General features: G+C 47.1%; 9 protein-coding genes, 2 long non-coding RNA genes and 3 other non-coding genes across 43 annotated transcripts; 8 read left to right on the forward strand and 6 right to left on the reverse strand.

Moving 5' to 3' along the window:
- Nucleotides 1-1,109: 1,109 nt before the first annotated feature.
- SPINT2 (serine peptidase inhibitor, Kunitz type 2) lies at nucleotides 1,110-32,393 on the reverse strand. Its single transcript, XM_012436291.2, has 7 exons — nucleotides 31,961-32,393; nucleotides 8,072-8,242; nucleotides 5,482-5,541; nucleotides 4,225-4,278; nucleotides 3,288-3,449; nucleotides 2,981-3,019; nucleotides 1,110-1,724 (listed from the first exon to the last, which is right to left on the reverse strand). Exons 1-7 carry the CDS (start codon nucleotides 32,064-32,066, stop codon nucleotides 1,558-1,560), a joined length of 759 nt encoding a protein of 252 aa, XP_012291714.2. The 5' UTR covers nucleotides 32,067-32,393; the 3' UTR covers nucleotides 1,110-1,557.
- On the forward strand, nucleotides 12,651-12,785 carry LOC135276862 (small nucleolar RNA SNORA70). Its single transcript, XR_010344416.1, has one exon. It is a non-coding gene; the product is annotated as a small nucleolar RNA SNORA70 (small nucleolar RNA).
- On the forward strand, nucleotides 22,931-23,063 carry LOC135276868 (small nucleolar RNA SNORA41). Its single transcript, XR_010344422.1, has one exon. It is a non-coding gene; the product is annotated as a small nucleolar RNA SNORA41 (small nucleolar RNA).
- A 7,152-nt stretch (nucleotides 32,394-39,545) lies between the features above and the next one.
- Nucleotides 39,546-45,817, forward strand: PPP1R14A (protein phosphatase 1 regulatory inhibitor subunit 14A). 2 transcript variants are annotated; one of them, XM_012436312.2, is made up of 4 exons: nucleotides 39,546-39,781; nucleotides 42,834-42,914; nucleotides 43,493-43,525; nucleotides 44,958-45,805. In XM_012436312.2, the coding sequence occupies exons 1-4, from the start codon at nucleotides 39,581-39,583 to the stop codon at nucleotides 45,084-45,086; spliced, it is 444 nt and encodes a 147-aa protein (XP_012291735.1). In that variant the 5' UTR covers nucleotides 39,546-39,580; the 3' UTR covers nucleotides 45,087-45,805. The 2 variants fall into 2 exon arrangements, with proteins under 2 accessions (XP_012291735.1, XP_012291742.1); XM_012436319.2 differs by lacking the exon at nucleotides 42,834-42,914 and having other exon boundaries at nucleotides 44,958-45,817.
- Nucleotides 45,818-56,974: 11,157 nt separating this feature from the next.
- LOC105706206 (uncharacterized) lies at nucleotides 56,975-65,623 on the reverse strand. The gene is made up of 3 exons (XR_001104788.3): nucleotides 65,318-65,623; nucleotides 58,524-58,650; nucleotides 56,975-57,421 (listed from the first exon to the last, which is right to left on the reverse strand). It is a non-coding gene; the product is annotated as an uncharacterized LOC105706206 (long non-coding RNA).
- A 2,155-nt stretch (nucleotides 65,624-67,778) lies between these two features.
- DPF1 (double PHD fingers 1) lies at nucleotides 67,779-80,103 on the forward strand. Of its 3 annotated transcripts, none has more exons than XM_012436405.2 (12): nucleotides 67,779-67,887; nucleotides 69,266-69,426; nucleotides 69,513-69,620; nucleotides 72,442-72,569; nucleotides 72,847-72,936; nucleotides 73,609-73,687; nucleotides 73,892-74,023; nucleotides 75,109-75,159; nucleotides 75,253-75,372; nucleotides 77,357-77,469; nucleotides 78,708-78,819; nucleotides 78,965-80,103. In XM_012436405.2, the coding sequence occupies exons 1-12, from the start codon at nucleotides 67,859-67,861 to the stop codon at nucleotides 79,033-79,035; spliced, it is 1,194 nt and encodes a 397-aa protein (XP_012291828.2). In that variant the 5' UTR covers nucleotides 67,779-67,858; the 3' UTR covers nucleotides 79,036-80,103. The 3 variants fall into 3 exon arrangements, with proteins under 3 accessions (XP_012291828.2, XP_012291836.2, XP_064237454.1); XM_012436413.2 differs by having other exon boundaries at nucleotides 78,738-78,819; XM_064381384.1 differs by lacking the exon at nucleotides 67,779-67,887 and adding an exon at nucleotides 69,064-69,140.
- A 2,897-nt stretch (nucleotides 80,104-83,000) lies between these two features.
- SIPA1L3 (signal induced proliferation associated 1 like 3) lies at nucleotides 83,001-306,865 on the reverse strand. 8 transcript variants are annotated; one of them, XM_064381377.1, is made up of 22 exons: nucleotides 306,723-306,865; nucleotides 255,829-255,887; nucleotides 204,255-206,080; nucleotides 198,952-199,082; nucleotides 186,760-186,948; nucleotides 185,698-185,872; nucleotides 182,023-182,126; nucleotides 178,825-178,982; nucleotides 173,210-173,786; nucleotides 165,000-165,274; nucleotides 154,738-154,989; nucleotides 153,168-153,305; nucleotides 141,923-142,050; nucleotides 133,424-133,542; nucleotides 130,922-131,349; nucleotides 110,818-111,039; nucleotides 99,355-99,520; nucleotides 97,980-98,223; nucleotides 94,697-94,840; nucleotides 89,858-89,993; nucleotides 87,165-87,246; nucleotides 83,001-85,337 (listed from the first exon to the last, which is right to left on the reverse strand). In XM_064381377.1, the coding sequence occupies exons 3-22, from the start codon at nucleotides 205,768-205,770 to the stop codon at nucleotides 85,194-85,196; spliced, it is 5,328 nt and encodes a 1,775-aa protein (XP_064237447.1). In that variant the 5' UTR covers nucleotides 205,771-206,080; nucleotides 255,829-255,887; nucleotides 306,723-306,865; the 3' UTR covers nucleotides 83,001-85,193. The 8 variants fall into 8 exon arrangements, with proteins under 8 accessions (XP_064237447.1, XP_012291782.2, XP_012291772.2 ...); XM_012436359.3 differs by having other exon boundaries at nucleotides 255,820-255,887; XM_012436349.3 differs by lacking the exon at nucleotides 306,723-306,865 and adding an exon at nucleotides 275,957-276,284.
- Nucleotides 306,866-382,296: 75,431 nt separating this feature from the next.
- WDR87 (WD repeat domain 87) lies at nucleotides 382,297-395,092 on the forward strand. Its single transcript, XM_012438897.2, is given in 7 exon segments — nucleotides 382,297-382,371; nucleotides 384,351-384,521; nucleotides 384,901-387,773; nucleotides 388,871-389,142; nucleotides 389,817-393,508; nucleotides 393,510-394,476; nucleotides 394,479-395,092. Coding segments are annotated over 7 exon segments (8,664 nt in total).
- A 27,271-nt stretch (nucleotides 395,093-422,363) lies between these two features.
- LOC135276749 (uncharacterized) lies at nucleotides 422,364-437,062 on the reverse strand. Of its 2 annotated transcripts, none has more exons than XR_010344273.1 (3): nucleotides 436,853-437,062; nucleotides 436,025-436,240; nucleotides 422,364-424,487 (listed from the first exon to the last, which is right to left on the reverse strand). It is a non-coding gene; the product is annotated as an uncharacterized LOC135276749 (long non-coding RNA). The 2 variants fall into 2 exon arrangements; XR_010344272.1 differs by lacking the exon at nucleotides 436,853-437,062 and having other exon boundaries at nucleotides 422,364-424,173; nucleotides 424,380-424,487; nucleotides 436,025-436,836.
- Nucleotides 437,063-437,152: 90 nt separating this feature from the next.
- Nucleotides 437,153-469,282, forward strand: ZNF420 (zinc finger protein 420). 8 transcript variants are annotated; one of them, XM_012436448.3, is made up of 5 exons: nucleotides 437,153-437,290; nucleotides 438,738-438,781; nucleotides 445,951-446,039; nucleotides 447,898-448,024; nucleotides 466,118-469,282. In XM_012436448.3, exons 3-5 carry the CDS (start codon nucleotides 446,031-446,033, stop codon nucleotides 468,046-468,048), a joined length of 2,067 nt encoding a protein of 688 aa, XP_012291871.2. In that variant the 5' UTR covers nucleotides 437,153-437,290; nucleotides 438,738-438,781; nucleotides 445,951-446,030; the 3' UTR covers nucleotides 468,049-469,282. The 8 variants fall into 8 exon arrangements, with proteins under 8 accessions (XP_012291871.2, XP_064237433.1, XP_064237435.1 ...); XM_064381363.1 differs by having other exon boundaries at nucleotides 437,163-437,290; nucleotides 444,585-446,039; XM_064381366.1 differs by lacking the exons at nucleotides 437,153-437,290; nucleotides 438,738-438,781; nucleotides 445,951-446,039; nucleotides 447,898-448,024 and adding exons at nucleotides 449,931-450,013; nucleotides 453,482-453,566; nucleotides 461,029-461,146.
- On the forward strand, nucleotides 443,659-443,796 carry LOC135276898 (U4 spliceosomal RNA). Its single transcript, XR_010344449.1, has one exon. It is a non-coding gene; the product is annotated as a U4 spliceosomal RNA (small nuclear RNA).
- A 17,547-nt stretch (nucleotides 469,283-486,829) lies between the features above and the next one.
- Nucleotides 486,830-508,375, reverse strand: ZNF585A (zinc finger protein 585A). 6 transcript variants are annotated; one of them, XM_064381370.1, is made up of 7 exons: nucleotides 508,287-508,375; nucleotides 505,685-505,893; nucleotides 501,273-501,374; nucleotides 496,216-496,400; nucleotides 491,579-491,705; nucleotides 491,212-491,304; nucleotides 486,830-489,266 (listed from the first exon to the last, which is right to left on the reverse strand). In XM_064381370.1, the coding sequence occupies exons 5-7, from the start codon at nucleotides 491,610-491,612 to the stop codon at nucleotides 487,249-487,251; spliced, it is 2,145 nt and encodes a 714-aa protein (XP_064237440.1). In that variant the 5' UTR covers nucleotides 491,613-491,705; nucleotides 496,216-496,400; nucleotides 501,273-501,374; nucleotides 505,685-505,893; nucleotides 508,287-508,375; the 3' UTR covers nucleotides 486,830-487,248. The 6 variants fall into 6 exon arrangements, 4 of the variants coding, with proteins under 4 accessions (XP_064237440.1, XP_021532244.2, XP_064237438.1 ...); XM_021676569.2 differs by lacking the exon at nucleotides 496,216-496,400; XM_064381368.1 differs by lacking the exons at nucleotides 496,216-496,400; nucleotides 501,273-501,374.
- Nucleotides 508,376-527,817: 19,442 nt separating this feature from the next.
- On the reverse strand, nucleotides 527,818-543,460 carry ZNF585B (zinc finger protein 585B). Of its 3 annotated transcripts, XM_064381372.1 has the most exons (6): nucleotides 543,311-543,329; nucleotides 542,044-542,161; nucleotides 541,512-541,725; nucleotides 533,636-533,762; nucleotides 533,258-533,350; nucleotides 527,818-530,259 (listed from the first exon to the last, which is right to left on the reverse strand). In XM_064381372.1, the coding sequence occupies exons 3-6, from the start codon at nucleotides 541,581-541,583 to the stop codon at nucleotides 528,242-528,244; spliced, it is 2,310 nt and encodes a 769-aa protein (XP_064237442.1). In that variant the 5' UTR covers nucleotides 541,584-541,725; nucleotides 542,044-542,161; nucleotides 543,311-543,329; the 3' UTR covers nucleotides 527,818-528,241. The 3 variants fall into 3 exon arrangements, with proteins under 3 accessions (XP_064237442.1, XP_012291856.2, XP_012291864.2); XM_012436433.3 differs by lacking the exons at nucleotides 542,044-542,161; nucleotides 543,311-543,329 and adding an exon at nucleotides 543,356-543,460; XM_012436441.3 differs by lacking the exon at nucleotides 542,044-542,161 and having other exon boundaries at nucleotides 543,311-543,372.
- A 5,188-nt stretch (nucleotides 543,461-548,648) lies between these two features.
- On the forward strand, nucleotides 548,649-571,173 carry ZNF383 (zinc finger protein 383). 5 transcript variants are annotated; one of them, XM_012436475.3, is made up of 5 exons: nucleotides 548,649-548,870; nucleotides 554,973-555,026; nucleotides 561,539-561,665; nucleotides 561,965-562,060; nucleotides 568,076-571,173. In XM_012436475.3, exons 2-5 carry the CDS (start codon nucleotides 555,018-555,020, stop codon nucleotides 569,269-569,271), a joined length of 1,428 nt encoding a protein of 475 aa, XP_012291898.2. In that variant the 5' UTR covers nucleotides 548,649-548,870; nucleotides 554,973-555,017; the 3' UTR covers nucleotides 569,272-571,173. The 5 variants fall into 5 exon arrangements, with proteins under 5 accessions (XP_012291898.2, XP_012291907.2, XP_064237445.1 ...); XM_012436484.3 differs by lacking the exon at nucleotides 548,649-548,870 and adding an exon at nucleotides 548,964-549,017; XM_064381375.1 differs by lacking the exon at nucleotides 548,649-548,870 and adding an exon at nucleotides 549,099-550,143.
- Nucleotides 571,174-574,562: the final 3,389 nt, after the last annotated feature.

Raw genomic sequence — 574,562 nt, forward strand, 5'->3', positions numbered from 1 at the left:
CTGAGAGCGTTGTGATTAGAGAGGCTCTTCCCAAGTCCCTTTTCCTGGACCACAGGCTTGCCCGGACCCCTGAGGTCCAATGTGTCTGGGACGTGGCAAGTAGATTCCACTTGTTCACCAACACCGAACCAACTGCAATGACCACTGGAGAGCCAGCTGAGCCTGTGGGGCTGGGCTGAGAGGACCTCAGGATCCCTTAGCAGCAGCTGCTGTGGTTGAAGGAGGCAGGGCAGGAGCAGATGAGCTATTTGCCCAACTTGCTTCAGGAAGAGGTTTTTAAGCCCTAAGGGATTTCTAGGAAGGGCCAAGGGAAGGACACCAAAGTCCTCTGGTTCCCAGCAATGGAAAGCACTGTCTGGCCTGTTGCACTGTACCTGACCACTCCTGGGGTGCAGGCCCAACCTCCTGTGTCTCTGAGGCAGGTAGAAGTCCAGACGTTTGCCTGACCTCATGGGGCACCCAGATGCCTGTACCCCAGACCCATTTTGTTGGAATGGAGGAAGGGAGGAAGGGGCTTCTAGAGTCCACTGTCGGGAAAGGAGCACCCACAGGTGGCAGCAAGATTGAGCCTGGAGGCCAAATTCAGCCAGGCAGTGCTCTGTCCCCGTTCCCACACAGGGGTGTGTGGGAGACTTGACAGAAAAGCCAGTGCAGGCAATGCCAGGCCTGACCTAGAGCGCCTCCCACCACCCCTTCAAGATGCAGAGAGCGCAAAACCACGAGAGAAGAGTCACGGATGCCACCAGGACTCAGTTAAACCCCTCCAACCCCAGAAGGTCTTAGTCTTCCCTGGATGGCACACACCCCTCCTGTGCCCTTGAGGGCAGTGCTTTTAAGATGTGGGCTACAGTCTATAGTGGAGCATCAAGATCAGTTCAGAGGGTTGTAGCCAGAAGTTTTAAAAAGTGAAACAGAGTAAAAAAAATCAGAGTTCACAGGTGGTGAGGCTAAGCGTGGTTTGGTAGAAGTTCATGGGCATTCAGTAATAGGACATTTATTTCATCTTGTGGATTTCATTCAAAAAGTTCTGAAAGAGGCTATTTTCTAGAATGGGACACCTCAGCGTTCTGTGATCATTTTGGTAGGGGTGAAATTAGGAGTCCCATAAAGAAAGCACATGCTGAAATTTATTTTAAAGGGGAAGGCCACTTTTTATTAAACTTGTACATTTTACTCAGAATGCTAATAAAAAACTTCTGTTTATACTTAAAAAAACCCACAAATCAGACAAACGAAACGATTATAACATCACTTTTGTGACAAGAAAAAGGGCCATGGAATTCAACATAAGCAAGGAAAACTCTACCTGGAGGAAAGAAATCTACCAGTGAGAAACAACTCGCAGCTGCTGCCAGACCACAGGCCGCGTGAGGAGGAGCCTCCCTAGAGGACTTCCAAAGCAAACCCACCCCCGCCAGACCAGGAAGAGCTTCCTACCTCCCAGAGAAACAGACCTCAGCCCTAATGATCGCACAAATCCAAGTCAATCGCTCTCTTTTAAAAACGCACGCACATAGTCTCCCCTCCCTTCCCTGGTCCTCTTGGCGACAGGGCAGTCTACAGGACGTATGTGTTCTTCACCAGGTGCTCCTCGTCGTCTCCGGAGCTCCAGATGGTGCGCAGGGCCCGCTCCTGGTTCCTCCGCGCCACCCGGATCAGGTAGACCATGGAGGCTCCCAGAAAGAGGATCAGCACCATCACGAACAGCCCCGCCAGAACCACCACTGAGGACGAGAGAGGGCCTCAGGACCAGCCAGGCAAGGGGAGTTGCAGCCAGGGTGGGGCTCACCAAGGGCCTGGGGAATCCAGGTGGGCTCAGGCTGAGGACCAAATGTCCCTTCCCAACACGGAGGGTGTACTGAACTGCAGCTGGAGAGGACACAGCCTACTAGAGAAGTCACCAAGGAGATTCCCCCAAAAAGGAGGCGCCATGCTATGTGCACACCAGCAGAGTGGCTGTTTGTATTTCTTCTTTTTGAACTAAAAACCCAACTCTCAGGGCTGCATAGGAGCCCCAGGCCAAGAGAGGCACAGGGTGTAAAAAATATTTACCTCCGGCGTGCACACACAAAACCTCAGGGACTTTGTGCACACACCCCCGACCCACAATAGAAAAAGATGTGCCTTGCAGGCGGCTGGGATGCTGAGAGCTGCCTAAAGAAAGAAGTCAGGGCGGAAGCCAGGCGTATTCAGGGCTGTGCCGGGAGGGGACCCTCGTCCTCCCACTGCCCGGCAAATTTAATAGTCTCTGCCCCACTGTAGTCCCGCCTGTCAGCTCAGATGTTTTTCTTCAGGAGGGGCTCCGGCTAAGGAGCATGACCTCCTGTGGCAGCCTCCCCCATGTGGCTGTGGAGCTGCAGAGTTGGCCCTTCTGGGGCCACCCTCCAGACCCAGACTGCTTGTTTCCCTGCCCCATGCCTGGAAACCAGGCTTCATTGCTAGAACAGGACAGACTCGCAGGCCAGGTCCTGGCTCCTTCACAGACAGGGAAGCAGGTCGAGAAACAGGCCAGACCGGCGTGGCAGGTCTTTTGTGCCAACATTATCACCTGCAACTCTCTCAGTAACACAGGCCAGACTGTGTTGGGAAATGCCCTGGCCCCTGGCCCTCCATCCTATCACCTGTGACCAACCCTTATGCCCCATACAGTACAGCAGCGGAGGTTCCCTCCACACCTCAGGCCAGCCTCAGGCCCATGTGCAGCAGTCCCCAAATGCCCAACAGGAAAACCTCGTCCCCAGGTGGCCTGAGCAGAGCCTGCCTCATGACTCACTCACTCTAGCCCCAACCATGTACAACACTGGTGTACACTGAACAGTGGGACAAGCCACCATCCCGCCATTCTCACGCAGAAACATGACTTTCTGCAAAGATGATGTTCCCAATGAAAGACAGTGTAAACCACAACTGGGCAAGGCTGAGCTTGTCAAGGAAGGGAGGAGGCAGGCTGATGGCAGGAGGAGGGTAAGGGGCCACTTACCCTTTGTGCCAAGCGGCAGGGAAGAATCCACCTGCTTGCCTGGAAGAGAACGCACAGTGTGCGGTGAGTTCACAGCCCCCACCCCACAGAGCTGCCCCCGGGGGTCCCTCAGCTGAGGCCTCCACGGGGAGCTCTTTCTGAGGGACTTTCTTCCACCTCTTGTCGGGCTTAGTTGTCACTGTGGAGGGCCCAAAGACAGCATTCCCAAGGCCTTCAGACTTTAGGGATGGGGAGATGGATGGGGGTTCTCAAGGATGGGGCTCCTCCGCCAACAGCAGCTTCCTGGGCTGAGGGACCCCAGACTCACGGAAGCAGCGGAGCATGCACGCCTCCTCAGAGAGGTAGCTGTTCTTATTGCCCCGGCACCCTCCATAGATGAAGTTGTCACAGGAGTTCCTCTCCACGTCAAAGTACCAGCGTGGGAAGGCCGCACGGCAAGGCCCAGTGACAGCCTTGGCGGTGCAGTATTCTGGGAGCAAGACAGCCCAAGGAATACAAATTAGTAGGGTATGCAAGGAGGGGAAGCAAGCTAGAACATGACTGCGGGGGCTCCTGGCTCCAGCCAATGGAGAAATTTCTCTCTGGTAGATAAGCCTGTAAATTACCACCAAGGCCAGTCCAGCCATTCTGACACGCTGCTCCGAGGTCTACATGATGGCTTCAGAGCTGAGACTGCATTACTTTGAAGACTGCTCTCTGCCAGGCCCTGTTCTAGGCCGTTTACATGCAGTGGCTGAGTCTCTATGAGACCTGTGGGGGACCCTTCATTTGATACATGGGAACTCTGAGGCAGGGCGACAGTCATGTGCCCACAGCCGAGCCGCTGGTGAGAGGTGCAGGGACAACGTGGACTCCAAAGCCATGTACCAGGCTGCACCTCTAAAGCACATCTCCTTCCTGCTGGTGAGGCATCCAGGTGGGGCCTGTCACCTTGACCCCAATCCCAGGGGGCTGCCACCACCCAGGGAGTGGGGAGCCCTGCTCTACAACCTCCTCAGTGGAAATCCGCAACTGTCTCTCAAGACCTAACTAACAATTCTCCTGCCTCAGCTTCCTGAGTAGGTGGGACTACAGGTTCGTGCCACCATGCCTGGCTAATATTTTGTATTTTTAGTAGAGACTGGGTTTCACCGTGTTAGCCAGGATGGTCTCAATCGCTTGACCTCATGATAGCCCAGCCCAGCCTCCCAAAATGCTGGGATTATAGGCATAAGCCATGTCACGTGGCCTCTTTGGAGTTTTACCTTCATAGTTGAACATATCGCTGGAGTGGTCATCAGAGTCCTGCCTTCTGGGAGCTGAAACACAAACACCTGTGTCAGGGAGCCTGGGCCGGACACAGGACATAGGCCTAGCTGGGGTTGGGGCTGGAAGGGCCCACTAAGGAGTGTGGACACCATGCCTTTAAGGAGGGGTGTGGAGCCCCTTCCATGGGCAGCTCTGCCGTGTCACCCCAGCCATAATGAGCTCGCTCTACACACACACTAAGAGCAATAGATGAGGCAGCCCAGCCACCACCTCAGGGTTCCTATAGAAACCACGCCTGCCACAGCTCCTAATGGGATGAGGAATACAGTCTTGCTCACACTTTCTAATACAGTGAGAGGGAAATGTTCTTCTCCAACAGAATGGAAACCAGAGCTGGCGTGCAGGGGGCTAAAGGGGAACAAAAAGGGAGCCAGGCAGAGCAATGCTAGGACAGGCATGGGACTCCTGGCCTAGTAAAGCTGGAAAGTGGCCACCCTAATGCCCCAGCGTTCTGCAAGCCAGCTGCCCAACAGCTGCTGAGCTACAGTGTACTCAGTGGGCAGTGGCTGCTGGGAGAGTCCCATCCTCCAGCGGGGGTGCGGTGCAGTCCTCCCCTCCATGGCAGCCTCCCAGAGCCCATGGCCTGGGGACTGCCCCGAGAGTGCATTTGCTACCTGGCAGTGCATCGGGACCACTCACCCCAGGCGCCCGATGCAGTCCTTAAACCATAAAGGAGGAATGGCACAGCGGCCGCCAGCACTACAAAGCAAGCTAACACACATCTTGAGATCACGCACTGCAGTGGCGGGGAGGCGGGGGTGGCAGAGGACAGAGATCGCTCACAGGGAAGGGGAGAGCGACGGCAACAGGGAGCAAAGGAAGTAGAGGACGCAGAACGGGCAGACAGGCGGACAGGCGGGGAGTGGAGCCAGCACAGCAGCTGAACTGCACAGCAAGGAGGGGCCGAAGCCTCACGGGCAGCAGCCACCTCCACCCCCTGTCTTCCAGGAGGAGGTAGGGGCCAGCCAGGAAGTGCTGCAGGATCCCCGGCCCCTCTGTCAGCTGGACAGTGTAAACTCCCCCATGTAAGGATACTGGAGCCAGAAGCCAGCAGCCAGGCAGAGGCCCTGGTTTGCCAATTTTGAGTCAACAGAACCACAAGAGGGAAGCCTGTGACAGTTCCCAAATTGCAAGTGTCCTTTCACAATGACCCACGGTGGCCTCACTCCATCTCGGTCTCTTTAAGAACCTACCACTTGGCACAGAGGAATCTGCTGCATTCCTGCTGGTGGCCAGGTCACCCGTGGCATTCTCTGCAAGGGGACAAATAAACAGCACAGTGAGAAAGCACCTCCAAGACTGCCGGCGACAAAGAGTGAGCTGGCCCCATGTGCCTCTCACCACAGCATCCATTTCTCCTTTACGTGGGACCTTCAACACGCATGCCAGACCACAACGAGCCCATCACAACTTGGAAATAAGGAACTAAGATTACCTCCTGAAGAGAAAACTTTAAGATTAACTTGTAGAGCAAAGATGTTCAAAGTGACTTTAAAGAGACAGTGACTTGGCCAGGTGCAGTGGCTCACACCTGTAATCCCAGCACTTTGGGAGGCCGAAGCAGATGGATCACCTGAGGTCAGGAATTTCAGAACGGCCTGGCCAACATGGCTCTATTAAAAATATAAAAGTTAGCCAGGTGTGGTGGCGCATGCCTGTAATCCCAGTTATGCAGGAGGCTGAGGCAGGAGAATCTCTTGAACCCGGGAGGCGGAGGTTGTGGTGAGCCGAGATGGAAGGCATCACTGCACTCCAACCTGGGTGACAAGAGTGAAACTCTGCCTCAAAAACAAAAAACAAAACAAACAGAAAAAACCCAGTGACTTCCAGGGTCAAATTATCTGCTTAACCGTATCAACTCATCTAACAAATTCAACTGTAATCCTAGTGCTTTGGAAGGCTGAAGGGTCATGGGGGCGCCTCACTTGAGGCCAGGAGTTTGAGAACAGCTTGGGCAACATAAAAAGACCTCATCTCTTTGAAGAAAAAAAATTTTTTAAAGGTTAACATAATAAATTTTACATGGCATTTGTTTTATCTTCTACACCTTGTCCAAGACGGAGGAAGCCTGGCTCCCCTGCGTCCTTGGGGCTGGCCTAGCCTGATGCTGTTAAACGGTCACCTGGCAAACCAGCTCCCCTCATTCTGCCCCTCTTTTCATCAAGCAGTCTTCTGGCAATTGGACTAGAGAGTTGCCTATGTGGACTAAAGGCATAGGCCCAGGGACATGAGTGCCTGTTCCCTGGGTAGCACTGATTCTCATGATAAATTAATACCTTGGCATTCTCATTCTCACTTGCCCTCCCACAGAGCTTGCCTGCCTGGGAAAGAATATGCCGGCGAAGGACACCAGGAACTAGCAGCCCGCACAGTTTTTAGCTCTTTACAGACTCACATGGGGGTGCCTTGAGACACATACATCACATCCAATCAGATGCCAATATGTGCTTTCCGGACCCGCAAGGTGGGGCCCGACTCTAGGGAGACAGCTAACCTGCCTGCTCTCGGCAACACACAGCCACACACGTCCCCTGGCTGATGCTCACTGTCCACAGCCTGAGTTCTCAATACTTCAACTCCCTTCCTGAGGAGATAAGAAATAGCCAGGATGGACACATACATTTGCTAAAGTCAACTCTTGACTGGGATAGCTCAGAAAAGGTAGCAAAAAATATTTCTACCAAGTCCTCCTTCATACCGAATCACAGCAGATGATAGAAAAATACAGTAACTGGGGCAGGTGTGGTGGCTCACAGCAACAATGTCAAGTCATCAAAAAAAAGTTAGAAATATTTTTATTTATGTTTTAATTAAAGACCAGTGTAATAGTTTGTTTTTTCCCCCCAGTTAAAGTGAAAATGTTTAGCCGGGCGCAATGGCTCATGCCTGTAATCCCAGCACTTTGGAAGGCAAGCGGATTGCTTAAGCTCAGGAGTTTTAGACCACCTTAGGTAACATAGTGAAACCCCATCTCTGCAAAACATACAAAAATTAGCCAGGTGTGAGAACGCATGCCTACAGTCAGTCCCAGCTACTCGAGAGAATGAGGCACAAGAATTACTTGAACCCAGGAGGCGGAGGTTGCAGTGAGCCGAGATCACTCCACTGTACTCCAGCCTGGGTGACAGAGCAAGACTCCATCTAAAAATAAAATAACATAACCCAAATACTCAGGGAATGAGAGGGGCAGCCCTATTGGAGTGCTGCTCAAGAAGGCAAGGCTACTTCCTCCTCAGTCTGCTCTGAGACTTGCAGTCAGAGGTGGGAGAAAGGAAGCTGGGTCATGCTGGCCCCAGCTCTGGCCTGTCGTCTCACTGCCTCTCTGGGAAGAGGAGGAGGGAGGGTCCGCTGTGAAACCACTGTGCAGCCACCAGGACATTCACACAGTGCCTGTTTCTTCTGCTTTTTAAAACACCACCCAGATTCCACTGTCAAGAACTAATAAAGAGCAGAAGTATCCACATTCCAGTCAATAAATTGTCTCTAAATAGCAAAACCTGGCTGGGCATAGTGGCTCACGCCTGTAATCCCAGCACTTTGGAAGGCCCAACGGGGAGGATCACTTAAGGCCAGGAGTTCAGGCTGGTCTTGAACTCCTGGTAACATAGGGAGATCCCATCTCTACATAAAATTTCACAATGAGCAAGGTGTGATGGCGTGTGCCTGTAGTCCTAGTTACTCAGGAGGCTGTGGCGAGGGAATCTGCTTGAGCCCAGGAGGTGGAGGCTGCAGTGAGACCCTGTTTAAAAAAAAAAGCAAAAGCTCCAACTACCACTGTCTTACCTGTGACAGCAGCACATTTCTTGAGACATTCCTCCTTGCTCAGGTGATTATTGCTGTTTCCATCACAGCCCCCATACACAAACAGCTGACAGGATCCGTCAGTGACATTGTACCACCACCTAGGCATGGAGGCCCGGCATCTGCCCACCACCTTCGAAGCCAGGCAAAAGTCTGCAACAAAAAGCACAACCCCGTTAGTTTGGCAGGGCAATTCTGGCAAGGAAGGACCCACACAGACCTGTACAAGCATCCCCCAGGAGAATCAGAGCCTTGAGTTCCAGCAGTTCCTCTGAGCTGTTTCCCAAGCCCAGATCGCCAACGGACCTACTCAGTGCTTCCCTCCTTGTACAGGAGAGAAAACACATCACCCAACAACAAAGACACCAACCCACCCACTGAACTGTATTTCAGTTGTGTGTTTTGTCCCCTGTTCACATTACTGAAGACGTGGACATCCAGTGTAGAAACATGACTTTATTTATTTATTTATTTTGGAGACAGAGTCTCACTCCATCGCCCAGGCTAGAGTGGCTCAATCTTAGCTCACTGCAACTTCTGCCTCCTGGGTTCAAATGATTCTTGTGCCTCAGCCTTCAGAGTAACTGGGACTACAGGCATGTGCCACCATGCTGGGCTAATTTTTTTTTTTGTACTTTTAGTTCAGACGGGGTTTCACCATGTTGCCCAGGCTGGTCTTCAACTCCTGAGCTCAGGCAATCTGCTTGCCTTGGCCTCCCAAAATACTGGGATTACAGGCATGAGCCACCGTGCTCAACAGAAACATGACTTTTAAAGGCAAAAAAAAAACAAACAGAAACAAAAACAGACTCCAGGACTCTTCTGGATGCTGCCCCATCCCACAGGGCCAAGTGGAGCTTAGTGCTGAAAGGTTAGAGCCAGAGAAGTGAGGCTGGGAAGGAGGGTACTGTCAGTGCCCTCGGAAGTCCTCACGTGCACTTTTCCTAACCTTTCCTGTCCACTCTCTGCCCAGGCAGGCCACGGGACACTCAAGTTGCTGAAAGAGCCTCAGAAGGAAGCTGTTTTTTTTTTTGTTTTTTTTTTAATTTTTGTTCTCTTTTTTTAGCTCTGACACAGATCAGAAGAAAGAAGTTTCTTAACTCTAGTGCCTGCAGCCCAGCCCGTGGCTCCAAAGGTAACACAGGTCCTACCCCTGCACCAGGGCTTGTTACAGCTCCTATCCAGGCACACCAAAATGGGTCTGGGTTTCAAGGCGCCCCCAAATCTGGCCCTACTTTAGTAAAAGGCAAACAAAAGCCAGAAACATTTCTTGTAAAAGGTCAGTACTCTAATTTAAAAGAGAGAGAGAAACAATTGCTAGAAGCATCACTTGCACCAAAATAAGCCTTTGCACTAGAAGGATGGAAAGCAACCTGAAAAGAGTGAATGGCCTGGCTGTGTGGCTCTGAGTCTGCTCCTGTATCACGGGATCACCCTGCCCTAACCCTGGGCTCCACCCACTGCTGCCTGCTCAGCACAAGGGCATTCCAACCTGTGCAGGGCCTGGCACAGGGTGCTTGATAAACATGCCTCAAACAAGAGCATCCCAGAGCCAAATGCTTGCTTAGATGTTGTCATTTACTCCTCGCTAGTTGTTTTCATGTTTGTTAGGTTTATTTCACCCACTGGGGATATATCTTCTGTTGTGTCTCCCAAAATATGTCACAGTGATGGGCATGAAACCAGATGTTCCACAGAACACTAATCAACAGACAAAAAAGGTTGGTACTGTGCAAAACACACACACACACACACACATATGCCTCCAAGAAATCCCACAGGCACCAACAAATCACACGCAAGTAGGACAGCAGAAAAAGCATTCTGAAGCAGGAATTCCCTATCATTTGAAGAAAGCTAACCATGAAAAGTCGCCCGTTAGAATGTACCTTATCTAGATACTTCATATGAATGAAAGTGTACAGTATGTCCATAAAAGGCAAATCAACAGACACAGGAAGTAGATGAGTGGTTGCCAGGTACTAGGGGTGGGAATGGGGAGTGACGGGTACAGGGATCTTTAGGGGATAATGAAAATGTTCTAAAATTGGATTGTGGCAATAGCTGCACAGCTCTGTAGAAGGTGCTAAACATCCTTGGATGATATGCTTAAAATGAGTAATTTTATGATATATAATTTTTTTTTTTTTTTTGAGACAGAGTTTCACTCTTGTTGTCCAGGCTGGAGTGCAATGGTGTGATTTCAGCTCACCGCAACCTTCATCTCCTGGGTTCAAGCAATTCTCCTGCCTTAGCCTCCTGAATAGTTGGGATTACAGGCGTGTGCCACCATGCCTATCTAATTTTTATATTTTTAGTAGAGACAGGGTTTCACCATGTTGGCCAGGCTGGTGTTTAACTCCTGACCTCAGGTGATCTGCCCGCCTCGGCCTCCCAAAGTGCTGGGATTACAGGCGTGAGCCACCATGCCTGGCCTATGTAATTGTTTTTGAGATAGGGTCTTCCTCTGTCATCCAAGCTGGAATGCAGTGGCAGGACCATGGGTCACTAAAGCCTTGCCTCCTAGGCTCAAGTGATCCTCCCACCTCGGCCTCCTGAGTAGCTGGGACTACAGGCGGGGGAAAAAAAGAAAGTTTTTTTTTTAAAAGGGGCACCTTTTGTCCATTACACATCAACCAGAACCAGCTGGGTGTACACCTGGAGCAGGTACAATATGCCAAAGGTCACAAAACACACAATCAACAAGGCCCAGAGAAAACGGCAGGAGGAGGTACTCTGGTGTGTGACTCAGCCCAGCCCAACACTGGGAGCAACACTGCCACCAACAAGATGAGATGAAGAGGAACCACCTGGGACCCAGTTATGATCCAAAGCTGAAAAGAACATCAAGGCAGGAGCACCCAACGGCTGCAGAGGCGTCAGCAGCCTCCCTGCTTCCCTGGCGGACACTCCGGCTGCTTTGTGTCCTAGCTTCCTGAGCAGTGTCAGACACAGCCTTTGTCCACAATAAACTTGAGAGGGCAACTGTACACCTTAAATGGGTGAATCGTATGAAATGTGAATTACACCTCAAAACAAAAACCAATAACCTGAGGGAGGGCCCAACAACACAGGGCAGCCAGGCAGGAACCACCAGATACCACACCCGAGAATGAAGCAGGGTGACCCACAGTATCACGGCAGGAATTTGGTAACTTTTCATAAGCAAGGGTGCTAGGTACACGTGGCATGTGCAGATGCCTGAGAGTGTGTAGAAGGAGAAAAAATGCCTTTCAAGGTATGGATGGCAGTTACCTTGGTGAAGTCAACCCTGCCCAGAACCTGGCCATCATCTTTATAGGTGTAGACATGCACTCTTGCCAGGGTCCTGGTGCTGAGGATACACAGGAGTGCTGGCCCCAGCTAACAGCACACAGGATACATGAGACCACAGCAGCAGGTGATGAATTTACAGTGAGAACATCAGCGCATTCTGTCAAGCAGGCTGTATGCTGATGTGAGCCAGCAAACCATCTTGGAAAGCAAGTGTCAATGGAACAGGATGCTTGGAGTCAGAATAAAGTTAGTTTACTGTATGATTCCTAAGAAGATTCTCACCACCGGGATCTCTTGGGCAGACCAAATGCTCACAGTAACTGCAATAACTGGCAATAACTGCACAGCTCTGTAGAAGGTGCTAAAAATCCTTGAATGGCTCAGGACAGTTCTTCCAGAGCACAGCCATAATCTGTCCCTGAGACACTTCCTCTTTTTTTTTGAGATGGAGTTTCACTCTTGTTGCCCAGGCTGGAGTGCAATGGCATAATCTGGGGCCACTGCAACCTCCACCTCCTGGGTTAAAGCAACTCTCCTGCCTCAACCTCCTGACTAGTTGGGATTACAGGCGCCCACCATCACACCCAGCTAATTTTTATTTTTTTAGTAGGGATGGGGTTTTGCCATGTTGGCCGGGCTGGTCTCAAACTCCTGACCTCAGGTGATCTACACACCTCGGCCTCCCAAAGTGCTGGGATTAAGGGTGTGAGCCACTGCACCTGGTTGACACTTCCTTTCTGGGTTGCTGCTGTGGGCCAGCGCCTCTTCTAGCCTGGACACTTTCTGTCCACACGCCGGGGCCTTCGTAACAAGTCTTGTGAGCCTGGGAAGCCATTCCGTGTCTAGACAGCTACTCACAACTGCTCTAAATATCACACATTGACTCAGTAGTTTAAGTTTCAGAAAACAGCCTTATTTTCAGGTTCCTTGGGTAAAGTAGGAAAGAAAGATAGAATTTCACTGTTGTCCCAGGAGAATTCAGAAATGTCTCTTTATGGCCACAGTGGTTCACGCCTATAATCCCAACACTTTGGGAGGCTGAGGCAGGCAGATCACCTGAGGTCAGGAGTTTGAGACCAGCCTGGTCAACATGGTGAAACCCCGACTCTACTAAAAATACAAAAATTAGCCGGGCGTGGTGGCACGTCCCTGTAGCCCCAGCCACTCGGGAGGCTGAGGCAGGAGAATCACTTGTGCCCGGGAGGCAGATGTTGCAGTCAGCCAAGACTGTGCCACTGCACTCCAGCCTGGGCAACAGAGCAAGACTCTGTCTTAAAAAAAAAAAGAAAAGAAAAAGAAAAAGAAATGTCTCTTTTTTAAGAGAGAACTTGTGTGCAATGGCTGCAAACAGCAGCTTCCTTGGTAGTGTAATGCAGCCTGTTTCTTGTATGGGTTGCTCTAAGGGACCTTGGACACAAGCCTTTCAGATGTATGTTCATATCTCTGACCTTGTACTACCCCAGTGTACCCTCCAAACAGGCATTCGAGGTGCCTTTGGAAAGTCCCAGGACACTGGTCAGGGTTCACATTGGCCAAGTTATCATGTCCATCTGCACCAAGCTGCAGAACAAGGAGCACGTGATTGAGGCCCTGCGCAGGGCCAAGTTCAAGTTCTCTGGCCGCCAGAAGATCCACGTCTCAGAGAAGTGGGATTTCACCAAGTTCAATGCCAATGAATTTGAAGACATGGCAGCTGAGAAACAGTTCATCCCAGATGGCTGTGGGGTTAAGTACATCCCCAATTGTGGCCCTCCAGACAAGTGGCGAGCCCTGCACTCATAACAGCTTCCACTGTGCTGCTCCCTCTTAATACTCACCAATAAATTTACTTCCTGTCCAAAAAAAGAGGAGAACGCCTGGACTAAAAACACATTGTCTGAAAGACAGAAGTTGGCAGTTGTTGAAGCTGGATGATGGTGCGTGGGAGTTTATAACACGTTTCACTGCTTTGTATATATTTGAAAATTTTTGTAATAAAAATATAATTTTTTTTCTGAGATGGAGTTTCGCTCTTGTTACACCTAGGCTGGAGTGCAGCGGCACAATCTCGGCTCACTGCAACCTCCGACTTCAGGTTTCAAGCGATTCTCCTGCCCCAACCTCCAGAGTAGCTGGGATTACAGGTGTCCGCCACCATGTCCGGCTCATTTTATATTTTTAGTAGAGACAGAGTTTCTCCATGTTGGTCAGGCTGGCCTCAAACTCCTGGCCTCAGGTGATCTGCCCGCCTCGGCCTCCCAAAGTGCTGGGATTAACAGGCGTGAGCCACCATGCTCGGCCAAAAAATAATTTTTTTTTAAATCCAAATTTCATTTGAGTAAAAGAGTTCTAAGTAGCAGATTAATTGGCTAAAGTTAAGTCCAACTGAGACTAAATTTAGCCTGTCCTTACTAGTTAGGACACACATCCTTTTGTGAATATGGAAGGAAGCTCCTTGTTGAAAGCAAATCATCTCACTTTGTCACATGCTTTTACTAACTGAATTGCTTTTAAGCATCTATGATGTCAACTTTACTTTCAGGCCTGAGAGAACTGAAGTCATGAAAAGGGATTCTGTTTGCCCATTTGTTTTAATGGAGGCAGTGTTCCTTCAGGAAACACAGCCCATATAGTATTCACTTCCACCACAAATAACAACAACGCATTTTCTCATTCACTGTTCTCCAAAAAGCTTGTAATTTATTTATTTATTTATTTTGAGACTGAGTCTCACTCTGTCACCTAGGCTGGAGTGCAGTGGCATGATCACAGCTCACGGCAGCCTTGACCTCCTGGGCTCAAGCGATCCTCCCACCTCAGCCTCCTGAGTAGCTGGGACTACAGGCACGCACCACCATGTCTGGCTAATTTTTTTTTTGTAGAGATGGGGGTCTCACCATGTTGCCCAGGCTGGTCTCAAGTGATCCTCCTGCCTTCACCTCTCAAAGTGCTGGGATCATAGGCATGAGCCACAGCGCCTGGCCGCAATACTTCTTGCCTTTGCCAAGCATGATGCCTGGCATATCATGTGCCCTACCTCTAACAGTCACAATAAAACTGTGAATCACACAGTAATACCCCTGCTTTACAAATGAGAATGCTGAGACCTGAGGTGATTAAAGTGAGGCAAGCAGCAGTGCCAGGATGAGCTCACAGAGATCTGATGAGCGCCCAGGGACTAACATGACCCTTCAGACTGATGGGAAGAAAAAGCCACGGCATCAACAGGCAGTAGGAAAACACAACTGAGGTTGCCTACAAGCCAGAACATTCCTCAGGGTCTTTATCACAGTCGGAGGGCTCACCAAGGCCAGGCCTCTGTTTTCAGTCACTCAATGACAGGGTCACAGACAGCAACATACCAAAGGAAACGGCCAAGGCTGACGGGGACTGGGCTGGACGCATTTTTAGAAAGTTATTCTTTAATGAGGAATTCTATTATTACAAAATGACAAAACGCTATATTGGTCTTAGAACAGTATTGGGAAGCGATCGTGAAAAACATGACTCAAGTGCTATTTTGTATGCTCACAAATACTAGGGCAAAATTAAGTACATTCTGTATGTTTCCAAAACACAGACGGACAAACAGGAAAATGCTGAAAGGAACCAAATTTGGATGAACTCTTAAGCTTCAGAATATCTAAGTAAAAGTAGAATTCCTGCCTTTAGGGAAGAGTAACTTTCTTTTGGAAAAGCATCAGAAATGGCTAAAGGCACACATCATCTGAAATATGAACCTCACTTAGAAAATCCTGGCAGGTATTCTCAACAGCTATTGTAAAATTGCAAAACAAACTGATCTTTGTGAATGATGTCTTGAAAAACAGGTTTATCTGGTTCTGAAGTCACTAGAGCTTTAACCAAGACAATCAGCCGGTGACTAAGACAACAATCTACAGTCGGCTGGATAGATCTGCTGTCACCCTCTAAGAAGGACATTACAGAATTCTGGGGGGTCCCAAGTACTACCAATCTAATCTAATTTTACAGATTTTAAAAGACAGTACTGGGCCTGTGGCTCACACCTGTAACCCCAGCACTTTGGGAGGCCAAGACAGGCCAATTCCTTGAACTCAAAATACAAAAAAATGAGTGGGGTGTGGTGGTGTGCACTTGTGGTCCCAGCTACTTGAGAGGCTGAGGTGGGAGGATCACCTGTGCCAGGAGGCAGAGGATGCAGTAAGCTGAGATTGCACCACTGCACTCAGGCCTAGGTAACAGAGTGAGACCCTGTCTCAAAAAAAAAAAAAAAAGACAGATGAGATGGTACCGTAATCATTTTCCAAAAATGCATAATTGCAGCTGTCTCTACATTGCAAAGTAAGTACTTTAATGAAGTATTTCAAATATGCTGAGGAGTACAGAAAATACCCCATGTCTAGTATGTCCACATCTCAATGTCATCAAATTTTAACATTTTTCAAGGAGTAAAATATATATGAATAGGCTGGGTGGGTGGATCACTTGAGGTCAGGAGTTCGAGAGCAGCCTGGGAAAAATGGTGAAACCCCATCTCTACTAAAAATACAAAAACAAAATTAGCTGGGCGTGGTGGCAGGCACCTGTAGTCCCAGCTACTCAGGAGGCTGTGGCAGAAGAATCGCTTGAACCCGGGAGGTGGAGGCTGCAGTGAGCTCAGATCGCACTACTGCACTCTAGCCTGAATGACAAAGCAAGACTCTGTTCTCCAAAAATAAATAAATAAAACATGGCTAGAGCAGAAACCCTTTGCATACCCCTCATTCCGTCACATTTGCTCTGCCTCCGCCAAATTAACCTCCCACCACCTTGAACTTGGGGTTTTCTTTTATTCATGTTTTTATATTCATTAAAACAAGCAAAATAACATTCCTAGGGTTCTAGTTATTGACACACTCCCATGAGTGCTATGAGCTGAGGCACCAGAGCTTCTTGCCTCACCACATGCAGGACAGGAAAGCCCAAAGCCACTCCTGAAATGCTTCTCCTCCTCCTGCTCCCACCCATGCTTTTCTAGAACAAGGGTCTGCAAATGTTTTACATAAGAGGCCAAATGGAAAACAGAGGCAGCAATTGTCCTGCCCATCAGTGTATGATCACACAAAGCAATCTCATAATCAGTGGGAAAAATGATAAAAATTTTTGTCACTGGGCGAGGTGGCTCACGCCTGTAATCCCAGCACTTTGGGAGGCTAAGGCGGGTGGATCACAAGGTCAGGAGTTCGAGACCAGCGTGGCCAACATAGTGAAACCCCATCTCTACTAAAAGTATAAAAATTAGCCAGGCATTGTGGCATGCACCTGTAGTCTCAGCCTACTAGGGAGGCTGAGGCAGGAAAATTGCTTGAACCCAGGAGGCGAGGTTGTGGTAAGTCGAGATCACACCACCGCACTCCAGCCTGGGCAACAGAGCAAGACTCTGTCTCAAAAATAAGAAAAATGAAAAATTTTGTCAAACTAGGCATGGCAGCTCATATCTATAATCCCAGCACTTTGGGAGGCCAAGGAAGGAGGATCATTTGAGGTCACAAGTTTAAGACCAGCCCTGGGCAACATAGTGAGACCCTGTTTCTACAAAAAATAAAAATAATTTTTTTTGGCCAGGCGCAGTGGCTCACACCTGTGGTCAGGATTTCAAGACCAGCCTGAGTAACATGGTGAAACCCATCTCTACTAAAAATACAAAAATTAGCTAGGTGTGTTGGTGCACTCCTATAATCCCAGCTACTCAGGAGGCTGAGGCAGGAGAATCCCTTGAACCGGGGAGGCGGAGGTTGTAGTGAGCTGAGATAATGCCGTTTGAGACAGGGTCTTGCTCTGTCACCCAAGCTAGAGTGCAGTGGTGTGATCTTGGCTCACTACAACCTCTGCCTCCCGGGTTTAAGCAATTCTCTGGCCTCAGCCTCCCAAGTAGCTGGGATTACAGGTGCCCACAACCACCCCCGGCTAATTTTTGTATTTTTAAGTAGAGATGGGGTTTCACTATGTTGGCCAGGCTGGTCTCGAACTCCTGACCTCATGATCCATCCACCTCAGCCTTCCAAAGTGCTGGGGTTACAGGTGTGAGCCACTGCACCCCGCCTGCAAAAAAATTTCTAAGGGGAGTTGGAATCGTGCTTGTGGTCTTCTCACCATATAACTTATGACACAATGCAAGCATCACTTCTATGCCTTTTCTAGCAATTATCAAACACTTTTCTAGATCTGGATCAGCTTCCAGCGTTTTATCCTTTGCTCTTTCAATGTCATAGAATTGCTTTGAGAGCTGCTTCACAGAAGAGGCTTTGCCAGTGTTGCTTCCTCTGGGCCACCATCCAGAAAGTCACAACTGCAGCCCTCATTTCTGTGGACAAGAAGCTCCCCGGGCTGCAGATCCAGAGTCTCTCCAATGGCACAGGGAAGGGCAGCACCTCCCGCGAGCTGGTCTACCACTCCATTTTATGTTTTGTTTTGTTTTCCCCGTCTCACTCTGTAACCCAGACTGGAGTGCAATGGCACGATCTCGGATCACTGCAACCTCTGCCTCCCGGGTTCAAGCAATTCTCCTGCCTCAGCCTCCCCAGTAGCTAGGACTACAGGAGTGCAGCACGACACCTGGCTAATTTTTGTATTTTTTTTTTTTTTTTTTGAGATAGAGTCTTATTCTGTCGCCCAGGCAGGAGTGCAGTGGCACGATCTTGGCTCACTGCAACCTCCGCTCCCCCAGGTTCAAGCGATTCTCCTGCCTCAGCCTCCTGAGTAGCTGGGATTACACGTGCCTGCCACCATGCTCATTTTAGTGTTTTGTTTTTGTTTTTAGTAGAGACAAGGTTTCACCATCTTGGCCAGGCTGGTCTTGAACTCCTGACCTTGTGATCCACCCTCCTCAGCCTCCCAAAGCACTGGAATTACAGGCGTGAGTCACCTTAGCCAAAAACACTGCAGCACACCTTTCCTAAAAACAACTCACATCACTAAAAACAACTCTCCTCTTTTCATTAAAGCCACTTGGAATTCTAGGGATAGTAGCCAAGGAGAAATTATTTGCTACAAAAATCCCCAGACATTTGAAGATCATATTTTACACAGAAAAGTAGGATAGACTACAGGCCACTCCTCCATATCAAAAAGCAAAGAAAGCTCTGAAGAGTCATCTAATCCAAGAGTTTCAAAGAACAGGGGCAACTCTTACTAGATCCACAAAAGGCCTGGTGTTCACAGACCTTCAACAGCTGAAAATTCACCATCAAGACATTTTGTTTGTGCTGGCACACGAGACATCCACACAAGGGAATACTCAGAACTATTTAAATATACAAATACAGTCAGCTGATTAGCAATGATAAAATAATGAAATACATGAATGTGTATGTGCCAGGAGAGAAAAATGACTAAGATGGAAAAAAGGGAAAAGAATGGTTAATATACTGATTCGGATACATGCATTAATCTACCTTTAGAGAAAGGTACTAGAGGAAGGAAGGAAACTTTTACATTGCTTTTCATTTTTCTTTTTTTTTTTTGAGACAAAGTTTTTTTTTTTTTTTTTTTTGAGACGGAGTTTCGCTCTTGTTACCCAGGCTGGAGTGCAATGGCGCGATCTCGGCTCACCGCAACCTCCGCCTCCTGGGTTCAGGCAATTCTCCTGCCTCAGCCTCCTGAGTAGCTGGGATTACAGGCACGCGCCACCATGCCCAGCTAATTTTTTTTTGTATTAGTAGAGACAGGGTTTCCCCATGTTGACCAGGATGGTCTCGATCTCTTGACCTCGTGATCCACCCGCCTCGGCCTCCCAAAGTGCTGGGATTACAGGCGTGAGCCACCGCGCCCGGCCGTGAGACAAAGTTTTTTGCTCTTGTTGCCCAGGCTGGAGTGCAATGCCACAATCTCAGCTCATGGCAACCTCTGCCTCTAGAGTTCAAGAGATTCTCCTGCTTCCGCCTCCCAAGTAGCTGGGATTACAGGCATGTGCCACCATACCTATTTTTTTTTTTTTTTTTGTATTTAGTAGAGACAGGGTCTCACCATGTTGGTCAAGCTGGTCTTGAACTCCTGACTTCAGGCAATCTACCCGCCACGGCCTCCCAAAGTGCTGGGATTACAAGCATGAGCCACTGTACCTGGCCGAAATTATTTTATTTATTTTTATTTTTGAGACAGAGTCTTGCTCTATTGCCCAGGCTGGAGTACAGTGTTGCAATCTCGGCTCACTGCAACCTCCACCTCCCGGGTTCAAGCAATTCTCCTGGCTCAGCCTCTCATGTAGCTGGGACTACAAGCACCCGCCACAATGCATGGCTAATTTTTTTTGGCATTTTTTAGTAGAGACAGGGTTTCACCATGTTGGTCAAGCTGGTCTTGAACTTCTGACCTCATGATCCTCCCACCTCGGCCTCCCAAAGTGCTGGGATTACAGACGTTAGCCACCCAGCCCAAAATTATTTTTTTAGAGCAGGTCTAGGTTTGCAACAAAATTAAGAGAACAGTACAGAGATTTTCTATATCCTCACTGCCCTGACACAGGAAGAACACTTCTTCTTTTCCATCTGCATCACTTAGAACAGTTTCGGTTTTTTTTTGTTTTTTTTTTTGAGACGGAGTTTCGCTCTTGTTGCCCAGGCTAAAGTGCAATGGCGCAGTCTTGGCTCACTGCCACTTCTGCCTCCCTGGTTCAAGCGATTCTCCTGCCTCAGCCTCCCAAGTAGCTGGGATTACAGGCACGTGCCACCATGCCTGGCTAAGTTTTTGTATTTTTGGTACAGATGGGATTTCATCATGTTGGTCAGGCTGGTCTCAAATTCCTGACCTCAGGTGAGCCACCTGGCTAAGCCTCCCAAAGTGTTGGGATTACAAGTGTGAGCCACAGTGTCTGGCCTAGTTTCAGTATTCTAATATTGTGAATGCATTATTGTTATTTTCTTTAAGGGTCAACAGTGGTTTTATCTGGGTACTAAAATATGGTCCTTCGTGTTGGCTTAAATTTTTCAGTTAAAAAACTTAGGCAGGGCTTGGTGCCTCACACCTGTAATCCCAGCACTTCCGAGAGGCTGAAGTGGGACGATGGCTTGAAGCTAGGAGTTTGAGACCAGCCGGGGCAACCCAGTGAAACTTCATCTCTACAAAAAATTTTTTAAAAAATTAGCTGGACATGGTGGCATGTATCAGTAGTGCCAGCTACTAAGGGGGGGCTAAGGTGGAAGGATCGCTTGAGCCTAGGAGGTGGAGGCTGCAGTAAGCCATGATCGTGCCACTGTACTCCAGCCTGGGCAACAAAGCAAGACCCTATCTCAAACAATAACAAAAAAGGGCCCGGCATGGTGATGTACCCCTGTAATCCCAGCACTTGGGGCGGTCAAGATGGGTGGACTGCTTGAGCCCCAGATACAATGGAAGGAGGTATTCTCAATGGCTACCCTGGGACATAATAGTAGCATGAATTGGAATTGTCCAGAGTAAACTGGGCCCACTGACTGGAGATATAGTTCTTGCCCTCCAGGGTTTTGCAATTAAGCTGGAGCCACAAAACTCACATGAAGAGAGAAAAATTACAGAAGGTATAAGATTATAATCACACCCTCAATTCAAAGGGCTTTAAGCCATACAAGGTGCAAAGGAAATGACCAAATAAATGCTTTGGTATAGGGGAGTGACGCAATAAGCAAGAGTCACTTGTAAAGTGTGTAGGGCAGATTAGAGGAAAGAGCCTGCAACCTGAGCTGTTCCAGCGAAGGACCTGTGAGCACATAAATCCCTGGCTGCTTCGCACAAGCCAGTTGTGCTACCTGGGGTGGCTTTCCTCTGTGCTTTTTTCCTCCTTCATAACAGGTAACAATAACACATGCAATAAACAATGAATAAACCCCATGTTCTGTAATTCAGTAAGCCCCATATTCTCTGATTCAGGTATGACTAATTTTAAAAATCATGCAGATTTTTTACCAGGCACAGTGGCTCACACCTGTAATCCCAGCTACTCAGGAGGCTGATATGGGAGGACTGCTTGAGCCTTGGTGTTCAAGGCTGCAGTGAGCTATGGATGCATCCCTGCAATTCAGCTTGGGCAACAGAGTGAGAGATAACGCCCATCTCTTAAAAAAAATTAATTAAGTTAAAAATTTTTTTTTTTTTTTTTTTTTTTTTTTTTTTTTTTTTTTTTGAGACGGAGTTTCGCTCTCGTTACCCAGGCTGGAGTGCAATGGCGCGATCTCGGCTCACCGCAACCTCCGCCTCCTGGGTTCAGGCAATTCTCCTGCCTCAGCTTCCTGAGTAGCTGGGATTACAGGCACGCGCCACCATGCCCAGCTAATTTTTTTTGTATTAGTAGAGACGGGGTTTCACAATGTTGACCAGGATGGTCTCGATCTCTTGACCTCGTGATCCACCCGCCTCGGCCTCCCAAAGTGCTGGGATTACAGGCTTGAGCCACCGCGCCCGGCAAAAAAATTTTTTTTAATCATGCAGATTTTAGAGGCTTAGGAAGATAAGGCAAAGCTCTGATTATGAAGCCATCATGTCCCTTTGGGTTAAGGTGAAAGACTGGGAATGTTAGCCAGACAACTATCTTGAGGACATTATAAATAGACCTCAGCCCAAGCAGGAGTGAAGGTGTGTCTGCACATGATTTATGCCTGCTCTGGAGCTAGTTAGAATAAAATGTTTCTGGCAAGTTTGTTAACAGAGTCCCCTTTTCTGACCTCTCTCTCCAGCCCCAGTTTCCTGCTGTGGAATGTACCATTAATTTTGAGGCTATCTTGCCAATTGCTTGTCTGGGAAATGGCATTTGCTCACTGTAACTTCAATTGACTTCTGAATAATAAAGCGCCAAGACTCAGTCGGCTTTCCCTCCACAGGCCCCATGGAGATCAAGTTCATGTGCTTGCAGATTCATTTCATGAAAGCAATGCAAACGGGAAGTTTTTCTCTGACGCACAGTACCAACATACAAGTGCTGTGGTCTGGGTGCGATGGCTCATGCCTGTAATCCTAGCACTTTGGGAGGCCGAGGCAGTCGGATAGCCTGAGTTCAAGACCATCCTGGGCAACATGGTGAAAACCCCGTCTCTACTAAAATAAAAAAAATTAGCCAGGCATGGCAGTGTGCACCTGAGGCAGGAGAACTGCTTGAACCTGGGAGGCAAAGGTTGCAGTGAGCCAAGATCGCACCACTGCACTCCAGCCTGAGCAACAGAGCAAGACTATCTACAAAGAAAAAAAAAAAAAAAAAGAGCCGTGTGTGATGACTCACACCTGTATTCCCAGCACTTTAGGAGGCTGAGGTGGGTGGATCACTTGAGGTCAGGAGTTCAAGACCAGCCTGGCCAACATAGTGAAACTCTGTCTCTACTAAAAATTAAAAAAAAAAAAAAAAAAAATTAGCTGGGCGTGGTGGCATGCCCCTCTAATCCCAGCTACTTGGGAGGCTAAGGCAGGAGAATCGCTTGAAACTGGGAGGCAGAGGTTGCAGTGAGCCACTGCACTCCAGCCTGGGCAACAGAGCGAGACTCCATCTCAAAAAAAAGCAAAAACAAAAGAGTGTTATGAAGATTAAAGGAGTTTTTAATCCATTATAAGTGCTTAAAACAGTATTTGGCATAAAAGTTTTGTTTTTGTTTTTGAGACAGGGTCTTCCACAGCTACTGGTCTGCAGCTGTTCTTACGGTAGCAGTTGTGGCATTCCTCTGTGGGAAAGAAACTGTTAACACAATTAAACACTTCTTTCTTAGCAAAACAGAAAGTGGGTATTGTGTGACAGACACAAGAGAGAAAAAAAAAGAGAGAGAGAAAAAAGAGACAGGGTCTTGCCCAGTCGCCCAGGCTAGATTACAGTGGTATAATCTTGACTCACAGCAGCCTCCACCTGTGCTCAAGTGATCCTCCCACCTCAGCCTCCAAGTAGCTGGCACTACAGGCGTGTGCCACCATAACTGGCTAATCTTTGTATTTTTTGTAGAGACAAGGTTTCACCATGTTGCCCAGGCTGGTCTCAAACTCCTGGGCTCAAATGATCCGCCTGCCTCAGCCTCCCGAAGTGCTAGGATTACAGGCATGAGCCACAGAGCCCGGCCTATGATTATATTTTTTACGAAGAAGACAGGACTAATAAAATAGAGACAGTCAGAATAAAGATAAACAGAATGACACATTTCACTAGTAAGTCCAACCAGAGAGGAAAAGGAGGAAGAGCATACAGAGAAGGTCAGAAGTACAACCTCAAGCCAAACCAATGATTTTTTTTTCTTTTTTCATGGGAATCATCAAACCATAAAAACCAATGATTTCTTATCTTCACCTAGAGGAAGACAATGGCAAACCACCACAAGGATCAAAGTCCTATAGGGCTACAAGATCAGCATATGCTGGGCTGGGAGGCAGAAAGCCAGAGGGAGGGACTGGTGGAAAAAAGAAACACCAAAATAAATGAACCAACACAAACCCACCGTGCTTTCCATACCCACTTGCACTTCAAGTATCTTTTCACCAAGGAATGAATGAGAGCATCTTAAAAAGAGGTACTGAGGCCAGGCACAGTGGCCTGTAATCCCAGCACGCTGGGAGGCCAAGGCAGATCACCTGAAGTCAGGAGTTGGAGAAAAGAGGTACTGAATGACAGGAGGTACTGAACCTTATTTCAATTCTACCAAGCCAAATTCCAAAGGTGGTATTTATTGTGCAATCAGCCTCATTTATTTATTTATTTATTTAGAGACGAAGTCTCACTCTGTCACCCAGGCTGGAGTGCAGTGGCATGATCTTGGCTCACTGCCACCTCAAACGCCCTGGATTCAAGTAATTCTCCTGCCTCAGCCTCCTAACTGTGATTACAAGTGCCTGCCACCGCGCCCAGCTAATTTTTGTATTTTTAATAGAGATGGGGTTTTCACTATCTTGGCCAGGCTGGTCTTGAACTCCTGACCTCCTGATCCACCCACCTTGGTCTCCCAAAGAGCTGGTATTACAAGTGTGAGCCACCACACCCGGCCAATCAGCCTTATTTTAAGGTGATCTATAAATCTACCTACTTTGGTTAGCTGGCTAGGTTCTACATATTTGAGTGCTTCTGTTTCCAGTACAGAGAGCTACCAACTAACCATATTCTGTAGGGTTGGGTGTCTGGAATTTTTCATTATTGAGACAAGTAATTCACAACCTTTCAAAAAACAACCCAGGTATTTATGAGGAAAGAACATTTACAATTACAAATCCAACTTAAGTTACAAGGCTCATAAAATCTTGGTGTTTCAGATATAAAATCTTGGCATTTTCTATATAAAATATTTAGATATCAAAGTTTACATTTCAGGCCGGGAACTGTGGCTCGCGCCTGTAATCCCAGCACTTTGGGAAGCCAAGGCGGGTGCATCACCCAAGATCAGGAGTTCAAGATCACCCAGGCCAACAAGGTAAAACCTTCGTCTCTAATGAAAATACAAAAACAAAGAGCCGGGTGTGGTGGCACAATCCCAGTTACTCAGGAGGCTGAGGCAGGAGAATCGCTTGAACCTGGGAGGTGGAGGTTGCATTGAGCTGAAATTGCACCACTGCACTCCAGAGCCTGGGCGACAGAGCAAGACTCTATCTCAAAAAAAAAAAAAAAAAAAAAAATCACATTTCACAAACTATCAGCACAATGCAAGCCATCTCTATTTTTGCCTGCTGTCACTCCAAATTCAGCTCTGAAACAGGACTATTAAGTCTACCCTCACCTCAATCCAAAACAAGAGCCCAGGCAGCCCGTCTGATTAACAGGGAAGGAAACAAGCAGTTTCAAAGTCTTCCAAGGACCCATCCACTGTTAATTCACACTCAGGCATCCTTCACCTTCTGCAAATCATGGACCATTTTCAGACTGAGGAAAGCTCTCAGACCCTCACTCTAGAGTGGCATTTCTCAGCCTTTTTTCATTACTACCATCCCTGCAAGGAGACTTTTGGACATGTTTTTCCTAATTGCCCATGAAGTTTTAATACCACAGACATACTAGATATATCTACTCATGTAGAGCAGCCCTTCAAAAGGTCACAAGCTATTGTAGTATCCTTTTTTCCTCCACCCCTTCAAGAACACGCCATAGACTCTAAATGACAGTCCCTGGGATACAAACTATCACATACAAAATTTTTTTGAGATAGGGTCTCACTCTGTTGCCCAGGCTGGAGTGCAATGGCATGATCTCAGCTCACTGCAACCTCCACCTCCTGGGCTCAAGCAATTCTCCCACCTCATCCTCCCATGTAGCTGGGATTACAGGCTGATTAGTTTTTTGTATTTTTGGTTTCACCACGTTGAAACTCCTGAGCTCAAGCAATCCACTTGCCTCAGTCTCCCAAAGCATTGGGATCAAAGGCGTGAGCCACTGTGCCCAGCAATAGCACATAAAATTTAAGGACTTCAGATTAAGGGACTTCTGAAGCCATGGACCCTGGGCCCAGTCAGGAATCACTGTGAGCTCCATCTTCCAACAGGTGTGTGTAAAACATGTGAATTTCTGCCCTAATTTCTAAAATGGCTTCTAATTATTAAAAGCACTTCAAAGTAACTAAACTCTAGCTCATACTTCATCATGCCAAGGAAAATAAAAATAAAAGTAAATAAACTCCAAAGTTCCTGGGCCTCAGCATCAACATCAGCACTTCTTTTCAGGGACTGTTCAGAAAGATGTTGCCAGAAACAACCCGTGAAATGACACTTGTAAGAAGGATCTTGTGAGACATCAGAACCCACACTCTAACGGCCACATTAGCACGTCCAGTGGGCCAAGGCCTCCTGAGGTGAATGAAGCCACGTCAGCATTACTCCTGCTGGGCTGTCTCCTGCCTCACATGAGCCACGGGCTTATCATCCCTCATTCAGCCTCCCCCGTCAGCCTCCAGACACAGCAAACAGAAGCTCTGCATGTGTACTGCAAATGGCTGGTGACGGGTAAAATGAGCAAAAGGCTGGGAAGCAGGGTGAAAGAGGAGAACTGTGCTTTCTCCATCGCAGGCTGAGCTCTCAAATACTGACCAGGGCAATGCAGTATTTCTGGTGGAAAGGGGTCACTCTCCCACAGACATCTAAAGGCAAGACCCTCAACCTTCTTTAGGAACCAAATTTTCCTTTATTTTTTTTGAGACAGAGTCTCACTCTTGTTGCTCAGGCTGGAGTGCAACGGTGCAATCGCGGCTCACTGCAATCTCCACCTCCTGGGTTCAAGCAATTCTCCTGCCTCAGCCTCCCGAGTAGCTGGGACTACAGGCACGCACCACCACGTCTGGCCAATTTTTGTATTTTTAGTAGAGCAGGGTTACTCCACGTTGGTCAGGTTGGTCTCGAACGCTCGACCTCAGGTAAGCCACTCGCCTCGGCCTCCCAAAGTGCTGGGATTGCAGGCATGAGCCACTGTGCCTGGCCAGGAACCCCATTTTTAGTGCTAAGTACACCAACCCTGACACTCACCACCAGACATACACTCGATGTGTTCATTTATTGTACTGTCTTCCTCTTATTATGACACGCCCGCCATGGATGGGGGAGGGGTCTGTTTTGTTCAGTGCTCTATTCTGAGAGCTAGAAACGGTGCCTGGCAATTGGTGGGTGCTCAATAAACATCTGCTGACTGTATCAGTGAATAAGATTTCAAACTACCCTGGAACCAAACTGCCTTGCCTGCAAGCAGGACAAGCTCCCTTTCTACGGAGGGTTAAGAATAATGTGAGACGCTGCTTTAGAGAATTCCCAGCTGAAGGCCAACACCAGCTTTACTTCAGCTCTTCTGTCATCTTATCTCTGACCACCAGCGTCACAACTATGGGGGTGAGGAGGAAAGGAAAGAAAGGGTGGCAACTAATAACATGTTTATGGAGTGTGCTGGAAAGCTAACCTATTAGTTAAGGTTCTGGAGACATTGTAATTAACCCAAGAGGTCCATGGATTTCAAAAATCACTTGAAAATGCAAGAGAGGGCCAGGCGTGGTGGCTCACACCTAATCCCAGAACTTTAGGAGACCAAAGCAGGCGGATCACGAGGTCAGGAGGAGACCAGCCTGACCAACATGGTGAAACCCTGCCTCTACTAAAAATACAAAAATTAGTTGGGCGTGGTGGCACACATCTGTAGTCCCAGTTACTCGGGAGGCTGAGGCTGGAGAATCGCTTGAACCCGGGAGGCAGAGGTTGCAGTGAGCCGAGATCGTGCCACTGCACTCCAGCCTGGGCAACAGAGCAGACGTCTCAAAAAAAAAAAGAAAGTGCAGGAGAGGTTCTCAAGTGAGTGTTGCCCTACTTGCCTCCAGTGGAAATTCCCAAGAAGAATCAACAAAGGACCCTGAGCCAAGTAACCATTAACACAGGTTCTGATGCCCAGGGCCAGGCACAAAGTTACTAGCAGCACGAACTACACTTAACTGACCACTCCTAAAGGACCTTTTCAGTTTCTATTCTGAGGAGGAAATACATTATCTGGCCTTGTGTTGATCAACGTTATACATTTCAGGACCCTCCAAATACCAGGATTTACCACGTGGGTGGGAAAAGGAAAAAAAATCATGTTTATTTGCGGCTACCTGATAAAAGGATTTCCCCTAACAGCCATAACACGCACACACATGCATATACACATTCTCTCTCTCTCTCTCTCTCTCTCTCTCTCTCTCTCTCTCTCTCTCTCTCTCTCTCTCTCTCTCTCTTTCACTGTAATGTGCAATTTATAAAGAACTGTTAGGTATTGCCTACCTTTTACTAAATGGAGCATACTTTTAAGGTAGGGGTCACAAGCCAAAGGCCTACAGAGATAGAGGGCAGGCAGCAGCTGAGACGAGGCCGGCTGAGTGAGTATCTACAGGCTGGGGAGTGGTATATGTCCTGCCTGAAAGAGGCACTCAGCTCCAGCCCGGGACTGCTGGGCAGGAAAACAGGCCTGTGTTCTGGTCCCATTCCATTACATCTTCATGTCTTTCAGACAAAGCCAAAACCTACATTTTTTTTTTCTTTTACTTTTTTAGAGACGAGGTTTCTCCATGTTAGTCAGGCTGGTCTTGAACTCCCAACCTCAGGTGATCCGCCCGCCTCAGCCTCCCAAAGTGCTGGGATTACAGGCGTGAGCCACCGTGCCCAGCCGCAAAACCTCCCAATTCTGGAGAATGTACAAGTCACATAAAAGCTGTGTGAAGCTTCCTGGGAGTGGCCAGTTTATAATCTCTGCGTGCTTTCCACTGCAGACTGTAACTGTCCCTATCGCTAGACCGGGGAGCTTTCTCACCTGACACAAGCTCAGCTTCCCCCCCACCTCTGTCTGCAGAGATTGGAGTCAGGACACTCTTTGCTGGGCCGTGTGCGGCCGTCCACCTGTCCCTTCCCACCTGCCCTCACTACTCAGAGCCCCATCAACACATCAATCATAGACCACATGATGCTAAACACAAGAAGCCCTGACCCGAGTGAACCCTCACTCTCACAGGGTGGCAGTGGGGCCTCCTTTGTCCTCATCTCCCCTCCCCCAACTCCTGGGCCCTTTGGTGGTACTCAGGACTGGTCTTCAGCCAATCTTCTATGTCTTCAATCTCTCCTCTGAACATTGCTGCCACCCTCTTACTTAACTGGAATCTCCCCTGAGGACACCTCCTGGGGCCCTTCCAAGTGGGGAAGTCTCCTTGCTTCTGGGAGCTGCTTCTGGACTGTTTCTCTCTCCAGCCTCCCCAAAACCCCCAGCTGGGAAACTCTCATTATCAGAGTAAATCATTCACTACCCCGCCTCGTACATTATCTGCCAACCCAGACAACTATTCCTTTCTTCCTAACTTTAACTCCCGGCCTGCCACCTCTCCGGCTGCTCTTATCATTCTTGGAGATTTCTACATCCAGGTAGATGGTCCTCTGGCCTTTTGGTCCCAAGACCTCCAGCTGATCTCAACCCACCCTCACCGCTCTCCCTCTCAGGGTCACATCTAGACCTACCTCAGTAACTGCCACCTCTTCAGAACCTCCCTCTCATGCATCTCACTCACTACCCACCGCATCCTGTCTGCTCCATTCCCTTCAGGACCTCAACTCCAACAATCTACTGGCCCTACCACCTCGGCCCTCTGCCCCCTCAGGTCTCCACACAGAACAAATTCCTTGACCTACCCCCATCCTCACTCCCTCACACATTCTCTGCTCCCTCCTTCCTCACCACCACACTCAACTGGCAGCACGGAGCTGCAGGAGGAAGCAATCAGGAGGGAGGGAGAAAAAAAAAATCAAACTGCCTCCTGCCTCAGATTAAGCTGTTCAAGCTTTCAAACAAACAGAACTTGTGATAAGTGAGGGCATGAGTTCACCCAGTCAGACACTAGTACTTCTGAAAGGTCAGTAGGTCCAGCCGGTGGCAGCAGTCAGGGAGGCCACTCTGAACAGAGAAGGCCTCTGCAGTGAGACCTGGCTTTGTCAATTACTACTGTCAAGTGACCTCGGACAAAGCGCATAACTTCACCACCGCACCCGGCTGTTTTAAAGGTTAAAGGGCACATCCAAGCTCAGAGTAAGCACCAGAGGTAGCAAGAGGCCAGGTAACTGGAAGGTATATCCTAACATAATTACTTCACCTGAAAAAGTCCAGCAGGGCTGTGCTGCCAAAATTCTGGTTCTGATTGCAAGAATGGTCAACGTCTGCATTCCTGACTCCCAGTCACCTACAGCCCAGCCTCTCCCCACCAATTCAATTTTTCCTTCTGCCTGGGAAATTAACCTTCATAGGGAAATTAACCACTCCCCAGAAGTTACTACAGGTGATGACTTGGTGCCCACATATCCTGCTCTCTTTTTTTTCTCTCTTGAGAAGGAGTCTTGCTCTGTTGCTCAGGTTGGAGTGCAGTGGCATGATCTCAAGCGATTCTCCTGCCTCAGCCTCTAGAATAGCCGGGACTACAGGTGCGCACCACCACAGCCAGCTAATTTTTGGTAGAGATGGGGTTTCACCATGTTGCCTAAGCTGGTCCTGAATTTCTGGCCTCAAGTGATCTGCCTGCCTCAGCCTCCCAAAGTGCTGGGATTACAGGCACGAGCCATCGCGCCCGGCTTTCTTGTTTTCTTTTTTTTTGGCAGGGGACAGAGTTTCACTCTTGGTGCCCAGGCTGGAATGCAGTGGTGCCATCTCGGCTCACTGCAACATCCACGTCCTGGGTTCAAGCATTTCTCCTGCCTCAGCCTCCTGAGTAGCTGGGATTACAGGCGCCCGCCACCACGTCTGGCTACTACTTTGTATTTTTAGTAGAGATGGTGTTTCACCATGTTGGCCAGGGTGGTCTCGAACTCCTGACCTCAGGTGATTCGCCCGTCTTGGCTTCCCAAAGTGAAGGGATTACAGGCATGAGACACCGCGCCCGGCCTTGGCCTTCTGATTTTTAATAGGTCTAGTCCTGAATCCAGACTGCTTTCTCTTCGCATCCGGTACCTTTCTATAAAGCCTTAGGGCACCTGGCTCTGGCCGACCTCTTCCACCTCCCATCATCCTCCAGTCCTCCCCTCCCTCAAGCCTGTTCTATCCAGGCTGGCTCTGTCTTTTCCTTGAACCCAACCCGGCTTGTTCCAGCCTCAAGGCCTTTGTACTCCATTGCCTGTAACTGGACGCTGGTCCCCCAGGTCTCTGTGTGGCTATTGCCTCCTCATTCTTCATGTTAGAGCTCAGATGTCACCCTCCTCAGAGAGACATCCCCTGACCACCTCTGCTAAAGCCGCCCCATCAACTTACGTCACCCTGTTGGTGTACTTCGCTCATTCATTTACTTCTCAGTAACTTAATCTCGTGGCAAGTGCTCTCTAAACGTTCCCTAGCTCTGCCTCTCCCACTGGAATACTAGCTCTGTGAATGCAGGAACCCAGCTCGTCTGAGTTAACTGTTACCACCGGCGCCAGTGCCTGGCACGTAGCAGGGCCTCAGTAAGTTTTGCTGAATCAACGAATTCTTCTTTCAAGAGAGCTCTTTTCAAAACCCGCTGGTGCTTGTCAGAGGCAGTTAAGGTTATAACAACACTTGTTCAAAGAGACCTTTCAGGCCACATTTCCTTCATAGTGTAGAGGTTTAAATCACCTTATCCGCCACCGACTTCTAAGGACCAATTCAAAGAACCCAACCCCAGCTGCTCAGTGCCAACACTCTCTCGCGCCTTAGCAGAGCTGCTTCTTCCCCACACTTGCGTCCTTTCTTCTTCCTCCTCGGGCACCTACTTTACCGCAACTCAACTACAAAAGCTTTGAGGGAGGCTCTTGTTCAGTCTCCAAAGAGGCAGGGGTGAGGGGGGCGTTTCCCCTGAGTCTAAAACGGCCACCAGGTCACCCAATCCAACCCCCACCCTCTCCCCGGGCTTTGGCCATGGAACTTTCCACCGCCAGGAGGAGGCTGGTCTTCAGTTCGTCACCCCCTTCCTGCCACAGGAAGGGTCAATGCCACACCTTCTTGGTCAATACCTTCCTTCACCCGAAGGAAACTCTCCTGACCCTCGCTCCTCCGCCCGTCTCCGCTCTCGAGAGCTTCCAAACCTCGTCTCAAGGCTCAATCTGCCAGGGCTGGCTCCACCACACCCCCTGAACTCCATCAAGTCGCCCCTCGTTTCCTCCCCCGCCAATTCTCCCCGCTCGGATCCCCGTTGGCCCCCTAGCTCCTGCCCCCTGCGACCCGCCTCCAGCCTCCCCGACCCTCACCGTGGATGCCGCGTTCTCCGTCGGCCGCCAGGACCCCGGAGAGGAGCAGCGATGCCAGCAGGACAAGGAGCGCCCGGCCTCGCCTCGGCCCGCACAGCTGCGCCATGGCCCGCTCCGCCGAGACGCTCAGGCGACGCCGCCGAGCGCCAGCCGTTGGGGTCTCGCGATCAGGTGCCGGAAGCCCCTCGCCGCGCACGCGCACTGGAGCGCCTCGCCTTCAGGTGCAGGCGCTCTGGGAGGGTCCGCCAGGTGCCGAAGCCCCCGGAAGCCGCCTTTCCGGACCTTCCGTGAGGAGACACCCGACCTTCTCCGCGCGCGATGCCTGGGTCTGCTCCTCACTCGCGCCTTCGCCGCCTGCGACACTCAACGCCCCTCCGCGCGTTCAGAGCCCCGCCACACCTCCCAACGCGCGGGGGTCGCCAGAGCCAATGGCGGACGCCTGGAAGAGGCTCCCGAAGGTGGCCGAGCAGGCAGGAGGCGGGGCGCACCTGGCGAGGTGGGGCGTGCAGGGCGCAGGCGCAGAGGGCAGGCACCTGCACGGCCGCTCCCACAACCCGGGCGCACCTGGGCCCGCCCCTGGCGCCGGGGAAGAGGCGGGGCTTGCGCGAGCCTCGCCCCCAACAGAGCCTCGCCGGTCCCGCCGCGCGCCCGCTGAGCACCTGCCACCCTGTCCGTGGGCTGGGTGACGACGTCCGAGGAGGGCCTTCGCTCTTGGACTGGCCTCAGGGTGGGAGGTGGGGGAGGCAGACACGGGTTTCTTGGAAGCCTGTGGTTTTTCTGCTGGCCTCGCTTCTGCTTTCCTGTGAATCCCTTCCTGAATTCGGAGTTCACTGCACTGCTGCTCCGGGGCTAAATGCTGGGGATCCAGCGGTGGCCATGCCAGACTGGTCCCTGAGTCACCAAGCAGGACAGCAGAAGCTTCGCGCAAAGTGATGAAAGCTGTGATGGAGGAGAGCCACGCTGAGGGATCAGAGGCTGGGACGCTGGAGGCGCAGGGCATGAAGGGAGTCCAGTCACTTTTACCATCCAGCGTGAGAAAGGGCCAAGGAGGGCTTCCTGGAGGAGGTGATAGGCCCATGTAAAAGTAACAGCCCCGGGCCTTGGCTCCAAGGTTCTCAGGGCAGATAGGGAGACAAATACTTAGCAACGGGCAGCAAAAGACTTGAGAGGAAGGAAGCCCCTGGGGAATACGAGAGGAGACACCTGACCAAGCCTGGGAGTCAAAGAGGGCTTCTTGGAAGAGGAATTATGTGAGCAGACTCTAGAAAGGGGAATTAAGTGGTACAGGCACACGAGTAGAGGATAGCCAACAAGGTAATCCAAATAAATGCATTATTATTGAAAACACTTGCCCGGTGCCGTGGCGCGTGCCTGTAGTCCCAGCTACTCAGGAGGCTGAGGCTGGAGGATCACTTGAGCCCAGGAGCTCCGGGCTGTAGTGCGCTATGCCGATCAGGTGTCCACACTAAGTTCAGCATTAATATGGTGACCTCCCTGGAGCAGGGGACCACCAGGTTGCCTAAGGAGGGGTGAACTGGCCCAGGTTGGAAACCGAGCAGGTCAAAACTCCTGTGCTGATCAGTAGTGGGATTGCACCTGTGAATAGCCACTGCACTCCTTCCTGGGCAACATAGTGAGACCCCATCTCTAAAATAAATAAGACACTTTTATTATTTTTTGTTTGTTTGTTTTTGAGACCAAATTTTGCTCTTGTTGCCCAGGCTGGAGTGCAATGGCACGATCTCGGCTCACTGCAGCCTTGACCTTCTGGGCTTGAGGGATCCTCCCACTTCAGCCTCCCAAGTAGCTGGGACTACAGATGTGAGCCACCACATCCAGCTAATTTTTAAATTTTTTTTATGGAGGTAGGTGTCTTGCTGTTTCCCAGGCTAGTCTCAAACTCCTGGCTTCAAGGGATCCTCCTGTCTCATCCTTCCAAAAGTGTATTACAGGCATGAACCACCACACCTGGCCTGAGAACACTTTAACAGTGCTGTACAGGCTGGCATGGAAAATAGCAGGAGACCCTTTAAACTGGGTGGTGGAGGAAGGGCTCTGGGAGGGGTGGCTTTGATAATGAACTCTGAAGGATGATAAAGGCCAAGGGACAAACATCCCAAGCATCAGGAACAGCAAATGCAGAGGTCTTCAGGCAGGAAAGAGAACAGTGTGTTCAGGAGCCAGGGCCACGCCCACTCTTCAGCCTCCCTCCTAGCATAATAATACATGAAGAGCCTCAACTGAGTTGTCAAAATGGTGTTTACCTTACACAGTGGAAGTTTAAGCTTGCGGTGAGGTCATGGACTCAAGGTGGAGTCTGAATGCGAGGCCAAAGCTGTCTCCCAGCACCTGAATCCCCCACTGCCACTCAGGCCCACCAAACCCAGGCCCGAGCATGAAGACAGAGAAGAATGTGTTGAGCCGTTGAGGCTTGGAAGAAGGCAGAGGCCTCTTCTTTATTTTATTTTATTTAATTTTTTGTTATTTTATTTTCGAGACAGAGTTTCATTCTTGTTGCCCAGGCTAGAGTGCAGTGGCGTGATCTCCACCCACTACAACATCTGTCTCCCGGGTTCAGACAATTCTCCTGCCTCAGCCTCCCGAGGAGCTGGGATTACAGGCATGCACCACCAGGCCCAGCTGATTTTTATATTTTTAGTAGAGACGGCGTTTCTTCATGTTGGTCAGGCTGGTCTCGAACTCCCGACCTCAGATGATCCACCCGCCTTGGTCTCCCAAAGTGTTGGGATTACAGGCATGAGCCACCACGCCTGGCCTCATAATAATTTCAGTAATAGTCATGTAAGAATCATTGTTGTATTTCTTTTTTTGGTCTTTTGGTGGGAGGGAGCCTGCTTTTTAGTTTTAAAACAATTAACAATTGATCAAATAAATTTCTTTTTTTTTTTTTTTTTTTTAAATTTATTTATTTATTTTATTATACTTATTTATTTTTTTTAAAGACGGGGTTTCACCATGTTGGTCAGGCTGGTCTTGAACTCCCAACCTCAGGTGATCCTCCCGCCTTGGCCTCCAAAGTGCTTGGATTACAGGCGTGAGCCACCACCCCCGGCCAAATAAATTTCGATTTTAAAGATACTACTCAAATCCAGTATGAATGAAAATTTGCACTTGCTCGCTGGGTAGGTGGCCCATGCCTATAATCCCAGCACTTCGGGAGGCTTGTAATTCATTTGAGCCCAGGAGTTCAAGACCAGCCTGGACAACATAGCTAAACCCCTTCTCTACCAAAAATAGAAAAAATTGGCTGAGCTTGGTGGCGCATGCCTGTCCTAGCCATTCGGGAGGCTGAGGTGGGAGAATCATTTGAGCCTGGGAGGTGGAGACTGCAGTGAGCTGGATTGTGCCACTGCACTCCAACCTGAGTGACAGAGTATACCCCATCTCAAAAAAAAGAAAATTTACAGCCAGGCACAGTGGCTCACGCCTGTAATCCCAGCACTTTGGGAGATTAAGGCAGGCAGATCACGAGGTCAGGAGATCAAGACTATCCTGGCCAACATGGTGAAACCCCCTCTCTACTAAAAATACAAAAAATTAGTTGGGTGTGATGGCACGTGCCTGTAATCCCAGCTACTCTGGAGGCTGAGGCAAGAGAATCCCTTGAACCCAGGAAGCAGAGGTTGCAGTGAGCCGAGATTGCACCACTGCACTCCAGCCTGGCGACAGAGTGAGACTCCATCTCAAAAAAAGAAAATTTGCTCTTGCCAAATAAAAATATTACACCTCAAAGTTCATACCATTTTTTTTTTTTTGTATTTTAGTAGAGATGGGGTTTCACCATGTTGGCAAGGATAGTCTTGATCTCCTGACCTCCTGATCCGCCCACCTCAGCCTTCCAAAGTGCTGGGATTACAGGCGTGAGCCACCGCACCTGGCTTTCTGGGTGTGTGTGTGTGTGTGTGTGTGTGTATGGCACAGTGTCTCACTTTGTTGCCCAGGCTGCTCTCCAACTCCTGGGCTTAAGTGATTCTGCTATTACAGGTGTGAGCCACCACACCCAGCCGTTTTGAACTTTAAACACAAAAACTCGAAAGGAGTATGTAGAGTGACAGAATAGTTTCCTCATGTTTATAATCATTGTGCTACTGTTTTTATTTCTAACCTATTATTAAAATGCAAGAACATGGCTAGGTATAGTGGCTCACGCCTGTAATCCCAGCACTTTGGGAGGCTGAGGTGAGTGGATCACGAGGTCAGGAGATGGAGCCCATCCTGGCCAACATGGCGAAACCCTGTCTCTACTAAAATAACAAAAAAAAAAAAAAAAAAAAAAAAAAAAAATTAGCTGGGCATGGTGGTGCACACCTGTAATCCCATCTACTTGGGAGGCTGAGGCAGGGGAATTGCTCAAACCCAGGAGGTGGAAGTTGCAGTGAGCCGAGATCGCCCCACTGCACTCCAGCCTGGTGACAGCGAAACTCTGTCTCAAAAAAAAAAAAAATTAGCTGGGTATGGTGATATGTGCCTGTAGTCTCAGCTACTCAGGAGGCTGAGACAGGAGAATCCCTTGAACCTGGGAGGCAGAGATTACAGTATGCCGAGATCGTGTTACTGCACTCCAGCCTGAGCAACAAATTGAGATTTCATCTCAAAAAAATAAAAAAAAGAAAGAAAATATATTTATATACGTAAAATGTTAGAAAGTGGTAAGTGTTATGTATAAAACAGAACTGGGTGAGAGGCGTGAGAGGTGCACTGTGAGATAGCACGGCCAGGAAAGAACTCACTGAACAGGGGGCGCTGGAGGGAGTGAAGGAGTGAGCTCTGCGGACATTCCAGGGAAGCGCTTTCCTGACAGAGGGACTTCGAGTGAAAGGTGCTGAAATAGGACTGTCCCTGGCACAGCTAGGACTGCTAAACCAAGGAATTTGGCCTTTAGGATGAGGTCTATGGGGAGCTATGGATAGTTGTTTTTTGTTTATTTTTATTTTTTTGAGACAGGGTCTTGCTCTGTCACCCAGGCTGGAGTGCAGTGCTGTGATCTCAGCTCACTTCAGCCTCCATCTCCTGGGTTCAAGCAATTCTCCCACCTCAGCCTCCCGAGTAGCTGGGATTACAAGGGTGCACAACCATGCTTGGCTAAATTTTTTTTTTTTTTTTTTTTCATTTTTAGTGGAGATGTGATTTCGCTGTATTGGCCAGGATGGTCTCCAACTCCTGACCTCAGATGATCCACCTGCCTCGGCCTCCCAAAGTGCTGAGCCACAGCACCTGGCCTGTTTTAAATTTTTAAATAAAATAGCTTTATTGAGATATAACTCACATACCATACAACTCACCCTTTTATTTTTTTAATTTGTATTATCTATTTATGTATTTATTTATTTTGGGGACAGAGTCTCATTCTGTCGCCCAGGCTGGAGTGCAGTGGCACAATCTCAGCTCACTGCAACCTCTGCCTTTCAGGTTCAAGCAATTCTCCTACCTTAGCCTCCCGAGTAACTGGGATTACAGGCACACACCAGCACACTCCTCTAATTTTTGCATTTTTGGTACAGACAGGGTTTTGCAATGTTGGTCAGGCTGGTCATGAACTCCTGACCTCAAGTGATCCACCTGCCTCGGCCTCCCAAAGTGCTGAGATTACAGGCATAAACCACTGCGCCCAGCCCCAACTCACCTTTTTAAAGCGTACGGTTTGGCCAGGTGTGGTGGCTCATCCCAGCACCTTATGAGTTATATGATTTGCCATTTTTTTTCTCCCATTCTATGGGTCGTCTCTTCACTTTCTTGATGATGTTCTTTGAAACTCAAAAGTTTTACATTTTGGCTGGTTGGTGGGTTGAGGTGGCTCACACCTATAATCCCAGCACCTTGGGAGGCCGAGGTGGGAAGATCACTTGAGCCCAGGAATTGGCGAACAGCCTAGGCAACACAGGGAGACCCTGTCTCTACAATTTTTTTTTTTTTTTTGAGACAGAGTCTCACTCTGTCCCCAGGCTGGAGTGCAGCAACCTGATCTTGGCTCACTGCAACCTCCACCTCCTGGGTTCAACCAATTATCTTGCCTCAGCCTCTCCAGTGGCTAGAATTACAGGCACGCACCACCATGCCTGGCTAATTTTTTTTTTAAATTTTTAGTAGAGACAGGGTTTCACCATGTTGGCCAGGCTGGTCTTGAACTCCTAACCTCATGATCTACTTGCCTCGGCCTCCCAAAGTGCTGGGGGATTACATGCGTGAGCCACTGCGCCCAGCCACGTTTAAATTTTAAAGTATAGGTCAGGCACGGTGGCTCATGTAATCCCAGCACTTTGGGAGGCTGAGGCAGGCGGATCACCTGAGGTTTGGAGTTCAAGACCAGCCTGACCAACATGGAGAAACCCCATCTCTACTAAAAAAAACAAAATTAGCTGGATGTGGTGGCACATGTGTGTAATCCCAGCTACTCGGGGGGCTGAGGCAGGAGAATTGCTTGAACCCAGGAGGCAGAGGTTGCGGTGAGCCCAGATCCTGCCACTGCACTCTAACCTGGGCGACAAGAGTGAAATTCCATCTCAAAAAAAAAAAAAACCAACAAATTTTAAAGTGTAATTCTTGCTGCTCATAATTAGCAGTGGGAAGCCTGTTTTGAGGTAAGGGACTTCCCTGGCCACCCTGGCTAAAATTGCAACCCCACCCTCACTCCATTTCTCCTTTTCTGCTTTATATTTCTCTAAAGCACTCATAATAAACAGTATAATACTGTGCTCACCGTGTTTCTCATCTGTCCCAGCCACAACTGTCAACTCCGTGGGACTGGGCTTGTCTGTTTTGTTCCCTGCTCTACTCCTGGGGCCTAGAGCAGTGGCTGATACACAATGGATACTTAACAGATATTTGTTGAATGGGGCCGGGCAAGGTGGCTCACACCCGTAATCCCGGCACTTTGGGAGGCCAAGGCGTGGTGGATCACCTGAGCTCAGAAGTTCGAGACCAGCCTGGCCAACATGGCGAAACCCTTTCTCTACTAAAAATACAAAAATTAGCCGGGCGTGGCGCATCCCTGTAATCCCAGCTACTCCGGGGAGAATCGCTTGAACGCGGGGAAGTTGCAGGGAGCCGAGATCGCGCCACTGTACTCCAGCCTGGGCGACAGAGAGAGACTCCGACTCAAAAAACAAAAACAAAAACAAAATATTCGTTGAATGGAATGAGTGAGTGAATGAACAAACGGATGGTTGAGTGAATGAATCAACGAAGCAACAAATGACGCTCCACCTTCTACAGCGACGGCGGCTCAGCCACTCCCGCACCGCCCCCCGCGGCCGCCAGAGGGAGCAGACAGGCCGGGTCCCGAGTGTCTGTCCTGGCCCCCCGCCCCCTGCCCCCCACCCAGGATCCAAGCCCGGGAACCCCCTACGCCGGGACCCGCCCAGGGCTCTGGGACCCCGCGCATACCTGAACCCGGCACGACTGCAGGCTTCAAGCCGGCGCAGCGGCCTGCCCTCGCGAAGCAGACAGGGAAACTGAGGCCCAGGGCGACCGGGGCGGGGCCGACCTCCCGCCGAGCCCCCGCCCCCCCCCCGCCGGCCAGCCACGCCCCGGCCCGTAAGAAGCACCCGGGGCGCGAGGCGAAGGCGCACAGAGCGGGGCCGGGCCGGGGCCAGCAGCGCGATGGCAGCTCAGCGGCTGGGCAAGCGCGTGCTGAGCAAGCTGCAGTCTCCGTCGCGGGCCCGCGGGCCGGGGGGCAGTCCTGGGGGGCTGCAGAAGCGGCACGCGCGCGTCACCGTCAAGTATGACCGGCGGGAGCTGCAGCGGCGGCTGGACGTGGAGAAGTGGATCGACGGGCGCCTGGAAGAGCTTTACCGCGGCATGGTGAGCCCGGGGAGGGAGGGACAGATCGAACCCGGGCGCGGAGACCCCACACCGTTGGGGTCTCGGTGCACGCTCGCTGGTGCACAGGCAGCCTGGTCTGCACAAGGAGACGAGTGCCCCAGGCTGGGCACTCACTGGCCTGGCCGTCCGTGCCCCACAGCATTGAGCTTGTGGACACACACACAGAAACACACAAACTCCTGGGTCTCCAGAGATGTGTCCAAACGCCTGGGAAGGGCCGGGGGTTAACCTAGGGGAGAGAAGAGACTAAATTGAGATGAAACCACCACGTCTGGAGCAAGAGTGGGGGAAGGGGGATGTCGTAAAGCCAAACATAGACATGGTGACAGGAGATACAGCCACACAGAGACCCAGGCAAAGGAAGCAACGGCAGACACAGCCGTGCATAGTGAAGGAAGCTATAGCCACTCAGCCCAGAAGCAACAGCCATGCACAAACTCACAAGGACGCAAGTGCGTGGGGCTGGAGGGGGGTCACCCACAAATCAGCATATGCTACAGCCACAGCCACCCATAGACACAGCGGCGTGGGCCACAGCTGTAGGCAGATGCAGCAAACTCCACTCAAACACGAAATGACTCCGGTTACAGCCCTCCGTTCCCTCCTAAAGGAAAAACTGTGACCACCTACAGGCATAGGCACAGACCCTCAGCCACTCACAGACAGAAAATCAGAAACTGGCCCAGCACAGTGGCTCACGCCTGCAACCTCAGCACTTTGTGAGGCCAAGGCAGGAGGACTGCTTGACGTCAGGAGTTCAAGAGCAGCCTGGGCAATATGGCGAAAACCTGTCTACCAAAAATACAACTTAGTGGGGTGTGGTGTCATGCACTTGTAATCTCTGCTCCTCGGGAGACTGAGATGGGAGGACTGCTTGAGCCCAGGAGGCCAAGGTTGCACCACTGCACTCCAGCCTGGGCAAGAGAGCAAGACATCTCATAAACAAACAAAAACCAACAGAATTTGTAACTACACTCAGACATAAAACTGCGTAAACTGTAGGCACAGGTAGACATACAATGCAGAGCCCAGCGCTGCCCACAGGCACACAGGAGCGCACGGATTGACAGACGCAGCTACTTCGTCACTTGAGTCTCTGCTTGAATCACACTTTCAGTGACTTCTTTTTTCTTTTCCTTTTTTTTTTTTTTTGACACAGAGTCTCACTCTGTCGCTCTGTCACCCAGGCTAGAGTGTAGTGACATGATCTCGGCTCACTGCAGCCTCCGCCTGCAGGGTTCAAGCAATTCTCCTGCCTCAGCCTCCAAGTAGCTGGGATTACAGACACGCACCACCATGCTCAGCTAATTTTTTGTATTTTCAGTTTCACCATGTTGGCCAGGCTGGTCTCGAACTCCTGACCTTGTGATCCGCCTGCCGCGGCCTTCCAAAGTGCTGGGATTACAGGCATGAGCCACCTCGCCCGGCCCCTCTTTTTTCTTTTCCTTAGAGATGGGGCTGGCTGGCTGCATGCAGTGGCTCGAGCCTGTAATCCCCGCACTTTGTGAGGCTGAGGCAGGCAGATCACTTGAGGTCAGGATTTCAAGACCAGCCTGGCCAACGTGGCGAAACCCCGTCGCTACTAAAAATACGAAAATTAGCCCAGCATGATGGTGGGTGCTTGTAATCCCAGCTACTTGGGAGGCTGAGGCAGGAGAATCGTTTGAACCTGGGAGGTGGAGGTTGCAGTGAGCCGAGATCACGCCACTGCACTCTAGCCTGGGTGATAGAGCAAGACTCTGTCTCAAAAAAAAAAAAAAAAAAGAGATGGGACCTCACTATGTTGCCCAGGCTGGTCTTGAACTCCTGGGCTCAAGCAATTCTCTCTTCCTGGCCTCCCAAACTGTCAGGATTATTTATAAGCGTGAGCCATTGCACCGGCCTTCTGTGACTTGTGTACCTACAGTGTACACAGGACCCAGGAGTCGTCCTTTTCACAGTACAACAATGGTGGAAGGCATGGCCCTTCTCCCACAGGGACACGCAGTCCCTCTGTTCTCAGGCTCACACCTGGGCCCACACAGGTGAACAAGTGTGGTCACTAGCAGCAGGTGGCATCTCTGAGGTCATTCTTGGTTGGGGGGCCCTACAGCTGGCTGAGGACACATGATGAGGCTCACACCTCACACCTGCAGGACTATAGCTCCCTATACGAAGCCACCGCACACTGCTGGGTCCCTCTGCATCCTCAGCCAGCCCCGGGCCCTTGGCATCAGGCAGTGGCCCTGGCAGAGACTCACACACCTGTGTCCTTGCTGAAGCGGCTTCACCACACATGAACCAGGACCCTCCAGCCCTGAAGCCGACAGCCGGACTTTGGGTTGGGGAGGAAAGGATTCCTAACCTCTTGCCTCAACAGCTGGGGACAGCTGGGTTGTGTTCCCGGCAGGGGCACTGAGCCGGCCTGCGCTTGGGCCGCTGCCTGCAGAGGCCACACTAAGCACCCACTCTTAGCAGCCGAGTTGAGCTTCTGATTCATCCCACCCACCCACCTTGGGGGTCCTCAGTGGTCTTCCCTCTGGTCTCACCAGACTGCATTTTGGCCCCCGAGGGGCTGTCCCAACCCCTCCCCTCCCTTCCTGTCCCCTGGGGGAAGGGGCCGCCCCAGCTGGCTGCTGTTTGCCAGCCTCTCCTCCCCCGCACCTAGCGCTAAGTAAGACTTTTCCTTGAAAGGGCAGAAGCCAGCCCCTCTACTGAATCCCAGAATCTGACATTCCAGGGCTCCACCAGGCCTGTTTTCCTCTGTGGGAACCGGAGCCAAGGCGAGAGCCCCGTGCCAGCCCCGAGGCTCCCGGGGCCCAAGGGCCCAGGCTTGGGGCTGGTACAGGGCCCCAGGGCTCCATCAGCCCATCTGCCACCCCTCCCCCCCACCCAGATGTCCCGCCTTGGCAGTGCTGTCCCTGACTGCCACATTAATGCTCCAGAACCCGCCAGCTGGGCCCTGGGGCCGGTGGGGCTCCTGCAGAGCCCTGGACAAAGGCGAGGGAGGGAGGGAAGGGGACCCTAAGCACGGCTCCCTCCCTGACCCTAGGAGGCAGACATGCCCGATGAGGTCAACATCGACGAATTGCTGGAGTTAGAGAGTGAAGAGGAGAGAAGACGGAAGATCCAGGTAGGTGGGGTGGGGACTGTCCCCAAGCCCCCCACTTCGCACATCCCTAAAAATAAGAGCAATAGTTCCCATGTTTACTGAGTGCTCACTGGATGCCGGGTGCTGGTACAACGGTCTTACACACATCCACCCACTGATTTCATCCTCACAGAACCCTCCGAAGCAGGCGCTGGTGTTAGCGCCATTTTCCAGATGAGGCAAATGAGGCCCAGAGAGGTTGACTCCCTTGCCCAGCATCACACAGCTCAGAAGGAGCAGAGCTGGGCGGCCAACCCAGGCAGTTTGGCAGCCATGTCCTTGCTATGGCTGACACCTTTTTAGAGGAGGGAAGTGCCGTGTGACCTCCTGGCCCTCTCGTGTGACCACTGGATCCAGTGACTCACCCCTTCCCTGAGTCGCTCCGCATGCCCCTCAGGCTCTGTTCCTCTCTGGAAGCTTGGTGGGCAGTCCACCCTGGAGTTTGACTTCCATTTGTCTTGCTGCTGGGAATTTTTGGGAAAGTGAAGGGGCTGGAGGGGAGGAGGTGTTAGTCATTTCATTTATTTATTTATTTATTTATTTTTGGTTGGGGGTTTTAGGGACTCCTGAAGTCCTGTAGGAGCCCCATCGAGGTGAGTTTTCTCTCCCCCATTACCGGCCCTTTTCTGGCCCCAAGTACTGTGATGGGGGAGGGGGAAGGAGCTGGCCATGCCTGGGACAGGCAGAAGGATCTCTGGGGAACCCCCGTCCCCCCCACAGCTCTTTCTGGTCTCCAGGGGTGTCTTTTGTCCTCCTCGTCTCTCTCCCTCTCCCCCATCTGCTGAGGGGGCTCCGTTCCGCCCTCCCCCATCCGCCTGGTTTCTGCCTCTCCTGTGCCCATCCTTCCGCCGCCAGCCTTCGGGCTCAGTCTCCTTCTGTCCCTCTCCCGTTACTGCCTCCACCACCCCGGGCTCCCTTCTCTACCTCTGGGGGCCCCTCCATCCTCCCAGGCCCTGACGCTGAGCTGCCCAACCCCTCCCACTTCCTCCCCTGCTTTAAAAGGGAAAAATATTCATGTTTCTCCAGCCAGCTCTGGACAGCCTGAGGGACAAATGTCATTGTGTGTCTGTCTGCCCTGGATCTATCTCTGGGGGCCTCTGTGTCTTTCTCTGTCCCTGTGTCTCTCGCTGTCTCTATCTCTACAAGTCTCTCTGTTTCTCTCTGTCTGTTTCTCCCCTCCCCCCGTCCCTGTCTCCTTGGCTCTCTCTCTTCCTAGCTCTTTCTTTCTTTCTTTTTTGTTTTTTTGAGACAGAGTCTAGCTCTGTCACCCAGGCTGGAGTGCAATGGCATGAACTCGGCTCACTGCTATCTCTGCTTTCTGGGTTCAAGCAATTCCCTGCCTCAGCCTCCTGAGTAGCTGGGATTACAGGCACCCGCCACCAAGCCCAGCTAATTTTTGTATTTTTAGTAGAGATGGGGTTTCATCGTATTGGTCAGGATGGTTTCAAACTCCTGACCTCAGGTGATCCACCCACCTCAGCCTCCATAGTGCTGGGATTACAGGCATGAGCCATCTTGCCTGGCTGACTTTTTTTTTTAATTTGAGACAGAGTCTCGCTCTGTCATCCAGGCTAGAGTGCAGTGGTGCGATCTTGGCTCAGTGTAACTGCCGAGTCCTGGGTTCAAGCGATTCTCCTGCTTCAGACTCTGCAGTAGCTGGGTTTACAGGCACATGCCACCGCGCCCAGCTAATTTTTTGTATTTTTGGTGGAGACAGTTCACCATGTTAGCCAGGATGGTCTCAATCTCCTGACCCTGTGATCCGTCCACCTCGGCCTCCCAAAGTGCTGGGATTATGGGCATGAGCCTCCTAGCTCTTTCTCTCCACCCCTCCTATTGCTCTTTCTCCATCTCTGTCTCTTTCTCCTGGTTCACTCTTCTCTGTGTCTATAGCCTCCACCCCTAAGTCCCCCCACCCCACAATCAGAGAACAGGAGGAGGCACCCAGGTCAGGGACTGGGCTGGACAGGGGCAGGGGGTGCCCCCGCCACTCCCATGTTCTCAGCTTCCCCACCCTGTCCTCAGGACTTCATCCAGGAGCTGCTGGCAAAGCTTCACGGCCTCCACAGGCAGCCCGGCCTCCGCCAGCCCAGCCCCTCCCACGACGGCAGCCTCAGCCCCCTCCAGGACCCGGCCCGGACTGCTCACCCCTGACCGTCTCCCACTCTCCCTGCCCCCCTCCCTGGACACTGCCCCGGCTTGTGTATAAGTTGTATTTAATGGTTCTGTAACAATAACACTGTGTGACTGTTTTTCCTCCCGGGGTTACCATGGGCTTTGCCGAGCTCTGCCCCCAGCCTCCCTCTCTCCTCCGGTGGCCTCTGCCCTCATCCCTGTCCCAGCACCGCAGCTGGGCCTGCCAGATGGAGAATCACTCCTCCTGGACCAGAGAGCATGAGAAGCCGCCCTGCTGACCCCACACCCTTGGGACTTACATCCTAGACCCCGCCTACCCTTGAACTCTCCACCCCGCCCCCATCCCTAGTCCTAGCCAGCAGGGCCCCTATATGCGGGCTCCTGCAGGAATCTGGGTCAAGGGGCATGCTCATGACCGAAGGTCGCCAGTATTGACTCAATACAGGTGTTCACACAGCAAAACAAATCATTCAGCCACTCCATGAAATCTGCGCTGTGCTTACAATGGCCCTTGGTACTGAGGCTACAAAGATGAAAGGAAGATGGTCTCTGGCATCAAGGCGCTCACACACTATTGGGGGAGAAGGGCCTGAGTGTGAGGATCAGAGGAAGGTGTGCTGAATGGCCCAAGATACCTGGGAGCCTGGCAGTGGGGAGGGAGTCATACACTCTGGGGGTGGTGAAGAAATCTGGGAGGGCTTCCTGATGGAAGTGACATTAAGGCAGGTTTTGAAGGATGCATAGGCGTTCTATTAAATGGATACACCGCCGGGCACGGTGGCTCACGCCTGTAATCCCAACACTTTGGGAGGCCGAGGCGGGTGGGTCACGAGGTCAAGAGATCGAGACCATCCTGGTCAACATGGTGAAACCCCGTCTCTACTAAAATTACAAAAAATTAGCTGGGCGTGGTGGTGCATGCCTGTAATCCCAGCTGCTCAGGAGGCTGAGGCAGGAGAATTGCCTGAACCCAGGAGGCGGAGGTTGCGGTGAGCCGAGATCACGCCATTGCACTCCAGCCTGGGTGACAAGAGCGAAACTCCGTCTCAAAAAAAAAAATGTAAGAGTCCTCACCGCTCTGAGGACTCTGTTATGGGTGGAGGGATTGATATTGGGGCAGAGCCAGGGAAAATACCAAATGTTGCCAGGGCCATCCACCAGTCAGGAAGGACAAGGGCCCCCAGAGCTGGGTCAGGGAAGCTCCCCTATTGAACCAGGGTTAACCTTTCATGCTGGGGCATGGAGAGGCCTGGAGGGTACCAAGGGGGCAGCTGGGCCATCAGAAGTGGGTAATGGCTTTTAAAACATTTTTATTTTATGTTTTTTAATTTTACTATTTTTTTTTTTTTTTTTTTTTGAGACAGAGTTTCGCTCGTTACCCAGGCTGGAGTGCAATGGCACGATCTAGGCTCACCACAACCTCCGCCTCCTGGGTTCAGGCAATTCTCCTGCCTCAGCCTCCTGAGTAGCTGAGATTACAGGCACGCGCCACCATGCCCAGCTAATTTTTTGTATTTTTAGTAGAGACGGGGTTTCACCATGTTGACCAGGATGGTCTTGATCTCTTGACCTCGTGATCCACCCGCCTCGGCCTCCCAAAGTGCTGGGATTACAGGCGTGAGCCACCGCGCCCGGCCCAATTTTACTATTTTTTAAAAAAATTATTTATTTTGAGACAAGGTCTCATTCTGTCACCCAGGCTGGAGTCCAGTGGTGCAATCTTGGCTCACTGCAGCCTTGACCTCCTCAGGCTCAGGTGATCCTCCCAGCTCAGCCTCCCAAGTAGCTGGGACTACAGGCATGCACCACCACGCCCGGCTTTTTTTTTTTAAGAAACGGGATCTTGCTGTGTTGCCCAGGCTGGTCTTGAAATCTTGGACTCACATGATCAGCCTTCTCTCAGCCTCCCAAAGTGCTGCGATTACAGGGGTGAGCCACTGTGCCTGAGCTAATTTTATTTTAGAGACAGAGCCTCATTCTGTCACCCAGGCTGGAGTGCAGTGGCACAATCACAGCTCACTGCAGCCTTGACCTTCTGGGTTCAAGGGATCCTTCCAGGCTCAAGCGATCCTCCCAGCTCAGCATCTCAAAGTGCTGGGATTACAGGTGTGAGCCTCCACGCCTGGCTAATTGTTCTTTTTTTTAATTTTTTTTTTTGAGACAGAGTCTCGATCTGTCACCAGGCACCAGGCTGGATGGAGTGCAGTGGCATGATCTCGGCTCACTGCAACCTCCACCTCCCAGGCTCAAGCAATTCTCCTGCCTCAGCCTCCCGAGTAGCTGGGACTACAGGCGTGCACCACCACACCCAGCTAATTTTTGTATATTTTAGTAGAGACTAAAAATACAAAACATGATTTCACCATATTGGCCAGCATAGTCTTGACCTCTTGACCTCGTGATCTGCCCACCTTGGCCTCCCAAAGTGCTGGGATTACTAGTGTGAGCCACCACACCCGGCCCAATTGTTTGCTTTTTTGTAGAGATGAGGTCTGCTTATCTCTAAGGTCCAGACTGGTATTGAACTTCTGGGCTCAAGCAATCCTCCCACCTTGGCCTCTACCATGCCCAGCTCTCTATTTCAACATTTTTTTTTTTTTTTGAGACAGAGTTTCGCTCTTGTTACCCAGGCTGGAGTGCAATGGCGCGATCTCGGCTCACCACAACCTCCGCCTCCTGGGTTCAGGCAATTCTCCTATCTCAGCCTCCTGAGTAGCTGGGATTACAGGCACGCTCCACCATGCCCAGCTAATTTTTTGTATTTTTAGTAGAGACGGGGTTTCACCATGTTGACCAGGATGGTCTCGATCTCTTGACCTCGTGATCCACCCGCCTTGGCCTCCCAAAGTGCTGGGATTACAGGCGTGAGCCACCGCGCCCAGCCCAACATTTTTTTTTTTGAGACCAGAGTCTTGCTCTGTCGTCCAGATTGGAGTGCAGTGGTGCGATCTCAGCTCACTGCAACCTCCACCTCCCAAATTCAAGTGATTCTCCTGCCTCAACCTCTCAAGTAGCTGGGATTACAGGCATGCCACTATGCCTGGCTACTTTTTGTATTTTTAGTAGAGATGGGTTTTCACCATGTTGGCCAGGCTGATCTTAAACTCCTGACCTCACGTGATCTGCCCACCTCGGCCTCCCAAAGTGCTGGGTTTACAGGTGTGAGCCACCGCACCTGGCCTATATTGCAACATTTTAATAGCTCTAGTTGGACCAGTGGTCCCAGGTGTGTCTAATCAGGAGCTGGGGTGGGGCTGTGGCCCTGCTTAGGACCAGGGTGGGGTCAGAGCTCGGCTATCTCACCAAGGGCAAAGAAGTTGAGGCCCCAGGGCCCTGTCCCCACCTGTGCCACCCAGCGGCCCCACCAGGATCAGGCATCCATCTCTAGGGGTCTGAGCTCCAGTCTGGGAGGAAGAGAAGAGGCCCCTGAGGAGGAGCGTCCAGTAGCGCCCTGGCCCGTGCAGCCCTCCAGGTGACCGTGCTGTCTCTGTGCGGCTGGGCCCAAGGCTTCCAGGGCCCCCTGCTCCACACACACTTAGTGAGATTGAGCAGGTCCCTCCTGACACCCCAGCTCCTGGTCCCAGAACATCCCACGTGGGCCTGCAGAACCCTTCTCCTTCCCTCTCACGGAAACTGGTTTTGGTTCCTCGTCCTGGTGGAGGGGATTTGTGCTCAAAACCCAGGTTCTAAAGTCTTGCATGTGCCATGTGTTAGGCCTCAGTATCCTCATCTGGAAAATGCGTACTTCACAGAACTGAGGCCCAGTGGGATGTCACTTGTCTAAAGTCACATGGCTGGGAAATGGTGGCGCTGGGCTTCAGTCCCAGGCATTATGACTCCAGAGCCCAACTATTTAACTCCTGCACTACAGAGTCCCTTTAAACCACAGCAAGGATGGCTACTTCACACTAAGGTGTTAATGATTGCTCACAATCCTTGGAGATAAGCATTGTAAAGCTCAACACAATTAACAGAACAGTGCCACAGTGGAGGACGGGCAGGCCCAGCGGGTGACTCAGGCCCGTAATCCAGTCAAGGCTGTGTTCAGCCTGGGCAACAGAGCAGTGTCTCAAAAAAACAAAAAAAAAAAAAAAAAAAAGGAAAAGAATTGGGAAAAAATAGGCCGGGCACAGTGGCTCACACCTGTGATCCCAGCACTTTGGGAGGCCACGGCAGGCGGATCACCTGACATCAGGAATTAGAAACCAGCCTGGCCAACATGGTGAAACTCCATCTCTACTAAAAATACAAAAATTAGCTGGGCATGGTGGTGGGTGCCTGTAATCCCAGCTACTCAAGAGGCTGAGGCAGGAGAATCACTTGAATCCAGAAGGCAGAGGTTGCAGTGAGCTGAGATTGCACCACTGCACTCCAGCCTGGGCGACAGAGCAAGACTCTGTCTCAAATAAAAAAAAAAAAAGGCTGGGTGCGGTGGCTCATGCCTGTAATCCCAGCACTTTGGGAGACAAAGGTGGGCGGATCACCTGAGGTCAGGAGTTCGAGACTAGCCTGACAAACATGGAGAAACCCCATCTCTACTAAAAATACAAAATTAGCCGGGCGTGATGGCGCATGCCTGTAATCCCAGCTACTCGGGAGGCTGAGGCAGGAGATTCACTTGAACCTGGGAGGTGGAGATTATGGTGAGCCGAGATCGCACCATTGCACTCCAGCCTGGGCAACAAGAGCGAACCTCCATCTCAAAAAAAAAAAAAAAATAGCTGGGTATGGTGGCACATGCCTGTAATTCCAGCTACTCGGGAGACTGAGGTGGGAAAATCCCTTGAACCTGGGAGGCAGAGGTTGCCCAGATCCCGCCATTGCACTCCAGCCTGGGTGACAAGAGTGGAACTCTGCCTCAAAAAAAAAAAAAAAAGCCCCAAAAGACACAGCGTACTTGACCCACCATGCCCCACCCGGCTGCAGTCACACTCTCCTCTCCACCCATCTGGCTCCCGGCTTCCCGCCATCTGTGGTCCGTTTCCCACTCAGCAGCCAGACGATGCCTTTTCTCCCTCTCACCCTAAGCTCCTTTCCACCCTGTTCCCTCTTCCCCTTTCCTCTAAAGGTCACCATTTCAAAAAGAAAATCAATTTCTTAGTATTCCTGCAATATTTTTTTCTGCAAATACAAACAAGCATGAGGCTATGTTCTAGTCACCCCTTTCATACTAACAAGGCAGACATTCCAAACATTACTCTTTGCTTTTTTTATTTTTGGGTTTTTTTTTTAGAAACAGAGTCTCACTCTGTCACCCCGGCTGGAATGCAATGGTGCAATCATTGCTCACTGCAGCCTGGACTCAACAAGCCACCCGTCTTAGCCTCCCACGTAACTGGGACTACAGGTGTGCGCCACTATGCCCAGATAATTTTTAAACTTTTCGTAGAGATGAGGTTTTGCTGTGTTGCTCAGGCTGCTGTCGAACTCCTGAGCTCAAGTCATCCTCCCGCCTCAGTCTCCCAAACTGCAGGGATGACAGGTGTGAGCCACTGCACCCCATCATTTAACAACTCACCCTGGGCCGGCCGTGGTGGCTCATGCCTGTAATCCCAGCACTCTGGGAGGCCAAGACAGGAGGATCACCTGAGGTCAGGAGTTCAAGGCCAGCCTGGCCAACATGGTGAGACCCCTTTGTCTCTACTAAAAAAAAAAAAAAATTAGCCAGGTGTGGTGGTGCACGCCTATAGTCCCAGCTACTCCTGAGGCTGAGGCAGGAGAATCACTTGAATCTGGGAGGTGGAGGTTGCAGTGAGCTAAGATTGCGGCAATGTACCCCAGCCTGGGCGACAGATGGACACTCTGTCTCAAAAACAATAACAAAAAACCCACCCTGCAGACGTTTCATGTCACCACCTTACACAGCCGTTCCCTGGCAGTCCTGGACACATTGTGCCCTTCACCTTTCTTGTCTTTTTTTTTTTGTTACCCGGGCTGGACTGCAGTGGTGTGATCTCAGCTCACTGCAACGTCTGCCTCCTGGGTTCAAGCCATTCTCCTACCTCAGCCTCCCTAGTAGCTGAAATTACAGGCATGCGCCACCACGCCTGGCTAATTTTTATATTTTTAGTAGAGACGGGGTTTCTCCACGTTGGTCAGGCTGGTCTTAAACACCTGACCTCGTGATCGTCCTGCCTCAGACTCCCAAAGTGCTGGGATTACAGGTGTGAGCCACCACGCCCAGCCAATTTATGTCTTTTATAGAATTTATTGGCTGAGAGTGGTGGCTCACACCTGTAATCCCAGCAGTTTGAGTGGCTGAGGCAGGAGGATCACTTGATTCCAGAAGTTCCAGACCAGCCCAGGCAAGACCTCGTCTTTACAAAAATAAAATTAGCTGGTCGCAGTGGTGCACAATTGTGTTCTTAGTTACTCTGGAGGCTGAGGTGGGAGGATCGCTTGAGCCCAGGAGTTTCAGGCTGCCGTGAGCTATGATTGCGCCACTACACTCCAGCCTGGGAAACAGCAACAGCCCGTCTCAAAAAAAAAAAGAATGTATTACATTCTGAAATGGTCTGTCTATTCTATTGTCTGTTCTCTTCCCCACACCACCACTTTCAGAATATTAGCTCCTCGCCTACCTTGAATAGCGCTGTGTTCCGGTGTAGAATGGCGCAGGGCACACAGTAGGCGCTTGCCCGAGAACAGTGCCCCCGGGTGGTCACGTTGTTGTCTGCAAGCACCGCAGCCCTCCGCGTGCGGACGTGAGGCCTCCGCGCCCCCTCGTGGCTATGTGAATTATTTTATTTTATTGTATTTTATTTATGTATTTTTTGAGACTGGAGTTTAGCTCTTGTTGCCCAGGCTGCCAGTGTAATGGAGCAATCTCGGCTCACTGCAACCTCCGCCTCCCAGGTTCAAGGAATTCTCCTGCTTCAGCCTCCCGAGTAGCTGGGATTACAGGCATGCACCACCACGCCCAGCTAATTTTGTATTTTTAGTAGAGACGAGGTTTATTCATGTTGGTCAGGCTGGTCTCGAACTCCCGACCTCAAGTGATCCGCCCACCTCAGCCTCCCAAAGTGCTGTGATTACAGGCATGAGCCACTGCGCCTGGCGGTTTATTTTATGTTATTTATTGTTTTGTTTTTGTTTATTTTTTATTCTTATTTACTTTTGTTTTGTTTTCTTCTTATTTTTTTTTTAGATAAGGGGTCTTGCCCAGGCTGGAGCGCAGCGGCGCCATGATAGCTCACTGCAGCCTCGAAATCCTGAGCTCAAGCAATCCTCCTACCAGCCCAGCCTCCTGAGTACCTGGGACTACAGGTGCCCGCCACCATGCCCGGCTTGAAGTGGTTTTTTGTTTGTTTGTTTTTGAGATGGAGTCTTGCTCTGTAGCCCAGGCTGGAGTGCAGTGGTGCAACCTCAGCTCACTGCAACCTCTGCTTCCTGGGTTCAAGCAATTCTCTGCCTCAACCTCACAAGTAGATGGAATTACAGGCGTGAGCCACCTCGCCCACCCTTAGTGGCCATTATTCTAAGTAAAGTAACAGGAATGGAAAACCAAAAACCATATGTTCTCACTTGTAAGCAGGAACTAAGCTATGAGGACACAATGACACAAGAATGATACAATGGGCCGGGGGCAGTAGCTCACGCCTGTAATCCCAGCACTTTGGGAGGCCGAGGCGGATGGAGTGTCTGAGCTCAGGAGTTTGAGACCAGCCCAGGCAACATGGTGAAACCCTGTCTCTACTAAGATACAAAAAATTAGCAGGACACGGTGGTGTGCACCTGTAATCCCAGCTACTCGGAAGGCTGAGGCAGGAGAATTGCTTGAACCTGGGAGGCGGAGGTTGCAGTGAGCCGAGATCGCGCCACTGTTCTCCAGCCTGGGTGACAGAGCAAGACTCCATCTCAAAAACAAACAAACAAACAAACAAACAAACAAACAAACAGTGGAGCTGATTATGGAAAATGGAAGAGAATATCACTGTGAAATTTACACAAATTCTTTCTCACTCCCCCATCAAAAGGTGGTATCTTATTCCCTCTCCTTTTTTTCTTTTTGAGACAGAGTCTCACTCTTTTTGCCCAGGCTGGAGTGCAGTGGCCAGATCTTGATTCACTGCAACCTCCGCCTTCTAGGTTCAAGGGATTCTCATGCCTCAGCCTCCTGAGTAGCTGGATTACAAGCGTAAGCCACCATGCCCAGCTAATTTTTATATTTTTAGTAGAGATGGGCTTTCGCCACGTTGGCCTGGCTGGTCTCAGATTCCTGATCTCATGTGACCCATCCACCTCGGCCTCCCAGAGTGCTGGCAACTCTCTGCCTTCTGCAAGTCTGTGCCCTCATTAGTTAGCATGGCTGGAGGAAGCATAAGTTTTCACTTTAAATTCCTGACCCTCCCCTCAGGGGAGCCCTGAGCAGCCTGGGCACCTGCCGGGGTGGGAGCCAGGCTCCATGCCGCCGTCTGGTCACCCTCCCTTGCCTTAGTGACAGTTCCAAGTATGTCTCTCTCCTTTCCCCATTCTTGCTCACAAGCTGCTGCTTTTGTGGAAGCCACTGGAAGAGAACACCCTAATCCCCTCCTCTCCTGCCAACTGCCCCACCTCCCAGTTTCTGTGCCAGTAGGTGCTTTCAGCTCCTGTTGGGATGGATCAGGTGTCTCTAAGGTGACCCTCCACCTGGGGACTTTCTCCCATTTTCTTTTGCTTTTTTTTTTTCCTTTTTTGAGGCGTGGTCTCACTCTGTCACCCGGGCTGGAGTGCAGTGGCACCATCATGGCTCCCTGAAACCTCAGCCTCCCCGGGCTCAGATGATCCTCCTACCTCAGCCTCCCAAGTAGCTGGGATTACAGGCATGTGCCACCATGCCCCGCTACGTATTTTGGTATTTTGTTTGTAGAGATGGGGTTTTGTCATGTTGCCCAGGCTGGTCTCGAACTCCTGGGCTCAAGTGATCCGCCCACCTCGGCCTCCCAAATTGAGCCACCGTGCCTGGCCCACTTTCCCCATTTGCCCTTGCTTCCTGAAGGTCATTGCTCCAGCAGGTCTCCAGTCCCTGCATACTCATTCCCACGGGCACACAGACACTTCGTCACTTCTTCCATATTAAAACAAAAACACAACAGAAACTCTCTGGACTTCCTCCAGCTCCAGCCCCATTTCTCCATTTCCCTTTATAGCAAAATTTCTCACAAGAGACGTTCCCAGTTCTCTCTTACACCATTTTTTTTTTTTTTTTTTTGAGACGGAGTCTCGTTCTGTTGCCTGGCTGGAGTGCAGTGGCACAATCTCAGCTCACTGCAACCTCCACCTCCCAGGTTCAAGCAATTCTTCTGCCTCAGCCTCCCGAATAGCTGGGATTACAGGCACCCACCACCATGCCCAGCTAAATTTTGTATTTTTAGTAAAGACGGAGTTTCACCATGTTGGGCGAGATGGTCTCGATCTCTTTTTTTTTTTTTTTTTTTTGAGACGGAGTTTCGCTCTTGTTACCCAGGCTGGAGTGCAATGGCGCGATCTCAGCTCACTGCAACCTCCGCCTCCTGGGTTCAGGCAATTCTCCTGCCTCAGCCTCCCGAGTAGCTGGGATTACAGGCACGTGCCACCATGCCCAGCTAATTTTTTGTATTTTCAGTAGAGACGGGGTTTCACCATGTTGACTAAGATGGTCTCGATCTCTTGACCTCGTGATCCACCCGCCTCGGCCTCCCAAAGTGCTGGGATTACAGGCGTGAGCCACCCCGCCCACTTCCAGTCACATGTTCACATCTTGCTGTTCCTATTCTGGAAATTCTCTTGTCCAGGTCCACATGGTGTTGGGGCCATGTCACACCTCCTGCTTGTCTTACTTGACCTCTCAGCTACATCTGGTGGAGGACTGTCTCCCACTCTCCTGAATGCTTGCCTGCCTTCCTTCCTTTCTTTCTCTTCCTTCCTTCCTTTCTTTTTCTTCCTTCCTTCCTTTCTTTCCTTCCTTCCTTTCTCCTTCCTTTCTTCCTTCCCTCCTTCTCTCCCTCCCTCCCTCCCTTCCTTCCTTCCTTCCTTTTTTTCGAGATGGAGTTTCGCTCTTGTGGCCCAGGCTGGAGTGCAATGGTGCGATCTCGGTTCACCACAACCTCCACCTCCCAGGTTCAAGTGATTCTCCTGCCTCAGCCTCCCGAATAGCTGGGACTACAGGCATGTGCCACCACACCTGGCTAATCTTGTATTTTCAGTAGAAATAGGGTTTCTCCATGTTGGCCAGGCTGGTCTCGAACTCCCAACCTCAGGTGATCTGCCCGCCTTGGCCTCCCAAAGTGCTGGGATTACAGGTGTGAGCCACCGTGCCCAATGAATGCCTTTTAATAAAACATTTATTTTGTTTATTTATTATTATTATTATTTGGAGACAGAGTCTCACTCTGTCTCCCAGGCTGGAGTGCAGTGGCACAATCTCGGCTCATGGCAACCTCCACCTCCCAGATTGAGTGATTCTCCTGCCTCATCCTCCCAGGTAGCTGAGATTACAAGCATCCACCACAACGCCCAGCTAATTTTTTGTATTTTTAGTAAAGACGGGGTTTCACTATGCTGGCCAGGCTGGTCTCGAACTCCTGACCTCAGGTGATCCGCCCACTTGGCCTCCCAAACTACTGGGATTATAGGCGTGAGCCACTGCACCCAGTCATTTATTTATTTATTTATTATTTATTAAATAGAGACGGGGTTTCACCGTGTTAGCCAGGATGGTCTCGATCTCCTGACCTAGTGATCCACCCGCCTCAGCCTCCTAAAGTGCTGGGATGACAGGCGTGAGCCATCGCGCCTGGACTATATTTATTTTTTTAAACAGAATCTCATTCTGTCACCTAGGCTAGAGCACAGTGACTCGAGGCGTGATCACGGCTCACTGCAGCCTTGACCTCCCAGGCTCAGGTGATCCTCCCGCCTCAGCCTCCCGAGTAGCTGGGGCTACAGGCATGCACCACCATGCCCTGCTAATTTTCTTATTTTTTGTAGAGATGAGAGTTTCCATATGCTGCTCAGGCTGCTCTTGAAAATGCCTCAGCTCAAGAGATCCTCCCTCCTCAGCCCCCCAGTGCTGGGCTTACAGGCCTGAGCCACCGTGCTGGCCGGAATGTTTTGTTTACAGGGCCGAGGTCTCTGGCCTCCTCCCGCCTCCCTGCCTCCTCTCTCTCCGTCCTTGTCGGGGGCTGGTTTCTCCTCACTCTCTTACCTGCCAATGCTGGCCAGCTGGGGTCTCCATCTGCGGATCTCTTCTCCACGCAGGCTTCTCCCCGGGGAGCTCACTCAGCCTTCTCACTCTAGGCAATGTCGACAGTCTTCCAGAATTCTCTCCGCCCTGAACTCTTCTTTGACCTTCAGACTCATCCAGCAAAAACACCTGGATGTCTGATGTGCATCTCAAACCCAACACCTCTGGGTCACCTGGCCTCTCCCTCACCTGCCCCCACTTTTTTTTTTTTTTTTTTTTTGAGATGGAGTCTTGCTCTGTCACCCAGGCTGGAGCGCAATGGCGCGATCTCAGCTCATTGCAACCTCCGCCTCCCGGGTTCAAGTGATTCTCCTGCCTCAGCCTTCCGAGTAGCTGGGATTACAGGCATTCACCACTACGCCCAGCTAATTTTGTATTTTTAGTAGAGACTGGCTTTCTCCATGTTGGTCAGGCTGGTCTCGAACTCCCGACCTCAGGTCATCCACCTGCCTCAGCCTCCCAAAGTGCTGGGATTACAGGTGTGAGCCACCACGCCCAGTGACCCTATCTTTCTTTAAAAAAAAAAAAAAAAAGCTGGGCATGGTGGTGTGCACCTGTGCTCCCAGCTATTTGGGAGGCTGAGGTGGGAGGATTGCTTGAGCCCAGGAGGGCAAGGCTGCAGTGAACTACGATGGCGCTACAGCACTCCAGTCTGGGTGACAGAGTAAGACCTTGTCTCAGAAAAAAGGGGCGGGGGGGCAGTGCTGAGGGGAGGCAGATTCTCCTGAATTATCTAGGTGGGTTCCAAAAGCGATCATATGTGCCTTTTTTTTTTTTCTTTAATAAAGATGGGGTTTCACCATGATGGCCAGGCTGGTCTTGAACTCCTGACCTCAAGGGATCCACCCACCTCGGCCTCCCAAAGTGCTAGGATTACAGGCGTGAGCCACTGCACCCGGCCCTATGTGCCCTTTTAGAGGGAAGCAGAGGGAAACCTGAGAGACAGGACAAGGTGGTGTGCAGGCGGAGCAGAGCCGTGGAGATGGTGGCCTTGAAGACTGCAGTAATGCGGCCCCGCTCAGGACGCCGGCAGCCCCCGCAAGCCGGAAGTGGCAGGACCGGATTCTCCCCTAGAGCTCTGAAGGAGCACTGCCCCACTCACACGTTGCTTCAGCTCCTTGACACTGACTTCGGACTTCTGGCCTTTAAGCTGTGAAAGAATACATTTCTGTGTGTGTTTTCTGTTGCTTTTGAGACAAAGTATGGCTCTCTTATCTCTCACTCAGGTTGGAGTACAATGGCGCCATCACGGCTCACTGCAACCTCCGCCTCCCAGATTCAAGCAATTCTCCTGCCTCCTGAGTAGCTGGGATTACAGGTGTGCGCCATCATACCCAGCTAATTTTTGTATTTTTAGTAGACTGAGTTTCCCCATGTTGGCCAGGATGGGCTCAAACTCCTGATCTCAAGTGATCTGCCAGCCTCGGCCTCCCAAAGTGCTGGAGTTACAGGCATGAGCCACCGCGCCCGACCCGGGCAGGAAACTTCTGAAGGGCACATCTGAACATCTCAAGGGTGGATTAGAGAAGGCTTCCTCTGAATCGTAGCGGGGATGGTAGGGGAGAGGTGGGTGTTAGCAGATGCGTCTCCTTCAGAGGCCAAAGCTGGACCCAGCGGGGATGGGGTAGAGTTTTCTGTGATTCCAGGTCTACCCGAACCGTGGATTAGAGGCATTAGTGTGTGCGCGTGTGTGAGAGAGAGGAGAGGGAGACACCCTGGTGATCAGGTCCAGGGCAGGGTCTGAGGCTCGGGGCAGGGGCCCAGTGTCTCCAAGGGCACCTCGTGGCCTGCAGGATGTCTCCCGGATCTGAGGCTGCTGGAGCCGCCTCTGCTGGACAAAGACTGGGGCCACAGCGCCCTCTGGTGGGCAAACCCTTGGTTTCCAGGGTTAGGAGAAGTGACTACAGGTGGACACTTTTAGGATGTTTGTTCCCCAAAACTTGAGGGATGGGAAGATCAGGCATGAAGACCCCAAAAGGTCACAGCAGAAACCCTGCCCTGTGTCTGGGTAGATCAGGGGGTCAGGACTCAAAAGGATTCACATGCAGGCTGGGTGTCCTCTCCTCCAGGAAGGCATCCCTGACTGTCAGGCTAGGCCAGGAGAGAGCTGCCTCTGGGCTCCCACAGTGCCCTGTGCCTCCCCCATCCCAGCCCCGACCCCTCTGCCTGTGCCCCCAGTCCCTGCCCGGACCCCTCTGCCTGTGTCCCCCTTGTCCCAGCCCCGATCCCTCTGCCTGTGCCCCCCATCCCACCTGGACATCACTGGCTGGTGATGAGTCTGTTACTCTTCTGGACTCCAAGCTTCAGGCAAAGTCTGGGGCTATCTCAATTGCTGCTGTGTCCCCAGCATATCTGCACAGGGATGGAGACCATCGTTCTCTAGAAATGAGTAGGTGTGCCATTTATTTATTGATTTTGAGATAGAGTCTCGCTCTGTTGCCCAGACTGGAGGGCAGTGGCACCATCTCGGCTCACTGCAGTCTCTACTTCCCGAGTTTAAGTGATTCTCCTGCCTCAGCCTCCCAAATAGCTAGGACTACAGGTGTCCACCGCCACACCCGACTAATTTTTATAATTTTAGTAGAGACAGGGTTTCGCCATGTTGGCCAGGCTGGTCTCGAACTCCTCACCTCAAGTGATCCATCCACCTCAGTCTCCCAAAGTGTTGGGATTACAGGCATGAGCCACTGTGCTCAGCTCCGAGATATGCTTCAGATAGCCTGCTCTGGCTGTGTGGGGAGAGCAGACTCGTGGGGGCAGGAGCCCAGTGAGGAAGCTGCTACCATAGTCCAGGCAGGAAACAATGGTGGACAGGACTGGGGTGCAGGCCATGAAGGGCAGAAAGTGAGTGGAATCTGGATCTATGTTTTGAATATAGAGACAACAGGATTTGCTGATGGGCTTGGGGTGTGTGTGTGTGAAAAAGAAGAGGAGAAGGAGAGTCCAGGATGATTGATTGCACTTAGAACAAAATCCATTTTCTTTATAATGGCCTACAAGGCCCTACATGAGCCAAGTCCTTGCTCTCTCCCCAGGCTGTCTCCCCCTGCTCACTCTGCTCCAGTCACACTTGATTGCTCCCTGATCTTTGAACATACCACGATTGTTCCCAGCCCAGGGCATTTGCACTTGGTGATCCTGTGCCTAGACATGCTTCATAGTACATGCTGGTAACTTCTAGGTCTCAGCTCAAATGTCATCTCCTCGGAGAAGCCACTTCTTTTTTTCGAGACAAAGTCTCACTCTGTCACCCAGGCTGGAGTGCAGTGGCTCGATCTCAGTTCACTGCAACCTCCGCCACCTGGGTTCAAATGACTCTCCTGCCTCAGTCTCCTGAGTAGCTGCGACTATAGGCATGTGCCACCATGCCCAGCTAATTTCTGTATTTTTAGCAGAGATGGGGTTTCACCATGTTGGCCAGTCTGGTCTCGAACTCCCGACTTCAGGTGATCTGCCCGCCTCGGCCTCCCAAAGTGCTGGGATTACAGCCACCATGCCAGGGCAAAAGCCACGTCTTTACTCCTTCAAATCAATCTGTTTTCTTTTTCAAAAAAAATTTTTTTACTTGCTTTTTTTCTTTCTAAAATCTGTGTTTTGCTGAATCTATTTTATTTTCTTCTTTCTTTTTCTTTTCTTTCTTTCTTTTGTATTTTTAGAGACAGAATCTCTGTTGTCTAGGCTGGAGTGCAGTGGTGTGATCATAGCTCACTACTGCCTCCAATTTTCAGGCTCAAATGATCTTTTTGCCTCAGTCTCCTGAGTAGCTGAGACTGCAGGCATGCATCACCACACCCAGATAATTTTAAAACTTTTTGTAGAGATGGGGTCTCACTATGTTGCCCAGGCTGGTCTCGTGCTCTGGGGCTCAAGCAATCCTCCCGCCTCAGCCTCCCAAAGTGCTGAGATTACAGGTGTGAGCCACTGTGCCCTGCCTCCCCTCCTCTCCCCTCTTCTCTCCCTTTCTCTTTTTTTTCTCTCTCTCCCTCTCCCTTCTCTCTTTTTTGAGGCAAGTTCTCACTCTGTCACCCAGACTGGAGTGCAGTGGCACAATTTTGGCTCACTGCAACCTCTGCCTTCCAGGCTCAAGTGACCCTCCCACCTCAGCCTCCTGAGTATCTGGGACTAGAGGCATGCGCCACCTTACCCGCCTAATTTTTGGTATTTTTGGTAGAGATGAGGTTTCGCCACGTTGCCCAGATTGGTTTTGAACTCCAGAGTTCAGATGATCCACCTGCCTCGGCCTCCCAAAGTGATGGGATTACAGGCATGAGCCACCGTGCCCGGCCCCATTTTCTTTTCTTTATAGCATCTTTCACTGCCTGAAATGATTTTATCTCTTTATTTTCTTATTATCTGTATTTCTCCACTAGAATGTCAGCTCCTTGAGAGCAGCAACTTTGTTTTGGTCATTGCTGTATCCTCAGTGCCTAGAAGAGTTTCTGGAACATAGCAGTCACTCAGTAAATGAACAAAGGCGCTGATTAACCCCTGTGCTTGTTCACAGGCTGGCTGATATAGAAGACACCCAAATAGGCCCAGACAAAAATGCACGATAAAGACCCTAGAGTCATCCACATACCCTGGGTACATCCAGAAGCTAGGGACCACCTGCTCCCGCGCCCGCGGTGCCTCGAGGGTGGAGATCCCGAGCTGGGGACCGAGCACTCCCAGGGAGGGGGGAATGATGCTCTGGGGGCAGCCCCGCCCCTCCCTGTATCCCCAGCAGCCAATGGGAGCGCGGTCCTCCTGACGCCCCCTGGGACGTGTAGTCTGGGCAGGGGCGCCCTCGGGCGCCGCCGAGCGCCCCTAGACTCCACGTCCCGTCGTGCGCTGGGAGGCGCGGGGATTGGCTGAGCCCCGCCCCCGGCCCGCCCCGCTCCGCTCGCGCCGCAGCCCCAAGAATGAATGAAATCGTAGCGCGCTGGGCGGCAGAGCGGGCGGCGCAGGCCGGGCTGGGCCCGCGCGCGGCGGCAGCGGCGCCCCGGGCCGGAGGCGGCCCAGCCGAGCGGGCCATGGCTACCGCCATTCAGAACCCGCTCAAGTCGTGAGTGTCCCCGCCGTCCCCGCCCGCTGTCCAGACCCCCCCACCAGGAGCCCTTCCCCCGCCCGCCCTGGGGCTGAGGAGGGGGACGCGGCGCGCGGACCCGTAGTTGAGTGGGGGCCCCCAGCGCAAACCGTTGCCCCGGGGGCCCGCCACCCCCTGTCGCCCCCTGGGGTTGGGGGCGGGAGTCTCTCCAGGGTCGCGGGGGCGCCTCTTCTTTGTCGCTGTCAGTGAAGGAATGTGGCGCGGGCTGGGGGTGGCGGAGGCCGTTTCCCCACCCAGAGTGGGGGTAGGGGCTTCCCTCTCCTCCGTCTCTCCCTCAGGGTCTCCGGAGGTGCCGGGCCTGCCCCGGCCGGGGCTGGAAGCTCGAACACCTAAGTCCGGACCTCGGTCTCCAGGGTTTCCATCACCCGCTCTCCCCTCATCAAAGCGCCTTTCTCTCTTTCCCCTTCTTTCTCTGGGGACCCCGGCCCTCGCGGCCGCAGGGTGGGAGCTGAGACGTCAGGGGTCCTCGGTTCCATCCCCGCTGCCTCCCCTTTTTCCTTCTGGGATCTCCGGGAACTAGAACCCCGAACCCCCGGCCAGCGTGGACCGCGGCATCCCTTCCTCTCCCCGCCCATACACATCAAACGGGAGCATCTCTGATCCCCTCCGGGACCGGTTGCCCGGGAAGGGGGTGCCTGCCGGGAGCGCCCTTGGTCTCCGGGGATTCCCTCCCTTTCTCCCTGGCCGCGGCCATCCGAGCGTTCGCTTCCTCCCTGGCCTGGTGGCTGGGAACCGGGACGCCTGGGTCCAAGCCTAGTCCCTCTTGACCCTCCCCTCTCCCTGCCATCCCTCGCACTCTCCACCCCTCCTCTTCCCCCTCTCCATCTCTGGCTTGCTTCCTCTTCGGGATCCCGGACTCCAGGGTCCCAGAGCTCCCTGCCCCCACCCCCGGTTCCCAGGCGGTGACAGCGGGCTCCCAGTGACAGGCGCTCGGCTGCTCCCGCCCTCCCTCCCCGCAGGCGAGCGCAGCGCTCCCCTCCCCCTCCTCCTGGGCCTGGTGGAGGAGGCGGAGGGCGAGCGCCGGCGGCGGCGCCGCACAAAGGGGCCGGGGCGACCTCCCCACCCTTCCCCCAACCCCGCTCGCTGGCTGCCTTGACCTTGAACATCGAGGGCTGGGGGCGGGGGCGCGTGGGGACAGGGAGAGAGGGAGCGCACCCCCCACCCCACCCACGAGAAGGGCTGCGCCTGCTGGCTGGACCAGAGGCCGCCAGTTGCTTCTGGTTTCTGGCGGGAATGGGGGTGGGAGGTGGAGGGTGGGAGTTGGGAGAGGAAGGGGGGCAGGGACTTAGAGGCACGCGCCTACACGTGTGGCTCCGCCGTGAGCAGGGTGCCGGGAGCGAGTGTGTGGGGCTCGGGTCTGTGAGAGGTGGTGCATGATGGTGACACCCCTCCGCTGCCCTCACACCCTAAGTGGCACACACAGACAGCTGTCTCTCATGGAGTGGTGACAAGTGGTGACCCGCACAATGGTTGGGAACGGGCTCCTGTGCAGGTTGGTAGATCTACCCCTCACTCTGACCCTGGCCTAGACCCCCCCAGGAGGTGTGCTGCAGCCGAGAGCAGGCGGCTGGGGAGAAAGGCTGGACTGAGAGGGCCCTGCCCGCTGTGCCCTCGCCTTCCAAAAGGTATCTGCAGGGGTGAAGGTGGGGAACTCCCTGACTCCTGAAAGAATGTGAATCACATCCCCTGGGGAGAAGGAGTTGGAGGGTGCCGCCCTCGGAAGTTCCGACTGCCTGAGTTCTAAAACCAGCTTGAGCCATGAACATCCCCTGCCGTGAGCCTCAGTTTTGCCATCTGTATATGGGGCTTTTTTTTCCTTTTTTTTTTTTTTGAGACGGAGTTTGGCTCTTGTTACCCAGGCTGGAGTGCAATGGCGCGATCTTGGCTCACCTCAACCTCCGCCTCCTGGGTTCAGGCAATTCTTCCTGCCTCAGCCTCCTGAGTAGCTGGGATTACAGGCACGCGCCACCGTGCCCAGCTAATTTTTTGTATTTTAGTAGAGACGGGGGTTTCACCATGTTGACCAGGATGGTCTCGATCTCTTGACCTCGTGATCCACCCGCCTCGGCCTCCCAAAGTGCTGGGATTACAGGCATGAATCACCGCGCCTGGCCTGCTTTTTTTTTTTTTTTTGAGACTGAGTTTCACTCTTGTTCAGGCTGGAGTGCAGTGGTGCGATCTCGGCTCACCGCATCCTCCACCTCCTGGGTTTAAGCGATTCTCCTACCTCAGCCTCCCGAGTAGCTGGGACTACAGGCACACACCACCACGCCCAGCTAATTTTTGTATTTTTAGTAGAGACGGGGTTTCACCATGTTGGCCAGGACAGTCTTGATCTCTTGACCTCATGATCTGTCGCCTCAGCTTACCAAAGTTTTGGGATTACAGGCGTGAGCCACGCACCTGGCGGAAGGGGTCTTCTAACAGCCCTTACCACCCCACGGGGCTTAAATAAGGCCATCTTTGTAAAGCACTTAGCACAGAGCTCTGACCCTGACCAAATGTAGTGATTAGTAGTAGTAGTATCAATATTAATTTCTACTGTGGGCCAGCTCCACACAGGGCACTGGGGGATGGGGGCAGGAGGATTGTTTGGGCCAGGGAGAGGACTGGGAGGAAGTGTGTAGGAGTGTGGGAGGGGTGTGTGCAGGTGATTAGGCAGGAAGGAAAGAAAGGAGAGCCCGCTCCAAGTGTCAGCCTGGGTCTATGGGTAGAAATGCTGCTGGTGGGCCAGGGATGGTGGCTCACGCCTGTTTTTACAAAAATACAAAAATTAGCCGGGTGTGGTGGCGCATGCCTGTAGTCCCAGCTACTTGGGGGTTTGAGACGGGAGGACCGCTTGAGCCCAGGAGGTGGATGCTTCAGTGAGCTGTGTTCGTGCCATGGCACTCCAGCCTGGGCCATCAAGTGAGACGCTATCCAAAAAAAAAAAAAAAAGAGAGAGAAAGAGGAAAGAAAGGGAGGGAAAGAAAGAAAACTGGAAATTCTGCTGGTAGAGGAGGGCTTTTAGGGAGGTCTACACTCACAGTGTCTACACTCAGGCTTCTCTTAAATCGACATGAGAGTTTGGGGTTGGGCAGAGGTGAGTCTGCGTGTCTACGGCTAGAAGTGTGGGGATCAAGTGTAAGAGGGTGTGTTAGGGGACCTGAGAGCGGATGGGCGGTGAGAGAGGAAGGTGGGGTCATGGCTCACCATAGGCGAGGTGTGGGGTGGCCACGATCGGGGCCTGGAGGCCAGAGTGATCGTAGGGGTGCCAGTGGCCCTCACTTCATTCCCTTGTCACCACTCCAGGCCATACGTGAATCAGAGAGCTACCGCCTCCTGTTCCAGGAGAGGGGAGAGTCTGTGGAAAGGGTCTAAGACTAGAGGGGTGTGTGTGTGTGTATGTGTGTAGAAGTGACCATGAGCGTAGGCGGCCTTGACTAGCTCTCTCTCGGGGGGATTTCTTTCTTTTTTTTTTTTTTAAAGACGGGGTTTCACCATGTTGGTCAGGCTGGTCTTGAACTCCTGACCTCAGGTGATCCGCCCGCCTTGGCCTCCAAAGTGCTTGGATTACAGGCGTGAGCCACCATGCCCGGCCTCTTGGGGGGATTTCAAGTGACAAAAGAGGTGAAGGCTAGCAGGTCACTTCTGTCGGCTGGGGCGCCCCCTGGTGGACGAGGGCATTTGTGGGCGTGTTAATTCCAGCAGTTGCTCCAACCTGAATGCTGGCTCTACAGGGGGTGGAAGAGAGGAAGGAGGAGGGGGAAGGGGGGGAGAGGAGAGGGAGGTGGGGGTGGGGGGAGGGGAGGGAGGATGGAACAGTGGTGCTCCTGAGAGACTGGGTCAGTGTGTGACTCAGTGGGTCTTCTCACTCCCTGGGGATCTCTTCGGGTGGAGTCAGTGTGGGTGACTGGGAGGGGGCGTCAGGACCAGCGGGGGAGGGACGTCAGGGTGCCTGCTCCCTTCCTTCAGTCTCACCTTCAAAAACTGCCAGGGGATTCCGGCATGTGAGTTCATCTTCCTGTGCCTCAGATTCCTCATCTGGAAAATGCAGATAATAATGGCCTCACTGGGTGAACTGTGCCCAGCACATGGTGGGTGCATTTACTCATTCAACAAATAGCTACTGAGCAGACAATTTTTTTTTTTTTTTTGGAGATAGGGTCTAGTGGTGTGTGATCATTGGTCACTGCAGCCTCGGTCTCCTGGACTCAAGCCTCCTGACTCAGCCTCCTGAGTAGCTGGGACCATAGGCATGTGCCACCAGACCCAGCTATCTTTTATTTTTTTAGTAAAGACCAGGTCTCGCTATATTGCCCAGGGTGGTCTCCTGAGCTCAAGTGGTCCTCTTGTCTCAGCCTCCCAAATTTCAGGGATTACAGGCATGAGCCACCATACCCTGCTTACTTTTTGTTTGTTTGTTTGCTTTTAGAGACAGAGTATTGCTCTGCCACCCAGGCTGAAGTGCAGTGGTGAGACCACAAATCACTGCAGCCTCGGCCTCCTAGATACAAGCTACCTTCCCACTTTAGCCTCCCAAGTAGCCGGGACTACACTCGTGTCATCACACCCACCTAACTTAAAAATGTTTTTGTAGGCCAGGAGCATGGTCTCAAGCCTGTAATCCCAGCACTTTGGGAGGCCAAGGTGGTCAGGATTTCAAGACCAACCTGGCTAACATAATGAAACCTCGTCTCTACTAAAAATACAAAAATTAGCTGGGCGTGGTGGCGGGTGCCTGTAATCTCAGCTACTTGGGAGGCTGAGGCAAGAGAATGGCTTGAACCTGGGAGGTGGAGGTTGAAGTAAGCCAAGATCAGGCCACTGCACTCCAGCCTGGGTGACACAGTGAGACTCTGTCTCAAAAAAAAAATGTTTTTGTAGAGACAAGGGTCTCAATGTGTTGCCCAGGTTGGTCTCAAACTCCTGGGCTCAAGTAATCTGCTCATCTCAGCCTCCCAATTGCAAACTAGAGCCATTGCACCTGGCCAGCATTTTTTTCTTTTCTTCCCTCCCTCCCTCCCTTCCTTCCCTTCCTTCCTTCCTTCCTTGATGGAGTCTCGCTCTGTTGCCCAGATTGGAGTGCAGCGACGCCATCTTGGCTCACTGCAACCTCCGCCTCCCGGGTTCAAGTGATTCTCCTGCCTCAGCCTCCTGAGTAGCTGGGATTATAGGTACCCACCACCTCGCCCAGCTCATTTTTGTATTTCTAGTAGAGACGGGATTTCATTATGTTGGTCAGGCTGGTCTTGGAACTCCTGACCTCAGGTAATCCACCTGCCTGGGCCTTCCAAAGTGCTGGGATTATAGGTAGAGCCACCACGCCCAGCCAAATTATTCTTTCAAGTAGCATTTAAGTATTACCATTGACATCTTGGTAAAGTACGTATCACATCATTTGTGGAATAAATGGATTTATTGAGCAAGTAGTACCTGCCAGGTACCTTTTTTTTTTTTTTTTTTTTTTTTTGAGGTGGAGTCTCACTCTGTTGCCCAGGCTGGAGTGTAGTGGTGTGGTGTTGACTCACTAAAGCTGGGATTACAGGCATGACCACCATGCCTGGCTAATTTCTGCATTTTTAGTAGACAGGGGTTTCACTATGTAGGTCAGGCTGGTCTCAAACTCCTGACCTCAGGTGATCCACCCACCTGGGCCTCCCAAAGTGCTGACATTACGGGCAGCAAGCCACTACTCCTGGCCTGCCAGTTACCTTTTAAAATGCTTTACCTATATCTACTCATTTAAGCCTCACAACACTCCAGCGAGGCATTGTCCTCTTTTTACAGACGAGGAAACTGAGACCAAGAATGGTTAACATTTGCCAAGGTGACGTGGCCACCAAGTGGCAGAGCTAGGATTTGAACCCCGGAGAAGATATGACTACTGTTTCTAACCCACACTGCTGCTGTCAGGCCTGCAGAAGGCGTTGAGCGGGGTGGGGTGACCGTGAGCGAGGCTGTTGGGAGAGACAGCCCCGGGTGGGGTCTCTGGAGCTAGGAGGGACTTGGGTGTGGGGGGGTGTCTGCTCGAAGCATGTTGGTGAGAAGTCTGTGTGGGCACCTGGGAGGTGTCTCTGCGTCTCTTAGTATTGCAGTGTGTGTGCGTGTGGCTGAGTCCGTGCGAAGGTGTGTGAGTGGGAGTGTGTGGGAGGCTGTGAGTCTCCGCGTGAATGTGTGTGTAAACTGCCATGCGTGGGCGTGTGCGAGTCCAGGTGTGCATGTGATTGTGTGCATGCGAGACTAGGATGTGTGGACGAGTGAGTGAGTAGTGAGTGACTGTGCGTGCCCGGGGCCCCCGCCTCCGCACCGTCCCAGTCCCCGCGGGGTCCCGGGGGCCCCCTGGCCTGAAACTACCACTCCCGGCATGGCCCGGGCGGGCCCGCCCCGCCGCCGCGATTGGCCCTGGCCCGCGCGCTCCCGCCCCCCGGGAATGAATGGATGGGCGGCCTCAGCGCCCGCCCGACCGCTGGGAGGACCGACCCGGCGGGGACCTGCTGGGGGCAGGACCCGGGGAGCAAGATGGCCACGGTCATCCCTGGCCCCCTGAGGTGGTGCGGGCCGGCGGGAGGCGGGGAGGGCGCGCGGGCAGGTCTACGCGGGCCTATGTGTGTGTGGCGGCCGGGGGTGGGGCCGAGGGGGTGTCGGGGGGGCTGTCACCAAGTGCGGGGGTGCGAGTGTGTGTGACTGTAGGTCTCTGACGAGAATGGTGTCGGATGCGCCGCTCCCCGGCGGGGTGGAGGGCGTGGGGGGCCTCCAGGTTCTTTTGGGGGAAGGGGACAGCGTCCCCGCCCTGCGACCCTCTGGTCTGTGAGAGGGTGAAATGGCCCCGGGGTGCGGGGGCCTTGGCAAACTGGAGAGAAGTCCACACTAGCTTTGTCTTGGGATGTGGAGTGTGTGTGTGTATCACTCATTTGTGTTCTGGTTTCTTAAAGAATTTTTGGGGATAGGTGTGTGGACATGTGTCAGTTTCCTTTTATTCTGCTCTGGATATCTTTGGATATTTGGGTCTCTGAGTGTGTGTCGGTGTCCTCTGGAACTACATGTCATTTGTCTTGTGTTCTGTGTTTGTGAGTATGTAGGGCTGCGTGTATTTGTGTGTAAATTTTTGTGTGAATATGGGTGGGTTTGGCTTTCTGTGTTTTATATGTGTGCATCTGTGTGTGTGTCTATGTGTGATATTTTAGATGTTGGTTTCACATTGTGCATCTTTGCAAATGTGTGTGTGTACCCATGTGAATCTGTGTGATTTCTTTGTGTTGTGTCCAGATATTGTCTGTGTGGTTTGTGTTGTGTCTTTGGATACGTGGGGGCAAGTGGTTTGTGTAGTTCCTGTCTTTTGACATGTGTGTACTGTGTGTCTTTGGATGCATGAGGTGTATGTGTGGTGTGATGTTTCCATGTTGTGTGTCTTTGTGTGGGTGACGTGTTTATGGTGTATGTCTGTGGATATGTGATGTGTCTTTGTATATGGTTATTTGTGTGATCTGTCTCCCCACTATGGAACTTGGGAAATTGTCTTTTTCAGTAGCTATTTATGTGTGCACGTGTGTCAGGTTTGTCTGTTTCTCCTTTGTGAGTATTGGGATTTGTCTCTCTTTGTGTGTGAATTAGGTGTGACTGTGTGTGATTTGTGTTGTGTGTCCACATGTGTTCATGTAGGGATGCGTCCCGGGGTGTTTTTGTTTGTTTCTGTATCGCGTTTCTACTCATGAACTGGAGGCCTGTTTGAGTTCCAGTTTGGGGGCTCCTGGGCCCTGTCCCCTTCCCCCAGCCTGGGTTCCGGAGTGGGAGGAGGGGAGAGGTGAGGTTGGAGGGGTCCCCCACCCCTCCCGAGTCTGAGCGGGCCGGCTGCCGTGGGAGGGGTTCTGGGGGACCCTGCACGCCTGCCCTTGCTGACAGCTGCCCGCCCGCTCGCCGCCCCTCTAGCCTAGGCGAGGACTTCTACCGCGAGGCCATCGAGCACTGCCGCAGCTACAACGCGCGCCTGTGCGCCGAGCGCAGCCTGCGCCTGCCCTTCCTCGACTCACAGACCGGCGTGGCCCAGAACAACTGCTACATCTGGATGGAGAAGACCCATCGCGGGCCGGGTACCGCCAGGAGGGCGGGCGCGGGGCGGGGCCGGGCCAGGCCAGGCCGTCACATCGCTGCCCTCTCACCCTCCCCCTCTCCCCAGGTTTGGCCCCGGGACAGATTTACACGTATCCCGCCCGCTGTTGGAGAAAGAAACGGAGACTCAACATCCTGGAGGACCCCAGGCTCAGGCCCTGCGAGTACAAGATCGGTGGGTGCAGCCGCTAGGACCCCCATCGGTGTCCCAGCGCCTGCTGTGCGTCCCAGCACGTGTCGGTCACCTTTATCTGCCTTCTAGCAAGTGTCTGTCTGGCCAACTGTGTGTCTGTCTGCCCATGTGCGTCTTGGGTGTATCCCGGAGATTCCACAGTTTTCTCTGAGTCACTAAGTGGCAACTTCATCTCCTCCTACATGGGCGCAGGTTGCCCAGCTGTTATTTATTTATTTATTTTTGGGAGAGTTTTGCCCAGGCTGGAGTGCAGTGGCACAATCTCGGCTCACTTCAACCTCTGCCTCCTGGGATCAAGCAATTCTCCTCCCTCAGCCTCCTGAGTAGCTGGGACTACAGGCATGCACCACCATGCCCTGCTAATTTTGTATTTTTAGTAGAAACAGGGTTTCACCATGTTGGTCAGGCTGGTTTGGAAATCCTGACCTCAGGTGATCCGGCCACCTCGGCCTCCCAAAGTACTGGGATTACAGGCGTGAGCCACTGCGCCCAGCCTGTTGTTTTTTAAACAGTCAGGGTCATTACTATGTTGCCCAGGCTGGTCTTGAACTCCTGGGCTCAAGGATCCTGCCGCCTCAGCCTCCCAAAGTGCGGGGATTACAGGCATGAGCCACCGTGCCCCACCAAGGGGCCCCGTGGTATGGAGGGCACAGTGATATCTGTTAGTGTCTGTGGGTGTGTGGAGTTTCTGACTGTCCCCTCCCCTGGGAGCTGGGATGGGTCAGTGTCTGCCTGTATTTTTTTTTTGAGACGGAATTTGGCTCTGTTACCAGGCTGGAGTGCAGTGGCGCGATCTCGGCTCACTGCAACCTCTGCCTCCCAGGTTCAAGTGATTCTCCTGCCTCAGCCTCCCAAGTAGCTGGGATAATAGGCGCACGCCACCATGCCCGGCTAATTTTTTGTTTTTAGTAGAGATGGAGTTTCACCATGTTGGCCAGGCTGACCTCAGGTAATCCACCTGCCTCGGTCTCCCAGAGTGCTGAGATTACAGGCCTGAGCCACTGCGCCCAGCCATTTGCCTGCATTTTTTTCTGTGGGTGTCTGAGGGTGTCCGCCTCTATCTCCCCTCGGGCATCTGAATGTCTCCACGCCTGGCTGGAGCTCTTTCCTCTCTTTGGTGTAATCTTCCCAAGTGTCTCCAAGTGTCTTAGAAGGCTTGTGTCATCTTCTTGCATGTGCCTGGTCTGTCAGGGCGTCCAGCTCCTCCTGAGTATGTCTGGGTGTGTTGTGTGGCCATCTCTTTCTGTGGGGCTGTAGGTACCTTGGAGTGTCTGGGAGGATCTCTTCCTGTGTCTGGTGTATCAGGTACATTTCTGCACGTGTATGCCAGTCCATCAGGGGATCTGGACTTAACCTTGAATGAGTTAGGAATATCGGGGTCATTGGCTGTTTCTCCTCCCGAGTCCGAGGGTCTGTGTGTACCCAGGAGTGTGGCAGTGTCCACCCAGCTGTGTCTCTTCCTGTCTGCGCCTCCTCTGTGTGTGTGTGTGTGTGTGTGTGTGTGTGTGTGTGTGTGTGTCTAGCTGAGCGATTCCCCCTGGGTGCATCAGTATCTCCTTCTACAATGTGTCCAGGCATCTCACCTGGCTGCGTCTTCCCCATGTGGGTCTAGGTATATCTGCAGGGCTAATTGTCTCCTTTCTTTCTTTTTTTTTTTTTCTGCCCAGGTTGGAGTGCAGTGGCACGGTCTCAGCTCACTGCAACCTCCGCCTCTCGGGTTCAAGTGCTTCTCTGCCTCAGCCTCCTGAGTAGCTGGGATTACAGGTGTGTGCCACCTTGCCCAGCTAATTTTTGTATTTTTTTATTTTTTAGTAGAGATGGGGTTTTACCATGTTGGCCAGGCTGGTCTTGAACTCCTGACCTCAAGGGATCTACCTGCCTCAGCTTCCCAAAGTGCTGGGATTACAGGCATGAGCCACCTCGCCCGGCCAGCTAACTGTCTCTTTCTGAGCCTCTCTGAGTGGCCCCATGGGTCCGGTATGTCTCCCCCATGTGTCTGGGTGTCCCCAAGGATCTGTCTATACCTCTGTGAGTCTCTAGGTTGTATCTGAGAATGTGGCTTGGCTGGGCATGATGGCTTATGCCTGTAATTCCAGCACTTTGGGACGCTGAGGTAGAGGACTGCTTGAACTCAGGGAGTTTGAGACCAGCCTCATCAACATGCTGAAACCCCACCTCTACCAAAAATACAAAAATTAGCCTGGTATGGTGGCATGCCAGCTACTGTGCCTGCAGTCCCAGCTACTCAGGAGGCCAGGGTGGGAGGATCACTTGGTCCTGGGAGCTGCAATGAGCTGAGATCACGCCATTGCACTCCAGCCTGGGTGACAGAGCCAGACCCAGAAAAAAAAAAAAGAAAAAAGAGAGCATGGCTGGGCGTCTTCCTTTTCGTGTCTGTCTCAGACGATCTGTCTGGACGTCCCTGCGGGTGTCCGTGTGTCTCCTCTGACAGTGTCTGTATCTATCCGTATTTGTCTGGGTGTATTCGAGTCTGGCTGTGTCTCCCCCACGTAGGTCTGGGTGTGCCCGATGGTCTATGTCTTTTTCCGAGGCTTTCCAGATATATCTAAAGTTCTGACCGTGTCTCCTGCTGGGTGTCCAAGGGCATCAGAGAGTGTGGCTGGGTCTCCCAGGGTCTGGGGCTCCCTCCTAGGGTGTGTGGTTGAATCCCTGCCTCTGCTGCTGGCTGAGCTTGGGAAAGCCTCTTCCCTCCCCTAAAGAGCATGGTCCCCCACCTGCATAGTTTGAAGAATCCTCCAGGGTCAACTTCCCCATCTGACCCCCACCATGGCCCTGTCCCTAGACTGTGAAGCACCCCTGAAAAAGGAGGGTGGCCTCCCAGAAGGGCCGGTCCTCGAGGCTCTACTGTGTGCAGAGACGGGGGAGAAGAAGATTGAGCTGAAGGAGGAGGAGACCATTATGGACTGTCAGGTAGGCCCGCCCACAGGAGACCCCCGCCCCCTCGCCCAGCTTCCCTCTCACCCTTGCCTGCCGCTGGCTGGCCCCGGCTCTCGCATTCCTGCTTTGAAACCCTCTGGTTCCCTTGGGCCTTTGGTCATCACAGTGTGCATCCTCCCAGACTTCATCTCTGTTTGGAAGAACTCCTGACTTACCCTCTCACCCCCAATCTCCACCTCTGTCCAGAGCCCCTCAAAAGCAGATCAGTGCCCCCTACTTTCTTAACCTGTCTCCCTTCTCGGTTGCCTAGAAACAGCAGTTGCTGGAGTTTCCGCATGATCTCGAGGTGGAAGACTTGGAGGATGACATTCCCAGGAGGAAGAACAGGGCCAAAGGAAAGGTATCACCCCGACTACTCCTCTTCCCCGCTTCCCGCAGTGACAGGCCTCATTCACGGAGCAGGCCCAGTGGTCCCGCCCTGGCCACGAGCCTGACCTTGCTGAATCCTCAGAGCAGCCTGAAGGGGTGGGGGATTTTATAGCCATTTTACAGATGAGGAAACTGAGGCTGATCTGTATTAAGCCACTTGCAAACCAGAAAGCATGCAGTGGGTTAGAGCTACCTTCGTCCCTGTGCCACAGAGGAAGAAGCTGAGCGTTGGAGAGGTTCAAGGCCCCACAGCTAGGACGTTTGTACAGCTGCAATTTGAATTTGCAAATGATGAATACTCTGTTTTCTCACTTTTTGTTTTTTGAGACGGAGTTTTGCTCTTTGTTGCCCGGGCTGGAGTGCAGTGGTGTGATCTCAGCTCACTGCAACTTCTGCCTCCTGGGTTCAAACGATTTTCCTGTCTCAGTCTCCCAAGTAGCTGGGATTACAGGCGCCCGCCACCATGCCCAGCTAATTTTTGTATTTTTAGTAGAGATGGGGTTTCACCATGTTGGCCAGGCTGGTCTGGAACTCCTGACCTCAGGTGATCTGCCCACCTCGGCCTTCCAAAGTGCTGGGATTACAGGCGCGCCTGGCCTATTTGCTCACTTTCTTGGGCCCTCACTCCTGACTCTCCCCACAGGCATATGGCATCGGGGGTCTCCGGAAACGCCAGGACACCGCTTCCCTCGAGGATCGAGACAAGCCGTATGTCTGTGATAGTGAGTCCTTCTGAAGAGGGGGAAAGGCAGAGAGAGGGGGGGCCCAGAGACTCCCCACCTCGTGGCCCTCTCCCTCCTGTTCCAGACCCGGGTTGGGGGGATGCTTAGGTATCTGGCCGAGGTGGGAGGTGTGATCCTGGAGGCCAGGGTGGAGGCAGCAGGGGCCCGGAGGGGCTGACAGGCCCTCCCGGCTCGCTTCTCCAGTCTGTGGGAAACGGTATAAGAACCGGCCGGGGCTCAGCTACCACTACACCCACACCCACCTGGCCGAGGAGGAGGGGGAGGAGAACGCCGAGCGCCACGCCCTGCCCTTCCACCGGAAAAACAACCATAAACGTGAGCTGGAAGGCCAGGTGGGGGTGGCGAGGGGCCCTGGGAGTGGGAAAGAGGAGCCCGGCTGCGGGCGGGGGTCTGGGGGGGGCATTAGACATTTCTGGAAAATCTCCAGCTCAGCCGTTCCCTCCCCCCACCGACCATGGGGATGCTGGCTCTGGGGTTGCCATGGCAACCAACCATCGCTCCTTCGCTCCCGGCCGGGCGTAATATTTCTGGGTCTGATTTATTGTTTCAATTAGAGCTTGGGGAGGGGGGGTGATAGATGACTCCCCTCCCACCCTGCCTTCCCTTTCCCCTTTCTCTGTTAAGCTTTGGTCAAGGGGCAGGGCCTGTGGCCTGGGAGCCCTTGGTGTCCGCCTGTGCCAATTGCATGCCAATCCTGATGGCTAAGGGATGGGGGAGGGGAGGAGGGTTTGGGAGGGGCAGGAGAGAGATACTGTCTTCCTACCTCTCAGAGGGAGAGGCTGAGTGTCTTTATCCCAGGCCACTGCACACCTGGGCACCTGTGTCCAGTTTTTCTTCTGAGTGTCTTCTGTACCAGCTCTTGGCCAGGGGCACCTGCTGAATTTGTTAGATACAAATTACTGAGGGCACAGGTGGGAGTGGCTGGCTGGGAGGCATGGATGTGAGAAGGGGGGCAGGGAGCTCTTCTCAAGCTGTCTTCACCACGTTTTGACCCAATAAAGAGGACATGTCAGTGTCTCAAGGAGTTGAGAATCCTGGCTGGGCACAGTGGCTCACGCCTATAATCCCACCACTTTCGGAGGCCGGGTTGGGAGGATCGCTGGGAGGCCAGGAGTTGGAGATCAGCCTGGGTAACATACCAGGACCTTGCCTTTATTTATTATTTTTATATTTTTTATTGCTAAGTATCACAGAACTTGCCTTTATTTTTAATTAAAAAAAATAATAATTGGAAGTCCCAATGAGAACTGTTTCCGCCTCTCCCCACAGCTTAGGGAAGCTACTCACTCTCCCCACCTCCCCACACCTGGACCAAGAGGTCCATCCCTGGGGCTGAGGCTGGGGGCAGGGTGGAGCCTTGCCTGTGGTGAGAGCCCCTCTCTCTGTCCCCCCTACCCCAGAGTTTTACAAAGAATTGGCCTGGGTCCCTGAGGCACAAAGGAAACACACAGGTACGGACGCCTCCCTCTGCTCCTAATGTCTGCAGCCACCTTTGCTGGGTGCCCCTGCCTGCCCCTCGCCAATGCCGGTCTGCTGTCTTGCAGCCAAGAAGGCGCCCGACGGCACTGTCATCCCTAACGGCTACTGTGACTTCTGCCTGGGCGGCTCCAAGAAGACGGGGTGTCCCGAGGACCTCATCTCCTGTGCAGACTGTGGGCGATCAGGTGACAGTCCCCACCTGAGGTTTCTGGGGGCTGGGTGCAGAGGACATCCAGGAATGCAGAAATGGAGGGTGGGAGGCAGGGCAGTGAGGACCAGGGGGACCTGGAGTGCATCGGGGATACTGTGGATAACCCACAGTTAGTGAGGCTGATACAAATGCTGAGGATTGTGGGAACTGGGTCAGATCAATGAGGCTTCCGGGATAATGGGATGTGGCTCTCATGGCACTGTGCTTAGTATGGCATCAAGCGTGTGAGAGGCTGGGTGTGGTGGCTCATGCCTGTAATCCCAGCACTTTGGGAGGTAGAGTTGGGAGAATCACTTGAGGCCAGGTATTTGAGACCAGCCTGAGCAACACAGAAATACCCCATCTCTACAAAAAATTAAAAAATTAGCCAGGTGTGTTGTTGCATACCTGTAGCCTCAATGACTCAGGAGGCTGAGGCCAGAGGATCGCTTGAGCCCAGGAGTTTGAGACCAGCCTGGGCAACATAGTGAGATCCCATCTACGAAAAAAATAGCTGGGTATGGTGTCACACCACATTAGTCCCAGCTACTCAGGAGGCTGAGGTGGGAGACTCGCTTGAGCCCCGGAGTTTTTTTTTTCTTTTTGAGATGGAGTCTCCCTCTGTCACCCAGGCTGGAGTGCAGTGGCGCAGTCTCAGCTCACTGCAACCTCCACCTCCTGGGTTCAAGTGATTCTCCTGCCTCAGCCTCCCAAGTAGCGGGGATTTTTGTATTTTTAGTACAGACAGGGTTTCACCATGTTGGCCAGGATGGTCTCGAACTTCTGACCTCAGGTGATCCACCCGCCTCGGCCTCCCAAAGCACTAGGATTACAAGCGTGAGCCACCTCGCCCAGCCCCTTAAGCACAGGAGTCTTTGACCAGCCTAGGCAACATAGTGAGACCCCATCTATTAAAAGAAAAATAACTGGGCATGGTTTTGCACTCCATTAATCTCAGCTACTTGGGAGGCTGAGGTGGGAGGATCGCTTGAGCCCCAGAGGTCAAGGCTGCAGAGTGAGTTGTGATGGCGCCACTGTACTCCAGCCTGGGCGACACAGTGAGACCTTGTTTCAAAAACCAAAACGAGACAAAAGGAGTAGCAAGAGACGGTGGCCAAGGCATGGCAGGTAGAGGGCTGTGCAGTGTGAATGACGGATGCCACCGCCTGGGCGCTGGTAGCAGGCTGGGCTTGCGGTGAACTGTGGTTAACAGAATGTGGTTCCCCGTGCTGGACTGCGGTTGCCTCTCAGCACAGTGGGTCATGAATGGTGGTTGTCATGGCATCATGGGTAGTGAAATATGGTTGTCATGGTAACTTGGTATCCTGGAATGCGGTTGAGATGGCAGCGGGGCCATGGCTGCAGGGGACGCGCGCCATGGGTCACGGCTGCAGGTAGCGGCCTCGGGTGTCTCTGGGCTGGGGCCATGGAATGACTAAGAGCCTGGCACTGCACAGTATTGTGGGTAGCAGTTTGGTTGCTGGGGCATCAGGTGGGATGGGCTTTCATAGCATGAAACCGAGGTGTGGGGACCTCGTTGTGGAAGGTAGTTGCCATGGCATCGTGGCTGGGAGAGTGTGGCTGCCACGTTGCTGTGGTTAGCAGGACCCCTGGCCGCACTGCTGTGGGGAATGGAATGTGGCTGTCTCAGCCCGGTGGTTAACAGAGTGTGGTTGCCACGGCGTTGTGGGTGGTAGAAGGGGTTGCCACAGCACTGTGGGTAATGGAATGCGGTTGCCATGGCATTCTGGGAGCAGAGTGTGGTTGCCATGGTGGGTGTGGTTGGAGACTGTGGTGGCCGGGGGACTGAGGCTGGCCACGTGGTTGCTGGGCAGGTGTGGGGTCAAGCTGCGGACCCTGGCAGCTCATCCCGGCCTCATGAGTCACGGGTAGGGGCTGAACTATGGCTTCCTCCAGCTGTCAGTGCCCACCAGGGACGTGGTGACCCTCTAACTGCACCCCTGCCCCTTGGCCCTTAGGACACCCCTCGTGTTTACAATTCACGGTGAACATGACGGCAGCCGTGCGGACCTACCGCTGGCAGTGCATCGAATGCAAATCCTGCAGCCTGTGCGGAACCTCTGAGAACGACGTGAGTGCCGCCTGACCCCCGCGTGCCCCGATGCCCGCCCTGCCTACGCATCCACCTCTGCCCCTCCAGCCTAAAGCCTGTGCCTGAGCCCTCCCTGTGATCACGAGTCCCCTGCGTTATCATTATGCTGGTGTCCATAAATCGAACCTGGCACTTTTTCCTCTCCGTGTCTCTGGCTCCTCCCTACAGCCACCCTCTGAGGCAGGTGATCCTGTCTCCATTTCACAGGGAAGGAACTGAGCTCAGAGAGAGAAAAGGACCTGCCCCAGGTCAGCCAGTGAGGGAGGTGGTAGAGCTGAGGTTTAAAGCCACGACCACTGCTGGCAAAGCTGGTATCAGAGCATCTTAGTGTTTGTTGTTTAAAGCCTTCCACAGCCCAGGCGCGGTGGCTCACGCCTGTAATCCCAGCACTTTGGGAGGCTGAGGTGGGAGGATCATCTAAGGTCAGGAGTTCGAGACCTGCCTGGCCAATATGGCGAAATCCCCGTCTCTACACAAATACAAAAATTAGCTGGGTGCCTGTAATTCCAGCTACTCGGGAGGCTGAGGCAGGAGAATCACTTGAACCGGGGAGGTGGAGGTTGCAGTGAGCCGAGATGGCACCACTGCATTCCAGCCTGGGTGACAGAGCGAGACTCTGTCTCAAAAAAAAAAAAAAGGCCACGACCACTGCTGGCAGAGCTGGTATCAGATCACCTTAGTGTCACATAAAGCTTTCCATAGGCGGGGCATGGCGGACCACGCATGTATCCCAGCACTTTGGGAGGCTGAGGAGTTTTGAGCCCAGGAGTTCTAGACCGGTCTGGGCAACATAGTAAGACTCCTGTCTCTACAGAAAATAAAAAAAGAAAGAAAAAGCCAGGCATGGTGGCGCACACCTGTAGTTCCAGCTCAGGAGGCTGAGGCAGGAGAATCATTTGAGCCCAGGAGTGTGAGGCTGCAGTGAGCTGTGAGTGCACCACCACTGCACTTCCAGCCTAGGCAACAGGGTAGGACCCTGTCTCTAAAATTATAAAATAATAATAATAAGCCTTCCACAGAGTCTTCTAAAACCCCCACTATAAATCTCTAAGGGACCGTTGTCAGGGATGTGTGCTCAGCTAAGCAGTGTTGCCCACAGCTTTCCTGCTGCAGAGAGCTTCTCAAAGCCTCCCTCAGAAGGACACACCTCCCCCAGCCCCCTTGACCTAGCCCCTGCCCCAGCCCCCCACCCCCGTTTCTGGTGCCCGTGCCCCCAGGGTGCCAGCTGGGCGGGTCTCACCCCCCAGGACCAGCTGCTGTTTTGTGACGACTGCGATCGGGGTTACCACATGTACTGCCTGAGTCCCCCCATGGCGGAGCCCCCAGAAGGTGAGAGGAGAGGTGGGCACCATGTGGGGTGGGTGGGTGGGAACACTGTCACCTGGTTGGGGAACACCCACGTCCTCTGGGTGGGAAGGGGCTGGGGCAGCCCTCCCAGACCTGGGCCTGACTCCAGCCTTGGCTGCCCCCGCAGGGAGCTGGAGCTGTCACCTCTGTCTTCGGCACTTGAAGGAAAAGGCCTCTGCTTACATCACCCTCACCTAGGCCGGCTCTGCTCACCGGGACTCTGGGGTGGTGCTTGCCTACATGCCTCTCCGAGCTCCTCAGCCCTCCCCCACCCTGAATGCCCCGCAGGGGGAGGGGGAGAAGGGGAAGCCGAGGGGGGGCTGGGCCACCCCTCCCCTCTGTGCAAGTAGAATGTCTGCCCTGTGGGTGGGTGGGCCCGACTGGGGCCCCTCCTTCCCTTCCTCCCTATCAGTCCTTGGCATATGGACACCCGGGGCCTCTGCTCCCCTCAAAGCCATACCCCGCCTCTGGGCGGGCATGGGGAGTAGTGGGTGCCAGCCAGGGGCATGGACAGAGCCTTTTTCTAAAGAAAAAGAGAAAAAGTTAAAAAAAAAAAGAAAAAGAAAAGAAGTTAATATATACAAAGAATCCTTCAAGGCCTGGCTGGGTGGAGGGGCACTGCTGAGAGTGTCCACTGGGCACCCGCCTCTGCCAGTCTCCCGCCAGGTGCCCTGACCCCAATTTCTGGAGCTGCACCCATCCCTCGCCCCACCTAAGGTGGGCACCTTCCCCTCTTGTGCCCAGGGCAGTGGGCGTGGTGTCCACCCACCCCTCCCGGTGCCCACGGTGGGTACTGCATGATGTGAACCTTGGTTTTGAACTCTATTTCTGCCCCTCCCCGACCACCCCGCCGGCCTGTGTCCACCCTGTGCCTGCTGTGGCTGGTGGGTGGCGGTGGTGGGGCCAGGTGGCCCCCGCCCAGCGCCTGCTGGAATGAGAAGCACAGACTCCGCCACGGACTCCTTTTCCCTCCCCTCCTCCGCCCTCCTTCTGCCCCGACAGGCCTGGCGGCCCCCGCCCCCCCTCGCTGGCCATTTTGGGGGGAGTGAGGGGGCGTGGTTGTTTCTTGTGGTTGTGTGTGTTTGTTGTTTGGGTTTTAAAAAAGGGAAACTGAGACTGCAGGTGGGGGAGGTGGTGGATTTTGGGGGGATGTCCCCCAATCCAGGAGTACCCCCCACTTGTCACTGAGTCTCCTCTATTGCCTGCCTCTGCTGTGAATTAACTTGTTCTGTGTATTAAACTGGGCCTGACCCCTCTGCCCACGACTGCCTTGTTCTCCCGTCTGATCTGGGGGGGCACCAAGAAGGGGGGCTGGGGGTGGGGGGGCCTTGTTGGGGGAGAGGCAGCCAGCCAGCCCCTACCTCCATCCACCTCCTCCTCCTCCCCACACCGCACCCCGCCTCTCCCTGGCTTTGTCCCAGCTCCGCCCTGCTTTGCCAGAAAGGAGGAGAAGGGGGATGGGGTGGAGGGGCTCCCGCCCAGCCAGCTGTGGTTGCCCTGGCAACGGGCTGCTGCAGCTGCAGCAGGCGCAGCCAGGAGGGAGGCGGGAGCTGGGCCGGGGGAAGGGAAGGGCTGGGAAGAGGACTTTGGGGCGGCCCCTGCTGGGGTGCTGGGATGGGGAATGGGGGTGTCCAGAGGGGTCATCTCAGGCCCAGACATCTCCAGGGACTCCCTGTTCTGGATGTGGGGCAAAGGCGGTTGGGGATGGGGTGGAGATGGAAGCTCTAAGGGAGGGCAGGAGGGTACCTAGACTCGGGCACTGGGAGAGAGACAGACGTGGGCGACGGGTGGGGGGCGGGAGTGAGAGTGAGAGAACTAGGACACAGATCAGGAGAGAGAAAGAGATGAGGACAGTCACACAGTTGCTGAGAGAGTCAGAAAAAAGAGCAGGAGGGTGCAGAAGGGAGAGAAACAGGAGGAAGGACGGGGTGGGGAGAAGAAGGGAGCAGGGGTGAGGTTTAATCGGAGAGAGGGAATAACAGTAATAAAAAATAGCTGACAGGCGGGGAGAGCCAGGAGGAGGAGGCGGTGACTGGGGAAGATCAGCAGCAGATTTTGGGAGAGGTCTTCCCAGAGGGGAGGCAGAGGAGGAGGCAACAGGGATCAGGAGAGGGAAGAGAGTGAGAGGGAGGCACGTTGCGGGTGGGGAGAGAGAGACTTGGGATCAGGGACAGGCCAAGTCCCAGGACAACAAACAGGCAGAGATGGGGAGAGAAAGAGACAGAATTTAGGGGAACTGCAGAACAATCTGCAGAGAGAGCCGTAGGTATGAGGGACCCAGAAAGACTGGGGAGGAGAACCTGGATGGGGTGGGAGCAGGAGAGACCGAGATGGGTAGAAGAAGCTGGAAACGGGCACGAAGGGAAGGGCCGTGCGCTGCAAAGCACAGTTGGGGCGCGACCAGGGGCTGGCGTGCGCACGAGTTGTGGGGTGCTGGAGGCAGCTGGCGTGGCTCTGGCGCCAGGAGAGGATGTGAGAACAGTCTGTTCCTCGGCTTCCCACCCCCTTCGCCCGGTGGTGGGGGGAGGGCAGTGCGGGTTGAGCATGGGGCGTCAAGGAGGAGGGTGGAGATAGGGAGGGTGTCTGGAGAACTCCAGAATTTTTAGGAGATGTGGGAAAGGCTGGTCCTGCTACTCTGATGTCAGCCCCACGCCTTTTGGAAAAAGACACTTTTTGAAGGGGGCAGGGTCTGAGTCAGAGAAGCACTGGGTTTTAGCTCAGGGATGTGAAACTCCATGACAGGCAAATGGGTATGGGGGCAGGAAGACCCCACCTGGCCAGCCCCGTCAGGAGGCTAGGCTTCCAAGGGGCCGGACTTCGTGATTTTCACAGGAATTTCCTGATTCAGAAATCAGTTTGGCCCAGATTCCTAAAAAGCAAATATTCATCGGGCCTGATGCAGATCTGGAGTGATGAGGGGCTGCTTTCTACCCCCAAAGCGCTCACTTGGCAACTGGTAGCAGGGGTCTGCTCCTACCTCTATAGACAGAAGTCGGTGAGTGTCCCAAATGCAGCCACGTGGCCGGGGCCAAAGGAGGCAGGAGCCCTTAGAGTCTTGCAGCAAAGGACGGATAAAAAAATTGGAAACTTGGCCTTCATGTGCAATCTCCCGTTTTTTGGTTTTTTTTTAAAGTTAAGCTGGGAGCAATGGCTCACACCTGTAATCCAGCACTTTGGGAGGCTGAAGTGGGCAGATCACTTGAGGTCAGGAGTTTGAAACCAGCCTGGCCAACAAGTGAAACCTCGTCTCTACAAAAATACAAAAATTAGCCAGGTGCCTATAATCCCAGCTACTTAGGAGGCTGAGGCAGGAGAATTGCTTGAATCTAGGAGGTGGAGGTTGCAGTGAGCTGAGATTGTGCCACTGCACTCCAGCCTGGGCAACAGTCTCCTGTCTCAAAAAAAAAAAAAAAAAAAAACTTAAAAAAAATTCTTTTTGGAGGCAGGAGCTTGCTATGTTGTCCAGGCAGGTTTTGAATTCCTGGGCTCAAGCAATCCTCCTGCCTTGGCCTCTCAAAGTGCTGGGATTACAGGCATGAACCATGGTGCCTGGCTGAATGTCCAGATTTTTAGGAGTTGGCCACTATTTCTAAGACCCAACACAAAACTCCAGGCCGGGTCTGGCCTTCAGGCCTCCAGCATATGACCTCTGAGGCAGAATCTCACTCTTGAACATTAGCTGGGTGCGGTGGCTCACACCTGTAATCCCTACACTTTGGGAGGCCGAGGCAGTCAGATCACCTGAGGTCAGGAGTTCAAGACCAGCCTGGCTAACACAGTGAAATCCCATCTCTACTAAAAATACAAAGAATTAGCCGGGTGTGGTGGCGCGTCCCTGTAATTGTAGCTATTTGGGAGGCTGAGGCAGGAGAATTGTTTGAACCTGGGAGGCAGAGGTGGCAGTGAACTGAGATCATGCCATTGCACTCCAGCTTGGGCAACAAGAGCGAAACTCTGTCTTAAACAAACAAACAAACAAATTTACATTCTGAGCATTGGATTTCTGTCCTTTGGATTCCACAAGGCAGGTGCCCCATGGTTCTCAGGACGTGTGGGGTGGTCACGGTCTGGGGAACATGGGGACAGGAGCAGCAAGAGGGGCCCATGCCGGACCACAGCCTCTCACCAGCAACTCGACAGCTGCCCCAAAAGTGAACACAGAAGCCATTTCTATGAAACATTTATTTCCTTTGAAACCTCCAGAAACATGCCAGAAAATCTCAAGACAGGGATGGGGGGCAGGGGGAGGGGGAGACAATAAAGAATAATAAAAAAATCCAAATGAAACAAATCAACATATGAAAAAAAAAATCCTGCTGCTATCTTCAGCCATCAGATAGAACACCAACCTCAAATTAAATAGATCTGTTTTTGCAGAAATCTTACAAAATAACAGAAAACAAAACCAAAAATCATAATTTACACTTGTCCATGTACATGATTAAGTCCCCAAAATGATTCGAATGATCTGAAGATGGGAGGAGGAGGCAACTGAAGAAAAAAGGACCTGATCAGGGTCCAAGGAAAGGGGTGGGGGACTCGAGAGCCCCCAGGGAAGGGGATAGGGGAGAAGACGACATCACAGTAGCTGGCCAGGGCTGAGGACGCTGCCTCGGGCACACACGCCCACCTCACTCTAGGTGTGGAGGGCAAGGGCATGCGGGCGGCAGCACTGAGGTTTCCTCCTCCAGGGGGCCAAAGGCTGATCACAGGAGACACAATGAGAACCCTCCTCTCTTGCCCCCACCCATCCACACTGGCACCTCCCTGAGTGCCTGCATCCTAGGCAGACCCCGGAGCCCCCTTCCCTGAGGTTCCTGGCCCCAGAGAGAAGGCGGCGGGGTCCCTGGACAAGGGCCGGGCTGCCTGGCGCTGGCCTGTGGCCAGACCTGCTCTGCCAACTCCTCCCCACCTGGTGCCTCCAAGGACACAGGCCTGCCCGCCCTGACTTTGTCCCTCTGGTCCTCCCAATGACCCCCAGCCCACGGGGGCCACACGCCTTGATCCTCAGCTTGAGGTTGGGGGGTGAATCCACAGGCTGTGGCCATACAGGCTTGTTCTGGCGCCAACTCTACATGAAAAAATAAATATATATATATATATATCTTTTTCTGTTTGTTTTTCAAGAAGGAAAAAAAAGAAATGGTTTCCTGGGTGAACAGCGTGGTACCACACCGGCGTGGCTGCCCCTTATTGCCTTTAGAGAACCAGCATCCAGTGGGGTTCAAGGGAGGCGGTGCTCCCCAGGGAGCACGGTGAGGGAGCCTGGTGGTTGCTGCTCGGAGAGATGGGCTGGGAGACTTGCAAAGGAAAAAAAGCAGAGGAGGAGATGAAGGCTGTTCTTCTCCAGCCCTGTCCGGAGGGCTTCCGGAGCCCTGCCTGGAGCCCAGAAGAGGCCGAGGCTGCTGGTCAGGGCCAGGTCATGCCGGGAAGGGGAGGAAGAGGAGGAGGAGGAGGAAGAGGAGGAGGAGGAAGAGGAGGAGGAGGAGGAGAGAGTCCGCTGTGTGGTGGCTCCACGGCCCCCACCCGGCCTGGGTGGGAGCGGGAAGGTGGAGGGGCCTGTGGGCTCCTATCCCAGGCGTGGTGGCCTCTGGCGCAAGAGGAGCTGATAGAAAAGATTGTATAAACTGTCCCCGAGGTACAAATAGAGTTTCTTTCTCAAATAAATTGGCTCTGGAAGCTGGCCTTGCCTCTCTCCATCCTCAGGCCCCCAAGAAAATAATTTAAACTCTAAGAAAGTGCTCCTGGCTGCTTTTTGGGAGGGCTTTAGGGAGTGGATCATGTTCGTGCTTTTTGGAGCTTGCGCGCTAGGGACTGAGGCACCCTGGTCTGTTTCCGCGAGGGCCTCGCCTCTCTGGGTGTGGGGAGAAAGGGTTGCTTTCACGCTGTACTTTTCATGCAGGGGCCTCGGCCCCACAAGCTGCAACTTTGTCGTGCGTGGCAAAGAAACCTGCTGTGTGACCTCCTGGAGCCAAGGGGTCTGCAGACTGGCTCCTCTCCCTGTCCCCATCAGCTTCGGAGGGCTGGTCCCAGGAAGAGGGCAGATGGGGACAGCAGGACAGGCCCAGGGGTGGTGTGGGCATGACCCAGCTCACAGGGACCACAGCTGGGCAGCTTGGAGGGAGGCCTGAGACCACGTCGCCCTCCAGGGCTTAAGGGCCTTGCGCTGACCCTGCCTCACAGCCCCAGTGAGGCCCCTCGGGTTCTACTGCCATTGGGGTTTCCGTGTCCATGGGGAGGGCCCTGGCTGGGTCATCTTGGTCACGCCGGCAGCCAGGAGCTGAGTAGAGGGAAAGAGGCGAGCAGGGCCACAGCCTATGGGGAAGGAGCCAGGGCTGGGCGGCAGCCTCCCCACCTCAGAGCTCCTTCTTCTCCCTGCAGAAGATCTCTGCGAACTTGCGCAGCTGCTCGCTGGCGGCCTGCGACTCCTCCTGCAGCCGCTGGTTGTTCTGCCGCAGGCTGGCCACCTCGGACTGCAGCACCACCTTGTCCTGCTTCTCCTACGTGGGGTGGGAGGCCAGTGTCAGGCGAGCGGGCGTGGCTGCTCCTGAAACAGCTGACGGCTCCCCGGGACCTGCGAGCCCTGGCATGGCGGTGCTTTGGAGCCGGGCCAGGCCAGGTGCATCCCACTCTGCCTCTCCACCACCAAGGGACCCTGGGCAAGTCACTCGGTTCCCGGTTCCCGCAACTCTACCAGGAAGTTGAGGAGTGGCCTGGAGCTCATATACTTAGAGCTCCTGGAATGTGGCCCAACATGGAGTTTGGGATGCATTTGGGATGCAGCTTGACAAATGTCACTATTGTCGTGGTCACCACATCCAAAATCATACTACCCAAGGACTTGGTGTCCCTATTTTCCTGGAAGAGGACCCCAGCCTCATACAGCAAGTGGAGAGCTGGGACACGAGCAGGGTGGCCTAAGCAGACCCTATTCTTCCAGGAGGACATAGCCCCTGAAGACAGTCCCCTGTCTCAGGTCATGCAGCATTATGCAGTGGGGCGGGGGTCAGAAACCTGATGACTTGGATTCCAGGGCTCAAGGACTTATGCATTATATACCCTGCCACCTTTCTGACTTTTACCCGAAGTATAGAAATGACAGGTAAAAGTCTCCTCCTCATTCTTTTCCTTTCGTGACACTGAGTTTCGCTTTTGTCGGCCAGGCTGGAGTGCAAAGGCACGATATGAGCTCACTGCAACCTCTGCCTCCCCAGTTCGAGTGAGTCTCCTGCTTCAGCCTCCCAACTAGCTAGGATTACAGGCACCCACCAGCACACCTGGCTATCGTACTTTTTAGTAGAGATGAGATTTCACCATGTTGGCCAGGCTGGTCTCAAACTTCTGACCTTAGGTGATCCACCCACCTCGGCCTCCCAAAGCGCTGGGATTACAGGCGTGAGCCACCACGCCCGGCTAGTCTCCTCCTCATTCTTCCGCCCCATGGAGACAAGTCCAAAGAACAAATTGCCTGTCACCTTCTAGACGGCCCTCTCAACCCCTAGTGGTTAAACAGTACATTAATAATATGATGATTGTGTAGCCAACAATGCTGCAGCTCACTTTGGTTTTTACTTAAGTTACTGGACTTCTTTTGCATGTTAGTAAATATATAGATTTGTTATTACTTTAATTGGCTGCACGCTGTTCCGCTGCATGGGTGCCCTGTAATTTACACAGCCGTTCTGTTGAGTGACAGCCACGCTGGCTCCAATATTTTATTGCCAAGAGTGTGGCAAACGAATGGCCTTGTTCACAATCTCTTTGTACCCACGCCGGAAATTCTCATGGATAAATTCCTACAAGTGGAATTACTGGGTCAACAGGGTGCACAATTACATTTTTTTTTTTTTTGAGCTGGAGTCTTGCTCTGTCGCCCAGGCTGGAGTGCAGTGGCACAGACTTGGCTCACTGCAACTTCTGACTCCTGGGTTCAAGCGATTCTCCTGCCTCAGTAGCTGGGATTATAGGCGGGTAGTTTTCTATTTTTAGTAGAGAGGGGGTTTCATCACATTGGCCAGGTTGGTCTCGAACTCCTTGCCTCAAGTGACTCACCAGCTTCGGCTTCCCAAAGTGCTGGGATTACAGGTGTGAGCCACCGTGCCCGGCGCAATTACATTTTTGATAAATGTCGTTCAACTGCCCTCCAAAAAGCCTGGGCTGATTATTCTTCCCCCAGGAACGGAAGACTTTCTCTGTGCACTTGCTAGCCTTCAGTGTTATCACTGTTTACTCTTCACCCATGACTACACACAAGCACAGGAGGTGTGGGTGTGGGGCGGCCCAGCGTCTGGGAAGTGGGATGGAGCGGGGCATGGCCCCGGCCTTACCTTCTGCAGGTCGGTGTGCAGCTGTTTCAGCATCACCTCCAGCTGGTATACCTTGCCTGTCAGATCCAGGGGCGGTTCCTCACTGGAAGGACCAGGGACAAGGTCAGCCTGAGGCCCCACAGTCCCTGGGGAGGACTCCTGGCCTACAGCTGAGAAGAGCCTGGGGGTATGGGCCCCCCTCATCCCTGACATTGTGATGAAGCCCAAGGAAAAGCTCCGAGGGGAGCCAGGAAGCCAGCTCTCCACCCTCCACCCACCAATGGCACCTCTGTGGATGTGGGTGGGGTGTTGGGAGCACCAGGCTTGGGGAAGAGTGGGTGCCCACCCTGAAGTGTGTGTTTTCCCTGGGGCTGGACCGTGCATGTGACTTCAGGGAGGACCCCTTCTTCGTACCGCCAGGATACAAAGAGCCCACTCTACAGACATCTGGTGGGTGCATGTACCGTTCCAGGCACAGGAAGCACGAGAGTGGACAGATGGTCAAAAGGGCCTGCCCCTGGGGGCAGGACTGACAGTGGTCCTGGCAGTGATGCTGACCACGTGCCTGTCACTAAGAGCCACCCCTCACCAAGCCCCAGACTACCTGGCTCAGTCTCAGAGCTCCCCTGCCCACTGTGGCCTTCAGAGGTGCTGCATGGTTACCCACTGGACAGAGGACGAGGCCCAGGCAATATCACCCAGCCACGTGTTGGTGCTAGGATTTGAATCAGGGACCCACGGCCAGTAGCTGCCCCTCTGCAGATACTCCCAGCCCTGGGCCTGCCTGGCCCCTGCAAAGAACTTGAAGCCCCTTCCTGCCTGGAGTTGGGGCTGAAGGAGGCTCCGCTGGGCGCCGTGGGTACACAGGCACAGTTGGCGTGGGTTGGGGGCTGGCCCTCCTGCCTCACCCACCCTTTCCTACAACCTTGCTGCTCAGTCCTAGGGATCTGGGGCTGCAGAGGGAGATGGGGCACACGGACTTCCGGAGCGCTGCCCAGGGCTACAGGTCCCACTGCTTCCCATAGCCCACGCTGCTCTTGCCCCTCAGCCTGGCAGCACCAACTGGAACTGCTGACTTCTGGTAATTACAGTGGGGCCTGCGTTCATGGTGGAGGTTGCATTCTGAAGCCAGAGTGTGAAAAGCAAGAATTCAAAATTACCCTCAAAAATGGCTCCCACTGCCCATGAAGTACAGTGCATGGATGGTTGTATATAGAACCCTGCACTGTGAGGTGTGCAGATGAGTGTGAAATGCACTATTTAAATCCACGTACAGGCAGAATGTGCCATTTACATTCTCTCTGCCTCTTTTTAATTTTGTTTTCTGCCAAGTGAGTGCAGTCAAATATGCTGCACTGAATGTGAGAAGCCACGCGTGAGATGACAAATGTGAGATATCTGTCCCCATCCTCTTCCTTCCCCCGTGAAGCCTCCTGAGGGCCAGGCCTGGCCTTAGTTGCCACTGGGTCCTCAGATGGCCCAGCGTGGCACCTGGCAGGGAGGCCGGGAAGGGTGAATGTGAGCAGAAGTCTGTGAGGTTTAGGAATCTGCAGAGGAGGAGACAGGTGGGAGATGGGTGGCAGCGACGGGGGATGAAAGGTGCAGGGCTGGAGGATTGGGAGACGGTGCCTAGAAGCTTTCTTTCTTTTCTTTTCTTTTTTTTTTTTTTTTTGAGATGGAGCCTTACTCTATGGCCCAGGCTGGAGTGCAGTGGTATGATCTCGGCTCACTGCAACCTCCGCCTATCAGGTTCAAGTGATTCTCCTGCCTCAGCCTCTTGAGTAGCTACGATTGCAGGCGAACACAACCATGCCTGGGTAAGTTTTGTTTTGTTTTGTTTTGTTTTAACAAGAAGGGGTTTCTCCATGTTGGTCAGGCTGGTCTCAAACTCCGAACCTCAAGTGATCTGCCCACCTCAGCCTCCCAAAGTGCTGGGATTACAGGTGTGAGCCACTGCGCCCAGCCAGTAATTTTTGTATTTTTAGTACAGACATGGTTTCGCCATGTTGGCCAGGTTGGTCTTGAACTCCTGACCTCAAGTGATCCACCCACTCTGGCCTCCCAGAGTGCTGGGATTACAGGTGTGAGCATGCCTGGCCTCTTTTTTTGTTGTTTTTGTTTTTGAGACTAAGTCTTGTTCTGTTGCCCAGGCTGGAATGCAGTGGTGTGATCTCGGCTCACTGTAGCCTCCACCTCCCAGGTACAAGTGATTCTCTTGCCTCAGCCTCCTGAGTAGCTGGGATTACAGGCACCCGCCACCACGCCCAGCTAATTTTTGTATTTTTAGTAGAGATGTGGTTTTGCCATATTGGCCAGGCTGGTCTCGAACTCCTGACCTCAAGTGATCCACCTGCCTCCGCCTCTCAGAGTGCTGGGATTACAGGCGTGAGCCACAGCACCTGGCCTGCTAAGCAGTTTTCAAAGTTGGAAGCAAAACAATTGTGTATGTATTGATTCAAGTGTCATCTCTGCTGGACCGGGCGATCTGTTGGGGCCTGGCGGAGTCTGTCTTGGTCACTGTGAATCCCCAGTGCATAGAGAGGTGCAGGGTAATGACTTCTAAGCTTGTTAGGAGAGGGGAGTAGCTGCTGTAACAGCTTCTGCCCGGAGACTGGTGGGCGTGACCCACAGTGGATACCTCTCTCTAGATCAGCCTCTTCCACTGCACAGACCTGCTGCTGGTATGAACCCGGGTGTTCCCAGAGAAACCTCACCTCATGGTAGGGGTGGTCCTGGGGGTCAGGGGCCCCCTCTCCAGACTCAGGTGGCTGTGGACAGGACTGTGTGCAGGTGGGACGTCCGGGCTCAGGGCCGGGTCATTCAGAGAGAAGAGCGAGACGGCTCTTTGCACTGCCAGGGAGGGAGGAGGAGAGGGTGTCAGCAAGGCTCCCAGCTTCTCCCGCAACTGACTGACAACACCTCTCCCCACAAACCTCCACGACACTGCCCATCACACTTGGGATAGATCGCATAGGCATTTGGGATAGATTCTTGCCAAAAAACCCAACCAAATGAACACACAAGAACACAAACAAAATCCCATCCTGATTCTGATCAAGGCTTTAGATTCAATGACTAGTTTACACAAAATCCAAGGGCTGGAAGAAGCCAGTTAGATGACAGTGTGAGGCAGCAACCAATCAAATTCTGAAACTGGGATGCTGTCAACGTAAATGACCTGATTTTAGTCCGCAAGTAAAAGGGAGGAAAAAAGGGGTCCAAAGCGGACGGGCTGGTGCCAGGTCCATGGGGATTCGTTATCAGATTCGCTCTCCTTCAGAGGAAGCTGGGAAGATTTCAAAAGCGAAGAGAGAAGCGAGACAGAGCACATCATGCATATTGAAGAGAGAAAAGAAATCACATGGGGCTGCCAGTGAAAGTGAACATTCCTGGGTCCCGCCTTGGACACGTGACTCGAGCTGGGGGCACCTGAACCATCTACGTTTTCAAACATGACTGTTAGATGTTCTTTCTGTAATGGCAACAGCTGGCCACTGCCCCAGTGCCCTCCAATAGTGGCTGGTTCAGTGAGCTATGAACAGCCAGACAATGGAATCCTTGGGGGTGTTAAAAACAAGACGGCGTCCCTGGGTGCTGTGTGTTGAGGGCAGCCTGGGGCGTGGCAGGGCAGGGCAGAGTGGCAAGCCCTGGAAGCAAGCAGCTCCCTGGGTCCAACTTCCACTCTGTGCCTCAAGCAGAGTAAAAACCCCAACACCCTTTCCCTGGGGCCACTCACTGTTAACATTTTTCCCATTTACTTTTTTTTTTTTTTTTTGAGACAGAGTCTTGCTCTGTTGCCCAGGCTGGAGTGCAGCGGTGTGATCTTGGCTCACTGCAACCTCTGCCTCCTGGGTTGAAGCGATTGTTCAAGTGATTCTCTTGCCTCAGCCTCCTGAGTAGCTGGGCCTACAGGCATGCACTACCATGCCCGACTAATTCGTATATTTTTAGTAGAGACAGGGTTTCACCATGTTGTGCAGACTGGTCTCGAACTCCTGGTTTCGTTATCTGCCCACCTCAGCCTCCCAAAGTGCTGGGATTACAGGTGGGAGCCACCATGCCTAAAACCACCAACATCATGGTGCAATACTTCTCAGCACTTCACTGGACATGGCCAAAAAATAAGGACACTCTCTCATATAATCACACCACCATCATACTGAAAAAATTTAACAATTTAACAGATGCATAGGATATTATCTTTTTTTTTTTTTTTGAGACAGAGTCATGCTCTGTCACTGAAGCTGCAGTGCAACAGCGTGATCTCAGTTCATGCAACCTCCGCCTCCTGGATTCAAGTGATTCTCCTGCCTCGGCCTCCTGAGTAGCTGGGACTACAGGCGTGCGCCACCACGTCGGCTAATTTTTGTATTTTAAACAAAGACGGGGTTTCACCATGTTGCCCAGGCTGTTCTTGAACTCCTGGCCTCATATGGTCCACCTGCCTTGGCCTCCCAAAGTGCTGGGATTACAGGTGTGAGTCACTGTGCCATGATATTATCTAATATACAGTCATCTGCAAATGTTTTCTGATTTGCTGAATAATACCCTTTATAGCTTTATTTTTAAAATCTTTTTTTTTTTTTTAAAGATGGGGTTTCACCATATTGGCCAGGCTGGTCTCAAACTCCTGACCTCAGATGATCTGCCCACCTTGGCCTCCCAAAGTGCTAGGATTACAGGTGTGAGCCACCACACCCAGCCAAAATCTTTTTTTTTTTTTTGAGACGGAGTTTCAATCTTGTTGCCCAGGCTGGAGTGCAATGGTGTGATCTTGGCTCACCGAAACCTCTGCCTCCCGGGTTCATGCAATTCCCCTGCCTCAGTCTCCCAAGTAGTTGGGATTACAGGCATGTGCCACCACACCCAGCTAATTTTTGTATTTTTAGTAGAGACAGGGTTTCTCCACGTCAGTCAGGCTAGTCTTGATCTCCTGATCTCAGGGGATCCGTCTACCTTGGCCTCCCAAAGTGCTGGGATTACAGGCATGAGCCACCACACCCGGCCTATTTTTTATATCTTGGATTTAATGTATATTTACTTTGACATTCGATTTTTAAGAGACAGGGTCTTGCTATGTTGCCTATGCTGAAGTGCAGTGGCTATTCGCAGGCCTGAGTCCATTACTGATCAGCATGGGAGTTTTGACCTGCTCCATTTCTGACCTGGCCCAGTACATCTGTCCTTAGGAAACCTGGTGGTTCCCAGCTCCCTGGAGGTCACCATATTGATGTTGAGTTTAGTGAAGACACCGGATCAGAACAGCACAGTCCAGCCTAGAACTCCTGGAAGCTCAAGCGATCCTCCTGGTTTAGCCTCCTGAGAAGCCAGGACTACAGGTACGTAATACCACAACTGGCTAATTTTAACATTTTTTTGTTGTGACAGGCTGGGCGTGGTGGTGAGCAGTTATAATCCCAGCCTCTAAGGAAGCTGAGGCAAGAGAATCGCTTGAACCTGGGAGGTGGAAGCTGTAGTGAGTCAAGATCACGCCACTGCACTCCAGCCTGGGTTAAAGAGTGAGATTCTGTCTCAAAAATAAATAAATAAAATAAATATTTTTATAGTGACATAGGTCTTGCTATGTTGCCCAGGCTGCTCTTGAATTCCTGGCCTCAAGTCATCCTCCCACCTTGATCTCCCAAAGTGTTGGGGTTACAGGTGTGAACCACTGCACCCAGCCTGGAATATTTTAAAGCAAATCCCAGACAGCTTTGCATTCATCTGTAGAAACTTCACTAAGTAGCTCTAGTGGATAAAAGATTTTTTTGTTTTTGAGATGGAGTTTCGATCTTGTGGCCCAGGCTGGAGTGCAGAGGTGAGATCTCAGCTCACTGCAACCTCCGCCTCCCGGGTTCAAACGATTCTCCTGCCACAGCCTCCTGAGTAACTGGGATTACAGGTGTGTGCACCACACCCGGCTAATTTTTTGTATTTTTAGTAGAGAAGGGGTTTCACAGTGTTAGCCAGGATGGTCTTGATCTCCTGACCTTGTGATCCACCCACCTTGGCCTCCCAAAACGCTGGGATTACAGGCGTGAGCCACTGTGCCCAGCCTGTTTTTTTTTTTTTTTTTTTTTTTGAAGAAAACTACTATGCCATGAACACACCTACCAAAGTTAATGAGAATTCCTTTAGTCTTTTCCATTTATGTTAATTGCATGGGAAAACCCACATTTATCTTCATACAAACCCCACACTTCCCAGCAAGCTGAAACTTCGCTGACCTCCACTCCCTGCTGACCCCTTTCCTATTGCTGGGGAGGCACCGCCATGGTAGTGCTGGTGTGCTTTCTTCCAAGCCTTTCTGTTACGCCCACCCCTCCCCCATAACCTTCTGTGGTTCATCGATTAATCTGATAAGGAAGGAAAAAGCTCCCTAGGCGACTGTGACGCACAGCCTGGGGGAGAAATCAGTGCCACTGGCCAAGTTCCTTCAGCTTTCTCACAGAATGCACAGCTCCCAGGACGCCAGGTACCTGGAGTAGCTGCAAGTGGGTAGGGGGCTCTGGCCCTTTCCTGTGGCCCACGGTTGGGGTGGTCAGTGTCTGGGCAGCTCTGCCTTCCACAGACAACGTTACAGCCGCTGATGGCATCTGGGTCTCCAGGGAGAGAACTGAGGCCTTCCTTGCTTCCCACTGTCCCGGAACCAGCCGTCCTGGCACCAGCTGGTCCTGGCCCCAAGACGCTTGGAGACCCATGTGAGACGAGATGGCCTAGCTCCCTGGCCCCCTATCCCCAGGGACTCCCAGCACATAAAGAGGCCTGGGTGGCAGAGCAAACCCTGCCCACTGTTCCAGGGAACCCAGGGGGTGAGGATCCCTGCAGGCCTGGTATGGGGAGCCCCCAAACCAGGATCCAAGGTCTTGGCGGGAGCCTGAGGGCACTTGGAGAGGACAGTCACTAAAAGCCTTCATTCCCTCTTCCTGCCTCCCAAATCTGGGGCTGAAAACCCAACTGTCCTCAGGGACACAGAATTTTTTTTTCCCCAGACATGGGGTCTTGCACTATTGCTCAGGTTGGAGCATAGTGGTGTGATCATAGCTTGTCATAGCCTCTACCACCTGGGCTGAAGCAATCCTCGCGCCTCAGCCTCCGGAGTGGCTGGAACTAACAGGTGTGCACCACCGTGTCTCCCTTATTTCTTTTCTATTGTAGAGAAGGGGTCTTAATACATGGCCCAGGCTGGTCTCAAACTCCTGACCTCAAGTGATCCTCCTGCCTCGGACTCCCAGAGTGCTGGGATTACAGGCGGAAACCACTGTGCTTGGCTCACGTGTTTTATATGTGGTGTTTTGTGTAAACATCTCAGGTGTCAGGCAGCCTCAGGCATGGGCACTTTCACTGGTTGGTCAACATGGTAACTGGTATCAAACAAATGAAGATGCTTGCCCAGGGCTGCACAGTGAGCAAGTGATAGGAGAGAACTTGAACCCACTCCCTGATTCTGGAATCTGAGTGGGTATCCCTGGAAAGCCATGAGGCCCTTCATGAATCCCTCTAGAACAGAGGAGGGTGTGGGGGCCTGGCGGGGCTGGGCGGAAGGCGCTTACCTTCGTATGCCTTGGCAGCATTCACCAGGCTGGACCACTCAAGGCCGGCAGCCGTGTCAGGCAGGGGCATCATCCCAGGGTCCAGGCGCCGCAGTGGCCGGTCCCGCCCATCAGCCAGCGAGAGCTCTGAGGCTGAGATGGTGGCTGGATGGGGAGGGTGGAGACAGCAGTGGTTGAGCATGACAATGAGGGAGAGACACCTACATTGAGACATTCCCTTGCTTTTGTGGGAGATGCTACGGGCGGGGGAGAACCTCCAGCAGGGTAAGGGGCTTGGGAGTGCTGAAGCCTACTGAGGAGTGACTTCGAACAGGGTGCCGGGCCAGGCCTGGCGGAGACGACATCTGGACAGAACTCTGAAGGGGAGCAGGGAGGGGGCGGGGTGGAGAGGGGACACCTCGGGGAGGAGCATTCCAGACAGATGGAACAGCCTGTGTTAAATCCCTGAGGCAAGAGTGCTCTGGATGGTTTAAGGAGCGTGGAGGTGGCCATATGGCTGGGTGAGGGTGAGCAAGGGATGGAGCGGAGGGAGCAGCATGAGGTGAGGACAGAAGCAATGTGGCAAGACCGTGTGGGGCCTGTGGGCCCCGATGATGACTCTGTTCTCACCCTGAGTGCAATGGTGCCCCTGTAAGCCTTCCTCTGGCTGCATGTGGGGGATTTGGGGGGAGGTGGGGACCAGGGAGGAGCTGTAACCATAACCCACAAGGGAGACAGTGCTGCTGGGCAGGACCAGGGTGGGGCCGTGGTGGGACACGAGGGCCACTGCTGGACCTACATTTCAGGGTCAGCCAATGAGATTTCCTGAGGGATGGATGTGGCTGTGAAACAAAGATAAGGGCCAGGATTGCAGCTCTGATTGGGAAAAGCTGGGGCGGGTGATCAGAAATCTGTTTCAGGAGGTGCTCAGTGGAGATGGCCCTGGACACCCCAAGGAGGTGGTGGGAGGGGGGCTGGCCACAGGGGCCAGCGACAAGGAGAGTCTCAGGTGCACCTGTAATGGAATCGCCAGTGTATGGACAGTGTTTACATGCGGTGGGGTTGTTGTGGGGGGTTCAGGTATGACGCATTGAGCAGAGGAGAGGCCTGTGACATCTCAGGGGTTGGAAGTGACAAGCACGGTGCCAGCACTCGCATCTGCTGTGGCTATCGAGAGTCCCATGGACCAGGGCTCAGTGACTCCTTGAAGCCCCTAAGGGAAGGGGACAGAGGAGGACAGCCAGGTACAGAGAGAACAGGCAACACGTCTCAGGGCCCTTAGCTAGGAATCGGCAAACCCGGCCATGAGCCCTGCCCACTGTGCATTCCGGGCACCTCCTCTGTGCAGGGCCAAGGGAGATCATCTCGCAGTCTCACCGTGAGTCTTGTGGGGGCAGGGGGTGTCATGATCTCCATGTATGGAGCAGGAAAACAGACCTGAGCGAGGCGCCACCTTGCCTGGGCTTGCACGCCTTCCAGCTGGTACTTCTCAGTGCGGACTACGTATTAGGTGTATGCTACGTGCTTTCCATACATTCACTTGTTTGATTCTTTTAACTCACGGAAGTGGGCATTATTACTATTTTTTTTTGAGATGGAGTCTTGCTTTGTTGCCCAGGCTGGAGTGCCGTGGTGCAATCTTGGCTCACTGCAACCTCTGCCTCCTGGGTTCAAGCAATTCTCCTGCCTTAGCCTCCCGAGTAGCTGGGATTACAAGCACATGCCACCAGGCCTGGCTAATTTTTGTACTTTTTTAGTAGAGATGGGGTTTCACCATGTTGGCCAGGCTGGTCTTGAACTCCTGACCTTGTGATCCGCCCACCTTGGCCTCCCAAAGTGCTGGGATTATAGGCGTGAGCCACTGCACCTGGCATGCGCACTATTTTTTACATTTTACAGTCAAAGAAACAGAGGCACAGAGAGGTTATATCTGTGAGTGGAGAACGTGGGACATAAACTCAGGCCGTCCAGGTCTGTGATGTGTGGTGTGCTGTAAGTGCTGGCCGAATGGGCTCCTGGCTCTGCCCTCGGCCTCCTTGTTCCGCCCTTGACCTCCTTGCTTTGCAGTGGTGTGATCTTGGCTCACTACAACCTCTGCCTCCTGGGTTCAAGCAATTCTCCTACCTCAGCCTCCTGAGTAGCTGGGGATTACAGGTGCCCGTCACCACCCCCAGCTAATTTTTGTATTTTCAGTAGAGACTGGGTTTCACCACTGGCCAAGCTGGTCTCGAACTCCTGACCTCAATCAGGAGGTCAGGAGTTGATCCACCCAACCTCAGCCTCCCAAAATGCTGGGATTACAGGCGTGAGCCACTGTACCAGCTCTGTGGGGGAATTTTAATGGAGGAGATGGACCACACTTCATAAAAGTCCAAGAGTCTCCTCCACCTCATCCGCCACAGCTCACAAGAGGCTCTGTCCAGACATCACAGGCAGGCACACCCCCTCAGCTGAGACCCTTGGGATAGAACATGCGTCTAAATTGAAGATGTGCTTGGATTTGAGAGAGTAAGTGTGCAGATGCTGTGTTATATAACACACCCAAAAAGCTCAGGGGGACCCCGCATGCAGCCGGACGCCAGCACTCTGCCCCAAGCTCCTCATTGCTGACACTGAGTAGGGAGACTACAGACCCCTAAACAGCCTCATGTCCCTCCAGGCCGGGTAGCACCACCCAGTGAATGTGGTGCAAACTTATGTATGTCTTTCAGTTTTGGGGGTTTTAGGAGGTGGATGAGGGGTTACAGGGTACAACTAGGGCATGGCCAACTGCAGCTAGCTCATGGCTTTTTATGGGGGTGGTGTGTGCACTACCTGTTCATGGGGGGTGTTAACTATTTGCTGGGTGATTAAGGAGTGGACAAGTCACATCCTGCGCCCCCCTAAAGAGTGGAAAATGTTGGGGGAGCCAGGGAAGTAAATAAAATGCTCACGAAGCAAACCTCTTGGTGCTGGAACAGGTGGGAGGGTTGGGGAGCGCTGGAGCAGCAGCTGGGCACTCCCCAACCCCAGGCCTGCACCCCGAGGGTGGACTTCCTCTCTGGTCTAGGGGACTCCAATCCTTGGGTGCTCCTGACTCCTAGGTGACCCTCTGACGCTTGGCCAATGATCCCTTGCTCCTTGGGTGATACCCAGTGCACCACCATCAGGCCCCCCGAAGCTCCTGTGAACCCTATTCCTCCCTGAGATGGCCCCGACACTGATGACGTTCAGCCTTTGACCTCCAGATGAGCTGTGCTCTGGTGTTCCCCACCTTCCGACCCCAGGGTAGCTCCCGAGCCAGTCCCAGGGGGCCCAGGCTCACATTTCTTCTCGGGAAAGCCACTGCCAGCAGCGGGAACAGTGCCAGGGCCGACGGGCGGGTGGGGGTGCTGGTGCTGGCGGCGCACGGGCAGCGTGCTGGACGGGAAGGCGCAGGTGCTGGTGAAGAGCACATCGCTGGGCAGACCGGGCTCCAGGCCAGGGGGGTTGGCGAAGCTGGGCTCGCGGCGCCCGCTACATAGGCTCTCATCTGACAGCGTCCGCTGTAGGCCCTTCTGTGGCGACTGCTGTGGGACATGGGTGGGATGTGGGGGGCGGTCACGGACTGGGTCCTCAGAGGCACTATACCCTCCAGGACATCGGTGGCGAGTCCTTAACCACCCAGCATCCATTTCTTTTTTAGAGACAGGGTATAGTGGGGTGATCTCAACTTACTACAGCCTTGACCTCCTAAGCTCAAGTAATCCTCCTATCTCAGCCTCCCAGGTAGCTGGGACCACAGGTGCATGCCACTGCACTTGGCTAATTTTTAAAATTTTTTATAGAGATGGGGTCTCATTGTATTGCCCAGGCTGGTCTTCAACTCCTGGGCTCAAGTGATCCTCTCACTCTGGCCACCCAAAGTGCTGGGATTACAGGTGTAAGCCACCGCACTTGGCCTTCTGCCTCCTTTCTGATCAAAGAGCTCCAGTTTCCCACTGAGGATGCCCACTCCCCAAACCCACCCTCCAGCTCCGGGTAAGGGCTGATGATCAAAGCCTGATGGGTTGGGGAAGGTGGTGTGAGCCAAGCTGGACCCATAAGAGGCAGTGCTGGCACCCCTGTGGGTAGCACTGGGCTGATGTGCTGTCTTCCCCCAGGGCTGTGGGCTGGTGGGACACAACTTTGGAGAGACTGGGGTCCACCTTAGTCCCCACAAAACAGCTCCTGCCTGGCAGTGAGGAGGAGCAGGGCAGGCCCGGCTGGGAGCGGAAGGGAAGTGGACACCGTGGAGGGTCCCTGGTGCCCGCTGTTCCTTTCCCCCATCCCTGAATAACAAGAGCCTGAACTTCTCTGAGAGCCCCTGCTCCACTCTCAGTCCCTGTGGTTTCAGCAGATGCAGCTGTTTCTACCCTGGGCTGGAGGAGGAAGGCATGAAGCCCAGGTCCCTCCAGTTGCACGAGGTTCTGGGTATGGGGTAGATTCCCACATGCCTGCCTAGGCTGGTTATCCTGCGATTCCATCCCAGACCAATGCGCTGCCCTAACTCCCAGCCACCAGCCTATACCCTCAACAGGACTGGCAGACGCTGAGGGCTGGGGACACGATGGGAAGGAGCTGGAGTGACCTCGGGGAGCAAAACCCTCCTCCCTGCCCACCCAGATCTGGGATCCCATTGGGAGCTGGGGGTTGGGAGTGGGGGACATGGCGCTACATACTCCCGAGTCTCTCTCCTGCTCCGGCCCCAGGTTGTCCATGATGATGAGTTTCTTCAGGTCATCCTCAATGGTGGATTTGTAGTTCTTCCGTGGCGATCGGAGGTCTCGGAGGGATGCCCTCAACCTCGGTTGTCCGAAGACGTTTTTGGTGTTCGTGTCCACCTGCCTGCAACAAGAGTGTCAGGATCAGAGTGGTGTCAGGGAGGCTTCAGCCACTTTTCAAAGCTGTTTGGATTCAAGAGGGCTGGGATGCATGGGACGCATGGCCATGGCCTTCTCTCCTTCACCCAGCAAACGCGTGGCAGAGAGGGGCTTGGCTTCTTCCCTCCATTCCCTCGTTCCATAAACATTTCCTGGGAACCATCAGAGTCTGCTGTGCTGTCCTGTACCAGGCTCTGGGGACATGGCCATAGGCACCGAGCTGGCAGCCAGTGGGGGAGGCCCACGCTGAACACGTGCACAGAGACAGACTCCCTGTGTGAGGGGAGAGGCTTTTCTTGTTTTAGAGACAGGTTCTTGCTTTCTCCCTCAGGCTGGAGTGTAGCGGCACAATCACAGCTCATCGCAGCCTCCTGGGCTCAAAAGGTCCTCCTACCTCAGCCTCCGAAAGTGCTGAGACTGCAGACATGAGCCACTGTGCCAGGCCACAAGAGAGAGAAGTGTTTGAAGAATAATAAAGCTGGGTAAATGGATGGGGATTGGCAGGGATCTGGGATGGCTTTTCTGAGGGGTGATGTCTGGGAGGGAGAGAGGGAGGAAGGGAAGGATGAAAAAAGGAAGGAAAGAAGGAAAGGGAAAAAAGGAAGGAAGGAATCCAAATGGTAGAAGAGCATTCCAGGTGGAAGACGACCAAGCGTGGGTTGGGCACAGTGGCTCACGCCTGTAATCCCAGCACTGTGGAAGGCCGAGGCGGGTGGATCACCTGAGGTCAGGAGTTCAAGACCAGCCTGGCCAACATGGCGAAACCCCGTCTCTACTAAAAATACAAAAATTAGCTGGGTGTGGTGGTGGGCACCTGTAGTCCCAGCTACTTGGGAGGCTGAGGCAGGAGAATCACTTACGTCTGGGAGGCGGAGGTTGCAGGGAGTTGAGATCACACCACTGCACTCCAGCCTGGGCGGCCAAGCAAGACTCCGTCTCAAAAAAAAAAAAAAAGACCAAGTGTGGTGGCCATGGGAGAATGAAGGTAGTGAGTCTGAGGAGTGAGGGTGCTGGTGGGGTGAGGTGGGTCGGGATGGGGTGAGTGAGGGGGGTGAGTGGTGGCAGGTGCGGTCTGGGGGGAGTCGAGGGCAGAACACCCTGGATCTTACAAGCCATAGTGGGGGCCTGGGATTGCATCTGGGGGCCTCTAAGGGCTCTGAGCTGGCAATCTGCACTTTAGAAGTATCACTTGGGGTGTTGGGGGTGGTGAGGAAGCCCCTGCAGCTCTTCAGGTGAGAAGGGAGAGCAGCCCAGACCAGGAGCTTCCAGTTACAGAAAAGGGATGGGGTCTCACAGTGAAAGTGTCCTGGGTCGGGAGCTGGGCCCTGTGGGCAAGGGCTGGGCTGCAGGGAGTGGGGCTCCAGGCTGGATGCTCCACAACCAGGCAGGGACCTCCTGAACCTCAGTTTCCTCATCTGTCACATGGGGCTGTGTGGACGGTTGAGGCACACAAACCCTGAGCAGGGGCCAGGTGCTGCGACTGTCACCCTCACACTTGTCTGCTGGGCCTCCTGCCGCAGAAGGTAGCCTGTGAGCCAAGGCCATGTGGATCATCACACCTCCTTCAGCAGTCCCAAAGCCAACCTCACGCTGTCTCCTGAATGCTCAATGGCCTAAGAACCATGGAGGCACAGTCCGGGGTGAACACAGGGTGCCCTGGAGTAGACAGGCCTGGGGCTGAGTCCTGCTCTGTTCTTCTGCTGTGGGACTTCTCTGACCCTCGGTTTCCTCATCTGGAAAACACATATGCCTCCCATTGTGGTGGTGGGGTTTGTTGCCAAGTGATTGGCCAGGCCCTGACATGGAGCAGGTGCCAGGAAGTGAGGGCAGCTCTTATAAGCACTGACCTGAGGCTGAGGGCTGACCTGAGCTGCACACCTCCAGGCAGCTCAGCCCCTTCTGGCCTCTGCTGGCTCCACTGACTGTCACCCTGGCTCACAGCTTTCTCCTGGCCAGGGCTGGCTCCCCTGTGTGCCCCTGCCCTCCACTCAGAGGCCCTCAGGGCCACACTGACCTCCTTGCCTCCCCTTGCCTTCTGATTCCTGCCCAGCTTTTGGGCTCTGGTCTTACTTCTCCAGTGGAAACTGGGAAAGCTGAAGCCCTGCTCCAAGACATCACTATACCCCAGGAAAGAGGATAAATACCGACTGCTCACAGGAGCACAACTCTCCCTACACACCAGACACCATTCTGAGGGCCCGCTGTTCAGTAACTTGTGAAATCCACACAGCAGCCCCTATAGCCAGCCACTATCACGATCGTCATTTTACAGATGAGAAATCGAGGCACGAGGAGGTTCTGGTAACTCCAGAACTCTGGCCCTGATGCCAGTCACCCACTCATCACACTACCCTTCACTGTCGCTCATAGTGGCCACTGCACCTGCAACTGTCTTCGTGTTTTTTGTTTTTTTTTTGAGATGGAGTCTTGCTCTTGTTGCCCAGGCTGAAGTGCAATGGCACAATCTCGGCTCACTGCAACCTCTGCCTCCTGGGTTCAAGCGATTCTCCTACCTCAGCCTCCCAACTAGCTGGGACTACAGGTGCCTACCACCACACCTGGCTAATTTTTGATTTTTAGTAGAGATGTACCATGTTGGCCAGGCTGGTCTTGAACTCCTGACCTCAGGTGATTCACCCACCTCAGCCTCCCAAAGTGCTGTGCTGGGATTACAGGCATGTGCTACCATGCCCGGCCTGTGTCTTTGCCTATTGTCAGTCTACCCAGCAGAACGTGAACCATACCAGAGCAAGGCCTGGGTTTCCCTTGGAACATATATGCAGTCGTGTGTGTGTGTGTGTGTGTGTGTGCGCGCGCGCGCGTGTGTGTGTGAGACAGCCTCCTCTGTCGCCCAGGCTGGAATGTAGTGGTGTGATCACAGCTCACTGTAGCCTCAACCTCCTGGGCCCAAGTGACCCTCTCACCCCAGCCTCCCAAGTAGCTAGGACTACAGATGCATGCCATTATACCCAGCTAATTTTTTTGTAGAGATGGAGTCCCATTATGTTGCCCATGCTGGTCTCAAACTCCTGGGCTCAAGTGATCCTTCTGCCTCAGCCTCCCAAAGTGCTGGGATTACAGGCGTGAGCCACTGTGCCCAGCTTATAAATTCATTTGATCCCCACCACAGCCATATGTGTTAAGCACTATTGGGATCCCATCTCATGGATGAGGCAGTTAAGGTACAGAGGAGGTAAGCCATTTGTCCCAAGTCACACAGCCTGTGAGTGTAGGAATCAGGATTCAAATCAAGGCTGCCAGGCTGCAGAGCCTACCCACACCACTGCCAGGCTTGACTGTCACGTGTCTATCAGAGATGGCAGGAAAAAAACACGTATGGTGTGGAGGACAGCCACATTGGATTTAAAAACATGCTTCTGTCTGCAGATAACAATTTCTGGAAGAAATTACAAACCATGATGACCTCTGGGAGGTAGGAGTCTTAATAGAAGGTGGAAACATGGGACTTTTACTTTTCATCTGATATCCTTCTGAACTGTATGAATTTACTTAACCATAATCATATGTTATAACAATAATAATAGTAAAAACTAGCTTAATAAAAGCTGATGCTTGGACTTTTTCGTTCTGTAATGTAAGAAAGAAAAAAAGAGTCTTTGAACCTGGAGAAGAAATAAGATGTCTTGGGTTCCCAAGGGTTTTAAAGACTGCATTTCCTTTTTCTCTTTCTCAGCTGCCAGGCTTGGGATTTTAACAAAGGAAGGGTGAGTGGAGGGGCAAGTTTTTTCCCCATCAGGTCATACTCCTCCCTAAATTAGAATTCCAAGTCTAGGGTAATGCTGGGTCTGTCAATATCAGGGAAGTGTATTCTCTGGGCAAATTAAAAGCTTTAGATCCAGAGAGAAACAGAGACAAAGAGAGAGAGACAGACACAAATCAAACGGGGACTCCCCCACCCCTTTTGATTTCACCATTTCCCAGAATGCCCTGCACAGGGGTGTGGCTCACAGTGGCCGTCTCCCTGGCCTTCAGCACTCCCCTAGCCAGAAAGGTGCACCGCCCACAGGCTCCCCTCGAGATGAGCGTGCCAAGACCTCCTGGAAACATGAATAAAATGTGCTTGCTCTCTGCCCTAGCAGTCCTACTTCTGGAAACGTGTCCTTCAGAAAGCCTCACATGGGTCCAAGGTGCCACGTGTACACGGATGCTTCCCAGAGTCCGGTTTGTGGAGCATACAATAGCCCCCAGCTGCGCAAGGGCCGGCCCACCACCCAGAATCACACCCTCCAGAGATGCAGGCAGATGCACATGGTGCACAGAGGCTCTCACAGATACGACGTCATGTGAAAAAAGAAGTATGTACAGTGTGAAACCATTTTTAGAAAACTCACACACAGCTCAGCTTGGTGCACTGGAGTTTACCAAACTCATTTTTAAGACTGGATACATGAGGGATTCACTTTCCTTTTTTTTTTTTTTTTTTTTTTGAGATCAAGTCTCTCTCTGTCACCCAGGCTGGAATGTAGTGGCGCAATCTCAGTTCACTGCAATCTCTGCCTCCTGGGTTCAAGTGATTCTCCTGCCTTAGCCTCCCAAGTAGCTGGGATTACAGGTGGGTGCCACCATGCCTGGCTAATTTTTTGTGTTTTTTTAGTAGAGACGGGGTTCCACCATGTCAGCCAGGATGGTCTCGATCTCCTGACCGCATGATCCGCCTGCCTCGGCCTTCCAAAGCGCTGGGATTACGGGCATGAGCCACTGTGCCCGGCCCCCGCTTTTTTTTTTGAGACAAGGTCTTGCTCTGTCACTCAGGCTGGCATGCAGCGGTGTGATCTTGGCTCACTGCAACCTCCACCTCCTGGGTTCAAGTGATTCTCTGAGTAGCTGGGAGTACAGGCGCCTGCTACCACACCTGGCTAATTTTTGTGTTTTTGGTAGAGACAGGGTTTCACTAAGTTGGCCAGGATGGTCTTGAATTTCTGACCTCAAGTGATCTGCCCACCTCTGCCTCCCAAGTGCTGGGATTACAGGCATGAGCCACCGCACCCAGCCAGGATTCACCTTCTTGGAGACAGGGTCTCGCTCAGTTGCCCAAGCTGAAGTGCAATGGTGCAATCACAGCTCACTGCAGCCTCCACCTCCTGGGCTCAAGCGATCTTCCCACCACAGCCTCCTAAGTAGGTAGGACTGTAGGCACCATCATGTCTGGCATTTTTTTTTTTTTTTAATGGACTTTTGCTGTTGTCTTCCAGGCTGGAGTGCAATGGCTTCATCTTGGCTCACTGCAACCTCTGCCTCCCAGGTTCAAGCAATTCCCCTGCCTCAGGCTCCCAAGTAGCTGGTATCACAGGTGCCTGCCACCACACTCAGCTAATTTTTGTATTTTTAGTAGAGACAGCATCTCACCATGTTGGCCAGGCTGGTCTTGAACACTCCTGACCTCAGGTGATCCACCTACCTCAGCCTCCCAAAGTGCTGGGATTACAGGCGTAAGCCACTGTGCCTGGCCAAGAATGACATCACTTTCTACACACGAATACAGAACCACTGCCAAGAGACTTATGTCAGGCACAGTGGCTCATGCCTGCAGTCCCAGCACTTTTGAAGGTGTAGGTGGGAGGATCACTTGAGCCCAGGAGTGTGGAGTGCGAGACCAGCCTGGGTAACACAGTGAGATCTCACCTTGACAAAAAGTGGAAAACTAGGTGGGTGTGGTGGTGGATTCCTGTGGGGCCAGCTACTCGGGAGGCTGAGGTAGGAGATCGCTTGAGCTCGGGAGGTCGACGCTGCAGTGAGCTATGATGGTGCCACGACACTCCAGCCTGGGTGACAGAGAGCCTGTCTCAAAAAAAAAAAAAAAAGACTTCAAGAGAAAGAGCAAGTGAGGAAGCAGCGCATATGCAGGAGGTGGCCACATTAATAAACGGGGTGCGAGGGAAGCCCACATAATCACGTGTGCACAGTCATGTTTGGAACGTTTCTGGAAGGATGTAGAAATGAAACGGTGGTTGCTTCTGGGGAGGGAGCAGGATGGCTGGGGGCCAGGGTAAGGATAGAGGCTGACTTTCTATTGCAAACCCTTTTGTAGTATTTTGGTTTTTACCTTGTCCATGTTTTACCTTTCAAAACCTCAGTGATGAAAACATCCTTCAGGTTATGACTGGCGGCACTGGACATAATCTCTGATTTGCCTCTGTTGTCTAAATTTGGATTTTGGGTCCGGTGTGATGGCTCACACCTGTAATCCCAGCAGTTTGGGAGGCCAAGGCGGGCAGATCACTTGAGGTCAGGAGTTTGAAACCAGCCTGGCCAACATGGCAAAACCCCTTCTCTACTAAAAATACAAAAAATTAGCTGGGTGTGGTGGCAGGGGGCAGAGCCTGTAGTCCCAGCTTCTAGGGAGGCTGAGGCATGAGAATCACCCCGGGAGGCCGAGGCTGTGTGAGCCAAGATCATGCCACTGAACTCCAGCCTAGGTATCAGAGTGATACCCTCTTTAAAAAAAAAAAAAAGGGACTCTGAGGGGTAAGGACGAAGTAGGCAGCTGACAAGGGGTTCCTGCCCTTGTCCCCAGGCTGTTCTGCCCTCTAATGGCTGGGACAAGGCAGGCTGATGAAAGAGGAGTCCCGGGATGAAGGGGCTAGAGGTGCCTGCCTGGGCTCTAGCATCAGCCAGGATCTGCAGCTCTAGAGACTTCTATGGCAGCTGCTCTCAGTCCCCATAGAATCTAGCTTCTCTGTCCTTCAATGGGTCACTCTTCTGACAAAGATTACACCCTAATGGAGGGGAAGCTGTTTCCTCCAAGAAGTCACTCCTCAGAAAATTGGAGCCACACCTCGGGTGCAAGTCTTCTGAGCTTGGGTCTCGGGTGATGAGATGCCCCATCAGTTACCTTATAGAGGCTGAATCCTGGTTCTGCCGCTCTGGCTCAGTGACTTGGACCACATACTTCCCTGAACTGTGCCTCAGTTCCCTCATCTGGAAATGGGGTAACCATGAGATCCCTCTTGTAGGGTCACCAGGAGGATCAATGGGGCCAGGTCCACACAGCTCCCTGAGCTGGCTTTGGCCAAGGTCATTCCTCCAGGGATACACAGCCTCAGTCAAGGCCACTTTGGACTGTGTTTGAGGTCCCTGACCACAATCAATGGAAAAGGAGGCAGAGACGTTTAGCAGACAGATTGGGTAGTTATTCCTGGGAGGATGAGCTCATACGTGGTGACCTTATGAGGACAAACGACAAAACCAACAATTGTCACAGTTGGTTTTAATTAAACGACTGAGTTTAGGCAAGTGACTCGACCATTCTGTCCCTTAGTTTTTCTCATCTGGAAAACAGGATGTGAAGTATGCAGTGAGGACTGAACGCATTACTATAGGTGAGGGCTTGTGGTGGGCTTGGCAGAGCAGGTATCCGTATATGCAGGTGAATATGTTGTACATGTAAGTTCTTGTGCCTTGGGATAAAATTTCAGTGACAGCACTGTATACAGATTAGAAAAAAAACGGACAAGTTTAGGTCAGGTGCAGTGGCTCACACCTGTAATTCCAATACTTTGGGAGGCCGAGGCAGGCCAATCACTTGAGCCCAGTAGTTTCAGACCAGCCCGGGCAACATGGCACAAGATCCCGTCTCTGCAAAAAATACTAAAAAATTACAGGTGCGAGCCACTGCACCTAGTTGTGATTTTTAAAGTGTATCTACAACTAAATAAATATTAAAAGGGGCCTGGTGCGGTGGCTCATGCCTGTAATCCCAGCAGTTTGGGAGGCCGAGGCAGGTGGATTGCCTGAGGTCGGGAGTTCAAGACCAGCCTGACTAATATGGTGAAACCCGTCTCTACTAAAAATACAAAAATTAGCGGGGCGTGATGGCACGCACCTGTAGTCCCAGCTACTCGGGAGGCTGATGCAGGAGAACTGCATGAACTAGGGAGGTGGAGAACGCAGTGAGCAGAGATCGCACCATTGCACTCCAGCCTGGGAGACAGACCGAGACTCTGTCTCAAAAATAAATAAGTAAATAAATATTAAAAGGAACTTTGAAACAATTTCATCTGTGTCCCCCCATATGTGATATGTTTAGTTTACATATGTTTATATACACACATACAAGCCATCTCTGGATTTTATCACTGGGAAAGCTGTTGTTGAATAGGGCTGATGTCTCTCCAGGTGTATCTTCTGAGCACCTACTAAGTGTGTGGTCTGCGTGGGGTTCAGGGTGTCTCTGTTCCGGGCCCAGTGGGGGTGACAGAGAGGAGGCAGGTTGCCAGGGGAATGGCAGTCACTGTGCCCTGGGACAGGTGCTGGGGAAGGGAGGAAGCACTGTGGTCGGTGGCGGGGGCTGAGCCTGGCGTAGGGGTTCAGAGAACTTCTCCAAGAAAGGTGTGTCTGTGTTAAGGTGGGACTGGCAGGTGAGGTAAAAGGGGGAGGGCAGGTCCACCCCATGGAGCTGTTGTGGGATCCAGTGAATTCATTCGCATCAAAGCACTTAGAACTGGCCCTCACAGAAAGCTGTATTGAAGTACCAAGCCCCAGCATCTCCAAATGTCACCTCATTTGGAGACAGGGTCTTTACTCACAGAGGTAGTCAAGTTAAAACGAGGTCTTTAGTGTAGACCCTAATACCGTTGGACTGGTGTCCCTGCAGAAAGGGGGAATGCAGGCACAGACGCAGGGAGAATGTCATGCGAAGAGGAGGCAGAGATAAGGCTGATGTATGTATGTGCCGGCACCTGGTTGCTAGCAGGGAGGCCAGGAACAGATTCTCCCTCACTGCCCTTGGAGGGAACCACCCTGCCGATGCCTTGACCTCAGACTTCTGGCCTCCGCAACTGTGAGACGATACAGTTCTGTAATTTAAGCCACTCAGTGTGGGTACTTTGTTACAGCAGCCCCAGCAAATTAACATGGGTGGGCAGGAGTGAGCCTGGAGTCGGGGTGAAGGTGGGGGGGTTCCAGGCAGAGGAAGCAGTGTGCACGGGTAATTGTTGAGGAAGGTAACAGGGTTCAGCAGGGCCTGACTTGGGCCACAATGAAAAGTAGGGGCCTTATGGTATTTACTTATTGGGGTTGCCGTGAGAATCAATCAAGATCCATGGGTCTTGTGTGCAGGATGGAGCACGCCCTGTGTGCCGGACACGTTACAAGTGCCTTGTGACCAAGACGGTGGCACCTGCTTTCCCATAGGGGATATGGGATGTGGAAAAGAGTATAGTGCCATGGAATGACGGCCTGGGCTACTGAAGGCCAGGAGGACCTGTCTGAGGGGGTGGCATTAGACTGAGCCCTTGTCAGCTGCACCCAAGAAGACTTGGAGGGAGCTCACTGTGGGCAGCAGTGAGAGCCAGTGCAAAGGCCCTGGGGTAGGCCTGGATGTGGAGAGTGTGAGGAGCAGCAAGAGGCCAGTGTGGCTGGAGCAGAGCGAGGAGGGGAGAGTGGATGCGAAGGAGCGCAGAGGTGAGGGGCAGATCGTCCAGGGTCTGAGCAGGAGTCTGGGCAAAGAACATGGCACCTGGTATAAAACGTGTGTAGTCAACGTGAGCCTCCATCATTAAACCCGGGAGCAGGAGGAGGCTGCTGAAGCTTTAAGCATCAATCTAGTTTTCAGAATCCCCTCTGGCTCTCAGCATGAGCTCAGCACACTTGCCTGCTGATATCTCTAGGGACACAGTTTCTGTCTCCCGACACATCTCTCCCCTCAAGCTCTGTGTCATCCCCCGATTTGAATGTCCCCATCTAGGTCATGAAAGATGACACTACAAAGAACAGGATGGAGGAGGGCAGAGCCCCTCACTCAAGAGACATGAGCCTTGGGCTCTGATCCAGGCTGCATCTCTCACCAGCCGTGTGACTCTAGGCCTCAGCTGCCTCATCTGTAAAAGGAGGAGGGCAGGTCCACCCCATGGAGCTGTTGTGGGATCCAGTGAATTCATTCGCATCAAAGTACTTAGAATTGGACCCAGATGTGGTGAGTGCTCAGGAAATGCCAGCTACTGTATCCTCCAACTGAAAAACCTTTTCCCAACTGCACACTCCTCTCCTCTTTGACTTTAAAGCAAAATGCCCCAAATGAACTCTCATGCAGCTCCTCAATTCTGCCTCACCCTTTTCTCCTGAGAGAGGAGAGACCTCAAGAGACCTCTGGGAGGCTTAATCCTATATAGTCGGTTCTCGGCTCATCACTCTGGCCTGGGCCCCGCCCCCTCCCCCCAGCTCCGCCCTCCCCGGCCCCGGCCCCAGCCCCGCCTCTGCCTCCACCCCTCCCGGCCTTCCCCCTGCCCCGCCTCCTTCACTGGCTTCTCACATTGGCTCAACACCAAAGGGTTTCAGTCTCCGTCCCACACTTCTCCCCTATCCACATACGCCCTTCCTCAGGGGCTCTTCCAGCCTCACAGCTTCAGGCTGATTAACACCCAAAGTTCTCCCTCCAGCCTGACCTCTCTGCTGAATTCGGGATTCCTTACCCAAGGGCCTCCCCAACGCCTCCGTCCGGATGTCTCATGCACATCTAGCAGCGAAGCATCCAGCATTGAGCTCCTGCGCCTTCCCCACGCCTGCTCCCCACTCAAGGCAAGTCTATCCTCCAGGGTTCAAGACGCCGCATCATCCTCAACCCCTCTTTCTCTCACACCACATCCACCCTGCCAGCAAGCCCGGTCTGCTCCATTTCAGATAATCTATCCGGAACCGCCCCCTTCTCACCCTGCTCCCGCCCCCTCATCTCCGCCTGGACCACGAGACAGCAGCTCCTCCCTGCTCCTCGCAGGCTGTTCCCCACAAGCAGCTACAGAGACCCTGAAATGCCCAATTTAGATCCTGCCCCTCCTCTGCTCCACGCCCTCCTATGGCTCCATCTCATTCAGGGCAGATGCCAAGCCCCTTCCACGTGGCCAGCAAGACTCTCCATGGTCTGTCCCCACACCCTCCCCTGGCCCAAACTGTTCCAGCCACGTCGTCCTGCCCGCAGGTGACAGTGTCTCTCACTGTCTCAGGACCTCTGCAGCTGCTACTCCTTCTGCCTGGAGTGTTCCTCACCCAGATAGGGCACAGTGCTAACCACCGTCGACCTACTGCATGCTTCTCTGTTCATTCCATTTATTGCTGGTCACCCCAGTTGGAATGCCAGCTCCCCAAGAGGGGTTCCCGCCTGTCCTCTTCACAGCTGCAGACCCAGTGTGTACACGGTGTGCTCACAGTCGCCTGTGCAATGACAGCATGTGGCATCACCCATTTTCTGCCCCAGAGACGCCCTGGTGTGGCTCTGGTGGGCGCCTTGCTGGACGTGCAGGCACTTACTTCTTTGGGTCACTGAAGGGGAGTGGCCGTGGTGGGGGCTCCTCCGTCCTCTTCCACCCTGTTGGATGCTTATTGCGCACAGGCTGCTTGGAGAAGAAGGACTTGGGGACAGAGGCGGAGAGCTGGAAGGGGCTGGGCTGAGCCAGCTGGGAGGGCCGAGGAGTCTCTGCGCTGGCAGTTTTGTAAACCTGAGCCGGGTAGCCAACCCTGGAGCCCATGTCACTGCAAAGCAAAAATGAAAGAGATAAAAAAACCAAATCCATTCCACATTTGGCAAGACAGAGCTACTGAAGTTTACTCTTAGGAATCAAAAAGTTCATTTGCACAAGAGAGACACAAATATATTACCACTGTGGAAAATTCCAACAATATGGAAGCCTATCTGTGGAAAAGGGAAGGCTGCCTGAGGATGGCCTTCTAGCACATTTGGTTCCTCTATGGGAATCTGAACCATTCACCCCGCCCTCCCTGGTACAACCTATGCAGCTAAAGGTGGGGATCCCACCTCCTGCACATCTCTAGAGGGAACCATGGCTTACAGTTTTCTTTATTTCCTTCTTCATCTTTTTTTTTTTTTTGAGACAGGGTCTCACTCTGTCACCCAGGCTGGAGTGCAGTGGCGTGATCTCAGCTCACTGCAGCCTCGACCTCCCAGCCTCAAGTGATCATCCCACCTCAGACTCCGAGTAGCTGAGACTACAGGCATGCCTGGCTAATTTTTGTAGAGATGGAGTTTCACTCTGTTTCCCAGGCTGGTCTTGAGCTTCTGGGCTCAAACAATCTGCCTGCCTAGGCCTCTCAAAGTGTTAGGATTACAGGTATGAGCCACTGCACCTGGCCATTAACCTTCTTCTTTTTTTTTTTGAGATGGAGTTTCATTCTGTTGCCCAGGCTGGAGTGCAGTAGCACCATCTCAGCTGACTGCATCCTCCGTCTCCTGGGTTCAAGTGATTCTCCTGCCTCAGCCTCCCCAGTAGCTGGGATTACAGATGTGTGCCACCACGCCCAGCTAAGTTTTTTATATTATTAGTAGAGATAGTGTTTCACCATGTTGGCCAGGCTGGTCTCAAACTCCTAACCTCAAATGATCACCTGCCTCAGCCTCCCAAAGTGTTGGGATTACAGGTGTGAGCCACTATGCCCGGCCAACCTTTTTCTATGCATCAAAAACATACACAAGTGTATATAATCAGAGAAAGGGGACATTTTTAGGGGGGTGGGTGGGAGTATTATTGGTTTTTGTTTATTTAAAGAGACAAGGCCTCTCTATGTTGCCCAGGCTGACCTTTAACTCCTGGGCTGAAGTGATCCTCCCACCTAAGCTTCCTAAGTAGCTGGGAACATGGGCATGTGCCATCATACCAGCTAGGATTATATATAAGTTAATAAATCCCTTTTGAGGGTCAATTTAGTAGTATTGCAGGATGGTACTTTTGACCATAGTCAAATGAGAAGACTGGCAAATCTCCCCAGTGACGACAAAATTGACCACAACCAAGCATTTCATTCAGTACTCCGAAAACTGACCAATCACATGACAATCTGAGAAGAATTTATGCTTGAGACACTGAACTTTAGGCAAAAACAGAGGAAATTCATTGCATTTTGTCCTTCCCCCCACCCCTTCCCAGCTCAGTGAATGAAGAAGTTCTTCTGGAGCAGAACTTTTGGGACGGTATCAAGGGTACCAATATATGTGCAACAGGAGCTTTGGATGGAGAGGAGAGAAAGGGCAGAAGAAATATTTGAAGAAATAATGGTTGGAAACTTTTTAAATCTGATGAAAAACATTACACATCTAAAAAGTGCAACAAACACCAAGTAGGAAAAACACAAAGAGATTCACACCTAGAAAAAGACTTGAAAGTTAAATGCCAAGATAAACATCTTGAAAGCATCAAGAGAAAGATGATTCATCACAGACAGAGGAGCATCAATACAATAAACAGGCCTGTAATCCCAGCACTTTGGGAGGCCGAGACGGGAAGATCACTTGAGCCCAGAAGTTTGGAAACCAGCCTGGGAAACACAGTGAGATCCCATTTCTATAAAAAAGAAAAAAAATACAATTAATTGACTTCTCATTTAAAATAATAAAATAAAAAGTAATTTTTTTTTTCTTTTTTTTTGAGATGGAGTTTCGCTCTTGTTACCCAGGCTGGAGTGCAATGGCGCGATCTCGGCTCACCGCAACCTCTGACTCCTGGGTTCAGGCAATTCTCCTGCCTCAGCCTCCCGAGTAGCTGGGACTACAGGCACGTGCCACCGTGCCCAGCTAATTTTTTGTATTTTTAGTAGAGATGAGGTTTCACTGTGTTGACCAGGATGATCTCAATCTCTTGACCTCGTGATCCACCTGCCTTGGCCTCCCAAAGTGCTAGGATTACAAAAGAGTAATTTTTAAAGTGCTGAAAGAAAACAACTGTTAACCAGGAATTCTATATTCAGCAAAACCATACTTGAAAAATGAAGGCAACACAAAGATATTCCTATATAAATAGAGACTGAGAATTTGTTGCTAGGACAGCTGCCTGATATAAAATAATTTAAAAATTTCTCAGGCTAATCCCAGCACTTTGGGAAGCCCAGGTGGGTGGATCACCTGTCAGGAGTTTGAGACCAGCCTAGCCAACGTGAAACCCAGTCTCTACTAAAAATACAAAAATTAGCCAGGCGTGGTGGCGGGCACCTGTAATCTCAGCTACAAAGGAGGCTGAGGCAGGAAAACTGCTTGAACCTGGTAGGCAGAGGTTGCAGTGAGCTGAGATCGTGCCACTGCACTCCAGCCAGGACAACAGAGTGAGACTCCGTCTCAAAAAAAAAAAAAAAAAAAAAAAAAAGTCCTCAGGCTGAAAGAAATGACTCTAGATAATGACCTGAATCCACAGACAGAAATGAATAGCCCAAGATGGCAAACTGTGGTTTAAAATAAGATTCTATAGATATATGCTTTCTTATTTCTTCTCTTAACTTCCTTAAAGACATAAGATTGCATAAAGTAACAATTATACTATATTACTGGGTTTATAACATATATGGTTATAATACATATGATAAACATAGCACAAAAAAGGGAGAAGGAAATAGTAGGACAATATTGGATTGGATAAATTTTTTTTTTTTTTTTTTTTTTTTGAGACGGAGTTTCGCTCTTGTTACCCAGGCTGGAGTGCAATGGCGCGATCTTGGCTCACCGCAACCTCCGTCTCCTGGGTTCAAGCAATTCTCCTGCCTCAGCCTCCTCAGTAGCTGTGATTACAGGCAAGTGCCGCCACGCCCAGCTAATTTTTTGTATTTTCAGTAGAGACAGGGTTTCGCCATGTTGACCAGGATGGTCTCGATCTCTTGACCTTGTGATCCACCTGCCTCGGCCTCCCAAAGTGCTGGGATTACAGGTGTGAGTCACCGCGCCCGGCCCTTTGGATAAATGTTTTATATTTTATTGGAATTTAGTATTAACCTGAATTACACTGATAGATGCACATTATAATAACTAAAAAGATAAACAAGAATTCAAATATCATACTAAGCTACATTTATTTATTTATTTATTTATTTTATTTTTGAGGCAGAGTCTCATGGTCACCTTGGCTGGAGGGCAGGGGCACAACCTCGGCCCACTGCAACCTCCGCTTCCCTGGTTCAAGTGATTTTCCTGCCTCAGCCTCCTGAGTAGCTGGGATTACAGGTGCATGCCACCACACCTGGCTAATTTTTGTATTTTTAGTAGAGACAGGGTTTCACCATGTTGGCCAGGCTGGTCTCAAACCCCTGACCTCAGGTGATCTGCCTGCCTCAGCCTCCCAAAGTGCTAGGATTACAGGTGTGAGCCACCACATCTGGTCTAAAATTGTATTTATTTACTACAGAATAAGGCAGTAAGGAAGAACAGAAGAGCAGGAAAGATAACAGACATACTGAAAATAAATAGCAAAATGGCTAATGCAAATCCAACCATTAGCAGTAATAATTACATTTAACATGAATGGTTTAAACACTCCCATTAAAAGGCAGGGATTGTCAAACGGGATTGAAATAGCAACTATGTATCCTTTCTACAATTTAGCAACATCTGTCAATGGGGCAAAGATAATGCACTGGTGAGGAGATGTCTAGGGAACTATTAAAGCATGTAACACCAAGAATGGTCAGGAATGCTTTCCCCAGGAGGTAACAGCATCAGAGCTGAGAATTGAAAGATGACTGGCCTCAGCTTAACATTCGGCCTCCCAGAAATCCATGCAATGGAAAAGCCTGTACAAGGTTAGGCACGGTGGCTCACGCCTGTAATCCCAGCATTCTAGGAGGCTAAGGAGGAAGAATTGCTGGAGCCCAGGAATTGTTGTAGAGAATCTATCTCTTTTTTTTTTTTTTTTTTTTTTTTAAATAGAGATGGGGTCTTGCTATGTTGCCCAGGCTGGTCTTGAACTGCTGGGCTCAAATAATTCTCCCAACCCAGCCTCCCAAAATGCTAGGATTACAAATGTGAGGGACCATGCCCAGCCCTAGAGACCCCACCTGCACAAAAAAATAAAAATATCTGGGAATAGTGGCACATGCCTATAGTCTCAGCTACAAAAAAGAAAACAAAAAGCCTGAACAAATACACACAGGCTGGCCGGGCGCGGCGGCTCACACCTGTAATCCTAGCACTTTGGGAGGCCGAGGCAGGTGGATCACGAGGTCAAGAGATCGAGACCGTCCTGGTCAACATGGTGAAACCCCGTCTCTACTAAAAATGCAAAAAATTAGCTGGGCATGGTGGCGCGTGCCTGTAATCCCAGATACTCAGGAGGCTGAGGCAGGAGAATTGCCTGAACCCAGGAGGCGGAGGTTGCGGTGAACTGAGATCGCGCCATTGCACTCCAGCCTGGGTAACAAGAGCGAAACTCCGTCTCAAAAAAAAAAAAGGAAAAAAAAATACACACAGGCTGATATGAGGATGGTCTCTGCAGTACTGTTTATAATCAGGAACAGTTGGAAGTGCCCAGGCTGGAGTGCAGTGGTGTGATAGCTCACTGCAACCTCCGCACCTCTGGGGTTCAAGCGATTCTCCTGCCTCAGCCTCCCGAGTAGCTGGGATTACAGGCATGCACCACCAGGCCTGGCTAATTTTTGTATTTTTAGTAGAGACAGGGTTTCACCATGTTGGCCAGGCTGGTCTTGAACTTCTGGCCTCAAGTGATCCATGCGCCTCAGTCTCCCAAGGTGCTGAGATCACAGGTTTGAACCACTGCGCTCTGCCACAAGCATATCCTTATAATCGAAAACTATGCAGTCAGTGCAAAGAAAGAGGTCAATCTGTTGATGTATGAGGACAGATGGTCTGAGCTATAGTAAATGGAAACAATGCATGGTACAAAACATGATTGTGTTTTTTTTTTTTTTTTAAAGATGGGGTTTCGCTGGGCGCGGTGGCTCACGCCTATAATCCCAGCACTTTGGGAGGCCGAGATGGGTGGATCACGAGGTCAAGAGATCGAGACATCCTGGTCAACATGGTGAAACCCCGTCTCTACTAAAAATACAAAAAATTAGCTGGGCATGGTGGTGCACGCCTGTAGTCCCAGCTACTCGGGAGGCTGAGGCAGGAGAATTGCTTGAACCCAGGAGATGGAGGTTGCGGTGAGCCGAGATCTCACCATTGCACTCCAGCCTGGGTAACAAGAGCGAAACTCCGTCTCAAAAAAAAAAAAAAAAAAAAAAAAAAAAAGATGGGGTTTCACCATGATGCCCAGGCTGGTCTTGAACTACTGACCTCAGGTGATCCACCCACCTCGGCCTCCCAAAGTGCTAGGATTACAGGCGTGAGCCACCGCACCCGGCGATTCTGTGTTCTTAAGGGCAAATATATATATATATTACACACACACACACACACACACACACACACACACACACGTATATATGTGGAGAAAAAAAAATTTTTTTTAAAAGCCACTGTGTATCATCCAAGGTAAGGGTTAAGTGGTATATTTGAAAGAACTGGGTTGGTAAAGGTTTAGAGAACAGTCTCTGGAGGAGTGTACACCAATGGATTAACTCTGGAAGTAGTGGTGCCGAACATGTAGAGAATAAAAGTCAAATTAAGCTGGGCATAGTGGCACATGCCTGTAGTCCCAGCTACTTGGGAGGCTGAGGTGGGAGAATTACTTGTACCCAGGAGTTTGAGGCTGCAGTGAGGTACAATTGTGCTGCTGTATTCCAGCTTGGGTGACAGAGAGAGTCTCCATCACTAAAAAACAACCAACCAAAACCCTAAAAAGTCAAATTGAACCATATAAATGGCACTGGGTAAAAAGGAAGTGGCCAGCCAGGCGATGTGGCTCAGGTCTCATAATCCCAGCACTTTGGGAGGCTGAGGGGAGTGGATCACCTGAGGTCAGGAGTTCGAAACTAGCCAGACCAACATGGCAAAACCCTGTCTGTGCTAAAAATACAAAAAAGAAAAAAATCAGCCAGGTGTGGTGGTGTGCACCTGTAATCCCAGCTACTCAGGGAGTCAGCCTGGAGGAGTAAGTTTTAGTGATTTGCTGCACAGCACCCTGACCACAGCTAATAATGATGTAGTATATATTTTAAGATTGCTAAAATAATAGATTTTTAATGTTCTTACTACAAAAAAATAAGTCGGTAAGGTGATGGACACATTCATTAGTTTAAGTGAATCTTTCTTTCTTTTTTTTTTTAAGACGTAGTCTTGCTTTGTTGCCAGGCCAGAGTGCAATGACGCGTTCTCGGCTCAAACTGCAACCTCCGACTCCCTGGTTCAAGCGATTCTCCTGCCTCAGCCTCCCGAGCAGCTGGGATTACAGGAACGTGACATCATGTCCAGCTAAATTTTTTTTTGGTATTTTTAGTAGAGACAGCATTTTGCCTTATTGGCTAGGATGGTCTGGATCTCCTGGCCTCGTAATCCACCCGCCTCAGCCTCCCAAAGTGCTGCGATTACAGACGTGAGCCACGACGCCCAATGTGAATCTTTCTATAATGTATACTTAGATCAAAACATCCTACTGTACCCTGTAAATATACACTATTATTACTAATATCCACCAATTTAAAATGAATGAATGGGGTGGGCGCGGTGGTTCATGCCTATAATCCCAGTACTTTGGAACTGAGGCAAGTGGATCACCTGAGGTCAGGAGCTCGAGACCAGCCTGGCCAACATGGCAAAACCCCCTCTCTACTAAAAATACAAAAATTAGCCAGGCATGGTGGTGGGTGCCTATAATCCCAGCTACTTGGGAGGCTGAGGCAGGAGCATTGCTTGAGCTCGGGAGGTGGAGGTTGCAGTGAGCCGGGATTGCACCACTGCACTCTAGCCTGGGTAAAAGAGTAAGACTGTCTTAAAAAACAAAACAAAACAAAAAGAATGAATATGTGTCTGCCGACTGAGCTGGGATTTTGTTGCTTATAGCCCTAAGGCAGTCCCGTGACTGTCCTTGTCTTCAATCTCTGCTAGCTCAGTAGGGCCTTGGCAAAATAACAATTCCCCTGAATGTATGCTGTGCAACTCCACCCAGTCCTCTGAGGTGGGCGCCCCCTCCCCACCCCATGGGCCATGAGCAATGCCAGGCACCATGCTTTGCCATTTCTCAGCAGCATCAGTGAAGGCCTGCTACACCAGGTGGAGTTCTTTTTAAGAGACAGGGTCACGAGGTCAAGAGATCGAGACCATCCTGGTCAACATGGTGAAACCCCGTCTCTACTAAAAATACAAAAAATTAGCTGGGCATGGTGGCGTGTGCCTGTAATCCTAGATACTCAGGAGGCTGAGGCAGGAGAATTGCCTGAACCCAGAAGGCGGAGGTTGCGGTGAGCCGAGATCGCGCCATTGCACTCCAGCCTGGGTGACAAGAGTGAAACTCCGTCTCAAAAAAAAAAAAAAAAAAAAAAAAAAAGAGACAGGGTCTTGTTCTGTCAACCAGGCTGGAGTGCAGCAGTGTAATCAGAGTTTTGAACTTCTGGGCTCAAGTGATCCTCCCACTTCAACCTCCTGAATATCTGGGACTATAGGCATGTTCAACCCAGATAATTTTTAAACTTTTTTTTTGAGATGGAGTTTCACTGTTGTTGCCCAGTCTGGAGCGCAATGCTGCGATCTCAGCTCACTGCAACTTCAACCTCCCAGGTTCAAATGATTCTCCTGCCTCAGCCTCCCGAGTAGCTGGGATTACAGGCATGCGTCATCATGCCCAGCTAATTTTGTATTTTTAGTAAAAATGCGGTTTCTCCATGTTGGGCAGGCTGGTCTCAAACTCCCGACCTCAGGTGATCCTCCTGCCTCAGCCTCCCAAAGTGCTGGGATTACAGACGAGAGCCACCGTGCCCAGCTAAAAACTTTTTTTTTTTTAGCGATGGGTGTTGCTATGTTGCCCCAGTTGGTATAGAACTCCTGGGCTCAAGTGATCCCCCTCCTCCGCCTCGACTGCCCCAAATACTGGGATTACAGGTGTGAGTTCTGCTGCTACCTGCCAATGGACAGAGTGAACATTCTTTCTTTCTGGAGTGCCAGTGTGGCCATGTGTCCCCCTCAAAGCCTCAGTATCAACTTGAAAAATGGAGCAGCATAGTGTGGGCTTTGTTGCCAACCTGACCCAGGTTCCAATCCTGGCTCCAGTCAACACAATGGCCATCTTAGGTGGGGTCTCTTCCCCTCAGTGAGCCTCAGTTTCCTCCTCTGAGAAATGAACCAATGACAGCACCTGCCTCACGAGATCCTATTTGCTCAGTCCTGAGGAGGAGCCAGGGAGCTGCAGGTGCCAGGGAGGTGGTGGGTCCCTGGGCTCCGGCTCAGACAGCACTGGGAGTAATGGGGGAGGGGCAGGCATCCTGCTCCATGCTCCCATCCTCACCTTCAACCAGAGCAGCTACGTGTTTATCTGTTTGACATCTTAGGGGAGCATTTAACATTTTGTTAGTGTTAAAGGATTTATGCTTATAAAAAAAGCTGAAAAACCAGAGGCCGGGAAGAGAAATCAGACCAGCTGCATGAGTGTGTGCAATGCTTTTGGTCTGTCCAGGCTGGGGACTCTAAAGGGGACCAATGGGTGGTCCTGGGTGGGTGACAGGCTCTCAGGGAGCGAGCCGTGGTCCCTGCCTGCAGGAGGAGGAGCAGTGGTGCAGTAGGTGGCAGTGACAGTGCTGACCGCTCTGAGCCTGTGGAAGCTGCCTGGCCTTGTTCTAAGCATCTTATAGGCATCACCTCACTTAGCCACTGTGGCAACCCTGAGGCAGGAACTACCGCTAATCCCATGTTCCAGGTGGGGGAAACTGAGGCCCAGAGAGATGAAATAACTTGCCCCAAATGATGTAGCTGGTGGGGGATAGAACCAGGACATAGGCAGTCCGGCTTGAGAGACGATGCTTTTAACCACCATTCTGTACTTCCAGTGACAATAATTGTTCATGATAAATATCAATACATAATACATGAGACTAAAACACAGCAGCAGCTAACACACTTGAGCCCAGCTATGTCTCAGGCCCTGTGCTAAGTGCTTCAAACTCATGGTCTCAGTTTGCCCTCACAACCTTAGATGATGGATCCTTTTTTTTTTTTTTTTTTTTTGGAGATAGTCTCACTCAGTCACCCAGGCTGGAGTGCAATGGCATGATTTTGACTCACTGTAACCTCTGTCTCCTGGGTTCAAGCAATTCTCCTGCCTCAGCCTCCCGAGTAGTTGGGATTACAGGCATGCGCCACCACACCCAGCTAATTTTTGTATTTTTAGTACCTACAGGTGATCCACCCACCTTAGCCTCCCAAAGTGCTGGGAATACAGGCGTGAGCCACCGTATCTGGCTTTTTTTTTTTTTCTTTGAGACAGAGTCTAGTTCTGTCACCCAGGCTGGAGTGCAGTGGCATGATCTTGGTTCACTGAAACCTCTGCCTCCCGAGTTCAAGTGATTCTCCTGCCTCAGCCTCTTGAGTATCTGGGATTACAGGCGCCCACCACCACACCTGGCTAATTTTCATAACTTGAGTAGAGATGAGGTTTCACCATGTCAGCCAGGCTGGTCTGAAACTCCTGACCTAAGGTGATCCACCTGCCTCAACCTCCCAAAGGGCTGGGATTACAGGCATGAGCCACCACGCCTAGCCGACAGATCCTATTATTACCCCATTTTAAATATGAGGACATTGAGCGTCAGAGCAGCTAAGTGGCCTGGTGGAGATCACACAGTTGGGGTTGGAGGTGGAGCTGTGATGTAGATACAGGCAGTCAGAGGCCGAGCCCCCTGCTCACCTACACACCCTGAGGGCCGCTAGCTGATTGGCCTTAACTCCAGACCAGTCTTGCTTTCTCTCCCTGACCTGTGTCATGGGCTGGAGAGCCAATCTGTCCCTGCACGTGGCTGGAATCATGCTCCAGTGTGTGTAGGAGCCCTGAGAGGCCACATCGCCTTGTGGCCTGTGGGGCAGAAGTGACGGGTCTTCAGGAAGTGGACACAGAGAGGGTCCGGGCTAGAGATTCCACAGAGATCCCAATCCCGCCACTACTCTCTACCTCTACCCGCATCGTCTGAGTGGCCTCCTCCTGGGATCCTCCCAGGCTCCCTCTTCCTCCTGTGTCCTTCTCCAGCCTCAACTCCAGCCAGAGACATGCTAGGATCATGTCAATCAGATCAGGACTCTCTCAGGGTAAGACTGAGAGCCCTCCTCACAGGGCCCCACCTCATCTGCTCCCTCTCTTCTCTGCCCCCAGCTCCTCCACACTCCTCCCTCTCCTTTACTCTGTCTTCTCCAGCCATGTGGAAGCTGTTCCTTAAACACACCAGAAACGCTTCCACCTAAGGGCCTTTGCCTCACAGATCTCTGCCTGGCTTCCTCCTCCCAAGCTGACTGTGACTCTCTGAGGAGGTCTCTGTCTCCCATGACCATAGCCACCTAACACTCACAGGCAGGTGGGCCCTCAGATTACCTTTCAGGGCTGTGCCCCCAGAAGGGCATCCCGGGGACTCCTGGCACAGCCTGGGGAAGCAAAGCCATGTGCTTCCTGCCTGCCCGGGAACACCCAGCTGCGTCAGCTCCACGTGGTGCTGAGCGCCTCTGATGGCCCCTAACAGCTCTGACTAATTGCTCTGGATGCCCAGAAAGCTCTGGAGTGTGCACTGCCTCAGGAGAGGGTGAGGGCCAGGTGGCTGCCGGCCCAGGATCACTCAGCCCACCACAGTGCCCACGGCAGGTGCTGGCGCCTGGCAGCGTGCCTGGCAGCTGGGCTCCCATGACAAATGTCTTGGGGGAGTGCCTGTGAGGTCATCGATGGGCACAAGCTGCTACAGGCTGCAGTGGCTTCCACGGCGAGGGCTGCAGCCCGGGGAAGGAGTGGGTGGGGAGCTCCCTGCCTGGGCATGTCAGGACCCAACCCTCTCCTGGCAGCCTTTGAATGTTGCTAACCACCCTCCCCGTGCCTAAGAGAGTCCATCCTCCCCAGAGTAGCCCACAGTGATCTTTTCTATTTTTTTATTTTTATCTTTTATCATTTTTTGAGATCACTTTGTCACCCAGGCTGGAGTGCAGCGATGTGATCTCGGCTCACTGCAGCCTCCACTTCCGGGACTCAAGCAATCCTTCAACCTCAGCCTCCTGAGTAGCTGGGACAACACGCGCGTGCTACTACACCCAGCTAATTTTTTGTAGACGTGGGGGTTCTGCCGTGTTGCCCAGGCTGGTCTTGAACTCCTGAGCTCTGGTGATCCGCCTGCCTCAGCCTCGCAAAGTGCTGGGATTACAGGCATAAGCCACCACGCCCAGAGCATAGTTTTAATGTTTTTTAAAAACATTAAGTCAGATGATGTGCTCAAATGCCTCCTATGGCTCCCATGTCCTTTGGAACCAAATCCCAGCATCTGACTGTGGTCAATAGGCCCGCCAGAACCAGGCTTCTGCCACCTCGCCATGCTGACCTCCTGCCACTTTGCCCCCTGTCCCCTGCTTCAGCCCCTCTGGCCACCTGACCATTTCTGGAGCACTTTGAATAAGTTTACTCTCAGTGTCTTGGCATCTACTGTTTCCACTGCCTGGATCTCGCCCTGACTTCCTACAACCCATCACCTCCTCCCAGAAGCCTTCCCAGAGCTCCGCTCTGTTTGCCTTTCCTCCCCAGCACTTATCACCTCCTGGCACACTCCCCAATGGTTTGGCTGTCTGTCTGCCTTGCCCTGTCTCCAGGAGAATGACAGCTCCATAAAGGAGGGACGCTGCTGTACTGCAGTGTCTACAACGATGCCTGGCACAGAGTGGGCACTGCAAAGGTCAGTGACTGGAAGAATCACAGTCCCCTCTGGCTGCCCCACCCCGCCTCCTCTTCTCACAAGCACCTCAGGCGCTCCCAGGCCGCAGCAGCCTCCAGACACGGGGCAGTCACCCTGGACTCTCACACAGCTTGCTGGCTCTGTCCCGACCTGCATCTTCTTCCCGCCTTACTTCCTGGTAATGCTGCCTGCTGCCACATCCACAGTTACTCTGTCCTCCAGCTCAGGCCCATGTTCTCCCATGCAGAGCCAGGCCTCAGACTCCTCAGAGACTTTGCCTCCTGTCTCGCCCCCAGCACCATATTTCGGTACACATATTTGCCCACATTACCCCCACTGCTTTTGAGATCCAAATTCCATAATGGAGCTGGTAGGGCCCTGAATTTTCTGGCCACTGCTGACCTCCCCAACCTCCCACTGGCTGCTTACTCTGTCTGTCAGCCTGCCCGCCTGCCTGCCTGCCTACCTACCTACTAGGTCTCGCTCTGTCGCCCAGGATGGAGTGATCAATTGATCAACAGGGTCTCAATCTGTTACCCAGGATGGAGAGCAGGGGTGAAATCACAGCTTACTGCAGTCTTGAACTCCCAAGCTCAAGTGATCCTCTCACCTCAGCCACTCGAGTAGTTGGGACTGCAGGAGCCTACTGCCATACCCAGCTATTAAAAAAATGTTTTGGGCCGGGCGCAGTGGCTCACGCCTGTAATCTCAGCACTTTGGGAGGCCGAGGCGGGTGGATCACGAGGTCAAGAGATCGAGACCATCCTGGTCAACATGGTGAAACCCCATCTCTACTAAAAATACAAAAAATTAGCTGGGCATGGTGGCGCGTGCCTGTAATCACAGCTACTCAGGAGGCTGAGGCAGGAGAATTGCCTGATCCCAGGAGGCGGAGGTTGCGGTGAGCCGAGATCGCGCCATTGCACTCCAGCCTGGGTAACAAGAGCGAAACTCCGTCTCAAAAAAAAAAAAAAATGTTTTGGCCAGGTGTGGTGGCTCATGCCTGTAATCCCAACACTTTGGGAGGCTGAGGTGGGCGGATCACCTGAGATCAGGAGTTCGAGATCAGCCTGGCCAACATGGTGAAACCATGACTCTACTAAAAATACAAAAAATTAGCTGGGCCTGGTGGCAGGCACCTGTAATCCCAGCTACTCAGGAGGCTGAGGCAGGAGAATCGCTTGAACCCGGGAGGCAGAGGTTGCAGTGAGCCGAGATCATGCCATTGCACTCCAGCCTGGGTGATAAGAGTGAAACTCCATCTCAAAAAAAAAAAAACTGGAGGGGGTTTGTAGGGGGTAGAGATGGGGTTTTTACTATGTTGCCCAGGCTGGTCTCGAACTTCTGGCCTCAAGTGATGCTCCTACCTTGGCCTCCCAAAGTACTGGGATTACAGGCATGAGCCATTGTGCTCAGCCATAATTTCTATACTTGAGCCAAGAGGCCTGTGTTCAGTGGCCTGACAATACCACCTTTCTCCCCACCACAGGACTTTGCACATGCAACTCTAATTCACAGACATACTTTCTCTATTCCTCATCTTTCCCTTCTGTTTTTTTGTAATGGTAAAGAGTCATATATACATTCATCTGAATGAGAAATTCAACAGACTTAAAAAAAAGAAGTGTGTGTGTGTGTATATATATATAGAGAGAGGTTCACAACATATATCAAGGCTCTGAGTGTGTGTGTCTATATATATATATGTTGCATATAAACACACAATTTAAAAAACAGAGCCAACACCCATATAGTTGCATCCCAGATAAATGTCCCTCCGGCCCCACTGAACCCCCGTCTTCCTTCACCTGGTCCCTCCTCCCTGTCCCCCTCATCCTTAGCAGACATGACCCGAGTTCAGGAACATCATCTCTGGCCCTAGGCAAGATTAGACACCTCCGCTAACCCTGCACCCTACCCACCCACCCCTAGACCCTACAGGTTTCCGGAGGCCATCCCCCGGCCTAATTCATTCATGACTTTTGGCATTATTCGCTTGCTGTTTCCCATGGGCCTCTGTCAGTGCCAGGACGGCCGGGGTCTGGTCTGCCTGTTCCAGCACCCTGCAGAGGGCCCGTCGCACAGCAGGAGCTCGCTACTTGAATAAATATCAAGTTCTATGCCACAGAGCGCAGTGGAGGTAGAGACAGGGAAGTCACTGAGCGTTTGTGCTGGGCCTGTTGAAACAAAGCCACCTGCCTTCCAGGAGCTGAGGCTGGGCAGCAGGCTGTCACTCCAGCCCAGAGGCATGCAGTGACGGCGGCACACGTGGGAGGCTGCTGGGTCGCCCGGTACACAGCCAGTGTGGCCGCCATGGAAGGCAGAGGCACGTGTGGCACCTTGAACCTAGGTTTGGCCCCAAGCAGGTGGCTCCGTGACCATTTGGAGAACTTGTGCCTACTGAAGACTGTGGGAGGCCAATGGAGTGAGAGGGGGGTGAGGATGACAGTGGGAGTCGCCACATTCTCTGTCTGGACTGCTTTTCCCTCCTGATTCCCCTGGCTAGCTCAGACTTTCTCCAGGAAAGCCCCTGCCATAACTGGATTGGCCCCTCCCACTAGGTTCCCCCCACCCTCTGCCCCGCTTCTGGGTTCCCACGTTCCCTGTTTTCCTCCATGGCGGGCCCAACCGCTCTGCCTGGGCCCCTCCATTCCACCCTGGTCCCTCTACCTGTGCCCCCTCATCTTACCTTGACACCTCTTCCTGGGTCCCTTGTATCCCAGCCCTGAACCCTCAGCCTAGGCTCCCCTTCTGACCCTGCTCCCTCTGCCTGGGTCTCCCCCATCCGGTCAGGTCTCTGACCCCTCTGGGCTGTCTCTGGGAATGCATCTGTCAGGCAGGACTGGGGTTCCCTCAGTCACCGCTGTGTTGCCAGCGCTGCCTGTAACAGGGCTTGGACCAGGGGAGATATTCTGACTTTGTGAATCTGAGGCAGGGTCTCATTTTTGTGTGTTTTTCAAATACCCCTTCCTACCCCATGATTCTGACAGGCAGTCCTGAAGTCCAAGCACTGTTTTTTGTTTTTGGTTTTTTTTTTTTTTTTTTTGAGATAGAGTCCCCTCTGTCACCCAGAATAAAGTGCAGTGGCGCGATCTCGGCTCACTGCAACCTCCACCTCCCAGGTTCAAGCAATTCTTCTGCCTCAGCCTCCCAAGTAGCTGAGACTATAGACATACACCACCATACCCGGCTAACTTTTTTGTATTTTTAGTAGAGACAAGGTTTCACCATGTTAGCCAGGATGGTCTCGATCTCCTGACCTCATGATTCGCCTGCCGTGGCGTCCCAAGGTGCTGGGATTACAGGTGTGGGCCACCGTGCCCGGCCATGTCCAAGCACTGTTCTAAGGGCACATTTAATTTTCACCACATCCCTATGAGGTAGGTAAGTGATTTATCCCTAGTTTTACAGATGAGGAAAATGAGGCCCAGAGAGGTTCGGTCACTTGCCCAGGGGGCACACAGCCAAGAGGTGGCCAAGGGAGGGATTGAATGTAGGTGGCCGAGGGAGGGATTGAATGTAGGTGGGCTGACACTGAAGGTCACATTCTTATCCACATGGATATCTTTTTTTTTAGACGGGGTCTTGCTCTGTTGCCAAGGCTGGAGTGCAGTGGTGCTCATTGTAACCTAGGCCTGCTGGGCTCAAGAGATTCTTCCGCTTCAGCCTCCGGAATAGCTGGGACCACAGGCGTGTGCCACCACACCCAGCTAATTTTTGTATTTTCAGTAGAGATGGGGTTTCACCATGTTGGTCAAGCTGGTCTCCAACTCCTGGCCTCAACTGATCCACCTGCCTTGGCCTCCCAGAGTGCTGGGATTACAGGCATGAGCCACCGTGCCCGGCCTGAATATGTTTTTTTAAATCAACTCATTTTATTTTCCTTAACTTGTCCAAGGTGGTATCATAAAATCAGGGGGTGAGTTGCAAACACTTTTTCCTAATATTCGTTAAAGGAAGCACATATACATTTAAAATACAACATTTTCCTCCCCGAACCACCCAAATCACCTCAAGCACCCCATTTTGGGAAATACTGCGCCACACTAAAGGCTGGTTGCCAAGGAGAAAACTTCAGGAAGCAGCTTTAATGAGTAGATAAGAATGATTTGCAATTAGCATCAATTGTCTGTATGCAAATTAAAGCTCCCAACCGCAGGGTCCTCTTTTGCAACGGGTTCCTCTCCCATTTCGTTCCCTTCATTTCTGGGTTCAGCAGATCATTTCCTTAGACACAGGGTAATTACATGCCCACCCTCCCATCTCAGCCACACTCTACCCCAGGCCTGGCTGTCTTTATGTTTCAGATTTCAAATCCTCACAGTTGTTCAGGTTCACTAACATGGGTGGTGGTCCTGTGCCCGGGATGGGGGCTCCCACAACCGAGACCTGAGACCCCATTGTAAATTCTCTTGGCTCCATGTCCCTCTCAGTGGCACAGTTTTGTTTTGTTTTGTTTCTGAAACAGAGTCTCTCTCTGTCGCCCATGCTGGAGTGCAGCAGCGTGATACCCACCTCCTGGGTTCAAGGGATTCTCCTGCCTCAGCCTCCCAAGTAGCTGGGATTACAGGCGTGTGCCACCACACCTGGATAATTTTTGTATTTTTAGTAGAGATGGGGTTTTGCCATGTTGGCCAGGCTGGTCTCGAACTCCTGACCTCAGGTGATCCTCCCGCCTTGGCCTCCCAAAGTGCTGGGATCATAGGCCTGAGCCTATGCCTGGTCCCGGTGGGCACACTTATTCATTCGTCTCAGTGATAATCTGATTCTTATCTGTTTCCCTTACTTGATGGTGGGCGGTGGGGAGACCTGGGGGCCTGATCCAAATGTGCTCGTGATTTCTCTCAGCCCCAAGCACAGTGTCTGGGACAGAGCAAATCCCCAAGAAATACTTATGAATGGAATGAATGAATAAATAAATGAATGAAAGAGTCATTCAAAAGAGTCCAGGCAGGGTGCGGCGGCTCACACCGGTAATCCCAGCACTTTGGGAGGCTGAGGTGGGCGGATCACAAGATCAGAAGTCTGAAACCAGCCTGACCAACATGGTGAAACCCTATCTCTACTAAAAATACAAAAACTAGCTGGGCATTGTGGCACTGGCCTGTAATCCCAGATACTCAGGAGGCTGAGGCAGGAGAATCGCTTGGGAGGCAGAGGTTGCAGTAAGCCAAGATTGCGCCACTGCACTCCAGCCTGGGTGACAGGGCCTGTCTCAAAAAAAAAAAAAAAAAAAAAAAAAAAAAAGAGTCCAGGTGTTCAAAAGATTAAGTGGCACTTGTCAACAGGTGTGGTAGCTCATGCCTGTAATCCCAGGACTTTGAGAGGTCAAGGAGGGAGGATAGCTTGAGCCCAGGAGTTCCAGACTAGTTGGGCATGGGGGCATGCACCTGGAGTCTCAGCTATTTGTGGGGCTCAGGTGGGAGGAACACTTGAGACCAGGAGTTCGAGGCTTCAGTGAGCTCTGATTGTACCACTGCACCCAGCCTGGGCGACAGAGCAGGACCCTGTTTCTAAAAAACAGCCACTTGTCTACGGAGATGAACCGAGAGATCTGAAACACTTAGACATTCTCTCTCTGTCTCTCTGCATCCTCTCCTCCTGCAGCCCTTCTCCTGGGCTCTCTGACTCAAGGAGACCCTTGGATCATGGTGTGCCTGGGTGTGACACTACAGTCACTCTCAAACACAGCGGTTTTCAAATCTGTCAAAGAACACTGTAAGCCATGAAATCATTTGGGGATTGATCAGCATTAAACATTTTTAGATAGAGGAGACAGGATCAAAGTGTATTGCACATAGGTTACGTATTATTCTGGAAAGCACTGCTTCACTTTTTTTTTGATATTTCTGTATAGATGGACACAATTCTATTGCAGACTGTGTTCGGAAGTCTGAGGTGGCTGCCTGAGTGTGGGTGTCCTGTGTGGAGAGAGGCTGGGCTTTGAGGACTGGCAAAGGCAAAGGGAGCCCCAAGAGAGGAAGATCCCTGTGCCAATGAGACTCTGAGCCCTAATGGGTATTGGTATCCTGGACTCAGGCTAGGCCACCCCAGGAATGGTCAGGAAGGGATGTGGGGCTGTGGCCTCAGGGGCTGGCACTAGGGACTACAGCATAGGAAGCTCCTGCCTGGGGCCACAGAACCCTAAGGGGGTCTATGGATGGGGCTGAGCTCTGTGTCTGTGCGGAATAGTTTTCCCATCTCTGTGCCCTTTTCTGGAAGGCAGCTCATGGCCTCCATCAGAACCTCAGTGTGTGTGGTTGGGACTCCAGGCTGCTGGCTGGCCAATGCCTGCTCTTTCTCTCACCCCCTATACACCTCTCTACCAGTGGCTCTCAAAGTGTGGTCCTGGGACCAGCAGCACCTGCATCTACTGGGAACTTAATGCATATTCTCAGCCAGGTGTGGTGGCTCACACTTGTAATCCCAGCACTTTGGGAGGCTGAGGTTGGCAGATCCCTTTAGGTTAGGAGTTTGAGACCAGCCTGGCCAACATGGTGAAACCATGTCTCTACTAATACAAAAATTAGCTGGGCATGGTGGTAGGCACCTGTAGTCCCAGCTACTTGGGAGGCCAAGGCAGGAGAATCACTTGCACCTGGGAGGCAGAGACTGCAGTGAGCCAAGATCGTGCCATTGCAGTCCAGCCTGGGTGACAGAGCAAGACTCCCTCTTAAAAACAACAATAACGGCCGGGCGCAGTGGCTCACGCCTGTAATCCCAGCACTTTGGGAGGCCGAGGCGGGTGGATCACGAGGTCAAGAGATCGAGACCATCCTGGTCAACATGGTGAAACCCCGTCTCTACTAAAAATACAAAAAATTAGCTGGGCATGGTGGCGCGTGCCTGTAATCCCAGCTACTCAGGAGGCTGAGGCAGGAGAATTGCCTGAATCCAGGAGGCGGAGGTTGCGGTGAGCCGAGATCGCGCCATTGCACTCCAGTCTGGGTGACAAGAGCGAAACTCCATCTCAAAAAAAAAACAAAAATAACAAAAGAAGGCATATTTTTCAGGTCCCCGGACCTACTGAGTCAGAAACTCTGGGTGGGGCCCAGCAGCTGGGCTGCATAAGCCTTCGGGAGCTTCTTTGGGGACCACTGCCCTATACTATAGAGCCTGGAAGTCCAGACCATGACCTTCCAGACCTCCTTGTAGCTGGGATGGCCTTGTGATGCCAGCTGCTGAAGGGGGTTCTGGGAAAGGGTCTGCTTTCTCCATAGGAAGGGAAACAGAAAGGTGCTTGGAGGCTGCCACCTTTCCTTCTGTTCTCTGCCCCCAACTGCCACCCACCAGGCACCACAGCTCCATCTCAAGGCCAGGGAGCATGGTAAAGACGCCGAGCAGGGAGACACAGAGCGCCCATCCTTGAGGCTCTCCATGAGCCGCAGCACTAGCCTGGCTCTCTCCGACTTCATGTCAGGGGACTGTTACACATCTATTTGTTTAAGCCACAGTGGGTCAGGTTTCCTATGGCCTCCAGCCAAATGCATTCTACAACAGATACAGTCTGTAACCCCTAAAAAAGCATAAAAACTTTTGGTCTCAGGAGAGAGCAAAGAAAAATGAGGCAGGAGGTCAGAGAGAACCAGAGACAGATGAAGACAGAAATACATAAGGCCAGGGGTTTCTTTCCCACCACCTGGGTGGGGTCCCTGAAGGCTGATGGTTGGGCAAGAAGGCAGTGGCCCATGAGCCACCCCAATTCTGTCAGCAAACCAGTGACTAGGCGCACGTGTCCATGAGTGTGTTTCTGGGAGGAGAACCCCACCGTCAGGACTGTAGAACTAGAACTATTGGAAGTGGAAGGTGGTCAGAACCCGGACGAGGTGCAATACCTTACCTGGGCTGCCTTGTCGGGTCCCGGCTGCCCCCGGCCAGGCCCGTGGGGGTGCTGGAGCCGGAGGAGTACAGCTTCGGTCGGTAGCCCTTGCTTTGGCCAGCAACTGTGGGGGCAGGGGAGACCTCCCGCCGCCTGTCTGTGTGGTGGGATCTCCCAGTGGCCTCGAGACCCCCGCCACAAAGGCCTATACTTCCAGGGGGCTTGTGTGGCTTGGTGGGCCGTGGTGCCTTGGCGAGGGACATGCAGCTGGGGCTGGAGGTGTAGAGGGTGGTGTCAATGCCGCTGTCGCTGGAGCCGCCCTTGGAGAGGGGGTCTTGCTCTGGCTCCAGGGGGTCCAGGGGGTCGAACCAGCGGTCGTCACTGTGGCTGCTGGATGCGTTGCTGGAGAGGGTGTTGCTGCTGGAATGACTCGAGTACTGAGGTTCTCCCTGAGGGGCAAGAGAAGAGTGTCATTCCCAGACTCCAGGGCAGGGGTACATCTTCCCTCTCTGGGTCCTCCCTCTGCTTGGGCCTAAACCCTAGGACCAGACAGCTTCAAATCCTGGCTGCTCATCTACTGGCCGTGTTACCTTGGGCAAGTGATTTAAGTTCCCTTGGCCTCAGTTTCCACATCCGTAAAATGGAGGGTAATAGTAAGGGGCTATTTGGGGCTCCTTGCAGGAACAAATGACATCATGCAGAGAACAGGCTTCCCCCATCTCAGACTCAGCGAATCTAAGACTCAACTCAGCACCCTCCCTCCCACACCATCTTCCCTGTCTCAGTGACGGCTGCCGTGCTTTCAGCTGCCCCTGCCAAGAGTCGTGGACCTACCTTGGCCCCGTTTTTGCTCTCACTCACGTCCAGCCCAACAGCAAATCCCGTTGCCAGCATCCTCAAAACAGATCCGGAACCTGTCACTTCCTGTTCCACAGCTCTGCCGGGTCCTGTCCATGCCTGTCCTGTCCACCACCACCTTCCCCGGGCCAGAGCAGCAGCCTCCTCCCTGGTCTCTCTGCACCCTCATCCCCGTTTATTCCCCACGCATAGCCAGCAGGAGGCCGGGAACACCTGAGTTACATTATGGCCCCCACCTGCAGCTCCATCTTACTCCAGGCACAAGTGAGAGTTCCAGCACCACCCTGGTCTCCAACTTATCTCCCCTCCCTCCTGATCACACTGCTGCGGCCATGTCGGTCCCCTTGCCGTTCTCTGAACACGCTGGGCACTCCTCCTCTGGGCCTCTGCGCCTGCCGCTCCCTCTGCCTGCAATGCTCTTCCCTGAGAGATCTTCGTGGGCTGCCCCTTCCTTCACTCAAGGTTTCAGCTCAAAGGTCACCCCTTCAAAGGCCCTCTCTGACCATGTCATCCTAAAGCTGCAGTGCTTGTCACTTTCCCCCCTGAATTATGCTTTTTCTTTTCCTTTCTTTAACTTTTGAGATGGAGTCTTGCTCTGGCTGGAGTGAAGTGGTGCAATCTTGGCTTACTGCAGCCTCTGCCTCCTGGGTTCAAGCAATTATCGTACCTCAGCCTTCCAAGAGGCTAGGATTACAGGTGCCCACCACCACACCCGGCTAGTTTTTGTACTTTTAGTACAGATGGGGTTTTACTATGTTGCCCAGGCTGGTCTCGAACTCCTGACTGCAGGTGATCCATCCGCCTTGGTCTCCCAAAGTGCTGGGATTACAGGCGTGAGCCACCGTGCCTGGCCCATGCTTTTTCTTATACAACAGATCTGTTTATCTGCTTACTGCTTGCTGCCCCCACTGGGAAGTTTCCTGAGGACAGGGCTGGTCTGTCTTCTTCATTACCATGGTCCCAATGTCTGGCATGTTGTAAGCACTTGTCAAACACCTGCTGAATGAATGGATGCCCCCACAAACGATCTCCTTCTCCAGGACACACAGGAATACATTTCACAACCTTCCTGGGTCACGCAAGACTACATTTCCCAGCCTCCCTTGCAGTTAGGTGTGGCCACGTGATAGAATGGAAGTGATTCATGCCATCTCCAGGCCTGGACTAAAAAACACCTCCCATGTTATCTTTTTTCCCACTCACTTCCACTGCTGGAAAGATGCAGGAACCCAACAGAGGACTTGGAAGCTCTGAGGGAAAGCAGAGCCAGGAGAGGGAGGGAGCCTGGGCTCTGAATCACCATGTGGATGGTGGGTAGATGTTCACTGAATACCTGCACTGTGCTGTTACAGGAAAGGGAAATTCACTTCCACTGTATGAGGACATTGAGATTCCGGGCTGTCTGTTACAGCAGCTGATTTACCCTGACTGATAGAACACTGAGGAAACTGCGGCTCGAGGAAGGAAAGGGATTTGCCCAAGATGACCTGGCTGATGAAGGCTAGAGCCAGAATGTGAACCTGGTTGGTTCCAACTCCAAACCAAGTATTCAACCCCTCTGGAGTGGAAGGTGGCAGAGATAGAGGATGTGCTCAAGTGTGAAGCTCAGAGGCCACAACCAGGCCAGCCTCTTCCCTGGTGGGGCAGGGCAGGGCCCAGACTCACTTTGGAATGCCTGTTGGGGGAGTCTTTGCCTGCTGCATCCTGCCTGGACGTGTGCTTGTTCCCGCTGCTTCCGGCTATGGCTGAGAGCCTGGCCTGGGCGGGCACATGCCACAAAGGCTCTGTAGGAAAACAGGAGACACACCAGTGGTTAGGAGTGACTCAGGCCAGGGCCTGAAGAATCCGGCCCCTCTGCCAGCCTGTCTGCTCACCCAGGGCATGACCCCATCAACTTATTTCTTGGAGTGTAACACTCAGTAACAGAGAATACATGCTCAGCACTTACTATGTGCCAGAACTGTTCTGAGACCCTCACTGAGGCTGTACAATAATCCCATTTCCCTCCCTTCCTGTCTTCCAGGCTAAAGTGCAACAGCATGACCATAGCTCACTGTGACCTCAAACTCCTGGGCTGAAGCCATCCTCCCACCTCAGACTCTGAAGTAGCTAGGAGTATAGGCGTGCATCACCATGCTTGGCTATTTTCCTTTTTTTTTTTTTTTTGAGGTCTTGCTATGGCATCCAGGGTGGTCTTGAACGCCTGGCCTCAAGTCATCCTCCTGCCTCAGCCTCCCAAAGTGCTGGATGACAGGCATGAGCCACCATGCCTGGCCTCCTTTAGCCATTTTTCTATGAGATCGACTGTCTTTTATCTTATTGGTTGGTAGAGTTCTTTACAAATGCAAGGTAGCAATTCTTTCTTGGTTATATTCATATAACTTTTTAAAAAACAAAAATAGAATCATAATAAAAATTGTCCTACAACTTGATTTTTCACTTTGTAGTGTATTTATACTTGCTTTTCTCTTTATATCTTCACAATACATCTTCACTTAATTGAATGTGATGTTACCTTTTTAAATAGCTACATAATAGGATTGCACCAAGTAAATGTGCATCAATGACCTGCCAGTTTCCTACTGATGGATATTTGTGGTTAGGTGAGTTTCTCTGGTAGTATGTTTTAATTCCGCCTTCCTTCCACATGAGACTTTCAGCACATGTGGAATTGTGTGTGGGGCAGAGAGTTCTACTGGTGGAATTGCTGGTTCAAAAGTGAAGCAGGTTTAAGGGCAGCGGCTGTTGTGGGTGTCAACTGGTCTAAACTCCCGAGACCAGTCAGTGTGTCTGAACCGAGTATCTTGTTGACCTTGAAAAATATTGGCCAGGCACGGTGGCTCATGCCTGTAATCCTAGCACTTTGGGAGGCCGAGATGGGCAGATCACATGGTCAGACGTTTGAGACCAGCCTGGCCAATATGGTGAAACCCCATCTCTACTGAAAATAGAAAAATTAGCCGGGTATGGTGGCACATGCCTATAGTCCCAGTCACTTAAGAGGTTGAGGCAGAGAATCCCTTGAGCCCGGAGGCAGAGGTTGCAGTAAGCTGAGATTTCACTACTGCACTCCAGCCTGGGCAACAAAGTGAGACTCTCTTTCAAAAAAAAAAAATTGACCAACCCCAATGGAGGGCACTTAGATAAGATCTATGGAAATCACAAGTGAACTAACTGAGGAGCTGAACGCAGGTGGTTTAACCCCAAAGCTGGCTTTTCATCACGATGGCATTCAAGATAATTATCACAATGATAATTCCTATTAAGCACGTGTTCTGTACCCAGTGCTGCTGTAGTGCTCTGCATACATCACCCTGCTGTATCCTCCCAGTACCACTGTGAAGTGGGTATCAGGGCCATCTCTAACAGACGTGGAACAAGACTCGGAGAGGTTAAGCAGCTGGTCCAAGGTCACACAGTGGGAAAGGCCCAGGCAGGACACAGGGCTCAGGCTGGCCTGGTTTAGTGCCTGTGCTCTCAGGCCCTGCCCCTCCCCGGGCTTCACCAATGATGGCAATGCCGGCAGTGGTGGAGAGTGAGTGCGTGAGAGATGGGAGGCCTTGTTCTCCTAATGATGGGTCGTGGGCTTGGCAAGCATGATCTCACTGGACCCCTCCAAACTGTCCTGGAAGGAGAGACACTTAGGATGTCCACTGGAGGGGAGGGACCTGAGGCTGAGAGGGAGAAGGTCACTGCTGAGGCCACGCGCCAAGCACACAGCCAACTCAGAACTGCCCACCAGGCCTGTGGGACCCTGAGATGGCAACCACAACATCACCACCTCTGGTGCAAGCCCAGGGAAGCCTGGGGCCCATGTTCCTGCTGGGGAGGGTGGCCTGGGTGACCGGGCAGGGCACTCAGGGCCACTGCAGAGAATGGTCTGGCTGGATGTGGTCTAGTCTCAGTTGAGGTTGTCACTGCCTGTGTGGTTTTCACTCGGGAACCCTGGATACAAAGCGGGGAGACTGGCCTCCTTGTCCACCTGCTTTGCCTCCATCAATGGTTTTCCTCTTTAGGGCATCCTTATACGCCCAGAAGGTGCTGGTTCTCCAGGAGGAAGGCAGTTACTCTGGGAAACCACATTTCTATAGAGCAAAGCCCATGGCAGTTACATCCAGCCTCAAAAACTGCCAACGACAGACAACTCCCACGCTCTGCCTCTGGGCTGACCTCTGCCTGACTTGAGACTGGAACTCGGCTGCCCTGTAGCACTTCCATTTGGGTATCTATCGGGTGCCTCCCACCAAACACAGCCAAGGCCAAGGCCAAGGCCAAGGGCTATACCTTCTCCCAAACCTGTATCTCCCAGGGTCTTCCTGCTCAGTTCATGGCTTCTCCTTTGAGCTGCTGAGGCCAAAACCCCTGTGGCATCCTTGACTTCTCTCATGCACACAACTAGGCATCATTAGGAAATTCGGTTAACGCTGTCTTTAAAATACTATATCCAGGCTGGGTGCAGTGGCTCACGCCTGTAATCCCAGCACTTTGGGAGGCTGAGGTGGGAGGATGACCTCAGCTCAGGAGTTCGAGACCAGCCTGACCAACATGGAGAAACCCCGTCTCTACTAAAAATACAAAATTAGCCAGGTGTGGTGGCACATGCCTGTAATCCCAGCTACTCGGGAGGCTGAGGGAGGAGAATTGCTTGAACCCAGGAGGTGGAGGCTGCAGTGAGCCGAGATCTTGTCATTGCACTCCAGCCTGGGCAACAAGAGCAAAACTCTGTCTCAAAAAAAGAAATAAAACAAAATAAAATACTATATCCATAACTGCACATCTCCCCCTTCTTCTGTTCCTACCTGGTCCTGCTCCCACCCCACCTAACGATAATCTGTAGCCAGGGGGGCCCTAGGAACACCCAAGTCAGATCCTGTCCCTCCTCTGTGCAGAAGACTGAGGCCTGTGGCTCCTGCCCCACTCTGAGTACAGGACAAAGGCCGCCCTGCGGCCCATGAGGCCCCACAAACTCTGTCCCTGTCCCCTCCCTGATGTCAATTCTCACCACATGGGCCTCCTCACCACCACCTCAGGGTCACCAACTAGCTGTTCTCTTTCCCTGGAATGTTTTCATCCCTGCTGACTTCTTTGAATTATTCCAGCCTCACTTGAAATGTGATTTGCTCAGAGATGGCCCCCAAACCCTGTCAATCTCTTTCTGCACACTTTGACAGTTTCCACTTTTTTCTTTTCTTTTTTTGAGACAGAGTCTTGCTTTGATGCCTAGGATATAGTGCAGTAGCACAATCTCGGCTCACTGCAACCTCTGCCTCCTGGGTTCAAGCAATTCTCTGCCTCAGCCTCCTGAGTAGCTGGGATTACAGGTGCCCGCCACCATGCCTGGCTAATTTTTGTATTTTTAGTAGAGACAGGGTTTCACCATGTTGGCCAGGATGGTCTTGAACTCCCGACTTCAAGTGACCTGCCTGCCTCAGCCTCCCAAAGTGCTGGGATTACAGATGTGAGCCACCGTGCTCGGCCTAGTTTCCACTTTATACTTAGCATTACTGGTTAATATTTTATCATGATTGTGCCCCTGTTATGGTCCAATTCTTCCCCAGGACTGCCAGCTCCAAGAAGGCAGAAAACGTGCCTGCCTGGCTCACCCTGTATCCCTGGCGACCAGCCTGGTGGCATCATCAGTTGAATGCATGCACAGGTAAAAGGCCAGCTTCCTGCCCATCCTGGCTGTTCCGAAGTTCTCCTGCCCTGGCTCTGCCCTCAGCTGGCCCTGATCCTGGCCTGGGCCCTCCCCTGGTTCTCTGGATCAGCCCTCAGTGACCTACTGGCCCTCCTACCCCAACCTCAACATGCCGGGCAGGGGACAGGGTGAGAGACTTGCTAAAACCCCAGCCAGGCACGGTCTCAGGGCAGCTGGTGACCCTGGAGGCACATTCCCAACCTGGGTGCTCTGAGGCCTGGGAAACCCATTCTAGGGGTGAGGGGTTGTGGGTCGAGCTTCTGGAAGGGTTCTGGGACATGCAGGCCTCCGTTCATCTCCCGTGATGCTGCTCGTCAGTAGTGACCTGGGACAAGTGACAACCTTTCTGTGCCTCATCGTCCTCCTCTCTAACTGAGGCAGTCGCAGTGCCCACTCTGTCGCATTCCTGAGATGACTCAACACGAAGGCATGTGTAGTGCTGCACACTTGACAATCTACTAAACTGTGCTGCTGTTACTAGGATGGTTCGCTCCATCGGGGCTGGGCAAACCCCTACATTTGCTGTGAAGCCTGATCCTTTCCATCTTTAGTGAAGGTTTTTTTTTTTTTGAGACAAGGTCTTGCTCTGTCGCCCAGGCTGCAGTGTAATGTTATGATCACGGCTCACTGCAGCCTCAAACTCTCGGGCTCAAGTGATCCTTCCACCTCAGCCTCTTGAGCAGCTGGGACCATAGGTACGCACTACCATGCCTAGCTATATTTTTAATTCTTTGTAGAGGCAGATGTTGTTGCCCAGGGTGGTTTTGAAGTCCTAGCCTCAAGGAATCCTCCCACCTCAGCCTCCCAAAGTGCTAGGATTATAGGTGTGAGCCACCATGCCTGGCCTTTTTTCTGGGTCCTGAATACATTCTAGAATTCATGATAATTTTTTTTTTTAAGATGGTGTGCCGCTCTGTCTCCCAGGTTGGAGTGCAATGGCACAATGTCAGCTCACTGCAACCTCCACCTCCCGGGTTCAAGCGATTCTCCTGCCTCAGCCTCCTGAGTAACTGGGATTACAGGCACCCACCACCACACCTGGTTAATTTTTGTATTTTTGGTAGAGATGGGATTTTATCATGTTGGTCAGGCTGGTCTTGAGCTCCTGGCCTCAAGTGATCCACCCGCCTCAACCTCCCAAAGTCCTGGGATTATAGGCATGAGTCACTGCACCCGGCCTCACAATGATTTCTAAACACAGATTCCCCTGATCTGTGCGTGTGTGTGTGTGGCAGCAGCAATTTAGGAGTCAACTATAACAACGTCCCAAGGAAGTGGGAGGGGAGCCAAGCTCCAGGAAGCAGAAGAGGGAAGGGAAGGGCAACAGTGAGTTTCTTATTTGGGGCCCATGGTGTATGTGGGAAACATTTTCTCCCCATTTTATACTTTCGTGTAATAAAATAGTCAAGCAACACTTCTCTCTTCTTCTGAATTTGGTGAAAAGGAAAAAAAGATATCCGAATCTGTCTTGGAGCAAAGATGACAGAGTTGCAGGCAGTGATAGGCATGATCAAGTATGCCGAAGACAGGAACAAACCATGGCAGGCCCTGGAGGCAGCAGAGAGACGGAGGCCCCCGAAGTCCCACCTGCTTCCCTGAAGTCGAACCACTGTCCCTGGTTTAAGAGAATCATGGGCTGAGAGGCTGAGGAATTCTCCAGGCCACGAATCTTGGGGCATGCAGCCTCTTCTGTACCCTAGAGTGCCTGGGGGAGCTGGTGTGCTGATGGGGTTACCTCTCCCAGCTGCCTGGAAATTCTCAAACACTCCCTAAGAGGACATCCTCTCCCACTCTGACGTCACTGCTTTCTTTCTTTTTCTTTTTTTTTTGAGACAGAATTTGGCTCTGTCATCCAGGCTGGTGTGCAGTGGCACGATCTTGGGTCACTGCAACCTCTGCCTCCAGGGTTCAAGCAATTCTCCTGCCTCAGCCTCCCAAGTAACTGGGATTACAGGCGCCCGACACCATACCCCGCTAATTTTTATATTTTTAGTAGAGATGGGGTTTCACCATGTTGGTCAGGCTGGTCTCGAGCTCCTGACCTTGTGATCTCCCTGCCTCGGCCTCCCCAAGTGCTGGGATTACAGGCGTGAGCCGCCGTGACCGGCTGACGTCACTGCTTTCTAACACTAGTCATTTGTTTGCTTCCTTCTGAATCCAACCTGCCCATTCATCTGCTGGTTCTCAGCCTTCAAAAGGGCTACAAGTTTGTTCTATAAAATTATGTTTAAAATATTTATCTGAGTTGTCCACGACATGATTAATAATGGGGAAGAAATATATGAGAAGATGCTCAATCTCAGCAGTCTTCAGAAAAATTCCAATTACAAACACAGTGTCGGCCAGGTGTGGTGGCTGGCACCTGTAATCCCAGCATTCTGGGAGGCTGAGTTAGGAGGATCACTTGAGCCCAGGAGTTCGAGACCAGCCTGGGCAACATGGTAAGACCTTGTATCTATAAAAAAATGTTTTTAGCCGGGCGCGGTGGCTCACGCCTATAATCCCAGCACTTTGGGAGGCCGAGGCGGGTGGATCACGAGGTCAAGAGATCGAGACCATCCTGGTTAACATGGTGAAACCCCGTCTCTACTAAAAAAATACAAAAATTAGCTGGGCATGGTGGCGCATGCCTGTAGTCCCAGCTACTCGGGAGGCTAAGGCAGGAGAATTGCTTGAACCCAGGAGGTGGAGGTTGTGGTGAGCCGAGATGGCGCTATTGCATTCCAGCCTGGGTAACAAGAGCAAAACTCCGTCTCCAAAAAAAAAAAAAAAAAAGTTTTTAAAAGTAATAAAATAAAAGCACAATGTGATACCACCACATGCACACCAGAATAAATGAAACACAGAGGATGGTGAGAGCATGGAGCAACTAGAACCCTCACGTTGCTGGTCAGACTATAAGATGCTTTGTCATATTGGGAAACAGTTTGGCCCCTTCCTATAAAGTTAAACATACTGGCCCGGTGCGGTGGCTCACACCTGTAATCTCAATCCTTTGGGAGGCCAAGGAGGGCAGATCACTTGAGTTCAGGAGTTCAAGACCAGCCTGGGCAACGTGTTGAAACTCCATCTCTACTAAAAATACAAAATTAGCTGGGCGTGGTGGCTCATGCCTGTGTTCCCAGCTACTTGGGAGGCTGAGGCAGGGGAGAATCGCTTGAGTCTGGGAGGTGGAGGTTGCAGTGAGCCGAGATCATGCCACTGCACTCCAGCCTGGGTGACAGAGCAAGACTCTGTCTCAAAAAATAGATAAAATAAAATAAAGTTAAACATATGACCTAGCAATTTCACTCCTAGGTGTATACCTTACAGAAATGTAAGCATATGCTCATCAAAAGACAAGCACAAGAATGTTCCTAGCAATACTGCTCTAAGCAGCCCAAAGTGCAACAACCCAAATGTCTATCAACACCAGGATGTGGCAATAAACTGTGGCTCATTCAGACAATGGGGGATATCACTCAGATACTGTGATGCCATGTACAATCATGTGGCTGGCTGTCATAAATGTAACGCTGAGTGACAGAAGCCAGACACACATACACAAAATAGACACAGTGTGATTCTGTATTCTATGAAATTCAAAATCTGGCAAAGCTCAGGCCATGAGGAGTAGGACAGGGTTCCTTTGGGGGTACTAACTGGGAGGGGAATGGGGACTTGGGGAGACTGGCCACGTTCTGTTTCCCTCCTGGGTGTGTCCACTCTGTGATAGGCTATCAGGTGTGTGCTCATGATGTGGGCCCTTTTCTTTTTTTTTTTGAGACGGAGTCTTGCTCTGTCGCCCAGGCTGGAGTGTAGTGGTGTAATCTTGGTTTACTGCAACCTCTACCTCCCAGGTTCAAGTAATTCTCCTGCCTCAGCCAACCAAGTAGCTGGGATTACAGGTGTGCACCACCATGCCTGGCTAATTTTTGTATTTTTAGTGGAGACGGGGTTTCACCATGTTGGCCAGGCTGGTCTCGAACTCCTGACCTCAGGTGATCTGCCCACCTTGGCCTCCCAAAGTTCTGGGATTACAGGTGTGAATCACCGTACCTGGTCAGGTGGGCTCTTAACACATGCTGTATGTCCATAAAAGTTGAAAACAACATAGAAGGGTTTATGTGATGAAAAGCCACAGGATGCAGTCAGTTCTGCTCCTGAGAGCACCACGTGCTTATTCCTTTTCAGCTACCTTCCCTGGTGGCTCCCAGCTCCGTGTCACACAGCTGCATGCCAGCTCCGGCCTTATCAGCAGGAGCAGACGCCACCTGCCGATGTCCTGTCTGGATGGATAAGGATCTCGCTCGTGGGTTCCGCAGCTCTCCTGGGTGCCCTCTCTAGTCTTACATGTCACGCTTACAGTTTTCTTTTGTGTTTTATCCATCACTGATAGGAGGTGGAGTGTTGCCTGTCAAGCTCTAAGTAAGAGGTCCTGAGGAGTGAGGCAGGTGGGTGGGCACAGCGGCTGCTGGGGGCCCTACCTGGCTTCTGGCGTTCCATTGTGCTCTCCTGGCTGGTCAGGCCTCCGGAAGAAGAGTCACCGCTGGACGTCCCATCGTGGCTGAAGTGGGGATCAAGAGATAGCAGGGGGTGTGGGGCGGCCGCGTACCTGCAGGGGACGAGAGGAGACCCGCCCAGGGTGAAAGACTGGCCCGTGTCAAAAACCACCCCATCCTGAGCCTTGCTCACCGTGGGTTTTAGACACATGGGAGGCTCCGCCGTGGATCAGAGAGAGAAAGCTGCTGGCAAGGCTGGATGAGTAAGCCTGGAAACGTGCTATGAGCTGCGGGTCTGGGATGACAGTCTCGCCTGGGACGCCTGCCAGGGAGCTGGTGGCGGCAGGGAGCACAGGGCAAGGAGGGTTCCTCAGGGAAGGAGGGCGCACAGTCTGCTTGGGCAGACAGCCCTACCCCTGGGCTCCTCCAGGGTCCTGTTTTCTGGCTGTGACACTGGATGAATGCCCCCAGCAGCTACTGCCCCAGGCCTATCCTGGGCTGCCTTTTGGTGCAGCAAGCCCTGAGGTGGTCAACTGGGCTTCAAACCTCACCATGGCCTCTTGCCTAGACAGATGCAGTCACTTCCTACCCCTGAGCCTCAGTTTCCCTAGCTGTCAAGAGGCGAACACAGTAGGCCCTTCTTCTTAGGACTGAAGGATGCCCCGTCATGCCCAGTGTTTACTCGGGGCTGGTTCCCAACACATGGTGACTTGGGACATCTGGCTGATGGGCTGGAACTCTGCATGTCCCCCTTTGCAGCTGGAGCAGGGGACCACAGGGAAGAAACTGTGGTGCAGAAGCTTGGCTCAGTGCAGCCTGGACCTCCCTGGCTCAAGTAATCCTCCCACCTCAGCCTACCGAGTACCTGGGACTACAGGCACATGCCATCATGCCTGGCTGATTTTACTTTTTGTAGAGATGGGGTCTCCCTACATTGCCCAGGCCGGTCTCGAACTCCAGGGCTCAAGCAATCCTCCCACCCTGGCCTCCTAAAGTGCTGGGATTACAGGCTTGAACCACGCACCCGGCCTGAGCTGCAGTTATTCCATCCGAAAAATGATGTAACATTTTCTACCTCATAGGGTTGTGGAGTGGACGGAATAAAGTTATCCCCTAGACAGAGGTCATCCTGGAGGCCAGTTCCACACATCTGCAGGCAAGGCCAGGATTTAAGGGAGGTGGCGGGAGAAGGCTCTCACTGTGCCCTCATGTCCCAGTGGCATTCTCTCTGTTTTCTGAGACAGGGTCTCACTCTGTCAACCAGGCTGCAGTGCAGTGGCACCGTCTCAGCTCACTGCAACCTCTGCCTCCCAGCTCAAGTGATCCTCCCACCTCAGCCTCCTGAGTGGCTGAGACTACAGCTGCATGTTACCATGCCCGGCTAATTTTTAGTATTTTTTGGAGAGACGAGTTTCATCATGTTGCCCAGGCTGGTCTTGAATTCCTGGGCTCAAGTGATCCACCTAGTTCAGCTTCCCAAAGCACTGGGACTACAGACATAAGCCACCACGCCCAGCCCCAGTGGCTCTGTCTACACCACCTGAGAGGTGAATCTTGTGGACACTTCTAATGCCCAGTACTCCTTGGATCAGAGCTGGTTGTGGTAGAAAGTCTTCTCCCTGCCTGGGGTTGGTTCAGGGACAGGCCTGTGACACAATTTTGGTTGATGAGGCGTGAAGGGAGGTCAGAGTTATTTAGACTCCCACAAAACATTTTCAGCTCTCCACTTCCCACCAGGTGGCAGGACTCACTTCCAGGTCTCTTGATTGGCTGAATGGAGCCATGTGACCAGCGCTCGCAGCTGAGCTGTCAGGGAAGTGACTTGGAGATGCTGGCTGACTGGGCAGCCTGGGTCCTGAGAGGTCCCTGCCAATCAGCAGGGGAACAGCATAGGGGCTGAAAAATAAACGTCACTGATTTAAGCCAGGGAGACTTTCAGGTGTCTGTTACCCAGCATGGTCTCACTGAAATGGGGGAATTATGCCCAGAGTCTTCTGGGAAATCTTGCTCTGAAGAGGAATGACAAGAAAAGATGGTCTCTCTTTGTCCTCCAGATGCTGCTGGGTCTAGATTTAACATCACAAGCTGCTGCCGCCCTCTTGTTACCAGGCTACAGGTGAGGCCCACTCTGATGGTGGAAGAGAGGAGACAAAAGGAATCTGGCCCTTGATAATGTGGTCAAGACGTTGAATGCACCCTCCCTGGAACCTGCCCTGCTCCTGAGGTTCCTTTTCTGTGAGGTAACAAATTCCTACAATGTTTGAGCCAAATTTTGGTTACTTTGGCCAGAAGTACCTCACTGACACAGGCCCTGTGCTCTGGGGAAGTCACTGAGTCTCTATTAATAATGTTGATATTGGCCAGGCACAGTAGCTCACGCCTGTAATCCCAGCACTTTGGGAGGCCGAGGCAGGCAAATCACTAGAGCTCAGGAGTTCAAGACCAGGGTGGCCAACATGGCAAAACCCTGTCTCTACTAAAAATACAAACATTAGCTGGGTGTGGTGGTGGTGTGTGCCTGTGGTCCCAGCTACTCAGGAGGCTGAGACAGGAGAATCACTTGAACTCAGGTGGTGGAGGTTGCAGTAAGCAGAGACTGTGTGACTGCACTCCAGCCTGGGTAACAGAGCGAGACTCTATCTAAAAAAAAAAAAGTGTTGATACTGCAGTTCTCTGGGTGGCTCCTGGTACCTGTACTTTCCACTTGGGAGGATCTGGTAGCGGGAGGTAAGGTGATAAGCTGGGATCCCCCTACATGCCAAAGAGGAAGTAACTGACTTATCCAGGGTCACCCTGCCAGCTCAAAGCCGGGACTCTCTACAAAGACCTTGCTCTAACCCCCAGCTTCAACACCCTGAGCACAGTGAAGGGGTACTTCAAGGGGCACGGCACTCTCTGAAAACTCAACTCTACTCACTTGCCAGGAAAAAACACACCATCCTCCCTGCCCTCAACCGGACCTTGACCCTCTAAAACCTCCAGGAAAGGAAGACAGAGCCAAAACATAGGAAGTACGAAACATTAATTCTTAACTTTTCTCAATGTCTGAGGGCCCAGTTTCCAGCAATCAAAGGGATTTTACAAAGGCAACTTTGACTATAAGCAATCTTCACCTTACTAGCTGACTTCACACCTGGCTAGCTGCCTGGTAAAATGTGGCTCCATCATTGCTGGAGATCACAGTGTTGATGCACTTACTCAGTTTTCCCAAAAAGCCGCTGTGAAATCTTCAGCACTCAGAGAAAATGGCTAGATGAGCCCGGGGAGAGCGGAAAGTCTGAGTGGCAGACGCTGCAGGCTGCTCCCCATGACTAGCCTCCTTCCTCCTTGGTAACAGGATCCCAACTGTATCTGGGGCAGCAATGAGACCAGCTTGCCAGACTACATGTCCCAGGATCCCTTGCAGCTCTGGCCAATGAGATAAAACTGGAAGTGCCACACGTGACTTCCAGTCTCACAGCCTCCTCAGGAGTATGCTGCGGGTGCCTTTGCCTCACCGCCTCCTCAAGGCTGCAGCTTGAACAGCCACCTTGAACCAGGAGGCAAAAGGCCAAGGACAGCAATACATCAAGGAGGAGGAGGGGCCTGGTTTCCCGTCAATGTGGGGAAAGAAACGATCTTGTCAGAACCACTGTTTTCTATACTACGCAGCTAAACCTAATTGGATAGACCCTCTTTAGTTGGGTATATTTTGCCTTGTTTCATCTCTCAGCTACTGTCTCCAATCAGACAACCTGTACTTTACCCAACCATGTACTTCTCTTGCTAACAAGACTTTTTTTTTGAGATGGAGTCTTGCCCTATTGCTTAGGCTGGAGTGCAGAAGTGACGCAAACTTCCACTTCCAGGGTTCAAGTGATTCTCTTGCCTCAGCCTCCCAAGGGATGACAGGCACATGCCAAGATGCCAGGCTAATTTTTTTTTTTTTTTTTTTTTTTTGAGACCAAGTCTCACTCTATCACCCAGGCTGGAGTGCAATGGTGTGATCTCAGCTCACTGCAACCTCCACCTCCTGGATTCAAGTGATTCTCCTGCCTCAGCCTCCTGAGTAGCTGGGATTACAGGTGTGTGCCACCAAGCCCGGCTAATTTTTGTATTTTTAGTAGGTACAGGGATTCACCACATTGACCAGGCTGGTCTCGAACTCCTGACCTCAGGCAATCCACCCACCTCGGCCTCCCAAAGTGCTGGGATTACAGGCGTGAGCCACTGTGCCCCACCCAACTAACAAGACTTTTTATTATCCCAATGCAAACTGACCTATGTTGACCATTCACTGGGATGCTGAATATATCCCATTTGGGGCCATATCTATCACCGTCCAATTTTGGTCAAACTGATTAGAAATCGGGACATCCCGGGCCGGGCGCGGTGGCTCACGCCTGTAATCCCAGCACTTTGGGAGGCCGAGGCGGGTGGATCACGAGGTCAAGAGATCGAGACCATCCTGGTCAACATGGTGAAACCCTGTCTCTACTAATACAAAAAAATTAGCTGGGCATGGTGGCGCGTGCCTGTAATCCCAGCTACCCAGGAGGCTGAGGCAGGAGAATTGCCTGAACCCAGGAGGCGGAGGTTGCGGTGAGCCGAGATCGCGCCATTGCACTCCAGCCTGGGTAACAAGAGCGAAACTCCGTCTCAAAAAAAAAAAAAAAAAAAAAAAAGAAATCGGGACATCCCAGCCTCTCATCACACACAGCTCTGGAGAAACATCCTTGGCAGAAGAGAAGATCAAATTGCCGTCTTTAACCTCATCTGAGTAATTTTAAAGTAATTACCTCTTCTTGGAAGATGAAATCACTTCACAGATAAAGGGTTTGGGGCTTTGGGAGGAGCTGACTAGCTGTGGTTTCAGGTGTCTCTAGGCAGAAGCTGGAGGCACTGACTCTGGGGAGGCACCTTACAGGGAGCAGGGTCGGGCTACGAGACACTGGCTTGAGCTTCCCTCTTGGCCATGGAGGAAAGTACCAAGACAGACAGGACTGTGGGCAGGAGCCTCGCCTGGGTGGAGAGCTCCAGCCTGCTCTGTCAATATCCCACGCTGACCAGTGGGAAAAACAGACAGGTGAATGACAGGATGCCTCAGTAAAATGATAGATGACGTAGCTTTGTTGGCTGCCACCCCAGCAGCCATCACCTTCTCTATCCCTGCTTGGTGGAGCCCAGATTCCACTCTGGTAGCCAGCCCTCTGTCACATGGCTTGAGTAAATCCTGACAGTTAACAGGCACAGGGGTGCAATGTGACCCTGCCAGGGGCTGAGGGGTGCGCAAGTGATCTAGTTTCTTCCCTCTTCATTAACTGATTATTTTTGAGACAGTCTCACTCCGTCACCCAGGGTGGAGTGCAATGTAGCACACCTGGCTCACTGACACCTTGACTGCCTGGGGCCAAGCAAGCCTCCCACCTCAGCCTCCCAAAGTGCTGTGTCAGGGTCAGCCCTCTGGACCCATAGTCCTGGGTTCTCATCCTGGCTCTGTTACATCCTGGCAGAGTGACCTTAGCCAAGTGAATTCACCTCACTAAGCTGTAGTTTCCCCTCTGTAAAATGAGGGTCAATAAACTACCCACCTCAAGGAGTTGCTGGGAGGACTCACTGAGATCATGCATATAGACTGATGGAACCCAGAAACAGATCCACACAAGTATATCCAATGAATTCTGCACTCCCCCATTTTTGCCTTAAGGAACAAAAGCAGTACAGTGGAGTGGGGATAACCTTTTCAATAAATGGTGCTGCAGCAAATCAGACAACAGTAGGCAATAAAGCAACCTCCACGTAAACCTCTCACCTTATACGAGAATTAACTAAAACAAACAAAACTCAAAAGGGATCACGGACTTAAATGTAAAACAGTAAAACTTCCAAAAAAAAAAAACACAAGAAAATCTTCAGGACCCAGGACTAAGCAGAATTCTTAGACAACACCAAACACCTGATCCATAAAAATTTTTTTAAAAAAAGCTCCTTTGGGCCTTATCAAAATAAAAAAACTTAGGTCAGGTGTGGTGGCTCATCCCAGCACTTTGGGAGGCTGAGGCAGGAGGATCACTTTAGCCCAGGAATTTGAGACCAGCCTGGCCAACATGGTGAAACGCTGTCTCTACTAAAAATACAAAAATTAACTGGGTAGGTGTTGCATACCTGTGATCCCAACTTCTTGGGAGGCTGAAGCATGAGAATCGCTTGAACCTGGGAGGCGGAAGTTGCAGTGAGCCAAGATGGCACCACTGCACTCCAGCCTGGGCAACAGAGCAAGACTCCATCTCAAATAAATAAATAAAAAATAAAAAACTTTTGTTCTGTGAAAGACCCTGTAAAAAAGACAAAAAGACAAACTAAAGGCTGGGAGGAAATATTTGCAAACGGCATATCTGACAAAGGACTTGTACTTAGAATATCCAAAGAACTCTCAGACACTGAACAACATTGCATCCAATTAGAAGATGCGCAAAAGACACGCACAGGCACTTCACTGAGGAGGATATACGGTTGGCAAATAAGACACGAAAAAGTGTTCAACATCGTTAGCCATTAGCAACATGCAAATTAAAATCACAATGAGACATCACTGCACACCTATCAAAATAGCTAAAATGAAACACGGTGACAACGCCAAATGGTGATAAGGATGTGGAGACCCGGATCACTCACACTCTGCTGGTGGGAATGTAAAATGATACAGACACTCTGGAAAACAGTTTGGCAGTTCCTTTTAAAACTAAAAATGGATTTACCATACGGTAAGCAATTGTACTCCTGGGCATTTATCCCAGAGAAATGAAAACTTATTTTCATGCAGAAACCTGTATGCTTGAATGTACATGTTCACCGCATGAATATTTATAATAGCCAAAACTCGGAAACTACCCAAATTGTCTTTTTTTTTTTTAAGATAGTCTCGCTTTGTTGCCCGGCTGGAGTGCAATGGTATGATTTCAGTTTGCTGCAACCTCTGCCTCCCAGTTTCAAGCGATTTTCCTGCCTCAGCCTCCCGAGTAGCTGGGATTACAGGCATGTGCCACCATGCCTGGCTAATTTTTTGTATCTTTGGTAGAGACAGAGTTTTACCATGGTGGCCAGGCTGGCCTTGAACTCCTGATCTCGTGATCCACACGCTTTGGCCCAAATGTCTTTCTTTTTAATTTTTTTATTTTTTTTATTTTTATTTATTTATTATTTTTTTTAAAAAAAGATAGAGATTGGGTTTTACCATATTGGCCAGGCTGGTCTCAAACCTCTGACCTTGTGATCCGCTCACCTCGGCCTCCCAAAGTGCTGGGATTACAGGTGTAAGCCACCGTGCCCAGCCTAAATTTTTAAAAAATATATTTTTAACTTTTTAAAAAATTTTAGCTGAGTATGGTGGCTCACGCCGGTAATCCCAGCGTTTTGGGAGGCCAAGGGTGGGCGGATCACCTGAGGTCAGGAGTTCAAGACCAGCCTGGCCAAGATGGTGAAACCCTGTCTCTACCAAAAATACAAAAATTAGCTGGGCATGGTGGTGCATGCCTATAATCCTAGCTACTCGGGAGGCTGAGGCAGGAGAATCACTTGGACCTGGAGCAGAAATCATGCCACTGCACTCCAGCTGGGGCAACAGAGCAAGACTCCGTCTCAAAAAAGAAAGAAAAAATTATTTCAACCCAGGAGCATAGATTCAAAGTGTCCTGAATATGCCCTCCCTCAAATGTCTTTTCATGGGTGAGCAGTTAAACTGTGGTACATCCAAACCATGGAATAAACAGCTAATAAATGAGACTTGCAACAATGTGGATGAAACTTAAGGATATTCTGCTAAGTGAAAAAGACAACCTCTAAAGGATACATATGTCTGATTCCTTTTATCTAACATTCACGAAATAATAATTAAAGAGACAGGCTGGGTGCAGTGGCTCATGCCTGTAATGCCAGCACTTTGGGACGCCCAGGTGGGAGGATGGCTTGAGGCAAGGACTTCAAGACCAGTCTGGACAACACAGTGAGACCTTGTCTCTATGAAAGAAAAGAAAAATTGGCTGGGTGTGGTGGTGCATGCCTGTAGTCCTAGCTACTTGCAGGGCTGAGGTGGGAGGATTGCTTGAGTCCAGGAGAGGGAGGCTTCAGCGAGTTATGATCGTGCCATTGCACTCCAGCCTGGCTGACAGAGTGAGACTCTGTCTCCAAAAAAAAAGAGCCTCAGAATAGATGAATGGTGAATAGTTGCCAGGGTTAGGAATGGGGGGAGGAGATGGGTGTGGCTATGAAAGGGTAGCATGAGGCACCTCGTGATGGTTACACAAGACTCCACATGTGATAAAACTGCACAGAGCTACAGACACACACACAGAAATGAGTGCATGTATAACTGGTGAATTCTGAATAAGCCGTAGGCCTGTACCCACGTCAACCTCTTGCTCTGATACTGCGTCACAATCATACAAGACATTAACAACAGGGAAGGCTGCGTGAAGGGGTCACAAGTCCTCCCTGTATGTTTTTTTGACAACTTCCTGTGACTCAATAATTATTTCAAAATAAAAATTAAAAAAATAACAATAAAGGGAGATACCAAGACCGTAGGGGGAAAAAATAGCTCCCAAGAGCTTTTCGTAACACCACTGCCACCTCCTTTGTTACTGGTGAGCTGCTCTGACTGCCTTTTCTAACCTCAGCCCCTGCTGTCGCCTGGGTGCCCCCACACCCCATGTCCTCCAAATACCAGTTTCCTCTCTGATTCGCCTGCATTTCACAGTGTCCTGCTTGTTCACATCTGTGGCCTTTTCTCTGTCTGGAATGGCCTTTTCCCTCCTCTCTGCGGCAAACTCCTATTAGTCCCTTAAAGTTCTCTTCAGATATCACCTCCTCCAGGCAGCCAGCCTAGACCTCAAGGGCTGGGCTGTGTTCCCTCCTCCTCTGTTAGAGTGTTCATTAGAGCACTTTCCATCACAGTCAGCAAGGGCTGACTACAGAACCCCCGGTAAACAAGTATCTCAAATATTCCTCCTGGCACGCAGAAAGCTCTTGAGACCCTTTGCGGAATGAAAGCTGAATGGTGGCTACTGGAAAAAGAAATAGTGGGTATGTTTCCCCAATTTAACAAGAGGCCAAGAATCTGACAATGGATGAGTGTGGCGACTCTCAGAGCATGGTCCCTGGTGCAGCACCCCAAACCTACCAGGTCAGAAATTTGAGGCTCAGGCCCAGTATTTTAACAAGTCCTCCTCTGGGTGATTCCAATGCCTGCTAAAGATTGAGAACCACTGGTTTAGTGGCCTGATCCCTGGTCTTAAGACAGGTGGTTTTTTTTTTTTTTTTTGAGAGAGAGTCTCACTCTGTCACCCAGGCTGAAGTGCAGTGGCGCATTCTTGGCTTACTGCAACCTCCGCCTCCCAGGTTCAAGTGATTCTCCCATCTCAGCCTCCCAAGTAGCTGGGATTACAGGCCCATGCCACCACGCCCAGTTAATTTTTGTATTTTTAGTACAGACGGAGTTTCACCATGTTGGCCAGGATGGTCTTGATCTCTTGACCCTGTGATCCGCCCATCTCAGCCTCCTAAAGTTCTGGGATTACAAGCGTGAGCCACCACGCCCGGCCAGTGGCTTCATTTTAACAAACCTGCATACTTCATCCTTTCATCCAATATATACCAAAGATCAGCCACGTGTCAGACCCTGTGCTATGTGATAGGAGGTCTTGGAGAGCACGCTTACTCTCTCTCTGTGTCTCTCTCTTGCTCTCTCACAGGTGCACACACATGCACGTGTGCAAGCACACACACTTAGCTGGCTAATAAGGACGGCGAATGCTTAAGGCCATGGTCAGAAAATACACAGGGAACTGGGGGTCAGTGACTTGCCTCAAGAGGGAGGTCCAGGGAAGGGTTCTGGAGGGAGCACAGGAGCTCGAGTTGGTAGGATTGGGGGAGTGTAGGTGAGGAGTGTGAAGCATATCCAGGCCAAGGCAAGAATACAGTCAAGGGTCTGAAATACACACAGTCCCTCAAGGAAGCTGGGAGTGGCCTTGTGGCTGATGCGTGGCACTGTAGGAGGCTCACAAGGTACCAGGGGCCCTAGTGGCCACAGGGAGAGGGCCAAAGCTGTGCCGTAAGGGCTCTGGAGTGGTGACAGGGTTTGGAGCAGGGGACAGGAATGGTCAGATATAGAAAGATCTGGCAGGGTGCGCTGGCTCACACCTGTAATCCTAGCACTTTGGGAGGCTGAGGCAGGTGGATCACTTGAGGCCAGGAATTTGAGACCAGACTGGTCAACATGGTGAAACTCTGTCTCTACTAAAAATACAAAAATTAGCTGGGCATGGGGATGGGAGCCTGTAATCCCAGCTACTAGGCGGGCTAAGGCAGAAGAATCACTTGAACCCGGGAGGCAGGGTTGCAGTGAGCCGAGATCGCTCCACTGTACACCAGCCTGGGCGACAGAGTGGTCTTAAAAAAAAAAAAGGCATAGAAAGAGCCCTCTGGCTGCTGAGTGGAGAGGGGACCAGAGGAGGTAAGATGAAGGCTGGAAGCCCACTGTGGTGGCCTGGGCAAGATAGCAGGGAAAAGAGGAGGGGTGGGCGACAGAGATGCTCAGGAGGAGGATTGCAGGGAGGAGGAGGAAGGGGACATTCACAGGATGAGGCCCATGGCTCAGGCCCAAGGACTGGGATTGGTGTGGCTGCCCCTGAACCAGAAACCTGGAAGCAGAGGAAGAACAGAGGGCACCAGTGCTGAAGGCAGCTGGACAATCAGCTCAGCTGGAGCCAGAGCCTAAAGGGCCTTGAATGCCAAGTTTATCCTGAGGGCACTGGGGAGCCAAGGAGAGTTTGGGGAGATCTCTCAGGCTGCCAGGTTGCAGATGGACCCAAGGGGGCAGAAGGGAAGCCTGAAATATTTTGAAAACTGGGTAATGCTGGCAGCGTGGTTCGAGGGGCTTAGGGCTGGAGAGAGTTAGGTGCGTGGTCATGCTGGATGGTGGAAGCTCTCGCCTGAGCCATGACACAGTCGTCAAGAGAACAGCAATCAAAATTCTGCTGCAAGGAAAGCCAACGATGGGTCCTGCCCAGCCCAGCCCAGTTCAGCTCTAAAACATGAGACATAACCACCCCATGCCGCTCCTTTGAGGACCTTCGGGGATCCAGAAACCCCATAAAATGGCAAATAAAATTGTGGGGGTGCGCATTTCCTGGGGAAGAAGGAGCCACAGCTTTTATCAGATCCCTTAACATGAAAAGAATGGAGAGAGGCTGACCTTTCTGGGGATGGCTTGTATCTCACGTAGGTGGCCGAGCCGGGGGTGGAGAAGCTCCCAGAAGGCTGTCGGTAGGGAGGGACTCTGTCGGCCCCTGCTGGTGATACTGTGTAAGGGGTTTCTGGGAAGCTGACTGGCCTGGAAGGAGACGGGGGAGGAAGAAGTCAGGGGTGAGTGGGAGGGTACCCTTACCTTGGGAGGACAGATATATGGACAAAAAGACAGACCGTCCCCCGTCAAGCCACATCCCTTCTGCTATCCACCGCTTAGGATGAAGGGGAGGACGCTGAGCATAGGGCAACAGAAGCCGGGATGCCCCTGGGCCCCCTCTTCCTGGAGCCACCGCAGCCGCCCCAACCCACAGCTTCTGCAGTGTAACAGGGGCTGCCCAAGACGGTTCTAGCCTCCCCCGACCTGGGGATGAGACGTCCCTCTGCAAGTTGGATTCCTTCATTCTTTGGAAAATTTTCTTTTTATCTTTTAATATATAATATCTTCAAAAGAGTATCTGTAAGTTATATTTGTCATCATCATAAAACAAACTCCCTGAAGCTTCCACCCAACCCCAGGACTAGAATGGTGGTGATAACATCTATCCATGGGCTTCCCCATTTCCCATTTCCCTGCCTCCTCCAAAAAGAAATCATGGCCAGGCATGGTGGCTCACGCCTGTAATCCCAGCACTTTGGAAGGCCGAGGCGGGTGAATCATGAGGTCAGGAGTTCGAGACCAGCCTGGCCAACATGATTAAATCCCGTCTCTACTAAAAATACAAAAAAATTAGCCAGGCGTGGTGGCAGGCGCCTGTAGTCCCAGCTACTTGGGAGGCTGGGGCAGGAGAATTGTTTAAACTTGGGAGGCAGAGGTTGCAATGAGCCGAGACCGTGCCACAGCACTCCAGCCTCGGCAAGAGGGTGAGACTCTGTCTCAAAAAAGAATTCACTGTCCTAAATTTTGTGCTTATCAGTCTCTTCACCTAAAAAAAAAACAGTTTTAATTTTTTATCTTTTTCAGAGATGAGGTATTGCTCAGTCTGGAGTGCAGTAGTGCAATCACAGCTCACTGCAGCCCGGAACTCCTGGGCTCAAGCCATCCTCTCACTTCAGCCTCTTGGGCAGCTGGGACCACAGGCGTGCATCATGCCTGGCTAATTTGTAATAAATGTTTTTTACAGAGCCAGGGTTCTACTATGTTGCCCAAGCTGGTCTCTAACTCCTGACCTCAAGCAATGCTCCTGCCTTACCTCCCAAAATGTTGGGATTATAGGCGTGAGCCACTGTGTCCAGCCTAAAGAAGCAGTTTTAATTTAATTTAATCGTCTACTTAGTATAGTGGATTTCCAACTCAGATGCTGAGCTCCCCAGCATTGGGTCCTCAAACAAGAGCCCCACAGTGAAAGCTGAAGGGAAGGAGGGAGGGAGGAACAATGGAGACAGAAGCATAAGAAGGAAGGTGGAAAGCCTGAGGCGAGGAAGAGGATGGAGGAAAATAGTGTGGAGAGGGAGGGGCAGAGGACAGGTGTGGGCAGGTGGGGGTTGGGCAGTATTCGTCCCCCCCCACAAGTGCTTACCTCTTGCTGTGCAGTGGCTGGGACTCCCGGAAGGGGACCATGGGGGTCTGCTTCGGGGGTCGGCTCAGGGACTGGGCGTGGCCAGGGGTGGTGGGAGTGGTCCACTTGGAGGCTGGTAGAGAGTTATGGGATGCAGGCCCACTCCACTGCCAGGGAGCATTGCTGCGGTAGGGGGGCCGGCCCCCAGGAGTGATGCTTTCCTGCTCTGTCTTGGGCTCCGAGGTATTCATGTCATAGGTCTCTGGCCAACCCCTGGGGAGAAAAACTGCGTCACTCAGAAAGGCCCCAGCCTACCAGCACGTGGGCCTGCTGTCTAGGCTGGGTTTTCCTGGCCCAATATGAACCAGGATGACCTATTTTTTTTTTTTTTTTTTTTTTTGAGACAGAGTCTTGGTCTGTCACCCAGGCTGCAGTACAGTGGCATGATCTCGGCTCATTGCAACCTCTGCCTCCCGGGTTCAAGAATTCTCGTGCCTGAGCCTCCTGAATAAGCAGCACCACACCTGGCTAATTTTTGTATTTTTAGTAGAGAAGGCGTTTCACCACCTTGGCCAGGCTGGTCTTGAACTCCTGACCTCAGGTGATCCACCCATCTCAGTCTCCCAAAGTCCTGGGATAACAGGCGTGAGCCACTGTACCTGGCCAGGTATGGCCTATTTTAAAAGTTGAGTGAATACCCCTTAAAATGGTCTGAAACTTACCAGCTCAGAGTCTTCAATCAGGACAGGACCCAAGACAGGGGCTCTGACTGCCTGGCCCTTTCCACCTCTTCTCCTCTCCCCTCCTCCCACTCTCTCTGTTCCCTCCCCTCACTTCTACCTGACCCAGGCCACACGTCTGCCAGTGTCCTCCATGGACCTGCCTGGCCCCCCTTAGCGGTACTCGGGGCCAGAAAAGCAGATGTCCTCAGAATCAAAGGACAGTATCTGCCTTGTTCCAAAGACTCTTAAAGGCAGCTGGAAGAGGAGCAGGTGACCTACTTTGCAGGGTGGTTTAAAAAAAACAAAAAAGCCATGAAATCCACAACCTTGAAATAGATGCAGAGAGGCCTGTGACTCCCTCTAGACCAGGCTGGCACCTGCACCGGGGTACTCCTGGCTTGAGGTGGGGAGATCTGCCAGCGGGGCTGGCATTCTCCACTGCCACTGCAGTGCCGCATGGGAGGGGCCCCAAGCCCGAGGATGAGGCCGGGGCAGTGCTCGGAAAATCCACCTCCCGACAGCTGTGAGAGCTGAGCTCAGAGGAGCCTTCAGCCTGGAAGCTCCCATGCCCCCATCAGGCTGATCCTCTGAGGGTCTCCTGAGTTTCCTGGAGCCACCCGGTTCAAGGCCACCCAGCAAAAGATCTGGTGGATATGGTGGTTCAGAGGCTGCTATGGTCTGGATGCGGGTTCCCCCAGAAGTCATGTGTTGGAAACTTAACCCTCAATGCCACTGTTGGGAGGTGGAGCCTAGTGGGAGGAGCTCAGGGCCCAGCCCTCATGAATGGATGAATGCTGCTATAAAAAGGGCTTGCGGGAGTGGGTTCTCTGCTCTTCTGCTGTGTGTGGACATGGTGTTCCTCTCCTCCAGAGGTCACAGTGTTCAAGGCACCATCTTGGAAGCAGAAAGACCAGCCCTATCCTGCCAGTGACTAGATCTTGAACTTGCAGCCCCCAGAACTGTGAGAAATGTATTTCTGTTCTTGTAAGTTATTCCATCTCGTAGTCTGTTATCACAGCACAAAACAGACTAAGGCAGAGGTGGACGTGCTCTGGCACCCAGGGCCTAACACACCACCCCTCAATAGCACTATGGCTGGAGCCAACACGCGGCAGTGTCTTCTGGCTGTCTCTTTGGATTGGCAGCTGCCAATATCTTACCAGGCACCAGGTGAGGAACAATAATATGAATGTCTAACACAGACTGCAGACATGCCGGGCCCAGGCAGAGGTGGGAACAGGTACCATCGCTGTCCCCAGGCAGGGCACACCTGCCATTCCTGCCTGCCTGGTGTCTCTCCCCACACCCCCTCTCCTGATAACAGGTCTTTGTTAATAAGGGCTCTGGGTGGGGCTGATTCCACTTATTGGCTCTAGGTATGAGTATGTGACCCAGGACCGACCAATTAGAGGCTTTCTCCAAGCCCCCACCCCGACACAATGACTAGCACAGAACTGTCATGTGCTCTAAGCACGGCTAACAACAGATAATGAGCATTAATTCTGAAACTGTTTTTGTTTGTTTTTTTGAGATGGAGTCTTGCCCTGTTGCTCAGGCTGGAGTGCAATGGTGAGATCTCGGCTCACTGCAACCTCTACCTCCCAGGTTCAAGTGATTCTCGTGTCTTAGGCTCCCGAGTAGCTAGGACTACAGGGGTGCCCCACCACACCCAGCTACTTTTTGTATTTTTCATAGAGATGGCATTTCACCATGTTGCCCAGGCTGGTCTTGAACTCCTACTGACCTCAAGTGATCCACCCTCCTTGGCCTCCCAAAGTGCTGGGATTACAGGCGTGAGCCACCGCACCCAGCCCCCCCCTTTTTTTTTGAGACAGAGTCTTGTTCTGTCACCCAGGCTGGAGTGCAGTGGCTCGTTCTCTAGGTTTGAGCGATCCTCCTGCCTCAGCCTCCTGAGTAGCTGGAATTACAGGCATGTACCACCATGCCTGGCTAATTTTTGTATTTTTAGTAGAGACAGGGTTTCACCACGTTAGCCATGCTGGTCTCAGGTGATCAGCCCACTCCTGACCTCAGGTGATCAGCCCATTCCTGACCTCAGTGATCAGTCCACTTTGGCCTCTCAAAGTGCTAGGATTATAGGCGTGAGCCACCATGCCCTATTCTGGAACTGTTTTTGAAAACCATTAGGGAAAAAAATCTATTTCCACTGGGACTGCTGGGCTGAGGGGACTTAAGTTCAGAGCTGTGGGAGTGGGGGTAGAAGACTGCCTGAGAATGACAGTAAGCATGGAGGTAAAGAGGGGACAGAGGCTCCTGGTGAGGGTGTCTGAGTCCTTGGATATGGCTGTGCCTAAATGCTGTCCCATCTCCTAGTCTTGTTGGGTATGTGAGCCAGTGAAGACTCTCTTTTGCTGCAACATGTTTATGTTTCAGCCTGTTCTGTTGCTGGTACCCAGAGTCTTGATCAGTACATCACCTTTTAGAGATAAATAAACTGAGGCACAGAGAAGTTAAATAACCCGTCCAAGGTCAAACAGCCAGTAAGAAGTAGAAGTTGGATTTAAATATTTAGTACATTGACTCCAAAGCCCACAACTTTAACCTAACCACCAGGACAATGGCCCCACCATACAGTGGTCTGGGAGCCAGTGGGTAGACTTCTTAGGTCCTTGACTTTTCCTTTAGCTATTTAAAAAAAAAAAAAATTTTTTTTTTTTTTGAGACGGAGTCTGGCTCCTGTCACCCAGGCTGGAGTGCTGTGGCATCATCTCAGTTCATTGCAACCTCCACTTCCCGGGTTCAAGCAATTCTCATGCCTCAGTCTCCTGAGTAGCTGGGACTATAGGCACCTGCCACCATGCCTAGCTAATTTTTGTATTTTCAGCAGAGACGGGATTTTGTCATGTTGGTCAGGCTGCTCTCGAACTCCTGACCTAAGGTGATCCACCCACCTCAGCCTCCCAAAGTGCTGAGATTACAGACATGAGCCACCATGCCTGGCCTTTTCTCTTAGGTACTGACGGCTTCATCTTGGGCTAAGAGCTCTTAGGTATGACCTCAAAGAGGAAAACATAGCCGGGCAGTCCCAGCTATGCAGACAGCTCAGTCTGAGATGGGAGGATCACTTGAGCCCAGGAGTTCAAGGCAAGCCTGGGCAACATAGCAAGATCCAAAAAAAAAAAAAAAAAAAAAAAAAAACTAACTAAATTATAACAATAATTAAAAGACAAAAAGGGGAAAATATTATTCAATCACTTTGAAGGCAGCATGGTCTGGGGAGAGTGACTCATACCTATAATCTCAGCACTTTGGGAGGCTGAGACAAGAGGATCACTTGAACCCAGGAGTCCTAGACCCCGTCTCTCAAAAAAGAAAAAAAAAAAAGATTAGCTGGGTGTAGTGGCATGTGTCTTGTGATCCCAGCTACTTGGAGGCTGAGGCAGGAAAATAGCTTGAACCAGGGAGTCAGAGGTTGCAGTGAGCCAAGATCGTGCCACTGCACTCCATCCTGGCAACAGAGTAAGACTGTCTCAAAAAAAAAAAAAAGAAGGCAGCATGGAGTGGTAGAAAGCCAGGGCTACGGGGCCATATGGCTGGCTCAGATCCTAGCCCTTTTATCACCTACATGAGTGTGGGTGAGGAATTCTCTCCTCAGAGCCTCAGTTTCCTAATCCGCAAGATGGGGCTGGTTTTGTGAGCATTCTCTGAGCGTTAGCAGAGTCTGCACATGCCAAGTGCTTAGCAAATCGGAGCTGATGCAGTTGCCTCCTCTGGCAGATTCTAAGGACAGTCTGCCTGGTTTTCCCACAAACAGAAGCAAAACCCTCGCTTCCACTTTCTGAAATCCAATCAAACCCACCTTGGGGCTCTGGAAAAGATTCTGCCCCAGCTCCTCTCGCCTCCTGCCTTCCACAGTGATCTGAAAATGACCAGCCTCTAAATCACAAGTGCTCAGCAAATAATGAAGATTCCTGGGCCCCACCCCAGGTTACATTCATCAGAATCCCCGCTGAGGCAGGGCCCAAGGATCTGCATTTGACTGAGCTGCCTGTGAGGATGCTGACACACAATAACATTTGAGAAGCCCTGCTTAAATTTATTTATTTATTTTTAAGACAAAGTCTTGCTCTGTCACCCAGGCTCGAGTGCAGTTGCGCGATCTCGGCTCACTACAACCTCCACCTCCCAGGTTCAAGTGATTCTTCTGCCTCAGCCTCCCAAGTAGCTGAGATTACAGAAGCCCACCAACCACGCCCTGTTAATTTTTGTATTTTTAGTAGAGATGGGGTTTCACCATGTAGTTCAGGCTGGTTTCAAACTCCTGACCTAAGGTGATCCACCCACCTCAGCCTCCCAAAGTGCTGGGATTACAACCATGAGACCCTGAACTGGCCAATATATTGTTAATTGGGGATAGACAAAAAAAAAAAAAAAAGCAAGATACTACACAGAGGTATAAAGTGCTAGTATTTGTATTACTATTTTATTTTATTTATTTAATTTTTTCAAGAGAGTCTCACTGTTACCCAGGCTGGAATGCAGTGGTGCAATCATGGCTCACTGCATCCTTGACCTATCCGGCTCAAGTGATCCTCCCACCGCTACCTCCCAAGTAGCTGGGACCACAGACATGTGCTACCATGCCTGGAGAATTAAAAAAATTTTTTTTAGGCCGGGCGCGGTGGCTCAAGCCTGTAATCCCAGCACTTTGGGAGGCCGAGGCGGGTGGATCACGAGGTCAAGAGATCGAGACCATCCTGGTCAACATTGTGAAACCCCGTCTCTACTAATACAAAAAAATTAGCTGGGCATGGTGGCGCGTGCCTGTAATCCCAGCTACTCAGGAGGCTGAGGCAGGAGAATTGCCTGAACCCAGGAGGCGGAGGTTGTGGTGAGCCGAGATCGCGCCATTGCACTCCAGCCTGGGTAACGAGAGCGAAACTCCGCCTCAAAAAAATAAAATAAAATTTTTTTTTGTAGAGACAGGGTCTCCCTATGTTGCCTAGGCTGGTCTCGAACTCCTGGGCTAGAGTGATCCGTCCACCTGAGCCTCCCAAAGTGCTAGGATCATAGGCATGAGCCACTGCGCTTGGACTTTATTACTATTTTAAATATTTGCTTTCCTGAATAAGATATTTCTGAAAGAATGCATGAGAAACTGGGAGCAGTGGTTGCTTCTGGTAGGTGAAACCGGAGGATGGGAGTAGGAGACAGGGATGCCCTGTTACGTCATTTTAATCCTTAAAAACAACTGTACTCCAGCCATTGCACTCCAGCCAGGACGACAAACAAACAAAACACACACACACAGAAACTCCAGCCTTGTGGCTTGGGAGTAGGAGGAAGAGGCCGTGCATTCTCCTCAGTGTCTGAGAGCATGGGGTGGGTGTGCATGCCATGAGGCCTGGCTGGCGGCAGCGAGGGCGCTTCCGTCCCGTTCTCATTGTTCCTCTCAGAGCTCACTGCAACAGACATTTGAGCCAGGGGTGGCATCAAGAGGCTGGAGAGCCCAGAGCCAGGGTTATCAGTTCTGCAATTGAGGTCAGCTACACACCTCTGCATTTGAAGAACAACAAAAACCACCCAAGTCCCAACCCATGCCTGTTTCAGTAGCCGCGGTGCAAAGGGAGCAGGAGGGTAAGTCTTCCTCCTGAACAGGGCAGGGAGAACTCGTCTGTCTGGTTGCACTCTCCCTGGCCTTGTTTTCCCAAAGCTGGAGAATCCCAGACTTTTCTTTGCATTTTAGTTTGTCCCTACCTGCATGTTTGGGGTGAGAGTCACGCGACGGGCGAGCTGGCTTGTCGCAGGCACATGTGGGAGTGTGAGGAGAGGGTGCATGTCCTTCCCCGAGGAGCACAGCCACCAGGGCACTCGCCTGTGGGGTTATCTGGCCTTGACTTGCCCCTGCAGAGATCTGAGCAGGTGTGGCTGGGCCTTGGCTCCAAGCAGAGGAGGAAGGTGGCAGGGGAAGAGGGCTGGGACCAGGAGACACCTAGGGTGTGACCACAGTCCTGAGGCTGAGCCATTGGGGGTGTGTGGGTAGGGGTGGCCACACCCTCAGGCTCAGGGTTTGGGCCTGCCCAGAGCAAGCATGACTCAGAAAGGTGAGGGTGGGGAAACCACTTGCATGCCTGTGTATTAACAGCTCGTGATGGCTTTCAGAGGCCGCAGAATATCATGGAGACAGGCCAACCTGGATTTGAATTCTGCTTTGCTGCTTACTAGCTGTGCAACTCTGCAAAGGGACTTGTTTGCCTTGGGTTTCAGTCTTCTCATCTGTAAAGTGGAGATCACACCAGCCCTGGTGTGAGCCCAGCAAAGTCATATGTGAATATGGCACTCATCATCACCCTAGTTTGTGCCCTCCCCTTGGCTCAATCTGATGCAGCCGCACAGGCCCTCTTTCTGGTCTGTCACCCAGCCCAGGGCCTTTGCTCTCACTTTCAGGCCTTCCCGGACCACCATGTCCATGTGGGTTATGTGCCCTTCACAGTCCTCACATCCAGTATCTCAGCACTAGTGTCTCTCGAGCGCCCCCTATAGGCCAAGTACTATCCCATGGGCTTTTTTTTTGAGAAAGCTTGAGTGCAGAGGTGTGATTACAGCTCAACCCTGAGTAGCTAGGCCTACATGCATGTGCCATCACAACTAACTAATTTTTAAAAATTTGGGCTGGGCGCGGTGGCTCATGCCTGTAATCCCAGTACTTTGGGAGGCTGAGGTGGACAGATCGCATGAGTTCAGGAGTTCAAGATCAGCCTGGCCAACATGTTGAAACCCTGTCTCTACTAAAAATACAAAAATTAGCCAGGTGTGGTGGCGCATGCATGCCTGTAGTCCCAGCTACTCGGGAGGTTGAGGCACAAGAATCGTTTGAACCCAGGAAGCAGAGCTTGCAGTGAGCTGAGATCATGCCACTGTACTGCAGTCTGGGAAAGAAGAACGAAACTCTGTCTCAAAAAAAAAAATGTGTTGAGGTCTTGCTATGTTGCCAAGGCTGGTCTTGGACTCCTGGGCTCAGGTGATCCTCCCGCCTAAGTCTCCGAAAGTGCTGAGAGCCACCAGCACTCTACAGGCATGAGCTGCTTACTGGGTCTGGCCTGTCTTATGTGCTTTACAAGTTGGAACTCCTTCAACTTCACAAACGCTCTCATTTTACAAATGAGGAAACCCGGGCACAGGGTGGTGAGGCCACTTCCCTAGGGTCGCAGGTAACAAGAGGAAGAGCTGGGATTCAAATCAAGACAGCCTCGCTGCAGAGCCTGCCTCCCCCGCTATGCTCTCCTGCCTCCCCCTCTGTGATCTGAAATCATCTCATTCATTTACTTGTGTACTGTTTGTCTCCTCTGGCCCACTGGGGCCTCACTCCATGAGGCCAAGGCCTCGGCTGTCCTCTGTGCACTGTTTCCAGAGATGGGAACACAGTGGGTCTCTCTGGTGGCTAGGGACCAACTCATTATTCTGAAAACTGTATTTATCTTGCCTTCCTTGTACAAATTATACCTCAGGGTAACTAAACAGTTACTGAAGGAAAGCTCTTTTTAGAAGCATTCCAGCCAATACATGAAGAAGGAATGACAGAATGAAGAAGGCGCTTGTCTGCATCTGCAACCCGTCATGAAATGGTGGATCTAGGCAATGTCTAGCAGTGGCTGCTAGGCCGTGAATCAGGGCTGAAGGGGACATGTGGCGATGGCCAGGGGCTGCTGTCTGAAGCCTCTGCTCACCCTTTGCGTCACTTGCAGAGGGACACGAGACACACAGTGCCTTCTCACAGATGCATACCTAGGAGTGCTGTGGCTGAAAGACATACAACTGGGGCCCGAGCAAGCTGCCATCTTTGACTCTAGTTTACAGAAAATCCCAGCGGTGGAGCAACAGGCTAACGGACACCATGGGGAGGCCACCAGCTAAAGCCAGGAAGAGGAAGCTCTAAGGACAGGTGAAATGGTTTCTTTCTAAAATTAACTGCAAGGAAAAGGCCAGGCACGGTGGCTCATGACTGTAATCCCAGCACTTTGGGAGGCTGAGGCAGGTGGATCATGAGGTCAGGAGTTCAAGACCAGCCTGGCCAAGATGGTGAAACCCTATCTCTACTAAAAATACAAAAATTAGCCAGGTGTGGTGGTGTGCACCTGTAATCCCAGCTGCTCAGGAGGCTGAGGTTGTAGTGAGCCGAGATTGTGTCACTGTCCTCCAGCCTGAGCAACAGAGCAAGCTCCAGCTCAAAAAAAAAAAAGAAATTACTGTTAAGGTGATTAACATGAGCCAGGTGAGGTGGCTCATGTGTGCAATTCTAGCACTTTGGGAGGCTCAGGCAGGCAGATAACGAGGTCAGGAGTTCAAGACCAGCCTAGGCAACATGGTGAAACCCTATCTCTACAAAAAAAAACAAAAATTAGCTGGGTGTAGTGGCACATGTCTGTAGTCCCAGCTACTGCTGAGACTGAGGCAGGAGAATCACTTGAACCTGGGAGGCAGAGGCTGCACTGAGCCAAGATGGTGCCACTGCACTCTAGCCTGGGCAACAGAGGTCAGGAATTCAAGACCAGCCTGGGCGACACGGTGAAACCCCAACTCTACTAAAAATACAAAAAATTAGCCTGGCGTGGTGGTGGGTGCCTATAGTCCCAACTACTTGGGAGTCTGAAGCAAGAGAATCACTTGAACCCAGGAGGTGGAGGTTTCAGTGAGCTGAGATCCCGCCACCGTACTCCAGCCTGGGCAACAGAAACAAAAGAAATAAGTCACCTACCATACCTACCAGCTTCCCATTGCACCTGGCATAAAACCCAAACTGCTCCATGGCCCATGAAGCCCACACCATCTGCCTGGTCACCTCTCTGTTCTTTGCTCTTAGCTCTCACTCCTGCTCGCTTTGCTCCAGCCACATGGGCCTCCCCATACTCCAGGAACGCGCCACTCATGTACACTGGGGAGGCCATGTACACTGCGGAGGCCATGTACACTGGGGAGGCTGTGCCCTGCCCAGTTCCCGTCTGGAGCCTGCTGGCCAGAAAACCATATGGCTGCCTCCCTATGGAGCTTCACAGAGCCTTCTCTGCCCGCAATCGCGCTGTAGCCCCTTCGTTACCCTGATTTAATTTCCTTCTGAGACTTTGCACTACCTGATCCTGTATGACACACCTATTTCTTCACTGCCTGTCTCTCCCTATAGAACACAAACTGCAAGGGATGAGGCACTTTGCTGTAGTCTCTTTGAACAGAGCTTGCACATATTAGGGGCTCGATAGACACGTACTGAACAAATGAATGAAGTGTGGCGTGCCTGCAGGCGAGTGACTGTTAACATTGTGTGCTTCGTGCAGAAAACGGGAAGAATGATGCTCTCCCTCACAGGGCGGCCATGGAGATGACATGGGCTCATGCCTATATGAAGGAATAAACGAGTAACTGGCTTACAGTAAGCGCTCTGTAGATGTGCCCTCTCTCTCCTGTCACTGTTGCCGCTATTCCTGCTGAGAAGGGCCTACCTATCCCCTCGTCTATTGGGACATCAAATGACAGTGCCAGGGAGGCCTCAGGCCAGCACTCTGGGAGCTGCCACCCACCACCCGGATGAAAGGCGGAGGTCCTTACCTCCGGGGCGTGCCGTCCTCAAAAGGCGGTATGATGACCACCTTCACGGTGACAGAGGTGCGCAGTAGGTCAATCATCTGGTCATGGGTCAGTGTGACCACGGCCACCTTGCAGATCTCCACCAGTTGGCTGCCCTGCCGGAGGCCTGCCTGCCAGGCAAACCCGTAGTCCTCGACCTCAGCCACTGTGCCGTCGTACTTCACATGGAAGCCCAGCTGCCCGAGCCCGTTCCGCCGCAGCGTCATGTCCACCGTCTCCCAGCCATTGGTCATCACCTGCAGGCAACAGGCAGCATCGAGCCTCAGAAGCTGTATGCATCAGCTCCTCTGGAAGACCCCTGGTCAGATTCCCCACTTTGAGGCCGAAAACCGCCATCTCCAACCTTCTCAGGCAATGGCAGGGGACCTGCAGGGGGAACACGCACCTGGTCCCAGCCCGGCTTCCTGATTTCTGGAGGGGAAATGTGGATATGTGACTCTGTGGCTTACAACCTTGCAGAGACCATGGCATCCATGAGCTATGGATCCAAAGGCCCTGACTTCCCTCCTTCCTAGGGTCTAGTGGGACTGCACTTCTTGGCTCCCTTGTGGTTGGATGGGGCCCTGGGACTTGTTTTGGCCAATGAGTTGAGAGTGGTATTGGCATCTCCTCTGGGCTGAGGTATTTGTTTATCTATTTATTTATTTTTGAGACAAAGTCTCGATCTGTCGCCCAGGCTAGAGTACACTAGTGCAATCTCAGCTCACTGCAACATCTGCCTCCTAGGATCAAGTGATTCTCCTGCCTCAGCCTCCTGAGTAGCTGGAATTATAGGCATATACTACCACACCTGGCTAATTTTTCTATTTTTAACAGAGATGGGTTTCGCCACGTTGGCCAGGCTGGTCTCAAACTCCTGACCTCAGGTGATTCACCTGCCTCAGCCTCCCAAAGTGCTAGGATTACAGGCATGAGCCACTGCACCCGGCCTTATTTTACTTATTTATTGAGGCAGGGTTTGTTTATTGATTGATTGATTGATTGATTGGGGCAGAGTTTCGCTCTTGTTACCTAGGCTGGAGTGCAATGGCACATTCTTGGCTCACTGCAATGTCTGCCGCCTGGGTGCAAGCGATTCTCCTGCCTCAGCCTCCTGAGTAGCTGGGGTTACTATGATGTCCACGCTTGTCTCAAACTCCTGGCCTCAAAAGATCCTCCTACCTCTGCACTTTTTAGTCTTTCCCATCTTATTACTATAGCAAAACCCTCAGGAAGGGGATCAGTGCCTTTATAAGAGGCCCAACATGGTGGCTCATGCCTGTAAATCCCAGCTACTTGGGAGGCTGAGGCAGGAGAATTGTTTGAATCTGGGAGGCGGAGGTTGCAGTGAGCTGAAGTTATGCCACTGCACTCCAGCCTGAGGAAAGGGGCCCTCACCAGATACTGAACCTGCTGGTTCCTTTATCTTGAACTTCCTGGCCTCCGGAACTGTGAATAAATACATTTCTCTTACTTATAAGCTACCTGTCTAAGGTATTTTATAATATTCAGGCTAAATGGACTAAGATATGTAACCTTTAATACTGTTGTAACTCAGGCTGAGTGCAGTGCCTCACGCCTGTAATCTCAGAACTCTGGGAGGCCAAGGTAGGAGGACTGCTTAAGCCCAGGAGTTCAAGATGAGCCTGAGCAACATAGCAAGATCTTGTCTCTTCCAAAAAAAAAAAAAAAAATTAGCTGAGCATGTTGCCATATGCTTGCAGTCTCAGCTCTAAACAGCTACACGGGAGGCTGAGGTGGGAGGCTGGCTTGAGCCCAGGAGACTGACGTTGCAGTGAGCTAGGACTGTGCCACTGCACTCCAGCCTGGGTGACAGAATAAGACCTTGTTTTTAAAAATTAAAGTTAAGGGTGCAGTGGCTCACGCCTGTAATCCCAGCACTTTGGGAAGCTGAGGCAGGCAGATCACGAGGTCAGGAGTTCGAGACTAGCCTGGTCAACATGGTGAAACCCCGTTTCTACTAAATACACAAAAAATTAGCGGGGCATGGTGGTAGACGCCTGTAATCACAGCTACTCAGACTTGGGAGGCTGAGGCAGGAGAATCGCTTGACCCCGGGTGGCAGAGGTTGCAGTGAGCCGAGATCGCACCATTGCACTCCAGTCTGGACGACAGGGCGAGACTCTGTCTCAAAAACATAAATAAATAAATATTAAAATTAAAAATTAAAAAAAATTACGTCTCTGTGATTGATTTTATAGCCTATTCATGGGTGGCAATGTGTTCATTTGACAGCAAGGAATTATTGTTAATTTTTTTATTTTATGTATGTGACAAGATAGTTTTAAGAGTTTGTAACTTTTAGAAATAGATATTGAAAGGTTAATGGATGAATGATAGGATGTCTAGGATTTGCTTCAAAATAATTGGGAAAGAGAACGCACCCGGCCAAGACTGGGGTTCTTAAACGGTTCCCTCTGCCTTAGTGTATGCCTGCAATTTTTTATAATTAAAAAATAGAATTTGGCCAGGCGCGGTGGCTCATGCCTACAATCCCAGCACTGTGGGCAGGCGAACCAGCTAAGGTCAGCAGTTCAAGACCAGCCTGGCCAACATGGTGAAATCCCATCTCTACAAAAAAAATAAAAAGTTAGCCAGGTGTAGTGGCACACACCTGTAATCCCAGTTACTCAGGAGGCTGAGGCAGGAGAATTGCTTGCACCCAGGACTTGGAGGCTGCAGTGAGCTGAGATTGCACCAATGTACTCCAGCCTGGGAGACAGAGCGAGACTCCATCTCGAAAATAAATAAAATAAAATTGGTTTGAAAGGAAAGGTGCTGCTCAGTGCCTCAAAAGAGAACGCTGTGGCTAGATTCATCCTAGCCTATTACTTTGCTCTGGGAGTCAAAATTCTTCCCTTTGAAGCTGTCCCTCTTGTGTCCAGGGAGTTTGGCTGTGGGTTATAAAGCAAAGTCCTGTGTGTCTGTGCCCACAACCAATTAGGCCACACCAGCCCTCAGCATCCTGGACTGTTCCCCTTGGAAGGCCCAACCTTTATCATAGAGTCCAGAGAGAGAGCAGGCAACAGCTCACCAAACACTGCTGTGTAAAGGCCTGCCAACACCGTCTGTTTTCCATTCCCGCCCCCACCCCCCCAGCCCTTCAGTAATTAGGCCCAGGCTCCTCTGTAAAACAGAGTTTTGATGGGCACATGGCCATCTAGTTGGGGACATTTCTCTGCTTCCTTTGTAGCTGGGTATGGACATATGACTCAGTTTTGGCCAACAGGATATGAAGTGATGAAATGTCTACCTCTTGTTCTTTCTTCTTCTTCTACTTTTTTTTTTTTTTTAAGAGATGGAGTTTTGCTCTTGTCACCCAGGCTAGAGTGCAGTGGCCCGATCTCGGCTCACTGCAACCTCCGCCTCCCGGGTTCAAGTGATTCTCCTGCCTGAGCCTCCTGAGTAGCTGGGATTACAGGCGCCAGTCACCACGCTCAGCTAATTTTTATATTTTTAGTAGAGACAGGGTTTTACCACGTTGGCCAGGCTGGTCTTGAACTCCTGACCTCAGGTGATCTGCCTGCCTCGGCCTCCCAAAGTGTTGGGATTACAGGCATGAGCCACTGCACCCGACCTTTTTTTTTTTTTTTTTTGATAGAGATAGGGTCTCAGTCTGTTGCCCAGGCTAGTCTTGAACTCCTGATCTCAAGCAATCCTCCCAGCTCGGCCTCCCAAAGCTCTGGGATTACAGGCATGAGATACTGCACCCAGCCAAAATCCTCTAAATCAGGGGTGTCCCATCTTTCAGCTTCCCTGAGCCACACTGGGAGAACTGTCTTGGGGCCGGGCGTGGTGGCTCACATCTCTAGTCCCAGCACTTTGAGAGGCTGAGGCAGTGAATTGAGGCCAGGAGTTTGAGACCAGCCTGGCCAACACAGTGAAACTCTGTCTCTACCAAAAATACAAAAATGAGCCGGGCGTGGTGTTGCATGCCTGTAATCCAAGCTACTTTGTAGGCTGAGGCATAAGAATCACTTGAACCTGGGAGGCTAAGGTTGCAGTGAGCTGAGATCATGCCACTGCACTCCAGCCTGGGCAACAGAGTGAGACTCTGTCTCAAAGAAAAGAAAAATTGCCTTGGGCCACACATAAAACACCAATGATAGCTGATAACCTAAAACACACACACACAAAAAAACTAATAATGTCATAATATTTTAAGACATGATGAGTTTATAAACCCAGTTTATGAATTTGTGTTAGGTGCCCTTCAAAACTGTCTTGGGCTGCAGGCTGGACAAGCTTGCTCTGAATGTTAAACTTTTGTAACTAACTAAATATGTCTGGGACTGTATCCAACCCGTGGATTTGAGACCTTCTCCTTGTCTGACTTAACATTCTCTGATAGGTTCTCCTGGCATCCTCCACACCCCCTCTTTTAAGCTCTTGGCACTTTTAATTGCATATTTAATACCTGTCCCAGATAGGAACCCCATGAAAGTAGGCCTGGGTGTGTTATGGTCACCACTATGTCCCAGCACTGCCCAGGCCAAGGCCAGGCACATAATAACACTCATTCAATTAGCAAAGATGGGATACGCTTGAACCCAGGAGGTGGAGGTTGCAGTAAGTGGAGATCACACCACTGCATTCCAGCCTGGGCACAGAGAGAGACTCCATCTCAAAAAGAAAAAAAAAAACAAAACCACACATACAAAATAACAAATGATGGGACACCATTAGTTCGGGAAGTCTGGGGCAGTTGAGTCAGCTGCTGGGGAGAGTCTGGAATCTGCCTCTGTGGGTGCTTCACAAAGAGAGAGACTTGCTGTAATGAGTCACTCAAGAAGGGCCTGCCCCTTTATGGGAGATGGTTTCTGTCACCATTCCCTGGCTCACTGGTTCCCCAGCAGTCTCTGGGGCGTTGAGATTGGCAGTGGGTTGGGGGTATCACTGTGGAAATGTGCTTGAAAAGGATTCTACCAACAGTAGGCATGGGGGTGGGTGTGGGACAGAGTGGCACAGTGAGGATGTGGGTAAAACATGTCACCTGGCATGGTGCCTGGCATGGTGCCTGCTCAAGAAACGCGAGCTGTTGTCAAGATTAGGGGAGGTGGAATAGCCTAGCGTTTAAGAACCCAGGCTCAGTCGGATGTGGTGGCTCACACCTGGAATCCCAGCACTTCGGGAGGCCGAGGTGGGTAGATCACTTGATGCCAGGAGTTTAAGACCAGGTTGGCCAACGTGGCAAAACCCTATCTCTACTAAAAATACAAAAATTAGCCAAGCATGGTAGAGGGTGCCTGCAATCCCAGCTACTCGGGAGGCTGTGGCGGGAGACTTGCTTGAACCTGGGAGGTGGAGGCTGCAGTGAGCCAAGATGTCACTACTGCATTGCAGCCTGGGTGACAGAGCAAGACTGTCTCAAAACAACAACAAAATCCAAAGGCTCTTTGGGGTCTGGGCAAGTCCAGGTCTCTGTGGGCCTCAGTTTCCTCATCTGTGAAGTGAGGATGAGAACGGTATCTACCTCAAGGTGCTGAGCAGGGTCTGACGCACAGCTGGTGCCCACTTGACGCTCGCTACGGCAGCCTCTGTAGGGTAGGGTGCATTCGTGCCCACGCTCGGGTCCTGCTCACTCAGCAGCTACTGTGCACCAGATGCTGGCCTAGGTGCTGAGGACACAGCAGCGAACAGATAACACACAGTGCACGGCAGACGGTGGTGAGGCAGGCAAAGCAGGGGAGTGTGCTCCAAGCTAGTGTGTGGGGGGTGCAATCTTAGACAACAAGGCCCCACTGACAAGGTGACATGTGACCAAAGGCCTGTAGGAGGAAAGGGAGTGAGCCATGTGGTTATCAGAGAAGTGTTCCAGCGAGAGGCACGGGCAGTAAAAAGGCCCTGAGGCTAGACACCTCCAGAGCATGCACATGAAATCTGAGAGGTGTGCATGGCTGGGGCAGAAAGCAACAGTGAGATGAGGTCAGAGAAGTCAACAGGAAGCTAGATAACACCAGGCCTCAAGAGTTTCCGTAAGGCCCCAGCCTTTAACCTACAGTGACCTGAGGGTTTACAGCAGAAAGGTGATGCGATCAGATTGCTCTCACTACCACGTTGAGAACAGGCCACAGAGAAGCAAGGGTAGGGGCAAGAGGGACCAGAAAGGACACTACTGCAAGTGTCTGGGAGACACCAGGGTGGCTTGCACCAGGGTGGGGGCTGTGGGAGGTGGGGAGGTGGCTGGCGTCTGCCTACGGAAGTGGAGCTGATGAATGTGGGCATGAGGGAGAATGGAGCCCAGGCTGATGCCAAGTCTGCGACATCAGCAAACAGAGGGATGGACTTGACTTTTTTTTTTTCCCTAAAACCTTACTTGAGTAGAGGACTTCTGTTTTACGAACTCAGGAAACCTCTGAGAGGGGTGGGGAGGAACACAGGAGTTTGCTTTTGTTTGTTTGTTTTGAGATGGAGTCTTGCTCTGTTGCCCAGGCTGGCGTACAGTAGGGTTCACTCTCAGCTCACTGCAACCTCTGTCTCTTGGGTTCACGCAATTCTCCTCCCTCAGCCTCCCAAGTAGCTGGGATTACAGGCACATGCCACCATGCCCGGCTAATTTTTGTATTTTTAGTAGAGACCATATTGGCCAGGCTGGTCTCAAACACCTGACCTGAAATGATCTGCCCACTTCAGCCTCCCAAAGTGCTGGGATTATAGCCGTCAGCCACCACACCTGGCCACTTTTTAATTTTTTTTTTGAGTCAGGGTCTTGCTCTGTTGCCAAGGCTGGAGTGCAGGTGTGATCACAGCTCACTGCGGCCTCAAACTCCTGGGGTCAAACAATCATCCCACTCAGCCTCCTGATCAGTTGAGACCACAAGTGTGCACCACCATGCCTGGCTAATTTATTAAAAATTTTTTTTTTTTAGAAATGGGGTCTCACTATGTTGCCCAGGCTAGTCTGAAACTCCTGGACTCAAGCAATCTTCCCTCTTTGGCCTCTCAAAAGTGTTGGGTTTACAGGCATAAGCCACTGCACCCAGCAATGCAAAATGATTCTTGTTCCTGCTTTTCAGGTGAAGAAACTGAGTCACAAAGAAGCTAAATAACTTGGCCCAAGGTCATGCAGCTGGTAAGCAGCAGTGCTGGGACTTGAAGCCAGGCCTTCTGACACTAGAGCTTGTGCTCTGAACTGCTGTTTTATATGCTATCTCTATTTAGGATGCATGGCACACCATTCTGCTAAGCCCACTGCAGAGGCAATCACTGACCACAGTGCTCTTTCTTGTGGAGCTTAAATGTGGCCTGAGTACTTCTCAGCACAATGCTTCATGCAGACAGCAACTAAGGTGTCACCAATCTGCCACTCTTGGTTTGTCCACGAGGAGTTTAGGGGAAGATTTCTACCTAGACTGTGAGTCTTTGTCTTTTAATAGGGCAAGTTAAGCCATTCACATTTGCTGTGATTACTAACAAGGAACTTATTCCTGCCAAATAATTTTGTGTTCCTTTGTGCTTTCTTGTATTTTTTTCCTCCTCTTACTGTTGCCCTGTCCTTTAATGATTTGGACATTTTTCATCCTATTTTAATTATTTTAGAAAGTACTCTTACACATTTTTTTTTTTTTTTTTTTTGAGACAGGGTCTCATTCTGTTGCCCAGGCTGGAGTGCAGTGGTGTGATCTCAGCTCATTGCAGCCTCAACCTCTTGGGTTCAAACAATCCTCCCATCTCAGCCTCTCGAGTAGCTGGGACCACAGGCATGCACCACCACACTTTGCTAATTTTCTTGTTTTTTGTTTGTTTGTTTGTTTTCTTCTTTTGTAGATAGGGTCTCACTATGGTTACCCAGGTTGGTCTGGAATCCCTGGGCTCAAGCAATCCATGTGCCTCAGCCTCGTAAAGTGCTGGGATTACAGGCATGAGCCACAGTGCTCAGCTTACATTTTTAACCTAAACTTAGACTTTCTATCAATGTCCAAGATTAATAAGTAGGTCTCTTGTCCTTCCAAGGTAATAGCATAAAGAGCCTCAGATCCCTGACACAAACCTTCCAGAGGAAGAACCTAGCTGCAGAATCCACATGATGTCTAGTGTGTCTGTGACAACTGTGATTCTCTTGGGGCCAGTGAATGTCTTAGCCTAACTGACTGGGCTAGGGAAGTACTTCAGTGGTTCCTGAAACTGAAACCATACCAACCACTGCCCCATCACTGGGCTCTCTCCCTTACCTTCAGTCTCTGCACAATCTCCCTTATGTCCTCCACAGAGCCCTCTGCCGCCTGTAAGAAGATGTGGTCCCCTCGCCCATAGAAGATTTTGAGTGTGGAGGAGTCTGGGGTCCAGCCAATAACATCCCCGCAGTAGCAGTTGAACACCACCTCCTTGGTGCGTAAGTCCAGGAGCACCACAAACTCATTGGAAATTCCCAAAATGCAGTCAATTTCCACCCCCTGGGCGTAGTCCTGAGCCACCACCCTCCAGGCGATGGCCCCCGAGCTGTGCTGCTCAGCGCCGGCCCGTGCTTTTGTCTTTTCCTTCTTCTTGGAGGTCAGAGAGATGAGGTTGAATTTGCCCGTGGAGTCAATGGGGGTGTTGGAGACACAGTTTTCAGCAAGGTCCTTGAGATACTCCTGGCGGGTCCTGGTGGCCATGGTGTGGAACTTGTCAGACTTGTGCGCAGCGTTCTCGGCGTTAATCACCTTGGCCAGCAAGAAGTCTCTGAAGACGTCGGATTTGCGGAATGTGGTTCCGCTGGGGATGGGGGGGCCGAAAGGAGGAGCGTCTTTGGATCGGGTCACAGCCATACTGTAGAGGGAGAGATTATTTAGACAGTGGGAAGAAATGTACTCAGACACTTTAGAAAGAAAATATTTGATCAAAAAATAGGAATAGAGTTTTCTTTTGTTTGTTTTGTTTAATGGAGACAGGTCTCACTCTGTCACCCAGGCTGGAGTGCAGTATAATAATCATAGCACACTGCAGCTTTGACCTCCTGGACTCAAGCAATCCTTCTGCCTTAGCCTCCCAAGTAGCTAAGACTGTAAGCTCTCACCACCATGTTTATTTTTTGTAGAGATGAGGTCTCAAACTCCTGGGCTCAAGCCATTCTACCTCCTGGGCTTCCCAAAGTGTTGGGATTAGAGGTGTGAGTCACCACACCTGGTAAAATGGTTTCCTTCTGAAGAATGAAAGTCCACATCTAATTAGTAAGTTGCTGGCTAACCAGATTAGAAATCTAATAAAATGTGGGCCAGGTGAGACGGCTCATGCCTATAATCCCAACACTCTGGGAGGCTGAGGCAGGTGGATCACCTGAGGTCAGGAGTTCTAGACCAGCTTGACCAAAATGGTGAAACCCCATCTCTACTAAAAATACAAAAATTAGCCAGGCATGGTGGTGGGTGCCTGTAGTTCCAACTACTTGGGAGGCTGAGACAGGAGAATGGCTTAAACCCAAGAGGTGGAGATTTCAGTTAGCCAATATGGTGCCACTGCACTCCAGCCTGGGTGACAGAGCAAGACTCCGTCTCAAAAAAAGAGGTCTCGGGGCACATACACATATTCTATAAAGCAGATGTTTGAACATCCTCTGACATCAAAGGGTAATTCCCCAAGGACTGTCCAACTTCAGGTATTCTTGTTTTAAATACACATACGCTGTATAGCAGATCAGATTACAGTTTGGCAAAAATTCACTCCCTCCTCTGTACCTTCGCAGGCAGGCACACCCCACAGATCTTCCTTCTCTCCAGCCGTGTTACCTGGGTTCCTGTGCCCTTTGGGTTCCAGCTGAGTTTGGCCAATGGGAAGCACCGGCAGGGGATGGGAAGGTGGGAGGAGAGAGGCTGGAGTACTTATTTCTCTTCCCTTCCTCCCTTTAGGACTGTGATGATAGCGTCGATGGCCGTCATCTTTGGTCCCTTACAGCTGCTGCTCCTGTTATGTCACCCGTCTCCCAGGGCCACAGCTCTCACCAGCTTTCAGAAACTCCTTCCATCTCCCTCTGGGCCCATTAAGCCTTGGCGGGGTGGGTGAAGGCTCCTGCCCTGGATAGGCCCCAGATGCAGCACCTTCCCACGTGGTTCCCGCAACCTCCCCACACCTCTGTCAGTGGCCTGTGTGGTTTTCCATCAACTCCCTTTGGTTAAATCCTTGAGGGAGATCTGCTTGTTGCTGGGTTCCCGATGGAGGCAGGTGCTGACAGAGGGACAATAGATTGGCAATAGGCAGAGACCAGTGTGGCTGCCTCAGGAAGAATGGACTGGAGGACAGAACATGTGCAGGAGACCAGTGTGGGAGCTACTGGGTGACCACAGCCCATCTGGCCAGATCCCTCGCTCTCCATCTCTGGCGGACTGTCTAGTGGCCCTTTACACCTCAGGAGTGCCATGTGGCCAGGTGATGCCCTGGGCTTAGTGGATTCCCCAGCACAGGTACTTAAATGCTGACTAAAGTAATGGTTTCAACATGGACAGACGAAATAGGTTTTTACCAAGGTGTGGTGGGCATAGGTTTAACAGAAAAAGACATTTTCCAGTACACACATTCTTCAAAGAAGGCCACACACACCAGGCAGATTTTCTTCCGTGGGAAATCCTGTGGGCAGGGCCATACCCCAGGCAGAGGGATGGATGAGATGACCTCCCCTGTCCCTCACTCTACTGAATGGGGTAGTCAGATTGCGCTTTACAGAGGTGAAGAGCTTTGCAACTTCTTTATTCAGCACTTAGCTGCTTATAGCTACAGTTTTTCCTATATTCCTGATTCATGATTTTACGAATCATAAAATTGCGAACAGCTGAAGGTTTTTGAGCCATCAGAACAGCTGGTCCCTCACTTCCCAGCAGGAGGGACTGGGTTTTGAGAGTCCACAGGCTACAGGGATGATGTGGGCGGCTGTTTGGATCTGGCATACTGGAAACAGAAAAGATGACCACTCATGACACAACCAGGTGATGAGGTGACCTGGTGGTCACCTGATCACTGGAGGGCGATAAGCATTGCTGGAACACTCAGAATTATTTATTCAACAGTTATTTTTTCAGTGCCTACAACATTTGGGCCAGGCGTCTTCCAGCAATCAAAGATGGCTTCAGGGCCCACTATGTGCCAAGCTCTGTGCTGTGACAGATACATGAAGGTCAACATGACCCGGGGTTACTGTCAGAGGTGGCAATAGTCACATCATGTCTTTTTTTTTTTTTTCTTGAGACAGAGTCTTGCTCTGTCACCCAGGCTGGAGTGCAGTGGGGGGCTCACTCTAGCCTCGACCTCCTAGGCTCATGTGATCCTCCCACCTCAGCTGAGATTACAGGTGCATGCCAGCACGCCCGGCTAATTTATAAAAATTTTTTTTAGAGACAGGGTTTTCCTATGTTGCCCAGGCTAATGTTGAACTCCTAGGCTCAAGTATCCTCCTGCTTCAGCCTCCCAAAGTGCTGGGATTACGGTGTGAGCCACTGTGCCCAGCCCTGAGTTTAGTCTTGAAAGATGATTAGAAATTCACTGAGTTGGGGACCAGGAGTTGGGAGTTTCGGGAGAAGGTAAGCTGGAGAGCAGTGGCCAGGCTCCCTTCACAGGGAAGAGGCAAGGTCAGGTCTGTGGGGATGGAGGGACAGCAAGGGAGGGGGATGGCTGAGGAGCAGTTTCAGTTGTATCTAACATTCTTTAAAAATGAAGGAAAAAGGGAGAGCCGAAGCAAACAGAGCAAAATGTTAACATCTGTTAAAGCTGGCGGTGGGCACATGGGTGTCTGTTATGTGATTTTCTGCACTTTTCAGAATGTTTAAAATATTGCATAATAAAAATATTTTAAATTAAATTATAAAAAACAAGAAAGATTAGTGTGTCAGAGAAGAAATCACTCTGGAGACCATGTAGAGGCAAGCCCAGCAGGGTGGGAGGTCAGCTGCAGGCTGATGTGATGACCCCAGTAAGAGAGGGGAGGTCAGAGCAGGGACCTCTGACCTCCCCTGGTGAGAACTGTGGCCCTGGGAGGGGGGTGGCGTAACAGAAGCAGCAGCTGTAAGGGACCAAAGATAACAACCATTGACACTATCATCACAGCCCCACAGCGAGGAAGGGAAGAGAAATAAATATTCTAGCCTCTCTCTTCCAGGCTTCCCGCCCCCTTCCGGTGTTTCCCATTGGCCAAACTCAGCTGGAAGAGAAGAGAAAAAAACACTCCCAGTCAGCTCAACCCCCCACCTCTGATGCACCATAAGAAGGCTGCCTCCTTATCTAGTGTGTACATGTATATGTGCACGTGCATGTTTGCCTGTGTGTGCATGTGCATGTGTATGCGTGGGTGCATGTATGCACACGTGTGTGCACGTGCATGGGTGCACACGTGCATGTGAGTGCACATGCATGTGTGTGTGCATGTGTGTAAATCTCTCTCATCTCATCCAAGGGTCCTCAGCCCCCAACAGTGCCCGAAGTGCTGGCACTCTGTAGCTGCTGCTGCACGCTCTGGGAACAGACAGGCAGGGGAGAGGGGGGTCTCAGGTCCAGGGACATGGCTGTAAGGAGGCCCTGCCACGCAGCTACTGGTTCCCAGTAGCCAGCAGACAACATGTGCAGCACAGTGGTGCTCTGCAGCCAATGCTGCAGACTGGGATGCCCCCACTTCCCTCACCCAGCCGAGAGAGGCAGCTGGTAGACCTGTGGTAATTCCACCATGACTACTGGTGCACACACACGTGTACTCTGCTCCACCATCTCCATTTCTAGAATTTCTTACACAGCTGTGTGCTTGGACCCAGGTGCGATGAGAGTATAAATCAGACTGTTCACTGCAGGCATCAGAGAATAACCCTAATATCCATCAATAGAGGACAAGAGATGACCCTGCATTCATCCAACGGAATATGAGCATCAGAAAGAACAAAAAGCACTTTATGTACAGGTATGAAAAGATCTCAGCTGTGTGCAGTGGCTCACACTAATAATCCCAGCACTTTGGGAGGCTGAGGCTGGAAGATCACTTGAGGCCCAGGGTTCAAGACCAGCCTGGGTAAAATAGAGAGACCCCACCTCTACTAAATTTTTTTCCTTTAAATTAGCCAGGCACTGGAGTATACACCTGTAGTTCCAGCTACTCAGGAGGCTGAGGCAGGAGGATCATTTTAGCCCAGGTCAAGGCTGCAGTGAGCTATGATCACACCACTGCACTCCAGCATGGGCGACAGAGTGAGACCTTGTCTCTAAAAAAAAAAACCCTCAAAACAACAAAACCCCCCTCAATTCTACCTCCCAAGTGGGGCCCACTTCCACAGGCAGTCCCTGCTTCACCCAACTTTCGTGCCTCTTGGTCCTTGAAGCCTGGTGCCCAGGACTGGCTGGTGATTTTGGCTGTAGGATAGGCACACGACTCCAACTGGGCCAGTGAGCCCCAATTCTGGAGCTTCTGATGCAACTCCTGGGACAGAAAAGCTCTCATTTTGGGGGATTTGCAACTGGTGGGATGTCTGCCTCAGAGCTGCTGGAAAGGTGACCCCCAGGAGAGAGGGACAGATCCGGCCAGGCCTAAACGTGCCATTTTTGAGAGCCAATGTACACAACTGGCTTTTTGTCTTAAGCAACATTGAGATGGGTTTTCTGTTACTCACAACAAAAGATTCCAAGCAAATACAGATCCCTCATGGTTTCCTTAGCAAAACTGGGGGGCCATGCCCCTTTCTGGCTAAAAAGTACTCTCTCAGATGGTATGGGAATGTGTGTGCGGAGCTCTCCTCTGGAAGCACAACAGACGATGGGGGGTGGCCCTGCACTTGGACCCACTTGGGCCAGCGCCTGCCCCTCTCTCTGCACGCTGCTGGGGGCCGTGTGTGGCGGGGCCTACCTGTAGCAGACGTTATCAGTGCAGGGGTTGTGGGCTCGGATGATGATGAAGACGTGCTGGAAGTGTGAGCGGATGTTCTTGGGGGTGAATGGCAGTGCACCGGGCTCCTGGAAGATGATGGTCACAATGTCGTTTCCTATGTGCCTCTTCCGCAGCAGCTGGGAAAAGGGCAACAGAGGGGGACAGGGAAGTGTCACAGGTCGGCCTGAGGGGTCCTGCCTGGACCACTGCCACAGCTCCTCAATCACCCCTATTCCCACTCCCTGCTCACGCGCAGCCAAAGGAACACCTGAGTCAGGGGACGAACCTTCCCGTGGTTCCCTCTCATTCAGGATAAAGGATGAAGGCCTTGCCATGGCCCGGCAGGCCCCTGTCACTTCTCTGACATTCCCCACAGCCCCTGTTCACCTGCTGCAGCCACACCCATCTCCTGCTGCTCCTCAACCATGCCAGAAACACTTCCTCGAGGCCTCTGCACCGCTGTTCCCTCCTCCCGGGGCCCCACACGGCTTCCTTCCTCACCTCCTCTGGTCTTGCAGATATGTCACCCTCCCAAGAAGGCCTTTGCTGACTGTTATCCAAGATCCACCCCACCACAACACTTCCTGATCTTTACTTTTCTGTCTCCATTACTTAACACTTAGTGACACTCAGCATAGATGGCTTTCGCTCCTTCCTTTTGTTTCTTGTCTCTTCCCACTGAAGTGGCAGCTCCGTGAGATCAGGGATTTTGTTCACTGCCCCGCACTGTATTCTCAGTACCTAGCAGTGCCTGGCATACAGCAGGCGCTCAATAAATAAGATCTAGAGAGCACAGGCTGGTGGCCTTCAACTTGCTCAAAGCCACACTCATGGGCAATGGCCAACTCAGAGCCCAGGTCACTGGCAGGGCCAGTTCTAGTCACCACCCCTTCCCTGGATGCTGACTGAGGTCAGGACGGCTGCAGCTTCAGAGTGTCCTATGGGACCCTCACCCTCTGATATGGTTGGCTGTGTCGCTACCCTACAATTCATCTTGAATTGTAGCTCCCATAATTCCCATGTGTTGTGGGAGGGACCCAGTGGGAGCTAATGTAATCATGGGGGCGGGTCTTTTCCATGCTGTTCTCGTGATAGCAAATAAGTCTCATGAGACCTGGTGGTTTTATAAAGGGCAGTCCCCCTGCACAAGCTTTCTTGCCTGCCGCCATGTAAGACATGATTTTGCTCCTCCTTTGCCTTCCATTATGACTGTGAGGCCTTCCCAGCCATTTGGAACTGTGAGTCCATTAAACTTCTTTTTCTTTATAAACTACCCATTCTCTGGTAGGTCTTCATTAGCAACATGAAAACAGACTAATACGCCTTCTCTTCCCTGCTGATCAGTCTCCGAGGAAGACTCTGTTATCTTAACAGGTGACACTGTATTCATGGTATTTGGCTTATTTGCTGAGATTACATTGCTCTTATTTGCACAGTTCTAGTAGTCGTTTAACTGTCAAGGAATCTGCCAACACAGGAGATCCACAGACAGGAGTCCCATGGAGTTCAAAGTGATGTGGCTCACAGTGTGAACTCCAGACATGCTTTGTAGCTCAGCTCCTAGTACTGAATGGTTAGTTCTTTATGTGTGTTTAAGTGGCATTATATCAAATTGCTAAAGTACCTATTGACTGTGGCTGGTCCTGTACTAGATACTGCACAGCCATATCTTCTATTTATCATCTTAATTAATATCTTAACCCTGAGAGGTGTTAACTCATTGCGCCCCATTTTACAGATGAGGAAACTTAGGCTCACAGAGGAGGTTAAGTGATTTTCCCTAAGTCATGCAGCAATGAAGGGAAAGAGCCTGGATTCTAACCCACTTTTTTTTTTTTTTGAGACAGAATCTCTCTCTCTCACCCAGGCTGGAGTGCAGTGGATCTCAGCTCACTGCAACCTCCACCTCCCAGGTTCAAGTGGTTCTCCTGCCTCAGCCTCCTGAGTAGCTGGGACTACAGGTGCCCGCCACCATGCCTGGCTAATTTTTGTATTTTTAGTAGAGATGGGGTTTCACTATATTGACCAGGCTGGTCTTAAACTCCTGACCTCAGGTGATCCACCTGCCTTGGCCTCCCAAAGTGCTGGGATTACAGTTGTGAGCCACTAAGCCTAGCCTAGACCAAATCTCTTAATAGCATGCTTTTAGATGAACCTTAGGAAATCAATATTTGATCATTTTTGGCCTATAGTGTTACTTGTGCCAACTGGGAAAATATGTACACTTACTTCCTAAATTGTCAACACTCTGGGGCTTCCGTTCATTAGGAACTGGAAGAACTGTTCCCTGGGCCCAGCCTACAAGGTGGGTCCAAGAGAGGGGCCGGGTCACAGCTGCAGCCTCTTGGCAGTGGGTGTTTAATGGTTCGCCCACCTGGTATCCCTTCCTCCTTCACACCCACCCAGTTTGGGAAAGCACCTCCCCAACCTCCGTCCATGTTTCGAGTTGAGCTGGCGCCACTCACCCTCTCTAGGGGTGGGCGTGAGTCTCAGGTGTGACCAGTCTGCCCATTCCACCCCCACCCCAGGTCCCAAGACTGGCCCAGGGACTGGCATGTGAATGAATGGTCCAATGAGACTCAGCTCTGAAACACTTCTGGGACAACTGGAAGAAACAGTGCTCTTTCCGCTGGGGTGGCTAAGTGGTGGGAGGTGACCCTGGGGCTGCTGGGAGGCGTCTTTGCCCTGCACCTGTGAATAAAGTTGCTGCAAAGAAAAGTGGAGGTGAGAAATGGGGAGGATTCCTAATATTGTTAGAGTCCCTGGATCCAACCAGACCTGAAGCCAGCCCTCTCCAGAATCATAGAGTTATATAATCCAGTAACTATCTTTTTCTACTTAAGCCAGTTTGGTGTGAGTTTCTGTTACTTGAAGTCAAAATGATGTTGACTGATTCACTCTTCTTCATATGACCAGTGACGACTCAAGGGGCCCTGGAGGGGAGTCGGGGTAGCTGGAGCCAGACAGGATGCCCGAGGAGCAACAGGAAAGATTGGGGCCAAACTGACATGGAACCACACCTGGCCTGGTCTCTAACCCCCAGGTAAAATGACCAGTAAAGATGGTCTCCAAGGCTGAGGGCCTCCATCTGCTCCACAGGATGATATTGGGAGAGGCCGATGCTGGCGGGTGGGCAGCCAATATCCAGCAGCCATGCCTTTGCAGAAAATCACTGACCTGCTGCCTGTTGTTGGGGGTGTAAGGGAGCAGGGTGGAGACGTGGAACATGATCTCGTAGTCCTGGTATGTCGTGTAGAGGGAGTGCGTTCCCGTAGAGTCGGCTGAAACAGAAACGCCAGTTAGGACCACGTTTCCAAAACCTCTGGGTTTCTGCCATATCCCACGTACCATCTGTGCTGGTCTTTAACTTGGTGCTTTCACTTCAGTCCACTCACAAAAATGAAATACATTTAGATAACAAGGAAACCTCACCACTGTGTACCCACCAGATTGGTAAATATTAAAAAATCTGACAGCATCAAGGGTTGGTGAGGTTGTGGAGCAACTGGAACTCTTGAGGCGGATGGTTAGGTGTGTAAACTGGTACAAGTGCTTTGGAAAACTTTTTAGCAATCTCTCTTAAACCTCAAGATAGGCTTCACTCATCACCTAGCACTTCCTCTCCCAGAAGCACGGCCCAGAGAAATCATGTACATGTGTCCTGGGATGTGCGTACAAGAATCTTCAAGTGTCAGTCAAGAGAATGGGTGAACACACTGGCAAATTCACACAGTGGAAAAATATACAGCCAGGAAAAGGAATGAGTTGTGGCTGCAGCACAGGGGAATCCTCTAAATATTGTGTTGAGTGAAAGATGCTGACACAAAGCAGCACACACTGTGTGATCCCATTCATGTGACGTGCAAAGCAGTTCAAATTACTCCCATCAGGGATGCGTACGTAAATAGGAAAACTATGAAGAAAAGCAAAGAAATGGTTATCACTGAGAATCAGGATATGGGTTCTCTCTAATAGGAGGAAGGGTTATGACCAGGATGAGGCAAACCTGCTTATTAAGTCCATGTTTCAGAGTGGGAAACCGAGGCATGGAAAGGGAGTAACTTCCCAAGTCCACGCGGCAATGAGTGGTAGAGTCTGGACCAGGACTCAGTCTGCCGGGCTCCAGAGCTGTTCTTTTTTTTCTGAGATGCAGTTTCGTTCTGTCACCCAGGCTGGAGAGAATTGGCCCAATGTGGGCTCACTGCAACCTCTGTCTCCTGGGTTCAAGTGATTCTCCTGCTTCAGCCTTCCAAATAGCTGGGATTACAGGTGCCCGCCACCACACCTGGATAATTTTTGTATTTTTAGTAGAGATGGGGTTTCACCACGTTGGTGAGGCTGGTCAAACTCCTGACCTCAGATGATCCACTCACCTCAGCCTCCCAAAATGTAGGGATTATGGGTATAAGCCACCGTGCCTAGCCCCATATATCATATATATTTATGTACACATACACATGATATGCACAGAGACTGCTGCAATGAGCACGCCCTATGTGCCACCACCTTAAGAAAGAGATCATCACCCACACTCTAATGTGAGCACCATTCCCCAGACACACGCACCTCTCCCTGGACAGCCAACACTATCCTGCGTATTGTCTCTAGTGTTCCCTTATTTTTCCTATTCATTCATTCATTCATTTATTCATTGAGATGGAGTCTCATTCTGTTGCCCAGGCTGGAGTGCAATAGTGCAGTCTCGGCTCACTGCAACCTCTGCCTCCCAGGTTCAAGAGATTCTCCTGCCTCAGCCTCCCAAGCAGCTGGGATTACAGGCATGAACCACACCATGCCCAGCTAATTGTTTTCATATCTTTAGCAGAGAAGTGGTTTTACCATGTTAGCCAGGCTGGTCTTGAACTCCTGATCTCAGGTGATCTGCCCGCCTCAGTCTCCCAAAGTGTTGGGATTACAGGCATGAGCCACTGAGCCTGGCTTATTTTATTTTGATTTTGAGACGAAGTCTCGCTCTGTCACCAGGCTGCAGTGCAGTGGTGCAATCTCAGCTCATTGCAACCTCTGCCTCCCGGGTTCAAGCAATTCTCCTGCCTCAGCCTCCTGAGCAGCTGGGACTACAGCCTCATGCCACCACCCCCGGCTAATTTTTGTATTTTTTAGTAGAGATGGAGTTTCACCATATTGGCTAGGCTGGTCTCAAACTCCTGACCTCATGATCCACCCACCTCGGCCTCCCAAAGTGCTGGGATTACAGGCGTGAGCCATCAAGTCTGGCCTATTTATTTATTTTTGAGATGGGGTCTTACTCTGTCACCCAGGCTGGAGTATAGTGGCATGATCATAGCTCACTGCAGCCTCAAACTCCCAGGCTCAAGCAATCCTCCTGCCTCAGCCTCCCAAAGTGCTGGATTACAGGTATGAGCCACCATGCTTGGCTCTGTTTTTCCTCCAAGTTCCACTGTATAAGAGCATATCCCCAAACAATATATTGCTGGGGTTTTTGTTTTTTTTTTCAGAGACAGGGTCTTGCTTTATTGCCCAGGCTGGTCTTGAACGCCTGGTCTCAAGCAGTCCTCTTGCCTTGGCCTCCCAAAGTGTTGGGATTACAGCTGTGAGTCACCCTGCTGGGCCTACTGGTTTTTAAAAATTTTTGAGATTAGTTTTAGTTTAACAATTAGTTTTAAAACTAATTGTTAGGCCAGGTATAGTGGCTCATGTGTGTAGTTCCAGCACTTTGGGAGGCCAAGGATCCTTTGAGGCCTTGTGTTTGAGACCAGTCTGGGTAACATAGCGAGATCTTGTCTCTATAAAAAATAATTAGTATAGGCCGGCACGGTGGCTCATGCCTGTAATTCCAGCACTTTGGGAGGCTGAGAAAGGTGGATCATAAGGTCAGGAGTTCAAGACCAGCCTGGCTAACACGGTGAAACCCCGTCTCTACTAAAAATACAAAAATTAGCTGGGCATGGTGGCGGGTGCCTGTAATCCCAGCTACTCGGGAGGCTGAGGCAGGAGAATCGTTTGAACCTGGGAGGCAGAGGTTGCAGTGAGCCGAGATTGTGCCATGCACTCCAGCCTGGGCAGCAGAGTGAGACCTGGTCTCAAAAAAGTAAAAGGCATCATTCAGGTCCCGCCCTTCTGAGGCTTGCTGTCTGTGCACAGCACGAAGCATGTGGCTCTCTTTCACGCTGATGTCCACCCGTGCCAATTCATTTCCACTAGGTGAACACACCACAACTCTGCCAGTGTTCACTGGGTGCATGGAGGTGCCAGCGGTTAGGGATATTCAGCCCTCTCCCGCTGCCCATTAGACAGTGCACGTCTAGGCGTGCAGGAGCTGAGTCACACAGCAGGGTCTCTTCAAACTGGACTTGAACATGCTGTACTGTTTTCCAAAGTGGCTGCACATGGCCAGGCGCGGTGGCTCACACCTGTAATCCCAGCACTCTGGGAGGCGGAGGTGGGTGGATCACTTGAGGTCAGGGGTTCAAGACCAGCGTGGCCAAGATCGTGAAACCCCATTTCTACTAAAAATACAAAAATTGGAGCCCAGTGTGATGGTACACACCTGTAGTCACAGCTACTCGGGGGACTGAGGCAAGAGAATCGCTTGAACCTGGGAGGTGGAGGTTGCAGTGAGCTGGGATGATGCCACTGCACTCCAGCCTAGGCCACAGAGTGAGACTCTGTCTCAAAAAAAAGAACCCCAAAACCAAAAAAAAAAAAATCTGAAAAAACAAAGTGGCTGTACTTATTCATGTTCCTACAAGTGAAGTCTGAGAGCTCCCACTGCCCCACATCCCCACCTTGGCATCCCCAGGCCTTTTAAGCTTTGCCTGTTGAGTAGGCGTGTGGCGGTGGCTCACTGTAACCTAACTGGCCCCCACTTACTCTTGACATCCAGCTGGGCAGCGTACTTGGTGAAGCCCTTCAGGCAGACCTTCTCGCCGATGAGGGAGAGGAACTCCTCGAAGGCGGGGCCAGCCTCCTCGTTGTTGTACATCTCCTCCTCGGAGCTCTGGCCGGCCTTGCAATAGAGGATGCCCACCTTGTGCTTCCGGCAGAGCTGCAGAGGCAAGAGCATCTTTGTGGAGGCAGGCCAGGCAGAGACGGCAGAGGAAGGGAGCAAGGGGTATTTCTGAGGCCTTCAGCCCTGGAAGCTGCTGGGACCACTGGGGAACCCAGAGCCACAGCCAGACAGGAAGGAAAACAGTGTTGGGGCATGGCGGCATGTCCCAGTTGTCCCTCCCCCTCCCTTCTACTCCAGAGAAGCACAATGAGGTGTCCAGGCCACCTCTTCTCACTATGGCGGGTGGAGAATGGCTGGTGATGGCATGCTTGCATGAAAGAGACTGTTGCCTTGGCCAGCTTCCCACAGTAGGTGGACTGGGACGAGCTGAGATTCTGCAAAAGCAAAATCTGGAGGGCTCAAGGCTTATACTCAGTATCTTTTTTAGGGAATGGGTTCCCAATAACCATGTTTGCTTTAGGTATCCCAGATTCCCCTGGTCATGGGTGACTGGGCCACAGACAGACAGCTGACCTATGCATAGCCCAATCAATGGCTCTCCTGTGACCAGAGTCAGCTTGCTGGGGTCTGTGTGCGGCTGTAATTCTAACAGACTGGGAGCTGTGGGAGAGGTGAGAGAAGCCGAGGGAGCCAGCATGAGGAGTGGGGAGGAAAGACACACACTAACCCCCCACCACAGACAGATATATGCATGCACACATGCGGACCTAGCAGCTATCTCACCCCCAGACAATCTCCTTCCTATAGAAGACCCAGTTACATTCCTGCTCTTAGCACCACTAGAATTTGATTTGAATCCCTGCTTTTGCTGAAATCAGCTTAAGCAGGTTACTGTTACTTGCAAAGAAAAAAGAAAATGGTACCAGGAGTGGGGTTGCCAGCTACTTTCCCAGCAGCCCTCCCATCTCCAGCCTCTGGCTCACCCCTTGCTCATCGAGCTTCAGCAGTTGCTCCGTCACCTTGGGGGTGTTGAGGGCCAGCCGCAGGCAGTGAATGTTGAGCTCGGGGATGACATACTCCAAGGCATCCTTCAAGGGCAGACCTCGCCCAGTCCCATGCTTGGTGGCTGTGGGTGTGGCATCTTCCAGGATGGAGCCCCGCAGGGTGATGAGCTACTCAGGGGATAGAAGGGAAAGTTAGGGGGCTCTCAGGACCTAGAAAGGGATTAGAGCATATGAGAGGTATCTTGTTTGAAAGAGACACATGTGATGACTGGAAGTTTGTGCTCTAAGGTCAGAAAGCCCTAGGTCTGAGCCAGTACTTGAACCTGCTGCCTCCTGGCTGTGTGGTCTTGACCAAGTGACTTCGTATCTCTGAGCCTCAGCTTGCTCTTCTGTGAAATGGGCACAGGATGGTATCATAACCTTGAAGGAGTGTTGGGTGGATTAGATGAGACAATAATGTGAACTGCCTTCATTTGTTCAACACATACTGACTGAGCACTACCTATGAGGCACTGAGTCCTATTCTAGCTGCAAAGAACAAAAATCCTTGTCCTTGTGGAGCTGACATTTGAATGGGGGAGATGAATTATGTAAGGCAGTAGGAAGTATAATGAATAAAACAGGCCCCACCAGGACGTGGGCTCTCGTCATTATTACAGTAATATTGTATTATATACATATTACCGTAAATGCTCATGTAAAACACCCGCCTGCCTTGAATACTGGCACTGTCTTAGATCTTGAACTGTGGCACTGGTTTTCAACCAATTTCATTTAAAAAAAAAAAAAAAAAAAAGTCCAGGCATGGTGGCTCATGCCTATAATCCCAGCACTTTGGGAGGCCAAGGTGGGCAGATCACTTGAGGTCAAGATTCAAGACCACCCTGGTCAACATGGTGAAATCCTATCTCTATAAACTATAAAAATTAACTGGTGGGGTGGCACATGCCTGTAACCCCAGCTACTCAGGAGGCTGAGGCAGAGGAATTGCTTGAACCCGGGAGGCAGAGGTTACAGTGCGGCAAGATGGTACCACTGCACTCCAGCTTGGGCGGCAGAGCAAGACTCAGTCTCAAAAAAATAAATAAATAAGAAAGAAATCACCACCAGTGATTCTAACTTGATTGGTCTGGGATGGGGCCAGACACGCATGTCTGTACATATGGCATATTTTTAAACCATCTCAGGTGCTTCTGATGTGTGTAGTCAGGGATGAAAACCTTTAGTCAAAGCCAACCACAGTCATCTCATTCCCATTCCCGATGTTGCTTTCCAAGTTTTTCCTATAGCCAACCATGTGACCAATTTCAGGCAATAAGATGTTGGAGAATTGTGCTTAATGAGGACTTCTGGGGCAGATTTTCCTCTAATAAAAGGAACGCCCCCTTTGGGAGGCCAAGACAGGCAGACTGCTTGAGGCCAGGAGTTTGAGACCAGCCTGGCCAACAAAACTCCATCTCCCTTAAAAACACAAAAATTAGCCGGGCTTGGTGGTGCATGTCTGTAATCCCAGCTACTCAAGAGGCTGCAACAGGAGAATCATTTGAACCTGGGAGGCGAAGGTTTCAGTGAGCCAAGATTGTGCCATTGCACTCCAGCCTGGGTGACAGAGCAAGACTCTGTCTCAAAATGTTAGTCAGGTTTTCTACTGCTTTGCAGCCAAAGAAACGTCTAAGTGATATACCTTAATAACAAGTCACATTTAAGAAGGTGCAGTTCACTGCACTGTGCTCCAGGTAATGTAGTAATTATCTAACTGTATGTAAAGGTCTGTTCAAGGGAGGTTTTATCTCTGTTTTACAGAGGAGGAAACTGAAATTGCAAGAGGTTATGTGCCCTATCCAAGGTCACCACAGCTGACAAAATGGCAACCAGGATCCCAACCCAGTCCTGATTTCTCCAAAGCTCATGGTTTGTTCTGAGGTTTTGTTTTGTTTTTTGGTATGTGTATGGTAAGGTATAATCCAAATACATAAAGTATATAGGCCAGGCACAGTGGCTTGCACCTGTAATCCCAGCACTTTGGGAGGCTGAGGTGGGCGAATCATGAGGTCAAGAGATCAAGATCATCTTGGCCAACAAGGTGAAACCCCGTCTCTACTAAAAATACAATAATTAGCTGGGCATGGTGGTGTGTGCCTGTAGTCCCAGCTACTTGGGAGGCTGAGGCAGGAGAACTGCTTGAACCTGGTAGGCAGAGGTTGCAGTGAGCTGAGATCACGCCACTACACTCCAGCCTGGTGACAGAACGAGACTCTGTCTTAAAATTTAAAAAAAGTAGCTGGGCGTGGTGGCTCATGTCTGTAATCCCAGCACTTTGGGAGGCTGAGGCAGGTGGATCACCTGAGGTCAGGAGTTCAAGACCATCCTGGCCAACATGGTGAATCCCTGTCTCCATTAAAAAAAATAATAATAATAAAAATTAAAAAATATATATATAACATAGATATGAGGGCAAAGAATTTATCACAAAGTGAATACCTGGGTAATCACCAACCCAATCAAGAAATGTATTTCCAGCACCCACAGCCCTTTTGTACCCACTACCTTTTCCCCAAAGGTAACTCTATCCTGACTTTCAACACCATCATTTAGCATTTATTTCTCTCTGGTTTTGAGCTTCAGGCAGTGTGTACTTTTTTTTTTTTTGAAGACAGGGTCTCACTCTGTTGCCCAGGCTGGAATGGAGTGACACAATCACGGTTCACTGCAGCCTCAACCTCCTGGGCGTAAGAGATCCCCCTGCCTCAGCCTCCTGAGTAGCTGGGACTATAGGCACGTGCCACCATATGCCTGGCTAATTTTGTAAATTTTTTGTAGAGACAGAGTCCCACTACATTGGCCAGGCTGGTCTGCAACTCCTGGGCTCAAGTGATCCTCCTGCCTGGGCTCCCGAAGTGCCGAGATTACAGGTGTAAGCCACTGCGCCCGGCCAGGCAGTGTATTCTTTTGTTATCTGGCTTCTTTCTCTGAATGCTACACATGTGAGATGCAACTGTGCTGTTGCGAGAGGCTGACGTTTTCTTATGGTAGGTTTAATCCTTTTCGCTGTTGATGAGCACCACAACTGCTTCCAGTATTTGCCAACTGAATAGTGCTGTTAGGAACCCTCACAGAAGCACCTCTGAGCACATGAACACATTTTTCTTTTGGGTTTATACCTAGGACAGAAACTGCTAAATCACCAGGCATGCTAATCTTCAATTTTACTTAACTACCAAATAGTTTTCCAAGTGGTTGTACCAATTCACACCCCACCAGCCCTGTCTACGAGCCCCTGTTGCTCCACATCCTAACACCAGCTCATGCTTATAGCCACGGCATGCTGCTGGCCACCAGGTCATGCCATGCACTGGACCAGTGCCACACCAAGAATGCACAACGAAAAATTCCTCCCCAGAGGGCTTGTTACAAGCACCCAAAGTACACTTGGGGCTGTGGTTTAACCACTAAGGAGGAGGCCAGGTACAGTGGCTGATGCCTGTAATCACAGCACTTTGGGAGGTTGAGGCGGGTGGATCACCTGAGGTCAGGAGTTTGAGACCAGCCTGGCCAACATAAAACCCCGTCTCTACTAAAATAGAAAAATTAGCTAGCATGGTGGTTCATGCCTGTAATCCCAGCTACTCGGGAGGCTGAAGCTGGAAAATCACTTGAACTGGGGAGGCAGAGGTAACAGTGAGTCAAGATCGCGCCACTGCGCTCCAGCCTGGGTGACCAAATGAGACTGTCTCAAAACAACATCAAGACTAAGGAGGATAAATATTAATTGCAAAAATCTGCTCGCCTAAGTCAACAAACACAGGAGGTGGCAAAAATAACATGTCATGACTTCGGCTCTAAGCACACAGCCCACCCTCGCCACATAGCACCTGGGCAAGAGACATGTATGGAAGGAATAAAATGATCCCACTTCTGGCCCCGGTAATTAACAAACAAACAAATCTGTCTTATCGTAAGCACAGTTGTCTTGAAACTGATCATGAAAAGTAATGATGTCAGGGGCTCTGCCCTGTCAATCTGGGTGGCCCTGGGGTTGCAGTTTCAGTTAAGGCACCAACAGGATCAATGTCTTTGTATCCTATTGACACTGTCCCACAGTGCCCTCTGCTGGAACAAGGGACAGCACAGACCAGAAATCTTCATTCTTCCACATTGGAGTCACATTTTGGCTCTGACCACCTCACCAGCATGCACTACTTGAAAGGCTCCCAGCTTTTCCTTCTGCACTGGGGACAGTAAGTGGGACAATGGCAGGTCATGAGTGGCTACCTCACTCTCCGCCTGGTCACCCCCACCATCACCTTCTACCTGGACAGCAGCCGTCTCTGAGTCTCCCTGTCCCTGTCCTGTCCCTAGTCCATTCTTTTTTTTTTGAGACAGAGTCTTGCTCTTTTCGTCAGGCTGGAGTGCAGTGGCACGATCTCAGCTCACTGCAACCTCCATCTCCCGGATTCCAGAGATTCCCCTGCCTCAGCCTCCTGAGTAGATGGGACTACAGGTGTGTACCACCATGCCTAGTTAATTTTTTTTTTTTTTTTTTTAGTAGAGACAGGGGTTCACCATGGCCAGGATGGTCTTGATCTCCTGACCTCAAGATCTGCCCACCTCGGCGCCCCAAAGTGCTGGGATTACAGGCATGAGCCACTGCGCCTGGACCCCAGTCCATTCTTTCTGCAGCTACCTGAGTCAGATCACAGCCCTCCTCTACTCAGAGCCCAAAAACATCTGGCATCAGCTTGTCCAGGGCAACAAATGAAATGAGCTGTGAAAGGCACACAGTACCACATGAGCAAGGAGGTTCCAGCTGGTACAGGTTATTCCCACTTACTCCCAACTCAGACGTACTCCCCACTTGACTCTGTGCTGGAGGCGGGTATACTCTTCAAGTACATTCCCTAGGAGGTTACTTAGGAGGTGGTCTGCCTGAGTTTGAATTCTAGCTCTAGCCCCTCCCTAGCTATGTGACTCTGGGCAAGTCACTTAATTTCCCTATTTCCTCACTGATAAAATGGGGATAAAAATGCTTGTGTCAAGGCATTGAAAGGATTCAGGAAGATCCGTGCACAATGGTTAGCACTGTATCTTGGGCATGGAGTGAGAGCTCAATGTGTGTCAACCATTATTATGTGCAGACAGTGTTAAACGTGTATGTATAAAGCCACAAATTTTATTTTTTTATTATTTTGTTTTTGTTTTTGGAGATGGAGTTTTGCTCTTGTTGCCCAGGCTGGAGTGCAATGGTGTTATCTTGGCTCATTGCAACCTCTGCCTCCTGGGTTCAAGCGATCCTCCTGCCTCAGCCTCCAGGGTAGCCGGGCTAATTTTTTTATTTTTAGTAGAGATGGGCTTTTGCCATGTTGACCAGGCTGGTTTCTAACTCCTGTCCTCAGGTGATCCACCTGCCTAGGCCTCCCAAAGTGCTGGGATTACAGGCATGAGCCACCGCGCCTGGCAATTAATTTATTTTTAATAGAGATGGGGTCTCGCTATGTTGTCCAGGCTGGTCTCAAACTCCTGGGTTCAAGCAATCTTCCTATCTCGGCTTCCCAAAGTGCTGGGATTACAGATGTGAGCCACTGTACCCAGCCAAGTTTTAATTTTTTAACCTTAAGCAGGAAGTTAAATTTTTTGCTTTTCCCCCTCTTAACAATATGCTTCGGAGACTGTTCATTTAAACTTACACATGGCCAGGTACAGTGGCTCATGCCTGTAACCCCAGCATTTTAGGAGGCCAAAGGAGGAGGAACACTTGAGTCCAGGAGTTCAAGACCAGCCTGGGCAACATAGTGAGATTCTGTCTCTAAAAATAAAACAAAATTAATAGCTAGGCATGGTGGTGCATGCTTGTGGTCTCAACTACTTGGGAGGCTGAGGCAGTACGATGGCTTGAGTCCAGGAATTTGAGACTACAGTGAGCTATGACTGCACCACTGCACTCCAGCCTGGGCAACAGAGCAAGACCCTGTCTCAAAAATAAATAAGCAAACACACACAGACACCACATACACAATCAGATGTACCTACTGAACAAAAATGGGGTCACACTTGCTTTTTTCACTTAATGAAACTTTCCTTTTTCTACTTTGCATACTTATGTGTTAAGTTCTTAACAATAAGCATTTGGGACTTTTTAAATAAAAAAGAAAAACGAATAAAATAAAAATCCAAATCTCTAACTATCAGAATTAAAGCCTGTCAGAAACTCACATGTGCTAGGCCAATGGGAACCACTGGGTTGTGGGGGCCAGACAGTTCCTGGCTGTTTGCTGTCCCCACTCCCTCCCCAGTGTCCTGGGTGAGACAGGGCAGCCATGGCCTGGTGCTCATCCTGTCCAGGCCCTCTGGGGTTTGGGCGAGTGGTGCCAAAGCCCAGCTCCAAGTCTGTTCCTGCCTCAGTGGGGAGCCTGGCGCTGCCAATGCTCATATCCCATCTGCTGGGAGATGTGGGCCCACTCGAGACTGTCTGCTTGGCGGCTGGGGGCAGCCATCTGGGGCAGGCTGGCTGGCTGGCTTGGAAGGCAGCCCAGACCTCTTGCTTTGGCCCCCATGCCCTGGTTTACAGGAGCCCAAGGCGTGTGTGTGTGGACATGAGAGAGACAGAACTGTGGATACAAGAAAGACAGAACTCTATCCATGAACTCAACCCATGCTTCCCAGCATGAGCCACTGACCTCCCCGGAAAGAACGTCAGCCACAACAGTGGTGCCGACCATAATCAGACGCTTCCTGCCCTGGAGCTGTGTGCTGCTGCTTCTTGTGTGTCAGACCAGGAGAGTCCTTCTGCCTTTCTTGGAGACAGGTAATAGCATGAAGCTTTTTTGTAGGGGGGGTAGGGAGACAAGGTCTCATTCTGTTGCCTAGGCTGGAGTGCAGTGGAGTGATTACAGCAACCTCCGCCTCCCGGGTTCAAGCCATTCTCTTGCCTCAGCTTCCTGAGTAGCTGGGATTATAGGCATGCACCATCATGCCTGGCTAATTTTTCTACTTTTAATAGAGACAGGGTTTCACCACGTTGCCCAAGCTGCTCTAGAATGCCTGACCTCAAGTGACCCACCTGTCTCATGTTGGCAAACCCCAAAGTGCTTGAGATTAGGTGTGAGCCACAGCATTCAGCCCAGAAAGCCTATTTTACAGATGAAGAAACTGAGGTATCAGAACTAAAGCCGTAAGCCCAAGGTCACACGGTTAGCGAGTGGCAGAGCGGGACTGAACCCAGGGTGGTCTGTTTCCACAGCTAGAATTCAAAGTCAACCCACCAGGCGCTATGCTGCAGTGGTTAAGGGTATGTGCCTGGAAGCCAGGCAGCCCAGGTCGACATCCGGGCTCTGCTGCTAAGTGATGAACTCTCGGGCCCCAATGCCCTCATCTGTAGCATGGGGATAATAATGGAAGCCACTGGGGGGATCTGATGGGTCAACGCACATAAAGCACTCAGTACAGTGCCTGGCACTACTACGTGCCACAAGTGTTGACTATTTTATTTATTTTGTTATTACTATTTTCGGGCTGTGGGATCCTCTGCTCATCCTCCATGACTGGAAGGGCCTTAGGAAGGAGCAAGGTAAATCATGCCAACCATTGCCCCTCCCTCCAACTCCAGATGCCTGGGTCCTCAGGTCTGAGGGCCTGACAGTGGTTCTGCAGAAGGCTGAGCCCAGAGCTGTGTCTGTGTGTGGCCTGCTTGTGAGTGTGAACCTCTGGGTGGGTCACCTCCACAGGGCTGACTCGGGGGTGACAGGATGGCAGACTGAGAGACCCTCCTGCTGGCTGACTTCACGGGCTCTTTCCATCAAGTGTCAGGCTGGGCACCGCCTGCTTAATATTCGCAGCTCACCGAGCCCACAACAGTCCTGTAAGCTGAGGATTTCCAAGGGGGAAACTGGAGCGCCGAGAGGAGAGGAGCCATGTACCAAAGGTTCTAGAACTGCTTAGTGGCCAAACTAGGACTCACATGGGGTCTCCAACCCACGGAACATGGCTCTGCCTCAGGACCTCTGCACTGGCCATTCCCTCTGCCTGGAATGCTCTTCATCCACCTGTCCACACGGCTCCCTCTCCCCTCCTCCAGGTTTACTCCAGTGTCACCTTCCAGTAACATCTCCCTTTACCTTTCTGTTAAAAACCTAAGCACCTGCCACACTCGTCGCTCCTCCTTGCTTTGTTCCCCACCTCGTCACCATGGGCCTTGCTTACAGTGTAATTTGCTAAGGTGTTCTGTTTCCTGCAGTCTCCCCAAGAACCCAGTCCCACGAGCATCTTTGCTGCCTTGTTTGCTATGGTACCCTCCAAGCCCAGCATAGAGCTGGCGTGGGGGAGTGCTGAGTGAACGTCTGTGGAAGGGATGGATCCCAGGGCTGTGGTTGTGAGACTCAAAGGGCTCTGTGCCATCGCCTGAGATGGACCAGAGTCCCCCATGGCTAGTTTTGTAGGTGCTGGGGATGGAAGCAGACACACACTGGGAATGGCATCAAGCCAGTTTCAAACTTAGTGAACAGGAAATCACAGCAAAAAAATTATATAACCCAGCATCCATGCACTAGAGCCTCACCACTCTCAATATGTGTGACGTAGTATGGCATTTTTAGAGACAAGGGTCTCACTATGGTGCCTAGGCTGGTCTTGAACTTCAGGCCTCAAACGATTCTCCTGTCTTAGCCTCCCAAAATGCTGGGATTACAGGTGTAAGCCACCATGCCTGGTCTATATATTGTATTTTCTTTTTTTTTGAGACAGAGTCTCACTGTGTCATCCAGACTGGAGTACTACGGTGATCTTGGCTCAGTGCAACCTCTACCTCTTGGGTACAAGCAATTCTCCTGCCTCAGCCTCCCAACTAGCTGCGATTACAGGTGCCTGCCACCAAACCCAGCTAATTTTTTTTTTTTTTTTTTTGTATTTTTAGTAGAGACGGGGTTTCACCATGTTGGCCAGTCTGGTCTCAAACTCCTGACCTCAGGTGATCCACCCACGTCGACCTCCCAAAGTGCTGGGATTACAGATGTGAGCCACCATGCCCAGCCTATTCTATTTTCATTACGAACATACACACAAACACTAGTACTGAGTTGGCTGAGCTCCTAACTCATGAGTGGATCCAATGTGCAGTCTAAGCTGAGTCAGTCGAGCCCCAGAGGCAGCCGAGTGCGGCAGCTGGAGCACAGGCAGGCGCTCTGCCCTGCCACTCCCTGGAGGGTACTTTGGGTGAGTCCCTTAACCTGTCTGTGCCTGTTTTGTCATATTTAAATGAGTACAACAGTGTCTTCGTCCTAGAATTGTGATGAGATTTAAGTGAGTCAATAGATATAAAAGGCATAGAATATTGCCTGACACACAGTATAAAGGACATTTGCAGGAATAATAGCCATTGCAATAAATATTATATATATATATTTTTTTTTCTTTTTTTTTTTTTTGAGACTGAGTCTCGCCTCTGTCACCCAGGCTAGAGTGCAGTGGTGCGATCTCAGCTCACTGCAACCTCTGCCTCTTGGGTTCAAGTGATTCTCATGCCTCAGCCTCCTGAGTAGCTGAGACTATAGGCGCATGCCAACATACGCGGCTAATTCTTGTGTTTTTAGTAGAGACGGGTTTTTTTTTTTTTTAATTGTGGTTTTTTTTTTTTGAGACGGAGTCTCACTCTGTCACCCAGGCTGGAGTGGAGTGGTGTGATCTTGGCTCACTGCAACCTCCACATTCCGGGTCCAAGTGATTCTCCTGCCTCAGCCTTCTGAGTAGCTGGGACTACAGGCATGCACCACCATGCCCAGCCAATTTTTGTATCTTTAGTAGAGACGGGGTTTCATAATGTTGGTCAGGCTGGTCTCAAACTCCTGACCTCATCATCTGCCTGCCTCGGCCTCCCAAAGTGCTGAGATTACAGGCATGAGCTACTGCTCCTGGCCTAGAGACAGGGTTTTACCATATTGGCCAGGCTGGTCTTGAACTCCTGGGCTCAAGCGATCCACCTGCCTCGGCCTCCCAAAGTACTGGGATTATAGGTGTGAGTCATTGCACCCGGCCTATTTATATGACTGTAGTCGTCATTTCACCCAGCAGTTGCCCATATGTCCTAAAACAGCTGAATGCAGTGTGAGCTGTCACCTCTCATTCTGCTCTGGTGCTCATCTGGCCATAAAGGTGGGTAGAGGGAGGAGGGGGCTGGGGAGACAGAGGCGGTGACCACCTGTGGTTTGGCACACATGGGTTTGAGGCTGCCTTTTCCTGGCTGCTGCAAAGCCTCCATGCCATCCCATTCCCCCAACTCAGTGGGAAGGTCTGGGTCAGGGGATGGGGCCAGGGCGCTCCGAGCTGCATCTGCCAGCCTAGATGAGGTCCAGGATTTGGCTGGCCCCACAATCAAAGTCCTTGGCAGTCACAGCCTGCTAGGCTTCCATGCCTTGGCAAAGGCCAGGTCCAAGGGGCTGGAGTGTTGAAGGCTGAGGGAGACCCATTTTGGAGGGCCTGCCTAGCTGGCGACTGCCCCTTTTCTGGAAAGGTCTTCCTTATTTGGGTCTTCTGGACCTCTGTCATTTCTGCTTGCCTGGCTCCCCTCTTTTTGCTAAGGACCCGCCCTGCCTCTTTCTCCAGGGAGTTCTGATGGAACTGTCAATCACAGTGCCTGGCCCTACCAAGGGTGGGTAACGCGTGCTAGACCTGGTCAGTTTCCTCTACCACCCCTGATCACAGTGACTGGCCCAGGGCTTGGGCTTGCAGTCCAGCGAGATGGAATCTCGCTCTGTCACCCAGGCTGGAGTGCAATGGCGTAATCTTAGCTCACTGCAACCTCTGCCTCCCGGGTTCAAGCAATTCTTCTGTCTCAGTCTCCCGAATAGCTGGGATTACAAGTGCCCGCCAGCACGCCCAGCTAATTTTTGTATTTTTATTAGAGACAGGGTTTTACCAGATTGGCCGGGCTGATCTCGAACTCCTGAACCCAGGTGATCTGCCCACTTTGGCCTCCCAAAGTCCTGGGATTACAGGCGTGAGTCATCACACCCGGCCAGTCTGAGCCTTTTGAATGAGAAGGTGTAAAGATATAGAAGATTTGAGCAGCCGATCTCCATTTTCCCATGACAGGGTGAGAGCTTGTTAGTGCCAGAAGAAAATGACATTCACGATGCAAAAAGCAGAGCCAAGCAGAGAGCTAAAGCAGCAGAGTTCTGGTGACTGCATTTGAGTCTGTAAGTCCAGCTGTGCCTGAAGCTTGCCCTATCCCTAGATTTGCAGTGACACAAACCAATGAATTCTATTTCTGACTTAAGCAAGTTAGAAATAGATTTCTGTCACTTACAATTTAGAGTCCTAATAGAGTATGGGTGCCCCAATAGGCCTTCCCCACTAGTCACAGCTGACATTTAATCCAGAGGAAGGCCTCCGGCCAGGACAATGGAATTCTCTACTCAGAATGGAAAGTGACACATTGGGAGTACCTTGAACTGACTGGCATAACAGCAGTGCCTGCGGTTGAGAGTCCCCAATTCCTGTCCTGCCTGAGGCTTGTTGCCTTAACTCTTTCCATTGTGTAGGACATCTCATGATCCTAAAACGATCCCTTACCTTCCCTTTTATTTCTTATGTTTATTAAAGTTAATTTCTTGCAAACAGATTTTGTAATCTTGGGCTCTGAAGTCAGACACCCTGGACTGAAATCTTGGCCTGGCCGCTGATTCGCTGATCCTGTAGAAATCATTTAATTTCTCTATTTTTTTTGAGACAGAGTCTCACTCGGTCACCCAAACTGGAGTGCAGTGGCACAATCTCAGATTACTGCAGCCTCCACCTCCCAGGTTCAAGCGATTCACCTGCCTCAGCCTCCCCAATGGCTTGGATTACAGGCACATGCCACCACACCTGGCAAATTTTTTTGGGTATTTTTGGTAGAGATGGGGTTTCACCACGTTGGTCAGGCTGGTCTTAAACTCCTGACCTCAAGTAAGCCACCTGCCTCACCCTCCCAAAATGCTTGGATTACAGGTGTGAACCACCACGCCCGGCCAGAAGTTAATTAGTTTCCTCCTCTGTGAGATTGAGAGACTAACAGGATTGCTCTCCTGGGGTTGTTGGGAGGATTCCATGAGATAAAGCTCAGGAAGTATTTGCCCCCAGAACCTGGCTCGAGATGCAAGTGGCTGTAATTTCTTTAATAAGAATGAGAGTGACAGGACCTACCTCGCGGGTCCGGAAGATGATCCTGTGCTGGTACTGAGGCCCGTGCTCCTTGTGATCTTCCAGCTTCTCCCGCTTAATGCTCACAGCCACTGGCCCCAGCTTCTCATCCACGCCAAAGTAATTGGCATGTTCTAAGGAAGAGCAGGCAAGTTCAGGGTCAGCTGTCAGGGAAGGAGGGGCCCCGATGCCCAGCAGACCTGTAGATGGGGGGACCAGGCCGGCTCTCGTGCAATCTGTGGGATGCTGGTCACGCAAACGTCATGCAGGGCCACAGACCCGCCCCCTCAAGTAGAGAAACCACAAGGCCCACCTTACTGTACCACCTCTGCCAAGTCACATAACTTTTTTGAGCCTCAGTGCTCTCATCGGAGAAAAAGGGTGCCTTGACGCCACCCACAATCTGGAGCTGATGTGAGGGCAAAATGACGCTACAAATCTGAAACACTCAGTGCAGTGCGTGGCATGTCATCAACCCAGCATCACTGTGATAATTCCCGTGTTTGCAAAAAGGTTCACTTGACTTGAATGCCGATTAGCCCTTGTGAAATCGTTAAGATTCTGGTCTAGAGAGCCTCCTCCCACCTGGGCTCTGCCCCTTAACAGATGTCTGGCCCCAGCCAAGTTGCTAGACAGCATTTTCAACCATAAAATAAAGCTAAAGGTGGACCCAGCCTTCAGCACTGTGCCAGGCACATAGTACGCATATGGTGAGTGTTGGCAATGACCGTCCCCAGGGCCTGGCATCTGTCAGGGACCACGACAGGGGCCCCAGGCATCACCTCTGTTGCACCATGTTTCTTTACCTAGTAACTTCAACACTGCTTTTATCCCTTAGGGCGACAGAGGCTTTAGCCAGTCATGGGGCACACCTCCTGCTCCCTCCTCTACCTGACAGCTGCCTCCTCTTTTTTTCTAAAACATGCTATCTTATAACCCTTCCGGGCAAACCATTCTTCCTGATGTATAACCCAAGTATCTCGTGCTTGTGTGGGTATCCACCGGGGGTTTGTGTTGACCCAGGTCCACAAAGTCAGCATCTACCCATCACCAGAAACTGTACTGGTACACTGAATGTTTAACTGATGGTTCTTATTCTCACCAGACGCTCTTGGCATATCAAAGGCTAATTTAAGGGCAAAATATTGTGTATTAATTAATGCCCCAATCAGAATAGCACCTGCAAGGGGGGCGGGGTGTGGTGGTTCAACAATCTCTCCAGGTGGTCAGAGAATGGAATCAACATTGTATGCCACGGATCACAGATACCAACTTACTCCTGAAGCAGCTACAGGGGTTGCTGCTTTTCCCGTCAATACATATCTAGCTCCTTGCAAATCCTAGCATACAGCAGGCACTCAATAACAATGACTAATGACTAATTTATTTACTAGCTTTCACAAAGATTCTCTGCTTAGCCAAACTTTGGTCAGACTTTGGAATCTCCTCCTACGCCCACCTGTGCTCCTCCTTGTAAAATCCAGTTTTATTAAAGAACCCTGCTAAGTCAGTTTAGCAAGAACCCCACTCCCCATTATCTGAACATCCTCCACATCTGATCAAGCTCTTCGTCCTCCACCACCCAAAGGTGATGTCTGATCATCCTGGTGTGTCATCAGCAAGAATATGGTTCGGTTGGTTTACCCAGAATCTTCCTTACCCTTGACATTTCTTCTTAGTGATTTCTTCCATGCACTGACTCCCACCCTGCTTCTTGACTATAAATTCCCACTTGACCATGCTGTATTCAGAGTTAAGCCCAATCTCTCTTCCCTACTGCCAGACCCCATTGCAGTGGTCCCTATGCCTACTGTGATGGTTCTGAATAAAGTTTTCTTTACTGTGCTTTAACAAATATTATTCAACAGTTTTTCTTTTTTGAGACAGGGTCTTGCTCTGTCACCTACGATGGAGTGCAGTGGTGTGATCATGGCTCACTGCAACCTCTGCCTCCAGAGCTGAAGTGATCCTCTCATCTCAGCCTCCACAGTAGCTGAGACTACAGACACGTGCCGCCACACCTGGCTAATTTTATAACCTCTTTTTGAGGGTCTCACTATACTGCCCAGGCTGGTCTCAAACTCTTGGGGGCAAGTGATCATCCGCCTCGGCCTTTGAAAGTGCTGGAATTCTGTTATTATAGGTGTTCAGCGAGGCCTTGTGCTGGGCCGAACATTTTTTTCTTTAACAGTTTTCAGGGCTACAAAGAAATTTTTAAAAAGAAAATGGCTTTTTTTTTTCAAAGCTCCATGATGAGTACTTCCTACCTAACAAGAACTAAGTATTTTAATGTATAATCTTATTTGATCCACATTCCTTTCATGTAAGTATTTGTACATGTAGGTTGAAAAGAATGTGTTCTTTGTTGGTTAGGTACAAAGTTAATATACATAAAATGTAAAATCAAGTTTTCATTAGGTTAGTCAAATCCTTTAAATCCTTATTTTTCAGCTACTAGATTCTGTCAATTTCAGAGAGAGAGTCTATGCACTTCTCCCAGCTATGATTGTGAATTTTTCCACTTCTCCCTGTAGCCTTATCCGTTTTTTTTTTTTTTTTTTTTTTTTTTGGTTAGGGGAACAGAGTTTCACTCTGTTGCCCAGGCTGGAGTGCAGTGGTGCCATCTCAGCTTACTGCAACCTCTGCCTCCTGGATTCAGGATAGTCTCCTGCCTCAGTCTACCAAGTAGCTGGGATTACAGACACCCACCACCACGCCCAGCTAATTTTTGTATTTTTAGTGGAGACAGGGTCTCACCATGCTGACCAGGCTGGTCTCAAAATCCTGACCACACATAATCCGCCTGCCTCAGCCTCCCAAAGTGCTGGGATTGCAGGCATGAGCCAGCGTGCTCAGCCAGCCGTATCCACTTTTTAAATCTATATACCCCTAAATCAAGTTGCCAGGTATACAAAAGTTCACAACTACCAGAATTTCTTGGCAAATTTTAAGAAACATGAAATGGCCTTCTTAGTTCCTCTAAAAAGTACTGTCAGCCTTTAAATCTATTTCATGTGGTATCATCTCATTGGCTTTTTCCTCATAAGCAACTGTCTGGAACTTCTTTTTGATCCCTTTCTTTTCCATCTCTGTGTCATTTTGTTTGTGCATGTGACATTAATATAATCATCTTCATTTGTCACGCAGTCTGAAGGGTAAAATGTATCACATAGCTGATCAGCTATGGAACAGATACACCAAATTGAGGGCTGTCTGACACCAAGTTTGAGCTCCCGAGACTAGACTCTCAGCCCTGTGGGACAACTTAACTGACATTTGTTATGTTTGTCAAGGATACTACTTTAAATACTCTTAAAAACTAGTTGCTGTGGGCCAGGCGCGGTGGCTCACACCTATAACCCCAGCACTTTGGGAGGCCAAGGTAGGTGGATCACCTGAGGTCAGGAGTTCAAGACCAGCCTGGCCAACATGGAGAAACCCTGTCTCTACTAAAAATACAAAAATTAGCTGGGCGTGGTGGTGGGTGGCATGGGCTTGTAATCCCAGCTCCTGGGCTCCCGTCTTAGACATGTCCATCACCTCCTGCCCGGACTACTGCAGCAGCCTCCTCCCAGTTCCCCTGTCCCCTCCGCACCTCTCATAGTCTGTTCCCCACATGCAGCTGGAGGAGGTTCTGAACACAGAAGTCGGATCAGGGCCCTAGCTGGGGGTGATGGTGGTGCCTGTAATTCCAGCTACTAGGGAAGTTGAGGCAGGAGAGTCGTGTGAACCCAGGAGGCGGAAGCTGCAGTGAGTTGAGATGGCAGCACCGCACTCCAGTCTGGGCAACAGAGTAAGACTCTGTCTCAAAAACAAAACAACAACAACAACAAAATAGTGGCTGTGGAGTATTAGCTGCTAGTACTTCCACCTCCCCCCACCCTTTTTTTTTTTTAAAGAAAAACCCTCTATTCTTGGAAAAGAGAAACTCTGTCTAGCTAAAAACCTACATTTCCCAGTCTCCTTGCACACAGGTGTGGCCACTAAGTGGAAGTGGCTGGACAGGGCTTCTGAGAAAGCTCTTTAACCCATTTGGACTGGAGGCTGCAATTTTTTGAATTTTTCCATGAGTGAAAAATCAGATCTTAGCAATGACCTTGAGCAGCAGGACATAACTCCCACATGCTTAGCATTCCAATAATGGAACACTAGGCATAAGAGGGCTGACCTGACAAGAGGTCTGCCTTTCTGTCCTTACCCTTTCCTCTTTGTCTCTGCCTGGAAATACAGATGTGATGGCTGGTGCTCCAGCAGCCATCTTGGTGTGGGGCAGTGTGGGATCACACACTAAGGCTGACATTCCACAGATGCTGAAGACTGACCATACCAGACCTGGGCTGCTGACCTCTGGATTTCTTCACAGGAGAGACATTCTATGTTGTTTAAGCTTGTTATTAGCAGTTATAAGGAATTCTGAATCTCTTTTTTGAGACGGTCTCAATCTGTCACCCAGGCTGGAGTGCAGTGACATGATTTTGGCCCACTGCAACCTCTGCCACCCGGGTTCAAGCAATTCTACCTCAGCCTCCCAAGGAGGTGGGATTACAAGCACATGGCACCACATCTGGCTAATTTTTTGTATTTTTAGTAGAGAGGGAGTTTTACCATGTTGGCCAAGCTGGTCTGGAACTCCTGACCTCAAGTGATCCGCCCACCTTGGCATCCCAAAGTGCTGGGATTACAGGCATGAGCCATGACACCTGGCTGTTCCGGGTCTTTTCTACTCACTGTTCTGTTCCGGGAACAGTGTCTACAATCTGCACATGGTGCCTTCAGCTCAGTACTCAAACAGGACCTGCCTCAGAGGCCCTCTCTGTCCTTCCTCTACTGAGATCTTCCCCCTCACTACCCAACACCTGACACTCCATTTCCTTCTTCCCCGATTTACTCTTTTCCACTGCATTTAGCACTCTGTAATCCCTTATGTATTTTTCGTATTTATCCTGTTCTATTGTTCATCTTACCCATGAAAACGTTAAGTGCTAGAAGACAGAATTTTTGTTTTAAGCTGGTTGATACTACATCCCCAGGCTCTAGAGAGTGCCTGGCACTGAGCTGTACCAAGCCCCTATGTGCTGAGTAAATGTAGAGCTGTTGTGTCCTGTAGCTCAGGTTTATGGAGTGTTGCTGTGTGGGACACAGGGCTGAGGCCAGGGTGTCTCTGCTCACCGAATCCTCACAGCCCCCCAGGACGGAGGCCTCAGTGCCAGAGCAGAGCCTGGCATAGAGTGAACGAATGAGTAGTGGGGGGTCTTGGAGACAAGCCGCGGCCCGCCCAACCTTCCCATCCACCCACCATCCGTCACCTTTGCCCACGAAGTAGTCCTGGTAGTAGCGGGCGCCCAGGTCCACATGCTCGATGCCGTACTGCCGGGGCCGACTCTGCGTCCGCTGCTGCTCCTTGGGCACTTCCAGCACCGAGATGCTGGCGTTTGAGCGGTAGGCGCTCAGGGCGGGCTCTGCTGGGTGGCCCTCGCCGCCGCTGGGGGAGCCCACAGACGCCCGGGAGAAGCTAACGTTGCGTTCACACTCGCCCCCGATCTCGTTGCGGAAGTGCGGGCAGCTGAGCAGCAGGTCGTTGCTATTGTCATCGCCGAGGTCCTGCTCCAGGTTCTCCTTGCAGTTCAGGTCCTCCGTGCTGGTGAAGGCCGGGTCCAGGCCTCCGAGGCTGTGAGCCCGTGAGGCCGTGAGGGAGGCCATGGCCGAGGCAGCGGAGGCGGCCGAGGCGCCCGTGGTGGTGTTCCGCCGCTGCGCCACCGACACCCTGTTGGCGGCCGCCTCGTTGAGGTCGAACAACATGCTCTGCACGTCGAAGTGGGCGAAGCTCTTCTGACACACCCACGGTCTGCTGGCTTCCGGGGGGCTCCGGCCCTCGTCGGCCTCCCCCGGGGACCTCCCGGCCTCCCCCTCGGGTTTGCTGCTCCTTAGCTTCCGAAAAATGGACGAGTCCACCGTGTCCCCCCCACCGAGGCCCCGCGCGGGTTTCTTCCGGGCCTTCTCCTTCTCTTTCGTGGGCTGCAGCGGCAGGAGGCTGTCCTTGGTGGGCTGCCCGTTGCGGGTGTCCCCTTTGGCTCCGCCGCCACCTGCCATGAGGTGCGAGCCAGGATCTGCCCGGAGTAGCTCGGTGAGGGCCTGGCAGCCCGGAGCCTCAAGCTGCTCGCTGCGGAACTCGTTGAGGATGTCGAAGAAGCTCTGCTCAGGCACGCCCTGCACGTCAATGGATGAAGTGCTCCCATACTCGCGGAAGAGGGGCAGCGCCCCCGTGTGCCGGGCACCCCGCGGCTCCCCGGCGTCCTCCGCGTCACACTCGCTGAGGGTGATCTCGCTGCTGCTGCGGTGCCGAAGGGGGAGAAAGGCCCTGCCTGGGGACCGGGGCCACCCGTCCTGGAATTCCACGTCTTTGGACCTTCTCCTGGAGAGTCGGTGGAAGGCTTTGGACCCTGAGGAAGCCGGGGTGCTAGCGGGGAGCTGTCCGTTCTGTATGCTCCTCATGGCATGGGCCATCTTGGTGGCCTTTGTGCCATCTGTGTCCTGTGAGGGGCTTGGGTTGCTCTGCTCTCTCAGGGCCTCCCGCTTGGGTGGCCAGTCGGCCACCCTTGCACGCACGCCCATCTTGGGCATGGCCGGGGTGGTGGGGCTGGGGCGGGTGGTAGTGGTGGCCGGGCTTTCGCCAAGAGGCTGGGACATGCTGCCATTCTGGGCCCAGAATCCCATGGAAGCATAGTCCCCTGTATGTGGCCCAGGGAGGACTTCTCCCGCCCTGGCCCCACAGCTAGTTGCCAGGTCCACACCATCACTGGGAATGGCCCGATAGGTGGTCATAGTCCACGGGCACTGGAGTACTGCTGGCCCTGGATGCTGTGGTGTCGCTTTATGGGGTCTCCCAGCCCTCAGCCATTGTTCAGGGCCGCCAGGCCCAGGATGAAGGATGCTGGGCCCTGAAACCTGACAGGAAGGTTGTGAGCCTGTGGAGTCCAGTTCTCCACCATCGCTGTGCACAGCTGAGCCAGGACAACCTCAGGAGGCAGGTGCTGTCCTGGGTGCTCCAGACCGAGGGGCTCAGCAGCACAGAGCAGGCAGTAGCTGTGGGTGCCGGCTGGCCGGAGGCGGCGAGGATTTTGTCCCAGTCATGCTGAAAAGGGAGAAAAGAAAAATGTGAGCTGCGATGGCCATGTTACTGCTCCCAGAAAGTGGGAAATGTGACTTTTTTTCTTGACAGCTTTACTCATTAAAAAAAACCTTTTTATTATGGAAATTTGCAAACATACTCAAAAGCAGAGAGAAGACTGAGTCACCCATCAGCTGCAACAACCACTATTTCCCATTCCCATTTCATCTATTCACCCAGCCTTATTACTTTCTTTGTTTCTGACAGAATATTTTAGAGTAAACCCTAGACATCAGGTCATTTTTTTTTTTTTTCTGAGACAGAGTCTCACTCTATCACCCAGGCTGGAGTGCAGTGGCATGAGCTGGGCTCACTGCAACCTTCACCTCGAGGGTTCAAATGATTCCCCTACCTCAGCCTCCTGAGTAGCTGGAATTCCAGCACACACTACCATGCCCGGCTAATTTTTTTGTATTTTTAGTGGAGTCAGGGTTTCTCCATGTTGGCCAGACTGGTCTCAAACTCCTGGCCTCAAGCGATCTACCCGCCCTGGCCTCCCAAAGTGCTGGGATTACAGGTATGAGCCACCACACCTGGCCAGACATCAGGTCATTACACCCATAAATACTTTAGCTTGTATCTCTAGCAGATAAGGTCCTTAAAAAAAAAAAATCACTACAATTACATTATCATACTCATAATTTAGATTATGAGTAACAAGAATTAACAAGAATTAACAAGAATTCTTTCATGTCATGCACTACCCTGCCTGTATTACATTTCCCACCATTGTCTCACAGGTGTCTTCTGTGGGCTGGTTTGTTCAAAATCATCCTCTGCTTATGCAGGTATTTTCTTAAGTCTCCTCTATAATGGCCACCTTCCTTTATTTTGGTGCTCTTTACTTGTGGAAGAAACGGGGTCACCTGTCCTGTGGATTTCCCCACTTTGAGGATCCCTGTGGTGCCACTTAACATGTTCCTCTGCCCCCTGTATTTCCTGTGAACTGGTGGCTTCACGCAGAGGCCAGACTATTGTCCATCTGCTCTGCTGTTCTCTCAGCTCAGCTACTCTGCCAGAAAGGAAGTGAAAATGACAGATGAGTCAATATGAGCACCAGTGGAGTTTGGGGAAGAAAGCCACAGAAGGAATGTCTCTAGAAATTACTACAGACTACCACTGGGTAAATCAGAGCTCATCACTTTTTCACTGAGATCTCCCCAGTGACTGCTTACTGCATTAAAACACCATCCAAACTCGTTCCCTTGCTCCACAAGTCCCACAGGATCTGGCCCCTGATGTCTCTCCCCAACCCTGACTAAGCTCTGACCATACTGGTCTTCTTTTCTGTTCTGATGCTTCTTTTCTGTTCTGATGCACCAAGCCTTATCCAGGATATCTGATATCCTTCCTCAGTCCTTCCTGGGGCTGATTCCTTCCTATGATGTCAGTTCTTCCATGAAGACTTATGGCCGGGCGCGGTGGCTCATGCATGTAATCCCAGCACTTTGGGAGGCCCAGGCAGGCAGATCACTTGAGTCCAGCAGCTCAAGACCAGCCTGATCAACATGGCAAAACCCCATCTCTACTAAAAATACAAAAATTAGCTGAGTGTGGTGGCATGTGCCTGTAGTCCCAGCTACTCAGGGGGCTGAGGTAAGAGGATAGCTTGAACCCAGGAGGTTGAGATTGTGTGAGCCATGATCATGCCACTGCACTCCAGCCTGGGCAACAAAGTGAGACTCTGTCTCAAATAATAAAAACCTCCCAAAACAAACAAACAAAAACCCAAAAACTTCCCAAATCACCGTATAGAGATAGAGAAGCCCCATCTTCTGGAAGTCTTTCTTTTTCTTTTTCTTTCTTTTTTTTTTTTTTTTTTTTTGAGACAAAATTTCACTCTTGTTCCCCAGGCTAGAGTGCAATGGCACGATCTCGGCTCACCGCAACCTCTGCCTCCTGGGTTTAAGCGATACTCCTGCCTCAGCCTCCTGAGTAACTGAGATTACAGGCATGTGCCACCATGCCCGGCTAATTTTGTATTTTTAGTAGAGGTGGGTTTTCTCCATGTTAGTCAGGCTGGTCTCAAACTCCCGACCTGAGGTGATCCACCCACCTCCGCTTCTCAAAGTGCTGGGATTACAGGCGTAAGCCACCACACCCAGCCTGAAAGCCTTTCTTAATTACCCACTCTACTTTCTTCCAATTTTTCTTAGCAGTTGTACATTCTGTCTACTGGCTGTGTCCAACACTCAGATGTTGGCTCCATAATGGCAGGGATGTCTGTGTTGTTCACAGCTGCATCCGCAGTGCCTAGAACAGTGTCCAGGACGTTTGTTCAGTATTTATCATATGTACGAGTGAACAGATGGCCTCTGTCTAATTGGAGGTATAAGTACCTCCTGATTTGCAGGCCCCTGGGGAAGGGAGTTTGTGCTTCTGTCCAACACAGAAAACACTCTGCGGGGTCACTTCCCTTTGTCTCCACCTTGAACTTCTAGAAGATGAAAACCCTGCTGGAGAGGAAGGGGAAAGTGGGTCACCGTCTGTGATGGAACCTGTTGACTGCCCAGCAGCCGTGCCCCTCCCTCCTGCCAATAGAAGTGATTTTTCTCAGGGCAGGAGAGTGCTGCTTTGGGCTGGGCACTCAGCTCAAGGTGACCTCTAACTTTTCATTCCCTAGGAATCTAGAGCTGGATGCAGCTGTTCTTGGTCAATGACTATTTGTGCTTCCTGTGTGAGAAAGTAGTAGGCCTCTTCTGCGTGTTTGTGTCTGTGTGTGTGTGTGTGTGTGTTTGTGTGTTTGCATATGTATGGAGGCTTTTCCTATTTGAGCCCAGAGGTATGGAGTGAACTGGCAGAGACCATGAGGGGAAGCTCAGAGCAGATTCAAGGAGCAAAATAGCAAGGAGAGCCTGCAGTCTCTGAAAAAGTAGGCGTCAGAAGGGGGCAGGCGGGGAGTGGGGAGCAATGGAGAGCCCCTCTTCCTGGTGCCCCATGAGAACACAAACAATCCTGAAGATGCTGCAGGGAGGCAGCACTGGGATGGGCTAAAGAAGAGGGAGGAAGCTGGAGCACCTACGGGGTCGGGTTGCCTCAGGGAGACAGGAGAGAGGCCAAGAGGAGCCTGCACTGACCTGGACAGCAGGGTATCTTCTGCCAACCAAGGCTTGCGGGGAGTGTGGATGTCAGATCATCTGATTTTTCAAGAGAAATCAGAAATCTAGAATTGCATGCAACATCTCCCAATTTGAAAAGCAAAAATACTGGCTGGACATGGTGGCTCAGGCTTAGAATCCCAGCACTTTGGGAGGCTGAAGCAGGCAGATTGCCTGAGGTGAGGCGTTTGAAACCAGCCAGGCTAACATGGTGAAACCCATCTCTACTAAAAGTACAAAAATTAGCTGGGTGTTGTGGCGCATACCTGTAGTCCCAGCTACTTGGGAGGCTGAGGCAAGAGAATCACCTGAATCCAGGAGGCGGAGGTTGAAATGAGACAAGATTGCACCACCGCACGCCAGCCTGGGTGACAAGGCAAGATTCCATCTCAAAAAAAAAAAGGAAAGAAAAGAAAAGAAAAAACAACGGAAGCAACAACAAACTATCATGCAGAGATGACTGGAAGAATTTTCAAGAAACTGCTAATAATGCTTGCCTCTCTGTGTCTGTCCCCATCACTCCCAAGTCCTTCCCCTGCTCCATTTTTCTCCTTAACACTTATGAACAGGCTTACTTCTTTCTCTTGCTCATTTTTATTTTTTTAGAGACAGGGACTTCCTCTGTTGTCAAGGCTAGAGTGCAGTGATACAATCATAGCTCAATGCAGCCTCGAACTCCAGGGCTCAAAATATCCCCCTGCCTCAGCCTTCTGAGTAGCTAGGACTACAGATACATGTCACCATGTCCAGCTAATTTTTAAATTTTTGGTAGAGGTGGGGTCTCACTATGTTGCCCAGGCTGGTCTCAAACTCCTGGGCTCAAGCAATCCTCCCACCTCAGCCTCCCAATGTACTGGGATTACAGGCATGAGCCACCGTGCCCAGCCTCCTCAATGATTTTCTCATTTGCATCTGGGAACTCATCTGCTACCTCTGGTTGGCAGAAGTTGCTTCTCCTGATACCTTAACATTGTTTAAGCCATACTCTTTCTAAAAGTATCAAACCATCCTTTGCTGGCATTAAATTCTCCAGCTTGAGATCCTTCTCCTTCCTTTTGCTTTAGCTTGCCACATAATGACTTCACCTTTTCTCGAAGCAAATTAAGGTCTATAGGTATGCCTTTCTTATAGCAATCCAGTATCCTCATAGAAGCTGCGTTTGCAACATGAGATAAAAATATATTTTGTAAAAAGTGCAAGGTTTTTGTGCCTGCTGGCATAGGTGCAGCAACAGCTTCATGATCTTCCTTTTCATTTATTACGATGGTCCTCACATTACATTCATTGATATGGAAATGGCGGGCAACTGCAGCTGCAGACTTCCATCAATGGCACATATCAAGCAATTGCATATTTTCTTGTAATGCTATGACTTTTCTCTGCTTCTTGGGACAACTTCCAGCATCACTAGTGACACTTTGTATGGGTCCCCTGGGGTTATTCAGGGTTTACGGTATTGCACTAAACATGATGAAAAATACCTGAGAACCTCCAGGGATCACTTTTTACTGCAATATGCAATTTGCTGGAGAGACAAACTGCTCACGCGGAGATGATTAGTGTCACACGGTGTTTTAAACGGATACTCACAACACTTGAGCTCACTGCAGTGGCAACAGGAGGTAGTCACGAAACTATTACAGTAGTGCAGTATGTGGTGCAGTTAATTTCACATAGTTGTGATTTAATTCTGTATGTTTATGTTTGTTTACATTTCTCTTGGTTTGGCAATGTGTTTGTGTGTGTAAGTTTTGATAAATTTTAACTTTTTAGAATGCATTTGTGTACATTTTCTTGAAGTAAATGATAAAATAGACTAATATGCATATATATTTTAGGAACCTGAGATATACCTAACCATGATATACCTAACTTTTTTTTTTTTTTTAATATTTTTAGACTATGTGATTCACCTGTAAGTTCTTTTCTTTTCTGGGGTTGTATTTTTTTTTTGAGATAGAGTCTTGCTGTATCACCCAGGCTAGAGTGCAGTGGCGCCACCTCGGCTCACTGCAACCTCCACTTCCCAGGATCAAGCAATTCTCCTGCCTCAGCTTCCCGAGTAGCTGGGATTACAGGTACCTGCCACCATGCCCGGCTAATGTTTGTATTTTTAGTAGAGACGGGGTTTCACCATAGTGGCCAGGCTAGTCTCGAACTCCTGACCTCAAGTGACCCACCTGCCTTGGTCTCCCAAAGTGCTGGGATTACAGGCGTGAGCCACCATGCCCAGCCCTGCAAGTTCTTTTCAAATAGTTGCAAATATCTAAAAAATTTTTAATGCATTTATTGAAAAAATTCATCCATAAGTAGATCCACGCAGTTCCAACCCATGGTGTTCAAGGGTAAAATGCACTTCCTAAGAATATTAACAACAAAAACCTCGATGAAGCCGGGCACAGTGGCTCATGCCTATAATACCAGCACTTTGGGAGGCTGAGGCAAGGAGGACTGTTTGAGCCCAGGAGTTTGAGACCAGCCTGGGCAATACAGTGAAACCCCATCTCTACAAAAAATTTTTAAAATTTTTTAGCAGGCATGGTGGTGCACACCTGTAGTTCCAGCTACTTGGGAGGCCAAGGCTGCAGTGAGCTGTGATTGTGCCACTATACTCCAGCCCAGGTGACAGAGCAAGACTCTGTCTCAAAAACAAACAAACAAACAAAAAAACATAACAACAAGAAAAACACCACATACACACACACCATGAGGGTCCACAAAATATGAGTAGGTCACACTTGGGCAGGGGTTGCTGGTTTGCCAGAGAAAAGTGAAATTATTTTATCTACGGTGTTTATTGTCTCCACTCTAAACTGTCAGTTACACATTGGCAAGAGTGTTTGATTGAGAGCCTGAACCTTGCCCCACACTCCCCTGTGCTGAGCACCAGATCCCAGGTCAAGCTGGGATGACGGCCCGCCTGAGGGCGCTGCCTGTTCTCAGCAGACCAGCCTGTATTATGGCTCCACCTTCAGAGTGCAGAGTACAGAGGGAGGATTAGTCCGCTGGTTGGGAAAACCAGTGGCCCAGATGCGACCCTGAGTTGCTTATGCAAGCACCTCCTGACAGATGGGCTTTGCTAATGGCATCTGTTTCCAGCTCAGAAACCCTCAATCCGTTCTGCTCCCTTCTGTGAACATACACAGATGTTCTTGCAGGCCTTGGTCTCTCTGCACAAATCCCTTCTCCTAGCAGGTGCAGCCGAGTCTTCTGTGACATTCAGAGGCTGCGTGGCACCCACAGCTTCTAGGTTTCAGAGGGTGCACGCTGGTCTCTTTCTAGTCGTCTTCTATTGGGCTCCTCCTTCCTAAAAGCACCTGGACCTTCCTGATGGGGAACCCCCGTCATGAGAGCAGCACAGCACAGGCAGGAACCAGACTGCCTGGGCTTAATCCTAGTGTGCCATGGACTAGTTATGGAGACAGTGACTCAGTTTCAATCTGTAAAATGCGTATAATGCCACCTGCCCCATGGCCACTGCTCTTACTACAGTTCTGTTGTGTATCTCTGGCAGGAGCTCTTCCACTTTCTCCACAATTACAGAAGCACAGTTGGGATGGGTGCAGGATGTGGGCTTGGTCGGCCCAGGGTCCTCCCCTAGGGCTCTGTGTGAGGTTTCTAAGCACATGTGAGGCTGGAAAGTTTCCTTGCAGGGGAAGGAACAGTGGATCTTGCTTCTCCTATGTAGTGACTTTTGCTGGGGACCCCTGGTTTCGTACCTACAGAGCTTCCTTGGCTCCTGCCTGTTTTCTAAGATTGCTCCTCCAGCGTCCTGCTGATTCTGTACATCCTCAATGAATTCTGATTTGGCCACAGATTGCCAAGCATGGCTTTTGCTGGCTGGCATCAGAGGACCCCGAGTGACACATGGTGCTGTGTGAAGGACAGCAGCCAGGGAACTGTAGATGGGGAAAACTAGGGCAGCCTGGGAGACAGCAGCAAAATGAGGAATGAGTGGCAGTGGGAGCAAGTCAGTTGGGATGCATCTGGCTGCAAGTAACAAAAGACTATCCAACGGTGGCTTGCCAAGTGAAGATATTTAGTCATCTCATGTCACCAGGAGGCCAGGTATGGCAGCTCCAGGCCTGACAGGAAAACTGGACAGTGACATCAGGCATGTCCCCCCATTCCTTCTGCCTCCCTCATGTGCTATAGGCTTGAGCAAGTCTCTGGCTTGCTGAGTCATGGTCACAAGCTGGTGGCCACAGCCACGCTTCCCACTGACTATGGGCAAGGGGGAAAGATAGGGATGGTAAGGGCACCGCTATGACCCTAACCAGGAAGGAGAATCTTTCCTAGAACATTTCCCTTACTGCAATCCTTTATGTCCCACTGGCTAGAATGTGGACACACGGCCACTCCCATTGCAAAGGAATCTGGGAGAACCAGAATCTGCAGCATCCTGATTGCCTCTGGGCCAGTGGGCACTTAATGGGGTCTGTTAGAAGCAACCAATGGTGTATCTGTGGATATAGATGCTCCCAGATGGCCCCTGCAACAAGCAGGCAAGCACCACGGCCTTGGTGTCTTGGCTCCAAAAAGCCCAACTCTGTGAGAGCTGCAACGTCTGCCAGACACTCACAGCGCATGGCCGGGTGCAGAGGCTCACACCTGTAATCCCAGCACTTTGGGAGGCCGAGGTGGGTGGATCACGAGGTCAGGAGTTCGAGCCCGACCAACAGGGTGAAACCCCGTCTCTACTAAAACTACAAAAATTAGCTGGGCATGGTGGTGAGAGCCTGTAATCCCAGCTACTGAGGAAGCTGAGGCAGGAGAATCACTTAACCCAGAGGCAGAGGTTGCAGTGAGCCAAGACTGTGCCACTGCACTCTAACCTGGGTGACAGAGCAAGATGCTATCTCAATTTTTTTTTTTTTTTTTTAAAGCTCACAGGGCACAGCATAGGGAAACACAAGAGCCTTCCAATGTGGACATTTGTGGTTTGCTTTCCCTGTTGCCAGGAGTCATTTTTCCAACAGTCTAGACTTCCCTTTGGGAGCCTACCCTCTCAACTGGCGACCCAGTGGGTTAGAGGTGGGGCTCCTTCCCCAGCTCTGTAGCAAGCCATGTGGCCCGATCAGAACCAGTGAGACCCGTGATGTCTTTGCCAGGAGTGCTGGAACTGAAGAATGTACTTTTCTCTTTAACCCTAAGCCTGAGAAGATGTGAGGGATGGAGTCGCTGCGGCCATCTCATAACCATGGGAGAAGAGCTATCTGTGAAGGGGACTGAGGGTTAGAATCTGGAGCTGTAGTTATCATTTGAGTCTCTGTGTCAAGTTGGACACAAAGTCAGCCCTACTCCATTTCCCACCATTGGATATTTTAGTTATAAAACAAAATGACAATGAAAACATAAACAAAAGCCAGTATTTACAACAGCAACTACCATGAATGGGAATCCTTCCATGGCCCAGGTCCCTTCCTGAACACTTTACACCTGTCAATTCCCATGCATTAACCCTTTCAGCAACCCCATGAGGTAGGATCATCATTACCTCCATTTTACAGATGAGGAAACTGAGGAGCAGAGAGATGAAGTAATGTGCCCAAGGCCACATGGCTATGAGTTGACTGAGTGGGGACTTAACCCCAGCCCCTTCATACCTCAAGTCAGATAGTCCCGAGTTCAAGCCCCAGCCTTCTCTGCAATCACAGGCAGCGTCTGGACCTCTGTGATTCTCACTTAACTGTGTGTTGCCAATATGGAAAACATCTCCAGCTCCAACTGCTTTCTGAGTTCCAAATTCACCTACCCACCTGATTACTTTACATTACCACCTACACATCTCACACGCACTGCAACCAAACATTCCCAACCAGAACTCTTGATTGCTCCCCATCCACAAAATGTGTTTCTTCTTGGGACAGGTGGGATGAGCTAAGCTATGCTGCAGTAACAAATGATCCCAGATGCTCAGGGGCTTTCACAAGAGGCTTGGTTCTTGCTCACACTGCCTGTCTATCACAGGCTGGCTGAGGGCCCTGCTCATGCCAACTTCACTCCTAGCAGACAAAGCAGCCCTCACCTGGGACCCTGCTGATTGCAGAGGAAGGAGACATGGTTGAACCATGCAAAGGCCCTTCCGGCTCCTGTTCAGGAACAACACAGGCACTCCTCACATTTCATTGGTCAAATCAGGCCACACGTCCAAGACTGATGTCCACAGGGTGGGACACCAGAACATGTGTCAGCTCAGGAATGGAACTGGCATTTTTTTTTTTTTTTTTGAGATGGAATCTTGCTCTATCACCCAGGCCAGAGTGCAGTGGCGCAATCCTGGCTCACTACAACCTCCACCTCCCAGGTTCAAGCAATTCTCTTGCCACAGCCTCCTGAGTAGCTGGGACTACAGGCGGGTACCACCACACATGCTAATTTTTTTTTTTTTTTTGGTAGAGATGAGATTTCATCATGTTGGTCAGACTGGTCTGGAACTCCTGACCTCAGGTGATCCACCTGCCTTGGCCTCCCAAAGTGCTGGGATCACCGGCCTGCCATCTGCTTCTTTTGCATCTCAAAGGAAAGGCACCTCCTTCCATCCAATGGCTCAACCTGGAAATGTCACTGTCATTCTCCATGCTTCCTCTCCCTCACTCCACATTCCACCCCGACACAATCCTGAGGGCTACCCGCCCCCCAACAGCAGATCCAAGTCCATCCTTCTCTCCCACCACCCACCCTAATCTGAGCTGCCACGACTTCTCATGAGATGATTGTACCTCGGGGATGATGGTGTCCCTGCTTCTGTTCCTCATCCTGCCAAGAGCTCTTCTCCACACAGCAGGCAGAGCAACATGAGGGTGAAACTCAAAATACCCGCCGCACCAGCAAGCTCTCTCCACCCTTCCCCGTGCGTTCAGAGCCTGGGCCACGACGTCCTTGTTTCTTCAGTTCGCTTGCCTTTGTGCAACCCTTCCTGCTCCTCTTTCCTGTGCCTTAGCAGTTCCTCAAGACTTGTGTGACCTTTCCTCCTCACCAACCTTGTCAATCTCCAGCCTGAGCTCTCAAACCACTCTGCACTTCTCTTTGGGGGCACCTGTATGATTATATGTCATTTGCCATGTCTTCAATCATTTGCCATATGTGAGGCTTGTAAGGGCACTGCATGCAAGAGTCTGAACGGGAGCCCACATCGCCAGCACGGACCTAACACACTGATGGCCATTCATAAATATCGACTAAAGCCAGGTGTGGTGGTGCACGCCTGTAGTCCCAGCTACATGGGAGGCTGAGGCCAGGAGTGTGAGACTACAGTGCACTATGATCACACCAGTGAACAGCTACTGCACTTCAGCCTGGGTGGCACAGTGAGAGACCCTGTCTCTAAAAAAATCCTTTTCTAAATAAATATCTGATTGGGCACGGTGATTCACGCCTGTAATCCCAGTCCTTTGGGAGGCCAAGGTGGGTGGATCACCTGAGGTGGAGAGTTTGAGACCAGCCTGACAAACATGGAGAAACCTGAGGCCAGGAGTTTGAGATCTGCATGGCCAACATGGCAAAATTCTGTCTCCACTAAAAATACAAAAAAATTAGCTGGGCATGGTGGTGCATGGCTGTAGTCCCAACTACATGGGAGGCTAAGGCAACAGAATCGCTTGAACCTGGGAGGTGAAGGTGGCAGTGAACCGAGATCATGCCTCTGCACTCCAGCCTGTAGCGATAAAGTAAGACTCCACTTCTAAATAAATAACTACTGAATGAATGGATGACACCCTCACTCAGGACCAGGGAGCACTGGCTCAGTCAGGGTCTGTGACCCAAGGCAAGCAGGGCTTGCTTGGTGCCTGAGTGTGTCCTTCCCTGGGAAGCAGCACACCCAAGAAGCTGAAAGCAATGCTTGGAGACCACGTGTAGGGGTGGGATGGGTTGTCCTTTCATAGGCCTTTGATTGGAGGTGGAGGGACCCACTGGGTGTCCAGGGAGGCCTTGATGTGCTCTAAGCATCTCCCTTTCACGGAAACATGATCCAGTCACAGCCATGGAGGCTCAGCGGGGCTCAAGAACTCTGGAGGGCTCAGGGATGTGGCATCAAGTCCGAGCATTCCTCTCCAAGGCCCAGGTGGAATGAGGACTCCTCCAGGCGTGCATCCAGTGACTCAGCAGTTTCTGGGCACATACGTCATTTGTTTACCCAGGAAAAACGAGTTAGTCCTTAAAATGCATCCATCCATCCATTCACTCACACAACAAACACCTACCATGTTCTTATACATCCCTCAGAAAAGTTCTTACAGCCAACAAAGCCCTAAAAATGTACGTATTTATTCACCATTTACCAGTCATGTGTAACTCATTCATTCATTCTACAAGCACCAAACACTCAAAATCCATTCATTTATTCAGTATATGTCTTAGGCACCCACTACATACCACTGCTGTGGGTGCTAAAGATACATCTCTGAGCAGGACAGACTGTGCCCCTCCCTGCTCTCATGAATGGACCTCCAGTAGAGAAAAGCCAGAGAAGTAAGACAGAATTTCCAAGGGTGGCCAGCATTGTAAAGGTTATAAAACGACTGGGTGTAGTGGCTCATGCATGTAATGAAAGCACTTTGGGAGGCTGAGGTGGGAGGATTGCTTAAGCCCAGGAGGTCAAGGCTGCAGTGAGCTGGAGTACAGTGACTGCACCACTTTACTCCAGCCTGGGTGACAGAGCAAGACTCTGTCTCAAAAATACATAAATAAATAAATAAATAAATAGGACTGAAGATTACTCTAGCTGGGAAGGGGTCAGGAAGACTCCTTGAAGGTGGTGTCTTAAACCAGGATCTGCGTGAAGAGAGGGTAGATGCCATGGATGAGAAGGGAAGCTGGGAACAGCCAGTGTCCAAGGCCAGATGGGGATGCTCAGGGGACTGGTTCTCCCTGCCAGCTGTACAATAGAGGAACCAGAGGAGCTTTTTAAAAATATAGGTGTCTAGGTCAGGCACCGTGGCTCATGCCTGTAATCCCAGCACTTTGGGAGGCCCAGGTGGGCTGATCACTTGAGGTCAGTGTCGCCCAGGCTAGAGTGCAGTGGCATAATCTCAGCTCACTGCAACCTCTGCATCCTGGGTTGAGATTCAACAGGCTGGCCAACGTGGTAAAACCCCATCTCTACTAAAAATTAATTAATTAATTAATTAATTAACCAGGTATAGTGGTGCGTGACTGTAGTCCCAGCTACCTGGGAGGCTGAGGTAGGCGAATCGCTTGAACCCGGGAGGTGGAGATTGCAGAGTTGAGATCACACCACTGCACTCCAGTGCCTGGGCAACAGAGCAAGACTCCATCTCACAAAAACAAAAAATTAAAATATAGGTGTCTTTTCATACCCCACTCCCAGAGATTCTGAATCAGCTTGTTGGAGTGGGGCCTGGGCCTGAGTGCCTCTTAAAAGCTCAGCAGCTGATTCTATGGTGTAGCCTTAGCTGAGGACAGAAGGAACACAGAAAGCAGACAGAAGAGGGCCTGCCTCCATGCCCAGAGGGGCTATACATCCCACAGGCCAGGCAGGTGACAGGAGCCAGGACACGAGCTACAGCAGGCCCAGCAAGGAGGCAGGAATGCAGGTGTGCTTGGGGAGGACTAACTGTCAACAGAGGTGGACGCTCCTGAAAGGGTCACAGATGGTGGCAGTCATGGTTATGAAGGGCACTGGCGACCTTGGTAGGAGATATTTCAGGGGTCCATTGATTCAGAGAGCCTTGTCTTCGCCTCCCTCCCCTTGTCCCTCCCATGCTGTCTGTCCCTCTACAGGCCAGGCAGAATTCTCCCGTTCCTCCCTCTGCTGAGCTCCCAGGGGTGGACATGCACCCTTGACTACAGGACTTAGCCTCTGAGTATCTTTTGCCTTCCCTAGACTGTGAACAGATGCACGTCTGGGGTGGGCTGGGATCTAACACGTTTGTCCTCACGTGTGGGCGGGGCAGTGGAGAGGAATAATATGGTGATGACGGTATTAAACATAAGGTCAACACTGATGAGCTCTCCCGAAGTGCCAGATTCGGGGCTACATACTGGTGTATATTAACTGGTGTGTTATAATAAGTCTGTCAAGTACGGGCTTCTTTTTCCTTTTAAATAAATTTCTTTTTTCTTTTTTGAGACAGGGTCTTACTCTGTCACCTGGGCTGGAGTGCAGTGGTGCAATCATAGCTCACTACAACCTTAAATTCCTGGGCTTAGGCAATTCTCCCACCTCAGCCTCTTGAGTAGCTGGGACTACAGCCGTGTGCCACCATACCTGGCTAATTTTTTTATTTTAAAATTATTTTTGTAGAGATGAGGGCTCACAAAACCTCAAACTCCTGACGTGGTCTCAAACCAGTAACTTAACTCAAACCGAGTAACTGGGACTACAGGTATGTGCCAGCACACCTGGCTAATTCTGAATTTTTTTGTGGAGACAGAGTCTCGCTATGTTGCCCAGGCTGATCTTGAACTCCTGGACTCAAGTGATCTTCTCATCTCAGCCTCCCAAACTGCTGGGATTACAGCTTGAACTCCTGGCCTCAAGTGGTCCCCCTGCCTTGGCCTCTCAAAATGCTGGGGTTACAGGTGTGAACCGCCACATCCGGCCAAGCAGGGACTTCTGCCATGCCCATCTTATAGGTGGGGCAGAGGTTACAAGGGGCAGGTAGGATTCAAACCTCAACAGTCTGCCTGCCACCCCTTTGCCCTGTGCTCCAAATAAAAGATAAAATCGTTCAAGTGAGTGTGCTGTGGGAACATGTGATGCAAGTATCCTCAAAATTCATTCACAAGGACAAAATTCTAGCAAGTCAGCAACAGCTTAATGGATTGCACACTAGGAATCGGGTTTTTCCCGTCTTCCCCAACCTTACTGGAAGTTTGAGCATACAAGGGACCACTACAGAGCTCCCTCAGGAAATAAGACGGATGGAGATCTCAGAAATCTCATTAGCAAGTGCCGCAGCAGGAGAGACTCTGCTCTACTGGCTGGAAGAGGAATGAGTGAAGTCTCGGCCATGGCCGTGAAAGCCAGCACTTCCACATTTAACATCAAAGAACCCAGAGGACTGGTATTCCTTTCTCTTTTTTTTTTTTTTTTTGTGGTTGTTGTTGAGACAGAGTTTCGCTCTGTCACGCAGGCTGGAGTACAGTGGCATAATCTCGGCTCACTGCAACCTCTGCCTCCCGGGTCAAGCGATTCTCTTGCTTTAGCCTCCCGAGTAGCTGGGATTACAGGCGAGTGCCACCACATCTGGCTAATTTTTTATATTTTTGGTAGAGATGGGGTTTCACCATGTTAGCCAGGCTGGTATCAAACTCCTGAACTCAAGTGATCGCCTGCCTCGGCCTCCCAAAGTGCTGGGATTACAGGCATGAGCCAGCACACCAGGCCTCATTCTATTTATTTTAATCCAGCAATTCTACTTCCAGAAATCTGTCTCTTATATAATAACAACAGTCTCTATCAAGACAGGTACACGATGATTTGACTGTATTACACTGCTGTAATACAGAAGAACTGAGAACAGCCCAAATGCCCACAAGCACAAGACAGGTCAAGTGAATCTGGGTGCCTCTATTCCAGGGAATACAAAGTATCTGTACAAAAAGAGACCGAGGCCAGGCCAGTGGCTCAGGCCTGTAATCCATCTCAGCCCTTTGGGAAGGCTGAGGCAAGAGGATCCCTTGAGGGCAAGAGTTCAAGACCAACCTGGATAACATCGCAAGACCCCATCTCTACAAAACAAAATTTTTTTTTAATTCGCCAGGTGTGGTGATGCATGCCTGTAGTACCAGCTACTCAAGAGGCTGAGGCGGGAGGATCACCTGAGTCCAGGAGTTCAAGTCTGCAGCTTGCTATGATCTCCTCAAGAGATCAAGGCTGGGCAACAGAGCAAGATGGTGTCTCAAAAACAAATAAATAAATAAAAAGCAAGGTAGAGCTATGTGTAATGCATGCAAGATGTCCACGTGGCCCCAAGTGAGTGAGCACAGCTTACACTTAGTGCATGCTCACCGCATGCCAAGCATGGCGTGAAGGGCTTTTGGTACAGTAACTCATCTCATCCTCATAACCCTGTGAGGAAGGGATGAACAGCATCCCCATTTATTTCTATTTTCATTTTAGTTTTTGAGATATGGTCTCATCTGTCACCCAGGCTGGAGTGTGATGGCACAATCGTAGCTCACTGTATCCTTAAATTCCTGGGCTCAAGTGATCCTCCCCTCTCAGCCTCCTGGGTAGCTGGACTACAGGTACATGTCACCATGCCCAGCTAAATTTTTTTTTTTTTTTGGTACTTTTTGTAGGGATGAGGTTTTGCCCAGTTTGGTCTCAAATTCCTGAGCTCAAGCAATCTGCCACTTCGGCCTCCCAAAGTGCTGGGATTTAAAGGCATGAGCCACTGTGCCCGGTCCCATCCTCATTTTAAAGCCAATGCAACTACGGTCAGAGAAGTTGAGTACCTCACCTGAGGTCACACAGATAGAAAGGGTGAAGCTGGGATTTGAACCCAGGCAACCCATCTTGATAGTTGCTATTCTTTTACTCGATGCTGCCACTGTGAAGGGAAAGAAGCAAGCTGCACAACAGTTCATAGAGTATGACCCCATTTGCTTTCAAAAAGAAAGAGGGGAACAGAGAACTTGTTAGTGTGTATTTCACAGGACTTCTTCCAGAACTTTCTCTGTGGATCCATAAGGAAATACAAGTGCACAGGGGAGGAGTGTCTGAGGCTGGGATTAAGTTTTCAGTTTTAAAAGTTGGCACGCAGCTGGGCATGGTGGCTCATGCCTGTAATCCCAGCACTTTGGGAGGCTGAGGCAGGCAGATCACCTGAGGTTGGGAGTTCGAGACCAGCCTGGCCAACATGGTGAAACCCCATCTCTACTGAAAATACAAAAAAAAATTAGCCAGGCTTGGTGGCGGGCGCCTGTAATCCCAGCTACTCAGGAGGCTGAGACAGGAGATATTGCTTGAACCTGGAAGGTGGAGTTTGTAGTGAACTGAGATCACACCACTGCACTCCAGCCTGGGCAACAAAGTGAGACTCTGTCTCAAAAAAAAAAAAGCACGTGAGGGATAATATGAGCAGAGTGAGAGTCACCCCTTGCAAAGCCCTTACCTTCTAGAAGTCAGAAATGGGGAGAGACTTCCAAGCTGCACAGTTAGAGCTCTCTGCCTGAGGGCCCATGGAGTCCGAACAATTTATATCTTTCCAAATGGCAGAATCCTCTGTGGCCTGGTGACACGCTCCCACCCAGAGCCAATGAGGGAAGGACAGTACACCCCACCTTGTTTTCACGTATTTTCCCAGGGAAACAGAGGCTGAATTGCCCCAAATGCTTAAACTGAAATGTCTCTTGTTTTAATTTTGCTACCTAGTATAACTGAACTTTATTTATAGGTTAAATGTTCATATGATTACATGCTTACGAAGAGAGATGAAATTTAAAAAAATAAATGGGTGAATACCTTCAGAGCTGCCTCTCTCACTTGTCACCAGATGCTGGAGGTCTCTTCTGGTATGGCGGCTGTAGCAGAGTGGATAGAAGCAAAGCCTATCTTGGTTCAATTCCCAGCTCCATCATTTAACTAGCTAGACCCTGGGCAGGTGACCTAGGCTCTCTCTGCCTCAGTTTTCCCATCTATAAAATGGAGACAATAATACAGCTTAACTCTTAGGAAAGATGTGGGTTTAATAAATGCCAAGGCTTAGAATATCCCTGGCTTGCAGTGATAAATAAGTATTGGCTATTACAATTTTTTCTTTTTCCTTTTTTTTTGAGACAGTCTCGCTCTGTTCCCCAGGCTGGAGTGCAGTGGTGTGTGATCTTGGCTCACTGCAGCCTCTGCCTCCCGGGTTCAAGCAATTCTCCTGCCTCAGCCTCCTAAGCAGCTGGGATTACAGGTGCCCACAACCATGCTGGCCTAATTTTTGTATTTTTAATAGAGATGGGGTTTCGCCATGTTAGCCAGGCTGGCCTCAAACTCCTGACCTCAGGTGATCCTCCCACCTTGGCCTCCCAAAGTGCTGAGATTACAGGTGTGAGCCACTGCGCCTGGCCTTCATTTTTTCTTATACAATAATCCTTATTAAAAAATCTCAAGCAAACCAAATGTGACCTGGTGAGGAACCCTCATTCCTCTGGGCTGAGGGGCCCAGCAGCCTGGGGTGGCTTATCTTGAGCAAAGGCTCACTTCTGGCAGCCCCAGTGCCAGGGCCACAAGGGGGTGTCCCTCAGAGTCTCTGTGTGGTTGGCTGGGTTAGGGGAGGCTGTGGTAACCTCCCTTGAAGCACATGTGGATTGAGCAGCTTGTTCCAATTCTGGGCACAGTCCCATTCACTCTAATGAGCCTTTGAAATGCAAAGCTAGAAAGGGTTGCTTCCTGGAGTATGGGCACACAGGCCAGGCCCACCCAGGAGCTACAGCCATGTTTGTAGAGCGGGGATGATGTGATGCAGTCAGGCGAGGGGCCTGATGGGGCGGAGGAGAGGCCTCTGTTGTTGGTAAGGCCCCTTCTGGGTACTTAACTGGGGGCATAATCAGGGCTTCAGGCTTCCCTGCAGGGATCCCCCTGGCTTCAGCCAGGCTTACTATCAAGCCGCAGGCCTTGGTTTGGCTGTGCTGTTTCTTTTAATATTAATTGTTTTTCAGTGAACAGCTGCTGCCCTAAACCTGCTGAGTGTCCCCACTATCATCACGTGGGGAACACTGGGCCCCACAGGGGCTGCTATGACCCAGCCTCCAGGTCTGCTCCCGTGGCTAGACTGATGGTTCAATATTTAGTATGTCCCCCTCCAGGGCTCACTCCTGTGGCCAGACCAAGCCTCCTTTAGAAGACAGTATCTTGTCAGCATGGAGCCTGACCTGCAAACTAATCCCAGCTAATTGCCACTGAAACCTGCTAAGATCACATCTGTTGGGCCTGGAGATTAAATCAATATTTGACAATCTTGATTAAATAGAGCCAGGGAATCCTTGTAAAAGAACATCTGTTAAAGCCCCATTCTTTCCGTCCTGCTGCTGGGGGCCAGGCTGAGGGGGACTCCGGCTCTGCTTGTCCCAACCTGAGGATGGCTCTAGGCTGAGGGGATGCGGGGGCGGCAGTGGGGCCTACCCGGAATGTCATGGTCAGGAAGGCTCCCTGCAGTGGGAGGGCCGGCGGGGGTGGAGCTGGATACACACAGCTGGGCCTTGTTATCCAGGTTGGTGGTGTGGGGAGGAACCCAGCTGCTGGCAGTAAACATCCATCATCTTAACTGGCCCCTGACCCAGGGCTGTCAGGAGCCAGGCCCTGTGCAAAGCACATGACACCATGACACAAACCACCACACTAAAGCCTTCTAATTACCCGCTACTGTCACCCTCGCTTCACAATGGGGTTCAGAAAAGAGAAGGAGAGGAGGGGCTGGGATCTGAACTTGGAATTGGCTGGTTCCAGAGTCTGTCCTGGTGACCACTCATGGGGCAACCCCATTTGAGAACTTCTGTTGTCAAAAACGAGAGCAGGCCGTAATCCCAGCATTTTGGGAGGCCGAGGCAGGCAGATAACTTGATCCAAGAGTTTAAGACCAGCCTGACCAACATGGTGAAACCCTGACTGTACTAAAAATAGAAAAATTAGTTGGGCATGGTGGTGCATGCCTGTAATCATAGCTACTCGGGAGGCTGATGCAGAAGAATGGCTTGAGCTCAGGAGGCAGCAGTTACAGTGAGCTGAGATTGTGCCACTGCACTCCAGCCTGGGTGACACAGTGAGACACTGTCTCAAAATAATAATAATAATAGTAATAATAAATGAGAGCAAAAACTGGCATTTATGGAACCAGGAGCCTAGGTGGTAGTCCTGCCCCGTGGGTCAAGTTCCCGAGCTGCACAATGGCAGCTCCCACTCAGCACTGGCCTTACACCTGGCTCCACTGAGTCCACACAGCATCTCAAGGAGGAAGGGAACAGGGAGGCTCAGAGCAGCAAGTTCCTGTTGAAGAGCACCCTGTGAGGGACAGGCAGAAGAGGGACCTGAACACAGGCGGGTCAAATCTATGGCCACTGAAACCAGTGTCATCTCTAAAGATCAGGGAGAGAGCCGTGAAAACCGTGGGCACTTAATAAATGCCTGCACTCCACTCCTGGGTGACTTAAGGCAGAAATTAGGCTCATGCTTTGGAGTCAGATTGCCTGGGATCAAATTCTGGCCCCAATATGTACCAGAGAGGGTAAGTGCCACCTCATCAGACTGCCAGTGGATCAGCAAGATGATCCCCACAGGGGGTCAATATATCCCATCAACAGCACCTGCACTCACAGTGCACTCATCGGGGTGAGGGGTGGGGAGTGGGAGTCGAACACCCAAATGCCTACAAGCCACCATTCACTGGTCTATCTCCAGCACCCAAAACAGTGCCACCATCAGGGTGAATATTCCACTAGTATTTTCTGAATCCATGAAAAACAAAAAAAACCCTCAAAAAATCCAAAACTAAACAGATAACCAATTAGCCAGCCAACTAGATAACCAACCAACCAGTTAACCAATTATCCAAACCAACCAATTACCCAAACAGCCAACCAGCTAGCCAACAAGCCAGTTAATGAGCCAACTGGCCTCATGTCTCAGGGGCCTGTCCCCATCTCTCTTCATCTCTACCCCATCTCTGTTCCATGTTTCTTGTTCCTGCTCCATCTCTCTGCACTCCTGTCCCCCCACCCCTCTGCATCCCTGTCCCCCCACCCCTCTGCATCCCTGTACCTGTCTCTCCATGACCCTGTCCTTGTCTGTCTCTCACTCCGCTTCTGTATCTCTTGCACACGTGCACACACAGATGGCCATGACCCTGCACATTTCTAGCCTCTGAGTCACAACCCCATGTCAACTCACCACTAAGGATGTGTCCCAGGCCAGGAAGCTTCTGCCTGGCCCCTCTGTCACCTCCTCCCAGATTCCAAGTTCCTAACATCTGCAGGGAGGAAGGGAAGCTAAGGAATTGGCCAAGACTATTATAGGGAAAAAAAAAAAAAGAAAAACAAAGTCCAGGCACAGTGACCCACACCTGTAATCCCACATAGTGAGACCCCATCTCTAAAAAGAAATGGGGTCTCACTATGTGGAGCTCCCAAACTGTCCAAAGTCATGCACCTCCACTCAGGCATAACCGCAGCCCACCTGTACTATTATTTACCAGACGTGATTCTTTCAACCAACTGACTGACTAGACCCTTAATAATATCCTTTTGGATTTGTTGCATTTTTTTTCTCATACTCATTAAACAAAACTTGCAAATATTAGAACTCATAAAGCTTGTCTGTTTATCAAGGAAAATGAGCTTTAGGACCAGAAATACATTGACTCCAAACCAGAATGCACCTCTCAGACATGATACAAAGTGAAAAAGCCAGACACAGAACAATATACACAGTCCATGATTCTTTTTATAGAAAGTTCAAAACCAGCAAACTGGAACCACGTTATTTAGAGTTGTTCATCTAGGGAACAGCTTTGAGAATGCCAGGGAATGGTGACTATGGAAGTGCAGAGAGCAGCAGCTTTTAGAAAGAATGTTCTGGCTGGGCGCGGTGGCTCACGCCTGTAATCCCAGCATTTTGGGAGGCCAAGTGGGCGGGTCATCTGAGCTCAGGGATTCGAGACCAGCTTGGCCAACACAGCAAAACCCCGTCTCTACTAAAAGTACAAAAATTAGCCAGGTGTTGTCGTGGGTACCTGTAATCCCAGTTACTTGAGAGGTTGAGGCAGGAGAATCAGTTGAACCCGGGAGGCAGAGGCTGCAGTGAGCCGAGATCACGCCACTGCACTCCTACCTGGGTGACAGATAGAGACTCTGTTTCAAAAAAAAAAAAAAAAGAGGGTTCTGGTGGGGAGAGCCCAAGGGGGTTCCAGGCTGCTAGGAGGTTCCCTTTCTAGACCAAGGTTACCTGACTGCTTGCTTTGGAACTCTTTGCTAAACTGTGTATTCACGTTTTACATGCTTGTCTGTATGCGTGTTCCACTTCACAATAACAGAGTTTTAAAAAGTCTTTTGTATTGTATGAGTTATTTTTAAACAGTGAGATTATACTCTTGTATGACATATGCAACTTAAAAATAAATACTAATGTATTTTAAAATCTCAGCTAACATGGTAAAACCCCATCTCTACTAAAAATACAAAATTTAGCTGGGTGTGGTGGCATGCACCTATAGTCCTAGCTACTCAGGAGGCCGAGGCAGGAGAATCACTTGAACCTGGGAGGTGGAGGCTGCAGTGAGTCAAGACTGCAACACTTCCAGCCTGGCATGGTCGCTCATGCCTGTAATCCCAGCACTTTGGGAGGCTGAGGCAGTGAGGATCGCTTGAGCCCAGCAGTAATGAGACCAGCCTGGGCAACAGTGAGACCCCATCTCTACAAATAAAAAAAAAAAATGAGCTGAGTATGGTGATATGCACCTGTAGACTCAGCTACTCAGGAGGCTGAGGTGGGAGGATCGCTTGAGCTATGACGGCCCCACTGCACTCCAACCTGGGTGACAGAGCGAGACTCTTTTTTGAGACAGAATTTCGCTCTTGTTACCCAGGTTGGAGTACAGTGGCATGATCTCAGCTCACTGCAACCTCCGCCTCCCAGTTTCAAGTGATTCTCCTGCCTCAGCCTCCCCCAGTAGCTAGGATTACAGGCAGGTGCCACCACCCCCAGCTAATTTTGTATTTTAGGTAGAGACGGGTTTCACCACGTTGGCCAGGCTGGTCTTGAACTCCTGACCTCAGGTGATCCGCCTGCCTGGGCCTCCCAAAGTGTTAGGATAGGATTACAGGCATGAGCCACCACACCCGGCTGAGATTCTGTCTTAAGAAAACAAAACAACAAAAAAGACTCAGCTGTTTGATCACCCTCTGTGCCACCCCAGTCACTTTCATGCCATGGCCTGAGATTCACTTTCTCTCTCCTATAAGAGGTTTCCACTCCCAGAACTGCAGGGCCACTTTGCCTGGACAAACACAAACATGGAGGCAGGCTGGGGGAATGTGCACTTCCTTTGAGCCAAGAGGAAGTCGGGGAGAGTGGGGCACCCTCACAGAGGCACTTTCAGGACAACTTTCCCTATGTGACAGCTGGGGACAGAAGGGAGGCACGTCCACCCACCAGGGACAGGCAGGAAGGTGCCTGTCTTCCTTCCCAGTGGGGAGAAGTACATAGGAACGGGGGTTGTGGGGCCAGGCGGCTGTTAGGAATGAGCATCCTGGCCCCGCCCTTCAGCACTGCCACAGAAGGCTCTAGAAGGGCTCTAGTTATGGCCCTCGCTGGGTGTGAGGCTCTTCTCAAGCCTGGGGGACCAGCTGGCAGATGGCGAGGGTCTGCTGTTCTGTTTGCTCAACACCATAATCAAACATCCTGTTCCCGGACTGCAACACAGGCCAGCAGAGGACAGCAGGCTGGAAGGGGACACAAGGCTCTCAGGAGACCAGGAAAATGGCTCTCCACGAACCCTGTGAGCCCAGGACACTAGGAAACCAGCCACTCCCCAGGACACAGACCTTTCTTTTTTAATGTTCCTAGTTGGTAGAAGCTTTCTAGAGGCTATTTGGCAACAGTTTTTAAAAATGTTCTCGCCCTCTGAACAAGGAATGCTACTTCTGTAAATGTAGAGATGAAGAAAAATTCATAGTATCGGTTATAGCAGGAAAAAAATCCAACCTCAATCACCAACACCAGGAGTACTGTTAAAGAAATTACTGCACACCCCTAGGACAGTAAACATCTATAGGCGATGCAGATGCAAAGACTCAAAATGTGGTGCTGGGGCTACTAGTTGTTTTTGAAAATTTGTTCTTTATACCTTCCTATATATATATATATTTAATATATATGTTATATATGTTAATATAATATATACTATATTATATAAATATATGTTTAATATATATTTACATAATATATATAAAATATGTATCACATATATGGGAAGGTATAAATATATATGTCATATATATTTTGAGATGGAGTCTCACTCTGTCACCCAGGCTGGAGTGCAGTGGCATGATCTTGGCTCACTGCAACTTCTGCTACCCAGGTTCAAGTAATTCTCTGCCTCAGCCTAATGAGTAGCTGGGATTACAGGCGCCCACTACCACACCCGGCTAACTTTTATATTTTTAGTAGAGACGCAGTTTCGCCATGTTGACCAGGCTGGTCTCGAACTCCTGACCTCAAGTGATCCATCCGCCTCAGCTTCCCAGAGTGCTGGGATTACAGGCGTGAGCCACTGTGCCTGGTCCCCATGTGTATTTTTTAACGACGGTGTCTCACTCTGTCAGTAGCTGAGAATACAGCTGTATACTACCATACCCAACTGATTTTTTAATTTTTTTGTAGAGAGGAGGTCTAGTTATGTTGCTCCAGGTAGTCACCAACTCCTGGGCTCAAGCCATCCTCCCACCTTGGCCTCCCAAAGTGCTGGAATTACAGGTGTGAGCCACCATGCCTGGCCCCTTTCCATATTTTTTTTCAAATTACTTTCAGTGAATGTTTTCAAAATCATGGCAAAACAAACAAGTTTTCATTTATTTGATTTACTTCCATTCACTAGGTGATTATTTCCTGAGATCTTACTATGTGATAAGTAACAAAGCAGTAACCAAGATAGCCCCTTTCTCTGTCCATTGACTAAAGGAGGAAACGAACATTAATGAAATGCACTTAAACAAGCACACCAATCAGTCTAAAACAAGAGAAAAGAAGGGGTAAACTGACAAAGGAAGGGAGCATGGAAGGGGCGGTGTTTAAACTCAGCCCTGAAGGAGGAGAAGTTGGCTATGGAAAGGGGAGTGAGGGGAAGGGAGGAAAAACAGGTGCAAATATGCCACAGTGTGCAGGAATCTGGAGTTGACCTCCATGGCAGGTTTAGGAGGGCAGCGGCCTGACTGGCTGTCATGGAGGTCATGACCTGCAGTGGGCAGAGAGCCTCATCAGGAGGCCAGGGTAGCCACCCATGTGGGGCCAAGAGTGGCCTGGCCCAGAACGGGGGTGGTGCTGGTGCAGAGAAGGGACGGACTGGGAAAGATCTGATTGCTTCTCAGATCAAGAGGCGCTCGGAGGCCGTCCATCCTCAGCCAGGTACCTGGTGGGTGCTGGGCGCTGTGCCAGATGCTGGCCGCAGAGCCGCAGCCATCCTCCTATTCTCAGCTCCCACGCTGCTCAGACTCACGGGGGAGAGGTGAGTAAATGAGCCGTTTCAGGGCAGTATGTTTGCGCTCTGACAGTCAGTTGTAGTTCAGCTGGGCTCCACTTTAAGAAAACCTGACAATTTTCCAAACAAAAGCCAGCCTCAGCTCTCCTATGGGGTGGGATGTATGTCAAAGTCCTTCCCAGCTGATTTTCACCCAGCTTCTCCCAAGTGTTCCTCAGCAGGGGGCATCACTCTCTCAAGCGTTCCTCAGGAGAGGGCATCAGAGGCAGATGAAGAAACAGGGCACAAAGCAGTGGCGTTCCTCGACATCAACCAGAAGTCATGCTCGCAGTGGGGTAACCCCCACGCCTGCTCTGGGCTACTCCACGGCTGGGCGCCTCGGGCTCCACTGCGGGTTGTCAAATCCAAACCCACCCTCCTCTGCTTCCTTGAGAGAGGCCCATATTTGTTGGGGTGGCAGGATACTAATCCAAAAAGCTTCCTTTCCTGGGTTCTCATGTAGCTAAGGCTAAGAATGTGTCTGATTCTGGCCAGTGAGAGGTAAGAGGAAGTTTGCAGTGGGTGGGGGATGGGACCTTCTGGTGAAGCTATGGTTTTCCTAATAAAATGGGGCACATGGTTTTCCTAATAAAATGGATCACACCTCTTCTACCCTTCTCTAGTACCTGGAATGTAAATGCCACATCAGGGGGTGCAAGCATCATCTTTGGAGCAGGAGGCTAAGTGACATGCTGGGGATGGCAAGGTGAGGAGTCAGAAGGGGCCTGCTCCCCTCCCTGCCCACCCCTGCACCCCTCACAGTGGCGACGCCCCCAGCTGCTCTCCCTCCCTTTCCTTCTTATGTGCAAGAGACCACCTGCTGTCCTACTGAAGCCAATGTGTACTGGTTTTTTGTTACATGTAGCTGATTGCAATCTTGTAGCCCAGGAGTTCGAGATCAGCCTGAGCAAGAAAGCGAGACCCTATTTCTACAAAAAATTAAAAAATAATAAATATTAGCTGGGCGTGGTGGCACACACCTGTGATCCCAACTACTTGGGAGGCTGAGATGGGAGGATCGCTCGAGCCCAGGACTTTGAAGCTTCAGTGGGCTGTGACTGCACCACTATACTGCATCCTGAGTGACATATGAGAACCCCATCTCAAAAAAAAAAAAAAAAAAGTCCCTCCTTCATAGGGTGACTGTGAAGATTAAATGAGTTAATAGGTAGCGTTCTGAGGGCAGCCTGGCACAGGCAACCACCAGGAAGTGTCAGCATCTATTACTACCACTATTATATGGATTCCTGGCACGCCACTCCCTAGACGTGTGGCCTTGGGCAAGGTATTTAACTCTCTGGGGTTAACAGTCTGTACCTACCTAATAGGATTATTACGAGAATTAACTAAGTTAATAAATGTAAAGTACTTGAAACAAGATCTGCTTTACAAGAAGGGCCCAGGTCACCTTAGCAATCACACTGCTTCTGACCAAGGCATTCTTGTGTAACTGGGCTTCTCTGTGTCCTTTAAATTCTCACACTGGTGTTGAGCCTCCTGTTTGTGTATCTGGGCACCATCCCTTTCCCCTGGGGTCCCCCCACCTCCATGAAGCTACAAGCTCCAGGAAGGCACAAAGCACAGCTCCCACCCACACGTGCCTGATGCCAGCTGAGTACAGAGCTGCTCGCTCAATGCCAGTTTGCACAGCTCAGTGGTACAACATTCCTCTGGCCTCTCGGGTGCCCCAGAACACAGGTACCTCATGCAGGGGGCTCCCTGAGAATACTCCAGCACCCAGAACTCTCTGGCATGGTGTCCTCAGGAGGCCTTTCCTTGGGGTCAGGGCACAGCCCAGTCTGATAAGCAGGAACGAAAGGCAGTGTCTACTCTGAGTGTGGGAGGGGGAAGTTTGGAGGGGGTCATCTGGGGGAGGAGGAACTTGGAACCATGTAGGCCCATCCCAAGCAGCAGTGCCCAGCTGGTGGCAGGCAATGCCCAAAGAGTTGCTTCAGGTTACCCTGGCAACCAAGGGACCCAGACCCAACTCAGTGCCAGGGATGGTACCTGTCGCTAAATGATGTGCCCCTGACAGGCCACTAGACTCTCTGGCTTTCTCATCTTTCAAATGGGGATCCACTGCCTGCCCTTTTCCTAGCCTGCTCTGAAATACAGGGAGCTACATTTCCCAGGACTTCTGGTGAGGCTCAGCCAAAAGGGGCAGTGGCAGAAGCCTGGAAGTTAGAGGTGGTAGGAAGCTGGGTGGTCCTCCCTCCACCATGGTCGGTGTCTCAGGCAGGGGAAGCCCCCACCAACACTGCCCTGGGCTCTGCTAAGGCACCCTCCTCCTGTGCCCTCCAGCACTGGTTACTCATCTAGGGACTGGTCTCTGCCCCTTTTTGGTTTCTCTGCTCCTCCCCAACTTATTTAACCAAATTCCCTGTATTGAATTCTCTCCACCTAAAATACCTAGAGTGAATTCTGTTTTCCTGACAGATATACCTGCTTTATTCTATGTCTTATGGGCACGTGAGAATCAAGGGAGAAGACACACCCTGGAAAATGAAAAGCACCACAGGACTATTTTATAGAAATGTCCTCCTCTCTTCCACGATGTAAAGGCACACTGTGGGCATGCAGTTTAAAGCCCCCCACATAAAATGATACAACATTTGAGATTTGCTTCAAAATGACCCAAAGGCAGAGGAATGAATGAAACAGACTGACCATGTGTTGGTCACCAAGGAATCTGGTGACAAATGTGTACATGCAGGCAATGTATGCTCTTTCTACCCCTGGAAATGCCTGAAATTTCCCATTACTAAAACAAATCAAGCTGGGTGTGGTGGTTCAAACCTGCAATCTCAGCATTTTGGGAGGCCGAGGCAGGAGCATTGCTTGAGGCCAGGAGTTTGAGACTAGCCAGGGTAACACAGCAAGACCCTGTCTCTACAAAGAAATGAAAAAACTGGCAGTTGTGGGGGTGTGTGCCTGTAGTCCCAGCTACTCGGGAGGCTGAGGTGGGAGGATCACTTGAGTCCAGGAGTTCGAGTCTGCAATGAGCTAAGATCGTGCCATTGCACTCCAGTCTGGGTCACAGAGTGAGACCCTGTCTGAAACAAACAAACTAACTAAACTAAACTAAGAAACAAATCAAAACCAACAGGTCCCTATTCTGTTGGTGGGGTACACCAGGTTCTAGCGGCAGAACTGTCTTTGAGGGCAACCTGTCAGTTCATTACATCAAAACCATGCATACCCCTGGACCAGCACCAGTAAATTCAGCAATTCCAGCACCAGTAAAAACAATGGCTCAAGGACCCAAAGCTGCCTGGATGAGCCTCCCCACTGCAGCACTACTTGAGAAAGACGAAAAGAAGAAACCCAAGAGTCTCTCATTAAAGAACCAGCAAACACATTTTGATAGGTCCATACGATACAGGCAGCCATTAAAAAGAAAGAGGGTACATTTAACATGCTAACATGAGAACACGTCTAGATATATTCATAAGAGACAAATGCTCGCTATGAAGAAAAGTATTTATCATTAAAAAACTATGTGCTACCCAGAAAAGTCTGGTAAATGTAGTAATATCCACAAACATGAATACAGCACTCACCATGTGCCAAGCACTGCTCTAAACACTTTACATATATTTTCTTTCTTTTCTTCTTTTTTTGAGACAGAGTCTAGCTCTGTTGCCCAGGCTGGAGTGCAGTGGTGCGGTCTCAGCTCACTGTAACCTCCACCTCCTGGGTTCAAGTGATTCTCCTGCCTCAGTCTCTCGAGTAGCTGGGATTACAGGTGTATGCCACCACATTGGGGTAATTTTTGTATTTTTTGTAGAGATGAGGTTTCACCATGTTGCCCAGGCTGTTCTTGAACTCCTGGCCTCAAGTTATCCACCAGCCTTGGCCTTCCAAAGTGCTGGGATTACAGATGTGAGCCACCACGCCCGGCCCACACATCATACTTTTAAAAATTAAAAACCACATACATGGAAACGAATATGCAGCACTTGATTCAAATGCGAAAGAAAGGAGTGGCTCCAAGCCTGTTCTTTCTGACAACTCTGACTATATTGTCTCTTGGACAACCCAGGAGAAGTCAGAAATGCCTCCATGGGCAAACAGTCTGATGTGTATTAAAAGTGAAAGCATATAACATTTGAAGAAGGTTTAGAAAGTTTAAAACAGTAATAATGACGGTGACAGTGATAATAAATGCTAATGCTTTCAGATCACATATGTGTTAGGCACTGTTTTTTTTTTTTGAGACAGTCTAACTCTGTCACCCAGGCTGGAGTGCACTGGTGTGATCTTGGCTCGCTGTGCCTCCTGGGTTTAAGCAATTCTCCTGCCTCATCCTCTCTAGTAGCTGGGATTACAGGCATACACTACCATGCCCAGCTAATTTTTGCATTTTTAGTGGAGATGGGTTTCATCATGTTGACCAAGCTGGTCTCGAACCCATCACATCAAGTGAGCCACCTGCCTTGGCCTCCTAAAGTGTTGGGATTACAGGCATGAGCCACCACACCCAGCCGGCACTGTCGTTAATGCTTTACATATATTATCTCATTTAATCCTCAAAATACCTTACAATGATATAATACACTACTATAATATCCATTTTATATTTATGGAAGCTCTGAAGCTCAGAGAGGCAACCTCACTTGCTGGGTTAAATGGCAGGGTCAGGATTCAAACGCAGGCCATCGGCTCCAGAATTTGCCTTCCACGCCTGTGCTGACCAGGCTTCTCTTGAAAAGGGAAGCCTGAATTAGGCTAACAGGGGCATGAAGAGGCACTCAGCCAGACTCATCATGAGAGCGCTAAAACCCTAAAGACCCCACTTGATACCCTTCAAATTGGTGAAATTAGGAAGCAGAACAACAGCAAGTGTCAAGAGGTAAATGGGGAAGCTTGGACCCTCCTGTGCTCTGGCGGGGAGTGTGCGTCAGAGCAGCCTCATGAAGAGCAGCCTGGACACCCCTGGGGAGAAGGTATGCCCGTCTCTGACTGCAACTGACTCCTGGTGTAAGCCCCATGGGTTCCGAAGGCAAAGGCAGGTGGATGCTCACTGAAGCACAGTTTGAAGTGGGGTGGAGCTGGGGACAACCTGGCTGCCCAACACCAGGGGACCACACCCGTGAGGCATGGCAGATGTACAACACATACAACCATTCAGCTGCCAGATGCCACACACTGGACATACACACACAGCAATGTGGCTAGATGGCAAACACATGCGATTTGGTGAAAACCAGAAGAAACAGAAAGAATGAGATTCGGAGCTCCAAACCATTTCCAGAAGCTGACTCTTTACTCAAACCTCAATATATATTTTGCAAGGATGTGTGCATGGCTACAGACACACACAAACATTTCAGACTAGGGGAAGGAATGAAAGGACCTATAGAGGATGAAGATGGAAAGAATAACAAAAACCTTCCCAGTAACAAGGGAGGAGACACCCGTTTTTTCTCCCATCATCAGACAAGTAGTCTTTGGCAGCCAGACTCCACTTGCCAATCCCCTCCTTCATTTTTTTTAAGACGGAATCTCACTCTCTTGCCAGGCTGCAGTGCAGTGGTGAGATCTTGGCCCACTACAACCTCCACCTCCTGGGTGCATGCCATTCTCCTGCCTCAGCCTCCCAAGTAGCTGGGACTACAGGCACATGCCAACATGCCCAGCTAATTTTTGTATTTTTAGTAGAGAAGGGGTTTCACCATGTTGGCCAGGATGGTCTTGATCTCTTGACCTCGTGATCCACCCACCTCGGCTCCTAAAGTGCTGGGATTACAGGCGTGAGCCACCGTGCCCACCTGCCCCCACTTTTTGGGTGTTAACTGAGGGTGGATGACGCAGGAGGCAGAAACTGGACACAAGTCACTAAACTTCTTCAAAAGAAAACCACACTTCTTTGTTCTCAAATGCCACAAAATCTGTTGGGCCTGACGACACGATTTGTTAACTTAGGGAGGGAGCTTGGTCAGGGCCTGAGCTTGGAGGCCATTTGGTTGTCTACTCAATTTCCACTTCTGCTTTTTTCAGCTCCTAGACAACAGAACCCAGTTGGTTCAGAGTGATCAGGATGTGGCATTCCTCTGGTAACTTGATTGACCTGGTTGGGAGACACGTGACCTGAGCTGGACCAGCTGGTAGACCTAAGGGAACCATTTATAAGCCAGCAGTGGGGGGTATTTTCTCTCTCCTGATGCCTGTGGACAAGGGCAAGTGGCCCTGATTATCACTGCAAGCCATTCTGGAACCAAGAGGCATATACGGGGGCCTTCGCAGGCTGCGAACCTGAGTCCCTGACAGACACGCTTGAGCTGCTGATCTTGCCCACTTGATGCCCATCTACCCCTGGGCTTCTAGAACACATCACATGTCTTAACCATTGGCCAGATGGCGCCAGGGTTGTTGCTTGCAACTAAAAAGCATCCTGAGAACCACAAAGTAGGCTGCTATCTTTTGCTTGTTAAATAAGATAAAATCTCTGTAGGAGGGCAATGAGGCATTAGAGGCATGAACAGGAAGGGCCAATTCATCCCAATGTACAGGAACTGTTCACTCAAGCTGCATGCCGCTGGCCCACCCAGGGGCACACGCACGATTCTCTGTGCAGGAGAGCTCAGGAAACCCTCTGCAGTGGGCCACCGTTTCCCTCACATCCTTTACCACAGTGGAGCTGCAGCCAGTTTCCTATGTTCTATTTCTCCTGATAACGGCAGGGGGTTAATCCCCAGCTGACTGGAGCTGAGGATGACAGGCAGGACCAGAAAGCCCGGCCTGGCACTCCTGCAGCTGCTCTGTTCCCCAATCAAAGGTCGGACTTTGGGATCTGGACTGCCGCTGGGGTCTGTAAAATGACACATGGCCCGAGGCCCTCCGTGAGGAGACCAGGCTGGCTGCGGTGTCACATCCCTCCGTCAGCATCAAGGGAAAGGCACCAGTGTGGCAGAGGCGAGCAGAGGCTGGGGTCAGCCGGGTTCAATCACCACTCTACCCACAGATCGCCCGTGACTGCCTCTACTATAAAGTGAGTGGCAGGAGGGATCAAGGATGGAGGAAAAAATAACACGAACCTACCCAGTGAGACATTGTGTCCCTGGCCACGTTGGTTGATTCATTCAACAAAAATTTATTGAGCGGCTCTTTTTGTGCCAGGTCCTGTTCTAGATGCTGGGGATATAGCAATGCACCAGACAGAATTCCTATGCTCAAACAGGAGCTCACAGGCTATAGGGTGTAGACAGGTAGTATACAAGTCCACAAATCCACTGTGATACGTATCATGAAGAAAATAAACCAGGTGATATAATGGAGAGAGGAATGTGTGCGAGAGAGAGAGAGAGAGAGAGAGAGAGAGAGTGTGTGTGTGTGTGTGTGTGTGTGTGTGTGTGTGTGTGTTGGGGGGAGCAGGCTGGCAGGAAATATAGCAGAGTGATTATGAAGCCAGATGGTCTGGGTTTGAATCCTGGTTCTGCCACTTCCTACCTGTATGGCTCAGGCAAACAACCTGAGTTATCTGTGCCTGAGTTTCCTCATGTGTACAACTGGATAGTGCCTACCTCACGGGGTTTTTGGGAGGACTCAGTGGGACAATACCCACAACACACTTAGCAGTGGGGACCATGCCTGGCTGGAGAGCCCATCCATTTAAGGGTCTCTGGAAGAGCCTCTCAACCACCCAGGCAGTGTTGCTGGCAGCCACGGCTACAAGCTATGTGGGTTTTCTAAGACATGAAACACCCAAGTGCTCTCAAAGGGGGCCCCCTCCTGCAGGGTCAGATCCCACCTTGCTCTGAGAGGGCAGCCATGGGTACAGCAGAAGGGACAGCAAAGCCCTCCACTTACCCAGCAACGGACAGAGGCCACTCGGGCACAGGCGATACCGGGTTGTGGGGTTAGAGGAGCTGCTTAGAGTACCTGGGCCTCTCCACACTCTGAAAATCCTGCACCATCCCCAGGCTGCAGGGGAGATGGCGGATTCATGTGGGCTCTTGCTGAGGGGTTGGGGTATGGGACCTCCCGAAACTCTCAGCCCATGAAGGAGTCCTTTCCTGTGCCATGCCCAGGAGACACAGGTAATCTGGAAACTCCCCTCCCCGGCCACCCTGCCTCTTTCCAGGGCTGGGCCCAGAATAGGGAACAGAGAGAAGCATGCTGCTTGGCATCAGGTCAGACTCCAGCACCCCACCCCTGCCACCTCCCCGGACCCACGTGGCTCCTTGAAGCTTTGTGCTGTCATCTGGCCACTCAGAAGTAGGGAAATGAGGAGAGGGGGCAGGCTGCTGGCAGCTTCAGGCCTAGGAGGAAATGAGGCCATCTTTGCAGGGAGCAGGCGGGGGTCCCTTCTAAGAGGAAGGGCTGAAGCCTGGAGGCCTGGAGGAGGAGGAGCTGCTGTGACCTGTTTCTCGGGCCTCCTATCGTCCTGATGGGCCAGCAAGCTGTTTCTTTCCTAGGGTCTTATAAGTCCAGAACCAGAGCACCTTCTCCTCTACAGAAAGCTCCTTTCAACCCCACAGACTGAGTGGCTGGATGACAGCACAAAGCTTCAAGGAGCCACAGTGGAGGGGCTGGCTCTGGAGTCTCTGACCTGACCCTGGATCGGTACAAACAGTCCTGGGGGAGGAAGGGTGTCAGGACATCGACCCTTGAGAGTGCACACAGAGAAAAATTAAATGAAGTTGTATCACTTCTCCCCGGAAAACCCTTCTATGGCTCCCAGGGGCTGTGGGAAGAAAGTCCAAATCTCTTACATGGCTCACCAGACCAGCTGACCCAAATTTTCCTCCCCCTACTCTGCTCCCCCAACACACCCAGCTCCTCCACACCCTAGGGCCTGTGCATAGGCTATTCTCCCAGCCCAAACCCCCCAGCCTCCAGCCCACCCCAGGCTGGTTCCTATTTACCCTTCCAGTCCAGGCTCAAAGGTTGCTTCTTCAGAATAGCCTCCTCTCACACACCCACGCCCACCCCAGCCTGGAATAGGACCCCACCTCTGCCTGTTACTCTCTCAAGGCCCTCTCCAGTTCTTCTTTCCTTCTTCTTTCTTTCTTTCTATCTTGATGAAGTTTTGCTCTTGTCCCACAGGCTGGAGTGCAATCTCGGCTCAATGCAGCTTCCGCCTCCTAGGTTCAACCGATTGTCCTGCCTCAGCCTCCAGAGTAGCTGCGACTACAGGTTACTGCTACCACGCCCAGCTAATTTTTATATTTTTAGTAGAGACGGGGGTTTCACCATGTTGGTCAGGCTGGTCGTGAATTCCTGACCTCAGGTGATCTGCCTGCCTCGGTCTCCCAAAGTGCTGGGATTACAGGCATGAGCCACCGCACCTGGCCTTTTCTTTCTTTTTTTTGAGACAAGGTCACGCTCTGCCACCCAGGCTGGAGTACAGTGGCGTGATAGTAACTCACTGCAGCCTTGATCCCCCCCAGACTCAAGTGATCTTCCCACCTCAGCCTCTCAAGTGGCTGTGTACTTTTTCTTTATAGTTTCATTACCACAGTTAAATTATGTGGCTATTTGAGTAATTATTTGATATTTTGAGACAGAGTCTCACTCTGTCACCCAGGCTGGAGCACAGTGGCGCCATCTCAGCTCACTGCAACCTCTACCTCCTGGGTTCAAGTGATTCTTGTGCCTCAGACTCCTGAGTAGCTGGGATTACAGGTGTGCATCACCACACCGGGCTAATTTTTGTATTTTTTGTAGAGATGGAGTTTTACCATGTTGGCCAGGCTGGTCTCAAACTCCTGACCTCAAGTGATCCACCCACCTCAGCCTCCCAAAGTGCTGGGATTACAGGCGTGAGCCACCGTACCCGGCCTAATTATTTGATATCTATCTCCCCAACTAGATGATGAGGGACATAAAGCCAGAATAATGGTAATGACAGAATTTTACTTGTAACAATAGCTCAAGCCTATCAAACACTGACGACATTTTACAGCATTATATCATTGATTCCTGACAACAGCTCTGTGAGTCAATATTCCTATTATCCTCTTTTTCTAGATGGGGACGCTACGTTAGTCCTGTTGATGGCAGCAGGCACTCAGTAAACCGTCTGCGGGGCATCCAGATGTCTGGGTTAGGTTTCAGATCCTCCTTCCCCATCATCCTCTGGGGACGGGAGCCCGGGTCCATGGAGCACACTTTTGCCATACTCCGCAGTGACGGCCCCCAGTTCCAGGGGTTCCTCTGGGTTCTAATCTCTCCCCAATCCATGAAGACATTAATTTAACATATTTTTACCGTGGCAGCTACTGTGTGTCTGGCGTGGCCCGAGCAGAGAGAAAGCAACAAACAACACGTGTACACCTTCACAGGGCTCAACAAAGCCCTGTCTCTCTTGAACCTGCTCCCGCCAACCTTTTATGCCTCCATCGCTGTACACAGCAGTCACCTCAGGCCCTTGTTGCCCTCCTGCCTCACCACAGGCGTCCATGCTCTCCGGGACTCCTCCCTCCTCCTCACTGGCGTTCCCTCCCCAGCCTCCCTCCCCAGCCTCCTTCACTGATTCCTCACCATCTCTCTGCACAGCTTTGCTCCCCATCCACATGGCTTCCCCAGTGATTTCAACACCTCTGTGCTAGGACCCCTACTCTTCCTTCTCCCACCTGGATCTCTCTGAACTTCAGGTGTGCGTACCCAACTGTCTCCTTGCCAACTTATGCAGCTGTCTGACAGGAACCGGCACCGAACAGACTCCCTTCTGAAGAATCAGAACAGCATTTCTGATTCTTCACATGGCCTTCTGTCACTCACTGCAAACCCCCAACCCGGGGTCCCTTCATGCAACGTCTTCACCCTTCACCTAGTGCTCAGACCCAAACCTCAGGGTCATCCTAGGCCCCTCTCTTTCTCTCACCCCCACATTCAGGCCAGCAATACTTACTGCCAGCTCCACCTTCAAGATATAAATGGGCTCACCCCTCCCTCGCACCCCCACTGGCAGCACCACAGACCACAGAAGGACCTTCTGCCCCAATTTCCTGGCTCTGTCTCCTGCTGCCACATACAGCCAGAGGGACTCTATTAATCTATGGGTCAGATCATGTCCTTCCTCTGCTCAGAACCCTCCCCTTATCCATTTAGGGAAAAGGCCCCAGTCCCTAACAGGTCTCCTGTGGAACTCTGACCTCAGCTCCTCCGTGCCCTCTTTTTTTTTTTAAAGACAGAGTCTCACTCTGTAGCCCAGGCTGGAGTGGTGCAGTGGCATGATCTCAGCTCACTGCAACCTCCGCCTTCCGGGTTCAAGTGATTCTTCCACCTCAGCCTCCTGAGTAGCTGGGATTACATGTGTGCACCACCACACCTGGCTAATTTTTCTATGTTTAGTAGAGACGAGGTTTCACCATGTTGGTCCTGAACTCCTGACCTCAAGTGAGGCTGCCTTGGCCTCCCAAAGTGCTGAGATTACAGGCATGAGCCACCGCGCCCAGTCCGTAGCCACTGAGGCAGTGTGTCATGGTATCTCACTGCGACTATCATTTGCATTTCCATGATGATGATCAGGGATGGCAAGGTATGCACTTTAAATGGTAATAGAAGCAACAGTAAATGGTTAACACTGACACAGCATTGACTACGTGCCAGTGCTATGTTAAGTGCTTTCTTTTATATACCGTGGCATGCTCCTGTCCTAAGCCTCTTGGGCCTGATGTGTTTTGGAATTCTGAATAATCCAGATTTTAGAAAGGCAACCCTAGAAGGTTCTGAGTGAGCACTGGCAGTCTATCACATTGATATTTTTGCAGTGATAACAATACATCAGCTTGGATCACATTCCATCTAGGACTGTCGATCTGTTTTATCTGTCTGTCTATCTATCTATCTATCTATCTATCTATCTATCTATCTATCTATCTATCTATTTTGAGACATATGGATCTATCTATCTATCTATCTATCTATCTATCTATCTATCTATCTATCTATCTATCTATTTTGAGACATATGGCCCAGGCTGGAGTGCAGTAGCGTGTTCTCAGCTCACTGCAACCTCTGCCTTCCAGGTTCAAGCAATTCTCCCATATCAGCCTCCTGAGTAGCTGGAATTACAGGTGTGCACCACCACATCCCACTAAGTTTTCTATTTTTAGTAGAGATGGGGTTTCACCATGTTGGCCAGGCTGGTCTCGAACTCCTGACCTCAAGTGATCCGCCCACCTCGGCCTCCCAAAGTGTTGGGATTACAGTCATGGGCCACTGCACTTGGCCCATGGATCTGTTTTAAATCCTTGAATGCCCACAATCACATTATGAGGCAGGCAGCATTATCTCCTCTGTTTTATAGATGGAGAAACTGATGCACAGGAAGGTTAAGTGCTTTGTCCATAATCAAAGTGGTAGAAAGGGAGGGCTAGGATTCCAACACATTTCAAAGGCTGTTTTTACTACTGGCTTTCAGAGAAGCTGATAGGAAATAAATCAATGTCGAATGAATGAATGAGTGAGGTCAAGCTGGGGAAGTGAGAGAACTAGTTATAGCTCATGCAGGAAGGTCAAACACTACTGAGCTAGCTATTTCTAAGTGGCTAACTTTATTTATTTCGGATACAAGATGTAACCAAAGATAAAGCAAGATATGCCCAAAATATTATCCTTAGAAAAAATAGCTGTATTTCAGGGTCTTTCACTTTATTTTGGAAGAAGTACTCTTTGGAAAATACGTATTGGCTTTTAAAAACTTTAATGATGCTAGTTGGGCACTAATAAAAAGGGAGGCATATATTATAAGAGAACTTAGTAAGTATTCCCAAGGGCTTGACTCCACAATTGCAAGTGTGATAAGTCACTGTAAACATGCTCTGTAAGCAATCCTAAAATTTACATTTAGCCACAAAAAATCCCAACTAGCCAAAGCAACACTGAGAAACGAAAAGTTGGAGACATCACACTTCCTGATTTAAAATTATATTACAAAGCTATAGTAATCAAAACAGTATAGTACTGACATAAAAACAGAATAGAATAGAGAGCCCAGAAATAAGTCCAAACTTATGTGGTCAATAAGAATGAAACTGAGCCCTTCAAAGAATGAAATCTTATACTATACACCAAAATAAATTAAGTGGATAAAAGACCTAAATGTAAAATTTGAAACCATAAAACTCCCAGAAAAGAACACGGTGGAAAGCTCCTCAACATTGGCTTTGGCAATGATTTTTCAGATCACACCAAAAGCTCAAGCTACAAAAGCAAAAATAAATAAATGAGACTACATCAAACTAAAAATCTTCTGCACAGCAAAGGAAACAACCAACAAAATGAAAAAGCAACCTATGGACTGGGAAACAATATTTGCAAACCACGTATCTGATAAAGGGTTAATACCCAACATTTATTAAGAATTCTTATAACTCAGTATCACAAAAAAAATCCAAGTAAGAAATTAACAAAGGGCTGGGTGTGGTGGCTCACACCTGTAATTCCAGTACTTTGGGAGGCTGAGGCAGAAGGATTACTTGAGACTAGAGTTTGAGACCAGTCTGGGCAACACAGTGAGATCCCTATCTCTATAAAAAAATTTAAAAATTAGCTGGGCATGGTGGCTTATGCCTGTAGTCCCAGATACTTGGGAGGCTGAGGCAGGTGGGTCACTTGAGGTTAGGAGTTTGAGGCCAGCCTGGCCAACACGGCAAAACCCCATCTCTACTTAAAAAAAAAAAAAAAAAAAAAAATTAGCTGGACATGGTGGTGGGCACCTGTAATCCCAGCTACTAGGGAGGCTGAGGCAGGAGAATAGCTTGAACTTGGGAGGCAGAGTTTGCAGAGAGCTGAGACAGAGCCACTGCACTCCAGCCTGGGCGACGGAGCAAGACTCCATCTAAAAAAAAAAAAAAAAACCACCCAATAGTAATAATAATATAATAAACAGAAATTCCTTTAAAAAGCAAGATAGAGGCAAATAATTTTAAGCCATATTCAACCAATTTAAACAAAATACTTCAGGTGAAAGTCTTAAATGGGGCAGTTATGTATAATGTATACAACGGGGTAAACTAGAATTTTGAAATTAAAAAAAAAAAAAAGGGGCCGAGCACAGTGGTTCACGCCTAAAATCCCAGCACTTTGGGAGGCTGAGGCGGGTAGATCATGAGGTCAAGAGATCAAGACCATCCTGGTCAACGTGGTGAAACTCCGTCTCTACCAAAAAAAAAATAATAATAATAATACAAAAAATTAGCTGGGCATGGTGGAGCACACCTGTAGAATTGCTTGAACCCAGGAGGCGGAGGTTGCGGTGAGCCGAGATCGTGCCATTGCACTCCAGCCTGGGTAACAAGATTGAAACTCCATCTCAAAAAAAACAAAACAAAACAAAAGTATGTGTAATACAGCACTGAAAACTGTCTTAAGGCAAAGTGCCACTGTGAGGGAACAAAATACATGGAAAAATTTTCCTAAGTTGTCATTTATTATTCGCATTGGAATAATGAGTCCGATTGACTCATAAACAGGTGATTATACAACCACTTTTATATGTTCACGTTTACTCAGCCACTTACCCATGTTCAGTAACTGTCCTTAAACATCCAAGTTGGCTTTTTTAAAAAAACCTAACAGTGAGTGGCTGTGGAGACCACCAATTCCTAAAAGAGGCATTTGACAAACCGTCTAACGGTAAAGGATGGCTTCTTGAGTGTTGGGATACAGTTTCCAGTGACAACATACACAAATTCAAGGGATGCCACATCACAAATGCTGCAGATGGATGTGGAGACAGTGTACTCTGTAAATACATGTAGGTGACTCAAAAAGTGACTCTTGTGATGACAAGGATGTCTGCGAAGTGTGACTAACACTGTTTTATGATATGTGAGAGGATATATAGAACATTTTGAGTCCAATTTTCTTTTTTTTTATTTGAAGCAGGGTCTCCCTCTGCCGCCCAGGCGGCAGTGCAATGTTACAGTTACGACTCACTGTAGCCTCCACCTCCTGGGCTCAAGTGATCCTCCCACCTCAGCCTCCTGAGTAGCTGGGACCACAGGCACAGACCACTAACCCATTTATCTATTTTTTTTTTTCTCTCTTTGTAGAGATTCGGTCTTGCTATGTTGCCCTGGCTGGTCTCAAACTCCTGGCTTCAAGCCATCCTCCCTCCTATGCCTCCCAAAGGGAGAGGATTATAGGCGTGAGCCAAAGCACCCTGCCAAATTCAACATTTTTGATATCAGGATTCCAAACATGTCACAAAATTAATCAATTAGAAATACAGACAGGCAGCTGATTATGTTGTCAAAATCCCTAACATCTCATGTAGGCCCCCAAACTTCTTTTCTGAGACAGAGTCTTGCTCTGTCAGCCAGGCTGGAGTACAGTGGCATGATCTCGGCTCACTGAAGCCTCTGTCTCCCAGGTTCAAGCGATTCTCTTGCCTCAGCCTCCTGAGTAGCTGGGATTACAATCGTAAGCCACCATGCCCAGCTAATTTTTACATTTTTAGCAGACAGGGAGTTTTGCCATGTTGGCCAGACTGGTCTCGAACTCCTGGCCTCAGGTAATCCACCTGCCTGGGCCTCCCAAAGTGCTGGGATTTTAGGTGTGACCCACTGTACCTGGCCTGCACGTGACTTTTATATGAGGAAGATACAGTACACCGTGGACATCTGTGTGTGTCTGCTCAGCACTTCTTTCCAGCAGCCATGCCTTTAGCAAGCCCTGTCCACTGTACCTCCAGGCCATACCCAAAACCTGCCCCCTTCTCTCCCTCCATGCTCCTTACCTTGGCCCCTTCCTCTGTCATCTCCCACCCAGACTAGAGTAGCAGCTTCCTCCTTACTCTCACACCGGGTCCTATAATTCACTGTCACCAAGGCATACTAGTGGCAGATCTTTGGGACACCCAAACTTTGAAAAAGCTCCTGCTACCTGCCCTGACACTGCCCAGGGCATCTCTAACTGCCATCCTCTGACCATAGAAGGGACCTGCTTTAAGATGAAGGCACCGTGAGGGACAGCAGAGCTGTGAGCAGAACCAACCTGAGCCCTCCAGGCTATTGTTGAGTTGCTGTGTCACCAGCTCCCAGGGTCCAAAGAACCCTCAGACTTGGAGGTGGGGGGCCTGACTGCTTAAGTCTGCATGAACGGGGGTTGCCGTTACCTGGAGCCAAAAGCCTCCAATCCATATGCTCTTTATCTTTTTACTCTATTTACTGGTCAGCAGTTGTTTTCACCAGGTAAAATTATCCCATGTATCTGTCTGGTTCCTTGTCTGTGTCCCTCTCCTAGAATGCCAGATCCAAGAACAGGGATATTTGTCTGTTTTGTTCACTGCTGGAACATCCCCTGCCAAAGAGTGGGAACTCAGCATTTGTTAAGAGAATGACTGAGCTCATCTGATTCTTTCAACAGCTCTAAAAGGTAGGTGTTCCAAGTACCAGCCTCCTCCTCACCGCCAGCCAGACCCGGCACCATCTGCCCCCACCTACCTCTCCCAGCTCATGACCCTGCAGTTACACAGGTCTTCTTCCAGTTCCTTTGCAAAGTCAAGCTCCTTCCCGCATCTGGAGCTCCACTGATGCAGTTCCCTCTACCAGGAACTCTCCCCATTCCTCGCCCCTACTGGGGGAAGGTGTACTTATCCTTCAGGCCTCCTCCCAAACGTCAGTCCTTATGACAGACATTCCCTGACTTCTCCAGACACGTCCGGGCCCTCAGATATGCTGCCCCAGCCCTCTGGGCCCCTCTGTCAGAGCACTTAGTGCAGACATAATCACACAGCTGTTGCCGTAATTACTTCAATTCGGTTTCTGACACTGAACTGTGAGCTCCAGGAAGGCGGGGGCACCCTTCTGCATTTCTAGAGTCCTTAGAAGGCCTGGCACACAGTAGGTACTGCATAAATACCACATCTGTCCATGGTGGCTGTGACAGTTACTGCTCACTGAGTATCGCATTTCTAGCCCCTGGCAGTTAGGCAGGGCCATGCAGCGGTCCTGGGCGCAGGTGGAAGTGAACGTGTTGCTTCCGGGCCTCGGCATCTAAGTGCCACTGCGCGACCCTCAGTCCTCTTCTCCTGTCTCTGCAGCCTGTGAAGCTTCGAGATGGGGTGCTCCTGCCAGCCTGGGTCCCTGAGGCACTGGGTTAAGCCCTCCCACCTGAGCTCCTATGTCACGAGTAAGAAATGGACATCTGTTGTGTCTAGCCTCTAGGATTTCAGGGTTAATCTGTTGCCACAGCAGAAACTCGCTCATCAGAGGCGTTCCTGTGAATAAATGAAGGCAGCTAGAAGGCAGAGACACTGGGAGGTGCAGAGCAGGGGACCAGCCTCCAGCCACCCTCACTCAACTCCATCAAAGAACAAGAAGCGGAGAATGGGCCAAGCACTCCCAGGGAGCCGCCACTCTGGGCTCTTAATGGGGCAGATGAAACAACCCAGAGCCTCCACTGCCTTCAGACAGGGCCTACCTGGACAGCCCTCACCACACACACTCCTTAGGGATCACAGCCAAGGGTCCGTCCCTGGGGACAGGGGAGGAGGCAGTGCTGAAGCCAGCAACACCCTAGAAAACCCCTTAGCCAGAGGAAGCTGAACCAGCAAGGCTGCATGAAAGGTCTGGGCTAATTCAGGCTGACAACCTTCCCTCGGAATCACCCACTGGGGCTGTGACCTCCCAGCTCCATCCCAGAGAATAAATCACACTGTCAGGTCTAATTTGGGACTTGGCTGATGGGCTGAGCAGAGCATCCATGCGTTCTGGCCACAGAGGTCAAGGGCAGCCTAAACTCTTGAGGCCACTGCTGAAAAGTCCGAGGACTGAACAAAAGAGGGGACCGGGAGGCCGGGAGCCATGGGTTTCCCATACACACCAAAGAAACTCCCAACTTGTTCTATGAAATTCCTGGCCCAGGCCTCCGCTGTATGAGCCCTGCTCCCAGAACACAGTCCTGCTATATCCAGGCCTGTGCTAGCTCAGAGCCGGGTGCAGGGTGACCCCTCCCCTGTCTGGTGAGTGAATAATCACAACAGCAGCAGCTCACACTTGTTATCATATAGGCTGTTACTAAGCCACCTAACCTCCAACGTGCAGTAAGGGCTAATGAATGCAAGCTGCCACCATCTTCCTCCTCCTCATTATCATCATCACCACCTCCTCCACCACCATCATCATCATCATCATCATCATCATCATCATCACCATCATCTCATCATCATCATCATCATCTCATTATCATCTACAATGTGACTTCTTGTGCCAGGTACTGTCCTAGGTACTTGAAATTCACAATCCCGTCTTAATCCTTACGACAATCTTGGGAGAAAAGGGAAGCTCCCAGAGTTAAGCTATCCATTTAGGGCTAGTCAGGGGCTCAGCTATGACTAGACCCCAGGTCAGCTGGACCCTGGAAACCTGTGCTCTTGGCCACTGTGTCAACCCATTTTTGATTTCGTCTCCCTGGAGAAGTTTGCCACCAAACTCCAAGTCACCGTTAGGTGTCTCCTCGGGGTTCCCCCAGCCCTGTGGCTTCCCCTATTAGAACTCTTATCACTCTGGGTTGTTTACTTGCAGAACTTCCCAGCATACTGTATATTGAGGCAAGCCTTGTGCCCAGGAGAAGGCCAGGAACATGGGAATTGCCAAGTCAAGGATGGTTGGACGCATGGATGGAGCTTCCATTTTACTGAGGAAGGGAACAGAAGTTCAGAAAGGAAAGCTGTCATGAGAGCGTCACTGAAGAAAGGCAGGTGGAGAAGACGGTAGAAACTGCTCCTTCATGAACCTCTATTTGTCCTCCAAAGCCCAAAGCTGCTTCCAGGAGCCCTCCTTGACCCCTAGGCTGGGTTGGGCACCCCTGCTGGATTCCCCTGGGCTTCCCCGATCACAGACCTGACCACTCTGGGGTCTGAGGGCCTGCTTCCCTCACCAGACCCACCCAGCCATGAGGCTGGCCCAGCCACCACTGCATCCCCACTACTCTACAGGGACGGGCACTGAGGAGGCGCATATTAAGTGTGTGCACAGTCAACCAGCAGACCTCCAGAGAAAGACAAGGCTGGAAGCCTCATCCTGGGAAGAATAACTAAAAGCACAGATATAGTTTGTTTGGAAAAAGGGAGTGATTCCCTCAGCCACTAGTAAGCCCCTGCAGGGCGGCCAGGAATAAGACGTGTGGCTGGTGAAGCTCCTGAGGACTCGGAGGTAGTCAGTTACACAGGGCCGGATGTGATTCACAAGACAGCTTTTTAATGATCACAACCTCCCCAGAGCAAAACACCAAGCTCGGCTCCACCCGTGCTAGAAGAATTTAAACTGAGGCCAGACAGTGAGCAGCCTGGGTCCCTGCAGCCCAGTCCCTGGACCTCTTATGAGGCAACAAAGTGTAATGGCTAAGAATGGGGACCCTGGACACAGGCTGCATGCCCCCTGTTCCACTCCTCTACTTGGCAGGCAGCTTTATCACGCCATGCCTCAGTTTCCTCATTACCATGGGACTATCACAGCAGTGACGTTTTAGGGTAGTTGCAGGAACTGAATGAGATTGTGCACACGAAGCACTTACGGCAGAGCTTGGCACAGAGTCAGCACCCATTAACGTTAATTATCACTGCTTTTCCCTCCCCCATAGAGCCAGGCAGTGTTGGCTGGCTACCGCAACAGATACTCCCCATTCATTTTTTATTTATTTATTTTTTATCTATAAATTTTAAACTTTTTTGTTAGAGATGGGGTTTCTCCATGTTGATCAAGCTGGTCTTGAACTCCCGACCTCAGGTGATCTGCCTGCCTCAGCCTCCCAAAGTGCTGGGATTACAGGCGTGAGCCACCTCGCCCGGCCTCAATTCATTTTTTTCTCTGGCTTCCTCCTCAGGAAAGGTAGAACAGTTAAATAACATTTGGCACCTTCCTTGGAGCTAGGGAAGACTATGTGACATTGTAGCAGCAACTATGTGCCCACGAGGGGCAAGGCCAAGAGAATCAAAGAGGCTCTGCCCTGACACTGCCCAGACACTAAACTAACACTGGCAGCCAAGCACCTCTAGGTGTGCTGTGGTGGGCGAGAAATCGGCCCCCATTCAATCAAGCTGTGGTGAGTGGGGGTTTCTGTTCCTGAAGCTTGAAAGCATTCCTGGCCAATGCACACTCCACGATACAAATGGCTCAAGGCACACACCCATGTTAATTGTCTGCCTACTTCAGCTCAGGCCCAACGCTGAGAACCCCTGATCCAGAGGAAAAACAGCGGGTGGCTAAGCAATACAGTGCTTACCAAGCCCAGTTGCTGCATTCCACCCTTCCTTTTCAGCTGTATCTACGCCCCATCTGGACAATTATTTACATACACACACATACATATGTATATGCATTTATTTTGTCTTTCTGTTTTGTTTTATTTTTTTAGTGACAGGGTCTCTCTCGCTCTGTTGCCTGGGGCTGGAGTACAGTAGCATGGCCTCGACCTCCCGAGTGCAAGTGATCCTCCCGCCATAGCCGTACAAGTACCTGCGACTACAGGTGCAGGCTACCACGCCTGGCTATTTTTTAAACTTTTCGTAGAGATGGAGTCTCACTCTGCTGCCCAGGCTGGTCTTAAACTCTTGGCCTCAAACAATCCTCCTGCCTTGACCTCCCAAAGTGCTGAGATGATAGGGTGAGCTACTGCACCCAGCCCTCAAGTGATGGTTAAACTTTACATATTTAAAAACAATCGGCCGGGCGCGGTGGCTCACGCCTGTAATCCCAGCACTTTGGGAGGCCGAGGCGGATGGATCACGAGGTCAAGAGATCGAGACCATCCCAGTCAACATGGTGAAACCCCGTCTCTACTAAAAATACAAAAAATTAGCTGGGCACGGTGGTGTGTGCCTGTAATCCCAGCTACTCAGGAGGCTGAGGCAGGAGAATTGCCAGAACCTAGGAGGCGGAGGTTGCAGTGAGCTGAGATCGCGCCATTGCACTCCAGCCTGGGTAACAAGAGCGAAACTCAGTCTCCAAAAAAAAAACAAACAATCTATATCACCACTAAAAATGAAAAATTGCTATCTTTTGCTACAAAGAAAAGGAAACTTAAAAAATAAACACAATGAAACAAAATACAGTCATCTATTATCTGATGTTACATTGTCTGGGTTCAAAGGACTAGCAAAAATTCTTCACTTTTCTTTTCTATTGCGGGGAGAGTCGTATCTGGCAATATTCGGGGGTAACACTGGCTCCAGCTGAGCAGGGCTGCCCCTCGGAGAGGGAACACATTTTCCTGTTCACAGAAACTGTGTTCAGAAAGGAGATGATTTGACTGCGATCTCCCGGCTGGCTGCGGATGAATTAGGCCATGCATCGCCTCACTCCCTCCTCTCTTAAGGGGCTGCCCAGAGAGGCCTTCCTTGACCACCTTGTCTAAAAAGTGCCCTGTGAGCCCAGTCCCCTTTCCTGCTTTATTCATCACTATATACTCCCACAATGATTATCCCCATCCAACTTATCCTAGATTCACTTTTTTTTTTTTTCAGACCGAGTCTCACTCTGGTGCCCAGGCTGGAGTGCAGTGGCGTGATCTTGGCTCACTGCAACCTCTCCCTCCCAGGTTCAATCGATCCTCCCATTTCAGCCTTCCAAGTAGCTGGAATTACAGGTGTGTGCCACCACGGCTTGCTAATTTTTTTGTACTTTTAGTAGAGATGGGGTTTCACCATGTTGGCCAGGCTGGTCTCAAACTCCTGACCTCAAGTGATCCACCCACCTCGGCCTCCCAAGGTGCTAGGATTACAGGCGTGAGCCACTGCGTCTGGCTCTATATTCACTTTTTTTTGAGACGGAGTTTCACTCTTGTTACCCAGGCTGGAGTGCAATGGCGTGATCTCAGCTCACCGCAACCTCTGCCTCCTGGGTTCAGGCAATTCTCCTGCCTCAGCCTCCTGAGTAGCTGGGATTATAGGCATGCACCACCATGCCCAGCTAATTTTTTTTGTATTAGTAGAGACGGGGTTTCACCGTGTTGACCAGGATGGTCTCGATCTCTTGACCTCGTGATCCACCCGCCTCGGCCTCCCAAAGTGCTGGGATTACAGGCGTGAGCCACCGCGCCCCGCTATATTCACTTTTTATCTGCTTACTGTTTTATTCTCCAGTAGGATGTCTGTTCCCTTAGGGAAAGGAGTTTGTTTTGCTCATTCCTGAATCCCTAGTGCCCAACAGACGGTAGGTGCTCAAATGCATATTTGCTGAGTGAAGGAAAATAAATGAATGAACAAATGACACCTGTTCTTGTTCTTTCCAAGTTCCCTGAGGCGCTGGTTACCAGGTAGAAAAAATGCCGGTCTTCCTGCTGTGTGAGAGGCAATGCTAGGAATTTACTTGGGATTTGGGACCTTTTACCATATTAAAAAGGAATGTGCTAGATTAAAACAAGTATCTATAAGCCCATAGGATATAAATTAGTAACTAAATAAATAAGGGGGAAGGGCCAGGTCTTCCTTACAGAAGAATTCCAATTAATAAATGTAGATGGAATAAAAGGCACACAAAAACTGCCATCAGGGAAACAGCACAGCAATAACCTTGCAGACAAGACCCGGCCACCAATGGATGCTAAAATTAGTGGGCGGAAGTTTGAGGAAAAGCGGATGTGGAATATTAGCATAGCCTCAGAGCTTCTCCCCAAAGGTAGTATTTTATATTGTTTTGTTAAAGAGACAGGGTCTTGCTCTGTCACCCACGCTGGAGTGGCACAATCTCAGCTCACTGCAACCTCCGCTTCCTGGACTCAAGGGATCCTCCTGCCTCAGCCTCCTGAGTAGCTGGGACTACAGATATGCACTACCACACCTGGCTAATTTTTCTTAATTTTATTTTTTTTAGAGCTAGGGTCTTACTTCATCGCACAAGCTGGTTTCAAACTCCTGGCCTGGAGTACCCCAAGACAGCTATTACTTACAAAGTGAAAACTGTAAGTTTTTCATAGTGGAGAAATCTGGCAGACAGTACCTTAACCAAGTGATCTAGGTGAATATTACCAGGAATAAGACACACCGATATCATGGACCTCCACAATGACGCACCAAGGAGGGAAGGCTGCCTCTGTGGCATTGTTCTAAATAATGAATAACCTCAATCAAGTCATGAGAAAACATCAGAAAAACCCAAGTTGAGACACACAACAAAATAACAGAGGAGTCCTCTTCCAAAGTGTCCAGGTCATGAAAGGCTAGGAAAGATGGACAAATTGTTCCAGATAGGAGGAGGTTAAGGAGATATGAAAACCAAATGCAATGTGGGATCCCGGATAGACTCTTGGAAGAGAACAAGAAATTAGTGGAAAAATTGGTGAAATTTGATTAATGTCTGTCACTGAGTTAATCGTACTGGGCTGGTGTGAATTTCCTGGTTTTGATCACTGTGTTACAGTTGTATAAGATGGTAACATCGGTTGGGCGTGGTGGTTCACGCCTGTAATCCCAGCACTTTGGGAGGCTGAGGTGGGTAGGCTATGAGGTCAAGAGTTCGAGACCGTCCTGGCCAACATGGTGAAACCCTGTCTCTACTAAAAATACAAAAATTAACTGGGCATGGTGGTGTGCACCTGTAGTCCCAGCTACTCAGGAGGCTGAGGCAGGACAATCGCTTGAGCCCCGGAGGTGGAGGCTGCAGTGAGTTGAGATCGCACCACTGTACTCCAGCCTGGTGACAGAGTGAGACTCTGTCTCAAAAAAAAAAAAAAAAAGATGGTAACATTTAGGGAAGCTGGATGGAGGGTAGATGTGTGAACTCTGGAACCATTTTTACAACTTTTTTATAATTCTAAAATGACTTCAAAATAAAAGTTAATCAAGAATTATGCTAAGAAGCATCCTTTGTCAGAAATCTGGCCCCTAGCAATTGTCCCACACACAGGCTTCAGGTACCTAGCCAGGTAAGACTGCCAGAATGAGGGAATATAATGATACTCAGTGAAGATCCAGGAGAGAGAAACTCCATCCAGAGCCACACAGTTCCCGCAGCTCAGCCAACAAGGCTACCTGCATCCAGGGTCTGAATGCCACAATCCTCCCACTTCCGCTTTCCACACTGTTATGGTCTCTTGGTTCTTCAAGGATCAGACAACACCCCCTCCCAACAACAAAGCTTGGAATCGTTCAGGAAGGCTTCACTGCAAACTAGAATGACATACAGCCAGAGACCCACGACACTGCTTAGAACCCACGCACAGAAACAAAGTGAACACTCACTAGCAAACCCCATCCAGACCAAACCCAGAAAACTAAATATAACATATTTGAAACTTATATAGCACAGGTAACTATTTGCCATATGTGTATATTTTAAACATGTATAAATACTCATTACTCATGCCATCTATGTGTATTTATTTATTTTAATTTTTAGTCTTTTTTGAGACAGGGTCTTGCAGGAGCCTTGACCTCCACCGGTTCTGGTGATCCTCCCACTTTAGCCCCGGTGTAGCTGGAACTACCATTGTATGCCACCACACCTAGCTAATTTTTGGATTTTTTGTAGAGATAGGGTCTTGCTACGTTGCCCAGGCTGGTCTCAAACTCCTGGGCTCAATCAGTCCTCCAGTCTCAGCCTCCTAAAGTGCCAGGATTACAGGTATGAGCCACCACACCTGACTCATATTTTTAATCAATAGAGAAACCAGCACATTTACACAGTGGGGATGCGGGGTTTCTCTGAATCTTGATTGTGGTGGCAGTTTCACAACTGTCTACATCTGTCTGCATTCAAAGAACTGTATACCAGCCAGGTGCAGTGGCTCACATCTGTAATCCCACTACTTTGGGAGGTTGAGGTGGGCAGATCACCTGAGGTCAGGGGTTCAAGACCAGCCCGGCCAACATGGTGAATGCCATCTCTACAAAAACACAAAAACCAGCTGGGCATGATGGCAGGTGCCTGTAATCCCAGCTATTCAGGAGGCTGAGGCAGGAGAATCACTTGAACCTGGGAGGCGGAGGTTGCAGTGAGCCCAGATGGCACGACTGCATTCCAGCCTCAGCAACAGAGTAGACTCCATCTCAAAATAAAACAAAACAAAAACAAAAACAAAGAACTGTATAACAAAGAGATTACTTTACTCTATGTAAGGTTTAAAAATTGAATTAAAAAGTAAAGGAAAAAATAAAAAAATATGATATTATGATATGCTTAGGTATGTATAGTCATGAGCCAAGATCTTACTATTGGGGATGGTGGAAGCAAGCTGGGAAGCACCGCATAGGGTAGTTCCTTTTTCTTACATAGCAAACCAAAATAAGTTTGTACATGTGTACGTAGGAATGTTCATGTGCAGGAAAAGGTCTGGCAGAGCATCCGGTCAGTGACTGATAGTAATTACCTCTGGGGTAGATGTTAGGCTTGCAGGGATGGGAAGAACAGTAAAGGAAACTTTCATTTTCCCTTGGTACTCTTTGTTTTGTAATTTTAAGAAAATAATAAAGATGCTATGTGTATGAGTTGTAAAATTTTAAGCAAAGCAGCAGCCACACCGTACTCACGCTTAGTACCTTCTAGACACTAGCGCTCTTGGAGGATCCCAGGTGAGCCGATGTCAGAGACTGAGCATCTATGTGGAGGAAAAAGAAAAGGTTAGGTCTCTGGCCGACTGAAGCCTTCCTGTTGCAATACCCAGCTGTCAATCACATATTCACTCTTTCAACAAGTATTTACTGAACACAGCCGAGTGTAATCCCAGCACTTTGGGGGGCTGAGGTGGGTGGATGACTTGAGGCCAGGAGCTCAAGACCACCCTGGACGACATGACAAAACCCCGTCTCTACTAAATATACAAAAAATGGCTGGGTGTGGTGGCTCATGCCTTTAATCCCAGCACTATGGGAGGCCAAGGTGGGCGGATCACAAGGCCAAGAGATCTAGACCATCCTGGCCAACATGGTGAAATCCCATCTCTACTAAAAAAAACAAACAACTAGCTGGGTGTGGTGCCACACACCTGTGATCCCAGCTACTCGGAGGCTGAGGCAGGAGAATCGCTTGAACCCAGGAGGTGGAGACTGCAGTGAGCCGAGATTGTGCCACTGCACTCCAACCTGGTGGCAGAGTGAGACTCCATCTAAACAAACAAACAAAAAATACAAAAATACAAAAAATTAGCCAGGCATGGTGGTGGGTACCTGTAATCCCAGGTACTTGGGAGGCTGAGGCAGGAGAATCGCTTGAACCCAGAAGGGTTCAATCTCGGCACTGAGCCGAGATTGCTCCACTTCACTCCAGCCTGGGCGACAGAGCAAGATTCTGCCTCAAAAAAAAAAAAAAATGTATTTACTGAACACTTGCCATGTGCCAGGGACCAGGAATACACCAGTGTTCTCCAAGACAAAGTGGCTGTCCTCAGGGAGCAGACATTCTAGCAGGGGAGGAGGGCAATAAACAAATACACAATACAAAGTCAGGGAGTGGAGCCTTGATGAAAACCTATGGAGAGCTAGGGGAAGGCCTCCCAGACGAGGGGGCAGAGACGCGAATACATGAGACCACAGACCGTGTGACTATCTGGGAAAGAGCCTTTCAGAGGCGGGAGCAGGTGTGGAGCATCTCAGGAGCAGCCAGGAGGCCTGTGGAGCTGGCATGGGGTGAGTGAGGGGCGAGAAGTAGTGGGGTGGAGGGGGACAGATGGAGGGCTATTCTAAGGACATTTCCTCAGACAACTGTGAGCAGAGGAATGACAGAGAAATCACATTGTCTTGGTTTGGAGCTTCATATTATGAATTTATGCTTTTGAATATTTAGTACGCTTGTTTATATTTCAGTGAATATTCCATGGATGAATGAATGTCTCCAGGCAGAGAAGGCACTGTCTGTATTGTTTATCATCACATTCTGGGCACCGGCAGAGGCTGGGCACTAAGTCAGGAGCTGAGATCTGAGAGAGCCTAGAGCCGTCCTATATCCAATGGCCATTCACTGATAACAATCCCTCCCAATGTGCCAGCTCTGTCGTAGCAGACATGCGCTGACTCATTCCACTCTCCTGATCACCCAAGAAGATAGTATTATTACTCCCATGTTACAGGTGAGGAAACTGAGGCACAGAATTCATAAGGAACCCACCAGCTGAGGTTGCCCAGTCAGTCAAAAGAACACTAGATCAGGAACAGTGGTGCATGTCTGTGGTCCCAGCTACTCAGGAGGCTGAGATGGGAGGATCATTTGACCTCAGAAGTTCAAGTCCAGCCTGGGCAATGTAGCAAGACCCCATCTCTTTAAAAAAACAAAGTGTACTATATCCAGCCAGAATGTGAACCCATGCAACCCGGTCCCAGAGCCTGACCACCTGGCTAGACTACACTGTCACAATGTGAAAATGAAGGCAGAGCCAACTGTAAGCTGGCAACACCTCCTTGCCCCACTTCCCTAATACCACAATGTCCAAATGCTACCCAAATGCCCAGGCCAAGCTCAAAGGCCGTTCAGCTCCTCCGGGAATCCTCCTAGGAAGGAAGCCTAGCAAGCAGTTAGCCAATACCCCAGGGTCCAGGAATCAGGACAACTTCAATGATCATTCCCCTGGGGTTCCCGGACAAGCTCAAGGAGGTTCTTAACCTTTCTCATGCCAGGGACTCCTACCAGCAACCTGGTGAATTAGTTGTAGTCTCCTCAGAATAATCTTTTTTTTTTTTTTGTCTCCCTCTGTTCCCCAGGTTGGAGTAAAGTGCAGCCATTTTGGCTCACTGCAACCTCCGCCTCCCAGGCTCAAGCAATTCTGCCTCAGCCTTCCAAGTAGCTGGGTTTATAAGCATGCACCACCCCCCCAGGTAATTTCTGTATTTTTAGTAGAGATGGGGTTTCACCACATGGGCCAGGCTGGGGTTGAACTCCTGGCCTCAAGCGATCCGCCCACCTTGGCCTCCCAAAGTGCTGGGATTACAGGTACAAGCCACCACATCTAACCTATTAATACTTTTATATTACGAGATCTAGTGGTGAGTCCAATAACTATAGTGATTTAGAAATAAGTAAGTGTTTAAATATTTTGTGATATTTGCAACAACTGTAACGTGATATGGGAATATCTGTGATTTCTAGTAGTGACAAAGTCTCAGATATTGCTAATCTAATTGTGGTTTATTGCCCTGTGCATAAAAAAAAAAGTTAATTTCAGGCCAGGCACTGTGGCTCATGCCTGTAATCTCAGCTCTTAGGGAGGCAGAGGTGGGAGGATACCTTGAGCCCAGGAGTTCAAGACCTGTCTGGGCAATATAGCGAGACCCTATTCTCCACAAAAAGGAAAAAACAAAAAGACAAAAAAAAAAAAGTTAATTTCAGTTAGAAGGTAGCAAAAATAGAGACGTAATATTTTCCCAGTCAACCTCGTGATTCACTCAACTTCCACCCTTCAAGGGAGATTAAGAACCCCTCAACTAGACCTGAGAGAGGGTAAAAGCGGAGCAAGTTCCAAGGGAAAAGAACAACTGGGGAGGGTGGGGCAGATTCGCCTCGTGAATTTAGTATGGGAAGGGGTTCTAGGCGTCGGCTGCTTTGGCCCACCCTGCATCCATTTCTCGTCCTTAGTCAGCCCCTCAAACCTCACCTTTCCCACTCAGTCCTATGGGACTGACCCTACCCATAGGTTGTGGATAGGGGTGGGACTGGTCATATGATCTAGGCCTGGCCAATAAAGCCACTATACCGCCTTCCCTGTTCCTGGCTTCAGAGGTGGCCTGGGGTGACCCTGTCACCAAAGCCAGGATGATCAGAGCCAGTCAATACCAGTGCCATGATATATATTGGGACTATGGGGGAAAGAGATGGTTTATTTCCCTTGGAGCTGCTAAGCTGGTTGAATCCACTTGTGGAGCTGCTAGGGGCTGCTTCAGAGCCTACCTGAGAATAAACCCAGCACAGAAGAATGCAGAGCCTGGAGGTAAAAGGAAACATGTCCTGGCAACCTCATGAGGCCCTGGATCCAGCCATGCCTGAAACCATTCTAAGCCGAATCTCCCAGGCCCTGTGTCCATCCACTTCCTTTTATACTTCAGCAGGCTGACCTGAATTTCTATTTGTTCACACAACCAATGACTCTCAACCAACACAGAAGGGCAGAGGCAACCGCTGTTTTTGATGATTCTCATAGCTCCCTACCAGGCCATTTAGGAAAAGTACAAAATAAAATTAGAAACAGTCACTATACATAGAAACAGCAAATACAGAAAAACTCGCCTTTAAAACACTCAGAAATGGCCTCTTGGGCCACTGCTATTGCTAAGCTGGTCTAGGAAGTCGTCACAATGGTGATTTTCAAGATGCTTGGCAGGGCAGGAGGGAACCAGAGGCACCCAGAACATTTTCCTTTATCACTAGACGTCCCATTTTAAAAATTCCTGGGATGATCAGAAAACCCCTGCAATAAAGCTCTAGTAAAATTTTAATAGCCGCCCTTTAAATTGCAATGGAAATTGCTTTCCCTACACTCTAATTTTTCTCCTTTCTCTAAAGGGATGCATATGGCTCTATAAAGGCTGATCAGCAGCGATATGCCGTGGTGCCAAGTGTCTCTGAGCCAGGAACCTACATCCTGGCGACTAGAGGAAGCTGTGGATGCCGGTTGGCCCGCAGTCCCTCATGCAGCAGAGAGGAAAATGCCAAAGGGCCATGAAGACGGCAGCAAAGGAGGACTACAGGGCCAGGAATCCAGCCAGCACCCTGGTTATTCCAGGGCCCCACTTTCTACCACCTGGGAACGGACGATGCCCTTCGGTTTGCCTCCACAATCCCAGCACACTTATGGCCATGGCTCATTTGTCACACAGGTGACATGCAGGCTGAGCACCTCACTTCCTACAGGTTTACAGCAAGACCAGAATCCCCTAGGAGAGAATCGAAGAGGGAGAGGCGTCCTGCCTGAATGTCTCCGCCCCTCAGCCATAGATATTGGCTCTGGGAGAGACATGTGATCCAAGCAAGGCCAATCAGAGTGGGCCCTGGATCTTTTGCTACAACTTCTGGAGGAAACAGGCGGTAAGGCAGGGACTGCCGAGGGCTTCTTTGCCACCTGAGGGTGAGCAGAGTGGGGACAGGAGGAAGGGACTGAGAATGAAATTAAACCTGTGAAAGGCAGAGTCCAGAAACAAAGAGGGGTAGATTCCTGATGAGAATACCTGAGTAATGACTCCGGTCGGGCCAGCTCTGGGATTTTTCAGGTCTCTGAACCATTAACTTCCCTTTGCAGTTTAAATCAATTGGAGTTGGGGAGGTTCTGTCACTTACAACAAACTAACAGCACAGGAAGGGGCCTGGGAAATCAATACAGCACTCCTTCATGTTTGGGTGAACATGACCCTTCTAAGACGCTGACGAAACAAAACTATGTCATGTCTCTCCAGGAAAAAAAGCACAAAATACTGCCTGTCCCAAAGCTGTTAAAGATTTCTGAAGCCCCTGTCCGTAGGAACTAAGTGAAGAATGCTTTGATCTAGTCTGACTCGTCTGTCCACCTGGTGGAAAAGCAAACTGGGGTCCAAAATGTGTAAATGACTTCTCTGAGGCCCAGGGCTAGCTGGGGGCAGTGCCTGGCTCCCTGAGACCCCCCAGGAGGTTTCACCTTGAACTCTCCTGAGTACAGTCCTCTAAGGAGACTGCAGAGGGTAAAGGGAGGCCACAAGCAAGGCTTTAGGCCCCCACACCCTCATCTCACCTCTGGCAGCTCCATTTTTCCTGCTTTATAAAATGGGCCTTGAAGGAAGTGTCTGATGGAAGTTCCATAACACCATAATCAAATATACTAGAAACCAATCTTTCATATTCCACTTCAGAATATTCACATGTGAATGACCCTATGAAGCAGGCGTTATCACGATGGCTCCAGGTGAGCTGTTTCTGCCAAGCTGGCCAGGGCTCTCCTGACCCCAAGGCTGGCTGGAGCACCTGTGCTTTTCTGTTCCTGGACCTGTATACTTCTAGGCCTAGATTTTCTACTCCACCCTCGTATTTCCATCTCAATTCCTATGGAAAAGATCATCCGCTCATAGCTCTCTACTCCCCTTTACCTGGTCCTCCCGAGGAAGAAGGGGTGGCCAATCTAACGGGCCAGAGATTGTGACTGTTGCTGTCATCTGCTTTCAAGTGCCCAGGCCTACCAGCATTTTTCTCTGTGTCCAGAGACGGCAGGAGGTTCTCTTCTGTTTCTGTCTTAGAGTAGAATAAACACCCTGGGCAGTGCCTACCCAGCCTCTAAGACAGCCTGGCCACAGGTGCTCTCTCTTGACCGAGTGGTGATGGGGGACAGCCATGCCTTTCTCTTCTGTACCACTGTCTGAGTGGCTGGTCTGGAAGAATCAAACCCACTGGAGCCCTTGCTGTAAGCTTCACTTTCCTTTCTAGACCGCCAGAGCATCACTGTGGCATCAGGGACTTACCTACTAATAAAGTGGTTCAATCATCCTTCATTTAGAGAAGATTTCCATTATACCCATCCCTGTCCTGTCTTTGAAATAATGACTTAGGGAAGTACGTGTTCATTCAACTGCCTCTAGCCTACATCGCAACAAAGAAAAGCTGATACATGAAGAAAGGACTTTGCCTTGGGAAAATCTAGGCCCACAACAGCCACTGAGATCATCTTGCAATTAATCATGTTTTCTCTTATGACCTATATTCTATTAATAGCACACACACTAATGATTTAGCACGGGTTCTTTTGCTGATCGATGCGGTCTACAAACATGACTAAGGTTGGGTCACATTTGTAGAGACTTCTGAGGGTCTCTTACTCGTTTCCTGTCCCCCCCACCCCACTGCCTCACCCTCTCCAGAAGATAAGCATGCTAGTGTGGTGCTCTGAACACACAGCTAAGAGGACTTCACTGTGCTGGGGGCCCAGTGGTGGTCCTGCCTCCAGCCTAGCCTGAGTAGCTCCATGGTAGAGTGGGCTCACACACAGCCCTCTGCAGATAAACTGCTTGGGGAAAACAATGCTGTGCGACCATTCCACGCACGGCAGACTGGCCAAAATGCCAGGCTGACAACACCAAATGTGCTGAAGCTGTGGAGTAAGGAGAACACTCAGTCACTGTGGGTGGGGGTGGAAATGGGAACAAACACTTTGGGAGAGCAATTTGGCAACTTCCTGTAAAGATGAAGAGAGGGTAACCTCAGTGACAAACTTCACTTCATCTACTGATAGGCCCAGGGCTCCCTGCTGAGCCCCCAGACCCATGTACGGCTGTGCAAATTCTTTCTGGGTTGAAGCACAAGGTTTTTGTTTTAATTTTACTATATGCCAGGCATGCAGTTGTGCTTTGGTTTTCCTTCTTTAAGACAGGGTTGGGCTGGGTATGGTGGCTAATGCCTGTAATTCCAGCACTTTGTGGGGCTGAGGTGGAAAGATCACGAGGTCAGAAGTTCGAGACCAGCCTGGCCAACATGGTGAAACCCCGCCTCTACTAAAAATACAAAAATTAGCCAGGCATGGTGGCGGGCGCCTGTAATCCCAGCTACGTGGGAGGCTGAGGCAAGGGACTCGCTTGAAACTGGAAGGCAGAGGTTGCAGGAAGCCGAGATCATGCCACTATACTCCAGCCTAGGCAACAGGAGCGAAACTCTGTTCCAAAAAAAAAATAAATAAAGAGACAGTCTCACTCTGTTACTCAGGCTGGAGTGCAGTGGCATGATCATAGCTCACTGCAGCCTCAATCTCCAGAGCTCAAGCGATCCTCCTGCCTCAGCCTCCCAAGTAGCTGGGACTAGGTGCAAGCCACCATTCCAGCTCTGTTTTCTGTTCTTTATCAATCCATTTAAACCTCTTAACAATCCGTGAAGCACATTCTACTTTGATGTCCATTTTTAACAGACCAGAAAACTGAGGTACAGAGAGGTATCTTGCCCAAGATCACACAGCAAGTAAACGGCACAGCCAGGAGGGATTTGAACCCAGTGGGTCTGACTCTAGAACCACCAACAATGGTGCCTACCAAACTCAGTAGTTAAGGTATGAGCTTAGCCTTGAACTCTTTCTCCTTCCACATATAGACATCAATGTCAGATGGGTCAAAGACCTACATGGAAAAGGAAAAATAAAAACATGCCTAGAAGACAGCACAGGAGCATATCTTCATAACCTTGGGGAGGGCAAAGGTTTCTCACTCAGGAATTCTAGAAAAGCATTTCCCCTCTCCTCACAAAAAGGATCAGATTCAGATGTGGGGTGTGGTGCCCCATGCCTGTAATCTCAGTACTTTGGGAGGCCGAGGCAGGCAGATTGCTTGAGCCCAGGAGTTAGAGGCCAGCCTGGGCAACACAGCAAGATCCCATCTCCATAAAATAAATGCAAAAATTACCCAGGCGTGGAGGCGTGCACCTGTAGTCCTAGCTACATGGGAGGCTGAGATGGGAGGATCACTTGAGCCCAGGAGGTGGAGGCTGTAGTGAGCCATGACTGCGTCGCTGCATTCCAGCCTGGGCGACAGAGCGAGATTCTGTCCGCCTCCAAAAAAATCACACTCATCGACACAGTCATTTTCCCCTTCACCAGTCTGCCTTTTTCCCAGCTTGGAATGCAGATGTGATAGCTGGATTTGAGAGGGTTCCCATGTCCCCGGAACTACCTTGCCCAGATGAGAAAGGCTGAGTTCTCTGGGTCCAACAGCCATCTTAAGGCCATGGTGGCAAAAGAGTCAGAGCAGTGCTGCTGTTGACCTGTCAGCCACTGAACCTGCCAACCTCTCTCTCCAGACATTGTTATGTGATACGAATGACCACCGATGTGCCTATGTGTTGAGGTGGCAATGCCACTTGTGAATTCTGCTAGCTGCAGCTGAATGCATTCCTAACTGAAACACCTGCTGCAGCTGGGCTCCGGTAGCCACGTGCTGTGCCATCACTCTGGAGAGTCTGTAGAGAACCACCGACATGGACCTGAAGGGGTCTCAAAAAGACTCAACTAAAAGTTGGGCGCGGTGGCTCATGCCTGTAATCCCAGCACCACTTTGGGAGGCTGAGGCGGGTGGATCACCTGAGGTCAAGAGTTTAAGAGCAGCCTGGCCAACATGGCGAAACCCTGTCTCTACTAAAAATACAAAAATTAGCCAAGTGTGATGGCACACGTCTGTAGTCCCAGCTACTCGGGAGGCTGAGACAGGAGAATCGCTTGGAGGCAGAGGTTGCAGTGAGCCAAAAGCACCACTGCACTCCAACCTGGGCAACAGAGTGAGACTCCATCTCAAAAAAAAAAAAGGACTCAACTCAGAGATGAGTTGTGGGACTCAAAGATTTCCACTAAGCAAGGCTGATCAGAGGCAGCTAGAAAGATGACCTGGTGCCCGAATTAATTCTTGGGGACCTGAAGAGAGAACAGCTTCTTTCTCCTTAACACACTAACTACTAAGAGCAGCCAGGGTGACTGTCATTTTAAAGGCCAGGCCCAGCCCACTGGCATACACACACTGTGGTCGGCTGGCCCCAGGCTCAGGGACTGCGGAAATCCTGCATAGCTTGTGGATCCTTTTTCTTCCTGTCACCAGCCATTTGCTGGATGTGCCAACAGTTAAACCCCTTCCTGCACTCCTATGAAAACAGCTTGTCAATGTGGTTTCGACTGCTGGGTGCTTTTCCACAAAGCACTCTCCAGACCCCAGCTAATCAGATGGAAGACAGAACAGTGGCCAATCTACCAAAATAGGTCAGGCTTTATTTTTTAATCCTCTTATTCGTAATAGATTGAAAGGGAAGAATGAAGGGGGAAAAAAACATTACTAACAGTGAGAAAGTCTATGGTTACTTAACCTCTCTGTGCCTCAGTTTCCTCATCTCTAAAATGGGGATAATAATAGGGGTGTTGTGAGGATTAAGTAAAAAAATTACTCCACAAAAACTGTTTAGAACAAGACATATTATACACTAAGTATGCAGTAAGTGTGAGCTACCACGATTCTATTTACTTACAGATATATTTAGAGACAGGTCTCACTCTGTTGCCAGGGTGGAGTGCAGTTGTACAATCATAGCCCACTGCAGTCTTGAACTCCTGGGCTCAAAGTGATCTCTCACCTCAGCCTCCTGAGTAGCTGGGACTACATGTGTGCGCCACCACACCTGGGTAATGTTTTTAAAAAATGTTTGTGGGCCGGGTGCGGTGGCTCACGCCTGTAATCCCAGCACTTTGGGAGGCCGAGGCGGGTGGATCATGAGGTCAAGAGATCGAGACCATCCTGGTCAACATGGTGAAATCCCGTCTCTACTAAAAATACAAACAATTAGCTGGGCATGGTGGCGCGTGCCTGTAATCCCAGCTACTCAGGAGGCTGAGGCAGGAGAATTGCCTGAACCCAGGAGGCGGAGGTTGCAGTGAGCCGAGATCGCGCCATTGCACTCCAGCCTGGGTAACAAGAGCGAAACTCTGTCTCAAAAAAAAAAAAAAAAAATGTTTGTGCAGACAAGGTTTCACTAAGTGGCCCAGGCTGGTCTCAAGCTCCTGACCTCAGGGAATCCTCCTGTCTCAGCCTCACAAAATGCTGAGATTACAGGTGTGAGCCGCTGCACCTGGCCAGAGCTACCATTATTCTTATTTCTGGTGATAGGGTAGGTTTCTTGGACTGACTTCCTTGGCAAATATCAAAATCACACCCTCTGGTCAACCAGACACACAGAGATAAAGTCCCTGCTCTGATTGTGGCCAGTTATGGAAGGAAGGAGGCTTGAAGGTCCAGGCCAAGGGGCAAAAGCTGGCTGTGATGGACCTGGGTACTGTGGGCAGGAAATGAACCAACTCCAGTTGCTAAGTGCCCACTCAGCAGCCATTCTTCTTTTCCTTCTCAGGATGCTCAGCCGACTACATTTCCCATCCTCCCTGGCAGCCAGCACAGCCAATGTAAATATAAAGCGTGGGACTTTGAGGACAACTCCTCACCGGAAACCCAGAGCTGAACTATGCTTTTGTGCCTCTCCCTCACCCTATTCCCACCTGGACTCCAGACTCACTAGCTTGGCTCCAGCAGTCACACTGGGCCATGAAGCCACCTTAAGGACAAAGGCCTTGTGCTAGGGATGGTGAAGAGAAGGACTCTGCTTTTCTTTCTTTCTTTCTTTTGAGATGGAGTCTCCCTTTGCCACCCAGGCTGGAGTGCAGTGGTGCGATCTTGGCTTACTGTTACCTCTGCCTCCTGGGTTCAAGTGATTCTCCTGCCTCAGCCTCCTGAGTAGCTGAGATTACAGGCACATGCCACCACGCCTGGCTAATTTTTGTATTTTTAGTGGAGATGGGGTTTCACCATGTTGGTCAGGCTGGTCTCAAACTTTTGACCTCGTGATCTGCCCAAAGTGTTGGGCCACCACGCCTGGCTCTGCTTTTCTTGATGACTGTGAAGCTGCCGCACCAGGTGTGGACTGCCGATCTCTGGACGTCTTACTCAGGACAGAAACTGCCTTCCATTGAGTTTACACCACTGTTATTTCTGGTGTCTGCTAATGGCAGCCAAATGGGATTTTCAAATGATCTGGTAGTCTTACATAGCAGATGAGTGATGGGACCTGCCGCCATTTAAAGTATCCTCATGCTTTAGGACGCCTTGCTCTCATCAACACCAGAGAAAAAGCTAGATAAAGAATTTGTCAGATACAGAATGGGGGATGATCATTTGGCCTTAGGAAGAGGTAAACTGAGAAATATATGAGATGCTGAGTCATTCATTCAACAATGGGCGCTACCTCAGTCTGGACGATGGTGGGGTAGGGTGCTAGGTACAGTGAACAAAAACAGATGCAGTCTGTGCCCTTACAAAATGTACTGTCCTCACTAGGGACCAAAGTAAATAAGAACTTAAATACATATAAGTTCAGTGGTGAGAAGTACCATGCAGGAAACCACAATGAATTTAAGACTAGAACTAAAGAAAAAGCAGAAGGAAGCTAAGTGAAAAGTGAGAGTAAGAATATCCCAGAATGTCCGTTAGCTGAAGAATTAACAAAATGTGGTACCTCCCCTATACAATGGAATATTCAACCATAAAAGGAATGAAGCATGAATTTATCCACAACACGGATGGGCCTTGAAAACATGGCTGAGTGAAAGCCAGTCACAGAAGACCATTGATTATACCATTCCATTTACATGAAATGGCCAGAATGGGCAAATCCATAGAGATAGAAAGTAAATTCGTGGCTAGGACCTGTAATCCCAGCTGAGGCAGGTGGATCACCTCAAGTCAGGAGTGCAAGACCAGCCTGGCCAACATGGTGAAACCCTGTCTCTACTAAAAATACAAAAATTAGCTGGGTATGGTGGTGCACACTCTAATCCCAGCTATTCAAGAGGCAGAGGCACAAGAATCCCTTGAACTTGGGAGTCAGAGGTTGCGGTGAGCAGAGATTGTACCACTGCACTCCAGCCTGGGCGACAGAGCAAGACTACGTCTAAAAAAAAGATATTCAAAGGGCTATCCAGACTGAATGATCAGAAAACAAACACACACACACACACACACACAAAAAAAAAAAAAAAAAAAAAAAAAAAAAAAAAAAACAGAGAATCCCAGGAGATGGAGAAAAATACATGAGTCTGTCCAAAGAAACTCACAGGGAGCCCGTGTGACAAGATGGCTGCAGCAAGGGAGAGTGCATCTCTAGATGTAGCTGGTGCTCAAGGGGCTGTGTGGCCATAGTCAGCCACGTGCTTTTTAGTGTGATGAGAAGTGGGGAATGATGTGTTCTGATTCTCAGTTTCGAAAGATCCCTCTGGCTGTTTCACAGAGACTGTCAGTGTTAAAGAAGCAGAGAAAGGCCAGGTACACTGGTTCATGCCTATAATCCCCGCACTTTGGAAGGTCAAGATGGGAGGATCACTTGAGCTCAGGAATTCGAAACCAGATTGTGCAACATTACAAGATCCTGTCTCTACAAAAAATAAAAATTATTAGCCAGGCATGGTGGCACATGCTTGTAGTCCAGCTACTCAGGAGGCTGAAGGGGGAGGATCACTTGAGTCCAGGAGTTCAAGGCTGCAGTGAGCTATGATCACACCACTGCACTCCAGCCTGGGCAACAGAGCAAGATTCTGTCTTCAAAAAAAAAAAAAAAACGGAGATAGCTGTTGCTATATTGAAGGGGAAATGGTACTGTGGTACTGGCCCAGGGTGAGTACAGTGGAAGGAAAGGAGGATCCTAGTGAAGATTTATTTCAGCTCACAAACAAATAAGACTTGCTGGTGGACTGGCCATGGGTGTGTGGGAAAAAAGGAAGATTTAAGAATGACCTTCAAAGAGTCTCATCAGTTTTTTCAAACTGATTTTCTGCCAGATTCAAATTGTGTACAACACAACATCAAGAACAGTTCAGCAAATGCCTGTTAAATAAATTCAATAAAGTCACTGCTCCATTTTTTTGAGGAAAAAAAAAGACGTGAATTCACAATATGTATACATATATGTGTATGTTTCTGGTTTGAATAAATGGATAGTTGATGATGTCATCTGCCAATATGGACCACTACCCACCAGTGAATGGCAGAGAAACAGGCACACATAAAGATACTGACTTTTTTGATTTGTATACACAGTTCACTAAAAATAGAGCTGGCCTTAGAAGTGTTTTTTTTTGTTTTTTTGTTTTTTTGTTTTTTTCTTGTTTTTTTGAGACAGAGTTTCGCTCTGGTTGCTCCAGGCTGGAGTGCAATGATGCGATCTCGGCTCACCGCAAACTCCGCCTCCCGGGTTCAAGCAATTCTCCTGCCTCAACCTCCTGAGTAGCTGAGATTACAGGCATGCATCATCATGCCTGGCTAATTTTCTATTTTTTTTTTCTTTTCTGGCAGACAGCACCAAGATAATTTTGTATTTTTTAGTAGAGATGGGGTTTCTCCATGTTGGTCAGGCTGGTCTCGAACACCCGACCTCAGGTGATCCGCCAGCCTCAGCCTCCCGAAGTGCTGGGATTATAGACGTGAGCCACTGTGCCCAGCCCAGAAGTGTTTTAAGTCCTAGCATGAAATGCTGTTACCCCAAGTCAGGTAAGTTAAAATTACGGTAGCAACAGAACCCTATCTCCAGCTGCACCTTTGTTATTTCATGTGACAAACCCAGATAGGGCTGCCTTTATGGGTGTGTGACCCCAGCAGCTGTGAGTCCTTCCCTTGGTCAAATGCTCTGTTGCCATCTTGAAATTTGAAATCATTTTATCTTTAAACTTGTATTTTATAAGTGAAGTCCAGGGCCAATGAAGCAGGCATGTGAGCAGAGGAGATCCGAGCCATGTGTGTGCCTGTCACTCCTTGTCACAGCATCCTCATACAATATCCCTGTTGCCCCGTGAGCACAGGATTCCGGCGGACCAGTGATGCATGCAAGTTCAGCAAAATTGAAAGCAAGTATAAAGTAAGCATATTATCATATCTAGAAGGGAGTAAGCGGGGACACTGACAGTCCCCAGAGGCCCCTCCATTAGAGCCAGGAGTTGCTTCCAACACAGCAGAAGGCAGGCAATGAAATGCAGAAAGAAACACGAAGACCATGGAACCCTCTCACATTCTTTTTTTTTTCCTTTTTTTTTTTTTTGGAGACGAAGTTTTGCTCTTCTTGCCCAGGCTGGAGGGCAATGGCATGATCTCAGCTCACTGCAAACTTCACCTCCCAGGTTCAAGCAATTTTCCTGCCTCAGCCTCCCAAGTAGCTGGGGTTACAGGCACTCGGCTAATTTTGTATTTTCGGTAGACAAGGGGTTTCTCCATGTTGGTCAGGCTCATCTCGAACTCCTGATCTAAGGTGATCTGCCCGCCTCAGTCTCCCAAAGTGCTGGGATTATAGGCGTGACCTACTGCGCCCAGCCTTCCTTTTTTTTCTTTTTTTTTTTTTTTTTAAACAGAGTCTTGCTCTGTTACCCAGGCTGGAGAGCTGTGACCTGATCACAGCTCACTGCAGCCTTGACCTTCCAGGCTCAAGTGGTACCCCTACCACAGCTACCTGAGGAGCTGGGACCACAGGTGCATACCAACATGCCCAGCCAGTTTTTGTATTTTTTGTAGAGAGAGAGTTTTGCCGTGTTGCCCAGGCTGGTCTCAAACTCCTGGGGTCAAGCAGTCTGCCCGCCTCGGCTTCCCAAAGTGCTGGGGTTACAGGCATGAGCCCCGGACCTGGCCACATTCTTTTTTACTTGCCACACTTCCCTGAATTAGCCAACCAGGTATGTGGAACAATGTCATGGAAAGAAACAGAAAGATAGGGCAACCCGCAGTTCCTCTTCTTTCGTTCCTTCCTTAGTCATCAGTAAGTCAAAGGCAGAATATTGGTAGAATGTGCACATGTCAAGATATGAAATGAAAACAGTTTAAGTTGGTTTTGTGCAGCATTTCCACTGTCCTGGTAAGAACGAATGAAATATATACAAATAAGCCAGGAAATGCAAGGTGTGTCATTTAGTGATTCCAACAAGTGAAATGATCTGATACTTGCATTTCAACCTGGCATGGAGCTGGGCATGGTGGCTCAAACTTGTAATCCCAGCACTTTGGGAGGCTGAGGCAGAAGGATCGCTTGAGGCCAGGAGTTTGAGACCAACCTGGGCAACATAATGAGATCATATCTTGACCAAAAAAAATTATTATTTTTTTTTTAGATGGAGTTTCACTCTTGTTGACCAGGCTGGAGTACAATGGCGTGACCTCGGCTCACCGCAACCTCCACCTCCCAGGTTCAAGCAATTCTCCTGCCTCAGCTTCCTGAGTAGCTGGGATTACAGGCATTCGCCACCACGTCTGGCTAATTTTTTTGTATTTTTAGTAGAGATGGGGTTTCTCTATGTTGGTCAGGCTGGTCTTAAACTCCCGACCTCAGGTGATCTGCCCACCTTGGCCTCCCAAAGTGCTGGGATTACAGGCGTGAGCCACCACACCCGGCCCCCCAAAAAATTTTAAAATTAGCTGGGCATAGTGGTGTTCACCTGTAGACTCAGCTGCTAGGGAGGATCACTTGAGCTCGGGAGGTTGAGGCTGTAGTGAGCTATGATTGTACTACTGCACTCCAGCCTAGGGAACAGAGCAAGACACTCTTACATAAAAAAAGAAAAACCAAAATAGAATGTGGCATGAGAAGTGTTCCATCTGGTGGCTCTGAGTGTTGGGCATGGGGTGGATGTGAGTTAAGTTGTTGTTTGTGCTTTCTGTCCCCAGAACCTTCATCTGGAACAGAACCCAAGATCTGATGTCCTGACTTCAGCATTTCTGTAATTCCTCTGTGCTGGTCTCACGAGTGGCAGATTTGGTGTTGCTGCACGCTTCACAGCTTACCAAACTCTGCTTAGTTCATCCAAGTGACTGTGAAATAGGTCAGACTGCCTGTTATGGTCAGCGAGAAGTGATTCTCACCATGGCATCTGGCACCCAGAAACATGTTGGCCTCTCCTAGCCTGACAGAGGCCCAGGTGAGCCTTTACCAGCACAAATGCCATGGGCTCTCCACCTGTGGGCCGGGTAGAGGACACTCCCAGGTGGGCCTCTAATAATGATCAGTGGGTGAAGTTAATTCTGACCACAAGTAAGGACCCTGGCAAGGCCTCCCAGGCAGAATGCCAGGCTGAGCAGGCCATGTGATGTGGAAGAGAATGACAATAGATACCCACTGTCCCCACAAAATGACAATGACTTTTGTTGCTGTGTTTTACATCATCAAGGTACTTCTCTGAATCTTGCGTTCCCTTAAATACATCGCAAAAATGCCTCCAGGCCAGTGGGCAGTGCTCTTAACCCACTCGTTTTAGAGGCTGATGAGGCCAAGAGTATGGATGTGCCATATTTTATTCAATCATTCCCTGAAAAATGGGCATTCGTTTTATTTCCAGGGTTGATTTCTTGTTTCGCCACTGCAAACAATACTGCAAAAATATCCTTTTGTACTTGGGCTATTTGTTTTTCTCTTCTGCAGGGTAGAGTCCCAGGAGTGCTGAGTCAAAGACTGTATGAAATAAGACGTGGTTACATTATGGAAAGGTTTCCGAGTGAAGGTGTAGAACTGCACATGTAATATAAGCTTGTATATCGAGCATCTCGGGAAGAACATACGTGACAGGGGTGTCCTCACAGGAGGGGACTGGGAGATGACAGGAAGGGTAAGAAGACTATTGTATACCTTTTTTGCACCACTTGAATGTTTTATCACACGCATGTACTGGCTCATTCAAAAAAAAAAGAGAGTTTTTTTTCAGCCCATGCACTAAAAACGCTGCAGTGATTCACATGTCCTCCAGCAACTTGGGAGAGTACTGAGTTGAGCTCATTAATGCCCTATATTTTTCTCCTTCAAGGTCGTTCCTCCTTTTTATTTTTTTGGGGGGCCTGGTATGAGCTGAAATGTGTCAAATTTTACTTTCTCGTAATCTGCAACACCTCCTATTCTACAGCCTTGGGTAAGAAGGCAAAGTCCCAGAGATACTAGTTTTGACAACTGGCCTGGCCCAGCACCTCCCAGCAGCACCAGACAGAAACCCAGGCCAGGGTCGAAGCAGGAGGCAACGGGAGCTTGGAGGTCATGCTGTTTTAAACTCACACTGGCCGAGCTGCCCTCACTGGCTGTGTGGACTAGAGTCCCCCAAATGCCCAAAGCCCCTCAGAAAGGGCAAAGGAGGCCAGCAGCAGTGGCCATTGCCTGTGGGACCTGCATTCTCAAGAACAAGGTCAGAAACAAAAAGGAACAGTGCACAAAGAAGGTGGAAGAATCAATTTCATACAAACAAGAGGCCTCTCGTTCACTTCCTGCAGGTCCAGCCTCCCTGCGAGGCTGGCCCAGAACCAAAGGACACACCAACCACTGCTTTCAATCCTCAGGAAAACAAAGCTGACCTAAATGCAGACAGCAAGGGCCCAAGAATGGCAGGAAATCCAGTGTGATGCACCTGCTGCTGCAAGGTTGACTGAAACTATGGACTCACCTGTGGAGGGGAGAAAGGATGGGAGGAGAATAGACTTGGCTAGATGAGAAAGCAGCTCTGGAGAAGGCAGGGGATGGAGGACATGAAAGAATCTCAGGCCAGGTGCAATGGCTCCTGCCTTTAATCCCAGCACTTTGAGAAGCTGAGGTGGGTGGATCACGAGGTCAGGAGTTTGAGACCAGCCTGGCCAACATGGAGAAACCCCGTCTCTACTAAAAATACAAAAATTAGCCGGGCACATTGGCAGGCACCTGTAATCCCAGCTACTCAGGAGGCTGAGGCAGGAGAACTGCTTGAACCTGGGAGGCAGAGGTTGCAGTGAGCCGAGATGGCACCATTGCACTCCAGCCTGGGCGACAGAGCGAGACTCATGAGATCCTTCTCTGGTCTCCCTAAGGCCATGCTTCACGCTTACCTTCCTAGATTCTACTCTCCACCCACAGCCAGAGGGATTACATCCAACAGGGATTGCCTCCAGCTGCTTTCCAGATTAAAGTTCTTCAACACACCTCTGGCCTCATCATCTCCCATCACCCAAAGGCTCCTGCCACATTGGGTGCCTTGATCTTCCAATTTCATTCCTGCCCCAGGGCCTTTGCATGTTTGGCTCTAGCTATTCTCAAGGTAGGCTTTCTCAGGGAGGCCTTCCCTGACCACTGAGCTTAGGGAGCTCCTGCTTCCATCTATTTTTATTCCTTACAGAGCAGCAACCTTTTCAAGAGACAGGTTCTTGGCCATGCCTGTAATTCCAGGCTCATGCTTGTAATCCCAGCTACTGAGGAGGCTGAGACAGGAGAATCACTTGAATCCGGAGGCGGAGGTTGCAGTGAGCCACCAAGATCATGCTACTGCACTCCAGCCTGAGTGAAAGAGCAAGACTTCGTCTCAAAAAAAAGAGGTTCTCGCTGTGTTACCTTGGTTGGACTGCAGTGACTTAATTTTAGCTCACTGGAGCCTTGAACTCCTGGGCTACAGTGATCCTCCCACTTCAGCCTCCTAAAGTGCAGGGGTTATAAGCGTGAGCCATCATGCTTAGCTCATTTTTCAATTTTTTATGTTCAGTAGAGACAGTCTCATTATATTGCCCAGGCTGGTCTCAAGCTCCTGGGCTTAAGCAATCCTCCTGCCTCGGCTTCCTCAAGTGCTGATACTACAGGGCTGTGTTCTTAATAGCTCTACTAAGGGCAGCTGCTGCTGGGAGGGGGTCTGGAGGGAGAGGGCTAAGCAGGGTTATAGACGTCAGTATAAGACATAATTACGAGAGACGGGGAGTGTCAGAGATGAACGGAGAGAGATGGAAACCAATCTCAACAGGAAACAGAAGTTTGATCTCTTGTGTGGCAAACGACTATGAAAAATAAACAAGTAGAATGCTCTCCACTCGCCTTACTCCAACCCACCAAAGCCTCACGCTAGACAGCAGGGCTTTGTGACATGATTAACCATCCATATCACGCCGTCATAGAAAATCAGACCCTGTCCTGCTGGCCACTGGGAAAATCCCCAAAGCAGATGGGGAAGCAGTGTGGCGATGTGGCCAGGGGGCGCCATCTTGGTGGCCTGCTAGGGCCGGGATCAGATCACAGCTCTGCGGCTTAGCAGCATGTGACCTGTGGCTGGGTACTAGCCCATTCTGAATATCCCGAGCTTCCTCATCAGTAACATGGTGGGAGTAGTAATATCCACCTTAATAGGGCTGCTGGGAGGGTTAAATGAGGTAACAGCAATCGAGCCGTTGGCAAAGTGACTGGCACAGAAGGACCCTAAAAGCACATGGGCAAAGCTGTTATTACAACCGAAATACTGAAAAAATAAACGACATTCTCAACTCCTCATGTCTGAGAAGGTCTCTTGGGCAAACTGGACTCAGCACACAGCCTAAGTGGTGGGTCCCTCCAACGGAGAGTGCCTTCATATTGGAAGTTTCCTTCTCTCTCTACCTATTCTCCATGGAGTAACAGTCCAGAACAAGAGTCACCCAAGCAAGGACAGACAGATCCCAGACAGCTGGAAAAACGTGTGGTGCAGGCAACCTCCTCACTGTTTCACAGGCAGAGCCCAGCAGAAGAGACCCAGCTAGCATCCCTAACTCTCAAGGTGACTTTGAAAAAGGAACATGGCAGGCATGGTGGCTCATGCCTGTAATCTCAGCACTTTGGGAGGCTGAGCTGGGAAGACTGCTTGAGGCCAGGAGTTCAAGACCAGCTTGGGCAACATAGGGAGACCCTGTCTCTACCAAAAAAATTTTAAAAATTAGCTAGGTATAGTGGCATGCACCTGTAGTCACAGCTACTCAGGAGGCTGAGGCAGAAGGATTGCTTGGGCCCAGGAATTCAAGGCTGCAGTGAGCTATGATCCCATCACTGTACTTCTGTGTCTAAAGAAAAAAAAAAAAAAAAAGAAAGAAAAAGGAAGAGGGGTAAAGTCAGAGTTTGGGTCAGGCACAGTGGCTCAGGCTTGTAATCCCAGCATGTGGGGAGGCCGAGGACAAGGTCAGGAGATTGAGACCATCCTGGCCAACATGGTGAAACCCTGTCTCTACTAACAATACAAAAATTAGCTGGGCATGGTGGTGTGTGCCTGTAATCCCAACTACTTGGGAGGCTGAGGCAGGAGAATAGCTTGAACCTGAGAGTCGGATGTTGCAGTGAGCAGAGATTGTGCCACTGCACTCCAGCCTGGAGACAGAGCAAGACTCTGTCTCAAAAAAAAAAATTGGGGGCGGGGGAGAATTTTAACAGCTTAAAAGGCAGCCTAGGGTGATTTCTCACCTCTTCCCCAATCAGAACAGCAGTGGGCCTTGCGGTTCTTCATTTCTTAGAGTCCATGAAAGGAGGGCCAGGCCTCTGGGGTCCTGAGGTCTGCATCTGTAACAGGAGGGTAACATTCACTCTTCAGACTTACTCACATTCATTCAGCATGCACTCATTAAGCAACTGCTATGGGCCAGGCACTGCTCTAGATGCTGGGGATACAGAAAGAAACAAATCAGACAAAAATCTCTGCCTTTGCAGAGCTCATATTCCAAGGAGGATGGTGTAGAAAGCAAACATATAACATCAGACCATGATAAATGCCAGGAAGAAAAATAAAGCAAGAGACAGAGTCAAGGAGGGCCATTTTAGACAGGATGCTGAGGAAGGCCTTTAGGAGGTGGTGTCACAGAGACCTCAATAAAGTAACTAAATCACACATGCACACACACAAAGATACTTACACACATATAGCCAAGAACACAGTGCCTGCTATAGAAAACTAAGGTGATCTAATTTGACAGTTAAGAGTGCTGTCTCAGCTCACGCCTATAATCCCAGCACTTTGGGAGGCTGAGGCAGGCGGATCACGAGGTCAGGAGTTTGAGACTAGCCTGATCAACATGGTGAAACCCGTCTTTAGTAAAAAAATACAAAAAATTAGCACACTCTAATCCCAGCTACTCAGGAGGCTGAGAAAGGAAAATCGCTTGAACCCGGGACGCAGAGGTTGCAATGAGCCAAGATCATGCCACTGCACTCCAGCCTGGGCAACAGGGTGAGTTCCGTCTCAAGACAAACAAACAAACAAAAAAAGGAGTGCTCTCTCAGGGTATGCTTGCTAAGCAAAAAACAAAGGCAGAAGAATAATAACAATAATAATTAATAATAATAAAGAGTGCTCCAGGGCTGACTGGCACTAGAATCTTCATAAAACCTATATTCTCCCCACATTTTCCAAAATGTGCCCCCTGAGAATTACAAATACAAGGTTTGCTTTTTCTTTTTTTGAGACAGAGTCTCGCTCTGTTGCCCCACACTGGAGTGCAATGGTGTGATCTTGGCTCACAGCAATCTCCACCTCCTGAGTTCAAGCAATTCTCCTGCCTCAGCCTCCAGAGTAGCTGGGATTACAGGTGCACACCACCACACCCGGCTAATTTTTGTATTTTTAGTAGAGATGGGGTTTCACCATGTTTGCCAAGCTGGTCTTGAACTCCTGACCTCAAATGATCTGCCTGCCTTGGTCTCCCAAAGTGCTGGGATTACAGGCATGAGCCACCATGTTCTTTTCATTTTCCTGCTTAGCAGCACACACCAGACACGGAAGGCCCCTCCTATCAGGGCCTTACTCTCCCTTCCCAGCTGCATGGTATTCCACTGCACAGACAAACCCAACCGATTCCTCTAGTGCCCTATTAAGGCATATACAAGCCCTTTCCCCTCTACTGCTCTGACAAGCACTGCTGTAATGAATAACCTTGAACAAAGATCACGTCTCACACTTGGGAACATCTGTAGGTGAAGCTTCCTAGAAGTGGAGCTGCTGCGGCGAAGGATGGGTGTGTGCCGGTTCAGACTCAAAGGAATGGCCAGTCTCCTCCAAAGTGACAGTTCTGCTTTCCCTCCCACTAGCTCCAGAGAAGCCTGCCTGCCCCCAACCCCCTGCATCACAGCCCACAGCATGTGCACACACCCTTCTGAGAGGTGCAAAGTAGTATCTCAGCATGATTTTAATTGGCATTTCTCTTACTATGCCCAGAATCAGGTATCTTTCCATGTGTCTGAGAGGCACTTCCTGTTTCTACAGATGCCGCCCATGTCAGTGTGGGGGACTGTCATCTCCCTGGACAGTATTCTTATGCCAATATTCAAAGCCCTCCTACCTTTCTTGCCCTCTCCCCTCTCTTATGCACCCCACTTTCTATACTGTAAAAGGCGTGAGGCCCCACACCCTGCAAAGCCTGCAAGGTCAAGTATGATTGGCCCTGTCTGCTTCCTGCACCTTCTACAGCTCCATTCCCTCCTCACTCACACTGCTTCATGTCTGGGCCTTTCAATTCTTCCACACTGGCTCTACCCACCTCAGGGTCTTTTTATATATTCAGTCCCCAACCCCTACCCTGGACTCACCCCTGCCACCACCACTCCCCTAGACTGGCAAACTCCTACTGATGCTCTCAGCCTCAGCATCACCTCCCCAACTAGTTACATGACTTCGCACCCGGTTTGTTTCCTCCACCATTCACTGCCTGTTTATTTGGGTGCTTTTATTTTCTTTGAGACAGCATCTCACAGTCGCCCAGGCTGGAGTGCAGTGGCGGGATCATAGCTCAACCTCCCAGGCTTAAACAATCTTCCCACCTCAGCCTCCTAAGTAGTTGGGACCACAGGTGTGCACCACAACGCCCGGCTAGTTTTTGTATTGTTTGTAGAGATGGGGTTTCAGCATGTTGTCCGGCCTGGTCTCAAACCCCTGGCCTGAAGCAGTCTGCCCGCCTCAGCTTATGTTACTATTATCACTTCATTCATTCCCTTAGCAACGTTTAGTAAGGTGCATATTTGGTGGAAAGGGCCATACCTTTAACAAAACAGACTTGGTTCCTGCCTTTACAGAGTTGACATTAAAGGGAGGGGGATGTTCTGATCAGGTCAGCTGAGTTGCTCAGGAAAGAAGGGTGGGGTGGGCTTCGGAGCAGGCCCCTGGGAGTGTGTTGAATGAGATATCTGAAAGAGGAGTCAGCATCAGCCAGGCCACAAGAGGTGGAGTAGCGGTAGCATGGCAGGAGAGCCAAGAAAGCAGTCCAGGAGCAAGGAGCAGATATCGTGCCTTCAAGGAGCAAGGAGCAGACATCGTGCATTCAATGAGCACAAGCCCAGCAGGGCACAGGGATCTGCAGGATGAGGTGGGGGAGGGCGGCAGGCAGGGCCAGAGCACACAGGGTCTGGGGGGCCACACTGAAGAGCTGGCCATCCTGTAAGGAGCTGCAATGAGATTTTAGTATCACTACGGTTAAGAAGTGTAGCCCAACTGCTGTCCTTTGGCATCCTGCTTAAATGATTGCAGCTCAGAGGTCCTATGAAGATGTTACAGTAGGCACGTGGCAAGGAACAGAGGGGGCAATGACTGCATCCCTGCCTGTAGCTGATTGGCCAGGAGTGGGTGGGGGGCACCTGACCCAGCTAAGCCTGTCACAAGAACCCCTTCCTCGGCCCCAGTTAGTCCAGAGGAGACATCCTCCCCTCCTAGGGTTGTTTTGGACTTGGGCTGAGAGAACATGGGGTGACTGTCTTTGGGGGCTTGTACTGCAAGGTGTACCGCTCAGCAGTCTGTGATGGCCAGGTTTCCCATCTAGTAGAAGAAAAAGGAGAAAGAGAAACTGAATATTAGAGAATGAATAATGCAGATCTAAAGGTAGGGAGTGAACAAGTGAGGAAGAGAATGCAGATACAGTGGCATGCGTGTCCTGGATATTCCAATTTCAGCACCCAGCCCTCCCCTTCCCCTATGGGAGGTTTTGCAACTAGCCTGCTAGTGTGAGCTCACCCCTCTTATTAGTGATTGGTTTGGGGAAGATCACATGACCAGTGCTAGGTCCAATAAGAGAGGAACTCTGAGGTTTTGCATGATAGTTGGGGGACAGATACCCTCTCTAACACTCAAGACAGGGATAAGGACACAAGCCTGAACAGGTGCTGGCTGCTGGTGTGCAACTTTCAGGGGAGCCAGGTTTGAGGATGACACTGACATCAGAGGGAACAATCAAGAGACAGAAAGAAAATGGGTCACTGGCAATAGCCCCAGGCTCCTGGACCAGCCAGCCCAGACATCTGCCCCATCTCTGGGCTTTCCAGTTGAAGGAGCCAATCCTTTCCCGTAAAATTTATGTCTGTTTGAGTTGGTGTTTCTGCTACTTGCAACCAAGGAACTGACTGGTCATGAGGCTTTGCTTCAGGTCTCTGGGCCGCCCCAGCAGCCTCTGGTTAAATGCCCACCTTTTGCCTAAATTGCTGCAATACAGGAATTTGGCCAATGACTCAACTTGCCCACCGCCTCCCCAGCTCTAGAATGGGGATAATTATATACACTTGATTGAGCTGTTAAATGGATTAAAAATGATTTAAAGACTGTCTAGCACATTGTAAATTCTCAGCACGTTAGCAATTATTATTCGAAAGTACTCAAGGGTGGCTGAAAAGTCCCAATCCCAGGGAGCAATCAGCCACACCCCTCCCCCCATCTTGTTTGTGGTCCCTTTGTTCAGATCAGCAAGTCCCTTCTTCACAAACAGTCCCAGAGAACAGCTAGCCCAGTTTCTGTCAGAAGGGTGGCAAATCTGGCCTGGGAGTAGGGATGGGGGGTGGATCTGAAATGAAAGAGATTTGACTCAACTTCTCCAGTAGCTGGGTGGTGTAGGAAGCCCTCATGAGCTCATTTCTCCATCAAATCCAAGCTGGGGTCTAAAGTTTCAAAACACAGGCTGGGGCACGCTGGCACAGTCCCGAGAGAGGACAAAGGAAAGAGCCGGGATGGAGGAGAAACAGCGACATGGCAGGTTCCACAACAAGGAGGCTCCCGGCTGGATTCCAGCCACATCCGCTCTCTGGGCAGCTATGAGGCTGCAGGAACAAGGGACCCTGCCACGTCTGTACTTACAGCTGGGAACTGGCAGTGGCACGGGAAACTCGGAAATAAACTCCAGTCAGGAAGTGAGAAGTGCAAGATGCTTCCATAGCAACGCCCATCTGGGGATCCCTGCCCACAGCTGGAATCATTCAGAAGCGGGGTTTATCGAGAGATGTACACCAAATTCGTGTTTTCCATTTGCACCCAGAATATGACACTTAAACTATACTTCCTTGGGGAGCCTCTGTGAATAATCCCCCTGTACTACAGCTCAAAAAATCCCATTCTTCTTCAGAGCACTCAGAACACATGACTTACCCATATGGCTATGTGGTTCTTGTGTTTTCTCCCTGGCTGTGGACTCCACAAGGGAGGAGCTGTGCCTGCCTTGCTTATTGGTGCCTGGCCCAGAGTAGGGTCTTCAGTCAATGTTTACCAAATAAACTCTCCTGTTTTTGTTTTATTTTTATTTTATTTTTTCAGATGGAGTCTCACTCTGTCGCCCAGGCTGGAGTGTGTGATCTCGGCTCACTGCAACCTCTACCTCCTGGGTTCAAGCAATTCTCATGCCTCAGCTTCCCAAGTAGCTGGGACTACAGGGGTATGCCTCCACACTTGGCTAATTTTTTTGTATTTTTAGTAGGGATCGGTTTTCACCATGTTGATCATGTTGGTCTCGAACTCCTGGCTTCAAGTGATCTGCCTGCCTTGGCCTCCCAAAATGCTGGAATTACAGACGTGAGCCACCGTGCCCCACCAGTACACCAATGTAACAGCAGCATTATTCACTATAACCAAAAGATGGATGCATCACAAGTGTCCATCAACAAACAGATAAGCAAAATGTAACATACATATCATTATTATTTAGCCTTAACTATGAACAGAAATATTATTTAGCCTTCAAAAGGAAGGAAATTCTGATACATACAACATGAATGAACCTTAAAGACATGATACTAAGTGAAACATGCCAGTCACAAAAGGACAAATACTGCATTCCACTCACAGGAGACACAGCCATCAATCTCATGGAGACAGAAAATAGAAAGGTGGCTGCCAGGCGCTGGGGGTTTGGGGATGGAGAATATTGTTTTTCAAATACAGAGTTTCAGTTTGCAAGATGAAAAATGTTCTGTGCGTGGATGGATGATGATGGTTGCACAACCATGTGAAGGTACTGAATGCCATTGAACTGCACACTTAAGGTACATTTTTTTTGGTAGGTATATTTATCAGTAAACCACTGGGCATAATATCAGAAAATTAAACACCTGACTTCTAGATTACCAAATGAGCTGTGTATTTTCTTTTTTACAGTTTCCTTTTACAGTTTCCTAACAAATAAAAACTGTTTAGGCCGGGTGTGGTGGCTCACACCTGTAATTCCAGCACTTTGGGAGGCTAAGACGGGTAGATCGCCTAGGGTCAGGAGTTTGAGACCAGACTTGCCAACATAGTGAAACCCTGTCTCTACTAAAAATACAAAAAATTAACTGGGCGTGGTAGCACATGCCTGTAATCCCAGCTACTTGGGAGGCTGAAGCAGGAGAATCACTTGAAACTGGGAGGCAGAGGTTGCAGTGAGCTAAGATATCGCGCTACTGCACTCCAGCCTGGGCAACAAGAGTAAGACTCTGTCTCAAAAAAAAAAAAAACTATTTATACTTAAAGTATGCAACTTGCATATATGTATACATTATGACAGAATCACCACAATCAAGCTAAAGCTAATTATAAAATAGAAAAAATTGGCCAGGCATGGTGGCTCACGCCTGTAATCCCAGCACTTTGGGAGATCAAGGCAGGTGGATCATGAGGTCAGGAGTTTGAGATCATCCTGGCCAATATGGTGAAACTCCGTCTGTACCAGAAATACAAAAATTAGCCAGGCATGATGGCAGGTGCCTATAGTCCCAGCTAGGAGGCTAAGGCAAAAGAATTGCTTGAACTCAGGAGGTAGAGGTTGCAGTGAGCCGAGATCGCACCACTGCACTCCAACCTGGGTGACAGAGCGAGACTCTGTCTCAAAAAAATAAAAAAGAAAAAATTTATGTTATCCATATCGTGCCACAATAAAACTTTTAAATGGTTAAATGGTAAATTCATGTTATGTATATTTTATCAGAATTAAAAAGTACTAAAAAACTGCAGGGCCAGGAACATGGCTTACACCTGTGATCTCAGCACTTTGCGGGGCTGAGGCGGCAGGATTGTTGAGCCCAGGAATTTGAGACCATCCTGGGCAACATAGCAAGACCCAGTCTCTATGAATAATAAAATACACTAGCTAGGCGTGGTGGGGCATGCCTATGGTCATAACATTTGGGAGGCTGAGGCAGGAGGATCACCTTTGCTAAGAGGTTGAGGCTGAAGTGAGCTATGATTGCCCCACTGCACTCCAGCCTGGGCGACAGGGCAAGACCCTGTTTCAAAAAAAATTTTTTTAAGTTTTTAAAAATCTGCTTCTTTCTCAAGATCAGAAGAACTACAAATGAATTAGAGTTCTTTCATCTCAAGAGAAAGATGGGAGAGAATATGAATATCTAGAACAAGATTGGGCAGGTGGAGGAATGGAGGTTGAGGGATCATCTTTGATATCAAGAACTTTCTGAGTAGAAATGTTATAGGCCTCTAGTACACCTTGAGGAAGGTTGGGGTGCAAACTTCTCTGGACACTCAAACATTAAGCAGAGAGCTTTATTCTCAAATAACTCCACTCAACCTCCCCAGAAGCCAAGCTCCCGTGATTTCTTAACTTTTTAACATTTTTCCTGTTTATGAAAGTAGTATATGTTTTATATATATAGATATACATATATATTTATGTTCCAAAAAACTTGGAACATAAATGTACAAAGAAGACTATAAAGTTACCCATACTCTCCCCACCAAAGGGTAACCACCGTGAAGACGTTGATTCATTTCCTTCCAGTCTCTTTTTTTTCTCCAGCATGAGTGTGTATATAGAGAAGTAGAAAAGAGACATTTTCCCCCTTTAAAGTCTTTTGCATGCCCAAGAATGAGAAAAGAAGAAAAAAAAGTCTTTTGCCCCTGCTTTCCTAGGAGATTTTGAACATCGAGTGAAAAATAACATTTTTCAATGGTGAAATTAAGCCTATTTCTTCAAACCATGGACTGCTGGGGAAAAAGTGCTTCCCTCTTCCTCTCCTCTAATTTCTGCTTCCATCTGAACCACTATTTATATAGACCAATGGTTTTTCTTTTCTTTCTTTCTTTTTTTTTTTTTTTTAAAGATAGAGTCTCTCTGCTCACTCTGTCGCCCAGGTTGGAGTACAATGGGACGATCTCAGCTCACTGAAACCTCTGACTCCTGGGTTCAAGTGATTCTCCTGCATCAGCCTCCAGAGTAGCTGGGATTACAGGCACCCACCACCATGCCCAGCTAATTTTTTGTATTTTTAGTAGATACAGATTTCACCATTTTGTCCAGGTTGGTGTTGAACTTCTGACCTCAGGTGATCTACCTGTCTCGGCCTCCCAAAGTGCTAGGATTACAGGCGTGAGCCATTGTGCCCAGCTGACCAAGTTTCTTAATCCTAACTGTGCACGCCCATTACAATAGGATACAGTAATAGTGTCATAGCCACTACTAATTGAGGAACTACAGAAGAGGCAGTTTCAAACACTTTTAAAAATGGTGTCTAATTTAATCCTTAAATCCTACGAGGCAGGTACTATCATCATTCTACAGATGAGGAAACTGAGGCACAGAGAAGTTAAACAACTTTCTCAAGGTCACATGGCCATTAAGTGGGGGTGGGGGGATTGGAATCCAAGGACATCTGGCCCCAGGTACCTTCTTTCCCCTGGTCCACACTGCTTAAGACCCTGGCAGTCATGACTAAGTATAAGCTTCATTCAGGGCTAGGTTCCCAGTGTCCCTATCACCAGGTTTGTCATGATTTTTCATACTTCTCTCCAGACTCATTCTGTTTCCTAAAGGAAATGAGAAATTACTGGAATTCAGCAGAAGTGAGACAGCCGGAAGCTACAGCTGACCACATGCACATGTGGGTCTCCCACTGGGCTACCCAAGAAACATTCTTAAACGATGACCTTTCTGGAGCAACCAGGGGTCAGTTTCTGGGTGGATCGCCCGCCTGGACTGAGACCCACCCAGTGCCAGATGGACTGCAGAGGCTGCTCCCTGACGTCCACAGGCAGTGGAATGGAGAGCAGGTCGAGTGCTGGAAAACTCAGTCCACCACCCACTTCCATGTGCAAATGGAGAGAAGGTTGGGGGCGGCCGCCTGTTTAACAAGGATGGGCAAGGACTATTCATGTGTGTCCAGGAGCGGGCCTGGAGTTAATATTTAGTCACTGTGGAAAACTAGCCAGTTACTTTTTTTTTTTTGAGACACAATCTCCTCTGTCACCCAGGCTGGAGTGCAGTGGCGCAATCTCAGCTCACTGCAACCTCCACCTCCTGGTTCAAGCAATTCCCCTGCCTCAGCTTCCTGAATAGCTGGGATTACAGGCGCTGGCCCCCACGCCCGGCTAATTTTGGCCAGTTAAATTTTTGCTGTCATTACACAGGTCCCTGGAGAAGAGCAGCTTGAGGCTCCCTCCACCACATGGTAAAACCAGGCCCACTAGCAAGAGGGATCCCAGGAGTCAGTCACTGGGGGGGTTGGTCTCCTCCTCCTGAGCACGAAAGAGAAGAGAAATTGATGCTTTGGCCTGAAATCCACTATCCGTCCAGTTGCTGAACCAGAAAAGGTCTCCCCACAAAGGGGATCACTGGAGCAAATGACAGGGTGAATGGAGAGCTGCAAGGTGGTCATTTGCCCATCACCACCCTGACCGCCCTGGCTAGGGGCCTTCCCAACTGCCTGTGGGCAGCAGGATCACAGTGCTTTTCACAGTCACACAATTTGTGTGTGTGTGTGCACGTGTGTGTGTGTGTGTGTGTATGTGTGTGTGTGTGAAAGAGAGAGAGAGAAGGCTGGTTCTTGTTCTGTTAACATGCTAAAAAAAAAAAAAAAGGCTGAGCGCGGTGATTCACGCCTGTAATCCCAGCACTTTGGGAGGCTGAGGCAGGTGGATCACGAGGTCAAGAGATTGAGACCACCCTGGCCGACAAGGTGAATCCCTGTCTCTACTAAAAATACAATAATTAGCTAGGCGTGGTGACATGTGCCTATAGTCCCAGCTACTTGGGAGGCTAAGGCAGGAGAATTGCTTGAACTGGAAAGGTGGAGGTTGCAGCAAGCAGAGATCCCACCACTGCACTCCAGCCTGGAGACAGAGCGAGACTCAGTCTAAAAAAAAAAAAATGGCTAAAAAAAGTAGGGAGCAAGGTGCAACGAACTCTCATGTACCCAAACCTAGATTCAAAAATTTTAAAGATTCTGCCATATTAGCTTCATCTATTCTTTACTTCTTCCTTTTCCCACCTCCCTTTTCCTTCTTGTCAAAGTATTTTATTTCATTTATTTACTTTTAGACAGGGTCTCCGTCTATCTCCTAGGCTGGTACAGTGGTGTGATCTCAGCTAACTGCAGCCTCAACCTCCCAGGCTCAAGTGATCCTCCTGTGTCAGCCTCCTGAGTAGCTGGGACCACAAGCATGTCCCACCATACACACCTAATTAATTTATTTTTGCTTTTAGTAGAGATGAGGCCTTTTTTTTTTTTTTTTTTGAGTCAGAGTTTTGCTCTTGCTGCCTAGGCTGGAGTGTAATGGAGTGATCTCTCCTCACTGCAACCTCTGCCTCCCAGGTTCAAGCGATTCTCCTGCCTCAGCCTCCTAAGTAGATGAGATTATAGGCATGCACCACCACACCCGGCTAATTTTGTATTTTTAGTAGAGACGGGGTTTCTCCATGTTGGTCAGGCTGGTCTCGAAGTCCCAACCTCAGGTGATCCATCCACTTCAGCCTCCCAAAGTGCTGGGCTTACAGGTGTGAGCCACTGTGACCAGCCTGAGATGAGATCTTGCTATGTTGCTCAGGCTGATCTCCAACCCCTGAGCTCAAGCAATCCTTCCACTTCAGTCTCCCAAAGTGCTGGGAATATGTGCATGTGCCATTGCACCCGGCCTGAAGTATTTTAAAGCAAATACCAGATATCATCTCATTTCCACTTTATGCATTTCCGTTTGCAGCTCTGAAAAACACGGACATTTTCCTACATGTCTGTAATATTAGGCTGGTTCCATTACCGATCAAAATTACTATGTCCCACCATATGCTCCTGGAAAAAATTACTATGAATTCTTTCCTAGAAGATAAGACACAGGACTGGCAGAGGAACAAGGAAATGGGTCATCTCAGCCTGCAGTAATAGAGTAATGCCTTGGCAATACAAATCCAAAAAGGTTTAACAAGCCGTGAGTTGCTTCTGACTCAGCTCTTCCATTCATGCACTCATCACAAAAATACTTACTGATGTCTACCATGTGCCTGGCAGTGCCCTAAGCATTATTCTCTCTGGTACAGATGTGGAAACTAAGGCACAGAGAGGTAAAGCCACTTGCCCAGGGTTATCCAACTCTTATAAGCCACGGCTGGGATTTGAATCCAAGCAGTCCAGGTTTAAATGGCAACACTAGATCCTGGCAAGATGCCATTTGGGGCCTTCTACCAATTGGGAGACCAGTACTCTAGGTTCCAAAGACCACTCTCTCTTTTTCTTTCTTTTTTCTTTGGGATAGAGTCTCACTCTGTTGCCCAGGCTGGAGTGCAGTGGCGCAATCTCACCTCACTGTAACCTCCGTCTCCCGGGTTCAAGCAATTCTCATGCCTGAGCCTCCCACCCAAGTAGCTGGGACTACAGGCATGTGCCACCATGCCTGGCTAATTTTTGTATTTTTAGTAGAGATTGGGTTTCACCATGTTGTCCAGGCTGGTCTCAAACTTGTGACCTCAAGTGATCCTCCTGCCTCAGCCTCCCAAAGTGCTGGGATTATAGGCATGAGCCACCATGCCTAGCCCAAAGAGCATTCTCTAACAGTACTGGTGAATGCCTACCATGTGGAATCTTCCCAAACCCTATGTATGAGGCAGGGATGATTACATTAGTCCCACTTTTCAGACAAAAAAACTAAAGCACAGAAGATGAAGGTATCTATTAAAAGTTGTACATATACTTGTGGATATTATGTTGTGTATCTATTATCTCCACCTCATCTTCCCCCACTTACTCTAAAATACCACCCTCTTGGATAGGCATACAACCCAACTAGAATATTCCCTGGGGCTGGTATAAACATACTGAGGATTTGCCGGGTGCAGTGGCTCATGCCTGTAATCCCAGCATTTTGGGAGGCTGAGGCAGGCAGATCACTTGGGGTGAGGAGTTTGAGACCAGCCTCGCCAACATGGTGAAATCCCATCTCTACTAAAAATACAAAAATTAGCCGGGCGTGGTTGCGGGTGTCTGTAATTCCAGCTAATTGGGAGGCTGAAGCAGAGAGAATTGCTTGAACTCAGGAGGCGGAGGGTGTAATGAGCTGAGATGGCGCCAGTGCACTCCAGCCTGGGCCACAGAGCAAGACTCTGTTGGACTCTGTTGCACTCCAAAGATGGCGGTAGAGGATTGTGGAGATGTTGGTCAAAGGACATAAAGTTTCAGTTAGGAGAAATAAGCTCAAAAGAGCTACTGTTCATCATGGTAGCAACAATTACTAACAATACATTGCATACTTCAAAATTGCTGAGAGAGTAGACTTTAAGTGTTCTCACTATAAAAAAAATAAGTGAGGTAATGCATTATGTTAAATGGCTTGACCCAGCCATTCTAAAAGGTACACATATATCAAAACAGCATGTTGTACACCATAAATATATGTAATGTTTACTTATCAATTAAAAAAAAGAAAGGCTGGGCTCCCATCTGTAATTTCAGCTACTCGGGAGGCTGAGGAGGAAGGATCATTTGTGTCCAGGAGGTCAAGGCTGCAGTGAGCTGTGATCGAACCACTACACTCCAGCCTGGGTAACGGAGCAAGACCCTGTCTCTAAATAAATAAATACTGGCTGGGTGTGGTGGCTCACGCTTGCAATCCCAACACTTTGGTTGGCCAAGGCAGGAGGATCACTTGAGGCCAGAAGTTTGAGACCAGCCCTGGCAATGTAGTGAGACCTCATCTCTATACACATACACACCCAAAAAATTTAAAAATTAGCCAGGCGTGGTGGTGCATGCCTGTAGTCCTAGTTACTTGGAGGCTGAGGTGGGAAGATTGTTTGAGGTCAGGAGTTCAAGGTTACAGTGAACTATGATCATGCCCCTCACCCCAGATTGGGTGACAGAGCTAAATCTGGTCTCGGAACAAAACAAACCACTGAAGACTATAAATCCTCTTTACACTGAGTTGATAAAACAGGAGGATCTGCACCCGAATCCAGCCTGCTGGCATAGCGAAGCCAAAGAGAGCCACAATGGCACGTGTGAACCCCATACTCGAGCTGTGTCTGAAGCTCCCCTCCTATAGACTCCCACTTTGGGAGGCCAAGGTGGGAAGGTCATTTGAGGCCAGGAGTTCAATACCAGTTCGGGCAACACAGCAAGACTGCCATCTCTACAAAAGATTAAAAAAAGCTTAGACAGGTGTGGTGGTACACACTTGTAGTCCCAGCCTCTTGGAAGGCCAAAATAGAAGGACTGTTTGAGCCTAGGAATTCCTGCCTGCAGTGAGCTATGATTGCACAACTGCACTCCATTCCAGGCAACAGACCAAGACCCATCTCTAAAAAAATGAAAATAATAATTTTCCTGCTATACATTGCAATAAAAGTACAGCTATTAAAACGCTTAAAGTGTTTATTTGCACAGCACCTTGAACAATCTGGTGGAATCCTCTGACCTTGGGAAATCTGTCAGGTGGCAAGACAACATCACACCTGGTCGACGCGCTCCTGCCCACTCCTTTGCACACTCTCACATACATTCTGGAAACACAAAGGCTCGAATGCTAGTTCTGAACAAGCCCTCCAGAGGAGGAGATCTCCACAGACTCCCTCGTTAGGGTTCTGATCCTGGAACGTGTGCGTGATTTACACTTTCCATTTACGATGCTTCCTAGGATGGTTTAATAATAACCTGGCCAACACAGTGAAACCCCGTCTCTACTAAAAATACAAAAAATTAGCCGGGCGTGGTGGTGCGTGCCTGTAATTATAGCTACTCGGGAGGCTGAGACAGGAGAATCGATTGAACCCGGGAGGTAGAGGTTGCAGTGAGCTGAGATAGCGCCATTGCACTCCAGCCTGGGCAACAAGAGTAAAATTCCACCTTAAAAATAATAATAATAGCATTAAAAACAGCCAACATGCACTGAGAACTTTCTCTGTGCCAGGAGCTGCTTTAAAGCTTCATATAGATCACCTTGTGATCCCCACAGCCCCATGTGAAGTGGGTATCATCCCCAATTCACAGATGAGGAAACTGAGAGTCAGGGGGCTGTCATTTATTCAAGGTCTCATGACTCAGATCTGACACAGCCAGGCTTTGAATCCAGTTGACTGACCGTAGGGATGCCCTCACTATTCTGCTGCCACCAGAACAACCAACAGTGACCAGGCAAGACCTCTGTGCTTAGTGCCATGCCTGACACTGACCTAGCGAGTCTGAGGATCCTTCCAGGGGTCACACAGCCAGGAGCATCAGAGACCCAGATCAGCCGACTTCCCACACTCACACTCATCCAGCACAACTGACCACAGAGCTAACACGTGGGCGACCCGAATGGAGCCTCCCTGAAGCCCTGGAGAACCTCCACTCCCAGCTTCCTTGCTGTCCCCCTTTAGCTCACATTCTTCAGTCCAGAAAGGCCACTTTCCTCTGAAAGGAGGAAAAGAGGCCCAGAAAAAACACATGGAGCCTCATGTCACCACTTTTTAAGGCCAAAGAAGAGTGGCTGACCAACGTGGAGTTGGTCTAGAACCATCCCATTCAAAACTTTTTTTTTTTTTGAGACGGGGTCTTGCTTTGTTGCTCAGGCTGGACTGCAGTGGTGCAATCTCGGCTCACTGCAACCTCCACCTCCCAGGTTCAAGTGATTCTCCTGTCTTAGTCTCCCAAGTAGCTGGGATTATAGGTGCATGCCACCACGTGTGGAAAATTTTTGTATTTTTAATAGAGATGGGGTTCCACCATGTTGGCCAGGTTGGTCTCGAACTCCTGACCTCAAGCAATCCACCTGCCTCGGCCTCCCAAAGTGCTGGGATTACAGACATGAGCCACCACGTCCAGCTCCATTCATCATATTATTCTGTATAGTTCCTCCTCTCCTGCTTGCTAGGCCTCAAGTTGACATGCTTAATTGTGCATTATGATCATGACAGCTCATGCCATGGGGCTTACTTACCTGGAGTCCCAGGGCCCATGCTAAGTACTCCCCAGGTACTGACTCACTCAGTGAACTCCGCAGCCTTAAGAAGTCAGGACTGTTATGACCCTTGCTGTAGAATGAAGAAATGCAGCCCACATGGAGGCTAAAGCCACTTGCCCAAAGCTCTGGAGCTGAAAGTGGTGGTTCCTGAGGCCCTGCCTGTAGCCGCATGGTGACACTGCCTCCCATGAGGATGCTTAGCCGTGGACTGAACACTGCATGAGATGACCTCAGTGAATTACCATCCTTTCTCCCTCCCTCCAGGCCAAACTCAATGAGGCAGGTATTTTAAAAAGAAGTGAAGTCACCTGCCCTAGGTCACACAGCTAGTGCAGGGTGGAGCCCGGACACATCTGCCTGCAGTGTAACTCCAAGCCATCAGCTGCAAGGCTCCGTGGCCTCACACCTAACTCCAAACACCCCAAATCTCCACCCCAGTCCCAACAAGCCCCCAGGAGAAATCCGTCTCCAGCTCCAAAATATTAGGTGAAGGGTCACCTGTGCAACAAGTCATCATCACAGGGCTGTCTTGAGTGACAGGAGCCTCCCAAATTGCAGGGCAGAAGAGAACCCAGCTGCTGCATTCCTGGGAACTATGACTGTACAGTCCCTGCCAAGCTGTCTGCACAATGGGCCTCCTGAAATCACATGCAGGTGGGGTGCATAAGCCTGGCTAGGGTTTTCCAGGGTGACAGTGGCTGACATAGCTTTCTCCCTGCCGTCAGGTTTTCCTCCATGGCCTTTGCACTGGGGATATGGGGAGGTAGTTTTTCCCAAAACACCAGGAATGGGAACATCTGCTCCTTTCCATGCTGGCAGGGCCTTCTTCCCATCCCCAGAGAGATCAGCTGGTTTGGTCCTATGTAGCCATCTGATGTGTCCACAGAGTGCTTAAGAGCGTGGAATTGGAAGCCAGATGACCTGGGTTCAAATCCCAGCTTTGCAACTTACTATTTTTTTTTAAAGGCCAATAAGCATTTTCTTTCTTTTTTTCTTTTTTTGAGACGGAGTCTTGCTCTGTTGCCCAGGCTGAAGCTATAGTGGCACAGTCTCGGCTCACTGAAGTGATGTAATCTCAGCTCACTGCAACCTCCACCTCCTGGGTTCAAGTGATTCTCCTGCCTCAGCCTCCCAAGTAGCTGGGATTACAGACACGCACCACTATGCCCAGCTAATTTTGTATTTTTAATAGAGATGGGGTTTCTCCATGTTGGCCACGCTGGTCTTGAACTCCTGGCCTCAAATGATCCACCCACCTCAGCCTCCCAAAGTGCTGGGATTCCAGGCATAAGCCACTGTGCCTGACCCCTGCCATTTACTATTAATAGCTGTGAGATAGTGGACAAGTTACCTTCCCTCTCTTTGCCTCACTTTTCTCATCTGGAAAAGAAGGCTAATAACAGCATCAGTGCCACTGAGTCATTAGGGGGATTAAAAAGCACTCAGAATAGGGTCTGGCACTGAGCATCTGCTGCTGTTGGTACTAGTGGTCCAATTAAACACACACATGCCCCTTGAGTGGATGGAGATGTCTGCTGGGCCTCTGAGAATCTGTAAGCACTCGCCAGCTACAAGGAAAAGAAAAAACAGACTCCAGTAAGAAACCCCACTAGGCTGCTGGCAGCAGAGGACACATTAGCCCAGACTGGGGCAGGGTTTTCACTGCAGGCAAACTAGCTGAGCAAGAGCTGTACTCACCGTCCACCTGCAGTTATGTGACTGTTGGTGTATTTATTCCTTGTCTCCATGCCCAGCCAGAACAAGACACTCCATGAAGGCAAAGCTGGTATTCCAGATCCCACTGGACCTGGCTTATGCCAAAGTTCCACAGATGTTCACCCCATGACCCTGCCTGTCTCACTCGCTGCTTTCCTCCCATATGTTCAAGGTAGTGTCCAACACGCAAGAGGCCCTCAAAAGATATGAATGAATGGAGGAATGGAGATTTTTAGATCTTTTGACAAGAACACCCACCACCTTGCCAGCCCTAAGAGAGACCCAAAAAGATGCCTCTGTCCTTACCCCAAAGTATCTGGTGATCTGGTCCACCCAGTCACAAAGATCAAGATGTGGGTATAAAATGACCTGGGAATTCTTAGAAGGTGGTTCAGCACCCAGAAGAAGCATGGGGCTGTGGGGCAGAAACAGGAGCTGACCCCACTCCAGAATGTCACAGAGTAAACACCAGAGAAGCTGCCCTCCCCGGCTCTGCCAGGTAGAACCCTAAATAAGCATGAGGGCTGCACTGGCAAACAGAGAGCACCAGGCCAAACAAAAGGCCAGCTGGGAGCTCCACGTCAACAAGCAGCAGGGAAACCCAAATCCTCTATTCTCCAGTGGTCTGGCTCAGCCAGGCCCCAGCACCCACAATGAGTGTGTGGGAAGCCAAGGCTCATTCTGGCTGTGCCACCCCTACAAGCAGTGCAATGATGTAGGGGGCTAAAGAATTCATGTAGGCGCGGTGGCTCATGCCTGTACTCCCAGCACTTTGGGAGGCAGAGGCAGGTGGATTACGAGGTCAAGAGATCGAGACCATCCTGGCCAACATGGTGAAACCCCGTCTCTACTAAAAAAAATACAAAAATTAGCTGGGGGCATGGGGGCGCATGCCTATAGTCCCAGCTACTTGGGAGGCTGAGACAGGAGAATCGCTTGAACCTGGGAGGCAGAGGTTGCAGTGAGCCAAGACTGTGCCACTGTACTCCAGCCTGGGTGACAGAGTGGGACTCTGTCTCAAAAAAAAAAAAATTTCATCCTGCTGCAGGGAGGCCTGATGTGTGTTCCAGGGAATTCCCCATTCAGAGGGAGACCTTGGACAGGTGCTTACTCAGAGCCTCCATATCTTCATTTGTAAAACGGAGCTCAAGATAGGTACTGCAGAGCCAGGCGCAGTGGTGCAGTGAGATTATGCCTGTAATCCCAGCACTTTGGGAGTCCAAGGCACAAAGACTGCTTGAGGCCAGGAGTTCAAGGCCAGCCTAGGCAACACAGTGAGATCCGGTTTCTACTAAATATTTTTTAAAAAATTAGCCAGGCGTGGTGGTGTACACCTATAGTCTCAGCTACTCAGAAGGCTAAGGTGGGAGAATGGCTTCAGCTCAGGAAACTGACATTGCAGTGAGCTATGACTGTGCCACTGCACTCCAGCCTAGGTGACAGAGCAAGACCTTATCTTAGAGAAAAATAAAAAAAAGGCTGGGTGCAGTGGCTCATGCCTGTAATTCCAGCACTTTGGGAGGCTGACGCGGGCGGATCACAAGGTCAAGAGATCAAGACCATCTTGGCCAACATGGTGAAACCCCATCTCTACTAAAAATGCACAAATTCACTGGGTGTGGTAGCACAAGCCTGTAGTCCCAGCTACTTGGGAGGCTGAGGCAGGAGAATCACTTGAACCTGGGAGGCAGATGTTGCAGTGAGCCGAGATTGAACCACTGCACTGTAGCCTGCAGCAGAGCAAGACTTCGTCTCAAAACAAAACAAAACAAAACAAAGACTAGGAGCTGCCCCAGAGTTAGGAGGGTTCTGTGGGAGGATGTACAAGGCCAGGCATGAAGATGCACTCAAGCAGCAGTTCACTCATTCCCTCCTCAATCACACAGGCAACACCTCCTACACGGCAGGCGCTGTGCTGGTGAAAGCACGGGAAAGCAGACAAGGTCCCTGCTCTCACAGGGCTTCTACTCTATGAGGAGGGGGAGGGTAAACAAATGGAATCCATTTTTGTTTGGGGGTCAGGCATAAAGAAGGCCTCACTAGGAGAGTGACTTCTAAGCAGAGAAACCCAAGAGAAGTGCAGGAGCAGCCACAGGACTGTCTGGAGCGGGAGGGAGGACGGTCCGTGCAAAGACCGTGGAGAGCAAATGTGCCTGGTGCATTCTAGGAGCAGGGAAGAGATCAATGAGCAATGGGACAGGAAGCAAAGGACAAGACAGGGAGGTGACAGGGCCAGGACACAGAGGCCCAGTGGGCCACAAAGAAGAAACTGGCTTTTCTCTTTTTAATTTTTATTTATGTATTATTTATTTTTGAGATGGAGCCTCACTCTGTCACCCAGGCTGGAGTGCAGTGGCACGATCTCGGCTCACTGCAACCTCTGCCTCTCAGGTTCAAGTGATTCTCCTGCCTCAGCCTCCCAAGTAGCTGCGATTACAGGTGCATAACACCATGCCCTGGCTAATTTTTGTGTTTTTAGTAGAGACAGGATTTCACCATGTTGGCCAGGCTGGTCTCAAACTCCTGACCTCAGGTGATCCACCCGCCTTGGCTCCCAAAGTGCTGGGATTACAGGTGTGAGCCACCACACCTGGCTTTGACTCTTCTCTTGGGTGAGATGCAGCCAAGGGAGGTCCTGAGCAGGGGAGGGACACGGCCTCAGGTGTTCACAGGCCCCACCTGGCTGAGCCTCAAGGACAGACCAGGAGGGGTGGGGCAGGAGCAAGGGGATGATGACAGGTTGCTGCCTTAGGCCAGTGGGAGCCAAGGACGGACAGGACCAGCATGGGGACTGTAGGAGGAGAGGAGGAGTGTGTGAATTGGGGACAATTTCCAAAGGAGATAATACCACCAAGCCTAGAATTTTCTCTACTGTTATTAAAAGGGAACTTATGGAGACTTCATTCTGCTTTCCACTCTCCCAACACAAACACTGAGCTCAGTTTATTATCCTTTCCCCACTTGTTAGTCCAGCCCCACCCACCATTTACTGAGCAGTAAAGGCGCCAGGACAGTGGTTGTCAAAGTGCAGCAGACAGGAGAGGCACCAGGAGCTTATATCCCCACTGAGGCCCTGCCCCAAACTAAAGGGGCCCTAACTACTGCTGTGGGGCCTGAGCATCAGTGTGAGTGACTAGCTGGCTCAGGGAGTCCCAGGCATGGTGAAGTTTGAGGGTGTGAGGCCGCTGGTGACCAGCTAGGGACAACTTTGCCCCGCCTCTATTCCAAGGGACATTTGGAGACACTTGATGATCACAGCTGGGGGTGCAGCTATTGGCATCTAGTGGGTAGAGGCCAGGGATGCTGCTCAACATCCCATAATGCACAGGACAATCCTGACGTCCAAGAATGATCTGGCCCCAAAGGTCAACAGTATCAGAGTTCACAAACCCTGCTCGAGGCTCCCACATCCAAATGAGCAGTCAATCACCAAGGGGTCTGATAAAAATGCAGCTTGGGATTCCAAGTGCAAGTCTCAGATTTTACACATCTCAAAAGCCTTGACTTCTAGGCCCTTGATTCTGACAGCTGTGGTTCAGGAAACATCATCATTACATCACCTGGGAGCTCAGTTAAAAAGCAGACATGGCCCAGCACAGTGGCTCACACCTGTAATCCCGGTGCTTTGGGAGACCAAGGCGGGTGGATCACCTGAGGTCGGGAGTTTGAGACCAGCCTGGCCAACATGGTGAAACCCTGTCTCTACAAAAAATATGAAAATTAGCCGGGCGTGGTGGCGCAAGTTTATAATCCCAGCTACTCGGGAGGCTGAGGCACAACAATTGAGTGAACCCGGGAGGCAAAGGTTGCCGTGAGCCGAGATGGCGCCACTGCACTCCAGCCTGGGTGACACAGCAAGACTCTGTCTCAAAAAAAAAAAAAGGAAAGGAAAAAGAAAAAGCAAATGCTCAGCTCCTCCTCAGACCAGATGAATCAGAACCTGCATTTTATCACGATCCCCAGGTGGTTCTCAGGTATGTTCAGTGATTGTGATTCCCCCTGAATTCAGAGAGCATCCCTGAAGGCACAGGAGGGAGCTAAGAAAAATATCTCCATGCCCAGGCCTCAGGCCCTTTACACAGAAAGAGGGGAAAGGGGAAAGGCAGGCACGTGCACGTTGTAAAAAGTCCCGAACTGATTCTAACAGGATTAGTGCAGGCAGGGTTAAGAAATGAAGACGCTTCCCTGGAGGAAGCAGTCCTCTCTCTCTGGCGAGCAGGAGCAGTCCCTTTTGTGGAGGCACCACACAGGCCCCCAGCCCCGGCGACAAATATCCTGACAATTCTCAGCTTCCTGGCATCAAATAACCTGCTACCCCCAGCAAAAGGGCTGCTTTTGGCACCTGAAGCCTGGCTGGCTGTCAGACGCCAAGCTTCTGGGCAAGAACTGGACTGGTGTGGAGAAAAAGAAGTTGAATCCAAGTGTCTTAACTGTTGACAAGAAACTAGAGGAAAGAGAAAGTTGTCTCACCACAACTTAAAATTGGAAGGTGGCCCGGGCGAGGTGGCTCACACCTGTAATCCAAGTACTTTGGGAGGCTGAGGCGGATGGATCACCTGAGACTGAGAGTTCAAGACCAGCCTGACCAACATGGTGAAACCCCAACTCTACTACAAATACAAAATTAGGTGGGCATGGTGGCCGTAGCCTGTAATCCCATCTACACGGGAGGCTGAGGCAGGAGAATTGCTTGAACCCAGGAGGCAGAGGTTGCAGTGAACCATTGCACTACAGCCTGGGCAACAAGAGCAAAACTCTGTCTGAAAAAAAAAAAATTGGAAGGTGATACACTTATGTAGCACATTCTGTGTGCACTTTTCTAAGCACAGGAATTTCTGTTCCATTTACAGATGGGAATGCTAAGGTGAAGCACATGGAAGGCATTTGCCCAAGGTGTAAGTGGGGAAGCCGGAGTTGAAGCCCTGAATCTGGGCTCCTAACTGTGGCTCTATCAGGGAAGCCCTGTTGCTTTACCTTCCCCACCTTTGACACAAAAGAGATAGTTCATTCCCCACAGCCCCAAGCAGCATGCTCAGTCTGGCTTGCCTGCTTTCTGGGGCTTCTCCAGGACAGACAGCTTTCAGCTGATCTACTCTGGGTAAGGAGAGAGTGGGCTTCAAGCACAGAGCACCATCGCTTTGCTTGTATGACAGTGCAGCTGGGACACCTTTGGAAAAAAAAAAGGAGCACCACGTTCTTGGCTGGGAAGTCAGGGAGCCCACCCAAGGGGCGAAGGATCCCTTCTTGGTGGCCTTGCATGCCTGGGTAAGGGTCCTGAGAAGGCTGGGAGAAGCCAGGGAGGGGCCTAGCCTCTGGGCCCACCACCTCTCTTCCGAGATGCCAAAGTCAGCTCCCAGCAGCCCTCCTCTCCAAACACCCCTGGGATGGAAGAATGTGGAGGCTCTGGGGAACAAACTACAAAGCCCTCCCACCACATTCTCACCCTTGTTCACCCAACTGTTTGCATGGCTGGCTCCCTTTTGTCTTTCAAGTCTCAGATTAAATGTCACCTCCTCGGACAGGCCCCTTCTTCATCCCTCTAAAACACCCCTCCACCACTACCACTCACTTCGCCTTATCCTAGCTTAGTTTCTTTCCCTCCTTCCCTCTCTCTCTCCTAGAGTTACTATGTTGCCTAGGCTGGTTTTGAACTCTTGGCCTCAAGTGATCCTCCTGTTTCAGCCTCCCTGGTAGCTGGGACTACAGGCATGTGCCACCACACTTGACTAAAACCATTTTCCTTGTAAAATTGGCCGGGTATGGTGGCACGTGCCTCTAGTCCCAATTAGGAGGCTGAGGTGGGAAAACTGCTTCAGCTAGAGAGGCTGAGGCTATAGTGAGCCGAAATCGTGCTACTGCACTCCAGCCTGGGCGAGAGAGAGACCCTGTCTCAAAAAAAAATATTTTTTTATTTTATTATTTTTTTTAAAGAGATAGGATCTTGCTCTGTCACCCAGGCTGGTCTCAAACCAGCCTGAACTGATCCTCCTGCCTTGGTCTCCCAAAACGCTGGATGGTTTAATCTCTTAGTATCACTACCAATCACCGCTGAAAAATAATGTTTGTTTCTAGTCTGTCTCCTCCACCAGACCTTGTACTCCAGGACAGCAAGGACTAGGTCTGTCTCATTTGCTGCATACCTGGGCCTTGGAACAGTGCTTAGCACAGAGAAGAGGCCCTAGAAATATTTGTTGAAGGAATACACAAATCTTGACTTCCAGTCAGGTTCATGAAATGACTGTTCTCTTCCTGAGGGATCACCACAAAGACATGCTCTAGTTTGCTATAGAGTTGCCTACATGAGAGACATCTGTGGAATACCAGCCATATTCCATAGCATCCTACAGAATAATCACTATTGTTGTCATTAACATTTATGACACCAACAGTAAAGCAGCTAACATTTAATGCACACTTGTTATGTGTCAGGACCTGTGCAAAAAAATCTTTACTAGTTCCAAGCTCATTAGTAAGCCAGTGACAAGGTAACTTGTTTTATTCCTCATTTTGCAGAAATGAACACTGAAGCTTAAGAGATGCTTTGTTACTTGCCCAAGGTCAGACAATAGCAAGGATGGAATCCAGCCCTTAACCGCCTGGCTGCCCTGCCCTGCACAGGGCTCACACAGCGCTCCCTGAGACTGGAAGGAGACAGCATCTACAAAAAGCACCTCATTGTTCTCAGGAGATTCAGCCAGGCTGGGTCTTTCTCCCAACTTCTCCCACAAAGAACACATAGTTTCACACAACTCCAAAAATCCCCACTCGAATCACGCCTGTATGAAGCAAGCTTATTGATCAGGGTTAGAGTTACAATTCCTCATCAGTGCTGAGCAATCTTTTTTTTTTTTGAATGGGGTCTCGCTCAGTTACCCAGGCTGGAGTGCAGTGACGTGACCTCGGCGCACTGCAACCTTTACCTCCCAGGCTCAAGTTAAACTCCCACCTCAGCCTCCTGAGTAGCTGGGAGCTCAGACGCACGTCTGGCTAATTTTTGCATTTTTTGTACAGACAGGGTTTCACCATGTTACTCAGGCTAGTCTTGAACGCCTAAGCTCAAGCAATCTGCCCACTTCAGCCTCCCAAAGTGCTGGGATTACAGGTGTGAGGCACCATGCCAGCCCTGAGCAATCTTTTTTGGATGAAACCACTGTTTCTTAGGTTCACGAAGTGAACACACCATCTCCCCTGGAACTGAGCTGGTCTCTCCACATACCTGAAGCTAAGACACAATTACTCTTCAGTCAACACTACCACACAGTGTCTAGGAGCCACAGCTAACTCTTAAGCCTGTGCCAGACACTTTAACATTCCAATTCGTGTAACCTTCACAACTGCTCAGGAGGGCAGGCCCTATTATTTATTATCCCACTTAAGCGATGAGAAAACTGAGGTCCTGAGAGGCACAGTCCCTTGCCCAAGGTCGCCCAGCAAGTAAGCGACAGAACTGGATTTGAATCCCAGCAAGTGGCTCCAGGGTCGGCTTTCAACCACCACCCTCTGCGGTCTTTCTAGCCCAGATGTGGCATTTGCCCAGAAGATACTGCGAGTTAAGTTCTGTTTAGCTGTTAGTTGTGTTACATGAGTCATTTATTTACTCATTTGTTCAGACATGTTTTTAAAACCTACTGCACAGCCAGGATTGGGCCAAGGGAAGTGGACGCAAGGCCCCTGCCCTTCCAACATTTAGCATAGAGGGACTAAGAAATGAAAAGGCAGTTTCAACACAGCCTGGCTGGGAGGTCGGGGGAGAGGGGCAAGGGTACCATGGTATGCCTAACAGAGAAGCGTCAGCCCCAGGAAGACACCCCTGGGAGGCCACAGAAACCTGTAAGGTGGGTCCTGAATAGCCAGGAGGAGTTAAGGGTGGACAAAGGTGCCCTGCCTGACTCCCATCCCTTTTTCTGGCTGCCATGGGTCACAGTGGGAAAGCCCATATTGACCAGCCCCAGCCTTGCTCCCTCCTACTCCAAAGCCACATTCACAAGTGCCATTAACTGCGGGAGCCATAAGCCACTATACAGACATTGGAGGCCAGGGTCTTCCGAAAGAGAAAGCTCTGAAGACATGCATGTTGTCTGCAAAAGATGCCAGCCATTTACATGGCGGGCTTTGATTCAGAGGGTAGAGGCTGCCCCTAACTAGCTATGTGACCTTGGGCAAGTGACATAGCCGCCCTGGGCTTGTCTCCATGTCTATCATGGACCAAACACTGTCCCACCTCATAGGGCTGCTGGGAGGATTACAGGAGTTAACCCAAGAAACTGCAACGCCAAGCACATGGTGACCGCTTGAAGAACGTTACCTATCATTACCTCCAGTACCTTGGACAGCACTAGATGCACAGTAGGTGCTCGCTGGCCCCAGAAGACGCAGCCATCTGCAAAGATCAAGGACCCAGCCAGAAGGAGGAGATGACTAGGAAGGCCTCTGGGAAGGTTAAGGAGACCTGCCCTGAAGAAACCGGTTCTCCTGCCTTTCTCTGGCTGCGCACGGCCCAGTTCCCAGAGCCTCCCTCTCGACTTTGATCTGGGACATTAAATTGTTTCCCTGATTAGACAGATACAACTTGAGAGCCTTTACAACAGTGTCCCTCACAGTCTTCCTTTCAGTGCTCTATGTCAGGAGTCCAGCTGTTTTGCCACATACCATGGGTGACTTCTGCAAGCTGACCACAATGTGGACATGTGTAAGACGCTGGAGCCAGCCCCTCTGATGGCGAGACGTGTAAATGGATTAATGTGCTCACAGGTAAGTACTGCGCATGGCTGTGGTGATATTTACATTCTGTGCAGGAGGTGATTAGGAAAACGCTCCAGCTCTCAGCCTTCCCTGCAGTTACGGGTGGTCACATGACTTTACATGGCCAATGACTCATAAAGGGACTAAAGAGACAATTCTCTCCTCCAGGGCCTCCTTTCCTAAATATGCAAGGGGCAACTCTACCCGAACCCTTTGACATGAAAGTATTTGCAGGAAGGTGTCCTTCAGAAAAGGTGAAGTGTTACAGCTAACGAAGCTGAAATGTTGTTGAAATGATGGCGACGCTGCAACCACCTGCGCTGAGTCATCTGATGATACCACACAGCAGAGGTTGTGAAATAACAGGAATCATAATAATGGCTGGCATCCACGGGACCAAGAGCCAAGTATGATCACTTTCATTTGTAAGTGACAAAAATCAGGTACAGAGAGGTTAAGTAACCTGCTCAATATGGACAAGAAGTGGCAGAGTGGGTATTAGAATTCGGGTGATCAAACCAAACCAAAACTCTTTTTTTTTTTTTTTTTTTTTTGAGACAGGGTCTCCCTCTGTCATCAGACTGGAGCTCATTGCAGCCTCGACCTCCTGGGCTCAAGTGATCCTCCCACTTCAGCCTCCTGAGTAGCTGAGACTACAGTCACGTGCCACCACCTGGCTCATTTTTTGTAGAGGTAGGGTCTTGCTGTATTCCCCAGATTGGTCTTGAACTCCTGGCCTCAAGCAATCCTCCCGCTTTAGCCTCCCAAAATGCTGGGATTACAGGCATGAGCCACTCCATCTAATCCCCAAACCTTTAATCATGAGTGATACTAACAAAGTATGAGCCCAAACCAGCCCTATAAAAAGAACCAAAGCCATCTCTATCACATCTTGAACACTCACTATGTGGCCAACTTGGAACTGAGCATGGTGTATGCATTACCCTCCAAACAATGCCTGTATTGGGTATCACGACTGTGTCCACTGAAAAGATAAGAACTGATGGGATGTGTCCCTTGTCGCATGACTAGAAAGAACTGAGGAGGCAGGAGGTACAGCCCTGAAACCACCCAGACACCAGGTCACACTTCTCGAGAGCAGCTCACAGGAGGAACTCTTCCATCATTAACCAGAGTCACAATAACCCACTCTCAAGGTCATTCTTGGCCTCTCCTTGGTCACATGTGATCATGGCCATGTGTACTTGGTCACAGAGAAATCAGGGCATGGAAGGAAACAGAGCAGAACCCCACACCTAGGTGTGCCCACAATTAAGGGCACAGTTCCTCCATTGACCATCAGGTCTTGCTGAACCTTCATGCCTTGACCGACCCCCTCCTCCCTGGCCTCAGCCTCACACGCCTTCCCTCTGCTCTGGAGGAAGCCACACTGTCCAGAACCTGGACAAATGCTGTGCACACTGTCCCCTCTGCCTGGAGTGCTCTTCTTCATGTTCCCCACCCTAACATACACATTTCTTTTTTGCCTTATTATCTCCTCCCCATCCTTCAGTTTCTACCAGAACACTAAAATTAGAGAGATCTCCAGGGTGTGCTGTTCAGTAAACATTTGCAAAGTGCAGAACAGAGTACACAGAATTGATTTTGAAGCATATAAATTCATGACCTATTTTTTTTTAAGTGTCACAAATAAAAACAAAGCAAGAGTGATGGGGAGAGGGTCAGGGAAGGCCTGTGAGAACAGGCCTGAATACATCCATCTGCAGGACTCTCCAATAATGTCTGACTCTCCCCACCTCCAGGCCTGTGGATTCCTGGGGCAGGCCTAAACCTGCTCTGGCTGCCAGCCAGCAGCCTGCCATAAAACCAGGACCAAAGAAATGCTTAGAGTGAGTATGTATGTGGAGGAACCAACAGACACCGCCAGCCACACAGCTGGGCATGCCCATAGCTTGCAACTGGGCTCTGCTTCCGGGGAACACAGCATGCAAGAAAAGCACTAAGAGCCAACAGTCTCCAATGTGCATTGCTAAAGGAGAGTGTGTAGTGCAGGGATCAGCCAAATTCGTCTGCAAAGGGCCAAAGAGAAAATACTGGAGGTTTGAGGGGTCACACTAATCTCTGTTGCAACTGCTCAATTCTGCCGTTACAGTGTGAAAGCAGCCACAGACAATACACAATTGTGTACTGGCTGTGTTCCAATGAAACTTTATTTATAGACAACCAAATGTATGTGGCTGTGTTCCAGTAAAACTTTATTTAGGGCTGGGCACAGTGGCTCACGCCTGTAATCCCAGCACTTTGGGAGGCAGAGGCGGGTGGATCACGAGGTCAGGAGTTCAAGACCAGCCTGACCAACATGGTGAAACCCCATCTCTACCAAAAATACAAAAATTAGCTGGGCATGGTGGCATGTGCCTGTAATCCCAGCTACTCAGAAGGCTAGGGCAGAAAAATCACTTGAACCCGGGAGGTGGAGGTTGCAGTTGAGGTGAGATTACGCCACTGCACAGCGCGAGACTCTTTCTTGAAACCTATATTTCACGTAAGTTTACATGGCATGAAATGTTGCTAATTTTTTTTCAACCTTTTAAAAACATAAAACCCATTCTTAGCTCCCTGGTCATACAAAAACAGGCAATGAGTTGGATTTGGCCTATGGGCTACAGCTGGCTGCTCTTAAGTTGAACATAGCTGCCATGTTTATAGATTTGCTTGTACACATGACTTCTAAAAGGAGATGTGAGAAACACTTCACAGTGGCTACTTCTGTGGAGGGTTTGGGTGTAGTAGGGAAACTGCCTTTTTGTTTTTGTTTTGAGACAGGGTCTCTGTCACCCAGGCTGGAGTGCAGTGGTGCGATCACAGCTCACTGCAGCCTCAGCCCCCTGGACTCAAGCAGATCCTCCCACCTCAGCCTCCCGAGTGGCTAGGATTACAGGCCTGAGCCACCATGCCCAGCTAATTTTTAAATGTTCTGTAGAGACAGGGTCTCACTATGTTGTTCAGGCTGGTCTGGAACTCCTGGACTCCAGTGATCTTCCCAACTTGGCCTCCCAAAGTGCTGGGATTACAGGTGTGAGCCATCGTGCCTGGCCTGACTTTTTATTTTTAAACACTGTACTATGTGCAAATTAAAATAATATTGTTTTAAAGTTAGTACCAGAGAGAGAGGAAACAGGCTGTGCATGGTATAGAAGGAAGAACCCAAGCTTTGAAGCAAGAGACCATCGCCAGAATCCCAACTCAATTCCTCGCCGGCTTTGCATCCAACAGGCAAATTATTTTCCCTCTCAGAGCCTCAGCACAATGGGGATCATATACTGGCTTCATGGGCCATTGTGAGGATTCCATGGGTTAATCCCTTTGCACAGTTCCAGGCACCTGGAAAGTGGTAGCTATTATTATCTTCATTATTAAGAATCATTCATGGGGTAAAGTCCTTCTCCAAAGAAAAGCCCTAAACATAACTGTGGCTCTGAAACTCCCCTAGAAAGCCCGCCCAGTCCCACGGCACATCACCCAACTGTCCACATAATAGATGCCTTGTGACATGAGGAAGCTCATTTGTATTAGCAACTGCATTCCACAGAGATGCATCCTGGAGCCACGTCTGCACATCCTGTTCAAAAGAGAAGGCAGCCAGCGCCCCAACTCTGGGTCTGCCCTCAACTGTCACACTGGACAGGCTGCAGGACCATGCACCTATGAGATCATTCAGTCCCCATTTATTAAACACCTACTGTGTGCCTAGACACCCCTCTGAACCTCATCTTGGAGGCTAAAGGCACAAACATGGGTTTCTTTAAAATGACAGGTGGAATGCTTTGGTTGTATGTTCCATAAAACTCCCTGTGTGTTTATCCATTAGGACACATTTACAAATGACTTCCTAAAGGCCAGGCACTGTTCTAGGCATTTAACCAGTACCCTCATTTTCCAGCTGTTTCTCTCTGGACTACAAGACCTGTGAGGAGACCACCTTGCAAATCACTAACCCTTCTGTGTCTTCTGTGCTCAGCAGAGGCCATGGCACAAAGCAGGCAAGTAACCAACATTTGTTGGGTCCAATTACTGAGCATGGAGGACATGCGAGCTCTGGGCCTGCCTGGAGCCTGGAGTCTCTGCCCCAGCTTCCGGTGACAGCAGCTCATTTTCCTGGGAACAACTATTTCTCCCCCATTCCTCCTAGTTCTGTTGCGGGGGGGGGGGGGGGGACTGTCAATCATAGGACCTGCCCACCCACCTGATCCAAAATGGGCCAATGGCTTCCTCTTGCTCAGGGATTTAAATTTCAAGCTCCCAATAAAAATAATGAGGCCAGGCAAGGTGGCACATGCCTGTAATCCCAGCACTTTGGGAGGCCAAGGTGGGCGATCACCTGAGGTCAGGAGTTCGAGACCAGACTGGCTAACATGGTAAAACCCTGTCTCTACTAAAAATATGAAAAATAGCCTGGCGTGGTGGTACACACCTGTAGTCCCAGCTACTTGGGAAGCTGAGGCAGAAGAATCACCTAAACCCAGGAGACGGAGGTTACAATGTGCTGAGATCACACCACTACACTCCAGCCTGGGTGACAGAGCAAGACTCCGTCTCAAAAAAATAAATAAAAATTAAAAATTAAATAAAATAAAAATAATAATGGTAGACTGGGTGGACAAGGTGGCTCACGCCTGTAATCTCAGCACTTTGGGAGGCTCAGGTGGGTGGATTGCTTGAGCCAGGAGTTCAAGACCAGCCTGGGTAACATGGCAAGACCCTGTTTCTATGAAAACATACAAAAAATCAGTCAGGGATGGTGGCACATGCCTATAGTCCAGCTACTCAGGAGACTGAGGTGGGAGGATCACCTGAACCCAAGAGGTTGAGACTGCAGTGAGCCATGTTTGTGCCACTGAACTCTAGCCTGGTGACAAAGTCAGACCCTCACCTCGAAAAAATAATAATGGTAATAACCACAGCAATTAAATAAAAACAATAGAAACTAGTATATATCTAGCCAAATAATCTACACTAGGCACCATTCTAAACACGTCTCAATTATCAACTTAATGAATCCTCACAGCAACCAGTTCTCATTCCCATCTTAGAGCTGACAAACCGATGCACAGAAAGCTTGAGATGCTTATGAATAAGGGGTGAGGTTGGGATTCTCACCCAGGAGGCTGGCTGCAGAGTCTAAGCTCTTCACTGCTACCCTCCACTGCCTCTCCCAACCACTGGGGTGTCAGGGCACTAAAAAAAGTAACCAAGAATATCCACTGAGAGACACCCCAGAGCTGCTCGACCCCTGAGTCCTTTTAGGGCCAAGGTGGCCTGAGTTGATTTCTGCTGCTTGCAACCCAAGAACATTGATTGATAAAACAGATCACTTACTTGGTTTCACGCTTTCTGCCAGACTGGCTGGCACTGCTTCCAAGTGCTACAGTGCAGGGGCATCTTATACATATTTTAAAAGGTGGAGTCAGTGATCAGGGCATTCTGGGGCAGCCATCTCTAAGAGCAGCCATCTTTCCACCCTGGGGAGAGAAACCCAATGGGAGATACACAGCAGGACGAAGACCCAAGGAAATCCCTTCAGGGACAGCCTTCCCCAGGTCACTGAGGGCACATTTGGTGGAACAATCCTGTACATAGGTCAGTCAGCATCCCTGGCTCCCACTACTCATTTTGGACCAACCCCCGCATTTCTTTTTTTCGAGACAGAGCCTTGCTCTGTCGCCCAGGCTGGAGTGCACTGGCACAATCTCAGCTCACTGAAACCTCTGCCTCCCAGGTTAAAGCGACTCTCCTGCCTCAGCCTCCAGAGTAGCTGTGATTACAGGCATCTGCCATCATGCCTGACTAATTTTTGTACAGACGGGGTTTCGCCATGTTGGCCAAGCTGGTCTTAAATTTCAGAACTCAAGTGATCCGCACACCCTGGCCACCCAAAGTGCTGGGATTATATGTGTGAGCCACTGCGCCTGGCCAGCCCCCCATTTCTGAATGCCTGCTGGGGGTGGTAGCCAGAGGCTGCATCCCTGATTCCCACAGCTAAGTCTCTGTGTCTGGCAGTCCCTATCAAGCAGTCTCCTAACTTGGATTCTGGCCTGGGTGGGATGATTTTTTATTAGATGTTTTTAGACCTAAGACATATAAATTTTAATTACTAATTAAACCTATAGAGCCCTTTCCACAGCCCAGGAGCTGTTCTAAAGGTTTTACATATAGTAACTCATTTAATCCAACAGTGACATCCACCAACGACACGGGCACCATGAGCAATACGACTCCCATCTTACAGATGGGGACCCTGAGCCTGGACACACTGTGACATGCTGGTAGGTGGGGAGCCTTGATTTGCAGGTCTCCTCAGAGTTCAATGGGAGTGAGGACTGGGATGACGTGTCCAGGGCCTTCCAGTTCCCCCCCGGAGACGCCCTGCTCCCTCTCTGCCACCATTCAGCTCTAGGCTCAGTCTACATGGTGCCTCCTTGGGAAGCCCTCCTCACCATCCTCCCTCCCGACCCCTGGGGCTGGCCCTGGGTTCCACACATTAATATGTTCTCGTCGCTCCCTGTATGTTTCCTGTTTGGTATGTATCACAGCTACAACTGGGTCTTTGAGACTATCTGCTGAATGCCTGAGTCTCTCACGTCCCCTCCAGACTGTCAGTTCCACCATGGCAGGGATCTGATTAACGATGTTTCTGTGTCCAGCAGTCCAGATCTGGAGCCTGGGAGGCATCGTATAGATGTGCTGAGTCACAAATTAACTACTTTTTATAAATTCACATTTAAAACTAGGACAAAGGGTCGGGCGTGGTGGCTCAAGCCTGTAATCCCAGCACTTTGGGAGGCCGAGGCGGGTGGATCACGAGGTCAAGAGATCGAGACCATCCTGGTCAACATGGTGAAACCCTGTCTCTACTAATACAAAAAAAAAAAATTAGCTGGGCACGGTGGCGCGTGCCTGTAATCCCAGCTACTCAGGAGGCTGAGGCAGGAGAATTGCCTGAACCCAGCAGGCGGAGGTTGCAGTGAGCCGAGATCGCGCCATTGCACTCCAGCCTGGGTATCAAGAGCGAAACTCCGTCTCAAAAAAAAAATAATAATAAAAAAATAAATAAATAAAACTAGGACAAGGGATAAGGGCTGGTGTAGAATAGTGGGGAATGGAGAGATTCCATGAGAGCCACCTGTGTGTCTGATGGTGGTGCTGTGGAGGGGATCTACCACTGGGTGTTAGAACAGTGGGAGGGGAGGAGACTGGGATGGCACAATGACGTCAACTCAAAAGTCATTATCAATAATAAGGACTGGCAACAGGAAAGCATGAAGGGAAACACAAACTCCTCTGTCCAGGGTTTCAAGCCTTCTGCTCCTACATCTCACCCTTGGCCCTCATGACAGTACCGGCTAGAACTGGACCTTCTGTTCAAACCCCACCTCTGCCGTTAATCAACACTTTTATTTTGTTTTGTTTTGAGACAGGGTCTCACTCTGTTGTTCAGGCTGGAGTGCAGTGGCACAATCACGGCTTGCTATCACAGCCTCAGTCTCCCAGGCTCAAATGATCCTCCCATCTCAGCCTCCTGAATAGCTGGGACTATAGGCACACACCATCACATCTGGCTAATTTTTTGTAGAGACAGGGTCTCACCATGTTGCCTAAGCTGGTCTTGAAGCCCTGCCTTAGCCTCCAAAAGTGTTGGGATTACAGGTGTGAGCCACCATACCCAGCCACAAATAAGTAACTATATGATCTTGAGGAGGTCGATGACTTCCTGTGCATCAGGAAAGTAGGGTATAGCAGGACCCACCTCAAAAGGTTGTTGTAAAACAAATACTGCCAGACACCCAGGAAGTGCTCAATAAAGTCCAGCTGTTACCACTGTTAGATCAGCATCATGACCCTTCAGCCTCTACAACCAAGACAATAGGGAGGTTACTTTGCCTCTGGGCTGCCCACATCCTGTTACTTTGCTGCTGGAGGCCTGAACTGCCCACTTACTGTTGCTGACTTTCCTGGGACTCCAAGCCAACAAATCAATCCCTTTTCTGCCTTGGGTGATCGATGGTGGGTTCTGACACTTAGAATCAACAGTTCCAATGTAGCATCACTATCCAGTCATCTGAGAAGCCAACCACACATCTTACTGCACAGTAAAAAGGCACAGAGAGGTTGTATCAAATGTTTACTTCACATAAATTCAACTAGGATCCCCTTACCCCTCATCAAAGGACAAATAATTTAAGCAGAACAGATGCCCAGCATTCCACTTCCTGAGCATTTGCTCTGGTGTGAGTGTGGGATGGGGGCAGGCATACACTATTCCCTCAGGCAGTCTCGGTTCTTCATCATGCGAGCAGCTTGCCACTCAGAGAGGCATTCTAGTGCTTCAAGATGCATTTTTTTTTTTTTTTTGGCCAGGCATGGTGCTCATGCCTGTAATCCCAGCACTTTGGGAGGCCAAGGTGGGCAGATCACCTGAGGCTGGGAGTTTGAGATCAGCCTGGCCAGTATGGTGAAACCTCATCTCTACTAATACAAAAAATCAGCTGGGCATGGTGGCAGGTGCCTGTAATCCCAGCTACTTGGGAGACTGAGGCGGGAGAATCGCTTAAACCCGGGAGGCGGAGGTTGCAGTGAGCCAAGATCATGCCACTGCACTCCAGCCTGGGCACAACACAGCCAGACTCCATCTCAAAAAAAAAAAAAGATGCCCTTTTTTTGTCATATGCCATGGTCCCCAAAGCCAAACTAACTCCTCTGGCAGGTGCTTATCAGAAGAACACGTGTCCTGACCTGGGTCAGAAAGTGGCTGCACGGGGTGTAGAATAGTACAGTATTGACTTCTTGTCCAATACCCGTCCTCTCCACTTTCCTTTCATAACTGAACTCCTGCATTTTAGCCAGGCACCTGATTGACTTGAATGAGGACTGCATTTCCCAGGCTCCCTTGTAGCTAGGTGTGGCTATGTAACTAATCAGGATCACAGGGAAAAAGTGAAGGAAATGTGTGGAACTTCTGGGTCTATCCTCTTTGAAGCAGGATAGAATTCAGGAGCTCCATTAATTTAGGGGGAAGGGAGAAGAATTACTTCATTTTCACTAATCTCTAACTGAAATTCAGCATTTTCTTCAATTAGGAATATAGGCAAACTATATAGTTTTCATGTTTACAAATTTGTTACCAATGGAAACCACAGGTGGTATTATCCCATTGCAGTTTTTCTAGTTTATTTTATTGAGGCAGGGTCTCACTCTATTGCTCAGGCTGGAGTGCAATGTCACGATCACAGTTCACTGCAGCCTCAAAATCCTGGGCTCAAGGGATCCTCTCGCCTCAGTCTCCCAAATAGCTGGGACTATAGGTGCACACCACCATGCCCGGCTAAGTTTTTAAATTTTTTGTAAAGATGGGGTTTCACTATACTGCCCAAGCTGGTCTCAAATTCCTGGCCTCAAGTGATCCTCCCACCTCGGCCTCCCAAAGCACAGGGATTACAGGCATGAGGACCACACCCAGCCCACAGTTCTTACGAACGTCTCAAAATAGCACCTATGCCCTTTGTTACTTTGGAATTATGGTAGTTAGAGCCACCAACAGATTTTGCCACCCTATATCACAAGTTTATCTTCATATTTCAAAAACTACATTTTAACACAATTAGTTTCCTTTGTCATCCTACATTTTATGAACTTGAAAACACAACTGTGAGAAAAAGATGTCAAAGGGTCCATGATGCACACACACTAGGTATCTCTGCCTTATTCCTAAAAAAGTTAACCATAGTTACCACATGACCTAGTAACTCCACTCTGAAGGGTGTATATATCCAAGATAACTGAAAAATATCTTTACACAAAAATTTATACATGAATGTTCATAGCATTATTCATGATAGCTAAAATGTGGAAACAACCCAAAGGTCCATCAGCTGATGCCTGGATAGCCAAAATGTGGTCTATTCATTCAACAGAATATTATTCAACCCTAAAAAGGAATCAAGTACTGATTCGTGTACAACATGAATGAACCTTACAAACATTACACTCAATGAAAGAAGCCAGACACAAATGGACACTGTATTATTCCAGTTACATGAAACCTCTAGAACAGGCAAATCCATAGAGACAGAAAGATTAGTGGTGCCAGGGGCTGAAGGGAAATCCTCGGGGGAATTAGAGAAGGGGGGAATTAGGGAAGCAGGGAATTAGAGAAGGAGGGAATAGGTTCAGGGCTTCTTTTTGTGGTGGTGAAAATGTTCTGCAAATAGACTATTATGATGGTTAAAGAGCCTGGAGCTCTTTAACACTAAAAACCATCAAATGCTTTAAAAGGGCAAATTTGCCAAGTGCAGTGGCTCATGCCTATACTCCCAGCACTTAGGGAGGCAGAGATAGGAGGATAGCTTGAGTCCAGGAGTTTGAAACCTGCCTGGGCAGAGCAGTGAGACCCCATTCTCCAAAAAAAAAAAAGGGGGGGAAAGGAAAAAAGAAAAAAAAAAGGCAAGTTTTAACACATATAAATTATATCTCAAAAAAAACTACCTGAAAAAGAAAAAGAGGATATGTAACCCCTCCTCTCACATCCTCCTTGCCACAGGGCAGGCTGCATACACGGCAACAATGGAGAATCATTCTGTACCATGCAGATGAAAGCAACATCCCAGGAACAAGGAGCAACAAGATGGCAGGAGCCTGGGCTGCTCACTCTCAAACTGTTTCTCAAAAGGGAAATAAACTGCCCTCTTATTTTAGCCACTCTATCCTGGGTCTGTTACAGCAACCAAACCTATACCTGACTAATACCTGACATCTTCAGAACGTCAAGGTGATTGTGACTCTCTAGCATGTTTTTTTTTTAGATGGAGTTTTGCTCTTGTTGCCCAGGCTGGAGTGCAATGGCGCGATCTCAGCTCACTGCAACCTCCGTCTCTCAGGTTTAAGCGATTCTCCAGTCTCAGCCTTCTGAGTTGCTGGGATTACAGGCATAAGCCACCACATCTGGCTAATTTTGTATTTTTGATAGAGATGGAGTTTCACCATGTTGGCCAGGCTGGTTGTGAACTCCTGACCTCAGGTGATCCACCCGTCTCAGCCTCTCAAAGAGCTGGGATCACAGGTGTGAGCCACTGTGCCCAGCCTGTAACTCTCTAGCATGTTTGCTTTACCCGATGACTGCTGAAGCTAACTCTTTTGAGATGTACCACCCATACACAGCACAGCCTCCATGCCCTCACCTCCCGCAGAAGAGGGTTCAACCACCTTTGCAGTCATGCCAGTTCAGGGACCTTTTCACTGTGTACCAAAGCTAAACAGATGGCTTTAGTGAGAAAAAAGAACTGTGGCTTTAGAGAGGAGTGACCTGGAAAACAGCTTCCAGCTGCAGGAACCTTGACAAACTGCAGAGATGCAGAACATTATCAGCAGTGTGGGAGAGTTCCTTAGAGGTAGTCCAATAGCCAAGCGTTAAAATGCCTGTCCTGGCCTCTTTAGATAGAAGACGATTAAGGAGCTAATTAAAAATGTGTGTTAATCATCGTACTCCACTTAACGTGGTGAAGTTTTTATTGCTGGGAGACAGACTATCTTCACTGGCCAAAAGTGCCAAAAGGAAAGTCACTTTGGGCATCACTAATGCCAACAAGCCTATAAAAATATGGCTGCAGTATGGATTCATTTAACCTACGAGGAACACTTTCACTTTGAAATTTCATCACCAGGGTTTTAAAAACTTCCAGCCAGACTTTGTTCCCTGCTCTAGTTCAATGACAAACTAACCAAAATTTTAAATGAGTGAACAATTCTGTTTCAACCACATTCATTTAATAAAGGGTTTGTTTTGTTTTACACAACCTAGTATGTACTGGGGATGCAACCCAAAAAAAATAATAATAATAACAGGCTGGAGCTTGACCTCCTGGGACTCACAGCCAGCCCGGTGAGGAAGACGGGCATTAAACATGTAAAGACAAACATAACGTGTAGTTAGTTAAATGTTACGATAACTGCTGTGAAGCTTTGCCAGGCAGGAATAACAAGGGGCCTGGTTTACATTCAGGACAGTCCAGAAGGGCTTCTTCGAGGACCTGATGTTTAGGCTAAGATCTGAGGGATAAGAAGGAGAAGGCTTGAGGACAAGCAAGCAGCAAAAGCATTTCAGGCATAGGGAAGGGCACATACAAAGGCCAGAGGAAAGTGTGGCATATTTGAGAAATGAATATGAAAGACTCGGTGGTGTGCAGTAAGCAAGGCTGGCAGAGGCTGCATCATGGAGGACTTTATAAGCCATGGTAAGGATTTTTGTTTTTATTTGTATTATTTTTTAGACACAGCCTAACTCTCACCCAGGCTGGAGTGCAGTGGCCCAATCTCGGCTCACTGTAACTTCCACCTCCTGGGTTGAAGCAATTCTCCTGCCTCAGCCTCCTGAGTAGTTAGGATTACAGGCACCCACCACCACTATGCCCAGTTAATTTCCGTATTTTCAGTACAGACAGGGTTTCACCACATTGGCCAGGCTGGTCTCAAATTCCTGACCTCAGGTGATCCGCCTGCCTCAGCCTCCCAAAGTGCTGAGATAGATGTGAGCCACCATGCCCGGCCTATAAGGGTTTTTTCTTTTCTTTTTAACAGAGATGAGGTCTGTCTTTATTGCCCAGGCTGGAGTGCAGTGGCATGATCATGGCTCACTGCAGCCTTGAACTCCTGGCTCAAGTGATCCTCCCACCACAGCCTCCCTAGTAGCTGGAATTACAAGCATGTGCCATCATACCCGGTCAGGATTTCTGAATGTTATTTTAAGTACTGGAGTATATTAGAAAATAACTGATTGGTTCCCCACTAACAGCCATTGTCTCTGTTCCCAAAAAGAACCCTATTTTCATTTGCAGTCCAGATGATCCCCACTTTCAGGGCATGATGTGTCAGTGGGGTTCCATGGATGACCCAGGCCTAACTAAGCCAATCAACCACCTTCCCCTGGTCACAGCAATGGTTAACAGCTGGACACATGACCCAAGCTAGCTCACAGTGAGTTTCAGAACCTTTGCAGAAGTTTCCACAAGAAGAAAAGGACTCAGCTGGGCTTAGTGGCTCACACCTGTAATCTCAGCACTTTGGGAGGCCAAGGCAGGCAGATCATGAGGTCAGGAGGTCTAGACCATCCTGGCTAACATGGTGAAACCCTGTCTCTACTAAAAATACAAAAAAAGTCAGCTGGGCGTGGTGGTGCGTGCCTGTAGTCCTAGCTACTTGGGAGGCTGAGGCAGGAGAATCGCTTGAACCCGGGAGGTGGAGGTTGCAGTGAGTCAAGATCGTACCATTGCACTCCAGCCTGGTGACAGAGTGAGACTCTGTCTGAAAATAAAAAAAAAAGACTCACTCTTTTTCCACTGGACCTGATATAAGGCTAGAGTTGTTGCAATCATAACTATAAGAGGACAACCAATTTGAGACTGGAACCAACTGGAGGTCAAGGAGAAAAACCCAGGGTTGGTAATAACATTATTTGAGCTCTGGCTCAAGCTGCACCTAAAGCAGATTACACCTGGACTTCGAGCACGTTATCTACATTTCCTTCAGCCAGTTTGTGTTGAGTTTTCTGTTACCTGAGACGCAAAGATCCTGAATGCTAGAAATGGGAAACCACTGAAGACTTTATACATGGGGTATATCACATGATTTCATTTCTGGTTTTGGAATGGAAACCAGAAATGGAATCGAGGGGGCAAGAATAGAAGCAGTGAGCTCATTAGGACTACAACTGTCCCATGAAGAGATGAGGTCATCAGAACCCATTAATGAGACTAACATTTACTGAGCACTTACTATGTGACAGGAACTGAGCTGAGGGCTTTTCTTGTATAAATCAGTAACATAAGTGGCAGGGCACCAGGACTCACTCCTGTAATCCAAACACTTTGGGAGGCTGACGGGGGTGGATCGCTTGAGCTCAGGAGTTTGAGACCAGTCCTGGCAACATGGCAAAACCCCACCTCTACCAAAAATACAAAAATTAGCCAGTCTCATAACCTGGTCTCTAAATAAACAAATAAACAGATTTTTTTTTAAAAAAGTTGAACAAACCTATACATGGGTAATTATCATTGCTGTTTTTTCCCATCATGAGTTGAATTGTGTCCCCCTAAAAATCATGTGTTGAAGCCCTAACCTTTGGTGTTTCAGAATGTGGCCTCATTTGGAGATAGAATTTTGCAGAAGTCAAGCTGGGATCAGGTCACACTGAAAGCAGGGTGAGTCCCTAATCCAGTATGCCTAATGTCCTTCTAAGAAGGGGAAATTTCCACATGGACACACGCAAGGAGAATGCCACATGAAGATGAGGGTGCTGTGGCAGAAGCCGTGGAATGCCAACAATGCCCGAAAATCACCAGCAGCTGGTGGGGGGGGGGAATGGGACAAAGTCTTTTTGATAGATTTGGGAGGAATCAGTCCAGCCCCAGCCCAGACCTTGATCTCAGACTTCTGGTCCCCTAAACTCTGAGACAATAAATTTCTGTTGTTTAGGCCACCGGAGTGTGGTACTATGGGATGACGGCCCTAATGAAACTGAGATCCAGAGGAGTGTGGTCACCTGCACCGAATTCCCCAGCCAGCCATAGAAACTGGGCCTGTTCACCCTGAGAGTCTTGTGTTCCCAACCACTCCACTGTTGTTCTGCCCTTGGGGTAGCTGCTCCGCCCCCACACTTCCACACGCTCCTGTTTTCCACCTGCCGGACTGACATCTGCCTTCCTCTCCCTCCCCTCCAGTGCCTGGGCAGATGTAGAGAATAAATGAACATGAATGACTGTGGGCCTTTGGAGGCAGCCCTGGAGTGGGACAGTTCTGAACAGTGTTCCAGACAGAAGAAAACACCGGGGAGGAGGGTGGAGGCGGATCAAAATCACCTCCCCATCCCAGATGGCTGGCAGGACAGGATCCAGCCTCTCCCATAACAGACTAGAGAACAGAGCCCACCCCAGATGGACAGTGCAGAGGGAGGTGGGCATGGCAGGAGTCATCCAGAAGCCACAGGAACACTCCTGGATCCCAGATCAGGTCTCTGAGACCCACCACTCCATGCAGGTCTCGTTACATTCCTCCAGCTTCCATGAACCCAGGCCCAGTAACTCTCTGCACACAAAGGAAAGGGAGCTCTGTCCAAACCTGTCCTTGCCATCGAGAGCAAGTCACTACAAAGCATCCCTTGCTGAGCCTGAGGCGGGGGACACGTGTGGCTGGCAGGGGCCTGGGGCCAGCGTGGCAAGCTGGGAAGGACGGAGCCTGCCAGCTCCCTGCAGAGCCGATTCCTCCTCCTGAGGAACATTTCTTCAAACAGATCAGTGTTTCTGGACCAAGGCTGCAGTGGGCAGCATTAAAATCCAAGTGGAATTAAAAACCAATTAGCACTTATTTCAGAGAAGACAGTAAGCCACGGATCACACAGCAGGGGAGTGGGGGGATTCTGTCTATGTCTAACCAAATGGTACTAGCAGAGGGGGTGGAGACTTAAGTCCAGCGCACACTTTGGCCATGCAAAATAATGTGTTAGATCACAGATTGCTGATTCTAACATATACATTTCCCCCCAGTGCCCACCCCACACAAACATCAGGAAGTTGGCAGGTGCTTCTGAGGTGGGCAGGAGGTGGCAATGCCCAAACACAGAAGGCTAGGTCCCAGACATGAACCTCGAAGAGAGGAGGGCATGCTTCAGGAGGGCTGACATGGAATTTAATGTCACCCAACACCATTTGATGATACCGACATCAGAAAAATTCCATATACAGTTAAAGATTCTAGAATGCAGAAACTAGGGGTGGGGACAGGGAGGTGGGTAGAAGACAGTCTGCTGTTCTTTTCCTCAACATTTCATGACAAAAAAGTTACAAAGAAAATGTGAATCTAGAAGTTGAAAACAAAAACCGTTCGAAATATAAAAAGAACTGATAAAATCATAATCACTGTGGGAAGCAAACATATTTCCTTTCAGGAGAGTAACAGATAAAATGGACCAAAATTATGGCTAGAGAGAATCTGAATAACACAAACTAGCAATTTGATTTTAAAAGTTTATATAAAACTCTTTGCTAGAAAACAGATGAAATTCATTCTCTGTAAACTATCCATGGGATCTCCATAAAAATGGATCCTATATTGGGAAAGAAATTTTCTTGAATTCCCCAAAAGAGAATATTTTCTATCATAATACTTTCATTCTAATGCATTTATATGAGAAATGAACAATTCTGGAAAAGGGTAAAGACAAGACTACCTAACTCAATGGTTCGCAACCTCTGCTGCATGTCACAATTACCAAGGGAGTCTAATATATGCTGATGCCCAGGCCTCATTCTCAGAGAATCTGATTTCACTTGACTGGGCATCTAACTTTTCAAGATTCCCCAACTCTATTTTATGATATTAAGAAATTACCATTAGGCCGGGCATGGTGACTCCTGCCTGTAATCCCAGCACTTTAGGAGGCTGAGGCAGGCAGATCACCTGAGGTCAGGAGTTCGAGACCAGCCCAGCCAATAATGGTGAAACCCCGTCTCTACTAAAAAACACAAAAATTAACTGGGCAAGGTGGCAGGCACCTGTAATCCCAGCTACTTGGGAGGCTGAGGCAGGAGAATCGCTTGGACCCAGGAAAAGGAGGTTGCAGTGAACTGAGATTGTGCCATTGCACTCCAGCATAGAAGACAGAGCAAGACTCTGTCTCAAAAAAAAAAAAAAAAGACAAAATAAAAAAGAAAGAAAGAAATTCCCATTAAATGCTGGCTGAGCACAGTGGCTCACACCTGTAGTTTCAACACTTTGGGAGGCTGAGGCAGATGGATCACTTGAGGTCAGAGTTCAAGACCAGCCTGGCAAATATGGTGAAACTCTGTTTCTACTAAAAATATAAAAATTAGCCAGGCGTGGTGGCACATGCCTGTAATCCCAGTTACTAGGGAGGCTGAGGAAGGAGAATCACTTGAACCTGGGAGGCAGAGGTTACAGTGAGCCAAGATTGGGTCACTGCACTCTAGCCTGGACAACAGAGTGAGACTCTGTTTCAAAACAAACAAACAAAAAGACAGACAGAAATTACTATTAAATGCTTTAGCTGTGATAACTATCACAGTTGTGTTTTTAAAGAGAAATTTTCTTTTTTTTTTTTTTGAGACAGGATCTTGCTCTGCCACCCAGGCTGGAGTGTAGTGTCACAAACATGGCTCACTGCAGTCTCGACCTCCCAGGCTCAAGCAATCCTCCAGCCTTAACCTCAGACCACAGGCGTGCACCACTGTGCTTGACTAATTTTTTTTTTAATTTTTTGTAGAGACAGGGTCTTGCCATGTTGCCCAGGCTGGTCTCAAACTCCTGGGCTCAAGCCGTCGTCCTGCCTCCACCTCCCGAAGTGTTGAGATTACAAGTATAAGCTACTGCGTTCAGCCTCTTCTCCTTTTAGAACTATTTACTGAAATATTTATGGGTGAAAGGAAATATGATACGTGGTACTTGCCTCAAAACAATGGGCTGAGGAGTGGGTAAAGTCAGAATATAAACAAAATAAGTTTGGTCATGACGGGGTAATATAAACTCTACTTCTTATATGTTTGCAATTGTTCACACTAAAAAGTAAAATTAAAAAAAAAAAAACCCAACAATTTAAAAAGCTTCTAAATTGACTGAAATATGTAGCCAGAGTTACGTATTTGAAATTTGGAAATTTGGAAAGACTTCTGGGTATGTCTCAAATTAAAGAGAAAAGTCCAAATTCAAAACTGCTAACCAGACTTCTGGAATGAGGAAGTGAGGAGGAGCTCAGAAAATTATTTCCCACCAAAATCAACAATGAAAGTGGACAGAATTGCCAAACACAACCATTTGAGGATTCTAGAAATCAACCAAAGGCATACCCAAGAAGCCTTTACTCAAAAATAAATAAATAAATAAACACTGAACTTTGAGTAAGAACAGGGGGAGCAGGTGGCATTTAATTTAGGGTTCCTCCCATCACATGTACCAGCTCCATCAGTTTGACCAAGGCAGAACAGGCCATGAAAACTTTGTGGCTGGAGGGGGGTCCAGTGTCAAACAAATGGGGAAGACCAACATCACAGCTAGACTGTGGTTACAATCTGACTGGAGCCAGCAACAGGCCTGCAGACTAGCCGGAAATTGAGCAGGAAGATCCCGGGAACAAGACAGCCACACCAGGCCTTTGGTAAGCTCCCACACAGCCCTGCTGGTCTGAAGAATGTGCATAGATCCAAGGCTGCACATTTGCTCCAGAGAGACTCGAGAGGGCCCTTGCTGTCCACACATCCCTGGCCGAACATGAGGCCTTGAGAGTGTGCAAGTGAGACACCAGATGGCCAGGCAGAAAGTCATGGCTAGGGCTGACCCAGAAACTGCTTGGAAAGAAAAGAAGGAAAAAACTGCTTGAACTTTGAAAATATTCCCCTATCAGCCAGGCGTAGTGGCTTACACCTGTAATCCCAGTGCTTTGGGAGGCTGAGGCGGGCAGATCACCTGAGGTTGGGAGTTCGAGACCTGCCTGACCAACACGGAGAAACCCTGTCACTACTAAAAATACAAAATTAGCCAGGCATGGTGGCCTATGCCTGTAATCCCAGCTACTCGGGAGGCTGAGGCAGGAGAATCGCTTGAACCCGGGAAGTGGAGGTTGCAATGAGCCAAGATTGTGCCATTGCACTCTAGCCTAGACAACAAAAGCAAAACTCCATTTCAAAAAAAAAAAAAAGAAAATATTCCCCAACCCACAGACACAGATCCATTGGCAAAGGATGGAAGCTTAATTGGGCCAAGGTGTTTCAGCACAACCTTTAATCAAGCATTAGTTGACCACTAAACCATGCTGAACCAAGGGCAACCCCTAGTAAGTTATACTTAAAATTAAAACTTATTTTTTTAAAGATAAAAGAAAAGAGACAGTCTCTACACCACAAAGAGACAAACTCCAAAGAATTAGCCCAGGATACTCAGTAAACAAAATCAAAGGAGAAAAATGGCAATGAAACCATTGCCTGGGAAGGTGGAGATCAGAATCCACAGTTGCTACAGTGTGTGATCTAAAATGGCCAGTGTTCAACAACAAAACAAACTGAGGCTGGGTGTGGTGGCTCACACCTGTAATCCCAATACTTTGGAAGGCCAAGGCAGGAGGATTGCTTGAGCCCAGGAGTTTGAGACCAGCCTGGACAACACAGGGAGACCCCATCTCTACATGCATGCGTGTGCATGCACACCCCCACCAAACACGCAAAGCTTGGCATGGTGATGCATGCCTATAGTCCCAGCAACTTGGGAGGCTGAGGGAAGAGGATCACTTGAGCCGAGGAGGTCAAGGCTGAGAAGAGCCATGATCCTGCCACTGCTCTTCAGTCTGGGTGACAGAGTGAGACTCTATCACAGACGCCATAGGGTAACTCCAATTTACAATAAGAAACAGCATGAGAAAAGGTAAATACACAGACAAATATAAAAGATGGCTTAAATACACTTTTTCTTTTCTTCTCTTGACTGATTTAAAAGATGTAAGATTTCATAAAATAATTATAAAACCATACTGTGGGCTTGTAACATGTGACAGTAATAACACAAAAGAGGGAAAGGAAAATGAAACTACATTAGAGCAAAATTTCTAAATTTAGCTAGAACAAAGTTTTAATATTAATCTGAAGTAGACTGTGATAAATTTAGATGCATACTGCAATCCCTAGAGACACACTAAGAAAATAACAACAAAGAGTTTTTTAAAACCCAACAAAATAAAAACAAAACACTAGAAAATATCTGTTTACCAGAAAGACGGCAATAAAGGGAGAGTAGGAGGAAAAATGATATGAGACATATAGAAAACAACAAAAGTGATAGATGTTAATCCAAACACATCAACAACCACATCAAATGTGAATGAATGAAATCTACCCTTTAAAAGTGTATAATTCACCATCAACACAACCTAAGCTTAGAAAATTTTTGTCATCCCCAAAAATAAACCCTGTACCCCTAGCAATCACTTTCCATTTCCTGTTCACAGCATCCCCAGCCCTCGGCAAACACTAATCTACTTTCTGTCTCTGTAGATGTGCTTACTCTGAACATTTCATACAAATGGAATAAAGCAATATGTGCTCTTTTGGGTCTGGTTTCTTTCATTCATGTGTGTTTCAGGGTTCATCCATGTTGTAATCTCTCAGTACTTCATTCCTTTCTATGACAGGATAATACACCATTATCATTATCAAGGTTAATTATTATTTACAAGGTGAGATAACTTAACACTTCCCAATTCCCAGAATGGGTATATATCACATTCTGTTTAGTCAATCATCAGCTAATACACACTGGGTCCTTTTCACTTCTGGGGTTATGAATAATGCTGCTATGAACAACCATGTACAAGTAATTTTATGGACATATGTTAGTATTTCTTTTGAGTATAAACCTAGGAGTGGAATTGCTGGATCACACGGCAACTCTATGTATGTACCTTTTTGAGTAACTGCCAAATTGTCTTCCAAAATGGCTACACCATTTTACAATCCCACTAGCCAGGGTTCCAATTTCTCTACATCCTTGCCAACACCTGTTATTACCCACCCTTTTGGTTATAGCCATCCTAGTTGTTGTGAAATAGTATCTTGTAGTTTTGATTAGCATTACCCTAATGATAATTATACTGAGCCATTTTCATGTACTTATAGGCCATTTGGATGTTTTAGAGAAACAGCCATTCAAATCCTTTGCCTATGTTCTAAATTGGGTTTTAATACTGTCAAGTTGTGAGAGTTCTTTTTATATTCAGTACACAAGTCCTTTATAGACATAATTTGCAATTACCTTCTCTCATTCTATGGTTTGTCTTTTTGTGTTCCTGATGGCACCCTTTGCATCACAAAATTTTTTAATTTTTATGAAGTGCAATGCGTCTATATTTTTCTTTTGTTGTTTGTACTTTTAGTGTCTTACCTAAGAAACCACTGCCTAACTCAAGGTTATAAGGATATAATCTTACGTTTTCTTCTAAGAGTTTCATAGTCTTAATTCTTACATTTAGGTCTATGATCTACTTTGAGTTAATTTTTGAATATGGTGTGAGGTAAGGGTCCAACTTCATTCTTGCCCATGTAGATATACATTTGTAGTTTTTTGGTTTTTTTTTTGGGTTTTTCAGACAAGGTCTCACTCTGTTACCCAGGCTGGAGCGTGGTGGCACAATCATGGCTCACGGCAGCCTCAATTCCCCTGGGATCAGGTGATCCTCCCACCTCAGCCTTTCTGGTAGCTCGAACTACAGGTGCATGCGACCATGCCCAGCTAATTTTTTATAGAGCAGAGTTTCACCCTGTTTCTTAGACTGGTCTCAAACTCCTGAGCTGAAGCGATCCAACCACCTTGGCCTCCCAAACTGCTGGGATTACAGGCATGAGCCACCATGCCTGGCCCATTTGTAGTATTTTTGCAGCTTCTTGTGAGACTAAAATTATTTCAAAAGAAAAGGTTAAAAAAAAATTTAAAGGACTGAAATCATACAGTGTGGCATCCCACCTCCAAATATCTGCATTAGATAAGATACTTTTTAGGCCAGATATGATGGCTCACGCTTGTAATTCCAGCACTTTGGGAGGCTGAGGCAGGAGGATTGTCTGGGCCCAGGAGTTCAAGACCAGCCTGCGCAACACAGCAAAACTCTGTCTCCACAAAAATAGAAAAAAAATTAGCCAGGCATGGTGATGCATGCCTGTAGTCCCAGCTACTCCAGAGGCTAAAGTGAGAGGATCACTTGAGCTCAGAAGTTGAGGCTGTAGTAAGCTGTGATCATGTCACTGGACTCCAGCCTGGGAAACAGAAGATTCTTTCTCAAAAAAAATAAATAAAAATTAAATTAAATTAAAAATTAGCTGGGCATGGTGACATGTGCCTATAATTCTAGCTACTCAAGAGGTTGAGATGGGAGGACTGCTTGAGCCCAGAAGGCCATGATAGTGCCACAGCACTCCAGACTGGGTGACAAAGTAAGACCCAAAAGGAAAAACAAAACAATTCCATTCACAACAGCATCAAAAAAAAAATTACATAAGAATAAATTTAACAGAAGAAGTGTAGGACACAAAGCTATAAGCACTGAAATGCTGAGAGAAATTAAAGAAACTCTAAATAAATAAGGAAAGCATTCTTAGTACACAAACTGGGAGACTAAATATTAATACAGTAATTCTCAACCAACTGACATGTAAAGTCAACACAGAGCCTATCAAATCCCAGCAGGCTTTTGTGTAGATACTGACAAGATGATCTGAAAGCTTGTCAGTATGCAAAGGACCCATGCAAGCCAAAACAATTTTGTAAAAGAACAAGGTGAGGACTTAACATTTCCCAATTTCTAAAGTAACTTTAAGGCTACAGTAATGAAGACTGTGGCACTGGCAGTAGGATAGACATTTAGACAAACAGATCAGACAAAATAAACCCTTATGTTAATAATCAGATGACTTTTACCACAGTGCTACCTAATTCAATGAAGGAAAATGGTCTTTTTTCAAGAAATGGTGCTGGGACAATTGGATATTAATACGGAAAAAGATACATTTAGGCCCTTATGTAATATACAAAAATGATGTCAAAATTAATGATAGACTCAAAGGCAAGAGTTTAAAGTATGCAACTTCTGGAAGAAAACATGAGAGAAGAACTTTATGATACTGGGTCAAAGAGTTCTTCAATATAATACCAAAAGCACAATCCATAAAAGACTAACTGATAAACAGAATTTCCAAAATTAAAAACTTTTACACTAGGGCGGGCACAGTGGCTCATGCCTGTAATCCCAACACTTTGGAAGGCCAAGGTTGCAGTGAGCCAAGATCATGCCACTGCTCCAACCTGGGTGACAAGAGTGAGACTCAGTCTCAAAAAAACCAAACCAAACCAAAACAAAACTTTTATACTTCAAAAGGCATGATTAAGAAAATAAAAATATTTTCTGGGAGAAAATAATTTGCAAATCACATATCTGATGAGTGTTATCCAGGACATATCAAGAAGTCAATGAAATAACAAGATTAAGAAATGAGCAAACAATTCAAATAGACATTTCACCAAAGGTGATACTCGAATGACCAATAAGCACATAAAAAGATGATCAACAGCATCAGTCATCAGAGATATGCAAATCAAAACTACAATGAGATACCACTGCACACCCACCAGGATAGCTGTAACAATAAGTATTGGTGAGGATAAAGAAATACTAGGCCCCAGTCAGGGGCGGTGGCATGCACCTGTGGTTCCAGCTACTCAAGAAGCTGAAGCGAGAAGACAGCTTGAGCCCAGGAGTGCAACGCTGTAGTGCACCATGATCACGCCTGTGAATAGCCATTGTACTCCAGCCTGGACAACACCATGAGACTCCATCTATGAAAATGGTGCAGTCACTTTGGAAAACAATCTGGCAGTTTCTTAAAAAGTTAAACAGAGTTACCAAATGACCTGGTAATTCCACTCCTGAGTAGAAAACATGTTCACACAAAGACCTGAACATAAATGTTTGTAACATCACTACACCTATTAGTCAAAACTGGAAACAATCCAAATATCCGTTACTGAATAATGATAATGAAATTATCCATTCATGGTTAACGAATAAACAAAATGTGGTCTACCCAACAATAGAGTATTATTTGGCAAGAAGAAGAAATGAATGACCGGTACGTGCTATCGCCTGGAGGAACCACAGAAACATTATGCTAAGTGACAGAAACCTGGTACAGAAAAGACTACACACTGTTTGACTGCATGTATTGGAAATGTTCAGGAAAGGCAAATCTACAGAGACAAAGAGCAGGTTAGTGGTAGCCTGGGCCTAGGCAAGAACTGACTGCAAATAGGTACAAGATGGGTGTCTTTTAGGGTAGCAGTAATATTCTAAAACTGGATTGTGGTGATAGTTATACAACTTATCGGGGGGGTTATTTTTTTTTGAGACGGAATAAAAAAAATAAGAAACTCTGTCACCAGGCTGGAGTGCAGTGGCGCAATCTCAGCTCACTGCAACCTCCGCCTCCTGGGTTCAAGCAATTCCCCTGCCTCAGCCTCCTGAGCAGATGGGACTATAGGTGTGTGTCACCATACCCAGCTAATTTTTTGTAGAGATAGGGTTTCACCATATTGGCCAGACTGGTCTTGAACTCCTGACCTCCTGATCCGCCCACATCGGCCTCCCAAAGTGTTGGGATTACAGGGGTCAGCCACCGTGCCCGGCTCAGTTATACAACTTTACAAATTTACCAAAAACAGCTGAATTGTATTTTTTTTTTTTTTTTGAAACAGCATCTCACTCTGTTGCCCAGGCTGGAGTGCAGTGGTGTGATCTTGGCTCACTGCAACCTCTGCCTCCCAGGTTCAAGCAATCCTCATGCTTCAGCCATCTGAGTAGCTGGGACTACGGGTGTGCACCACCACACCTGGCTACTTTTTGTATTTTTAGTAGAGACAGGGTTTCACCATGTTGCCCTGGCTGGTCTTGAACTCCTGGCCTCAAGAGATCTGCCTGCCTTAGCCTCCCAAAGTACTGGGATTACAGGCATCAGTTACCGCGCCCAGCCTGAATTGCATATTCTAAGTGGGTGACTTTAGGGTGCATGTGTGTATATACACACATGTATAGGCGGTGGTTGTGACAACTTCTGTAGCCTACCCACCTTTGGACTTCCTGCTCCATAAGAAACTGCCCGATTCTTGAAGCCAATAGGTTTCACGCTTGGATGTGCTTATCACTAGGGGTTTACAGAAATTTAACAGATTCAGGAGCATGCATGTTTTCAAGGGAAGCAATGTTCAGATCCTCAACGTTCACAAGTTCCTCTTCCTAAAACTGATCTGGCTGCAAACCAGCTTGTCTCCTTCCCTGCTTCCCACCCGCCGTTGTGCAATCCCCTATTTTCCCAAGAAGCGCGACCCAGAGGTACGTAAACCTCCAGGACACCAAACATACAACATCAATATCGGTTTTGGGGAAGTAGCCTTTAGTGAACAATAAAAAGCTACTGAAACACCCAGACTTGCCTGTCTTTCCCTGACTTAAGTATCTGTCTGCCAAATATGAAACTTGGCTTTAAAAACAGGATCTTCTCGGCCGGGCGTGGTGGCTCACGCCTATAATCCCAGCACTTTGGGAGGCCAAGGCGGCTGGATCACGAGGTCAAGAGATTGAGACCATCCTGGTCAACAAGGTGAAACCCCGTCTCTACTAAAAATACAAAAATTAGCTGGGCATGGTGGTGCATGCCTGTAGTCCCAGCTACTCGGGAGGCTGAGGCAGGAGAATTGCTTGAACCCAGGAGGCGGAGGTTGCGGTGAGCGGAGATCGCGCCATTGCACTCCAGCCTGGGTAACAAGAGCAAAACTCCGTCTCAAAAAAAAAAAAAAAAAAAAAAAAAAAACCAGGATCTTCTGACCCCTAGCAGGATCACGAACAGTCAAAGGAGTACAGGTCAGTGGCTCTGATTTATTCCAAGGGAACATTTTTCAGGACCACCAAATTTTTTGAGATCCACCAGAAAAAATTCCCAGGGAAAAATTTACACGATTGTTTTCAGCTTCTGTGTACTTTACTCAAGGTAGTACAAACCTTTTTTATCTAACCACATCATAAAACATTTCAATTACATCGACCTTCAAAATGTGTACTATTTTCTTCTCCCACAAATAAGACAAATTTAAAGCTACCATAAGATTATTTTAGATGTTAGCTTCACAGTGTACAAGGAGGTATACAGAGGCTTATCAAAAAAAAGATTATTTTAGATGTTAGCTTCACAGTGTACAAGGAGGTATACAGAGGCTTATCAAAATTCTTTTGTGGGGGGGGATGCAAACAAAAATGTTTAAGGGTGATCAATTTAAATTTGAATAATCCTGGCTAACCCATGCCCTAATTCCTAGTGGCTGACCTATAGGAACTCAGCATAGGGTACAAATTCCGGGGAAAGCAAGACGTCAGACAATGGCAAAATCACACGTGCCTGGGGGTACTGCTAGCAGGGTGGAGTCAGTCAGGCCTCACAGCCCCTTCTTCCCCAGCCCTTTCAAGGGCCTCAAAAGCAAAGCTGCTCAGGGAAGACTTGAAAGGGATTTTCTGAATGGATGGGTCAATTCAAAAGATTTCCTTTCACTCGAGTAAAAGAGCTTTCGCCCCTCCTTCACCACACACACACACACACACACACACACGTGCGCACGCACGCACGTACATACACACACAAGGAATGCATTCACCTTAAATTACCTTGAAATAAGTCAGTGATTACCCTCTTGCACATTTCCCACTATTAGCAAAATTCCTCTTAAGAGCAGACTTTGTTCTGAATTGGTCATGAACTCTATCCAGATCTTTCCAAAGTTACCTGGGGAGGTGCATACTGGTCCAACCATTATCCTAATGAAGTGCACAGATTCCAAATTCCTCCTGAAACACGATGTGGTGGGCCAGGTTTAGTGGCCAGTATGCAAGGCTGGGAAATGGGCAAGAAAGCAATGTTTTTTTCCAAAGAGGAAAAAACTCCAGATTTAAACTCTACTTTCATTCATTTGAGAAAGATCCTGGGCCCCCTCTATGGATAGAACTGTAAGCTGAGAATGCTCCGTGCATACACATACTCTGAGGTGTATGCAATCACCCAGGATGGTGTTCAAAACATGGATACCCAGGCCCCAGGCCCCACACCAGAATCTCCAGGATTGTGGAACAGAGCTGCTGCATTTTAACAAGTTCCCCAAGCTAGTCTGCTGATCACTTAAAGCTAAGAACCACCACTCAGGAAAGTCTAGTAAAGCAGTTCCCAAATATCTGATTCATACAAATAATTTGTGGAGAATTTATTTATTTACTTATTTATTGAGAAAAAGTCTCGCTCTGTCGCCCAGGCTGGAGTGCAGTGCCGCAATCTTGGCTCACCACAACCTCCGCCTCCTCAGTTCAAGTGATTCTCTTGCCTCAGCCTCCCAAGTAGCTAGGATTACAGGCACACAACACCGCGCCCAGCCAGTTTTTGTATTTTTAGTAGAGACAGGGTTTCACCACATTGCCCAGTCTGGTTTCGAACTCCTGACCTCAAGTGATCCACCTGCCTCGGCATCCCAAAGTGCTAGGATTACAGGCATGAGTCACTGCGCCTGGCAGAGAATTTTTAAAATACAGATTTTGGGGCCCACTAAAATTACTATATTAATTAGGACTCTTTTGGTTGCAAGTGGCAGAGACCCAATTCAAACTGACTTGAGGGGAAAAAAGGGAGCAATTTTTAGGCTCCTGTTACTGAAAAGTTCAGTTACCCAAAGAATTTGTCTGTAATGAACCATTTCTATCTCCTTTCCACCCAACCCTTTGGTCCCTAGGCCCCCAGCAGCATTAAGTTTATATCCCATAACTTGGCATCTCCGTGGGGGAAAAAAGCTCCTCTCCTTTCCTGGGAGCTCCAGAGAAAGACCCGTCTTAATTCTGATTGGACTGACTTGACCCCTCCCTTCCCTGAACCAATCCCTGTGGCAGGAAGACAAGGAATGGCCTGAATGGCCCAGCCTGCTCCTAAGGCGTTTCTAAGCCCAAACCAGGTAGATCAGAACACTCCACAATGGTGGGGCTTTTTTTTTTTTTTTTTTCTGAGACAGAGTCTCACTCTGTCACCCAGTGGCGCGATCTCAGCTCACTGCAACCTCCACCTCCCGGGTTCGAGCGATTCTGCTGCCTCAGCCTCCCAAGTAGCTGGGACTACAGGTGCCCACCACCACACCCGGCTAATTTTTGATATTTCTGTAGAGATGGGGTTTCACTGTGTTAGCCAGGACGGTCTTGATCTCCTGACTTCGTGATCAGCCCACCTTGGCAATCAGCCCGCCTTGGCCTCTCAAAGTGCTGGAATTATAGGCATGAGCCACCACGCCCAGTCTAACAGTGGGGCTTTTTTCAAGTTGTTTTTTTCCCCTTCTGTTTCTAAAAGTTTCTTCTAGAAAATGTAAAAAATATGCAAAAGTATAAAGAAGAAAATGAAAATGATCTATAATCATCCTACCAACTAAAATGTTTAGAATCTTCACACTCAAAGCTGTGCACATCAGCACTGGTCTCTTAAATAGAACCTATTCTGTACAAGGGATTAAACTGTGGTTGAGTCTTCATGACAATTCTCCCAAAGCTGAAGATAAACATTTTAGTCATTTTCATGTTTGTAAAGCCAACACTGGTTTGCTTCCCTTTTCCAGTTAATTTGCTCTTGTTTATAACCCCTAAAGATGTGGGTATTTCCTAAGAAGAATCTGAATTGCAGTATAATTATAAGAATCAGAAAGTGACAGCCATACGACACTGTGATCTAATGGACAGACATTATTCCAGTTTCGAGGGCAGGGTTTTTATCTGTCTGATTGCCTGCCATATCCCCAGTGCCTGGGGTAAGTAATATCTTCCATACAGCGGTCTCAGTAAGTGAATGGACTGGATGGAGGAAGAGCAGTTCCCAAAAGCAAAGCCCCAAAAGAATGGTGAATGGTTGTAGGGCAGCCAAACCAGCAGATGATCATCCTCTCCACCTGCAGGAACAGACGCTCCAGGAGTGAAGCCAGAGAATCCCAACTGCTACCAAGATTCCCCAGGTGATGCCGACTCACGGCCAGGTTTAAGAATCACTGTCTAGGAAACAGATATGACCAGACACAAACACAGCATTTCCCCAGATGCTTCTCCCAGATCTGTCTTTCACAAGAGAAGAAGGAAAAGTGCTGCATGCCAGGGGACTGGGGACAGACAGACCAGACCTGGGTCCTGCTCCAGCAGCTCTCACAGCCAAGGGAGTGGCAGATGGGCTTACAGGGAACAAATGCCAGGCTGGGTACAGAAGGGCCCTGCACAAGCATTCCTGAGCTGGGTGAGGCAGGCCCTAGCATCAAGCCCATTAGATCACTTTCAGGTGTGATCAGGAGACAGGGCTACACTGAGCAGGGAACTTGGGATCTCTTAAATTACCAGTCACCCCAAATCTCAGACGACAAACATACATCTGATGATCGAGCCCTGGCAGCTCTTTCTTCTCCTTACTATGCAGATGAAGAAACCAAAGCTGTTACTCTGTTGGCCAAGGTCACAGAGCTAGCTGGTCCTAGAGCTGGGATCAGTCCAAGGCTTTTTATGGCCAAGTCCTATCTTGAACTGTAGAGCACTATCCAGCCTCAGGAAGGAAAAATAAGGATGACAATGATGATGATGAAAACTAATACTTTGAGTAGTTACTGTGTATCAGGCTCAGACTAAGTTCTTTACCCAAGTTTATCTAATGCTCTGAACCACACCCAAAAGCAAAAGCCTCTAGCATCCTCATTGTACAGATGAGAAAACTGTGGCCCAGAGAGGGGAGGTGATGGCTCCCAGGTCACACAGCTAGCAAGGGGAAGAGCTTTGAATCCAGGCCATGTGGCCACGTTCTTAACCATGACATGATGCTGCTTCACATGTGAGAAGGGAAATGTACCCTAGGCCAGGACAGCAGGGGAATGTGTCTTCCAGGCTTCCTAGAGTCCTTCCCGCCATCTTTTTTTTTTTTTTTTGAGACAGAGGTTTGCTCTTGTCTCCCAGGCTAGAATGCAATGGTGCAATCTCAGCTCACCGCAACCTCCACCTCCCGGGTTCAAGTGATTCTCCTGCCTCAGCCTTCTGAGTAGCTGGGATTACAGGCGCACACCACCATACCCGACTAATTTTGTATTTTTAGTAGAGATGGAGTTTTACCATGTTGGTCAGGCTGGTCTTGAACTCCTGACCTCGGGTGATTCCCCCGCCTCAGCCTCCCGAAGTGCTGAGATTACAGGTGTGAGTCACCGCACCTGGCCTTAGAGTCCCCTTTGAATGAAAACTGTGCATGTAGAAAGGCATGGGTGGGACAGCCACACTTATTCTCCAGCCACAGCTCACTGGATGAGAGGTGGCCATCTGTGGTTAAGAATTGGAAACCCCATAAAGAAAGGAGCAATGAGGCGGCCAAATGTCTAGAGAAACCTAAAGAGGGGAGAAAGCAGAGAGAAGGAAGAGGCAGCGATGGGAGATGGAGACAAAGAATTGTCTGGGCCTCGGGCCTATTGATCCTGATGCCAGGAGACAGTGCCAGTCCTGGGCTTCAGGAGGCATCTCACAATTCTTTTAGGCTTAGGTGGGTCTAAGACGGGTTTCTGTTATTTTTGACCAAAAGAACCTAGGCTAAGCAGTTGCCACCTGGCTCCCTCTCTGAGGCCATCTCCTGCCTCACTGCCCTCCTGCCACAATGGCGTCTGTGAATCGCTGAGAACAAGTTCTGTGAGCTCTAGCCTCAGGACCTTTGCATCTGTGGTTCTGTCCAGAATGCACCTTCCACGGCTGGCTCCTTATCTTTCAGGCCTTGACTCAAAGGTGACCTGTTTAGAGGCCTGCCCTGATCACTTCTGATAAAACAGTAGCCTCCCTCCATCTCTAGCCCTTCCCCTAGTCTATTTTCCTCATAGCACTTCTCACTACATAACACTACATCATCTATCTGTCTTGTTTAGTGTCCACCTGCCTTCTAGAATGTCAGTTCCAAGAGCATGGGGACCATGTCTGTCCTGAGCCCTAACTGTAGCCTCAGCACTTGTGTGCCACAGGGTAGGTGCTTAGGAAATGCCCCAGTGGTATCTGCCCACCCACATTCTAAGCACACCTCCTGGGAACTTTATCCCTGCCCTCAGAAACAGAGGAACAATGACTAATATGTATGTGAGTGTTGACTATGTGCCAACCACTCTTCTTTTTTTCTTTTTTTTTTAAGACTGGGTCTCACTCTGTTGCCCAGGCTGGAGTGCAGTGGCACAATCATGGCTCACTGCAGCCTTGACCTTCCTGGGCTCAGGAGATCCTCCCACCTCAGCCTCCTGAGTAACTGGGACCACGGGTGCATGCCACCATGCCCAGTTAATTTTTTTTTTTTTTTTTTTGAGACAGAGTTTTGTTCTTGTTGCCCAAGCTAGAGTGCAATGGCACAATCTCGGCTCACTGCAACCTCCGCCTCCCAGGTTCAAGCGAATCTCCTGCCTCAGCCTCCTGAGTAGCTGGGATTACAGGCGCCAGCCACCATGCATGGCTAATTTTCTGTATTTTTAGTAGATACGGTGTTTCACCATGTTGGCCAGGCTCATCTCGAACTACTGACCTCAGGTGATCCACCCACCTTGGCCTCCCAAAGTGCTAGGATTACAGGCGTAAGCAACCGTGCCCAACCAATTTTTGTATTTTTTGTAGATACAAGGTTTCATCACATTGCCCAGGCTGGGCTCTTCTAAGCACTTTACATAAACCAGTGTAATCCACTGCAAGGTTTTTCCCCCCCAGTATGAATTAATAACCCTGAACCCTGCCTATTGCTGCTTGTTCTCAAGTTCTTGTGCTTGATGTCAGCTTCTTCTCTGGTTTGGCCCAGCCATGGGGACAGATGAGTCCTTTATGACACCACCACTGCCCAAGTGACCACCATTAACTTAAAGGGATTGGGAAAAATCTTGGTCCCTGCCTAGCCAGGGCCCCGTGGAGGGGGCACCTACAGGATTGGACATCTGAGGCATCCACGCCTGCCAGCAGCCTCCACTGGCATCTAACATTGTCATGGAAGTCCTGGCCAGGGCAGAGGCAGAGAACAGCCCTAAAGCACAGAACTCCAGCAAAGGGCAAACACTATAGGCCATTACAAGTAGATAAAAAGGAGATGTGGCAACAAACTGCAGGGAGAAACTGCTGAAAACATATTACAAATAAGGAGGCTTGTTATTAAATAAATCTGCAATATTTCCAGCTGGGCTCTGCCCCATCCAAGCTGTGAAATGTCACACAAGAAATGATACCTCTTTGTGCCTCAGTTTCCTTACTGTGAATGGGAATATTATCAACCTCTTTCACTGAGTTACGGCAGGAGACTGAAAGGTAAACTTGACACTTAGACCAGGGCCTGGCTCATACGAAGTCTGAGTTTCGTATTAGAGGAGAAGAATGGATTATGCAGTCAGTAGTATAGGGACAACTGGTTGACTATCAAGGTAGGGGGAGTTGGATTTGTTTTTTTTTTTTTTTTGAGACGGAGTTTCGCTCTTGTTACCCAGGCTGGAGTGCAATGGCGCGATCTCGGCTCACCGCAACCTCCGCCTCCTGGGTTCAGGCAATTCTCCTGCCTCAGCCTCCTGGATTTGTTTTTTTAAAAGACAAGGTCTCACTCTGTTGCCGAGGCTGAAGTGCAGTGGTGCAATCATAGCTCACTGTAATCTTGAACTCCAGGGCTCAAGTGATCCTCCCACCTCAGTCTTGTGAGTATTTGAGACCAAAGGTGTGTGCCACCACACTCAACTAGGTTTTTTAATTTTTTGTAGAGGTGGGGTCTCACTATGTTACCCAGGCTGGTATCAAACTCCTGGCCTCCAGTGATCCTCCTGCCTCTGCTTCTTCCTCTGCCTCCCAAAGTGCTGGGATTACAGGCGTGTGCCACCGCGCCTTGCCTAGGAGTTAGATCTTTATCTCATATCCAATGCCAAAATAAATTTCAGATGCTGGATGTAAAACTCAAAGCCATAAAGTAACTTGGAAGGAAATAAAATATTTACCTCATCCTAAAACGAAGGCCAAAGCATAAATAAAACAAACAATAGAAACACAAAGGAAAAACAGCTCTAACAACATAAAAATTAAAAAGCCTCAGAATGTTGAACAAAAAAATTAAGATAAACAATTTAGGAATATAAATTTGCAACATAACAAAATGATTCATATCTTCAACATGTAAAGAAATCTTCCACAAATCAACAAGAAATAAAAATATCCCCTAGAAAAATAGGTAATTAACTAGGAAATACATATAATTAATAAACAGATAAAAATATAATAAACTTCACCAGAAATCAAATAAATATAAATTATTAGTTACTTTGGTAACTTTTGGTTACCCAAATAGCAAAGATTAAAAAGCATTCTGGGCCAGTTATGGTGGCTAATGCCTGTAATCCCAACACTTTGGGAGGCCAAGGTGGGAGGATCACTTGAGGCCAGGAGTTCAAGACCAGCCTGGGCAAAAGAGCAAGAGCCCGCCTCCACATACACACACACACACACACACACACACACACACACACACAAGTGTGGGGAGGAAAAGCAGCACTGTGAGCCCAGTGTTGGTGAGGATCTAGGAAACCAGTACTGGACCTTTCTGGAATACAAGTCAGCAATAAATATCACAAGTCTTTATTTAAAACAGACACTTTGTTTCAGGAATTGCAACTCTAGGACTCTGTCCCAAGAAAAACTTCAGAAGCAAACAAATAATTTTTGTGAGATGTTCAGAGTTCCGATAATGAAAGATGGGAACAGCCAGTATGTTTAACAACAGGGAACGGATAGAGTGGAATGTTGAGTAGTCATTAAAAAGAATGCTGCGGACCTTGACCCACAGAGATGGGGGCATCTCTAAGCTAGACTACTGAAGTGTAATCTGCAGGACGGCATACCTAGAGTATGTCTGTTAAACGAACAGCTGTACTCACATGGACGTGTAATTAAAAAAACAGCTGGCCGGGCAGGGTGGCTCACACCTATAATTCTAGCACTTTGGGAGGCTGCCGCAGGTTGATTGCCTGAGCTCAGGAATTTGAGACCAATCTAGGTAACAAGGTGAAACCCTGTCTTTGCAAATAATACAAAAAAATATTAGCCAGGCATGGTGGAGCACGCCTGTGGTCCCAGCTACTTGAGAGGCTGAGGCAGGAGAATCGCCTGAACCTGGGAGACGGAGGTTTCAGTGAGCCGAGATCGCGCCCCTGTACTCCAGCCTGGATGACAGAGCAAGACTGTCTCAAAAAAAAAAAAAAAAAAAGGCGCTAAGACATGATTAGACAGTTTCTGACTCACAATTTTTTGGCTTTACCATGGTGCAAAATGGCTGCAATTTCAATGTACTTTGAATTTTAAACTTTTTCCAGGCTAGCAATAAACAGTACATAAGATACTCAGCACTTTATCATAAAATAGGCTTTGTGTTAGATGATTTTTTCCCCACCTATAGGCTAATGTAGGTGTTCTGAGCACATTTAAGGAAGGCTAAGCTAAGCTATGATGTTTGGAAGGTGAGGTGTATTGACTGTATGTATGTATATATGTATGTACGTATTTATTTATTTTTGAAATGGAGTCTCGCTCTATCACCCAGGCTGGAGTGCAGTGGCAACAATTTGGCTCACTGTAACCTCTGCCTCCCCGGCTCAAGTGATTCTCCTGGCTCAGCCTCCTGAGTAGCAGGGATTACAGGCGCCCGCCATCACACCCAGCTAATTTTGTACTTCTAGTAGAGACGGAATTTCACCAAGTTGACCAGGCTGGTCTCAAACTCCTAATCTCAAGTGATCTGCCCACCTCAGCCTTCCTAAGTGCTGGGATGACAGGTGTGAATGTATTTTTGACTTAAGGGTAATTTCAATGTATAATAGGTTCATCAAAACATAATCCCATCGAGGAGCACCTGTGCTTAAACATGCCAGGCACTACTCTAACTTCTACATATTTATACATTAACACGATTAATCCTTAAAAGCCTAGGAGGTTTAGACTATCACCACCATTTTAAAGATGGGGAAATCAAGGCACAGAGAGATTAAGTAAAGGCCGAAGTTCACACAGTCAGTACATAGCAATACTAGAACTTGAACCCAGGCACTCTGGCTTTTAACAATCCACTGCACAGACCAAGACCTGGAAGTATATACATGCATCTGGGCAGGACCTGGGGGCAAAGCCAGGCCACTGGGTCAGAACAATAAAGCAGGTTTTGGTTTTTCTGAGATAGAGCCTCACTCTGTCACCCAGGCTTGAGTACAGTGGTGCGATCTTGGCTCACTGCAACCTCTGCCTCCTGGGTTCGAGCAATTCTCCTGTCTCAGCCTCCCAGGTAGCTGAGATTACAGGGGCGTGCCACTGTGCCCAGCTAATTTTTATATTTTTAATAGAGATGGGGTTTTGCCATGTTGGTCAGACTGGTCTTGAACTCTTAATCTCAGGTGATCCACCTACCTCAGTCTCCCAAATTGCTGGGATTACAGGCATGATGACCGCACCTGGCCCATGCTTTCTCTACATACTGCTCTGCTGTTGGAATGGCTTATAGCCAGCGTGTGGCTTCTGTATGTTTTAAAACAATAAAGAATTTTTTAAAACACTTTTTAAAAAATCAATCAACATAAAATCCTTGTCATGAGGCCTAAAGGCAAGATCAGCATCTACCAGTGCCCTTGAAGGGTGAACAGTGAGCAGAGGCAGCATCAAACTCAACATCACTTTTCACAGGCGACCACGTAAAGAGGAGGTCACATCTCTTCTTAGAAGACACCAAGTAAAGCCATTTGGCTGGCTGAGGTGTCACATACAACACACACCCTGTGGGGGTGAGCTCCCTTTACAGGTGGAGTTCTGGAGAAGGTGATAAGGAGGATTTGAGAACACTTTTGGCCCAATCAGTTAAGCAGGCTCAGGGCTCAAAGTCCAGGGCCTAGACGCACATCTTATCTGGGCCATGTGTAAAGCTGTCAGCAATCGTAAAGTCCCTGTTTTCTGCCCTGTAATAATTACTGTAATAAAAGGCACGTTGGAATCCAGGTTAGTGGGAATGGTGGAAAGGCCACTGGTGTGGATTTGATCCCCTACTGACTTCATAAATGCACGACACTGACATTTGGCTCCTCCTGACACAGGCTGTGTCAGTATCATGAATTAACAGCTGTGGTTGGTGTGAGGGAGAAAAAGGGAGCATCGTCAGACAGTGGGTGGGGCTACCCAGGTTCCAATCCAGCTCCAACAGCCTATGTGACAAGGATCAAGGACTTCACTTTTCTGGATCTGAGTTTTTTCAGGGGTGAAATGGGAAATAAGCGTCTATTCTGAGAGGTAGACAAGACACGTGTGTAGGAGGAAAGCTCAGCTCTTGGCCAGGCACAGTGGGTCATGCCTAGAATCCCAGCAACTTTGGGAGGCCAAGGCAGCAGGATCACTTGGGGCCAGGAGTTTGATACCAGCTTGCGCAACATAGTAAGACCCTGTCAAGAGAGGCAGGGGGGCTGGGTGCAGTGGCTTACGAGTCTAATCCCAGCACTCTGGAAGGCCAAGGCAGGAGGATTACTTGAGGCCAGGAGTTCCAAACCAGCCTGTCCAACATAACGAAACCCCGTCTCTATTAAAAATACAAAAATTAGCCAGATGGGGTGCCATACACCTGAGGTCCTAGCTATTCAGGAGGCTGAGGCACCAGAATCACTTGAACCTGGGAAGTGGAGATTGCAGTGAGTTGACATCACACCACTGCACTCTAGCCTGGGCAACAGACGGAGACCGTCTCAAAAAAAAAAAAAAAAGGAAAGAAAGAAAACCTCAGCCCATGTTAAAGAGGACTGGGGCTATCCTTACTACCACAAAATCCTGCAGACCAAAGCCTCAACCCTCTGAGAAATCTTTCACTCGGCTCACCACCCACCCACTATGACCGATCCTTAGCCAAGTTCTGTTGGGTTACCCACTTCTTGTTCCCAGTGCCACCACTCTCATCTGGGACTTTACATCTCTCCTCACGGCAATATAGGCTGCCCTTCACTGCCCTACTTGCACGCCCACCTTCAATCTATGCTCCTCGCAGCAGCCAGAGGGCATGAGAGAGGATACTCTGAATCAAACAACACCCTCACCAAGCTCTCCAGCTTGTCCGCCCTCCCTGCTTCCCCATCCAGCACTCCTTCACACATCAAACCCATTCCAGCCTCAGCGCCTTTGCACCTGCTGTTACCTCTGCTGGGAAAGCTCTTCCCTGATCTTTCAAATGGCTGACACCTTTGTATACCATTCCACTCTCGGCTGGCATGTCATCACCCCAGAGAGGCTCTCCCCCATCCACCCCAGTTGTCCCACCTCCCACAGTCCCCTTCCACTTGCAGGTGCGTCTCTCTCACCATTCTGCTTTCATGACTTCACAGCATTATTCATCTCCATCTGGAGTTATCTTATTAATGTTTACTTCTTCCTTGACTGTGTCCATCAACCTAAACAATAAACTCCAGGAGGACAAGCCTTCTCGGGTTCCGTCTAAGGCACTGGAAGCATATGTGATGGCTGGTAAATATTTGCTGAACGAAGAAGTTAACGATGGAATGACTGAATGAGCTGCACATCACTGCATGATAAATCTTCTGCCCTCGGAAGGAATGTGTTGTAATCTCTAGCAGCAGAGAGGCCCTTAGATATCGTGCAATATAATGAATAACTGATCCCAAAGCATCTAAATGATTTCAAGCGTGCTGCTGCTCTCAAGAATTTATGATTCAGACAACAGTGGCTGGGGTCAGAGCTCGCCCCTGGCCAGGTTACCAGGACTAGCCTCTGCAACGGAGCAAAGCCCTTTATTGTTCTTTTGTCTAGGAATGGAGTTTCAGATCAGAAGAAATCCAAGCACTCAAAAACCTCTCGCCCCAAGCATAAAGGACTAATTCTTTGGCACAGAGCAGGAAAGCACCAAAGACTTTAAGGTCTGACAATGCATGACAGGGGAAATAGAGAGAAAGATGGGAATGTCAACAGTCTCATTACTCTGACAAACACACACAAGGCCCCACCCGGCCAAAGGTAAGGCCTGGAGCAGCCGTGCTCACACAATGAGATGACTGGACTGGTTCACCTGTTTATTGGCAAGCCCAGAACAGGCATGAGCAGTGGTGGAGACTGGCAAATACCAAATGAATGAACATAAAAACAAAGAAGATTTGAATCTCTGCAGGAAAAACAACAACAGATTAGAAACCACCAGCCCAATTGTTAATAGTTATTTCTAATGTAAACAAAAGTTCAAAAGAGCCAGTACCCTCAGGATAACTGAATAATAGATGAGGGGCGGGTTCTCTCAAGAGAAATAGTCCTGCTAATAAATGAAGAGGTGGACAGAATTACAACAGCACAATTTTTGCACACCCCAAATGAAATAATGGCTCTGAGCGATGGTCATCTATGGCCACTAACACCTCAGAATACAGAAAGGGGCCACAGGCTTTACATACCTAACAGACATACACAGAACAACTAGGAGGATGGCCTAGCCATTCCTGCCGAGAGAGAGACAGAGAGAGAGAGAGAGAGAGAGAATGAGTGTGTGAGTGATTGTATGTGTGTGTGTGTGCGCATCTCAAACGATTGATCAGATCCAGACCTGATCATATACAGGACAAATGACATGGCTTTTCTCAACATATAAACTGCAAGAGAAAACAAAGAAAAAACAAACCAGGTGTGGTGGCTCACTCCTATCCCAGCACTATAGGAAGTCAAGACAGGAGGATCATTTGAGACCAACCTGGCCAACATAGTGAAACTACTAAAAATAGTCTCTACTAAAAATACAAAAAAAAATTAGTTGGGCGTGGTGGTACATGCCTATAATCCCAGCTACTAGGGAGGCTGAGGCAGGAGAATTGCTTGAACCCCAGAGACGCAGGTTGCAGTGAGCCAAACGGAGGGGGAAGCCATAGATTAAATGAGGCTTCACAAGCAGATGAACCAAATCCAATGGTGAATCCTCTTGGGTCCTGATTGGAATGAACCAATTCTAGAAAGATAATTATGCGATGATCTGACAGGTTGACACTGCCTGGATACCAGATGATAAAAGCAGTTAATGTTAATTATTGTCATGATTAAAATGTCTTGTCATTATGTCTTTAAAGAATCCTTATCTTTTGTAGATAAATACTCAACTATTTAGCTTTAAAATAATACAATAGGGGGTGGGTAGTGGTAGATATGAAGAAAACAGAGTGGTCATGAATTAGTAAGACTAAAGCAATTTTTTTTTTTTTTTGAGGCATGGTCTTGCCCTGTCACCCAGGCAGGAATGCAGTGGTGCAATCTCAGCTCACTGCAGCCTCAACCTCCTGGGATTAAGCAATCCTCCTGCCTCAGCCTCCCAAAGTGCTAGGATTACAGGTAAGAGCCTCTATGCCCAGTCATCCTTTATTTTCCTTTACACCTCTTATCTCTGACTTACTGAGTAACTGGTTTGCTTACTATCTAGTTCCTCTTTTATAATACAAGCTCTGCTAGGGTGGAGACCTTGTTTGCTTTTCCATTATTCCTTTCCCAGATCCCAGAATAGTGCCTGTACAAAACAGGTGCTCCATAAATATCTGTGTAATTAATCAAAGAACCAAAAAGGTGGGGGTATCATCTGGAGGTACCATCCTGGTGCCTGTTGGCTACTTTCAGCTCCGCTATTAGGGAACACCTCAGAACTAGAGACATTACTGGCTGCCTACTCCAATATTTAGTCTCCCCTTTTAACTTAGCAACCAAATCTAAATCTTAGCTAAGAACAAGGCCATGTGAAATAAAACTACATTTTCCAGGTTCCCCTGCAGCTACATACAGCACTGAGACTCAATTCTGGGAAAGGGTGTAAGGAGACTTAGTGTGTATAACTTCTCTTCAGTTGCCTTAAAAAGACAGGAGTGCCCATCTTCATCCCTTCTTCTTTCTTGCCTCCTGGGATGTAATGGCTGGAGCTTGGGCAGCCATCTCAAACCATGAGGTGGCAGGATAAGGGTGGTGGAACCAGAAGGTGGAAGCAGCCTGGGTCCCTGATGAGAGCACAGGCCTCACCTGTCTATTACAGGGCTCCTTTATGTGAGAGAGAAATAAACTATCATGCTTAGGCCACTGTCGTTTGGTTGAAACTAAATTATATGCAGTTGTAACTAATCATTTTTTGTTTGGTTGGTTTTTTTTTTGAGACGGAGTTTCACTCTTGTTGCCCAGGGTGGTGTGCAAAGGCATGATCTCGGCTCACTGCAACCTCCACCTCCCAGGTTGAAGCAACTCTCCTGCCTCAGCCTCCTGAGTAGCTAGGATTACAGGCATGTGCCACCATGCCTAGCTAATTTTCTATTTTTAATAAAGACAGGATTTCTCCATGTTGGTCAGGGTGGTCTCGAACTCTCAAACTCAGGTGATCTGCCCGCCTTAGCCTCTCAAAGTGCTGGAATTACAGGTGTGAGCCACCGTACCCTGACCTTTTTTTTTTTTTTTTTTTGAGATGGAGTCTCACTCTGTCACCCAGGCTGGAGTGTAGTGACATGATCTCAGCTCACTGCAGCCTCTGCCTCGTGGGTTCAAGCAATTCTCCTACCTCAGCCTCCTGAGTAGCTGGGATTACAGGTATGTGCCACCATACCCATCCTGCAGTTGAACCTAATCCTAATGGATACATCTGAGACCAAAATGCCATGGCACAGTGGGTAGAACAGGTATAGTCACAGATCTGTATTAACATATACAAATGCCCAAAAGTTAAGGACTGTTCCAAAATGTGAATCACTGTGAGTTGAGGGCACACAAAAAGGTATCATGAAATTGGGGGAGAATAGCAGGGGAGAGGAAACAACCACAGAAAGGATGACAGAGGATCCTAAACTTTCATTAGGTTAAATAGGCTGCCACCCCAGGATTAGTAACCACGGTATATAAAGAACATCTACAATTCAATAAGAAAAAGCAGCAAAAGTGGCCAGGCATGGTGGCTCATGCCTGTAATCCCAGAACTTTGGAAGGCCAAGGCAGGTGGATCACCTGAGGTCAGGAGTTAGAGACCAGCCTGGCCAACGTGATGAAATCCTGTCTCTACTAAAAATACAAAAATTAGCTGGGTGTGGAGGCAGGTGCCTGTAATCCCAGCTACTCAAGAGGCTGAGGCAGGAAAATTGCTTGAACCCAGGAGGCGCAGGTTGCGGTGAACCGAGATCACACCATTGTACTCCAGCCTGGGTGACAAGAGAAAAACTCCATCTGAAAAAAAGAAAAAGAAGCAAAAGTGATGAGCAAGAAATATCCAGAAGGAGAAACATGAATGAAAAGATATTCTGCCTTACTAGTCTTCAGGGATAAATTAACCACAATGAGATTTCATTTCCTATCCATTAGACTGGCAAAAGTAAAGCAGCTTTACAAAACCAAATGTGACAAGGATAAAGAATAAAAGAAACTCATATATCCTTGGTGGGATTTTAAAGAGCAGCTCAGTAATACCTGGCAAAGTTAAAAATGATCACAACCTACAATCCAGAAATCTCATGTCCAGTACATACCCGAAAGAAATTTCTGTCCATGTACACCAGGAAATAAGTGTAACAACATTCACAGCAGCCTGTGAACAGCAGAAAAAACTGAAAAATAACTAAATGTCCATTGGAATGGAAATGCCTAAAACAAAAGGGTGGTCTATCCAACCTGTGGAACACTAACACGGCAGTAAATGAAAATGCATGAGTCACAGCTGCACTGGTCTAAATCAATGTTAGAATCATAATAGTAGGTGAAAAATGCAAGTCTCAGAAGACTATGAACAGTATATCTTTTTTTATTTTTGAGACAGGGTTTCACTCTGTCACCCAGGCTATACTGCAGTGGCATGAACAAGGTTCACTGCAGCCTCAACCTGCTGAGCTCAAGCAATCCTTCCTCCTAAGCCTCCCAAGTAGCTGGGACCACAGGTGCATGCCACCACCTCTGGCTAATTTTAAAAAATTTTTTTTAAAGATGAGGTCTCGCCATGTTGCCCAGACTGGTTTCAAACTCCTGGGCTCAAGAAATCCTCCTGCCTCAGCCTCCCTAAGTGCTGGGATTACATGCATGAACCACCACGCTCAGCCATATCTTTATGGAGTTCAAAAATCATCCTTTTAAAGACAAAGAATAATAAACAAAAAATTCAAAATGATGGTCACTTCTGAGAGAGCAGGCAGGAGAGTGAATGGGAAGTACCACACAGATACATGAAAGTTACTGGTAATATTCAAGTTCTTGAGTAAACAGTAGGCTAATGGCTGTTCATTACAATAAACAAACATTTTCTTCATGGACCAAAAATGCCAGTGTATCATGTACTAAGCATTATGATTAATCCAATTCTGTGTGTCCAAAGGCCATCTTTAAAAAGTGAATACAGGCCAGGTATGGTGGCTCACGCTCTGTAATGCCAGTGCTTTGGGAGGCCGAGGCAGGAGGATCACTTGAGCTCAGGAGTTTGAAACCAGCCTGGGTAACATAGCAAGATCCCAGCTCTACAAATAAATGAAAAAAAAAAATAGCCAAACAACCATCCTACTCCAGCCTAAGCAACACAGTGAGACCCAGACTCTGAAAAGATTTTAAAAACTAATGCATTTAGAAAGAGGCGAGGAAGAATATATACGAGGTCACTGACAGAGGAGACCAATGAGGCAGGAAGCAGGAGTGAAGGGGATAGAGCAGTAAGGGGTTTTTGTTTCATGTTTTATTGTGCTGTTTACATATTCATTTCAACAAGAAATGTTTCCTGTAATTAACCAAAGCAGTATAGCCAAATGGTTCGGTATAAACCTCCAGTGCCAGACCAGGAGAGACTGGTCCAAATCCACCAACAGACCCCAAATCCACCATGCCCTCGCCAGAGGAAATATGGCAAATTATTGAACCTCTCTGCCTCTGCTTCTGCCTCTGAGAAAAGGGCATGATAACAGTGCCTACTTCATAGGGCCACTGTGAAGATTCACCGAGTTGGCCTATGAAAAGCATCCATGACAGTTTCTCTACACAAGGTAAGCCCTAAATAAGACGGGCTACTATTCTTTTTTTTTTTTGAGATGGAGTCTTGCTTTTGTTGCCCAGGCTGGAGTGCAGTGGTGTGATCTTGGCTCACTGCAACCTCTGCCTCCTGGGTTTAAGTAATTCTCCCGCCTCAGGCTTCGAAGTAGCTGGGATTACAGGCATGCGCCACCATGCCTGGCTAATTTTGTATTTGTAGTAGAGATGGGGTTTCTCCATGTTGAATAGGCTGGTCTCAAACCCCTGACCTCAGGTGATCTGCCCACCTCAGCCTCCCAAAGTGCTGGAATTACAGGAATGAGCCACCGTGCCCGGCCGAGAGTGGCTACTATTCCTATCATTAGACTAACTTCAAACACTGACATGAGAGAGGGGAGCTCAGCAATGATCTGGTCAAGGTCTGCAAATGATCCTGCAAACTCTTACAATCTTTGGGAGAAGCCCAGTGCCCTGCCCATGCCAGGAACTAACTAGTTGATAACTGAATGTATGCTGCCTCCATTTACCCACCACTTCTGGGGCTGTCTGGACGGAGCATTGGCAGGTGCATGCCCAACACATCCACTCTCTGTGTTCTTCCTTATTGACCCTTTGCTCAGGGTGGCAATGAGCCCAAGTGAAAAACTGCAGATGTCCTTGTAGCAAGGAGTGGTCATGTCACAAAGTCCTAGCCAAACAATCACAAGCAGAAGTCTGCTAAGGATTTCAGGGAAGGCTTTGGCTTCCTGACACAGGTGCTGTCTCCTTTCCTTAGACCTCTGCCTGCCCATCACAAGGATATCTGGCTGGAAGTGAAACAACCATTTTATGAATATGAGGCTAAGGACGGTGACACAGATAAGGAAGGGCCTGGAGCAGCAGAGAGAGGATAAGGTGAGCACCCCCTTATCCTGCTGAGCTCTGCACTTCTTACATGAGAAAATGAACCCCGTGGTAGCCAGGATACAAAGGTGCCCCCAATGGACCACACCTTGGAAATCGTTTTGTGACATCCCTCCCATACTGAATCTGGGCTGACTCTTCCACTCACATTAACTAACAGAATGAAGCAGAAGTGATGTGGAGCCAGTTCTAGATCTAAGCCTTAAGAAGGCCCACAAAGCCTTTGGCTGCCATATTATAAGTCCAGCTATAGGCTGGCCAGGCCACATGAAAGGAGAGGTCCCAAGACTATGGGCAGACATGGACCCGGCCATCCCCAAGATGCCATTTCAGTAAAGCCATTTTGAATGTTCCAGCCCCACCCACCCTCTGACTGCAGCCACATAACAGACCCCAAGCAAGACCAATAGAAGAGCCATCCTGCTGAGCCTCAGTCAACCACAGGTTCACAAGAAATAAAAAACTGCTGTCATTTTAAGGCCTTAAAGTTTGGGGGTGGCTTGTGGTGCAGCAATAAATAACTAGAACAAACCTCTATCTGGGTACAACACTGTACAAGTCTCATGAAGAGAAGCACAGTCCCTAACTCAAGTGCCACCTGAAAAAGAAACACACGATCGATCACAAATTCAAACAAAAATCTCTTGCACGTTCTGATTTCCAACCAAGACTGTTAATACGAAAAAACACAAACCTGTCCCTCCACTCCTATTTCATAATAAGTACATTAAACACAACTAACCTAAGTGCCATGAATCTATTAATTGTTATGATAATGAAAAAGCATTTAAATTGCTTTTTGGTTCAACATGGTGCTGGACCTGATGAGAACCCTCCAAAAATATATCTTCTTTCTGGACAAGAGGCATCAGTATACTACTATTACTTCATATTCACTCTCAAAGGCCCAGAGCTTAACAAGGTGGCCAAACAGGTTGGACGCCTGCAATCTAATTAAAGAAGCCTATCGGTAAAAATAATTTTAGGGGGGAAAAAAACTCTAGATGCAAAGGGAATGCCCATCAGGGATGTCTTGGCCAAATGAATTATGGTGCATCCACACCACTGTGACTGTGTGTTATGCAGCCACTAAAAAGAGCAAATCTGAGCACTATGCAAGGACTCAGAGGCATTTCCACGTGACACTGCTATGTGAGAAGAGCAAAATGCAAGACAGGAAGTGTAGTATTATCTCCTATAGGATTACATAACCATGGAGAAAAATGTGGAAAGATACATACAGTCCTTGATTGTTACCATGGGTGAAGGACTGCAAGAGGATGCTGACATGGGGGTGGAGCGGGGTGGTGGGGGGAGGCACAAGAAAGTGAAGGGACAGACCGAAAATATTAAAAAGGGGCTTAAAAAGAATTCATAAAAATAATTATCTTTGGCCAGATGTTGTGGCTCATGCCTGTAATCCTAGCACTTTGAGAGGCCAAGGCAGGTGGATCACAAGGTCAGGAGTTCAAGATCAGTCTGGCCAACATGGTGAAACCCCATCTCTACTAAAAACACAAAAATTAGCTGGGCATGGTGGTATGTGCCTGTAATCCCAGCTACTCAGGAGGCTGAGGCAGGAGAATTGCTTGAACCAGGACCCGGGAGGCTGAGGTTGCAGTGAGCTGAGATCGCGCTACTGCATTCCAGCCTGGGCAACAGAGCGAGACTTGGTATCAAAAAATAAAAGAAAGAAAGAAAGGAAAAATAATTATCTTTTTTTAAGTCTAATTTGCTGGGTGCTATCTATGCACTAGACACAGTGCTGAGTCACCTGATCTCACTTTGACTTCTCGTTTAATCATCTATTAATTATCCCCATTTTCCAGATAAGGAAACTGCAGTCCAGAGAAGTACTGTGTGCCCACAGCTGAGGCAGTGTTGGGGCTCATGCACTATATGAAATAAGTGTAATAGGAGGGTCCCCACCTCAAAGCCAAAACTTCCACACCTGGAGCTCAAAGGACACATGTGTTAAATGTGGTAGAAGAGTTCTGCTGCTGCTCTGCACATTCTTAAATAGCAGCAGGTCCTGACGTGCGATGATGTATGCTACGGCAGCACGAAGTCCATCAGCACCTCAGTCCCCTGGTGCCTCATGCTGGGAGAAATCCAAGAGGGCCACTGACCTCACTCCATGAGCTCAGGGAAGCCCTGCCCAGGATATTTTTACAGAATCAATTGCTGACACCGGGAGCTAGAAAATAGATGAGGACGTGTCAGCTATTACACGGTCAGATTCTTTGAGCTCACCATTTAATTAAAACTTGTTCAGCCCCAGAGCAAGAATTATTGCCCATTAAAGCAGGGGAGATGGATCAACTGTGCCTCGGCTGGTTAATTGCTACTTCCCAGGCATTTCCTGGCCTCCTCCTGCAGGAACACCAAGCAGGAGCTGGAGATATACATGAGATGTGTGTCTATGGTGGTGTCTTCCACACAGCCTTCTTTTTACCTAAATTAACTGGACATCCTCTGCACTTACTAGGCTAGGCTTTTCTGTTCCAGGCCACATACACCCAGGCTGCCCAGATGAGTCACTGCCAGGCCTGGGCTGCACAGACTGCAGGGATTGCAGGACAGGAAGCCAGAAGGCTGGATGCTGCAGGAAGGTCCGAGAGAGCCGCTGGGTGGCCAAGGGGAGGCATCTCTGCAGGCCACCTCACCCATGGCCACAGGTTCCTGGGAAAGCTGACTCCCTCCTCAAACCCCAAACAGGGCTGGCCACCCATCCTTGGACAACACTGCACCTGATATAAATTCATTCATATCATAATTTAGCCTGCACCCACCACGTGCCAGGAACTGCTCTACAAGGATGGACACAAAAGTGCCTGTGCTTCTGTGGAGACTAGAGCTGGGAAGCAGAGCATAAACAAAGTATGTCAAGTGGTAATAAATGCTTTGAAGAAAAATAAAGCAGGGAGTAAGGGCTAGGGTGAGGGAGAAAGTGCTATTTCATAAGGAGAGAGGCCTCATGGAGAAGGTGACATCTGAACAGAGACTTGAGGGAGGGAGGGAGGGAGGGAGGTGGAGCTGGGGATTCTAGGAGAAGTGTTCCTGGCAGAGAGAACAGCCAGGGCAAAGTGTCTGAGGGAGGAACAGTGGGAGGTCAGTGTAGCTGGGTACAGCAAGCAAGCAGCTGAGAAGTCAGATAAGGTCAGACAGGGAAAATAGGGGCCTGGGGTTGGGGTGGGGGCACTTGAGCACCGCTCAGTCCCCAGGCTTTAAGCACTTCACATAGATGACTCACTGGGTACTGCTGCTATTTCCCATTTCACAAGAAAAGGAAACTGAGGCCCAGAGAGGAAAGGGGACTCATGAGAGACCACAGAGCTCCTGTGCACCAAAGGGGACTCATGAGAGACCACAGAGCTCCTGTGCACCAGGCTGGGCTGCCCCGCTGTCCTGGCACAGAAGTCTGCATCCAGCAGGGATCGATTCTTTCTCTTGGGAGACATGTCCTCCATCTCTTCTCAGTCCCTCAACACCCAGCCCACTCTTTCTTCACAGTTAGGAGCAGACAGGTAAACATTTCAGGGAGAAGAGGGGGAAAAAAAAAGAAAACAAAAAAGCCAATTGTCTAACTCTGGAGAGGAAGAAACATTATTCACTCTCTCTGCAAGTCACTGCCACATTTAATGAATATCGCTCACCTGAAAGGCTCCCCGAACACGGCTCTAATCACAAAGTGGTCAGGTGGCTGTCAGGGAACCCCAGGTGGGCTTCTCCTGTCCTGGGTCCTCCCAGGCGAGGCTACCTGCCTCAGCTCTCCAGGCCGACCTCAGTGGTGCCCGCCCCCAGCCCGCTGAGGGTGTCTGGAATGCGGAAACAGGAACCTGCCGTGCCAGCTCCTAACAGCGACTTATTCAACAGCTGCAGGAACACGCCAGCCACCGGAGTTCCCCAGGAGATGGCTGGTCTTCGTGAACAGGCGCGTTCCCAAAGAAAGCTGTTTTGCCAACAGTCCCTTTGCGGGAGGGAAAGAAAAGGCCTCCTTACTCATCAGACACGCGGTCTGAGGAGTCTGAATGGGCTTAAGAGAAAGCTCACAGGTAACAAAGGCGGCTCGCCTGTTACCTCAGATTCAGGCACAGGCCACCTGTTCACTGACAGAGCCAGGTCTGGACTTGTGCCCACAGCATCCCCTGCCCTGAGTTTGCGCCTGGATGCTTCACTTAGAACCGTACAATCCAAAGGTGGGCTCTTTGGCCCATGCAGACAAGGCACTAGCTCGCAGAGGCAATGCTGCTTAATAATTAAATGCGGTCGCTGGACTCTTCCAGGCAGCTTTGGAAGCACAACCCAACAGCTTTGACTGGCTAATGATAACCACAACCAGAATGCTCACTGCACAAGGCGATGTTTTAAGCGCTGCACATGAATCCTCTCTCCTAACCCTCACAGCAACCCTCTAAGGAGGGACTATCAGCATTCTTATTTTACAGATGAGAAGCTGAACAAATAAGTCACAGGCCGAGGTCACACAGGAAGAAAGTGCTAGGGTGGGGATTTAACTCAAGCAGAGCGGCTCCAAGTTTCCAGTTTTTAACCACTACTTTTATTTTACTTTATTTTATTTTGAGACAGTCTTACTCTGTTGCCCAGGCTGGATGGAGTGCAGTGGTGCAATCTCAGCTCACTGCAACCTCCACCTTCTGGGTTCAAGGGATTCTCCTGCCTTAGCCTCCCAAGTACCTGGGATTACAGGCATGTACCACTACACCTAGCTACGTTTTTAAAAATATATTTTTAGTAGAGATGGGGCTTCACCAAGTTAGCCAGGCTGGTCTTGGACTCCTAACCGCATTGGTCTCCCCAACCGCCAGGATGACAGGCATGAGCCACCATGCCCGGTCTTAACCACTACTTTAGCTCTCCTCTTGTGAGAAGAAGCAGGTGCTCCTACTGGGCCTGTTTCCTCATCTATGAAATGGGATGAGGAGTCAGTGAGAGCTTTATTGTTTTTGTAGAGACAAGGCTCTCACTGTGTTGTCCAGGCTGGTCTTGAACTCCTAGCTTCAAGCAATCCTCTCTCCTCGGCCTCCCAAAGCGCTGGGATTACAGGTGTGAGCCACTGTGCCTGGTCAAGTGAGATCTTTTTGTGAGCTTGTGGCTCACAAAAATGCTCAATAACTATCAGCGCACTTATCACATGCTGCCCTCAGAGTCAGTCAGGTCTAGCTTATTCCTTCAAAATACCGAATAATCAGCTCATGGTCACAGAGTTTAAATTCTAGGCAGCTGAAGGGAAAGAAATTAAGAAAGGCTCTTATGATCCTTCTTTTCATCCACACACACAAAAATAAATAGAATGTCTATTCTGAGTCAGGCACTGGGACACAGTAGTAAACAAAAACCACATAAACCCTGCCCACAGGGAGCTTATAGTCCCCTGTGAATGAACAGGCACAGAATATTCCAAGATTTGCAGATGTATCACGTACTGAGTGCTCCTTTGGGTTGGGAGCTGCGATGTTCTAAGCATGTCACGTGCTTTGATGCATTTAATACTTCCAACAACCTAGGAGGGCAGTACCATTACTAGCTCTACGTTCTAGATATACAAACGGAGACATGCGAGGCTAAGTGGCTTGCCCAAAGTAAAACAGAGACCCCAAGATGGATCCAGAACTTGCACTCAGCAGTCTGGCTCAGAGCCCATGCTGCATTGCTCAGCCCTTCCCTGTCTCAGAGAGTCATGGCTTTACACTGCAGCCCCGAGCAGTAGCAACAGGCATCCTCAGGAAAATACAGTTTGCAAAAGGGATGGTCACTTTTCACAGTTATTTTTTGGTGAGGGGGTGCAGGATTATCAAATACTACTTATTATAACTCATATTTATGCTGGGCACCGTGGCTCACATCTGTAATCCCAGAACTTTCAGAGGATGAGGTGGGAGGATCGCTTGAGCCTCAGGAGTTCGAGACCAGCCTGGGCAACAAAGTGGGACTCTACGAAAGATAAAAAATTAGCCAGGTATGGTGGCATGAACCTGTGGTCCCAGCTACATGGGAGGCTGAGGTGAGAGGATAGCTTGAGTCCAGGAGGTTGAGGCTGCAGTGAGCCATGATCGCGCCACTGCATTCTAGCTTGGGTGACAGAACAAAACTGTCTCTAAAAACAACAGTGGCCTGGCACGGTGGCTCACACCTGTAATCCCAGCACTTTGGGAGGCCAAGGTGGGCAGATCACCTGAGGTGGAGAGTTTGAGACCAGCCTGACAAACATGGAGAAACCCCGCCTCTACTAAAAACACAAAAATTAGCTGGGCATGGTGAGTATAATCCCAGCTACGTGGGAGGCTGAGGCAGGAGAATCCCTTGAACCTGGGAGGCGGAGATTGCAGTGAGCCGAGATGGCGCCACTGCACCCCAGCCTGGGCAACAAGAGCAAAACTCCGAAACTCCACAAACAAAATAGCAGAGGCTTGGTAAGCACTTACCATGCGCTGGCTCCTGGGGGTAAGCCCTTGACCAGCATCCTCTCCTTTCATCCAAGGACAACCTTCAGAGGCAGAAACTCAGCCTTTGCAAGGAGGGGAAAGAGAAGGGGGAAGGGAGTCAGGAGCAGAGAGGGGCTGAGACCCAGGTGTTTCTGAGCAGAGTGAGTGAGTGCTCTCAAAGACCACACACTCTTAACCTTCAGACTCCTGCCTCATCACCCAACTCAGGTTTCCCTGAATTGTCAAACAAAATACTTGGTAGGCCAGGCGCGGTGGCTCACGCCTGTAATCCCAGCACTTTGGGAGGCAGAGGAGGGTGGATCATGAGGTCAAGAGATCGAGACCATCCTGGTCAACATGGTGAAACCCCGTCTCTACTAAAAATACAAAAAATTAGCTGGGCATGGTGGCGCGTGCCTGTAATCCCAGCTACTCAGGAGGTTGAGGCAGGAGAATTGCCTGAACCCAGGAGGCGGAGGTTGCAGTGAGCCGAGATCGCGCCATTGCACTCCAGCCTGGGTAACAAGAGCGAAACTCTGTCTCATAAAAAAAAAAAAAAATACTTGGTATTCCAACAAGATTTGGAGTTCTTGTGGTACAGGGACTCTGTGCACACAGTTTGAAAGGTAGGCACGATTCGAGAACAAAAAGTGAAGTCCTGATTCAGTTAATTACAAAATAAAGTTGGTAAGCACAACGACAAAAATGCATGGGTATCATGCTTTCACTCTGTTTCACTTATTTCTGCAGCAGATCCAATTGTCTCCCTGCCCAATATCCACCCCCTTTCCCAGTCCTTTCCTAAATGGCACTCTTATTTTATTCCTGTAGCCACTTTCCTCCCTGTACCACATACTTCAGGTAAGTCCGGCTCCAGCCCCAGCCGCAGCGAGTCAATCCTGATTGGCCCTTGGCTGATTTCTCTGGGCAGGGTCATATGTCACAATGTTGACCAATGAGATAGGAGGAAAGTCTGTGAGGTAAGGGATCAATGAAACCTCACAGATTTTCCTCATATCTAAGCTGTAGTGCAATGGCACAATCTTGGCTCATTTCAACCTTTGCTTCCTGGGTTCCAGCGATTCTTCTGCCTCAGCAGGAGTAGGTGGGATTACAGGCACCCGCCATCACACCCAGCCAATTTTTGTATTTTTAGTAGAGACTGGGTTTCATGATGTTGGCCAGGTTGGTCTCGAATTCCTGACCTCAGGTGATGCACTCACCTCGGCCTCCCAAAGTGCTGAGATTACAGGCGTGAGCCACCACGCTTAGCCTAATTTTTGTATTTTTTAGTAGAGACAGAGTTTCATTATGTTGGCCAGGCTGGTCTCAAACTCCCAACCTCTAGTGATCCGCCCACCTTGGCCTCCCGAAATGCTGGGATTACAGACCTGAACCACCACACCTGGCCAGTTTCCACACTCTTAAAGAGATACACAGCGAATGAGAGATGCCCTCTTTCTGCTGCTGGATGTGGCCCTGTCAGGGTGTGCCAATTGGAGCCCTGGGCAGTCATCTTGTGGCCACACAGGAAGCCTAAGGACACAGGAGACACACCGTGGATGGCAGGGTGGCTTGAAGAAGGATGAGGTCCTTGCAGGCATCGTGGAACTGCCTAGTCAACTCTTGTGCTGCCTACCTACAGGTTTGTTATATGAGATCACAAATCTCTTTATTTCAGGCCAATTTCATCTGGGCTTCCTATTACAGTAGCTCATGGTTCTCAAAACAGGCTTCCTAGACCAGGGGCACCGTGTCACCACAAAATGCAAATTCCCAAGCTAGATTTCCAGAATCAGGAACTCAGGGTGGGGCCCAGCAATCTGTGTTTTTCCAAGCCCTCCAGGGATTCTGATCCTGGCTCAGGTTTTTTGTTTATTTTTTTTTGAGACAAAGTCTCACTCACTCTGTTGCCCAGGCTGGAGTGTAGTGGAACAATCCTGGCTCACTGGCTCACTGTAACCGCCATCTCCCAGGTTCAAGTGATTCTCCTGCCTCAGCCTCCTGAACAGCTGGGACCACAGGTGTGCACCACCACACCCGGCTAATTTTTGTATTTTTAGTAGAGATGGGGTTTCACCATGTTGCCCAGGCTGGCCTCAAACACCTGGCCTCTAATGATCTGCCTGCCTCGGCCTCCTAAAGTGCTGGGATTACAGATGTGAGCCACCACACCTGGCCTTGCTCAGGTTTGAAAACCACTGTCGTAGCACACAGAGCTTAAGAGTTAGGATCCAACTCTGGAGTCAGACTGCCTGAATCCAACTCACGTGACCATGCTTATACACTGTTGGTGGGAATGTAAATGAGCTCAGCCACTGTGGAAAGCATTTTGGAAATTTCTCAAAGAACTAAAAATAGAATTACCATTTGACCCAGCGATTCCATTACTGGGTATCGACCCAAAGGAAAAGGAACCGTTCTACCAAAGACACCTGCATTCGTAGGCTCAACACAGCACTATTCACAATAGCAAGGCCACGGAATCCACCCAGATGCCCATAAGCAGTGGACTGGATAAAGATAATGTGGTACATATACACCATGGATTACTACAGAGCCATAAAGAAGAATGAAATCATGTCTGTTGCAGCAACATGGATGTAGCTGGAGAATATTATCCTAAGGGAATGAATACAGAAACAGAAAACCAAGCACCCCATGTTCTTCTAAGTGGGAGCTAAACATTGGGTATACACACACACGCACACACACACAGGAACAATAAACACTGGGGATTTCAAAAGCCAAGAGGGAGCAGGGCAAGGGTTGAAAATCTAGCTATTGGGTACTCTGTTCACTATTTGGGTGACAGCATCCATACCCCAAAACCTCAGCATCACACAATATACTCATGCAACAAACCTGCACATGTACCCCATGAATCTAAAAAAAAAAAAAAAAAAAAAAAAAATCATGTCACCACCTTTTTCTAGCTGCCTGACCTCAAATAAGTTATTCAAATGTAGTTACCTCATCTGCAAAGGGAGAATAGTATCTCACAGGGTTGTCGTGAGGCTTAAAGGAGGCTTCATGGGAAGGACCCAGCACAGTGTCTTGTAGGCAGCAGACTCTATGTCCATTGCCTGTTTGCTACTGCAGTTGTTGCTGCTGATGCTATTATTACTGTTTGTAGCCAAAGACTCACCAACTGGCACATCTTCCTGACTGAGCTCTTCCCAAGTTGGTGCTGTATCTCCTTTAAAGTTGTTTCACCTCCACTCCCTCCCACAGGATCCAGGCCAGTGCCCTAGGGTTCCACTGGTGCACCTGCACCTCAGGGAGGTGCACGGCTCCTCAGGCCTCCTCCCCAAGCCTAAACCACCTGGTCCCTGCAGAGATTCCCACAGACACTTCAAGCGGGGTGCTCTGCCAGCTACTCTGCTTGGTGACTGATCCAGAATGCCCACGAGTTCCAGAGGGCACCCACCCCCCCATGTGAGTCACACCAAACATCCAGCAAGAGCCCTCAGGTGCCCCTCCCTCTGGGAGCTGTGATTTCAAAACTGCACCAAGATGCAGAAAGCCAAAGTGACTAACATCATCCACCAGGTGAGGTCCCCGTGAGAAGAGGCAGCCTCTGGCTGGGCTTTATAGCAAGCCCCAGTTTGAGGCTACAAGTGGAGCAGGGGTTTTCACACCCTGGTGTCATAGGCACTGTTGGGCCTGTCACTGAGGAGGGTGAGATCCAGGAGGAATGGGAGTAGGACCACCAACCTTTACAGCAAGAAAGGATTGGCCAAATTCCTCATGTTCCTGAAAGGAAGCCGTTAGGCTGAACCTCATAAAATTGCCAATATGCAACCATTCTTGACCCACAAAAGCGCAATTTCAGTCAGTTCAACCTAATACAAGAAAATGCAGGAAACTCACTAAAATAATGTAGTGTCAAGGAATTGGTCACCAGCAGGAAATTGGAATGGCAGTGGTCTCTTGGGAAGGGAACTGGGTGCCCTATTTTTGTTGCTTTGGTTCCATGTATGGGTGGTCACTAGTCAAACTTTTCAAAAATGTAATAAATCAACCAACCCTGCAAAATCTTCCCTTCTCAACCAGAAAAAAGACAAACCTGGCCGGGCACGGTGGCTCACGTCTGTAAACCCAGCACTTTGGGAGGCCGAGGCAGGTGGATCACAAGGTCAGGAGTTCAAGAACATCCTGGCCAATATGGCGAAACCCCATCTCTACTAAAAATACAAAAATTAGCCAGGCGTGGTGGCACGCACCTGTAGTCCCAGCTACTCAGAAGGCTGAAGCACAAGAATCACTTGAACCTGGGAGGCAGAAGTCGCAGTGAGCCAAGATCATGCCACTGCACTCCAGCCTGGGCGACAGAGTGAGACTCTTGTCTCAAAAAAAAAAAAAAAAAAAAAAAATAGAAAGAAAAGACAAACCTGTGCAGGACCCTAAGAGATCTGCAACTTTGTCTCCTCTCTACCTTCATCCCTCCTACTTTCCCTGGCTCACTCTGCTCCAGCCATGGGGGCCTTAATCTTACCAGGCCCCTTGCCTCAGGGCCTTTGCACTGGCTGTGCCCACTCCCCCACCTCCTTCAGGTCTGTCCTGGAGCCTCCTTCACAGGGATGCCTCCCTGGCCACCCTGCCCAAAATTTCAACACCTTCCACCCTAATGCAGTCATCTGTTGCATAACAGAGTTTCAGTCAATGATGGACCCATAAGACGACCTACAAGGGTGGTCCCATAAGACGAAAATGGAGCTGAAAAATTCCTATTGCCTAGTGACATGGGAGCCACAAGAAGGTCTATGCACCATGCATTACTCACCTGTTTGTCGTGATGCTGGTGTAAACAAACTTACTGTGCTTCCAGTCATGTAAAAGACAACGTGGCACATACAATCCTGTACAGTACAGAATACTTTTTTTTTTTTCTGACACAGAGTCTCACTCTATTGCCTAGGCTGGAGTGTGGTGGTGTGATCTCGGCTCGTTGCAATCTCTGCCTCCTGGGTTCAAGCGATTCTCCTACCTCAGTCTCCTGAGTAGCTAGGATTGCAGGTGCATGCCATGTCACCCAGCTAATTTTTGTATTTTTAGTAGAGGTGGGGTTTTACCATGTTGACCAGGCTGGTCTAGAACTCCTGACCTCAGGTGATCCGCCCTCCTCAGCCTCCCAAATTACTGGGATTACAGGCATGAGCCACCCTGCCGGGCCCGTGAACAGTACGTAATACTTGATAAGGATAATAAATGATTATGTTACTGGTTTACATATTTACTATATATACGATATCTTTTTTTTTTTTTTTTTTTTTGAGACAGAGTCTAGCTCTGTCACCCAGGCTAGAGTGTAGTGACCAATCTCAGCTCACTGCAACCTCTGTCTCCCAGATTCAAGCGATTCTCCTGCTTCAGCCTCCTGAGCAGCTAGGATTACAGGCACCTACTACTATGCCCGGCTAATTTTTGTATTTTTAGTAGAGATGGGGTTTTGCCATGTTGGCCAGGCTGTGTGTGTATATATATATATATATATAGTTATTTTAGAGTGTGCTCCTTCTACTAATATGCAAAGAAGCTGTAAAACAGCCTCAGGCAGGCCCTCCAGGAGGTATTCCAGAAGAAGGCACTGTTATCATAGGAAGTGACAGCTCCACGTGTGTTACTGCTCCCTCAAGACCCTCCAGTGGGACAAAACGTGGAGAAGGAACAGTGATACTAATGATCCCATGTAGGCTTAGGCTCATGTGTTTGTATCTTAGTTTTTACTAAAAGAAGCTCAAAAGGCAAAAAAATAAAAATAGAAAATTTTAAATTTAAAAATAGAAAAAACCTTACAGAAAAAGGATATAAAGAAAATATTTTTGTACAACTGAATAAGGTGTGTTGTAAGCTAAGTGGTATTACAAAAGAGTCGAGGCAGGGCACACTGGCTCATGTCTATAATCTCAGCACAGGCGGGCAGATCACCCAAGGGCAAGAGTTCTAGACCAGCCTAGCCAACATGGTGAAACCCCATCTCTACTAAAAAGACAAAAAAAAAAAAAAAAGAAAAGAAAATTAGATTACAGGAGGTAGGTGCCTGTAGTCCCAGCTACTCAGGAGGCTGAGGCAGGAGAATTGCTTGAACCCAGGAGGCAGAGGTTGCCGTGAGCTGAGATCACACCACTGCACTCTGGCCTGGGCGACAGACAGAGCGAGACTTCATCTCAAACAAAACAAAACAAAACAAAGCAAAACAAACAAAAAACAACAAAAAACCCAAACAGTTAAGAAATATAAAAGTTTACAAAGTAAACAAGTTACAGTAAGCTATGGTTAATTTATTATTAAGGGAATATTTTTTAAAATAAACTTAGTGTTGCTGAAACATCCAGTGTCTATAAACTCTACAGTATGTACAGTATTGTCCTAGCCTTCCCATTCACTCACCCCTCACTCACTGACTCACCAGAGCAACTTCCAGTCCTGCAAGCTCCATCCATGGTAGGTACCCTGTACAGGTGCTCCTTGTAAAAAATATTTTATGCCATATTTTTACAGTACCTTTTCTATGTTTAGATACACAAATACTTGCCATTGTGTTACAACTACCCGCAGAATTCAGGGCAGTCACATGCCGTGTAGGTTTGTAGCCTAGAAGCAAAAGCCTACCCCAATAGAGCCTAGGTGTGGAGGAGGCTGTACCATCTCGGTTTGCAGCAAGTACATTCTATGAGGGTCACACAACAAAAGAGCCTAAAGTTATTCTAAAATAACTATATATATATATATACACAGCCTGGGGATGTGTTTCTCGGAACACATCCCCACTGTGAAGCCATGCGTGACTGCTTCCTAGGCCCTTGCCCTGTTCGATTTCTGCCCCTTCCCACTTGTCACCACCTGACATAGTATGCGTTTTACTTCTTTGTTTGTTGACTGACTCTCCCATTTGAAGGTGAGCCCCAGAAGGGTGAGAAGCCTTGCCTGTTTTGCTCATTACTGTACCCTTGTATCTAGAACAGTGCTCCCCTCACTGAGGCCTTGACAAGTTTAAAAACCAAGGCCAGACACAGTGGCTCACGCCTATAATCCTAGCACTTTGGGAGGCTGAAGTGGTTGGATCACCTAAGGTCAGGAGTTCAAGACCAGCCTGGCCAACATGGCGAAACCCCATGTCTACTAAAAAAATAGAAAAAATTAGCCGGGTGTGGTGGCCAGCGCCTATAATCCCAGCTACCAGAGAGACTGAGGCAGGAGAATTCCTTGAACCTGGGGGGTGGAGGTTGCCGTGAGCTAAGATTATGCCACTTTACTGCAGCCTGGGTGACAGAGCAAGACTCCATCTCAAAAAAAAAAAAAAGAAAGAAATCAGACTCACGGCATCAGCATTTGGGGTTTGCTGCCCTCAGATCCAACATGCAGTGCATACTGGGAAATACACAGGAATCAAGCCACCTACACTGAAGACAGAACTCCCGACATTCTCTCCACACTGGACTCACTGAAAGCCTCTCTCCTGAAAGAACTGCAAAAAGTGCCTTTGAAAGAAAAAGAGGCAGGGCTCTTTTTCTTGGTGGCTCACGCCTGTGATCCCAGCACTTTGGGAGGCTGAGGAAGGAGGACTGCTTGAAGCCAGAAGTTCAAGACCAGTCACAACATAGCAAGAACCTGTTTCTACAAAAATATACAAAAATTATCCCGCCATGGTGGCGTGTGCGTGTGGTCCCAGCTACTTGGGAGGCTGAAGTGGGAGGGCCACTTGAGCCCAGGAGTTCAAGGCTGCGGTGAGTCGTGATCACACCACTGCACTGTAGGGGGTGAAGAACAAGACCTTGTCTCAAGAAAAAAAAAAGAAAGAAAAAGAAAGGACAGAGATGAAGATGGTGCTGGGGGTGGAAGTTTATGGAAGCTAGAGGGGTGCAGGACTTCCCCTGCCTTCCTCCCTGCAAACCACCGGTGCAGCATAGAAAAACAGCACCGGAGGCCAGGCGCAGTGGCTCACGCCTGTGATCCCAGCACTTTGGGAGGCCGAGGCGGGTGGATCACGAGGTCAAGAGATCGAGACCATCCTGGTCAACATGGTGAAACCCCGTCTCTACTAAAAATACAAAAAAAAAAAAAGCTGGGCACGGTGGTGCGTGCCTGTAATCCCAGCTACTCGGGAGGCTGAGGCAGGAGAATTGCCTGAACCCAGGAGGCGGAGGTTGCGGTGAGCCAAGATCGTGCCATTGCACTCCATCCTGGGCAACAAGAGTGAAACTCCGTCTCAAAAAAAAAAAAAAAAAAAGAAAAACAGCACCGGAGGGCTGGGCGCGGTGGCTCACGCCTGTAATACCAGCACTTTGGGAGGTCAAGGTGGGTGGATCATGAGGTTAGGAGTTCGAGACCAGCCTGGCCAACATGGTGAAACCCATCTTTACTAAAGATACAAAAAATTAGCCAGGCATGGTGGCTGATACCTGTAATCCCAGCTACTAAGGAGGCTGAGGCAGGAGAATCACTTGAACCTAGGAAGCGGAAGTTGCAGTGAGCCAAAATTGTGCCATTGCATTCCAGCCAGGGCAGACAGGGAGAGACTCCGTCTCAAAAAAAACAAACCAGGGCACCGGAGAGAAGAGCTCATCATCAGATGCAACAAACGGCGCCAGCACTGGCAGGATCGGACCAACCAGCGCTCCTATTCCCATCAACCATCTCTACCCACCAGGCAGCACTCCATCAGGAGAAGCCCCCAAACGTTCCCCTCTTTCCTGCCACTTCCACATTAGAACTGCACCACATACTGATGTGCTGTTCCAGACCCCCAGAGCACAAATGCAGTGACGTGAACGGGGAGTGCATGCTGGCTTTTAGGCACTGTAGCTGCTAGCTTGATTAGAAATACCATCAGCTTCCAGGCACTGTCACAAGCTGCATCATGCCCCTTTTCTTCTTTTGTCCAGAGTCAGAACTGAAAGAGGCATGTTTCCTGCCTCCTGCTGTGGTGCTGTGGGTACACTGAAGGCTGGATTCCAGTTCGTGTGGGGCCTCAACAAAGACCCACCAGAGGAAGGCCGGGTGTCAGATCTGTGTATATCTGTCCTGAGGGGAGGGTCTGAGGCTTCTTGTTGAAACAAGTCCTTGGAAAAAATGTGGGAGGGGACCCACAGGCAGGTGCTGGAGGGGACCCACAGGCAGGTGCTTGAGGGAAACAGATCTCAGGGAAGAGGGACCTCAGTAAACCAACTTGAAGGCCAGTGCCATGGTGCTCACTGCTCAAAGAAGCCAGGGCTGCTGGGGCCTGGCCAGGTGTTCCCACTGATGCCAGACACGGCTTTATCAAAGGGGCTTCTAAAGCCGTGGGCCAAGTATTGGCTCATATAATAGAGAAGAAAAAAAAAAGCAAATATTTGTATTATATAAGTGGACTAAGCAGAGGCAGGGAATTCCCCTGTATGTACACTTGAGCTTGAAATACACAAATGCTGGGTGAATTTGTTGTACTTGTTTTTAACTTTTCATGATGATACATTTCAAATATACCACGGCAAAAAAAGAGTATAATAAGCCCTCATTGTCCAGCTTCAATAGTTCCATTCACAGGCAATCATATTTCATCTCTGATTCACCCACGCACACTTGAGCCCCTGTACTCTCCGCCTGTCTGTATTATTTTGAAGCAAATCCTAGACATCTTAACAGTTTAATCATAGGTATTTAGGCATGAGCAACTTACAGATAAGGACTTTTTAGGTCTGGTATGGTGGGCTCATGCCTGTAATCCCAACACTTAGGGAGGACAAAGGGATGATCACTTGGGTCCAAGAGTTCAAGACCAACCTATGTAACACAGAGAGGTCCTGTCTCTGCAGAAAATAAAAAATTAGCTGGGCATGGTCATGCACACCTGTAGCCCTAACTACTCAGAAGACTGAGATGGGGGGATTGCTTGAGGCCAGGAGATCGAGGCTGCAGGGAGCTATGATCATGCCACTGTACTGCAGCCTGGGTGAGAGAGTGAGACCCTGTCTCAAAAAAAAAAAAAAAAAAAAAATTACAAACCAAGAAGTACTGTCCAGAGGGGTATTAAAGCCTCAGGGCCCAGCCAGGCATGGTGGCTCACACCTGTAATCCCAGCACTGTCAGAGGCTGAGGCAGGCGGATCACCTGAGGTCGGGAGTTAGAGAACAGCCTGACCAACATGGAGAAACCCCGTCTCTACTCAAAATACAAAATTAGCCGGGTGTGGTGGCACATGCCTATAATCCCAGCTACTCGGGAGACTGAGGCAGGAGAATCACTTGAACCTGAGAGGCAGAGGTTGCAGTGAGACGAGACTGCACCACTGCACTCCAGCCTGGGCAACAAGAGCAAAACTTGGTCTCAAAACAAACAAACAAAAAAACAAGCCTCAGGGCCCAAAGGGCCCTGGGGTCTGTTGTGGAGCTTCCCCAAAACAGAAGTTCAGAGACCACGTGTACAGTGGAGAGGCTAGAACTAGTGAGAATGGTCCTGCTTGTCCACCCCATCTGTTCATCTGCCCATTCACAGAAAGACCACACAGTGAGTGTTTAAGAGTCTAGACTGTGGAGCCAGTGGCTTGCATCTGAATCCTGAATTTGAGACTCACCAGCTCTGTCACTTGAACTTCTCTGTACCTCAGTTTCCTCTTACAAGACATGGGAATAACAACAGTACCTACCCCGAGGAGTGGTTCTAAGGATTAAACGGGATATTACGTGAGAAGCACTCAGAACAGTGCCTCCTACATAGTAAGAGCTCAGTGAATGCTAGCTTGCATCATTAATTCAGTCAACAGATTGGTACTGAGCATCTTAAACGACAGGCACCATCCAGCAGTTGCAGGTAAGTATAGTGAGCACCACCTGGGGACAGGAACAAGCTGAGAATCTCCAGCACCTGCCCTGTTTGGGTAGGAGGCCGGGATTCATCCTGCACCTGAAACCACCAAAAAGTCTAGAACCACAACCCTCACTGAGTTGACAGAGGAAACCAGTGTGATGTCCCCTCCCCATACCCCATCCACTGGCAATATCTTTGGAGTACAGCAAGGGTAAGACGCATTCACACACTAAGCTCTGCTGTTGCTTCCACCAGAGCCCACAGCACCCACCAGAATCCACAGTAATGAGGGCCAGAGTCAGAGACACAAGAGGCTTCACGCCGAAAGCAGCAGTTTGTTTGTTTGTTTGTTTGTTTTAAAACGGAGTCTCGCTCTGTCGCCCAGGCTGGAGTGTAGTGATGCGATCTTGGCTCACTGCAGCCTCCGCCTCCTGGGTTCAAGCAATTCTCCCACCTCAGCCTCCTAAGCAGTTGGGATTACAAATGTGTACTATCTGGTCTAGCTAATTTTTGTACTTTTAGTAGAGATGGGGTTTCATCATGTTGGCCAGTCTGGTCTGAAACTCCTGACCTCAGGTAATCTGCCCTCCTCAGCCTCCCAAAGTGCTGGGATTACAGGTGTGAGCCACCACTCCTGGCCCTAAAGCAGCAGTTTAGAAATGAGATTTCCAACAGGCCAAGACCTTTCCTACCTTCCTCAGTCTCCCTGCCCATCCTCCTCCCAACTCCCCAAAGATCCCTCTCTTTCCTGGGAGATAAGGTTCCAGTTCCAGCAAAACTAGAGGTCAATTTAAGGAGTGGACCTCTCAATCATTCAGTTCTCAAACCAGCACCCCGGTACCAATGTAAACCCAGAGATCAACGTGGAAAAACTGGGAAGTTTTTTTTTTCTTTTTTTTGAGATAGGGTCTTGCTCTGTCACCCAGGCTGAAGTGCAGCAGCGCAATCACGGCTCACTGCAGCCTTGACCTCCTGGCCTAAAGCAATCCTCCTACCTCAGCAGCCCATGCAGCTAGGACTACAGGCACACACCACCACACCCAGCTAATTTTTAAATTTTTTATAGAGATGGAGACTCACTTTGTTGTCCAGGCTAGTCTCAAACTCCTGGGCTTAAGTGATGCTCCTGCCTGGGCCTCCCAAAATGCTAGGATTGGCTAGGCATAGTGGCTCACACCTGTAATCCCAGCACTTTGGGAGGCTGAGGAGGGCGGATCATGAGGTCAGGAGTTCGAGACCAGCCTGGCCAATACGGTAAAACCCTGTCTCTACTAAAAATACAAAAACTAGCTGGGCGTGATAGTGCACGCTTGTAGTCCCAGCTACTCGTGAAGCTGAGGCAGAATTGCTTGAACCTAGGAGACAGAGCTTGCAGTGAGCCGAGATTGTGCCACTGCCCTCCAGCCTGGGCAATAGAGAGAGACTCTGTCTCAAAAAAAAAAAAAAAAAAAGTAAAGCTGCGTTTCTCTAACAACTAGACTAGCTTTCCAATTCTCAAAATGCTAGGATTACAGGTCTTCTATGACCAGCCTGAGAATCAATTTTGTGTAACAAGTCCCTCCTGTGGTTTTCATTGCTCAAAACTCAGACCCTATCCCCCTTAAACACCCTCCACTGCAGCATATGAAACAGGCTTAAAGTATACACTCTGTACCTGAGCTCAAATTCAGACTCCACCATTTCCCAACTTTGAGCAAGTGGCCTCTCATTGCTTTACTTTAGCTTCCTCATCTGTGAAATGGGAATAACCATAGTCCCTGGCACCTCAGAACACAAGTAACACCCACCAACACTAAACACAGTGCCAGGCACATAGGGCAAGTCTGACAGACAGTAGCTCTAAGGTGAGCTATACTTGCTTATGATAAACCTGCTTTTCATCATTCATCTGCCCTTCTCCACCAAGATAAAACAGGGGTAGCATGTCTGATCTATCACTGAACTACCACCTTGGATTTGACAGCCCATGCTGACCGCTGTGGTAGCCATTAACCAAATGTAGCTACCGAGCACTTGAAACACAGCTGGTGCAAACTGACATGTGCTGAAAGTGCAAAATACACATTGTATGTCAAAGGCTTAATGTGAAACAAAGGATGTACAATAGCTCATTAATGATTTCTATATTCATTACACGTTGAAATTAATGACAGGCCGAGATTGTGCCATTGCACTCCAGCCTGGGTGATAGCAAGACTCAGTCTTAAAAAATAATAATAAAATAAAATGTTTTAGATGAAATAAAATATATCATTAAAATTACTTACCTGCTTCCTTTTACTTTTTAAAATATGGCTACTAGAAAATTTTTTTTTTTTTTTTGAGACGGAGTTTCGCTCTTGTTACCCAGGCTGGAGTGCAATGGCGCGATCTCGGCTCACCGCAACCTCCGCCTCCTGGGTTCAGGCAATTCTCCTGCCTCAGCCTCCTGAGTAGCTGGGATTACAGGCACGCGCCACCGTGCCCAGCTAATTTTTTGTATTAGTAGAGACGGGGTTTCACCATGTTGACCAGGATGGTCTCGATCTCTTGACCTCGTGATCCACCCGCCTCGGCCTCCCAAAGTGCTGGGATTACAGGCTTGAGCCACCGCGCCCGGCCGAAAATTTTTAATTACATATGTGAGTCTCATGAGTGGTCCACATTATATTCCTTTTTTAATTTTCTTTTTTTTTTGAGAGGGAGTCTTGCTCTGTTGCCCAGGCTGGAGTGCAGTGGCGTGATCTTGGCTCACTGCAACCTTCACCTCCAGGGTCCAAGGGATTCTGTCTCAGCCTCCCGAGTAGCTGGGATTACAGGCGTGCGCCACCACACCCAGCTAATTTTGTATTTTAAGTAGAAATGGGGTTTCTCTATGTTAGCCAGCCTGGTCTTGAACTCCTGAACTCAAGTTATCGGCCTGCCTCGGCCTCCTAAAGTGTTGGGATTACAGGCATGAGCCACCACACCCAGCCCCACATTATATTTCTAATGGACAGCACTGCCATGGGCCTTTGAGAATCAGTGTTTTATTCACCTTCATTCTGTCAGTGTCAAGCATGGAGCCTGGCACACAGCGTAGGGTAGGTGAAGAAATGCTTCATAAATGGACAGATGAAAGATACTCTCCAGACTTTCAGGTCTTTTTTTTTTTTTTGAGACAGAGTGATGTGATCATAGCTCACTGTATCCTTGATCTCCTGGGCTCAAGGCATGGTAGTGCCTGGTCTCAAGTGATCCTCTCACCTCAGCCTCCTGAGTAGGGACTATATGGCACATCACCAGGCCTGGCTAATTTAAAAATTTTTTGCAGAGATAAGGTCAGACAGAGTTGCTCACATCTGTAATCCCAGCACTTTGGGAGGCCGAGGCGGGAGGATCACCTGAGGTTAGGAGTTCGAGACCAGCCTGGCCAACATGGTGAATCCCTGACTCTACTAAAAATACAAAAATTAGCTGGGCCCAGTGGCTGATGCCTGCTATCCCGACTACTTGGGAGGCTGAGGCAGGAGAATCGCTTGAATCTGGGAGGCGGAAGTTGCAGTGAGCCAAGATCACGCCACCGCAGTCCAGTCTGGGTGACAGAGGGAGACTCTGACTCAAAAACCTTTTCCAGCCAACTCTCAAGTCACCTTGCATAGCTCACCCAAAGTAGACACCCTGCTCCCTCTCCTTAGACACTACACTTTGTTTCATGCTAACCTGTGCCTGGTATGGCAGCCAAGCAGTCAACCTTGTTTTACTTGACAGGCTCTGCTGAAGGGTCTTTAGTTTTGAAACCACCACCAAACCATCCCTATCATGTCTCATTGAGAGTGAAAACGATGCCATAATATCCCAGGCCACACCTGCTACTACATGAATTAGGTAGTAAATACAGTCTAAAGTGCTTTGCATGTCAAACAACATGGAAAGGAAATGCCATGTCCGCTTCCTTAATCTGCCTCTGCCTAGTAAGGAGGGCCTGGGAAGAAGAGTTTGTAATGCAGGTGAAGAGCATGGAGGGTGGAATCAGTTTCCTCATCTGCAAAATGAGTTCAATCAAGTTAATTACTTGATTGGACTACAGTAAAGATTAAGAGAGGAAATCTGTGAAATGCTTAGAGGAGCATCTAGCACAGCTTAAGCACCAAATAAATGTTAGCTGCTATCATTATTACTATTTTATAAAAATTAAAGTACCCCAGGTATGGTGACTCATGCCTGTAATCTCAGCACTTTGGGAGGCTGAGGGTGGAGGATCACTTTTGAGCCCAGAAGTTCAAGATCAGCCTGGGCAAAATGGGTCTCTACAAAAAAATCAAAAAAATGTGGCCCACATCTGTAATCCCAGCACTTTGGGAGGACTAGGCGGGCAGATCACTTGAGGTCAGTAGTTTGAGACCAGCCTGACCAACATGGTGAAACCCAGTCTCTACTCAAAGTACCAAAAAAAAATTAGCCAGGTGTGGTGGTGCATTCCTGTAATCCCAGCTCCTTGGGAGGCTGAGGCAGGAGGATCACTTGAGCCAGGAGGCAGAGGTTGCAGTGAGCTGAGATCACACCACTATCTTACAGCCTGGGCGACAGACCCTGTCACAGAAAAAAAAAGAAAAAGAAAAAAAATGAAGTAGTATAAACTTGAAACCTAGGAATTCAGTCTTCTCCAGTCACATTGATACTCTTTACAGCAAACTCACTCCCACCTCTGGACCTTAACACTCTCTGTTCCTTCTGCCTAGAATGTTCTTTCCCCAGCGTTTGGCATAGCCAATGCCGCTGCTCATTAAGGTCTCAGGTCACATGGCTCCTCAAAGAGGCCTGGGAGGCCTTCCCTGACCATTCAAGCTAAAGCAGCCACCTCTTCCCCCATAGCCATCTTGCCCCATCAGTCATTTTCTATTCACTTACCCTGTTAAATTTTCTCCATCACAGTTAAAACCATCTGAAGAGGCAGGATCAGGATTTTTTTAATTAAAAGAAAAAAAAAAAGCTGGGCATGTGGCTCATTCCTGTAATCCCAGCACTATACGAGGCCGAGGCAGGCGGATCACCTGAGCTCAAGAGTTTGAGACCAGCCTGGCTAACATGGCAAAACCCCTCCTCTACTAAAAATACAAAAATTAGCAGGGTGGCACATGGCTGTAATCCCAGCTACTCAAGAGGCTGAGGCAGGAGAATCACTTGAACTTTAGAGGCGGTGGTTGCAGTGAGCCGAGATTGTGCCATTGCACTCCAGCCTGGGTGACAGCAAGACTCCATCTCAAAAAAATAATAATAATTAGTGAAATGATTCTGTTTATCATGTGTCTTCCCTGGCTAGATAGGCTAGAATGTAAACTCTAGGACAGCAAGGATCTTGTCTGTCTCATTGACTGCTGACTCCTCAGTGCCTAGAATAGGCCTGGGCACACAGCAGTGGCTCAATACATTTGTCAACTCAATAAAATAAGAAGAGTAGCTACCAGCTACCAGGACTAATGATAATGTGCTGAAAGGCTTGCAGACATTTCATTCGGTCTCCAACAACCACCGAGATAAAGACTACTATCATACACATTTTGCCAACGAAGAAAAAAGCTCAGTGCACATCTCACAAGTTAGTGGCTATACTGGGATCTGAACTTGGTCTGCTAGCCACCTAAGCTACCTTCCAACCATGGCACACTTCTTGCAAATACGAGGAGTGGTATTTCCCACTGATTCTCCAACACCAGTCCCTCATCCCCACCACCCACTGTGGTCAGGCTACTCTGTTGGCTCCTATCTTCTGGAGCAAATCTCCTCCCTTCATTCTGAGGCAGCTGGGTCCCTCACCCTCAGCCCCCAACATTTCCAAGTGGGATCCCTGCTGTATCACTTTTTCCTATTTCTACCCAGTGTTTCCAATGATTGTGTTGGCTCTTCCGGTGAATTACTTTGGGTTTGAAAGATCACATGTAAATACAAAAATTAGCCGGGCATGGTAGTGTGTGCCTGTAGTCCCAGCTATTCAGTAGGCTGAGGCAGGAGAATTGCTTGAACCCGGGAGGCAGAGGTCGCAGTGAGCTGAGATTGCACCATTGCACTCCAGCCTGGGCGACACAGCGAGACTGTCTCAGAAAAAAAAAGCATGAGCCATATCTATATGTAATGACTTAGAAGGATATGCCCAGCCATTAATTGAAAAACAAATCAAGTTACAAATAGGTGTAGCTTGATCCCTACCCCCTCCTTTTTTGGGGAATGGTAAGGGAGAAGGAAGAAAACAGTCGATATATGCATGCCGGCGTGCATACACACGCGCGCACACACACACACACACACACACACACACACAGACATAATCAATATAAGCACAGAAAAAGATAACTGAGGCATCTGCCCAAATCACAAGGGCAGAGAGCACATCCATTTTGTTCACTATGCTATCTCCGAAAGCTAGCAATAGATACTCACTGAAAAAATGGGTATCTCTGGTGACATGGGCTTTTGGAGTGGAAGGTAGCACCAGGTATTTTCCCTACATCTCTGCATGTTTAACCTATTACAACAAGCAGGAATTTCTTGCATAACTTATTTTAAGCTAAATTGAACCCAATCACATACATACACACATGCACAAAAGGTCGTGACCAGAACAGTCCTAAAAAATGGAAGCAATAGGCCAGGCACTGAGGCTCATGCCTGTAATCTCAGCACTTTGGGAGTCTGAGGTAGGTGGATCACCCAAGGTCAGGAGTTTGACACCAGTCTGGCCAACATAGTGAAACCCCGTCTGCACTCAAAATACAAAAATAGGCTGGGCGAGGTGGCTCATGCCTGTAATCCCAGCACTTTGGGAGGCTGAGGTGGGAAGATCACCTGAGGTCAGGAGTTCGAGACCAGCATGACCAATATGGCAAAACCCCATCTTTAAAAAAAAAAAAAAATCACCCAGCATGCTTGTAATCCCAGCTACTCAGCAGGCTGAGGCTGGAGAATCGCTTGAACCTGGGAGTCGGAGGTTGCAGTGAGCCAAGATTGTGCCACTGCACTCCAGCCTGGGCAAAAGACAAAGACTGTCTCAGAAAAAAAAAAGAAGCAATATCAGACTTGAAAAATATACAAATGCACAAACTGGTCCAACAACATCTCATTCTTTTTTCTTCTTTATTTCTGAGACAGGGTCTCACTCTGTCACACAGCCTGGAGTGCAATGGTGCAATCACACCTCACTACAGCCTCAGCATTCCGAGTAGCTGGGATAGAGGTGCACGCTACCACACCTGATTAATTTTTTGTAGAAATGGGGTTTCACCATGTTGCCCAGGCTGCTCTCAAACTCTTGGGCTCAAGCAATCCGCCTGCCTCAGCCTCCAAAGTGCTGGGATTACAGGCATGAGCCACCGAACCCCGCCAAATAGCCTCTCATTCTAATAGCTAAAAACACACTTTATTTTAAAGGAAATGATTGTTGAATTATTTTATTAAGATGTAAATAAATTTAATTTAGATTTTGCAAGTTTCTAAACCTATTTTTGAAATATATCAGTAAAATACATTTACAGCAAAAAAAGGAGGCACCAATTACTGCACATCCTAAATTCCACTTTTGATTTACCACCTAACAACTGCAATTCCTGAAAAACACACTCACATTTAACTCTTAGATCACTCTACACAGACTGCTAAAAAGCCATGTGCTGCTGCCACTGGTCATTGAGAACAATCAAGATTTTTTTTAAGTTGCTGCTTTATTTCTTCAGGTTAAAAAAACACATAGGTAAATTTGGTGGCCATCACAAATGTGATTGAAATCACCAGATTCTATCATCAAATGAAATCACAATGACAGGTTTCTGACAATAAACTCAACCTGAAGGGAACATTAATAAATGCCCTTCCCAGCCTCTTCTAGGGTGTGTGGTATGTGTGCTGCCTCCTGAAATGCCCAGGATGGCCACTCTCCCACACGGGATATTCTTTTTTTTTTTTTTTTTTTTTTTATTTATTTTTTTTATTTATTGCATTTTAGGTTTTGGGGTACATGTGAAAAACATGCAAGGTTGTTGCATAGGTGCATACGTGGCAGTGTGATTTGCTGCCTTCCTCCCCTTCACCCATATCTGGCATTTCTCCCCATGCTATCCCTCCCCAATTCCCCACCCCCCCACTGTCCCCCCCACTCCCCCACAACAGACCCCCATGTATAGTGCTCCCCTCCCTGTGTCCATGTGTTCTCCTTGTTCAACACCCGCCTATGAGTGAGAACATGTGGTGTTTGATTTTGTGTTCTTGCCACACGGGATATTCTAAGCCACTGATACCATCTAACTTTTCTGAAAGAAATTAACAACTCAGCCGATCTTTACTAGACTAAAATCACAGAATTGGGTCCCCTGAAAACCAGGCTTTCATGCCACATCCACGGCCATTGCAGTCTAGCCAAGTCCATAACAACTTCTTACCCTTATTAATACGTATGTTACATAGGTTTACATATATTAATCCTTAATGACTTAAACAACTCAACCTCATCATGGCCAGGTACAGTGGCTCACGCCCTGCAATTCCAGCACTTTGGGAGGCCAAGGCAGGTAGATCACCTGAGGCCAGGAGTTCGAGACCAGGCAAGGTGAAACCCCGTCTCTACTAAAAATACAAAACTAGCTGGGCGTGGTGAGGCGCCTGTAATCCCTGCTACTCAGGAGGCTCAGGCAGGATAATCACTTGAACCTGGGAGACGGAGGCTGCAGTGAGCTGAGATCACGCCACTGCACTCCAGCGTGGGCGACAGAGCTAGATTCCATCTCAAAACTAACAAAAAAAACACAAAGAAACACAACTCAACCTTGTCAGAAAAGGCCACGAACTCCAGGAGCTGAGGGGAACTTTTAATGCCCATCAGATGGGAGACCAATATGGGCCAATGAAATGACATTTCTATGAAATTGCAGCTTCATCCTCTTGCCCATTGACTGGACGTGGGAAGGCTGGGGAAGAAGAGCAACTCCCAAGTTTCTTGTTTGGGCAATCAAGTCAATGTTGGTGCATTTGCCAAGATGGTGGCTACTGGGTCTGAGAGGAGAAGGAGTTCAGGTTGCACATGCTCAGTTTATGGTGCCCAAGCAACAGCCACCAGGGGCATCAAAGAAGCACAGGCTCCACATCTGAGCTGGAGTGCAGGGGGCTCAGTGGCTTTGAAACATAGAGGCAAGAGCTGGGGGCACTGGAACAATAATTAAAGCACTGGAGTGAACATACTGGGGAGGGGTGTGTGAGCAGGGGACTACTAACGGCAGGTCAGTCCCATTTTTTCTTAGGTCTTTTTACTATAGTGTGTTCCATAATTAAACCTTTGGTGAGTAAAATTTGGGGGTGAGGACAGAGAAACACTAACCCTGTGGCCACTCTGCCATGTAGGTACAAACAGAAGCAGAAAGGGCCTATTAAAAAAAAAAAAAACAGCAACATACATTCCATTATTTAATAAGCACTTACTGTATGCTGGGCCTTGTGTAAAGCACTAAACATGAATTATCTCCTGGAACCATCCAAACAATCCTGGCACAAAAGTCCTATGACTACCATTCCACAGATGGGACACTGAGGCTGGGAGCAAACGTGTGGGGGAGCTCAGGGCTGTCAAGTCACAGCCCACAGTCAGGCATTCTCTGGGCCAGATGGAGAATATTGAAGAACAATTATAATACATAAGAGCTGCTACTTAGTGAGAGATGGCGCTGGACTAGAAATACAATCTCAGCAAATCCTTACAACCCTTTGAGAGTGATCTTGTTATTATCCCATTTTGTAAATGAGGAACCTGAGATTGTAGGAGGGGAAGTCAACTAGACCAGTTCTGAATCAGGCCCGGGGGAGAAACCAAGCCTACAGCCAGAGCCCACCCTCACAGGATCTCCGGGCCACTAGGAAAACGCTGAATAAATGGTACCATTTACTGAGCGTTATGTGCCAGCTGCTGTGCTAAGCACTTTACACATGGTATTCTCACTGCATCCTGAAAACAACTCGAGGAAGTGGTTGCTATTTAAATCCCCATTTTATAGACAGGGAAACCAAGGCACAGAAAGGTGAAGCCAGTTGCTCAAAGTCACACAGCTGGTAAACGACAGTTCAAATTTGAACCTGGGGTCTCTGCCTTCCAAACCAACGCTCTTAGCAAAATAATCTCGGTTAACAGCAGCTAGCCTGCATTGGGTGCTAACTACGGACTCACCTCTTTACATGCACACGCTCAACTAATCCTCACCCTATGCAATCGATAACATCTTCACCTCATTTTTCGGGGACCTAACAATAACCCAAACACGTAGTAAGTGCCTCCTATGTGCCAAATGTTTTATTCCATTATCTCAACAGAATCTCCGCAAAGCACTCTCCTACTCGTTTTACTGCAGGGGAAATTGAGGTTCAGCGCGGTTTCCCCAGATCGCAGCTCCAGAGTGGCACAGCCGGGACGCGAATCCACCGCTCCCCGCCTCCAAGCTCTTCCCCACAGCGCCGGGGTGCACGCCTGGAAAGTTGAGCCATGCGGGCATGAGTCCGGCTAGGTCCAGAGGGCGCAAGTCCTGGCGCCGCCGCCCCCCACGGCCAGTACCCACACCCGGCCGTCCGCCCGCGCTGACCCTCGGGGTCCGGGCAGCCACCGATTCCCCGCCACCCTTGCGCGAGGCCGATCCCGCACCAGGAGCCACATACCTGGGCGACCCGGCTGCCCGCCCCGCGGGCCTCAAGACCGCGGCGTCTGGCTCCGCGCCGCTCGCTAGAGACGCCGCCAGCTCCGGTGGCCCGAGTGACTTCCAGGCTGCCCACTTCCAAGCCGCTTCGCGCGAGGCCTCCTGGGAACCGTAGTTTCGCCTCAGCCGGCAGCAAACTGAAAAGAGCCTGGCGCGCGGGGACTGCCGGGAGTCGTAGGCGCACCGCCGCGCTACCTCCTGGGAACGGTAGTCCACTGGTCGCCTCAGTGCAGCTCCAGTCTCCAGAGCACTTCCGCAGCCCCGAGGGGCGTGAGGGAGGGAGGTGTGTCTTCTGCAGACTCCAGCTCGAGAGCCACGCTCTTCACCCCGTTGGGGCGGTTTCTCCTTTCTCTCAGCCCCGTCAGCCTCCTCCCTTTATTCGGCGGAACCTCTCCCTCACTCTGCCAGGCTCGAGTCACTCACCCCTAGGACGCTAGCCTGGGAGAAGCGGGAGAAGCGGAGCAGTGCGCTAGACCCCCAGTGGAGGAGACGGTGAAGGAGGGCGTCGATGCGCGCTCGCGCACGCGCGGTCGCCGGCAGACCCCGACCTAAATTGCCGCGGGACCCCGCGGAGAGGATTTTTTTTTCCTTTCGTGCGCGCGCGGGTTTTCGCGCCGGGCGCGCGCCCATGCGCACGCGCGTTCAGACCCCTGGCCTCGGGGAGTCCACCGGCCGCGGGGTTGGGGGCCAACCGCTCCGTGGGCGGAGTCCTCCCGCAGCATCTGCCAGGTAGCTTCTCAGTCCCTGCCCCTAGCTCTAGGAACTCCTGAGTGCACACGCCGTAACCGTCCCCTGTCGGAAGTCCTGTCGCAGTTAACAGGCGCACCCCATGCTTTGAGACAGAGACGCCCTGCCTCCCGCCCGTGTAGGGGGCCCGAGGGTGAGGGATCTCGGGTGGAGTCGCCTCTCCACGGCCTAGGCGCCTCCAGAGCCCTGCCTTCGACGGGAGCCACAAGACCCAGGGGGCTGCGTAGGGGCCTTGTTTTCTTGCATTCTTTAGTTAATTGCACATTCCTGAGGGTAACTAGTGTTTGTAGAGTACCTACACCTTGGGAAATTTTGTCCAAATTTAAGACACCTGCTGACAACCAAGCAGCGGACTCCCCCCACCCCCACACTCCTTTTGTAATGTTCCTCGGTAAGAGTTACCGCGGGAATTGACTAGAATTGCAAGGTCCTCTGGTCAAGAAGCCCTAGCCAATATCCTTTCCACCTCAGCCTGCCTTCTAGGAAGATGTTCACTAACACTTGAAGCTGGGAAGCATATGTTTCTTCCTCAGAGAACACAGAGAGTCATTCATTTGCCCATTCATTCAACAAAAATGTATTAAGCTCTATTGCATGTCAGGCTGGGTGATTATGGAGACACAGGAGAAATCCAGACAGACTGGAGTCCTACCTTCAGGGAGCTTTCAGTCCAGTAGGGATATCAGGCCACCATTAGACCACAACAATATAGAGCAATACTACCTAAGAGAAGAATACGTTACACTTTGAGCCACCAAGGCAGGAGGATCACTTGAGGCAAGGAGTTCGAGACTGGTCTGGATAATGCAGCAAGAAACCATCTCTACTAAAAACTAAAAAACTAGGTGTGGTGGCATGTGGCCATAGTTCCAGCTATTCAAGAGATTGAGTATCGCTTGAGCCAGGAATTTGAGGCTGCAGTGAACTGTGATTCCACCACTGCACTCCAGCTTGGGCCACAGAGCAAAATCCTGTCTCAAAAAAAAAAAAAAGTTTGTGTGTATTTGCATGTGTAATGTAAGCCACATATGCAGTTTTAAATTTTAAATAAACAGGTAAAATTCATTTGATTTATCATTATCATTTATTTACCTTTTTTTTTTTTTTTTTTTTTGCTATGTTGCCCAGGCTGGTATTGAACTCCTGGCCTCAAGCCATCTTCCTACCTTAGCCTCCCAAAGTGCTGGGATTATAGGCATGAGCCACTTTGCCCAGCCATTAAATTAATTTTAATACTTTACTTAAACTCAAATATATCCAAAATATTATTCCAAGTTAGGTTTAATGGAAAAATGTTTTCATTATTTCAGTTCTACAATTTTTTTTTTTTTTTTTTTGGGGGGGATGGAGTCCCGCTCTGTCGCCAGGCTTGAGTGCAGTGGTATGATCTCGGCTCACTGCAAACTCTGACTCCGTGATTGAAGCAATTCTCCTGCCTCAGCCTCCCGAGTAGCTGGGATTACAGGTATGCACCACCACGCCCAGCTAATTTTTGTATTTTTAGTAGAGACGGGGTTTCACCATGTTGGCCAGGATGGTCTCAATCTCCTAACCTCATGATCTGCCTGCCTCGGCCTCCCAAAGTGCTGGAATTACAGGCATAATTCCAGCCTCAGTTCTACAATTTAAGTTAATTAAAATCAAATAAAATTAAAACTTTATGAGGCACTAACAAAGATATTCATTTGTAGTATTAGCTGCAGTAGCAAAAGTTTGGAAACTACCCAATGTCCATTAATAGAAATTTGGATAAATAAATGATAGTTCAGCCACACAGTGGAATACCCTGCAGCTAGCAACTGTTGGGAAATAGTTGTATGTATTAACATGAATTAATTTCAAAGCTTATATTAAGAGAAAAAAAGGTGAAGAACAGTGTATATAGTATACTATCACTTGTATAAGAAAAATACTTTTTTCCTAAAGTACAGAGATAAAGATTAAAAAAAAAACTTTTTACATATATGCTTGTGTATGTACAGAACACCTTTAGAAATACACAAGAAAGGCCAAGCACGTTGGCTCACACCTGTAATCACAGCACTTTGGGAGGCTGAGGCAGGCAGATCGCTTGAGGTCAGGAGTTCGAAACTAGCCTGGCCAACATGGCAAAACCCCATCTCTGCTAAAAATACAAAAATTAGCTGGATGTGCTGGTGCATGCCTGTAATCCCAGCTACTCAGGAGGCTGAGGCTTGAGAATCACTTTAACCCAGGAGGCAGAGGTTGCAGTGAGCCAAGATCATGCCACTGCATTCCAGCCTAGGCAACAGAGACTCTGTCTCAAAAAAAACAAAACAAAAAAAAAAGCACACACACCCACAAAAGACACAACTAGAATTACCTCTGGGAAGGGGAAACAGGACCAGATGGTTAGGTGTGAAAAAATGACTTTTTTCCCCTTATCTGCCCCTTAGTACATTTTCAATATTTTCCATGTCCATTTTCAAAAGATGTTTAATTACAGGAAGGATAATAGCTAAGTTATTAGAATAATTGTAAGAATTAAACAAAATAGGCTGGGTGTGGTGGCTGACGCTTGTAATCCCAACACTTTGGGAAGCTGAGGCAAGTGGATTCTATGAGTCCAGGAGTTTGAGACTAGCAACATGGTGAAACCTCATCTCTACAAAAACAAACAAACAAACAAACAAAAATTAGCCAGGTGTGGTGGCACTAGCCTGTAGTCCTAGCTACTCAGAAGGCTAAGACAGGAGGATCACTTGAGCCAGAGAAGTCAAGGCTACAGTAAGCCATGACTGTGCCACTTCACTCCAGCCTGGGTGACAGAATGAGGCCTTGTCTCAAAATAAATAAGAATTAATATATATGTAAAATGCCAGGTTACTACTTTACAACCTAATTAATCCCGGATACTGTCATTACTTCTCAGGGATCCAGAGTAACTCTTCCATCCAACAGGAACTAGCCTACCCTGTTAATGTATGTTTGTCAGCCTGGAAAATTATTTCTTCCCATTAAGAAAGTTAAATGCGTTCCAACCCCAGCCCTAGCTATGCAGCCACCTGAAGGCCACAGTAGCACTCCCGGGCCCTGGGGACAAACTTGGACTCCTGATCACTAATGTCATTCAAAGAACCAAGTAAGCCTAGGTTGCCCCTCTGACTTTACAGTCAACTAATTAGGACTTTCTGATACCAGCTAGACTTTCTACACCCCTGTCCCCCAAATGTGAGACCACCTGCAAGGTTATTGAATCCATGTAGGTCCCTATCTCACAGTGTGGTGCACACATCACCTTCCTTTTAGGTGGTCAGTTCTCCTTGTTATATGTCCTCAAAGCACTTTGTACTTAAAAACTGAATTTAATTTGAGAAAATTAAAAGTTGTAGAAAAGGATAATATAACCCATCACCTAGAATTTCCCATTGTAACCTATTTTATATCTCTTCTTTGATGACTATAAGCTCTAGGGAGCAAGAAACCTGCCTGGATCCCCTCACACACACCTGTTAACAGCACATCGGAGCCAACGAGTGAGCCAAAGGGAGCCCAGGGGCCTGACCTTGTCGTGGAGTGCAGTGCCCCCTAGAGTCAATTCTCTTTAACAAGACAACGCTCGTGGGAGGTTTGCCTTCTCTCAGGCCACCACTAACACTGTACCTTACAGTGGACTGCTGCTAAGAAAAGGAATATAGTTCCAGTGTCAACGCCCAATCATGCACCTGGTTTGTCTCCACAGTCAGCAGGAATAACATTTGTTGGTCCCAAATACCTTTCACGCTAAATTGGCCACAGAACTTAAATTCTCCCATTAGATTATCTTTGCGTTGAGATACTAAACAATCGGTCAGGCTCACACCTGTAATCCCAGCACTTTGGGAGGCTGAGGCACGCAGATCACCTGAGGTCAGGAGTTAGAGACCAGCCTGGCCAACATGGTGAAACCCCGTCTCTACTAAAAAAAAAATACAGAATTAGCTGGGCATGGTGGTGTGTGCCTGTATTCCCAGCTACTAGAGGCTGAGGTAGGAGAATCGCTTGAACCCCGGAAGTGGAGGTTGCAGTGAGCCGAGATTTCACCACGGCACTCCAGCCTGGGTGATGGAATGAGAATCCATCTCAAAAAAAATTAAAAATAAAAGATATTAAACAATCAAGACCATTGGAATTAAAGCATTTGGAGCTCACTACAAACTTGCTTTTAAGGACAGGCACTGGGATTAGGGAGTTGATTAGGGAGCACCTCTGGGGCTAACCCAAGGAAACTGGTCTACGAAGTGGGAGACAGTGGCAAATAAATAAATAAATAAACATAGAGGCCCAGGTGCAGTGGCTCATGCCTATAATCCCAACACTTTGGGAGGTTGAGGCAGGTGGATCACTTGAGCCCGGGAGTTTGGGATCACCTGAGCAGTAGAGTGAGACCCTGTCTCTACAAAAATTTTTTTAAATAAATTATCCAGGCGTGGGGTGCATGTCTGTGGTCCCAGGTATTCGGGAGGCTGAGGCAGGAAGATTGCCTGAGCCCAGGAGTTTTGAGGTTGCAGTGAACTGTGACTGCACCCCTGCCTTCCAGCCTGGGCAACAGAGCAAGGCCCCATCTCAAAAAAACAAAACAAAACAAAAAAAAAACAGCACATAAAATTAAATAAACATAGAGATTTGGGGTTTGAAAGTCCTCCTTCTCACTCATCCCCTAGAAATATTCCCCCAAATAGTCCCAACCAATTGCTCTTTGTAGGCTGGTCAAGAGAAGTGGGACCCAGTGGACATATTTGGAATAATGGGAAGTGATGGCAGTGACTGCCAATTTGCTACAAATGACTACTCTCTCAGCAGCTCTGGGGCTGCAAGAAGGGGCCACTGGGGTAACTCTGAGCTGATTGTTGTTTGGGTTTTGTGTGTGTGTGTGTGTGTGTGTGTGTGTGTAAGAGATAGGATTTTGCTCTGTCACCCAGGCTGGCATGCAGTGGGGCCATCATAGCTCACTGCAGCCTCAACCTCCTGAGCTCAAGTGATCCTCCCACTTCAGCCTCCCAAATAGCTAGGACTACAGGCACATGCCACCACACCTGGCTACTTTTTTTTTTTTTTATAGAGAGACAAGGTCTCACTATGTTGCCCAGGCTGGCCTTGAACTTCTGGCCACAAGCAAGTGAGCCTCCTACTTTGGCCTAGGGTAACTCCCGCAGGGCCATCCACTGCTGTGCAGGATCTGCAGCCAATCACACTGGAGCCTGAAAGGTGTTCAGAAACAGAATGGAGGAAGTAAGTTATCACAGGTGGGCAGCGTGCAGTCTGGGGAGTGTGGAAAGAGACACAGGATGCTGTGGGCTGCTAGCCAGTCCCAAGTTCCCATTGTGAGTGGATCTGTAGATCAGAGAGCCTTAGCATCAGCTGGCAAAACCTCTTCCTCCTCTAATGCAGTAGAAGAATCCTGAACTGTGGATTGGATCTTAGTCTTGATCTGCCCTATGTAGACTCAAACACATCCCTTTTCCTCTCTGAGGTCATGTTTCTCTTTTGTACCATGGAGATGATGATATCTGCCTCTCAGGATTCTTCCAAGAACTAACAAAATGATTGATGTTGAAAGCTTTTCTGTGGACTCTCCTCCGCTGTATGCATGTGAAATGATGTTAAGTTTGGTCTGCTGCTTTCCCCCACCCCAAATCCAGTGAGCAAGTCTCTGTGGCAATACAGAGCCCTGGCTTCGCTATACCAGAGGGTGAGTTCAGCTGACCTTGCTTCAGGAAGCCCAGACCAAATGAATTGGGACTCCAACGGTTCTCTAAACCAGTGGTTCTCGCACTTTAGTTATTATTGAAGCAAGGTGCAATGGTTCATGCCTGTAATCCCAGCACTTTGGGAAGCTGAGGTGGGAAGATTGCTTGAGGTCAGGAGTTCGAGACCAGTCTGGACAGCATGGTGACAGGCCCCCACCCCTGCCCCACCCCCACTCCCACCCCACCCCCACTCCCATCTCTACAAAAATTGAAACAAAAAAGCAAAATAGGCCAGGCATGGTGGCTCATGCCTAAAATCCCAGGATTTTGGGAGGCCAAGTTGGGAGGATCATTTGTGACCAGGAGCTCAAGGCCAGCCTGGGCAACATAGTGAGACCCTGTCTCTACAAAAACAAAACAAAGAAACAAAAATTAGCCAGGTGTGGTGGCACATGCCTGTAGTTCTAGCTACTTGGGAGGCTGAAGTGGGAGGATCACTTGAGCTCTGGAGTTTAAGGCTGCAGTGAGCTATGATGGTGCCTTTTTTTTTTTTTTTTTTTGAGACAGAGCCTCACTCTGTTGCCCAGGCAGGGGCGCAGTAGTACAATCTCAGCTCATGGCAGCCTCTGCCTCGCGAGTACAATTGATTCTCCTGCCTCAGCCTCCCAAGTAACTTGGATTACAGGCGCCCGCCACAATGCCCAGCTAGTTTTTGTATTTTTAGTAGAGACAGGGTTTCACCATGTTGGCCAGGCTGGTCTTGAACTCCTGACCTCAGGTGATCTGCCCTCCTTGGCCTCCCAAAGTGCTGCGATTACAGGCATGAGCCACTGCACCCAGCCAAAACCCTGTCTGTTAAAAACAAAACAACAACAACAACAAAAGCTCATATTGATGGCCCTTAACCTCAGAATTTTCAATAGAGTAGGTGTGGGATGGGGCACAATAATTTGCATTTCTAACAAGTTCCCACTATTTCTCTAAATGGATGAAGTTCTTCTTCATCTGGAAGGCAAGGTTGGGCTCCATTGCCCTCTGCTGGCCAGACTATAAATTTAGCTGTCATGTTTCGAGAGCACCTGAAAAGCACGAAGTACGAGTTGGAAGGAAAGAGAGTGGTCACCTGTCTGAGAACTAGGCCCGCCTACAAACAGCAATTATAACTGTTTGTCATTTCAGAGTATGCTTAAAAGGGTTTTCACATAAATAATCCTATTAAAGTTTTGCAACAATCCTGTGACATAAGCAACAGTGGCATTTTCGTTTTACAAATGAGGAAAAACTAGCCCATTGTCACATCAGTCATGAGACTCCTTGACAGAGGGGGAGTGTTAAAAGTAATTCACTGTACAATCAGGAAAAGTAGAGGTTTGTCCCCATGAAGGCCAAAGAACAGGGAACGGGGAAAAGGAAAATGAACAGCAGATGTACCTCCTGTAAGAGAGCTACCTGAGGCCAGGCTCAGTGGCTCACGCCTGTGATCCCAGGACTTTGGGAGGCCGAGGCAGGCAGATCACCTGAGGTCAGGAGTTCGAGACCAGCCTGGCCAACATGGTGAAACCCCGTATCTACTAAAAATACAAAATTAGCTGAGCATGGTGATGCTACTTGGGAGGCAGTGGCAGGGGAATCCCTCGAACCCAGGAGGCAGAGGTTGTAGTGAGCCGAGATTGCGCCATTGCACTCCAGTCTGGGCAAAAAGAATGGAACTCCATCTCAACAAACAAGTGCTCGCTTCGGCAGCACATATACTAAAATTGACACTCCATCTCAACAAACAAACAAAAATGAGCTACCTGATTCCACAAGGCCAGGGAAGCCTGCTGCAGGGCCAAATGGCTCTATCCTCTCTCCATATGTGCGAGCTGGGGCTGACTCTTAGTCTGGGTGCCCCATATCTCCATTTCTTATTTCAGCAGTCAGACTCAAATGTTAGTAGAATCACCCAGGGAGCTCATTACAAGTGAAGGTTCCTGGGTCCCACTTCCATGCTTCTGATTCAGTAGGGCTGGGGCAGGAGCCCAGGAATATGCATTTTAAGACCTACAGGTCGGTATTGTGGCTTACACCTGTATTCCCAGCACTTTGGGATCCTGAAGCTGGAGCCCAGGAGTTCTAGACCAGGCTGGGTAACATAGCAAAACCCCATCTCTACAAAAAAAAAGGTTTAAAAAGTTAGCCAGGCATGGTGGTACATGCCTGTGGTTCCAGCTACTTAGAAGGCTGAGGCAGGAGGATCACTTGATTTTTTAATTTTTTAAAAACTTACCCCCAGGTGGTTGGGCGCAGTGGCTCATGCCTATAATTCCAGCACTTTGGGAGGCCAAGGCGGGGGATCACCTGAGGTCAGGAGTTCAAGACCAGCCTGACCAACATGGTGAAACCCCATCTCTGCTAAAAATACAAAAGTTAGCTGGGTATGGTGGCAGGCACCTGTAGTCCCAGCTACTTGGGAGGCTGAGGCAGGAGAATCGCTTGACCCTGGGAGGTGGAGGTTGCAGTGAGCCAAGATTGCACTACCGCACTCCAGCCTGGGCGACAGAGAGAGATTCTGTCTCAGAAATAAATAAATAAATAAAACTTAGCCCCAGGAATCAGGAACCCAAAAAAGGCTCTCCAGACATACCACAAAATATGAAGGACTATTATTTGCCTGTGAGGGTATTCTTTCCCAGCCCCTCTCTAGGTTTCTCTGCTTCTCTCACCCATATATCTTACTGGGTTATGATAGAAACATGCTAGGATTCACTCCCCATTGGCTCTCTCCAAGCCTCAGTTTTCTTGTCTATAAAATGAGGTAACGCCTACCTTACTGGGCTGTAGAGAGGATGACATGAGAAGGTATGTCTTGTGCACAGTTCCTGACTTTCAGGAGGTGTTCAATAAACATGAGTTCATCGTTCTTGCCTTCTGAGTCCTAGCTGCTTGGAAAGTGGCAGTGACTAAGCCAGGCTCTTTTGGATTCCCACAGGTTTTTAAGCAACGGTCCTCAGGAGGGCCAAGGGATACTCAACGGTGATGGCTTCCCCCAGACTCATTCCCCTGTGGAAAGATTTGAAACTTCTCCTAAATGACGTCATAAATAAAAGCAAGGTAATATATATATGTAGGACATAAATGTATTATGGGTTGGCTGCTACCTGTCTTACAGTAATGAGCATTTCAGAAGAGCCACAGATTGTCCTTGAGAACAGGAAGCAAACAGGATATACCATAAAGACAATCATCCCCTTAGTAGGAAGTAGGCCATCAATTTCCATAAGTAACAGACCTCTCACAAGGACTTTTCTTTTTTTTTTTTTTTTTTTGAGACGGAGTCTTGCTCTGTTGCCCAGGCTGGAGTGCAGTGGCACGATCTTGGCTCACTGCAACTTCCGCCTCGCAGGTTCAAGCAATCTTCTGCCTCAGCCTCCTGAGTAACTGGGATTACAGGCGTGCGCCACCGTGCACAGCTAATTTTTATATTTTTAGTAGAGACAGTGTTTCACCCTCTTGCCCAGGGTGGTCTCAAACTCCTGAGCTCAGGTGATCCACCTGCCTCAGCCTCCCAAAGTGCTGGGATTACAGGCATGAGCCACCACACCCGGCCTCACAAGGACATTTCGATAGTGGAAAGTATACACGCCGGAGCATTGTCAGAGGAACTGACCTTCTGGAAAGAGAGATTTTCTAAAACAGGGGAGGAGGCACCAGAGAGAACAATTGCCAATCTGTTTTGCTATGGTTGGCTCTGCATAAAAGGATCCCAGGGCCAGCCATGGTGGCTCATGCCTGTAATCCCAGCACTTTGGGAGGCCGAGGCAAGTGGATCACCTGAGCTCAGGAGTCTTGAGACCACCCTAGGCAACGTGGTGAAACCATCTCTACTACTAAAAATACAAAAAATTAGCCAGGTGTGGCAGTGGATGCCTGTAGTCTCAGCTACTCAGAGGCTGAGGCAGGAGAATCGCTTGAACATGGGAGGTGGAGGTTGCAGTGAGCTGAAATCAGACCACTACACTCCAGCCTGGGACCACAGAGGGAGACCCTGTCTTAAAAATAAAAAAGGATCCCAGATGCATGTTTGATAGCATATGCTCTATCACTGTGGGATAATATATATGTTGTATACATGTTTGTTCTCTGTCAGATTTAAAGGCCAGATAGGGTGTCCCAAGAATCTTACTTAGTGCAGCTTTAAGCTTTAGTAACTTAGAGCTGCACTGACTTTGGGAGACTCTGCTATATTCCATGTGGGTGTAAGGTGATGTACTTGTCTGTGTATTCTGTTAAATACTGTATCTTTTATGGTACGTGTACCTTCTAGACACAAGCAAGAATGTTAGAGGGGGCCGGATGTGGTAGCTCATGCCTGTAATCCCAGCACTTTGGGAGGCTGAGGTGGGAGGATCACCTGAGGTCTGGAGTTTGAGACCAGCCTGGACAACATGGTGAAACCCCATCTCTACTAAAAATACAAAAAAAAAATTAGGCCAGGCACGGTGGCTCACGCCTGTAATCCCAGCATTTTGGGAGGCCATGGTGGGCTAACTATGAGGTCAGGAGTTTGAGATTAGCCTGGCCACTATGGTGAAACCCCATCTCTACTAATAATACAGAAATTAGCCAGGTGTGGTGGCGTGTGCCTGCAGTCCCAGCTACTCAGGAGCCTGAGGCAGGAGAATCGCTTGAACCCGGGAGGTGGAGGTTGCAGTGAGCTGAGATTGCGCCACTGCACTCCAGCCTGGGAAACAGAGTAAGACTCTGTCTCAAAAAAAAAAAAAAAATGTTAGAGGGCAGGAGGCATGGCTAACTTCATGTTGGAAAGAACATCATTTTTCCCTGTGTTCACACTAGATTTGCCCACAGAGGCCCTGTAGGGTTGGGTTCCTTCATGCATTGGGGGATTTGTTACATACTTGTGAAGTGTAACTGTCCCACAGGTGATAAGTTGTGCACAGGTAGGTAGAACAGGAGTAGGTCCTTCAGGTGGGAGGCATGACTTTGGGAACTGCTCCAGTTGTGACTTATGCAAGAATATATTTAGTGCCTGTGTGCCCTGGCCTCTTAGTTTATGCCACGCCTCTCTCCAGCAACCTTTAGAAGACCCAAAGAACTACCTAGTTGTGCTGAGCGACCAGTCCCAGATACTGTTCAAAGAGTCTTGCTATCCTCAAAATATGCCGTGTGTATGCTATTACTTCAGTGATGCCTACTTCTTTGCCTCCCTCTCTTGGGTGACATCAAGCACAAAAGAAATACAGGTAAGACTGCCTTCCTTCCCCTTCTTGGCCCATTCTCCAAGGGCCATGCCTATGGAGCCCTTAACCCAGATTGACAAAGGAAGATATTCTCCATGAATAAATGTGGTCTGAAACCAGGAATCCCCCCCTCATCCTTTCTCCAATTATAGTCCCCAAGTTAAGTAGGCTTCATGGTTCCCCTGAAGCAGACCAAGGTTAGGAAAAAGGTCCTAGGCTTCCTGCCTCTACCGTACTTCCAATTCCCATTACCAGGGGATAAAATCTCACTCTAGCATCCTCTAATTCCTCCTTAGCACAAAACATGGGGAAATATGGGAACATTCTGTCCTTTCCTCCTCTACTATCATCTCTAGGCAATTTCCATCTTATTCTCATCTAGGCTGTAGTATGGATGAAGAGCAAAACTGAGGACATGGTCGAGAAGAGAACATTCTCCATGACTGAACAATTGCTACCCATCCAGTCCATGGTCCACATAGGTTCCTTTCATATCCTTGTGGTCTACTGTGGTGACCTGATCCTGAGACTCTTTGGGGACCACTTTCGGGCATTCAAAGCCCTAGGTAAAGTGCCCTGCCACTTCAACATCAGCTGCCTCTGCTATGACCTGGAAATGAAGATGCTGCTGTCTGGTATCCTGGCGGCAGTGGTCACCTGGGTCATTGAGCAAGGTGGCACGGGCCTCCAAATAGCCCACATAGTCTCCATGCCAGGTGATGAGCTTGTCCAGGACATCGTGCTAAATGGTCCCAATGGCTCCCTCTTGGCCCTGTGTGAGACGGTGGTGAGGGTCCTTATGCGCCAGGGCAAGGGCCAGCTGGGAGAGGTGAAGAGGTTCACATCCACCAGCAGTGGCTCCTCCATCACCTGCTGCTTCACCTGTTTTGATCAGGGCTTTCTCTATGCTGGAAACCAAGCTGGGGAAATCCAAGTCTGGAACCTCCATCAGGGCCATCCACTCCACAGTTTCCAGGCCCATCACTCGGCAGTGATCTGTATCCATAGCCGACCAGAGGCCCACACCCTGCTAACAGCTGGAAGTGACAGCCTAATCAAGGAGTGGAACCTGACTTCAGGGAGCCTGCTCCGGCGGCTAGAGCTTGGCGAGGAGCTGTACCGGCTCCAGTTTATTGACAGCATTACTTTCTTCTGCCAAACTGCCCACAGTTTTTCCTTGCACCGCCTACCCTGCTTCTACAGCCTCTTCAATGTCTGTGGCTCTGCTCCCCAGCAGTTGCGTCGGGTCTGCTGTGGGGATAACTGGTTCCGGATCCTGTGTACTACTGAGGATGGCTTGTTGTGCTTTGTGTCCCCAATAACAGGGGATCTTCTGGTTATCACCTGGCCCTTCTCAATCCTGGACCGGGCTGTGGATTGGGCCTACGACCCAGGTAAAGAGGAGCTCTTTGTAGCAACAGGCAGCTCCGAGGTGCTGGTATTTGACACAGCCCGCTGCCCTTGCCCAGCCAAGTATCTCTTATGCACCTCCCCAGATTCTCAGGACTTTGTACAATGCCTGGCTTACGGGCATTTCAAATTGGGGCGGGGCCTGGAGGGACTGATATTCTCTGGGCACCAGAGTGGTGTGATAAGAGTGCTCTCCCAGCACAGCTGTGCCCGATTAGAAAAATTCATGCACTTTGGTGCTGTACTGGCACTCTCCACACTGTCTGGAGGGATCATGGGTGGCCGAAGAAACTCTCTGCTCTGTTCCTATGGAATGGATGACTATGTGCACCTGTCAGAAGTTGTGCTTGGTGGGGTCAAAGTGCATCTGCAGCCTCTCGCCAGCATTCTCAGCAGCTGCCACCTCACACATCTGATACTCTTGCCCAAGTCTGTGGGTGCCATCACAGAGACAAACTGCCTGCGTCTCTGGAAGTTCCATGATTTTCTGTCCTCTGGGTCACAGGATGGCTTGAAATTTATAGAAACACTCCCTCTGCACCAGTGTGCCATCACATCCTTTGATGTCTGCCTGTCCTTGAGTCTTTTCGTCACAGGTTCTATCGATGGCTGTGTTCGGATCTGGGACTTCCACGGCAGACTCATAGCCATTCTGGACTCATCACTGCACTTTGGCCCACTCTGTTTTGCAAATGACCGGGGTGACCTGCTTGTGACTTTCAACCAGAGTCTTTACCTGGTGTCCTGTTTAAAATTGCTCCCCCCAGCCCTGCTGACTCGCCTTTCCTATATGAGTTTACTAGATGAAGTACTGGAAGCCCCTAAGCCTTTCATACCAAGCTTCTTCTTCTCCTTTGAGACCATGTTTGTGCCCAAGTACATCTACCTTGGACAAGGGCAACAGAAATTAGTGGGTCTGGAGAAACTTGTCAACAACCGGGCCATTGCCTTTGACCATTCTGTGCCACATGTGATAGAAGAAGATGAGGAAAGGAGCCCAGTGTTACTGTGTTCCTCCATGCATTATTCTTTGCGGGACATGGAAGACTGGAAGACGAGCAAACGTTACCACCACCATTATGTGCTTCCTCCCCAGCTACAACTGACTAGCTGGGATGGACTCAACCCCTATCAGATATTGCGATACTACTTTGGTCATGGGCGGGAATGGCTTTTTGCCCCTGATTGCTATATCCCCAATTCAGTGATTCGTGCCCGTCTTTGGCCAGAGGGCACCCCAATATACCTACAGTGCAACCTGCATGCACCCCAGCGGGAGTTGGAATGGGACAGGTCTCAAGAATTCTTTTTCTGGCACAGCAGGGTAAGAGCTATAAGTAATATAGAATATCCAAAGAAGGAGGAGGATGAACACTTCCTAGAAATGAGACTTTCCAAGGATGTAACCTACAGTGTCCTTACAGATAGAGCAAACCGAAGTTGGCTGGGAAGAAAGATGAGTGAAATAGCCATTAATAGCATGATTGAGACAATGCTCAATATTATGATCCATGCTTCCTCACTGAAGTACCAATCCTGTGTTGCTGCACTAGGGCAAATCTTTACCTCTTACCAGGTTTCTCCAACCCTATGCTCTGAGACAGCCCATAGGCTACTGGATGATACAACCAATTCCAACCCTCTGATCCGAGAACTAGCTTGGGAAGGGTTGAAGCGTCTAGGAATGATTACTCACCTTTTTGCCGTGCCTCTGGCTCAAGGATTAATGGACAAGGATGAAAGAGTGAGGAACAAGACCCTAATGCTCATGGCTGAGATTGGAATCCATTCTAGGACCTCACTTTTAGAGCTGATCCAGAAACCAGAGACTTTTCAGGAGATGCAGTAAGTTTGTGCTTTTCCTTCAGTTCTTTACCCCATTCCCCATTTCCCCCCTCCTTTCCTTTGCTATCTCTTCAACCTGTTCATTAATTCTCTCTTACCTTTCTTCTTTCTCATAGCCTTTGCTCATTCCTAGATGACTATCCTTGACAATCCCCTGACAGCTCACTCTTCCTCCTCCTCCTTTTTTTTTTTTTTTTGAGACAGGGTCTCACTCTGTTGCTTGGGCTGGAGTGTAGTGGTATGATCTTGGCTCACTGAAACCTCTGCTTCCCAGGCTCAAGCAATCCTCCTGCCTCAGCCTCTTGAGTAGCTGGGGCTACAAGCATGCAACACCACACCGGGTAACATTTTGTAGAGACAGAGTCTCACTATATTGCCCAGGCTGGTCTCGAACTCCTGGGCTCAAGCAATCTCCTGCCACCTTGGCCTCCTGAAGTGCTAGGAGTACAGGTATGAGCCTCCTCCATAATGCATGGAGGAACACAGTAACACTGGGCCACTGTACCTACCTCCTTTCTCCATTGCTTTTCCTATGTATCCCCTACCTCTTCAAGTTCCATTTTCATCCTTTTTTCCTACGCCTACAGCCTCTAATACAGATCATTCCGTTTGTTGCCGTCTTGGCTTCCTAGATGCTTTCTTTCTTTTTTTTTTTTGAGATGGAGTTTCACTCTTGTTACCCAGGCTGGAGTGCAATGGCGCGATCTAGGCTCACCGCAACCTCCGCCTCCTGAGTTCAGGCAATTCTCCTGCCTCAGCCTCCTGAGTAGCTGGGATTACAGGCACACGCCACCATGCCCAGCTAATTTTTTGTATTTTTAGTAGAGACGGGGTCTCACCATGTTGACCAGGATGGTCTCGATCTCTTGACCTCGTGATCCACCCGCCTCGGCTTCCCAAAGTGCTGGGATTATAGGCGTGAGCCACCGTGCCCGGCCGATGCTTTCTTTCATCTCGGCCATTATTTTCCTCTACATATGCCATCTCTCTTGGCCACTTTGTCAAGCCTCCTGCCTGTTCCACAGCCGTTCTTTTCTTCCCATTCTCTCTTTTGTTCCTGACTCAGCATAATCCTTCTTCTCCTTTGACTTTCATAGGCAGGAGATGATCGGGGAGGAACCCTTGGACCATCTGCTGGGGATGCGGGCCACAGATCTCCAAATCCTTTACACTCAAGTGGAGCAGAGATTGAATGAAAATCTGACCTTGTCAAGTAGCAATGAAAAGCCGGCTTTTTCTTTAGATGTCTCAAAGCTTTCCGAGCTTAAATCCTTTCCCATGAAAGCCCCAACAAGTTCTGAAGAACCTGAAGTAGCCATCAAGCCCAGCAAAGGCCAACGACGAGGCCGAGCAGGGGGCAAAAAGCAAAGTATGTAAGGGGTAATCTGGTCCATGCCTCAGGGTCACCAAGAGGCAGGGTAGTTAGGGTTAAAGTGGATCAAGAGATACCAGGTGGGCTGGCTGGACACGATGGCTCATGGCTGTAATCCCAGTACTTTGGGAGGCCAAGGCGGGCAGATAACTTGACGTCAGGAGCTCAAGACTAGCCTGACCAACATAGTGAAACCCTGTCTCTACTAAAAACACAAAAATTATCCAGGCATGATGGTGGGTGCCCGTAATTCCTGCTACTCAGGAGGCTGAGGTGGGAGAATCACTTGAACCCAGGAGGTGGAGGTTGCAGTGAGCTGAGATTGCACCACTGTACTTCAGTCTGAGCAACAGAGCAAAACTCTTTCTCAAAAAAAAAAAAAGGATACAAGATGGGAAGAGAGATAAGTGGAAAGATCTCATTATAGACACTCTCTTAAGAAGGATCCACTCAAACTCAGGAAGACTCTAAGGCCCAGCTCTCTAGGATTTGGCAGGAGTTGGGGGATAGGAATAAAGCAAAGAGAATGCTTTTTCTTTTTTTTAAGTCCTCAGCCTTCTCTCTTGGTACTTTTTTTATGGCAGCTCTTCTTAGCTCACATCTGATATTGGGAAGGGTTTCATTTAGCTTCCCAGGGTTTGCTTACCTCCATCTCTCAATTTTTCCTGCAGGCTGGAAATGGTTGCGGGGTCTCCAGAAGATGAAAGAGAGAGGCTCTAAACATATGGGCATAGAGCTGGGTCTCTTAGAGGATGAAAGTGGGACTGAGGCTGCACCAGTTGAGATGGAGGAAGCATCCATACATTCCAAATGGTCTTCAACCACCAGTGTAATAAAGCTCTTAAAAGATGTTGACTCTCAAGAGAAAGATATCTCACAGGATCGCATTGCACTGACCCTGAAGAGGCTGAGGAAAATACGTGACAAAAGAGACGAGAAAGCAACAGCTCAGAAGCACAAGAAGAAGGGAGAAGCCCAAGTTATAACTGGGGAACCTCCTGTAATAGAACAGCCAGTTATTAAAAAGTTTAAACTTCAAGGGCGGGGAGCCTCTGGAGTGTCTGGCCGCAGGTCTACCACTGGAGGTGGCTCAACATGGCGGGACGATCTATGCCATCTTATGACCCTGAGGATATCTGGTTCCCAAACAGAAATGTCAGAAAATCTAAACACTGAGCTAGTGAAATTTGCTCAGGAGATGCTGGTAGATAGGCACCCCAGCTGGGAACTCTTTCAGGAGATCTGCCCCCTGTTGAAGAAAGAAAGTAAGGTTCTGCTTGAGGACCTTGATTGGGATGCAGTCCCGCCAGAAGAAAAACCAAGTTTTACCTATGAAGGAGCAATTAGAGAGGACATGACACGAGATGTGATGCAAGAAGTGATCAGATATAAGGAAGTGATACCAAGGGAAGAAGAACAAGCACAAAAGACAGCGAGAGACATGCCGGGCTTGGAGGAAACCCAAGTGATTTTGAAGAAAGGCAAGAAAAAGAAAGTTGTTTTTTTAGAACCAGGTGATGTAACCAAGGGAAAACAAATACCAAGGAAAGAAGAGAAGAAAACCTTTCAGAAGTCACCTAAGCAAGAGAGGAAAGCTGTCCAGCGGGAAAGAAAAGCAGGAAAACTAAAGACAGAAATGACTGAAGAAGAAAGGGATATGAGTGAGGAAGCAGAGGAAACAGCCACACTTGAGGAGGAAGTGGTCGAACAAGAAGAAAGACCATTTATGATTGAGAGGACACCATCTTGGCAGGACTGGAAAAAGTCCTGGGATGAGTGGAAACAGGTCCATGGTAAGACAAGGAAATCCTGGAAAGCATGGAAGAAAGACTGGGAGAAGAGGCTTCTTCAGGAAGAGAAACTACACCAGGCTGGAGAGAAGCTATCTCCGGAGGAGGAAATGCTTCAGGAGGATGAGAGAAAGCTGAAATGGGAGGAGTGGAAACAATACTGGGAAAACATGTTGTCATCTAAGTCCAAGGAGCAACTGTACAAGGATGAGGAAGTAGTGACTTTGGAGGAAGAAGTGTCTCAGGAGGGGGAAGAAAAAGAAGAGCAGGTCACAGAAGAGCAGAGACAGATCCAAGAAGAATACAAACAGGCCAGAATTCACAGGAAACAAGCCCAAGCTGAAAAAAAACAAGCCCAAGAAGAGAGGAAATTAGCACAAGCAGAAGAGAAACTTGCACAACAAGAGAGACAATTGGCCCAGGAAGAGAGAAAACTGGCCCAGGAGTATGTCAAAAAAACCCAGGAGGATGGGAAAGTGGCCCAGGCAGAAGGTAAGTTTGCCCAGAAAGAGGAAACACTGGCCCATGGAGGGGAGAAACTAAGCCAGGAGGCAGAGAACTTGGCCCGGCAAAGGAAGAAACTGGCCAAGCAATGCGAGAAAGTGGCTAAAGAAGAAGAGAAACTAGCAAAGAAAAGAGGGAAATTGGCCGAGATAAAAAGCATATTGGTCCAGAAAGTGGAAGAAGTGGCCCAGAGGCAGCAAAATCTGGACTGGCAAGAAAAGGAGCTGGCCCAGAAACTAGAGGAACTGGCATGGGACACAGAAGAACTGTCTAGGAAAAAAGAGAAACTGAATCAGGAAGAGGAGACACTGACTGAAGAAGAGAAGATACTGGCTGAGGAAGAGGAGACATTGGCCTGGGAAAGGGAGAAACTGTCTGAAGAAGAGAGAAAACTGGCCCAGGAAGAGGGGAAACTGGACCAGGACAAGGAAAAAATGCCCGAGGGAGAGGAAAGACTGGCCTGGCAAAGGGAGCAATTGATTGAAAAGAAGGTGAAACTGGCCCAGAAAAGGGAAAGACGGACTGACAGCATGGAAGAACTCACAAAGACCGAGGCGATAGTGTACCAGAAGAAGAAGAATCTGGCTCAGGAAAAGGAGAATCTGGCTCAGGAGAAGAAAAAATTGGCTCAGAGGGAAGAGTGTCTACTCTATGGCCAAGAAAGACTCACCCACAACAGAAAGCAATTAGCCCAAGTAAACAACAAATTGAAAATTTTCAAGAAGACACTGGCTCAGATAGAGGAGAAGCTGACACAGGAAAAGGAGACAGTGATCAAGAAGAAGGAGAAACTGGCCGAAAGAGAGAAAAAATTGGTCCAGGTAGAGGACAGTCTGGCTGAGAAACAGGAGAAATTGGCTCACGAGAAAATGAAATTGGCTCTGGAGAAGGCCATGGTCCAAGGAAAGAAATGGCTCAGAGGAGACTTGGATATTGGTAAGGAAGAAAAGGCATTGAACCTGGAAATGAAAAGACTGGCCGAAGAGAAGATGAGACTAGTGGAGGGAAAGGAAACTCTGTCTAAGGGAGAGACTCCCGAAACTTCAAGACTAAGGAAAATGACTAAAGTTGAACAAGAACTAGTTGAGAGGAAACTGTCACTAGAGGAGAAGATACTGCTACATGAAGACAGGATACTGGCCATAGGGAAAAGGGAAATTGCCAAAGGAAAACTGGAATTTACTAGAGGACAGAGAATATATGCCCAGGAGCAAAGGAAGTTAGCCAAAGATGCAAGGATGTTGATTAAAAAAAAGGAGAGCCTTTCCAAGGAACCAGCAAAACTGAACAAAATCTTAAAGGCACTTCAAAAACTAATCAGGGATGAAAGGAAACTAACCGATGAAGAAATAAAGGTGACAAAGATAAAGAGGTCATTCTTTGCTAAGGAGAGCAGATTGAATAAAGAACAGAGTAAACTGGATATCAAAGAGTGGGATTTTTCTGAGAAACAATCAGAACTGACTAAAGATGAAAAAAAACTCACTCGGAAGCAGAGAAAACTGGCCAAGGAAATGAGAAGAATGACAAACAAAGAAGAAAAAATAACTGAGGAAGAGAGCAGATTGGCCAGAGCGCATTCAGAAGTCATACTGGATGATAAAGTGGAAGGAGGACCAGAAGAAGAAGAGGTAATCCCATTCCTTAAACGAAAGTGGAGAAAGAAGAAAGAGGCCAAGGAAGTTGATGAACCAAAGGAAAAGTTTCCTAGTCAAGTGGATGAGGTGGAAAGTGAAGAGCATTTTTATGAAGAAATGGAAAGCCTGTTAGATGAACTAGAGAAGCAAGAAAGTTTGTCTTCTGAGGAGGAGGAGGATGAAAGGGATGAAGAGGAGGAAGAAGAAAAGGAAGGGGAGGTGGAGGAAGAGGAGGAGGAGGAGGAAAAGAGAAAGAAGAAAAAGGAAAAGGAGGAGGAGGTTCAGGAGAAGGAAGAAGTGTTTGAGGAGAAAGAAGAAATTATGACTGAGGAAGAGTTAGAAAGTTTGAGTGACAAGGAAGAGGAAGAGGAGAGCAGCTCACTGGAAGAAGAGGTAGACGAGGAAAAAGAGATCTTAAAAAGAGAAAAACAAATTATTTAAGTTACAAGAACAAAGAAGAAAGAGCCTAAGAGGAATGGAAAAAGTCCCTTCCACTGGAAAAGGAGTTTCTCATGTCAAAGGCAGGGCTATGAGACTAAGAGTTCTAAAAAGCCCTTTGAAGAAACTGGTGTCAATAGCTCTGGAGATGAAAGAGAAAACACCGATGCCAGTGCCGAAGAAACAAATATCCTGGGAAGATAAAAAGGCCACAGTAGTTGAAATACCCAGGAAATTCTCAGGGAAAATGGATAAAGAAAGAGAAGTGTTGGGAAAATATGAGCCCATACCTCCCCCTGTTTTGGGTACAGTTTTGGAGTCCCAAGAACAGGACTTAAAAATCCCATTTATGTCCCACATATTAAGGAAAACCGTGGATGCTCAGGAACTCCAGTGCAAACCACTAGGTCCCCAGTGGAAGTGGCTTTTGCAGCATCTGTCTCTGCTGGGACAGACTGAGGTGCAGTTACCTCTCTCCCAAATCCTAGCTAAGGAACAACATGCAGACGTAAGCCTCTCAGATGTAGAGTGGATCTGCCATGTCCTAGAACGAATGGAAGCAGGAGAAGAGCTTTCCAAGGACAAGTTCCACAGACTGTGCCAGCTCCTCAAAGACCTCGCCTCAAAGGGAAATTTAGAATGGCTGCATCTGGCCAAACTTGAAGCCATTGTGTACCGTTACAAGCAGGCCCTGGAGTCACAAGGCACAAGGATCTCAAAACCAAATAGGGAGTCCATGAGTCCAAAATACCTGAAAGTGATTCCTCCTATACAAGCAAAGGAAAAGGAGAGCTGGCTAGAACGTCTGGCTGTTCCCACACGAAAATCCCCATTAGCTACCAAGAGGATTCCAGACCCAAGGGCTAAAAATTGGCATCTTCTAGGAGAGCCTTACAGAAGTGAGAGGGCACAGCAGATATCCATTGCCCACAAGGAGATGGCAATGCAATACTTTCATCCTGCCACAGAGACATTTTTCCAAGTGTCCATGCCTCTGTGGAAAAGCAAACCCTGGCACTGATGTTTCAAAAGGACTTCTGGTATTTTAAGGATAAACGCAGGTTTCCCAAATTGCCCAAGTTGGAGAAGAAGACACAGCCCATTTCTAAAAAAAAGGAAACGTTGCCTTTGTGGGAGACATTCGTGGCACTGTACCATGTTTTGCGGATGCTGCAGCAGCGATATGGAAAAGACGGTGCTGCTTGGATGGAACAGTTCAACCAGCTCATGGAGCTGTACCAACTTAAATCTCCCCGAATCCAGAGGCTTCTACTAGAGTTAGTGCAGGGAGAGGAACTTCAACCCCAAGAGATCATCTACAAAGAGGCCCTAAAAGCCACAGAGCTAGTTCCTGGGGAACGGCTGCTCTACTGCCTGTTTTGTGGTGGCTCTCATACTACTAGAGGCCCTCAGGAGTTCCGGGGTGTGGTACCCGTCCCTGGGCAGAACAATGTGCACACCATCCTTCCTGTGGGCATTGCCCAGTATGGGATCTTAGAACTTGCCTGGAAGAGCCTGCCCCAAGCTGATATTCACCTCACCAAGGCATTGACACACATTGTTGCTCCCACTCCCTAATTTGGAACTGACTGGAGATAGGGACCTTTCATTACCAACTGGAGAAAGTCCTGGTCACCAGAATCTAGACCTTCATATCTCTCTCTTTTTTTTTCCTTTTTAGATGGAGTTTTGCTCTTGTTCCCCAGGCTGGAGTGCGATGTTTCAATCTTGGCTCACTACAACCACCGCCTCCTGGGTTCAAGTGATTCTCCTGCCTTAGCCTGAGTAGCTGGAATTAGAATCATGCGCCACCACACCCAGCTAATTTTGCATTTTTCATAGAGACAGGGTTTCTCCATGTTGGTCAGGCTGGTCTCGAACTCCCAACCTCAGGTGATCCACCCGCCTCGGCCTCCCAAAGTGCTGGGATTACAGGAGTGAACCTGGACCTAAACCTTCATCTCTGGGCCCACACAGAGGTAGGACCAGGTCAAAGCCCTTTCCCAGCTCTAGAAACACAGCTTCTGTATGGGGAATAAAGAGGAGGTTCTTGTTTGCAACAAGCACTTTGATGTGTTCTTTCCCCCCATACTGGTTCCCCAGGAAGGTAGCCAGGGAAACCATTTACTCAAATACTCCTGAGATGGGGGAGCATCCCAAAAGACAGTGGTGCTCACCGTGTGGATGTGTTGAGGCAGAGGAGTCTGTCCTTGTCCTCTTCATACCTTCCCACCATCCCCTCCAAGAACTCCAAGAAGGAAAGTACCAGGCACAAAAACTAATATATATTTGGCATGAATATGAGAGGTACTGATATCATGCAAAGAGAATGGGCTTTAGAATCAGAAGATGCAATATTTTATCCCTTAGTATTTGGGGGCCTACAGTGGGGCTGACTCTATTTTTCTGATTGTAGTTCTGCATGCTGATGATTTGAGTCCCAGATAGCAGGAATGCTGTGTGTTAAGGAGTCTCTCAGAGTAAAGGAATAATCTTCAACAAGTTTTAGCCAGTACCACCTCCATCTCGTGACTGGATTTTTCTGATAGCTCAGGGTTTCCATAACCTGAGGTCTAGATGTACTTCAAGAGTTCATGAAGCTCTTCAAATTAAATGAAAAAAAGTTGTTGGCATCTGTTAGGTACTTTTTTTCTGCTGAGAAAAAGTCTGTAGCTTTTATCAGATTCTTAATGAGGCTCCTGACACAAATACATGAAATCAACACTTACGGAGACAGCATAGGGCTTTAGCTCAGACATTGCCAATCATCAGTTGAATGACCTTCAACAAGTAATGGCCTTACTGGGCCCTAGTTTTCTAATTTTGTTTGTTTGTTTTTGTTTTTGTTTTTTGAGACGGAGTCTTGCTGTCACCCAGGCTGAAATGCAATGTCACAATCTCGGCTCACTGCAACCTCCGCCTCCCGAGTAGCTGGGACTACAGGCACTCACCACCACGCCTGGCTAATTTTTGTATTTTTAGTAGTGACGGGGTTTCACCATTTTGGCCAGGCTAGTCTCGAACTCCTGACCTTGTGATCCGCCTGCCTTGGCCTCCCAAAGTGCTGAGATTACAGGCGCACACCCACCATGCCTGGCTAATTTTTAGTAGAGATGGGGTTTTACCATGTTGGTCAGGCTGGTCTCAAACTCCTGACCTCAGGTGAACCGCCAACCTGAGCCTTCCAAAGTGCTGGGATTACAGGCGTGAGCCACTGTGCCCGGCCAGGTGGGAAGATTTTAATATGGGAGTGCAAACCAAAAATAAAATTCTAAGCCCCCCAGCCAACTGAATGGACCCCTCCTCTTGGCCAAGGGCATTCTAAGATATACCTGAAACACTAGTTCCAGCAATGATGGGAATGGGTGGTCAGACATGTCTCATTATACCTTCTTCTCTTTGGAATTCAGGTACAGCTGACCAGCATTAACACTGAAACAGAGACCTTAAGACTGACAAAGCATACCCTTTGTAGCAATAAGATACCAGCATGGGCCAGGTACAGTGGCTCACACCTGTAATCCCAGCACTTTGGGAGGCCAAGGCAGGTGGATCACAAGGTCAGGAGATCAAGACCATCCTGGCCAACATGGTGAAACCCCGTGCCTACTAAAAATACAAAAATTAGCTGAGTGCAGTGGCAGGTGCCTGTAATCCCAGCTACTCAGGAGGCTGAGGCAGGAGAACAGCTTGAACACAAGAGCTGGAGGTTGCAGTGAGCTGAGATCATGCCACTGTACTCCAGCCTGGCGACAAAATGGGACTCCATCTCACAAAAAAAAAAAAAAAAAAAAAAAAGATACCAACACGACAGACAGCAGGCCCTGAAAGAAATGGAAGTATTTTATCCTAAAATATGTTTCTTTGACATATTTTGAAATGGCCCTGCAAAGCTGATTCTTGTGGGGAAAACCAACATTTTGTAGAACATCCCCTTCCCTTTCCAGGTCTTTTGCCTGATCCAGAGAGAATTAACTAAGAATCTGGCACCTTTCTAAGTCCGATAAAAAACATGTACAAATCTATTAACTCTGAGACCTGCTACCTGGACACTTCATCTGCATAGTAGGAATCTTGGTCTCCATAGCCCCTTATATTAACCCAGACACTCCTTCTATTATTGATTCCAGGTCTTTAGATAAACTCTTTCAATTGCCAGTCAGAAAATCTTTGAACCCACCTATGACCTGGAAGTCCCCCACTTCCAGTTGTCCAATCTTCCCAGACCAAACCAGTCTAATCTTCTATGTATGATGCTTTACGTCTCCCTAAAATGTATAAAATCAAGCTGCAGCATGGTCACCTTGTGTGCATATTGTCAGAACCTCCTAAGGCTGTATCACTGGCCATGGTCACTCATATCTAACTCAGAATGAATCTCTGCAAATATTTTACAGAGTTTGACTCTTTCATTCGACAGAGACATTTAAGGATGTTTTTTAAGAGTTAAAGAGGAAAGACACACAAAAGGTGGCTCAACAGTCAAAGACAGGTTTATTTTGGGGCAATAAACCTGAGAGGGGCTTCTGGCTGATTTTGGTCAGGAGCGTTCTCTCTTACAGACTTCTATTGGTGAGAAAGCTTGGAATGTTTCTGTGTCAGGAAGAAGTTTACAGTGGTGTTGGAATGTCTCTGGTTAAAGGGGAGGTTATCTTGGCGTTATCTCTCCCAGCCAGTTGGGAGGGGAGGTTATCTCGGGGCTGGCATGTCTCTAGTTGGGGAGGGGTTTGGAATGTTTCTGGTTGAAGATGTTATTTGTGGTTTATGGTCATGCTGACCTTAGCCATTAGGCTGATGCCCTTTGGATTTAGGCAGGTTTTGATCAACGTGAACTTAAAATGACAGTGCTTGTCCAAGGTGGCGATACTTCTGCTCTGTCATGTTTGTCACACTGATGTGGCCAAATCATGGAGATGGTAAGCTCGAAGGTGTAGGATGAACAGCGGAATACTAGGAATACTGGTATAAGCCAGGTCCCTGATAAAGCAAGAGAGAATGGGGTCCAGAGTCCAGCTGGAAGAATTAGCTTTAGACAAGGGGAAAAGGATGTACCTTTCCAGCATAGTGAGGGGTACGAAAGAAAAACATCTTGGGCCCCCCAGAATCACTAAGCTAAAGGAGAAATTCAAGCTGAGAACTGCTCAGGGCAAATCTGCCTCCCATTCTATTCAAAGTCATCCCTCTACCAGGTGCAGTGGCTTGCACCTGCAATCCCAGCACTTTGGGAGGCCGAGGTGGGCAGATCACCTCAGGTTAGGAGTTCAAGACCAGCCTCACCAACATGGTAAAACCCCATCTCTACTAAAAATATAAAAATTATCCAGGCATGGTAGTGTGAGCCTGTAATCCCAGCTACTTGGGAGGCTGAGACAGAAGAATCACTTGAACCCAGGAGGAGGAGGTGGCAGTGAGCTGATACCGTGCCATTGCATGCTAGCCTGGGCAATAAGAGCGAAACTCCATTTCAAAAATCAAAAGTCAAACAAAATCATCCCTCTACTCACTGAGATAGATGTATATTCTGATTGCCTTGTTTGAAAAGGCTTATCAGAAACTCAAAATAATGCAACCATTTGTCTCTCACTTACCTGTGACCTGGAAGCCCCTCCCTGAGTTTTTCCTGCCTTTCTGGATGGAACTAATGTACTTCTTACATGTATTGATTGACGTCTCATCTCCCTAAAATGTATAAAACCGAGCTGTGCCTCGACTACCTTGGGCACATGTCGTCAGGACTTCCTGAGGTTGTGTCACAGGCACGTGTCCCCAGCCTCGGCAAAATAAACTTTCTGAACTGAGACCTGTCTCAAATTTTTGGGGTTCACAGGAGAAAGAAAAGATAGGTAAGTTTGTAGCTGTGACAAATGAGAAAAAAACAAAATTCTAAATCTCCAGTGGACTGAATGGACTAAATCTTGGCCGAGGGAACCCTAGAGAAATCTTGGAAGCTGAGTTCATGGCCATAATAAGATGGGAGATCAGAGAGGTCTCGAACACTTCCTTCGTTAACAGTCATTAGACTTTCTTCCCTAAGGGCTAAACAGAACTCCTCCACAGCTCTCCATTTTTTGAGACAGGGTCTCCCTCTGTTGCTCAGGCTGAAGTGCAGTGGCACAATCATGACTCACTCTGGCCCTGACCTCCCAGGCTCAGGTGATCGCCCACCTCAGCCTCCTGGGTGCTGCCATGCCTGGCTAGTCTTTGTATTTTTTAGTAGAGACAGGGTTTCACTATGTTGCCCAGGGTGGTCTTGAACTCTTGGGCTCAAGTGATCTGCCCACGTTGACCTCCCAAATTTCTGAGATTACAGGCATGAGCCACCACATGGCTGGCCCTAAACCAGCCCTTTCAAAAGACTACTGGCTTATCTTCCCTGGTAAAGAACAAAGACAAGGTTAATCCTTTTGATTCCTTCACCCCTTCCTGAGACATGCTTCCTATTCTCCTTTTCTTCAAATGTACACATTGTCTTTTGTAAAATGTAGATTTACTGGGCACTAACTAAAGTCTCACAATTATGTAATCATTTGTCTCACTGCGGGCCTCCCCCTGCCTCCTACTTTAAGGAAAACGTATAAACACTAAACCTCCTGAGAACCTCTTTGGCGGTTCTCCAAACAGCCACAGATATTTCTGTGACTCACGTTTTTTTTTTTGGGCGCACCCTCAAGATGGCTCAATAAACCCCCATGATTTGAGACTTATACCCTGATCACTCATTTTAGTTGTCACAAGTTAAGGGAATTCCCAAATAATACATTCTATTTTTTTCCCAAGCCACCCCCTAATTCTTTATTTAAGGGTCAAGGTCTTGCTCTATCACCCAGGCTGGAGTACAGTGCTATGATCATAGCTCACTGCAGCCTTGAACTCCTGTGATCCTCCCATGTCAGCCTCATGAGTAGCTGGGACTATAAGCATGCACCACCATGCTCAGCTATGTTTTTCTATTTTTATAGTCTTGCCATGTTGCCCAGGCTGGTCTCAAATCCCTGGCCTGAAGCAGTCCCCCTGTTTCAGCCACCCAAAGTGCTGGGATTACAGGTGTGAGCCAGTGGATGTGACCCACATTCTATTTTTAGAGTGAAGTAAAAAGTTATTATCTGGGAGTGTGAAGGGAATAAGAAGAAATTTGATTTTGCAGGGCAATGATCTCCAAGGAGTACAATATTCTTCAGGAGTGTGGGCAGCCTGCAAAGTGCATGAGCAGTGAATATTGTTGATTCAAAACAAATTTAGACTTGGATAAGGAGAGACCTTAGTTAAAAAGGTGTGGTGGCATGTACCTGTAGTCTCATCTACTTCGGAGGCTGTGACAGAAGGATCGCTGGAGGTTATAGTCAAAAAGTTGGAAGCTTCCAGCACTCTGAGAGGCCAAGGTAGGCAGATTGCTTGAATCCAGGAGGTCAGTATCAGCCTGGGCAATGGCAAAACCCCATCTCTACCAAAAATACAAACATTAACAGGGCACGTGCCTGTCGTCTGCAGTTCCAACTATTTGGGAAGTTGCGGCAAGATTGCCTGAGCCCAGAAATCCAGGCTGCAGTGAACAGTGATTGCGCCACTGTACTCCAGCCTGGGAAACAAAGTGTTTCAAAAAACTGTTTAAAACGGGAAGCTTGAATTTAAAATTTCAGAGAGGACTGGGTGCAGTGGCTCACACCTCTAATCCCAGCACTTTGGGAGGCTGAGGCAGGTGGATTGCTTGAGTCCAAGAGTTCAAGACCAGCCTGGGCAACATGGCAAAACCCATCTCTGTAAAAAAAATATAAAAACTAGCTGGGCCTGGTGGTGCACATCTGTGGTCCCAGCTACTCAGGAAGCTGGGGTGGGAGGATCACCTGAGCCCAGGAGTTGGAAGCTGCAGTGAACTGTGATCGTGCCACTGCACTCCAGCCTAGTGACAGAGTGAGACCATGTCTCAATAAATAAATAATAAATAAATAAATAAAAGTGCAGAGGGAAATCATTAGAGTAATACATTCCAGGGTGTGGGTGGCTGATGGGGAGTAAAAGTGAAGGTTGTGAGAGTTAGTGAATCCAGGGAACAGAAACCCATGTTCAAAGGGGCTATCACTCAGGACAACTGCATACCAGTAGCTGCAGAGGAAGCACAGAAGCCAGGTATAAATCTGGCCTCTGAACAAGGGAGAGAATCATCGATACCACGCCATTCTCCTTTCAATAAGATCTGTCCCTTGCCCCAGAGAAGTGAGCCTAGCAGTCATGACCCTCTTTTGGGTTATTGTGTATACCAGATCCAAGTTAAGCCAATCAGCTTCTCCTTTCAAGGAATTTGGAATTAAAACTGAGAGCAACTGGTCAAACTGTACTGGCTGCTTGAACCGAGGAACTGTAACATTGGGCTGGCCCTATTTGGCCACGTGCACGCAAATAGGCTGAAAAAGCCGATACATGGATATACAGATATATAGAAAGGGAAGGAGAGGGAGCAAAGGAGAGAGGCTCCTAAAGAGAAAGATCAGATTATCTACAAAGGAACAAGGTTCAAACTGACATCAAATTTCTTTGTAGCAACCCTGGATGCAAGTAGACCAGGGAGTAAAATATGGAAGGGAAAGAATTGTGAACCAAGAAATTTACAACCAAATTGTCAATCAATGAAGACTCTACAAAAAATAACTTAATTTAAATCGAGCGTTAAGGGAATGCAATATTTAAATCAAACTCTGCCAATGCTTATCTCTAGAGGCTTGTTGCCATTTTTGTCTTCTATGGAATTTTTGTCCCAAGAAAGGCAGGATTACATTTTTTTTCTAACAGATTGAGCTGCTGTAGTGTATTCTTGGTTATCAAAATACTCTTATAGCTTGGGGATTTTTGAATTGATAAATATTCATAATGTGTGAAAAAGCATGATACACACCATACGATCTCAATCCCATAAAATTAAATGTGTCTATACACACATAGGACCTAGAAGGACATGTCAAACTGTAAAGTGCTTATGACTATGGATGACTTTGTTCTTAGCTTCTTGTCCTTTTCAGTTTCCTATAATGCACACATTAATTTTTAAAAAATAAAAGTTATTTTTAAAACATGAAAAAAAATAACTTCAAGCTTGCAAGGCCTCACAAAGATTGCCACAGAGGCCCATTTTGAACAAGGTTTGCAAGAAGGACCAAAAAAAAAAAAGAAAGAAAGAAAAAGAAAAATCCTATGGATGCTGCAAGAAAAAATGGAAAGAGGCCAGGCATGGTGGCTCACGCCTGTATTCCCAGCACTTTGGGAGGCCAGAGTGGGTGGATCACTTGAGGTCAGGAGTTTGAGACCAGCCTGGCCAATGTGGTAAAATCCTGTCTCCACTAAAAAGACTAAAATTAGCAGGGTGTGGTGATGTGCGCATGTAATCCCAGCTACTTGGGAGGCTGAAGCATGAGAATCGCTTGAACCCAGAAGGCAGAGGTTGCAGTGAGCCGAGATTGCACTTCAGCCTGGGCTACAGAGCAAGACTCCGTATCAGGGAAGAAAAAAAAAAAAACCCAAGAAACCAAAAAATGGAAAGAAAGGGTGATTTATTTTGGTAATGATTTTGGTAACTGCTCCTTGTTATTGCTACACTAATAAGGCTTGGATCAAATGAAATAAAGGGAACATTCATAACTCTAAAATAAAATTCTGGACAGTATCAATATGAATGGAGGGGACAAGGATAGGAGAAGATCAGAGGGACACAAGGATCATGCTAAAGTATCTGTCCTGTTAGAGATGATGTTGTCAATTTACTGCCTCTCAGGCCGGGCACGGTGGCTCACGCCTGTATCTTTGGGAGGCCGAGGTAGGTGGATCACTTGAGGCCAAGAGGTCCCAGGGGGGCAGGGGAGGAAGAGCCCCTTTTTAACAAGATTGTTCCACTTGGAATAACAATTGCCTATAGACAGAGGTTTTAGAAGTTACCAATTTGTAAACACAGACAGAATCCTGAAATAGGACAATCAGGTATACAAAGTGTCACCTTGCGCCTTGCACAGAGATCCCAGCAAACACCACTTTGTCATTTGCACAAAGGTGTGCAAATGACACAAAGGTGTGCAAATGACAGAGTGGTATCTGTGAGGATCTCTGTGTGATTTCACCAACACAATACCCCATCTGGATCTGTATGTCATTGCTAAAGACACTAAATGTGCCTATTAGATGCTATGAAAGTTTTTCACATCAGCCTCTGCCTTCTCACAACATAGCAAGAAGGGAAAATTTATAAAAGAACACGCCAGAGTCTATGTCTCCTGATGATTATTAAAAGTTGGTAGAGGCCTCTTCTCTATCATCTTTGTTTCTGAAATCCCTTATGATTTTAAAAAATACAAATGCCCTGAATCAAAGATGCACAAGTGTTTGATTTCATTCCAGTTTGAAGCGTCCGTTCTTTCGTTTTTTGTTTGAAAACTACAACAATAAGAGATTGAACGTTCTATAACTTACCAAAGATTTCAGAATCAACTCGGGTGAGAAGAGATTCCTTTCCTGAATGTGGATGAAGCCACCCTGATCCCTATTTTGTAGGAGATCCACTTGTCCTGGAATTGTTGGAAAACTGCTCCTTCCCACTCCTTGGCTGAGAGTCCCGCACATGGAGGGCTGAGGCAGGAAAACTGCTTGACCCGGGAGGCGAGGTTGCAGTGAGCCAAGATTGCACCACCGTACTCCAGCTTGGATAACAGTGAGACTCTGTCAAAAAAAAAAAGAAAGAAAGAAAGAGAAAACAGCTGGGCACAGTGGCTCATGCCTGTAATCCCAGCACTTTGGGAGACTGAGGCAAGTGGATCATGAGGTCAGGAGATCGAGACCATCTTGGCTAACATGATAAAACCCCATCTCTACTAAATATACAAAAAAATTAGCTGGGCGTGGTGGCACATGCCTGTAGTCCCAGCTACTCAGGAGGCTGAGGCAGGAGAATCGCTTGAACCCAGGAGGCGGAGGTTGCAGTGAGCTGAGATCGTGCCACTGCATTCCAGCCTGGGTGACAGAGCAAGACTCCATCGCAAAAAAAAAAGAAAGAAAAAACAAATGTTTGAGGTGATAGGTATCCCAAGTACCTTGACTTGATAGTTACACATTGTATACAGGTATCAAAATATCACATGTACCCCCAAATATGTATAACTATGATATATGTATAAAAATATAAAAAATAATAAAGGACAAAGAAAAACATACTAGTAAAAAGTACAACAGAAGGAAATATGTTAATCTTAAACAGGCAGCTAACAATCCTGCCTAAAATATAGCAAAGTGACAAAACCATAAGGAGAAACAGATTGTTGGAAATTTGAATACTCAATAAGAAAATTGTAATACGCTTTTTTTTTTTAAGATATAGTCTCTGTCATCTAGGCTGGAGTGCAGTGGCATGATCTTAGCTCACTGCAACCTCTGCCTCGTGGGTTCAAGCAATTCTCCTGCCTTAGCCTCCCAAGTAGCTGGGATTACAGGCGCCTGCCACCACACCTGGCTAATTTTTATACTTTTAGTAGAGACCGGGTTTCACCATGTTGGTCAGGCTGATCTTGAACTCCTGACCTTATGATCCACCCACCTTTGCCTCCTAAAGTGCTAGGATTACAGGCATAAGCCACCGCACCCAGCCACACCTGGCTAATTTTTGTGTTTTCAGTAAGATGGGGTTTCATCATGTTGGCCAGGATGGTCTCAAACTCCTGACCTCAAGTGATCCACTTGCTTCAGCCTCTCAAAGTACTGGGATTACAGGCGTCAGCCACTGCACCTGGCCTGCTTTTGGATATTTTAACAGAAAGGTGGAGAGAAATAAATGACTGAGAGATTTAATCAAAAAAAGAAAAGATCCCAAGGATCTAAACAATAGTGTCAACCCTTAATTTCAATAACTAGCATTTAGAATAAATAGCATATAAAGCCATTGAACCTTTAATATCAATAGATTCAATCTTTAGCTAATTATAAAACTTTAATACCAATACTTATATATCACATACATTTTTTAAATTATATTTCTCCTGCTCCTTACAGGTTAGACTTTTTTTTTTCTTTTGAGATAGGATCTCGCTCTGTCCTCCATGCTGAAGTGCAGTGGCACAGTCAATTGTGCTTACTGCCACCTCACCCTCCTGGGTTCAATGCTGGGATTACAAGTGCATGCCATTGTGCCTGGCTGATTTTTTTTAAAACATTTTTTATTGGTTGTAAGCAAATCAAAAGCTTATCTACAATGGCAATAAGGTGCCTGGCAGGCTTGAAAAACAGCAAAAAGGTCAGTGTTCCTGGAGTAACGGGGGCTGGATTATTCATGATGCGTAAGATGGAAACCATGGTAGAGTTCTGAGCCAAGGAGAGTTGCAGTCTTATTTATTTATTTATTTATTTTTGAGACAGAGTTTTGCTCTTGTTGCCCAGGCTGGAGTGCAATGGTGCGATCTTGGCTCACCGTAACCTCCGCCTCCTGGCTTCAAGCAATTCTCCTGCCTCAGCCTCCAGCCTGGGTGAGAATGAGACTCCATTTAAAAAAGAAAAGAAAAGAAAGTAACAAGGGGCCATATTATGAATCCCAGATGAGAAGATACCTAAAGCCATGAGACTAGATGAGATGACCAAGGGAGTGTGGATAAGGAAGAGGAACAAAGATTGAGCTCAGAGGAGCACTAATATTAAGAGGTTAGGGAAGAACCAGCACAGGAGATGGAGAAGGAGAGGCTAATGAGGTAGAAAGAAAACCAAGAATTCGTGATATCAGGGAAACTAAGTTAAAAAAGTGTATTAAGGAGGAGGGGGTGATTATTTGTGTTAAGTGCTGCCAACAGGTCAAGTAGAATAACAATAGAAAATCAACTACTAAATTTAGCAAGGTGATTATCGGTAACCTTGACAAGAACAGTTCTGGTAGTGATGGATGCTGAAGCCTAATGGAATGAGTTCAATAGAGGACAAGAAAAGAGAAATTAGAGGCAGGAAATACAGATAATACTTTCTAGGAGTTCCGCTAGAAATGGAGCAGTAATTGACGGGAGTAGGGGAATTTTTAAGAGAGAGATCGAGAGAGAGAGAGAGAGAGAGAGAGAGAGAGAGAGAGAGAGTGTGTGTGTTTGTGTGTTTTCAAGGTGAGGGAATTGCTGGAGTCCAGAACTGGAGAGAACACCTGCTTTTGGCCAGGTGCAGTGACTCACACCTATAATCCCAGCACTTTGGGAAGCTGAGGCGGGTGGATCACTTGAGGTCAGGAGTTTGAGACCAGCCTGGCCAAAATGGTGAAATCCCGTCTCTACTAAAAATACAAAAATTAGCTGGGCATGGTGGCACATGCCTGTGACGCAGCTACTGGGGAGGCTGAGGTGGGACGATCACTTGAACCCAGGAAGTGGAGGTTGCAGTGAGCCGAGATCGCACCACTGCACTCCACCCTGGGCGACAGAGCAAGACTCCGTCTAAACAAACAAACAAAAACTGGACAGATAAAAGGGGGTGGAATCTAGTGCCTAATTGCTGAATGGACTTTAGATGAGAACACGGTTAATCCATTTGTGGCAAGAGAGGAGAAGCAGTGTACACGAAATGATGCAGACAGTTAGGGACGGTGCTGGGAGTCTGTAGAGAATCTCATCTGATAGCTTTGATTTTCTCGGTGAAGTAAGAGCACTCATTAGCTTAGAGGGAGGCAAGGGGAGTGTGCAGTCGGTTTGAAAAGTTGTGTTTGGCAGTGAATGAACTAAAAACACAACAAAATCCTAAACAGCATTTCTGCGGGGGAGCATTAAGAACGACTTGAGGTTCGGGGTTATAACTTGAAAGCGGGAGCAGGGTGGCAGTGCACTTTTCTCCAGCCACATTCGGGCCGGGATGCAGCCTGGCTACTTAGGGAGAGGAAGCCACCGCCTGGAGCCTGCTGGGAAGGCTCCTTCTCCTCACAGGACCTCCTGGGAGCTGCAGTCCACCTGTCGCCTCCACCAGGGAGGGAGAGACGAAATACAAGGAGCTACGGATGGGGCACACTGAGAGTTGCCATCTCCCAACACCCAGTATGTTAGGAGCTATGGTCCCAGTCACCACCCCAAGTACCATCTCTGCTCATATCTACTTGCAGGCAACACTGGGGAGATGAAGACCATGGAGCTTCCCAACGCGAGACAGATTGGGAACTTTAGTCCTCCAGTCATCGCCCTCATCCGCTATCACCAGGGGACGCTGGGTAACAGATCAAAGGGAAAGGCAAAATCCCAGGAACTTGGAAAGGATCTTACCTGAAAAGTCAGTTTCCTCAACGCGGGGCACAGCTGCACGGGGAAATCCCAGTCCTCTGGCCGCCACTCCCCGTAGAGACGGAGGGAGGCACCGCCTGGGAGGGCGCCACTCCCTGGACGCTGGCGGATACAGTCCCGCGTCGCGGTCCTCAGAGGACTTGCAGCCCGCGCCCCCACCCGGAAGGACGACGTCTCCTGCCCCGACGTCTCCTGCACTAAGGCTGTGGTAGGGGCTTGTCCACCACCTATTTATTTGTTTATTTATTTGAGACGGAGTCTCGCTCGGTGCCTCAGGCTGAAGCGCAATGGCGCGATCTTGGCTCACCGCTACCTCTGCCTCCCGGGTTCAAGCGATTCTTGTGCCTCAGCCTCCTGAATACCTGGGATTACTGGCGCGCTGGGATTACATGTCCGGCTAATTTGTGTATTTTTAGTAGAGACGGGGTTTCCCCATGTTGGCCAGGCCGGGTCTTGAACCCCTGAGTCACCACCGTTTAATGTCGCGCTCTCTCTCCTGTCCCTCCTTGAGTCGGTCTCCGAACGCCCGGCGCAAGGCACTACTCAGAATTGGAGAGCGGGGGAGCCTCAAGAACCAGAGAAAAGGACGGCTGAAGAGGCGCGTAAAACGTCAAGGAAGGAAGGCTGCTGTGGAGTGGGAGCTGCCTGGCCAGCCTCGCGGAAGCTCCCGGGCCGCGAGGTGCCCTGAGGTAGGGGGCGTGGCTCCGCGATAATACAGCCCCTCCTTTGCGCGCGCGCCCGAGCCCCGCCCGGCTTGCACGCACGCGCAGTCGGTGGGTCCTGCGTGCTTTCCCGCCAAAATGCGGTGGCAGCTTTTCCCAGCTTCAGCGAGGTGGCAATGAGGCCTCGTAGGGCACGGGGCTGGCGCAGAAGGAAGCCACTGGTCCGGCTTAGACACCTGCCCCTGCTCCCGCCCAACGCCCTGAGACACCAGGTTTTATACACGGAGTCCAGAGCCTGTGTGTGTGTGTGTGTGTGTGTGGTTTTTTGAGACGGAGTCTCTCTGTTGCTCAGGCGGGAGTGCCGTGGCGCGATCTCAGCTCACTGCAGCCTCCGCCTCCCGAGTTCAAGCGATTCTCCTTCCTCAGCCTTCTTTGTAGCAGGGATTACAGGCACATGCCACCACACCCGCCTAATTTTAGTAGAGACGGGGTTTTTCCATGTTGGCCAGGCTAGTCTTGAACTCCTTACCTCAGGGGATCCTACCTCAGCCTACCTCAGCCTCCCAAAGTGCTGAGATTACAGGCGTGAGCCACCGCGCCCGGCCTTCTCATAGCTTTTGTTTCGTGGCTTTTCCCGGCCTGGCAGGACTGGAGCATTGCCTTTATGAAGGGCTACATGGGGACCCCGTATAACCACTAAAGAGCCGGCCGTGTGTGCAAGCCGGTGATGCAGAGCCTCTGTCACAAAGGCCAGAGCATCCCACGCACATCCCAGCACGGCCAGGGACAATGGCATAATGGCTCAGAACATGCCTGGAGTCTGACTCTTGGCCCTGCCACATTCTGACTGTGTGGTGGGACTTTTCCTCACTTGGAGGAAGGAAGATGATAGTTTTAAGTAGTGTTGCCACATTTTATTTAGCAAATACAAATGCAGGACACCCAATTGAGTTTGGATGTCAGTTAAAAAAGAAAACAGAATTTTTTAGCATATTTGTCCCAAATATTGTTGAACTGTAATTCAGATGTGACTGGGCGTCGAGTTCAAATGTAACTGCATTTTATCTAGCAGCCCTGCTTTAAGGCATTGTTTGGAGACAATGCATAAACAGTTCTAGAACAGTGTCTGGCACTTGTAAACACACAGTAAAGCCAGGCGCGGAGGCTCACGCCTGTAATCCCAGCACTTTCGGAGGCCGAGGCGGGTGGATCACGAAGTCAAGAGATCGAGACCATCCTGGTCAACATGGTGAAACCCCGTCTCTACTAAAAAACATACAAAAAATTAGCTGGGCATGGTGGCGTGTGCCTGTAATCCCAGCTACTTAGGAGACTGAGGCAGGAGAATTGCCTGAACCCAGGAGGCGGAGGTTGCGGTGAGCCGAGATCGCGCCATTGCACTCCAGCCTGGGTAACAAGAGTGAAACTTCGTCTCAAAAAAAAAAAAAAAAAAAAACACACACACACACACACACACAATAAAGGCTATTAATATAAAAGGTCACACTCCCTCAGAACATATTAGTGTCTCTACTCATCCAGTTGTAGAATCTCGAATCGCCAGCCCTCAGAAAGTCACTCTGTCATAAAAGGACGGTTTAAATCTTGCCATCCCACCATGATGTAGTGACCCCTTTCCGCTACCACAAAGTACCAGATTTCCCCTGCCTTCCAGCGCTTGGCACATTCATGTGGGGATTTTCATGATCTTCATGTTGCTGCTTTCACTGGACATATGGGGGAGGGGCTGGGGGAGTCTGAGGCATTATGATGTTGGAGCCAGTGACACTCTTTCTAAGGGAAATTATAGCTAGAGTCTGTCTCTTCTAGAATTAGGGGCATGTAATCCTCTGTGTGAGCCAAGAGGCAATATTCAGTGGGGAAGCCTAAGATGTTGTTTGTGTGATGTTAATAACAAGTTTTCCCCATGGGGTGAATGTATATTGAGTGGCATTAGTCGCACTGAGCTCATTAAAACATCTGCCGTAGATGAGATAAAACTTTGTTTAATCTGAGAAGTCCAAAGGAAAAAGAAGTTGAAGGGGACAACCTAGGTTTATAAACATAAGTCTATTTGACTCTAAAGTTTCTGTTCCATCTCTCCTATTCTCCCTTGATTTCAGCGCACCCCTTCACCTCTCTCATACATAATAGCACCCTGCATTTATACTGCATTTTAAAATTATAAAGCCTTTTGAATTTCCTTGTTTCACTTTCTTTTTCTTTTTTTAGACATAGTCTTACTATAGCCCAGGCTGGAGTGCAGTGGCCCAATCTCGGCTCACAGCAACGTCCGCCTCCCAGGTTCGAGTGATTCTCCTGCCTCAGCCTCCCAAATAGCTTGGATTACAGGTGCATGCCACCATGCCAGCTAATTTTTGAATTTTTGGTAGAGATGAGGTTTCATCATGTTGGCTGGGAAAAAAATAGTCTCAAACTCCTGACCTCAGGTGATCCATCAGCCTTGGCCTCACCACATGCTGGGATTACGGGCATGAGCAACCACACCTGGCCTCACTTTCTTTTTCTAAACGCTTTAGTAGGGAAAAAGAAAAGGGAATTTCCCTCTGAGATCAAGAAGGGTTAAAGTGAAATACCTGACTCTCACCAAAAACGTAATAGAATGAAGTCTTAGTCTAGGATTTAGAAGTGTCAGGAAACCCCCGTTTTCCCAGTTAGAGCTCCTAGTCTTAAATTACCAGAGGAACCTTTGGGAAGATGCTGAGGTTGTGGGATCTAACTCTTACTTCTCTTCACACATCAGCTTGCTGTAGCAGCCCACTCTCTCCTTCCTGTACTTTCATTCTCTCTTCTTAGTGGCTTCTTTCCCTTGACTTTTAAACACATTTAATTTTCTCATTTAAAAAAAAAATCCTTCTTTGCAGGGGCCAATCACTTGGTCTTCCCTTGCATGTACTTGAGAGTTGTATGCAAGATTTTGGAAAGTTTAAACTTCACTTATGGTAGGCCAGGCACAGTGGCTCACGCCTGTAATTCCAGCACTTTGGGAAACCAAGGTGGGCGAATCACCTGAGGTCAGGAGTTCAACACCAGCCTGGCCAACATGGTAAAACCCCATCTCTACTAAAAACACAAAAATTAGCCAGGCGTGGTGGTGCACACCTGTAATCCCAGCTACTCAGGAGGCTGAGGCGGGAGAATTGCTTGAACCCAGAAAGTGGAGGTTGCAGTGAACCAGGATTGTGCCACTGCACTCCAGCCTAGGCAACAGAGTGAGACTCCATCTAAAAATAAAATAAGTAAACTTTACTTATGGTAGAAATTGAGTTAGGTAAAAGAAGAAAAAGAGTGAGGTAGTGACTCTTGCTAGGTGGAAAAGAAAGGGTGGAATTGTTCAGCTAGGGATAGGAATCACAAAGGAGGTCCTCCATTAGCACACTGGTGTCAGCAGGGAGCTGTTTGTCCTTGTCCCCAACAAGATTAAGTACAGAAATTCAGAGTAAGCATTTAGGAACTTTCATAGTAGTTTTGCAGAATAATCTAATGTCTATTGAACTAATAATAAAAAAAATCAGTGACTCACACCTCTAATCCTAGCATTTTGGGAGGCTGAGGTGGGCAGATCACTTGAGGTTAAGAGTTCAAGACCAAACTGGCCAACATGGTGAAACTCTGTCTCTACTAAAAATTCAAAAATTAGCCGTATGTGGTGGCACACCCCTGTAGTCCCAGCTACTCTGAAGGCTAAGACAGGAGAATCGCTTGAACCTGGGAGGCAGGGGTTGCAGTGAACTGAGATCATGCCACTGCACTCCAACCTGGGTGACAGAGCAAGACTCTGTCTCAAAAAAAAAAAAAAAAAAAAAAAATGGGCTTCTAGTACCAGAGCAGCTAGCAATCCTAAACCTAACGGGAAATGAAGGGGAGCTGGATATGGGTGTTTAGAATTCTTATATTTAGGCATTTGATCTATTTTGTGCTCATTTTTTAATAGTTTGAGGTAGAAATCCAAGTTCATTATGTTGCATGAGATATTCAGTTGTCCTAGCACCATTTATTGAAAATACATATTTTCTAATCAATTCTTTCTAATTATTTCTGTTTCTTTTCATTAGCTTTTCCTTTTTTTTTTTTCCCTTGAGATGGAGTCTCATCCTGTTGCCCAGGCTGGAATGTAGTGGCACAATCTCGGCTCACTGCAACCTCTGCCTCCTGGGTTCAAGTGATTCTCCTGCCTCAGCCTCCCAAGTAGCTGGGATTACAGGTGCACGCCACCATGCCCAGCTAATTTTTGAATTTTTTAGTAGAGATGGGGTTTCACCATGCTGGCCAGGATGGTCTCAAATTCCTGACCTCAAGTGATCCCCCCACTTCAGCCTCCCAAAGTGCTGGAATTACAGGTGTGAGCCACTGCATCCAGTCTGCTTTTCCCATTTTTATCCTCTAGGTTCTTCAATGGGTTTTCTCCCTTGTGTTCCTTCAACTTTCATCCTTCTGCTTGTGATACTTGATTTTTCTTTGATTTCTGCCTGCTCTTCATTTGTTCTTACCCTGTTCCTTCAGCATCTCTTCCCTGGATTTTTGTATTTTTGCTTTGTGGTCTTCCATCCTTGAGGCAATTGCTTCAAGTTTTTTTATTCATGGCAAAATATTTGGTTGTAATTTTTTTTTTGTTTTTGAGGCAATGTCTCATTCTGTTGTCCAGGATGGAATGCAGTGGTGAGATCACAGCTCGCTGCACCCTCAACCTCCAGGGCTCAAGCAATCCTCCCACCTCTGCCTCCTGAGTAGCTGAGACTACAGTAGTGTGCCACCACTCCTGGCTAATTTTTTATTTTTTGTAGAGATGGGGTCTTGATATGTTGCCCAGGCTGGTCTTGAACTCCTGTGCTCAGGCAATCCTCTCACCTCAGCCTCATGAAGTGCTGAGATTACAAGCAAGAGCCACCACACCTGGCCTAGTCATAGTTTTTATCTGACTCATGGACGCTGTTTTCCAGTGAAAGGTCTTCATATAGATGGAATCATACAATACATGCTCTTTTGTGTCTGTCTTCTTGTACTTAGTATTAGTTTTTGAGTTTCATCTATGTTGTTGCAAGTGCCAGTAGTTAATTCCCACTCCTATCTTTTTAAAAACAAAGGAGTTTCTCTGACTTCTAAAGGAGTACTTCTTTTTTAAATTATTTTTTTATTTTAATTTTTTTTTTTGAGATAGAGTCTCGCTCTTGTTGCCCAGGCTGGAGTGCAATGGTGTGATCTCTGCTCACTGCAAACTCCTCCTCCAGGTTCAAGTGATTCTTCTGCCTCAGCCTCCCGAGTAGCTGGGATTACAGGCACGTGCCACCACGTCCAGCTAATTTTTGTGTTTTTAGTAGAGATGGGGTTTGGTCATGTTGCCCAAGCTGGTCTCAAGTTCCTGGGCTCAAGTGATCCACCTGCCTCAGCCTCCCAGAGTGCTGGGATTACAGGCATGAGCCACCTGGCCCAGCTTCTAAAGGAGTACTTCTCTAATTTATCCTGTTGCCCTTCCCTCTTTCCCAATTCCCTTAATTTCCATTCTAACATCAGATGTTATGATTAAGAGACCTTTACCTTCCACAGGTTCTGTAATCCAAGATATCTATAAAGAGCTGGGATGTCACTAGGAAATCATCTTCACCCAGACTTATTCCTGAGTGGAAAAACTTGAAGTTCCTCATAAAGAATATCTTGAGGGACATAAAGGTGATGTGTATGAGAGCTGTGCACGTGGTGGGCCTGGACTGATTATCTCTGCCAAGCAGGCTGTGGCATGGGCAAGACACAGGCAACTTTGGAAAGGCCCTCCCACATCCCCCAACCATTTCTCCTGCTAAGTTAAGATGATAACGTTAGGTAAGTTAGAACACTTTGTGCTGCAAGTAACAGAAAATGGATTCATATGGATTAAACAAGTAGGAGGCACCTTTGTCTTACATGTTGCCAAAGACCCGCATTCTTTTTCTTTCTTTTCCACCATTTCTATTACGTTAGTTTATTACCCTAGGGTTACAAGATAGTTATTGCATTTCCAGGTATCAGCTTCAAATTGCAAGTAGATAGAAGATAGAAAAGGGAAGGTCAGAGAGCCACAGGGCTGTGCCCTTCTGGGTCCATGATCACCCTAAACAAAATCAGAATTTTATTTGGATGAAAGGAAGGGAAAGGGGAAGGAGAAAGGTTTGGTGTAGAATAGGTAGCAGTAATATCAGGCAGATACGTTGAGTTCATTTAAGATATTCTTAGCTATTTTTCATAGCAAAGCATGGATATTGTTTAATAAGTGAATAGATTGTTTGCATATAAAGGCTTGAAAAGAGGAAAGGAATGATGATTAATGGAATAAGAGGTATGTAAATGAGCTTTCTGATTAAGAGAGATAAGGGGTTGGGAGCTCAGACACCAGGGTTCTTTGACTCAGCTCTGCTACTGCTACCGAATCAGCAATTGCAATGGTGCTGTAAACTCTTGAGATCTGAAAATAAGAAATACACGTAGGGCTGGGCATGGTGGCTTACGCCTGTAATCTCAGGACTTTGGGAGGCCAAGGCAGGAGGACCACTTGAGCCCAGGAGTTCAAAAGTAGCCTGGGCAGCATAGCAAGACCCCATCTCTACAAAAAATAAAAAAATTAGCCAAGTGTGGTGGTGCATGACTATAGTCCCAGCTACTCAAGAGGCTAAGGTGGAAAGATTGCTTGAGCCCAGCATTTTGAAGTTATGGTGAGTTATGATCACACCATGGCACTCCAGTCAGGTCAATAGCAACAGACAGAGCAAGACTCTGAGGAAAAAAAAAATTGTCCAGGCGCGGTGGCTCACACCTGTAATCCTAGCACTCTGGGAGGCCAAGGTGGATTGCCTGACCTCAGAAGTTTGAGATCAGCCTGGGTAACACAGTGAAACCCCGTTTCTACTAAAATACAAGAAATTAGCCAGGCATGTATCTGTAGTCCCAGCTACTCGGGAGGCTGAGGCATGAAAATCACTTGAACCTGGGAGGCGGAGGTTGCAGTGAGCCAAGATTGCACCACTGCACTCCAGTCTGGGCGACAGAGCAAGGCTCCTTCTCCAAAAAAAGAAAAAAAGAAATACAGGAAGAAGAGAGATTCTGAGTTGTAGATAAATATTGGCCTCAGTATAGTTTCAAATCCTTTGTGGGTGCGTGGAACAGGTATGATGGACATTATAAGTAAAGTTGTTTTAATACTTCGGTTGATTTAGTATTATACCTTCCAACTTAGGTGGTCAGAGCACAAATTCTGATGCAGACAAACTTGGAGAGTTAGATTCATGGGGCATTGTTCAGGAAGCAAGTATAGCTTAAGTAGCTACTGAGAAGGGGGACCCCAAAAGTAAACTTCATGAACTCACTTGTGGCTGATCAGCATGAGGAGTTCATGTACATATATTAAAGACATCTGCTACATCACTGGAAAGTAGTGTGTATTGTATATGTTCTACCGTGTAACCTATTAAAAGGAATACAACTCTCTTGATAGATACATAGATATCCACACACCCACACAGGCAGAAGAGCTGACACGCAGCTAACTCTATGTTGTAAATAGCACACATTCCCCTTGGGTACACATAAGAATAGTGACAGAATGCCGGGCACGGTGGCTCACACCTGTAATTCCAGCACTCTGGGAGGCTGAGGCGGGTGAATCACTTGAGGCCAGGAGTTGGAGACCAGCCTGACAAATATGGCGAAACTCTGTCTCTACTGAAAATACAAAAATTAGCCGGGCATGGTGGCAGGTACCTGTAATCCCAGCTACTCAGGTGGCTGAGGCAGAAGAATCGCTTGAATCGGCGAGGCAGAGGTTGCAGTGAGCTGAGATCACACCACTGCACTCCAGACTGGGCAACAGAATGAAACTCTATCTAAATAAAGAAAGAAAGAATAGTGACAGAAGTGCATGCCACAAGGTCTGCCACACATGGTGAGTATTCTATTACATGTCTGTGAAGTATGAGTTTCCCAAAGGTGGTATATCATGTGTGTGCAATTGTAACAACTCTACCTTTTGGTGTAGGCTGGAACTTAAAAAGAGTTTACAGCTGTGACAGGTATACATATTTGCCATGGTTTGGTTCATCCCTCAGTAAATATATATTTATATTTATTTTACTCATAGAGAATTGCATTCTTTTCTTTGTTAGCACTTATCATTTTGTATACTCAGCTGTTAGTTGTTTAATGTCTGTTTCCCCACCAGGACTCATCTTCTTAAGGGGCAGAGCTGTGTCTGTTTTGCTCAGCATTGTACTCTTCGGTGTCTCTCATAGAACCTGTCAGCCTTTCTCAACTGTGGCTTTTCATCTGAACCATGGAACACAGACCATGATTTGAGGGGCTACTTTCTCATTTCTCTCAATGTCTCATAACTAGTAGCATTCTAGATGACGAGGAGAGAAATTAATTCATTATGTAGATTGGATACTTTAGGACATAAGGGCTTACATTTTTCTTTTTAACAGAAACTTGGTGAGAAAGCCTAGAAGAGCCTGATTGATTGATACAGATGCAAACTGAGGGTGAGGGAGGGATGACTCCCTAAATAATGTTTTCTAGTAATAGTGTAAATGTTGGTTAGCTAGAAAACAACCAGTGACCACTCATCCCTCAGTAAATATTTATAGATATTTATTTAACTTATCGAGACAGGGTCTCACTCTGTTACCCATGCTGGAGTGCAGTGGTGCAATCATGGCTCACTGTAGCCTGACCTCTTGGGCTCAAGCAATCCTCCTGTCTCAGCCTTCTGAGTAGCTGGGACTAGAGTCATGCACCACCATGCCCAGCTAATTTTTGTATTTTTTGTAGAGATGGGGTTTTGCTATGTTGCCCAGGTTGGTCTCGAACCCCTGGGCTTGAGCAACCCACGTGCCTTGGCCTCCCAGTGTTGAGATTATAGGCGTGAGCCACCACACCTGGCCAGTAAATATTTCTTAAATGAATGAATGAGTAGGAACTCAGAACTCTGAAATCAGGTCACTCCTCTCTCTCAGATTGATGAAGAACCAAAGAATGACGTGGTTATACTGAGTGACTGGCCTGAGACTCTATACCAGGAGTCCCACCATCCCCAGAACAAGCCTTTTGTCTGCTTCTACTACTCCATCAGGGTCAACTGTTTTGTTTCCTTAAACTGGATGGAACCATATGGAAAAATGCAGGTAAAGCCACTTCATTTTCCTCTACTCTCCTTAATCCAATTTACATGCATCACACCTAAACTGCCCTCATTTTAGAATGATGGGAGTGACTGTCAATTAGCTCATTTTAGTAGCCATCTCCATATCCCAGTTTGACCTGGATGCAGTGATCCTTCTTCACCTCTAGTTATCAGGCCCACAGAATTCATATGCCCCATAAAGTAGACTGAAAGCCAAGAAAAGGGCCTTGAACATGGTGCTTCTATCACGTACCCAATTCCTAGTACGATAGTCCCCGCATATTCATAGGAGATACATTCCAAGCCCCCAGTGGACATCTGAAATTGCAGATAGCACCAAACCTGATTGCCACCAATTGGAACATGTTTCTGTTCATGCTGCTCACCCACAAATTGAATGCTTTTTCCATCATAACTAAGTGCTTATCATGCACTGTGGCCATAATGTGTGCAGCTGAGGTGCAACAGAAAAACTGGCATGAATTTCTCTTTCCTTCCTCACAATTTCACAGAAGGTTCATTCTTACTATAGACTGTAGCAACCTCAGGATACAATTGCTTTCCTTATTAATTCAAGAACCTTCACCTTTTCACTTGAAAGAAGCATTTTGTGGCTTCTCTGTGGCATATCTGAATTGCCAGTATCACTACTTCTGTGCTTTAGGGCCATTGTTAAATAAAATAAGGGTTACCTGAACACAAGCACAGTGACACTGTGACAGTTAATCTGGCAACCATGATGGCGATGGCTACTAAGTGACTTAACAGGCAGATAATACATAGAGTGTAGATAGGCTGGACAGAGAGATAATAATCCAAGTCCCAGGCAGGATGGGATGGTACTGCATGAGATTTCATCATGCTACTCAGAACAGCATGCAATTTAAACTTATTATTTATTTCTGGAATTTTTCATTTAATATTTTTCGACTGCATTTGACCAGACAGGTACCTGAAACCACAGAAAGTGAAATCGTGAGTAAGGGGATTGCTGTACTAGGAGACTCTGAAAGTCAAGCTATCTAGTCTTTCCTTAGTCACACCAGAGGGAAGAGGGATCTGAATATTCAGCCTTCCCTACCCCACACTTTTGGGAAATGATCTGCCTCCACAGTCAGGCTTTCATCTCTCATCCTCTTTTAGGCAGTACTTTGGATACAGAAAATGGGTACAGAAATGAAAGGAATGATAGAGAAGATGAGGCTTCATGTGATGGATCAGCTGCCGCCCATCCAAGCAATGGTCCACACGGGTTCCTACCATATGTTAGTTGCTTACTGTTGTGACATGTGCCTGAGGCTTTTTGGAGATCACCGTCGAGGGTTCAGATTTCTGGGTACAGTGCCCTGTCATTTCTCCATCAGCTGCCTCTTCTATGACCCAGAAACTGAGTTGCTGCTATCTGGTACCCTGGGGGCTATGGTTACCTGGTTTATCTTACCAAATGGCAGGGACATCGAGATGGCTTAAATAGTACCTATGGCTAATCATGAGCTTGTACAGGGATTTTCCCTGAATGGCCCCTAGGGATCCTTGTTTGCTCTGTGTGAGGATATAGTGAAGGTCTTCATTCACCGGGGTCAGGGCCAGCTGGAAAAAGTGAAGAAATTCACTCCAGTAGACAGTGGCTCTTCCATCACTTGCTCCTTTGCTTGTGTCTCTCAGGGCAATTTCTATGCTGGAAACAGGGCTGGAGAGATCCACGCTTGGGGTTTAGACCAAGGTAACTTCCTCCACAGCTTTCAAGCCCATTCCTCATCAATGATATGTATCCATAGCCGGCCAGAGATCCACACCTTACTAACAGCAGGCAGTGACGGTGTAGTGAGGGAGTGGAATCACATATGGGAACTTGCTACGGCAGCTGAATATTGACGACAGTCTGCAGAAACTGCAGTTTATTGATAATACCACTTTTTTCTGCCAGACCACCTATGGTTTTTCACTGCACCACCTGCCCTACTTTTATAGCCTCTTCCATGTCTGTGGTTCTGCTCCCCAGCAGGTGCAGTGGGTCTGCTGCGGCCATAATTGGACTCGGATTCTATGTGCCACTGAGGATGGCTTATTGCGCTTCTTCTCTCCAGTAACAGGGGACCTCCTGGTTATCACCTGGCCTCTACTTGTTATGGATAAGGCTGTGGCTTGGTCCTATGACTCAGAGAGAGAGGAGCTCTTTGTGGCAATAGGCAGTTCGGAGGTGCTGGTGTTTGATGCAACATGCTCTCCTTGTACAGCCAAGTATCTTGTGTGCACTTCAGCAGACCCTAAGGATACAGTAAGATGCTTGGCCTATGGGAGGTCCCATCTTCATAAAGGCCTAGGAGGATTAATGTTCTGTGGGCATGACAGTGGCATTGTGAGAATCCTTTCCCACTATAGTTGTGCCCGAATAGAGAAGACTGTTCACTCTGGGGCAGTATTGGCACTGTCTACCCTGGAAGGCCCTCAGGAAAATGGCTTGCTGTGTTCCTATGGCATGGATAACATCATACACTTGACAGAGGCTGTGCTTCAAGTGAACAGGGTAGTCCTGCAGCCTGTCAGCAAAATTCTCTGTGGCTGCCCCCTAAAACATGTGATACTCTTGCCAGGTTCTGTGGGTGCCATCACTGAGAGCTACTGCTGGCGTCTCTGGCACTATGAAGGCTTTCTGACATCTTCAGAATCAAAACAGAGCTTTGTTTTGAGAGAGACAAAATGCCTGCATGAATGTGACATCACTTCATTTGATGTCTGCCTTTCCCTGAAACTTTTTGTCACAGGTGGCATTGATGGCTCAGTCCGGATCTGGGACTTTCACGATAGACTTGTAACCGAGTTTGACTCAGTCCTGCATTTTGGTCCATTCTGCTTTGCCAATAATCGAGGTGACCTGTTGTTGACTTTCAACCAGAGTATCTACATAGTATCTTGCTTAAAACTGCTCCCTCCAGCTCAGCTGGCTAACCTGTGTATCCTAAAAAATGCAGATGAAATACAAGAAGTCCCCAAATCCTTCCTTCCTAGCTTCTTCTTTATGTTTGAAACAGTATTCGTACCCAGATTCGTCTACCTTGGAAAAGGGCGGCAGGAATTACGGGGGCTAGAGACCCTTGTCAACAAACGGTTCATTGCCTTTGACAGTACTGTGCCCCATGTTGTAGAAGAAAGATGCATACCCCTTGTGACTCAAAAGAAATCCATATTTCCTCCTTTGGAGAATGAGGATATTGATTTGTCTACTCTTGACTCCAAGCATAATTGTCCCCGACATGGGGTTCCTGCTCAGTTGCGGCTGGCTGGCTGGGATGGATTAAATGCCTCCCAAATGCTATGGTGCTTCTTTGGGCAAGGGTGACAATGGCCCTTTGCTCCTGATGGCTACATCCCCAACTCAGTGATCCATGCCCGCCTATGGCCTGAGGGTACCCGTCTTCCTATCCTGTGATCTGTATTCATCCTACCAAGTTAAGGACTGGAAATTATCATCTATGACTCTCCTAGAAGATAACATTTCAAGGAGTAAACAGAAGGATAAATCCAAGGAGCGAAAAGGAACTTCCCTTGATATTCTTGAAAGCATGGCAAAACAAAATTGGATGACAAGAAAAGAGAGTGGAAGGCTTATGGATGATTTAGTAGAGGCCATCCTCAACCTTACAATTTACTGCTCTGTAGAGGAATACAAGAGATATTTTAGGATACTTGAATGTATTTTTGCCACTTGCCAGATATCTCCAGTATTGGTTTCTAAGACTGCTCATTGCCTCCTGCAAGATACAACCCATTCCAATCCTCAGATCCATGAGCTAGCCTGGGAGGCACTGGACAGGCTAGGCCTCATGAACCATTATTTTGCTATTCCACTGGCTGTGGGATTGATGGACAATGATGAGAATGTGAGGGCTAAGGCCTTATACCTTATGGTAAGAGTCACGGGCATCCAAACCAAGACCAGGCTGGTACGCCTGCTGAAGAAAGAAAGAAGAAACTCTCCAGAAAATGCAGTAAGTTGGATGGTGACCTTCTCCTCTTCTGGTTCTTTTCATCTCCTATCCTCCAGAATCTGACTGTTTATTCCTGTTTCTAAAACCCATTTTAAATTCTATTCCTGCTAGGCCCGGTGACTCATACCTGTAATCTCAGCACTTTGGGAGGCCAAGGCAGTTGGATCACTTGAGGTTAGGAGTTCAAGACCAGCCTGGCCAATGTGGTGAAACTGTCTTTACTAAAAATACAAAAATTAGTCGGGTGTGGTGGCACATGCCTATACTCCTAGCTACTCAGGAGGCTAAGGCACAAGAATCGCTTGAATCCAGGAGGCAGAGGTTGCAGAGAGCCAAAATGGCACCACTACACTCTAGCCTGGGCAACAGAGTGAGACTCAGTCTCAAAAAAATAAAAATAAAAATAAATAAATTATCTTCCTCCTCCTTTGCTCTTTGTTTCAATTTTCTCTTTTACCCAGCACCTACCCCTTTTCTTCTGACCACTGACTAGCCTGTCCTTCCATCTTTTCTTCATTTCCTCAAGATTCCTCAAGACTTATGTCCACAAATCTCCCAACCAAAGAAGCATCAGGTATCCCACTGACTACAGGCATACCTTGGAGATATTGTGGGTTTGGTTCTAGACCACTGCAATAAAATGAATACTTCAGTAAAGCAAGTTACATGGTTTTTTTGGTTTCCTAGTGCATATTAAAGTTATATTTACACTAGACTATAGTCTATTACATGTTCGGTAGCATATCTAAAAAGATCAATGCACATACCTTAAAGAAAACTACTTTATTGCTAAAAAATGCTAATGATTATATGAGCCTTCAGTGAGTTGTTATTTTTTGTTGTTGGTGGTGAATGGTCTTGCCTTGATATTGATGGCTGCTGACTGGTGGGTGCTAAAGGTTAGGGTGGCTATGACATTTTATCAAAATAAGACAAAGAAGTTTGCTGCATCAGTTGACTCTTCTTTTCATGAAAGATGTCTCTGTAGCATGTGGTACTGTTTGATAGCATTTTACTCAAATAGAACTTCTTTCAAAACTAGAGTCAGTCCTCTCAAACCCTGCCACTGCTGTGTCAACTAAATTTATGTAGTATTTTAATATCCTTGTCTTTTCAGCAATGTTCAAAGCATCTTCACTGGGAAGAGATTCTTCATCCATTCAATTTTGATTATGAGATTGCAGCAATTCAGTCACATCATTGGGGTCCACTTCTAATTCTGTTTCTCTTGCTATTTCTACCACAAGTAACTGCAGCAGTTACTTCCTCCACTGAAGTCTTGAACCCCTGAAAGTCATCCATGAGGGTTGGAATTAACTTCTTCTAAACTTCTGTTCATGTTAATGCCTGACTTCTTCCCATTAATCACAGGTATTCTTAATTTCATCTAGAATGGTGAATCTTTTCCACAAGGTTTTCAGTTTACTTTGCCCAGATCCATGGGAAGAACTGCTATCTTTAGCAGCTACTGCCATACAAGATGTATTTCTTAAATAAGACTTGAAAGTCAAAATTAATCCTTGATTCATTGGCTGCAGAATGGATGTTGTGTTAATAGGCACGAAAACAACATTAACCTCCTTATACATCTCCATCACACCTCTTGGGTGACTTAGGCACATTGTCAGTGAGAAGTAATATTTTGAAAATGACCTATCTTTCTCAGCAGTGGGTCTCAATATTGGGCTTAAAATCTTCAGTGAACTATTCTATAAAGAGATGTGCTGTCATTTAGGCTTTGTTGTTCCATTTACAGAGCACAAGCAGAGTAGATCTGGCATCATTCTTAAGGATCCTAGGACTTTCAGAATGGTAAATACACATTGGCTTCAACTTAAAGTCACCAGCATTAGCCCATAACAGGAGACGTAGCATGTCCTTTGAAGCTTTGAAGCCTTGAAGCCAGCCATTGACTCCTCTCTAGCCATGAAAGTCCTAGATGGCATCTTTTTTGAATAGAAGGCTGTTTTGTCTACATTGAAAATCTGTTATTTAGTGCAGTCACCTTCATCAGAAATTTTAGCTAGGTCTTCTGGATTGCATGCTGGAGGTTCTCCATCAGCACTTGCTGCTTCAGCTTGCATTTTATGTTCAGGAGACAGCTTCTTTCCTTAAACCTCATGAATTATTCTCTGCTAGCTTCAAACTTTTCTTCCGTAACTTCCTCACTCTCAGCCTCTATAGACTTGAAAAGTATTAGGGCCTTGCTCTGGATTAGGTTTAGGCTTAAGAGAACGTTGTGGCTGGTTTGATCTTCTATCCAGACCACTAAAACTTTCTCCATATCATCAATAAAGCTGTTTTGCTTTCCTATCATTGTGTGTTCATTGGAGTAGTACTTTCAATTTGCTTCAAGGACATTTTCTTTGCATTTGCAACTCAGCCTACTGTTTGGCATAGGACGCCTCGCTTTCAGCCTGTCTTGACTTTCAACCTGCTTTCCTCACTAAGTGTAATCATTTCTAGCTTTTGATTTAAAGTGAGAGACATGTGACTCTTCCTTTCACTCGAACACTTAGAAGACATTGTAGGGCTATTCATTGGCCTAAGTTCAATATTGTTGTGTCCCAGGAAATAGTGAGGTCTGAGGAGAAGAGATGGGGGAATGGCTAGTTAATGAAGCAGTCAGAATACGCACAACATTTATTGATTAAGTTCACCATGTTACATGGGTGTGGCTCATGATGCCTTGAAACAATAACAATAGTCACTTTGAAGATCACTGATAACATATCACCAAAATGAATACAATAATAATGAAGAAAAAGTTTGAAATACTGTCAAAATTACCCAAATGTGACAGATGCAAGAAGTGAGCATATGCTGTTGGAAAAATGATGCTGACAGGTTTGCTCTATGCAGGGTTGACAAAGACCTTCAATTTGTAAAAAACAGCATCTGTGAAGCACAATAAAGCACAGCACAACAGAATGAGTTATATGGCACTACATTCCTTGCCATCCCTCAATCTTTTTTGTTTTTGTTTTTGTTTTTTTGAGATGGAGTCTTGCTGTGTTACCCAGGCTGTAGTGCAATGATGCGATCTCAGCTCACTCCAGCCTCTGCCTCCTGGGTTCCAGTGATTCTCCTGCCTCAGTCTCCCAAGTAGCTGGGATTACAGGCGACTGCCACCACACCCAGCTAATTTTTGTATTTTTAGTAGAGATGGGGTTTCACCACATTGGCTGGGCTGGTCTCAAACTCCTGACCTCAAGTGATCCACCTGCCTTGGCTTCCCAGAGTGCTGGGATTACAGGTGTGAGCCACTGTGCTCAGCCACATTCTTTATTCTTTAACCAGACTTTACTTCAGCCTGTTCTAAATTAATACTTTATCTCTGTCTCTTCCATTGTAACTCTTCTTTTTTTGAATTTTGTTCTATAACTAGCTTAGTACTGTCTTTCTTTTTCTTTGATTTATATAGGCAAGAAATTATAGGGGAAGTCTCTCTGGGCCAACTGCTGAATATTCAAGCTGAAGATATACAGTCCCTGCTTACTGCTGTGGAGCAGCAGCTAAATGAAAACTTGACCTTGTTACAAAGAGAAAAACCATTTACTTTTTCTTTTGATATGCCATGGTCTGAAGAACTTAAGGTCTTTTCTGAAGAAATGCTTGTACCTTTGTTAGAAACTGTAAAGATCACCAAAGGGAAGAAAAGAAAGAAACATTTTAAAGCAAGGAGCAGAAAGCTTAGTATGTATGGGGTGATGTATGGGGCACATTTGGGGCCAACCTTAGGGCTCCAAAAGGCAGGGTGAATAGGTCCAAGGTATATGAAAGGATACTAGTGAGAATGGAGTTCAGTGGGAGAATTTTATTCATAGAAAGTGACCTTCCTGAGAAAGATCGACCCCACAGCAAATACCAAGGTCTTATTTCTTTAGAATATGGATGGTGGGATGAAACAGCAAGCATTTCCACATCATAAAGCCTCAATCCCCCTGCTTTTTATCTCTTATGGTAGTTCACCAAATTAGACTTTACGAAGGATCTTACTCAAAACCTCTGTGTTTCTCTTAATTGTTTTCTCCCCCAATATCTCTGCAGTTAAAAGGGACCTGAGAGTTGCCAGGAAGCAAAAAAAGACAAAGTTGGAAAAGTCTAGTTCTGTGTTGATGCCTTCAGAAGATGCAGGTGAACAAAGAAAGGCCAGAAAATCAGAGCAATTTGAAACCCAGGATGTTGCCTTAGAGCCAGAGCTACCACTGAGTACTTTAAGTGCAGTCCAATCCCAGGATGATGCTGAAACAGAGGAGGAGGTCATTTTGCAAGCTATAGAGGCCATGGAGGCCACAGATGCCATAGAAGCCATAGATCAAGGTAGCATGAAAGATGATGGAGATGTGGTCTCTAAGCTGGAAAGAAAAGAACACATTAAAAGGCTTTGGAAAAAGGCAATGAGAAAAGGCCTCATAATAGCAGATGTGCAGAGGAAAGAGAAACTAGATTTGAAGGACATTTCAGAGGTGACTACAGAAGAACCTAAGGAAGAAGTCATAAAAATTGATGAGCAAGAAGAAGGTAAAAGGAAGAAACACGAAAGGAAGAAGAGCCGGGGTTTGGCTGGGACCCCTGGACGTGCAGGTAGACCAGACACCAGATCTTGGAGGGATGACATTTGCTCTCTTGTCACTTCAAGGATAGCAAGTTCTCAACCAGGAATGTTAAGGGATCTGGGCAAAGAATTGGTAGACCTGGCTGGGGTGACACTTGCTGACCGACAGCCCAGCTGGAATCTCTTCCAAGAGATATGCCCCATTTTAAAGGACTCAAGCTCAGTCTCATTAGAATTAGATGACAGAGTAGTGGAGGTAACACCCACCATAACAAAAAAAGTCATTAAAGGGGCTGTCAAGGACAAAGGACAGCAATATTGACAGAATAAGAGGATAAAAAAGGGTTAAAGGAAGATGAGGAATTTTCTCAAGAAGGAAAGAAAGCTATTTTCCCAGCAGATCGCCTAGACTCAGAGAAAAGGAAATTTAAAAGAAAAGTGAGGAAACGGGCCCAGCAAGAAGGGAAAATAGCTAAGGAAGAAAGGAAACTCACAAAGCCAGAGGAAAAAATGCAGAGAAAGGAGAAACCAACCAAAGATAAAAAGAAACTGACCCATCCAGAAGAAAAAATGGCTTGGGAAGATGAAATACTTGCTTCCCTACAAAAGGAATTAGTCATGGAAGATCAGACGTTAGTCCTAGAAGAAAAAAGACTAACCGGAAAAAGGGGAAAACTACTAGGGAAAGGAAAGGAAGTGATCTGGAAAAAGAGGAAACCAACCCTAAAAAAGGAAAGGTTGGAATGGGAAAAGATGCAGGCCCAGGAGGAAATCATAAGGGCCCAGGAAGAGGAGGGGCTGGCCAAGGAAGAGGAGGAGCTGGCCAGGGAAGAGGAGGAGCTGGCCGGGGAAGAGGAGGAGCTGGCCGGGGAAGAGGAGAAGCTGGCTGAGGAAGAGGAGGAGCTGGTGGGGAAGAGGAGGAGCTGGCTAGGGGAGAAGAGGAGCTGGCCTGGGAAGACGAGGAACTGGCCTGGGAAGATGAGGAACTGGCTGAGGAAAAGGAAGCACTAATCCTAGACACAGAGAAACAAGTTGGAGAAAGGAAGAAACAAATCTGGAGAAAGGAGAAACATGTGGAGGAAGAGGAGGAAGAGGCCTGGGAACTGGGGAAAATGGTTCAGGATCATTTGTCTAGAGAAGAGGAAGGACTGTCCAGGAAAAAGAGAGAACAGACATTAGAAAGGGAGAGCTTGGCAGAGCAAGAGAGTAAATTAATCCAAAAAGAGAAATGGTTTGGTAAAGAGGCTCTTTATGGGAAACAGGAGGAACAAGACCAGACAGAGAGGCAAGCTCAAACAGAGGAGAAAGAGGCCAAGGAGAGCAAACAGTTAGCCTGGGAAAGAAAGAAACTGTACCTAGAAGATGATGAAAAGTTTGGAGAACTGGAGGAATTGTCACAAGGGGAAGAGAAATTAGCTCAAAAAATGGAGCAGGAAGCTGAAAAAAGAAAATGGGCCAGAGAAAAAATGAAACAGGTCTCAGAAGAGAAAACAATTACAGAGGAAATCGAGAAAGGGTCTCCAAAAGAAGAGACGCAGACCATAGGAAAAGAAAAAAAAAGCTAAGAAAAAGAAGAAACAAATTGGGAAATATGAGAAAGCAATTGAGGAAGAAGAACAATGGACCCAGGAAAAGCTAGCCTTACAAAAGGAGAAACTGGCCCAGGAAGAGAGAATATGGAGTCAAAAAGACAAGAAATGGTCTCAGAAAGAGGAGAAAGAGGTTGAGCCAAAAAAACAACGAGTCCGGAAAAAAGAGAAATTGGCCCTAGAAGAGGAGGAACAGGCTGGTCAAATGGAGGAACAGTTCCAGGAAAAAGAGGAAGAGGCCAAGGGAAAAAAGAAAAGGGCATTGGCAAGGAGACTGGCCCCAGAAGACAGTGAAGTGGCCAAGAAAGAGAGTCACATTGCTGAGAAAGAAAAGGCAATGGCCAGGGAAAGAACTGGCATAACTAAGAAAAAGAAAAAAATAACCCAAGAAAGGAAAGAAATGATAAAAGAAGAGGGTAAATTGGCCCAGGAAGACAAGCAACTGGCCTATGACATTACAACCAAGGAGAGGGATGTTGCCAAGAAAAAAAAGAAAACCAAAGAGGAAAGAAAACAGGCAATGAGAAAACTGGATATGGAAAAAGGGATTGGTTCTGAAGAGAAAGAGGCTCGCTCCAGGGAAGAAAATATAAGAATGAAAGAGAATCAACTGTTTGGGATCCTGGCAGGAATAGTTAGAGAACTGTTTACAGTTCCTTCAGAAGAAAGAGAAATAACTGAGGAAGAGATATCATCCATTATAGAAAAAAGTGAAATTGATGGCTGCAGGTGGGAATTTTTTAAGAAACAGGAGGAAAATAATTGAAGAAGGGAAGAAGCAGTCTCAGAGAGATAGGAAACTAGAAGATAGACTGGCCACCAAAGAGAGAACGCTAACTGATAAAGAGAGGGCTCGAAGGAGGACTGAAAGTTCTTAGAGGAGGTCCAGGAAAAGATAACATTCAATAAAATCCAGGTACAGACTATGTTAAAGGAGTTTCAGAAGACAAATTTGTTAGAAAAAAGGCAGATACAGGAGTTTCTGAAGAGAACTGAGGAGCATGAACTGGAGAAGACTCAGATGAAGTGGTTATTAGATAATCTCAGAGGTGTACTATTTGAGGACTTATGTAAGAGCTTGACTGAGAAGGAAACAGAGGAAGGTCTAATAACGAAGGGGAAAGAGGAGGAGATTCTGCCCAAGAAAGAGAAAAGGAAACATGATTAAGAAGAAGAAAGTAAGTACAAATGAAGAGGAACTGGAGGATAACTTGGCTAAGAAGCTAAAGGAAAAGGATTTGACTCAAACAAGGAAAATGGAAAAGAGTTTGAAAGACAGGCTGAGTAAGAAAAAAGAGGGCTCACGAGAGGAAGAGGAGAGCCTTAGTGAAGAGAAGTGGGGGCGCTGGAGTGAGGAGGAAGAGGTGAGCTTGAGTGAGGAGGAGGAGGAGAGCCTGAGTGAGGAGAAGGAAGAGAGCCTGAGTGAGGAGGAGGAGGGTCTGAGTAAGGAGGAGGAGAGCTTGAGTGAAGAGGAGAGCCTGAGTGAAGAGAAGGAGGAGGAGGACGAAAGGCAGAAGTATGTGGAAAGCCTGAGTAAAGAGAAGGAAAAGGAGAGCAGACTTATGGAGGGAATGTTCTCGGAAGAGGAGAGAGTATTGAAAACAAAGCTCTCGAAGAAGTGAGATTATCCAAGCTGGTGATAGAAGGTGAGGATCTTGCTGAGAAAAGGGAGGGTACAGCTAAAGGAGAAAGGCATTTTAAGAAAGAGGGCTTGCTTGATGTAAGGAGAGACTCCAGACTTATGGACAAGGCTATGCGGCCAACAGTTCTGAAGAGCCCCTCCAAAATACCATTCCAGGTAACCCTGGAGGGAAAAGAAAGAATGCCCCTGAAAGTGTCAGAGGATCACTGGGATTTGGAAGACAGACAGGGCAGTCAGCTTCTTGGAGTACACCCCATGACAAGTTCATTGGGAAGACAAGAGAATGAACTCCTGGAGAAAGCCAGGGGTATGTTTTTACAAGCCATGGAAACAGGCTTAGAGACCCAGGTCCCAGAAGGTCACCATAGGCCAGAGTTTCAATTGTCTGATACTTTCATGGAACCACAGAAACCTAAACACAGACCCAAAAGTGAAAGGTGGAAGTGGTTCTTGGGGTATCAGAATTCTCTGATGGGGGAAACTGAGGGCCAGGCTCCAGCTCCAGCCTCAGCCCCAGCCTTTTCACCTGAAATGCCAGGTAGGAGATATCGAAGGCCAGCCTTCTCAGAAGCAAGCTTCTCAGATGAGGATTGGATTAACAATGCCTTAAAAAGGCTGGAAGCAGGAAAGCAACTTTCCAGGGAGAGTTTTCTTCGACTGAGTCAGATCCTCAGAGACTTTACTTCAAAGAGTTACTTGAAATGGATGCGTCTTTCTAATCTTAAGGCCATTGCTAAACATCTCAGGCAGAACCTAGAGTTAAGTCACGCTGATATATTACAACCCTGTAAGGACGTTTTGAGTCCAGTGCACTTAAAAGAGATCCCTCCAATTAGAAGAAAAGAAACAGAGAACTGGTTGGAGCCGTTCTCTATCCCTGAACCAGTGTTACCATCAGCCATCAAGAGGACTCAGACCCCACAGGCTCTCAGCTGGCATCTCTTAGCTGAGTCCTATAGAAAGAAGCAGGCACAACAGTTATCCACTGCTCTCAAGGAGATAAAGCACCTTTATCCATCAGAAGGGATGTTCCTAAAGCTGTTTTTCCCTCTGTGGATAAGAAATCTCTAGCCTTGATATTAGAGGACTTCCCAGCCTTGAGGAGGAGGGGTGAGATCTCCAAATTTTCAATGACAAAGAAGGAAGCACTGCCCATGCCTGCTCCGGCAATACTATCAACTACCAAGATAATTCAAGACCCCAAAGCTATAAACTGGCATCTTTTGGGAGAGCCTTACAGGAGTGCATGGGTACAACGGTTATCTGATGCCCTCAAAGAGATGGAGAGGCGACATGTCTCTGCCACAAGAGACATTTTCACAGGTGCCCATGCCTCTGTGGACAAACAAACTCTCACACTAATGTTTCAGAAGGATCTCAGGGCTTTTAAGGGTAAAGGCAAGCCCCCTAAATTGCCCAAATTGGAGAAGGCAAAACCCATCTCTAAAAAGAAGGAAGAGAGGCCTTTGTGGGAGACATTCGTGGCACTGTACCATGTTTTGCGGATGCTGCAGCAGCGATATGGAAAAGACAGTGCTGCTTGGATGGAACAGTTCAACCAGCTCATGGAGCTGTACCAACTTAAGTCTGCCCGAATCCAGAGGCTTCTACTAGAGTTAGTGCAGGGAGAGGAACTTCAACCCCAAGAGACCATCTACCAAAATGCCCTGGAGACCAAGGAGCTGACAGAGGGTGAGCGGTTGTTCTACCACCTGTTTTGTGGTCATTCCCATGGCCCTGCAGGTCCCCTCAAGTTCCAGAATGTGGTACCCCTCCCTGGGCACAACAGAGTCCATGCTATCCAGTCTGAGGGCATCGCCCAGTATGGCTTCCTAGAACTTGCCTGGAAAAGCCTACCACAAGTCAATCCTCGTCGTATTGAGAGGCTGCCCAGTATTCCTACTCCTGCCCTCTGATTAGGCTTAATATTAGAACTTTGGAATCCATAGGAAAAGGAGCTACCTGGGCCACAGATTTTAAGCGTCCTTACTTGTTCCCTGCTTTGAGGTAGGGCTAGATGAAGACCTGCCTTCATTCAGCTCCAGAAACCTGCTACTGAATAAAGTGACATTTCTCAGTTGTAACAAATATTCTAGCTTCTCTTCCTCTTCAAGCCTGGAATCCCTTGGAAAGTGGCCAGAGAAAACAGATGCCCTTTGTCCATTTTTTCAGTCAGTGCAGTATATCCTTTGGAGGGCAAGGGCCAGTATCTGATCACCTTTTCAGAGAAAAGTCTGTCCCAGCACTATTTCTCTTTGGCTACTATTTCCTTTCCTTAGAAGGTCTTGGAGGGATAGCTGGGCACGGTGGCTCACGCCTATGTAATCCCACCGCTTTGGGATGCTGAGGCAGGCAGATCACCTGAGGTCAGGAGTTCGAGAAGTATTTTTATCTGGAATATAAAAATGTTCTCTTTAACTCAATAAGGAAAAAACCTCAATTCAGTGGGAAAATGGACAAGAGCCTTGGATTGGCAATCCACAAAATGAAAAATTCATATATAATAAATATGAAAAGGTGTCCAACCTCAATACTGGTAATCAGAGAAAAGCAAATTAAAACTATAATGAGGTGGATACTACTACCACATTCACCAGAATGGCTAAAAATAAAATAAAAAGACAACAAAAATGCAAATATTGGCAAGTCTGTAGAACAACACTCTACATTTCTAGTGTGAATATAAATTGGCACAAACACTTTGGAAAATAGTCTGACATTATCGAACTAAAACTGAAAATACACAAAACCTATTGCACCATAATTACACTCCTAAGGTATATAACTGACAGAAATACATACATATCTGCACCAGGAGATACATATATAAGAATGTTCACAGCAGCATTACTATAACAAATAGAAACAACTCAATTTCCATCCATAGAATGGATAAATTATAGTAATGCAATAGAAAACTAATCAGAAATAAAAATGAACAAACTAATGAGCAATGGAGTCAAGCATAAACCAAACATAGATCATGATTCCATTTAAATTAAGTTTAAACTATTATCATTAGGAATGCAATTTTGATTATAAAACTTTCATGAAGAATAAGGAGAGCGACTACCATAAATGTCAGGATATGACTTAACGCTGTATTTAGGACAGCGGGTAGGGGCAGTGATTGCATCAGTGAAGGGCTTCCAGGGTGCCGGCAATGTTTCTTAAACAGGGAGCTGGTTACATGGATGTTTATTTCATAATAGTTTATTAAACTATATATTTGTGTTTATGCATTTTTTTGGTATGGCTGTTATATTTCACCATACAAATGGTAAAAGAAAAAGCTAAAGGATAGGCTGGAGTTGGGCTAGCAGGATGGCAGCAACTTTTATAACAAAATGGGGGTGCATGGGAGAGTTTTTAAAGTACAATCTCATCTTTTGAGACCAGAGTAAAGAAGATATGGAGAGGGCTATGGACCACAACTTTAAAACTTTGCAAAATATTTTACTTTGTGTCTGTGAAAATCTTTTATTTTCCTCTGAGAAATTAATAGACTTTTCATGAAAGACAGTGTAAACTATATAAGGAATTTTGTTAATTTTAGTTTTATGTCCTAATTTGTTTCTCCTATGAAGGTCAGATTCAAATTTGAAGCTTAATTCTTAATGAACTTATTTCTGTATATTCTAATTGCAAGTTTCTCCTAGTCTTAATCATCTATGTTTTCCTAATTGTTATCTATTTACAGGGTTTTCCATCTTATTGTTGAGATTATTGTGGTCTACTTTACCTGCCTTATAGAATAAGATAATAAAATAAATACATAAAACTCACATAGGACTTCATAATTTCTTCTGAAATATTTTTGCAAAGTCCTATAATAATAAAAAGACAACCCAAAGAAATTGAGCAAAGGGTTTCAGTAGGCATTTCACAGAAGAGGAATGGCCAATAAACATGTTTTTAAAATATCAACCTTATTAGTAATCAGAGAGATGCAAATTAAAACCAAAATGAGATTCTACCAGAATCACCTGAACTTAAAATTCTGACCATTTCAAATGTTAGCAAAGAGTATTATTTGAAAAATCCTCTTTGGAAAATATTGCACATTGTCTAGTAAAGTTGAGGATATTTGCATGGAATATTTACTCTGTGTTCAGTAATATCATATTCTTAATATATATTCTAGAACAGGACTTAGCAAACTATGGCCCACAGGCTAAAATCCTACCTCTGCATAAAGATTTACTAGAACACACTCATTCTTTTACATATTGTCTATGGCCATGATTTCATGCTACAATGGCAGAGTTGAGTAGTTGTGACAGAGGCTGTATGGCCCACAAAGCCTAAAATATTTCCTATATGTCCCTCTACAGAAGAAAGTGTGATGACCCTTGCCCTAGAACAGCCTCTGCATGTCCATCAGTAAGTATGTATGAGAATGTTCACAGCAGAACTATAATTTCAAACTTTGAAGCATCTTGCATTTCTATCAATTGAGAATGGATTTTAAAAACTGTAATATAGTCAAGCAATGGAATACTGTACAATGAAAATGAATGGATTATAGCTACAGTGCTTAATCTCAGGAACATAATGTTGACCAAAAAAAAGCACATTACAGAATAGTATACAAAATAGTTATATAAAACTCAAAAACATCCACAAGCAACATAGTTTTGGAGTAAGTGGTTGAAACTATAAAGAAAAGCAAGAGAATTATAAAACTCGGGATAATTGTCATATCTGAAGGAAAAGGGGATAAAATGGGAATAGATATCTATGAGTCTTCAAAGTTAGTAGTTAATATTTTATTTCTTAAAAAAAGGTAGTTAGGACACAGGTTTTTTGCTGTATTGAAAATTTAAGAAACATTTCATAAATATTTTGTATCTACTCAATATTTAATAGAAACTATCTTTGAAACATATGAATTTAATTAAAAGAGCAGGTGAAGGTTAAATTCTTTTAGTAGGACAAAATGAACTAGACTCAATTTCCTCCAAGGACTGGAGCCTCTAAGGCAAATACTCGAATAACATTGTAAAATACTTCTGTTGACTGAAAAACTGGGCTTGAATAACCAATGATTTCACTCTACCTGATTCCTCCTCCCTCACCAAGACTCTTGTCATTTCTTTTTTAACCATGTCTTTCTTTCCCATGATCCGATATGGAAATTATAATGGGCTTAGAAACTTAGAAGCCATCTTGCATATAGCAAAAGATAAGACACTGGTCAGACTCTGGCTGTGGAATTGAGACCCATTTCCATGGTTGTCAAGGAAGCAAGGCCATCCTAGGAAGGGCTAGAGAAAGCTACAGTCAGAGTGGTCTCTGTACAATTCTGCAAAGCTCTAAATATTTTTTTATATTTTAAAATTAAAATTTAAATATATGAGTAATGTTACCTTGTTGAGAGAGAGAGAGAGAGAGAGAGAGAGAGAGAGAGAGAGAGAGAGAGAGAGAGAGAGAATGACCCATAGTGCTTAAGTACCCTTTGACATTTACTTCTCCCCCTTTACCCTAAATTCTCCCTTCTCTCCCTAAAGGTTACCATTAACAGGAGTTTCGTGCCTATCACTCTATAAAATATGTACTTTTTGCTGTTGTTTTGTTTTGAGACGGAGTCTTGGTCTGTCTGCAGGCTGGAGGGCAGTGGCACAATCTCAGCTCACTGCAATCTCTGCCTCCCAGGTTCAAGCAATTCTCCTGCCTCAGCCACCCGAGTAGCTGGGATTACAGGCGTGTACCACCACACCCAGCTAATTTTTGTATTTTTAGTAGAGACAGGGTTTCACCATGTTGGCCAGGATGGTCTCGATCTCCTGACCTCATGATCTGCCTGCCTCGGCCTCCCAAATTGCTGGGATTACAGGTGTGAGCCACTGCACCCGGCCAAAAATATATACTATTTTTATACTAATTATATCACATAGTCTTCTAACAAATCCTTCTCAGTTCCTGCAGTCTAGGTTTCTAATGGTTTTTACTTTTAAGTGATAGCTTCCTTTGTCTTGTAAACACTCATCATAACTATCCAGAAGCCTGATCATACACATAGGTTCATTCACTCAAGAATTTTGTTCACCAAATTTGCTATCCCAGTCACATTACCGGGAAGAGATCAATGTATTTGATATATGTCTTGAAATACCAAGTTTTATTAATTTTTTCCCCTCCAAAGGAGTGGTGAAATTATAACTATCTTCTCTGTGCTAGAAGTTCACAAGTTTGTGATTATTCAAAAACCATAAAAGGCCAAGAGGTCTCGAAGTTAGTAAAGGTAAGTTCAGGTTTACCAACAAACTCTACAGGCTTAAGTTACTTTCTCTCCACCAGTCAAGGTTTTCTTGTCAGAAAATGAGGACAAGTGTTTGACCTAGAATTTGGGAAATTTGACCAGTGCTGTACTGTGCTAAACTTCACCCTTTTTATGTATAACGTTATTTTATTGTTTTATTCGTTGGTGGCCTCTCAACTTTACCCGGTAATAAGAGAAACTTTACCCTCTAATCAGAAAATAATGGAGTGAGCAGAGTCGTTGCAATTTCTCCAGGGACCCCCTCCCACCTAGCTAATTTCCTCACCGATGAAGAGGCTGAGCTACCTCACAGGGCTGTAATGAGACAGCAACAGAGTAATGCAGTGAGAGGAACCCTACAAGGACAGTTGGACGCAGCCTTACCTTGGTTATATGTGCACAGAGGATGAGGGAATCCATGGGCTGGCCCAACTGCTTCGACATCTACACTGAGAAAAGCAAGAGAGATACTTTTCCTAATAAAAATGGGTAAAGTGACGGCAAAAAAAAAAATAATAATAAAAAATAATGGATATCCACTTTTGGCCTACTGTGGCAGAGGAAGACTGTTACCCTAGGACTGGTTTTGAAATAATCTTTCTAAAAACAAAGAAAAAACTATGTTAATTTTGCATTCTTCCCCATAACACATACATTTGATCCAACAGAAAAATCATGTCTCAATTACTTGTCAGATAAATTATCGTTTCCAGATTATTACATTACTATTTAAGGAAGAAATAACTTGGCCATTGTATTTTCACTGTCACACATGATCACACACAGCTCATTTGCTAGTGGCACCCTTACAGACACTGAAATACAAGCACAAGGAAAGCACCTTTATATAACACAAATCACCAGTTACTCAATTATGGACACACACAAAAAGCAGATATACATAAGCAAACCACAGCAGAGATCTGTGTAGAATCGTCTTACTCTGTCAGACGATTCTACACAGTTATAAAATCCCATTACCACGCAGCTTAAAGTATCAATCACCTCACACCCCACAGCAGGAAGAATCACACACAGGCAGAAATACAACCATACACACCCGGCCACGGAAAGACTCCCAGTCCACCCGGCATCTCCCATTGTCACACACACGCACACTCCCCCTAAGGGCCTGGCAGGGCACACAGAGGGTCCTCTGCAAATCCGAGGTTCTGGCAGGTCCCCGCACCAATTCCGGCTTCTCCCCCGCACCTGCCTGGCCGGCTGGTCCCACCCTCTCTCCTGCTCTGGGCAGACCCTGGGACAACTCAGAACTCGCTATCGCAGGCCCTGAGCGCCCGACGCCTGCGAACTGAGCGCGGGCGGGCACTCCTAGAAATCTCCGGGCCGCCGCAGCCGGGACCAGCTGGTTCCACAGGCTGTGTCCACGAGTTTCAGTGAACGGTCCGAGGCTCCCCGCGTGCCGGCCGGCCAGCCCCGGCCTTCCCGGCGCTGGACTACATTTCCCAGAGTCACCGCGTCCGGAACGCGGCTTCATTTCCGTTGGTTTGCGAGATTTGGAGGCCTCGCGTGGGGAGAGGGCCGAGTCTGTGGAGGAGCTTGTTTCGGCACCTGCTAGACTGGCGAACTCGAAATCGGGCTTGGAATCCGAGCGCCAGATCTTGGACCCTGAACTGCACCTCTGTCGGGGTAGGAGTGTCCGGGATGCCAGAGCGGACTTGGGCGGAGAAAGCGTCGCTGGGGTTACGCGTGTGGCCGTGTCTCTGGTTTTGTGTGTTGGCTGCAACCTGCCTGGTATTGGTGCCTGCCTGTGCATACACAACTGGGCGTGTGTGGCTGTGGTTTTGTGTATGAGTTGTGTGAGTGTGAGTTGTTTGTGACTCTGAGGGTGTTTGTGACTGTTTGCTTACCTGGCTGGGATGTACTCATGTGACTGTGTATGTACCGCGTGTATAATTGAGGTTTGCCTGTGACTATAAAGTGTGTGACATTTGTGACAAGAGTGTTTGGATGTGCTTGTGTCACTTTGAGGTTGTGTATATACTTGATATCGTGTGACGGGTTTGCCAGTAAATGTAAGATGTATGACTGTAGCTGTGACACGGTGTTTGTGACCACGTGTTTCCCTGATCTGGTACTTGGTTAGATGACTATGTGTGACTGTCGGGTTGTGTGTGCTGTTTTTATGACTGGGTAAAGAGACTAAACTTGCAGCTTTGAAAGGGTATTTCTGGCGGTATGTGTCTCTGACAAGGTGCTTGGATGTAATTATATGCCTTGTACTTAATGGGATTTTGTTTGAGAGGAGGTGCTGTAACAATGTAGCATAATTGGGTGATTGTGCCTTTAGTTGTGTGACTGTGGAGATGTGATTATGTGTGACTTTGGCCATTTGTATATTCTGTGACTTTATGGGTTGTCCAGTACAGAAGTAAATTTCATTTTGGTATTTCTGGGGCTGAGGTCTGTCTATGGATCATGAGTCTTACGCGGCTCTGTGCTCCTCTGAGGACTTAAGGACTTCTTTTTGTTTTTACCACAGTGGCTGCCCGTTTATACATGGCCTGTATTCCTTCATTTCTGTATCCATCCTTGGCTCACCTGTGAAATGTAGTTACAGGTTCACGGCTTCTTCCCTGGGTCCTCTCACCGTATAGCCTTAAGGGGACTGAATGCAAGGAAGTGGCAAGAAGTAAGGAAGCCAGACATTTGGACACTTGGGTGAAGAATAGGAGTTATTTGCAAGCCACAGACCTGGTTTGGAGATGAGAATTTTAGGGCTTAAAATATCTTCAAGACAGGCCACTGGAAATGTCATAGGATTCCAGGAGTGGGAATAGTTTCAGAGGGAGTGCTTTTGGAGGCAGCCACACAGTTCTGAACCTGAAGCACTCCACCACAGGGCTCTCTGTCTCCAGCATACAACTTTGAATCCAGAAATAAATTCAAGCCAAAGACAGCTGTGACCTGGCCCTTCTTTCTGATACAGAAGGTAGAAGACCTGTTCTAGTCTCCACCTGACTTTTCTTTATGTTAAATGAGATTAAGAGGATGGGGGAAGAGGATATGTTCTAATTTAGCATATTCCCCAAGAAAGGCCTAATATCTCATTCTGTTTTTCTTTTTCTGAGAGTAGAACCCAGAGGATAAAGAATGGCTGTTTCAGACACAATGTCCAAGGTGAGTATTTCCTCTTTGTTTCCTGAAATACCTTTGTTATTACAGGACATAGGCATTTTTATTTTCTTTTTGAAATTTTCTGCCTTCTGAAATGACAGAGAGGCAAGGCAATTTTTGGTAGATTGAGACAAAGATAATGTGCCATTAAATGCGATAGATTGTGGTTAAATTTAGGAATAATAGATTTGAGACTCATGGATTTAAAACGGGAGCTCTATTGTGTTATCTCTGATACAGTGGCATTTTGATTTTTTAACTTTTTTTTTTAGCTTTTTCTTAAAAATTTCAAATGTGCACAAAAGGATAATGAATATGCCTAGCTTAAAAGCGATCACTTTCCAATCTTGTTTGATTTATTCTGCCTTCAGTTCAAAATCCTTTCTAATTTGCCCTTTTGATTTCTTCTTTGACTTACAGATTATTTTGAAGTATTGTGTTTTCAAATATTTTGAGGCTCTTCCAGAGATCTTTTGTTACCGATTTCTAATTTTGTTACATTGTGTTCACAGAATAACACTTTGTATGATTTGAATCATTTTAAATTTATTTAGATTTGTTTTATGACCCAGAATTTGGTGCAGCTTAGTAAATGTTCCATGTGCACTTGAAAAGACTATATTTAGTGGTTGTTGGGTGGAGTGTTCTATAAATGTCAACTAGGTCAGGTAGATTGATAGTATTGTTTAAATCTTCCATATCTTTACTGATTTTTTCTTTGTTGGATTTTTCTCCTTGTAGTTTCTTTCAGTTTCTATTTCATGCATTTTTCTTTTCTTTTCTTTTCTTTTTTTTTTTTTTTTGGGATGGAGTCTTGCTTTGTCACCCAGGCTGCAGTGCAGTGTCATGATCTTGGCTTACTGCAACCTCCACCTCCCAAGTTCAAGTGATTCTCCTACTTCAGCCTCCTAAGTAGCTGGGATTACAGGTGGACACCACCACACCCAGCTAATTTTTTTTTTTTTTTTTTTTTTTTTTAAGTAGAGATGGGGTTTCACCATATTGGCTAGGCTGGTCTCAAACTTCTGACCTCAGGTCATCCACCCACCTCTAATTCCCAAAGTGTTGGGATTGCAGGTGTGAGCCACCACGCCTGGCCTGCTTCATGTATTTTGATATTCTGTTAGTAGGTATATAAAGGTTTTAGATTTTTACATCCTACTGGTGCATTGACCCTTTTTTCATTAGGAAATGGTCTTCCTTATCCCTGATAATATTCTTTGCTCTGAACATCTACTTTGCCTGATATTTAATGTAGCCACTCCAACTTTTTTTTTTTTTTTTTTTTTGAGACGGAGTCTTGCTCTGTCGTCCCAGCACTTTAAAGTACAGTGGTATGAGTAGCTGGGATTACAGGTGCCCGCCGCCACAGCCAGCTAATTTTTTTGTATTTTTAGTAGAGATGGGGTTTCACCATATTAGCTAGAATGGTTTGGATCTCCAGACCTCATTATCCACCCGCCTCGGCCTCCCAAAGTGCTGGGATTATAGGCATGAGCCACTGCACCCAGCCTCCAGCTTTCTTTTCATTAGTGTTAGCATTGTATATCTTTTTGTATTCTTTTACTTTTAACCTATTTGTGTTTTGATATTTCAAGTGCCTGTCTTATATACAGCATATAATTGGGTCTGTGTTTTTATTCAATTTGGCAATCTCCTTTTTTTTTTTTCAGACAGAGTTTCACTCTGTCACCCAGGCTGGAATGCTGGAGTGCAGTGGCAAGATCTTGGCTCACTGCAACCTCTGCCTCCTGGGTTCAAGTGATTCTCCTGCCTCAGCCTCCTGAGTAGCTGAGATTACAAGCACACACCAGCATGCCCAGCTAATTTTTTTTGTATTTTTAGTAGAGATGGGGTTTTGTAGTGTTGGCCAGGCTGGTCTCAAGCGCCTGACCTCAGGTTATCTGCTCACCTCAGCCTCTCAAATTTCTGTGATTACAGGTATGAACGACCACACCCAGACAGCAATCTCCATCTTTTAATTGGAGTATTTAGACCATTTATACTTAGTGTGATTATTGATATGGTTTGATTCAAATCCATCATTTTGCCATTTGTTTTATATTTGTCCCATCTGTTCTTTATTTCCTGTTCTCACTTTTCTGCCTGCCTTTGGGTTGAGACGAAGAGTTTCAAAATAACAATACTAATATATTACCAACCATATGAATATAGAAAAACAATAAAGTCCTGTTGGAGTTTGACAGGATATATCCCACTAGGGATGTATAATTAAATTACTGTGTTTTAAAAGTCATCTAAATAGCACTTCTCATATGGTTAAGCTGCCAACTGGAAATGCTCATTTGTTTTATATTGCTTTTCATGTTTAGGGATTGCATTTATCCCACTATGATTTAATCTTGTTTTTAAATTACATATATCCAAAATCAAAACTACAGAACAAGATGAATTTGAAGAAGTCTAGTGTCCACTTCTGTTCCCTCCATCAGCTTCTTTCTTCCCTCTGTAGATAAGTACCTGTACTTCTCATTAGGTTTACTTTTATATTTCTTTTAAATGATATATATGTTTATGTATATGTGTTTATATATGTGTGTATGTATGCAATTTTTATTCTATTTTTAATTAAAAGGAGTACTCTATGTACACTGTTCTGCACCTTCTTTTTTCTTTTTCACACATGTACAGTATCCTGGAGATAACTCTATAGGAGCCTATAAAGGTCTTCCTCATTTATTTTTATAGCCACATATTCTATTGTGTAGGTATAATAGTTATTGAACCAGTCTCCAATGGATGGCCATTTGTTTTTTTCTGGTATGTTACTGTTACATAATGCAGCCATCAATAACTACATATGTTGTTTTTATCTGTGGAAGTTTATCTTTGGGGCAAGTTTGTAGAATTGGCCTACTTTTAGTTTATTTTAATGCTTTGCATAAGTTCTGCATGAATTGCAACTCTGTGTCATAATAAAGTTGGTACACTTCTTCATTTTTTCTTCTTTCTCATCTTCTATTACCTAACTTTTAAAAAATTGTCTTAGAGTATATGCTGTTAAATATTCTTTTTTCTCCAAATTTAGTGAGAATCCTTTTTTTTTTATAAAACTTGCCTTTCCTGTTTACAGTTCCAGGAAGCTGATATCTTTGTTTTCTGATATCAAAGTAGTACTTGTTTGTTGGCATGATTTAGAAAATACAAAAATAAAGACACAAAGGATAAAATAACAATTACTGAAAAACCATCCTCTGGAATGAATCGTTCATATGTGGAGTCCATTCTTCAAGTCTCTTTTCTTTAACTTCTTATTATGGAAAAAATTAAAACATATACAGAAGTAAGTGTAGTGTAATGTATCCCATATACTCTACCCATCACTCAGCTTCAACACATATCAATTTATGGCTAAACATGTTTCATCTGTACCCGTTTCTGCTCCCACCTCCCCCACCCCTCCTCTAAGAAACAACATAGGGGGCTGGGCACAGTGGTTCATGCCTGTTATCCCAGCACTTTGGGAGGCCCAGGTGGGCAGATCACGAGGACAGAAGATCGAGACCATCCTGGCCAACATGGTGAAACCCTGTCTCTACTAAAAATACAAAAATTAGCTGGGCATTTTGGTGCATGCCTCTAGTCTCAGCTACTTGGGAGGCTGACTCAGGAGAATCCCTTGAACCGGGGAGGTGGAGGATGCAATGAGCCGAGATCGCACCACAGCACTCCAGCCTGGTGCAGCCTGGTGACAGAGTAAGACTCTCTCTCAAAAAAAAAAAAAAGCATAGGTTATCTTGAAGTGGATTTCAGATACATAATTTCATCCTTAAATATATTAATACATATCTGTAAAAAGTAAGAACTTTTAAATTAAAGAAAAATAATAACCATAGTATCATCACTGCTAAAAAGAAAAAAAGCCAGGCATGGTGGCTCATGCCTGTAATTCCAGCACTTTGGGAGACTGAGGTGGGCGGATCACCTGAGGTCACGAGTATGAGACCAGCCTGGACAACACGGTGAAGCCCTGTCTCCACTAAAAATACAAAATTAGTGGGGCATGGTGGCACGTACCTGTAGCCCCAGCTGTTTGAGAGGCTGAAGTGGAAGGATCACTTGAGCTTGGTAGGCAGAATTTACAATAAGCCAAGATTGTACCACTGCACTCCAGCCTAAGCAGCAGAGTGAGACCCTGTCTCAAAAAAAAAACCCCCAAAAAACGAAACAGGCAATACTCTCTTAATGTCATGAGCCAGTGAGTGTTCAAATTTTCCCATTGTCTATAAATTTTTTTTTATGATTTTTTTAGAATCAAGATCCAAACAATGTTTATTTGCTGTAGTAGTGCTATATGTTTTTTAAATATTCTTCTAATCCCTGGGTTCTTTCACTTTTTCTCTTACAGTTTATTTTTTCCAGAAGCAGAATTTTCCCGTACAGTTACCCATATTCTGGATTTTGTTGATTGCTTGTCTCTGGTGTCATTTAACATGTTCCTCTGACCCTGTATTTCTTGTAAACCAGTATTTAATTTTAGAGGTTTGATCAGGTTGAGGATTTTTGTTGGTTTTTGCTTGTTTTTTACTAATCCATCATACATAGTGATGTGCACTTCTTTGAAGTGGTGCATAGTATTTGGTTGTTTTCCTTTATGTGATGTTAGCAGCCAGCTATTGGCATCTTTGTTTGAATATGTTATTTTATCAGGGGTTACAAAATGATAATTCTTCTGCATTTATTAGCTGTAATATATCTATAAAGGGAGTCATTCTTTCTCAGTGTCTTTGTTACCTAAAGAATAGTTTATGGTGTAAAAAGAACAAAAAAACAGAACTAGAATAAAACATTGGTTTTCCTCTTATTATTTTTCAGCATCTCCCAAAGCTTATTCCATGTTTTTCTTTTAAGCTATTAGTAGCTTTGCGCAGTGGCAGTATCGTAGCCAATGAGGTTTATCCAAGGCGCGATTATTGCTAATTGAAAACTTTTCCCAATACCCCGCCATGACTTGCAATATAATCGGCATTGGCAATTTTTGACAGTCTCTACAGAGACTGAATTAAAAAGAAAAGAAAAGAAAAGAACTATTATTATTAATTTGTGGATTAAAACATATCTGTTATGTTTCGATCTGTAACAGTTACTGTTCTTATTAATGCTTACATTGTTCCATGTATGGCAAGTGGAAGCTTTACCCTCTGTGATTTTCCCACTCTTTTATTCCTTTTTGTTCTTTTTAATATGACTCGAGTAGTCTTTGGTAGATTCCAGACTTTCTGTTCTGACAGGGTATTCTAGGCTCATTTTAAACATTTTCCCATCCCAAACATAAGATCAGCCACTTCTTTATGGGACCCTGGTTCATTTTATGTGAAGTGGTTTTAAGAAGTCACAACCAGGACAGTAGGAACTCTCATTGCTCCTAGTTGTCATTGCTTATAGCCTTAACAGAGCTGGTGAAATACAAATTTTTTTAGAAGGGGAAAAAAAAAGCCTGAGTGTATCCTGATATTTCCAGTTGAATTAAAAGATTATAGAGTTTTTCTTACTGATTTTATATTTGTGTTGCTTTTGTAATCTGAAAAAAATCTTAATTCGTAATGATTAATGATACTAAGATTCTCACTGATATATGTGTATGTGTGTATAATCATTTCAGATTATATACATGTATTAGTTTTAGACTAACAACGCTAATGTTAACGGTATAACTGAAAAACTTTAAGACATAACTTCACAAAGTTATAAACTCTAAGACAACTTTGAAAAACAGTTTATAGTTATTTTGTTTGTAGGTTATGTTGGGTCTAACGTCAAATGACTATATTTTGTCTGGGCGCAGTGGCTCATTCCTGTAATCCCAGCACTTTGGGAGGCCGAAGCAGGAGGATCACCCAGGAGTTCAAAACCAGCCTGGCCAACATGGATAAAACCCCGTCTCTACTAAAAATAAAAAATTATCCGGATATGGTGGCACACATCAGTAATCCCAGCTACTACTCAGGAGGCTGAGGCAGGAGAATTGCTTGAACCTGGAAGGCAGATGTTATAGTGAGCCGAGATTGCGCCACTGCATTCCAGCCTGGGTGACAGAGTGAGACTCCATCTCAAAAAATAAAAATAAAAAGACTATATTTTAAAGTTTCTTAAAATAATCACTTCCTTTATATGTTTAACCTTCCAGCTTTATGTGCAGATAAATTTGTTTCATTTTGCTTTTGGTTCTTAGAGAATTTTTTTCATTTTGATTTAATTTTGTGATTTTAGTTATAGAAAACATACTTGTGGTTCCAAAGTCAAATAGATTTGATTGATAATACTTTATAACTCTGTTGTATGTCTGTTTTCCTAGAGGATATTGAGCTGTAATTTTTTGTGTATAATATCTTTGTGAAGTTTTAGTAATATGGTTATTTGGCCTCAAAATGTAGAAGAGAGTGCTATCTCCTTTTTCTTTTTTCTGAAAAAGTTTGTGAAAGAATAGTGTTATATCTGCCTTAAATGTTGGTAGAATTTACCGGTAAAGCCATCTGGGCCTTCTCTAGATAGTTTGTTTGCTTGTTTGTTTCTACAAATTCAATTTCTTTAATATCCATGGGATTTTTTTTTCTGTTTTTTCTTGTGTGAATTTTGGCAATTTTTGTTTTAAGGAATTTGTCTATATCATTGAAATCGCCAAAATTATTGGCATAGAATTGTATTATCTTTTTAATTAAAGCCTTAAAAAATCTGTGCTCTAGTCTCCACTATGGTAATATTTTTTCTTGAAAACTTGGTAGGGGTTTATAAACTGTATTAATCTTTTGAAAGAATTGAGTTTGTTGTCATTTTAGAACTCTAAACTTCTTCATTGTAAGTAATTGTAAGCATAAGTGTTTAATTATTTGTTTTCTAATGTAGTTGTGTATGATCATAAATATACTGAAATATTAAGTTGTTCGTTATCTCCATTTTGACATCTGTAGATGTCAAATTACCTATGAGTTTCATTTCAGAAGTGGTGGAGACATTGTTATATTTTCTTTTTGTAGATAGAAAGCATTGAGTTTGATCAAGGTAAGAACCACAACCTATATCTCTCCCTCTTAGTGTGTGTTTTGCGGTTGGAGAAAGATACGGGAAGAAAAGAACAACAAAGATAATTCCAACTGAATCATTTCTTAGTTTGCAAAACACCTGGTCTTACTGTTCTGTTTTTTCCTCCCTAGCTCTGCATTCTCCAGACTCTGTGCTTTTCTAAGATAGGAAACCAGAAGAGGACTGATCATTTCTTGCAGGTCTAAAGACCATGGCTTGGGTAAATTGGAGTTTCTTTGTGCTCTCTTCACTTACTTTTTTACAGAGTATGTGTGTATTTGTATTCTTTACTTTTGAAGATTCATTCCTAACTGACCTCCCTCAGGAATATGCTCCCCAGTTTGTCCCATTCTTATAAGTGATAGTGTCTTCCCGAAGTGTGTCTTTCTAATCTAACCTATAGTCACATACTTATTCAACAATCCATTCAGCATCTTTGACTAGGAACACTGATCTAACAAAAGCAGAGTTCCCTGATTTCATAAGACAGAGGAAGATATTAAATGGCACCACACATGAAAACCTTTTGAACTTCTCTTTAGATCTAAGTTCCCAGGTAGACAAGACAGGAGTCGGTCGTGACTGGGCTCACTCTCAGTATATGGCAAGAGCTCATGCTTTATTAGTTCTTAAGATTAGGAAGATGATTAGGGACTGAATACAGAAAAATCAGGGATCTTCCCCAGGAAGATGTAATTTAATATGAATCAATTTGAAATTCAACATTATGTGCTGGTCTTGAATGTGTGAATTTGGATTATGTTTTTCACCTTTCTATTGCTTAGAATGATGAAAAGTTACATTTATGGATGAATAGTAAATATGATCATAGTAAAGGTGATCATTTACCAGCAGAAGTTGCTGAGAATAATAAACTCTGAGAACTAAGAAATACTTACACAATTTTATTTTATACAACCTAAAATGTTTAAACATGAGCACTTATTAAATCAGATATATTCATTATATGGAGCTATTCTGTATCCTATAAAATATTTACTAAATTATTGATGACAAGGAAAATGTTTATGATATAGTACTTGGATCTAATGGTGAATCTGGAGCTTCAATAAATTTTTTAATTTTATACAAATCTATTTTATAAGGTTTTACAGATAATTTTTCCCAGTTATTTTATTTATTCCTTAAATAGTGAAGAAAGAGAAACTTACATTTATTGAGAATGTATGATACACAGTATATATATTGTATAGAATGCTTGTGTATACTGTTTCCTTTAATTGGGACATTGCATTTACTTTATGAATTCCCAGACTTATCTGTAAAGTAAGATGTTCTGTGTGTAGAAAATATCTACAGCAGGCCAGGTGCAGTGGCTCACACTTGTAATCCCAGCCCTTTGGGAGGCCTAGGCAGGAGGGTCCCTTAGGCCAGGCGTTCAAGACTATCCTGGGCAACATAACAAGACCTCTGTGTCTACAAAAGCATTTAAAAATTATCTGGGCACAGTGGCACGTACTTTGGTCTCAACTTCTCAGGAAACTGAGGCAAGATCACTTAAGCCCAGGAGTTTGGGGCGGCAGTAAGCTATGATGGCACCACTGTACTCCAGCCTGGTGGCAGAGGGAGAGCCTGTCTCCAAAGCAACAACAACAAGAACAACAACAAAACTACAGTAATAGGAATAATCAGGAACATATTTGTACTTTTCTGCCCATTTGCTCTGTTGCTTCCTTTGTGGAGTGTTCCCCATGATCTCTCCCTCCATTGAAAAAGTTTTGGTTTTGTTTTTGAAAGAGTCTTACTCTGTCACCCAGGCTGGGGTGCAGTGGCGCAGTCTGGGCTCACTGCAACCCCTGCCTCCTGGGTTTAAGCAAATCTCCTGCCTTAGCCTTCTGAGTAGCTGGAACTACAGGCACCCGCCACCCACATCTGGCTAATTTTTTATATTTTTAGTAGAGATGGGGTTTCACTGTGTTAGCCAGGATGGTCTCGATCTCCCTGACCTCGTGATTCACCCGCCTTAGCCTCCCAAAGTATTGGGATTACAGATGTGAGCCACTACACCCAGCCTAGTTTTTTAATTTCCAAAACTAACATTTCATTTGTTGTTTCAGAAAGTAGTGATGTTCAGGGATGTTGCCATTGACTTCTCTCAAGAAGAGTGGGAATGCCTGGATGCTGCTCAAAGAGATTTGTATAGAGATGTGATGTTGGAGAACTACAGCAACTTGGTATCACTAGGTAAGGAATCTGGCCTTCATATTTCAGGATCTACCTTTGAAATGGCTGCTTTCTCGGCTGGTATTTCACGGTTGCTTTTTAAGTAATTAGCTGAATTTCTTATTCTTTTCCAAGGAATGGTTTGAAATCACTGGAAGTTAATTTCTTAGGGCACCTTTATCTTTTCCATCCTTCAAAAAGCCTTACCACTGCCTTCTAATACCATCTTCCTATCTTCCTTGATGATCAAGGGGTTAGATTTGAAGTTTGGGATAGTTGGAATATTGGCAGATTAAACAGCCTATACATTGTTACAATTTAGATCTGCTAAAGGAGCTCTAAATAATTCACAACCCAGTCACATATTTAAAAAATAGATGCAGAGATGTATGTTTTTTCTGATCAAAGAGTTTACATCATTTGTATAGTGATAGAGCGGATCAATGCATTTTACCAACAACTCAAATGAACACAACCCATTAATTAGAACAAACACGTTGTCTTATATGTGCTTAGTTGTTGAATATTACATATTAAGAAGTTTGGGCTGGACATAGTGGCTCATGCCTGTAATCCCAGCACTTTGGGAAGCACAGGCAGGTAGGTCACCTGAGGTCAGGAGTTTGAGACCAGCCTGATGAACAACATGGTGAAACCCTGTCTCTACTAAAAATACAAAAAGGTGGGCGTGGTCGCAGGTGCCTGTAATCCCAGCTACTCAGGAGGCTGAGGGAGGAGAATTGCTTGAACCAGTGAGGTGGAGGTTGCAGTGAGCCAAGATCCCATCACTGCACTCCAGCCTGGGCGACAGAGTGAGACTCCATTTAAAAAAAAAAAGAAAGAACTTTGCATTAGACATTGAATGAATATGCTAGAATTTTCTTGTATTGGAAAATAGTTGAGAGGAAACTTGTGATTGTGTAAGAAAGTTTATTGTTTTCTTCTGTAGTATTTTTATACAGAACAAAATCCATATCAATTAAAATTTTAATAAGTGATTTTCCAACCTGGATGATCACTTTATTCCTTGTGCTGGAAGAAACTGTCTCTTACCTCTTCCTTCCTTTCTTCTCTGAAGGCTTTAGGAAGTTATTGATTAAAACATGTCCCTAGAGCACCCAAGTTGTGTGGAAAAAAGACTTATAACTTGAGGAGAAAAGCAAGGGTTTTCACCATGATCTTCCTAAGGAATCTTACCTAATTCCCCTAGCTCCTTTCCCTGTTGGTTTTTTATTATAATTCTTCCCACTTTCAGAAGAGGGAATGGCTCTTCCTCCTCCCCAATGACAACACTTTTATGTAAACTTGGGAGTCAATTCCTTTCCAGATTGTTTCTTTAAATGTATACCTACCATCTTTATTCTTTAAAGTATTGTTCATTTAACCAAAATATTTATTGAGTACCTATTCTCTGCCAAGGACTATAGGAGCCATTGGGGAAATAATGATCTAGATAAGGTTCTTACTCTGCTGAAACACATTCTTGTGGGAGAAATACAAAATACATAAGGAAAGAAAATTATATGTATATGTATGTGCATGTATATACATACGTATGCATTTATTTAATAATTACCAATATTAACAATAACAGGTAGTGATAAGTAGAACAAATAAAGGTAAAGAAAGGTAGGCAAGTAAAGAATAATAAGGAGTTGGAATGGCCTGTTTTAGATTGGAGTGGCCTGTTCTAGATTTTGGAAAAGCCTCTCTGAAGAGGTAATATTTGAACAAAGACCTGACTAAATAGTAAGGGCGTGAGTCAAGCCAGTATCTGGGAAAGCAGTGTAAAGGCCTTGGGATGGGTGTTAACTTCATAGGAGGAACAGATAAACGTGTATCTAGAGAAAAGTGACTACTAAGATAATAAGAAAGACAGTGACACAATAAAAAAGACTGAAATTTTATTCTCTAAGGTGGTGCCTCCTGACTCCCCATCTGAAGCAAATGCAAATCTCCAGAGGAAAGTAAGAGGCCTTTAGAATTCTCACAAGTTAAGATCAACAAAAGGTGAGCTCACAAAGATCATCAACTTCACAGGGAAATAGGTCACAGATGAGTGGTAGATAATCTGAAGAAATAACATATTACATGGCAAAAATCTTTACGTATTAGAATGATTAGATGTAGCTCTAAGCTTTTGGTGCTGGTTTAAAGAAATAAATTAAACCGCAAGAATGATGACTAATAGATTTTCATAAAGGGACAGATTTGAAAGAAAAATAATTTCTAAAAGTTTTATTTAGTTCTTTTTAAAAATGATAATGGAAAGATTGATAAATTTGGCTGCATGAAAATTACTCTCTTTATCAAAAGACATTATAAAGACAGTAAAAGACAAGCCATGAATTGGGCAGAGATACTTGCAATGCATATAGACAATGAAATTAGTAATTATTATCAGAATATAAAAAGCTTCTACAGATTGATAAGAATAAGATAAATAACAATATTGAAAAATTCAGTAAAAGATATCTATTGGCAGTTCAAGGGAAAAAATGCAAATTAGGCTGGGCACGGTGGCTCACGCCTGTAACCCCAGCCCTTTGAGAGGCCGAGGCGGGCGGATTACTTGAGGCCAGGAGTTCGAGACCAGCCTGGCCAACATGGTGAAACCCCATCTCTACTAAAAATACAAAAATTAGCTGGACATGGTGGCAGGTGCCTGTAATCCTAGTTACTCAGGAGACTGAGGCAGGAGAATTGCTTGAACTTAGGAGGTGGAGGTTGCAGTGAGCCAAGATCGAGCCATTGCACTCCAGCCTGGGCGACAAAGGGAGACTCTGTCTCAAAAAAAAAAAAAAAAAAAAAAACCATAATGATATAATTATTTCACATGCTGTAAATTGGCAAAAATTAAGATGTTTTACAGTACCAGGCATTCTCAAGATTTAGAGGCAGAAGTACACTATATCTTGATATTCACAATAGCCAAAAAGTGGGAACAACCCAAATGTCAATCAACTAATGAATGTATAAAATTTGGTATATTCTTACAATGAAATGCCATTCAGCAATAAAAAGGAATGAAGTTCTGATACATGCTTTAACATGGATGCACCTTGGAAACATGCTATAAAGAAATACCTGAGGCTGGGTAATTTATAATGAAAAGAAATTTACTTGGTTTATGCTCCTGGAGGCTCTACAAGCATAGCACTAGCATCTGCTTGGCTTCTGGTGAGGCCCAGGAAGCTTTTAGTCATGGTGGAAGGGAAGGGGAGCCAGTGTGTCACATGGCAATAGAGAGAGGAGGAACTTCCAGTCTCTTTTAAACAACCCAGTCTTGTGTGAACTCATAGCAAAAGAACTCACTCTTTACCACAAAGATGGCACCAAGCCATTCATGAGGGATCCACCCGCATGATCCACATACCTCCCACCAGGCCCCACCTCTGACACTGGGGATTACACTCAACATTAGATTCCATCAGCATGAGATGCGGAGGGGACAAACATCCAAACATATCCCCTGCCAAGTCAAAGAAGCCAAATACAAACATTACATATTATATGATTGCATTTATATGACATGTCCTCAATAGGCAAATGTGTACTGACAGAAAGTAGGTTACTCGTTACCCAGCACTGGGGATAGGAAAGAGGTGGAGGGGATGGAGAATGGGGAGTGGGGAAATGAGAAGTGACTGCTAATGAGCACACAGGATTTCTTTTAGGGGTAAAAAAAAGTGTTAAAAAATTAGATTGTGGTGATTGTTATACAACTCAATGGGTATACTAAAGCCATTGTACAGAAATAATATGGAAATGGTTTCCAAACTTGTGTGTACTTTAGAAACAGCTACGGTTTTTTTAAAAAAATTCCATAGCTCAGGCCACACCCCAGACCAATTAAATAATCATCTCTGGGCATGGTACACAAGTATCATTATTTTTTGAAATTCTCTAAATATTTAGACATGTTGAGTAACCACTGCACTGTGGTATTATCTGAGAACTTTTTAAAAAATTGAATGTTCACTTCATTTAATTTATTACCAATATACTTGGATTTATTTGTCCCCTATTTTATGCTTTTTGTTTCTTCTTTTTATCTTACGGGCTTAAAAAATTTCTCCCTCCTTAATCAGGGTAGATACAATCTTGTTTTATTTTTTGCAACTCCATTTTCCCCCTTGTTTAATTAGGAAAACATACAGTATTTATATTTTTTTTAAAGTTATCTTTAAATTTTTATCATGTGTACCTAATTCTTTTAATGCCAATGATATTTTATAGTTTTTATTCATTGTAATTATGTCTGAAAAGTTATATATTTAATGGATATTATATATTTTGATGGATACTAAAATGTATTTATTCAGTCCACATACAATATTTGGTTTGCATATTGCTTTGCAATAAACTTGCTCTATCTCCACCCCTAGGATTTCAAGGCCAACAAGTTGAAAAACACAAATATAAAGGGTAGTATCTACCATGAAATAAATTGGTAACCATTGTGGCAATTAGTTGAGTTTCTAAGGAGAGATAAGAAATTGACATTTCTGTGTCAAATATATATTTTATTGTCACAGAATTCTTATCAGAAGTATACCAGCAATGCATACCTATTTTATACTTTATCAATAGTGGCTCATATCACTTAGAAATATCTTTGTTAATTTATAGATGGAAAACAGAAGAACATTTCTGCCATTGCTGGTGAATTTAAACATTTTGGGGGTATTTCTGCCTATTTTGGTACTTTAATTATTATCATTATTGTTTGTGTCACTTGACAAATACAAACTTAATTTAGCAAAGGCTGAAATTCATGTCTGACGTTCCTCAAGGTAATGTAAAGGATATTGGAATGCTTTAACTTTGATCTGTTTCTCCAATCTGGTATTTTTCTCTGGTATTTTAGTTCTGTTCTTTTTTTAGCCTACAAAATGAGCATTATTTTTTTTTCATAATGTCAATATTTGCTTGTGGATTTGTTTGCAGAATTATCTTTTATTTGTATGCTATTCCTCTTTCATTATAACTTCCTTCTAGGATATTTTGTTTATCAGAAAATACATTAGGGAAGGCGTCTTTTTTGTTGTTGTTGTTGTTGTTTTTAGATGGAGTCTTCTCTTGTTGCCCAAGCTGGAGTGCAGTGGCGTGATCTCGGCTTACTGCCACCTCCACCTCCCAGGTTCAAGTGATTCTCCTGCCTCAGCCTCCCAAGTAGCTGGGATATCAGGCGCCCACCACCATGCCTGGCTAATTTTTGTGTTGTTAGTAGAGATGGGGTTTCACCAGGTTGTCCAGGTCGGTCTTGAACTCCTGACCTCAGGGGATCCACCCACCTCTGCCTCCCAAAGTGCTGGGATTACAGGCATGAGCTGCTGCTGTCCCTGGCCTGGCTTATTGTTAACAAATACTCTGTTTATTTTTGTCGTTGTTGCAAAATAACCTTGTTTCACTTTCATTCTTGCCTCATGATTAACTAGGTATAAAATTCTATTCTGACAATTATTTTTTTCTCAGCACTCTGAAGATATTATTCCACTGTCTTCTGGCTTCTATTGTTGCTCTTGAGAAGTCCACCATCTGTTTCATTGTTGTTCCTTTTGTAAGTAATCTGTATTTTCTCTGGCTGCTTTTAAGATTTTTTTTTTCTATAAGATTTTAATGTAATTGATTATATTGTTTCATTTCTAGAAGTTTGATATCCTCTTTCTCTCCCAGATCTTTTTTTTTTTTTTTTAACTGGTCCCTTTCTCATGGATTTTCTTTTTTTTTTTTTTTTTTTTTTTTTTTTGAGACGGAGTTTCGCTCTTGATACCCAGGCTGGAGCGCAATGGCGCGATCTCGGCTCACCGCAATCTCCGCCTCCTGGGTTCAGGCAATTCTCCTGCCTCAGCCTCCTGAGTAGCTGGGATTACAGACACGCGCCACCGTGCCCAGCTAATTTTTTGTATTAGTAGAGACGGGGTTTCACCATGTTGACCAGGATGGTCTCGATCTCTTGACCTCGTGATCCACCCGCCTCGGCCTCCCAAAGTGCTGGGATTACAGGCTTGAGCCACCGCGCCCGGCCTCTTTTTTTTTTTTTTTTTTTTTTTTTTTTTTTTTTTTGAGACGGAGTTTCGCTCTTGTTACCCAGGCTGGAGTGCAATGGCGCGATCTCGGCTCACCACAACCTCTGCCACCTGGGTTCAGGCAATTCTCCTGCCTCAGCCTCCTGAGTAGCTGGGATTACAGGCACGCGCCACCATGCCCAGCTAATTTTTTGTATTAGTAGAGACGGGGTTTCACCATGTTGACCAGGATGGTCTTGATCTCTTGACCTCATGATCCACCCGCCTTGGCCTCCCAAAGTGCTGGGATTACAGGCTTGAGCCACCGCGCCTGGCCTTCTCATGGATTTTATCTTACACTTTCATCGATTTCCAGCACTTATATGTCATACAATTCAAATTTCTGGCAAACAGGTCTAATTTTGCTGTTTCTGGTGTCCTTGGGGACTCTTGTGTAACAATGAATTATTCATAGCACTTTTTTTCTCCTTTTCTTTGAGAGTCCAGGCCAAGACTGAAAAGTTCCATGTCATTTGCCTTTAAGGTTTGATGGATTTGTTTTCCTTCCTCTGAACTTTATGCCTTGAATAGTTCCAATTTTGTAAAGAGGTTTATTTGTAATCCCTGCTCTTTTGTGGAGGAGAGGTCTTGTCTGTTTTTTTTTCAGACCGTTAAGATACAAACATCTAGGTAATTAAAATCAGCAAATATCCCAAGGATAGCTGTAACTTCAGAGCGTATTTACCCCTCTAGTTTCTGGTTCTTACTTCATTGTAGCACCCCTGGATTTACTTTCTTTTATGCATCACATACTTTTAAAAGGACATTTGTCATATTTTATCCAGTATTTATTTATGTTCTTCAAGAAATCTGATGCACCATTTACATATTAACAATATTGAATTCTATTTTTGAACATGCTAAATCTGCTTTTCTTTTTTATGTTCTCTGTAAAGTTCCGTGGTTTTTTCTTAAAAGGTCTTACACATTTCTTAAGCAATTTCTCAGTACATTTTGTTTATATTATGAATAGGATTTTTGTTCTGTAACATTTCTAAATGGCTAATACTGATATATATTATGTATGAGCAAGTATTGATTTCTATAAATTGATAATAATCTTATGGAAATATCTAATAGTTTTTCAGTGGATAATAGTGGATTTCTAGATAAACAGTTTTGCTCTTAACATACAATATGTGGTCTTTTCCTTTTCTGTTTGTAACTTTAAAAAAAAGCTATATTCAGTAGGACCTCTAGCAGAATTTGAAAACAAATCATTCTTATCTTTTCTCAGACTTTATTGGCAGTGTTTCTAATGTTTACTATGAAATATATTTCTGTGGGCATCCGGTAAATACTCTTAACTAGGTTTTTACCTGATTCTAGTTTTAGAGAACTTTTTTTTTTTTTTTTTTTTTTTTGAGGCAGAATTTCGCTGCCGTTACCCAGACTGGAGTGCAATGGCGCGATCTCGGCTCACCGCAACCTCCGCCTCCTGGGTTCAAGCAATTCTCCTGCCTCAGCCTCCCGAGTAGCTGGGATTACAGGCGCGCACCACCATGCCCAGCTAATTTTTGTATTTTTAGTAGAGACGGGGTTTCACCCTGTTGACCAGGATGGTCTCGATCTCTTGATCTCGTGATCCACCCGCCTCGGCCTCCCAAAGTGCTGGGACCACAGGCGTGAGCCACCGCACCCGGCCCAGAGAACTTTTAATAAAGGATCTTAGAATATAGTTTAAAAATTTTGGCATTTCTTGAAATAATGTTATTTTATTCTTTTAAGTTCTTCATGTAGGAAAATAGACTCTGATGTTGAATTATTCCTGCATTTGTGGGATAAACTTTATATGATTATGATGTGTTATCCCTTAAATACACAGCTAGGTTCTTTGTTGCTAATATTTTATTTTAAAATTTTACCTTCCTTCGTTCATGAGACTGGCTTAGTTTTCCTGGGGTCATTGTTCAGTGTTGTTATATGAGTTAATTTAACTTTGTAAAACGACTAGGGTAGATTACCATATTTTTATATGTTCAACAGTTATGTATGATTAGAATTATATATTCTTTTGTTGTTGTTGTTGAGACAGGGTCTCACTCTGTCCCTTAGGCTGAAGTGCAGTGGCACCATCACAGCTCACTGCAGCCTTCACCTCCCTGAGCCCAGGTGATCCTAGCTGGGACTACAGGCATGTGCCACCATGTCTAATTTTTGTATTTTTTGTAGAGATAGGGTTTCGCCACATTGCCCAGACTAGTCTTGAACTTCTGGACTCAGGCAGTCCACTTGCCTTGACCTCTCACAGTGCTGGGATTACAGGTATAAGCCACCACGCCTGGCCTATATATTCTTTAATGTTTGGATAATATTGCCGGTAAACCTACCAGTCACTGAAATCTATTGCCTTGACTGGTAGATACAACAGGTACAATGACCAGCAGATACAAATGATCATCAGTCATAGGTATCTATTGCCTTTTAGGAGCATAGACACTGAACTCAAATTTAAACTTTTTATGTGGTTATTGCATATATCAGTTATTTTATCTTTATGAGTAATTTTTCATGTTTTCCATCTATTTCATCCAGTTCTAATTTACTGTTGAGTTGTTTTAGGTTTTTCTCATAAACACTTATTTTACTTTTAGTTGACACATAATGTACATATTTATGGGCTACAGTGTGATGTTTTATACATATGTACTTTGTGTAATTATCAAATCAGGGTAATTAGCATATCTGTCACCTCAAAACACTTGTCATTTCTTTCTGGTTAGAACATTCAAGATGCTCTCTTCTAGCTATTTGCAAGCATTCAGGACACTTGTGTTAACTATATAGTAACCTTGTTGTGCAACAGTACATCAGAACTTATTTCTCCTATCTAACTATAACTTTGTACCCATTGACCAGTCTCTTCCCAGCCACCCCCCTCAGCCTCTGGTAACCACTGTTCTACTCTCTACTTCTATGAGATCAACCTTTTTAGGTTCCACATATGAGTGAGGTCTTGTGATATTTGTCCTGTTCTTGGCATATTTCACTTAATATAATGTCCTCTAGCTTCATCCAAGTTGTCGAAAATAACAGGATCTTATTCATTTTTATAGGTGAATAGTATTCTGTTCTGCATATATACCACATTTTTGAAAATTCATTTGTCTTTTGATGGACGCTGAGTTTGAGTCCATATTATTGCTATTGTGGATAATGCTGCAGTAAACATGGGAATGCAGGATACCTCTTTCACATACTGATTTCATTTCTTTTGGATATATACCCAGTAGTTGGATTTTTGGATCATATGATAGTCCTATTTTTAATTTTTTGAGAAAGTTCCATACTATTTTCCATAATGGTTGTACTAATTTACATTCCCACGAAGAGTATGTAAGAGTTCCCCTTTTCCACTTTTTTACCAGAATTTGTTATATTTTGTCTTTTTATAATAATGGTGAGGTGATATCTGATTGTAGCTTTGATTTGCATTTCCCTATTATTAGTGATGTTGAGCATTTTTTCACTTACCTGTTAGCCATTTGTATGTCTTTTTTTAGAAATGTTTATTCAAATCTTTTTACTATTTTTTAATCAGATGACCGGTTGTTTTGCTGTTGAGTTGACTTTCTTATATATTCTTGGTATCAACCCCTTGGTAGATGTATAGTTTGTGAATATTTTCTCCCATTCTGTAGGTTGTCTCTTTACTCTCGTTTCCTTTGCTGTACAGAAGCTTTTTACTTTGATGTAATACATTTATCTGTTTTTACATTTATTGTCCGTGCTTTTGAGGTCTTATTAAAAAATCCTTGCCCAGATCAGTGTCTGTTTCCCTGTGTTTTCTTCTACTACTTTCATCATTTCCAGTCTTACATTTAAGTCGTTAATCCATTTTGAGTTGAGTGGTGAGAGATAGGGGTCTAGTTTTATTCTTTTGCAGGTGGATATTCAGTTTTCCCGGTACCATTTACTAAAGAGAGTGTCCTTTTCCCAACTTGTGTTCTTGGCCTTCTTGTTGAAAATCAATTGGCTGCAAATATATGGATTTTTTTTTCTGAGTTCTCTATTCTGTTCCATTGTTCTATGTGTCTGTTTTCATGCCAGTACCATACTGTTTGGTTACTATTGTTTTGTAGTATATTTTCAAGTCATGGAGTGTGATGCCTGCAGCTTTGTTCTTTTTGTACAAGATCGCTTTGGTGGCCGAGTGTGGTGGCTCATGCCTATAATCCCAACACTTTGGGAGACTGAGGCAGGTGGATCACCTGAGGCCAGGAAGCCTGGCCAACATGGTGAAACCCCATCTCTATTGAAAATACAAAAAGTTACCTAACCGTGGTGGTGTACACCTGTAATCCCCACTACTCAGGAGGCTGAGGCAGGAGACTCATTTCAACCTGGGAGGTGGATGTTGCAGTGACCCAAGAGCACACCATTGTACTCCAGCCTGGGCGACAAGAGCAAAACTCCATCTCAAAAATAAAAAAAAGATTGCTTTGGCTGTTTGGGGACTTTTGTGGTTCCATATGAATTTTAGGATTGTTCTTTGTATTTCTGTGAATAGTGTCATTGGTGGTATTTTGATAGGGATTACAAAGCATTTGTAGATTGTTTTGGGTAATATAGACATTTTAACAATGTTAATTCTTCTGATCCATGGAATATATTTCCATTTATTAATTTCCTCTTTAATTTCTTTTGTCGATGTTTATAGTTTTCATTGTAAAACTCTTACCTCTTTGGTTGAATTTATTCCTTGGTTTGTTTCAGTTTTTGTTTGTTTGTTTGTTTTTGTTTTTTTGCTATCTATCATAAATGGGATTGACTTCATTTTCACATAGTTTCCTGTTGGCATATGGAAGTGCTACTCATTTTTGTACGTTGATTTCATCAGTCATTAGCATCTTATTTTGTTCATTTGATGAGCTCATATTTTCCTGAATGTTCTTTATGTTTATGGACATGTGATGATATCTGCACACTGAGCAATTTATTTGCATTTGCAGGCTGGGCATGGTGGCTCATGTCTGTAATCCCAGCACTTTGGGAGGCTGAGGTGGGTGGATCACCTGAGGTCAGGAGTTTGAGACCAGCCTGACCAATATGGTGAAACCCTGTCTCTACTAAAAATACAAAAATTAGCCAGGTGTGGTGGTGTGTGCCTGTAGTCCCAGCTACTCAGGAGGCCAAGACAGGAGAATTGCTTGAACCCCGGAGGCAGAGGTTGCAGTGAGCTGAGCTGAGATTGTGCCACTGCATTCCAGCCTGGGTGACAAAACAAGACTCCGTCTCAAAAAAAAAAAAAAGTTTGCAATCTAGCTTTGTTTGTTTGTGGCTATCCTTCTTCTAAGGGCCTTCCAGACATTCTAAACAGACTAACTGTTGTATTCCCTTGAGCCTGTAACCACTGCATCTGTCTCAGCATTAGAGGGCATTCTTGAGCCCAGGCTTCCTGCTAGCCTTACCAGGGCTCCAAGGTTGATGGGGCTCTCCACCTGAGTGAACCTAGGGAAAACCCAAGAAGGATACTAGTGTTGTATGGGAAGTCCAGACAGGGACCTGAGCCCAGAAGACTGTCCTGGTGGCCCTGATCGGTGTGCCTACAGGAGGTCCTTGCGCAGGCAAGATAGGTCTCTAATTACAGTGAGAGGGCTGGAGCTGAGACTGGGCCGCCTCAGGATTTGCTGTTGGACAGAGGCTGGCAAGCCTATCTTGTTGGCTTAGACAGGTGCACATCTCCCAGCATGTCTCTGCACAGAGAGGGTAGTTCTATGACTACAACCAAAGGGGTTGGAGCTTAGGCTGGACCCTCTCGGGATCTGCTGTGGGACAGAGGCTTCCATAGGCATATGTCTCCCAGCTGGTCCCTGCACAGATGGAATAGTTCCCTGACTGCCCTGGGAGGTGCTGGAGCTGAGACTGGACCCCCTGAGCATGTGCTGTGGAATGGCAGCTGATGAGCCCATCTCAGCCCAAGTGGGTGTGTGTCTCCCACTGTGTCTGCACAGAGGGGATAGTTCTCCAGTTATTGCAGGAGGTCCCAAGGCAGACTGTGCTTCCTTAATGTCTGCTGTGGGACAGAGATTGGCGAGCCCATTGTGAAGACTCCAACTCTCAAACTACTAGATATGGATGAATCTTACTCTGGATCCTTGTATGAGCAGTTCTGAACTAGGACCCCAACTAAGAGGCTGGAGCTGAGCCACAGAGTAACTGGGAGGTTCACTACCAGAACTGATGTCAGCAGGCATACGAGCCTCTCTACCTAGACACTAGTGTGCATGATTCCCCTGGACCTTTTGACAGATGGTTTTGATTCACGTCCAAGGCCAAATGGGGCTATAGCCAAGCCCTATGGGGAATGGGGCCATTTTCAAGCTTGAACCTGGGATCAAGCATGGCAGATCAGCCACCTGGGTGCCAGTCTGCACCCTCAAAATTACTTTCCTAGGTGTTGGGCTTTACCTGAGTCTTACACCCTCCTACCTGACTTCCAAAGCTTCTGCAAAGAGACTTTTATCTGTGGATGGGTGCAGAATTCTTGTTGTGATGGGATATGAGTGGGTCACCTCCTATTCTGCCATCTTGCTGATGTCACATCCATAATCTCTCATAAATACTTTTTATCTCCTGAATTTATGGTTTATTTTTTCTTTCCAGTGCTTCGGATTTGTGCTCCATGTATTTTTTTCCTACATGTCACTTTTTTGTGTTATTTATTAATATTTTCAAAGAATTTTGATATTTTAGTTTTTCTAATTATTTCTGCTGTTTCTGTATTTCTAATTTACTTATTTTCTGATTTTTATCTTGCTTATTTTTGGTTTTTAGTTAATGCTTTTTGCTCACTTTTTGAGGTGAAATCTTCTCTTGTTTTTACCTATAATATTTCTTGTTTTTTAATAAATGTACTTAAAACTGTAAATTTCTCTAGGTACAAATTTAGCTGATTGCATGGGCTTTCCCACAGTTTCTTTTGCCATTTAGTTCTAAATTTTTTTTTTTAAGACGGAGTCTTGCTGTGTTGCCCATGATGGAGTGCAGTGGCATGATCTTGACTCACTGCAACTTCCACCTCCCAGGTTCAATTCTCCTGCCTTAGCCTCCTAAGTAGCCAAGACTATAGGTATGTACCACCACCATGCCCGGCTAAATTTTGTATTTTTAATAGAGATGGGGTTTCACTATGTTGGCCAGGCTACTCTTGAACTCCTCGTGATCCGCCTGCCTCAGCTTCCCAAAGTGCTGGGATTACAGGCATGAGTCACTGCACCTGGCCTCTAAATTGTTTTTAAATTTTATTTTTATTTTCTCCTATAACAAACATCATATAGAAGTGTCTTAGTTACTTAATTCAAGGATTATATGTTTTTATAATTTTTAATTTTATGCTAATATGATAATTGAAAACACTTTATATCAGTTTTATCTATCTACCTATACTATTACGTTATAGTCTTCCTTGTTTTTATTTCTGTTCTGTTTATATTCTATTCTTTACTATAACTGTGATTTATTTCTTTGTATATCTGCTAGTTTTTGTTTATTTAGGAGTTAAGTTGTTAGTTACATAATGGTCATGACTTTTTTTTTTTTTTTTTTTTTTTAGGCAGAATTTCACTGCCGTTATCCAGACTGGAGTGCAATGGCACGATCTCGGCTCACCGCAACCTCCGCCTCCTGGGTTCAGGCAATTCCCCTGCCTCAGCCTCCTGAGTAGCTGGGATTACAGGCACGCACCACCATGCCCAGCTAATTTTTTGTATTTTTAGTAGAGACGGAGTTTCACCATGTTGACCAGGATGGTCTCGATCTCTTGACCTCGTGATCCACCCGCCTCAGCCTCTCAAAGTGCTGGGATTACAGGCATAAGCCACCGCGCCCAGCCGGTCATGACTATTATAATTCCTTGCCTGGCTCTTAGATGATGTCCCTGAGCTGATTTCACTGAGAAAACTGAAGCTAGAAGTAGAGAATTTCTGCACATTCCTGCTTCCTTGTGTTTTTACCTACCTTCATCTATACTCGTTCAACCTCTTTTTCTGTAGACATGTAAACTTTGTGTGCCTTTACTTAAGGCCAGTACTCTCACTTGGATACTGAATTCCATTCCTTCTTGTATTTTTAAGGACATTGTTGAAGCAATTGCCCTTTGTCTCCTCTAACATCAACTTGTCCATAACTTTTACAAGAATTCTCATCAGCATACAAACATGTCATAGTTTCTTCCATCTTAAAAGGAAAAGCACAGAAACAAATCTTTTGATATACACATTTTTCTGATATAGCTCCATTTCTTTGCTACTTTTTTTTCTTTTTGAGAGAGTCTTGCTCTATCGCCAGGCTGGAGTGCAGTGGTGCAATCCCGGCTCACTGCAACTTCCATTTTCCAGTTTCAAGCAATTCTCCTGCCTCGGCCTCCCGAGTAGCTGGGACTGCAGGCACGCACCACCATGCCCAGCTAATTTTTTGTATTTTTAGTAGAGATGGGGTTTCACCATTTTGGCCAGGATGGTCTTGAGCCCTTGACCTCGTGATTCGCCTGCCTCAGCCTCCCAAAGTGCTGGGATTACCGGCATGAGCCATCACACCTGGCCTTCTTTGCTACTTTTTTACAGAAAAATACAAAATAATTTTCCATTTTCCCTAACACCAGCTTTTCTCTCATTCTCTCATTCTTTTGAATCTGGTTCAGTCAGAACTTGCTCCCATTATTCTACCAAAGCCATTCTTGTGAAGATTACCAGTAATCTCCATATTGCTAATAAAGCCATTTTTAATTTAGAAAGCACATTTAGGCCTGGTGCAGTGGGTCACACCCGTAATCCCAGCACTTTGGGAGGCCGAGGTAGGGGGATCACCTGAGGTCAGGAGTTCAAGACCAGCTTGGCCAACGTGATGAAATCCTGTATCTACTAAAAATCCAAAAAAATTAGCCAGACATGATGGTATGCACATGGATTCCCAGCTACTCAGGAGGCTGAGACAAGAGAATCATTTGAACCCAGGAGGTGGAGGTTGTAGTGAGCTGAGATCGTGCCACTGTACTCCAGGATGGGCAACAGAGCAAGACTCCATCTCAAAAAAAAAAAAAATGCACCATTTGCCTCATGTCTCAGCATTTGATATAACCAATCATTCCTTCTTAAAACACTTGTTTCACATGGCTTCTGGGGTTCTGTGCTCTTCTAATTTTTCTCCTTCCTCGCTGGCTACTCCTTCTTAGTCTCCATTGCTGTTTCCTTCTCATCTACCTGAAGTGACCCAGGGTTCAATCCTCAAACATCCCTTTTTCATCCTTCCCCTTCTGTTTTATATACAAAGGTACTCCCTGGGTGACCTCATCAAATCTCATAGCTTTAAATGTTATTTATTTGGTAATGACTTTCAAACTATATCTGTAATACAAACACCTCCCTAGAGTCACATACTTGCACATATATGTGTCTGTTGAACATTTTCATTTGATGTCTAATAGTTCAAAACCAGACTCTTCACATTCTCTTCCACATCTGCCCCTATCAGAACAGTGAAGAGTTCTCAGTAAGTAGCACTTCCTTTGTTCCAGCCTTTCAGGCAGAACATGCATAGTCTTCCTTGTGTTCTGTTTTTCATGTTACATGTCCATTCCATCATCACATTCTCTTTAGTATACCTTCAAAATATATCCGTTCTCTAATGATACCTCACTTCCTCCACTCTTACCTCCACGATCATCTGGTCTGAGCCAGGTGGATTATACTAGCCACCTAACTTCTATCCATCTAGCTTTTGCACTTTCCCATTAACTATCTTGTTATTTATTAATTTTGGCTCCCCAACTCAGAGTAAAAGTCAATTTTTTAAAAATGGCCAAGACTGAGGTCAGATGAAATTTTTTTCCTGTCTCTGAACTTTAGGCCTTGAATAGGTTCCAATTTTGTAAGGTGGTTTATTTCTAATCACTGCTCTTGTGTGGGTGCAAGGGCTTGTCTCTTAAATTTTTTCAGAACACTAAGATAGAACCTTAGGCTACTGAAGCCAGCAAATGTTCCAAGGGTAGCTCTGACTTCAGAGCACGCTCACCTCTCTAGTTTCTGGCTCTTACTTCATTGCTTGATCTTCTTTATTTTCTTTTCTTTTTTTTTTTTTTTTAGTTTTATTTATTTATTTATTTATTTATTTATTTTTTAATTGCATTTTAGGTTTTGGGGTACATGTGAAAAACATGCAAGGTTGTTGCATAGGTGCATACGTGGCAGTATGATTTGCTGCCTCCCTCCCCTTCACCTATATCTGGCATTTCTCCCCATGCTATCCCTCCCCAACTCTCCATCTTTATTTTCTTTTAATCTTCTCTCTCTCTCTCTCTCTCTCTCTTTATATATATATATTTTTTTTTCTTTTTTTGAGATGGAATCTTGCTCTGTTGCCCAGTCTGGAGTGCAGTGGTAAGATCTTGGCTCACTGTAACCACTGCCTCCCTGGTTCAAATGATTCTCTTGTTTCAGCCTCCCAAGTAACTGGAATTACAGATGCCTGTCACCACACCCAGCTGATTTTGTATTTTTTAGTAGATATGAGGTTTCACCACGTTGGCCAGGTTGGTCTCGAACTCCTGACCTCAAGTGATCCACTTTCTTTGGCCTCCCAAAGTGCTGGGATTACAGGTGTGAGCCACCACACCCAGACTGGATAATCGCCTTTTTTCTCTCCAACATTCCATGAGATTATAGAACCCTTTCATTATGTTTTAGACCTGTAGCAGCACCTAGGAGCTCTAGGATGTGTTGCACAGAATTGTTCTTCAATAGACAAGATGAGAAGACATGAGCCAAAGCATGAAGGAACAAAGTAAACTGTGAAGTAAGAATAAGTAAACAAAAGCAACTTAGTATCTTGTTTGAAAGGGATAGGGAGAGCTAAAGAAGAGCAATTGGAGAGGTAAATAGGATCATAGATTTAGTATGGAGGTGCTTTTGCTTCTATCTATAAGGAATTTGTAGGGAAACCAGAGTAACTGGTTTCTAGGCATCTACCACCAGGGTGGTATGAAGGGTTGATTACAGAGGACCAGAACAAGGGTATTTAAGAGTAATAGAAGTATGATGGTGGGTGGATACATGACTTGAGTCCTTATAGGTCAAAGTTTCTTTTGTTTTTTCTCCTGTTTTTCAGTTGTCTTGTGCTTTCATTCACCTGGTTTTTACTGAGTGCTAGACATTGCAAAGAAAAATTAAAAAATTTCAGTCCTTGCATAACATTATACAAAATCCAGTAATGATTTAAGTTTGCTATGGCAAGCAGTCTTGAATGACCTTAATCCAAATTTTTGGATTGTCAGAAATGAGTCAAAGTCATTGAAGAGTTTGGATTTTATATTGTTTAACATGGAAGCTACTAAAAAGTATTAAGCAGGTACAGAAAATCATCATCTGAATCTGAATCAGTTGATAGGAAGTATTAAAAATAAAGATCTCCAGGATCTTTTTCTGATTCACTAGCAGTTAGTCTGTTGTAATATTGGAGAGCTATAATCTTAACATGCTCCCCAGGTGATTTTGATCCCCACCAAAGCTTGAGAACTACTGACTTTAAAATTTTTCTTAATCTCTTCCCTTATCTTCTCATCTGAGTTTTCATTATTCTCTCATCTCTCAGATGCCCCTTTCATATATTAATATATGAGATATTTCTAAGCTAATTTTTTAATTCTAGGTAGAAACATTTCTGTACTATGAAATCAGTTTAGTTGTGTTTTAAATTCTAGGGAGGAACATTTCTCTACTATGAAATCAGTATAGTCAGTTTTTTAATTCTAGGTAGGAACATTTCTGTACTATGAAGTCAGTTTAGTCAGTTTTGTGTATGAGAGAGAGAAATAGAAAAGAGCAGACTTATTGCAGAATAGAATAGAAAGCAGGGAAGATACTGTATTATGAAACTTTATATATAGTAGGTTGTGATGTGAAAGGTAGGTATCATTATGGGTCATAGTAAGCAATATTTGAAACAAACTCATAATGTATGTTATTTTTTATGGGTATTATAATTTCCTATTATTTGTCTTTGCTATAGAAGTTATATTTCTCAATTTTTTAATTCTCTCTTATTTCAGACTTGCCTTCAAGGTGTGCAAGAAAGGACTTATCTCCAGAAAAGAACACTTATGAAACAGAATTACCCCAATGGGAAATGAGTGACAGGCTTGAAAAGTGTGACCTTGAAGAGTCCAATTCCAGGGATTATTTGGAAGCCAAAGGCAAGATGGAGAAGCAACAAGAAAATCAGAAGGAATATTTCAGGCAAGGGATGATCATATATGACAAAATGTCCATTTTCAACCAGCATACTTACTTATCTCAACATTCAAAATGTCATTCTACTGAGAAACCCTATAAATGTAAGGAATGCGGGAAAGCCTTCAGACGAGCCTCACACCTAACACAACATCAAAGTATTCATACTGGTGAAAAACCCTATGAATGTAAGCAATGTGGGAAAGCCTTTAGTCGTGATTCACAACTCAGTCTTCATCAGAGACTTCATACTGGTGAGAAACCCTATGCATGTAAGGAATGTGGGAAGGCCTTTACTCAAAGCTCGCAACTTATTTTACATCATAGAATTCATACTGGTGAAAAACCATATAAATGTGAAGAATGTGGGAAAGCCTTTATTCGTAGCTCACAACTTACCCGACATCAAAAAGTTCATACTGGTGAGAAACCTTACGAATGTAAAGAATGTGGGAAGGCCTTTACTCAGAATTCACAACTTACACTACACCAGAGACTTCATACTGGTGAGAAGCTCTATGAATGTAAAGAATGTAGGAAGGTCTTTACTCAGCTCTCACAACTTATTCTGCATAAGAGAATTCATACCGGTGAGAAACCGTATGAATGTAAGGAATGTGGGAAAGCTTTTATTTGTGGCTCACAGCTTTCTCAACATCAGAAAATTCATAATGGGGAAAAACCATATGAATGTAAGGAATGTGGAAAGGCTTTTATTCGGGGCTCACTACTTATGCAACATCAGAGGATTCATACTGGTGAAAAACCCTATAAATGTGAAGAATGTGGGAAGGCCTTTATCCGTGGCTCACAACTTACCCAACACCAGAGAATTCACACCAATGAAAAGCCCTATGAATGTAAGGAATGTGGAAAGACATTTAGTCATGGCTCGCAACTTACCCAACATCAGAGAATACACACTGGTGAGAAACCCTATCAATGTAAGGAATGTGGAAAGGCGTTTAATCGTGGTTCACTCCTTACACGACACCAGAGGATTCATACTGGTGAGAAACCCTATGAATGTAAAGAATGTGGAAAAACCTTTAGTCGTGGCTCAGAACTTACTCAGCATGAGCGAATTCACACAGGTGAGAAACCCTATGAATGTAAGGAATGTGGGAAATCTTTTATTCGTGGCTCACAGCTTACTCAACATCAGAGAATCCATACCGGTGAGAAACCTTACGAATGTAAAGAATGTAGAATGGCCTTTACTCAGAGTTCACATCTTTCCCAACATCAAAGACTTCACACTGGTGAGAAACCCTATGTGTGTAATGAATGCGGAAAGGCCTTTGCACGTGGCTTACTACTTATACAACATCAGAGAATTCATACTGGTGAGAAACCATATCAATGTAAGGAATGTGGGAAGGCCTTTATTCGTGGTTCACAGTTGACTCAACATCAGCGAATTCACACTGGAGAAAAACCCTATGAATGCAAGGAATGCGGCAAGGCCTTTAGTCATGGCTCTCAGCTTACTCTACATCAAAGAATCCATACTGGTGAGAAGCCCTATGAATGCAGAGAATGTAGAAAGGCCTTTACTCAGAGCTCACATCTTTCTCGGCATCAGAGGATTCATACTGGTGAGAAACCATATCAATGTAAGGAATGTGGGAAGGCCTTTACTCGTGGTTCACAACTAACGCAACATCAGAGAATTCATATCAGTGAGAAATCTTTTGAATATAAAGAATGTGGTATTGACTTTAGTCATGGCTCAGAAGTTTACATGTGAACTGTCTGATTCTTTGAGATCACTATGAAGAGGTTCTCTGGTTGTTACCAGCAACGAATTCTCACAAATGTGAATATGGGTGCACATCTGCCTCATAAGGCGCAGCATCAGAGAATTTGTATGAGGAAAAGAAAATGTTAGTGCCATTCATATAGAAAAACCTATCATTACTGAAAACCTATTAAACATTAGCAAATTGGAGAATAGTTTCAATACAGTTAATGTAGGAAGGCCTTTAGCCATATTGAAAACAAATTTTTTTTTCAACATTATCTTAGCTTTACTAGTTGATTTTTTGTTGTTGTTGTTATATGTATCATGATACTTAACCTCTACCTTGGTTTAATCATTTTAAGATACACCTAAGTATATTACCTTTATTATAAGATTCTTGGAAGTATTATGTAAGTTATTACATGTAAAAGCTCTTAGAATGGTGCCTTGAACATAGCATACCACAAATATTAGCTACCATTTTCACTAGTGTTATTTTAGAGAATTTGCATGAGAGGAGAGCACTTATGAGTGTAATAAATATTGAGAAATCTTTTATCAACACATCCTAGATGGTTGAGGGGCACTGTATGCCATAATGAATGTGAGAAAGCTGTCATTTAAATCTCATCAATTATTGCTATAAGAGAAAATTCATACTGTTCAAAGAAAACCAGTGGCTTTAATCCCTAGATGATTGAGCACAGCTGTTTGAGAACTGGGGCAAGGTGTGAAGTGATTTTTAACAAAGTCTGAGATCCAAAGTCTAATAAATCTAGGAAATTTTTTAAAACTTGAATGTATTGCTTTTGAAGTAAACAAAATAAGAACCAATATTACAGACTATTTTGCAATGCAAAATGATGAGAGTTTGTGATAGAGACTGCTTTTTTCCTACTCTATATCTATTTTCTCTTTTTTAATAACAAAATTCTGGGCTGAAAAACTATCTTAGCCTTCCTTGCAGATCAACAAGATAGAAGTGGTGTTTATATGAGTAGGAGATTTATGAAATCCATTTTTCCTGTCTTTTTTTCCCCTTCCTACAATGTGGACATCTAAGCTGGAGCTCCAGTACTGTCATGGGGACTTTGAGAATGGTATGGGGGGTGTTAGGGATCATGGAGCAGAAATACAGAAGGAGTCTGCAACCCTGATGATTTTGTGGAACAGCCATATTTGCTCTGGTCTGCTTGCCTCCTGTGTTTGTTTAAATAAAATTAAACCTCTTATTTGTTGATGCTATTGTAGTTCTGTTATTGACAATAAAAATTCTTAAGGATATGAAATTTTGTACCTAGAAGTGGGATGCTATGGGTAAAGGAAATCTCAAATGGGGTATTGAGGCCATTGGAGTATCTCTAGGTTATTGAGAATGAGGAACTGCCCAAATTAAGGTAGGAGCTGAAAGATGCTTGTTTTAACAGGCAGGACATCATGTCACTGCCTCCCACTCATACCACCATGCTTTATATCAGTCACTGCTGTGATGTTGGAAGAAATGCCAGAGGTGATTCAGGATGCATGTTGCACACTTGCTGCTTTCAGGAATGTCCTGTGAACGAGGTAAATTCAGAGTAGAGCTAGGTGGCCCACTAGCAGCAACTGAAAGCAGTATTACTTTGGTAAGATGTTATCTATCATGGCCGGCCCTCAGTCCTCTACCCTTAAGCCACTTACAGTGATACAATGTGAGAACCTGAACAAGAAATTAGACCAGTGCCATTGCATACAAAGGCGGTCTGCTAGTAAACATATTTATGCTTTCCTTATAGGTGCCTATTGTTCTAAAAGTAGTCAGTTATTAGGTCCTTAATATATTCCAGCCACTATCTTAGATGTTTTGGATATTTGTCTTAACAATTCTAGCAGGAGGAGGTAATCATATGTACAGAGTATGTTAGAACTTAAGTGTTATGGGGAAAAAGTCATTCAAAGGCAGTGGGAGGGATATGATCATTTAGGTTGCTTTGTGAAATACAGTGATCAAGGTAGACCGCCAAGAAGGAAAGACTTGAGCCAAGACTTGAAGGAGTGAGGTGAGAAGTTAGTGGTTATCTAAGGGAAAAGCATTCCAGGCACAGGAGAAAGCTAGACAGGTCCTACAATGGGACGATGCTGAAGTGTTTTAGGAAAATTGGGGAAGTTATTGAAGAGCACTTTCCAAAGGGGTGGTTGCTAGAGCAGAACAGAGAGATAACAGAGGGCCATATCTTGCCAAGAGTGCAAGCCATTGTAAAGATACTTTATTTTGAGGGAAACACAGCTGTTGAAAAAAACTGAGGAGGAGGTTGTAGTAACTCAGATGAAAGAGGATGTCATAGCTTAGGAAGAAGGGTTAACAGTTGGTATAGTGGTTATTGGTTGTATTCTAGGTATATGGTAAATATAACAGCAAGCAAAATTTGTCTAAGGGCTAGATGTAGAAGAGACAAGTCCAGGGTGACGTTAGCTCAAAGACTTTAGTCTTGAGCATCTGGAAATACAGTGTTTTCATCAACCAGGATGGGGAAAACTTCAGTTCCAGCAGGATTTTAGGGGAAGACTGAGAGTTCAGCTTTGAATGTGTTGAATCTTCAGATGTCTTTTAAGACATAAAATGTCAGTAGTGAGTAGGCACTTGATATATGAGATATACTAAACGATGTTATATTACTTTAGTAGGTGTTGCCCACATTTATTTAAATGATAAGGATTTTAGTGTGGAAAGGTAGAGAACAACAAGGACTGAACCATGGAGCATTCCAACATTGAGTTAAAACAATAAAAGAATAACACTAAGGAAGCTAAGAAGGAGAACCAATAATAGAGGAAAACCAAGAAACTGTGGAGTCACAAAAGCCAAATAAAAGTGAATTGAAGGAGAATCAATAGGTATCAGATAGCTTTAGCAGACTGATTATATAATGTGAGGTTTGAAATTTGGCTATTTATCAGTATCCATATCAGTAACCTTGAGAAGGGCACAGGATTTGTTTGTTTGTTTGTTCCTGGTGGGTTGACTTTGGAGTGACGGAAGCAAAACCTTGAAAAGATAGTTGAGGATAAGTATAGAGAACACTCCATGAGGGACACAGCAAGCCACAGGCACCTATGTTAGCCCAGCCTCTAGGTAACAGTGGAAACCCTGCAGGAGAGTCACGCGCACACCCTTAAAGCAGTCTGAGGGAAGGATCCCATGATGTATCCTTTGCTCCTGAAGTTTCTTCAGCCTGGTCAGCCTCCTCAACACCTAGAATCCGTGGAACTTCTGCTTGACCTCCTGAAGGAAATAGGCCGGAGCCTAAACCCAATGCACAGCTGCAGAGTTTCTAGACCCAATGCTGCAAGGACTCATCCCAGAGCAACCACAGAGGTCACTGAGATGCAGATTCACTGCTAGTGCCATGTACATGTGCAGTTAGAGGATCAGTCTGAACCCAGACACCAGGATTACACAGAAGCAAAGAGAAGAGTGATGGTACTGCTATCTTCCCTTACTCAGGTCTAAATAATCACAACTTGGTCACCTTCGACACTCCATTCAAGGCCAAAATTAGGCCTTAAGGTATGCCCTCCAGACTCCCCTTTAAATTAGAGGCAAACAGCAAATAATGCATGCTCTAAAATACCCAAACAGGAGCCATAGTGGAAAAAAAATCACAAGCTGAAGGTCAAAGAGAAATACAGGAATAGGTTAAATAGAAATGAAGACCTGAAAAGGCTCAACTCCAGTGCAGTCACAAAAGGAAAAAAGTACTTATCACTCAAGAATGAAAAGAAAAATGTCAAACACAATGTTTATTAGAATGACAAGATTGGCTATAACTGGATAATCATCCTGTGAATAATAAAGCCATCTGAAAAGGCACAGAGACAGTTAGCTTGTTGGTAAAAGGAACGGAAACCCACAACTCCATACTAATCACACTTGCCCAATCATTAACAAATATGTGTGGAGAAAGAAGTGCTATTGAACGGATCCCCAAGAATGTTGTCCCTGAGGAACTGGAAAATGATTTTTGTTGATAAGATTAAGCTGTACAAAAATCTAGACCCATCAGAAATAGGGAAGACAAAGATGGAGGTCATGGAACAGGCTAGAGCTCACCCATGATACATCACAGCCAACTGCCATATGGAACTGGGAACAAATGCAAAATGAAGACTGTTTCACTAGACACCACACAAAAAAACACAAAATTACATTCACACACACACACAGACATAAAATAGTGACACAGAAACACACATTCAGGCAGCTCCTGAGGCTGCAGGTTTCTTCTCTCTGTGAGGAAGCCCCTCCAGGAAGAGAGCATCCTTGAGGCACAGGCAGGCCAATCCTCAAGGTGACAGGAGGGACAACTTTTGGGGAGACTCACCCGCACTCCGTCTGAGTGGGCCTGAGGCTCGAATCCCACGGTGCATTTCCGGAACTCCCGTCGATGTTTTTTCAGCCTCTTCAGCCCTCCACGACGCCTAGAATCCCAAGACCATCCTGCTGAACTCCTGGAAAAGATAAGCAGGAGCCCAGTGCCAATGAACTGTCACAGAGGGCTCCTGCTCCTGTGGTGGAGGAAAGGAGATTGTGCAGGACTGAAGGCCAAACCCTAGCCGTCCTGTCCTCAAACCCCGCTTCAGTGGACTTCTTCCTGGGTTCCTGGTGGAGGCGGAGCTTCAGGGCAGGAGGCTGGCCCTCCGTATTCCTCTTTGGATCTGATTCTGGATTGGATGGTGTGGGCAGAAATCGGGTCAGATGGGGGTGAGAATAAAATCTGGTGAGGTGTGGAGGGGGCTGCTGGGGCACATAGACACCTGAGTTCCCCAGGGAAGGTAACAGTGAAAAATTCTTATATCATCTATATTCTCATGTAAGCCTTGTTATTTTTTATGAGAGACTTCTTACCAAATGAGGGACATGAGAAATATTAGAACTTGAGCACACAAACAAAAAACACTCACAACCTACAGGGGAATGATCATTATTGTAGATGAAAGAGGACCTTCCACATTTTCCCTTAGACCTTAGAATCTTTTTTATGTTTTCATTGTACAATTTTGAGCACCTGTTTTTACTGGTTTTCACAAGCTGGATTTATTTTATGCCAATTGTGATCTGTCTAAGCTGGTTCTGACCAGTTTTGACCAGTTTGTACTGGGTATTACTGGCTTTGACCAGCCTAAAGCAGTTTTGATTGGGCAAAATCAGTTCATGACATTTCTGAATGGTCTTGCCAGTTCTGACCAGTTTAGATCTGTTCTTCTGGCCCAAAATGATTGATACTGGCACTGACTGGCTACAACTGGCTTGAACAAATAAGCACCAGTTTATATCACTTCTAATTTGTCATAGCTGGTTCCACCCAACTTAGAATGGTTTCAACTGGCTATAACCACGTTAGAGTGGCTGTAATTTGCCTCGTCCAGCTTGCATCTGTTTTGACCAGCCAAAATCTGCAAGTTCTGACTACTCTCGGCCAGTTCCAAAAGGTTTACACTGATTTCAACTGGCCACAATCAGTATAGATGGAGTATAACAAGCCTCAACAGGTTTTGAACGCTTCAATGTAGAATCTATAGCATCATGTAGGCCCTGTCAGTTTCTTTTTGACATATTTCTTACAAAATCAGAGACATGTAGACACGCAAGCAAGAAACACTCACAAACCTTTGGAGAAAGTTTCACTATTGTAGATTAAAGGAGACCTTCTACATTCCCTTAGACCTTAGAATACTTCTCACTCTTTCATTCTGAAACCAGTCCAATTTTCCAACAAGCAGAATGTCCATAAAACTAAAGCTTGAGAAAGTTACATTTGTACAATGAAATACACATGCTGCTTGTTGAACAACTCCTCTTCTTTCCCTCTCCTGTTTTTATTCTAGACTATAATAAACCCTTAACTGTAATCACAGAGGAGGGATGAATTTGAGGTTTGGCTCCCATCTCACTGGCTGACATCACCTGTGAAATAATAAGCCTGCTTCCCTGGCAGTACTCATCTCAGTGACTGGATTTTTGTGCATTGACCAATGGGACCCAAACATAACCCCTGGTGTTTGGTAACAGTTGTACAATTTTGAACACTGGTTATGACTAGGTTTTATAAGCCAGAAACATTTTATGCCACTTGAGACTGGTCTTGGCTGTTTAGGTATTTGCTCTACTTTGAGTTATTTTTTGTATATGATGTTAGGTAAGAATCTAAATTCATTCTTCTGCATGTTGATAGCTAGTTTTTCCAAACCCATTTTGCTTAGAAGGCTGTTTTTCCTCCAGTGTGGAAAATGAATGGTCTTGACACCCTTGCCAAAAAATCATTTGACCATATATACGAGAGTTTATTTCTGAGATCTCTACTATTCCATTAGTTTATATGTCTATTTGTTTGCCAGTACTACACTGTTTTGGTTACTGTAGCATTGTAGTAGGTTTCTAATCAGGAAATGTAAGCCTTCCAAACTTATTCTTTCTCAAGGTTGTTTTAGCTATTCAGGAATCTTTCAGATTCCATGTGTATTTTATGATAAATTTTTCTATTTCTCCATAAAATATATGTAGGTTGCTTTGGACAGTATGCAAATATTGGTATATATGATGGTGTCCTAAAGGTCTCACCACATACATGATGGTGTCCTAAAGGTGTCCTGTATGCTGACACGAGTGTGGCCAGTGCACTCCAGCTCAGTTTCTCTGTAGTCCGCCTACCTTGTGGTGCGTGTCTCTCCTTGGCTCAGCTTGGGGGATGTGAGGCCCTGCGTTCTTTGCTTTGCTTCTGGTTTCCAAAGTCTCAGTGTAGGGGGGAACTGGCTCCCACCCGCAGGCGTCCTTATCACCTGCCCATCCCGAGGGGGTCACTCCTCGAGAAAGAAGACGAGCACAGCACACCCAAAACCAAACTCCTCCAAGGGCCCTTGGTCCTGTGGCACATCTAGGGCTGGTTCCATCCTCAGGACCCCTTGAGGGACTACACTGGTGTCCTTAAACTGATGTGTATTGGACCTACTTGGGATTCTTATTAAAAGACCGATTGAGATTCCTGTGTCAGAGTGAACCTGAGATTCTGTATTTCTAGTAGGCACTCAGGGGATGCCAGTACTTATGGGTCATGATTCATATTGCCAGGAGCAAGTCTCAGTATTGTTCTTTGGAAGTAAGAATTGTAGATGTAGGCTGGGCACAGTGGCTCACGCCTGTAATCCCAGCACTTTGGAAGGCTGAGGCAGGTGGATCACGAGGTCAAGAGATCGAGACCATCCTGGTCAACATGGTGAAACCCCATCTCTACTAAAAATACAAAAAATTAGCTGGGCATGGTGGCGCATGCCTGTAATCCCAGCTACTCAGGAGGCTGAGGCAGGAGAATTGCTTGAACCCAGGAGGTGGAGGTTGCGGTGAGCCGAGATAGCGCCATTGCACTCCAGCCTGGGTAACAAGAGCGAAACTCCGTCTCAAAAAAAAAAAAAAAAAAAACTTTCCTATGGCCTTTTAATTGCTTTTAATTAACTAGGACTTAGGAGCTGTGAGACCTTTTCCTTCTGCTCTTTTTGGCTGCTGCAAAATTATTTCTTTCCATAAACATGAATGCACATGTATACCTGTGGGCAAACCATGTGTGTAGTATGATCCCAGGTTTAGCATTTCAGCATGAGAAGTCATATGTGCTGTGCTATGAAAACCTAAAGGCTCTGAGTAAATCCTAATTATGGACAATTATGAAACAGTGAGAAAATCCTTTAAAATAATTTTGTAGAATTCATTTTTTCTATCGTACATGTCTACTTAAGAGTAAAGTACTAAGAGGTATATTTAATTTGTTATTTTTCATTTCCTATGGCCTACATGGTAACAAAATGCAGTGGTCCAATATAGTATTAATTAGAAATAGATAATTTTTCAAGTGCCTAACTAAAGCAATGTTTCACAGAGGAAGCTTATTTTTATCATTAAACATTAGATGTTGTGTGGATTTTTTTTTCCAGAGAACCAGAGGAGGAAAAACAAAGCTTCATTCCTGAGGAAGAAAAACATAGGGTTGGAATAAGTTAAGCACTTTTTCACAGTCTTAACTTTGAGAAATTTTCTTGCTTAAAATTGTTTGCCTCCTATCCTTATTTTGTTTTGTTATGTTTGATTTTATTACCCCTTGTATGGCAGGGAAGAGTTCCTAGAGAGAGAAGATAAAGACGGTCTGCATTGCCAAAGAAGCCCAAGGCTGAAGATTGAAGAACTGAATGTGCAACTTGCAAGGGAACTGGAGACAATGGAAATCTCATCAGGTAAGTCGGCTGCTAAAACCTTGTCCTTAGGGGATTAAGGTTCCATGTTTATTACTTTCTTATCATAGAAAAAATGTAAAACCAAATGGCAGGGTAGGGCCTTTCTTAAAATATTATTTAGTGGAAACAGTACTTCAGAAACAGATTTCATCCACTGATGAACCACCCACACATGGTTACACTCTGGATTTAGATGTCAATAAGAGTGACGATCTCCATTTTTAACACAGGGAATTATTTTTCTCTTGACAAGAGAAGTTGACAACAGTCTCTGTCTATAGGCCATAAAAGGAATTTGATCTAAACGCTTTGTACCGAGATGATTATGTTTTCTGTCTAAACAATAAAGATCCTAAGCTCTGTTAGTATATTGTGCTTGGCTTTCTTGGAGGGGTCCTCAGCGGCATGCCTGGACATCCGTCTCAGACTTGGATTCGCCCCAGAAAGCTTCTGAGACGCTCTCTCCACCTGACCTGCCCCCACGGGAGGCCAGTTCCAGGTGTTGCCACCTCTGCTGCACGCTGGCCTTGCGGCTTTGTCGGTCTTCCCGCCTTTTCCGGACAGCAGTGCTGAGAAGCAGGAGTTCCTGGGCTTGGAGACCAAGGCAGGGCCCCTTAGTGGGTGGCCCAGGTCGAAGGGGGCCAGTGAGCTCACAGAGCCGGGAAACGTTCTGCTGACCGCCTTCCCGAGGGTCTTAGGCATGTTTGTGGGGTCCAGCGACCCTCGCCACACCTCATCAGACTGAATCTCCAGCCCCATGGGACCGGATCGCTGCCCACACCGTCCGATCCGGAATCCAATGGGAAGAGCAGTCCCGAATACCCACCTGACGGTCGGTCTGAAGCGCCCTCCTCCTCCACCGGACCCGAACAGGAAAGTCGGCTCAAGGAGGTCCTGTGATCAGGACTATTGGGCTTCCGCGCTAGTGGCACGGACTCCTTCCCAGGGGCCGCCTCGGGCACCGCCTCCCGCATCTTCCTGTGTGGCTGCAGCCGGAGAGCGCCCGCATTGCGGCTGGCCAGCCGGGCACGCCAATGCGCATGCGCAAGCGGCGCGTCACAAGCGCGAGCGCTGAGCCGGGGCTGGCGTCACAGTGACCGCCCCCGTGGCCTGGGGTACAGTCTCGGCGGCTTGGCAAAGCAGGGGCTCTCTGTGGCAGTGCCTCCGCGTTGGGCGACAGCCCCCCTCCCCTCCTGGGGATCGTCGCCACTGTCGGGCGATTTCAGGAGCCGGGCAGGCGGAACCAGGCTGAGAAATGGTCCAGCGGAGCTTCAGGGATGCCCAGGGCGATCCCCAAGGACCCCCACGACGCTTCAGCCCTGCCCAGACGGTGTGGGGGTGCGTCTCCTTGAAAGCTGTCCCTCCTGGGATTTCCAGGTATGGCCAGCCTGTGTGCCGCCGGGCTGCTCTCTCCCCGAGGGGCTTCCCGGCAGAGAGCAGAATCCCGCAAACTGTTGGATGTCTCCGTGTGTGTGTGTGTGTGTGTGTGTGTGTGTGCGCGCGCGCGCGCGGGTTTCTCTGTGTGTTTATATGTGTGTGCTGACACGAGTGTGGCTCCAGAACTTGTTTTCTATTTCTTTATTGATATATCTATTTTGTTCATATAATGTGTTCTAGCCAGTTGCTGCCCAAAGAATTCTACAGTCAATGCTATTCCTATCAAAATACTGTCATTTTTCACTGAAAAGGAAGAAAAAAAAAAAACTAAAATTCACACAGAACCAAAAAAAGAGTCCAAATAACCAGAGAAATTCTAAACGGAAAGAACAAAGTGGGGGGCATCACATTACCAAATTTCAAACTACTATAAAGCTACAGTAACCGAAACAGCAGGGTACTGGTAATATATAAATATAAACAAAACGAAACCTACAAACCCACATACACCAATGGAAAAGAATAGAGAACCAAGATATAAAGCCACACACCTACAGCCATCTGATCTTTTACAAAGTTGACAAAAATAAGAAAAGCTGAAAGAATTCCCTATTCAGTAAACGATGCAGGGAAAACTGGCTAGCCATATGCAAAAGAATGAAACTGGACTCTTACCTTTCACCATGTACAAAAATTAATTTGAGGTGGACTAATGATTAAATGTAAGATCTCAAGCCGGGTGCAGTGGCTCACACCTATAATCCCATCACTTTGGGAGGCCAAGGTGGGCAGATAATCTGAGGTCAGGAGTTCGAGACCAGCCTGGCCAACATGGTGAAACCCTGTACCTACTAAAAACACAAAAATTAGCCAGGTGTGATGGCAGATGCCTGTAATCCCAGCTACTCAGGAGGCTGAGGCCGGAGAATGGCTTGAACCCAGGAGGCTGAGGTTGCAGTGAGCTGAGATTGTGCCACTGCACTCCAGCCTGGGTGACAGAGTGAGACTCTGTCTCAAAAAAAAAAGTAAGACCTCAAAGTATAAAAATCTTAGAAGAAAACCTAGGAAATACCCTTATCAACACTGGCTTTGGCAAAGAACTTATGGCTAAGTCCTCAAAAGCAATTGCAAGAAAAACAAAAATTGACAAATGGGACTTAATAAAACTAAAGATCTTCTGCAAAGCAAAAGAAACTATCAACAAAGTAAACAGTCAACCTACAAAATGAGAGAAAATATTCATAAACTATGCATCTAACAAGGTCCAAGATTGGAAGTGGTGGCTCACGTATGTAATCCCAGCACTTTGGGAAGCCAAGGAAGGTGGATCATGAGGTCAGGAGTTCAAGACCAGCCTGAAAAAGCTTCAGCATCCAAAAATCTGGAGCTACCCTTGGTTCTGGAAGCTTCCTTATTTTTACTTTAAAGTTTTCAGTTCGCATTAGGGGAGACCCTCATCCCAACAGTAGAAGAATCATTTTTCTTCTTGGGCAACCTGGAGACTGCACAGAATCACTTTTATTCTTCTGCAATATCATTACAAAGCCAAGAGAGATAGGTTTAAATTACAGCACTTGGCTGAGCCCTAGGAGGCTTGCCCCATATTCCCAGCGTTTCGCATTGTGGCCTTCTATTGAGCGACTGCAGCTGACTGCCAATTCCCAGAACCATAAGTTCCTGTTCACAATCAAGGACTCTTCCACCTGCCTTACACACAAACTTGGGAGAGTCATTTTATTTCACCTCCTGTAGGTGGTCCTGACAGGCACACTGAACTAACATGCGTTTGACATATGAACCATGTTCACTTTGGGGTAGAGACACAACATTTACATTTATTACAATTAGGCCCTATGCATCAAAAGGACTTTTCAAGCCAGGAAGGCACACAAGTGCTGTCTGTGTATACTAGCCAGGACCAATCTGTGCTCAGTGGTCTTTTTATCAGGGGAAAGTTACTGAAGTTAATCTCTTGTCCAATTAAAACAATAGTTATAGCTGGTGAAACAGGGGCTGCAGTTCAGTCAGCATCTGGTGGAGCTGCAAATTGTTTTAATATTGTTTATGTTGAGATCAGTACTTGTTTCATTCTTGTTACCTAGGCTGGAGTGCAATTGCGCAATCTCGGCTCACCGCAACCTCCGCCTCCCGGGTTCAGGAGAATAAGTGTTTATTGTTATGTTAAGCCACTAAGTTTTGAGTAATATGTTACATAGTGATAAATAATTAATGTGGTTGTCCTAGTCTGTTTGGGATGCTATAACAAAATTCCCAGGCTGGGGGATTTATAAGCAAGAGAAGTTTATTGCTCACAGTTCTGGTGGTGGAAAAGTCCAAGATCAAGATGCCAGCACATTCAGTGTCGGCTGAGGATTATCTTCTTCATAGATGGTGGGACTTGCTGTGTTCTTGCATGGCAGAAAGGAGAAGAAACTCCCTTGGCCCTCTTTTGTAAGGGCACAAATTGCATTCCTGAAAGCAAAGCCCTCATGACCTAATCACTTGCCAAAGACTCCATCTCTTAATATTATCTCAATGGGAAACTGATTTCAATATATAAATTTGGTGGGGGAGGCACAAATTTAGACCATAGCAACAGTCAACACTGTATTGTAAATGTGTCCTTTTTCCAGAATATAATAGAACACACCATGGTTTTCAGGCTTGGCATTTATTATAGGCACGAGCTTAATATAACTCAAATGATTGTACTAATGTGGTTCTCACATTGTCCTATTTTGTGGGAAGAGATGGCCAGGGGCAGACTTGTGTTACTTATAGTTAAATGATTACAAGCTTGCTTTGCTTTTTATACACTGAGATTTGTGCCATGGATCATATCCAAACTATGGTGCAGTAAAATAAAAGAGAGATCAAGCGGTAACAGGAGGCCTGTGGTAAGGACCATCTGAGAGCGTCTGTAACCGCAGAACACTGAGGTGTGGCTGCAGAGCAGAAAAGAAACTGTTTGGTTCCACAACTCTTCCCAACATAGAGTTTGTGTAAGGATTTTGTAAAGAGAGCTTATGCAAAAGACTTAGGGAAGTAATGCAACCTCTGCTCACAAGACTTGGGCGGGTTTTTGCAGATGGGTGCTGGTAAGGCAGGAGCCTTACAGGGCAGAAACACCAGAATGCCACAGGCCCTGCCTATGGTCTTAGAATATAGAGCTATTCCGATTGCCGTATGTTCACAATGCTCAGGAGATAAAAGCACCTTGATGCATTGTGTGTGGTCAGACCTTATGGCGCCTTATCTGCTGCACCTCTCTTGCCGAAACACCTGGATAGGCAATGGGTGATAAAATCTCAGTGTCATTAGTTAGCATTTCTTAGGAAAACCGAGTTTGCTATTGAATGCTGCAGACACATGCTCTTCCTCCGGCTATCTTCCTTCTGTACCCCGCCTTCCCACAGCTTGCAAGATTAACAAGATAATACACCTAATGAAAAACACTTAGAGCCCAAAGCTCAGTGCCAACACAGATCACCCCGTGAGAGTGCATTGGACCCCTGGACCCATGCTGTAAAATTCTATTCTTGTGTCTTTATTTCTTTTCTCACTCCCTCATCACTGCTGGGACACAGGGCACCCACGCACAGGGTTGGGCTGGTTCCCAACACTATTTCACAAATGTAAACAGAGAACACCATTTTTTGTTTTTTGTGTTTTTTTTTTCTGCCCCTCCTTCCTCTGCATTTTTTGTTTTAATAGCAGTATTCCTTGTTATAATAAATATTAAAATAGCACCATAATAATATCACTAAGTATATAATCTAATTGTGCTGATTTCACAGAGGGTGGAAAACATCACCCCCGAGGTGGGACTACTGTGTCTATATAATACAAACACCTGAAGGTGGCAGAAACTAGAAGAGACAAAGGAGTTCTTTTTTTTTTTTTTGAGATGGAGTTTCGCTGTTGTTACCCAGGCTGGAGTGCAATGGCACGATCTCGGCTCACCACGAGACAGAGGAGTTCTTAGCATCAGAACTGATATGTTGATCAGATCTTAATGGTTTAGAGACATATAATAAATAATGACAAGGATTCTGATATTTGTTATAAAGTATAATTGTGTTGATTATATTTAAAACCATTAATAGAATCCATATAATTGTAGAATTAAGTATAACTGTAAGTGGTATGGTATAGCATGGTGTATGGTATGTTATGGGGAATGTGGAGTAGAGTGTGGTGGGGTGGGGTAGGATATACCATAGATAATAGTTGTGCTATAGCTGGCCTAGAGCCAGAACCTGAGTGATGCCATTTTATAAGACAAAGCTGTGTCTCCAAAACTGAGTTGTAATAACTGCCCCATTCTCCTTGCAATAACTGCTGACTTGGTTTCTGTAAATAAGACTGCTAGTCTGCTCTGGATAATGTCCACCAGGTGAAGTTGTTTACCTTTCTCATCAGTAACTGATAGAATTGCTGGCCTTTGCTTATCAGAATGCACAGCCCAAGCTAATCTCATCTTGGCCCCTATGAACTAAGATCTGTAATTTCCACCGGTACCCAAACCATGTGTAAACTAACGTTTGTCTTGACTTTTGTGAATCATTTATGTAGCAATTAAAGTGACAATAAGCCCCAGAGCCCTCGGAATGTCCGAAGGCCCCCACCCCCGTCCCTGCCCAGGAGATGATTTACAGAATCCACCAGCCCTCGGAATGTCTGGAGCCCGTTGATCCCCCTCCCCGCTCCTCAACCCCACTCCCAAGGTGGTCTTTCGGGTATAAAAAGCCTTGACACTCTCCCCTCATGGCCGCGGGTTAGAGAGACGTGAGTCCTCCGCGGTCACCGGCAATAAAGACCCTGCAATTTGGCATACTTTTGTCTTGGTGAATTATTTTAATCTCGCATCCCAATACTACATAGTCACATTGGGCCAGGTGCAGTGGTTCACGCCTGTTATCCCAGGCGTGATAACAGGCCTCGGAGGCTGAGGCAGGTGGATCACAAGGTCAGGAGGTTGAGACCATCCTGGCCAACATGGTGAAACCTCGTCTCTACTAAAAATACAAAAAATCTGCTGGGTGTGGTGGCGCATGCCTGTAAATCCCAGCTACTTTGGAGGCTGAGGCAGGAGAATCGCTTGAACCCAGGAGGCGGAGATTGCAGTGAGCTGATGTCGTACCACTGCGCTCCAGCCTGGTGACAAAGCAAGACTCCGTCTGGAAAAAAAAAAGTCACATTTGCACTGTAGCCCAATTAAAAGCTGAGGGTGGAGGGTGTGATTAATCCTGGCATTATGGGAAGTGTCCGTGACAACCTTGGCTTTAACCTGACTTTGGCCACAGGGTCAGCATCTGCCACACTGCATCACATCCATTATCCTACAAGGTGCCTGAGGCCCAGAACCCTCAGCCCTGCCACATTCCTCTTGCTCCCAGGGTTCCATATTTTCCAGTGGCTGCTCCAGGGGAGGAGGTGGGCAGATGACCACTGACAATGGGGTGCAGGATAGAAAATGCTAGAGTAGATGTGATGGGAGTGACGCCCTGCCTATGGGTCCCCCACTACTGCCCCTTTCCCCATGTACATAGCCTGCCACCATGACCAGGAGGAGGCTAAGTTAGGAGACCTTGTAAACAGTGGGGAATGTAGGTAGGATACTCAGTTGGGCACCACCCTGACATGGAGTTAGAGCTGGGTGTGCTGGACCATGGCAGCAGGCATTAAATCTTGAATTAGAGGACCTGAACCACCCTACTAACTTCCCCACGCATGTAGCCAATCTGTGGGGCATTTGGTCAACCTCGATATTATTGCTATTCATTCATCCATTTAACAAGCTTGTTCTGAGCGTCTGCTTTGAGCTGGCACCATGCTGGGTGCCTTGGATACAGCAGAAACAAGACAGATGAAGTCTGGGTCTCGTGAGAATGATAGTCCAGTGGGGATGAGGGATGAAAAATCAAAAAAAGGAATATTAAATCAGGTCAGATAGTAGTATTTGCAATGCAAATACAGTACAAAATAAGGGATCAGGAAGTGACCGCTAGAGATGTGTTACTTTAGTGGCAGGATGAGATGGGGGTGGAGGCACTCCAAAGCTGGGAGAGGAAAGCAAGATGCATGGGCACTGGAGAAGCAGAGTACTCTCAGAACAGTCAGTGCAAAGGCCCAAAGTCAGAAAGGGCATCCTTGATGTTAAAACAGCCAGAATTGAGATGCTTGGCAAATAAAAAATGTTCACTGTCTCCAACTGTGGGCTCTCTGGACTCTATGGCCTCTTTTATTGTAGTTGTATTTTTTTTTTTTTTTTTTTTTTTTTTTTGAGACGGAGTCTCACTCTGTTGCCAGGCTGGAGTATAGTGACGCAATCTCGCCTCACTGCAACTTCCGCTTCCCAGGTTCAAGCAATTCTCCTGCCTCAGTCTCTCAGGGACTACAGGCGTGCGCCACCACGCCCAGCTAATTTTTGTATTTTTAGTAGAGATGGGGTTTCACCATGTTGGCCAGGACAGTCTCGATCTCTTGACCTCGTGATCTACCATGTTGGCCTCCTGTGGTTATATCTTTACACTACAAACATTAAATGCAACTAGGTAAAAGTAGAAATAACCAAAATATTATGTGAAAGTTTGATATGTAAAATATAAAAATTATGTAATCATAGATAATAAATATATACTATAAAACAGCTACTACTTATATAAAATACAAACTTTTATTGTAGTAGGGAATATACAGTCATAAATATTACAATATACTATATAACATACTGTAGACATAATTTACTATAGTATGTAATGACAGGTACATATAAAATTAAAATTATAAATCTAGTTATTTATATTTATAAATACTTTATCAAATGTAAGTCAAGTTATCACATGGTCAAATATAACAGCACTTATGAGATTCATCCATGTTGTAGTAAGTGTCAATACATCATTTTCTTATGTCTGAGCAGCCCTCCATAGTATCAGTGTACACATTTGTTTCATGACTCATCCACTGATGTACATTTATGTTGTTTCCTAATTTTGGCAATTATACAATTGCTGTGAACACTGGAGTACAGGTTTTCATGTAAACAGAATTTTTCTTTCATCTAGGGTAACTACTTGAGTGTGGGATTGCTGAGTCATAATGATAAATGTACGGGTAATAGTATAAGAAGCTGCCAAACTTTTGCAGAGTGGATGGACCATTTTACGTTGCTACAAGCAATGCATGAAAATTTCCATTGGTCTGTATTCTTGCCAATTCTCAGTACATTTTCATTTTTAGCCATTCTAAAAGTCATTCTATAGTAGTATCTCATTGTGGTTTAATTTGCATTTTCCTGATAAATTAAAGATGTTGAGCATCTTTTCATCACCTTATTTTCCATTTGTATTTCATATAATGATACGGATGAATCTCAAATACTTCACATTAAATGAAAGCACTCAGACTCAAAAGGAGATATACATATACATAGGAGATATACATGTACATACAAAACACACACGCACAATGACACCACTTACACAATACTGTGGAAAAGGTAGAACTATAGAGACAGAAACAGACTGGTGATTGCCAAGGGCTGGGAGTGGAAAAAGGGGACTAAAAAGGGACAGGAAAGAAATGAGGGAAGTGAGGCAACTGTTCTCTATTTTGATTGTGGTGTTCATTGCACGATTAGATCCAACTGTTAAAACTTGGAACCCTACACTAAAAAGTGTGAATATTACTACATGTAAATTATACCTCAATAAATATAACTTTAAAAATATTTCAGTTATGTTCACACAAAAAGCCTGCATACAGATATTTATAACAGCTTTCCTTATAATTGCCAAAACTTGGAAGCATCCAACAGTCCTTCAGTAGGTGAATAAATAAACATCCAGATAACAGAACGTAATTTGGCGCTAAAAAGAAATGCATTATCAAGCCATGAAAAGACATGGAGGAAACTTAAATCCACATCACTCAGTGAAAGAAGTCAGTCTGAAAAGGCTACATACTGTATGATTTCAACTATATGATATAACTGGCCAACATGGTGAAACCCCATCTCTATCAAATACAAAAAATTAGCTGGGTGTGGTGGCATGCACTTGTAGTCCCAGCTATTCAGGAGGCTGAGGCAGGGGAATTGCTTGAACCCAGGAGGCTGAGGTTGCAGTGAGCCAAGATCGCACCACTGCACTCCAGCCTGGCAACAGAACAAGATTCTATCTCAAAAAAAAAAAAAGTTAGCTCCAATAGGGAGAACCAACTTGCCTAAAATACACCAGGCCCTAAACATACGGTGACATTGGTTTTGACCTCCAGTCTTTGCCTTGGCTGTGTCCCTTTCTGCCCCTAAACATATGGTGGTATTGGTTTTCATATAAGTTATTGATCTGTTATATGGAAGTCACATCATTAAGGAAGCTAAATGCTAAGCTTCAAGTCAGTGACAAGTAAAGGGAAAAAAAGCAACTGAATTGGAAGAAGTATAACAGCAGAAGGGATTTTTAAGTTTTCTCAGATGACCTGAAAATTCTTACCTCAGAAGCTTTCTTGAAGGTGATGGGAGTTCACAAGACATTGTGCTGGAGGTCAGAAGACAATGTGCTGAGGGCTTGTGAGGCTCAGAGACAGTCCTGGCAGATAATGAGGGGTTTGCAAGTCTTCGTGCTAGATAACAATGGGGACTCAACATATGTTCTGAGGTTTACATCTGTAAACATAGAGGGTTTTTTTTTTATTATTATAGCATCTCTTTCTTGATAGAAATATTGAATGAGGGTTGGATATGACCAACTCTGGTAGATTCGAATGAGAAAGAAAACACCCACAAATCTGTCAGACAGTGTGTTCTGCAATGAACAACTCACAGAACTTAGGATTCATCACTATCATAACTACGTATTACATTGTTTTATCATTCAATTTGTTGGCACTATACCTGTTCCACAGTAAACAAGATTATCATTAACATAATATAATCTTTCTTACGAAGAATTTGGTTAATAGTGTTCCATTGCAGTTTTCATGAGAAGGCTTTTCCTATATACCAAACTGACCCAGTTCCTTGTCAGTATGAATGCCCCAAGGTTTACTGAGGCTGGTGACAAAGTTGGAAGAGTCCCTCGCCTCATTCGGTGCCTTCTCAGAGGCCTTCTCCAGAACAGTCATGTGTGACATTCTGATGTGGTCATTTCTTTTTTTTTTTTTTTTTTTTTTTTTTTTTTTGAGACGGAGTTTCGCTCTTGTTACCCAGGCTGGAGTGCAATGGCGCTATCTCGGCTCACCGCAACCTCCACCTCCTGGGTTCAGGCAATTCTCCTGCCTCAGCCTCCTGAGTAGCTGGGATTACAGGCACGCGCCACCGTGCCCAGCTAATTTTTTGTATTTTTAGTAGAGACGGGGTTTCACCATGTTGACCAGGATGGTCTCGATCTCCTGACCTCGTGATCCACCCGCCTCGGCCTCCCAAAGTGCTGGGATTACAGGCTTGAGCCACCGCGCCCGGCCGGTCATTTCTATTTACAATAATATACGTATTTTTCTGCTGCATGAATGCAACAATGTATGATCAGACCCATCCCTCAGCGAGGTTTTCTCATACTGTTTCTCTCAAGCATGAATGCTCTGATGGACACTGAGCACTGATTTCTGAACAAACCCTTTCCCACAGATGCTACACTTGTAGGGTTTGTCTCCAGTATGTGTTGTCTGATGTTTATTCAAATTTGACCTGTCAGTAAAGGCCTTCCCACACTCAGCACACACATAAGGCTTCTCTCCGGTGTGAATTCGTTGATGCACCTGGAGCTGTGATTTTTTAGTGAAAGACTTCCCACAGTCACTGCACTCATAAGGTTTCTCTCCAGTATGAATTCTATGATGTGTAATCAACTCCGACTTCTGTCTGAAGGTCTTCCCACATTCAGAGCAAATGTAGGGCTTTTCTCCGGTATGAGTTTTCTGGTGCTTACTGAGATTTGACCTGCCACTAAAGGCCTTCCCACACTCAGCACACACATAGGGTTTCTCTCCTGTGTGAACTGGCTGATGCACCAGGAGCTGAGACTTGGAGGTAAAGGACTTCCCACAGTCACTGCATTCATAAGGCTTCTCTCCAGTATGAATTCTTTGATGAGTAATAAAGTTTGATTTGCGGATGAAAGCTCTTCCACACTCAGTGCACACATAGGGTTTCTCTCCTGTGTGAATTTTCTGATGAACAATGAGTATTGATTTCTGGTTGAAGGCCTTCCCACATTCATGGCATTCATACTGTCTTTCTCCAGTATGAATTTTCTGGTGTATATTGAGGTGAGACTTCTGGGTAAAGGCTTTTCCACAAGTACTACATTCATAAGGTTTCTCCCCAGTATGGATTCTCTGATGTGTAATCAAGTCTGACCTCTGGGTGAAGGCCTTTCCACATTTGGAACATAGATAAGATTTCTCTCCTGTATGAGTTTTCTGATGTGTAATGAGATTTGACCGATTGGTGAATGCCTTCCCACATTTATTGCACATATAGGGCTTTTCTCCTGTGTGAATTCGTTTATGAACATGAAGTTGTGACTTGGAGGTAAACAGTTTCCCACAGTGGCCACATTTATAAGGTTTCTCTCCAGTATGAATTATTTGATGTGCAATCAAGTGTGCCTTCTGAATGAAGGCCAGTCCACATTTCATGCATACATATGATTTTTCTCCTGTATGAATTCTTTGATGCACTGTGAGTGCTGACTTTTGAGTAAAGGCTTTTCCACAGTCACTGCATTTATAAGGTTTCTCTCCAGTGTGAATTCTCTGATGTATAATCAACTCTGACCTGTAGGTAAAGGCCTTCCCACAGTCAGTACATATAGAAGATTTCTCTCTACTTTGAGCTTTCTTATGTGTAATGAGGTTGGAATTATTGCTGAAGACCTTCCCATATTCAGTACATATATAGGGCTTTACTCTTGTGTGAATGCGTTGATGTACCTGAAGTTGTGACTTAGAAATGAAGGATTTCCCACAGTTACTGCACTTATATGGTTTTTCTCCAGTATGAATTCTTCGGTGTGCAATCAAATGAGTCTTCTGGATGAAGGCCTGTCCGCATTCAATACAAATATAGGATCTCTCACCTGTATGGATTTTCTGATGCATCTTGAGTGTGGACTTTTGTGTGAATGCTTTGCCACATTCAGTGCATTCATGCTGTCTCTCTCCAGTATGAATTTTCTCATGTATGCTGAGATCTGAATTATAAGAGAAGCCTTTCCCACATTGGCTACATTCATAGAGTTTTTCTCCAGTATGAATTCTCTGATGTCTGAAGAGAGAAGATACTTGGAAAAAGGATTTTCCACATTCATTGCATTTAAAGGGTTTCTCTCTCATATGGGTTTTCTGGTGTGTAATAAATTCTGGCTTCTGTACAAAAGCCTTCCCACATTCAATACATACATAGAGTTTTTCTCCTGCAAAAACTTTCAGGTGTACTTTGAGCTGTGACTTCTGGGTGAATATATTTTCAAATTCGGCATATTCATAAGGTTTCTCCCCGGGATGCATTTTTTGAGGTTGAGAGGACACTTGTTTATAATTGAGGATTTTTCTACATTGATTATGGTCCCATAATTTCTCTCCTGTTGGAATACACTCATGGTTAGTATTGGAAGAAGTTTTATCATTTGGTAATCTTTTTAACATTCTTTGAAGCATTATTTTTATTATGACTGTGTAAATCTAAATTATGCTTTAATTCATTTCCAAATGAGCCACATTGATGGGGTCTTTCGGGAGGATAAGTGATGTTTGGGCTGACATGAATTATTTTTCTTCTATCCTTAAAGTCATAATGCCTCTTTGTTGCAATATTTTCTTGATGAAAGCAATATCACTTTAGTATTGATTTTGTTTGCTGATAGCTCTCTATTTGTCACCAATCTGTCATAATTATTCTAGAATAAAATAGAATCTCACATCACTTTTATCATGTCCTTTTCTTTCAGTATGTAAAGAAACCTCTTCAGAGATTCCTTGCTATAAGGTCTGAAACCTAAACTTCTCTGCTCAAATGAGAAACACTTTTTTTTAGCTCAAAGAACAGCTAGCAGTGGCTAGAGGGGATGGTACAAATGTCTCAACCAGGCTGAACACAGAGAAAAGGGTGAAGGTTAGTAACTTGAAGAGGAAGGTGGTAGGTGATAGTATTGATAGGAAACATTCTGGAAAACAATTCAGTAGTTAGAGGAAACAAACTAGATGAAGAGATAACACCATGGACAGATGGGGAAAAAGTAAGGCAAAAAATGCCATATATACCACAGTATCATTCATATAAACTAATGATCCAAACTCTTAATTCACTTACAACATGCATGAAATAAAAAATGTTTCCATCATATAAAACAGTGGCTTATGACAAGCAGGAAAATGGATGTGGGGGAAAGAGGGAAAAAAAATCAAAAAATAAGTAAGAGAGAATCCTCACCCAGGCTCTTGATGATAGTGTGTCTTAAACAGAGGACCATGATTAAACTCAAACCTCATCAGCTAAACTATAAAAATAAAGCAATCAAAAACAACAACAACAAAAACGAACCCTGGTCAACATGGAATCACTCAAGCAACATCAGGAAAAAAGGTCAGGAAGGGCAATTAATCATGTTAAAGACAGCAGAAAGATAATCCCAAAGATTAAGTAACAGTGACCCCCCAGTCATCAGCTGGATGAAAGGCATGAAGGACTCAGAAAAATTAAGAAATTTCACAGCCATTCCCTCCACAGCCATTTCCTCCATTTCCTTGTTTTGTTGAGAAAACAAAAAGAGAGGCTGACTGGAGAAAACGTTCTGAGGCATCTCACAGTTAAAAAAAAAAAAGAAAGAAAAGAAAAGAAATAAAGGTGACTAGCAGGACTGGGAGTGTGTGTGACACAGAATAACTTTGAAAGAAAGCAGATCCATGAATGTCTGAACGTAAAAGAAAGACTCTAGGACTATGGGGTAAGTCGGAGAAAAGAAGAATATTAGAGAAAATGAGCATAACCAAGAAAGAAAGATCTTTAATGAGGCAGAGTGGCACATGATTCAGAATCCACAAAGCCAAAGAAGAACAAAGGTAGCTCGTGCGTATAATCCCAGCACTTTGGGAGGCCAGAGTGGGTGGATCACTTGAGGTCAAGTGTTTGAGACCAGCCTGGCCAACATGGTGAAACCCTGTCTCTACTAAAAATACAAAAATTAGCTGGGCATGGTGGCTAGCACATACCTGTAATCCTAGCTACTCGGGAGGCTGAGGCACAAGAATCACTTGAACCTGGGAGGCGGAGGTTGCAGTGAGCTGAGATCACACCACTGAACTCTAGCCTGGCCAACACAACCCAGGCTGTGACAAAAAAGAAGTGACGAAGGTCATGTAGGGAGAAAGCATTCAGTGATCTGAGAGGCCAAGGGGCATTAAGCTATACAAAAAAATTCAGAATATTCCAGAAAAAGCATCTTAATAGTATTCCAAGGGTGTCAGTGTTTCTCAAGACAGCTGAGATTTCCTCCCATCTCCCATCTATCCAAGTCATACTTCACTCACCTGGGCAACTCTGATGTGGCCTCTCACCCTGCAGTGACCATGGTTCATTTCCTTGCTCCAACATGACCACCTCTGCTTCAGGAACTTGATACCCTGTTCGTGAGAAATGATAAAGGTCTGGGTCCAGTTAATTACGTTTCAGGGACTAATCAGTAAAGTCTTATTCTTTAGGATTTTTTCTTGAGAAGAGTAACCATAACTTTTCAGAGTAATATTCTGTGTGCCCTAAACAAATAAGAAACCTAGACAAATTAAGGACAAAACCATCAGCTATTTAAGATGCTGTCAGCATTCAGAATGGAATGGAATGAGAATGGAAGCACTCTCAGTGAGGCCTCCTTTCAAATACCAAGGTGACTGCACTTACCGACTGAGAGCAGGTGGCTGTAGGTCTCCAGCATCACATCCCGGTACAGGTTTCTCTGAGACAGGTCTAGGTGCCTCCACTCCTCTCTGCTGAAATCTATAGCCACATCCCTGAAGGACACTGATCCCTGTAAGGGCACATACCTGTTCAACGTGCATAGTCAGCTTAGGGGGTTAGAGAGACTATATTTAGGAATATGGAATACAGGTCTTGTTGTTTTAAATTTACATCCGCTTTTTAAAAACTCACTCCCATTTCTCTAATATTTTATTATGAAAATTTTCAAACATACAGACAATTTGAAAGAACTATATAGTAAGAACTGTATACCTATCACCTAGGCTCTATAATTAACACTTTACTTGCTTTATCATACATCTAAGCCATTCTTTTATCCATCCATCTTGCTTTTATGCACATTTGAAAGTGAGTTGCAGATGACACCACACTTCCTCGTAATATTACTTTTTGGTTTTTTTTTCTTTTTTGGAAACAGAGTCTTGCTCTGTTGCCCAGGCTGGAATGCAATGCCATGATTTTGGCTCACTGCAACTTCTGCATCCCAGATTCAAGCGATTCTCCTACCTCAGCCTCCCGAGTAGCTGGGATTACAGGCATGAGCCACGACGCCTGGCTGATTTTTGTATTTATAGTAGAGAAGGGGTTTCACCATGTTGACCAGGCTGGTCTTGAACTGCTGACCTCAGGTGATCACCAGCCTCGGCCTCCCAAAGTGCTGGTATTGCAGACGTGAGCCACCGCTCCTGGCCTCTACTAATACTTCAAAATGCAAATCATGAACTAGAGTGTAAAACTTGTTGACCTTTTTTAGGTAAAATTTACATACAATTAAACGCACCAATCTTTAATTTACCATTTAAAAGTTTGGACAAATGTACGTACCTGTATAATGCAGGAATTTCTAAGCAATATTATATATATGTGCATATTAAATATCTAGTTTTCCATATTTTGTGGAACACAGAAATCCAATCAAGAATTTCTACTGTTTGTTCTGTACTATAGTCAATTACTCATTTTTCAAAACTGGCAATTGAAATATGCTGTGTTTTAGTTTTCTAGCAACTGAAAGAATGACTGTGATACACTTCCTTTTTTTTTTTTTTTTTTTTTTTGAGACGGAGTTTCGCTCTTGTTACCCAGGCTGGAGTGCAATGGCGTGATCTCGGCTCACCTCAACCTCTGCTTCCTGGGTTCATTCAAGCAATTCTCCTGCCTCAGCCTCCTGAGTAGCTGGGATTACAGGCGTGCGCCACCATGCCCAGCTAATTTTTTGTATTTTTAGTAGAGACAGGGTTTCACCATGTTGACCAGGATGGTCTCAATCTCTTGACCTCGTGATCCACCCACCTCAGACTCTCAAAGTGCTGGGATTACAGGCGTGAGCCACCGTGCCCGGCTTGCGATACACTTTCTGATCAGTTTAGGACTAACCCTTAGGCTAGCCCTGGGAACACAGAAATAATTATTTTTCCAATCTTCTAGCAACTTAAAAGACTTGGAAAATAAATTAGACTTAAGTTTTTTTTTTAAAAAAAAGAAGACATAAAAAATTCACTAAGGTGTTGCAAAGTAGATACTTTATGTGGAATACACTGAAGGCCCAAAGAAACAAAAAGTAAATTTTACATGAGGGAGTAAGTTTACATTCCACAGAGTTGAGGGATTTAACTTGGAAGATACAAAGGGATAACACAGAATATGGAGTGAGGGGGACAATGCCCAGAAAAGACAAGAATAAAGGTTGTAGAGATAAGAAAATACACAGTGAGTTTACGGAACAGCAAATAGGTTTATATAAATGGAGAGAAGTCTGTCTAATGTGTCAGAAAAGAGGTATAGGAAAAACAGTTTGGTCAAAGTATGGAATTTTTACTTTCATTAATGGTAATTAAGGTAATCAGAATTATATCTAAATGTTTTTTATAAGTTCTGTGTTATAGGATAACCAAACAACTGGTGAAGAAAAGTTCTTTATAGAATGATTCTAGCTAATAAATAAAGAAGTTATGATAAAATTAAAATACCATCATGTATAACTACTAATGAAATAATGGATTTAGACAGTAATCATTAATGGCTGCTGGAATGTTTCAGTTGAAATGCTGAAGGGAAATGTACAATGGATAGATCAGCTAGTAACATCTGCATCCACGAACCAGCTATCATGTGCCTGCTGACATGACTTAGTAATTAATTTCATTACACTACTTATGAAGTATTCTTGCCAAAAAATAAAATTCAAATCTGAATCTTATCAAGCCCCCAGATCTAACAAGCCATTCACAGGAGTGGGAAGGAGAGTGAAACATACTGAACAATATGAAAACTAAGACATCAGCTAAATTCAGAAGGTAGCAAATAACTTACTTCTTCAAAAAATTACAAGAGAATGGACATGGAAGGAATCTTTTCTTTACTAATAGAGACTTAAGAGCCATTCTAACCAAATGCACCTTGTGAACTTTGGCTCCTAATTAAAATGAACCAATCTTAAAAAGATATTTATGACAATTTAGAGAAATGCAAATGAAGGGTATTATGTGATATCAAGGAATTAACTGTTATTTTGTTGTGTGATATTGGCTTCCTGGTTAAGCTAAACAAAAAGGAAAAAAGGAATACATATCTCTTTGAGATATATATCAAAGTATTTTTAGACAAAACATAGTATTTGAGATTTGCTTTAAAATAATCCAGCTGCTGAATGCAAAGCGGTTTCAGATAAAATAAGAATGGCAGAATGGGCCAGGCGTGGGGGCTTACACCTGTAATCCCAGCACTTTGAGAGGCCAGGGCAGGCGGATCAAGAGGTAAACAGGTCGAGGCCATCCTGGCCAACATGGTGAAACCCTGTCTCTACTAAAAATACAAAAATTAGCTGGGCGTGGTGGCATGTGCCTATAGTCCTGGCTACTTGAGAGGCTGAGACAGGAGAATTGCTTGAATCTGGGAGGTGGAGGATGAAGTGAGCCGAGATCACACCACTGCATTCCAGCCTGGCTACAGAGCAAGACTCCATCTCAAAAAAAAAAAAAAGAAATCAATAAAACTGAAAACAAAAAACAGAAAAGTCATTGTAACACAATGCAGTTATTAGAGAACAAAAGAACAAAACCAATAAATTCACTGATTGGTCTATTAGTCAACCAGACTGGCAAAGATAAAAAGACACACATCATCAATATTAGGAATAAAACAGTAAATATCATTATAGATGCAGCAGCTGTTTAAAATAAAGTGAGAATAATAAATACTCCAAGCTAATAAATTCAATAACTTAGAAAAAATAGGTCAATTCCTCAAACATCACAAACTACCAAAACTCAAACCTTTCAAAAGAGATAATATGAATAATCTTATGACGTTAAATTAATCTAAAGCCATAATTTAAAAGCTCTTGAAAAAGAAATCTCTAGGCCAGATAGTTTTACCAGAGAATTCTTTTTTTTTTTTTTCCCCTTCTTTTTAATTTTTTTTGAAACAGAGTATTGCTCTGTCATCCAGGCTGGAGTGCAGTGATGTGATCATAGCTCACTGCAGCCTTGAACTCCTGGGCTCAAGCAATCCTCCTGCCTCAGCCTCCCAAGTAGCTGGGACTATAGGCACATGCCACCATGCCCAGCTTTTACCAGAGAATTCTATCGAACTTATAAAGAAGAATGTGTCATTTTTACATAATCTCCTCCAGAAAATAAAAGAGGAGAAACACTTCCCAACTAATATAAGCCCAGTATTACTCCAATGTTAAAATCAGACAAAGTACCAAAAATAAACAAACAAACAAAAACTACAGGCCAATATCTCTCATGAATTTAAATATAAACATTCCCAACAAAATGTCAGCAAATTGAATTCAAGAATCAATTAAAATAATCATCTACCACAATAAACTGGAATTTATGGGGAAACTCTGTCCTATATTTTCTAACTCCTTGTGAATCTATAATAATTTCAAAATAAAAATTTAAATATATATATATTAAGAAAGATTATTTTCAAAACATATGTAACTATGGGAATGGGCAAGACTGAATGATCAGAGACTCACTGCACAATTGATGAGAGAGAATATACATTGCAGTTGACCCTAAACAACACAGGTTTGAACTACGCAAGTCCACATATACATGAATTTTTTTCGATAAGAGTTAACACCTAGTGTGCATGTCTCTCCTGCCTCCCCTTCCACCTTCTCCACCTCCTTCCATCTCTGCCACCCGAGCCAGCAAAACCAAACCTTCCTTTTCCTCCTCCTCCTCAGTCTGCTCAGTGTGATGAAGACAAGGATAAAGACCTTTATGATGATCCACTTTCACTTAATGAATATTAAATATAAATATCTTCCTTTTGATTTTCTTAATATTTTTTCTCTAGCTTACTTTACTCTAAGAATATATATAATACATATAATGGTAAAATAGATTTTAATCTATTAATCTATTAAAATCTAGGTTTTAATTTAACTGTTAAATGTTATCAGTAAGGCTCTTGGTCAATAATAAGCTATTATTAGTAGGTAAGCTTTGGGAGAGTCAAAGTTATATGCAGATTTTCAGCAGTGCCAGGGTTGACACCCCTAATCTCCATGTTGTTCAAGGGTCAACCGTACTTACCAACCTAAAGTAAGGCCAAAGTTAACAGGATTGCAGACAGGAAATGGTATTATTAAGGAAGTACACTAGCCGGGTGCAGTGGCTCACATCTGTAATCCTGGCACTTTGGGAGGCCGAAGACAGTGGAACACCTGAGGTCGGGAGTTCGAGACCAGCCTGACCAACATGGAGAAACTTCATCTCTACTAAAAAAAAAAAAAAATTACAAAATTAGCCAGGTGTGGTAGCATATGCCTGTAATCCCAGCTACTCGAGAGGCTGAGGCAGGAGAATCACTTGAACCCAGGAGACGGAGGTTGTGGTGAGCTGAGATCATGCCATTGCACTCCAGCCTGGGCAACGAGCCAAACTCCGTCTCAGAAAAAAAAAAGGGAAGTGCACTGACACTGAATGTAAAGGTGAGAACAATTCAGAAATAATTCTTAGTTGTCGGTTTTGTGCCACTATGTAGATGTTGGTGCCACCATGTAGATTCTGGTGCCACAGATAGATTTAAGGACTAGAGGAAGAGGCTGGGGAAAGAAGACAAGAAAAAATGATTTAAATTCTATATATATTGAGGTTTAGGTGACAGGATATATATGGGGATGTGTTCTAGGCAGCTGGGACAGACAGCTACTATGGCAATGGAGATTCAGAAGTCGTATGTAGGCCAGGTGTGGTGGCTCATGCCTGTAATCCCAGCACTTTGGGAGGACAAGGCGGACAGATCACTTGAGGTCAAGAGTTCAAGACCACCCCGGACAACATGGTGAAACCCTGTCTCTACTAAAAACAAAAAAAATTAGCCAGGCATTGTGGTGCATGCCTGCAGTCTCAGTTACTCGGGGGGCCGAGGCAGGAGAATCACTTGAACCCAGGAAGCAGAGGCTGCAGTGAGCTGAGATCATGCCACTGCACTCCAGCCTGGGTGACAGAGCCAGACTCCATCTCAAAAAAAAAAAGTCATATGTATGAGCAGGTCACTGAATTCAGGAGTGGACATGAGCACACAGGAAGAACTCGGAGAGAGAAATGTATTAAAGATTCTTGTGATCACTGAAAGCTTGATTCTTTTTTTTTTTTTCTTGAGACAGATTCTCGCTCTGTCACCCAGGCTGGAGTGCAGTGGCGCAGTCTTGGCTTACTGCAACCCCTGCCTCCCAGGTTCAAGCGATTCTCCTGCCTCAGCCTCCCGAGTAGCTGGAACTACAGGGGCCCACCACCACACCTGGCTAATTTTTCTATTTTTAGTTAAAATGAGGTTTCACTATGTTGGCCAGGCTGGTCTTGAACGCCTGACCTCAGGTGATCTGCCTGTCCCAGCCCCCCAGAGTGGTGGGATTACAGGCATGAGCCACCATGCCCAGCCTAAAAGTATGATTCTTAAAAGCTACCTTTTTTTTTTATTTCTTCATTTAATTGTGTTCAGAGATTACAATTTGTTTCTTTGTGATGTGTGTTGATTCTGTTTATGAGGCTTACATCATTGTCATTTCTTAAAAGAAATGCTTATACAATGTTGGTGAGAGTATAAATTAGTTCAGGCATTGTGGAAGACAATGTGGCAATTCCTCAAAGACCTAAAGACAGAAATACTGTTTGACCCAGCAATCCTATTATTGGGTATACACAAAGGAATATAAATTATTCTCTTATAAAGACACATACCCACATATGCTCACTGCAGCATTATTCATAATAGCAAAGATACAGAATCAACCTAAATGCCCATCAGTGATAAACTGGATAAAGAAAATGTGGTATATATACACCATGGAATACTAAGCAGCCATAAAAAGGAATGAGATCATGTCTTTTGCAGGAACATGATGGAGCTGGAGGAGATTATCCTTAGCAAACTAATGCAGGAACATAAACCAAATACCACATATTCTAACTTATAAGTGGGAGCTAAATGATGAGAACACATAGACACAAAGAAGGGAACAACACACAATGGGGCCTTCTGGAAGGTGGAGGGCGAGAGGAGGGAAAGGATCAGAAAGAATAACTGATGGGTACTAGGCTTAATATCTGGGTGATGAAAGTCTACAATAAACCTCCATGATACAAATTATATAACAAACCTGTCCTTGTACCCATAAACTTGAATTAAAGGTTAAAAAAAAAAAGTTCCCCTTATATCTGAAAAGAATACACATGCTCTAATTTTCTCTTCATCATACACTTGCGTATTCACACCCTACACACACTTAACCCCCAGTCCCCAAAACTCACGTTATCAAAAAATTTAATGGGGAATCAAGGCGATGTCATGTTAGGCTGGAAGGGAGTTTTGACACCTCACCAAATGATCTTCTTATAAACAGTTTGTAAGGAAGAAATCTCCTCATTCAAAGATAGTAATAAACATCTCCTGATGTACAAAGATACTATGAGTAAAAGAATGAAAAAAAAGAGATTAAGAGGAATACACTAGAAGTAAATTGACATACAACAGAAGAAATCATATCCTCCATATTCACTAAAACAATGAACTACTTATGGAAAATGATAGACTAGGAATACAGTAATATAAATTTTTGAAAATGAGGGCCGGGCGCGGTGGCTCAAGCCTGTAATCCCAGCACTTTGGGAGGCCGAGGCGGGTGGATCACGAGGTCGAGAGATCGAGACCATCCTGGTCAACATTGTGAAACCCCGTCTCTATTAATACAAAAAAATTAGCTGGGCACGGTGGCACGTGCCTGTAATCCCAGCTACTCAGGAGGCTGAGGCAGGAGAATTGCCTGAACCCAGGAGGCGGAGGTTGCGGTGAGCCGAGATCGCGCCATTGCACTCCAGCCTGGTTAACAAGAGCGAGACTCCGTCTCAAAACAAAAAAAAAACAAAAACAAAAAGAAAATGAAAAGACCCTGCAAATCACAAAAGGTGGCAAAGAGCAGATTAAGACAAGAGAGCAACATGAGATAGAAATAAAGAATTTTTTTAAAGAAAAATAATAAAAATAAAAGGAGTTTAATAAAAATATCCAATGAACAAAAGAATCCTTGAAGTGGCAGTATAGAACTGTTACCATTATTCACAGCACAAATTTAATAAATACTGTCTTAGAGAGATTAGAATATTTAGTTCAAGAAGTTAACATTATAAAGATCACACACACACACACACACACACACACACGCACAGAATCCAAACTTTCCAAATTACATGGAAGGGACACAGAAAGAAAGCAAACATATAGAGTATGTAATAAAAGATTTAGAAAAGAAATAGCCACATCAGAAGCATAACATAAAATGCATCTTCCCACAGAAAAAAAAAGCACAGGAACTCCAAAGGATGACACTAAAAAGATGAGCAAAGGCATATCTGGAATTGCCAACAGAGAGGAAATGAGAGCCTCCATCTTAATATTAGATAGGGCTCAATTCTAGGGGGAAAAATATTAAACAAGGAGCCAGTGTGAAATGAGTTTCAGATGCTGTTACTGTCAGTGTACCAAACTACACAGCATGAAAATGGATTATAAAAAACCATAGGAAAATATAGACAGAAACACATTTGTGGTGGGAAGCTTGAAATAGTATCTCTCAGCTCCACAAGACAAAGTAGAAAAACATGAGTAATACCACAAAACAAATTTTTAAAAAAATGAGTAATACTATAAAAACCTCACAGCTATATAAGATACCTTATTGATAAGCTAGCAAATTCTGTATTTTGGGAACAGATTTCTTTTCAAGTGCCTATGTGACAATCCTAAAACAAAACAAAAAAACAAACAAAAAATACCCTTAATAATCTCTTAAAAATAAATTTCTTCAATGCTGCAATCCTAATCTTATTAAAAGTAAAGTTTTTCTTTCTTGAAGTAGTTGCTGGTACCAGGAAAAATAAAATAAAAAAATAAAAAGTTTTTTGTTTTCGAGACAGGGTCTCACCGTCACCTAGGCTGGTTGTAGTGGCGATGTCCTGGCTCACTGCAGCCTTGACCTCCCAGGCTCAAGCAATCCTCCAATCTCAGCCTCCCAAGTAGCATCGCCACCACACTTAGTTAATTTTGGTTCTTGTTGTAGAGATAGGGTCGTCTCACTATATTGCCCAGGTTAGTCTCAAACTCATGGGCTCAAGCAATCCTCTGGCCTCAGTCTCCCGAAGTGCTGTAATTACAAGTGTGAGCCACCACACCTGGCCAAAAGTAAAGTTAAAAAATGAAAATCGCTGGGCGCGGTGGCTCACGCCTATAATCCCAGCACTTTGGGAGGTCAAGGCAGCTGGATCACGAGGTCAAGAGATCGAGACCATCCTGGTCAACAAGGTGAAACCCCGTCTCTACTAAAAAATACAAACATTAGCTGGGCATGGTGGCGCATGCCTGTAGTCCCAGCTACTCGGGAGACTGAGGCAGGAGAATTGCTTGAACCCAGGAGGCGGAGGTTGCGGTGAGCCGAGATTGTGCCATTGCACTCCAGCCTGGGTAACGAGCGAAACTCCGTCTCAAAAAAAAAAAGAAAAGAAAATCTTAAAACCTAGAAATAAAATGTGGTAAATGGTAATTAAAGATTTGGTGGGGTAGTTAATATTCTATCATCCTTTTCTGCTGAGTATGATGGCTAACGCCTGTAATCCCAGCACTTTAGGAGTCTGAGGTGGGTGGATCATGAGTTCAAGAGATCGAAATCATCCTGGCCAACATGGTAAAACCCCGTCTCTACTAAAATAATACAAAAAAAATTAGTTGGGCATGGTGGCATGTACCTGTAGTCCCAGCTACTCAGGAGGCTGAGGCAGGAGAATCACTTGAACCCAGGAGGTGGAGGTTGCAGTGAGCTAAGATCACACCATTGCACTCCAGCCTGGTGACAAAGCGAGACACCGACTCAAAAAAAAAAAAAATTCATCTTTTTCATTTAGATGTTTTAATTCATTTGCATGAGATAAATTATTTTTCTAAATAATTTTTAGTATAGTTTTGCTGTATACCAGAGCCTCTGATATACAGATAGCATTTTTATTGTTTTTGAGATATTTTACAATTTAAGTTTTTGACTTTGGAGTGGGTTGCTGAGAAAATAGCAGTTGTTTCACTAGTCCCAGTGAAAACCTACTAGGCTATTGTTTTCTTCTACTCTTCAATGCAGTTAGTTAACATATTTGACTTCTGAATCTATCTTCATAATTTCCAGGTCTTTCGGGCATCAAGGTTAACACTGTAAACAAAATAAAACAAAAACCAAAAGCGAGGTTGAGAATAATTTTAGATATTATTTTTTACCCAAAACTTTGGCATAACCATCAACTATAAAAGTGCATGACTTTTCCATTATTTTTTACTGTGTTACAAATGCTGAATCAATAATTTCTTCAAGGACTTTTGAACCATTTGTTCCTACCAATTATATCTATTTTTTGTAAACCTTTATCCTTTTGTTTATACTTTCATTTTTTTGCATGATTTTATATAATATTCACTCATGATTGTTTGAATCTTAGGTATGGAAGTAACTATTTCTCCTGTTTTGTTACTTTTTTTTTTTTTCCCACAGTCTAGCTTTGTTGCCCAGGCTGGAATACAGTGGCATGATCTCGGCTCAGTGCAACCTCTGCCTCCCAGGTTCAAGCGATTCTCCTGCCTTACCCTCCCAAGTACCTGAAACTACAGGCCTGCACTGTGGCAGTCCACTAATTTTTGTATTTTTAGTAGAGATGGGGTTTTGCCACATTGGCTAGGCTGGTCTCGAACTCTCAGCCTCAGGTGACCCACCCACCTCAGCCTCCCAAAGTGCTGGGGTTACAGGTGTGAGCCACAATGCCAGCACAGTCTTTCTGTGTTTTTTTGGGACAGAGTCTGTCTCTGTCACCCAGGCTGGAGTGCAGTGGCGCGATCTCAGCCACTGCAACCTCTGCCTCCTAGATTCAAGCGATTCTCCTGCCTCAGCCACCTGAGTAGCTGGGACTACAGCTGCACCACCACACCCAGCTAATTTTTGTATTTTTTTTAGTAGAGACGAATGGTCTCAATCTCCTGACTTCGTGATCCATCCGCCTCGGTCTCCCAAAGTGTTGGAATTACAGGCATGAGCCACCGTGCGCCCGGCCACCCTGTCTTTGATTGTATAGACATTTACTCCTTTTTCTTGATCATTTACACATAGAAGCAGCTTGTGTTTCTGTCAAACTCATACCTTAGGTCTTTTTTTTTTCTCCCAAACTTCCAGGATTCCAAAAAAGAAGTAATTAAATCTGTAGTTTTTCCCCCTCTATCTGCAGGTTAGCTTTAGCACACAAACTTACTTTATTTATTTATTTATGTTGAGACAGGGTCTCACTGTGTCATCTAGACTGGAATACAGTGGCATGATCTTAGCTCACTGCAACCTCCACTTCCCAGGCTCAAGTGATCCTCCCATCTCCCGAGTAGCTGGGGCTACAGGCCAGCACCACCACACCCAGCTAATTTTTGTATTTTTGGTAGAGACGGAGTTTCAGCATGCTACCCAGGCTGATCTCTAACTCCTGAGCTCAAGCAATCCACCCACCTCAGCCTCCCAAAGTACTGGGAGTATATGCATGACCCACCAAACCCAGCCTACCACACAAACTTTAAAACATACTACTCTAGCCAAATGTTTTTTAATTGTGGTAAAAATATACATAACATAAAATTTGCCATTTTAATTTTTTTTTTTTTGAGACGGAGTCTCACTCTGTCGCCAGGCTGGAGTGCAGTGGCGCGATCTCAGCTCACTGCAACCTCCGCCTCCCGGGTTCAAGCAATTCTTCTGCCTCAGCCTGCCGAGTAGCTGGGATTACAGGTGTGCACCACTACACCTCGCTAATTTTTGTATTTTTAATAGAGACGGAGTTTCACCATGTTGGTCAGGATGGTCTCGATCTCTTGACCTCATGATCTGCCTGCCTTGGTCTCCCAAAGTGCTGGGATTAGTATGAGCCACCGTGCCCAGTGCCATTTTAATATTTTTAAGTGACCAGTTCAGTGGCATGAAGTATATGGTCAATGTTGTATAAGAGCCTTCTACTTTTTATTTCTATTTATTTATTTTTGAGACAGAGTCTCGCCCTGTCGCCCAGGCTGGAGTGCAATGGCATGATCTCAGCTCACTGTAACCTCCACCTCCTGGGTTCAAGCAATTCTCCTGCCTCAGCCTCCCGAGTAGCTGGGATTACAGGTGCGCACCACCATGCCTGGCTTATTTTTTGTATCTTTAGTAGAAACGGGGTTTCACTACATTGGCCAGGCTGGTCTCGAACTCCTGACCTCGTGATCCACCCACTTCAGTCTCCCAAAGTGCTGGGATTACAGGTGTGAGGCACCTCGCCCGGCCTTACTTTTTATTTCTAATTTAATGTTCTTAGAAAACAGAATTGGTATGATGGCAAAGTCTTTGTCGAGAGTAGTGTACTAAAATGACCAACGGTATACATAATGATTTCTGTTCATTTTTACTTAATATAGCTCAAAGATACATTATTAGTTAACAAATGTTGATACCTTTTATAATTATTTGTATATTATTCCTTTTATAAGTATGAGCTATTCTCTTCATCCCTTTAAGTGATTTTCATCTTAAATTCCTTTTGATCTGTTCCTAAATTACATCCCTAGCTTTCTTTTGGTTCATTCCTTTATTTTTTATTTTATTTTATTTTTTTTGAGACGGAGTTTCACTCTTGTTACCCAGGCTGGAGTGCAATGACGCGATCTCGGCTCACGGCAACCTCCGCCTCCTGGGTTCAGGCAATTCTCCTGCCTTAGCCTCCTGAGTAGCTGGGATTACAGGCACGCACCACCATGCCCAGCTAATTTTTTGTATTTTTAGTAGAGACGGGGTTTCACCATGTTGACCAGGATGGTCTCGATCTCTTGACCTCGTGATCCACCCGCCTCGGCCTCCCAAAGTGCTGGGATTACACATTCCTTTATTTTTAAGTGAGGATAAAAGCAGCCCCTGACTGCTGACGGTTAGCCTGGTACTATCAGTTAAGCCTCAGTTTTGCTAGAGGACAGCCTGGCAAGGACCAATTAACTCATGGTGTTCTCTGTGTCACTACACAAAAACAATCACTTGGAATACCAACAGCAAACAAGACCAATCTCTGACCACCATGGTGGAAGACAAAACCAAGACCATTCTGTCATTATACTTGAGCACAGACAAAAATCAGAATCTTCTTCAAACCACAAAAGTGAATAAAAGTCTCCTTATTCTAAGAAAAGTGACTGCCAATTATACCTTTACCAATTAGAGCTTTTGCTTCAATCTACCCTTCCTATCTTCTAGATAAAGATGATTAAGATACCCAATCATAAAATTACCCAACAGGAACAGAAGTACAGGTTCAGTGAAATTCAACTAAGATTCTTATTACCTATGACTAAAACCCTGAAATGAAATTCTACTACTACTTATACATGCAACAGAAGGGAAAGACATGAGAAGAATGTCTACTGCTACATAATTCATAACATCATCTGTATTTTACCAAACAAATATTTAAAAACCAATGTGTGAAAACTTAGTCTACTATGGCACCTTTTGTGAAGTAGAAATAAAAAAATGTGTAGTTGTTATTACTTGTTTACAGAACTAAGCAATTGAAGGAAATGAATAAAACTGGTCATCTATGTTGAGAAACACAGGGGAGGTGGAGAACAGAGGTGGATGAACCATAAATCCATCTTTCCCCTGAATTTGTTTCCTATAACACTTTTCAGGGTGAGTTGCCTTTATATATATTTCTAATTGTTTTTAATTTTTATTTTGTACTATTATTCCCATTTTACCAATGATATTATTTTTGTACTAAGTGTATATATTCTCTATTCAGAAAACTGAAGTTTCCTAATACACTATCACGGTATCTCTAGAGGTATAAGAAATAAAATTATACCCATGAAATAAGAACAAGATGCTAATCAAAAAGAATATTTTGAAAACAAACTACAGTTATTCAAAATTAAAACGTTGAATTAAAATATTGATAGTGGAAACGAGAAACTCAAAAGAAGGGCTGCAAGGCAAACGTGACAAATCTTCCCCAAAAAGAGAGCAGCAAAGAAATAGAAAACAGTAAAGGGGGAAAAAATGGAGAACTAACATCTGAAAAACAGAAATTTAAAAGAAAAGAAAGAAAATATATTTGTTTGAGGAGGCAGTTTAGGAAGAAACAGAGAAATACTTTCAAAATCCCACAGAAAAGTGACTTCTAACCAGGAAAATCTATCCACAGCCCAAAGATCAATGTAGTGTGATGACAAAATAAGTTTTCCTTGACAGTCCACCTCTCCACTGTCATACAGGTGGCCTCCACACAAGGAGACATTACCCACGTGTTGCTCATTCTCGACAGGAAGATCAAGATTTGTTTCAGGAGCACCAGGTCTAGAGTCCAGCTGCTTCCTATGGCCCAGCTGCCTCCCTCTGTCATGAGGTTCTAGTGACAGATCAGAGATATCTACTACTGGATTGAATTCCCATCCCCTGGGACGACTCCTCACCGTATAGGAGCTGCCATGATCCTCTAGAGCCAGGGCTGGGGATTTCGAGGGTGAAGTCCAGCTGGCTGGCATGGCAGCAATGGATCTCAATCCTTTTTCTCTAGGGTGCCTGAAGTTTAAGTGGTCATCTGTGAACTCAAGCAGAGCTGCTCTAAAGAGGTAGGCTGGCGTCTGGAGGAAGATCTGGCCCAGGGGCTCCCCAGAGAAAGCTGGAAAGACAACGTTCTCATAGTCAGTCATTTAACATTCACCACATAAACACTTCCTGGATACATCAAGGTGCAGGTCCCTGAGCTAGAAACCAATGCAGTGGTCCTCAAACGGATATGCATTCAAGTTACCTGAAGGACTTGTTAAATAAAACAGTTAAAAATTCTCAGCCCTGGCGGAGCGCGGTTGTTCACACCTGTAATCCCAACACTTTGTTGGGCCAAGGCGGGTGAATCCCGAGATTGGGAGTTTGAGAGCTCTGTCACCAGGCTGGAGTGCTGTGGCGCGATCTCGGCTCACTGCAACCTCCGCCTCCTGAGTTCAAGGGATTCTCCTGCTTCAGCCTCCCAAGTAGCTGGGATTACAGGCATGCACCACCACGCCCAGCTAATTTTTTATTTTTAGTAGAGATGGGGTTTCACCATGTTGGCCAGGATGGCCTCGATCTCCTGACCTCATGATCCGCCCACTTCAGTCTCCCAAAGTGCTGGGATTACAGGCATGAGCCACCATGCCCGGCCATTTCTTCACTTTCAGTTTCAAAAATGAGGGTGAAAATGCTTATCTCAAAGCTACAAAAATTAAATGTGATAATACTTAATAAAGTGCTCAACACCTCCCTGACGCACAGAAATCATACAATAAATATAAGCAATTAGTATGCATTATCAGGTATTAAAACAATATAAAAACAACATAATAAAAACAAGTCAAACAATAAACATACCAGACAATATTTATTGATCTATTTATGTGATAAAAGTTGTATTCAATTGAGTGTGCATAAGACATTCACTGCATAAATGGCAATAATATAACTGGCCATCCACCTGGAAAAAAACAAACTAGAGCTCCATCATACACTATTCAGTAGGCAAATGCCAGCAGGACTGATCATTTAATTATGTGTATTTGTTAAATCCCAAAGAATATTAAAATAAATTTTAGAAGTATATATGTGTAAAACACTGTGGTGGGTGACCTCTTGTTACACATGAGAGGAAAAACAGATGCTATAGCAGAAAAATCAGGTATTTTTTATTGGATTATATTTCCTAATTTTATGTTAAAATATATTGCCAAAAAATAACAGTTGGACAAAGGATATGAAAATTCACAGAAAAGGAAACAAATGGCAATTAACCAAAAAGATGCCAACTTTTGGTAACTGGAAATGCCGCAGAGCAATCAGATATAATTTTCCCTTAAAATTTAAAAAACGTTTAAAATGCGACAATATCCACTGCAGGAAAAGCATTTGGGAAAATGAGTTATTTTATATATTGTTGGTAGAAGCTTGAATTGTTGTATTTTGAGCTACTTAGTTATATGTATAACATATTAAAAATGCACACAATTGCTCCTAATATAATTTCACATATATAAAGCAGAAAAAGAAGGAAGGACAAATGGACAGATAACCTTTCCAGTGTGAGTAGTTTACCTTCCTCTCTAATTAAGCAGACAAAATAAACTGTGAGGAGACATATATTTTTTGAATATATGCTTAATTAATATCTATACAATACAATTAATTAGAGAACACTGTACATCATTTTTATGAATAGATGTGACATTCATGAAAACTGACCACGAACTAGGTCATAAAGCAATTTTTCAATTTGAGCATTAACCAGACATATTTAAAACAAAAAAGAGGCCAGGCATGGTGGCTCATGCCTGTAATCCCAGAACTTGGGGAGGTGGGGAGGCCAAGGCAGGCAGATTACAAGGTCAGGAGTTCGAGACTAGCCTGACCAACATGGTGAAACCCCGTCTCTACTAAAAATAAAAAATTAGCTAGGCATGATGGCATGCGCCTGTAACCCCAGCTACTTAGGAAGCTGAGGCAGGAGAATCGCTTGAACCTGAGAGATGGAGGTTGCAGTAAGCCGAGATCGCACCACTGCACTCCAGCCTGGGCAACAGAGCGAGACTCCGTCTCAAAATTAATTAATTAATTATTTAAAAAAGGAACTTCTAAATAATTCATGGATCAAAGAACAAAAAAAACACTTAGACTTGAACAATTTTTAATACAAAGATTTACCAGAACTTGTGATCTTTTATATTAAAGAAGACTGAAAATTAATAAGCTGAACTTTCAACTCAGGTTAGAAAGAAAGCTGATTACAGTCCTCACCGATCACCATAGCTAACCCTACAGGCTCTGTCACTGACCACAGACTCCCATCACTGACTCCCAAACCCCAATCACTCATCCCAAAGAGCCCCATTAATGACCCGAGAAATCCGTCACAGATAACCAACAACAGACGCCACAGAAACCCATCGCCGAACCCCGAAACCACCATCACTAACACCACAGGCAACCTCGACACCCCCTATTACTGGCTCCACAGAAACCCCAGTCGTGACCAACCAAAATCACCTCAAAGACTTCTCAGTATTGGAACATGAAAATTCTGACACCAGCGGCAAAAAAGACTTAGAGGACCACTTCCACTTCCGGTCCGACTTCTAGCCCCTCCCCTTTGTAGGCTGTTGATATTGCGCATGCTCTGAATTAACTTGGACTCCAATTTCAGCAGTCAACGAGGCGCACACACAGCGCACACTTTCCGTAATCTGGCGCTGTCGGGCAGAGAATATGGCCGCGCCTTTATGGTGTTTAATTCGTGTGGGCCGCCATCTTGGGAGCGTAGCCGTTCCAGAGAGCGGAGGAATTGGCCGCGGGCAGGGTTCCTAGAGCAGGTAAGGATACTGGAATATGACCCTTGTCTGACTAGGCTTCTGTTCTGGAGGAGAAAGTTACTGGAGATGGGGTCTGGCGCTGTATGTTACATTTAGAAAAGCTAAGTTGCCCTTCTGAATACAGGACACTGAGGATAATAATTATCTGCTGGGAGAAACCACCAAGGAAGAGAAGAGCCAGAGAAAAAACACCAAGTTAAGGGGATCCTGGGAGAAACCACAGGCAGATGATAGGAGGAGTCAGGATTAGTACAGTCCACTTTTTAGAGACTACACCTAAAAAAAACTATTTTCATTTACCTTGAAGTTAAAATATAATTAATAGCAATCGCCTTACTGTATCAATGAAGCTTTAAGTGCAGTCTCTGACCCTTAGCTTCTCTATGGAAATTCTGACGCCACTTAACACCTCCTTATTCCCCTTTTTGGGGGGTATGGCTGAGGAGTTGTGAAGATACAATTCCTTTCACTTGGTGAACTCCTAAACATTACTCACAGCTCAGCTTCTGACAGGAAGTTCTACCTGACAGTAGTGGTAGGTTCTTTACCCAATAAGTTCAGTTCCAGCAGGTGGGAAAATTGTTTTCAGGGAATTGAACCTACACTCTGATGTGGGCATGCTAGATGCCTTCAGGCCAGTTATGTCTCTCTCTGGGACTCAGCTTAAAAATATGTTTAGAGAATTAGACTCTGCTGATCTCAGGTTCTGTTTCTTCTACTAGAGGCTAGTCTAAGGAAACATCTGTGAAGTCCATTAGTGAACACACATTTCTACCAGAGGCCTAAGAATCACTGTTAATTTTGTCAGTAATGCAGTTCTGTTAAAAAGAATATGACTTGGCCAGGTGCAGTGGGTCACACCTATAATCCCAGCACTTTGGGAGGCTGAGGCTGGTGGATCACGAGGTCAGGAGTTCAAGGCCAGCCTGGCCAACATGGTGAAACCCCGTCTCTACTAAAAACACAAAAAATTAGCCAGGCATGGTGGCACATGCCTGTAGTCTCAGCTACTCAGGAGTCTGAGGCAGGAGAATCCCTTGAACCCAGGAGGCAGAGGTTGTTGTGAGCCAAGATCGTGCCACTGCACTCCAGCCTGGGCAACAGAGCAAGACTCCATCTCAAAAAAAAAAAAAAGAAGGGAATAATATTAGCTTTAAAAACTCCACTGAGAAGGGGTATATGGTATTGCAAAAGAAAATGTTGATAAATGTTGAAGCAGGTTGGTAAGTAGACAGAAGTCATTATAATGGTCTCTTCCTAGTATTTGTGTGAAAATTTCATAGTAAAATTTTAATTTAAAAAGAAAGGAATTTAAAACATTTACAAGGAAATATCTAGAAGACAGCAGGTGTGGTCATAGTGTTAGGGAACAGAAACCTAGGAGAGCCAGAGTGACACCATTTTAAGTTCAGCTCCATCTTGAGACTAGCAAGGCACATTCATTGTCAGTCACAACTCATGGTCCTAAGATGTTTACAGCAAAGGAAGCAGCTTGGTGATGCCTTCAAGGACCAACTCCTAGAACAATAGAAAATCCAGATGTCCAGTACCCATAACATTAAATGCTTTCAAGATAATTACAGTTATACCTTGATGTATGTACACACTAAAATGTCAAGGATAGTATTCTTTTTCTTTTTTTTTTTTTGAGACAGAGAATCATCCTGTTGTCAAGGCTGGAGTACAGTGGCTCAACCTTGGCTAACTGCAACCTCTACCTCCCGGGCTGAAACAATTCTCCTGCCTCAGCCCCCCGAGCAGCTGGGATTACAGGCACCCACCACCATGCCCAGCTAATTTTTGTATTGTTAGTAGAGAAGGGGTTTCACTATGTTGGCCAGGATAGTTTTGTTTAAATCAATAGAATAATAAATTTTGTCATAATGTCAGGCCATAACGTAGGCACAGCTTGCTTTAGTCTTTACGTAGACAAGATCCCTATATAAGAAAAACTTAAAGGGTGTTCCTCCACTTAACTTTCTGAGGACACTCTACTCTGCAGTGGAGTAGCTTTCAATAAACTATCTCTTCTCACTGCAGTCTACGACTCACCTTGAATTCTTTCCTGCATGAGATCAAGAACCCTCTCTTGGAGTCTAGATTGTGACCCTTTTATTTCCATAACAATAGTATTATACAAACATAGGCATACCTCAGAGATATTTAGGGTTTGGTTCCAGGCCACTACAATAAAGCAAGTCACACAATTTGTTTGGTTTCCCAGTGCAGCACACACTGGGGCCTTTTGGGGATAGGGTGGGGAAAGGGAGAGCCTTAGGAAAAATAGCTAATGCATGCTGGGCTTCATATCTAGGTGATGGGTTGATAGGTGCAGCAAACCACCATGACACATGTTTACCCGTGTAACAAACCTGTGCATCCTGCACGTGTACCCCAGAACTAAAATGAAAATTAAAATAAAAAAAGAAAGTCTATTTTGAAAAATATCGATAGAGAAGATACTAGAAAACAACATGAGAAAGAAAATGGAACAACATGAGAAAGATTTAAAACTCAAGAATTCTAAGGGTATTTTGAGTAATCCATTTGAAAATTTAATAAAATAGAAAGTCTTCCAAGAAAACACAGATGAAAATTGTCATGTAAAAGAAGAAAATATGGAAAGGCCAAAAACAATAAAAGAAATTTGAGGCTGAGTGAAGTGACTCATGCCTGTAATCCCAACACTTTGGGAGGCCAAGGCAGGCAGATCACAAGGTTAAGAGAATTGAGACCATCCTGGCCAACATGGTGAAACCCCATCTCTACTAAAAATACAAAAATTAGCTGGGCGTGGTGGTGCGCACCTGTAGTCCCAGCTACTCAGGAGGCTGAGGCAGGAAAATCACTTGAACCCGGGTAGTGGAGGCTGCAGTGAGATGAGATTCTGCCACTGCATTCCAGCATGGTGACAGAGCAAGACTCCATCTCAAAAAAAAAAAAAAAAAGAAAAAGAAAAAAGAAATTATTGAATTGGCAGCATATACAAAAACCAATCCTATGTGTATTAATAATTCAAATGTTAAAAACATAATTTTAATACTTTCAGTAAAAATATCAGTAAATGTTTTTTACACTTTGTGGGAATAGAAAGATCTCTTAAACAGAACACCAAAAAAAAAAACCACTAAACATAAAAAGGTTGATAAAACAGACTATATTAAAATAATAATTTGTGTTCATCAAGAGAATAAAAAGACAAGGTATAAACTGATGCAGATACACATAGAACACAGGCTACCCGAGATTGGTAACAGGAATATACTTTTTAAAAAATCCTCCACATCAATAAAGAAAGCATAACAAACCTAATGCAAATATGGTAGGAGGCATGCACAGGTATTTCACAGAAGAAGAAATGCATGTAGCAAGTAGATATATGAAAAGATTTTCAGCATCCTTAGGATCAGGGAAATGTAAGTCAAGATAACAATATAATTTTACATAGGTTTGGCAAAATTAAAAAGTTTGACAGGTTGGGCGCAGTGGCTCACACCTGTAATCTCAGCACTTTGGGAGGCCAAAGCGGGTGGATCATGAGGTCAGGAGTTCAAAACCAGCCTGGCCAAGATGGTGAAACCTCGTCTCTACTAAAAATACAAAAATTAGCTGGGCACAATGGTGGGTGCTTAAAATCTCAGTTACTTAGGAGGCTGAGGCAGAGAATTGCTTGAACCCAGGAGGCAGAGGTTGCAGTGAGCCTAGATCACACCACTGCACTCCAGCCTGGACCACAGAGTGAGACTCTGTCTCAAAAAAAAAAAAAAAAAGTTTGACAATTCCAGGTGTTGGTGAGAATGTGGAGCAAATCACACTTTGGTGGTGGTAGTGTTTACTGTCTGCAATCACTCTGGAAAATAGTCCAGCAGTATTTTATAAGGTTACAGGCCAGCTGTTGGCTCATGCCTGTAATTCCAGCACTTTGGGAGGATCAGGTGGGCAGATTGCATGAGACCAGTAGTTTGAGGCCAGCCTGACCAACATGGCAAAACCCTGTCTCTACTTAAAATACAAAAACTAGCTGGGCATGGTGGAGCAGATCTGTGATCCCAACTACTCGGGAGGCTGAAGCAGGAGAATCACGTGAACCCTGGAGACAGAGATTGCAGTGAGCCAAGATTGCACCATTCCAACCTAAGACTGTTATACTCCAGCCTGGGCAACAGAGTAAGACCCTGTCTCATTAAGAAAAAAAAAAAAAGCTTTGTGCTGTTACCCATCTCCAAGAGAGGCAGAAGGGTTCTCCTACACTGACCCACAAGGAGCAGTAGCACACAGCTCCGGGGCAGTAGTGTCTGATATGATTATGATTGGCACCGCGGTTTTGGCTGACATTCCTTCCCAGGAGGTCAGAGGGCCATGCTGGGAAGCATGGGTTGAGCTCATGGATGGAGTTCTGTCTTTCTCATGTCCACACACACATGCCTTGGGTTCCTGTAAACCAGGGGATGGGGGCCAGAATGAGAGGTCTGGGCTGTCTTCCATGCCAGCCAGCCTGCCTCGGATGGCTGCCTCTGGCCGCCAAGCACAGTCTCCAATGGGCTCACATCTCCCAGCAGATGAGATATGAGCATTGGCAGTGCCAGGCTCCCCACTGAGGCAGGAATAGACTTGGAGCTGGGCTTTGGCACCACTCTCCCAAACCCCAGAGGGCCTGGACAGGATGAGGGTCAGGCCAGGGCTGCCCTGTCTCAAGTTCCTGCACTCCAGCCTAGGCAACAGAGCAAGACTCTTATCTCAATAATAATAATAATAATGGTAACAAAGTTACATATTTCCAAGTTCTATAATTCAGTAAGTCCACTCTGAAGTATAAAGAGTCTTCAAAAAGTTCATAGAAAATACAGATTATGAAAAAACTAAGAATGGATTTCAAAAATGTTTTGTACAAAATAAACTCATACCAACATTATTGTGTACTAACATGTCTGAACATAATCTAGTTTAAGAGACTAAGAATAAGACATCTAATTGAAAAGAAATCCTGGCTGGGGGTGCTATCTCATGCCTGTAATCCCAGCACTTTGGAAGGCCGAGGCAGGCAGATCATTAGGTGAGGAGATGGAGACCATCTTGGCCAACATGGTAAAACCCCATCTCTACTAAAAATAGAAAAAAATCAGCAGTGTGTGATGGCGCATGCCTGTAATCCTAGCTACTCAGGAGGCTGAGGCATGAGAATCGCTTGAACCCAAGAGGTGGAGGTTGCAGTGAACTGAGATACCACTACTGTACTCCAGCCTGGCAACAGAGCGAGACTCTGTCTCAAAAAAAAAAAAAAAAAGAGAGAGAGAGATCCTATCAAAGCAACGTGAATGCAGCTAAAACTGAAGCAAGAACTAACATCAAATTTATGGCGAAGCTTGTGTGGGAGAATGGTGAAATCACCGTTGCCTTACAAAAAGTTTATGAGTACAGTACCCCAAAGAAGTAAGCAGTTTACAGATGAATAACTCATTTTAAGAAAGGATGAGATGATGTCAAAGATGAAGCCTGCAGCTGCAGGCCATCCACATCCTTTTGTGAGAAAAAATTTTAGCTTGTTCATGCTTTAATTAAATAGGACTAACGATTAACAGCAGAAACAATAACCAACACCACAGACATCTCAACTGGTTCATCTTACACAGTTCTTACTCAAATATTGGAGTTGAACAAACTTTCCACTTCATGAGGGCTAAAACCATTGCACCCAGATCAGCCACAGACAAGAGTAGAGCTTCCCATGGAAATTTTAAACAAATGGATTAAGATCACTTAGTATTTCTTCAAAGAATTGTAAGAAGAGACGAAACAGGGCTTCAACAGTATGATTCTGAAGACCAAGCATCATCAGTGGTGGAAATGATCCAGTCAAAGCAAAAGCAGATTGGTCAAGAGCAAAGGCTGCGGCAACAGTTTTTCTGGCTGCTCGAGGCATTTTGCTTGTTGACTTTCTGGAGGGCCAAAGGAAAAAAAAACATCTGCTTATTATGAGACTGTTTTGAGAAAATTAGCCAAGGCTTTTGCAGAAAAATGCCTGGGAAAGCTTCACAAGAGAGTTCTTTTCCACCATGATGATGCTTCTGCTCATTCCTCTCATTAAGCAAGGGCACTTTTGGGAGAGGTTTGGTAAGAAATTATTAGGCATCCATGTTACAGTCCTAGGCTTGGGCCCTTGTAGAACAGCTGCTGAGCCAGGGCCTGGAGTGTGGGGACATGCGCACGGTGACTGTGGCTCCAGAGTCTGGGACGTGGACTAGCTAGCAGAAGTTGTGGGTTCAGTTTGAGGTGTGTGTACTCATAGGACAGATACAGAGCTAGAGCATACAGAGCAGTGGTGGCTCTGGGGTCTGTGGTACATGGAGAAGTTGAAGGCAATGGACCACTCCCAGGGAAGCTCAATAATGGGGCACAAAATATCTCTCTCTCCAGCTGGCCCATGGTGGCAATGGCTGTTGACTACCTCAGTGGCAAAAGATACTGTGGTCCTCTACAGAGCAGGCCACTGAGATCTGTGTTAAGGAACACTAAGAAGATCTCCATTGTGAAAGTTGTGGGGAGTCTGTGGCTGTTGCAGGGGCTGTTGAAATCCCTAGCGGCAAAGGCTACAGATGTCTTCAGCAGAGCCGGCCACTGGGGACCACCATGGTACCCATAGTGGAGCTTCCACTAATAAATCCCATTCTTCTTCCTTGTCTGTAGTCATCCAGTCTCCCCAGAAATCCCTCCTATGTGGTTATTCTTAAGTTTTTGCTCTATTGTGTTGCTGCAGGTTATTAACTGGACTCTTGATCTCTCCCAGACTTAAACTTTTGTCTGTGGATAGCTATCTAATTGTTGTTTTTCATGGGGGACAAAGGCTGATAGTTCCTACTCCACCATCTTATGGATGTCACTTCTTTTATTTTCCATTATGGCCATCCTAGTGGCTAAAACATGATATTTCATTGTGGTTTTGATTTGCATTTCTCCAGTGACTAATGATGTTGAGCATCTTTTCATGGACTTATTAAACATCTGTATATCTTCCTTGGAGAACTATCTTTTCAAATTCTTTGTTCATTTTGAAATTAGTTGTTCTTTTTATTGCTATGTTCTGTTCTTTATATATTCTAGATACCAGTCACCTATCAAAGAGATGATGTTCAAATATTTGTCCCATTCTGCGGATTGTCTTTTTCTATTTCTTGGCAGTGTCCCTGACACGCAAATGTTTTTAGTTTTGAAAAACACTAATTTGGCCGGGCATGGTGGCTCATGCCTGTAATCCCAGCACTTTGGGAGGCCGAGGCAGGTGGATCACGAGGTCAAGAGATCGAGACCATCCTGGTCAATATGGTGAAACCCCGTCTCTACTAAAAATACAAAAAATTAGCTGGGCATGGTGGCGCGTGCCTGTAATCCCAGCTACTCAGGAGGCTGAGACAGGAGAATTGCCTGAACCCAGGAGGCAGAGGTTGCAGTGAGCCGAGATCACACCATTGCACTCCAGCCTGGGTAACAAGAGCGAAACTCCGTCTCAAAAAAAAAAAAGAAAGAAAGAAAAACACTAATTTGGCCAGGAGCAGTGGCTCACACCTGTAATCCCAGCACTTTGGGAGGCTGAGGCAGGTGGATCACGAGGTCAGGATATCAAGACCATCCTGGACAACATAGTGAAACCCCGTCTCTACTAAAAATACAAAAATTAGCTGGGCATGGTGGTGTGTGCCTGTAGTCTCAGCTACTCCGGAGGCTGTGGCAGGAGAATCACTTGAACCCAGGAAGCAGAGGTTGCAGTGAGCCAAGATTGTGCCACTGTACTCCAGCCTGGCGACAGAGCAAGGCACCATCTCAAAGAAAAAAGAAAAAAATATCATGGCAATTAGAACATAATTTATTCTTCAAGCGTAGGGGTGTGCAACTTAACCCTTGTCTGGCATGGCCTTTGGTCCTGTATATTAGTACCACAAAGATTCTGTTCTGTCACTCTTAGAATCTCTGTTTTAACATAAATGTTGATCAGTTGTGTCTTAAACCACAAAAGAGATTGGGCATAATGAAACATGTCTAACCTTCCATCTTGCCTTGGCTGAGAACTAAGTTTTTACATTTTCTTCTGGGGTCCTCTCGGTCAAGGGGGGAGTCCATTAAGTCAGTTGGGGGCCTTAACCTCTAAAGTGCCTCTGACCCTGAACTTCGACCCTCCCTGCCTCAGAATGACCATCTAATTCACATGTGCATTTTCTCCAGGGCATCAGTACTTGCAACTTCTTTGTGAAGCAGGAAGGCAGGCATTAGAACCTCCCTCTTTTGCACCTGCAGGAGGTAAATTACAGTAAAATGACTCTGCTGAGTTTGTGTGTAAGGCGGAAGGAAGAGTCCTAGATTGTGAACAGTTTATGGTTCTGGGAATTGGCAGTCAGCTGCAGTCACTCAATGGAAGGCCACAATGTGGAATGTTGGGAATATGGGGCAAGCTTCCCAGGGCTCAGTCAGGTGCTGTAGTTTAAAGCTGTCTTTCCTGGCTTTGGAATGATACTGCAGAAGAATAAAAGTGATTCTGTGAAATCTCCAGCTTGGCCAAGAAGAAAATTGATTCTGTAGTTGGAAGGAGGATCTCTCCCAATGGGAACTGAAACATGCAGAGTGGGAAATCAGGAAGCTTCTAGAACCAAGGGCAACTCTAGACTGAAGCTGTAGTCGGAGACACTCTTCACCCCTTGTTGGTTGTGGTTAACATCACACACGTCAAAGGAGAAGAGTGTCCACTGGAGGGTGCTATGGCCTGAATTGTGTCCCACTAGCCCCACATTCATGCATTGAAACCCTAATCCCCAATGTACCAAATCTGGAGATAGGGCTTTTAGGAGATAATTAAGATTACATGAGGTAATAAGGAATGGGTTCTAAACTGATAACTGGTCTTACAGGAAGAATACAGAGAGATGTTATCTCTCTGTGTGTATCTCTCCCTCTCTAATGTGCATTTATTTTCTTTTTTTTTTTTTGAGACGGAATTTTGCTCTTTGTCACCCAGGCTGGAGTGCAGTGGCATGATCTCAGTTCACCACAACCTCTGCCTCCCAGGTTCAAGCGATTCTCCTGCCTCAGTCTCCTGAGTAGCTGGGATTGCAGGCGCCCGCCACCATGCCTGGCTAATTTTTATATTTTTAGTAGAGATGGGGTTTCACCAGGTTAGCAAGGCTGATCTCAAACTTCTGACCTCAGGTGATCCACCCACCTCGGCCTCAAGACTGAGGAATTTATAAACAAGAGACATGCTTATAGTTGTGGTGGCTGAGAGGTCCAAGATCAAGATGCCAGAACATTCAGTGTCTGGTGAGCACTCGCTGCTTCATAGATTGTGCCATCTTGCTATGTCCTCACATGGTGGAAAGGGCAAACAAGCTCCCTTAGGTGACTTTTTTTTTGTTTTAATCTCACCTTGAATTGTAACCTTAGGTGACTTTTATAAGGTACTAATCTAATTCATATGAGCAGAGTCTTCATGACCTAATAATCTACCAAAGGCCTCATCTCTTAATATTATCCCACTGGGGATTAGGCTTTAATATGAATTTCGAAGGGACACAGACATTTAGACCATAGCAGTAGACAACACTGCATTATAAGTGGGCCCATTTTCCAGAGTATAATGTTGGGAACCAGCCCAACACTGTGCATGGCTGCCCTGTGTCCCAGCAGTGACAAGGGAGTGAAAAAAGAAATAAATACAAAGACACAAGAAGAGAATTTTACAGCATGGGTCCAGGGGTCCAACAGACTCACGTGGGGTGATTCAGCTCTGGGCTCCAAGCATTTTTATTAGGTGTATTATCTTGTTAATCTTGCAGGCTGTGGGGATGGGGGCTGAGGAGGAAGATAGCTGGAGGAAGAACAGGTGTCTGCAGCATTCAATAGCAAACACGGTTCTTCTAAGAAATGCTAACTAAGGACACTGTGATTTAACCACCCATTGTCTATCCAGGTGTTTTGGCAACAGAGGTGCAGCCATAAGGTCTGACCACACACCTTGCATCAAGGGGCTTTTATCTCCCGAGCATTGTGGACACAGAGCAATCGGAATTGCTCTATATTCTGAGAACCTAGGCAGAGCCTTACCAGCACCCATCCGCGAAAGCCCTCCCAAGTCTTGTGAGCAGAGGTTGCATTACTTCCCAAAGTCTTTTGCATAAGCTTCCTTTATAAAATCCTTACACAAACTCTATGTTGGGAAGAGTTGTGGAACCAAAGCAGTTTCTTTTCTGCTCTGTAGCCACACCTCAGTGTTCCGCGGTTACAGACGCTCTCAGATGGTCCTTACCACAGGCCTGCTGTTACCGCTTGATCTCTGCTTTTTTTTTTTTTTTTTTTTTGAGATGGAGTTTCGCTCTTGTTACCCAGGCTGGAGTGCAATGGCGCAATCTTGGCTCACCGCAACCTCCGCCTCCTGGGTTCAGGCAATTCTCCTGCCTCAGCCTCCTTAGTAGCTGGGACTACAGGCACGCACCACCGTGCCCAGCTAATTTTTTGTATTTTTAGTAGAGATGGGGTTTCACCACGTTGACTAGGATGGTCTCGATCTCTTGACCTCGGGATCCACCCGCCTCAGCCTCTCAAAGTGCTGGGATTACAGGCGTGAGCCACCGCACCCGGCCTTTGATCTCTGCTTTTATTTTACTGCACCATAGTTTGGATATGATCCGTGGCACAAATTTCAGTGTATAAAAAGCAAAGCAAGCTTGTAATCATTTAACTGTGAGTAACACACAGGTCTGCCCCTGGCCATCTCTTCCCACATATAATAGAACACACCATGGGTTCTCAGGATTGGCATTTATTATAGTCACAAACTTAATATAACTCAAATATTTGTATTAATGTGGTACTTACATTACCCTACTTCACAGATTGAAACAGAAAACAACAACTTTTGTTTTAGTAGCAATATCTATTATTATAATAAATATTGAAATAACACCATAATAATATCACAAAGGAAGTAATCTAATTGTGTTGATTTTACGGAAGGAGAAAACCATTCCCCCTAGAGCTGTGGCTATTGTGTTCATGTAAACTCCAATCTGAAGGTGGCAGAAACTAGAAGGGACAGGATTTCTTAGCATCAGAGTTCATATGTCATTCATGGTATCTTAATAATTAAAGGCATGTAATAAATAGTGACAAAGATTCTGATATTAGTTATAAATTATGATAATTATACTTAAAACCAATAATACAGCCAGGTGTGGTGGCTCACGCCTGTAATCCTAGCACTTTGGGAGGCAAGGCAGGCAGATGACCTGAGGTCGGGAGTTCAAGACCAGCCTGACCAACATGGAGAAAGTCCCATCTCTACTAAAAATACAAAATTAGCCAGGCATAGTGGCGCATGCCTGTAATCCCAGCTACTCGGGAGGCTGAGGCAGGAGAATCGCTTGAACCTGGGAGGCTGAGGTGAGCTGAGATCGAGCCACTGCACTCCCGCCTGGGCAACAAGAGTGAAACTCCATCTCAAAAAAAAACACAAAAAGCAAAAACAAAACCACTAATAGAATCAACATAATGGTAGATTAAGTAGTGAAGTTAATAAGTGGTATGATCTGGGGAGTGGGGAGTAGAGCAGCATAGGGTGGGGTAGGATATAATATAGATAAGAGTCACATGGGCACAGCAGCCTGACTGAAGCTGAGGATGGAGGGCTCAGTTCATTCTGACATTAGGGCAAGTGTGCATGACAATCATGGCTTTAACCTGACTTTGGCCACAGGGTCAACATCTGCCATATTGCATCACGTTCATTTTCCAATCAAGTGCCTGAGGCCCAGGACCCTCAGCCCTGCCACATTCCTCTTGCTCCCTGGGTTCCATATTTGCTGGTGGCTGCTCCAGTGAATGGGGTGGAGCACATGGCACTGATGATGGGGTATGGGATTGAAAGTGCTAGGGTGGATGCCGATGGTAATAGACCTCTGCCTCTGGGTCCCTCACTACTGTCCCCCACCAACATGGTACACCACTGTGACCAAGAGGAGGCTGAGTCAGGAGACCCCATGGAATGTTGGGGGAAGATGTAGGTAAGCTACTCAGGAGGAGGGTGGCAGGGTGGTTGGGGACAACCTGTACATGGAATTAGAGCTGAGGTATGCTGAAGCATGGGGAGGGGCATTAGTTTTTCGTTTTTCGTTTTTTGTTTTTGTGAGACAGAGTCTTGCTCTGTTGCCCAGGCTGGAGTGCAATGGCATGATCTCAGCTCATTGCAGCCTCCACCTCCTAGGTTCAAGTGATTCTCCTGCCTCAGCCTCCCGAGTAGCTGGGATTACAGGTGCATGCCACCATGCCCGGCTAATTTTTGTATTTTTAGTGGAGACAGGGTTTCACCATGTTGGTCAGGCTGGTCTCAAACTCCTGACCTCATGATCCGCCCGCCTTGGCCTCTCAAAATGCTGAGCCACCACGCCTGGCCCTCTAATTTAAAATCTAGATTAATTTTTTAAAAATTAGAGAACCTGGAACCAACCCTACCACTTCCCCATGCATTTAGCCAATCTGTGTGGGGCATTGGCTCAACGTCAATACTACTGCTATTATTCATTCATTCATTCACTCATTTAACAAGCTTGTACTGAGTGTCTGCTTTGTGCTGGCACCATGTTGGGTGCCTTGGACACAGCAAAATCAAGACAGACAAAGACCAGGCCTCATGAGGTCTAGTGGAAAGGTTGGATGAAAAACCAAAAAAAAGAAATATTTAATGTCAAGTCAGATGGTGATGCCTGCAACACAAATATATATGAAATAGTACAGCAGAAAAGTGACCCCAAGGGATGTGTTACTTCAGATACAAAGGTGGGGCAAGGTGGGGGTGGATGCTTTTCAAAGATGGGAGAAGAAAGCCAGATATATGGGCACTGGGGAAGCAGAGTACGCTCAGAGAATATGGTTGATGCAAAAGCCCAAAGCTGGAGAAAGCTTCCTTGATGTTAAAACAGCCAGAATTGAGATTCTTGAGAAATAATAAAAATACTGACCACCTCCATCCGTGGGATCGCTGAACGCTATGATCTATTTTATTATAGTTATAACTTTATACTATAAACATTAAATGTGATTATGTAAAAGTAAAAACTAAAATATATAAAAGTTTGAAATGCAACATATAAAAATTACATACTCATACACTAGATATTATATGTATTATATAAAATGGAAACTATTGTAGTAAGTATATAATAAATATTATAATGTGCTATAACATACAGTAAAGCAGTGTATAGTGTATAATGATATCCACACATAAAATTAAAATATATAAATCTATAGTCTAGTATCTAGTAGTTTTTCAAATGTCATTTAAATTATCACATAGTAAAAAAATAATACAGTACTTCTGAGATTCATCCATGTTGCAGCCAGTGTCAATAAATCATTTCTTTTCATGTTGGAGTAGTATTTTATTGTATAGACGCAGTACGATGTGTTTAATTATTCACCCACTGTTACATTTGGGTTGGCTCCTACTTTTGGCAATTATACAGTTGCTGTGAAATTTGAGTACATGTTTTTATATAAACAATTAGGGTAAATACCTAGGAGTGGGATTGGTGGGTCATATGATAAGTGTATGTTTAACAGTATAAGAAGCTGCCAGCCAGGTGCAATGGCTCATGCCTGTAATCCCAACAGTTTTGGAGGCCAAGGTGGGTGGATCATCTGAGGTCAGGAATTTGAGACCAGCCTGGCCAACATGGTGAAACCCTGTCTCTACTAAAAATACAAAAATTAGCCGCTACTCTGGAGGTTGAGGCATGAGAATCACTTGAACCTGGGAAGCGGAAGTTGCAGTGAGTCGAGATTGTGCCACTGCACTCTAGCCTGGGCAACAGAGTGAGACTTTGTCTCAAATAAAAAAGAAGCTCCAGGCCGGGCGCGGTGGCTCAAGCCTGTAATCCCAGCACTTTGGGAGGCCGAGGCGGGTGGATCACGAGGTCAAGAGATCGAGACCATCCTGGTCAACATGGTGAAACCCCGTCTCTACTAAAAATACAAAAAATTAGCTGGGCACGGTGGCGCGTGCCTGTAATCCCAGCTACTCAGGAGGCTGAGGCAGGAGAATTGCCTGAACCCAGGAGGCGGAGGTTGCGGTGAGCCGAGATCGCGCCATTGCACTCCAGCCTGGGTATCAAGAGCGAAACTCCGTCTCAAAAAAAAAAAAAAAAAAAAAAAAATTAAAAAAGAAGCTCCAAAACTTTTTGCCCAATATATCATATATGTATCATTTTACATTTCTACCAGCAGTGCATAAAAGTTTCCATTGCTCTGCATTGTTACCAACTGTCAGCATTATGTCTTGATTTTTAGACATGCTAAAAGGTGTGTATGGGTACCACATCGTGGTTTTAATTTTCATTCTCTTGATAATTAAAGATGTCAAGCATCTTTTCAACACCTTGTTTTCCATTTCTATCTCATATAACCATATGGATGGATCTCAAATACATCACATTAAATGAAACAAATCACACTCAAAAGGATACAAACACACAGACATAGACACACACAGTATGTCTCCATTTACACAACATATGGAAAAGGCAAAATTATACACACAGAAAGTAGGCTTGTGATTGTCAGGGGGTAGGGAAGAGGGATGGACTAAAAATAGGAGGAAGTGCAGGGAAGTGAGGGAACACTGTTCTCTGTCTTGATTGTGGTATTGACTGCATGATAAGATATAATTGTCAAAACTTTGAGAATTCTACACTTAAAAGGGTGAATATAACTGTATGTAAATTATACCTCAATAAATATGACCTTAAAAAAAAAAAGAAAAAAAGCTGTTAAGGGCCGGGTGTGGTGGCTTACGCCTGTAATTCCAGCACTTTGGGAGGCTGAGGTGGGTGGATGATAAGGTTAGGAATTCAAGACCAGCCTAGCCAAGATGGTGAAACCCCATCTCTACTAAAAATACTAAAATTAGCCAGGCATGGTGGTGGGGGCCACTCTGCCTCAAAACAAAACAAAACAAAATTAGCCAGACATGGTGACACACACCTGTAATCCCAGCTACTCAAGAGGTTGGAACAGGAGAATCACTTGAACCCAAGAGGTGGAGGTTGCAGTGAGCTGAGACTGCACCACTGCACTCCAGCCTGGAGACAGAGTGAGACTCCGTCTCGAGAAAAAAAATATATAGTCACATTCATACAAAAACCTGCACACAGGTGTTTATAGCAGCTTTATCCATAATCAGTAAAACTTGGATGCAACTAAGATGTTCTTCAGTAGGTGAATAGACAATTAAATCATAGTACATCCAGACAATAGCATATTATTCAGTGCGAAAAAAAAAAGAAGAGCTAGCAAGCCATGAAAAGACATGAAAGCAACTTAAATCCACATTACTAAGTGAAACAAGTCAGTCTGAAAAGGCTGCATACTGTATGGTTCAAAGGCAAAACTATGGAGACAAAAGAAAAGAGCCAGGGGTGTAGGGTAGGAAGGCATGAGTAGGCAAAACACCGAGGATTATTAGGACAGCGGAACTGCTCTTTCTCCTTCTGTAATAATGCATACATGTCATTATTTGTTTGTCTCAACCCATAGAAAGCACATCAAGGCCAGGCGTGGTGGCTTATACCTGTAAGTCCAGCATTTTGGGAGGCTGAGGCAGGTGGATCATGAGGTCAGGAGATCGAGACCATTCTGGTTAACATGGTGAAACCCTGTCTCTACTAAAAATACAAAAAATTAGCTGGGTGTGGTGGCACATGCCTACTACTCAGGAGGCTGAGGCAGGAGAACTGCTTGAACCCGGGAGGCGGAGGTTGCAGTGAGCCATGATTACGCCACTGCACTCCAGCCTGGGCCACAGAGCAAGACTCCTTCTGAAAACAAAAAAAAAAAACAGAATGCACATCAAGACTGAACCCTAATTAAAGCATGGACTTTGGCTGATAGTGTCAATGTAGTTTCATCAACTGTAACAAATGTACCACTCTGAAGGGGGATGTTGATGATGGGGGATGTTGTGTATACAGGAGGGTAGGGGATATACAGGAAATCTCCGTACCTTAGGTGCATTTTGCTGTGAACCTAATACTGATCTAAAAAAGTCTTTTATATAAATGGGTATACCTATACACATACGTCAGTACTAAAATATTATGTTACAGTAAATACAAAGGAGAAATAATTGAAAGTCATGTTCAGTGAAATGTGTTTCCCTCGATATTTCCTGAAATCCATGAGTGATACACTTAGGAGTAAGGTAAAATGGGAATAATGAAGGGTGACCAGAACTTGTTCTAGGGGATAAGAAGGAAAAGGTGATTTCCAGACATCCTCCTGAGGGTCAGGAGACATTGTCCTAAGTTGGGAATTACGGTGCATCACAAAATATCCAAAATTGAAGGAAGAACAGTAAAGCTTCAGATATAGTGCTGGATGAAGTGAAGGGAGTAATGGGTCAGCAGACATTGGTCTAAGATGTTGAACGCATATCATGGGCCATCAGGTAACTGTGAAGAAGTGAGGAAGCAGAGCTAATGATGGCTCAGTAGACACTGATCTAGGGTGGGGTAACAGATGTGTCACCAAGCACTCCCCAACTAGGGCTTGGGAATTAAAGGGGCATTGTGGCTGCCCCTTTAACTATGTTCTATCCTTGGACCCCATCTTCACCTCCCCGTACTGCCCTTCCGAAAGGTGAAAACATCTCTGCAGGGCCCAAATATTTCCCACTCCCAGAAGTGCCAACAGACTGGCCCCAGACAAGCCATTCTGCAAGTTCCAGAAGGGCCACCCAGCAACTGTGCATCCCATCAGATCATCTGCCAGCATCTGTAAGGTCACTGCTGGCTGTCTAGGGCAGGATACCTAATATTCAGTGAAGACCCTTGTATGCTCTAGTTCCCTGCTATTGGCTTCAGGCACTCCTCTTTGGGCAGGATGAGCAGGTGTGTGGGTTGGGTTCTGGAGTAAGTGGGGCTATGTCAAGTTGCAGCTGAGACAGGGCATAGCTGTGCATGTTGAGAAAGAATGAGCAGGGAGTCTTTTGCAATCACGTTGGAGCTGTGGGATTCTGGAATCATGGCAGGGAATACTGGAAGCAGGTATCCACATGGGATCTCGTGTTTTCCCTTCTTTAGCATCAGACCAAAAAGTTTACAATGACTTTTTAGCTTTAGGGTTGAGAAGGGATACAACCTAGGTGTAGACTGAAGGTGAAAAAGTCTGGGTGTTTTAGGGAGGTTGGTTCTCCCTATTAGAGCTTCTTATGCTACAACACAGAAAAAAATCAGTAGTCATGCAGCAAACACTGGTCAACTCTCCACAGGTGCATTTATGGAATCCCTGCTGTATGGCAGTCATGGGTCTAGACTCATAGTGGTGAACAAAAGGGAAATATTTTCTAGTGTAGAAGCCATAGAGAAATGAGCAAAATATACCAGGCAGCATGGTGGAAAGTGCTAGGGAGAAGAATAAAGGAGGAAGGGTGAGGGGCTGGAATTTTAAACCAGGCAGGCAGGGAAGGCCTGTAAGGAAGTGTCATGGAAAAAAAAAAAAACATGGCTGGGCGCGGTGGCTCACGCCTGTAATCCCAGCACTTTGGGAGGCCAAGGCAGGTGGATCACAAGGTCAAGAGATCGAGACCATCCTGGTCAACATGGTGAAACCCAGTCTCTATTAAAAGTACAAAAAAATTAGCTGGGCATGGTGGCACGTGCCTGTAATCCCAGCTACTCAGGAGGCTGAGGCCGGAGAATTGCCTGAACCCAGGAGGCAGAGGTTGCGGTGAGCCGAGATCGCGCCATTGCACTCCAGCCTGGGTAACAAGAGCGAAACTCTGTCTCAAAAAAAAAAAAAAAAAAAATGAGGAAAAAGCCACAGATAGAGAATTGTGCTCTTTGCAACGGGCACTGCAAATACAAAGGCCCTGAGTCAGGGACTGAACTGATGTCTGAGGCATATGGCAGGAAGGGTCCTTGTGGGGTGCATGGGATGAACATGGACACAAGTAGACAGTGAACATATGGTGGTGTTAGTTTTCATGAGTTCATCAATTTTACGTGATTTATGAGTTATCTCATATCGCATATATTGATTTTATGAGTTATCAACTTATGAAAGTCACATCATTAAGGAAAGCAAAATGCTGGGCTTCAACTCAGCAACAAGTAAATTAACAAAAAAGAAGAGGCTGAGTGGGAAGAATTCTAATAGCAGAAGGAAGAATTTAAATTGTCCCAGATAACCTGAAAATTCTAACCACAGAGGCTTTCTTGAGAGTGGTGGAAGTATGCAAAACTCTGTGCTGGGCTGGGCACGGTTCTCACACCTGTAATCTCAGCACTTTGGGAGGCCAAGGCGGGTGGATCAAGAGGTCAGGAGTTTGAGACCAGCCTGGCCAGCATGGTGAAACGCAATCTCTACTAAAAATACAAAAATTAGCCCAGCCTGGTGCCACTCACTTGTAATCCCAGCTACTTGGGAGGCTGAGGCAGGAGAATTGCTTGACCCTGGGAGACAGAGGTTGCAGTGAGCCAAGATCATGCCACTGCACTCCAGCCTGGCTGACAGAGCGAGACTCTGTCTCAAAAAAACAAAAACAAACAAACAAACAAAACATTGTATTGGGGGTCCAACACACAAACAAAACACTGTATTGGGGGTCCAACACATTGTGCTGAGGACCTGTGGGCTCAGAGAGGGTCCTGGCAGGTAATGAAGGGGCTGCAAGTCTTGTGCTATAACAATGGGGGCTCAAAATACACTCTGAGGTCTGTGTCTGAATACATATAGAATTTGTCTTATTGCAGTATTTCTTGCTTGATAGAAATACTCATTGGGGAATTGGATATGAACAACAGTGTTGGATTCAAAGAAGAATGAGAAAACACCCACAATTCTGCTCAACAGTGTGTTCTGGAACAAACAACTCACAGAAGGATTTATCACTATCGTATATACTATGTTGTCTTACCATTCAAACTTTTGGCACTATACCCTGTCCACAGTAAACAGGATTATCGTTCCCATAATATAATCTTTTCTATGAAGAATTTGGTAACAGTGTTCCATTGTAGTTTTCATGAGGAGGCTTTTCCTATTCACCAAATTGACTCAGTTCCTTCTCAGTATGAATAATGCCCCAAGGTTTATTGAGGCTGATGACAAGGTTGGAAGGGTCCCTTGCCTCATTCAGTGCCTTCTGAGAGACCCTCTCCAGAAGAGTCTTTTTTTTTTTTTTTTTTTTGAGACAGAGTCTTGCTTTATCGCCAGGCTGGAGTGCAGTGGCACATCCCAGCTCACTGCAACTTCCGTTTTCCGATTTCAAGCAATTCTCCTGTCTCAGCCTCCCGAGTAGCTGGGACTACTACAGGCACACACCACCACACGAGGCTAATTTTTTGTACTTTTAGTAGAGACGAGGTTTCACCATGTTGGCCAGGATGGTCTCGATCTCTTGACCTTGTGATCCGCCCGCCTCGGCCTCCCAAAGTGCTGGGATTACAGGCGTGAGCCACCGCGCCCGGCCCAGAACAGTCTTAAGTGACATGCTGATGTGGTCATTTCTACTTATGATATTATACATTTTTCTGCTGCATGAATGCAACGATGTATAATCAGACCCATTCTCAGTGGGGTTTTCTCACACTGTTTCTCTCAAGCGTGAATGCTCTGATGGACACTGAGCACTGATTTCTGAACAAACCCTTTCCCACAGATGCCACACTTGTAGGGTTTGTTTCCAGTGTGTGTGGTCTGGTGTTTATTCAAATTTGACCTGTTGCTAAAGGCCTTCCCACACTCAGCACACACATAAGGCTTCTCTCCGGTGTGAATTCGTTGATGCACCTGGAGCTGTGATTTTTTAGTGAAAGACTTCCCACAGTCACTGCACTCATAAGGTTTCTCTCCAGTATGAATTCTGTGATGTGTAATCAACTCTGACTTCTGTCTGAAGGTCTTCCCACATTCAGAGCAAATGTAGGGCTTTTCTCCGGTATGAGTTTTCTGGTGCTTACTGAGATTTGACCTGCCACTAAAGGCCTTCCCACACTCAGCACATACATAGGGTTTCTCTCCTGTGTGAACTGGCTGATGTACCAGGAGCTGAGATTTGGAGGTAAAGGACTTCCCACAGTCACTGCATTCATAAGGCTTCTCTCCAGTATGAATTCTTTGATGAGTAATAAAGTTTGACTTGCGGATGAAAGCTCTTCCACACTCAGTGCATACATAGGGTTTCTCTCCTGTGTGAATTTTCTGATGAACAATGAGAATTGATTTCTGGTTGAAGGCTTTCCCACATTCATGGCATTCATACTGTCTTTCTCCAGTATGAATTTTCTGGTGTATATTAAGATTTGACTTCTGGGTAAAGGCTTTTCCACAAGTACTACATTCATAAGGTTTCTCCCCAGTATGGATTCTCTGATGTGTAATCAAGTCTGACCTCTGGGTGAAGGCCTTTCCACATTTGGAACATAGATAAGATTTCTCTCCTGTATGAGTTTTCTGATGTGTAATGAGATTTGACCGATTGGTGAATGCCTTCCCACATTTATTGCACATATAGGGCTTTTCTCCTGTGTGAATTCGTTTATGAACATGAAGTTGTGATTTGGAGGTAAACAGTTTCCCACAGTGACCACATTTATAAGGTTTCTCTCCAGTATGAATTATTTGATGTGTAACCAAGTGTGCCTTCCGGATGAAGGCCAGTCCACATTTGGTGCATACATATGATTTTTCTCCTGTATGAATTCTCTGATGCACTGTGAGTGTTGACTTCTGAGTGAAGGCTTTTCCACAGTCACTGCATTTATAAGGTTTCTCTCCAGTGTGAATTCTCTGATGTATAATCAACTCTGACCTGTAGGTAAAGGCCTTCCCACATTCAGGACATATGGAAGATTTCTCTCTACTTTGAATTTTCTCATGTGTAATGAGGTTGGAATTATTGCTGAAGACCTTCCCATATTCAGTACATATATAGGGCTTTACACTTGTGTGAATGCGTTGATGTACCTGAAGTTGTGACTTGGAAATGAAGGATTTCCCACAGTTACTGCACTCATATGGTTTTTCTCCAGTATGAATTCTTCGGTGTGCAATCAATTGTGTCTTCTGAATGAAGGCCTGTCCACATTCGATACAGATATAGGATCTCTCACCTGTATGGATTTTCTGATGCATCTTGAGTGTGGATTTCTGTGTGAATGCTTTGCCACATTCAGTGCATTCATGGTGTCTCTCTCCAGTATGAATTTTCTCATGTATGCTGAGATCTGAGTTATAAGGGAAGCCTTTCCCACATTCCCTACATTCATAGAGTTTTTCTCCGGTATGAATTCTCTGATGTCTGAAGAGAGAAGATACTTGAAAAAAGGATTTTCCACATGCATTGCATTTATAGGGCTTCTCTCTCGTATGGGTTTTCTGATGTGTAATGAAGTCTGGCTTCTGCACAAAAGCCCTCCCACATTCAATACATACATAGAGTTTTTCTCCTGAAGGAACCTTCAGGTATATCTTGAATTGTGACTTCCAGGTGAATATCTTTTCAAATTTGGCACACTCATAGGATTTTTCCCCAGGATAAATTTTTTGATCTTGCGAGGAGGCTGGTTTATAACTGAGAATTTTTCTACGTAGATTATGGTCCCATAATTTCTCTCCTGTTGGAGTACATTCACAGTAAATATAGAAAGACATTTTACCATATTTAGTTCTCTTCCTAACATTCTTTGAAGCATAATTTCTATTAAGAATATGTAAATGTAAATTATACTTCAAACCATTTCCAAATGAATCACGCTGATAAGAGTTTTTATGGGGGTGAAAAATGTTTGGGTTCACATGAATTATTCTTCTGATATCCTTATATTCAGAATACCTATTTGCAGTCAATATTTTGTTGATTAAAACAACATCACTGATGGGTGCGGTGGCTCACGCCTGTAGTCTCAGCACTTTGGGAGGCCAAGGCGGGTGGATCACAAGGTCAGGAGGTTAAGACCAGCCTGGCCAATATGGTGAAACCCCGTCTCTTACTAAAAGTACAAAAATTAGCCGGGCATGATGGCACACACCTGTAGTCCGAGCTGCTCAGAAGGCTGAAGAAGAATTGCTTGAACCCGGGAGACAGAGGTTGCAGTGAGCCGACATCGTGCCACTGCACTCCAGCCTGAGTGACAGAGCAAGACTCTGTCTCAAAAAAAAAAAAAAAGCAACATCACTTAGTGATTTTTCTCTTTGCTGATAAGACTCTGTCGGCTATCAATCTGCCACAGTTATTCTAGAATGAAATACAATCTCACTTCATTTATATCATCATCTTCCCTTTCATTGTGGAAAGAAGTCTTTTATTTTCAGATATTCCCTGTAATAAGGTTTGAAATCCAAATGTCCCTTTTCAAGGGATAATAAGTGACTTTTTGCTCAGAGAGCAGCTAGTGGAGGCTAGAGGGGGAAGTAAAAATGGCTCATACAGACTGAACACAGAGAAAAGGGTAAGGGTGGGTGATTTGATGAGGAGGGTATGACACTATTTATAGGAAACATTCTGAGGAACAAGTTAGCAGTTAAAAGAAATAAACTAGATGGGCCGGGCGTGGTGGCTCACGCCTGTAATCCAAGCACTTTGGAGGCCAAGGCGGGCAGATCACCTGAGGTCGGGAGTTCAAGACCAGCCTGACCAACATGGTAAAACCCCATCTTTAAAAAAAAAAAAAAAGAAATAAACTAGATGAACAGATAACACCAAAGACAGACATGAAAAAAGTAAGACAAAAAACATGACATATAGCACAGTAAGATTTATATAAACTAATGATCCATAACCCTAATTCACTTTAAATTTTACAACATGCACGAATTAAAAAATGTTTCCATCATACAAAACAGTGGCTTATGGTGGGAAGGGAGATTGGTAATAGGAAAGAGAGAAAAGGGGATATTATCACAAAAATAAAATAAGAGAGAATCTTCACCCACATTCATAGTCACAGTGTGTCCTAAACTAAAGACAGTGATTAAACTCAAACCTCATCAGGTGAAATATAAAAATAAAGCAATGACAAAAACAAACAAGGCTGGGCACGGTGGCTCACACCTGTAATCCCAGCACTTTGGGAGGCTGAGGTAGGCAGATTGCCTGAGGTCAAGAGTTCAAGACCAGCCTGGCCAACATGGTGAAACCCAGTCTCTACTAAAAATACAAATTTTACCCAGGCATGGTGGCACACGCCTGTAATCTCAGCTACTCGGGAGTCTGAGGCAAGAAAGTCACTTGAACCTGAGAGGTGGAATTGCAGTGAGCCAAGATTATGCCACTGCACTCCAGCCTTGGCGACAGAGAGAGACTCCATCTCAAAAAAATGAACAAACAAACAAACCCAACTAGGCAGAGAGACCCTAACAGTGTGGAATTGCTCAAGCAATATCAGAGGAAAATGTCAGAAAGGGTGATTAATCATGTCATGTCAAACAAAGCAGAGAGGAATTCCCAAAGATGAAGTGACAATGATTCCCAAGTTATCAGCTAGATGAAAGGTCTGAAGGACTGGGAAGAGGTGAGAAATCTCATGGCCATTCCTATAGCAAAAAGAGGTAGAGAGCTTGATTAAAGTTCTTTTTATTTTCTTTTTTTTTTTTTTCAGACAGAGTCTTGCTCTGTCACCCACGATGGAGTGCAGTGGTATGATCTCAGCTCATGGCAACCTCCACTTCCCAGGTTCAAGTGATTTTTGTGCCTCAGCCTCCCAAGTAGCTGGGAATACAAGCATGCATCACCACGCCCAGCTAATTTTTGTATTTTTAGGAGACATGGGGTTTTGCCATGTTGTCCAGGCTGGTCTCAAACTCCCGACCTCAAGAGATCCACCCACCTTGGCCTCCCAAAGTGCTGGGATTACAGGCATGAGCCACTGCACCTGGCCCAGAGATAAAGTTCTGAGGCATCTCACAGTGAGAAAGACAGAAATAAAAGTGGTCTAGAAGGAGTGGGAATGTGTGACACAGAGTAATTTTGAAAGAAAGCAGATCCAGGAATGCCTGGATGTGAAAGAGGGACTCTGGGACAATATGGAAGGTAGGTAAAAAAAGAATGTTAGAGAAAAGGAGGATAACAAAGATAGATCATTAATGAGGCCGACTGGCATGTGATTTAGAATCTACAAGGAAGGACACAGAAGTGCAAAGGTCATCCAGGTAGAAGGCATTTAGTGATCTGAGAGGCATCAAGCAATACAAAAAAATTCAGAACCTTTCTGAAGAGTAGTCTTAATAGCACTTCACAGTTCCAGTGTTTTTTTCTGAGATGGACTCTCACTCTGTTGCCCAGGCTGGAGTGCAATGGCGTGATCTCGGCTCACTGCAACCTCCTCCTCCCAGGTTCAAGTGACTCTCCTACCTCAGCCTCCTGAGTAGCTGGGATTACAATAATGTACCACCATGCATGGCTAATTTTTTTTGTATTTTTAGTAGAGCCAGGGTTTCATCATGTTGGTCGGGCTGGTCTCGAACTCCTGACCTCGTGATCCACCCACCTCAGCCTCCCAAAGTGCTGGGATTATAGGTGTGAACCATAGCGAGTGGCCTGGTTCCAGTGTTTTTCAAGACAGCTGAGATTTCCTCCCATCTCCCATCTACTCAAGTCATGCTAATTTCACTCACCTGGGCAGCTGTGACGTGGCCTCTCACCCTGCAATGTCCATGGTTCCTTTCCTTGCTCCAACATGACCACCTCTGGTTTAGGAAATTGATACCCTGTTCATGGGAAATGATAAAGGTCTGGGTCAAGCTAATTATGTTTCAGAGCCCACTCAATAAAGTCTTATTGTTCAATCAGGATTTGTTCTTCAGAAAAGTAACCAGATAGTTCTGAGAAAAGAGTAATATTCTGAGTGCCCTAAACAAATAGAGAACCCTGGAGAAATAAATGACAAAACCATCAGCTATTTAAGATGCTGACAGCATTCAGAATGGAATGGAATGAGAATGGAAGCACTCTCAGTGAGGCCTCCTTTCAAATACCAAGGTGACTGCACTTACCGACTGAGAGCAGGTGGCTGTAGGTCTCCAGCATCACATCCCGGTACAGGTTTCTCTGAGACAGGTCTAGGTGCCTCCACTCCTCTCTGCTGAAATTGATAGCCACATCCCTGAAGGACACTGATCCCTGTAAGGGCACATTCCTGTTCAATGTGCATAGTCAGCTTTGCAGGGTGGAGTGACTATATCTGGGATTATGAAACATGGGTTTTGTTCTTTTTAATTCCTTTTTTTTTTTTTTTTTGGAGATGGCATTTCACTCTTTTTCCCCAGGCTGGAGTGCAATAGCGTGATCTCAATTCACTGCAACTTCTGCTTCCCAGATAAGCAATTCTCCTGCCTCAGCCTCCAGAGTAGCTGAGATTACAGGCATATACCACCATGCCCAGCTAATTTTTGTATTTTTAGTAGAGACTGGGTTTCACCATGTTAGCCAGGCTGGTCTCGAACTCCTAACCTCAGGTGATCTGCCTGCCTCAGCCTCCCAAAGTGCTGGGATTACAGGTGTGAGCCGCTGTGCATGGCCAATTTACTTCCCTTTTTTAAGAACCTGCCTTTTTGTTCTCACTTCAGATGTGAGAAGATAAAAATTTTTTTTTTAAACAAAAGAAAAAAAAAACTTAAAAAAAACTTGCCTCCCATTTGTCTAATAGCTTATTATGAAAAATTTTAAACATACAGAAAATTAGAAAGAATGTACAGTAAAAACCTACACATCCACTACTTAGATCTACCATTAACACCTTACTCACTTCATCACACATTGATCCATCTTACTTTTTTTTTAATGTATTTCAAAGTAAACTGTAGACATCACTACACTTTCTCTTAAGCACCACAAAATGCAAATAATTAACTAGGGTGTAACATTTGTTAATAAGGTAAAATTTAGTACAATACAATTAAATGCAACAATCTTTATTGTACCATTTGACGTTCTGACAAATGTATGCATCTGAGTAATACGAAATTTCTAAGATATTGTATTTTACACAAGCCACATATTAAGTATCCACTTTTAGCCAGGCGCAGTGGCTCACGCCTATAATCGAAGCAAGAATGTTAGAGGGGACCGGACGCAGTGGCTCATGTCTGTAGTCCCAGCACTTTGGGAGGCCAAGGTGGGTGGATCACCTGAGGTTTGGTGTTCAAGACCAGCCTGGCCAACATGGTGAAACGCCGTCTCTATTAAGAATACAAAAAGTTAGCCAGGCCTGGTGACATATGCCTGTAGTCCCAGCTACTTGGGAGGCTGAAGTGGGAGAATTGCTTGAACCCAGGAGATGGAGGTTGAATTAAGCTGAGATTGTGCCACTGCACTCCAGCCTGGATGACAGAGCAAGACTCCATCTCAAAAGATGTATATAGATAGTTTTACATAATTTGTGAGATGCAGAAATCTAATAATGAATTCCAGCTATTTGTTCTGTTCTACAGTCAGTCAATTACTAATTTTTCAAAACTGGCCATTAAAATAGGCTTTTAGTCTTCTAGCACATGGATGAGCAACCTGCCATACAGTTGCTGATCAATTTAGGACTGCTCATTATGCTAGTCCTGAGGACATAGAAATGAATTATTATTAATATTTTTGAGACAGAGTCTCGCTCTGTTGCCCATGCTGGAGTGCAGTGGCATAATCTAAGCTCACTGCAACCTCTACCTTACAGGTTCAAGTGATTCTCCTGCCTAAGCCTCCTGAGTAGCTGGGACTACAGGCAAGTCCCAGCACACCCAACTAATTTTTGTATTTTTAGTAGAGATGGGGTTTCACCATGTTGGCTAAGATGGTTTCAATCTCTTGACCTTGTGATCCACCCACCTTGGCCTCCCAAAGTGCTGGGATTACAGGCATGAGCCACCACGCCCAGCCAGAAATGAATTCTTTATGTTACTAGTCTTCAAGCAACCTAAAAGACATAAAAATAAAGAAGACCAAAGTTCGAAAACAGGAAGACATGAAGTTTATTAAGGTGTTGAAAAGTAGATCTCTCTCTGAGACACCCTGAGGGCCAAAAAGAAGAAAAAGTGCATCTACATGAGGGGATAAGTTTACATTTCATAGAATGGAAGAATTTCTCTTGGAAGTTAAGAAGAGTAATACAGAGTGTGGGGTAAGGGGGACGTTGCACAGCAAGGACAAGAACAATGTGGAGATGGGCTCCAGTGAGCCATGACTGCATCACTGCACTCCGGTGACAAAGGGAGACCCTGTCTCAAAAAAATAAGTAAGGCCAGGCGTGGTGGCTCACACCTGTAATCCCAGCACTTTGGGAGGCTGAGGCAGGTGGATCACCTGAGGTGAGGAGTTCAAGACCAGCCTGGCCAACATGGTGAAACTCTGTCTCTACTAAAAATACAAAAAATTAGCCAGGCATGCTAGCGGGCACCTGTAATCCCAGCTATTCAGGAGGCTGAGGTAGAAGAATTGCTTGAACCCAGGAGGCAGAGGTTGCAGTAAGCCGAGATCACGTCACTGCACTCCAGCCTGGGTAACAGAGCAAGACTCCATCTCAAAAATACATAAATAAATAAATATTAAAATACACAATGAGTTAAAGGAATAGCAAATAGGTCTACATAGGGACAGAAGTCTACATGATGTGTCAGAAAGGTAGTTTTAGAATTACAGTTGACCTTTGAACCACATGGGTTTGAAATGTGGGGGTCCATTTGTAGCACAGATTTTTTTTCAGTAAGATTACACCAAGTGTGCCTCCCTCTCCTGCCTTCTCTTCCACCTTCACCTCTTCCCACTTTGTCACCCAAAACAGCAAGACCAAACTCTGTTGTTTTTTTTTTTAAAGACGGGGTTTCACCATGTTGGTCAGGCTGGTTTTGAACTCCTGACCTCAGGTGATCCGCCCGCCTTGGCCTCCAAAGTGCTTGGATTACAGGTGTGAGCCACCACACCCGGCCCAAACTCTCTTTTTCCTCCTCCTCCTCAGCCTCCTTAACCTGAAGACCATAAGGACAAAGACCTTCATGATGATTCACTTCCACTTAATAAATAATAAACATATTTTCTCTTCCTTTTTATTTTCTTAAAAGCATTTTCCTTTCTCTAGCTTACTTTTATTACAAAAATACAGACTATAGGGCCAGGCACGGTGGCTCATGCCTGTAATCCCAGCACTTTGGGAGGCTGAGGGAGGCAGATCATGAGGTCATGAGGCGGATCATGAGATCGAGACCATCCTGGCCAACATGGTGAAACCCCATGTCTACTAAAAATACAAAAAAATTAGCTGAGTGTGATGATGGGTGCCTGTAATCCCAGCTACTTGGGAGGCTGAGGCAGGCGAATTGCTTGAACCCAGGAGGCGGAAGTTGCAGTGAGCCAATATCACATCACAGCACTCCAGCCTGGGTGACTCCGACTCAAAAAAAAAAAAAATTCAGAATATAATACATATACAAAATACATGTTAATCAACCGTTCTTGGTAAATCAACAGTTAAGGTATCAGTAGTTAAGTTTTGGGGGGTGGTCAAAAGTTATATGCAGCTTTTCAACTGCACGGAGGTCAGCACCCCAACCCTGCATTGTTTGAAGGTCAACTGTGCTTATTATAATTACAGTTTTGTGTATGTGTGTGTGTGGGGCGGGGGGGTTGAGACGGAGTTTCACTCTTGTTGCCCAAGCTGGAGTGCAATGGCACAATCTCGGCTCACTACAACCTCACCCTCCCGGGTTCAAGTGATTCTCCTGCCTCAGCCTCTCGAGTAGCTGGGGTTACAGGTGCCTGCCACCATGGCCGGCTAATTTTGTATTTTTAGTAGAGAACTCCCCACTTCAGGTGATCTGCCTGCCTCAGCCTCCCAAAGTGCTGGGATTACAGGTGTGAGCCACTGCGCCCAGCTCATCTACTCTTGAATACAGTTAGTGAATATGTTTGACTTCAGAATCTATTAATTTCCAGTTCTTTTGGACATCCAGGTTAACTCTAAACAAAATAAAACAAAAACCAGAAATAAGGTTGGGAATAATTTTTGATATTATCTATTATTACTCAAAACTTTGGCAGGAAAATCAACTGTAAAATCACACAACCTTTTCCATCATTTTTGGCTGTGTTGGGAGTGTTGAATCAACACTTTAATTCCTTTAAGGACTTTTATATCATTTGTTCTTACCAAAAAAAATAAGCAGTACTTTATTAAACTATTTTTTTACATTGTGGTAAAATATACATAAAATTTGCCATTTTAATTATTTTAAAGTGTTCAGTTTTAAGTACATTCACATTATTGTGCAACAGTCTTTTACTTATTTCTAATGTAATGCTCTGTTAGAAAACAGAATCAGGGGCCGGGCGCGGTGGCTCACGCCTATAATCCCAGCACTTTGGGAGGCCAAGGCGGGTGGATCACGAGGTCAAGAAATCAAGACCATCCTGGTCAACAAGGTGAAACTCCGTCTCTACTAAAAAAATACAAAAAAAAAAAAATTAGCTGGGCATGGTGGCGCATGCCTGTAGTCCCAGCTACTTGGGAGGCTGAGGCAGGAGAATTGCTTGAACCCAGGAGGCGTAGGTTGCGGTGAGCCGAGGTCGAGCCATTGCACTCCAGCCTGGGTAACGAGCGAAACTCTGTCTCAAAAAAAAAAAAAAAAAAGAAAACAGAATCAGTATTATAGCAAATATTTCTATTTTTTGTCTGCTTTGGTCAACAAGCTTCTAAGAGTAGTGTGATAAAATGGCCAAAGGTGTATTTAATTATTTCTGTTCATTTTTACTTAAAATAGTTCAAAAATACATTCTTTATTAAATAAACACTAATAATTTGTATAATTCTTTGTATATGATTCTTTTCATAAGGATGAACAACACGTTTTCATCCCTTTAGGTGATTTTCATCTTAAATCTCTTTTGATCTGTTCTTAAATTGTAGCCGTAGCTTTCTTTTGGTTCATTCCTTTATGGTTTTTTTTTTTTTGGTTGGATTCTTGCTCTGCCGCCAGGCTGGAGTGCAGTGGTGCAATCTCAGCTCACCACAACCTCTGCCTCCCGGATTCAAGTGATTCTCCTGCCTCAACCTCCCAAATAGCTAGGACTATAGGCATATGGAACTATGCCCACCAAATTTTTGTATTTTTAGTAGAGACAGGGTTTCACCAAGTTGGCCAAGATGGTCTCCATCTCTTCACCTCATGATCCGCCCACCTCTGCCTCCCAAAGTGCTGGGATTACAGGTGTGAGCCACCACGCCCAGCCTCATTCCTTTATTTTAAATAAGGACAAAAGCAGCCCCTGACCTCTGAGAGTTAGGCCGGTACTATCAGTTAATTAAGCTCAGTGTTGCTAGAAGCTAACCTGGCAGGGACCAGCTAACCCATGGTGTTCTCCGTGGTGCTACACAAAAACATTCTCTTAGAACAGCAGCAGCAAACCAGACCAATCGCTGACCATGATGGTGTAAGATGATACCAACAGCATTCTGTCATTATGTTTGAGCATAGACAAAAATCAGAACATTCTTCAAACCACAAAAGTGAATAAAACTTCTCCTTATTCTGCCTAATACAAATGACTGCTGCTGCTTTTTCTTTTTGAGACAGAGTCTACCTCTGTCATCCAGGCTGGAGTGCAGTGGCATGCTCATAGCTAACTGTAACTTCAAACTCCTATAATCAAGTGATCCTCCTGCCTCAGCCTCCTGAATAGCTGGGTTTACAGGCACACACCACCATGCCAGACTAATTTTTTTTTTTTTGAGATGGAGTCTTGCTCTGTCATCAGGCTGGAGTGCAGTGGCATGATCTCAGCTCATTGCAACCTACATCTCCTGGGTTCAAGCAATTCTCCTGCCTCAGCCTCTGGAGTAGCTGGGACTACAGGTGCAAACCACCATGCCCGGCTAATTTTTTTGTATTTAGTAGAGATGGGGTTTCACCACAACCAGGATGGTCTCGATCTCATGACCTCATGACTCACCTCGGCCTCCCAAAGTGCTGGGATTATAGGCATAAGCCACTGGGCCCGGCCTTTTTTTTCCTTAGATGGAGTCTCGCTCTGTCACCCAGACTGGAGTCCAGTGGCACAGTCTGGGCTCACTGCAACCTCTGCCTCCCAGGTTCAAGCAATTCTCCTGCCTCAGACTCCTGAGTAGCTGAGATTACAGGTGCATGCCACCACATCTGACTCATTTTTTGTATTTTTAGTAGAGATGGGGTGTCACTATGTTGGCCAGGCTGGTCTCAAACTCCTGGCCTCAGGCAGTCTGCCCACCTCAGCCTCCCAAAGTGCTGGGATCACAAGCATGAGCCACTGCACCTGGCCAAGACTAACATTTATTTTATTTTGTTTTGTGGAGACAGGGTATCACTACATTGCCAGGGCTGGTCTTGAACTTCTGGCCTCAAGTGATCCTTCCACCTTGGACTCCCAGTGTTGGGATTACAGGTGTGAACCACCATGCCCAGCTAACTGCTGCTATTTTACCAACTACAACTTTAGTCTCAAGCTATCCTTCCTATCTTCTAGATTAAAATTATTAAAATACTCAATCCTAAAACTGCCCAAGAGCAACAAAAGTAAAGGTTCACTGAGATACATATAAGACTCTCACTACATGTGACTAAACCCTGAAATTAAAACCCGCTACTTCTAATATATCCAACAGAAAGAGAAGACCTGACAAGAATGTCCACTGCTAGGTTGCTCATAATATTTTCTGTATCTTACCAAACAAACATTAAAACAGCAATGTGCAAAAAGTTAATCTGCTATGCCATTCTGAAATCAAGAGAAAAAAATTGTGGTTGTTTTCACATCTGTATACAGAACTAAGCAATCAAAGAAAATGAATCAAGCAGGTTATTACTCTTGGGAGACAGGTAGATGGGAGGCAGGGGTGGGTGAACCACAGTCCCATATCTTTTACCATAATACTTTTCAGTATGTCGCTTTTCATATATTTCTAATTTTTGAACTAGGTTATGCATTGCCTATTGAAAAGATTAAAGCATTCCTAATAAATTATCACAATATCTTCAGACAGATGAGAAATAACATTATACCCGGCTGGGCATGGTGTGGCTCACACCTATAATTCCAGCACTTTAAAAGCTCAATAGAAGGGCTGGAAGGCAAACATGACAAAGTTACTCCAAACGGATAGCAGGAACTAAATAGAAAATAGGAGAGAAAAGACATGGAGAAGCAATATCTGAAAAACAAGTTTCAGAAAAAAAATAGAGAAGACGGTCGGGCATGGTGGCTCACACCTGTAATCCCAGCACTTTGGGAGGCTGAAGTGGGTGGATCACCTGAGGTCAGGATTTCAGTCTGACCAACATGGAGAAACCCTGTTTCTACCAAAAATACAAAATTAGTCAAGCGTGGTGGCGCATGCCTGTAATCCCAGTTACTTGGGAGGCTGAGGAAGGAGAATCGCTTGAACCCGGGAGGTGGAGGTTGCGGAGCGGAGATCGTGCCATTGCACTGCAGCCTGGGTGACAAGAGCAAAACTCCATCTCAAAAAAAAAAAAAAAAGAAAATAGAGAGGACATTTGTGTTTGAGGAGGTGGTTTAGGAAGAAATGAAAAAATACTTTCAAAATCTCACAGAAAAGTGACTTCTAACCAGGAACTGTGTCTGCAGCCAAAACATCAATATAGTGTGTTGACAAAATAAACAATAGTTTTCCTTAACAGTCCACCTCTCCACTGTTATACAGGTGGCCTCCAGAGATGGAGACATTACCCATGTGTTGCTCATACTTGACAGGAACATCAAGTTTTGTTTCAGGAGCACCAGGTCTAGAGTCCAGTTGGTTCCTAAGGCCTATCTGCCTCTCCCCTAAGGCTCTGGTGAAAGATCAGAGATACCTACTCTTAGACTGAAATTCCACCTCCTGGGATTCCTCCTCCTCACCTCATAGGAGCTGCCATGATCCTCTGGAGCCAGGGCTGGGGATTTCTGGGGTGAGGTCCAACTAGTTGGCATGGCCACACTGGTCTCAACCCTTTTTCTCTAGGGTGCCTGAAGTTTAGTGGTCATCTGTGAACTCAGCAGAGCTGCTCAGAAGAGGTGGGCTGGAGTCTGGAGGAAGGTCTGGCCCAGGGACTCCCCAGAGACACCCAGGAACCTAGAAAGACAATGTCCACAGAGTCATTCAACATTCACTACATAAACACTTCCCGGATACATCAAGGTGCAGGTCCCTGAGCTAGAAACCAGAGCAGTGGTTCCCAAATGTAGGTATGCATTCAAGTTACCTGGAGGGCTTGTTAAAACAGTTTAAAATTCTTGCTGGTTGCAGTGGCTCATGCCTATAATCCCAGCACTTTGGGAGGCCGAGGCAGGTGGATTACCTGAGGTGGGGAGTTCGAGACCAGCCTGACCAACATAGAGAAACCCCATCTCTACTAAAAATACAAAATTAGCCTGGTGTGGTGGTGCTTGCCTGTAATCCCAGCTACTCGGGAGGCTGAGGTAGAAGAATCACTTGAACCCGAGAGTCAGAGGTTCCAGTGAGCGGAGATGGCATCATTGGCACTCCAGTCTGCAAGAGCAAAACTCCCCTCAAAAAAAAAAAAAAAAAAGTAATAACATCCACTGTTGGAAAGCATTTAGGCAAATTTCTTTTAGAAATTATTGGTTGAAGCTTGAATTGGTATAATGTCTTTTGAGCTATTTAGTCATATCCATTTTTCTTTCTTTCTTTTTTTTTTTTGAGATGTTGTTTCGCTCTTGTCGTCCAGGCTGGAGTGCAATAGCATGATCTCGGCTCACTGCAACCTCCACCTCCCGTATTCAAGTGATTCTCCCGCCTCAGCCTCCTGAGTAGCTAGGATTAAGGCGCCCGCCACCACGCTCAGCTAATTTCTGTATTTTTGGTAGAGATGGGGTTTCACCATATTGGCCAGGCAGGTCTCAATTTCCTGACCTCAGGTGATCTGCCCACCTCGGCCTCCCAAAGGGCTGGGATTACAAGTGAGAGCTACGGCGTCCAGCCAGTCATATCTATTATTAACAATACATGAAACTGGTCCCAATAGCATAGTATTAAATGTATAAAGCAGAAACTGACAGACAGGTGGGCAAATAACCTTACAAGCATATGTAGTTTACCTTCCTTAACAAAATAATCTGTAAGGAGATTATATATATATATATATATATATATATCACATGATTAATATTTATAACAATACAAATTAGAGAACATATTACATTGTTTGTATGTAACAAATGTGACATTTATGAAAATGGAGATAGAACTAGGCCATAATGCAATTTTTCAACTGAAGCATCACCCACAGACACTAATTGAAACATAGAGTGCACTTCTAAACAGCTCATGGGTTAAAGAAAAACAATGACTGAAAAAAATTTTTAAACAGATTTGAACAATAAGAAATTACTACACACTAAAACTTGTAGATCTTTATATTAAAGGCCGAAATGGAAAGAACTGAACTTTTAACTCAGGTCAGAAAGCAAGTTAATCACAGTCCTCACCCATCACCATAGCTGACCCTACAGGCTCTCAGTCACTGACCACAGACTCCCATCACTGACCCCTAAACCCCAATCACTTATCCCAAAGAGCCCATCAATGACCCGAGAAATCCCTGTCACAGACAACCATCGACAGATGCCACAGATCCACATCACCGAGCCCCGACACCACCATCACTAACTCCACGGACAACTCCTGTATTACTGACTTCACAGAATCCCTGATCGCAATCAACCAAAATCATCACAGAGACCTCTCGGCATTAAAACGTGAAAATACTCGACACCAGCGGCGAAATAGCTTTCGGGGACCACTTCCACTTCCGGTCCGACTTCTAGCACCTCCCTTTATGGACTGTTGATATTGCGCATGCTCTGAATTAACTTGGAAGCCAATTTTACCCCACAGTCAACAGGACGCGGATACATCTTTAGAGACTTCATGCAGTTTCCGTAATCGGCGCTCTCGGGCAGAGAGTATGGTCTCGCCCTTATGGTGTTTTTTTGGTGTGGGCCGCCATCTTGGATGCGTATCCACTCCGTACAGTGGGGGAGTCCGCCTCCTACAGGGTTGACTAGAGTAAGGCAAGGATTTTCACATAGAATGCAAGACAGTAACCATAGTTTGACCACGCTTGTACGCAAGAAGAATTTCCTAAAGAAAGGATCTGGAGCTTTATATTTTATTTATTTTATATATGTGTGTGTGTGTGTGTGTGTGTATTTTTTTTTTCTTTCCTGTCACCCAGGACACGGTTTCACCATGTTAGTCAGACTGGTCTCAAACTCCTGACCTCAAATGATCCGCCCACTTTGGCCTCCCAAAGTGCTGGGATTACAGGCGTGAGCCTCTGCGCCCAGCTGTTATATTTAGAATAGATAAATTACTCCTTGGTTACTGCACACTGCAGAAAACAATGATTTACTAGGAGAAACCATGGGGAAACAAGGAAGTCAAGGATTCTGAGAGAAATAAGGAAGATAAGAGACATCAGGAGGGTACATTCTATTTTTTGGAGACTCCACTCACTGAGAGGGTGGGCTGGGATCTGAGTTCACTACTGGGTGAAACCACTAGGCAAGATAGTGTGATGTCATAATAGGAAGTATGCTGCCGTAAGGGAGGTACAACTTTCAATAGTTGAAAACACGCCGGGCGCGTTGGCTCACGCCTGTAATCCTAGCACTTTGGGAGGCCGAGGCGGGTGGATCACGAGGTCAGGAGATCGAGACCATCCTGGTCAACATGGTGAAACCCCGTCTCTACTGGAAATGCAAAAAATTAGCTGGGCATGGTGGCGCGTGCCTGTAATCCCAGCTACTCGGGAGGCTGACGCAGGAGAATTGCCTGAACCCAGGAGGCGGAGGTTGCGGTGAACCGAGATCGCGCCATTGCACTCCAACCTGGGTAACAAGAGCAAAACTCCATCTCAAAAAATAAAATAAAATAGTTGAAAACACATTAGGAAATCTGGTAGAAGTTGAGTTAGCACAATCCTCTCCTAGGAGATACCATGGAAGAGGGGTTAGAAGTCTAAGCATCCCCTTTAGAAAAGCTGGTAGGAGGTTTTGGGAGGGATAGATATTTTAATACCCTTAATCTCCATCAGCCTTCACCCTAACTACCTCAAGCACAACTATAGTAAGCAGCAACAAAAAAAAATAATAATAGTCTTGGCCGGGTGCAGTGGCTCACGCCTGTAATCCCAGCACTTTTGGAGGCCGAATCGAGCAGTTCACCTGAAGTTGGGAGATCGAAACCAGCCTGACCAACATGGTGAAACCCCATCTCGACTAAAAGTTCAAAATTAGCCAGATGTGGTGGTATATGCCTATAATCCCAGCTACTTGAGAGACTGAGGTAGGAGAACTGTTTATATCTGGGAGGCAGAGGTTGTAGTGAGTTGAGATGGTGCCATTGAATTCCAGCCTGGGCAACAAGAGAAAACTCCATCTCAAAATAATAATAATAATAACAATAATACTCTTAATATGGCCAGCATGTGACTAAAAACACCCAAAGACAAGCTTGCTATTTTTATTTACCTTGAAATTGAAATATAATAGCAGTGTTATTACCAGATTAATGAAGCCTTAAATCCAGTTTCTCCTGTATGGAAATTGTGAAGCAGCTAACACTCTGTTACCCATCTTTTTGGGGAGTGTCAGTGAGGAGTTGTAAAGATACAATTCCTTTTACCTCCTAAACATTATTCACAACCCAGTCTCTGCCAGGAAGTTCTATCTGAAAATGGTGAGAGGTTCTATACTCTCCTGAAAATGTTCGGTCCCAGTAAATGGAGAGATTGTTTTGGAGGAACTAGATCTACCTTCTGATGTGGGCATGCTGGATACCTTCAGGCCAATTACGTCCCCCTCTGGGACTCAGTTTAAATACAGAGCCAGTTACAGTGTTCAACTCTGCTTATCTGTGGTTTCTCTTTCTTCTCCCAAAGCATGGTCTACGGAGACATCTGTGGAAGTCCAGTAGTGAACACACAGTTCTACAGAGGCCTAAGAATTACTGCTAATTTTGTTGGTCATGTGGTTTTGTGAAAATGAAGATGACTTATAGAGATTCAGATGGAAATATGTATGGGTGAAATGATGCTTGCTTTAAAAACTCCACTGAGGGGCCAGGTGCAGTGGCTCACGCCTGTAATCTCAGAACTTTGGGAGGCCAAGGTAGGTGGATCACCTGAGGTCGGGAGTTCGACGAGACTAGCCTGACCAACATGGAGAAACCCCATCTCTACTGAAAATACAAAATTAGCTGGGTGTGGCGGCGCATGCCTGTAATCCCAACTACTCAGGAGGCTGAGGCAGAAGAAACACTTGAACCTGGGAGGCGGAGGTTGCAGTGAGCAGAGATTGGGCCATTGCACTCCAGCCTGGGCAACAAGAGCAAAACAATGCCTGAAAAAAAAAACTCCACTGAGGAGGGGTATATGGATGCCACAAGAATAACAAAATGTTGGCTGGGCCGGGTGGCTCACACCTGTAATCCCAGCACTTTGGAAGGCCCGGGCAGGAGGATTGCTTGAGGCCAGGAGTTCAAGATCAGCCTGGGCAACAGATGAGACATCCATCTCTACAAAAAAATTAAAAATAAAAAAAATAAAGTATCCGGGCATGGTGGCTGCTGAAAAACTCGAGCTTTGAATGAAGAGACCTTCCAAACAGGCTTTGTGTGAGCAACATGACTGTTTATTCACCTGGATGCAGGTGGGCTAAGGCCGAAAAGGGCATTGGCAAAGGGCATTAGCAAAGGGTTAGGAGTTGGTTTTATAGGTTTGGGTAGTTTTTTGGGGGTCGGGGGTGTTGCAGAGTAAGATCAGTTACAGTGGTGGGGAGTAGGGAGCAAGGAGTCTACAGGACCACAAGTTCAGTTACAATGGCAGGGTTGGGTGATAGGTGTTTACATTATCATAAGAACAGTTAAGATGGCAGGGTTGGGTGAGGGGCTTGTCCCAGGAAGCGATCAGGGACAATGGCGAATGTAGGCAGGGGGTGGGAGACATCAGCCGAGGCAAGCAGGACTTCAGATTTTCAGGCTCCAGCATTGTGGACACAGAGCAATCAGAATTACTCCATATTCTGAGAACCTAGGCAGAGCCTGTGTCGTTCAGTTGTCTCTGCCCCGTAAGGCCTTCTGGCACCAGCTCCTATCTGCGAAGACCCTCTCTTACGAGCAGAGGTTGCATTACTTCCCTAAGTCTTTTGCATAAGCTCCCTTTATGAGATCCTCACACAAACTCTATATTGGGAAGAGTTATGGGACCAAAGCAGTTTCTTTTCTGCTCTGCAGCCACACCTCAGTGTTCCATGGTTACAGACGCTCTCAGATGGTCCTTACCACAGGCCTCCTGTTACCGCTTGATCTCTGACTTTATTTTACTGCACCATAGTTTGGATATCATCCGTGGCACAAATCTCAGTGAATAAAAAGCAAAGCAAGTTTGTAATCATTTAACTATAAGTAACACAAGTCTGCCTCTGGCCATCTCTTCCCACATTTCCCAATATAAATGAAAGCATATGTTTACAAAAACACTTGTATACAAATGCTTATATTAATTGTATTCATATTAGCCAATCTGGAAACAACTCAAATATGCATAAACAGGTGAACAGATGTACAATTTCAGATACATTCATAAAATGAAATGCTCTTCAGAAATCATATATAGAGACTAATATAGAAAACAGCATAAATTTCAAAAACATCATGCTGAGAGAGAGAAGCCAGGCCAAACAAATGCACCTGTGATCAACTCTAGATAAGTAGGATAAACCTATAGTGACAGAAGAAGGTAAATCAATAGATGCCTGATGTGGGGATGGGGAGGTGGGGATTGACTTAACAAGGTCATAGGGAAATTTGTGGCGGGGACTGTGGTGAATAAAAATATTCTATATCCGGCTGGGCGCGGTGGCTCACGTTTGTAATCCCAGCACTTTGGGAGGCCGAGGCGGACGGATCACGAGGTCAGGAGTTTGAGACCAGTCTAGCCAACACAGCAAAACCCCCTCTCTACTAAAAATACAAAAATTAGCCGGTTGTGGTGGCGGGCACCTGTAATCCTAGCTACTCGGGAGGCTGAGGCAGGAGAATCGCTTTAACCTGGGAAGTGGAAGTTACAGTGAGCCAAGATTGTGCCACTGCACTCTAGCCTGGGTGACAGAGCTAGACTCTGTCTCAAAACACACACACACACACACACACACACACACACACACATTCTATATCCAGTAACACAAAGAATAAATGCTTGAGGGTTAGAGACTCTATTTTACATGATATATTATGCGTTGCATGCCTGTATCAAAACATCTCATGTACCCCATAAATATATACCTACTATGAATCCACAAAAATTTAGATAAAAAGCTTAAATTTTAAAAAAATTTTAATAAATGTTCTGTATCCTGATTATGATGGTGGTGACAAGGATTTAGACATTTGTTGAAACTCATCAAGCAGTTCACTTAAAATAAGCGCGTTTTATTACATTTAAATTATGCTTCAGTAAAGTTGATTTTTCAAAAATAGGCACACATATATTTATAAATTATATAATTTACAAACCATAACATTAGCTCATTTATGGTGTACCATTCAATTATTTTTAGTGCATTCGGAGTTGTGTAAACATTATTATCTAATTCAAGAAGCTTTGCATTACCCCAAAAAGGAACCTTTTATCTATTAGTAATCACTCAGTTCCCCCAATCCTGCTAGTCCTAAAAAACTAATTTACTCCTTGTCCGTAGATTTGCCTATTTTAAATATTTCATACAAATGGAATCATAGTATGTGGCTCATTCACGGATGAAGGCAAAAATGAGGATTTAATCAGTCTAGCATTCTCAGAGTGGGTTATAACGCCTAGAAGAGCCCGGGACCCTGGGTGCGCTCTGCACAGTGGGTCGGCTCGGGGCAAAAAGTCGTTGAAACGATCTCCTTCCACTAGCCCCGGCGCTTCACCCTTTTTGGCTCCAGACTACAGTTCCCAGAATCCATGCGGCTCTAATCAACGTCCGGCCCGAAGCGGCGACCTTTTCCTGTTTCTCAAGGAACTCCCTGGGGTTGGCTGGTACCATGAAGGAAGATTGTCTTCAGGGTGCAGGGCCAGCGTCCTATGGCAGTTTCACTCTGAGCCTGTATCTGAATCACGGAGACGCGGGGTAGCCGTTCGGAGTGGGGAGCAGGGATGTCCCCGAGCTGTGCAGCGGCAGGAACCCGAAGAACTGGACGCCATCTTCTCGGTGCGGTACTACTCTGGACTGCATTTCCCAGAGGCCCCCCGAGTCCAGGGCAGCCCCTTCATTTGCCTGCTGGACCCTAGGCCTCCAGGGTAGGGGAAGCGCGCGGTGAGCGGCCTGGGTCGTTGCGGGCTCGGCTCGGGTCCGCAGGTGCGTGCCTGGGAGTTTGAAGGGACTGACCAGGCTGGTCTGGAGTGTCGGACGTGTATGAGTCGGGCTGGTAGAGGGATGGTGGGGAGGCGGGCGCGAGGCGTGGGCTTCTGTGTGTGAGTGTGATCGAGTGTGACGTTATGTGACTGTGCCTCGCTGTGTGCGCGGGTGTGATTGTATATCCTCGTTGTAGTTGTGTGATTGTAACAATGTAAGGCTGTGTGTGTAGGTGTGACTGTCCCATGGTGGGACTGTGATTGTGTGTGACTGTGTAACTTTCCGTGACATTGTGGAGGGTGTGTGTGGAGAAAATCTGATGATGAAGACTGTAACTGTGTTATTCTGAGGGGTGCGTTTGTAATTGTGTTTGTATGACTATTAGCAGCACTAAGTGTACTAGATGCCTCACTAAGTGACATTGTGAGAATATGAGAGTGTGACCCTGTAACTTTATGTGGCATTGTGTCTCTATGGTTGGCAAGTGCGTGTAATTGTGCTGGGGTGACAATATGTGTCCTAACGATCATTGTGTTATTTTGCATGTGTGATTGTGTGTAGTGCCTAATAGGGGTCCTGGGAAGGGGAGAACTGTAACTTTGTGTGGCTCAGTAGTGAGTGTGGTATTGTGACTATCTGTAGCACTCTGGTTTTGAATGGTGCTATGTTTGAGGGGTCTGTAAACATGCAGGTGTGACTGTGTATCCTCAGGGTAGATGTGGGACAGTGATTGTGCCACTGTAATATAGTGTTATTATTTGGGTGAGGTGTGCCTGTGGAGGTGTATGTGGGTTCCTGTGGTGAGTGGGTGACTGCAGCATTGGGTATGGGGTGCTTGTGACTGTCTTTGTGACTCCAGCTCTCCCTGTGAGGTCAGAACAGATTCTCATGCAGAGCAGAGACGTCACTCCTTTGGTACCAAGAATGCTCAGGACAGCCTACACGTCCCCTATCCCTCCTTCTCTTCACAGATAGTAGATATAGATCCAGAATGACCTCTGATCTGGTCAGTCTGGGCCACAAGAAAGGCCTGGCATCTCAATTCCCTTCTTCTTCTTCAGCTCTGCCCTCCTCAGAGAGTTACCCAGAGGAGGAAAGAAGAATGGCTGTTGACTAAACCAAATACAAGGTGCATTAGATTTCTTTTTTGCTTCTCTTCTCTGGATAGTCGTGGTTAACATAGAGTCAACAGTGACCTGGTTCTTAGAAGTTTCTATTCAAGAAAATGATGAGAAGCTTTGGAGTGGACATAGAGATCCCAGTAGTCTCTCTCTCTCTCTCTTTTTTTTCTGAGTCTTGCACTGTTGCCCAGGCTGGAGTGCGGTGGCATGATCTCAGCTCACTGCAACCTCCATGTCCTGAGTTCAAGCAATTCTCCTGCCTCAGCCTCCCAAGTCTCTGGGAATACAGGTGCCCACCACCATGCCCAGATAATTTTTGTATTTTTAGTAGAGACGAGGTTTCACCATGTTGACCGGGCTGCTCTTGAACTCCTGACCTTGTGATCTACCTGCCTCGGCCTCCCAAAGTGCTGGGATGACAGGCGTGAGTTACTGTGCCTGGCCCCATTAGTCTCTTTTACTTCTTTCTATAAAATATTCACTTACTTTTTTTTTTTTCCAGAGACAGGGTTTCACCATGTTGGTCAGGTTGGTCTTTCCTGACTTCAGGTGATCCGCCCGCCTTGGCCTCCCAAAGTGCTGGGATTACAGGCGTGAGCCACCGCGCCCAGCCAAAATATTCACTTATTAATTTAGAAAATAGAACAGTTTTCCCAGTGTAGTAAAGTTTTGCCTTTTTAAACACATGTACACTCCCCCTTCTCTGTCTCACACACACCCACACACACTGATTATTTTAAATAATTTGGAAAATACGGAGTTACAAAGAGCAAAAGTAAATCTACTACCCAGAAATTACCCCTGTTAATATTTTGATCTGTTTTCTTCTAGTAAGTTTCCTATGCACGTATAACATACATTACTTTCAAGATTGGAATCTTACAGCATTCACCATTTCATATCTTGTATTTACACTAAAAATTATGTATGGTTCTTATATTTGGTTTTCTTTTCTTTTTGTTTGAGACTGGGTCTTGCTCTGTCATCCAGACTGGAGTGCAGTGGCACGATCTTGGCTCACCACAACCTCCACGTCCTGGATTCAAGCAATTCTCCTGACTCAGCCTCCTGAGTAGCTGGGATTACAGGCATGTGCCACCACACCCGGTTACTTATATATTTTTAGTAGAGATGGGGTTTCTCCATGTTGGTCAGGCTGATCTCGAACTCCCGACCTCAGGTGATCTGCCCGCCTGGACCTCCCAAAGTGCTGGGATTACAGGTGTGAGCCACCGCACCCGGCTGCAATTTATTCTTTGAGCCACTGGGTATTTATGAATACATTGCTTAAATTCCTGACTTAGCATAATGTCCTCAGGGTTCAAACATGTTGTAGCATGTGACAGGACTTAATTTTTTGTTGTTATTTGTTATTTGTTTTAATATGCTTTATTTTTTAGGGTACCTTTAGGTTCACAGTAAAATTGAGCAGAAGGTACAGAGATTTTCCGTATCCTCCCACACATGTATGGTCTCCCCCATCGTCAACATCCCCCACCAGAGTGATACTCTATTACAACTAATGAACGCACATGGACACTTATCACTTAGAGTCTGTAGTTTACATTAGAGTTCACTCCTGGTGTTATACATCTGTGGGTTTGGATAAATGTATAGTGACATGTGCCTGCCATTATGATGTCATCCATATTAATTCCATTGCTCTAAAAAGCCTCTGTGACCTGACGGATCATCCCTCCCTTCTTGTCAATTCCTAATCTAATCTTTTTATTGTCTCCATAGTTTTTGCCTTTTCCAGAATGTTGAAATTATACAGTATGTAGTCTTTTTGGATTGGTTTCTTTCACTTAGTAATGTGCATTTAAGTTTCCTAAGCTGTTGATCATGAGGCTGAGTCCCTTTTTGTACTTCATCAGACATGTAAGTTTCTTTTTTTTTTTTTTTTTTTTTTTTTTTTGAGACGGAGTTTCGCTCGTTACCCAGGCTGGAGTGCAATGGCGCGATCTCGGCTCACCGCAACCTCCGCCTCCTGGGTTCAGGCAATTCTCCTGCCTCAGCCTCCTGAGTAGCTGGGATTACAGGCACACGCCACCATGCGCAGCTAATTGTTTGTATTAGTAGAGATGGGGTTTCACCGTGTTGACCAGGATGGTCTCGATCTCTTGACCTCGTGATCCACCCGCCTCGGCCTCCCAAAGTGCTGGGATTACAGGCTTGGGCCACTGTGCCTGGCCCAGTTTCTATTTTTAATATAGATTTTAATTTTTGTAAGTCAGTTCAGTTATTGGACAAGATTTGTGCTTTAAATTTTTTCATGGTCTGCAGTTTCATTACAACTCATTCCCCTGTTATGAAGATACATTGACCTGGGTTAATGGTATTTTTAAATTGTACTTATTTATTTATTTTTTGAGATGGAGTCTCACTTTGTTGCCAGGCTGGAATGTAGTGGCGCATCTCGGCTCACTGCAACCTCTGCCTCCCAGGTTCAAGTCATTCTCCTGCCTCAGCCTCCCAAGTAGCTGGGACGACAGGTGTGCACCACCATATCAGCTAATTTTTGTATTTTTAGTGGAGACAGGGTTTCACCCTGTTGGCCAGGATGGTTTCGATCTGTTGACCTTGTGATCCACCCACCATGGCCCTCCAAAGTGCTGGAATTCCAGGCATGAGCCACTGCGCCCGGCCAGGTATTTTTTTTTAAACTTAAGTCTTTATTAATATCACTGTAATTATTAGGGGTTTAAAATATTAATAGGATGTTTACTTCCTAGGTGATAACGAATTGAGTATGCAATAAGCTCTCATTTGGGATATTTGGCTAATTTGTTATTTTATTATATCCCATTTCTGCTTGGTTTGTGTGTGTCTACTGACTAACTGCAGTGAATCCCTTTATCTTGGGATATTGTGTGAGGCCACTGTTGAGATGGGTCCTTCTGGTTTTGATACAGTTTTTCCTTTTTCTGGGACTAACTGGCTCTTTTCTTTCTTTTTTTTTTTTTTGAGACGGAGTCGCACTCTGTAGGCCAGGCTGGAGTGCAGTGGTGCGATCTCAGCTCACTGCAACCTCCGCCTCTTGGGTCCCGGTTCAAGCAATTCTCCTGCCTCAGCGCCCCCGAGTAGCTGGGATTACAGGCACGTGCCACCATGCCCAGCTAATTTTTGTATTTTTAGTAGAGATGGGGTTTCACCATGTTGGCCAGGCTGGTCTTCAACTCTGACCTCATGATCCGCCTGGCTTGGCCTCCGAAAGTGCTGGGATTACAGGCGTGAGCCACCGTGCCTAGGCCTAACTGGCTTTTTCAAAGTTCCCAGAGTTTATTCTTTTTATCTCAGGTAGATGGACAAGCAGCTAATACTAGAACTATAAAAAATAGGATGAGGAAAAACATATATAATCGCTCCCTAATTATTGTATGTAAAAAAGAAAAATGTTTTATTCACCCACCTCTTTTTGTGCACTTTGTAACAATTTTTTTTTTTTTTTTGAGACAGAGTCTTGCTCTGTTGCCAGGCTGGAATGCAGTGGCACAATCTCGGCTCACTGCAACTTCCGCCTCTTGGGTTCAAGAGATTCTTCCGCCTTAGCCTCCAGTGTAGCTGGGACTACAGGCACGTGCCACCACGCCTGGCTAATTTTTCTATTTTTAGTAGAGATGGGGTTTCACCATGTTGGCCAGGATGGTCTCGATCTCTTGACCTCGTGATCTGCCCACCTTGGCCTCCCAAAATGCTGGGATTACAAGCGCCCGGCCAACAATTTTTTTCTTACGTATTAGTAGGGACTTAGAGCATTTCACAGACTATTTCAGTTGACTGATAGCTGTTGAAGACTGCATCATAGCCTGGAGGAGTGGCAGAAGTATTCTGTTTATTGTTGTGTAAGTGTTCAGTAATTGGCTAATGGGATCCCTTTTTAGGAGACTCTTAAAAGGAGACCTAGTCCTTTCAGCACAGATATTTTTGAAGACAGCCTCACCTTTTGGCAACAGCAGAGGGTTGTATTTCTTTTTTTTTTTTCAAGTCAGAGTCTCACCTTGTCACCTAGGCTGGAGTGCAATGGTATGATCTCGGCTCACTGCAGCCTCTGCCTCCCAGGTTCAAGGGATTCTTGTGCCTCAGCCTCCCAAGTAGCTGGGATTATAGGCATATATACATGTATATATGTATATATGTATATGTATGTATATATGTGTATGTATGAATGTATGTATTTATGTGTGTGTATATATATATAGTTTTTTTTAAAATAAAACAGAGCTAGAAGAATGAGTGCTTCCTGCACCCGTGTATTTAGGGGTGGGTGCGGGTGTTGTGTGTGTGTGTGTTCGTGGTGACGGAAGTTGAATTTCTTGAGGTTGAGAAAGAAAAACACTTGATTAGGGAAGTGTTCGGTTTTTATGATCTGAGTGCACTGTGTTCCTGGCCAAAGGGCACCGTTTAGGTGAATCTGGATTGGGGACCTGAGGGCTGCAATGGAGGTTGTGGTAGCTCAGTCTTGGGTCATAGTAGGTCAGTAGCTCAGGGCAGGTCATAGTAGCTTAATTGTGGGTTCAGAGCAGCGTCACTGAGGTGGGACAAGGTCTGGCCTGAATTCCTTGGCTAAGGCAGGAACTTAGGTAGTTTGCATGAGGGAGAATGAATCTGGGTCCTTGTCTTCCCTTGGATCCAGCTACCCAGGATCCATCTTGCTGCAGCTAAAGCCTGGGGTTTGTAGGGTTGAGGAAGGAGTAGGATTTGTTCTATATTCCCACTAACTAGAGTTATATCTTAAGACCAAGAAGTATGGAGGTAGTTTCCTCCGGCCTCCAGTGTGATTTCTAGAGGGTTTTACTTCCCAGTCCTGCAATCTCAGAATGCTATCATTTTTCAGGAGAACGGCCCCAGGGAGGACTAACCATCTGCAATACTGAAAGCCATGACTGAGGTGAGTTGATGCTTTTTCTTGCCTTCATGAGCATTTGTTTTTCTTATCCTGACATTTCTGGCTAACGGGATCCCCCTTCAGGATCCTGGTCCCCATTTCCTCTTAGCTAGATAATCCTATACCATCTCTAAATATTCCTTTTATTTTTTAAAATCAACTCGGATTAATATTTTCATTCTGTAAATACCTGAGTTGAAACTTTTTCCCAAGGATTATGATAGGGGATGAATTATCTCAAGGAAGCAAGAATGGATTTGTAAAATGAACTTATTCTGTCTGGACCATTATTTGATGAGTTGAAGGTATGAATTACTGAGCTGGGAATATAGGAAAGCCAAGATTATCTCTACAGAGTAGGATTCTCCAGTAAGCTAGGATGAAGTGTGCTGTTGGTAGCTCCAAATGTTGGATTGTTGCAAGATCTCCTGGTTTATGCAGCTTTGGGGATCACAGGGCTGATGACTCATACAGATATCTGCAATTGTGTTAGGGCATCCTGGCGAGAAGTCCAATTTGAGGCTGAATAGGAAGTTTGGGTTGTAAGGAATTTCTGTGAATCGTCAAGTTTTCTTTATCTCAGAATTAAGGATAGTGAAAATGGATGTTTACAATGGTTCAGCCAATGCATAAGTTGTTTAGATCACACTGTCAGAGCTCAGAAGAACCTTTTAAGTCGTATCCAGTAATATCTATATTGTAGAAAATTCCACTACCAGAAAAACAATTATTAAAGAATTTGTAAAAGGCCAGGCGCGGTGGCTGACACCTGTAATCAATCTCAGCACTTTGTTAGGCCGAGGTGGCTGAATCACCTGAGGTCAGGAGTTTGAGACTAGGCTGGCCAACATGGTGAAACCCTGTCTCTACTAAAAATAAAAATAAAAAATAAATTAGCCGGGCGTGGTGGCACACACCTGTGATTCCAGCTTCTCAGGAAGCTGAAGCAGGAGAATCACGTGAACCTGGGAGGCAGAGGTTGCAGTGAGCCGAGATCGAGCCATTGCACTCCTGCCTGGGTAACAGAGTGAGACTCTGTCTTAAAAAAAAAAAAATTTGTAAATAGGAGATAATTCTTACAATAGAAAGCCACAAGAATTAACCAGAGTTTTTGAGAAACTTATATGCTGTTTCAGAGAGACTGCTATTTTAAAATGTATTTGTCAATTTTTACCTGTTACAAATTCAGTAAGTGTTAAAAGAGTAGGGCCTTACCCTGTTACTTTGTCCTACTCCCTAAAGGCAGGTACCCTCGTCTCTTTTAGCTAATTCCGATGGAATTTACCCCATATTTTTAATATTCCTATGTCGCTATTCCCTGACAAATCAATTTTAGACAATTTCTGGTTCTTTCCTCACAAGCCCTATGTGAATTTAGATTTGCTGTATTGCACTTTCTTCCCCACCGCAGAGTTGTGTCACAGTTTTGTCTAAATCAATGAAATATAAGTGCTTAGGATCTTGCAGATAATTCTGTTGCAAGTATTTTCCACCACCACCCTTAAGGAAAAGTTTATTATGGAAAAGTTCAGACACAAAAAATTAAATTCATCTGGCCGAGTGTGGTGGCTCATGCCTGTAATCTCAGCACTTTGGGAGGCCGAGGCAGGTGGATCACCTGCGATCAGGAGTTCAAGACCAGCCTGGCCAACACGGTGAAACCCTTCTCTGCTAAAAATACAAAAAATTAGCTGGGTATGGTGGCGGGCACCTATAATCCCAGGTACTCAGGAGGCTGAGACAGGAGAATCGCTTGATATGGGGAGGCGGAGATTGTAGTGAGCCGAGATTGCGCCATTGCACTCCAGCCTGGGCAACAAGAGCAAAACTCTCTCAAAAACAAACAAACAAACAAAAAAGACAGGCTTAGTGGCACATGCCTGTAGTTGCAACTACTCGGGAGGCTGAGGCAGGAGAATCACTTGAACCAAGGAGGCAGAGATTGAAGTTAGCTGAGATCACACCACTGCACTCCAGCCTAGATGACAGTGTGAGACTCCGTCTCAAAAAAAAAAAAGAAAAAATAAATTAGTCTTACTAACGTAGATGTTCACTACCAGCTTCAATGCTTATCAGCTCAGGGTTCATCTTGTTTCACCCATACACATCCATACACACTCCTGCCTTCACTGCCATAAGTTGGATTATTTTGAAGCAAATAGAAATTGGTATATATCTCTAAAGGATAAGGATTTAAAAATTATATATAACCATTATGTCATTATTTTATATAAAAAATTAAAGATATGTTTTCTAATATCGTTTTGTTCAAATTTCCATAACTACCTCATTTTTGTAAGCATTTATTTGAATGAGAATCCAGATAAAGACTGTGTATTGCAGTAGTTGATGACTACGTCTCTCAAGTCTCTTACTTTGTAGGTACTCCTTCTATCTGTTCTTTCTCTGCAGTTTTTTGTTGTTAAATAAAAAACAACCTGGTTCATTTTTCCACTGTCTGGATTTTGCTGATTGCATCTCTGTGGTATTATTTAAGTGTTTCATAAAAATTCATAGTTAGGTATAAAGGCTTTGTCAGATTCAGTTGTGATTTTTGTTATGACGAATATTTCATGGCTGGGTGTGGTGTCTCACACCTGTAATCCCAGCACTTTGGGAGGCTGAGGTAGAGGATCACTTGAGCCCAGGAGTTTAAGACCAGCCTGAGCAACACAGTGAGACCCCATCTTTACAAAAACTAGAAAAACTAATCAGGTATAATGTTGTGTGCCTATTGTCCCAGCTACTTGGGAGGCTGAGGTGGGAAGATAGCCTGAGTCCAGGACTTCTAGGTTGCAGTAAGCTATGATCACCTTACTGCACTCCAGCCTGGACAACAGAGTGAGACTCTGTCTCAAAAAAACAAAAAGGCTGGGTGCAGTGGCTCATGACTGTAATCCCAGTACTTTGGGAGGCCAAGGTGGGCGGATCACTTGAGGTCAGGAGTTTGAGACCAGCCTGGCCAACATGGTGAAACCCTGTCCCTACTAAGAATACAAAAATTAGCCAGGCTTGGTGGTGCGCACCTGTAGTCCCAGCTACTGGGGAGGCTGAGTCAGGAGAATTGCTTGAACCCAGGAGGCTGAGGTTGCAGTGGGCCAAGATCATGCCATGCACTCCAGCCTGGGTGACAGAGTGAGACTCCATTTCAAATATAAATAAATAAATAAAATAACTTTACATATATCTTTTCTGTAGCTTGGATTGATGCTCTAAGATCACATGGGGGTAGTTTTTAATATATTAGATGAAGGACAGCTTTGGACATAACACAGACTGAGAGAGTTGGGAGTTTTCGCATCAGGCACAAGCAAATAAATTATAGTTGTGTTGCACCAGATCATGTAGCTGCTGTGTAACATGACCTTAAGCAGTCTTGCTTCATATGATGAGCAAAAAGGGAAGATTTATCAATAGGATAGAGATTTAAGACATTCCCTCACTACCCCTTGCATTGTTAGGTATGTCTTTTAGCAAAATCATGAAGACCTATTTTCTCCCTTAATAAAGGAGAAAAACTGATGGCTTGAGAAATTTTTCTTTTCTTTTCAATTTTATGATTTTTTCAGAAGTTGTAACAATATTATTACTGACTTTTTACTTATTTGATAAACATTAACTATTTTTGTTTTGGTCAGATAAATTATTGACAAAACTAATAAGTTTTTTATTATAAGTAGAACATTTTCTTTTTTCCTCAAAAATCTTTTTTTTTTTTTAACCTATGTCTATATAGCTAACTAGTAGACAAGAGAATTACCTCATCTTTTTTTGGTTGTTTTTTGAGATGGAGTTTTGCTCTTCTGGCCCAGGCTGGAGCGCAATGGTGTGATCTGACCTCACCACAGCCTCCACCTCCCTGGTTCAAGCGATTCTCCTGCCTAAGCCTCCCAAGTAGCTGTGATTACAGGCATGCACAACCATGCTCAGCTAATTTTATTTTATTATTGTTATTATTTTTATTTTTAGTAGAGATGGGGTTTCTCTATGTTGGTCAGGCTAGTCTCTAACTCCCGATCTCAAGTGATCCGCCTGCCTTGACCTCCCAAAGTGCTGGGATTATAGGTGTGAGCCACCACACTCAGCTCTTATTTTGGTTTTATACTAATAAAACATACCTTGGAAACTCAAAAAAAAAAAAAAAACACCCATAAAGTCATGATGCATAATTTTATTAGGATGCACGTTGTATCTGATTATCTTTCTTTTTGTAATATTACCAGTTATTGATAATTTTTAGATTCATTCATTAATTCATTAGAGGTTACAAATGACATTTTAACATTTTAATTCTGTCATTCTTCCTTCATAGAATAAGTGGAATACTTCTTTTTTTTTTTTTTTTTTTTGAGGCGGAGTTTCTCTCGTTACCCAGGCTGGAGTGCAATGGCGCCATCACAGCTCACTACAACCTCCGCTTCCTGGATTCAGGCAATTCTCCTGCCTCAGCCTCCTGAGTAGCTGGGATTACAGGCACGCGCCACCATGCCCAGCTAATTTTTTGTATTAGTAGAGACGGGGTTTCACCATGTTGACCAGGATGGTCTCGATCTCTTGACCTCGTGATCCACCCGCCTCGGCCTCCCAAAGTGCTGGGATTACAGGCTTGAGCGACCGCGCCCGGCCAGGAATACTTCTATCTATAATGTAAAACTTTCCCTCATCATTTGTTTGGTACCCTGAAGGACAGTTCATATAGGAAAGAATGTTTGATTCCTTCCATTTAATTACCAGTTTTCCAAATAATGAGTTGGCTTCTTAGACTCGTCTAAAAGTGACCAATAATGTTTTAAAATATTGTTGTGAATTAGTGGATTAAACATTTTTAATATGATCAGTCCATTGCAGTTATCCTTATAATTTGATGCAGCCAATCCAAGTGAACACTTATTATTATTTTCTATAATGCTGTTGTATTATATATTCTTTTATTTTTTAAATCCTCTTGATTTCTCTGCAGAAAAGAGGGAAATTTATCAAAAGCAATGAGAAGTTTCCTTGAAAGATTATTATCTTGTCACATTTCCATACAGTTCAAGACCCGCCTCTTACATCTTCCTACAGTTTGGGATTTGTTTTTAATCCCTTGGGAAATGTCCTAACAGGACTTTGGCATATCTTTGTTCCAGTGTCTACATTGGGGAGGGGAAGAAGCTTTTTTTTATTAAATTAAATACACATCTATCTTATTAAATTTTGTTTCATTAGTTGCTAATGAAACAACAATACAAATAAATTATCTAACTATCTAAATACCACATTTTCTCTAGATTTCCCCCAAAATGTCCCTCATCTCCCTGTAATGTTACATAATATTTCTAGTATCTTCATTTTGTTAGTTTTGTAATGTCACTGTCAAGACAGAATTATGTGATGGCTTAAGACAACTTTTGTAAGATTTTTAAGCAGTAAATTTAAAAATTGTCTTACAAAAGAAATAATTGGATGTGCAAGTTGTAACAGTGTCGGCCACTGGAGCATCTGCAAGTTGGCTCCTAGTCTTATCAGCATGATCCTAATAGTTTTTGGTATAACAAGACGTTCAGACCCATCCTGTCCGTTTCTTGAAATCAGCTCTTTCCCCAAATAACCTTGGTTTCTTTGCTTTGAAAATAATACTTAGAAACCACAATCTAGGCCCAGCACGGTGGCTAACACCTGTAATCCCAACACTTTGGGAGGCCGAGGTGGGCAGATCACCTGAGGTCAGGAATTTGAGATCTGCCTGTCCAACATAGTGAAACCCATCTCTACTGAAAATACAAAAATTAGCCAGGCGTGGTGGCACATGCCTGTAATCCCAGCTACTCAGGAGGCTGAGGCAGGAGAATTGCTTGAACCTGGTAGGTGGAGGTTGCAGTGAGCTGAGATTGTGCCACTGCAGTCCAGCCTGTGCGACAAAAGTGAAATTCCGTCCGAAAAACGAAAAAAAAGAAAAGAAATTGCAATCTAGACACTAGGGATGCTCGTTGCTACTGGATTAGTCATTGTTTCTAGGCCTTTTCAATGGACAGAGTCAGGAATTTATTTAATGTAAAATAAACTCACTACTCTTGCATCTATTTCTGAGATCTAAAGATACAGGTTCTCATTGACACCAATATAATTACTCATTTTTTTTTTTTTTTTTTTTTTTTTTGAGACGGAGTATCGCTCTTGTTACCCAGGCTGGAGTGCAATGGCATGATCTCGGCTCACCGCAACCTCCGCCTCCTGGGTTCAGGCAATTCTCCTGCCTCAGTCTCCTGAGTAGCTGGGATTACAGGCACGCATCACCATGCCCAGCTAATTTTTGTAATTTTAGTAGAGACGGGGTTTCACCATGTTGATCAGTATGGTCTCGATCCCTTGACCTCGTGATCCACCTGCCTCCGCCTCCCAAAGTGCTGGGATTACAGGCGTGAGCCACCGCGCCCGGCTTAATTACTCATTTTATATTACCCCATAATACAAGCACAGTAGTCTCTGAGATATTTCTTATATTACACAAATAATACATATGCTTATTGTTTCAGGGATCAGTGATGTTCAGTGATGTGTCCATAGACTTCTCTCAGGAGGAGTGGGACTGCCTGGACCCTGTTCAGAGGGACTTATACAGGGATGTGATGCTGGAGAACTACAGCAATCTGGTTTCAATGGGTAAGGGCATCCATACCACTGATTCACAGTTCTCCTCCGGAATGTCTGCTTCTTCCACAGTGAATTTCTCAGCTGCTTTTCAACTTACTAGCTGAATTTCTACTCTTTATTACCAAACAAATGGTTTGAGCTGAAATGAAAAGGAAGAGTAGGAAACTGGAAGCTCCAGTGGGCTGTGGTTGAAGCTTCGTCATCTTTCTTTGGCAGTTCCTGTAGTGGCATCTCTTCCTTGATCATCGAGGGACTAGATCAGATTGACCCACAGCATAACCATGTTCCATATGTTTTCTTGTGAGCAGGACTTTACACTCCTAAGCCTCAAGTGATCTCCTTGTTGGAACAAGGGAAAGAGCCCTGGATGGTTGGCAGAGAGCTTACAAGAGGCCTGTGTTCAGGTAAGTGAGAAATGACTGGACAGGAGAAAGGCATTACTGGTAATAACTCAGTTGGTCAGGGAGGAAACAGCACCTTTGAGATGTTATCTCCGAAGCTCCCATCAAGAAACTAGGGCCATGGAGAAAATAAGTCCTTTTAGCATAGTTGTTAAATAATCTGTTTTACCCTTTTTCTCTGTTACTACTCTTTCTGCTATTGATCTCCAACACTCCTCTTAGTTTCAAGCAGAAGGTACCTTTCACTTCCTTCCAAGAAAACCCTCTTTTACCCATATTTTAGATTCAGCTGCTTGCTAGCTTTTTTTTTTTTTTTGAGATGGAGTCTCACTCCTGTTGCCCAAGCTGGAGTACAGTGGCGGGATCTCAGCTCACTGCAACCTCCACCTCCTGAGGTCAAGCAATTCTCCTTCCTCAGCCTCCGTAGTAGCTGGGATTACAGGCATGTGCCACCATGCCCAGCTAATTTTTGTATTTTAATAGAGACAGGGTTTTGCCATGTTGGCCAGGCTCGTCTTGAACTCCTGACCTCAGGTGATCTACTTCCCTTGGCCTCCCAAAGTGCTGGGATTACAGGTATGAGCCACGGGTCCGGCTGCTTGCTAGCTTTTTTTTAACTCTCTGTTTCTCTTCTTTTTTCTTTTCTTTTTTTAAGCGTCTGGCTCTGTCACCCAGGCTGGAGTGCAGTTACATGATCATAACTCACTGTTATGATCAAACTTCTGGGCTTAAGCAGTCCCCCTATCTCAGCCTTCCACGTAGCGGGGACTATAGGCACATGCCACCGTGCCTGGCTAATTCCTTTTCTTCCTCTTCTGCATTTTTTAGACTTGTGCAGGTGTTTTCTACTACCACTCCCCAAAATAATATAATTGTGTCTGTATACGCACATGTGAATACACACACACCCCCCTTGCCCAGGTACCACTGGTCTTCATTATAGCTGCCTGTCAGTTACCTGTTTTATCAGATTGTCTTCAATGTTTTCTTTATCAAACTTTTTTTTTTTTGAAATGGAGTCTCACCCTTTTGCCTAGGCTGGAGTGCAGAGGTGAGATCTCGGCTCACTGCAACCTCTGTCTCCTGGGTTCAAGCGATTCCCCTGCCTCAGCCTTCTGAGTAGCTGGGACTACAGGCACATGCCACCATGCCTGGCTAAGTTTCTATTTTTAGTAGAGACGGTTTTATGCTGTTAGCCAGGGTATTCTCAATCCCCTGACCTTGTGATCTGCCCGCCTTGGTCTCCCAAAGTGCTAGGATTACAGGTGTGAGCCACTGCTCCCAGCCTTGACCTTCTTTTCATTTCCTGGTTTGTGTAAGGGAATCTTACAGGTGCTACAGTTTGCTAATTTTGTTACCTTTACGATCTCAAGGTCCAAAAGTGGTGCTAAAAATATATATATATGTATATATATATGACTTTCACAAAGTAGAATAGTATAAAAGAGAAATGAGATAAGGAGTTTAGTAGAAAGTCAGAAGCTAACTATGTAGAAGTGGAATTAATCCATACCGAAATCGTAGGTGGAGCCTTGACAGTGACTGCAGTCACCATGTAGAGAGACACTGTTGGGGCCAAGATAGAAAAAAAGGATCTTCTGTGCCTATATTAAAACGGAAGAGGTGGCAGACAAGGGGAGATTTGGGATGAAGGAGGAGAACCAGAAGAGTACTCACGAGCACTACTGTGTACCAAACACTGGTCCAAGGGCTGGGACTTCAGTTAGAATCAAGGCATTCTAAAACTCTGCACTTCTGAAGCCTACATTCTAGAGGGTAAGAGAGAAAATGTGTTAGTCCGTTTTGTGCTGTTACGACAGGATACCTCACACTGAGTCAGTTATAAAGAACAGAAATTTATTTTCTCATAGATCTGGAGGCTAAGAATTCTGAAATCAAGGCACTGGCATCTGATGAGGGCCTTCTTGCATTTTCATGTGGCAGAAGGTAGTAGGGCAAGACAGCCAACTCCTTCCGTCAAGCCCCTTTATAAGGGCACCCAAACCCGTTCATGAGGGACAGGTCCTCAAAGCTTCATCTTCTCTGAAAGGCCCCACCTCTTTTTTTTGAAATTTTTTCTTTTTCCTCTTTTTTTGAGACAGGGTTTCACTCTGTCACCCAGGCTGGAGTGCAGCGGCACAATCATGGCCCACCACAGCCTCAACCTCGCAGGCTCAGGTGATCCTCCCATCTCAGCCTCCCAAGTAGCTGGGACCTCAGGCAGATGCCACCACGCCCAGCTAATTTTTGTATTTTTTGTAGAGACAGGATTTCGCCTTGTTGCCAGGCTGGTCTCTTAACTTCTGGGCTCAAGCGATCCACCCACCTTGGCCTCCCAAAGTACTAGGATTACAGACTTGAGCCAGTCTGCCTGGCCCCCACCTCTTAATACTATCACATTGGCAAGAGCTGAATTTTGAAAGAGAGACTTTCAAACCATAGCAGAAAATAAATATATGTCAAGTATATATATGGTAGCATGACATTGATATTAGATAATACAGTTAATGTATAATATATAAATATACTTTTAGAATTACATATCATTTATATTTATATAATATTAACTAATACATTGGCATAGTGTAAATAATAGATATCATATATTAATACGTCATATTTCTATGTTATTATTTGTATGTGTGTATATAAAATGTCAGGTGGTGGGTAATAAGTACCATGAAGGGAGGCTAGAGAGGGCCTCTCTGATGAGGTGTTCTTTTAGTAAAGACCGGAAGAAGTGAAAGAACAGGTAATATAAATATCTCCCGGAAGAGATTTAGGCACAGGGAACAGAAAGAACCAAAGTACTCGAGTTCAGAGCTTGAATGAGCCAAGTGGGAATTGTAGAAGAGATCGGGAAAGGCTTACGAGCGTTTGCATGCTGGGTGCAGGTCAGGGCGGGAGGTGGATATACCTGTTGATGATTCTGGGTCTTGTGGGCCTTGAATTCTATTCTGAATGAAGTATAAATCCATTGAATGATTTAGCAGAGTGACATGATCATGTTTGTAAAGGATCATGTTTGCTCAAGAGTTCATGTGACTCTGGCATCAATGGAAATCACAGATACATTCATATTCCTTTACTGTTTTTGTAGGCATATTGAAATATTTATGCTCATTATTACTTCAGAATTAATGTAGTACTAAGCTTGCCACTAGGTCTTGTTTAATGTTCTACTAAAGAAGAAAACTCCAGGCAGAGAGAAGAATCCCTGTGAAGGCTCTGTTGGGGAGAAGCTTGGTGTGTTTGAAGGACTAAAAGCCAGTGTTGGTGGGCCCCATGATCAAGTGGGAATGGAATGTGAGTGAGGGTTAGACAGACAGGCAGAAACCACAGCATTCAGCCTTTGCAGGAGATTGTGAGGAGTTTGGACTTTGAGCAGTGGAAGCCTAAGCCAAGTGATATTATTCCCAGAATAGATTAGAGGGTGAGGGAGCTTGGTGGGGAGACTGGTTGAGGAGGCTCCTTCACTGGTCTGGGAAAGAGTTGATTCCGCTTTGGAAGATGACATTGCCACTGGAAGACAGAAGAGGACAGTTTTGAAAACTTACTTGGGCATTTAACTAGATGAAAGTTACCGAAAAATTAGATAGAGGTAGGAGGAAAAAGATTGTGTTGGAATGAATTCTCTGTTCCTGTTTTGATCTACTCCAATAGGCTTCATTTTAATGTCTTCAAACTATTTAATTTGCCTAATATCCCCATTTTTATAAGAAATTCTTTCATAATGATACCTATCAAATACTGAATACTTCACTTGAAAACATTTATATGCATTTTCCTGTATCCTCCCCCAGTAATCATGAGGTAAGGATTATTGCCCTTTTACAGATTAAGAAATGGTGATTTAGAGGTTAAATAATTGCTTGTGAGCCCACAGCGATTAAGTATTAGAATTGGCAGTCAGCTCTTAATCAATCTGCTTCTGATTCCTGTTACCTTTCCATGGCAATATGTTGTATTGCGTCTTAATTTCTATCTTCCTTAAACTTTAGCTGCCTTCTCTCTCTTTCACTGTGGTGGTACATGAGCAAATCTCCTCCCCTCTAAGATCAGCATCTCAAAATTCCAAGGCAAACAATATTTCCCTTGAATCCCCAGCACATAAAATATTCTGAGTTTCCCTATCTGTCACTTACAAACTTACATCAGCTTAGTTTAATACATTAGACTTACATCTGGCTCTTTCCTCATGTGAATAACCTGATGTTACCACTTCCTTTTTTTTTTTTTTTCTTGAGATGGAGTCTCACTCTGTCGCCCAGCTGGAGTGCAGTGGTATGATCTCAGCTTACTGCAGCCTCTGCCTCCTGGGTTCAAGTGGTTGTCCTGCTTCAGCCTCCCTAGGAGCTGGAATTACAGGCATGTGCCACCATGCCCAGCTAATTTTTGTATTTTTAGTAGAGATAGTGTTTTGCCATGTTGGCCAGGCTGGTCTGAAGTTCCTGACCTCAGATGATCCACCCGCCTCGACCTCCCAAAGTGCTGGGATTACTGGCGTGAGCTACCGTGTCCAGCTACCGCTTTCAAATTGTATCCACTGTATCCTTTATTACAGAGCTTATTTTGTTTCCACCCTAACTGGGTATACTACAGTTCACCTCTGCTGCTATTCAGAATTAGCGTAGACCTCACAGTCTCCCATAGTACTGTCCTCACTTCAGATGCCAGCTACAAGTCTTGGGAGTCCTGGGCAACCTTCAGGTCAGCCAACTAACAGCAATAAATTAAGAAGTTTCCAAGTTCGCAGATTCAGTAATTTGTTAGAATGACTCATAGAAATCAGGAAAACTGTATTTAAAGCTATAGTTTTATTATAAAGGGTACATACTTGGGCAAGATCTGGAACTGGACAGAGTTTCCGTGCCCTCTCCCTGTGGAGTCAGTTTGTCACACTCCCAGCATGTCAGTGCGTTTACCAACCAGAAAACTCCACTGAGTTTACTGCCTAGCATTTTTATTGAGGTTTTATTATACGGGCACAATTGATTAAATCCTTGGCAACTCAGTCTCTAGCCTCTCTCCCCTTCTTGGAGGTCAGGCAGCTGAAAGTCCCAACCCTCATTTTTTTTTTCTTTCTTTTTGAGACAGAGTCTCACTCTGTCACCAGGCTGGAGTGCAGTGGCGCAATCTCACTGCAGCCTGTGCTTTCTGGGTTCAAGCGATTCTCCTGCCTCAGCCTCCCTAGTAGCTGAGACTACAGGCACGTGCTGCCACACCCAGCTAATTTTTGTATTTTTAGTAGAAACGGGTTTCACCATGTTGGCCAGGAGGGTCTTGATCTTTTGACCTCGTGATCCACCTGCGTCGGCCTCCCAAACTGCTGGGATTACAGGTGTGCCCGAAAGTCTCAGCCCTCTCATCATAAGCTAGTGTTTCTGGTAATCAGATCCCACCCTGAAGCTTTCTTAGGGCCCACTATGAATTACCTTATTAGCATAACAAAGACCCCTGCTCAGAAATTCCAAGTGTTTTTGAAGCTCTGTGTGGGGCTATATTATACCTCAGAGCCAAAGAATCTTCCCCACATGAATTTATTTCTCTCAGGAGACCTTTAATGGAGGCTAGAAAATGATCCAGTTCATGTTATGCATATTGTCTGATATACTTATCTCTTATATACACACACGCGTACTTATATAGATACATGTATATCATATATATGTATATAAGTAGATTTACATGCATAGATATGGCTAGTCATGTTTTAATATGGAAAATAGCCCAACCATTGTATATTTACCAGCCTTTCCAGATGATTCTGATCCACATCCGTGTTTGAGTATCATTGTAGTAACTTATTTGTATAGTTACCTTCCTCTGATTCCTGCATTATCTTACTCATTTCTGCTTCTTTCTTGTCCACTTTTTCAGATTACACAGATATCCTGCGAACCCTGTGTCATTTACGTAGTAGATACTATTCTCACTTAAATTTTTCCATTTCTATTATAAAAGTTTGACTTTTCACAAATAGGAAGAAAGAACATTGATCATTTTATTTTCTTTCAGATCTGGAATCAATGTGTGAAACCAAGTTATTGTCCCTAAAGAAGGAAGTTTATGAAATAGAATTATGCCAGAGGGAGATAATGGGACTTACAAAGTATGGCCTTGAGTACTCCAGTTTTGGAGATGTTTTGGAATATAGAAGCCACCTTGCAAAACAACTGGGATATCAAAATGGGCATTTCAGTCAAGAAATATTCACTCCTGAATACATGCCCACATTTATTCAACAGACATTCCTTACTCTCCATCAAATAATTAATGATGAACACAGACCCTATGAATGTAAGAAATGTGGAAAGGCCTTTAGTCAGAACTCACAATTTATTCAACATCAGAGAATTCATATTGGTGAAAAATCTTATGAATGTAAAGAGTGTGGGAAATTCTTTAGTTGTGGTTCACACGTTACTCGGCATCTGAAAATTCATACTGGTGAAAAACCCTTTGAATGCAAGGAATGTGGAAAGGCCTTCAGTTGTAGCTCATACCTTTCTCAACATCAGAGAATCCATACCGGTAAGAAACCCTATGAATGTAAGGAATGTGGGAAGGCCTTTAGTTATTGCTCAAATCTTATTGACCATCAGCGAATTCACACTGGTGAAAAGCCTTATGAATGTAAAGTATGTGGGAAAGCCTTTACTAAGAGCTCACAACTTTTTCAACATGTGCGAATTCATACAGGTGAGAAACCCTATGAATGTAAGGAATGTGGGAAAGCCTTTACCCAGAGCTCAAAGCTTGTTCAACATCAGAGAATTCATACTGGTGAGAAACCCTATGAGTGCAAGGAATGTGGCAAAGCCTTTAGTAGTGGCTCAGCACTTACTAATCATCAAAGAATTCACACTGGTGAGAAACCCTATGATTGTAAGGAATGTGGGAAGGCTTTTACTCAGAGCTCACAGCTTCGTCAGCATCAGAGAATTCACGCTGGTGAGAAACCCTTTGAATGTCTTGAATGCGGGAAGGCGTTTACTCAGAACTCACAACTTTTCCAACATCAGAGAATTCATACGGATGAAAAACCATATGAATGTAATGAATGTGGAAAGGCCTTTAATAAATGCTCAAACCTTACTCGACATCTGAGAATTCACAGTGGTGAAAAGCCCTATAACTGTAAGGAATGTGGGAAGGCTTTTAGTAGTGGCTCAGATCTCATTCGCCATCAGGGAATTCATGCTAATGAATAATAAAGCTCCTGTCACCTTCCTCATATTTTAAACCAAAATTCACATCTAAGAGTTACCCTCTTTCACAATTTTTTATAACTTTGCATTTAAATTTTGTATTCAAATGTATTTCCAAGTTATAAATTCAGAGTCTAAATTGGGATTCCCTCTCCCCTGGCCCTCCATCGTATACCAATGCTGCTGTTCTGTGGTTCTTTCTTTCATTGTTTGCTTCTGCTTTCTTGGTGGTGCATTATACTCTTGTTTATATTTGCTTGTGTTTTTAGTGCTATCTCTTCTGATCTGTGTATTTGTGTTTGCACTAGTATCACGCTGTTTGAATTGTGTTACCTTTAATATTTTTAAATTCTTTGTGAGTTATAACTTTGAAGTCAGTGTTAATCTTAGTTTTATTTTGCAAATTTCCACTTTTAGTTATTAAGCCAAAAATCACAAAAAATTACAAACTAAAAAGCAAAAAATAATTGTAATCACACTTATAGATGGCTACTCTCAATTTGGTAGAGAAAATCCTGCTGTACTTTGCTTTTTCAGAAAGTATAATTATGATATGTGTGCTGTACCTTTAACTGCTTTTATCATGCCAAAAAATTCATGAGTGCCATTTCAATAAACAGAGATTTTTATTATTTTCATGACATACTTAATGACTTTAAAATGACTTTTCATGTTATGGTTACCTTGAAATTTTTGCAGCTATAAAAGCTGACTTCCTTATTATGACCCAAAATTTATCGTTGGACGCTTGTTTTTACTTTTAAAACATTTGTTGTAATTGCTAAAATTATCCAAATTTTCTTCTTGTGAACTGTTTTGTTCCTTTACATCAAACCTAATCCCAGTGCCACACTAGAAACTAATCACTGTTATGAAAGTGTTGTTTATCAATCCAGATATGAAATATTTTTATTTTTATTTTTTTTAAATGGAGTCTCACTCTGTTGCCCAGGCTGGCGTGCTGTGGTGCGATATTGGCTCACCACAACCTCCACCTCCCAGGTTCAAGCAGTTTTCCTGCCTCAGCCTCCCAAGTAGCTGGGACTACAGGCATGCACCACCATGCTTGGCCAATTTTTGTATTTTTAGTAGAGACAGTGTTTCACTATGTTGGCTAAGCTGGTCTTGAACTCTTGACCTTGTCATCTGCCTGTCTCGGCTTCCCAAAGGCTGGGATTACAGGTGTGAGTGACCGCACCGGCCTGATATTTTTTCTTATAGATGTTAGTGGTGTTTTAAAAAATTATGTCTAGGTATATATAATCAGGCTGTATGTATTGGTTTGCTGTGAGGAATCAATGAATAATAAATGTATAGTGCTTCAAACTTTTATTAGGTTTAGTAAAAGTTTTCCACTATTATCAGTGATATGCTCATAAGTTTCTTAAGATTTATGGAAATGATTTTAACCATGTTGTTTACCTTTGGCAAATTTATAATTCATAGTGGAAAAAGAGAAACATTTGTAATGAGTATAACAAAGCCTTTCCCCATCATTATTATTCAGCATGGAATTTTAAAAGGAAAAAAAAAAGTACGTGTGAATAGTCTTTGTTCAGATTTCATCTTTTATGCTACATAAAGAATACCAGTCTGAGGCCGGGCACAGTGGCTCACACCTGTAATAGTAGCACTTTGGGAGGCCAAGGTAGGTGGATCACTTGAGGTCAGGAGTTTGAGACCAGCCTGGCCAAAATGGTGGTGAAACCCCATCTCTACTAAAAATACAAAATAAATTAGCCAGGCGTGGTATTGCATGCATATAATCCTAGCTACTCGGGAGGCTGAGGTGGGAGGATTGCTTGAACTTGGGAGGTGGAAGTTACAGTGAGCTGAGATTGTGCCACTGCACACTCCAGACTGGGTGACAGAGTGAAACTCTGTCTTAAAAAAAAAAAAAAAGAATACCAGTCTGAAACCCTGTAAATATGATGCATAGTAGAAAACACAGGTCTCAAAAAACCAGAAAGAGATTATAACAGTTTTTCTAATATTTCCCCCCAAAAAGCAGAAAACATACTGGCCACATTATTTGACCAGAAGAAGCAGTACAATAGGATAGCCATCAAATATATGATTATTAATTCAATATTCCCTCTTAATATGGGTTAAGGAATAAATCCCTAATATATACATTATTTTTCACTTTTTATTTTTATTTATTTATTTATTTTTTGAGGCGGAGTTTTGCTGTTGTTACCCAGACTGGAGTGCAATGGCGCGATCTCGGCTCACCACAACCTCCGCCTCCTGGGTTCAGGCAATTCTCTTGCCTCAGCCTCCCGAGTAGCTGGGATTACAGGCGCGCACCACCATGCCCAGCTAATTTTTGTATTTTTAGTAGAGACGGAGTTTCACTTTGTTGACCAGGATGGTCTCGATCTCTTGACCTCGTGATCCACCCGCCTCAGCCTCCCAAAGTGCTGGGATTATAGGCGTGAGCCACCGCGCCCGGCCCTTTATTTATTTTTTTTTTTGAGAGGGAGTCTTGCTCTGTCTCTCAGGCTGGAGTGCAGTGGCGCAATCTTGGCTCACTGCAACATCCACCTCCTGGGTTCAAGCGAGTCTCCTGCCTCAGCCTCCCGAGTAGCTGGGATTACAGGCACCCGCCACCATGCTAGACTAATTTTTGTATTTTGGTAGAAACGGTGTTTCACTAGGTCAAGCTGGTCTTGAACTCCTCCTGACCTCAAATGGTCTGCTGGCCACAGCCTCCCAAAGTGTTAGGATTACAGACGTGAGCCACCATGCCCGGCCCCTAATATATACATTACTTAAAGGTCCATGAAAATGAAAACAATTGAAAAGCTGTATTGGAAGTTTTGTTACCTAATATCCATCCATATATTGTAATACTAGGAAGAGCAAATAAAATATAAAACCCAGGGAACTAAAACAAGCTGAAATGAACTGTGGGAGAAGGAGGTATTATATTTATTTTATTTTATTTTTTTGAGACCAAGTCTCTCTCTTGTTGCCCAGGCTGGAGTGCAATGGCACGATCTCGGCTCACCACAACCTCCACCTCCAGGGTTCAAGCAGTTCTGCCTCAGCCTCCCAAGTAGTTAGGATTAAAGGCGTGCACCACCACGCCTGGCTAGGTATTATTTTAAAAGGCAGAAATAACTGAAAGAAAAAAACTGGATCTAAATAAAATACAAAATTTGATATTTGGTGGAAGAGAAATAAAGAGACAAACTTTAGTGATTCCAGAGGTGAAATAAGAATGACAAATAATATTGTAAATGAGAAACTGAAATGACTCTCTCTCATACGTGTGTGTGTGTGTATATATATATATATATATATATATATATATATATTTTTTTTTTTTTTTTTTTTTTTTGAGACAAAGTCTCACTCTGTCGCCCAGGCTGGAATGCAGTGGCATGATCTCTCCTCACTGCAACCTCTGACTCCCGGGGTTCAAGCAATTATCCTACCTCAGCCTCCTGAGTAGCTGGTATTACAGGCATGCACCGCCATGCCCAGCTAATTTTTTTGTATTTTTAGTAGAGATGAGGTTTTTTCATATTGGCCAGGCTAGTCTTGAACTCCCGACCTCAGGTGATCCGCCTGCCTCGGCATCCAAAAGTGCTGGTATGACAGGTGTGAGCCATCACACCTGGCCGAAAAGACTATGTATTAAAACTTAAAAGAACTCTATCATTTGGGGTAATGAAAATGTGGAATGGGTAGAAATTGTTTGGTTCATATACTACAGACCACTCAGCTGTACACTTTACAAGGGTGAATATTATGCTGTGTGAATTTTATCTCAATTTAAAAACTTAAGGCTGGGTGCAGTGGCTCATGCCTGTAATCCCAGCACTTTGGGAGGCTGAGGTCGGAGAGTGGCTTGAGGCTGGGAGTTCAAGACCAGCTTAGGTAACATAGTGAGACTCCCTCCCCTCATCTCCGCAAAAAAGAAATTTAAAGACAACAAACTTAAAAGTTGATATTATAGATATTTTTATAACATCTGAAAATCTGGAAAAATCCGTGATTTGTAATAAGTTGACATCAGCCAGGCGCGGTGGCTCACGCCTGTAATCCCAGCACTTTCGGAGGCCGAGGCAGGTGGATCACGAGGTCAAGAGATCGAGACCATCCTGGTCAACATGGTGAAACCCCGTCTCTACTAAAGATACAAAAAATTAGCTGGGCATGGTGGTGCGTGCCTGTAATCCCAGCTACTCATGAGGCTGAGGCAGGAGAATTGCCTGAACCCAGGAGGTGGAGGTTGCGGTGAGCCGAGATCGTGCCATTGCACTCCAGCCTGGGTAACAAGAGTGAAACTCCGTCTCAAAAAAAAAAATTAAAAAAAAAAAAAAAGTTGACATCAGAATTAACTGGAGGTGTAAAATCTTAATAGACTTCCCTCCTGAATAAACTTTAAAAAATAAGACCTTAAAATTTTTCAAAAAACATTTTAAATGTCAAATTGTTACACTAAAAAATACAGCAAGGTAGGCATTTTTATAAGTGAAATCTATGAAATGTTTTGGGAACTCTTCCAGGACACAGACTGAGATAGCAAATTATTTATTTTTATGAATTTGTCACAATCCTGATGTTAAAACCTACTGGAAGAACCCAAAACAATTTGTCCAGAATCACTTATGAAAATACGGGGTTATCAATTAGCAAATCAAATCTAGTAACCCATCGAAAGTAAATATTTGTCACATTCTGAATTTAGGAACAAAACAATTCTGATAAATCTTTTCCAAACTTGTTACATACTTTCTGAAACTTGAAAATCAAATTGATTTAGATAACATAGTATTCCTTAATGTCTGAACTCAGGAACCAAATAGATGTGGATAGCAAGGAATTGTTGGAATACTACACAAGATAATTCACATGAAATTGCTAGAGTTTAAATACCTAAAGTACTGTTAATGAAAATATATTATCTGACCTCAACATTTTCTAGATGAACCTTTTTTTGTTTTGTTTTTTTAGCAATATTTGACAGGATGGGATATATTTTAAAAATAAACTCGGGTTATTGTCCTGTCTGCTGCAGTATCGCTGTGTTCGTTCATTTATGCCTTTACTTCCTATGTGAAGAGTCTTTGATAGCCAACATATCCAGTAATTGCTGTGCATTTTGGATGAGGGTGGATTGAGGGGTGGGGAGGAGGTTGTTAAAATAAGCACAACTTCAATTTTTATTGCAATTAGAATGTAGAAAAATAATGCTCTTCACTTCCATGATAAGAAAAATCTTGACAAGGTAAAAAATCATAACTTTCTATGGGACTGAGAGTGGCGGAGGACACGTGACG

The sequence above is a fragment of the Aotus nancymaae genome, unplaced genomic scaffold (genome assembly GCF_030222135.1).
Source record: "Aotus nancymaae isolate 86718 unplaced genomic scaffold, 86718_ANA_hifiasm-v0.15.2.pri h1tg000028l, whole genome shotgun sequence".
NCBI lineage: Eukaryota > Metazoa > Chordata > Mammalia > Primates > Aotidae > Aotus > Aotus nancymaae.

Bases quoted from the DNA above. Each gene is read 5' to 3' on its own strand.
- ZNF420 (XM_012436448.3), top strand. The intron at 448,025-466,117 runs GTAAGGAATCTG...CTCTTATTTCAG, and splicing joins CAGCAACTTGGTATCACTAG to ACTTGCCTTCAAGGTGTGCA.
- SIPA1L3 (XM_064381377.1), bottom strand. From the start codon at position 205,770: ATGACCACCTATCGGGCCATTCCCAGTGATGGTGTGGACCTGGCAACT. The intron at 182,127-185,697 runs GTAAGTGGGGGC...TTTCTGTTTCAG, and splicing joins TGCCCAGCTGGATGTCAAGA to CCGACTCTACGGGAACGCAC. The intron at 133,543-141,922 runs GTAGGGCCCCCA...GTTTTCCTACAG, and splicing joins AATGGAACGCCAGAAGCCAG to AGCCTTTGTGGCATGTGCCC.
- PPP1R14A (XM_012436312.2), top strand. From the start codon at position 39,581: ATGGCAGCTCAGCGGCTGGGCAAGCGCGTGCTGAGCAAGCTGCAGTCT. The intron at 39,782-42,833 runs GTGAGCCCGGGG...CCCTGACCCTAG, and splicing joins AAGAGCTTTACCGCGGCATG to GAGGCAGACATGCCCGATGA. The intron at 43,526-44,957 runs GTGAGTTTTCTC...CCCTGTCCTCAG, and splicing joins CCTGTAGGAGCCCCATCGAG to GACTTCATCCAGGAGCTGCT.
- DPF1 (XM_012436405.2), top strand. From the start codon at position 67,859: ATGGCCACGGTCATCCCTGGCCCCCTGAG. The intron at 69,427-69,512 runs GTACCGCCAGGA...CCCTCTCCCCAG, and splicing joins GAAGACCCATCGCGGGCCGG to GTTTGGCCCCGGGACAGATT. The intron at 75,160-75,252 runs GTACGGACGCCT...GCTGTCTTGCAG, and splicing joins GGCACAAAGGAAACACACAG to CCAAGAAGGCGCCCGACGGC.
- ZNF383 (XM_012436475.3), top strand. The intron at 561,666-561,964 runs GTAAGGGCATCC...TCTTGTGAGCAG, and splicing joins CAGCAATCTGGTTTCAATGG to GACTTTACACTCCTAAGCCT. The intron at 562,061-568,075 runs GTAAGTGAGAAA...ATTTTCTTTCAG, and splicing joins TACAAGAGGCCTGTGTTCAG to ATCTGGAATCAATGTGTGAA.
- ZNF585B (XM_012436433.3), bottom strand. From the start codon at position 541,583: ATGCCAACTAGTTGGACCTCACCCCAGAAATCCCCAGCCCTGGCTCCA. The intron at 533,763-541,511 runs GTGAGGAGGAGG...GTGCCCTTACAG, and splicing joins ATCATGGCAGCTCCTATGAG to GGATCAGTGTCCTTCAGGGA. The intron at 533,351-533,635 runs GTAAGTGCAGTC...TCCCATGAACAG, and splicing joins CAGCCACCTGCTCTCAGTCG to GGTATCAATTTCCTAAACCA.
- ZNF585A (XM_064381368.1), bottom strand. From the start codon at position 505,756: ATGCCAGCCAGCTGGACTTCACCCTCGAAATCCCCAGCCCTGGCTCTA. The intron at 491,305-491,578 runs GTAAGTGCAGTC...TCTCACGAACAG, and splicing joins CAGCCACCTGCTCTCAGTCG to GGTATCAAGTTCCTGAAGCA. The intron at 489,267-491,211 runs GTGAGTGAAGTA...GTATTCCAACAG, and splicing joins GCCACATCAGAGTTGCCCAG to GAGAGAAATTATGGGACCAT.
- SPINT2 (XM_012436291.2), bottom strand. From the start codon at position 32,066: ATGGCGCAGCTGTGCGGGCCGAGGCGAGGCCGGGCGCTCCTTGTCCTG. The intron at 4,279-5,481 runs GTAGGTTCTTAA...TTTGTGTTTCAG, and splicing joins AGATTCCTCTGTGCCAAGTG to CTCCCAGAAGGCAGGACTCT. The intron at 3,020-3,287 runs GTGAGTCTGGGG...GTTCTCTTCCAG, and splicing joins GTGCATGCTCCGCTGCTTCC to GCAAGCAGGTGGATTCTTCC.